This window comes from Rhinolophus sinicus, chromosome 5 (genome assembly GCF_057876585.1).
Source record: "Rhinolophus sinicus isolate RSI-liver-muscle chromosome 5, RSI-T2T, whole genome shotgun sequence".
Lineage (NCBI taxonomy): Eukaryota > Metazoa > Chordata > Mammalia > Chiroptera > Rhinolophidae > Rhinolophus > Rhinolophus sinicus.
The window spans coordinates 35,050,736-35,627,451 of NC_142505.1; the positions used below are offsets into that span (position 1 = coordinate 35,050,736).

Genomic DNA, 576,716 nt, shown 5'->3' on the forward strand with positions numbered 1-576,716 from the left:
ACTGGCACATTCCACTGCAACTAGTTTGGTTTCCCTGGGACCCTCCCATACAACCCTGGAATCATGTTTTTTTATGGCCAACTCAATTCTTTAGTAAACACTTCTAAATGCAAATAAATGTTAAAATCCATATAATGGTTTTAACAGCCTTCCTGACATTCTCTACACCTCCTGCCCTTATGAGTCCCTGCCTTTATCACACCAGGAACATACATACACTCGCAAAGGAAAACTAAAATGATTAATGAGGGGAAAAGGGTGGGTACAATAATCTTTAAGGTCCCTTCCAATTTCTGGCTTTGCATACAGAATGTGGGTGAAATGCTCACTGGTACCTTGTATTTCCAAATACGCTCTGAGAGATCACTATTACCTTGACTGGTAATATTGTTCATAGTCTTCTGGCTCCTAGTATTGCAAATGAATTTAAAGATCTTTCCTTTGGAAAATGACCCACTCTTTCCATCAAAAGCCTGTAACATTTTCTCTTTTTCATTGGAGTTCAGTGATGCCACCTGACAATGTCTAGAGTACGTTTGTTTGCAACTATCCTGGAACCCTCCACAAGCCCTTCTGTATTCAAGACTGTCTTCCTTCAGTCAGGAAATGTTTCTTGTGTGATTTCTTGAATTATTATTTCTCCATCCACCCTTCTAGAATCCCTAGTTTGTTTGGATTTTCTTCATATTATATTTCTTGGTTATATTTCTTAGCTTTTTGTCCATGATCTCCACATCTGTGTATTTTTACTTTGTTTATGAGCTACTTCTCCCATATGATCATCCAAAACAATAATTTGTTTCCTGGCAGTGGCCAGTTTCTCTTACAGTTTGCCTATCAATTTTTTTTAATTAAGAAGTTGCTTTTGGTTGTTTTAGAAAATCAATGTTTTTGCTATTTTTCCTTGAGAGTTCTTCCTTCGATTCTACGAAAGCTCTCTTCTGCCTCATCAATCTGTTCTACTTCAGCAAAAGCCACCTGTTCTAGTTGTTGCCTAAATTCCCTTAAGTGGGTGATGAGTTTTCTTTTCCTACTTATGATTATATGTTCCCTGGGTACTCAGACAGTTTGGGCTGTTGAGAGTCTCTGGAACCAGAAGGCATCGGAAAGATGGTGGATTTTCGCCTGTTACTGGACTGGCGATTAGCTGTCCAATGATTACCAGCCCTCCCCCCCACCCTCTGCAGTGGGAGAAGGAAACAGTTCTGCCCCATGTGTCCGCTCTTGCAGGAGAGAATGGCAGTCCTCTCGTACCCTGCACCACTGGCCAGCAGCTCAGGCAGCACTTCCAGAGACCACAGCTATGTGGCAAGTGGTGCAGTAGCTCTCTGAGGGTCCCTCAGGCCCTCTTAGCAGCAGCTGGACCTCTCAGGGAGTTATGGAATCTCCTGTCTTCAGCCCAGTCACTCCACCCTCATGCGAACCAAACACCCAGCATCGTACCAGCTTTGGGTTCATCAGCAGGGCCACTTACCAGTCTTCAGTCCACAGAGGGTGGCACTATGGAAAAGGCCTAGAGGCCACTGGGCTGTGAGCTATCCTTAGGAAACCAGCTTCCTCCAGTCTCCGCTGTAAATATTACTGTTATAAGACTTCCTCAACCCTGTCCTAACAAAAAACAAAACGTAATTCTTATGAGATAGTTAAGCAAATAGTTTCTCTCAAGGTTGTATGGGAGAACAGAAAGTGATTTGAGTTTGGATTCAAATAACTTGGGTTTGAGATCCAACTCTAAGCATTTTGTACATGTGAAAGTGCATGTGTCACCATGAGTTATCTCTGTAATCATATTATTGAACAAGACTGATTCCAGGCCTGGGTCCTGAGCGAGACCCGCCCAGCGCTCTCCCAGACAGCAGATATGTTTCCACAGAGCACTCCACTCAGACTCTTTAGGGAAAAGGAACCATGATAAATCAGACTAAATAACAATAGCAGAGGCTATACCATATTTTTATAGCATGTTTATGAGGACATCATATGGAACAGAGTTAAAGAGTTTACTGAAGTCAGGGTATTTTACGTCTATTGCTTTTGCCTTATCTTCCAGACCTGTCATTCTGACACTGGAGGAAATTAAATTGGTCTGATGTGATTGGTTTCCTGCACAGTCACTTTGGTTTTCATCCAGTACCCTCTGGTTTTCTGGTATTTGTAAATTAATTATTGAATGATTTGTTGCAATATCTTTCACAGGATGATAAAGCCTCTCACAGCACATGACATTTATAATATGTTTTTGAGTTTCTTGGCAATGTGTGCTAAGTAAATGTAAATTATTATTTTTGGCCTCTATCAACGATGTCAGATGATCAGGCATGAGGATGAATGGACAGGTGGGGCTCGCCCTCTAAGCAGGATATTCCACTCATCTAGAACTCCCTCTGCAAAGCAGCTATAAAAGTAATCCTTATCCTCATTTAATTTGTAAACTATAGCTACTTTTCCCTTCCTTTTTCTTACTCATTCCCTTTGTTTACCAGGTAATGCACATATCCAGGAAATATTCATTCAGAGTGAAGACACCTATTTGCATACCTGATCATTTGATTCAAGCAAGATGTGAAAAGTCTCTACCTTTCCTCAACACCTGTCAGTTCAGGGATGCTAGAAGCCCCATCCAGTGCCCCAAGTCCCAATAACTAACTACAAACAGCAGTTTTTGGCAATTTGGGGGGATTGTTTTTGAAAGAAAAGGATAGAAGTCAAGGCAATGGGGTCTCAGGCTCAGTGACCCTTTTCTTGGCTGGCTGGGGCAGGTCACAATCTCTCAGGATCTCATCTGTCCAGTTAAGGGACTTGACTAATGTCCTCAGAGGGTCCTTCCAGAGAGTAGCTCAGCTTGATATGAGGCTCTTCAGACAAGGACATGGCAGATGCACTCTTAGACTAAAGGAGAACCAAATTCTCCGGCCATTGCCCTGAAAGCCTAATGGCTATAGTGCCTGGTGGGAAGCCCCCGAGATTTAGCCAAGAATGGCAGCAAGGATAAATCCCAGCAAAATTTTGAACAAGGCAGTGGACATCTTTGGTGCCGCTACTTCCTGCCATCCTCATTCTTTGGTGGTTTTGTCTCCCTCCTTCCCCTCACTTTAGGCTTTTAGTGCCTTTATGTCATCCCTGATGGAACTCCCAAATAAGTATGTCTTCTCCAGGCAATGCTTACTGCTTGCATCTTTCATAATCCACCTCTAGCCATCAAATTTAGCTGTTCTCTATCACTGTCAGAAGATCTGCTTGGTCATTCAAACTCATCAGGAAAACAAAATTGGAAATATGTATGGCCAATAAGAGCTTATTGCTTTACATTCTAACTGTGAACATTGGGACCTTACAAAGAGAAGTCGTTTTAGCCATGTGGCAGGAAAAGTGATTCAGATAACTCGGCAAGCACTCAAAGCTCACCAGGCCAATGGTAAGACATCTTACTTAAACTTACAGCTCATTCTCCCACCAAAGTAAGAGGAACGGGATGACGTTATTAAGATGTCCAAAACTGAAAACTTGCCACATTAAAAGTAAGAAATTCCTGACTCTGTTTTGAGTTCTGGGTCCCATGCACTGGAGATGCTATGATTGGGTTAAGAGTAACCATCTCTCCCAGTCTCGGGCATTTGGAGCTACAGGGAGCTGCAAGGTAGCATGATGCAGAAGCCCAAACAGTGCAGCAGGATCCCTGGGCTATGGTTGCCACTTAAGTACTAGGTTTCTTTAGACAAGGCCCCTCTCTCAGAGCCTGACTTTATTGCTGTAAATCATGGGAGCTGACCCGCAGGTCTCTGAGGCCTCTTAACTCTTACATGATATGGTTCTCACCTTCATTTTTCTTTTTCAAGATAAAGAGATTATAATACTGTTATCATCAAAGAGTTGCAGAGTTGGGAGATATGTATTTAGCATCCACCATTCCTGCTGGCTAAGGGTGAAGTCTTTTACTCCAAATAGTCCCTTGTAGTTTCTACCAAAAGAATGCGTCATGGTCCTTAAGAGTTGGCCACTGTCCAGATTCATTTCCAAACAATAGGTCAGCTTTCCTCCCCTAGCAGCACTTGAAATGTAAAATAAAGGCTTGTTTTGTTGTTTTTTTCCACCACCAACCTACATTTGGAGGAGTGGAACCTGGCTGTTGCTTTTGAAAATGTGCTGTTTATCCTTAATGGCCTCAGCATTCCCACCAGAGGAGGTGTCACCTTCACAACCCAAATTCAGCCAAAACTTACAAGCTAATCAGATAGGACAATGCCATTGGGAGTGGCTCAGTCCAATCTCCAAAGCTCCCCTGCCCCAGACCCTATGGCCCATAAAGCTATTAACATAGTCCAACAAAACGTCTGTCAGTCACCCTAACAATAGCCCCAAGAATGCCACAGCAAAGGGAGTAGCCATGAAAAGAACTCACGGAATGATTTCTAGCGGAATCAAAAATTTCTGGTTCAAATGTAGCTCTGAGATTTATAAGCTAGTCACTTAACCTCTCTGTGCTTTGGTTCTCTTTTCTGTGAAGCAGGGGTACTAACACCTGCCTTGCCTTTTGCAAGAATCAACTGAGGTAACAGATGCAAAATAAAACACCTCATAAACCAGGGCTCTTTGGAGAAGATGGCATCATAAATGTGAAAGAACTGTTTCAAAACAGACATGCCAAACTCCCTTCCCCACCTTCTAGAAATCTAATTCCCCAGATCCAGGGTAGCACCTGGCCACATGTAGTCTGAAAAGGTCCCCAGAAGATGCTAGCCCACACTGCCCCATCATGTGCTCTGTAGATATGAGAGGCAATTGATAGGATGTGGGCTCCATTCCTAACCAACACCTGGCTGACTCTGGAGGGAAATATGCAAGAAATTATGGACATAGACTCAAAGAATTATAGAATTCATCTTATTGAATGGATCCTGGTCCCATGAGCCCTGAGAGGAAGCTGAGCCATCTGTCCAGTTGGGAACAAAGCTAGAGCAGGGCACATAGAAACAATTGAGTCCAGGGTGATGCTGATTGTCACATGACAGCATGGATGCCCCAAGCTAGACTTAACCAATGATAACATGTAACTCCCAAGGCCTTCTGAGATGTTTCCTTTTCTTACTACCTTGCCCAAGGTTGATCAAATCAGGCTTCTAAAACAAGTCAGTTCACAGATTCAGTCGTCAGAAGAGGAAGCCAGATGCACCTCCTTTTGTTCTTCTACTGTAGTCCTGGGGCTGGGACTCCACCATGGAGACATGTGGGTGCACTGGATTAACCAGGCTTGCTGGGGGCTCCCAGGTTACTCTCCAGAGGAAGCATCAAAAACTGACTTTCCCTACCTGACTGGCTCTCTGAACCCCCTTCCTGATGTTGGAGATGACTAGGAATCAGCCTCCAGCCAATCCCAGTTCAATGATGGAGCCCAATCCCAGACTCTGAACTCTTGACTATTGTTCACATTTACTAATAAATCCCCAGCCTACTCATGTTTGCCCATATTCACATATATATTAATCCAATACAAGGCCCTTAACAGCTATTATGTATAACAGCGTGGTCTTTAGACACCTTGGACACAGGTCCCTTGAAAACTCATGTACCATTGATGGTGACTATGTCACTAGTACCACACAGGCCATGCTTACACGTCAAATATTTCCTATGGCAGTTTTCAAAAGTGGCCTCCAATCTTTGCTATTTCCCCATTAAAAGGTAGAGTCTATATCCCCTCTACTTGAATCTGCACAAACTTATGTCTGTTTTAACCGGTAGAGTATGGTAGAATGACTGTGTGACTGTAGGACTTCCAAGCAAGGTCAGAAAAGGCCATGCATCTTCCACTTGGATTTCTTGGAACATTCACTCTAGGGGAAGCCAGCTACCAGGTAAGAAATCCAACTACCCCGAGATCACCCTGCTGGAGAGATCATATGTGGACACTCAATTTGACTGCCCCAGCAGAGCACCAAATGCACCCATGTGAGTGAGCCATCTTGGGCATCTAACCTTACACGACTTCAGATGATTCCAGCCCAGCCACATCTGACAGTAACCACATCAGAGACCCCATTAAAAAATCATTCAGCCAAACCTTTCCTGAATTCCTGTCTCACAAAATTGTGAACAAAATAAAGTGGTTGTTTTAAGTTGCTAAGTTTTGGGGTAAGTTGCCATACAGCCATAGTAGGTAAAACACCTTCTAATTCCAATTTTTAAAGGATGCTGTGGGGGTAGTGGTGAATATGAGGTGGTGGGCATGTGCTCAGATCACCTGACGGTATCACACTCTGTGCATGGAAATAAAAGTTGAAAAACCTTCCTGGAAGTAATTTCGGCAACACGCAAGGAGAGCTTTCAAACAGGTAGGTCCTTTGGCCTCTCAAATGCATTTTAGGAATCTGCTCTAGTGAACTGATTACAGATATATATAAAGAATTATCTGAATCAGATGTGAGAGCACATTAGTTTTATCTATGATAGCAAAACATTGTGAATAACCTAAACATCCCAGTGAGAGATTGGCTAAATAAGCTATAATATATTCACAAAAGAAAATACTTTACACCTGCTTAAAACCATATTTTTGAAGTATATGTGATTACAATATTCATGATCTATTGGTAAATAAAAATTGAGGTTAAACATGGTATTTTCCTTATATTAAAAATACATGTATCTGGAAGGGAAAATCTCAAATTATAAAAGTGATAATGTCTACATACTAGTATTGTTCCCAGTCTTTTCCTCTATTTTTTTATGTTTTCTATAATCAACATGCACTACTTTTATAATCAGAAAAAAAAAAAAAAAAAAAAATATATATATATATATATATATATATATATATATACACACATATACATATAGTTATATATGTATATGTGTATGTGTGTGTGTGTGTGTGTATATATATATATATATTTTTTTTTTTTTTTTTGAAGAGAAAGAAAAAATATGATGCCCAAACTGCCAAGAATGTGAAAAGAGCCTATGTACCCAAGTAACAGCTACTTCTAGAGGGCTAATAGATCACCAATTACAGCCTCAGGACTAAGGCACAGTCCCCAATGCCTCACTGTTCAGGAGTGAATGTCTAAACTTCCTGGTGGACAAGAAACAAAGTGAAGTCTGTGGAGGAGGAAGAAGAACAGATAGAGCCGGGAAACTGGAGACCTTAGACTGACTATCAGAAACCAGAAGTTAAAATGGAGCTGGGAAAAGAAACTACAAGATGAAGAACCGTCCAATCTTTTGTTCAACTAAAGCCCCCAGAGCCTTGGCCACATCGCTATGAGCAGAAGGCAACATCTCACATACAATTTGCTACAGAACTATGGAAAGTAGCCACTAAATATGGCTCCATATGCAGGGGTGGGATAAAAGGAGCTTGAGTGGGGGCCAGTGATTATCAGTTCCTGGGGTCTCCTTGAGGACTTGCATTAGCAGAATGGAGGCTCTAGCACTGCACTGTCCAATACAGTAACCACCACCCACCTGAGCTATTTAGATAAATTAAAATTAAATAAAATTTAAAACTCAGTTCTGCACAGTAGTCCTATTTTAAGTGGCTAATGGTTATTGTATTGACAAAGCAGAATAGGACTATTCCATCATTGCAGAAAACTTTCTAATGAACACCACTGCTCTAGGGAATTGCTCAGCTTGGTTTCTTATAATTCTCCAGGGACAGCAATACATAATGGAAATATAGAATTGGAAGTCAACAGACAAATTAAAACCTAGCTCTCACACTTATCACATGTGAGATCTTGGACCATTATTAACCTCAGTTTCCTTATCCAAGTGGAAATAGTAATATCTACCTCAAAGAGATATGATAAAGATTAAATGATGTGAAGAGCACAAACCACTAGATCAGAGCTTACACGTCAGTAGGTGTTTAAAAAGCAGTAACTGTGAGATCCAACATGGTGGAGTAGATAAATGCTGTGCTTGCCTCATCCCGTGAACACATCAAAATTACAACTCAATTATAGAGCCTGGAGAACCATTGGAAGTCTAGCTGCACAGAAGTCTTATAATTAGAGACATAAAGAAGAAGCCACATCGAGACTGGTAGGAGGGGTAGAGACGCAAAACAGGCTGGTCCCATACCCACCTGTGGTGAATGAAAATCAGGAGAGAGAACTCATCCACAGAGCTTCCCCATAAAGAAGAGAGGGAACCCTTATCACCACACCAGGTTCCCCAGCCGGAGTATTGGTGCCAGAAAGAGGAGCCCCCACAACTTCTGGCTGTGAAAAACTGGAGATTGTGACCATCCCGGTGGGATGGAAGGCTGTGGGAAACCCAGATATCCCTTTAAAGGGCCCATGCAGGCACTTTGCAGGCACTTACCCTGAGCTCTGGCGGAAAGTCGGTGACTCTGGGGGTGTCGGAAACATATGGGGAGAGACTGAGTTGTGTAAATTCAGGTAGAGGACTGAAGGGACAGTCCCAATTTTCCATGTTTGGGGTCCTCTTCCCATACAGCTAGCAGGCAGGCACTGTGTTTCCTATGTTGAACCCGCCCCCACAGGCCAAATCTGAATCTGATTGGCGTGGTGATTTCTGCTGCTCCACCCTGCTGACTCATTGAGACCCTGACTCACCCAACTTGCTTACTGCAGGAGGATTTATCAGCAGCTGAACCTTAAGGCAGCCAGAAGGTGGCAGCAGACCTCAGAGTATCCTGGCTTTTTGTGGAGCTACCACAGAGCCGGTACTGGTGGGAGCCTCCTCCGTTTGCAGCGTGACATCTCCCACACACCTCTAGGTACAGCACAGGCAGTGACCAACTGTGGATTGCTTTGTAGCTCCTACCCCAGCCAGTCACGAACAGTGGCTGGCCTGGCCCTGCACTGGAGTCCCTGTCAATAGGCCCTGGAACCAACATATTTGGAGGTTGGCTTCAGACCCCAGCAGATCACCGCCCAATTAGCCCCACAAGCAGTACACCCAAAGGGTGGTCTCAACAGGCACCAGAGCCTGCTGGAGCAAATCCTACTCCATGGGGTAAGCCCCCCACATAGCAGCCCATAAGCTATGGACATGGCCAAATTCCACAGCCAATCAGCCTGAGGGTCAATACCACCCCTGACATGTCAATAGCAGTCAAGGCTGAACTATAACAGAAAGGCACACACAATCTACACAAGGGACACTCCTGGAGTACCTGGAGCAGGTGACCAGGGAGACTGTGCCACTGGTCCCACAGGACCCCCTACTGCATAAAGCCACCCAGCAAGACTGGGAGACATAACAGCCATACCTAAAACATAGAAACAAACACAGAGAGGTAACCAAAATAAGGAAACAAATAAATATGTCCTAAATGAGAGAACAGGAGAAAACTCCAGAAAAAGAACTAAATGAAATGGCGGCAAGCAACCTACCAGGTATAGAGTTCAAAACAAATTGTAAGGATGCTCCAGGAACTTAGTGAGAACTTCAACAAAGAGATAGCAAGCATAAAAAAGGGCATAGAAAACATTTTTTTAAATGTCTGAAGTGAAGAATACAATAACTGAAGTGAAGAATGCACTGGAGGGAATCACCAGCAGACTAGATGAAGCAGAGGACTGAATCAGCAGTTTGGAAGACAAGGTAGCAGAAAACACCCAATTGGAACAGCAAAAAGAAAAAAGAATAAAAAAGAAAAAAATGAGGATAGTTTAAGAGACCTCCAGGACAACATCAAGTATAACAACATTCACAGCATCGGGATACCAGAGGGAGAAGAAAAAGCAAGGGACTGAGAATCTATTTGAAGTAACAATGACTGAAAACTTTCCTAACCTTGTGAAGGAAATAGACATACAAGCCCCAGAAAGCACAGAGTCCCAAAACAAGATGAACCCAAACTGGCACACACCAAGACATTATAATTATTAGAATGGCAATGGTTGAAGACACAGAATCCTAAAAGCAGGAAGAGAAAGGCAACTAGTAACTTACAAGGGAGCTCCCATAAAACTGTCAGCTGATTTCTCAACAGAAACTTTGCAGGCCAGAAGGCATTGGCACAAAATAGGTCAACGTCCTGAAAAGCAAGAACCTACAATCAAAACTACTCTATCCAGCAAGGCTATCATTCAAAATTGAAGGACAGATAAAAAGCTTCCCAGGCAAGGGAAAGCTAAAGGAGTTCCTCACCACCAAACCAGTATCCATGAAATATTAGAGGGACTTCTTTAAGATGGAAAAAAAAGATAAAAAATATGAATTATAAAATGGCAATAACTACATATCTATCAACAATTGCTTTCAATGTAAGTGGATTAAGTGCTCCAATCAAAAACATATGGTGGCTGAATGGATAAGTAAACAAAACCCTTACATATGCTGCCTACAAGAGATTCACTTCAGATTGAAAGACACACACAGACTGAAAGTAAAGGGATGTAAAAAGTTATATCATGAAAATGGAAACAAAAAAAAAACAAATAAAAAGCTGGAGTATCAATACTTATACCAGACAAAATAGACTCTAAAACAAAGGCTACAACAAGAGACAAAAAAGGATCCAGTAATCCCACTTCCTGATATTTATCCAAAGAAACCCAAAATGCTACTTCGAGGGGATGTGTGCATCCATATGTTCACTGCAGCATTGTTTACATGGCCAAGATGTGGAGGCAGCCTGGGTATTCATCAATAGAACAATGGATAAAGAGGAGGTGGTACATATATACAGCGGAATATTGCTTGGTCAGGGAAGGGAATGAGTTCTTGTCATCTGCAGCAGCAATGGATGGACCTGGAGGGAATTGTGCTGAATGGAGTGTCAGAAAGTGAAAGACAGATGCAATGTGATTTCACTTATATGTGGCATCTAAAGAACAAAATAAACAGACAAAACAGAAACAGACTCATAGTTCAGGGAACATTTTGATGATTGCCAGATGGGAGGGGTTTGGGGTAGTAGGTGAAAAGGGGGAAGGGATTAAGAAATACAAAGTAGTCATGGATGTAGGGTATAGCATAAGGATTATAGTCAACAATACTGTAATAACTAGATAAGGTGCCAGACATGGTGATAGATGAGAAGGGGGGGCAGAGCAGGTTGAAAAGGTAAAGGGATTAAGTACAAATTGGTAGTTACAAAATAGTCATGGGGATGTAAAGTAAAGCATAAAGAATATAATCAATAATATGGTAATAATTATGTATAGTGACAGGTGGGTACTAGACTAGTCAGGGGGTCACTTCTTAAATTATATAAATATCTAACCTCATGCTATTCACCTGAAATTAATACAAAATAATGTTGAATGTCAACTGTAACAGAAAAATTTTAAAGGGGGGACGGTGAAGAGCAATAAGTGGTCCAAATTTCCAGGTATAAAACAAATAAGTCATAGGGATGTAATGTACAGCATAGGGAATATAGTCAATAATATTGTGATAACATGGTACAGTGTTAGATGGTTGCTGGACTTATCATGGTGATCACTTTTTTAGGTATATAAATGTTGAATAAGTGTTGTGTACACCTGAAAGTAATATAATATTGTATGCTAGCTATATTTTTAATAAAAAATCTTTTTTTAAAAAGTAGTAGCTATGATACTGAGGATTCTGTGAGGTCCGTCTAAGAGCATCTCAGAAAATCCAAACCAACCAGATGTACTCAGAAACCAGGAACATTTGTACCCAGAACCTGCCTGAAAATAAGAGGCTCTTTGACTGTCTTCAAGGTTTTTTTCAGGTCACTTGGTCTACCCCTAATGTAAGCCCAATCTGATGAACACCCAAAGAAGCAGGTCAGAAGATGGCCAGGAGCTCTGCAGCAATCACCCCCTACTCCCCCCGACAGTAGACTCTCTGGTCACCATCCTGCAGATGAGGAAACTGCAGATCAGCAAGGTTATCGTTTCTGCAGCTGGGTCTCAAACCCAGGTCTCAAGTGTCCCACACATCCCCTGTCACCCGCTAAAATGTCTCATGACAGTGGCATTCAGGAGGCTTCCTGAGCCACAGTCCAGGACCCTCCCTGGGCAGGACAAGCCTGTCAGAGGAGATGAGAGGAGACAAGATGCCTGGTCTCGGGGGGATGGGCAGCAGGACTCTTACTAGCCCCATAGGAAGATGAAGAACTTGCTGCAAGCCATCGGGGGTTAGGCAGAGGACACGGAAAGCACTCCCAGGCATTACTCAGTCAGGAAAGAAAATGAGTACAGAACACACAGCTTGTGGAAATGGAAATGGAATAGGGTGTCCACTCCAATGGGGATTGAGCACCGACCTCAGGAAGGAGAAATGAGGAAGAATTGGCCTTCCAGGGGTGGGCAGCAAGTATAAACACACGTAACACTTTTCCTGTCCAGCTTCTACATAAAGCACAGTTAGAGAGTGAGGGAGCCAATTTCAGCATGACAGGACTAGGCATAAAAAGGATATGTGGAAGCATATGCCTCTTCCCCAGCACGGTATAACCACGTTATAACCAGACAAAGGGTTCAAATGGGTGCCGCGGCTAATTAACAGTCGCCCCCTTTAAAAGAGAGAGCTCTGCTTATTTCTATGGACGTGCTGAACATAACTAGCAGGATTTAAAATCTTAGGCTCTCCTCACTCATTTATTTTTCCTGATAACTTGAACCATGTTTTCCCCAGGTTCCAAACTAATGAAATGCTTATATAGAAGCTGTGGCCATCTGTAGCTGGTGCTGCCATATTCGTTTCTGCTCCCTGCCCGTGGGTTGATGAGGTTCTGGGGCATGGGGAATTTCCCAGGATGCCCCGATGTGGGAAGCCCAGTTGTGTGGGAGGAAGGGCTTCTCTGGGAAGAAAGGTCAGGCACCAGTGCTCCTCTGCTCCAAAGGGGCTGGCTCCTGGCTGTTCTGACGGGAAACTCTGACAGCTGGCAGGCTGGCGGCCTCGTCTGCCACTGGGGCGTGTTAAGCTCCACAAGGAACTGGAAGCTTCACTCCAGCACTGCTCCCTCTGCCCACCCATGGGCAGAGGCTCTGCATGTTGGTGAGGTCCAAGGTGCTACTCCCATCCACCCTACCTCACTTTCTCTTTCACTATGGGGGAGAATGCAAACCTACGTTGCTTCATTCTTGCTGTTTTATTGTTTGCTCAGAGATGGTTTCCCTCCATTTATCCATGTGATTAAAAACAAACCAGATGCATTACACTCCCCTCAATTAATAAAGTTGGCACCAGGACGCACCTGCCACCACTGCTCCTTGCGCACGCTCCTGATAACCATTTCCCCTCTCCCAGCATCCTCAGACCTGCATCTGTCCCAGTGATGGCAGGTATAAACAGCTGGCAGAACACTTGCAGCCACACCTTTGGATGAGCCCCACAGATGGCACGCTCCTCATTAATGCTCTCCTTGCAACAGCCTCACCTGCTGGACCCCTGCCCTAGCCCATCTCAGCCCACAAGACTTTCTTGTTTCTGCTCACTTTTGTCCATTCCTAGTTCCAGGTTCTCTGAATGATAACAATAAACAACAACTCTCTTAAATGTACCTCTGTCTCCTGTTTCTGGTCCCCTTTCCTGCCTGGCCTTTCTGAATACCACCCCTCCATTCCATTCAATGAACATTTGATGTGAGCCTACTCTGTGTGTGGCATTGTCTAGGCTTTCATCCTCCCACTTGGCTCCACGACGGCCAGAGCCCTGCCTTTGCGGGGTTCACGTATCCCCACACCTGGTAAAGATGCTTGACAAGTATTTGTGGGATAGATGAATGCCTATATAGGAGGAGACAGCCATGCAAACAACCAGTAAAGTACAATGTGATCAGTACTATAAAATACTTGAATACAAAGTCCTTTGGGAACTCAGAAAAGAGAGCAATTAATTCTGACTGAGTAAGAGGCATTCTAGGCAGAGGGCACTAAGCATGCAAAGGCATGACAGTGCATACCTGTAGGGAGGCTGGTTACATGGCCAGCTCTGCAGTCTGTGTTTTTGCTCAACAATGAAGCTCTGAGGCTACAGAAGGGCTGACCGTGATGCCTCTATGTGGGATCAATGTGGACCTCCGTCAAGATAGGCCTGCCTCCCTGATGAGCACAGATGTCAGCCCCTGATTCTGCTCTGTGCAGTCTCCTGCAATAGGCTCTGGGGACACAAGGATGAAGTAAACTAGTCACTACACTTAGGAAGCTCAGTGCCAGGTGACAGAGAAAGATTGAATGGGCAATTATAGGACTGTATATATAGTATAGTAAAGCCTGATGTTTCTGCCAACTCTGGGCACCTAACCCACACTGGCTCCAACTGCTATGAGCTCTGAGATGGCAGAAATGACCAGAAATAGAAGATTGAGATATGTTTAAGGAGTTGATTTCTTGAGGGAATATACTCAAGACATTCGTTTGTTGTCAGAAAGACTGGAAAGGCCAGAGAAGGGATGGAACACATGGCCAAGAGAAGTCCAGGTCTCACTGCAATTCACTAATGTTCTGGAGGGTCTCGGTCCGCTCACCCCAATCTAAAACCTGTCACAGAAGGCGGGCACTACTTCCAGGCACTGAGTGACCTCATCTAATTCTCTTTCCCTTCCATCCACAATGGTTCTCTCCTCCATTCTTTCTTTCCAGTCTTCTCCCTCTTAAAAAGAAAAAAGAGAGAGAGACAGAGTCAAAAGCAAAAAGGAATAGAAAACACGTCTAGAGCACAGATAAAGAGGAGCAAAGAAACTAGAGGGAGGAGAGACGTGGGAACATTGTAAAGGACCCTTAGCACTAAATGAGCGACACAGCTTGGCTTTTCCAAGGGTACAGCTAGAGTCATTGCTCCACGGCCAGGCTGGAAGAGGGCCTTCCCAAGAGCCTACTGAAAGGCCCTGGGGAGGGCTAAGATCCCAGTGCCACAAGCCTCCCTCTCAATGCAGGTGGAACTCTGAGCCCAGAGGCCCAGCCAGCGAGGAGAGCTGACTAACAGAGGCTACACAGAATTTCTCCCTCATCAGGAACCCATCCTATGTCTGAATCCTAGTGAGGCTACAGATCTTACCTAACTCAGAAGAAGGGCATGGGAGGAACTCAGAGAGACCCAACAGTTTACTTGCTTGTCTTCTGTTTTTGATGGTTCTGCTCTTCAAATTGCTTCAGTTCAAACTCCTTGTGATTTTTCTGGGCTGCTGGGAGGAGAGCATATTGATTCTGTGTTTTGATAAGGTCAGCAGTGATCAGCTCTGACAGTAAAGCGGATGGCCCGTCCCCTTCCCCCTCCACTGAATGTGGTTCCACATACAGAAAAGGAAGGAGAGAAACAAAGACAGGGAGGAGGAAGAGGAGGTATCCTTTGTCTCTGTGCTCCTGAAAACCTCTTTTAAGCCCCATCAGCAAAAGCGGGCTCCTCTCAGGTTGCAGTCTGGGAGGCGATAAGGCTCACTTGATCTTTTACGCGTGCAGCCATTTTCCTTTCTCTCTGTGCATTCCTGCCTTGCAGCCTACTCTCCTAGATGATGACTCACTTTCCTCCAAAGAACCAATTCAATTCCACGTAACACTGGCAGATCCCCGATGACACCAATTAACATTAAGAACCTGTAGGATTGTTCAGACCAAGATGACTGAGGGCAAATAGAGGGCCCCTTGGAGGTTTCACAGAGTTGATTTGAGCTTGATGAGAAAAGTGCTTGGATCGTTCTCACTTTGCTGAGGCCACGGGGGAGGGGCGACTACTTGGAGCTCCATCTTCTGGAAGAGTCCACAGCTCCCAATCCAACCTTGCCAGCCAAGGGCTGACTCTCCTTGGAAACCTCCCAAATAGTACACAAAACACTGTCTATGTGTGTCTGGATATTTTTCAAGAGAGAAGATCCAGAACTTTCATCAAATCCTCCAAAAGATATGTGATCCAAAAAAGGTTAAAAATAATTATTCTATGGAATTCCTTCAAAGATCCTTTAGAATGTGCCGGGCTCCCCAAACCAGCTGACAGTGTTGTGGGAGGTGCCCTGAGATGTCAAGAACTAGAACAAAGAGTGACACATTCAGTGAACCTAGTAAGTTAGTACAATGCTACTAACCTGATGTTTGGAGGGTCCAGCTGAGAACAAGCTCCATGACCAATGACTTGACAGGTCTGCAAATAAGTGGAAAGGTGTATGAATATGTTACCCAAGTCACAGAAAGCAGTGGTCCCCTGCACTGGTGTCAGTTGGATATCAGCTGCAGTTCAGACCCAAGGGCCATGGGATTTGAAACAATCTCAAATACATTCAGAACCACTAATCAGGACGGAGCAACGTCTGAAATCACAATGTCAAACACAACAGAAATCATGATTTGTGAGAGGGAGCCAGACGCAACGTTGGGTGCTTCAAGCACAGAATCTCCTTCCACACTTACGGCAATCCTATAAAGTGCCTGCATCTCCATGCTGCTGGCAGGGAGGTTGGGGTTCAGAGATAGAATGTGTTCATGATCACAGGCCAGTACGTGGAGATGGTTGGATTAGAGCTGACGTTCAGGAAACATGTCCATTAAAGGAACAAAGTTAGAACTGGGGAGTGGCTTGGAGAACTCCTGGAAACATGGCAACAGAGGATGGAATAAAACTATGGAGCAAACTGTTGCTGCAAAGAGAAGATTGGGAATTCCAGTCGGGAATAAGATGGGACAGGACTAGAAAGCAGATTTTGGTTATAACAGAACAATAGTTCTGTTGGGTTTTTGCCCTAGCGGCATTAGATAATAAATCAAAGTAACGTTAGCTCACAATCCCTTTGCAGAAACTCTGTCACATGGTTACACCTAACTGCAAGGGAGGCTGGGAAATTTAGTCCAGGTGTGGGCCCAGGAAAGAGTAAATAGTTTGGCTGAACGTTTATCAGTCTCTGCTAGATGTAGAGAGAAGCCAGGCGGCTCAGCAGAGGTATAGGTTGCAACATTATTTCTGGTCCTTTCACAGTTTTGCAACTCTCTCCCTGAGGCCCTCAATAAGGAAACAAGTGTTCCTTTTCTAAAACAATCCTCCTGAGAACTACATAGGAAACATAAAGTCCATATGACCCCGGGCCCCAGTAAATAATGAATCATACATATGGCCATTTTACAAGTTTGTTCCCAAGGCTTTTAGACCAATAGCCCCAACTACAAAATGAGAGCAGCTCAGACCTCTATTTTGGTGCTTTTCTAAGCCTCCCAAAGGAACTGATCTTATCTCCATGAGTTCTTCTTGCTCATTCTTCCTAGTGGCTCCGATCCACCATCACTGTGCACCCCACTTTAACATCTGGCAATGCCATTCTGCCATCTCAACAGCATACCATTCGCCCCACTGGCACTGACTCATTCAGAACCTCCTATACTGCTTGAAGCACCTCTTCTCCTCCCACCTGCCTCCTAGAGTTTAGTCCCTACTTGCCTGCAAACACCACCCTTCAGAGCCACCTGCACCAGGGCTGTCTAGTTGCACAGCTCCAGAAGCACCACCCACAATATAATCTACGTAAATGATGTCCCCTGGAGGTGTGCCACAGGCAGCCCTGAATCAGATACCAGGAGACGTGTCTCTGCCCCACATGCCAACATCTCCAAACCTTAGCTCTTCCTATGGTAGGACCTCTGACATATTGAGTATTCTAATTGTTCTGACTGAAATTTAATATGGAGTAACTGAGGCACTCAGAAGTTAAAGGGCAACCTTAACAGCACAGAATGGAATAGATTAGATGCGTTTCAATTGACCTATCTGTTCTCACCTAGCAAAACGAAATGCTGATCTTAGTTTCAAGGACAAGCCAACTGGGGTGTGTGTGTGTGTGTGTGTGTGTGTGTGTGTGTGTGTGTGTATGTGTGCCTGCCTGCCTGTCTCTCTATGTTTAAAATAGTAATCAAAGTCCTTAATAAAAACAGAAAAGTTATAACTGTCACAATAGAGTCATTTGTTGAAAGCACTGATCTTTAGCTTAGAAAAGTATCTTTATCTCTGACCATATATTCATCCTGTCATCCTGGTCCATAACTATGTCCAAAAAGGTTGTATCCTCAGGCCCCAGCATGACAGGCACCCAGTGAACACTTGTTGACTGAGTGAATGAATGATCTCAAGCTTTTACACAACATGTTCAAAACTGCCCTTGATGAGGGAGAGGAATTAGTATCAGTGTTCTTTTCACCCAATGGAGGAAAACAACACAAGAAAGGATCACGTAACTCTGAGACTAAGCTAGAATTCAAGCAGGCCACACCCATGGCCTTCTCCAAGTCATGGGCGTGCTTAGATCCCCCAGCTCACCAAAGTGTCCTTGGAGCTAGCCTAGTGTCCCACCAGCTCCCCGGCACTACCCACACTTTCCCCACACCCTGCTTCTTCTTCCCTGCTCCCCTCCGGGAAACCAGAGTTGAGTAGTCTCTCACTGCCTAAATCAGCTCCCAGGAGCTGGCGTAGAGCCCTCATGAGTCTGGGGGCAGGGTGGCCTGTAAGCAGGTATGGGTTCAGCTATCTCCGACTCTCCTCCCCGTCCACCAAGTGAGCAAACACATCCTCAATGACCTTGTTACCAGGAGAAGCCTATCAGATCCTCATTTAGAAAATATGTCCTGGGCCCCAACATCAGGCAAAGGACCTGAAATGGTCAATAGGCAGAAGAGTTCACTGTCCTGGGCTCCACCTTCAACAATTTAAAATATCAACTCCAAGATTTCACCCCATTTGTTTCCAGACAGAATGTGTTATCCACTCTACAAGATGTAGCAGATTAGGAAAGCTAGAAAGGATTGGCATATCCATTCCAAGTGTACTCTCTGGGGTAGCTGATCTAGAGTGTGAAAACATTTCTCTTTCATTTTTATTGTTCAGCTTTTATTTAAAGGGGAAGTCCCCAAATGGAATTGAGAGTATTCGGGTTGTTTTCAGGACATCTTTCCTTTCTGTGACACGGTGAGCCTGCGCTCCATTTTCCCAAGCTCCAGAGAGAAACTCTGCTTGCCAACACTTGAGTGATTTCACCTCCAGCGTTTCCATGGTGATGCATATCCCAGCACAGCCTGGAGAAAAGGTGCAGCTCCAAGTGATGATGAATATGAACGAAGCTCGGCAGCCTCCTTGGGCCGAGGGCGTCCTCCTGGAGTAGCTGGGCTGCACTGGCTCCACACGGCTTCTGTCTCAGGCAGCCTGAGATGGACTTCTCCTACCTAGCAGAGTGCGGGTCTCTTCCTGGAAACCTCAGCGGGCAGGGCCTCCAGAGATCAGGGAGGGGAAAAACCAGTTGTCCAGGAAAACATACATAGCATCTGCAACAGAGTAAGCTCTAAGCAACATGCTGACCAGGGCTGCATAAGGTCTCTATGGCCCCTGGGGCCTTTGCTCCTGGTCCAGTCCAGGCCAGGTCCCCTGCAGGCTGCCATTACATTGTCCAAACTTAGCTAGAAGACAAAAACAGAACAAAATAATTCCACAAGAAGTTAAGGATAAGCCCTACTACCTGCTGAGCTCTGCAGGCCCAAGTAGTGTTCAGGCGGTAGAGCCCCACTTGCCCGCCCTCAGATAATAATAGTAATAAAGCTGCCATTTTTTGAGCACTTGCTGTGTGCCGGACACTGCACTCAATGCAGTTTATATATTCTCTCACTTCATCTTCACAATAAAAGCAACTCTATGGGGCGGGTAGTATTATCGTCTTCATTTCACAGATAAAGAAACTGATCCCCTCCCCCCAAATAAATAAAGGCCTGTCACCTTAAAATGATGCATTTGGTCAAGGAGTGACTGACAGGGAAAAGCCGTCCCTTTGACAGGTGTACTATAGGGATCTGGCCTCACAGGGGATCAGCACCCACAAAGCTGCTCCATCAAGCTCAGACATTTCCCGGTCTGCCTCCTGGACCTCCTCTTCCCGAAGCATCCTGGACTACTGGAAGTGGCAGAGCTGCCAAGACAGGAGTGCAGGAAGGAAAGAAGCATCACTCTTTTCAGACCAGGAGGTAACTTTTCTCTGCTTTGTTTTCTATGAGCGTCTGGACCTTGGACAGTTCTTCCTGTGGGCACCCAAATTGCCTCAGGAGATCAGTTTTGCCCTCAGCCTTCCCCTGTGTTTTCATGCATTTCAAGCTGCATGCTTAAGGTTCTATGCTCCCAAATCAGAATCACTGAGGCAGTGACTCATTCGGAAAGGCTTTGTGCCTGGAGCACTTGGCGTAGACGTGACTAATCTGGAGGATGCCCAGTGACAATACACAAATTCAGGCCTGGCAGGTTAAACAGTCTAGGAAGAAGGAGCAGCAGCAGCCTCCACTGCAGACCTGATCCCCGATCCCTCTCACCAATAATGGCATGGGTGAGTTATGCCAACCAGGAGTGCAGGGTCAGACTGCTTAGCCGGGAGAATCACAGCATTTCCAAGATGATTCTGTTTGAACTGTGCTCTGCTCACTGCCTCTGTACACATTTACAAGGCCAGTCCAACCCAAAGCCGTCATTCAATTAGCACATGCCAGCATCCAGCTCCCCAGGGTTAAACTGAAACAAGCAGGATGGGATCAAACTCTAGTCACAACTACTTTTAGGGTAGATTTCCAGAGACAGACGAGGAGGCAGAATTACCTGCTGCAGGCAACTGACAGTGTCACTGCAGGCCAGAAACCCCAGCAAAGGCAGGGGCTTGATACTCCTCCATCAAGACATCATTACTGTGCCCCTTCTCTGGGCCTGGCAGTGAGCCAGGCCCTGGGGAGTCAGAGATGAAAGATAATCTCTCTTCTGAACAAGCTCACAGTCCAGTGGGAGTTGCAGCCTGGTAAAAAGGCAATTATAACACAGTGAGATACGGGCTGTGATGGAGTGAAGCATGAGAAACTGTGAGAACACACAGGAGGGAGCCTAACTCAGCTAGAGAAGGGTCAGGGAAGGCTTCCTGAAGGAGGTGATGCATGCACTGATTCTTGAAGAGGAATCAGGGGTTAGCAGAGGGAGCCCCTTATTGAGCTGGCAAGTTGCCCACTGTCATCAGAGCAGGAAGGAAGGGGGATGTATAGGGAGGACAAATGAGGGAACCAGAAACGTGGACGGCTTCTGAAGCGGGTGATATGCACACTTTAGCACACATCACCCAGAGAGCTTGTTCAGCAGATTGCAGGGCTTCTGATTCAGTAGATCTGGGCTGGGGTCTGAGAATGTGCGTTTCTAGTAAGTTCCCAGATGCTAATATTGATGTTCCAGGGACCACTCTTTGATCTGTATTTTAAGATCACTCTGACCACAGTTTCAAGGATGGCTTGCATGTGGTTGGATTAGGGAAAGACAAATCAGGAAGTGGTTTCAGTGATCCAGGCCAGAACAAAGGTAGCTCCAGAAGGAATGGAAGCAGTGGTCTTATAAGAGCTCCTGGGAGTCTGGAGATTGGCTGTGGGTGGCAGGGCAACAGAGGAATCAAGAATAGAACCAAGGTTTCTGGCACAGAGATTTAATCCACAGTTAGACACCACTTCCTAAGACAGAAAATACAGGAGGACCATTGTTTTGGACCAGGACATAAGTGTTTGGGTTTGAGGAGGTCTTTTTTGCACACGTTTGAGGTACCTGCAAGACACCCAAATGGAGATCTCTCAAAGCAGAGATACACAGACTTGAAGACTGGGGAGACATATGAACTGAGAGAGAGATTTGGGTTTTTTTTCACTAATGTGAGGGGAAAGTAAAACACATGAAAAATAAAACAATGACTGAACAATGGGTAAAGTGAGAAGACGGCCGAGACTAACACCTTAGAAAGACCATCACTGAAGAGGCTGGCAAACAGTAACAGCAACAAAGGAGCACCGGAAATGTGTTGTTTGAGTCCTCCAAGAAACAAACATTGAAATAGAGTGGGGAGAGCAAAGGTTACCTGGGAGCAACACCTGTGAAAGAAAAAGGAAAGAAGAAGGATTGGGGGGTGGAGGGGGGGGGGCAGACTAATGCAGACCTGACTGGTCTCCACCACCAAGAGAGAGCTCCATGACAAAGATTCCTGCTAGAGAATTCCGTGTTGGAGGGAAGGGGCTGGACCTTTCTAGGACCGCTTTGCTCAGTCATCTGCCAGGGGCCACCCAAGAAAAGTGAGACCTCAGCTCCAAAATGCAAGGAATCCTTAGGAAGCCTCAGTTATGCACTAAGTCCTTTCTCAGAGGGGATCTGAGTATTGCATCTTCGGGCCTGCCACATGGACTATGTGGAAAACACTATCAAGAGTTATCACAAAAGCCAAAGGAAGAGAAACCAAGGATGGAGTTATAGACAGTTTCCAAAACCTGGCAGGAAGATATTGCATGTGATTGTAGGTTAGATTAACCCCCAGAGTAGTGAGATGAGTTGTGTCACCAAGGAGCAGCTACAAGGAGGCAGGAAAGTGGAGATGGGAGATGCCCAGGAAGTGGGAGGGGGTGGTAGAGATAAAGGGAAATAGAAATAACGGGTGTAGATAGGTAATTCCTTCAAGGAGCTCTGCTGAGAAGAGGAGAGAAAGATGGTAGTGCCTGAAGGGATACATGAGAGTGAAGGGCGACTGGAGCAGGACGAGAGAGGGGAAAGTTTTGAGACACTGAGGCAGCTGCTGATCCTACCTCGATGGCTCTCCCTCCCACCTGGATCTACCTGGAGACCGTGGGGGAGGGGGCAGTTGGCTGGCTGGTGAGTCGGGACAGGAGCCAGGGGCAACACACACAGTGCCCTAGGAGGGAAGCAGCTAAAATCCCACCCAGCACAGTGGCTCAGACCACTGTCTCTGTTACTGATCCAAGCTCAGCCTTTTTGCTCATGCGCCCACCTTCACTCCCTGGAGGTCTCATTGAGCCGCGGAATCATAAGTCATTGTCCTAATAGCTTTATTAGAAGAAAGGAAAAGGCATTAAAACCCAGTTTAATGAAGCCAGGACTCAGAAGGCAGCGGGCAGCACACTCGTCTTCTCACTTCCTCTGGCCTCTTGGGAATCCACCAGAAAATGCTTCAGCCCTCAGGATGGGGTGATTAACCTCAGATAGAAGTAACGTGAGTCATAAACACTTGGCGGGCTTGTTTTCTTCCTTAAAGGCTTTATAATAGGACCGAGCATCTCCTGGTAACATGTCATCGCGGGGCAAATAAAGTCTGAGTGGAGCGAGTGCCTGCAGCCTTCCTCCTCTCAAATCTCTGCCTTGATCAATAAAAGATCACAATGAAACAGCATAGAGCTTAATTATTTACTATTTCTGTGCTTTCTTATAAGAGACATTTTCTAAAGAAATCAAACTGCCTGCTCAGTGCCATATGGAGTCAATATCCTGTGCTCTACGAGGTGTTAATGAATTAATTAATCAACTAATGGCAATGAAGGTCTTTGGAGACCTTGGATGCTCAGCTCCCAAAGGGGACACTTTTCACTCATAATGGTGATAATTTTAAATCATTATCTCCTGAAAATCCTGGATAATTTCTTAGCCAAGAACTCATTAGACTGTGCATATTTTCAGTGTCAATCATATTGATAATGCCTTCCTATTTTGTTTTCCATGTCATTTCCACTTATAAAGCCAACTCCCAATTATCTGTGAAAACAGGAGAATGAGAGTCCACAGAGAATGGAAACACCTCCTCTTAGCCAGTCAGCGATACCAGCTTCCTCTCAGTCCAGGCACGGTGCTGTTTTCCCTGACTTCTCTTTCCCCTGGATAGGGGCACCAATGAGTAGTGAAATTATGGGGGGAGCGGGGGGTCTGGGAAACTGAAGGACAAGGAGCAGAGAGCCAGGTCCAAAATATTCCACAAACTAAATTATGAATCCTCCATATAATATTAATACTAACCACAGGCAAGAAGGGCAGTTTAAGATGTTCCTGACAGTAAAGGAGGCATGAGAAGATAGTTACAGGGCAGCAGGAGAAATTAAACCTTGCTTTTAAGGAAAAGGCGTAGGCTGGAACTTGCTATCAAGGGAGACTACAAAACTTGACCGAACGATTTTTTTAAGTGAGAAATAAATAAGGCGATGGTACGTTGGGTGAGATGCAGGTGAACTGGAAGCACTGAGACAGCTTGGCTGATTTTACAAGATTTCCAACACTTTCAGAAGCATTAGGGAAAGAAGAGATTAACCTGGTGGGAAGAAGGATGGTGGTTCTAAAAACGAGAGATGAGGCATAAAGAAGGTTATGATGGTCCTCACCGGGTGAGATACCAATTGGGAGGTAGTGAGGGGTGGGCAGAAATCTCACTGTGTTCGTTTTATTGAATGTCTACATAGTCCTGGTCCAAGCTGGGATCTGAATAATCACCAAGCCCTTTTATCAAACCTGTGTCAGTGGCTGGGCTGTAAACAGGTGGTACAGGCAGCAGAAATGTATGAGGAGTGTGTGCATTAGCTCCAGCTCAGCTACCCAATAGGGGTGAAGGAGCCAGTGGGTGGGCAAGGCCAGAGATGGAGACAGGCTAGCTGGCAAATGACAGTAGGAGGCTGTCACGTCAGGCCAACCTATCACACATAGTCTCTCTCTCTCTCTCTCTCTCTCTCTCTCTCTGTCTGCTATTGAGGAGAAAAACAGGGAAATTGGAAGGGCAACGGGGGCTTTAGCTGCCAGAGCTGAGAGATGTGCTCTTGGCATTGCAATTAGAATTTGGAACACATTTTTTCCATAGAAATGTTGATGCAGATGGTGATTGAAATCCATCAGGAGGGCAGGGTGAGTGTAAAAATAACCAATTCTGGGGCCAGAGAGAACACAGCATCCTGGTTTTACCATGTACATGCTGTGTGTCCTTGGGCAAGTAAGTTAAGCTATCTGAGCTTTGGTTCCCTATGCCACAGAGTTCTGAGAATTAAATCCTCGAGATAACATATATAAGATGGAGTAAACCGTCAAGCACGTAGGAGAGGCTCAGAAAGTACTGACTGTATTAGTATGGTTAGTAAACGAGAAGGCTGCAGCGGATTGTGGAATGTGTGGGCTTTTGTGGGCCAGACTTGGAACTCAACCACTATTGTTTCTGTAAGAAAAAGCATTCTGAGTTCAAGCAACCCACTTAAAAAAAAAGTTATACTCCCAAATTAATTTACAAATTGGGCACTGTCTGTTCTTGTTTTTTAGCATCCTGTGCAGATCTAAAATCATTTGATACATTTAAGAACATAAAATGTATTATGTATAACTTGGTTGCTCATAAAATTATCATGTTTGATATATTTAGAGATGTGAGGCTTAGGGAAGAAAAGAAATTCAGAAATATGTGGGGGATTTATTTTTCTGTTTTTCCAGTTTGGGGAAGAAAAAGCAAAAAGCTGTGTGTAGGAAATAAAAATTCTTGAGGTCTTCCCATCCTTGCAGTGATCGAACTCTCCTCTCTCATGCAAACAGAATCCTGCAGCATGAGACACTGTGTCCCCCAATCAGAGGACGAGACAGGTAGACAAATATGGGCAACGATGAAGTGCTCTGCTCCTTGCCATTCCTCTGAACTTTCATGAATGTCTTGCTCCATGCTAAATGAACAGTGGATCTGGCATTTTTCAGGTTGCCGCTTTGAAGATTCCTTTCTGAGCCATCAAGGAGGGTTCCAAGGTTTAGAGAACTCCTGTTCCATATATGTCCTCAGAGGAGGGGTAGCTGTTGTGGGATCTGTGTGGATGCCTGAGCTTGCAAGTGCCAACTATTTATTAAGAAATAAGTCTTCATAAAACAGGGTAAGGTGATAAAATGAGGAAAGGGCAGGCAAAGATGGTGACTGTATGTCAGTTTGGAATCCTTTCAACTGAATGTAATAGAACACACAACTCAAAAAGGCTTTTGAATAAATAAGAGCAAATTAAATAAAGGCACGTATCTCACATAACACAATGTTTGGAGTAGGGGCATATTCAACTTAATTCATTGGCTCAGTCACCCATCTTCAGCATGTTGCATTTTGTCTTCAGGCTTGAACTCTTCATGGTGGCAAGGTGGCTGCAGCAGCTCCAGGCATCGTGTCCTCACAAAACATGTCCAAAGGCCTAGAGAGAACATCCATTTTTTATGTCTCTTTTTAAGAGTCAGGAAAACATTCCCAGAAGCACCCACCCACCCACACTTCACGTCTATCTCATTGGCCAGAATTCCATCGTGTGTTTTTATCCTCAAACAATTATTGGCAAGCAGAATGTAATTGACGTGGTTGATATGTACTAATAGAGATTTACCTCCTGGTGCCCAGGTAAGGCCCAGCGGCTGATAGCTGGACCCCTGAACAAAATCAGTTCTGTTAGTAGGAAAGGGGTGCATGAGGAACCACTACCAAAAAATCCTAGTATGTCGAGAAAGCCAGGGAAGATGGCATCCTCTTTGGGGCATGGCTCCTTCTAAACAGTCACTGTAGAGCAACAGCGTTTTCTGATATGTTTATCCAGAGCAGGAGTGGGAACTGAATCCTCTAAGCCTATCCCTTGGATGCTGTCCCACGTACTATATGATCTGAAGGTCTCATTGAGCCGGAAAGACCCAGTCCCTGGGTCGTTCCAGGATCCATTACTTCAAGCCAAAATGTCTGAGGGCTTTTAGTGGACAATTTTTTTCTCCATAATCGAAAATGAAAATTCAATCGTTTCAGAGGCATTTCTTACTACGGTATGAACTCATTCTTCCCCACTTTCAGAGCCATTAAATCCTTTGAGATGAGGCACTGGATGATAACGCCTTTCCCTGGCTGGTTTCTGATGTCACCGGCAGGAGCAGTCCTGGACTTCCAGGCACTCTGTTCATTACTCTGATATGTTTAACACTAATTCATTAGGATGATATTTCATATTACATTAGGGAACGCACTGTACGATCCAAATGCTAAGGCAATGAAGATTTCTCCTCCTCTCTCTTACCTGCTGCCGCAAAATGAAAGGGCGCCATCGATCTGTAAAAGGCAACGACCCCATTCACTTTAATAACCTCTGCCCTTTTGCCTATGATATCTTCACTCTAAACCACGGGAGAAGAATTTATGGAGCATTTGGGTTCTAGTCCACCATCACATTCAGCCATCTAATTTATCTCTGAGATCATCATTCCCATTTCTTAAAAATGGGCCAAGTTAATTGGCATGAAGATCTCTTTAAAAATCTCTTTCTTCAGATGTCCTACAAGTTTCTGAGAAGAGCCCCTTTGCATGAAAATTATGATCTGAGGTTTTTGAGCTGACGGAGATTTACAAAAGGCTCTAAAAAGTAACATATATCTAGATTTATTTTCTTTACAATTTTAGGTTAATGTAACTGTATTTTAGGAGACTAAGGATTGTTTACAGTGGTGAGGGGCACCAAGGAGCTAGCAATCAGCACCCTTATCAGTTGTATAGACAGAGTAGAGTTGCAGCTGACATGATACAATGCCAGAGGCACCAGAAAATCCATCCAAAAAGCTCTATAGATGTCTTCCATGTGGATGAGTCATTTCTTCCAAAAATGCAGCTAAGGTTCAAAGAATGTTCTCCAAGGTATATAGCACTCCAACAATGTACATCAACATTAGGGTGTAATTAACTGTTAATGGGTTCTTTCATGCAAGAAGGGAATTTTGTTAAGGAAAAAGGGGGCACCTGGGAAGGAGAAAAGGACACAAAAGCAGGAGATGAAGGAGATGACAAATTTTCCTGAATCCCCTCCTGGCAGTCTGGCCTGTCCTTAAGAAAAACTGAAGGCAGGTCAAACAAAACTACTCTATTAAATAAAGCAGGAAGAATTCAGGGCTGCATCTGGTTTCATATTAAGTGAAAACCTTTCTGTGACATGCCTAGGGACAGAGTGATCTATCATAGACCTTACTGACAGGGCCATGTCCCTATGCTTTTCCTCCACTGTTGTTGACCTGTTAGTCCCGGTTTCTTCTGACCTATCACATGCCCATTGCTCTCTTCACACAGTCTGGGCTGAGGCTGGAAAATTGGTTTCATCTCATGTGCCAACTCCAAACGCTTGGTAGTGCCTGCTTAGAGTGTGTCAAGAACGGAGCAGTGTCTGAGATTTTTACCCTTTTTGTGAGCTAATTAGTTGGCCTGCCACTGTTTTATGGAAGCTAGTAGAAAACATGAGACTCCTGGGTCAAACACGAAGAATCATTCATTACAGCAATAGCAGTCAAAGTATCAGCATTTTTACACCAGTTCCCCAAGTCTCAATGTTCACAGGGTGAGGTAAAGAGGGCAAGGTGACCACTGCAGACATAATACGTTGCATTACAGAAGAGAGACCCTGAGCTTAGGGAACCCAAATCTTTTGGATTTAAGCATGCCTACTCTTTGTTCTAGAGGGAGATACTATCTTCTCTACCTTTCATGAACATAAGCAAAGCTGTCCTTTGCTTGCAAGGAGACACTATATCTTCCAAGGCTGGTAACTATACAAACATTCTTGAAAAGATAGTCCAAAACAAAGGGCAGTGAGTGCCTCGCTCATGAGACATGCAGAAATGCAAGAGGAAGGATTGTCTCAGAACAATACCCAACCCTCATTTATACAGACAGCATTTTGTCTTCTGGAGAATCTTCCCTACTCCGTTAGCTACTCCAATTAATCAGACAATTTCAACTCAGCCCAAGGTATTGATCCAGACATAGCAGTGTAGTGATTGCACAGACGCCACCTTGGCCCCCAAGGAGGAAGACTAAGCCTATTCTACCAATTATAAGAACCCTGGCCAATAAGTTGAAGCTAACCTGAAGGCCTTCCAGAACCAAGGTAGTGTCACTGATCACTTTAGCTCACTTCAGGGACAGGTTTCATACACCTTTTCTATTGGATGACTCCCATAGTAGGCATAACTGCCTGCAAGGTTGCATAAATAACCAGTCGGTTGTCCTATAGGAAGTTCCCCTGCGCAATCTAGGGTAGCTTTACTGTGCAGAAATCACCACAGTTGTCTGAGGGCTACATTATCTACTGGTGATATTTCCTTAAACAGCTGAAAGTGTCTGTGACCACCCTTACGGTGAAAATCTCTTAAGACTAACAAGGTGCTGGGCCTTCTTTTTTATGATGGGGGTAGAAGACAAAAGCAATTTTTCCTTGACTGTTCTGCTTGACAGAGAGAATGAGCAGGGTGAATCTGCCAAAATAGTCCCAAGAATCTTTATTTTGTGAGAAGACTCCTAAACGTTTTCAAGGTTCATCAGCCGTTCCTGCTGGCAGAGATACGATAGATAACACCTCAATCAGGGCTTTTGAGTCTGAGACTTCTGACTTGCTAACTGTATTAGCCTACTAGGGCTGACATAACAAAATACATGGGGCAGCTTAAACAACAGAAATTTGTTTCTCACAGTTCTGGATGCTAGAAGAACACGGTGTTGGCAGGTTTTTCCCGAGACCTCTCTCCTTGTTCTACAAGTTTTCCTTGTAGCTGCCTTTTTACTGTGTCCTCATATGGCCTTTTCTCTGAGCGCTCCGATCCCTGGTGTCTCTTCCTCTTCATATAAGGACACCCTCAGTCCTGTAAGATTAGGGCCCCACCCTTATGCCTCATTTAACTGTAATTATCCCATTAAAGGCTCTATCTCCAAATACAATCACATTGGGGAATAGAACTTCAACATATGGATTTGGGGGTGATACAATTCAGTCCATAACACCAACCAAGGGGACATCATCCACATAGTGAAAGCTGGACATGGAAGGGTAGAGGCACACTCACTAAATTTTAGCAGCAAATGGCACAAGAATTTATGTGCACCTGGGGAAATACTACTAACATGTATTGGAAACCTTGCCATGTTAATGTGAGCTGATCTTATTCCTTAGATAAAAAAAGAAGGCGTTGGCAATTTCTAAGACAATATACCAAGTGCCATCAGTCTGTGTAGCAGACATGCTAGCTGAATCTGTGTGCCTTTTCCTGCCGCAGGTCTGAGTCAGATAATAGACACTCACATTCAGAGTCATAAAAATGTGAGTGCCTCTCCTTCCTGAAATTCTCCAGCATGCTCAGAGGGATGTGTATGACCTTTGATCCCTCTTAAAGATTGAGAGACTTTGGCCCCACCTTTAATCATCTTTCTCCTTAAAGTAGCTGAGGTCAGGGTGTATAGGGAGAGGAAACTAGGGAGTATGGAGGCATGGAATGACTTCATGCCATTAGACAAGTTTTCTCACTTACTTTTGATTTTGAGCATCATGGCAACAGCTCATAGCTCAACCAAATGAACTTTCAAGTTTTCTGCCCACCCAACACTGTGTGTTAGGCAGCAAGGTCCTCATGGTTGACTCCATCTAGCTCAGTATTAGGAACCCCTTCACTGAGCAGCTTCTTTTTCACATTGATTTTGGCTGGAGCCACAGGGTCTGTACCCTCTTGCTGACTCAGGTTTGACTTGCATAGCAGCAACCTTCTTTGAAGATGCCACCTTCACCTGAGCACCTGCTATACTAGGGGTCAACAAACTACCATGGATCAAATCCAGCTTACTGCCTGCTACTGTAAACAAGGTTTTATTGGTACAAAGTCATGTCCATTTACTTACATATTGCCTGTGGCTGCTTTTGTGCTATAGTGGCATAGTAGAGTATTTGCAGCAGAGACAGTACAGCCCACAAAGCATAAAATATTTACTACCTGGCCCTTCACAGAACAGGTTTGTTGATCCTTGTGCAACACCATTTCCAAGACAGCATCCCTTAAGACCTTGCCCAGTTTTAACAAAAAGGCTAGGGAGCTTTTTCTGGGGTGGTGGAGCTAGTCACAGAATTTACTTGGATTTCTCTGCTTCAGTTTCTCATTCTCTAGTGGGTCGTCTTCATTAGCATTGTAAACCCAATTCAGGGCAGTAAGAACCCAAATACTAGCAATGTCTCAACTATGATTCCCCACAGCAGTTGTGAAACTTGTCTTTCTCCGGGAAATCTCCCTAAGAAAGCCAGTGCTCCCATATAGCAATCAGAACCCACTGGGGGGAAATAAATAGGATCTTTTACTCTTGTCTCCAGTGGACCTAAGTTTGACATAATAGATTTCAGGGAAGATTAAGCCATGAGTCTCAGCTATTGCCACTCTCCCTACTACATACCACCCTTTATCCCCCAAGTGGCCAGACAAAGTTTAAATAATTTCTGCCCATAGCAGTCACAAATTCCCTCTCTCATGCTCAGTGTAGGTGTGCATCTCTGTAACTATCATCTGAAAGGAATAGAACCTCCTTAGTTCTGGCTTTTACAATGGGGTGAATTGGTGACAAAGTCATGGGGAAGAATTAGCAACAGCCAGTCACCATTAAGGTTGCTATCTTTGAACTCATTTCCTGGTACTTGTCTGCAACCACCTCCCCAATTTCTCCTCACAAATGAGAAATAAAGTGGATGTCTATTTTCCAATCGATCACACAACTCAGTGAATATATTTGCTATCAATTCCATGGACTTTCCTCAGATCCCATTCTTAAACCCACAAGGCCCTCATCTTTTCTCTTCCAGAAATCCGTGTTCCTCTCAGCATCTCATCCTTATCATCAAAACTGTCAAGAAATGGGAGGGTCTGAGATTTTACCCTCCTTGTAAGCTAACAAGTTAGCCTGACATAGTTTGAAGATACAAGACTCCTGGATCAGAGATGAGAGGCCATTTATTACTCTCATCGATAGCAAGCCAGAGCATCAGTATTTTTGCACCAGTTCGTTGAACCCCAATTCCCACCAGGTGATATGAACAGAGACAAAGGGCAGCAGCACGTGAAACGAGATGTGATGCAGAAGGGCTCTGAGCTAATGAATCTGAATCTTTTGTCCTTACTAGCACATCTTCCCTTTGCTCATGAAGGAGATAGTCTCTATCTTCCAAGGCTATAAGCAAACCTGTCTTTTGCTAGGAACGAGACACTATCTCTATATTCCAAAACTATTTGTTATATAAACAACCTTGAAAAGATAGTTCAGGCAGTGAGTGTCTTGCTCAAAATATGTGCGGAAACAAACCCATAGAGAATTGTCTCCCAACAGAGTGCAGCTTGAGAAGGATTTGCTGCACCCAGGCTCAAGGAGAGGACCAATTAGCGATTTCTGCCACTGATGACACTAGAGAAAGTATTTGTAGTATTTATGCCACATATTGCATATTACATGATTAGTTACCAAAAAAAGGGATATAAAACATGAGAGCTCAGTGGTAAATATAAAATAAATATATAAAAATAGCCTTCCAATATACCAGTAAAAACTAGTTAGAAAATACTGCAATGAAAAAAGATAACATTGAAAATAGCATTGAAAAATATGGAAGATCCAGAGGCAAAGTTAACAAAAATATGCAAGACTAAATAAAAAGGACCATAAATTTTCACTAAGGGACATAAAAATTAGACTTTAATCAGCTGAGAAGCATCCTGTGCTCCCGTGTATGAAAATTCACGATAGTAAAGATGTCAATTCTCCCCCAAATTCATCTGTACATTACAGTGAATATAATTCTAGTCCCAAAGATCTGAGTACTAGAGTTTGCAGAGGGAAGGGGCGATTATACAGGGTAAACACTTGCTTGTACTGATAACCTTAGATTGATGGGTTGTTCCGGTCATCATAAATTGGCCATCCTATCTAGGTTGCCAAGTTTGCAAAGCAATTTCTTGATCTGCAACTCTCTGTGACTTGGGGAGGGCATTAATACAATAGATTCTCTCAAGTTCTGCTTCCTCTCTCACTAAACACAATGTCTACAGTCCCTGAATCCTTTCCTAAAAGGCCAAGGCCAAAGTGTGAAAACAAAGCCCTCATTTTTGAGAGTTGCTCTATTGGACTTTCTCACTGTACCCAAAGTCCTACAACTGAATCTCTGCAGCAGACCATATGTTTACTAAGTAAGGGAGCAATAGGAATTAATTATGGTTCCAACACCAGTGAATCTCTGACAGAGATTCAACGAGGACCTTTTTAGTCGCTTTTCAGTACGCTGTGGTTTGATGTTGTGGTACCAACTAAAATGCATCAGTAAAACTGTTCTAATGGCCGCACACACCCATTCCTCAGCAGCTCCAGAGTTTTGCTGACCTGAAAATGATCCGGAAATAAATTTGAGTCTCCTGGCTCTCCTACCCATGGGATATTGTCTATTCTCCAGACTTCTCTAATAGTAATACAACAGCTGTCCCCACAATTAATTCCATGCCTACCTGCATCTCCTTTGCTAACAGCTACGAGTAATGCTGATCCAGCACCTGAGACAAGGAAGAAAAGCCCTGGGAGGTGGTCATATCACAGGAGATTAACTCTTTCCTCACCCTCTCCACTCACCATAAAGCAGGGGAGAACATCCTCACCTTTTATAATGGTCAGAAAAACATATTCCTGCTCCCTTGGTTCCATGAGCATTACCTCAACTCATAAAAGTGCAAACTAATCAAGTTGTAGGTGGTTCCAAACCAAAAAAGAGAAAGAAAAAAAAAAAGAATTCTGCTCCCAACTCTGATACCATTTATGCAGGATGGCTACATAATTTGTGGGGCCCTGTGCAAAATGAAAACATAGACCCTTTCGTTCAAAAATTAGTAAGAATTTCAAGACGGCACAAGTAGAGCGTTACACCAAGTGTGCGGCGCTTCTGAGTGCAAGGCCCTGTGCAAAAGTACAGATTGTATATCCATGCAGCTGGTCCTGCATTTACATTTTAGTATTATCCAGGGTTCGCTACTTCAAGTTGGCTCCTGTTTTCTGTAGGTTTTATGAGGGTAAGCCCCAGCTTGCATCAGCAGCAAGGTTGTAAAAAAAAAGGAACACTAACTCCTTCAATTGCTCAAATTGCTCCAACATGAGTTCAGATGTGGGGTGGGTGATGTTAGGTGGAGGGCAAAATACTGTGTCCAATACAATCATTATTGAAATTTGAAATAACAGGTAAGCAACAGCAGGTGGTGGCAGTTACAGCCCTATTGACCCAGCCCTGTACCAGATTTGTGGACTTCAGTGATTTGTCACACTGCCATAGAGGTAGGACTAGGAAAAGACAATCTGACCATCCCGTGGGGGTTTCACTGGATGACCATGGGGCAGGAGGGCCACAGAGGAGATTCCTGCTTCAGAAAACAGTGTCCCAGGCTGACAGCTAACAGCTCCCATACAGCTTACAAACACATTTTGTTTGGCTTACAATATTTTTAAAACTGTAAAATTTCACCTTAAAACCTGGATTTCTGTCTCTCATAAATAATCAGAAGACCCATAATCCCTGGACCCAGATCACTGCATGGCAACAGCAGCTAGAGTTGAGGAGCCGCGGCCCTTAGGCTGGCATATACTCCCCAGGTCCCCACCGTCCCCAGCCTTCCTTCCCGATTATTCTACACTGTTCTGATTGACATGTGTACACTCCCGGCCTGGCCCTGATCTTCAGTATCTGACCCTTGGTTCTACATGGGCTCTTCTCACTCTGAGAAGCCACTGAAGGTTCACCCTCTACCATCGACCAACATTGTACTGAGAACAACTGTAATACCATTTACACTAATTTCTACAGCCAACAATCAATTTCTGAATGCAACATGCACACAAGTATAAAGGACTATGTAAGATGATAATGCTGATGATAGTGGTTGCCATTGTTACGCATTTATCTGGCATGGTATAAAGACTGTATTCTATTTTATCTTATTTAATCCTGATAAAAGGTGTGGAGCCCAGACACAGATACCATCTGACTTAGGTGTCATCTACTTTAACCCACCTTCAGCCATCAGCTGAGATATTCCCTCCTCCCATTATAATGGGGTTCACCAAACCCTGCTATGCCAACAGGACATTTTGAAATACACTGCTTTCAGCAGCCAGGCCATCCAGCTTCTCTGCCTCTTCCCCATCTGTCTGGGTTGTCAAGATCCATCAAACCAGAATCATTGGTCCACTCACTTTGCGAGCTTCTCATGATGGAATCTCAGAATGCTATAGCCACTGAGTAGGGGTATACTCCCCAACCCAGCCTGTCTCAAGGAATTGCCCACAATGGGGAGGAGGCCAAGACTAGCTGAGTGGACCATGGGAAGGATCTCTGCAAAGAGCACACAGGGGCCAAATCTGACTGGCATCCTCATCAACCAACTTCCCAGCCTCCAGACCAATGAAAATGTCTCCTTCTCCTCCCCCTATGCTGTTCTCCTCTCTGTCTGGCCCAGGTCCTGACCAGTTGTTGCCCAAAAGGTATCCTTACAAGTTGCTTGTCCCTCAGGCTTCCTTCCTTCAAAGCCTCAGGACACCCTAGGCCTAAAGGAGCCTCCCAAGCACCTCACCTGGTAGTAGAAAAGCTCGTTCCATCTCTATTTGAGGGTACTAACCTGGGTAAGTTTGAGACCCCCATACTGAGGCTGTATTTAGGAATACTTCTACAAGATTCTTGCTCACACAGATACCCGTGTTCTTTGAAACATCATTTCTTTGAAGCTTTAGGACGAAATGGACATGCTGGGTTCCTGGACAAAACAAGATTGTGGTCCCCATAAGCTCCCAAGGCCACGCAATAAGAAAGACTCTGTCTTCTTCAGGTGAGGGTCTCTCAAGTATAGCTGCACCACGGTGGGGACCCAAAGCCCAAAATCTGCTCAACATCTGAGCAGGCTCAGGGTCCTTATCATTCCCAGCAGAGGGGATCAGACTACAAGGAACTGAGTCATAGGAACTGAACCTAGCAGAGTGTGATTGATAGACCAATATCCCATATTAGCAACCAGCAGGACGGTTCTCACTGAGAGAACCCCTGTTGGTCATCAGCACTCAAATCAATTTGCAAGTTCTCAGGTGGGTGAGCAGAGAACATGAGCCAGGACAGCTGGGTGTTCTTTCAGAGAATTACTTTCCAGCTCTGGTTGCTTGATGAATTGCCTTTCTCCACTGAAGGGATATTTTAGTCTGAAGAACGAGTACAGGTCATCTGAAATCAGATCACGCTCTCTTGGGCAGCCTTAGAGGAAATCTTTCATCTTTCAGATTCTTAGTCTCCTATGGTCCTTTCTCAATATTCTTTATCAGTTACCTTATCTTTCAAAAGCCACTGCTATTATGTGATCTCATGTTACCGTTTCCTAGATTACTGCTCATTCTATATTGGCTACGTTTGTGATGGCTGCTTCCCAGAACATGAGCAAGGAAAGCCATCTCCCAATCACAATGACTTATGACTTACTGCTCCAACCCATCATGTTGTAGTCTTGTAGCTTCAATTTCCCAGAATGGCATTTCTTAACCTTGTTCTCCAGAAGAGGCAGCTAGAAGATAATTGAAAGAGCCTGGGAACCAAAATTGGAAGAACTGGTAAGACAATTTCCTTGGAAAAGTTTCCGTATCCACAATTGTAAAATCGAGATAAAAATATCTTGCTTGCCTATCTTATTATCGAAAGAAAAAGCTCTTTATAAAACAAAGGTGCTAAATAAGTGCTGGGGTTATGACTTGTCTTGGGAGGCTCAGTGGCTTCCAGTTCACGCACACAGACTCTGAGGCCCTTGTTCATACCTCTATCTTTGGCTGCTTCCCTTAAGCCTAGTCAGCAGCAAAGCGTGCCGTCCACACACACCCTACACTATACTCTGGCAGCCAAAAGGACCATAGGTAGGAAGGGGTTGGGCGGGGGGCAGAGGGAGATAGGGGCATAGACATTAAAGCAGTAAGCCTAGGAATAGCAAGTTCTTCAGTCATGATCTGTTTGGAGAAGTGGGTCTCAGCCAGCACCCAAGACACAAACAGAAAGTAACAGAAAACCTTAGATGTTGACATCTCTCAAATCTGGGCTGTGAGACCTTGGAAAATTCACTTAACTTCTCTCATAATAAAGGAGAAATAAAACACTTACCTGCAGGGCTCTCCTGAGGATTAGATAAGTTATGGGAAAGGCCTAGGACAGAACCTGACCCATGGCAGATGCTCAACAGACATTGGCTCTGTCCTTACAAGGAAGTACTCACAGGTCAGCCAAAAATGTTTGTCAGAACCAGAGTCACTCTGCCAGGATGACAAAGCCAAGCAATCGAATTCCTACAGGCTTCTTAATTTTTTTTAAATTAAAGTTTATTGGGGAAACAATGGTTAGAAAAGTTGCATAGGTTTCAGGTGTACAATTCTGTAATACATCATCTATATATCACATTGTGTGTTCATCGCTCAGAGTCAGTTCTGCTTCCATCACCATATATTTGATCCCGTTTACACTCATCTACCACCCCCTTCCCCCCTTACCCTCTGGTAACCTCTGAACTATTGTCTGTGTCTATGAGTTTTTGTTTCTTTATTTGTTTGTCTTGTTCCTTTGTTATTTTCAGTTTTATATCCCACATATCAGTGAAACCTACAGGCTTCTTTAGCAGGCTCCAACATTTATTGTTTATATCAACTAGGAACACTCTAACATGGCACACAAAATGTTGTGGAGGAATGGGTGTGTTCACTTTTCCACAGCTTTTAAAAGTGTCCTGGGTCCAGCAAAATGCCAAAAGTCTCTGTCATAGAGAATGTACATTTCCAGAAAGCAAAGATACCTCCAGCCAGCGTAGGGATAGACCTTTCTCTCCAGACTTGAGTCTGTGCCACAGACCAGCCCACCCAGTGGGTTCTGTTAAATATCTGGTCTCAGCAATTTGCACATTTTTTAAGAAAAATATAACCATGATGAGAGCTTAGAGTTGTTTTGGGTTGGTTTGCTTTGATTTGGTTGTAGCTATTGTTTTCCAACTTTCTGCAGTGATGGATCAACTGTAAGGGCACAGGGTCATTTATCCAACAGAAAATAGACACATGCATACACAAACTCCCTCTGAGAACACTATGCATTTTCAATTAGAGCAACGTGCTTTGGACAAAGGGGAAACTGAGGTTTGGGATTATATACCTTGTCTCTGAAAACTTCTAATACTAATTACCATTTACCTAGTGGATGCATCCTGTATGCCAGATAATTTCCCTACAATATGTCTAATTCTCACAACAACCCTGTAAGGTGGGGATGATTTTCTCATCATCAAGGCAGCTGAGACTCAGGGGGTAATAACTTATCAAAGAGGATTTGAATTCCAGTCACTTCTGATTGAGTTTGAGGGAAATTTGATTTAAAACCAGTAAACACAAACAACATACGGTAGGATATTTAACGATTAAACAAAATAAACAAACAAAAAAACATGTGAAAGGGAAGAAGATAGGAGGTGGACATTGTATAGAACCTTAAGCTGAGAAGGAAAACGGCTTTCTTCCAGTTATTATTGCTACATAATAAACCAAACCAAATTTAGTGGAATAAAACAGTGACTGTTTCATCATGCTCACAGTGTTTGTGAGTGAGCAATTTGGACAGAGCGCAGCAGAGATGGCTTGTCTCTGCTCCAGCACGTCTCAGGACTCAGCTGGGAAGACTTGAAGGCTGGGGGTGAATCCATGGCTGGGACATGGAACCATCTGCAGGCATTTCACTCATGCCTGGTGTTGATGCTAGCTGCTACCTGGGATCTCAGTTGGAGCTGTCAACCAGAGCATCTCTCCATGCCTTTCCAAGTGGCCTGGATTTCTCAGTGTGGCAGCTTCAAGGGGGTTGATAGTTTTACATGGCAGCTCAGGGCCTCAAAAGTGGATGTCCCAGGGAACAAAGTAGGAACCGTAATGTCTCCTTTGGTTTAGCCTCAGAAATTACAAAATGTCATTTCTGGTACATTCTATTAGTTAGAAGCAAGTCACAGCCATTTAAAATAAAACCCCACAAACTTCTACCATTTTTTTAGAACATAAGGTAGATTGGATAACTAGAAAAGATGGGATTTTGACTGCTTCAAGTTTTCTGAGGCCCTGGGTGGTTGAATTGTGTGTGTGGTCATATATAGCAGGAAGCTGAAAACCACACATAAACTTTTTTTAAAGTGTTCATTTGAAAAAATAAGAATACAGTAAGTTCTTCATAAGTGGGATTCACTTATTCCAAATCAGAGCTACCTGATCAAGGCCAAGTTAAAATTTTCTCACGTGCTATCCATAAAGAGAGGCTTCCTCGGCAATTTAATCATGAAAACAAGATGCAGGGTCAGGGAAGGTTTGTCTATAACCTACTTAGGAAAAAACTGTTCGTAAGAACTTTAGCACTTTAATCACCTTAATTGTTTGCATGCCAATTAATTGGCACTGCTAATTATAAATGAGTTATCTGTTCATTAAAGCAGGCTTAGATGAATGTCAGCTTAAAAGCACTTAGAAGTTAGTGTGGATTCCTGTGGAATCTACAAGTAAAAATTGCATTCTTTTAAAAAATCTATATTATAAGCAAAAATGTCTATATTTTTCACAAATTCTGATTCATTCCACTGGGCTGATATACTAAGATTTGATGAAAAAGAACTTGCACTATGAGGTCTGACAACTACGTTCACGAACTTGCCACCGTGTACTTATTATTAATTTTTTGAGGAAATGCTGTACTGTTTTCCCTAGTGGCTGTACCAATTTACACTCCCATCAGCAGTGTATGAGGGTTCCTTTTTTCTCCACAACGTCTCCAACATTGTCATTACTTGTCTCATTGATACTAGCCATTCTAACAGGTGTAAGGTGGTATTTCATTCTGGTTTTGATTTGCATTTTCCTAATAGTTAGTGAAATTCAGCATCTTTTCAAAGGGGGTCTGACAATTAAGTTCGCGAACTCACCACCGTGTGCTTATATTGGCAGCACTGTACAAACAGCTCGGTAAGGTTTCATAAACTTGGTAGATCAGCATCTCACAGCTGTGCTCATGTGGACATGTGGTGCTGTCTTGCTGAGTGGTGTTCATTATTGTTGTTGCGTGTTCTTTTTGTGCTGTTGAGAGAATGTCTGAGATTGAATAAGAGCAACAAACAAACATTAGATTTCTTGTTAAACTTGGCAAAAATGGAAGTGAAATCAGGGACATGTTAGTCCAAGTTTATGGGGATAATGCCATGAAGAAAACAGCAGTGTACAAATGGGTTAAACGTTTTTCTGAGGGGAGAGAACGTGTCACTGATGAAGAGAGGTCAGGGCATAGAGTAACGAGCAGAACTGGTGAAAATATTGCAAAAATTCGTTGAATTGTGCATCAAAATCATCAGCTGACTATGAGAAGCATAGCAGACCAAGCAAACATAGAGAAACAGGAAAATCTTAACTAAAAATCTTGGTATGAGAAAGGTGTGTGCAAAAATGGTCCCAACGAACAAAAAAAGCAAAGGAGAGTTGAAGTTTGCCAAGACCTTTTGGAGAGGCAAGATGATGTTTTGGGCCGTGTTATCACTGGTGATGAAACATGATTGTACCAATATGACCCTAAAACAAAGCGTCAAAGTGCACTATGGAAGTCAGCCAATTCTCCATGACCAAAAGAGTTCCATCAGTCCAAATCAAGAGTCAAAACGATGCTGCTCACCTTTTTTGATATCAGAGGGATTATTCGTTATGAATTTGTACCAACTGGACAAAACCAAGTTTATTATTTGGAAGCGCTGAAAAGGCTGCATGAAAAAGTTAGAGGAAAATGACCTGAACTTTTCACCAACAATTCATGCCTCTTGCATCATGACAATGCACCAGTTCACACAAAACTTTCTGTGAGGGAGTTTTTAGCCAGTAAACAAATAACTGTATTGGAACACCCTCCCTACTCACCTGATCTGGCCCCCAGTGACTTTTTTCTTTAGCCAAAGATAAAGGAAATATTGAAAGGAAGACATTTTGATGGTATTCAGAACATCAAGGGTAATACAACAGCTCTGATTTCCATTCCAGAATAAGAGTTCCAAAATTGCCTTGAAGGGTGGATTAGTTGCTGGCATTGGTGCATAGCTTCCCAAAGGGAGTACTTCAAAGGTTACCATAGTGATATTCAGCAATGAAGCATATAGCACTTTGGCTAGGATGAGTTCACGAACTTAATCGTCAGACCTTCACATGAGTGGTAAGAAAGGTAAATCTTCCAATGAAAAGAGTGAAAGATATTTCAGTAGACTGAGGCAAAAGCAAAACCATGGAGGAAATGTTTTGAACTGTGTTCGTAATCTGAGGATAAAAGTTTGAAGAATGAAGAGAGAGAAAGAATAAAAAATAATAGCAAAGACAAAGGAAACCAAGTGGTGATAGGAGGTCCCAACATTGAGCTGTGGGGTTCCTGTAGTGATTTACCTTTGAAAGAAGCAGACTTGTTGTAATTCTGTATTGCTGTGTAACACATTACCCCCAAGTTGAGTGCCCTAATAAATTTTGTTTTGCTCTCATTTGATATTGTAGGAGCAATACAGGAAGAGCTCACCTGGGCTGTTCCCCTCTGATCTACATATTTTTAGCTGGGGCAGCTAGGACAGGATGATCCCCTTACAACACAGTTTCTTCACTCACATGTGTCACACCTCTGTGCTCCTTGGCCTCTCTCTCTACGTGGAGTTTCCTCCTCCATGTTCTCTCCATATGGCTGAGCTTCTCAAAGCATAGTGAACTCAAGATAGTTGAACTTCTTGCATGGTGGCTTAGGGCTCCAAGAGACCAAGATAGAAGCTGCCAGTCTCCTTTAAACTTTATACCTAGAATTGGCATGGTGTCTCTTCTGCCCATAATCTATTGTGCAAGGCTGTCACAAGCCAGCCCGGGTTCAAGGGGAAGAAAATGGATTTTATCTCTTGATGAGAGAACTATGAAAGTTTTTGCAGCCATTTTTAATCCACCATGAGGCTGGATGAAGTGATATGATACTTAAAGTATAACAGAAAAGGAAAACAATGAAGGAGTCCTCACCTGGTAGCCTTTTTTATTTTCTTTTGAATAGCCATTCAAAACTCCTCTTTTTCTTAAAAAGCAAAGTTAGAGTAGTATAAGTGGTGACATTCTAAGCACTTATATCCTTCAATAAAAAGGCAAGCAGTGATGTCTCTTCTTCATCTTAAATGTTTGCTTTGAATAGAACCTCAGTGCAAACAATCCCCTTTTATAAGAACCAGACTTAGTCTCTCTTTCCTACTCTGGTGTAACTTCCTCCCTATGCTCCCTAAATGTGGACATCCACATTTAGTCCTCAGCTCTTTCTTCTGCTTTATCTTCTTTTCAGACAAATGGTCTGATTCCTTTCCACTGTCATCAGTCATTGCTCTCCTGGGATCCAATTCAGCTGCTAAATATTACTAACTAAATGCAGTCTCCAAATGTGGGAAGCCAGTTTATCACAAAGTCTGTTCATCTCTTTGACTTCCAATCTTCTCATCCTCATTTTCCTTGTTACCCTGGCTAAAAACCTTGGCATGCTGTGTTGGAGGTGGTGTTGTCTTTCTTCTACCCTCTCCAACTACATACCCTTAGCAAATTCATGACCAGTTCACCTCAGTTCTTAATTTGTAGCATATCCCGTAACTGTCCCACCCCCTCCTATTTCCATTGCTGTGCCTTATGGTGCCCTTATCATGATGTGCATGACACGTGTCATTAAATCTGTTATAGACGTCCCTAAATTTTACACCCCTTTTTCATACTCCTGACAAATTAATGCCTCTTCCAGTTTAAAAATTACATATTACATTCCTACTCTTCATATTACCTTTAAATTTTTACCATGGTTACTTAACAAAATTAATCAATATATCTATACTCCTGAATAATAAAAAACCTTAAAGGCCTTGAACTTCCAAACACTTCCCTCTCCTCTTACATGTTATTTCTGTACAATAACCTACTTCTATGATGATTTTATATTCTCTTAGTCAATATTATTATTTCTTTATTAAGTCAAAAATATTTAGATTTATCCACATATTTAACAATTATTTGTTCATCATCACTTCTTGCATTTAATTTTATTCTTCATAAACTGCATCCTTTCCATACCAGTGGTTTTCAAACTCGACATAACACTAGGGATATATTTTAAATCCCAATTCCCAGTCTGTATCTCAGAACAATTAAACATAGATCTCTGGGGTGGATAACACAGGCATCAATATTTTGTAAGTCTCTCCTCATGATTCCAAAGAGCAGACAGAATAGAGCACCTCTGTTTTAGAAAATACTTCAGAAAGTTCTTAATAATAAATCTTCTCTGTTTCTGTCTAAACCTTCATTATGGAATTATAATGAAGCTGAAAGTAAAATTCTAGATTGACAATTATTTTCTCTTAGCAAGTAGAAGATGTTTATTCCACTGTCTTCTGGTTTCTATAGTCCCTATAGTAAAGTCTGCTGTCAGTCTAATTTTCTTCCTTAGTAGGTTATCTTTATTTGTTTATGGTTTCTTTTATTATTTTCTCTTTGTCTTTGAGATTTTCAAGTTTCACTAACATGTATCTGCATAGGAAATTTGTTTTACTAAAAAAAATTAAAATGTTTGGAATTAATTTTATTTCCTGAATCTGAAAACGTATGTCTTTCAGCATTTTGAAAAATTCTCAAGGCACTATCTCTTCTAATATTACCTTTCCCTCATTCTTTCTATTATGTCCTCAAAAAACCCTATTTTATGTATCTCAGTCTTTCTCATTCTACCCTCCCTGTCTCTTAATGGTGCTTTCATATTTTCCCTCTTTTTATCTCTCTTCAAAAACCATCCAATTTGCTTATTCATGCTTCACCTCTGCCTGATCTGCTACCCTATGTTTTGAGATTTTATTTTCAATTATTTTGTTTTAACCTCTAGAAGTTCTACTCAATTCTTTACAAAACTGGTTGATAATTACATAGTCTCTATTTCTTTACCATATTTTTTATTCCTTCTTTTTTGCCTTTAATCAATTTAAACAATTTTATTTAGAGAATGTATCCAATAATTCTGAAGTTTTAAGGACTTCTTTTGTCCCTTGTTGTGGGTTGTCCGCTTGTGGTGAACTGGTTCTTTGTGTATATTATAATTTTTAATTATGATCTTGAGTTTAGTAGGATTTTTGCTGCCAGAATCTTATGCAATCTGGATTTAAGGGACGTCCTCCCAGAGTGGTTTTATTAGTCTGTGACCAATTTCATGCTAACTTCTTTGCTTGGATTTCCCGGATCATGCAAGTAAGGATAATAGGATGGTCCTTATGAATTCTTATCAGACACATTTCCCCCTAGGCAAAGCCAGCTAAGGATCCTTATCCAGTTTTTTGTTTTGCTTTACTTTGGTTTTTGCCACTAGGTAGATATTTTTAGCCACCATTTCACTGACGGTGCAACCTTTTGAAGGATTTATATGGGGAATGAGGGGTCTCTGTTTAAACATTCTACTGCAGGAATGCCTGAGGCCTCAACTCCTGTGGTCTTTAAACCAAAGCTACCTGCTTACTAAGACTGGCAACACATCCCAGGTTAGCTGAAGTGAGTACCTACTTGCTACTCTAATTTTCATCTTCCTTTTCATATTATGGCTCCTGAGTCTTTCCTTTTCTAACCTACTAAAAGCTCTGCTATGCATTTGAGAGAATGTTCATTCTATTTTATTCAATTTTTTAGTTTTATTGTTATTTTCAAGAAAGGCTTGCAGGGTAATTAGTTCACCAACTTGCCATAAATGGAAATTTCCATGCATATTCCCTCTAACTTTTGGGAAGAATGGATTGCAATTTGCACTATTGTTCATATTTTTGGGCAAGCAACATTATTTTTAATTGATATTAGTTAAACAAATGAGCAGGGACATTATTTTAATTTGCAAATAATTTTCTTTTTCAAAGAACCTACCAAAAAAAAAAAAGGAAAGAAATTTTCGGTTTGACACCAAAACATTCTTTTCAAATTATGTTAAATACTGACATGGATTTGTTTGAAAGGGAAATTGTGAGCTTTCCTCTTTGCCTTTATTATTTAAGAATAAAATAAGGCATCTATTGGGCCAGTGTGGCGAAGTCACTCTCAGAGTTAAAGCAACCTAGAAAATGATCTTTCAACACACATTCTATTCTAGTATTAAAACTCATAAAACCAGGGTGAGTTTTTGGTATATTTTCTTAATAACCCATGATAAATAGCTCTGAGCAAATTTAACTTTATATTCCTGATGGTGAGATATAAACCTGGGTAGACTTAATTTGCCTTCTATTTTATAGTTTATTTAGCGAAACATCAGAGGTGTGCATAAAATTTAACAAGGGAAAAGTAGTGATGTGGGCTAAAATGAAGTTTTTACAATAAAAATCTGTGGATTTCAGTTATCCAAACTATTTCCAACACAAATAAGCTTGGCCCATTGGAAGAAAAGAAAATTTTTCTAGTTAGTTAGCCATTTTTGGATTATTGATAGCTCCCACATTCCCCTTTCATCCTCCTATACCTCACTATGGCCATATCCTTCCTTTCTGTACTCTATATCTTCAATTCCAAATTCTATAGGGTTCCCCCATTCTTCCTTCTGATATGTAAGAAAAGCCAGCCCCAGCCCTGAATTAACAACAAAGATAAATTGCTACAAAATTGTCTACTGTACAACAGCTCCCCCAAAAGTACAGCACAATTAATTACCTATTGCGTCTGTGCCCTGTCCTTCCAACCAAACCCTCAGCTCTGTGAGAGAGGGAGCCAAGTTCTCACACCTCTTGCAGGTTCCTGTGGCTGGCCCAGGGCTGGATGCAAGCCCCAGTCTGTGAATACTTGATGATGGTGATTGTCTTGGTGATAACCATCATTATTATCAAAACTCCTGACATCTAGTGAGTACATGCTTTTCAGATTCTGAGTCCACTAAATTATCCTGAGAATAATAATAATTATTATCATCATTTTCATAATGAGAAAGCTGTTTCAGGAAGAATAAGTAATTCAATCGAGGTCACACAGAGTATAAATAATGGCCTATATGGCCTGTTTGTAAAATATTCTGTGCAGATAAATTTTGCAAACATTCCCATGAAGTAGACAAATTGGAAAATTGCCCTTCCCTTGCGTGGGTGCAGCCCTACAGACATACAGCTTGGTCAGTGGGCACTGGTAGGATGTCAACCTCCATTTGTCCCTTAGTGGGGTGCCTTTGTGCAGTATACAACCTGTGCAATAATACATTCAAACTCACAAGTCTGATTGCAAACCCCATGGTATGGTCTTTCCAGCTACTGTGATTGGTCATTGATGATTATTCATGATCCCTCAGTGTCTGTCTCTAAAATGGTTAGGACTTTTCTTGTTTACTCTCAGTTATTTCCAAACAGTTTGAATGTTTTGTTGTTGTTGATGATGATGATGATAGTTTGAATTGCCTGAGCTTTGGATTATGATGCTCCATTCTACTCATTCATTAATGTCTGCTGCTAAATTGGACTCGAGTGTTCTCTTTCCTTGACCCCGGCACCATTTTTGGTGATTGGAAATGGGCGAGGAGACTATGATGGTACAACACCAGCCTTCATCACATAGTGGTAAATTTCACACCATTATTACAAGTAAGCAAACCATGCCTGCCAACCCTCTAGTACAAACAGTGACAACATGGCTGCACAACTCCAGCCCTAAACAAGCACTTGCTAACGGAAACCCTGATGAATCACAAAGCATAAGCAGCAATAGCAGGCACCAGGGTAATAATTTATTTTTAATGCCTTGCTGTCTTTAACAGTGCAATTTCCTCTAGGGTGTTTGCTTTGAGATTGCAAGATAATTACATCTCAGAAACCAGGCTAATTACAGTTAACAGCCTGAAAACCAAAGGAACCCTTCCCTCCATCCCTCACCTTTTTTTCCACTAGAATACTACACAAATTCCAGTTAAAACATGCAGCATCATTTAAGAAACCAATTTGACTACAGCTTAGAGATTCATTCTCCCGTTCTTACAAAAGATGTATAACTCGCATTGACATGTATCAGAAGGAGCTGAGTAACACAGCCTCAGTAATTAGAATAAATAATAGTACTATAAAAAGGAAACAATGACAGCAATTTTCCAAAAGAGAAGAAAGTCTAAGTGTTTCTGGTGGAAAACCAGGGTGTGAATGTGGATTTGTGCTGCAAAAATGAGATTACCTGTGGCCTCTAGACACTCTTTAAGGTCTCTTAGAGTAAATAATCAACCAATTTCAGCCACTTGTAAAATTAAGGAGCTGGAAGGGAAGTGAGAAATCATCTAGACAATTTTCATTATTTCTAAACATCAAAAAATGCAAAGCAATATGTACTGGTCATAAAAGTCTTCAAGAATGATGATTCCATGACCTGGTCATTCACTCCAAAAACTTATAAGCACCATGCACTGGAGTGGGAATATGCAAGTGAATTTCCTGATTTTTTTCTTTTTTAATAATCATTACATCAGAAAGTCTCTCAGTTCTAAATTTAATCTCAATACAACTCCAGACTTTTTCCTTTACTGCATTTTAGCTCAGAAAAAGACTCTCCCAAACAGATAGGAGCTGCCCCTTCCCTTTTTGTGGATGCATAACTTCCACTCCAAATACTTCCCAACTTTTAGTCATTTGCATATCATTTCCTAATTTGTCTCTAGTTTTTAATAGCTTTAAAAATGTGGAAGCCAAACATCACAACTAGTTCTGGCTCTGTTTGGCATCTCTTCAGAGCTACGGCCTGAACTTCCTTTTTTTTTCCATTTATGGGGAAAAGGACGTTGGTTTGGAAAAGAGAAAGGGAAATCCATCGTGCTGAATTTCACGTGAAATTCATTCCTGGCTCTGTAGTGCCTCACAACTTATCTACCTGACATCAGAGTCTTAAACATAACATCAAGCCAGGGTTCTGTGTCAGGCTTCTGCAGAATACCAGGAGTGTTCTCCATCGATGTCTTATTCAGAAAAACAACTGTCCCTTCCTTCTATCAGCCTTCTTCCTAGAGGCTCCTAGTGGCTAATAATGTAAAATTTGCATGCAAATGGCATTTCTCATAGTAACAACTCCCTAGCAACACTGCCTGACTTCATTCATTCTTTTAATAAACACATCTTGAGTGCTCACCATGGGGGAGGGAACTCTACCATCTTTGTTCCTGTTCAACTACTCCTCTTATTAGCTCTGCCTTTGAAGAGGAGAAATTACTAATCTTGATTGATCAGGGCATTCAATGGGGCCACTTTTTACTAGTGAGCAGGATTACTTTGCTCTAAAAGGCAGCAATCGGGTATAGTGTTTACCTTTCTGCCTCAAACCAGGTAGGTCCTGGTGCTTGAGGTGGGTCAGGCCCCCCATATTAGTCTTCCTCTTCTACTCCTAGGGCTGGTGGGGAAATGTTCCCAGAGCTCCTCTTGGGACAAGCCATTCTTTGTCTTTGTCATGCCTGAGCACTATGATACTAAGATCCAGGCTGAAGGATGCTGAGGAGGTGAGAGGCCCTACTTTCCCCTCAGGCCTAAGCCATGTCTCCTTCCCAGTTTTATCACAGGAGTTTTAACTCCTTCCCAATTTTATCTCTGTGATCAAGAATTATTGGTTGCTTGCCTGAGTAGTACTTTTCATCAGATACCCCATGAAGACTTTGGGAAATAGGGAAGATTAGTAGGGAAGATTACAATCTAGTGGAACATTTTATCTGCCTTGGAAATAAAATTTTCATTATCATTATCTGAAAGAAATTTTATTCTTTACAAAACAATGTTTAATATGAAATCTAAGTAAGGTGTAAAGGGATTTGATTGCAGAAATTTGGGTATTTGCAATAGTGAGGTCAGAGCTCCTGTGTTATGCACTGTTAGGATCCTCTTGTTTTTTGTGGGTTTTTTTGGCTTTGCCTCAGAAACTTTACTATAGTAAAGGGGGAGAAATTAAATGGGCAACTAAGGATGTAATTGTATGACAAGCCCAAAATGTCCTGGCATAATTCTGGAGAAATGGAAAACTGCCAGCCAGTGATTGACTGGCTTTTTCTTAATGGGAGAAGAGAAGACGCTCAGAACCAAGAAGCACGTAGCTATGAGAATGTCCAGATCCAGGGGAGCATCAGATCTGCACACACACACAGCATGGTTCCCACTCCTCAACACACTTCTGCCTCAAAATGGGAGTGTTAGAAGTAAACATGTGAAATAAACTTATTAGAGTTCATTATGGTCACAAGGAGAAAAGTTCCAATTTGAAAGGAAGCTATGAGGACAAATGACATGATAAATGTTTAAGGTTGCTTCCTTCAAAAAAGTTTCATTTCCAGTCCTTCATTCTTTTTTTTCCCAAAGGGTGATATATTTTTTTAACTTTTATTTATTTTAAGTGTTTTTGCAGGACCCATCAGCTCTAAGTCAAGTAGTTGTTTCAGTCTAGTTGTGGAGGGTGCAGCTCACAGTGACCCATGTGGGGGGATCAAACCAGCAACTTTGTTGTGAAGAGCACCACGCTCTAACCAACTGAGCTAACGGGCTACCCAAAGTCCCTCATTCTTTTGAACAACTCTTTAGGGCAAATTAAAAGCAGGTGTTGTTGCATAACAAAAAAACTGTTTCTGAATTGTTCTCATAAAGTTGGGTCAACAGTCAACCACAGTTGTCCTGCACTTCCATGAGAAGAGAAAATTCCATTATTAAGGTCTCTGCTGGACACATAAAGAGGGCTGGCCACAGTGGGTGGTTCAACCTAAGCAGTCCACTAAAACATCACAAGATTCAGGATGAGAGAGAAAGTCTAGTAAAACTCTAGGACTAGAATCCAAGTTGGATTAAATTTTAGTTGATATTGATGAGGAGGAAAATGGTTTGTACAAAATGTAACATACTCTAGGAGTAACATCAGAAGCATGGCAGTGTGAGGGGTCCCCTTGATCTCTCTCCTTGAAGTTACAACAAGTTGAACAGCTATAATTCAACAAAAGATTCCCTGCACAGCACACAAACACGTCTGAGAGATCCACACATTGAAACATCTGAAGGTGAGCAAACTGGGGATGGAGTAAAGGAGAAGAGCAGAGATGGGTGCCATGAACACAGCTCAGAGGTCACTGCAGGTCTCGGGGGAGGGGAGAATTCAGGCTGTGGGTACATTTTCTGTGGCCCCGAGCATTCCTGCCTGAGCAATCAGCACACATATAATATGGCTGAACCCAGCGATCAGAGCAGAGACCAAACACAGAAGTGTGACAGCTGTGTTCTAGCAGCTGCCATTGCCAGGCACAAAACAAAGGCACATCCTCCCATCCTCCCAGAGCTTGCCTCCCCACAACCTCGCAGAGCTAGCAGTGGGCCCCAGAAGAAACTGTAGCAGTGATTGTTGGGTTACAAAGAAGAATATTTACAGCCCTGAGAACCAGAAAAGAGAGTCCCTGAGCGGCAGATGCACACTGTGGCTAACCTCAGTGACAAGGGTGGAGATACAGAGGCAAGGCAGCTGAGGTCTGGGAGGAGAAGAAAGCCACAAACACACAAACTCTCCCAGCCCACCTTGCCCTCACCCTTCATGGCTGATCCTACTGGGGGCACGTGGGATAACGTCAGGCAGCACAGCACTGCCTCTGGCTGCAAAGGAAGTACTGAGATTTCAGGGGCTCGAAACACCATCACACTCTACATTATCCCCTAGGGGTGGTGTCCTGAGACTGAGGCAACCTGGTCACAGAGGAGATGCCCACCTCCCCAGGAAATACAGGCATTTTCCATCACTCAGCAGAGATCTGAGAAGCTGGAGCAGTGCAAGAGAAAATAAAATGCGCCAGCACCACATACTAGAAAACAAAAGAAAGACCTTGATTAATCAACCTCGTACAAGAGTTCACTCTCATAAATGTTTAGGCAGAGAAATAATCCATCAAATACCATGAACAACCAAGGTAACAATGTGGCTCAGGACAAAAAAAAAAAATGAAAAATCTCCAGAAAATAAAATAAAGACATGGAAATATGTGACTTAAATGACAAAGAACTCAATACTGCAGTTCTGAAAAAAAACCTCAACAAGATTCAAGAAAACTCAGATAGGCAATTTAATGAACTCAGAAATAAAATAAATGAACAAAAGGAACACTTTACCAAAGAGATTGAAACTTTAAAGAAAGAACCAAATAGAAATTCTGGAGCTGAAGAACTCAGTAAAAGAGATAAAGAATGAAATTGTGAGCTTAAGAAACAGAGCTGACTAGATGGAGGAAAGAATTAGTGATATCAAACATAGAAATATGGAAATGACACAGATAGAAGAAAAGAGAGACTGGAGATAAAAAGAAAGAATTCTACAAGAACTATCTGATTCCATCAGAAAGAGCAATGTAAGAATAATTGGCATTCCAGAAGAAGAGAGGGAGAAGGAGACAGAGAGCTTATTCAAATAGTCGACAAGAACTTGCCAAACTTGTGGGAAAAACTGGATCCTCAAATCAAAGAAACAAACAGAACACTTAATTATCTCAATCCAAAAGGCCTTCTCCAAGGCACATTATATTAAAACTGTCAAAAATTAATGACAAAGACAGAATTCTCAAGCCACTCAGGGAAAAGAAGACAGTAACCTATAAAGGAAAGTCCCCTAGATTATCATCAGATTTTTCAGCAGAAACTCTACAAGCTAGAAGGGACTGGAATCAAATATTCAAACTATTGAAAGAGAAATTACCAGCCAAGAATAATATATCCAGCAAAGTTATCCTTTAGATATGACAGAGTAATAAAGTCTTTTCCAGACATACAGAAGTTGAGGAAATTTTCCACCACAAGACCAGCATTACAGGAAATACTGAAGGGGGTTATTCTATCTGAAACAAAAAAAAAGAAAAGGATACAAAACTATCAGTAAGATGACTAACAGAAGCAAGAAGTTGCAACCCTTATTCAAAATAAGTCATTATACAATTAAATATAGCATAAAGCTTAAAGGAGGTAAAAACATAACAAAGAAAAAGAGAAGAAGAAGACAGTAGCTATTGTAACTCAGAAATGAACTCACAGCATAAATAGGGATAATTTGTGACCAAAAAAGCATAAAAGGGGAGGGGATAAATGTCTGAGTTTGCAAAAAGGAATGGAGATAAGATGCATGCAGAAGAAAAAGGATTACTGTATATATGAAACTTTCTTTTACATAAATGGTAACCACACACACACACACACACACAAAAAGAATCCATATTACATAAAAAAAAAAAAAAAAAAAGAGGGAAAAAGTCATAGAATACCACTAAACTAAAATAGCGGACAGAATTGCAAAGACAAAGAAGCAACGGAGACACTGAACTACCAGAAAACAAATGATAAAATGGCTATAGAAAATGCCCATATATCAATAATCAATGTACATGTAAATGGACTGAACTCAAAAAGCACAGAATAGCAGATTGAATCAAAAAACAAAACCCAAACAAAACATCTCAGCTGCAAGGACAAATACAGACTCCAAGTGAAAGGGCAGAAATGATACTCTTAGTAAAGGGCATCCAGAGAAAATCAGGTGTTCATACTTATATCTGACAAAACAGACTTCAGGGTGAAAAAGGTAACAAAAGACAAAGATGGACATTACATAATGATAAAGCGGACACAAATCAAGAAGACATAACACTTATCAATATCAAGAAATACGGTGAATGTTTACATTTTAAAAAATTATTAAAGTAAAAGACACATTGCCATTAATCCTCCTCAAAATACTCTCCCTTGCTTCAAACATAATTATCCCGTCATTCTTGCCACTTTCTGAGCAGTTCAGGAAGTCCTCTTTCACAAATGTCTTTAGTTGCACTGTCATGGCTGACTCAGTGTCCTGAATCAATTCAAATCATTTACCTTTCATGGTATTTTGACTTTGGGGAAGAGCCCAGAAGTTGCCCAGTACCAGGTAAGGGGCGAAGGTGGATGAGGACACACCATCATGTTATTATTTCACAGAAATTGCCATACCAGAAGTGATGTGTGACACAGAGCATTGTCTTGATGGAGAATGAAACCATCTGCCCATTTCTCAGACCATTTTCTATGCACAGCATTTCTTAACTGCTCATAAAGACACTCACAGGGGCCGGCCCGGTGGCTCAGGTGGTTAGAGCTCCATGCTCCTAACTCCAAAGGCTGCTGGTTCGATTCCCACATGGGCCAGTGGGCTCTCAACCAGAAGGTTGCCAGTTCAATTCCTTGAGTCCTGCAAGGGATGGTGGGCTCCACCCCCTGCAACTAAGATTGAACACAGCACCTTGAGCTGAGCTGCCTCCTGGAGGCTCAGTTGGTTGGAGCGCAGGCTCTCAGCCACAAAGTTGTCAGTTCGATTCCTCGAGTCCCGCAAGGGATGGTGGGCAGCACCCCCTGCAATTAAGCTTGAACATGGCACCTTGAGCTGAGCTGCCGCTGAGCTCCCAGATGGCTCAGTTGGTTGGAGCACGTCCTCTCAACCACAAGGTTGCCGGTTTCTACTCCCGCAAGGGATGGTGGGCTCTGCCCCCTGCAAGTAGCAATGGCAACTGGACCTGGAGCTGAGCTATGCCCTCCACAACTAAAACTGAAAGGACAACAACTTGAAGCTGAATGGCACCCTCCACAACTAAGATTGAAAGGGCAACAACTTGACTTGGAAAAAAGACCTAGAAGTACACAATGTTCCCCAATAAAGTCCTGTTCCCCTCCCCAGTAAAATCTTTAAAAAAAGAAAAAAAACACTCACAAAAGAGGACTTCCAGAACTGCTTCAGAAAGTGGCAAGAACGATGGGATAAGTGTGTTTGAAGTGGGTGGGGGGTATTTTGAGGGGAATTAATATCCCTCAATGTGTCTTTTACTGTAACAATTTTTTTTTATTTAAACATTCACCATATTGTTTGATCACACCTTGTATATGCTCCCAATCAGGGAGCACCAAAATATATAAAGCACTTACTAACTGAACTAAAGGGAGAAACTAACAAAAACACAATTATAGTAGGGGACCTAAATGTCCCGTTGGCAACTATGGATAGATCATCCAAACAGAAAACCAATAAGGAAATAGCAGCCTTAAATGACACATTAGACCAAATAGACATAATCAACAATTACATAACTTTTCATCCCAGAACACCAGATTATACATTCTTCTCTAGTGCACACAGAACATTCTCAAGGATAGACCATATCTGAAACACAAAACTAGCCTCAACAAATTTAAAAAAATTGAAATCACACCAAGCATATTCTCTGACCATAATGCTTTGAAATTGAAGATCAACTGCAAAAAGAAAGTGGGAAGAAAACGTAGATATGTGGAGATTAAACAACATGCTACTAAAGAATGACTGGTCAAAAAAAAGAATAAAAGGAGAGATCAAAGATACATAGAAACAAATGAGAATGAAACTACAAGATATCAAAACTTTCGGAATGCAGCCAAAGCAGTAATAAGAGGAAAGTTTATATCATTGCAGTCCTATCTTAAGAAACAAACAAAAAAAATCTCAAATAAACAACCTAACATTACATCTTAAAGAACCAGAAAAAAAGAAGAAATGAAGCCCAAAGTCAGCAAAAGGAAGGAAATAATAAAAAAAAAATTAGAGCAGAATTAAATGAAATAGAGAACAACAGCAAAAAAATGCAATAGCAAAAATTAATACAATAAAAACCTGGCCCTTTGAAAACATTAATAAAACTGTAAAAACCCTGGCTAGACTCACTAAGGAAAAAAGAGAAAAGACACAAATAAACAAAATCAGAAATGAAGAGGAGAAGTTACAATGGATACCACAGCAATACAAAGGATTCTGCAAGAGTATTATGACAGACTCTATGCTACAAAAATCAATAACTTAGCAGACATAGACAAGTTCTGAGAAATACAAAACCTCCCTAGATTGAATTGCAAAGAACTGGAAAATCTAAATAGACCAATCAGCAGCAAGGAAATTGAAACAATAATCAAAAACCTCCCCAAAAGTAAAAGTTCAGGACCAGATGTCTTCACTAGTGAATTCTACAGAACATTCAAAGATGATTTAATACCTGTTCTTCTTAAAAATCTTCCAAAAAATTGAAGAAGAGGCAATACTTCCTAACTTATTTTATGAGGCCAATATTACCTTGATACCAAAACCTGGTAAGGATAACACAAAAATAGAAAACTACAGATCAATATCTCTGATGAATACAGATGCAAAAATTATAAACAAAATACTAGCATATTTAATACAACAATACATTAGAAAGATTATACATCACAATCAACTGGGGTTCATTCCAGGAGTATATGGGTGGTTCAACATAAACAAATTGATCAACGTGATACACCACATAAACAAAATAAAGGATAAACATCATATGATCACATTAATAGATGCAGAAAAAGCATTTGACAAGATACAACATCCATTTATAATTAAAACACTGAATAAAATGAATATAGAAGGAAAGTACGTCAACATAATAAAGTCCACATATGATAAATCCTCAGCTGATATCATACACAGTGGTGAAAAAGAGAAAGCTTTTCCTCTAAGATCAGGACCAAAAAAAGGATGCCCTCTCCCACCATTATTATTCAATATAGCATTGGAAGTTCTAGCCAGAGCAATCTGGCAAGAGAAAGAAATAAAAGACATCCAAATTAGGAATGAAGAAGTCAAATTGTCACATTTTGCAGATGATGTGGTTCTTTATATAGTAAACTCTGAAGACGCTGCCAAAAAACTTTTAGAAACAATAAACAAATACAGTAAAGTTGCAAAAGTCACCAGACACCAAAATTAACTGAAAATGGATCAAAGACCTAAACATAACACCTGAAACAATAAATTGCAGAGAAGAAAACATAGGTACTAAACTTATGGACCTTAGTCTTAGAGAGGATTTTATGAATTTGACTTCAAATTCAAGGGAAATAAAAGCAAAAATAAAGCAATGAGACTATGTCAAACTAAAAAGCTTCTGCACAACAAAAGAAGCCATCAACTGAAAAAGAGGCAACCAACAGAATGGGAGAAGATATTTGCAAACATCTCTGATAAGGAGCTAATATCCAAAATATATAAAGAATTCATACAATTCAACAACAAAAAATACAAACAATCCAATTAAAAAATGGGCAGAGGACCTGAACCGACACTTCTCCCAAGATGACATACAAATGGCCAACAGATATACAGACTGGACAATCAAGTTCACAAACTCATCCTAGAAAAAGTGCTACATACTTCATTGCTGAATATTACTAATTATGGTCACCTTTGAAGTATTCCCCTCGGGAAGCTATGCACCAACACCAATGCCTAGTCCACCCTTCAAAGCAATTTTGGAACTCTTATTCTAGAATGACTATCAGAGTTGTCGTTGTATTAACTTGATGTCCTGAATGTCACCAAAATGTCTTCCTTTCAATATTTCCTTTATCTTTGGGTAAAGAAAGAAGTCATTAGGGGCCAGATCAGGTGAGTAGAGAGGGTGTTCCAATACAGTTATTTGTTTACTGGCTAAAAACTCCCTCACAGACAGTGCCATGCGAGTTGGTGCATTGTCGTGATGCAAGAGCCATGAATTGTTAGCGAAAAGATCAGGTTATTTTTGTCGAACATTTCATGCAGACTTTTTAGCACTTCCAAATAGTAAACTTGGTTAACTGTTTGTCCAGCTGGTACAAATTCATAACGAATAATCCCTCTGATATCAAAAAAGTTTAGCAATATCGTTTTGACTCTTGATTTGGACTGACGGAATTTTTTTGGACTTGGAGAATTGGCTGACTTCCATAGCACACTTTGACGCTTTGTTTCAGGGTCATATTGGTACACCCATGTTTCATGACCAGTGATAACATGGTTCAAAATATCATCTTGCCTCTCCGAAAGATCTTGGCAAACTTTGACTCTCCCTTGCTTTGGTTCATTGGTGAGCTCCTTCGGGACAATTTTTGCACATACCTTTCTCGTGCCAAGATTTTCAGTTAAGATTTTCCTGTTTCTCTATCTATGTTTACTTGGTCTGCTATGCTTCTCGCAGTCGGCCAACGATTTTGACACACAATTCAATGAATTTTTGCAATGTTTTCATCAGTTCTGCTCATTACTGGCCACTCTGATTTCTCTTCATCAGTGACCTGTTCTCTCCCTTCAGAAAAACGTTTAATCCATTTGTACACTGCCATTTTCTTCATGGCATTATCCCTATACACTTGGACTAACATGTCCCTGATTTCACTTCCACTCTTGCCAAATTTAACAAGAAATTTAGTGTTTGTTTGTTGCTTTAATTCAATCTCAGACATTCTCTCAACAGCACAAAAAGAACACGCAACAACAATAATGAACACCACTCAGCAAGGCAGCACCACATGTCCACATGAACACAGCTGTGAGACACTGATCTACCAAGTTTATGAAACCTTACCGAGCTGTTTGTACAGTGCTGCCAATGTAAGCGCACGGTGGTGAGTTCGCGAACTTAATTGTCACACCTCCTTTGAAAAGATGCTGAATTTCACTAACTATTAGGAAAATGCAAATCAAAACCAGAATGAAATACCACCTTACACCTGTTAGAATGGCTAGTATCAATGAGACAAGTAATGACAATGTTGGAGACGTTGTGGAGAAAAAAAGAACCCTCATACACTGCAGATAGGAGTGTAAATTGGCACAGCCACTAAGGAAAACAGTACAGAGTTTCCTCAAAAACTTAATAATAGAATTATCATATGACCCAGCAATCCCTCTTCTGGGTACGTACCAAAAAATATCTGAAAGTATTTATCTGTAAAGATATATGTAACCCTATGTTCATTGCAGCATTATTCGTGGTGGTCAAAACATGGAAACAACCAAAGTGTCCTTCAATAGATGATTGAATAAAGAAGATGTGGTATATATACACAATGGAATACTCCTCAGCCATAAGAAAATATGAAATACTGCCATTTGTGACAACATGTATGGATCTTCATTATCCATCATGCTAAGATTATCATGCTAAGTGAAATAAATCACAGAAAAAGTCGAGAACAAATGATTGCACTCATATATGAGATATAAAACTGAAAGCAACAAATGAACAAGACAAACAAACAAGCAGAAACTCATTGACACACACAACAATTTAGTGGTTACCAGAAGGGAAGTGGGTAGGGGGGAGGTAGGAGAGGGTAAAGAGAGTCAAATATATGGTGACGGAAGATCTGACTTTGGGTGATGACCACACAATGCAATATATAGATGATGTATTATAGAATTGTACACCTGAAACCTATATAATTTTATTAACCAATGTCACCCCAATAAATTTAATAAATAATATACTTTGAAAGTATCATATTAGAAATTTGAGGTTCTGTTAATTCTCTCGATGCAAGCAAAAAGGACTGCATCCCCAAAGCTATGAGGATGGCAAATGGTATAATTTTTAGGAATGACCCAGGAACATTTTTAGGCAAGGCATAACCTACCCTAATAACTTATTTTCCCAGAATTTCCTTGAGTTCACTTATAATCCCCCTAAAGAAATGCCCCAGCAAGTACATTATATCACAGAATTCAGTAGTATGATAAAGATCTGCCTATATCAGGCTTCTCTCCGATCACTGTCACTGATGATTTTCTATTCATTCATTCATTTATTCATTCAAAAAAATTATTTTTATCTAATCGGACCTCAAATGCACAGAATTGGATTCATCATAACCCTTGATTGATGATCCTCTCATCATTGATCCATGTCTGAGCTACTTTTATATAGTTATTTTTAATAATGTATTAAGCAATCATGAAAATATCATTAAAAAAAATAAAACTAGAACCATCACAGAGCTCTACATTTAATCATATGCTTCTCCTCCCCTTCATTACATCTTCCTGCTGTCTTTTCCTACCTAAGATAAGCATACTTTTGAATCCAGGTTCATTCCCTTCCTTTCCTTTGCATATAGTTTTACTGCACTTATATGTATTAAATATGTATATTGTACATGTATGTGTATAAAATGTTTATATATATATGTATTAGTGTTTTTAACTTTACTTTTTAAGGAGTGTCATACTGTAAGTAACATTTGGAGAGTTACTTTTTTTCTTAACCTGCTGTTATTTAGATTCTCCTATATTGTTGCAAGTTACTGTGCTTTATTTATTTTTGAATAATAACAGATAGTAATCTGTTATGTAAACATGGTACCATTTATCCTCCCACTCCCAACCTGATCTTGGACATTTAAGTTGTTTCCAGGTTTTTTATATTGTGTACAATGCTACTATGATCATTCCTGTACATGTATCCTGTCATACACATACAAGAGTTTTTCTTGGTTATACTCGTATACCTAGGAATTGAATTACTGAGCTATGGGAAATGTGAATATTCAACTTTGGAAGACAATGCTAAACTCTTTCCTAAACTGATTGCACGTTCAACTTTAGGAGATGGTGCTAAATTCTTTTCCAAAGCTATTGCACTGCTACTTGGCATTGTCAGACATTTTAATTTTATCCAATTAAATAGATGTAAAATGATACCTCATCATAGTTCTGATTTGCATTCCCCTGATTGCTAACGATGTTGAAATTCTTTTAAAAGAATATTGGTCAAAGGTTGATTTTTCTGTTTGTCTATTTTTCCCATTTTTCTATTGGTTTGTATGTGCTTTTCTTATTGATTTGTAGGAGTTCTTTACATGTTTTCTTGCTAATCCTTTGTCGTTCTGTATATTATTAATATTTTACCTAAGTTTATAACTTGTCTTTCAACTTTATGGCATCTTTAAATGTTTAATCCATTTGGAGTTGACATAGTGTAAGGCAAGAATCCAATTTTATCTTTTTCCATATGGATAATGGAAAACTATTATTGTCCAGCCCCATTTATTGATCACTGTTTCTTACTGATCTGATATGTCACCTCTATCACTACCAAAGTTTCATCTTTAGTTCTCTCATCTATTCATCTGGTCTATTTGTCTACCCTCATGCCAATCCACATTGTCTTTCTTCCCTGCTCTTTCTTTTCAGAAATATCCTGACTACTCTTGGCCCTCTAACCTTCATGTGAATTTTGGAATCATTTCATCAAGTACCATGAAAAACCTTGGGATTTTTAATGTACAGATAATATATTGATATATTGATAATATATCAAATGTACAGATAATAGTTTAAATTTTATGATATTAAATCTTATCTAAAACACAATATCTTCCTCTCTCATTTAGGTCTTCTTTAACACTTCTTAATAAGGTTTTATAATTTTTCTTGTAGAGGTCTTTTATATTTTATGTTCTATTACTCCTACATATTTGATATTCTAATTTTGTAGATGTTGCCTACTCTTTAATTTTGTCTGATAGTTTTTGTTGGTATAGAGAAATGCAACTGATTTTTATGTTAATCATATACCCAGCCACCTTACTAAAGTCTCCTATTATTTCTAATCATCCATCTGTAGAGTAATTCAGGTTTTCTATGTAAATTATCATAGACTGCAAGTAAAGATGGTTTTATTTCCTCCTTTCCTACACCTATGATTCTAATCTTACCTTATCGAACTATCTAGAACCATCTATATGAAAGAGAAGTGGTAAAAGAAAGCATGCTGTTCTTATTTTTTCTCATTCTACACACTCATCCTGAGTTCCATGGCTTTAATGACTAGATCTCTATCCTGACTCATGGATCCAGCTAGGAATTTTGGACCTCTTAATCTGAATGTTCCACAGGCACCTCAAGCTCAACATATCCCAAACTCATCATCTGCTCTTATCTCTCAAATGACCCCGGTTCCTTTGTTATTGTCTGACTTTATAAATAGCACCATCATCTATGTGGCCCAAATCAAAAAATGTGGAGTCATTTTTGACCCTGTCTCTACTACCATACTTTATGATCCATCAAGTCCTGTTGATTCTAGTTCATTGGTATCGCGTTAACGCAACCCTTCTTTCCACTCACTCTACCAAACCTTATCGTCTCTCACCTGTCTTACCATTATACATTCCTAAACCATCACCTGGATCCCTCTTCCATGCCATAGCCAGAACAGTCTCTCTAAACTTTAAATCTTCTCACATAGTACCCATGACAAAATTCCTTAGTGGTTCCTCATGAATTGCAGAAAAAGTCTCAACCCTTTGCATGAGCAGATGTCTAAAAGTTAGGCCCTTTTTGATCTGGCCTCCGTGACACCACAGCCTCATCACCTGTTCTCCCTCCTCTCGCACTCTATTCTCTGGCCATCCCAGTCCTTGCAGTTCCACACAGACCTGGTTCTCTCTCTCTTCAAGGTTTTGCACCTGCTGTATCCTCTCTCAATATTGTGTTTTTCCTTCCCCACCTCTTTCCATCTTTTTCTGGGTAACCCCTATTCATCCTTTAGGACTCAACTTACACATCACTTCCTCCAGGAAGCCTTTGCTACCCTGTAATTGACCTTGCCTGTTTCCCCATCTCCTGGAGGGCAGGAAAAAATATTACTCATGTTTACAGTCCCAGAACCCAGTGTAGTGCCTGACATGAGGTAAGGGCTCAATGAATGCTTTGGCAGCACATAGTGAATCAGCACTGCTCCCTTTACCCAAATCTCTGATCCCCATTTGTTAAGAATCTTGTCTTTCAAAACTCCTTTTAATGCCTTTCTAATCTCCATCCCCTCCATGATGTGCTCTACCACTTTGCTTTATCTTTCCTTGGCACATGTCCCACAGGACTTGGGCTTTTGTCTGATCCTCTCTACCAGCTGCGTGAAGGCTAAAATTGTGCCTCATCCATCTTGGTGCCCTGCCACCTGTAGCCCAGAGCCTGGCGTACAACTGATGCCAAATAGATATCTAAAGTAATGAAACTGAATTCCCTCCTGGAGCTACAAACCAAGCAGACAACGTGCTTTGGATTCTTCTGTGAGCAGCATTAGCATGCAAAGTAGAATGACTTCTGCCAGCATACCCACCTGCACAGTCTTCCGCCTCTACCTCCCCAAATGCTTCCTCAGTTTTAGAACAGAGTCTCCGAAACAGTGTTATTCATTCTACTTAATGTTATTCATTTCACATAATGTTATTCATTTTACATAATTTTATTTATTTCACTGATAAGGCCCTTTTATCTTCCTATTCTGTACTGAAAGGTGCACCTGTGTGGTTTCTTTGCTTTGTTTGGGACGTTTTTGATTTTGGTTTTTCTGGGTAGTTTTCACTTTATTTTAGATTTTTACTTTTTCTTATAGATATTGCAGAATATATTCATTTTCTGATAGATATTGCAGAATCTAAGGGATGGTAAACTGTCTACACATTTAGTGGCACAACTCAAATAGGGAGAGGGAGACATGTAAAACTTGCAGTTGGAGGAAAAACCCCTTCAGGAGTGAACTGAGGCCCTCGGTTGCTGACAGAATGCCCCCTGGTTTTCAAAGACTAAGTCTTTGTCAGTATACAAAACCCAATTGTACAAAATTGCTATCAGTAGAAACAGTAGCAACAGGATACATTAAGTTACTGATATGTGCCAGTCTGCATGGTGGGGCCTAAGCAGTCTGAAAGGAGCAGGCCTGGCAGGAGGCTGGAAACAGCAGCCTGGGAAAGCCAAATGGTTAGTGCATTCCTCAAAATTCCTCACTTTCCAAACCAGTTCCTAGGATGCTTTTCTCAAACAGAGCTTTTTAGTCATTTTAAGAAAGAAGGCTTGATGTGGCATTTAATCTAGGTTTTCCTTCCAAGAAATATCACCCCTCTCCTCCCCAGCTGTTTATGAGTGTCACACTCTGCCATTTAAATATTAATGTTATGGAAACAGAGGAGAAAAATCGGTCTCTCATCTGATATGCGATGTTGAGGGAAATTAAGATTAATAAATGGTGACAAGTTCTATAAAGGAAATAAAAGTTAAACTGCCTTGGACTATTTTCAGAAGCAATGAGTATTATATTGAATGCCCCATAAGTATGATCATTCTAAAAGCCTTATTTCTGACTACAGATCTCAGATGATAACGCAAACCTTAGCATTCTCCGCAGAGCACTTACATTCTGCAAGTTCATATGTAGGAGAAACCCTTTGGGGGGGGGGGGGAGACTGAGCAATGTCTGAAAATTACGTTTTTTTAATCAAACGTCAAGCTGCCATTGTCCTGGGGAAAGACAAATTGTAGGTCTAAAAATTTAAGTAATAAACATGTCTAACAGGTAAAAATGTCTAAATAAGTCACTGGAATTTTCTCATTTTCATTCAGCGAGATAAATCACATCATAGACACATTAATACACTGGCTTCTATCAGTTGATACACTGATTTGGACCAGTTAACTGTGGAGGAAGAGGGCCCTCCAGCTCCTCCTAGGTGTAGTTCCCACAGCCTCCACTCTCCTTAGTCTGCAAGGATATTGCTGAACATACAAAGCATGGATTCTTGAAGTGTGGTCCCTGGGCCAGCAGTGTCAGCATCATCTGGGAACATGTTAGAGATGCAGATTTTCAGGCTTCAGCCCAGACCTACTGAATCAAAAACTCCGGGAGGGGGGCTCAATAGCTTCTGTTTAACAATCCCCCCAGGGGATTTTGATGCTGATCTTCAAGTTTGAGAACAACTTGGTCTTAACCCTGACTGCACATTAGTATCACTTGGGGAAGTTTTTCTTAAGAAACTGATGTTAGGGCTCAATCCCCCAGAGATTCTGATCTACTAGTTTTGGGGCAAAGCCAGTGCACTGGAAAGTTTTAAAAGCACCTCCCCACACACACCCTGATGATAAAGTGCATTCTGAGTTGAGAATAGATTTCAGGGTTTGATTATTTACTGTGGTGATGGCAACAACCTCAGAAATGGGCTGCTGGCTTCCAGTCTCTCGGTCAATCTATTCACCACCACCCACTTCACAATCACCACCACCCCACCCAATCTGCCCACCACCACCCCACCCAATCTGCCCACCACCACCACCACCACCACCCTGGGAATTCATCTCTAATCTAGTAGTTCTCAAACTTTACTATACATCAGAATCACCCAGAGGGACTGTTAAAAACAGTTTGCTGGACCCACCTCCGAAGTTCCTGATTCTACAGTATGTCTGGGGCAGGGCCCAGGAATTTGCCTTTCTAAAAAGTTCCCAGATAATGCTGAAATTGCTGATTGGGCTTCTAACTCATGCATTCTCCAGCTACTCTGGCCCTGGTGAGAAGGGAAAAGTTATTACAGTAATGAACTTAACCTTGCTGGACCTCCAGCCTCCTGCAGATCCCCCAGCCTGTTGTAGGGAGTCCCTTACTCCTCACCAGAAAGGAGTAGAGGGTCACAGTCAAGAGTGCAGCCTCAGGAGCCAGGCTGCAATGTTTAATCCCATAAACTCAATACCCTATTCATAAAAAGGGGGATAATATAGGACCTACCTGAAGGGGTTGCTGTGAGGATTGCATAGACTGACCCAGGCGATGTGCATAAAAGTACCTAGCACATATTAAGCTCAAAAATATTTACAATTGAAGATGGCAGAGTAGATAAACACTGTGCTTGTGTCCTTCCATAAACACATTAAAATTACAACTAAATTATAGAACAATCAACCTAGAGAACCATCTGAAGTCTAGCCAAATAGAAGTCCTATAACTGAAAATAAAGAAAAAGCCACGTGAAGACTGGTAGGAGGAGCTGAGACACAGAATGGGCCCCAAACCTCTGTGCGGTGACTGAGAATCAGGAGAGATATCTCGGCCACAGAGGTTTCCCCCGGGGGAGCAAAGGACCCCAGCTCAACACCAGGCTCCTTGCCCAGAGTACTGGTGCCAAGAACAGGAGTCCCCATAACAGCTGGATGTGAAAAACAGTGGGTATTCCGACACCTGGGTGGGACAGAAGGTTGTGGGACATCTCTTAATTGGCCCGTGCACAGACTCACTAACTTGCAGGTACTCACCCTGGGCTCTGGTGGAGGGACAGTGACTCGGGGGTATCGGAAGCATATGGGGGGCAGACTGAGGTGTGTAGCTTCTGGTCAAGGGCTGGAGGACAGTCGCTGTTATTCCTGTGTGGGGTCCTTCTTTGGTGCAGCTGGCAGGTGGGCGCCATCTTTCCTGTGTTAAGCCCTCCCTCACAGGGCCAGATCTGAATCGGATTGGTCTGGTGAGCCCCATTCACTCCACCCTGCTGATTCACTGTATCCCTGCCCCACTCAACTCCCCCAGCGCTGGAGGCACTTTCTTGGTGAGCAGCCAGCCCTGCCCACATTGCATTCTTCTTAGAAAACTATCAGAATCCACAGATCCCGGGCAGGCAGCAACTGGCCTCGTTGTGCTCTGAGACTTTTGCTGAGTTGCTCCAGGCTCAGCATTGGTACCAAACCAGAATTTACATTAACCTGGTGACCACAATTCTTCCCACTCTAGTGACTCCCGGAGACCCTGCTTCAACTAACTTGCATACGGCTTGAGGCTCTATCAGCAGCTGAACCTTAAGGTGGCAGCAGGCCTCAGGGTGTCCTGGATTTTTGTGGAGATACCCCATCCTGGTACTGGTGGCAGAAGTCCTTAGTTCTGGGACAATACTTTGAGAACTGCTGAATTAAGCTATAGGACTTCTGTGGTTGCAAAGACTGAAATAATAGTGACTTGAATAAAATAAAAATATTTTTCCTCTCAACTAAATTTCCAGATGTAAGCAGTCCCCATCAGTCATGGAACTCTTTCCAGTGGCTCTGCCATCCCTCGTACATTTGATTCAAAATGGCTCCCCCAGTGCCACGTCTACATTCTAGCCAGCAGGAAGGAGAGGGAATGCCCTGGTCCTTTAAATGCATGTCCCAGAAGTTATATATATCACTTCTCACATCCCATTGGCCCAACCTTGTACAAAAGCCTATTAGCGAGTTGCAAAGGAGACTGGGAAATATCTCTAATCTAGTTGACCATAAGTTTTACTAGTATAGAAGAAGGTGAGAACAGATATGGGAATAATTCCCAGTCTCTGCTACGTTAATGTTTCCCCCTAGGTTCTTCTGGGTGCAGGCATAGAGAGAAGCCTGGAAAAGCCCAAGCTTACTTCAGCACTACCCAAAAGGTCAGGGGAGCTGACAAAAAGCAGGACTCACACACAAGAGGTCTATGCCTGTGAATCTGTCTCACAAAAACAATGCCAACAGAAAACAAGGAAGTCTCAAAGCAGGCAGGCCCTCAGCTAGGCAGTGGGAGTTCACATAAAGCTGGAGATAAGTCACAATGGAAATGGACTTATTAAGAGTAAAACTCCAAGCCTCAGCCACAAATGAGGCTCTGATTAAAATAGAGGCCAATGTCATCCACACAGCTCACAAGGCCCTGCATGATCCCAACCTCCCCCCCATACCTCAACTGCCCCTCCCCACAACCTGTAACCCCAGCTGCATCTCATTCCAATCTCTCCCTCACCCTCCACATTTCAGTCATGTTTGACTCTTCATTTTGAAGAGTGTACTTTAGTCTTTCTTATCTTAAGGTCTTTGCATATGCTGTTCCATTTCCTAGAACACTCTTTTCCCTGCCATTGTCTGGCATACGCATGCTCATTCTTCAGGGCTGTGGAATAAACAAAGACCAACCAAATGAGGAAAAACAAAGGCTGTTTATTCACAGCTTGCTGTGGCAAGGGAGTCAGCCCCCATCACTTGAGTTTTGGCAGAGCTTCAAAAGCAGGCAGATGAGTGGGAAGGCTCTATACTGGGAAAAGGGAAGGCTTCAGGTGCAACCTGATTGGAGGCTATTGGTCTGGGAATTCTATAGGTGGGATAAGTAGAAGTGGGGGATCCTGCATGATTGGATAGGGGTACATATTTGGCTTTCTCTGGTTGGTCCTAAGTCAGAAGAAGGAACAAAAATTAGGGAAGTTGTCAGTTACTAACCAAGTCCTGGCAGATTGTTATAAAGGTTATTGTTTGGCTTCCTGGATTGGTTGCTAGCGATAATGGTCTGACTTACAGATAGCAGGCTGGCTGTCTAGGCTCGTTACTGTGTATAATAGGTTGGTTTCCTAGGGGGGTTGCTACAGACTTGGGGTCAGGGTTCTATTATATATACGGTCTAACCATTGTCATATCCAGTCTCTCAGGTCTCATCTCACAACATTTCTTCTTAGAAACCTTTCCCAACCCCCAGAACAGGGTAGGTCCACCTGTAATATGTTCCTAAGTTCCCTGAATTTCTCTTTTCTAACTCTGAGCAAAATTGTAATTACTTATCCAAAAGGCTATAAGCTCTACAGGGTAGGAACTATAATAATTAATGTTTTTTAATTATTCATTCCTCTATGCTCAGCACCAAGCAAAATGCTTAGCAGATAGTAGGGACTCAATAAAAAATTATTACATGGATGGATGGATAGATGCATGGATGGATGGATGGATGGATGAATGAATGGATGGATGGATGGATGGATGGATGGATGGATGGATGGTCGAATAAACAGGCAAATGGTTGGATGGATGTCAGACTTTTGCAGAGCTAAGGGAAGTGTTCTGCTGCTTCTCAACTGACAGATTTCCATGACCCTCTGCAAAGAGTAGCTGAAGGCATGAGTTCCTTATTGGTTCCATGCTCCATGCCTTGAGCCATTATAGCATTCCAACAGAGCCACCCACCAGGCAAAATAAGGTCGCATTCCAGATTGAGCCACCAAAGGTGTGAGCTGTTTCAAGTTTAGTGAATTCTTCAACCATGAGTCCAATCTGTCTGGGATCTGACGTCTACCTTGGCGTCTCCATCCTGGGCTACATTTCCTCCTAAACATGGATCACTGACAATATCCTACAACATATTCTGTTGGGTCCTGGTGCTGCCCATTTAGCAAGATTACTTGTGCTGTAGTTCTGGCATAAACCTGCCAGCTGTAACATATCTTGCTGGTCTGACCTGATGGTGACCCACAGTGCTCTGTGTATGGGCTGTTTTCTTTTATTTTCCATCCTCTGAAGATTGTCAGATTCTGCCTGTCTAAGCAATAAATCCATCTTTTCAGGGATCAATTGCAGTGACTGGCCGCAAAGCCTGGAAATCCAATTAACTGCAAAATAAATAAAAAATGAAAAATACACTGAAGCTATGGCATAAATCAGCTAGAAAGTGTTCTGCACATTAAAATAAACAAGGAGAAATTTCAACTTCATTTGTCCTCTTTTCCTTTTTTTAAACCCTGTTATTGATAAATTTAGCCTTGGTTCCAATTTTGTCTTAGCCATGATTTGCTCAAGTATAGATCGTTGGGATGGCTATCTCTGTTCTAATTATACCCTGCAGGCGCTCTCCAGAGAGAAGCCTACTCGGCTAGGATTACCTTGGTGCCATATGTAAAACTTTAGGCAATCCTTCCCTTCATCTTTTTACACCACATGTGTTCTTAAAGGGGCATAAATCTGCTCTAACGTTGCATGGAAAAATATGAGTTATTTTGGCTTTCTGGGACATTTTGAAAAGGACAGAGTTTTTATCGGTTGGCTGAGTAAAAAACCTTATGCTACGGGTCTGCTGGGCTGGAGCCACGAAACACAGAGCCCACGGACAAGTTCCCTGGTGTGGAGAGTGCATTGAGTTACTTATGGCAGTGACCCCCACTCCCAGCTATGTCCCCAGACTTCCTGTCAATGCCCTGGAAATGGCCCCACTGGAGCCCAAGGTACCCAGAAACCTGAGGAAGCCACCCAGGAGAGAAACAGACCAGCAAAGGCACAGAGGCAAATGGCTACCTGAGTACCCATCTGTAACTGGAACACAAATTTGTTTCCTGTGGGTATCACTATAGAGGACAATCAGGGGTTGCGATCCCTATTCAAAACCCATGGCTGGGGTCCAGAGTGGGAGGACTCTGCCACTGACTCACTGTGTGACATCAGACAGTCATGAGCTGCTCTGGGTGTTTCCTTGTGGGTAAAACGAGCAGACTGAAATAGTGGCTCCCAAGGCCCTTCCAAGTCCCAATGTCCATGATTCCGTGTTTGGTAAAGTAAAACACATTTTTTATTTAAGGGAGAGTTGTGAAAAGAATATTCTTACTTTTATGAACTATAAACTGGCTCCTCTATCCTTCCCTTTTTCTTGATACCCTGCCTGTGTCATCACTGAATTTACCATCTCTGGGTCATAAGCATTACACAGACAACAAGTGTTGGTCAGTTGATGTCACCACAGAAAACAAGAAAACCAAAAGTCAACTGCTTCTCAACATATCTCATCAGAAAAGCAAAATGACACATTACTCAAAAAAAGGGGGGGAGGCATGCTTTCACTTCATCCTATCGCCAAACCTTCCCTGTATAAAACAAATGATATCAACATATGTAAGAAGAAACCTCCCTCAGGCTTCAAAATGTGAGCGTGTGTACAGTTTTCCATTCAAGTCACAAAGTTTCTGTTATCCTTAGCTGGTTATTGATGTTGGCTTTACTAAAAATATTTCTTTATTTTCTAAATTTATATTCAAAATTCTATTTATCCAGAAACAAAACCAATAGAAAACAAACATGATGATGGGAAGCCGTAACCATTGGAGACACAGGCATTACTACCTGGAGGTTTATGGTCAGGTTTATTTCCATGGTCATAAACTAAATTTGCTGCCACAGGAAACAGAAAACACATAAGGTCTAGGGTCTCTGCTTAAGTCTAGCTGGAGAGATCAGACTTGTGCAAGGAAATTACTGGAAACCCATCTCAATATAACAGAGAAATAAATTCCCCCTTTTATTCTCAAGCCTGATAGCTGTATTATTTATTCAGTCATTAATTCTGCAAATGTTTCCTGGATACAAACTCTATATCAGGCACTGTGCTTGGCACTAGGAAAACAGCAGTGAGCACAACAGCCAAAGCCTGCCTTCTTGACATTTGTAGAGGGTAATGCATATACCCACAGGGTTAAAAAAACAATGGGTTAATTTCACAGGAAACAATGGATTAATTTCACAGGAAACAATCAGTTCTTCAGCATGAGGCAGTCAGGTGTGGTTTTGTTAACCTATGGATGCTTTTTTCTATTTCATCTAGTAGTGTTGGCCGCAAGAAGGCAACAGGAGCCTGAGGCTCTTATCTTTTCAATCCCTCTTTCTTCTCTAAGGCAGGTAGTTACAAGTACCAAATAAGTTGCTATTCTCACTGTGGGGTTTTTTGGTTTAAAACTGTTTATTGATCAAATAAAAAAGTAGAAAATCACAAAGTCATTGCCTGGGGAAACTGTACTAGTAATTTTACAGCAGGCTAGATAGTAAGGAAAGATTACAAATGTTAGTAGGCGGGAGACCCAGCTCCTGCTGAAAACAAGTCAATTCTGACAAAATCCAACCACCATTACTGACCTTGGAGAACCTGCACAAGGTCAATTGCAGAGTGACTATGATCGTATTGGTCCTGTTCCCAGCCTATTTACTAGCTCTAGAAAAAAGTGGACAGATATCTTATGTACTCCCATATGCTTAAAAGTAATAAACACTGTAAATAAGAGACTCGTCCTCAAAAAAAAGCAAAAGAGAATGTACATAAGATTTAGGACACTGTTTTAAAATAGATTTTAATGTTAATTTTTAAAATTGGACTGTCACTGGCTGTTGCCACTGTAACTATTTATATTAATAACTCTGACTAACCCAACAAGTCTTTGTAAGCCTAGAAAACATGCTGGCAATATTCATTCATTCTTTCAGTCATCCTGTCTTCCATCTGCTATGGGTGTGAGCATCTAGAACTTTCAGAGGAGTACCATTGCTCTTGTCCTCATCTAACAATGACCTTAACCTTGGCTCCTCCAAGAAGAACGCTCATTCCAACCTACTCAGTATCTTTCCCCCTACCCACTTGCCTTATTTCTCCTTAAACCTCTCTATGTTCATAACCCAGATTTCCCTAAAATAACTAGGGTCAAAATTGTCCAATGCCCTCTTTTGTCTGCTTGTATCCTCCCTCACCTAATTCTCTTTCTTCCGTGGCTTCCATAGGTCACCATTTAAATTCTGTTATATCTGCCTTCAACTCCTGTGTAGCCTACGGAATGAAGCCCCAGACGCGATCTTCTCAGTCAGGCTTTTTTGCTCTAGCAGACACACAATGGTGTGTTATCTTATATGTAATCAGGCAAAGGTGCCTTTTCAAAGAGGCAGCATGCTCTGGGTCTAGTCATCCAAACATAAGTTCCGGTTATATATAAGGATCCCTAGAGGATGCTGAGGAGGTAAGTAAAGGGCCACATGCACGGATGATCTCAACAGGCAGGGGCCCACGCATTCCCAGGTGAGCTGTCATTTTCATGTTCATGGCAAGGCTCTTGGTATTTAGTCCCAAAACCCAAAAGATGGGTATCACTTTTCAGATCTGATCACATTCCATCAAGAACAGCCAGCTGAAGAGGTATTGCAAAGTGATTATCATTATCTAATATCTCAACTTAAAGTGGCTTATTATGTTCCAGAAAAGATCAGCTCGTGATGGAATGGCACCCTGGGCAGGTAAGCTTTGATGGGGAAGGATGGAAGGAAGGAAAGAAGGAAGAAAAGAGGTTCATGGCACAAGGCCTCGTCTATGATGATCGGGCAGGTCACGTAGGAGGCAGGTGGAGCTTAAGGACACACCATACCTCCAGTAACAGGCAGTAACAGGCATTGAAGCGTTGCAGAAGCAGAGAAAGATGAGAGCCTCATAACAAAGGCAAGTTCTCTACTTTTCACCTTGGTCAAAAGCGCCTGGGAGGTCTTATTGGAGGGCAGGAAGGCCACAGAACTGGGAACAAAATACCATCGTCTCCTACTGTCCCATATTGGGGGCTGTCACACCCATATTGGTCACACACACATATTGGGGGCAGTGAGCTAAGGGTTCTCTCTTCTGCCTCCAGGCTGCATGGACCCTTACATAGAAGACTGTATGCCAGCTCTGACTCATATCTAGACTCCACAGAGGTGAGGCCCTCAGCTTGAGCCTGAAGACTCAAACATTAGGGGTCTATTCATGTGAAGAACTAAAAGCCCTCTAGAGTAAGTCCTATCCTGAGAAAAGAGAGAAAGGAGGTATAGCAATTTGACTCAAGAGCAACAGAGTAAAAGAGTAATCAGAGGTGACACATTCAATCAGCCTCAATTCCAGGCCCAGAGACTTATATCAAAGCCTAGAACAGCAGTGAGAAGAGGCAGCATCCTGTGAGTCTGAACTGGAGAGAGAAGGTGGTAAGAGTATCAAATGCCGTGCTGGTATTTCTCTGGAAGTTCTGGATGCTCACACCCCAGGAACTCCCAGAGCCACTTGCAAGGACTGTGGCAGAGAGAGGTAGAACAGACAATGCTGGATGTGGCTGCTCACCAAGAACATAGGTGAGAGCTGCCCGCCAAAGATACATCCTTGCAAAGGCCCCAATTTTTCAGCCCAGGGCATCTCTTCACACAAACATTAGAGACAGCCCCGGCTGGGAATGTGAAGAATTGAATGTCAATATATCCTCCTGGGAAGAAAGTTGGTGAGGCATGAGTTATCCCCACCATAGGTTGGGCCTCACCCCACATCTTCCACCTCACAGATGTAGCAAAAGATGGCATCATTCCCATCCTGGTATCTTTGGCTATAGCTACTGTTGATGAACTGTGGCCAAAGAATAAAAAGGTGGAGAGGCCTGGTGAGAAAGTAGGAAGACCTATGCCTGAGCTGATCTGATGCAGTTAACTAAAGAAAACACCAAACATCAAATTCCATCGGGCTTTTTAAAATTTTCCATGCAATTTCTGGCCTGAATGGCTCAAGTTCTGGGTTAAAGTCAAGAGTACAGTTCTCCATTCTCCCCTGAAAGGTGACAAGATCACCTTGTACCTGCCTCTTAACTTCGCTAACTCCCCCTAACTCCACCTGCAGTAAGAGGAAACGAATACCTGTGTGTTACAGAGGGGTTTTAAAGACTGACAGCATTTTCCAAATGTGGGGGTTAGAGGAGGAGACATTTTCTGAATCCAAAGTATTAGTACAGCAGGATTGATTCTTTTTAGAGCTGGGAGAGACCCTTTCTCTGCCTAGGACACTAATAATCCTAGGACACTAATGCTCAGAGCAGGAAAGTGACTTCTCTAAGGTCACACAGCCAGTCAGTAGCAATCTCGGAATGAACAGCTGGCTCGCCTGATGCATCTCTTCTGGAATTCAGATTGACCTGGTGAAGTTTTTGGCAAAGAGCAAACATGAAAACAGCAAACACGACCCATTCATTATGCCTGAAGAATGCAGCTGTCCAGAAAAACAGCATCTTCCCAGAGCCCTCTCTACATTGATCTTCCTCGGCTTGCTGCTACTGACACTTTTTCAGGCAGGCCCACACTATGTCTTTGGTCCTTTTTCCCAAAGGAATAACTGGTTCTTTCTTCTAATTTCTACTGAATATTGTTGCAATAGTGACATTTTCCTTCCTTCATTAAAGCAGTGCTGGGTTGGGTCAGAGGAAAGCTGATTTCAGGTCTCTGCCTTTGCAACCAAGCCCTGGTCTTTAATTTGGATCTCCTTGGCAGCACCCCTGGGGCTCGTGGCAGGAAGACGTCTTCAGGTGGGTTATGAATTTTAATTTTTTTACCTGAAGTCTTGAGCATCCCCTACAAATAAAATTTTAAATTATAATTGGTTTCAGTGGATCTAGGAGTCTTTTAATTTCCCTCTGAAAGATGTGTAGGTAACAGCTTGCTATTAGGTTAGACAGTGTCAACATCTGTACTGTAAACACTAACAGGTTTGTTGTACTTTGCAAACCAACATTGGCCTTCTATAATTCTTTCTCTAAAGAGCTTTCACTGGACATACAGCTCCAATCCAACGGACAAAGGGGACATCATGCCAACTGGAACCCCATCTTTTCTTCTCCTTACGCCTCTCAACATTGGATCCTGGATATTTCCGATATCTTCCTAAAACTGTGGGGCACCTGGTGATAATTCAGGAGCTGATTTCGTAGCCAGCGAGCGCCACAGGCAGGCCCTCGTTTCTGACATCTCACGCCTGGCCATTTCACTGCTCATTAGCCCCTTTTCCAAAGAGTGAGCACAGAAAACAAAAGGAGATGAAATTCAAACCCATCCCTTTGCTTCCTATTAGCTGCTCTACTTAAAAGTTTAGTGGGGGAGCCGGCTGAAATGATTAATTAATATAAAGCATGAGGACTGTCTCTGCAGCTAATTTTTTTAAGCGCTTCCTTCCTTCTGAAATCATCTAGAGCACAAAAACATACTTACCATGGGACTAGGCTAAGGGAGTTACTAGAATGGTGTTGGCCAGAGGAAACATGATCACAGCAAGTAACTGAGGAAAGAAAACTGACATCAGACTTCCTTTCTAAAGAATGAAACTTTGTGTTATCTCATACACCCTTGTAGAGTTATTTTCATCAAACTATCTTATGGCTAGTAAAAGCCAAAATAACTGCTTCCTTTTCAGTCTATTTCACTTACAGAAACTCCACTACAGAGAAAGTCATAATTATAGAGATAATAAATCTTAATAATCCCATCAGGAAAACTGACTTTTAATGATAAAGAATTTACACCAGATACTAAGCAAACATTGCAGCAAGCTAATCCAGGCTGTTAAACAATTAATAGGGATCCCACAAGATAAATCAGAAAGAATAAAAGTTTGAGCTTTTCAAAAGGAAGTATTTACCTGTGGATAGAGAAAAACACATATTAAATTTAAAGAAATAGACAGGAGATATCTTCCTCTAGACAAAAAGGTTGTTGTATCACAGTTTAATATTTGTTAGTTTATTCTGAACACTATTTTAATATTTCATCAGAAAAATCTTTTCTCTCTAAGTACATGTTTTTTTTCCTATTATATCAAAGTATTTACCCAAGGCTGAAAGCTTTTACAGATGGAATACATCTCTAACCTTTGAAAGAAATGATAAAATACATAATTTACTGAAATTCACTTTATTATCTAGTTCACAAGAATATATCTAAGGCATACAATGAGGTCTCCCTGTACACATGTTCTACTTCCTAAGTCATTTTATCCAAAATTCAAGGACTAATCACCCATAGAGCATAGAGAAATGGAGAGACTGAACTGAAATACAAATTGGTTGGGTTATAGCCCTGCCTTGTCACCCACCAGCTGTGCGACCTTGGACCAGCCACTTTCTTCCCTGAGCCTCTGCAGGAAATGGTCTCAATGTATCCTCTAACTTTACATTTTTGTGGTGTATGAGATAGAGGATCAGGCCGTACCAGAAGAAAGCCCAACTGAGTTAGAGAAGTGCAAATTCAAAGTTCACTTGAGGATATAAATGATACCATATGACAGATCCAGAGCTGGAAACCTCTGATTAACTGCAAATAATGAGGATGGGAGTGGGGAGAGTACTCTCAGTCCAGAGTCTGGAGCGCAATGCTGCTGTTTTATGAATTTTATTATTTCACCTAGATATATCCAGGCTCTAAAAATTCTTTTGTGAGGGGTGGGGGGATTTATAAGCCATAATGCCAATCTATTATCCTACCAATGGGGATAGATATTTATAGTGACTGAAATGCTCCCCATAGCTATTTAGAGTGACTATTCCTGTTATTAAGGTAACTAGAGCCCTGAACCAGTCATCAAGAGATTACCCAATGAGTACAAAATTAGCTAGAGCTGAGCTGGTGCTAAGAGAGGAAGGAATAGCATATGGAACTTCCAAGGTCACATTAAAGAAAGCATTCTTAAGGGTCTCAGACCTAGGCCTCAGCTGTGACCCTGCTGGAACAGTATACAAAATCGCATTTGAATGTGGCCATATGCATTTTTTCTAAGAAGAGTGCCCGTTACATTCATCAACTTCTCCAAGTGTCTGTGATCTCTAATAGTTTATGAACCACTGAGAAACACAGAACAGACCCAAGATAGATAGGGAGGAATTCGAGGCAGTTCTGAAGAGTCTGAAATCAGGAGCTAGGGCTGAGTGACAGGGTGAGGATTCTCTAAGAAGGGTAAGTTTACAAAGGAAGGGTCAAACAGATGCCTGAGCCAGGTTAGGTAGGATGCCACCATTCTGACTCCAGGGATCCCTGCAAAAGTCAGGTCCACGGGTCAGCCAGTGAGTCAAGGGCCCCCAATAGAGACCTCATTCACATGTGAAGCTGCAAAGACTGCCAGACAACCAGGGCAGAGCTCCTGTAATTCCTGCTGAACAGTGCAGCCCATTCTAGAAGATTACTCATAAACAGATGGGAAGCATCAGACTGGGTCCCCTTCACCAACTTCAGTCTAATTCATACTAACCCCCTCTTACTGAGCACGGCCCATTACCCCATGCCTCTCCTCTTCCCCTAAGTCCATCCCTTGATTTCTCTGTGTGTAAAGGGGACACCATGAGAAAATAAGATAGGTTTGGCCCTAGGAGGACAGTAGGAACACACAAGTACTACCTCTCACCAAAGCTTTGTCAAGGTAGATGGTAGACACTTTAAGCCAAGATGGCCATTCAGATTTAAAGTTTAATTAATTAAAATTAAATATAATTTAACATTAACTTTTTCAATTACACTATCCACATTAAAAATGCTCAATAGCCCCATATGGCTAGTGGCTATTGTACCGGACAACACAGCAATAAAATATTTCCATCATCATAGAAAATTCTCTATATAATCTAGCACTAAACTCTGTGACACAAACAGTAATTACAATAGTGGTTGAGAAAAAGGTAGAGCTCCGAAGTGAGCAGAAATAGCTACAAGGGGCTTCAGGGAAGAAATGGGACTTCAGTTGAACCTCCGGGAATGAGCATGGGAAGGGGCATGTCATTCAGAAGCCAGAAAGGTGAGAATAAGGAGAAGAATGGCGCAGGCCTGGCTGGAGCTTGGTGCATACTCATGATGAACACATACTGCAGGAATGAAGGAATGAAGGAATGGTAAGGAACAAGGTAAGTAAGCAGGCTGGAGGCAGATTGCTTACATATCAGGCATAGGAGCTTAAATACCAGACACAGTGATATAGGCATGACAATAGTAGCTACTAGCACTGGCTACCCTTTATTTAATGCTGACAGTGTTAACAGATTTATATAAATTATTAAATTTCCTCCACACAACACCAAGAGGTAAGTACTTTTAACTCTCATAAGAATGACAAAACTGACGTTTGGAGAATTTCGGTAACTAATACCCAAGATCACACAGCTTTGAAATGGTGGGCTGTGATTCAAATCCAATACTACTGTTGCCAATGCTTTCACCTTACACTTTCATCCCCCCTGCCTGTCCTCCAAGCATCTTTCTTTTTAATTAGGAAGAGCTTTTGCCTTTACCCTTTCCAGTTTACATCCACTGGTCCCAAGGCATCTCTTCTGGAAATCCCTTTACCTTTTTCTAACACCAAGGGGAAAATATTCCCCAATCCTTAGTAGTTTAGAATGTGTGACATCAGCCAGAGCAGGAACATGGCAGAAGGGGGTTGTAACATGGCAGATAGGCCCAGCGATGTGAATAGGAGGCATCAAGACAAAGACGTTCGTGTATCCAAGGCCTCATCAACTTTTTAATGGATGTCTATGTCAAAAGCCAACTCCCTGGCTTCAGAGCCCCATATATCTATCAGATGTCCAGGGCAGGATCCTAGCTCCAGGGGCTCCTGGCACCTTCGTGGCCCCTCTCATTGTCTCTCATTCTTTCAAAGAACTTGCTTGCTACCTTTTTTGTAGGTATGGGTTTTGGCATTTGAACACACGGATTCTTCCCTATAATAAGCATGGCTATAATTTGAGCTGGCTGCTCCTGGAGCAGATCTGGCCTTGGACTGTGACCGTACATTGAAACAAAAATCTGCCCACAGGAGAAAGAAGTTAACATGCTTTTCCACACCTCTGTGCTTTTTCTATGGAAATAGAATACTTCATTAACTTAACAAAGCATAACAATTTATCTCAAATTATTATAGATACAAACTGATTACAGCATTTAGAACAAGATTTAAAGAAGTGCATATACTTTGTTAGTACTTTCAACAGTAATCATTCTGTGCTTAATCTAATCTTGGCACTTTCTCAAAGCTTAAACTAAAACTCACCCTCTGTTTTTCCTTAGAGTTTAAATCCTGTTTGGGGTTGATATTTGGCTCTTTTTTTCTTCAGGGCACTAGAATCTGGCACCAACAAATATTCCACATGGTTTCTCTCCAGCTTTTCACAATTGTAGCTGCCTTCACACAGCTTATCAGTGAGAAGGTGCCCTGGTGCAGTCTTAGCATTCTAATTAACAGCCTTGCTGTCCAAACACTCTGCTCTTCTGCATGAGAGACTGACCTTCTACTCTACACCATTCGCCAACAGCCAAGAAGAGAATATGATTAGGCTCAAGCCACATAACATACATGGTGTGGAACACACACACACACACACACACACACACACACACAGTAGCTTTTTCCCTTTTCCAGTAAAAAGGAGTGATTTGACACAAAGGAGAAAGCATTCTTCAACCAGCCCCTCTGTCTATGATAGTCAACTGTTTTCTTACTTGTTTCTTTGTTTAATAAGGGCTAAAGATCTCCAACTCACTCACAATCCTCTCTCTACCTACAGAGTGTTTAAACTCTGAAGATAATATTTTTAAACTAAGGTTAAGAGAAGTTTTTCTACAACATCTTATTTTAGTAGGTTGTCAGATATAAGGGTAAAACATCCTATTCTTATGTGTAAAAATAGAATTCAAATTTGTACATCACGGGAATTAGTTCTTTCTGAGTTCTATGAGGCAAGTTGCTCTTAAAACAGAATCAAATTCACAGAGAATGCCAAATGCTGACTTGTAAATGTGGAGAGTACTAGCGTTGGAAAATCATCCTTTTGCAACCACCAGGGCAAAGACTGGCTCAAGCAAGAATCATCAATGGCTGCTAAATCTGGAAGAGAATGTTGATGAGGAGCAGAATATCTGCATGGTTTTAAAGGGTCTCCTTAAAGGTGAATGAACAAAATTAGCATCATCAATGAAAGGCAGATGGACTTAGTGTGCCTCCAGATGTGATGCCATCTGAAGGTTATACCTGGAAGGATAACCTAAAGCTAAGCATCAGGAAACATCAGACAACACCAAAATGAAGCACACTTTTTTTTTTTTTTCTTTTCTTTTTTAAGGGAGGGAGGGAAATTCTTCAAAAATGCCAATATACTCAAAAAACAAAGAAAGGCTATTGAAATGTTCCAGATTAAAGGAGACTAAAAAGACATACGACTAGATGCAATGTCTGATCCTGGACTGGATCCATTACTGGAAGGGAAAAATATGTTACAAAGGACATTATATTGGGTTAACTGAAAAAACTGAAATCTAAAAGGTAGATTAGATCAAAGTATTGTATCAATGTTAAATTTAGTGAAATTGATAACTGTATTGTGGTTAAGATGTTATCCTTATTTTTAGGAAACACACACTGAGATATCTAGAGGTAAAGGGCCATGAGGCATATAACCTTCATTCAAATTGTTAAGAAAAAAAATATGTGTGAATGCGTATGTGTTAAAGAGAGAGCACATAAGCATGTGAAATGATAACGTAAATCTAACAAAATGTTAACAGTAGGTAAATATGGGGAAAGAATATATGAGTGTTCTATGATTTATTTTTATTCTTGCAATTTTTCTATGAATTTAAAATTATTTCCAAATAAAAAGTGTACATTAAACACACACACACACACGAAAGCTTGTGAGGAAAACTCCAGGAGAAAAGGAAGACCAACCATATCTATCCTCACCCCCCTCCCAGTTTTTACCCCTGTCTTTATTTACCCCAGCCTCCTCTAAGAGAGATGACCACTCCCACCATTTTAACGGCTTCTGGTAGCAGTTTGCTCTTCCTACCTATCTTGGCTTAGATTTTTGCTTTTGGTCCAGCTGGAAAAAAAAAATGACAAAAACTTTTTGAACTTTGTCTCAAAAAATCTCTAAGGAAAAAAAAACAAAAGGATAGAAAACACAAGTGAGGTGACAGGCAGATTTCTCATCTTTACATTACCAAACTCTTGACAAAATTATTTGGCTGGCACCATTTTCTGCACTCACCTAAATTCACTCACCTCTTGTTTATTTAACTCCACCAAAATTAATGTGCCTTTACCTATTTTTCTCAGCAAAGTTTGAGCCCAGATTCACTGGTGACCATGTGACTACTATAGCCAGTGCCATCAGCCCATAATTCTCTCTGCCTCATACGAACGATTTCTCTTTCCATTAACAGCTGGTGTGCTCACCAATAATCAGAAATGAGGTGTAGCTCCTCATTCCCTTCCCTAAAGAGCTAAGTCGGTATCTTAACATCTTACTATAATTTGATGGAAGTTTGGCCCCAACTCATGAATTGTGCAAGAATGAATAACTGCCAAGTTTGATTAATGGTAGCTAGATTTCAATGAGGTGAATTTGAACATTTTTTAATGCTACTTACAGTGCTTAATAAAAAAAAATCTTTAGTCTTACAGTTTTTTGTGTGTTTTTTTAAAGCATACTGTTCAACCAATACGATTCTGCCTATAGAGTCCTCATCTCATTGGCAGACAGAGTTGATAGACATACTCAGGACTCAGTGACCCTCCATGTGTCAGGTGCCATCTCTGCCCACTTGTCCAGGTGTTTCTGAAGGCACTTTGTAGGGATCATCCCCTGACCCATTACCATTGCAACACTTTCATTACCACCCACACCCATCCTTTCACCTTCACTGCCAAGGGCACAGCAAATATGGAAAGCTCTTTACCCATGTAATAAGGCATATTATGAGAGAGGAGAAGACAGGAGATCCCAAACTTCCTCAGTCCTGATGCCTCTCTCTCAGATCCCAATCTAGCATTGTTCTCAACCTTAACTCCCTTCAATCTAGCTTCCCAAGTAGTCTCTTTTTTGTCTTTCTGTCCAAATTGAGTTTACATTAGTTATGGTAAGCTAAATTACTGTAACAAAATACCCACAAACATAGTAGGTCAAACACAAAAGAAGTATAAATTTGCTCACATAATCCAAGGCCAGCATTTCTGGGTCAGCAGGAAGCTCTTCTTTACATAGTGATTCAGAAATCCAGGCTCTTTCCAAGTTTTGGCTACACCATCTCCCAGACCTCCAATCATCCTCTTCAAATTCTGCATCCAGCTAATGAAAAGGGAAAGACTATAGAGAAGATCCACCTGCTTGTTAAAGGCCACAGTTTAGAAGTGGTACACATTACTTTCACTCATATGCCATTGGTGAGAACTGGTCACATGGTTTCAAATACTGCAAGAGATTATGGGAAATGTCTCTGGCTGGGTAGCTGCTTCCTATTACTAAACTGAAGGGGAGAGATTTTGGTGGGCAGCCAGCAGACCCAGCCAGGGACCTTAACCAAAGAAAGTGGGAAGGTTTAATTAATGGAAATCACATAGGAAAACAAAAGGACTCTAAAGTTTCTTCTTCGGAATTACTTTTTTCTTTTGAATTGTTTTGGTGTTTGTTTATTTCAAGGAAATCTATACCTTGGAATTATGTTTATACACTTATTTGTATTCTGTATTCTTAATTTGCCTATTAAACGTTTTAAGGCAGATACTAGATTCCAAGGTGAAGGAAAAATGGTATTGACTTTTGTTCAAGGCCAATGCAAATATTACAGGCCAGAATGCTTTGCCACGCAAAAAAAATCAGAAAACTCTTGAGAAGTCTAATTTTCCAATGGGTCACTGACCACCTCTCCAAAATCATTTTCCACTCATCTTCCCCTCATGTGCCACATTCTAACCTCATTGCTTTACTTACTCTTCTTAAAAGAACCCAAGCACACTCTTGCCCCCAAAACTTTTGTATCACTCTTCCCTCTGACTCAAATACTCTTCTTCCAGATATTGCCCCTTAACTTAATTCAGGTCACCAAACAAATGTGGCCACTTTAGAGAGGGATTCCCTGACTTTCCTACTCAATATAAAATAGCATTCTTTCTCCAGGCCCCACATCTCTTCTACCCTCTTCCTCTGTTTTGTCTTTATAACACGTATCACAACTGTAGTATATTATATGTTTATTTGCTTATACTCATCTTCCTCACTGGCATGTAAGCTACATGTAGACAAGGACTTTGCTTTATTTATTACTGTATCATTGCAACTTAGAATGTTTAGCACAAAGCAGATGCTCTATAAACATTTATTGGATGAATAAATGTATTTGATCAGGTATGAGCAAAGCCACAGCAATAAAATACTGTTCATACCACATCAATATTCAAAAACTTCCCATTAAAAGGAGGCTCTTTTGTTGCTCTAGTTTTTTTTAATTTACCATTTTTGAAAAGTAATGGGTAACAACTGGATATCCATAAGCAAAGAATAAAGTTGAACCCCTGCTTTACACCACACACAAAAATTAACTCCAAATTAATCATAGACATAAATGTAAGAGCTAAAACTATACCCCCCACACACAACTTTTTTTTTTAATATTGTAATCACTATATATGGTGTCATATGGGTACTAGATTTATCAGGTGATCACTTTGTAAGTTATATAAATGTCTAATCACTATGTTGCATACTTGAAACTAAGATAATATTGTATGTCAACTGTAATTGAAAAATAAAAAATTATCTTTAAAAACTTTAAAAAAAAGAAATCTCTAACATATTAACCCTCTGTTGGGAACATTGAAAAAAGATACGAACTTCCAGTTATAAGATAAAAAGTTCTTCCTTTGATAGATGAATGGACAAAGAAGTTGTGGTATATATACATAATGGAATACTATTCAGCGGTAAGAAAAGATGCAATAGGACCATTTGTGACAACATGGATGGATCTTGAGATTATAATGCTAAGTGAAATAAGTCAGACAGAAAAAGCAGAGAACCGTATGATTTCACTGATATGTGGTATATGAACCAAAAACAACAAAAGAACAAGACAAACAAACGAGAAACAAAAACTCATAGACACAGATAATAGTTTAGTGGTTACCAGAGGGTAAAGGGGGAGGGGGTGGTAGATGAGGGTAAAAGGGATCAAATATATGGTGATGGAAGGAGAACTGACTCTGGGTGGTGAACACAAAATGTGATTTTTAGATGATGTGATACAGAATTGTACACCTGAAATCTGTGTGACTTTGCTAACAATTGTCACCCCAATAAACTTTAATTTTAAAAAAATTACATTGAAGGGGTCCTTTACATCATTAAATATTTTTTTGAAAATGGTAAAAAAAATAAAAAAGGATAGAAAGTTCTGGGGATGTTATGTACAGCATGGTGACTAAACAATACTTTCTTGTATATGTGAAAGCTGCTAAGAGAGTAGATTTAAAATTATCACAAGAAAAAAATTGTAACTATCTGAGATTATGAATGTTAACTAAACTTATTGTGATAATCATTTCCCAATAAATACATTTATCAAATAAATAAATAAATAAATAAATAAATAAATAAATAAATAAACTCTTAGAAGAAAACATAGAAGTAAGTCTTCATGACATTGGTTTAAGCAATGGTTTCTTAGCTACAATACCAAAAGAATAATAATAAAAGAAAAAATGAATAAATTGGACTTCATCAAAATTAAAAATTCTTCCTCAACAGAGACCATCAAGAAAGTGAAAAGACAACCCACATGAAATGTTTTCAAGTCATATCCCTGATAAAGGACTTATAGCTAGAATATAAAGAACTACAGTCATGTACCACATAACAACATTTCAATCAACAATGGACCACATATACAATGGTTGTCCCATAAGATTACAATGGAGCTGAAAATTTCCTATCATCTAGTGACTTCTTAGCAGTATTACCTTCATATTGCAACACACTACACACGTTTGTTGTGATGCTGGTGTAAACAAACCTATTGCACTGCCAATCATATAAAAGTGTAGCACATACAATTACAGTAGTAGGCTATACCATCTAGGTTTGTGTAAGTGCACTCTGTGATGAAATTGCACGATGATGAAATCACCTAACAATGCATTTTTCAGAGCATATCCCCATCAAGTGGCAAATGACTGTATTAGAACTCAACCATAAAAAGACTAATAACCCAATTTAAAAATGTTCTAAGGATCAGAAGAGACATTTCTTTAAAAAAAAGATATACAAATACTAAATAAGCATATGAAAAAGAGGCTCAACATCATTAGCCATCAGGGAAATACAAATCTAAACAACACGAGATACTGCTTAAGGCCCACAAGAATGGCTAAAACCAAAAGACAAAGGTTGGTGAGAATGTGGAGGCACTGGACCCTCACTGCTGATGAGATTATAAAATGTAAAATTTCAGCCACTTTGGAAAACAAGCTGGCCATTCCTCAAAATGCTAAATATAGAGTTATCATATAACCCAGCAAATTCTATTCCTAGGTATACACCCCAAAAAAAAAGATGAAATCATATAGCCACACAAAATTTGCACATGAACGTTCATAGCAGCAGTATTCATAACAGCCCCAAACTGGAAACAACCCAAATGTCCATCAACTGATGAACAGAGAAGTAAAATGTGGTATATACACATACAATGAAATATAACATTATTAGGCAATATAAAGGAATGAAGTACTTACTGGTACATGCTACAACACGGATAAACTTTGAAAACATTATGCCAAGTGAAAGAAGCCAGTCACAAAAGACCACACATTATATGATTCTGTTTATATGAGATGTCCAGAATAGACAAATCTATAGAGACAGAAAGTGATTAATGGTTTCCTAAGGCTGGAGGAATTGGGGGGAATAGAGTTTCTTTTGGAGTGATGAAAGTCGTCCAACAGAGTTGCAGAACTTTGTGAACATACTAAAAACCATTGAATTATACACTTTAAATGGGTAATTGTATGATGTCTGAATTGTAACTTTTTAAAAATTTTTATTGGGGAATATTGGGGAACAGCGTGTTTCTCCAGGGCTCATCAGCTCCAAGTTGTTGTCCTTCAATCTAGTCATGGCGGACACAACTCAGCTCTAAGTCCAGTCACCATCTTCACTCTAGTTGCAGGGGGCACAGCCCACCATCCCATGTGGGAATTGAACTAGCAACTTTGTTGTTGAGAGCTCAAGCTCTAACCAACTGAGCCATCAGGACACCCCTGAATTACAACTTTTTAAAGTAATAAGCCCTCTGTTAGATTTCTGTTTCAGGTACAGAACTAAATCTATATCATACCTACATTGTTTTAATTTCACCTAAACCTCTTATAATGTTCTAGAGCTGTGGTTCTCAAAGCATGGTGCTGAACCAGCAGCATCAACATCCCCAGTAATTTGTTAGCAAATTCTTTGGCCCCACTCCAGACTCACCAGATCAGAAACTCTGGGGTGGAGCGCAGCAACACGTGTTTCAATAAGCACTCTAGGTGATTCTGATGCATATCAAGTGTTAGATCCACTTCTCTGCACAAGGAGGAACCTAAGATCTCTTTTCCTAGGACAAGTTTCACTCAGGATATTGATGGGCCACCCTTAGTCCACCAGCATGACATTTACCATATCTCCAGGGCAGGTACCACATTTACCCTCCTAACCAAATACTTATCTCTTACATCATTTGTTTACCCACACCTCCACCTACCTGATAAATATGGTCAGGGAAGGGTCATGTTTGTGCTCATTGGGGTTTGTTGGGAAGCTCAAGAGCATGGGTGATTGGTCTAGGGTCTCCAAGAGTCAGTTGCAGAACCCTGTGGCCTTAGCCATATCCCCTAAGAGAAAACAAATCCCTTGTCTAAGTACTAAATATAGGTCATCCGCCCTCACCTGAGTCATATCAGGGATGAACAGGTGACTTCTATCAACCATGTTAAATGTGCATATGGGTATATATAATATATCCAGAGATATGGAAATAAATCTCTCACCGACTCCCTTTCTGCAACAGAAAACAGAAATAGAGAAAAACTTAACAACTGCAAACCCAAAACTAAGTTACCAGAAACCAAATTAAAGTGGTTGAGTATTTTTGTTGAAACATCTCTACCTCTGAAATCTAATTTCTTGCAACTTTCCATATAGGATCCTGTGTTGTATTATTTATAAGAAAATAATATTCTGTACTCCCTTGACAGCATTTCCTGGCTGCAGAAACCACGGCAGCCATGAAGTAGCAGAATGATTTTGGTAATGTTTCCATAGCTACCTTGTTTCAAAGTGAGGTTTATTCTGTTTTAAAGTCTACTGACCTATTCACATCCTTATTTGAAGTATTTTCAATCTAATCCCTTGTCTGCCTATTATTGTCTAACGTTCTTGTGATTCCTGTATTTAAGGTATCCTGGATGCATAAATATATGGTAAGCAGGCCTTCCAGTTAGACACAACAATATGATGAATTTTTCTTTATTCCTTTCCGAACTGATGTGTATTCGTTCCGTCCTGCCCTTGCAATGCAGGGAAACCTTCCTGAGGTTTTTGAAGGCAAAGGCTGTTTAAGGTACGCTGGTGCCCTCTCGTGGTCACTCTGGCTTTATGATTCCTTCCCAGAAGTCTCTTCTACATAGACAGACAAATTGATTTTGCAAGAAGTTAATGAGAAAGGATCCCTCAAAATGCCATTGCTCACTGTCATGGTGTCCTTGTGTCCCCTGTGTTTTGCCTCCTGCAGGCATGCGGGCCTGTGTAGGACAGGCAGCCTCTCCAGGGTGGCAGTCTAACCCTGAGGCCTCTTTTCTTTCCCCAAAGGCAGGGGCCTCCTTACTAAGGAATGCTGTTCAAGGATTAGGCCACTAGAAGCGACATGGGACATACCTTAGGAGAAGATGGTGCACCGAACAACTCTCAGGCCCTGTAATAAAGGCAACCCGCAGAAAGAGGAGATGGGGCCTCACCTCAACAGAACACAGCATATCTTCAAAAAAAGAGAGCAAGGAACAGGTAGTACCATATGCCTTTTTAAAAGCTGAAAATATAAAGCTCCAGTGCTGGGTGAGAAATCAAGACAAAACAACCAATAAAATTCTAATTGATTCAATGTGACAAATTTTTATTCAATAAGCATAAGAGGGAATGAACGACATATGATTCCAGCATTGCCCGATCGAACTTTCTGCGATGGGGGAAATGACCACTAGCTGTGCTGTCCAATACATTAACCACAAGCTACATGGGCTATTGAGCACTTAAAATGTGGCTAGTGAAAATGAGCTGAATTTTACATTTTATTTAATTTTAATTAATTTCGATAGCCACTTGTGGCTACTGGCTACCATGTTAGACAGCATAGGTCTAGGGAGGGCAGCTAAGACAAGAGCATAGACAACTACAATATAAGCAGAGTTTGTAGCATAGAAAAGTACAAATTAAGGTCAATGGTGGGAGGGATGGGTAGAGTTGACTATAGGAATTTCCTAAAAGGGGGGGCATTTGAGCTCGGCCTTGAAGCATGAGTTGATCTTATTAGGCAGAGATGGTAAGGAGAGCTTTCCAAGTGACAGAAATTGCACGTGCAAAGGCATGGAGTTAGGAGATTCCATAAATGTCCAAGGAACAAAGGTGTGGAGTGTCGATGAAAAATATCCAGCCTAAGAGAAAACTTGTAAAAGTTTATTTGAGTCAAACTGACAACAATTGACAGGAAGCAAAATCTCAACAGATTGAGAAAATGCTCTGCTAAATGGTGGTTTGCAGCTTATGTTAGACATAGAATCAAAGGAGGAGGGTTACATGAAATCCATTGGTGATAGATTAAGGGGGTGGAAGAAAACAAAGTGGGGGAATCTCTGGGATTGGATAAAAGTAAATTGGAGAGACAGGTACTTCTTTCATATAGGTGGGTACAGGATAGTTAATAATTCACATAGAGATGTTAATCAAGGGACAAGAATAATAATGAGGGATTCTGTACTTTCCTGCTCTGGTCCAGAAAAAGGAATTACTGACATCCCAAGGATGTCATTGTAGGTGCAAAAAGATAATAGACGCCCACTTCGAGGCACAGATTAACTTCATGAAGGAAACTAAAGATGTGACTTCCCGCCATGGCCCACTTAGTTATGAAATTTTTTATGTTCACACCATCTTTTGTGATTATTTTCAGTCTCCAGAGCTTGTCAGGTTTAACCTGTGGCCCATTTTCCATCCTCAGGAGTTATGAGGTACATGTGGCTAGAAACAACACTAGAAGCATAGGTTGAAACAAGAAGTATAAAGCCTTGAATGCCTTGCAATGTATTTTTGGTTAAAATCCATAATCAGTGGAACCTGTAACATTCCCCCATTAAAGAGTCTTAGAGGGGGAATGAGAGCCCTGTTCTCACACTAGGGAGTCTTGGGTTCTAACACAAGAACTCTGTAGCAGAGCCACTGAAGGGCAGCTATTGTTATCAGAGTCCTGGTTTCGGCTAATTAGACTGGGGGTTGAGGGGTTGGAAGAAGGAGGACCTCAAGGCAGGGAACCATAGGGAACCATTGCGACAGTTGGCTCAGTGAGAAGCAGAAAGGGTCTTAATGAGGATGAGGGACCCAAGTGGGGCTCCCCCAGGCCCCCAGTCTCCCACACATGATGAATCAAAACTGCCATGCCAACGTAACCCTAATGAAGCCAAAGACCAGAGTCTCTGAGCAGTGTCACACCCTAAGACAAAATATCCAACCATCAAAAAGTAATGTTAAAATAATTAGAGATCTTTCTTCCATTTCTCAAATACCTTTGGGCTGCCTCAGGTCATCCACTAATACCCTGAGGGCCATGGAACTCAAAGAAAGTCTCTTTCTTCTCCCATCCACTTCCTTCAGGCCTCAGAGCTGCGCCTGTCCTTCCTTCCTCTCACCTTTCCTCTCCTCTCTTCAGCTCTCTCCATCCCCCGACCCCCATTTTCCGCCCCTTTAAACTCTAAGGATCTACTCCCCTCATTGTGTAGGGGAGAATAAGAAACAGAACAGGCAAATCCAAAACAATCTTTAGGTGTCTAGAGGGTAAAAGTTGGGCATTTTTATAGGTTGCCCACACACACACCAAAAAATAAAGGCTCTCATATGCAAATGGACACCCTAGGGACTCCAGTTGTTCAGTTTCTCCCTTCCTCCTTCCCCTGCTTTATTTCCATCTTTTTTGATAGTAATTTCAAAGTAGGGTCTTCAGACCATCAGTACTGCATCAGTGAGGAGCTCTTCAAAATGCACATTTATGAGCTCCACTCCAACCTACTGAATTACAATCTCTAGCAGAAGGGCCAGGAAATTGTTTTAATGTGGCTGCTGGAAGGTTCTTATCACATTAGTCTTTAGGAATCACTGTTCTAACAGAATTGAGAGCCATTACTCTCTCAAACCTGTGGAGGTGCTGCTGAGTAAACTTGACTGGATCCATCTGCCCCTGCTAATAAGTCGTAGGAAGAGGTAATGGGAAGTTTCCCAGGCAGAGACATATCCATATTTATAGTTAATCCTCTCTCCCTACAAGAGGTTTGGCTAGGGCAGTGTTTCATAACCTTTTGCATATCATGGCTCATGAGAAAAATGAGAGGATTTAGAGACACTGGAGTAAACACAGAGGTTCTCCTCCAGAGGTGCCCAGCTCTAGACTAAGAGGAAAAAAGTGTGCCTGGGGATAAGCAGTCACAATATTTCCCTGTTTGCCTTAAAGGAAGCAAGTGTGAGACCATCCCCTAACACCCAAACATTGGGTTCTATCTCACCCACACTGCAGCCTTGAAACACCAGGAGTGAGTGAGAGTCTAAATGGCTGTCACAGGCCTGCTGGTGGCCCATTCTGCCATATAAGCAGCAAATTAGAGGGATGCAGCTTCTAGTTGAGGCCCTAAGATGCCTCTGAAGTGGGAAAGAGTATCAATGTGGATACTATAATCCTCTTCTTTCCCCAAATCAAGCTCAGGTGAGGACTTCCTCCAAGGTACAGGTGAAGCCATACCCATATCACTTCCTGCTTCCAAATCTAGCCCTAGGATCTCAGATCTATATTAGGTTGCTTAATTACGCTTCATGCTAACTGCTAGCCTGCCTCCCTTTCTCTTCATAGAGATAATACTTACCCACAGTAAGAATTGGAATGAGCTTTCAAGGTAGTGATGAAGCCCTATTTTGTTATCCTGAGGATATGGAAAAAAAGGAAACCCTCGTGCACTGTTGGTAGAAAGGTAAATTGGTGCAGCCACTATGGAAAACAGTATGGAGGTTCCTCAAAAAATTAAAAATAGAACCACCATATGGTCTGGCAATGCCACTTCTGGATCTTTAAGATCTGACAATTAAGTTTGCAAACTTGTTGCAACGATGTTGCTAAACTTTTTTGATATCAGAGGTATTATTCATTATGAATTTGTGCCAACTGGACAAACAGTTAACCAAGTTTACTATTTGGAAGTGCTGAAAAGGCTGCATGAGAAGTTAGACAACCTGAACTTTTTGCCAATAATTCATGGCTCTTGCATCATGACAATGCACCAGCTCACACGGCACTGTCTGTGAAGGAGTTTTTAGTCAGTAAACAAATAACTCTATTGCAACACTCTTCCTACTCACCTGATCTGGCCCCCAGTGACTTCTTTCTTTACCCAAAGATAAAGGAAATATTGAAAGGAAGGCATTTGATGACATTCAGGACATCAATAGTAATATCACTACAGCTCTGATGGCCATTCCAGAAAGAGTTTCAAAATTGCTTTGAAGGGTGGACTAGGCCCTGGCATCATTGCATAGCTTCCCAAGGGGAGTACTTTGAAGGTGACTGTAGTGATTTTGATATTCAGCAATGAAGTATGTAGCACTTTTTCTAGGATGAGTTCGCGAACTTAATTATCAATTATATCTCACTACAACACTGGAAAAATAAGATGAAATAAAATAAATAGAACTAGTAGATGCTTATATAATCATAAAAACATAGTAAATATTTAGGGGGATAGGATGAAATACAGGATATAGAAATAGAGATGAACCTAAAAGAAATTTTTAATAAAGTATTATTCAGCGTCTATTGAATATCCATGTCTGCCATATACAGTAGCAGGCACTAAACAGAAAGAAAGAAAGAAAGAAAGAAAGAAAGAAAGAAAGAAAGAAAGAAAGGAAGGAAGGAAGGAAGGAAGGAAGGAAGGAAGGAAGGAAGGAAGGAAGGAAGGAAGGAAGGAAGGAAGGAAGGAAGGAAGGAGAGAGAGAAAGAAAGGAGGGAGGGAGGGAGGAAAGAAGGAAGGAAGGAAAGGAGGAAGGGAAGAAATAAAAAAAAAATAAAAAGACATGTCCCTACCTTCAGGGAGTTTATAGCTTACGAGGAGATAGCTGAACACACAGTATAATGTGACAAGTGCTTTAGAAAATGTCTGAGGAGAGCACAGAGGGGAGGCTCCTAAAGCAGCCTGGGGTGTCAGAGGAAGCTTTGCGGAGGAGACAAGATCTGAGCTGAGTCCAGAAGGACAGGTAGGAGTTACCCACCTGGTCAAACTGAAGTCCATATCACCTCAAAGCAAGCACAAAAACAACCATGCAGCAGTAAAAGTCTTTAGAGGAATACAGAAAGCACATTTCAAATAGTCCAAGGACCAGAACATCCTCTCTCCCCAGAAAAGTCACAGAGGAAGAACACAAGATGGCAGTGGTGCGATGGGATTGCACAAAGCAGCGAGACCTTGAAGCATCAGACACAAACTGTAAATCTAATAAAATTTGACAAGAAATGGGCACTCACTTGTCCATTGGGGGTGGAGGTAGGGTGAAGTGGCGCTACTGTTCCGGACAACAAGGCAGCATTATGTATTGAAAGCCTCAAAAATGTCCATGGTCTTTGACCTAGTAATTCAACCTTTAGAAACTGAGCCTAAGTGAAGATTTTCATACGAGGATATTCATAATGTCATTATTTTCAAATATTGAAAGAGCTGGAAACAAGCGAACTATGGTTAGATGAACTGTGGCACAGTAAAGTAGCAGATGGTCAATTACAATCATGTTCTTGAACAGCATTTAATTAAAAAATGTTCAGGAGATAATTTTAAGCATAAAAAAGGATACAAAACTACATATACCGTATGATTCACATTTTATTAAAAATTTATATGTGTGTGTAAAGAAAAAAGACTGGAAGGAAAAACATCAAAATATCAACAGTGATAGAATTACAGGTGGCTTTTATTTTATTCTTTAAGCTTTTTTATAGATTCCAAATTTTAATCCTATGTGTGCCCTACTATTATCAGAGGAAAATAATACACATCATAAAAGAAAATGCTAACAGAGGCTATCTCTAGAAAATAAGGTCTAAGTTGATTTTTAAAAATTCTTTTGTGCTTTCCAAAATATTTTCCCAAATTTCATACTATGTATGACTCTTTCAAAGAAATCATTGAAGAGCCTTTTTTACTAGGAACCCAGAATGCTTAGGGAATAAGCTGATATTTTAAGGGATCAGTGATTAAGTCACCTGCTGGGAACAGGTGTCAGTTTAACAAAGAATGACATGGTAGCTGGTCCCCTGCCTCCAGGACTTGAGGACCTCCTATTGCTCTCCCACCTTCCTGCTCCCACCTTTTCTACTACCTTTGAGAATGGGAAGTTGGCAGGGCTTTTGACCTTGATCTGTAATCTGCAGCTTTAATTCTGTTATGCTCTTTCTCTGTGACCTGGCATTAAGTGGGTTTGCAGGTGGGAGGGCAAGGCCCGCCCATCAAACAGCAGATACTCTCCGGAGTACTGGGAGAGTATAGTCCACATAAAAGGGATTTTTCTAAAATAAGTACTCAAATCCCTTTGCGTAAAGTTCTCTTTTATCTCCTCACCATTCTTCATTTTTTTGCACCAAGTTAATTAACAACAATTTTTCAGCAAGCACATTCCTGACAGGTAAGGATTTAGAGCCTTGATCACTTCCCTTCCCTTTCCTTCCCCTCTGTATTGTTGGGCTCCACGGAGCTTGAACACCATTCTCTTGTTGGAGGAAACAGAAGCAACACTCAGACAGTGTCATTCTCCCTTGGTCTTTATCATCTGCAAACATTGCACTAAACTTCCCAAACAGTAGGCCTACACCTTCCATGTCCTTCTTGCTCCAAACATAGCTTTTTTATTTTCAATTATAGTTGGCATTCAATATTATTTTATATTAGTTTCAGGTGTACAGCACAGTGGTCAGACATTTATATAATTTAAAAAATGAGTCCCCTGATTATTCTAGTACCCACCTGGCACGATACATAGTTATTACAATATTATTAACTATATTCCCTGTGCTGTACTTTTTACACCCTGTGACTATTTTGTAACTACCAATTTGTACTTCTTAATCCCTTCACCTTTTTCACCCAGGCCACAATCCCTCTCCCATCTGATAACCCTTTTGCATGTCTTGAGGCTTTTTTCTTTCCCACAAGCTTTGGCTTGTTCTCAGCTTTAGCCTTCCTGACATTCTTCTCATGGGTATGACAGGCCCGGGCCAGCTCTTGGTTCCCATCACACCCCATCTCTATGGGATTATGTCTACCTCACTAGGTAAAACAGTTAAACACATTTTGTTTCTTTTCCAGATTCAGCACCATACAGAATAGATCTCAAAGCCTATGGACATTTCTTTGACCCATTTACTGGATGCTTCCAGCTGAAAATTTATCTGGGTTCACATTCCTTTTGTAACGTGGTTATCCTCCATGATAGTTTGTTTCATGGTTTTACCAGACCAATTGCTTCCCATTCCTTCCAATTTTGGGTGGAATCTCTCAATTAGGGAGGTGTTTCCTGTCAAACAGGTCTTCCCAGATTTAGTGCAAAGCACTTAGTAATCTCTGCCAGAAGTACTGGTATCAGAAGCCACAATCTGGAAAACCAAATCCTGCTAGTTAACCGGGAGTAGCCAATACTTGCATTTTCATTTCTCATTACTCTTCACAAATGGCAATCTTTAAAATGAAGGCGGACATGTCTATGGCCTCTGACACCTCTACTCTTAGCTTCCTGTGTATTGTATAAGGGCCTTCAAAGCCAATAAATATCTACAAGGCAGTGTACTTCTACCTCCAGCTCTCACTCTTTCATATGTAAGTGTATAAGTGTGAGTATTGATCAATAAGACTGAGCTATACTGGTCGGCGTTGGCCACATCCTGCTGGCCGGCGTTCTCCAGCACAACTCACCCCTGCTCTCTGTGTCAGGCCCCGGGTTCTCCCGAAGGGAGTTGGTCCAAAAAGTTCATGACTCACCTGTTCCTCACTGGGCAGGAACAGCCTTGCTCGCTCCTGCTCCTGCCAGTGCCCTCCAAGGCAGTGCTTTCTGACTGTTGATGAGTGTGAGGTGCTGCTGGGGTGAAGCAAAAAGCTGCCTCTTAAGCCCCAAGTGTAATGTTTCTCCTCCACCAGACCCTCCACTGGATCACCACTTTCCTCTCAAAGCCTCTTGAAATTGGCTTCAACTCCCTCCTCTCTTAAAAAGGCTTTCTTTCTGGCTTCCTGCCTGGCATGTGTCTTCCCCGTTGTCTAGGCACCTTTTCCTCTCTGAAGAGTTGGAAGAGTTCCCCTTCAAGGCTCTTCACCCTCTCTGCAAGCAGGGAGAACCCACCGTGCTTGCAGCATGCACTGTTCGCTTAGGTGGTAAGCTAAACATGTACTCAGCAACAATTCTCTCTCAGCTTCCAGACTTCCTGGGTCAGAGGCCTTTGTGACTCTCCCTGTAAAAACGTGCTTGTTCACCAATTGGTTCCTTAGACAGCACGTTCACAGTTCCCTTAAGAAAACAGCTCTTAAATCAGCTTAATCAGTGTAAATCAGCTGCCTCTCACTGTTAATAATAATTAACTCTACCAAGTCCTCAACTTTAAATGTTTAAGAAGCAGCAAACTCAAATCATACAGAGATGGCTTATACACACAATGGCCATGATCTTTCTCATGCTTCTTTCCACCCAGGCCCATTTGCTGGGTCTCCTGTAACCAGGCACCCAACAGAGGTTTCTGAAATGCTCCCACCCTTGTCTAATCTGTGTCTTACTTTTCCTTCAAGGGCCTCACACCTCATCGCTATAGCTATGGAATTGTCAATACAGAAGGGACCTCAGAAACAATCTCGTCAGTCCCATTTTTTATGTGTAGCAGGTATAAATTTTCACTCACAGACTCAGATGTGGAAAATGTGACTTAATTACACTATAACTAACCTTAGTTCTTAAATTCTCATTTCTGCTTAATCTTGCTGATGCAGAGTGACTCAGTCACTTTGTTTTTTTCTCTCGGGTCCTTTTCAGTTAATACTCAACCAGTTCAGGATTCTCTCTCTTTCTCCTCCCCCCAGCGACAATAAAAGTTCAGATGTGGTGTGAGGTACAGTTTATGTTCCATCCTGGCAACAGGAATGAGGAAATGGAGTGTCAGTTGGACCCACAATCCTCTCTCCATGTTGGCCTCTGCAGAGATAGGCAGCTTCTTGCTAGATCCTTATCGCCAGACACTAGTGTCCACTGCTATTATCAGGGGTCCTTCAAGGCCTCCAGTCACGCAAGTCAATGGGCTGCCTTCGCCTTAACCTAGGGATACCAGATTTCACAAATAAAACTATAGGATTACCAGTTAAATTTGAATTTCAGATAAACAACAAATGATTTTTCTTTTTAATCTAACCAAACAATAGCCATATCTCAGTACTTTCTCATGAAAGTAGAAGTGGAAGACCTAGATGTCCAGGCCTTGACATAGCTTATCCCTCCTGCTATGTGGATGGAAGGAAAACCCAGAGAGAAAGTCACTCCTATGTATATAACATTTAAACACACTGTGACCTCCTCCTCTGGGAAGAAAGAGCCCAATCTACATCTTGGAATCCAGCCTGATTCAAAGTGTCTCTCCATGTTTAATAGGTAGATGGGTAGTTGCTGTGGTTGCCCAGAAGTGCAAATGCACTTAATGCCACTGAAATGTACACTCACAATAGTTATTTATGTTGTGTATATTTTACCACAACCTTTTTTTAAAGTCCTTCTTTGTAGAAGGAAGGGAGGAAGGGAAAAGACAAAGACTGTCTTCCTAAATTAAAGATTAAAAAGTAGGGATGCATTCATCTTTCCTGCCTTCCAGTAATGCCTTCCTCTGTGCTTTGGCTTCCTCTGCAGGTTGGAGGCAAGGTGACTGCAACCAGTCTGGCCTCACAAACTGCGTGTAACAACAGCTATAGGAAGAGACAGCCAGCTGCTAACAGGAGCTCTCCTAGAAATTGAAGTCCTTCTCCAGAAGTCCTAGCACCTCTGCTCATACCTCATTGGCTCAAATTGGGTCACATGCCTATTCATTACCCAATCCCTGACAAGTAGATGAGCGTTCCATTGGACCAATCAGCCCCAGACTTGGAACTGAGGGAGGGTTAGCTTCTCTTGAATAGTAGACTGTGGAGGGGGGAGAGATTGGTGCCTAAATAAAAATGGGCCTGTTGGGAAGGGTGAATGGGGAAATGGATGGGCAATCCAGCATCCAGTACATGGGGGCTGGATAGAGCAGAACCATACTGTCTGGTGCTTACTTGGGTGTTCCCAAGGCCATCAGGAGGAGAGAAGCTGAGAGGCAGAAGCCAAATATTCCATAATGTGACACTTCCCATGACCACCCTCTCTACCTTCTACCTCTCCCCACCCCCCACAAAAATAAAAGTCTTGAGTTAAATTCTACTCAGGCAATTGATGTAAGCTCTTTGTGACTGAATCCCCAGGTGCTCTAGGCCCTGCTCATTATGCCTCATTCTTACCCCAGCCACCATGGAGTCTGTTTTGCTCAGGGGTCCCTGGTGGACACTCACTGCAGGAAGCGATATCTTCTGTGTCCTCAAACAAGAACACCTGTTAGGCCAGTGTGGCTAGTAAAGGAAGTCCTTCTTAACTCCAATAATGTAAACATGCAATTGGATAAACTGGATATTCACTAAACATTTGGAATGAGGCATGAGATAAAATTATATGGATTTGGGAGAGACTTAAAATGAATGTAGGAAACCAAAATGTTAGGACCCACTAAGAAACAGTAGAGTAAACTGGAAAACAAAAGTAGAATTTAGTATATTGTGTTCTTTCAGTCTGAAGATACACAATGAAAGAAGTTTTATAAGAAGTTTTGAAAACCCAGAGAAAAATATACAAGTGCATCTAATCCAACAGGGATTCTTTCTAAAATAAGATGTGAGAAATGTGGCTTCCCCAGGGGAAGGATGGAACCTTTCCAATAATGAATTTAAGTTCACAGGTGCAGAAATGGAATGGGGTCTGGAAAAGGCAGTTAATATTGACATGTTGTGCAACAAACAAAACAGATGAGGTACCATTTGTCTGAGGTATTTGTGCTTTAGTCCCCCCAGTAAATATGCCACACATCATTAGAATAGTTTTTTAATGTTTAGAATTCCATAATTTTTGGAGAATGTGTCTATGACATTGTGATGTGAACTTATTTGTTTGGTAAAGTATGTTAATCACTTACTCACCCAACATTTCTAAGCACCTACTATGTACCAGGAACTGCCTTAATATGTGTGTCTCATATATGGTATTATATGCGGTATTATAAAGATTTAAGAACCATCTGAAGCAAAAATATTTTTTCCACCCACAAACCCTCTTTAAATATATCCATACCAATGCATTGTGATTAGTTTTACCTATTTATTTCTTTGTTTGCTGAAAAATTGGGTATCAAATTGTTTTTAAATTAATTTCAAGGTTTGTAGCAAAATTATAGCTTCTACAGACACCAAAGCCATAGCTCAAAGGATTGTAAAATAATAAGTAAATACATTAAACTAGGAAAAGAATATGGCCATTTTTAATTGAGTGTTCTTGTTCATTATTAAATATAAGAAGAGGATAAATGTCACATCAGTCTCTTTTATTTATGAAAATAATTATTGTGATAATCTGCAGTTCTATGTATTGATCAGCTTGATAAGATGGTGTTTTACCATATTACTTGCCTTAAGAATTTCTTTGCAAACAATGTAAGCCGATTTCCATGTGCTATCTGATCTGTACTTATAAATAAAAATATGCCACATTTTACTATGCTTTGTAACCTTTCATAAATTGAATTTCTTATTTTCAAATTTAATCAATTCGAATTATTTATCGCTATAATTGTGTTGAGTAAGAAAGCAATTTAAGTTGACTGTGAAAAGCTGGCCATAAATTGAGCAACATTAGTTTTAAATGGAATTATTCCATTGTGGATTTTATTATTCGGCCATATGAATAGTACAGATAGAAATTATCCATGGTGAGCATAATCATTTTCATTTAATTACATTTAACCTTTGCTGATACACAATGGCCACTCCTGTTTAACTGTACTGCAACTATAAAAAATACTACTCTCTGTGATCTTGATGCAATGTCAAGCCAGGGAAAATAGTGTGGAGTATTTAATTCATGAAATATGGGTGGATACTGGCAACCAGAATTAACTTGTGCTTATTGGGTTCTAATTGGCAACAGACAAGTTTTACAGCTATAGCTACATCTTTAAATGTAGCTATGGAACTATCACCCTGGTGTCTGGGATTGCTATCTAGCAGGAATCAGAACACCAGGAGCAACGGCCCCAACTTCAGGATCCTTGGAGGAGATAAAATTGAAATGTGATGGAGTCTGTGGTTGGATTACTTAAGGGCTTATTTTTATCCTCATTTTGACATGCAGTTAGTAAGTGATGAAAGAGGATCAACAAAGATCTGTCGGATATAAAACGTCTGTGCTCTTTCTATGATACACTGCCTTGGCTATGTGTGACCAAGACTTCAGCCCAGGTCACAGGCAACATGGATTTGGGGTCCATCCTTCCTACTTGCCCATTCCCAATGATCCCAGACACAATTTGGACTATGTGTCTTGATTACTTTCATTTTCATCTTTCTCCTTTAATATATCCCTCCTGCTCTCCATATCTCTTAAATCATCCTGATCTGCTCCACTCCTCTTATTATTTCTAATTCAGTTGGAAAGTCAACCTTTCTTAGTTAAGATTTCATTGACAGTGTGGTGTATTCGTAGAAAGAGCACAGATTGTGGCTTTTTATCCTCAGAAACACCTTGGTTTGGATTTCACTCTATTCCACTTGATCTTGAGCAAGTTACTAACTTCTTAATTTCTTCATGGACAAAATGGAGATAAATAACAATAATAATATATGGGGATAATAATATCACCAGCCTGTGGTATAAAGGAGACACCATACTCTAGTAACATGGCTCTCACCCCTACCCCCAATATCATGTTCTCACCCCTATCCCCAATATCTCACCCCTACCCCCAATATCATGTTCCCTGCTGAAACAGGGACTTTTCCCAGTTTGTTGCTTGCCTCATAAGTTTGTTTACGGTGATTTTTTAAAAAATGTTTTGCAATTACAGTTCAAATACAATATTATATTAGTTTCAAATGTACAACATAGTGATTAGACATTTATATAACTTGCAAAGTGATCACCCCAATAAGTCTAGTACCCATCTGACACTTATGGTGATTTTTGATAGTTTTTTTGATATAAAAAATAAAACCAGCCCAATCAAGATAGTGGAGTAGGTAAATGCTATGCTCACCTCCTCCTATGACCACATCAACATTACAACTAAACTACAGAACAACCATCATTGATAGATGCCTAAGTCTAGCTGAACCAGAGCCCTACAGCTAAGGACATACAGAAGAAGCCACCTTGAGACTGACAGGAGGGTCAGAGATGCAGAAGATGCTGTTCCCATACCTGCATGTAACCATTAAAAATTAGGAGGGATATCTCAGCTGCAGAAGTTCTCCCCTACCTCCCAGAGGAGCAAGGGATCCCAGGCCCACACCAGGCTCCCCAGCTCAGGGTTCCAGTGCTGGGGAAAGAAGTCTTCATAACTTCTGGCTATGAAAACCAGCAGAGATTATGGCTGAGTGTGACCAGGGTGGCTGAAGACCCAGGTGTTCCTTTTAAGGAGCTGCTCATCAACTTACTTGCTGTTGGACTCACTCAATCCACGCTCTAGTGCTGGGACAGCAGCTCAAAAAGCACCAGAGACATATGAGGAGGAACTGAATTGTCTGGCTTCAGGGTGAGGGCCGGAGGGGCTGGCGGAAGCCATTGTTTCTTTGTTGAGATCTCCCCACAACTGGAGTGCAGACGTAGACAACCGCCATATCTGAGTCTCCATCAACTTGGCTAACACCATTCATTCACCCGGCCTTGGTGATTTTCTGAGACCCCCAGCTCACCCAACTTGTACACCCAAGACTCTTCCAGTGGCTTTTCCATACAAACAGCCTGTCTTGGCTCAAGCTGCAGACTTCCCTAAAATCTCTCAAACATTCACAAAACCCAAAGAAACAGCATCTGCCTTCAGCATTTCTCATGTCTCTGGCTGAGCAGTCCTAAACCCAGTTCTAGCGACAGCTGGCCTCAGTTCACAGCTTGACCTCTAAGGCACCTCCAAGACTGACATAGGTGGTGGCCACCTGTGGACTGCTTTGTGGCTCATGCCAAGTAGCTCCAGGCAGGGCACAGGCTATGGCCTGCAGAGGTCCCCTCCCAGCAGACCCCAGGACTTGCACTCCCAGTGGTCAGCCTCTGACCAAGCCAGAACATCACCCAGCCACCTCCAAGGACAACACACCCAAAGGGCAGACTGGGCAGGCACCAGAGCCCCACTAAAGTGAATCCTGCTCTGCAGGGTCAGCCCTTGTACCACAGCTCCTCCACTGTAGTCATGGCCAATCCTCACAACGAATCATGCTGAGGGCCAATCCTTCCCACAGACATACAAACAGCAACCAAGGCTCAACTACAACAGGAGGGTACATACACCCCACACAAGGGACACCCCTGGAAGCATCTGGGAGACTGTGCCACTGAGCCCCAGAGGACACCAACTATATAAGGCCACTCTACTAAGACAGGGAAGCATAGCAGCCCTAGCTAATACATAGAAACAAACACAGGGAGGAAGTTAAAATGGGGAGACAAAGGAACATATCCCAAATGAAAGAACAGAACAAAGCTCCAAAAAAAAAGAACTAAAGAGATTGGAGACAAGCAATCTACCAGATGCAGAGTTCCAAACACTGGTTATAAGGATGCTAAATGGTCTAAGTAAGAACTTCAACAAAGAGATAGGAAACATTAAAAACAACCACCAGGCAGAAATAAAGAATACAATCACTGAAAAAAAAAAAAAATACATTAGAGGGAATCAGCAGTAGATTCCAAACAGAACAAGAAAAAGAAAAAAGAATCCAAAAAAATAAGGAGAGTTTAAAGGGCCTCTGGGACAAGATCAAGCATACCAACATTCTCATCACAGGGGTACCAGACGGAGAAGAGAGAAAGCAATGGATTGAGAACCTATTTGTAGAAATAATACTGAAAACTTCCCTAACCTGGCAAAGGAAATAGATATACAACACCAGAAAGCACAGACTCCCAAACAACAGGAACCAAAAAAAAAAGGCCCACACCAAGACACATCATAATTAAAATGCCAAAGGTTAAAGACAAAGAGAGCATCTTAAAAGCAGCAATAGAAAAGCAGTTAGTTACCTACAAAGGAGCCCCCATAAGACTATCAGCTGACTTCTCAACAGAAACTTTTCAGGCAAGAAGAGATTGGTAGGAAATTTTCAAAGTGGTGAAAAGCAAGGAACTACAATGAAGATTACCCAACTCAGCAAAGCTATCACTTAGGATCAAAGGACAGATAAAGAGCTTCCCAGACAAGAAAAAGCTAAAGGAATTCATCATCACCAAACCAGTATTACGAGGAATCTTAGAGGGCCTTCTTTAAAGCAAACATAATTAATTAATTAATTAAACCCATGAATAATAAAATAGCAATAACCACATATCTGTTAACAATTACTTTCAATGTAAATGGATTAAATGCTTTAATCAAAAGATAGGTGGCTGAATGGATAAAAAAACAAAACCGTTACATACGCTGCCTACAAGAGACTCACTTGAAATCAAAAGACACACACACACACATGCACGCACTGAAAGTAAAGAAGTAAAGAGATGGAAACGAGATATTTCATGAAAATGGAAACAAACAACAACAGAAAAAGCATTGGGTAGCAATGCTTGTACCAGACAAAATACACTTTAAAATAAAGGCTATAACAAGAGACAAAGCTGAACCCAGTAATCTCACTTCTGGGTAATTATCCGAAGAAACCCTAATGCTACCTCTAGGGGACGTGTACATTCACAAGTTCATTGAAGTATTGTTTACAATGGCCAAATGTGGAAGCAGCCTGGGTGTCTAACGATGGATGAATGGATGAAAAGTAAGTGGTACCTATATACATGCAATGGAATATTGCTAGGCCATGGAAGGGAATGGGTTATTGCCATCTGGGGCAGAATGGACGGACCTGGAAGGCATTGTGCTGAGTGAAGTATGTCAGACAGAGAAAGACAAATGCAATATGATTTCACTTATATGTGGAATCTAAAGAACAAAATAAACAAACAACCACAGAAACAAACTCATAGAGACAGAGAACATTTTGACGGTTGCCAAATGGCAGGGTGTTGGGGTGCTGGGTAACAAAGGTGAAAGGATTAAGAAGTACAATTTGGTAGTTACAAGATAGTCATGGGGATGTAGAGTACAGCATAGGGAATATAGTCAATAATATGATAATAACTAGGTATGGTGCCAGGTGCATACTAGTGCAACTAGTCAGCGGGATCACTTCTGAAATTATACAAATGTCTAACCACTATGCTGCACACGTGAAATTAACATAAAATAATATTGAGTCTCAACTGTAATTGAAAAATTTAAAAGGGGGAGGAAGATGACAGGGAATAAGAGGTTCAAATTTCCAGGTATAAAACAAGTAAGTCATGGGGATATAATGTACAGGAAATACAGTTAATAATATTGTTGTAGCAGGGTACGGTGTCAGATGGTTACTGGACTTATCATGGTGATCTTTAGATAACTTCTTTAGATACATAATTTATATAACTTCTTTAGATATATAAATGTTGAATAACTATGGTATATACTTGAAACTAATATAATATTGTGTGTTAGCTATATTTTAATTAAAATCTTAATCAATGAATGAATGAATGAATTAAACCAGAAAGAAATAAGATACATATTTAGTGGATTTCAGAATTGGGAAGTCTCTTTAAAGCATAAAAGGGTTGGATCACAAAAAAAGAAATTATTTTTATATCTTCCCTATTTAGATTTATTTATTTAGAATAATAAAGCTAATATTCTAGTTAGTCTCACTTGTGTATTCTTCCAGATAAACTGTAGAATAATTTTGCTGTCATTCCCCCTAAATATCCCATGAAGACTTTGACTAGGATCATGTTAAACTTAAGTAGCACAGTGATCTAAGCAGAAGCCAAGGCTTTATCGGGCGAGCAAAGGTTTCTCCAGAAACCCCTAGCAAATTTCTGCTTAAATAGCATTCCCTAAAACTGTCACACACAAAACCACCCTTCCCTGCAAAGGAGGCTATGAGAAGATGTTTAGCTTTCACTGTCTAGAATGGAGGTGGGAGAAGGAAGATGAGAATGTGTCGTGCAGGGCGTCCTGCGGTGTCTCTGCTCCCGCTCCCCATACAAGAACGCAGGATATGGTGAGGCCAAAAAGGAACACCCACGGAGCCATAGGTAGGGGAGTCATACCACTATATTCTCTCTGGCGGCACTATACTCTCACTGGAGGCTGGATCCACACTGTCCGCAAACCGCCATCCACACTTGCCAGCCCAGCCGCCATCTTCTTGCCAGCCCCCATTCTTCTCTCTCTCCCTCCTCCTCCTCATAGCCACAGCAGTTATATTGTGGCCAATGGCTCACTGGTTACAGCTGACGGCCAACTAGCCACAGCTGATGGCCATGCAATCACAGTTGATGGCCATTTACTACCTGAGCCAGCACCTGTCTATGTGAGGCCGAGAGCCTGGAAACTACTTTCTGGGGCTCTGCCCCCACAGAATGCATGTTGAGTGAGCCCGCCTATAGGGCTGGCTACAAAGTCACCATGAAAGAGATCAGAGGCAGGAGCTGCAGGAGCTATTTCTGTGAGCACCTGGGCAAGACTGGTCACTAGGAGTGTTGCTGTGGGATCCAGGCAATACAGTGCACGCTTCCAAGAAGGCTGCTCTGCCCCTCTTTGCTGCAGGCAGCCAAGCAGGTTGGCACTCTGAGGACTGGGAGCAACCACTAGGGAGAGGGTCTGTGCCTTGCAGATCAAAGAAGAGTCTGGAGCAGCCAGCAGAGCAGTGGTCTTATGAGGGGCCTCTCTCAAATGCCTGTGGCTATTGAATCTTTGGGCAAATGCTGTTCGTTCTTATCCAACATCTATGTCCCCTTCTTCATGGCTAACAGACCCCAGAAACACAGTTTTGTTCTGGCAGCCATGTTCCCAGTATTCATGGGTGAATCATGTTTGGTCAAAACCCGTTATGACAGTTGCTGTCCTCCTTTGCCACCGACTGGTCTACAGGTAGGCAATGTGACCCAGCTTTGGCCCATGAGATGCAACGTCAAAGAGGAAGCCTGCTGAGGGTGGTTCTGCCCCTTCTTCCTGCCTTGAACACTTATGTTATGTGTGAACATTATGCTTGGAGCTTTGTTTCTTCTGACTTGCATCCACAAAAGCAATTTTCTGAGGTTGGCAAGAGTGGAAACATAGAAAGAGCCTAGGTCCTTGGTGATTTTGTTGAGTAAGCCAATGCCTCACACCTGGAACTGCCCACCTCATAACTAATGATGGGAGACAATTAAACAGCTTTATTGTTTAAACCACTGTTGGTGGAGTTGTTTTATTACTTGCAGCTGAAAGCATTTCTGACTGATATAGACCTAAACAAAGAAGATCAGAGCAGAGCATTGTGAGTTGGCTTATTCTTGAGTAAAGAAGCAGAGATGTCAATAAAATCTAATGAGCTAGCAAAATCTGAGTATTCATATGAATGTGATCTCTCCCCCATATCCACAGACAGTGAGGCCTAGAGACGGTCAAGTTGTACTTAAAAAACAATTTGAGAAGAAGTGACATTTTTATACAATATAGTCTTCCCTTTTAGGAAGATAATGTATTTCTCAATTATTTACAATTTTTTATTGGGTTTACTCCTAGGTATTCTATGTTTGGGGCTGTTGTCTCTTGCAAGATCTTGGAGTTCCCTAGGGATCTGTTTTCTGCCCTGTTTTCACCCCACAATTGCCCTGAATGATACTCCTATCCCACCCTTCCCCCAACTCCTACTTCACCCTGCTCTTTCTTCATTCTGGGCAAATACACTTAACGTCCTAGGTACATAGACTCTTGCCTCGACTGTGTTTTAGAGGTCATCCAACACTGATTGACAGGAAAAGGTAACATTTGGAATCCAGTGAGCTTGAGGTTAAAACATGTCATGTCAGCAATTGCTAAACAACAGTACATCAGATTAGGTCAAGAATTTGTGAAATGTTTGTGCCAAGTGAAATGTCAAAGCACAAAGTGTGTGAAAGAAAAAAATTTCTGTGCCAGTCAAAATGTCATTCTGTCTTGTAACAAGTAATTTATTCCTTTCTTTCTCGCTGTTCTTGTTCCACATGTATTAATGTTGCCTCTAAATAATTGAAATTAATAGTGGCATTATCTGTGGCTAAGGGTAAAAACTAAAGATCTAATTTAAAACCAATCAGTCAATTTGGACTCATTTTGGAAATGGAACTTGTTAACCCAACCTTAAAAATAAACCCATACCTGATTGCCCAAAGTGTTTACATTGCAGCCATTATTTGTTCTGTTAATTTTTGTAATATGTAAAAAGAAGACAAATCATAGAGAATAAAGGTTTTCTAAATGCTGTATCTGAGGAATTGCAAACAAGATAGAAATGCTATAGAATATGATTACTAGATCCAGGTTGCCCTCAAGAAATAGAAAGACAGCGGCTTATTGAATTGATTATGAGGCAAAACTCCATAATGTCCCTCCCCATTTTCCCACTGGTTTTAAATAATTTCTAAATTGGCAGTGCTTCCCTGAACATGATTCCTCTCCATGCCATTTGCTTTCTCTGAGAGCAGCTTCCTGTTGCATAGTCATAGCAAAACAGTGGGGAACTGGTCCTCCTCTTGATGCTACAGCTGCCTGGTTAATAAGCCAAAATGTTTCTCTGTGGGGTGGGCAGCAGGGCCAGGACTAGGGTGAGGCAATCGAGGTGACCAGAGCACATTTCAGGAGGCCCTCATTCTCAAGTGCTCACCCTGTGCTTACCAGGCCCTGAGAGTGAGGGCTCCCTTCAATGTTGTACCCTCAGCACCTCACTTGCCTCGTCCCAATCCTGGCCCTGGTAGGCATTATTGCTACTTTTGGAATTGAAGAAAAGGACTTGGAAGTAAAGAAAAACCTCTTCTAGGGGGACAGAGCCCCAGAGAGCAGTTTCCAGGCTCTCAGCCTCACGCGGAAAGGTGCTGGCTCGGGTAGTAGGTGGCCATCAGCTGTGGCTAGTTGGCCGTCAGCTGTGGCCCTTGAGCCACTGGCCACTAATATAACTGCCGTGGCTGCATTAGGGAGTGAAGTCGAGGAGAGAGTCGGTCGGTTGGCAGAAAGCGGACAGCAAGTCACACGTCGTGTGAATCCAGCCTCCAGTGAGACTATAGCCGTATGACTCCCCTACCTATGGCTCCATGGGTGTTCCTTTTTGGCCTAGCCATATCCTGCGTTCTTATGTGGGGAGCTGTTCTTGTTCCACATGGCCCACAACATCTTCTGACAATGAAAACTGGGTTCCCATCCCATTATATTAATATTGTAGAAATGTTACAATATGAGTTTGAAGAGTAATAAGAAGCACGTATTGCGAAGATGAGAAAACCTTCTCAAAAAGGAGTCCAATTCGTGGTTCAGAATGGGCCCAACAGTGTGAAAGTACCATGTGGGCCATGTGGGACCATTATATTCCACAGTCTGGGCCTCAAGTTTTCAGGTTTGGAGTTCAATTTTATCAGCACAAAGAGAGATGGTCAGATTGAGGAAAATGGGGAAGAGACTTACAAATAATTCAGAATCCCAATGTAATAACTTAGAGTTATTACACTGGGATTATACCCTAGTGTTCAATGTTCAGAACACCCCTCCCTAGAGTTAGGTGATGTGGAACAAAGTATTAGTCATCTGATGGCTGCAAATGATCATGGAAAGAGAACAAAAGGGGGAGGGTGTCAATGACAGGAATGTTTCATCCAGGCCAGGGAAAAGTCCTGCCTCACCCTAGAATACTCTGTATCCATTCAGTCAACAAATATAAATTGTGCACCTCCCATGTGCTCAGCAAACCCTGTCAGCTCTACCTTCAAAATGAATTCTAAATACCATACTTCCTGCCACCTCCACAGTAACCATTTAATTCAAGCACCATCTTCCCGCACCTGGATTAATGGAATTGGCCCCCTAACTGGTCTCTCAGTTTCTACTCTCTCCCTGCTGCAGTCTATTCTTCACCCAGCTTTCATGCTGATCTTGTTAAAATGTAAGTCATATCATGATGTACCTCTGCTTGAAACCCTCCCTTGGCTCTCTGCCTGTTCGAATAAAATCCCAAATCCCTTTCTGGCTGCACAACCTACGTGGTCTCTTCCCAGCTCTCTCTCTGATTTCATTTCCCACCACTGCCCACCTCACTCACTCCACTCTAGCTACAGAGGCTTTCATCCTGCTCTTGGGACCCCCCAAGAATGCTTATGCCTCAGGGCCTCTGCATATTCCCCTTGTTTGAATAATTTATTTCCAGATAGCTGCATGGTTCATTCTGCTTAATGCTTCAACGTCTATGATTAAGTGTCATCTCTCACAGAAGCTTCCACAACGACCCTATCTAAAACAGCATCCTTCCGTCACTTCCTGTCTTCTTACCCTGAAACACTTTTCTTTAATCATCTGACAAGTTTTCTGTCTCCCCCTCAGCAGAAAGTAAGATCCATGAAATTTCCTATTTTTGTTCATGACTGTATCCCTAGCACCAAGAACACTGCCAGGAATATGGTAAATTCTTCAAACGTATTTGCTGAATGAAGGGTGACTACAGCAAGGTTAGGTAATAATCCTAGTCACTGAAGAAAGCGTATTCTTTGGCAACTCAGGACTTCTGTCTGGCCTGGATAAATACCTTTTCGGGACTCTTGATCTCCCTTTGGTTTCTCATAGAGTAGATGAAACATATAAAAGAAAAAGAGAGATCAAAGTAAAACCAAGATTTTTAGCATGAGCAAATGGAAGAATGAAGTTCCATTTATTGAGTCAGGGACACTATGAAGGGAGAAGTTCTGGGGATTGGGGGCTACAAATCAACAGTTCGTTTTTAAACATATTAACTTTAAGATGCCTATTGGATATCCAGTGGCAATACTGAGTGGGCAGTTAGACATAAGAGTCTGGAGTTAAGGGGAAAGATCCAGTCAGCTTATAAATTTGGCAGCATATGGAAGGTGTTTTAAGTCATGGAACTGTGTGGATCCCTTGGGGATGAGTATGGACAGAGAAGAGTGGAGTTCTGAGGATGCTCCAGTATTGAGAATTCAGGGAGATGAGAAAACTATAAAGGGGAGCAGAGAAAAAAAGGTAACAGTTGAAGGAAGATGGGGTCTAGGAAGGATTTTTTAATATATCAGGAATATAGTATATTTGATGCAATGGGAATGATCCAGTGGAAAGGGAAGTGTTAATGACACAGGGAGATGGGTGTTTACAGGAGTGGGGAAGAGGGGCTGGATCCAGTGCAGGGGTGGTGAGACGGACAGATGGAAGCACAGACAGTTCACCTGTCAAAGCAGGAGATTCGAGGAGGTGGGTAGATAGGGTGGTAGGAGCTTGTGAAAGTTCTTTTCTGGTTGCTTCTATTTCCTCAGTGAAAAGATGAAGGTATCAGTGATATGCAAGAATCATAGGGAATCAGATGTTCAGAGGAATATATTGGGTAGAAGTGAGAGAGTAGGATGTATGGGATTGTGGGGACAGAGCCCGGAGTGCAGTTTCCAGGCTCTCGGCCTCACGTGGAAAGGTGCTGGCTCAGGTAGAAATGGCCATCAACTGTGATTGGATGGCCATCAGCTGTGGCTAGTTGGCCGTCAGCTGTAACCAGTGAGCCATTGGCCACTAATATAACTGCCGTGGCTATGTTAGCAGAAAAATGGGGGCTAGCGAGAAGATGGTGGCTGAGCTAGCAAGTGCGGATTGCAGTTAGCAAGTGAGGTTGTTTGGCAGAGAGAAGTGGATGGAAGGTTGCAGATCGTGTGGCTCCTGCTTCCTGTGTCTCTAACCCAGCCGCAAGCGAGACTCTAGTGGCATGACTCCCCTATCTATGGCTCCGTGGGTGTTCTGTTTGGCCTCACCATGTCCTGCGTTCTGGTACAGGGAGCTGGACCAGAGACCCCGCATGACACCTGCATGACAGGATTTTTGTGGGGAGTGCAATTGCTGAAATGACTCAGTTGAGGGTACGGCCGTAGGAATGATGATTGAAGTGGGAATGTAGTCAAGACCACACATGTGACTGCCAGGGTATCAGATGGATGGTCTTTCCTGATATAACCTGTGTGAGTAACAACATTAGCTAGTATTCCCTGAGAAACTCCTGTGTGCCAATCTGTGCAATCCTCTCCTTTTACCCTCACAACAGCCCTACAACAAGTCCAAGAACCAAAGATTGTTACTCTCCAATTGTTTCAGCTGTGTCACAGACGAAAAGAGTGAGGCTCACAGAGGTTCATTAACTAGCTCAGGGAAACACTGCAGTATAGATGCAGGAGTCAGACTCAGCCAGGTCTTCTAACCTTGAAGCCAGGCTTTCCCTTGGCTTGTGCCATACCTCTCCAACGCATCACCTGCAAGCCCTACTGCAGGACCACCAGATATAAGTAAGTTTGGCCAGGAAGTCTTATGTCTCACTTTTGTTGTTTGAGCCTGAGGCAGAAGTCTGATTCTGAGGCTACATGCTTCCAGCTCCTAAAAGAATAAGCCTCTTTTTCCTCTTCTAGGTTAGTGTCACTTTGGGGCATTGTAAACCAACATAAGAGGCAAGTCTAACACCTATCAGCAGCTTGGGTTTGTTTGCTTCAGGGGATGACTTATTGGTCTGCCCCAACAGCGACTTTTGTCTTCCTGTCTGCCAGGAGGCCCTTGGAAAATCCTGCAGTCCAGGCCTGGGGACTTCGTGGCCATTAACTACGTGGTGACCCCTCCTTCATTGGGAAAAAAAAAAATAAGGAGTCCTGATACCCTGTCTCTGATATTCTGGAAGAATTATACTACAAATCCAGGGCTTTCTATCCTCAGGAGGTAATTTATGCAAGTAATAAGGGAAGAAAATAGAGACATGAAAGTCTCCACAAAATTCATATATTTCTTGCTTCGGTTGGGAGACACTTGCAGGCATTCTGCTTTGTAATAATTCTACTAGAGAGTGAAGGAATCCTACTTCTCAGTGCCCCAAGTGAGAAAAAGAACAGTGGCAACTGAATGTTATCACTGTTAATCATCTAGACCAGACCATCCAATAGAAGTTTCTGCAATAAAGGAAATGTTCTGTTCTGTGCCTTCCAATTTGGTAGCCATTAGACACATATGGATGTTAACACTTAAAATGTAGCTAATACAACTGAGGAACTGAATTTTAAATTTTATTTAATTTCAATTTAAGCCATCTGTGGCTAGTGACAACCATATTGCAGTGTGCAGGTCCAGGTTATAAAACAAGAGGCCAAGCCACCTTGCCTCTTTGAACACAGTTTGTGTTCAAGTTCAAACTAGTGACCAACTTTGCCCACAGAACCTTGCCATGAATATCCTTGCTTAGTCAGGTCCTCCGAAGAAATGAGGGCCTCCATTGCTCACATCCTTTGGACAAAAGACAGAAACCCCTTGTGATCATATTCTATTACCGCAACAAGTTACCACAAACTTTGAAGGTTAAACCAACATACATTTATCATCTCACAGTTTCTGTAGGTCAAAAGTAGGTCAACTAGGTTCTCTGCTCAGGGTCTCACAAGACCCAAATCAAGGTGTCAGCAGGGCTGCATTCCTTTCTGGAGGCTCTAGGGAAGAGTCTACTTCCAAGTTCATTCATGCTGTTGACAGAATTCAGTTCCTTGGGGTTGTAGGACTGAGATCTCTGGTTCCTTGCTGATGATCAGCTGTGGGCGGCCTTTAGCTCAGGAGGGTCCTTGCCCGTGGCCCCTCTACCTCAGATCCAGCAACAGCAGACTGAACTCTTCTCATCCTTGGAATCTCTCTGCTTTCCTCTTCTGGCCTCAGCTTTTAAGGGCTCACATAGTTATACTGGACCCACTCAGATAATCTCCCTATTTTACAGTCAATTAATTAGTAACCTTAATTACATCTGCAAATTTCTCCTTTGCCAATAACCACAGGAGTAATATCAGGGAGCAAAAATCTTGGGGCCAAAATTCTGCCTATCACCACCGGATACCAGAGGATGGAGAAACCAGTGAGGCAATAGCTGGCAATTACTTAGTGCTTTCTTGGGTAGAAAATAAGAAGGACTCGTTGGAAAAAATCATTCTTTTAAAAAACTTTTTTGACCCTTTTCTGTCTCAGAATCTTGAGTCATTTGTCTCAGTTCATTGTTACAAGACACTGGCAAAGTGGTAGCCATCCCTGATCTCTGTCAAGGATCCCCAAACATTTTGGGTTACACTCCTTGGAGGGTCTCAGTCTTCCAAATAGCTTCCAGTAGAGAAAAGAGAGCTGCAACACCACCTTGGAGTTCTCTTCTCATCATAGCAGAATCTGCAAGCAATTTCAAGCACTCGTTCAGGTTTAGCCAGGGCTGAGTTAAATATTAAGTCCTGATAAGGACAACCTGACCTGGAGGCTGTTAATTAATGAACAAATGTTGTATGCAAACTGAGCTACTCAGCTCCAGTTAGACAATTCCAGTAAGAAAATGAAGTGAATGGAAAAATACTTCCTTCTAATTAGGTGAAAAGAAACACTGACTTTTGAAGTCCTAAACAAAGAGCTGCTTTGTGTCTGTCCTCCTCTTGGAGTGAAGGAAGGAAGGTATCTTTGAGCTCGGGCGGAGAGAGAAAGAGAGAGAGAGAGAGAGAGAGAGAGAGAGAGAGAGAGAGAGAGAGAGAGAGAGAGAGCGCTGCGGAGGAGCAGTCTGCTCAGTGGAAGAAAGTGAAATGAAGGATAACCTTTTCCAAGTGTCAGCATACAGCTGGCCTGGGAAGTTTCCATGAGGGAAGTTGCTCGGGGAACCACAATGTGAAGAACGTGTAAGAACCACACACTGGATGGGAAGGTCACCAGGACAGCCCAGAGTTGTACTCCCTGCCTCTTCTGCTCATTGTATCAGGAACCACTTAAAATGTACCTGTAGGTTAGGCCCCATTACAGAGTCTGGGAGCCAGCTATCTAACAGGAGCAATAAAAATAGGTAAGGGAAGTCTTTCATCCAGCTTGCTCCAGAATTTCTCTTAGAAAAAGAACTGTTTTGTTTAGGAAATTATCTTCAAAAGCTAGGTGGAAGCAGAGGGTGAGCCCTGGGACAGGGGTGGGCAGGGGTTAACAAAGAAGCAGATGAACGTTTCTGCTTAGAAAATGAAAAAGGATTTGGAGTGGAAGAGAATGAAGGAGAGAAGAAGGAGATGGGGAAGAGAGGAAAGAAAGCGAAAGAGAGTTAGGTAGAAGTCTGGAGTCTGAGAGTTGGCAGAAATGGCAAAAGGGTATTTTTAAGAACAGGGCTATTTGATATTAACGCTATGTCATCCACTGTCGAGTACTGTTCTGTAGCCCCACCAGCAGAAGTTCTAAAATATGCTGCTAACTGCTGTGAGTGGTGTTTTAGGAGCAGATCAAGGAGAAAGATCCTGTGATGAAGTCCATTTTGAGGGGAGAAGAACTCAGTCCAAGTTGGGAATCAGAGCAGGAGGATTTGGAAAATTGTCAGTCCATGAGTCTGTGCGTGAACCTGAGGAGTGCATTGTACTTCCCCCAGGATGGGGCTTGAGCCAATGCTAACAGATACAAAGGGGCAAGGTAACTCCAGCTGATATCTGAGTTACATAAAGATTAAACCAGTGACTCAACTGATTCAGCCCTGCATTTATCTTACTGCTTTTCCTGTCTTCATTTAATATCACAGTTTTCCCGAAACCTGAGTTTACAGTTTTTCTCTCTTAGACCAAGTTCCCAGCTTCATATCTAAACGTCTAGCAGCTGGCCTCCTGCCCATACAGGGTTGGATGAGGTGTGTCACCCTAGCAATGGGAAGCTGTACTGGGAAGCCCCACTGCCATCATGATTAAGACTCCTGGGAGTGGCATTATTTTATGGTCACCAGTCAAGTTGGGTTGGACAAGGAGTTTAGGTGCTGAATTCTTCTCTCGCCTCATCCTGGGGACACTATGGCTAAGGCCCAATGCTTCCAAAGGGACACCAGGGATGAGCGCATGTCACCAACATGAGGAGAAGTCTGGCTACTTTATCAGGACCCATGCCCAGGTGCACTTTCCCAAAAGGCCTGGGAGCATGTAAAATTCTCTTCCTTTAGATTCAGGTCTGACAATCCTACCCTCCTTATCTGAGGCTGGCTCATGCTGAAGCTCAAAACAACCTTGGAACCATGTTGCATCCCTTTGGAGCTCTGGGCAGAGACGTCTCATTGCTGACTAGATCATTAGGATCGGCAGCACCTAGCCTTCCATACCACCTGGTACCCTCTCCACCTGAGCTTAGAAACCCCTCATCGCCAGAGATCCAAACAGACTCTCCAGACTAGTGAATTCTGCTTTACCTACTTCTCCACTACTGACATGCTTTGCCTCCACCCTGAATGCTAGCCCCTCTAATGGCCTGTTTGTTTGTAACCATGACCTCTATCCTCCCCCACAACCCAGCCCTTTCTGTGGGCCTCATCCATTGGTAAATTTCCCTTCTCTACAATGTAAGACTTTCCCATTGGGCTCCTGTCTCCTCTTGCCTTAACTGAAAAGTGACCTTTGCTGAAGGACACTGTGTTTCCCGCAGTCCTCTGGGAATGAGGATGTTTATTCTTCCATTCTTCACACACCCCACGGCTATTTGGGAAAAGGGACATATTCATTCTTCTGGCTCCACATCACCATATCCAAACTTATTCTTCATTCTGTTGTAAAACTCTCTACCCTTTGTTGTGGTGATTGTTGTTATCTGTCCTTCTCCTGGTCACTTGCTCCACATTCACTGGGCCTCAGGCTAACTCTCCTCCCCACGTCCTGCCAAGGTTACAGATGACCTCCACCTCCTCTCCGCTTCCCCAGCCACTCCTGTGGCTTCTTCCTGAACGTGATCATTACCCAGAACTGTTTCAACTCTACAAATTCTAATATCCCACCAAAAACCATTACCAGTTCATTTCCCAGTTCTCTTTTAAGGAAAAAACAAAACAAACAAAACAAAACTATTCTTTGACCTCATTTAGGGGCTAACCCATGGATCCCTCTATTTTATTCTAATCTATTTCCCACATGCTTTCACTGTCTCACTTACTTAGGCCCTACGTGCTATCCAGCATAGCCAGATATTCATTCTCTCAGCAGTCAGACCAGTGGAGCTTAGAAGGTGATGTTTTTAGGACCCAAATCAATTAGCAAGAGCAACCGCCTCAGTCCTGGACAAGAAGCAACAGAAAATCCAAATTCTCTCCTCAAACTGATCAAAATTCTATTACCTCTAAGGCTCACCTGCATGTCAGGCAGCGGCCCACCTGGGCTGAGAGCTTTCTTTTATTTTTTGACGAGGAGCTCCCTAGGCAGGGTGTGTCTTCTTTTCTACTCCAGTATTACCTAAACAAAGGAAACCTTGCATAGACCGAGGTGTTAACATAAGAGAAATCTGTACCAAATCATGTAAGCATGGAAGGGGAAAACTGGTGAATGCTAAATGAAGCCTGAAATTATATCAGTGAAACACCAAAGTCAGCCGCTCACTGGCTGCAATATTATAGCTGAGGTTTGCATTGAGTTTGATCCCCCCAGGCAAAGGGAGAACTTCGAGTTTCAAAGCAGGGCTGGAGCAATCGCTTTGCTGGTTTGTGCCAAAGTGACTCACTCTCAAACCTGTTTAATATGAAACTGCATTAGGAGACTGGCTATAGCCTCAGGGAGATCAGCTGCTAACCAGCTCATATTATAGCTGCTATCCCTCAAACAGGGCCACTTAAAGTGTCTCTGCACATGTCTTCAGTGGCACACAACAGTGTACATGAAAGGGACTGTCCTTGAAGGACAAAGATCAGGGTTCTGGTTCCCATTCCATAGACTCGTCTGTCAGTCCCATCTGAAAAAGGGGGCTGACGCCTTACGCATAAAATGGGGCAATACCTTCCCTTCCTAATCTCTGTGGTAGTTCTGAGAATCAAATGAGGAATAGTGTGAGAATTAACTGAGAGGATGAAAATGGTAGAGAGCCATACACCAGATATTATCATCAAACACAGATATCATAAATCTCCTTTTACACTTTCACTAGTCCTAGAGGGAATGTTTTTAAATGGCAGGAATGAGGATATAAACACAACAAGACTTTTGCTTCATACTTTAATATCAGCAGCATTGAGAGCACCAATTTAGTGGGTTATTGCAGACTTTTGTCATCCAGACAGTAAATTGGAGTATTCTCAAGAAGATTAGAGCTCCCCTTTTCAGTGTTATCTGGAGCTATCAACTAGATCATCACTGATATTTTCCAGTAAGAATTTTAAAGACATCCCTCTTTGGGAAATTTATGAAACGATTTCTCGCATTTGCAATTACATGGGCAAGGAAATAAACGAAAGAATTTTTTTTCTCCTCCCCTCCCCCCCCCCCCCCCCCCCCCGTTTTCCCCTATCACCATCTCTATCTCCCAGAGGAACTGGGTGAGGCAGATAAGATGAGTGAAGCACTTGCCTTGAATAAAAAATTTAAATGGCTTCCAAAAAAAACTCAAAAATCAAGATATATATATTTTAATTAATATTTTTCAAAACCAAAATTGATGCAAAAAACTCCACAATGAATGAAATATCAAATTTTTAAATAAAGATCAGTGAGTGTCACGCCAAGATATACTACAGCCTGAGGCAAAAGGAAAAATAAGTAACACTGATCCCGTCTTTATTTAAAATTTGGTGTTTTGTTCATCACAGATTTTTGCCTTAATTTTGATGTATCATAGGTAGTAACTTTTTTTCTTTCTTGGCTGCATCTAAAATTGTAGTATCAATGGCATGTTAGATTTGTCTAAATGCTTTCCATGTGGTATGCAGAACAAGCATGGTTCCTGGCTAACAAACTCAACTTGGCTTTGTCTCTCACTGTTTTTCCTTTAAACATTTATTCAGCAGAAGTCACCTTCCATGTTCCTGAACAAAAATTCTGTGAGTCCCATGGCTTTTCTGTTCCCCTTTAAATAATGGACAAGTCCCGCAGTTATTTTAAGTCACAAACACAGTCTTAGTTTAGCAATTACAATGCGTAATCCTTCGGAGTAATCGAAACTCACCACTTCAGTTAACGGTAAATCTTCTCCCCTCCATCAGCCCAGGCCTGGCAGCTGGCAGTAGGAAAAGGAAGTAGGGCTTTGTGCTTTCTGCTCTACCTACCTGTCTTCCTCACCCACTTACGTAATATCGGCTGTTTTGTTCTCCCCCAAAATGGTAGGGGGTGGGTAGGAAGGAGAGAAAGAGGATAGACTAGTTCTTACCTGGCTGATGGCTTCACATTCTCTGGGACAGGAAGATGGGAAACCAGGACCCTTTCTCTTTTGATATCTTCATTGACTCATTGTTGCCACGCAGCAGCCTACCCGTCTGTCTCGTACCTGCCCCTAAAGAAAGGAGAGTCTGTGAGACGGGTCCTTTCAGGAACGTTGCTTCACCTTTGTGCTTGCACCTTATGTCTCCCTGTTTGGCCCCAAAAGATGGCTGGCTAGTCAATGATGGGTAAGATTCCCCACAGGGGGGACAACCCAAGCCAGACACAGCCACATGGGGACCATCTGGGGAACTCACGAGGTCGATAGAGGTGGGCACAGCCCCCCACCTTCCCACGGCTAAGGAGAGCCTCTGCCTCTGTGGCTGCATTCCTTCCCATAAACCTGCAGGGGAAGTGACTCAATGCTGTGCTCTCCATCTATTCATATGCATAAAGGTCTTGTCCCTTGGGGAGATACATACATCCTGAGACTTATGGTTCAGCTGCCTGCAGGCAAGGGTGATTGGCTTGAATCAGTTTCCTATTATGATGTATGGGATTCACAGACCTTGAGATTGACAAGCCTTACTTCTTTTACTTCCTCACCTAACTAACAAAAGCCATGCGTTGCCCCGATTCGGGGCTCAGTCCTTGAGGCTACAGTCCCTTGGTCCCACTTGCACTCTATTCTTGGCTGCTGTCTTTCTTAACCCTGCGCCACCTTCCTTGCTCCCCTCAATTCTTGTCTCGCAGGACGCGACAACTCAGAGCTTTCCTCTCCCTTCAGGTATCTGTAATGTTTGTCCCATCTGGGTGGTGGATACATGGATGTTTATCATATAATTAACTCTACTTTTGTGTAAGCTTTATATATTCTAAAATTTCTTACTTTAAAAAAAAAAAAGAACTGTGAGAGAGACTAAAGGGGAAGAATCCTAACTACATAAAAACAACCTATGCTGGATAGAAACTTGTTTTATCAGTCTCTGTCTGTCTCCAATTTCACGACCAGCCATTTCTGCTCTCCTGGCCTTCATTTTTATCACCTCTATAGACCTATAAAAATAAAAGTTTGTCTCGATGGAGATAAACTTCCTTGCCCTGTCACATGCTGGTTTATTTCTTACTCCTTCCGAATAAGCACAGCAATATCACACTGGTTTCTAATTTCTTTGAGAATAAATGACCCTGGCCAGAATCCAGTCCACTCCCCGTCCCCTGGGAACTCGTCTGGAGAACTGAACATCTCTGCCCTCGACCTCTAGGGCAGAAATCAACAAGAGTCCCACAGCAAGAAAAGCACTGTGAAAACAGCAGTGTCACCAAAGGCAGAAAACACATCTTGTTCTCACCACTGAAAGTCCCACTGTATAGTGTGTCTCCAGGCATTGGAACTGAAGAAAGAAGAAGGCGACATTGCAGAGGCTAAATAGTTGTTCCCACTTTAATAAAATAATTGTCTTCATTGTTTAGGTTCACAATACTGGCAATAGATTGTGTATATCTTTGCTCATTTTCCATAGCAAAGTTTTCAATATTCTGCTTTATCAGGAATATTGAAATGTGTCGTTCTTTTTTGCCTTCTAGGATCTATAGAGGTTGGGACTGGAAAGCCACTTGAATTCTCGCATATTCCAAAGGGCCTGTCCAGATTCAGCATGTCTGAAGCAAAACACTTTTCCAACATAACAAGCTTCTGGATCATAAGGAGGAAAGAACAAGTAGCTATGTGGCGATCTTAAAGATAAATCAACAAAATACAGACAGAAACCAACACAGAATCCAACTCCTCTGTGACTAGGGCTGGTTTTCACAGTTGGGGAGTTGCTTGCCACGGCCAGCTGGGCTCAGGAGGCAGTGCATTGAATGTGGGAGTAGCAAAGGGTGGAAGGCACAGTGACAGGTGTCAGTTTCAGGAGTCAAGTCTGCACTCACCCATATCCCTAACTCTCAATCTCCTTCTAAAACTCATCCCAGAGGGTAAAAAAAAAAATGAACAGAAAATGGTAGTAAATGAGACAATTAAAAAAGTAAAATGTGAAAAGGGTGAAGGATCTCGCAGAACAGAAATGGGATTCCATTTAGTCATGAATTCAGATGGAGAAAAAAATAATCACATCTTTATTTTCACTAACCTGTAACTGAAAATCTAGCACTTCCTTTGACTATAAGTGGAAGCAATACACCACACAATGACTTTGTCACCAATAGAATTCACAGATATTTTCTATTAACTTTATGGCTACTGCAAATATCTTGAAGCATCATTTTTGCTCATCATTACTTTGAAATTATGATAGCACTTAAATTTGTCACTAGTTCTTGATATTTAATCTGTTTATAAAGATCCATATATAAATATACTACAATTTGTTTCGATATTTTGATAACAGTATTTCAATAACTGGTCTCCTTTGCAATCTTATGTATTATATGAAATAGACTTTAGAACATTATTCCAAGAAGAGATCCACAGGCTTCATCAGACTGCCAAAGGGGCCTGGGGGTGGGGGGTTAAAAACCCTTCCATTAGGCAGTTGCAGACAAGTTAGAGGAGTACAGAATCCCATCAATCCAAATCCAAAAATGTTTGGAAAAGGTTTTGAGGAAAAGGTGGGGAGGGGTAAAGATATAACTTTAGGTATGCCTAGGGACTATGCAATTCACTGGGTTATGGAACAAGTTCAATTCTAGCTGAAAGACATGGCCTTAGGGACTCTCTTGGTAAAAAGCCCAACTATATAAGTAGGGACCTAACCTGTCAAAGGGTGGTTCAGGAGAAATCATTCTAGAAGGTGAACCTAGATCCAGTGTCTAGTGCCTAGACACTACAAACAGATAACCCAAATCTATAATTATATGATAATCCCACATCTCCAAGTAACTGATATTAATTCAGTTGGGTAAGCATCCTTTCAAACCTGGGAAGGAACTTAGAAATAAAAATAACAGAAGCTTTTATAGCCAACTTTCACTTAACCAAATTATTAAATTAACTTTCCCCATTCCTTCTGTCAAACCTACCAACTTGTCCCAAGGTACACTGAGTACTTGCATCGTCTTCTCTCTAGTACACTGGCACTTTCTCAACACCCGGTAAGAAAACAAATAACTGAATTAAAAATGGGCAAGAACCACCCACTTATTAAGGCCTACTAGATAGCTATCCCTCTGACAATACCACACAGTAATCAAGACTGTTATTGGCAGAAGGATAGCCAAATAGATCAGTGGAGAAAAACAGGATCCCAGAAAGAGAGCCATACAAATATGCCCAACTGATTTTTTTAAAAAACAGACTTTATTTTTTAGAACTGTTTTTTATTTACAGAAAAATTAAGCAGGTAGTACAAAGAATTCCCATATACTCTGTACCCAGTTTCCTATATTATTAACACCTCACAATAGTATGGTACATTTGTTACAATTAAGAAACCAATACTGATACATTAGTATTAATAATCATAGTGGATTCAGATTTCCTTAGTTTTTAGTTGTCATGTCTCCTTAGGCTCCTCTTGGATGTGACAATTTCTCAGACTTCCCTTATTTTTCATGACCTTGACAGTTTTGAGGAGTACAGGTCATATATTTTGTAGGATGTCCCACTACTGGAATTTGTCTGATGTTTTTCTCCTAATAAGATTGGGGTGATGGGTTATTAGGAGGCAGATCACAGAAGTAAAGTGCCATTTATCACATGATATCAAGAGGACATGTTACCAGCATGATTTATGCCTGTTGATACTGACTTTGATCACTTGCCTGAGGGAGTGTTTACCACATTTCTCCACTGTAAAGTCACTTTTCCCCCTTTTCCAGACCATATTCTTTGGAAGGATGTCACTCTGCACTCTTCATCCACCAAAGGAGTGGGGAATTATGTTCCTCTCATTGAGGGCAGAGTATCTGCATCGATTATTTGTAATTCGGTGTGGGAGATTTGTCTTTTCTCTCCATTTTTAAAATTGTTATTATTTAACCATTTATCTCAGCCTGTGTATTTACTTTATACTTTGGGCTATAATCCAATAGTACTTTTTTTTGTTGCTCATATTGTTCCAACTTTGGCCATTAGCTTCCAGTTTGCTCCTATGCACCTTTGACAACCCCCCATTAATGTGCTTTTTTTTTTTTTTTTAAATATTCCTTCCTTACTTTCTAATAGTACAAGATATTCCAGGATCATCTGATATATTTCCTGCCCCAGTCCTAGAATCAACTGTTTCTCTAAGGAGCCCTATTCCTTTTTTTGGTGAACGGTACTAGAAACTACAATTGAGGCAATAGGTATACTCCTTGCTGCTGGGATAGCCAACTGATTTTTGACAAACATTCAAAAGTGGAGGAAAGATAGCCATTTCAACAAATGGTGCTATAGCAATCGGACATCCAAAGGCCAAAAAATTAAAAAATAAACCTTAACCTAAAGCTCACATCTTGTTTAAAAAATAATTCAAAATGAATCCTAGATGTGATGTAAAATGTAAAACTGTAAAACTTAGGGGAAAACAAACATAGTAGAAAATCTTCAGGATCTAGCAATAGGCAAATAGTTCTTGGATTTAACACCAAAAGCATAAGCCATAAAAGGAAAAATTTATAAATTGGACCTCATCAAAATTAGAAACTTTTGGTCTAAAAAAAAAAAATCTCTATTAACAGAATGAAAAGACAAGTTACTACAGACTGGGAAAAAATATTTGCAAATCAGATATCTGACAAAAGACTAGTATCTAGATGTATAAAGAAATCTCAAACTCAACAGGGAAAAACAATCTAATATAAAAATGGGCAAGGCATGAACAGACATTTCACCAAAAAGGATATAGATATGGTAAATAAGTACATGAAAAGATGTTCAATGTTATTAGCCATTAGGGAAATGAAAATTTAAAGCACAGTGACATATCTCTACACAGAGAAATGAAAACTTATATTCACACCAAAACCTGACACGAATATTCCTTGTAGCCCCAAACTGCAAACAACTCACATGTTCTTTAGTAGGTCAATAGTCAAATAAATTGTGCTACATCCATACCATGGGATACTACTCAGCAACAAAAAGGAACAAACTACTGATAACCGCAATAACTTGGATGAATCTCCAGAAAATTACATAGGATCAGTGGTTGCCAGGAGCTGGAGTTGGAGGAGTAGGGGGAGAGATTGAGTACAAAGGAAAAGCTCAAGGAATTTTGAGGGAGTGACAGAAATATTCTATATCTTGATCATGGCAGTTGTGGTTACATGACTCCAAGTGTTTGTCAAAACTCATTGGACTATATACACTCTAAAGGGTAGATTTTGCTGTATGGAAATTGTAACTCAAATTTTAAAAACATGAAAAATGATAGAAGCCTTTTATTTCATCTTCCACTTAGCTCAATTACTAAATTAACCAACATTCTCCATTCCTCCTCCAATTGGTACCCAGGATACTTACAGCTGAGTACCTACAGCTAGTATCTCTCTATTATAAGTACTGGTATTTGCTGCTTCCACCAGTTGAGCACAACACATACCAAGAATCAGTTGCGTTTGTTTCCAAACCTACGCATGTTAGTTGTGCTTGTTATTGTATTTACCTAATTTAATTAAATAGGATATTTAATAGTCATGAAATATGAGTGTGGAAAAGAAGATTGTTTCTATGAAAATTAGGATGAATGCTTTGGAAAAACTAGCTAATAGCAACTTACTAAAAAATTTCATAAACCAAAAGTGGATAAGACAATCTTTAACAAAAGATTGCAAGGAAATGTAAAAATCCAAAATCAATCCACATTTACATTGCTTTGCACATGGCTTAAAGTTTTTGTTCCATTTCAACATAATCCAAACTAGAGATCATAGGGGATACAACATGAGAGTGATTTATACAACAAAGATGTCTTGGAACTTCAATTAACAGACTCATACACAAAGACACATATGTCAAATGAATGTATATTTGTATGTTCTAAACTAAATATTTATGTGTTTCAAACGTTTAATTTGAAATGTTAAACTATGCGTGAACTATTATTTATGATTCCTCACTTTAACTAAATTTTTCTACTTGCCAAACTTACACAGTCTCCAAATAAGAGTGAAGACAGTGACTCAGACCTAAGACTTAACACTTTTTTGTGTTGAGTTTCAAGAATAAGTTATTTTTTTAATCATCTTGGCAATTTGGGTATATTTTGTTTGACAGTATTTGAAATATTGAATTTAGACTTTTGATTTTAATTTGAAATATTTAAAGTTATTTAATTGGTAGTAGATTGGGGATTTAAATTTGAAATGTGTAAAAGTTGAATTGATTATGTTTATAAACTATGTTTGAATTTTTCAGAGAATCTAAGGTCCTAATTCTATAACTTTTGAGTTATTATGTTTGTAAACAGAGTTTAAGTGCTAGCAATATTGGTTTATTAGATTTGTAAGCTTGCTTGTTGAATATTTGAAGTACTTTAGTGAATCAAATATATTACATTTGTAGTTGTAGTTTGTAGTTTGAAATACCTAAGAATTGAATCGTGTTAATAATAAGTGCTTAGGGAACTTTATCATATTTATAAATTATACCAAAATACATTTATAAATAAAATCATAAAATTTTAAGTTAACCTTAAAAGCCTAAGAAAAACTAGATTTTAAAACTGGATACCTTTAATAAATTTGACATTAATTAAACAATAGTAGCTGTAAGTGTTTTTAGGTTTTTTTCTTTCTGTATACAAAAGCTTGCCTCATTAAAAATTCAAATGATAGGGTGGCCGGATGGCTCAATTGGTTAGAGCGCAAGCTCTTAACAAGGTTGCCGGTTCGATTCCTGCATGGCATGGTGGGATGGTGGGCTGCGCCCTCCAGTAGATTGAAAACGGCGACTGGACTTGGAGCTGAGCTGCACCCTCCACAACAAGATTGAAGGACAATGACTTGACTTGGAGCTGATGGGTCCTGGAAAAACACACTGTTCCCCAATATTCCCCAATAAAAAATTTTTTTTTAAATTCAAATGATAAAATAATGAAAGAATCAACTTGTCTCACACCTTGGTTCTCACAAAAACCATCTCCTTAAACTTCAAGCAAAGAAAATCAATAACTTTAAATTTAGAGTTATCATATGACCCAGTGATTCCACTGCTAGATATATAACCAAGAGAAACGAAGGCATATGTCCGTACAAAGACTAACACACGAATGTTCATTGTAACCTTATTTGTAATAGCCACAAATTGGAAGTAACCCAAATGGCCATTAGCAGGGGAATATTAGCAGGGGAATAAATAAATGTACCATAGTATAGCCCTACAATAGAATATTATCCTGCAACAAAAAGGAATAAAGTACTGATACATGGATCAGTACAACTTAGATAAAGCTTGAAAACATTAATGTACATATGTGAAAGAAGCCAGACGCAAAAGCCCACATGTTATATGATTCCATTTATATGAAATGTTCATAATATTTATCACTGCAGAAGTAGAGCAGTGGTTGCCTATGGCTGGAAGGGAGGATGGGTGGAAAGGAGAGTGGCTTAACAAATATGGAGTTTCTTTTTAGGTTGAAGAAAATGTTTTGAAATTGATTTTGATTATGATTTCACAACTGTGTGAATATACCAAAAGTCATGGAATTTTACATTTTAAATAGGTGAACTATATGGTATGTGAATTATGTCTCAATAAAGCTGAAATAGAAAGGAAGGAAGGAAGGAAGGAAGGAAGGAAGGAAGGAAGGAAGGAAGGAAGGAAGGAAAGAAGGAAGGCAGGCAGGCAGGCAAAAAGGAAGAGAGGGAGGGAAGAGAGAAAGAGAGGGAGGAAAGGAGACAGGGAGAAAGGAAAGGAGAAAACAAAAAGAAAAACAAAGAAAATCAAAGACAAACTTCAAAATTTTCAGCTTTCCCAAAATAATCACATTCCCCCTACAAGGAAACAATATTTCTGGAATCTCTTACATATATATTTAACAAATTAATTTTGTTTTGGATATCCTGCTTCTTCACATTGTGTTCTTATTAATTTAACTCTTGTGTGAGATGCATCTGACTGAGGCTAGGTCATATACCCTCCCCTAGCTGCAAAGGAGGTGGGGAAAGTGAGTTCTGGTTTCCACCTCGGGAGTCAGGACTTCTAAGAGTGGATTCTCTAAAGAAAAGCTTTTCCCTAAAGAAAGCTTTTCAACAGATGCTGAGAAACTATAATAATGTGACAAACTGTTCACCATGCTCAGCCACATGTGGAAAATGAGTTCAAGGGGGGCCAGATAGGAGGCAGAGGGACCAATGAGGTGGCTGGTGCAGGCCCACAAAGAGAGATGGTGAGGACCTGAACTGAGGTCATCTGATGACTGAATAGTACTAGAGGCAGAGAGGAGCAAACAGATTTGAGAAAGAAAATCAGCAGAACCTGAAGATTTGTTCCATGAGAGAGGTGAGGGAGCTGAGGGAATTAAGAATTTCTGGCTTAAGTGACTGAGTGGATAATGGAGTCTTGACCTAAGATGAGAAAGGAACATGGGAGGAGGAACAAGTTTGGAAGTTAAAAGAAGGAGGGGGGAATGTACTGAATTCTAGACATGTTATTGGTTTCTAATATAACTCCATGCAGTTAAAGAGTACACTTTGTACGAGTTGAATTCTTTCAAATTTATTGAGATTTGTTTTATGAAACAAAAGCTGGTCTATTTTGGTAAATATTCCATGTGCACCTGGAAAGAATTCTGTTATTGGATGGAATGTCCTACAATTGTCAATTAAGTGAAATTGCTTGATAGTGTTATTCAAGTCTTCTATGTCTTTGCTGATTTTCTGTCAATTTGTTCTATCAATTACTGGGAGGATGGTACAGCAATCTACAATAATGACTGTGGCTTTGTGTATTTCTCTTTGCTCCCATCTATTTTTGCTTCATGTACAGTATTTTGAAACTCTATTATTGTAACTGCACATGAACTTCATTTCTTTAGCGTACATTTTGCTTTAATCCAAGCTAGCTTTGTTTAGTCTGATAGAACTATGACTCACCTGCATTCTTGCCATCAGACACTCCTACCTGTACATATACTATATGTCCACTGCTTTTAATCATTAAACCCTTAGCACATTAGGTTCTGGTCAGCATCAAACTCACTTAAGAATAAAGCATCAGGTCTATCAACCAAGACCAAAATACAATAAACTTCAAACTAGAATAAGGTTTTAGTCAAAGAAAGGTAAGAGCTTGGCCTCAGTTATGTTGTTATTTTAGTAGTTGCTTTAGGATTTATAGTATAAATCTTTAACTTATCAAAAGCTACATTCAAGTGAAATTATACCATTTTATGTACGAGTATAAGAAACTTACAGCTGCATATTTTTATTTCCCCTCCTTGCCTTTTTGCTGCTTTTCTTATGCATTTTACTTATTTATGTTATAAACCTCAAAATTAGTGTTGCTAGATCTAACACATAAAAATATAGGACACCCAGTTAAATCTAAATTTCAGGTGAATAATGAATAACTTAATAAAATAAGTATGTTCCAAACAATATTTAGAAATACTTATACTAATAAAGTAACAATTATTTATCTGAAATTCATATTAAACTGGGCATCTTGTATATTATTAATATCTGGCAATCATACTCATAATACATTGTTATTAATTTTGTTTAAATAGTCAATTATCTTTAAAAGAGATTTTAATAGCATTTTTAATATTTTACATATTTATACATGCAGTTACTATTTTTGTGCACTTTCTTCCTTTCTATAGATCCATAATCCCAACTGGAGTCATTTTCCTTATGCAAGGAGGACTTCCTTTAGCATTTATTGTTAGTACAGTCCTGTTATGATGAACCCTTTTAGCTTTGTATGTCTGAAACAGTCTTTGTGTCACCTTCATTTTTGAGAGATGCTTTAGATGAGAATAGAATTCTAGATTGACAACTTTTTTTCAGTACTTTAAAGATGTTACTCCACTATCCTCCTGCTTGCATTTTTTCTAACAAGAGACCTGCTATCATCCTTTTTTTGTTCCTCTCTCTATATATATGTATGTCTTTTTTTCTGTCTACTTTTAAGATTTTTCTTTATTACTGATTTTGAACAATTTAATTATGATGGCTTTCATGTGGTTTTCTTTATGTTTATTGTGTTTAGGGTATATTGGACTTCTTAGGTCTGTGAGTCTGTCAACTTTGGAAAATTTTGGTCATTATTATCCAAATAGTTTTTTGTTCCCATCTCTTTCCTTTGGAGAGTCCATTTACACATATATTTGTCCACTTCAAGTTGTCCCACAGGTCACCCATGCTGTTTTTATTTTTAAAATCTTTTTCTCTTATGTATGTTTTACTTGGACACTGTCTATTAGTATGAGTTTAAGTTCACTAATCTTTTCTTTGACAATGTCTAACTTGCCATTGATCCTATGAATGTATTTTATTCAAACATTGTAATCTTCATCTCTAGAAGTACAATTTTGTTTGTTTTTTACATAGCCCAGGTCTCGGGTTAACTTTTTGAACATTTGGAATACAGTTACAGTAACTGTTTTGTCTTTGTCTGATAATTCTAATGTGTGTCAATTCTGTTTTTCATTGATTTACTTTTTTCTTTAGTATGGATTGCACTTTCCTAAATCTGATCAGATCTCTAGTTATATTATCACTTTATAAGGAATACAAAAGTTGAACAACATTTTAACACCACAGGAATGCAATTAGCAAAATGCAGAATGTGGGAAACTTCACTGGACAAGCAATTAATTTCTTCAACATATAAAGTGCAAGAAAAGAAAAGATTTAAGAGATTTTAACCAAATGCAGTGTGAGCACCTTGCTTGGGTCCTGACTTGAAGAAATAAACTATGTATTAGAAATAAACTATAATAAAACACTTATGAGAAAATTGGGAAAATCTGAATACTTACTAGATGTTCAATAATTGTTAATTTTCAAAGTTATTTCAATGATTTTGTGGTTGTTTTAAAAAGTAAACCATATATATATTTTAGAGATACCTAGCAAAATATTTATGGGTGAAATAATATGCTGCTTGTGATTTTCTTCAAAATAATCCAAGGAGGGAAAGAGGTGAGGGACAGATGGAACAAATTGGCCATGAGATGATAATTGTTGAAACTGAGTAATGAGTACATAGTAGTTCATTATATTATTCTCTCTACTTTTGGAATATTTTATATTTTTCTATAATTAAAAAAAATCAGATGTTCTGAGACTTGCCTTACTCTCTCCCGACACCTAATATAATTAATTGTGCTCAGGACTGTTCCCCTACCATTTAAATAAATTAAAAAGTCATTTATTGCCAAATCTTTCTCCCTAATTCAGCCCTAAACCTTGACAGCAAAGATTGTGTCTAATTCATTTTATGTTCTTTGTACCTCTACCACCAACCACAAAGCCAGGGTGCTCAATAAATTGTAGCAGTTTGGCAGCTTTTTAGCCCCCATTCACCAAATTGTTCATGATAAAGAAGCTGACGCCATCATATTGAATTAAATTTCCAGTTAGGTGTTGTATACTTTATATAAATGTATGCCAAAGGAGCCAAAGGAATCCAAAGGAACTCAGGCAATAAAACTCTCAAGACAAACCAGGTATCCAGCAGGGATTGGAAGGGTCAGCAGTACTGAAACTGTTTTATGGTTCATTGTGTACTTCTCAGTTATGCATTACACTAGGACCTTTGCAAAGTCCTTCTGTCCTGCCCTGCCTTTTTCGTGGGATGGCTCTAAGTCTTGTGAACCCCCAGAGGGAATATATCTGCCAAAGAGGACACCTCATGGTTAATTGGGCCCAAAATCACAACCACAGTCTAGCAGCCATTGCCATCAGAGGCCTTTCACATATACTACATATCACGGAAAAGCCACAGACTGAGCTGCCAAACCTCATTCCCGCTGGCTGATCAGACCCTTATAAAGGAGTTGCTGGAATCATCTCTCCACCTGAGATGGAGCTGAGACCTGCCCTGTCCAATCCAACCTGCACAACTATATCCTCATTTGCATCTTTACTGACCAATCAGAGCAGCTCCATAATGACAAATCAGGATGTGTGATTCCACGAATCAGGATAGTGCTATTTGGATTAATCAAACTGTGCAAATTTGGATTCTTTGTTCCTATAAAAATGGACCAATCAGGGATCAAGACTGGTGCTTTGTCTATAAAAGGAGGCCTCCCCTTTGTCTCTTGGTGTTTCCATCAGAGGCTGCTTTCCTGGGTTTGCAAGCTGTTTACCAGAATAAAGCTTCCCCTTTTATCACACCCAAGATTGGGGACTCCTGTTTGCATTAGATTGGTAGCAGCGAATTTTGTTGACAGTCTCAAGATACCATAATGTATGTGAAAGGGCTTTTTTAAAAATGGAAAAGCAGTATAAAGTTTAAAGTATAATGACTTCTTTCCAAAGCATCAACACATCTCACAGAACTCATCATTTTAGCTATTAGAAAAATTGACCTGGGATGAAATTATTCAGGCAACACCTGTTTTAGGTGAATATAAAAATATAAATACAAATATAATATAAATATAAATATTCACCCCAATATTTTTTTTTCTTTCCTTGCACTATAAATACACACATGGTACCTATTATATGCCTGGTGGTCTGCTAGGTGCTAGTGACATAGAATGAGGACAGACAGCCCAGGTACCCAGAACCAATCCTCACAAACCACCTAATTCTTGGCTATTTTTAAATCTTTATATACCTCCCATCCCCCACCCTCAGGTTCTCCTTACTCATGCCGTTCAATCTCACGATTGATTAACTTACTAAATTATTTATATGCATATATATTATTTATCTTTTTAATTAAGAATTTTACAGATACACTAAACTGGAGGTTCCTAATTCCATCTTACAAATGTGTAACAAACATGTTCTTGGAGAGTGCATGATTATGGACAAGTGGCCTTTGAGTTCTTGTGGCAGTTAGGAGAAGGGCAATTTTAGGAGCCCTTTCCAGGCTGTGTCCTCCCAGCTATTGATGAGGTTTTGTTTTACACGGCATTAAATTGGGGGTTGTTATAAGGGTGCATGTCTCGGAATAATTTTTAAGTTCTGCATTGTTTTTATGTGGCGTTCTGTATTTGTCTTATATTTAACAACATAACAGTTAAACATAAATATCTCTTTCCATTTGTTCACTAATTCATGAAGAAAATTGGCGCAGGTGCAGGCCACTAGGAGGGTTGGAGTGACCCGGGCTGTCCAGGCGAGGGCTGCGCGTTGGCTGAAGGAGGGCAAAACGATCAATGGCGCTTCAATAACAACAACAACAATGATAATAACAATCACAGTAATAACAAATCTGAGAGACTCGCATCCGCCAAATAGTAGTAAGTACTACAAATCGCGTCTCCTACGAGCCGCCATACCTGGGACTGCGGCCCCTGCGGCTCTCGCGGCGTCCCTGGCGGCCCCCTTTTTAGCGAGGGGCGGTGGGGTGGGCGGACCTGTGCGGGTGGGGGCCCGCGGGGAGGGGCGGGGCCTGGCGGGCGGGGCGGGGCGCCGAGCCGGCGGCCGAGGGTGGGGACGAGGGGGAGGAGGGGACGGGCAGGCGGCTGGGCGGGGCGCGCTCGGGGTTCAGCTCCTCACGCGCCGCGCTCGCAGCCCAGTATCCCGCGGCGCCGTGAACCGTGGCGGCGAGCGCAGTCCGTGAGCGGAGGCAGCAGCCGCAGGAGGAGCCGCAGGCGCTCAGGTAGGCGCGGGGACGCCCGCCGCGCGGCCTGAAGCCCCAGCGCCCTGGGCCCGGCCCGAGTGTTGTGCGAGCCTGGGGGCGGTACGCGGAGGCCCGGGCGGGCGGGGCCGGAGCCTGGGGGCGGGGACCGGCCTGGCCGGAGGGGTCGGCGCGGTCGCGCTGCGCTGGTGGAGCTGGCGGAGCCGTGGAAGTCGGGGTTCCAGGCGGTGCGGGCGCCTCTGCACTCCCAGCTCGGGCCCGGGCCGTGGCAGCCCGGGGGGTGTGGAAACCGCCTGCCCCGGGGGCGCTCACAGAGGAGGGAAGGCGGGGGACGGCCTGCTCCCTCCCACTTTCGGGGCTCCTAGGCCAGTTCGCCCGCGCAGCCCTCGGGAACTTGTTAACCGGAAAGCTTGGCAGAGAAACAAATGCCAACGTTTTGGAAGAACTGAGAGTCACGTCGTTAGGCGCTGAGGCTTTATTTTCCTTCCCCGCCCCCTGCCCAACCTCAGCCCGACTTGGCCAAAGAAGGATGTGTCACCAGTTTGGGGCCTTGGGCGGGATCCCCGGCCCGGCTGGGAGGGGGAGTACCTGAAACAAAGGTAAACGGAGGCCGGGCAGACCCCAGTCCTGCCCTGCGACCGTCTCCGGGCCGACCGGGTGGGTCTCGCTCCCGCGCCGCCCCCGGCCGCCGCCTCGGAGGGGCTTTCTCCTGGGGGATCTCTCGATGGAAACCAGCTGGCTGGGCTTGGAGTTGATGTTGCATCTGAACTCTGTTGTGCTCACATTATTCCCAATCCTTCGATTCTGGTAAAGCTTAAGGAAATTTTATCCAGTTTTAGTGGTCAGCAAATGTAAGGGAGGATACATTGCTATTTGTAAATTACAAGGTATTTTCTTATTAGGAAATGATCTGAAAGCACGAAATAAAAATTCTTAACACGTAAGCAGAAACGTGATTTGTAGTGCCGTCCAAAATCTAAGGAAGTGTTCCTCCTCAAAATCATTCATGTACAAAACATCCCCCAAACCTTTGGTGCCAGGCGTTTTTCTTTGTTCTTTATTAGTCTCAGGCCTCAGTTTCTTGTAAACAGAGCACCCAGTGCTGAGACCCTAAGAATTGCCATACTAGGTCAGAGCCTGTGCATCCAGCTCAGCAAGCAGCAGACGTGAAGTAAAACACGGTTTTCTTTCTTGGTGATGCCATTAAAATTATCTCAATTTCATTCCTTTCAGTAGTATCCATGACTTAGTGAAAGCCTTTTAAAAAACCGATAGACCACTCCTAATTTATGCATACAATTTATTCATATTTATTGCATCCAAATGGTTCTCCTATCCTCTCTGGCAGAAGAACTAACTTATGAGATACTTGTGGGGAAAACTTATATCTTTTATAAATCTGGGAGCTCAGAAATTGGGGACAAGGGGAAATAAAGTTAAGTTTTTTTAAAACAGAAACATTTGGAGAAGTCTTGACCAGGACCAGCCTGGCTGTTGAGTTAAAAAAAAAAAAAAAAGCTTTATCCACTAACAACCTGAACATTAAGCAGTTAAAGATTTATTTGTATTCATTAGTATTTGCATATTTTAAAATGCAGCTTAACATTCTGGAGTGTGAAGGGGCTGACTTTATCCTAGTCTGAATTAATTTGGCCTTAATGTTTCGCTGAAACCAGCTGCCCTAAGAGAATGAAAGTTTTGTTTCAGTAAGAAGGGAATAGGAGATGAGTAATTTTGGAGTATGAGGTACTGTTTAAACCATAACTCTGCTTTTAAACTCTTCGGAGGCTTCCCATTACTTCTGGCAAACAGTTTCCATGGACCTGGCCCCTGCCACCCTTCTTCGTGCAGCGAAAACTATATATACTTCCTCTCTGAAACTTTTCTTGACATCCCAGAATAAGAAACCCCACCACCTGGAGTAGAATTGATCACCCTTATGGGCATTACCATCCTCTAAATTAGGGGATTTTGTCCCTGGAGCTCTTGACATTCGGACCAGATAATTCTTCACTGTAGGGGGCTGTCCTGTGCATTAGAGGATGTTTAGCAGCATTCCTGGCCTCTACTTAATAGATGCTAGTATTACTCCCATTCCCAGTTGTGACAAACATTCACACAACCCACACAGTTGTGACAATCAGAAATACCTCCAGACATTGCCAGGAGTCCCCTGGGAGGGCCCAGATCACCCCTACCTGAGAACCACTGTTCTAAACAGATTGCTGCCTTCACACCAGTGACACTGCGTTGTCCTCATTTACTTATGTGTTGATTTTATCTACTAAGCTAAGCTTGAGAGCAGGAGCAGTCATTCATTTATTTGACAAATATCTGAGGGAGGGCCGACTTTGCCAGCTAGACACCATTTAGGTCTGGGAATCCAGTGGTAAAAGCAATTGATGTGGTTTCTGCACTCCTAGACTTTATAAAGAGTAACAGATGCATACATGTACAATGATAGAATTACCTCATACAACTGTGATAAACTCTAGAAGTACCGGATCCTCTGAGTACGTAAAACGGGTCCTGACCTAGTTTGGAAACTAGGAAAGTTTCCTTGGAAATGGGCTTGAAGGTGAGGTGGACTCTGAAGGATAAATAGCAGTTACAAGGTGAAGCTTATGGGGACAATTTTCTGGCAGAAGGAACAGGACTTTTTCTGGGAACTCAGACACGAGAATGACCGGAACATGGAGAATGATAGGGGCAAGAAGATATAAAATGAATCTGGGAAAGTAAGTGAAGGCTATCTCTAGCAGCAGTTCTCAGTCCAGACTGCTCATCAAAATCACAAGAGGAACTTAAAACTAGTGCAGGGCCATCCTCTAAGCTCGTTAAATAGGAATGTCTGCAGTGGTCCTGCTCCCTCCCCAACTGCTATTTTCCCCACAACTTCCAATGGGATAACCACTGTTACTAGTTTCCAATAATTTACTATAACAAACAGCGTGGACCAAGGAGGTAGCGGAGGAGATGGAGAGAAGTAGATGGATACAGGAGATATATTAGGAGGCATACATCTAGACATTTTCTCTGGACATTCAAGCAAATGCATATTCTTCTTTCCATCTGTCGTTTACAGAAATGGTAGCATTGTACACACTGTTGTGTTCCTTGTTTTGTTCTTTTCTCAGAATAATGTCTTGGAAATCTTTCCATTTCCATGTATAGCTGCCTTACTATTTTGAATTACTGTATAGTATTCCATTGTATAGCTATACCACAGACTATTTAACCACCCTATTAGTGGACATTTAAATTGTTTCCAATAATTTACTATAACTGACAGTACTAATGCCAGTTCATGTGTGTGAATATATTTGCAAGATAGATTCCTAGAAGTGGAATTGTTGGGTCAAATATGTACACACATATTTGTAAAGATTTGTGTTTGTAAAAGATCACTCTGGTTATATTGGAGAAAATTGTTTGGAATGAAACAAGTGAATGTGGGAGGCAGCTGGCCCTAATTAAGTTTACTGTGTTCTGTAGAATGAATTGTGTTCCCCCCATTGATATTTTGAAGCCTTGTCCCCCAAAATGATTATATTTGGAGATAGAGTCTTTAGGAGGTAATTAAGGTTAAAAGAGGATATAGGCGTGGGACCCTAATCTGATAAAATTGGTGACGTTGTAGGAAGAGTAGGGAAGACCATGTGAACACATAGTGAGAAGGTGGCTATCTGTGAGCCAAGAACAAAATTCTTACCAGAAACCGGCCCTGCTGGACCTTGATCTGGGACTTATGTAAATTTCTGGAAATTCTATAAATTTCTGTTTTTTTAAGCCAGCCAGTCTGTAGTATTTTATGGTGGCCTGAGCCAACGAATACACTGTGGAAAGGTAGGAGGGAAAAGATGGTAGCTGGGACTGAGGAAGGAGGTAGCAGGAAGTGGAGAGAAGTAGATGGATACAGGAGATATATTGAGGAGGCGTAATCGATAGGATTTGGTGATTGATACGGCACAAGCGGTGAGAGGGAGAAATAAGTGTGTAGGGTGACTCCCAGGGTTCTGGCTTGCCCATCCTGGTGAATGGTGGAGTTGTTACCTAAGATAGAGAACACTGGAAGGATAAATGGTTTTGAGGTGGGTTTAAATCACATTTCACTTTGAGACTGGTGAGACCTGTAAGTGGAGATGTCATATAAGCATCTGATAATTCAAGTCCATAGGCCAGAGGAGTGGGCTGAACTGGGGACACAAGTTTTTAGGTGTGGATGGAATTACCTAGGACAGAGGTTGCAAACCAGCAGTCCACAGCTGAACCTGCCTTACAGATATGTTTTGTGTTTCCAATACAGTGGTTTTTGTTATTTAATTTTGAGTTAATTGCCAGTAATTTAAAATGTGAAGATTTCCCATGAAAATCCAGATTTGGGGTTTTTCTTAAAAAAAATTGAAGATGTAGCGCTACTGAGCTGGCTTTCCAGTGTGGCAACAATTGATTGGAGCTAAGTCACAACTGATCCCAGCTGCTTTCTAGTTCACCAAAGAACCCACCATTCCCTAAAATTGTTGCTTGGCCTACTTTGCTCATTTACTTCTCTGACCCTTTTGGCGTTGAGTGTGTGATCCCTGCTCCAGGAGGAGAGTATAGAACACTGACTCTCATCTTGGCTGCACATTGGAAACATAGAATGATTAAAAAATACTGATGCCGAGGCCCATCCCAGAAATTCTGTGTCTGTTTACTTGGTCTGAATTGTAACCTGGGATTTTTTTTTAGAGCTCCTCAGGTGATTCCACTGAGCAGTGGAAGGTTGAGAACCATCGATAGAGATTCAGAAGGGAAGAAGGCTCAGGCCCAATCAACGCTGGGTACAGGAGGGAAGCCCCAAGGAAAGGGAAGAGAAGTGGCCAGAGAGGTACAGTGGAATGGCATCTTACTTGCAGTTAAAGTGCAGACTTAACCCAATACACTTGAAGGGGTTTTTAATTAGATGAGAGAGCGAAGCTTTATTTTGCATCTAAACTCATTGTTTTGCATGTGTACATTTATGCTGTTAATGACTGCGTAGCGCTATGTACACAAAAATAGGTATGCTTTACTTAATGAGCCATTTCAAGGATTTTTAAGAGTAATGTCAACTATACTTGATTTTTGTCTTACTTTAAAATCTAATTCCAGTTTAAGATGTGTCATAAAAGGCAAGAAAAGGGTATTTGAAAAAGAGGCATCATCAAGTAAAGATGTAGACAGAAAATGATCTGTTGAATTGAGCCAGATGAAGTCTTTGACCTCATCGAGAACCGTTTGAGACTGGAAGAGGCAGAAACCAGATTGAGATGGGTAAAAAGTAAGGAAATGCTGAATGTTGGAAAAATCTTTTGAGAAGTTTACCCGAAAAGCGGAGTGGTGAGGGTGAGACAGGTACCGTTGTATGTCTCCATGATAGGTGTTCAAACTGTGTTGGTTACCCAAACGCTTCTCCTAATTTTTCTGGAAGGTAGCTCATTGGTGCTTGATTACCCCTCTCTCATTTCAGCGGGGTCTTGCTTGTGTTTGTTTTGGAGACTTTGTGCTTTTAACTAAGGAGATTTTTTGCCAGGACCCTTGAGACTCAGATGTTGGAAATTAGCTCCGTATTCTCTTTCTTATCTGGGAAGCCATCGAGCTCCTAAAGGCCAGCAGTGATTTGGGCTCCAGTGACCCTGACCTCATCCTCTATTGAACTGATGAACAAAGACCAGATTGTTGGCATATTGAAAATGGAATACTTGGCTATGTCAGGGAATATGTATCTAGCTGTCAGATTTCCAGGAGTAGTTTTCGCAGCTGTATTTTTCCAAATAACTTGGTATTATAGCTTGGTTTTCCAGTTGCATGCATGTAAAATTTCTCATACTTTGAAATGACCTTTACATGGACAGTGATTAAAGGGTATGGACACAAGTTGGAGTAGGACCTTGTTGAGCTCAGAGAGAAGGAGAGAGTGGTCAACACACTTCGGTTTGCAAAAGGTTGTATGAATGCTCTTACCTTGAAGACCTTGAATTAGACTGTCTAGAGTGGGTTTTCATACAGTGGTCACTACCAGTCTGTCTGGTATCCATCTCTGCCTCCTTGGCAGCCTTAACTTGGCACAGGAGGGCTAAAAGGTCAGTTTTGCACTTCATGTTTCTAAGAGTTGTGATCTACCAGAAGAGCAAAAGCCATAGGTGTTGGAAAATGCCAAGGATTATTAGTAAAGGATGGTGTTTATTATGTTATGGAGGCATAAGCCCCATTGCTATACTCTTTTTGCAAACAGGTGCATTTGTTTATTCACTCCTCAGTTGATAGCCATTTGGGTTGTTTACATCTTTTGGCAATTGTAAATAGTCCTTCTCAGAGCATTTGTGTACAATTTTTTACTTGAATACCTGTGTCATTTCTTTTGTGTATATACCTAGGAATGGAATTAATTGCTGGGTCATATGGTAATTCCATGTTTAGCTTTTTGAGGAACCACCGAACTTTTCCACAGCAGTTACACCATTTTACATGCCTACTAGCAATATTCAGGAGTTCCAGTTTCTCCATAGGCTTGTCAGCACTGGTTATTTTCTGGGGTTGTGAAGTAATATCTCATTGTAATTTTGATTTGCATTTCCCTAATGACTAATTATGTTAAGCATCTTTTTTTTAATGTGCTTATTGGCCGTTTGTATGTCTTCTTTGGAGAAATGTCTATTCAAGTCCTTTACCCATATTTTAATTGGGCTGTTGTCTTTTTGTTGAGTAGATGTAAGTTCTTTATGTATTCTGGATACTAGACCCTTGTTAGATACATGATTTGCAAATATTTTCTCCCATACTGTTGGTTGCTTTTTCACTTTCTTGGTAGTGTCCTTTGCACAAAAGCTGTTAATTCTGATAAAGTCTAATTTATGTTTTTTTGTTTTTGTTTTTGTTGTTGTTCTTATATTTTTGGTGTCACATCTAGGAATCCATTGCCAGATCCAAGGTCAAATCAGTTTACTGCTGTTTTCTTCTAAGAGTTTACAGTGTTAGTTCTTACATTTAGGTTTTTAATGCATATTGGCTTAACTTTTGTGTGTGAGGTAAGCATCCAACTCCATTCTTTTGCATGTGACTATCCAGTTGTCCCAGCACCATTTGTTAAAAGACATGCGTTTTTTTATTCAAGTCTCAGACTCTGAGTTTTCTCTTTTGTGAAATCAAAGTGATAAAAATACTTGTTTCACAAAGTTGTTGTGAGATTACAAAGAGAGGGTGTATGTGTAATCACTCTGAAAAATATAAATAACTGAACAAACATTTGTGATAATTACCGGTTTGCCACAGCCAGCTGTCAGTTGTACAAGGCCTCTGGAAGTCAGTGTCCTTCAGGAACCACCCAAAGTCTCCTACTTTGCTTCAGAAGAGGCATGACGTAGCTGGAGGACTGGCATCCTATTGCAGCCCTGGGTACAAAGTCACAGGGCCCCAGATGCAAGAGGTAGTGGGAGAGATTGGACCTATCCAGGATTGAAAGTATATTTTCTTGTAGAGCCTGTGTTTGTCAAATTCTGTTGCTATTCCTCTCAAATTTGGGGATATCTGTTCTAGGCATATAAGGCATAGTTTTCCAAATTAAGGAGTTTTTAGGCCTAGTAGGAAAATAAAGGCAGTTCTTTTTATTGGACCAGGAATCCTCCCATTTCACTGTATCAGCTCTTAAGCCTCTAGAACTAAGACTGTTTCCTGATTCAGTGGCTAGCGAGCGACCTCACTTAGTTCAATCCGCTAATATTTACTGAGTTACCACTGTGTGGCAGGCCCTAGACTGGATACTAGAGATACAGTGCCTTGTGGTACAAGACTAAACTCTCTCTTGAGCCTGCGTCCATCCCCCTCTACATCTGCTCCTCTCTGCATCGTCTGTAACTCCTTGAGTCCAGTGCTTTCCACCGGTCCCTTTTGAGTCCACTCCTCGGGCCTTTACTCCCCAACATTGCTAAAGCCATTGAATCCGTTCTCAGCCTTTGTTTTACTTGACCTGTCAGCAGCATTTACACAGTTGATTATTCCTCTTGGAAATGCTTTCCTCACTTAGCTTCCAGAACACTGCATTCTCTGCATTTCCTCCTACCTTACTGGAAGTTGTCTCTTAGTCTTTTTGCTAGTTCCTCATCATCTTCCTGACCTCCACAGTTGGGGTGCTGTTTAATCCTCAGATCTCTGTTTTTCCTTATCAACCCTATTTCCTCCCGATTTCACCCAGTCTCGTGACTTTAAATGCCATCTAGACAGTAACCCCTACATACCAATAATTACCAATTTTTTTCTTCAAGTTAAAACCTCTCCTCTGGAGCTCATACTCTGATATCAAAGTGCCTACTTGACAGCTCCCTTGGATATCTAACAGACCTCTCAAAACTGAACTCCTGATTTTCCCCTCCAAAACCCACTCTCCTTGCAGCCTGTTTCATCTCAGTGAATAGCAGCTCCATTCTTCCACTAGTCCAGGCCAAAAACCTTGGAGTTATTCTTGACTCTCTTCTTTCTCTTTCATCCCACATTCAGTCAGTGAGCAAACCCTGCTGGCTCTACCTTCAGATGTAGTATCTAGAATTGGTCACATCCTACTATTTCTACTCACTTATGTGTGGAATCTAAAAAAAAGAACTCATAGACACAGAGAACAGATGGTGGTTGCTAGAGGCGGGAGGTGGGAGGTGTGCAAAATGGGTAAAGATGGTCAAAAGGTACAAACTTTATAAATGGTGTACAAACCACCCTTATATCTCATTTGGATTATTGCATAGCCTCTCCCTGCTCTTGCTCTTGCTCTCCTAGATCCTGTTACCAACACAGCGGCTAGATGGACCCTGTTAAAATTAAATTCTCAGCTCAGAGGCTTTGTATTTACTTACAAGGTGCTCCATAATCTAAACCCCCCTTTCACCTCTCTGACCTCATCTCCTCCTACTCTCTCCTGTGCTTACTTGGTCCCAGTCACAAATGGTACTTTATTCTTCATCCAACAAACCAGTTATGTTCCTGCCTCAGGACATTGGCTTTCTGGTAATATCTACAAAGCTACCTCCCTCACCTGCCTCAGGTCTTTGCTAAAGTTCGCTTCCCAGCCCTCTCTACCTCCCTTCCCTTTCAAACTCTGCTTCCCAGAGCTCTCAGGACTCAGGCTGTTCCTCCTCCCACCCCACCCCCACCCCCACTGAGCCATCCTAGACCATGAGGCCCACCGGTGGTGCAGTGAGCCAGACAGCCCGGGTCTCTGTGCATTCTGTGGAGCCCTGTACCAGCCCTCCGCTTCTTTTGCATAAGAGAGAAATTTAACGTTTGTTTTCATTTTTTCTATCATATATAGCATAAAAATACTTGTCTCATTTATTTATAGGAGTTCTTTGTGGTCTAGATAATCATTATTATAAAAGTGGCATATTTTCCTTCCATCTGTTGGAGTCCCCTTTGTTTGTAATAGTTTTTAATTTTGATGTCAAATTTACCTATATTTGTCCTTATTGCTTTTGATTTTACTGACATTTTTTTTTTAAACTAACTTTTAAATGGATGTCTTTCCTGCCCTGAAGATACCATGTTTCCCCAAAAATAAGACCCAGCCAGACAATCAGCTCTTTTGGAGCAAAAATTAATATAAGACCTGATATTGTATTGTATTATATTATATTATATTATATTATATTATATTATAGTAAAATAAGACCGGGTCTTATATTAATTTTTGCTCCAAAAAACTCATTAGAGCTGATTGTCCAGCTAGGTCTTATTTTTGGGGAAACACGGTATAAACATAGAATCTTACATTCTCTTATATTTTTACACAAAATTTAGGTCTACAGACCTAAATTCCATCTGGAATTTACTTTTGTGAGTATTGTAAGGGAGGAATTTTATTCAGTTAGCTATCCATTTGGAATAATAATTTTTATAATTGGCAGGTCAAATTGTCAGCTAATAAATTCGCACATGCATAGGTTGGTTTTAGGACTGTAGTTCCATTGGACTTTGTTTCAGTGCCATTAATACACTTACTTATAGCTTTATAATATATTGTGATTCTTGGCAAGGTCTTCTTTCTTTGCTTTTTTGTTTTTTAAATATTAAATGGCTACAGTGCAATATTTGTAAAACATATGTAAGGTGTAATACATAGCAGTACAATGAACGTTTGTTCCCCATTGCTCAGTTTAAGGGGAACATAATGCTATTACTTTGTCTTTGCCCCTTCTCCTCACCCTAAAGTTGTCTTCATTCTTCTTGCACATTTTCTTTTCCATGTGGAATTTTAGAATTAGCTTATAAACTGATCTTAGAATCAATTCCTATCATTGAACGCAGTTATAGTCTGTGTATCAATAGCTACATTGTGAAAATTAATAAACTAATCATTCAAATGTTTTTCCCATTTAAAAAGAAGAATTTGAGTGATGCGATGTGAACAGTGGTTAGGAGATACTGGTTAAATGTGGTCATCTGCACTCGTCAGTTTAGCATCTGCTTTGGTGGCTTTTGACCATTACACTGTTCTTTCTTATTTTTTTATTAAGATATAATTGACATTTTAGTTTCATGTGTACAACATATTGTTTGTCCTGTCCTCATTATAATCAAAGATTAGAATGTCCAAAAGATTCTGGCCAGCTGAAAGATCATGGTAAGTATCTATTACATATGACGAAGGTGTTTTGGCTACAGATGAAATGGAGAGAGGGTAGGAGGTGAAAGAAAAACAGATGGAGAGAGACTATCAATGAAGATGTGTGTTTTTGTGTCATAGAAATTGATTGGTTTTAAGGAATAAATATCCATTTAAAGACATACAAGTAGAAAGGTATTTTTATAATAAAAATATACAGAGAACACATCAGCTCACTCCAGTTTTATGAAGTGCAGCCAGCCGTAATGGAAACTGAACACGCTTCTCTCTGTGTGTGTATTATGTCTGCCTGTTAACACCAGTGTCTGCCGTCATGTTGCTCATCATGGGTGCCCCAAAACAGTGGCCTCAACCATCAAATCTGTAGGACCTTCAAGACCCAGAGTTCTCAGCTAATTAACAATGTGTCAGTGCTTCAATTCCAAATCCCCAGGAGAAAAAATAGGATTGGCCTGCCTTGCTTGAGTTCACATCCCAACCATATTTGACCAGATTGGGAAGCATATGACGCATGGAGTTGTCTCATCTAGCATGTGGACAAAACTGGTCCCTGAGAAGTAGGGACATCACTTGTTCAGACCGAAGACTTGTTTGAAATGGAATTAATTGGTGCCCTGAGCTCTGGGGGGAAAAAACAAAAAAAGATGGAAGTGAAAAATATATACAGCCTCCCCCAAAGATGGTAAGAGCATAATAGGAAAGGAAGATTGGGTCAGTTTACAACTTGAACTACTGTCCATTCTGTAACCCTAGGGAGCTTCATTTCTCTGATAATCTTTACAGATGATTCCCACCTATCAGGAATGGGGATCTTAGGAGATGAGATGAAATAAGTAACAAGCTTTAGGAATGTAGTAAAAATTTTTCGTAAGACCTGTACTATAATATCTGTCAAGATATAGATAGATACTTGGGCCAAAGTCTGTTTTCCTTTAATAGCCAGTACAGTGATGATAAAAGTCTGTTTAGACAACGACAGACCAGACTAGGGATCTCCATTAAGTTACATTCCGCTCACAAAGCTTGGTGAACACAGACGTTCAAATGTCCTAGTCCTCCAACTCCCACGTAGTAGGGTTTGGTTGATCTTGAGCCCTTCATGCATAGCACAGATAAGTGGTAGCAAGGACATTCAACTAGGGGTGGTTGTATTGAGTGAATGCTACCAGCAGAAGCTGTTAATGGTCTCCAGTTACCAGTGTGGATGTGTCACTTTTCCTGAAGGACCCACGCCTGGCTGACAAAATGTTCTGAGGTGCTTTGGTAACTAAATACCTATGCAGGAATGCATCCTCCAGGGATTTGGACATATGTAAGCTAAGTTTGGAGATCAGAGTGGTGCCGTTACTGGTGAGCCGTTACTGGTGAGGTTTATTTGATATTTAGACTTTTATAAAAGAACTTGCATGACTGTAGTACAAGTGTAATTGAGCCTCTCGTTGACAGTCTTTCTCAGTGTGTGGGGGGAGGGAGTGCTGGTTCATGCAGCTGTAGTGGATTGTCTTCTGTACTTTGCCTCTCAGTACTAGGGGACTTGTGATGGGACCAGAGTGTTGATCTTAGGTTCAAAACTTGTGCTAAATAAGCCTTTTCATCAGGTAAAATGCTGATTAAGCTGAGCGATTATCAGAAATTGTCTGTCTGTACAGTAAGTAAATACCTAACGAACACAGTCTTGCTGGGCCTCATCTGCAGAATACAAGGATTCCTATCCCACGTGTAGAATGTCAGGTGAATGAAAAACTTTGGGAGTATCTCAGGGTTCCCCCCCTACCTCTCAGGATATAAATGACAGTCATATGAATGAAACTCATAGGTCGGTGCGGCAGGCTTGTTGACTGCCCTGACCCTAGGCTTGGACCCATCAGCTCAGTCTGATGTACCCTGTGTGTGATCAGCAAATAAAAATCAAGTCATGAACGACCTCGCTTGTGCTGTTTATTCTCAACCTTTTTATGCTTAATTTTCTCCTGCCATGCTTAATCTCCATACCTGCTTGTGGCGTGTGGTTTGTATCCCGTTGTCTCTCCCCTTTGGCTTCTTGCATTTGAACTTTGCTCTCAGCTTTGCTATCCTGTCTGATCTCAGCATCCTCTTCCCCAGCTCTCCCCACTTCCCCAACACTTCTATCATGATATTGAATGAAAAATTTTCTGCTGACATTGTGGCCACAGAGCCTCACTAGAGATGGTGATTCAGACTTCTGCTCCAGGGATTGTTTTGTTTAGTTAGGTACTACTCTTGAGCCAACAGTACCACAGCGTTTAGCCTGGAATTGTCTTGTAGACAGAAAAATACTTCATGTGCTCTTCCCGTGGGCAAGCTCAGAGAGTCTCTGGATCGGGGCAAAAATGAACTAATGATCTTAATTGTGATAAAACCTCACTGAAGATAAGTCAAGATTGATTAAATAGAGGGCGTCAGTGGGGCCAGGAAATAAGATACCAAAGCTGTATCCAGGATAGAAACCAAGAGAGAGAAGTTTGGGTTCTGTTGAGGAATACATGTGAGACCTAGAGGGACACATGGAAACTGTGAAGGTTGTCAGCTCAAAGTGATCTTCATTTCCTTCCTACCTGTACATATTTCCATTGGGCTTTTGTCCTGTTCCCCTGTCCCAGTTGAATTTTTGGGTGTTCTGCAGCATCTGACAGTTCATGCATTAAGAAAATCTTGTTGAATTCCTATTTTATGTTTTGCACTGGCTACGTGTTGGGGATATGAGGATGAGTAAATTGCAGTGGCTTTCTGATTCATCTCTGCTTCTGTTTCCCTGATCCATCGCATTACCACCTAAATCCCATCTTTCCCCTTCCTGAGAAAGTATAACAGTGCTACAGATGCTGAATAAATACTTTGTGAATAAATGGAAATTATTTCTAAGTTTCTTCTGTTTAGAAAATCTTTACACTGATTCTTTGTATTTATGTTTTGTCCAAATCAAATCACATGTTTCACTCTTCTGTTAAGTTAATTTTTTTGCTTGCCCTGATATTTGCAGGTCTGTCATGTTTAGAGTCTTCTGCATTTTCCATTTCCCTCCTGTTGATTTAATCTCACACATCACTTGTTCTGAAAAAAAGCTTTTTGCTTCTCCTTATGTCATGTCTTGCATATAATTCTATTCCTGGATATTATGCCATTTATGAGTATACTTTTAATTATGTCCCAGTAAATATTTTTGAAAAGCTCATTGTCTTGATGCTTATAAAGTTTGGTAATATACTTATAGTCTGAAGTTCAAATAGTTAGCATTATTTATTGGTTTTTGAGAGTATAATTTGAAATTTTACTCCATTAACTTTATCTGTTAGGATTTTCTTTTATGTGGTTATTAACATTTTATATGTCACAATTTCATCATTCACTAATACATTTATTAAGTTTTCAAGCTTTCTGAAGAACAGAATTGGGTTAAAAAACATTTTTGCTCTATCTACCCAGGTTACTATAATAACTTCAGTGTTCTATAAATTTCCTATCTCTTTTTTTCCTTCCTTCCGTCCTTCTGTCCTTCCATTCTTCTTTCTGTCCTTCCTTTTTCTTATACCTACTAATTTGAGACAGTTCCTTCCTAGAAGTTGAGAAATCTGGGATTATTGCAGGGACTCAGGTACTGAGCACACGAGCTACTTTAGCCTTGATACACATGTGGTTTAGGACTGAAGGGTTTTGATGTTACCTGGGCTCAAATCAGTTTTTCCATTCTCTAAGTGTGTAATATGAGCAAGTTTTTAAAACTCTTAACCCCAGTTTCCTCATCTGTAAAATGGAGGTAACACTAACCTCAGTGTTGACATAAGAATAAATTAAATAATGCATTTAAGCGCTCAGCACAATACCCAGCATATAAGACTTTAAAAAATTATGGTGTAATAATATTAATCTTCCCTTTGAGAGCCCAGTGTAAGAAGGCTCAGTTGACATAGCAGCGTGCCTCTGCCTCTACCCTAGCCCTTCACGCACACACCTCTCCCCCCATCTAAGCCAGAGCCAAGAGCCTCAAAGAGAAGCATGCCTAGTTCTCCCTGTCTTGTTCTCTCTCATTATCTCCTGAGGATGGTAGCATGAATTCCTGCAGAATGGTCTCAGCTGCCAGTGGAGCCTACAGAGGGATTGTCTTACTCTGAACTCACCAGTAAATTTTTGGAAATGATACTCCCTCAAATGTATGGTTCTTAAAATGTACTTTTAGATGTTCTAAAGGGTTAGGGTATGGTCATGGGAGAAAGCGGCTGATACAAGGTAGAAAACAAGATCAACATAATTATTGTGGAGAAAAGGTCAAGAAACTAAAAGGCCTTGTTATCAGAGGGAATATTTATCTATGTAGATGTGGCAATCAATAAGAGTTGTAACAGAAATAGTGTTGAAGTGACAGTGAGCCAGAAGCTAAAATCATCAAGGAATGAAAGGACGTGACCTTGGGGAGACTTTAATGTTGCAATAAGGAAGGGCAGTGGGTGGTAGAGTCTAATGATATGTGACTCAAAGCAGGGGATTTTGGAGAAGGGCAGAGTGAGAATGGACTGAAAGTATCAATGAGAAGTAAGAAGGGCGCCTACCAGGCCTCGTGTTTAAAGGGTATGGACAGGAAAAACCGCCATCGTCTGAGAGGGCTACAGGGGAAGCAGCATTTTGGGGGGAAGAACCCAGTCTCCATTTAAATAAGTAGGTAAGCTTCAGAGAAGAGGTCCAGGATATGGGGATTTTGCTGATATCTACCCGTGAGCCCCACAGGGCTCAGTGGAAAGGTTAGGATTTCAGAAGATGGGATAGAGGCTTAGATTCCATCATCAATTATCTCTCCCTTGCATACATCATCCATTCTTTTGCCTCTCTCTCACTTCATTAACTTTACCTGACTAAACCACAGCACTGATTAAATACAATTCTTTGCCTGTTCCATACCTGTAAAACCATGCTGCTGAGCTTGCCTTAAATTAATGATTTTAACCTCAGATGGACCCATAATATTGCCTTGCAATCATAGTAGATGTCTCCATTCTCTTTCCTCTCCCTCTAGATGACTGTTGTATGTCTTCAATCTCCTCACATGTTCACTATCTTTTCCCCACTCTTCATCTTCAGTTGGTGACCTTGCCACATATTTCTGAACAGAAAAAGGGAAAAAAGGAAAGGAAAGGGAAAAAAGAGCTTTCACAAGCTTTCACCACCACAGCTACCCACTACCTGCAGTGGTATCTATGTACTGGCCCTTCTGTCCTATTACTGTGAAAGAACTGACCCATCTAAGTGCTTCGTAAGTCTCTTGTATCAGTTTTCCCCTCTTCTTTCATTGTCTTACGCGTGAAAATATGCTTTTATTTATCCCATCTTAAAAATAATCTTTCTTGACTCACCTTCCTCTCTAATTATTGCCTTGTTTCAGTGAAACTTCATAACAAAACTGGAAAGAATTGTCTATGTTCTGTTGCTGTTTCTCTTCCCATTCTTTTTTGTACTCAAGCCAGTCAGATTTCTGCCCCCAAAATTCCATTAAAACCACTCTTAATCATTTACCAGTCATGTCCACGTCTGTCATTTCTCAGTACTTATCTGACATAACGTTCAGGAGTAGAGTTGATTACTCCCTTCTCCTTGAAACAGCTTCTTCACTTGGCTCCTAAGCTACTTGTCAAGAACTGTGAAGGATCTAAGGTTTTACTCTTTTTGTAAGCTAACCAGTTAGCGTGCCAGTTTCAGGAATGGTGGTACAAGACACAAGACTTCTGGATCAGAGACAAAAGAAAGTTTATTATTTATAGCAGTAGCCAGTGTAGCAGTAGTTTTGTACCGGTTCTCTGAGCCCCAGTGACCTCTGAGGCAATGTGAAGGGAGCCAGATTACACCTGCATACACGGTGAGTTGTGTATTGAAACGGAAACCTGTCTTAGAGAACCCAAATCTTTTTTAACGGGCAATACACATGCTTTCTCCTTGTTCTAGAGGGAAACGTTATTATACTTTGCTCTGGAGGGAGACACTACCAAGTCTTTCAAGGCTGTTGCTATACAAACATTCTTGAAAAGATAGTCTAGAACTATCCTATCACCGACTATCAAGACAGTCAGTGCCTTGTTTGAAGTGTGTGAAGAAACAATAAAGACCCATGGAGAATTGTATCACAGTTCCTTTCTCTCTGGCCACTTCTTTTCAGTCTCCTCTGCTGATTCCTCTTCACTTCTCTGAACTCAAGATCAGTACTGTGCAATACTGTGGCTCTAGCTACAGGTAGCTGTTTAAATTACATTTTCAGTTATTCACTTGTAAGTGCCGTATTTCAAGTGCTCAATTGCCACATGTGGGTAGTGGCTACCTAGTGAATGACACATATATAAATATTTCATCATCACCGGAAGTTCCATTGGATAGCGCTGCTCTGTATGTTTGAATGCCCCAGGCCTCAGCCTTTGGATGTTCCTTTTTATATTCCTATATAGAAATATACATTTCTGTAGAATCTTATAGAATAAGATAAATTATAGAATAAATATTTCTATATATTTCTTTTTCTTTTCTTTCTGTTTTCCCTCATTTAGTGATCTCATCTAGTCTCAAGGCTTTAAATATGATTTGAATTTGTATTAGCCCAAATCTCTCCCCTAAAGTCCAGACTCAATTCTCCAAAAGCATTATTCATATCTTTACCTGAATGTCTAATAGGGATTTCAAAAGTAACATTGAAAACTGAACTGACTTTGCTTGCCACCACCACTTCCTCTCCCACCAACAAATCTTCCTGAAATCTTCCCAGTCTCAGTATCAATTCTCTTCTTCCAGTTGTTAAATAAAACAAAAACTAAACAACCAACAATAATTTGAAGAAAAAACAACCCTTAGACTTATCTTTGACCTCCCTCTTTTCCACAAAACCACACACCTGTCCCATTGGCGCTTGTTTCAAAATATATCCAGAATCTGCTTCTCTCTCTTCCCCTGCTGCCGCCTGATCCAAGCCAGCATCATTTTTTTCCCTTGATTATTTCAAGCAAATTTGGCCCCCTTTTTGGTCTTCCTGTTTCCACTCTTGTTTCCTGTAGTCTGTTCTCATCGCAGCAACCGGAATGATCTTGTAAAAAAGTAGGTCAGATCATGTCATTTCTCTGTTCAAATTTCTTCAGTAGCTTCCCATCCAGTAAAAATCAAAGTCCAGTTACACTGCCATTCTCACTTTTGTAAAATGTGCTTCTACCTCAGAGCCTTTATAGTTGGTGTTTCTTCCATCCCCCCCCCCGCCCCCATCCCACCGCCACACACATAGTTTTTTCCTCATTATACTACTGTCTTATTGAAGAGACCAAGCTAATTGTCTTATAGAATGATCTATATCATGAATTTCTGTTTGCTCATGGTATTGTTTAACTTATTTCTCTGTCACCTGTGTTTCCTGTAATTGGACATTGACTCTAAAAGATTGATTAAAGCTAAATATTTTTGGCAAGAAAACTGTATAAATGATACTTCAGTCTTCATATTGCATCATATTTGAGAGATACATATTGTCTGATTGTGTCGTCATTAGTGATGCTAAATTTAACTAAGGTGTTAAGGTGGTGACTTTCAGATCCCTCTATTATAAATTTATAGTTTTACCTTTGTGATTAACAAATAATCTGAAGGGTGAATGATATTTTTAAAAATCCTGTGGTTTTAAGAATATTATGTAGCTGTGGAGCCCTGTTTCGTTTCCCAAATAAAATATTTTTTTGGAGATCTAATATATAAAACAGATAAAGGCAGAGGTATTCTGGTTGCAGTGGGAAATGCCTAGTATTGGCAGCTTCCTAGGGAACTCCAACAAGCACAGTTTGTAACTCACAGGGCCCGCCCGAGGGACAGAAGCCCAGGGAGGATACATGAAGTCTTAATAAGGCTACCTAGCATCTCATAAGAAAGGCTCAGTGTTCTTTCTGTTAGAGCACAATTTGGGGAACTCTGTCATTTCCTTGGAAAGTTGTGGTTGTGGGTTATCACTAGAATGGCACTTAGTTGTTCCCTGGCAGTCCACCCACTGTTCTAAGTTGTCTGAGTGCGTTCTTTGACATCCTATCTGTTTTGCAGATGTGAAGCTTTGAAATTACTTCATTTTTAGTTTGTGTTGGGTTGCAGTCCTTTCTTTGTTTCCCTTTTGGAAATTCCTCTTCATCCACAAAGAATTCCAGACTCAGACATTATTCATCTTATGTCTGGAACATTAAAATCTCATGAGCTTCCACATGTCTTACCTCTTTCCACCTTTAGGATATTCAAAATGCTGTCACAGCTAAAGTCAATTCTGTCATTTGCTTGCTGCTAGCTTCCTTTCTGCAGCTTACTTATCATACAGCCTAATGTGCCTTAGCAGAGAATTGAATAAGTAAATTTGGTATGTCCACCCGGTGTATATAAGATAGGTGATGTAGATTTTTATTCTCATGGAAAGTGGAAAAAGAAGGTAATAAACTATAATAAAATCTCACTTTTGTTAAAAAATAAAAAAAATATTCACAAAAATCCCCATGTCTGGGTATGTTTAAAGCCAAAAAGGACATTGACAAAAATGTTCACATTGATACTATCTCTAGGTGTGATCTTTGTTTTTCTGTCCGCTGCAGTGCTACACAGTGATACGCCTGCAGCATAAATATGACCTTGTCCCCTCCAACCCCCACTGAACCCTCTCAGGGGCCGTCTGATGCTGTTGCCTCTGCCCTACCCCTTGAGCTGTAGTTCCTAGAAGCCTTTCTTCAAACTTGACACTGGAATCACACCAAACTCCTGGTAGTTCCTCACCCATCCTGTGCCACCTCCTGCCTTGCTGCCTTTGTCCACAAGGTATTTTCCATTTCTTCTTGCAGCCAACGACTTCTGCTCTTCTCCAGGACTGGGCTTGGCCATCCTCCTGTCTGGATGTCTTCCTTGATATAAAGTTTAGGTATCCGCTTTCTCTGCCCACTCACGTTATAAGCTACTTGAGACAAAATCATAGAATTTGTACTTCCCTCATCTTGAAGAGAGAACCTAGCTTAGAATGGCACTCCAATGCTTATTAAACGGTGTTGTATATATGTTCTTCTAAGCTGTCTACATGATTTTTATATATAGAATGTGATTTGATTTTTTACATGATCTCCTCAAAAATCCTCGAAAAAGGCTTCGAAAAGGAAAATATGTGAATTAAAGTAACTTAAAATACTACCGGCAAACAGAGATAATTATTATTGATGTGTTAGAATATACAATAGATAAAGTTTTAAAATTATAAACTGGTTAAAGCTTACCCTGTCAGAGCCAGTACTCAGGGAAATCAGTAGCTTTGTAAATTACATGCATTAAAAAGTAATAGCCTTCACTGTGCTCCCCACATCAAGTAACAGAAAAAAATTCTCTGGTAAAATAATAGTTTTTTCCTAATTCAAACCAAGAAAAAAATTTTTGCTTTTCTCATGTTCCCTAGACCCCAGTCCCTAGACCTCTTTCGTCCTGTTTTTCCAGAAGAGAAGGTGAAATTCCAGTGAGGGAAGTGACTTGCTCAACTTACTCAGTTGGTCAGCGCAGAAGCAGAAGCTGGGACCAGGAGCTCCTGACTGCCTACCTGGTGCTTTTCCCCTTGGCGACATTTCCTGTTTCTCCACTGCAGCAACAATAAAAGTAAGTTTTTAAGCACTTCCTAATTCCCATATGCTCAAATCAGGCCTGCTGCTGAGATGTGTTAATGAGAATAAAAGTAAAACATCCCTAAACCTAAAGCATTAATTGTTCTTTCATATTCATGTGTACAATTTATTTGAGCATCGGAAAAATTTTCCCTTCTAAGAGATTTCTTAATTTATTTTCTGAACTATATTTGAAGTGAATATAACAAATAAAATATTCCAGGTCTCCTTTTTTTCCTACAAGTAGCTCTATGGTATATGTTTTTGTATTCCTCTACATTGTTCCCTTGGGATCAGTTTCCGTACTGAGTCATCCACCAGAGTGCCAGTGTTTTCCAGGCAAACTAATAGTTTTATTATTTCTAAGTGACTCATTACTCCTGAATCATCACACCTTGTTTACTCTGTTAAATAAAAAGTTTTTAGACATTTTCTACAGTTTTTCCTCTTCCTAGTCTTCAAATGCCGCATCTAAGTGACATGGATATTCAGCCAATTTTCTCTTGTGTCTATGATTTATGTTGATCATTTTCTTCTTGAACCCTTTCGTCAGTTGAGATAACCCATGGAACTTCTTTACCCCATACTTTCTGTTCCAGATGTGTCCTGAAATAAAACTCACAAATAGCAACATAAAAAATATGTGTAACACCATTCTCTGTTTTCTACCATTACATTTTTGTTGTTTAAAGTTTTATTAACTTCCCAAATTTCTCCATGAAATTAAGGAGCAACACCTAGTAAAGAAAACTATAGCTTGAATGTTGGTTGGTACACAAAATCTTTGGAATTCAGCATGTTGGAATAATGAAACACTTTCCTCCCTTGACTTCTGTGTCATATTTTGGCTGGTTTTCTTCCTGCCCTTTGAAATCAATTCTCTGTTCTCCTCCTGGCATCCTTCTCCTCCACCCATACATGCCGGCCTTCCTCAGAATTTTGTCCGTGACCCTTTTTTTCACCTTACGCATGTTCAGTCTTATCCCTCTTGTGGCCTTAAAACCTTTGTCTGGTGCTTTCTCCCAAACCTTTATTTTCAACTCTCTCTTCACTGCCATATATATATATATCTCCATGTGCATAGGAATATCTTGGGCATGCTTCACCAAAACAACCCATGCCTGAAGTTCATTCATCTCCCCATCATCATTGCCTCCAAGGCTTAGCACACAGTAACCAGCCCCAGTCTTACCTTCACATCTCCTTAGAACCCATTTTTAATTTTTAGAAATTTGTTATTAATGTTACATATTCTCATATTTAAAGTGTCAATGCTTAAAAGGCTTTTCAAAAAATACTAGTTTCCAGAGGGTAAGGAGGGGTTGGTAGAAAAGGGTAAAGGGGATCAAATATATGGAGAACTGACTCTGGGTGGTGAACACACAATGCAATTTATAGATGATGTATTATAGAACTGTATGCTTGAAACCTATATAATTTTACTAACAAGTGTTACCCCAATCAATTTAATGAAAATAAAAAAAGAATGTGAAAATACATTTGTTAAAAAAAAATTAATCAGTTTCCACTCCCAGTTAAGCCTGCTCCTCAGAAACAACCATTTTTTTAGTTATTTTTTTCCATTATTTACCTCCATATTTATAAATGCATTATTTTGTGGATTCATCATTCATAAATTTTAAACACTACATCTTACCTTTCTGATATTAATTTCAGTTCTCTAACCCCTAATCTACCACATTAACAAAATAAAGCGTAAAAATTATGTGATCATCTTAATAGATGCAGAATAAGTATTTGACAAAATTAAACAACCATGTGAGATTTTTAAAAACTTTCAACAAACTAGAAATAGATGAGAGCTTTCTCAATCTGATAAAGGGTATCTACCAAAAAACCTACAGCTATCATTATACTTTATGGTGAAAAAGTGAATACTTTTGCTCTAAGATCAAGTACAAGGCAAGGATTTTTTAACTCACCACTTCTATTCGGTATTGTTCTGGAGCTCCTAACCAGTGTAATAGGCAGTCAGGCAGTAAATAATGGAAAGGAAAAAGTAAAATTATCTCTATTTCCAGACAACATGGTTGTTTACATAGAAAATCCCAAGGAATTTACCAAAAAAATACTATATTTAATAAGTGAATTTAGCCAAGTGGCAAACAGTAAGAGCAAATGCATAAATCAACTGTATTTTATATACCAGCAACAAACACAATGGAAAATGAAACTAAAATAACAGTACCATTTGCATTAGCATCAAAAAACATAAAATGTTTGAGAATAAATTTAATGAAAGGCCTACAAACATTGCTGAGAGAAATTAAAGAGCATCTAAATAAATGGAGACATATACTATGTTCATGGATTACGTGGATTAGAGTTTGCTATTGTTAAGATCTCCATTAGTACCAAATGGACATTTAAATTCATTGAAATTTCACTCAAAATCCTAACAGGTTTTCTTTGTGAAAATTGGTGATTTGATTTCAATATTGATAAAGTAGGACAAAGGACCTAGAATAGAGAGAGCAATTCTAAGAAAGAAAGAAAAAATGTAGGATTTACATTGCTATTTTAAGACTTACTGTAAACCTATAATAACAAAGACAGAATGATAATGGTATATGTAAAGACAAAAAGAGTAGAGAATCCAGAAATAAACCCATATATAGGGTCATTTGTTTTCCAACAAAGGTTCCAACATAATTCAGTGGATACAGTCTTTTGAACACATGGTCCTAAATGATCTCCAAACTCAGCCTTATACTATACGTAAAAATTCTAAATGGGTCATAGACCTAAACATAAACGTTGCAACTATAGAACTAACCAAAAAAACCTTAAAGAGAAAATCTTCATGACCTTGGCACAAGCAAAGATTTTAAGACAGGATACAAATGTATTAACTATAAAAGAAAAACTGATTAATTGGATTAATAAAAATTAGTAGGATTAAAACCTCTTACTACTCTTCAAAACCTACTGCTAAGAAAAAGGAAGAAGCCACAGACCAGGAGAAAATATCTGTTATCTAAAATATGTAAATGAACTCTTAGAACTCAATAACCAAAGACAATGCAAAATATTTGAATAGACACTTCACAAAAGATACATATGAATTACTAATAAGCCTATGAAAAAATGCTCAGCATCATTAATCATCAGGGAAATGTAAAGTCACAGTGGGATACCACTTCACACCCATTAAAATGGCTGAAATTAAAGAGACTGACAAGTATCTAAAAGGATGTAGAGCCACTAGAGCTCTCAAGTGTTGATGAGCGTGTAGAATGGTAGAACCACTTTGGAAAACAGTGTTACAGGTTTTTATAAAGTTAAATCTACACTTATGACTCAGTAATTGTTAATTACCCAAATGAAATGAACACATATCCACAGAAAGACTTTTACTTAACTGTTCATAGCTGCTTTAATTAATAATAGCCCAAACTAGAAACAACCCAAATGTCCATCAACTCATGGATAAGACAAATTTTGGTATATTCATATAGAAGAATACCTACTAAGCAGTAAAAAGAATTATGCAACTGATACATGCAGAAACGTGGATAAATCTTAAAACCATTGTGCTAAGTAAGAGAATCCAGATTGAAAAATATGTATAGTTTATGAATACATTCATATGAATATCTGGAACTGGCAAAACTAATCTATAGTGGTAGGAATCAGATCAGTGCTTGACAGGTATTGTGGGTTAGGAGAATTGATTGGGAAAGGTCACAGGGATACTTTCAGGATGATGTAAACGTTCTGGTTTTTTTAGGGCAGTGGTTACGTGGGTCTTGTTAAATTGCATAACTGTACACTTAATGTACACATTTTTATTGTATGTAAATTATACATCAATAAAATTAATTTAAAATGAATGTGATGCTCTAAAAAGCTGAGAGGAAGCTTTCTGTTTGTGGATAGCATTTGTCAATTAGTGGGCTTCACTGTGAGGCATTCATGTGGTTAGATGGGATGTCTAATCTCCAGAAAAGGATTCTTTAATTCACAGTGGGGGGGGGGTGCTGGGAGTTGGAGGTAGTATGTCTGGTTTCTTGTGACCTTGACTTGGGCAGCAGAAAGGGGACTGGTCAAGAATGCAATTATTCAATTTTCAGTCCTTTACCACCCTCTGTGTGTGATGCCCCCAGGGTTGGTGCTTTTCTGGTTCAAGTTTTGTTTTGTTTTGCTTTGCTTTTTCCACCATTAAATAAATTTCCTGTCTTCAGGGTGAAGGAGGGATGATTTTTTGAGTTTGTGGAGTGGGAGTGGGGAGGCCTAACTATTTCCTTTGCAGAATTTCAAACAGTTTCCCTATGTGCAATCTTCTACCCTACCCCATTTTCTATGGTAACTAGAACCTCCAAACCTGGACCTTATTGGGGCTGTGCAGGGTGAATTGGTTTGCTTGCCATTAGTATCCCTTCTTCTGCCACTCTCCTAAGTCATTTACTGTTCCTGCTTCTGTTTTCTGTCTTCATATATAGTGATTTGGAGTTATAGGTGTCTCCTAGGTTCTTTAAAGTTTACATTCTTATTTTCATTCTTATTGTTTGGAAGAGAGCTTAAAACTGTAAAATTCATACTGCACACTTTCAACTCCAGCAATACCAAACTCCTTATAGTTCTCCAAACTTTCATATCTGTGAGCTTTTGTAGATTTTTTTCGCTTATAATAAAAGCCCAATTTAATCCCTCTTCACCTGGCAAGACTCTTTCAAAATCTAATCCTCTCCCTCCTTTTCTTGTCTGCTGCTCTGTCTGTTCCTTTGTTTCACAACAAATCCACTTCATCAGCAATTGCCATATAGCAGTTTGCTGTGGAGGAATATTAGGAGCTACTGGAAAGTACTTTTTAGAGTAATGAAAAACTGCTTAAAGTAGAATGATAGAGTTGAAAGAAATTTGGAAGTTGCTTATGAACCACGTATGCAGAAATTCAGAAAACAGACCTGACCCTTTGCAGGGATGAAAGAACGAGGATAGACAAAGGTCTTCAGAGATGGGCAGGCAGCAGGCAGCAAGACCTGAGATGGGATAAATGTAAACATTCAGAATAATTAACTATAATTTTCCAAGAAATTTATATTCTTTCTACCCCGATACAATAGATAATTAGACCAACTGAAAATTTTTACCATATTTCATCAAATCAAAGATTGTAAAACTCATTTCATATGCCATTAAGAAAGAAAAAAATCAAACTATTATACAATGCTTTCTTATCAATCAGAACGTTTTTTACTAATTGAAAGAGTTCTTTTAGGCTTATATTGACAGATATCTTTAATTATATATCACTCTTGTACATTCTATAGTCTGGGACTTTTGAAATCACACTTGCTAAGCTTACCATTTGCCAATATAAGGTTACCTTCATATTGGCAATTTCAGTGGGTAATTTTTGTTTATCCTTGACGTCTCAGCAGCATGCAACACTAGTGGCCTCCATTTTGAAAGTCTCTCCTTCAGCCTCCATGAAACTGCTTTCTCCTGGTTTCTGTGTTACCTTATTGGCTCTTCTTAGCCTCCCCCTAAGAATTCTATTTCTCTGTTTCACCCAGAAATGTCAGTGATCCCCAGCTGAGTCCTCAGCCCAGAGTTCTCACTTTATGCACTCACCCTGTGCAACCTCTCAGGGCTGCATCTCTAATCCAGATCTTCCTGCTGACCTGCGGTTTTTTTCTTTTATTTTAATTTCAGGTGTACAGAACAATATAATGATTAGCCATTTACACCCCTCACAAAGTGATAACCCCCCAAGTCTACCCCTCTGACATTGTACATAGCTGTTACAATACCATTGACTATATTCTTCCGTATGCTGTACTTTTTATCCCGTGACTGTGTGTGTGTGTGTGTGTGTGTATATATATATGTATATACACAAACACACACATATTTATTTAATTAATTATAGTTGACATTCAGTCTTATTCTACTTCAGCTTCAGATGTACAGTGCAGTGGTCAGGCATCTACAGTCTATGATGTGATCCCCCTGATAGGTCCAGTACCCATCTGGCACCCTACGTAATCTTTACAACATTATTGCGGTTTTTATATTTACATTTCATTCACTTGGATTTTTCACAGTATCTCTTCAAACAACACATTCAGAATAAAACTCTTTATCTTTTCTATGGCCACCTCCCATAAAACAAAAACAAAACGTTTGTGTTGGGAGTAGCAACATTAGTCCCCCAATACCCAAGCCAGAAACCCAAGATTCTACCTTCTCACTTTCCCCTCCTTCTGTACTGTGAATTCTCCTTGACTATCTAATCAGTGCCCTCCTCTTTGTTAACTACTGCCACTTACTTGGTTTAGGTTCTCACCGCTTCTTGCATGGATTATTATAGTAGCCTTCTAATTGATTTCCATGCCTCCACTCAGCTGCTAGAATGATATTTCTAAAACATGAATATCATCTTACCCTCCAGCCTACATGTCTTATTTTTCCCATAGTTTTCAAATAAAGCTCCGACTCTTTAGCATACAATGCAATCTGGTCTATTTCCTGCAACTCGCTGCTTTCCTCCCCTCTTGCTTGTCTATATACTGCCCCAAGTGAAATTAGCTGGAACTACTTGTAGTTCTCCACTCAACTCTGTCACGTTAGGCCTCTGAACCGTATGTATTTCCCTCTGCCTGGAGTATTCTTCCCTTCCTTTTTGTCTGACTAATCCTCATCGATCCTTCAAAACCAGGTACATATTTTTGGAAGTCTTTACTGCCTGTATAGTCTGATTTAGATGTTCTCTTTCAATATTGAAAAAGCACATGAAGAAAGGCTTCAGAAATGAGCAACACAAAATGTCTGTAAGGTAAATAAAAAGATTTCAGGTACAGATTAAAACAACACACTTCCATTTTTTTAATCTATCACATTAGCAAAGATTTGAAGAGTGGTATCACTCGAGGAGATTGTGGGAAAATGGCCCACTCCTACCCTGATATTGGAAATATAAATTTGTCATTTTTCTGGATTGACCCTGCATACCTAGAAAGTGTATGCATACACACACACACACACACACACACACACCTTTTGACTCAGCATTCTGCTGCTTGGAATGTATCTTAATAACTGGGCAACTGTGTAAAGTGTATGTGTAAGAATGTGTATCACTATTAATTTTAAAACAACAATAGTAAATAACCTAGCAATAGCAAATGGGTAAATAAAGTATTTTATTCATAGGATAGAATATTATATCCATTAAAATGATCTAGATCTGTTTGGACATGGAAGTATTTTCATGAGATGTTGCTAGTTTAAAGTGAGTTATAAAATACATAATGTGGTCCAATATTTCTAAAAAATATACATTTATAAATTTTCATAAGGAAATGTCAGGATATATAACCATAAAAATATTAACAGTGGCTATTTCTGAATGGTGATATGGGTAATTAAAATGTTTTTTTCTTAAATTTTTTCCTAACCTCTCTGAAAAGAACATGTATTGTGAGAGCAAAATGGGGGAAAACAGAAACCCCATCCTAGTGTTCCTGATACCCACCATGTTTGCCTCTTTCATTGCCCCATTAAACAGTGAATGTATTGAGGGCCCTCATAATGAATTATTCAACACCATTCTCCCAGAGCCTAGCTCAGAGTAGAAAATACTTGATGAGTAAATTATACCAAGAACAGCAGAGGTATTGGGCATTTCCTGTGTCTTAGGCAGTGTTCTAAGCATTTGACATGTTAACTTAATCCTGGTGAGATGGGTACTATCGTTATCTCTAACTGCAGATGAAACAGGCTTCAAAAGTTAGCCAGCTTATTATGTAAGGCCACACAGCTGTAAGTGGCAGGGTGGGGATTCAAACTCAGTGCAGCCTGGCTTTCACTTGGAGACATAAGATAGCATCATGGTTCTGAGTTAGATTGTATCTCAGATTGAGAATAGTTGGATTAGACGCCATGTCTAGGATTTCAGCTGGACAATTGGGCATCAGTTAAATCATGGTCTGAATAAAAAGGCAGAATTTGATACCTACAGATCTAAACCAAATACCAGGAAGTAATCTTTGTTTCTTTGACATTTAAAAACAGAAACAAAAAAAAAACTCAAATCATTTTAGACTGCAAACTTCTCATTGAAATTAGTGCTACCCCTTGGGATTCGGCTTTGTTAGATGTTCCCTCTGTCTGCCTTTCATGTCCCTTCAAAAATTTAACTCAGAAACCTAAATTTGTAATTAGTTCTTTAGGTTTTCTTCCCACCACTTTTGTCAGTGAGATTAGTTATGACACATTCATCAGATTTCATCTTTAAAGCCTACCAGTCTTCATTTTTGCCTTATTTTCTCTTCCCTCATATGTTTTTTTTTAAAGTCAGAATTTCTGAAAGGGGTATTTCCATTATCTGAAACTACACTGTTTACTATGGTGGCCACTAGCCACATGTGGATTTTTAAGTTAAAGTTAATTAAAATTAATGAGAATGGGCAAAAGATTTAAACATTGCTTCTCCAAAGAAGGTATGGGGCTGGTGGATAAGCCCGGGAAAGGATGTTGAACATCATGAGCCATTAGGGAAATGTAAGTTAAAGCCACAATGAGATAACACTATGCGCCTATTCGAATGGTGACAATCCCAAATGCTGAAGAGGATGTGGAATCAGCCTTATGTCTTATACATTGCTGGTGGGAGAATGTAGAATGGTCTTGCCACTCTGGTAAACAGTTTGGCAGTTTCTTTTGAAGAATGTTTACCATACAACCCAGCAATAACACTCCTGGGTTTTACCCTAGGGAAATGTGCACACAAAAACCTGTGCACTAATATGCACAGCAGCTTTATTTATAATAGCCAAAGACTGGAAACAACATAAATATCCTTTAATTGGTGAATGGGTAAACAAACTGTGATATATCCGTACAATGATTCCATTGTACTACTCGGCAATAAAAAAGAATGAACTGTTGAAACATGTGATATAGTGAATGACTCTCAAAACCACTGTGTTAAGTGAGAGACGTCAATCTCAAAAGTTTATATATTGTATGATTCCATATATAAAACATTCTTGAAATGACAAAATTACAGCTATGGAGAACAGATCAGTGGTCGCCAGCGATTAGGATTGGGGTGACTGTGTGGCTGCAAAAAAGGTTGGTGTGAGGGGTGTTTTTGGAGGCATTGGGACAATCCTGTATTCTGGTCACGGTAGTAGTTACTATAAAAGGAAGAGAGGAAGGATGGAAAGGGATGGAGTGAGTGCATGTAAAACTGGTGAAATCCGAATAAGGTCTGTAGCTCAGTTAATAGTTACCAATTCAGTTTCCTGATTTTGATCATTGTACTATGGTCATGTAGAGGAAACTGGGATAAGGGTACACAGGAACTCTATAATATTTTGCAACTTCTTTGTAATCTGAAATAATTTCAAAATTTTTAATTTTGAAATTAAAATTCAGTTCTTCAGTTACACTAGCCACAGTTAAAGTGCTCAGTAACCCCATGTGGCTAATGACAGCCTTATCAGATAGCACAGATATAGAGTATTTCTATCAACACTGAAAAGTTTTTTTGGACAGTGCTGGTCAAAAAGTACATATCTGACTTTGGCCTATGTTCTGTCTTCCTTGACTATTTCAAATTCTAATATCACAAGATTACTTTCTTATATTTTCTGTTATGTTACCTTACCAGCCAGTTGTTTTGGTTATATTCAAACCTAGAGAAATATTTATCTTTAATTTCTCAAATTTTTAAAGAAATAAAATAGTTTTATGCCAATTTAGGAATTTATCTGACACCTGTTTTAGTAGGTATCTGGATATTTAAATTTTCCAACATTTACATATTTTGCCCCGATCAGTTTTATCATTTGTATTATCATCTATATTAGGATGTAGTTCTAATAGCTCTTGTACACTTATCCTAATACACTTTCTTTACAGTATCCTTTTTGTTTTCCCTTTTATCGTTTATCTAGTTTAGAAGCCGTTTTGGGTGGTTTTTTTTTAAAGCAAGAGAATAGTTAAGTAAATTTTATCCACCTGACGGAGAGAGAGACAGAGAGAAAGAGAAAAAGAGATCTGCATATGGCAGGGTCTGAGAGGAGGGGATCAAGAGTAGTAATGAAAGTAGTCTTTTTTTCTCTCTCTTAGTAAGAAAAAAGATAATGGGAGGATAATTTCCAAGTGTAGAGGAAGTTGTAGAATCAAGAACAAGTACTTTATGTTGTCAAATAAGTACTTGGAGAAGACTAGGTTGATGGAAGCAAAAGGTTGGTGCAGGGCAGTTGCAGAAAATAAGATTATAGTTTGATGGGAACGGATGTTGAAAGTCTTGAAAAAGAGTTAAAAGAGGTAGGCCTGCCATGATGTGTGATGGAGATCAGTAGTGTGAATTCTTGAGCTGTGAGGGATGAAAAAACTGTCTAAATCTAAGCTTTTTAGTTTCATGTAAAGTGGCAAGGAGGGTGGGATAAGAAATACCAACTGGGAGGCAGTTGTCACAAGGCAGAGTTGAGGTAATATTAGTCTAGGTAGTAAGGAGTGTGGAGTCTGATGAAACAAAGACAGGAATCAAAGATCAGCAGTCAGTGATGGGGCAAAGAATAAGGCTTGGTGGTTAACTGCGTAGGGATGCAGAAGGTTTTGTCAGTACCAGAAATCCGATTTCCTTTTAATTATTTTCTTTTTTGTTTATAGGTTTCTCTGTCAGTCACAGAAAAATGGATCATTTAAACCTTTGGAGGACTCAGTTATCACAATACTTCTATGCTGCCAACTAAGATTTATGACAGTAAATTTATGATAGTAAATTTCTGCATCATAGAATTGCTGAAGAACTGAAAGGATATTCTTTTATAAAAAGATTCTTCTAGCACCGTGATATTACTAAATAAAACCAAAAAGCACAATTATTAAATTATTAGACTTGCTAATACAAGCACACATGTGCAACAGCTACTGTATCCTGACAGTTACCAAACCTCAAATTTAAATTTTCTTCATGGGAAAGGTCATTCTATTTGCAAGAAACCACTGAACATTGTCAAATGTATTTTCTTCAGCTGAGTGTCATTTAGGAGAATTTACTTGAAGCAAGTTCTAGAAAATTCCAAGTCCCACCACTAAGTGGAGTTGATATTATGGCAGCAACTTACAGACTTGTGGTCAGTACTGTGAACCACTACAGCAGCGTGGTGATCGACCGGCGTCTCGAGCAAGCTATCCATTACTGCGCTGGGACCTGCCACACCTTCGCACATGGAGTTGACTGCATCGTGGTGCATCACAGTGTCTGCGCAGGCCTCTTACACATCCCCGTGTCGCAGGGCAAAGAGGCAGATCTGGACTCTCTGTTTCTACCCCACGAAAACGGGTTTTCCTTAGCTGAAAGTGACTATCCCCACCAGGCCCTCACAGGCACTCCCAGGGTCAAGAAGGGATCTGCATTTCAGAACACCTGTAACTTAAAGGACATTGCAGGAGAAGCAATTAGTTTTGCCAGTGGGAAAATAAAAGAATTTTCCCTTGAAAAACTCAAAAACTCTAACCATGCAGCTTACAAGAAGGGAAGGAAAGTTAAGTCTGACTCATTTAATAGGAGGTCAGTTGATTTTGACTTGCTCTGTGGCCATTATAACAATGATGGGAATGCCTCATCTTTTAGTTTACTCCGGAGTTCTTCACTTGAGGAAAAATCTTTATCCCATAGACACTCACTCGATATGAACCTGACTTCAATGTTTCTTCACAACTTTTCTGAAGATGACCTGGTTACTCAGATTTTGGAAAAACATAAAATAGATAATTTTTCTTCTGGAACAGACATAAAGATGTGCTTGGATATCTTGCTGAAATGCTCTGAGGATTTGAAAAAATGCACAGACATCATAAAACAATGCATAAAGAAAAAATCAGGGAGCGGCATCAATGAAGGTAACGATGCAGTTTCTAGCTCTGAAACAGTCTATATGAATGTAATGACCAGGTTAGCATCCTATCTGAAAAAACTACCATTTGAATTCATGCAGTCTGGGAATAATGAGGCTATCGATTTAACGGAACTGGTCACTAATATGCCTAGTTTACAACTGACTCCCTTCTCCCCGATATTTGGCACTGAACAGCCCCCTAAATATGAAGATGTTGTCCAGCTCTCAGCCCCTGACCCTGGACAGTTTCAAAGTATAGAATTGCAAGATGAGAAGCACAGTTCTAGGAAAACAGACACTGTAAAATCCTTTCCAAACAACTCTACAAATTCCTTATATAAGTTAGAGATAAGTGATCCCAAAACTCCAAAAGATGTCCAGCTTCAATCACGGTCATTAGCCATGAACTCTTTAGAAAATGTTTCTTCTGGCAACCTAATGGAAACCCTTTATATTGAAGAAGAGTCAGATGGAAAGAAAACATTAGATAAAGGACAAAGGACAGAAAATGGACCCAGTCAGGAGTTGTTAAAGGTCAGTGAAGATAGAGCAGAATTTTCAGACCATGGTACTCATCTTAAAAAATGTCCTGCCTCAATGCAAAATGAAACTGGTAAGATATTTGTGAAACCAGTTATTAATCTACCTAAGGAGGATCTTAAATCAAAAGTTCCTAAAGTCGAAGAGGGAGACCACAGAGGTTTTACAAATTCTAACAGTCAGGAAGAGATAGATAAATTGCTAATGGATTTGGAAACTTTTTCACAGAAAATGGAGACCTCTCTAAGAGAGCCACTTGCCAAAAGTAAAAGCTCTAACTCGCAAAATAGTCACAGCCAGTTGACTGATGAGCTCTCTGTAGATCTTGAATCTAAATCTAAAGTCTCTTCACCCACGGAAAAAGTCTCACCTGCCTGTCTAACAAGGATTATTGAAACCAATGGACACAAAATAGAGGAAGAGGATCGAGCCCTCTTACTGCGAATTCTAGAAAGCATTGAAGACTTTGCTCAAGAACTAGTTGAATGCAAATCAGGCAGAGGGAGCTTATCACAAGAAAAGGAAATGATGCAAATTCTACAAGAAACTTTGACAACTTCCTCCCAAGCCAATTTACCAGTTTGTAAAAGCCCTGTTGGTGATAAAGCCAAAGATACTACTTCAGTGGTTTTGATTCAACAGACCCCAGAGGTGATCAAGGTAAGACCCAACAAACTTGAGTCCTGAAAAGTCTCCAAAGAAATGTTTTAGTGTATATAAAATTTATAAACAAAAATTTTGTTAGCCAATAGCTATTTCTGTGGCCAATGGCTATTTTTGTTAGCCATTCTATGTTCGAAAGCTCCTGTCCTATACTAGGCAGGGTCTTACTCAATTCAGTGAAAAATAAAAAATAAAAAGCAGAGGCTTTATAGTCAAGCAGACCGATTTCAACTGCCCTCCCCACACTCTTCATCTTCCTACCTCTGTGACCAAGGGAAAGTTAGCCCTTATATCCTCATCTGTATAATGGAAATAATAAGGATCAAGAGAACACGTGAAACACAACGCCTTATAGAAAGTAGGCATTTACTATTAGTCCTCATCCTCCCTAGTCAAACGGTAGACCAGTCATTCCTCTATGCCTTTGTAGACTGTAAGATGCTATGTGGTGTACAAAAGAATAGACATGATTCTTGAAGAGCATGAAATCTACTCGGGGAACAAAACTAACATACCAGAAACAGTACATGAACATGTAGGCACTTCTCTTAAAGTGTTGTTAGTGCAATAGTTCTTCAAAGAAAGTAAAGACTAGAGTACAGGAGATTTGCCTCTTCATGCAAGTAAATGTTAATATTATATTTATAAATTAAAGAGTACATATTAATCTAGAATCATAGGATACAAGTATTTTCAAAAAGGCTTTGAATCTACCCTGAATTGCTTTTGAATAATCCCAGAAAGGCAGGTATCTGCCTATTTGTGTTTATGTCTTACTACAACGGGATTATTTCTTGTTCATTTTATGTGTCCAACATGGGTTGGCAAGAAGCTCCACTCAGGGACCCAGGCTGATGGATACTCTGTGTTTCTACAGCTGCCCCATTGTCCCATTAAGAATATGTGGCTTGTGAGTTTACTGATGAAGGGGAAGGTAGAGGTAGTGCTATAACTGCCTTGCCCTACATGTGACACACTTCCCTTCTCACATGCCAGTGATTTCAACCTAAAAGCTAAGAAACATGGAGAAGAACATCACATAGAACATTTGGTGAGCGCTGTCTCTACCACATGAATGTGCCATACATGTTAAAATGTATGAATTCAGACATAAAGCCAAATCAGCAAAGCAAGTTGTAAAGTAATGATATGAATTATTTAGCGATATGTACATTTGTACAGAAAGTATGAAGGAGTATATGGATATACCAAGTACAGTGTTCAGAACAATGATTAATCTCTGAGGGAAGGAAGAGAGATCAAACTGAGGAAGGGTACACAGGGGGCCTCAGCAGTATTAACTCTATTTCTGTTTCATAATCTGGTGGATCATAGTATTTTGTCATATTTTTATGCCTTGTAGATCTTTAATATAGTAAATTTTTAAAAGATGAGTTGAATATTAGATATGGCATATATGTGGCCAAGTTAAAAAATAATTACCTATTATTTTAGCGTTCTCATTACAATTTTTATTTGAATAGGGAAAAATATATATTGTGATCAGATGAATGATTTTTACCTCATATTTGTTTTGTGGCTGTTGTTCTGTGCACATTTTTAGTTACCAGTGACACTAAAGTTTAAAACAATACATACTTAAGGTTATTAAATGATGATTTGGATCTGATTATCCTCAAACTTGCACTGAGCTTTTCTGTGAAAACTTCGTGTCTCATTTGTTGGTTCACAAATGGTAGTGTCTTTAGTTAACTTGGGTAAATGCTGGGGGGAGAAACTGTGGAAATTAACTTCAAAACTAAGAAAAAATCTTTTCATATACACAGACAATACTGATGTGCTTAATAGTTTATAAAGAAAAGAAAATACATATATAGCAACCTCAAAGTGATAACATATTAAGAGCTAACAGTTCTTGTGAGCTAACGCATGCTAAGACATTTAGATGTATTGTCTCACTATTTTCCTCACAATATCCTGTCTGCCCATTAAAAAGAAATGTCCACCTTCTCTGATAACCTATTCCAACATCTCACAACCATTATAACCAGAAACTCTAACCGTCATACAGTGTTTTGAATTTTGTTTAACCCTCTTCCTTCATTATCTTCTGTGAAAAAAGGAGACAAAATGCTTCTAAAAGAGATGGACTGTAGAAAGTAGAAAATGTGAATTGAAGCCAAGAATAAGTTTTGTGCAATACCTTTCCTGTGCTCCTGGCTGATACCTTGTGAGTGGGTCCCCCGTGACACCCCCAGTCCAAGTACAGCCACCTAAATAGTCACCCTGGGCTCTACATGAGCTTCCCAGTTTATTGACAAGTATGCACTGAGATCAAAATCTTATGAAAAGATTCTCCCATCAGTCTTTTAAATAAGTTCCAATATCATAGGATAGAATAAAATTTGGTAAGATTTCCTCTTGATGAAAGTGGAAAAAGTAATTCATGAAAAGCTAATTTAAAGAGGCAAAAATAATATAAAAACAAATAATACAAAAAATATACAATTCAGGATAATGAAAGAAAACAAAACCATTCTTCCTTGACTCAGTTGCCTCCTTACTTGTTGTTGTTATTGTTACCATCTTTCTTGTTATGATATGTTTTAAACCAGGAGTTGACAAATGTTTAAAGGGCCAGGTAGTTAAGTATTTCAGGCTTTGCAGGTCGCAAGGTCTCTGTCACATAGTCGTCTTTGTCTTTTTTTCAGAAATAATTATTGAATCATATAAAGCCATTCGTAGCCCCAAGCCTGACAAAAACAGGCAGTGGGACAGATTTGACCCACAGACTAGTTTTGTCAACCCCTGTTTTAAGCAAATAGAAAAGTGTGGTGAATGATAGAAAGAGCACTCTTTTACCCTCCACTTAGCTTTGTCGAATCTTAATATTTTGTCATATTTGCTTCAGATCTTTGCTTTCTTTAATATTTTCATTGTCATCATCGTTTCAAAAATTCATCTCAGATACAGTTGAAGTCCCTAGAACTCTCCTCCCTAGTATCCTCTCCCCTTTTCAGAACTAAACCCCGCCCTGAAGTTGGTGTTTATCCCCTCCTGAAAGTTTCCATACAGTCTTATTTGTCATGTTTTTATTCTTATATAGAATGAACAGAAAGGAAGTAGTAGGAAATAAAATCGGAGAGATGGGTTGGGGCCAACTTATGAATGCCCTTGTATGCTACACAAAAGAGTTTGTTCTAGGGGAATGGGGAACTAAAAGCTTTTAAGCAGAGGAGTCTCACAGTGTAATATTTTTTTTTTAAGAATAATACATTTTAAATTAAGGCTTTTCAAAAACATTTTGGACAGTCAAAATCTTGCCAATATTTCAAAAAATTTTGATTAAAATATTTACATAATAGGGCATGTAGGAAGTGCTTTTATGTGACACTGATGATTATCTCTGAAAATAAATATTGACTTGACAATATTATGTCATTAATATTTTAATATGTGTTTCAAAATAGTTTTAAAGAGTGAACAGTATTTGTTGTCCAGATGTTTGTTGTCCAGAATACAACTCAAACCTGTTATTGGGAGAGGGAGTCAAATACAAAATTTGACCAGGACAATATTGAGAGGTTGATAAAGAGGATATTGGTCTAGATCAGAGATTAGCAATCTGCGGCCCATAGGCCAAATCTGACCTGCCTCCTGTGTTTGTAAATACAGTTAACCCTTTAACCTCACGGGTTGAGCTGTGTTGGTCCACTTATGCAAGGATTTTTTTACAATAAATATATTGGAAAATTTTTTGGAGATTTGCGACAATTTGAAAAAATTCACAGATGAACTGCATAGCCTAGAAATACCGAAAAAATAAGAAAAAGTTAGGTATGTCATGAATACATAAAATATATGTAGATACTAATCTATTATATCATTTACTACTATGAAATGTGCACAAATCTATTATAAAAAGTTAAAATTTATTAAAACACACGCAAACACAGACCGTACATGGTGACATTCGCAGTCTAGAGAAATGTAAACAAATGTAACGATGCAGTATTAAATCATAACTGCATAAAATTAACTGTAGTACATATTATATGACTGTAATAATTTTGTAGCCGCCTCTTGTTATCGCAGTGAGCTCAAATGTAGCAAGTGCCTGCTTAAAACACCCGTATGATACTAATTCCCATGTGTAATACTAATTTCCGCATGAGTAGTTCATCTCTCCAGTAAATTGTATATTGCAGTAAGAAATGGTCTCTCACAATTCTCGCATATTTTTCATCATGTTCAGTGCAATACTGTACCTTGAATAACCCATGGGACCCATACAAAGTACCACTAGTAATGCTGGAAGAGCTCCCAAGAAGCAGAGAAAAGTCATGATGTTACAAAAAAGTTGAATTGCTTGATATGTACTGTAGATTGAGATCTACAGCTGTGGTGGCCCATCATTTCAAGATAAATGAATCTAGCGTAAGGGTCACTGTAAAGAAAGAAAAGGAAATTCGTGAAGTTGCTGCAGCTATACCAACAGGAGTGGAAACCTTGCACTTTTTGTGAAATACCTTTTTATGTCATATTGAAAATGCAGCTGTAATGTGGGTGCAGGATTGCTATAAGAAAGGCATACCTATAGACTAATATTATTAGAGAAAAATTGATGTCATTATATGACAACATAAAGCAAAAGTAAGGTGAAGGATCTAAAGCTGGAGAACTTAATTAATGCCAGCAAAGGATGGTGTGATAATTTTAAAAAGCAGTTTGGCTTAAAAATGTCCAGATAACAGGAGAAGCAACTCCTGCCAACCAAGAGACAGCAGACACGTTACCAGGTTCCATTAAGAAAATCGTTGAGGATGGAACGCCGAAAGAAAAGATGAAATAGTACCATTTGCAACAACATAGATGGATCTTAAGATTGTTATGCTGTGCGAAGTAAGTCAGAAAAAGTCAAGAACCATATGATTTCACTGATATATGGTATAATAAAACTGAAAACAACGAAAGAACAAGACAAACAAATGAAGAAACAAAAACTCATACACAGACAATAGTTCAGTGGTTACCAGAGGGTAAGGAGGAGGGGGAGGTAAATGAGAGTAAATGGGATCAAATATATGGTGATGGAAAGAAAACTGACTGGGTGGTGAACACACAATGTGATATATAGATGACGTATTACAGATTGTACACCTAAAATCTATGTAACTTGACTAACAATTGTCACCCCAATAAACTTCAATTGAAAAAAAAAGAAAGAAAATCTTTAAGGAGAAAAAATATCTGCCTGAATAGATTTTTAATGAAGACGAAAGTGCCCTCTTCTGGGAGGAAAAAAAATACCACAAAGGACATTTACCAGTAAAGAAGAGGAGCGAGCACCAGGATTTAAGGCCAGAATGTACAGACTACTCTGTTGTTTTGTGCAAATGCATTCGGGCTTATGATGAACTGCCCTTATCTGTAAAGCTGCTGACCTCCGAATCTTGAAGGGAAAAGGTAAACACCAGCTGCCAGTCTTTTGTACAAGAAGGTTTGGACAATGAGAACCCTTTTTCTAGATTGGTTCCATTGATGCTTTGTCCCTGCAGTCAGAAGTACTTTGCCAGTAGACTGCCTTTTAAAGTTCTTTTGATTTGGGACAATGCCCCTGGTCACCCAGAACCCCAGGAGTGCAGCACCAAAGGCGTTGAAGTGGTCTCCTTGCCCCCAAACACAATGTCTTTAAGTCAGCCTCTAGATCGGGGTGATAAGGACCCTTAGGCTCATCACACAGGGTACTCTATGGCAACGATTGTCAGTGCTCTGGGAAGAGAACCCCAACAGAGCAAACATCATGAGAGCCTAGAAGGCTTACACCATCGAAAATGCCATCATTGTTACAGAAAAGTCTGTGAAAGCCATTAAGCCCCAAACAGTACGTTCCTGCTGTAGAAATCCTGCCCAGATGTGCATGACTTCACAGGATTGACAACAGAGCCCATCAGGGAAATCATGAATGAGATTGTGAATAGGACAAAAAAGGTGGGGCGTGAAGGGTTTCAAGATACAGGTATTGGAGACAGTCAAGAGTTAATAGACACTACACTAGAAGCATTAACAGCAGACCGCTTGATAGAGGTGAGTGCTTCTGAACCAGTGCCAGAAGATGAAGAAGAAGATGTGGAAGAAATAGTGCCAGAAAACACAGTGTCATTGACAATGTGGCAGAAGGGTTCCGATTATTCAAGACTTTTTTTGACTTCTTTTATGGACCGTTCTAGGATATGGGCACTGAATGGATATGGGCACTGAATGGATATGGGCATGGACCGTTCTATGATATGGGCACTGAATGGATATGGGCATGGACCGTTCTATGATATGGGCACTGAATGGATATGGGCATGGACCGTTCTATGATATGGGCACTGAAACGAAAGCAGATGTAGAAGAAGGGATGATACTGTTTGGAAACATTTTTAGAGAAATGAAAAAGCTAAAAAGTCAGACAAAATTATAATTTTGTAAAGTTACACCGAGCCTGCCCGTCCCCCCTCCACTTCCACCTCTTCTGCCTCTGCAACTCGAGAGCAAGCCCGACTTCTCAGCCTCTTCGACGTGAAGACGACAAGGATGAAAACCTTTATGGTGATCCATCTCCACTTAACGGGCAGTAAATAGTCATGTCATAAGGTTAATAACGTATTTGTTTTGTATGCATGGGATTTCATGTGAAAATCTAATAACTGTATGACGTATGAGACATTTTTGTGTCATCATCATTATCACCTAAGTATTCATCATGTAGAACATCGTGAGCAAGACTTGTGTGGAAGTAGATGGCCTGTCCTGACATTGGCATAAGTCAGTGATATTTAATAACAAAATGAATAATGTGTTAGTTTTCTTATTGTTTTGTAACTTTGCTTTCAAAGAATTACATTGCCATACAGTATGCTCCTCTTTCTCATAACTGAGTATCAGCCTACCATCACAGGTAAGTGGTTTCTCTAGAAATGTAACAATGTTTCTAATACTGTAATATGAATATGATTGTAATACTATATACCACAAACATTTTATAACGATTCATTCGTTAGTGTATAGGCTATACTACTGTGAAGCAATCGTAACGATTATACTAGGCTGCCATAAAGCAGTCATATTGCTGCTTCTTCGTTATCAATGCACAAATTGTTATACCTATAAATAAATATGAATTTGTTTTTTCACATTATCTTTTCGTTTTTGATGTCTAGTGTCAGTAATACCTATGACATCTACAGTGTTTTGTATCATGTAAACCAATATTGATGTAGGTACTAACAGACCATTACATAAACAGGTCATGTAAACTTACTGTATCGATAAATGTAGTACAGTACTGTAAATGTATTTTAAGATTTTCTTAATAACATTTTCTTTTCTCTAGCTTTATTGTAAGAATATGATATATAATACATATAACTACAAAATATGTGTTAATCGACTATTTATGTTATCAGTAAGGCTTCTGGTCAACAGTAGGCTATTAGTTAAGTTTTTGGGGAGTCATAAATTAAATGGAGATTTTTCACTGGAGGGGGTTGGCACCCCTAACCCCAAAATTCTTCAAGGGTCAACTGTAGTTTTATTGGAACACAGCCACACCCATTCATTTATATATGACTTAGACTGCTTTTGTGCACCTTCTCAGTTTGAGTAGTTACAACAGAGAACTTAAAGTTCAAAATATTTACAGAAAAGGTTTGCTGACTCCTGGTCTCAATATTATTTTCTGGTAGATCAGCTAAACAGACTTTTGATAAAGTTCAATGTGGTATTTTGTTAAAGGCATTGGAAATCTTGGAAACATCACTAAATATCAATAGCAAAAACTGCCAATGGTCAGTGACAGTCAAACAGTGTACCAGTAGAAATAGAAATAGAAAAATAAATAAGCTCAAAGTTTCAAAATCCTTCTTCGAGTTCTGATCATGGGTTCTGATCTACATGGCTTTTGTCTCCTTTCTCCCCATTCACAACCTGTCTGACTTTCCCACTTAGCACAGCTTTCTTTTCATTCCATGTCTTGTTCTCCATCCTTTCTTCCTTTTTTTGTGCATGAACTTTATCACCGTGTCAAGTTATCTATACCTCTGGCTAGCAAATGAATGTTTAGTACATACTTTTTTTAACAAAGCCTCTAAGCGACAGGAAACAACCCTATAGGTTCTAGTATAGCTGAGGTGTGCAGAAAACCTGACAGTGAGTTGAACAAGCATAAGAGAACAGCTTGTGGAGAAGGAAAAGGGGGATGTGGCTGAGGTCTCAAAGGGTTTCATAATTACAAAGGAGTAAATTACTGAGGACATGTTTTGACATGGGAGATAATATAATTTTTTTAAAAACTATACTGCTTTGGTAATTCACATAATAATATCTTAATTCTATGTTTTATTACCACCAGCAGATGGTATTGCAGTCATTTTTATCTGTTTTTAGACTTATGAGGCAATAGCCTGTTAGCTGTTATTCACCAATTAAAATAATTAACCCTAGCCTCCCTTGAAAATTATTTTTACTTAATTTTAGTACAAACAAAGCCAAGGGAAAAAATTCCATTACTTCCTACCTCAATTGAAAAAATTGAAGGCAGGGCAAGAAGGTTAAGGTAAATAAGATTATTTTTTTAAGCCAATGCTATAATGTTTAAGTTTAGTGAAACCTCACAAATTTCAACTAATTAAGGGGGAAACCTGTCAGTATTACTAAAAAGTACAAATTAGAATTTTTATTAATTTCAAGATTAAACAGTAAAACTGTTGTCACAATATTTTGGCAAGTATGAATTTTAACTGGACCTATTTCAACAATGTGGTAAAGGTCATTTATACTTGTTAAAATATAATTAGACAATTTAAGTGATACAAACAAACTTTATTTAATACTTTATAAAGTGAACATTCTTCATTTGGAGAACTGTAAGATGGGGCAGAAGGCAAGAACCTTTTATAGGCTAAAGAATAAAGAACAAGGAAAAGACAAATAGAAAGTATCTGATTGGCTGGGACCAAAGTCAGCCTTATTAGTGGTGAGAAGGTCCAGAATTGGCCTGGCCTTGGGGATTGGCTGACTGAATAACTGCATTTCTGGCCAAGCAGAGCATTTGCAAGGACAAAATAGTTACGTTTCATTTTGCTGATGTGGTACCCTGGAAAGAGTGGCTCCATCTTGGGCTCAGAAATTGATTTCAACAGTTCCTACTTTTGCTTACTTATATATCCTCTTGACCATGGAAGAGGTTTGATCAAAAATGTCGGTCTTAGCATGACTTAGCATGACACCATTGCCTCTTCAGGTCTCATAAGAGATGATGCCAGGTTCCTATTCTTGGAGCTGGTTACATTTTTCTGTTCTCTTTTGTTAGTCCAGTCAGAAAGATACCATCTGGTTGCTGGTCAGTGGCTGCCCACATGCATTTAAAACTTTTGAGAGAATGCAGTATATTAGGGAGACAATAATAATTACTAGCAGCAAAATGACGTGCATGGCTTGGAGAGCATTCCTGAGCCAGGGTCCCGATGACACCAACCAGCAGGAATCAAGTCAAGAAATGACCCTGATAAGGGAGATGCTTTAAGCCATGGGCCTTTTGTATAAGTATTTTGTGTAACTCTGTCTCCACTTCCCTAAAAGTGTTTAGTCACCAAGCTTGTTTCAGAAAAACTGAGGCATTGGAAATCAGGAAGATGTTTGTAATGGACAGAACTACAAGATCACCAGCATTTTAGCAAATTAAACAATCGGTTGGAGGTTGGATTATCCTCCTTTGTAAAGGCCTGAGATATGTGAACAACGGCATTATCTTTTCCAGCCAGGACAACGGAATTAGGAAAAGAATGGTCAGAGAGGGGAGGAGGAATGGAAAGAAACATTCTTGATCCGCCGTCTTGGGAGGAAGCAGTCTACCTCAATGTCAGCTACTTCTCTTCCCAGTCAATTTGATTTTGAGGTTTCTGGCATTTGCACAGGACCAGATATCAGGTAGAGGAGCCTCTTCAGTTGTGAAGTACGCACCCAAGGTTTGACATTGGTGTCAGTGGTTAAGAGTACTCTGTAGGGTCTTTTCTGTGAATCTCACTTTTGCAAAAGCATCAGTGTAAACTAGTAGCTGTCCATAAATGATGAAAGACCTAAAAATGCCCACAGTTAAAGATCTGATGTAAGTTTGTTATAATGGAATTGACAAGGAAATTTGGTTATTGTCTGTGATACACCACATTTTAAGATAACTGGAATTATGACTGGTAACATACTAGGACATACCAGATTTTTAGGAATTTTATACAATTTCTAGAACACTTATATTAATGACATGCATCCACATAAAGTTTATCATCACTTATTTGATAGTTCTTCCCATGTAATTTAACATACCAAATAAACCTAATTAACATCTCTCTTTTACAAGGTGAGAGACAAATCCTTTGACATTTTCTAGAGACCTTCTGGGAAATCTCAAAGTTACTTTGAGGTAAAAAAAAAAAATCCATTTCATGAGACGTTGAACAGCTAACCGTCATCTTAAGTTATCTTAAGTATCTTTCTTGCTGACAAATTCTGTAACAGATAACATAAATGTATTTGAGTTTTAGTAATTCCTCTAGCTCTTAACACCTAAAAATCTATGATGTTATAAAGATGTCCCATCACCTTTCCTGGCAAGAGGGGAGAACCCCATTAAGAGTATAGATCATTCTACCTTATTGCACGATGGAAATCTCTTGATTGTAGATTGTAGGCATTTTGAGGAGAGGGTGCTGTTTTGTTCATCATTGTACCGCCAGACCGTATTGTAGTACCTCCACATACTAGCTGTTTGTTTAAATTCTGAAAATTTATCCTTTCTCTTTAAGGAATACCTATACATCTCATTGTCTTTTCCCCATTATCTGTCTACTCTGAGCTTTTACTTGTTCAGTTGACCTTGACTGAAGATCACACAACCATACTGAGTAGTCTTGCATTAAATTCCTGACCACCAACCTCTGGTGGGCTTTAGTATTATCTGGCGGTCCTACTACATTTCCCTCGTCCCCTCACTTTACCACTCTCTAAATGACTTTTTCATACCCTCTTCTCTGTCCCCTAACATCTCCTCTTCCATCCTTGCCCTCAGCTAATGACCTTGATTCCTCTTTTACTCAGAAAGGTGAAGCAATCGGGAGCCTACAGCTACCCACCTAGCTGTATCAGTACTCGTACTCCCTTTCCTTCTATGACTGCACAGGCATGGTCTGGGCCCCTATCTGAGGCCAACCCCTGCACTTGTGCTCTGGATCCCATCCTCTCCTTTCAACTCAGGGATTGACCCTTTTCTCTCCTGCAGCCATCAGTTTTTCCCCTTTACTAGACCATTCCATTAGCAGACAAACATTACACTTCTTCCATCTTTAAAACAAGACATCCAAAAGGCACTTTGGCATCCAAGAGGCACAGCTCCATCAGCTGTTACTATATTTGCAACATAATATTCACCAGAGTCCTTGCCCATCAATTTCAGCCCTCATTTGACATCTGTGAATTCATCTTTCGCCGCAAATTACTGAGAAATCTCACACACACACACACACACGCACGGAAGACACTGGACAAGGTATTCTGTAGTACTAAAACCATATATTTGTTGACATTTAATGTGGCAATGTCAGTGGATCAGAAACACTCTATTCTTTCTAACTTCAGTTGTCTAACATATTTACAGACCCAAAATCAATTCTTATGGTCTATAATGAGTAATATTTAATTGAAAAAACCCTAAAGGAGAAAGGGAAGAAGAAAAGCAAAGTAAGAAGGACAGACTGTAGGAGCTAGAAATTCTAGAGATCCGAGAATTTTACCTAATAATTTTAGGCTCTTATTATCTCTGTTCCCTGGTCCTAGAAGAACATCTACCCTCAAGTATTAGGAACACAGAAAGGTGAAAATACTGGATTTGTTGGTTCTTTCTATTATTAGTCATGGAATGTGTTCCTGTCATTTGGAGGTAATTGAAGCAAGACACAAAAATGCTTATTAATCTCCTATTTTGCTGCAACCAGTGAAGTTAAGGCTTCAGGATTAAGCCGGAAGCAATGAAACTAGATACCACCACCTGGCCTTCTTCCCCCACTCCAGTGTTTCATTATTTAAGAATAAAATAACATTAATAATACAAAACAAGCTATTAATTAAACAATGAGAAAACACCAACTTAGAGCATAAAAAAGAAGGCTATCAAAGTTTAAGAGTAATTAATTAGCTTGTAATCAATTTCCTCTGAAAGATTATTTAAAATGGTATTTTAAAGTCTGTGATTCCAAGTTACTACCTTTTTAAACTACTCAAAGGCTTTTATAAATTGAGATGTAATTCACATAGTACAGAGTCACCCTTTTAAAGTGCACAGTTCAGTACGTTTTAGTATATTCAACAAGATGTGTAACCATCAGCAAGCACTATGTAATTCCAGAATGTTTTCATCACCCCCAAAAAACTCATATTCATTAGCAGTCACTTCTCCTAGCCCCTGGCAACCACTAATCTACTTCCTCATGAAGGGAATGAAAAGTCACCCCCCTGAAGCAGCTGGTTGATATTAGAAAGAAGAGTGGGGAATACAGTTTAAGGTATGCTTTAGTTAGAAAAGCAGCAAATCATAAGCCTAAAGACTGGCATTTATAACAAACTCTTTGATGTTCTAATATGGAGGTCAGTAAGGAAAACAGTATTCTAGGCAAGAGTGTAGTAAGAAAAAAGATGGGAAAGCTACCTCCTCAGAGTTAACGTGTAAGCCCAGTGTGAGAAAATTGGGAGGCAAAGGAAGGGCCCAGGTTGAAACATTAACCAGTGGTTTCATTGTAATCCTCTTTTAACCATAGTATATATTGAAAGCTTTCAGGTAAGATTTTATATGAGTGGAGAATTCCACAGCTTAAAAAAGAAAAAAAAAATGAAAACCACAGGTTTAAACATATAAGCCCAATGCACACATTATAAAGTGTTGTCAGAATGTCTTGAAATGAAATCAAGGAAAAAGCTGACTTAAGTTATGGAAAACCAAAGAATTTGATTCTCACTAAAGACAAAAGTTCAATAGAAGAGAATTATAAAATGTTTTTGGTTTGGGGATTTATTTGGTAATGATATTTGGTTTATATTTTTAGAAGTAGAAAATAAATATTGGTTGAACAATGTGATTGACTGAAAATAAATATTGAAGTCTATTAAACATGAGAGAGTACTTGTAAATAATTATATGACAGAAGTTTAATATATGATAAAATAATAGAATATTTTAAAAATCTGAGATGATTTGTTTAAAGCTCCTTGAAGAAAAAAAAAGTCTCACAAATTAAAGGTGTATTATGTCATTGCTATTTCATCAGCTTTTGTACCTTTATTGTAGACAAATTGCATTTACTTACATGTGTCTGAAGCTGTTTTCTTAGTGCATTGTTCCACTTTCTTAACACTTTGACAATAAATTATCAAATTTATCCAGATCTAAAAGAATCACTTCCAAAAAGTATTTTCGATGACTAAGAAAGCCTTCTGCAAACAAGCAGAAAGGATTTGATTTTAAATCTGAGACCTACAAATCTCTTTGTATGTTACCATTTGAGGACGAAAATTTGTTTTTCTCCATATTTTGACTGGATATATTTAGAGGGTTTTGGACATTTGCTTCCCTTCAAATAAGAAATTAAAAACTATTCTGAAAATAATAGTTTCAAGTTTGAAGGGCAGCTTGTTCTTTTTTCATAAAAAAGAAATAGCAAAATAAAAAACACTCTACATGCTCTTTTTCTTCTAGTTTGAGGAGAAACTTTTATGTGGATCGACACCTCACATACTCTGAGTTTAAGAAGTTAGCATTATCTGAGAAGTCGCTATTTTTAGGCCCACTGTAATGTTTCTAACTTTGGTGCTCAGAGTAGTGGGTGCTTCCCTTCCCAGAAGCCTCTGTATTCTCAACATGTGCAGGTCAATTTGACATAAAGCTACCTACAAGGAGCAGCAGGCCCATAGCAGGCCGTGTTTCTAAATTGAAAAGTATGAGCAGGTATTGGGAGCCACAGGCTGTATTTGGGAACCAGCTGCATGTCAGTACAAGCATGGATTGTGATCTCTGGAGGCTGGGAGAGCACAATGCCTGAACTTAATTTCTTTGGGAGATAAGAAGAAAAAAACCTTTCTGCTTGACGAGATTGACAACTTATTAAATCTGTCTTCAGAAGTGTGCTGGACAGTTGCTAAGTAAACATCCACTTTTCAAAGATGATGATCAAGGAAACATCTCTACGAAGGGACCCGGATTTAAGGGGAGAGTTAGCTTTCCTGGCAAGGGGCTGTGATTTTGTTCTCCCGTCACGGTTTAAGAAGCGGCTGAAGTCATTTCAGCAGACACAGGTTTGAAACTTGGGTGTTTCTTTTAAAATATTTGTATTACTAATAAAACCACCCAGTGAGCTAACTTACAAATAATTTTACAGTTCACTTGATGTTAGATCAAGGAATTAATCTGTGTCCTCTATTCAAGCTATTTGCAGAAAGCTATTTGTACAGAGATTCCAACAGGTTTAAAAATAGACCTTCTGGACCTGAAGTACAGTACTCACATTTTGCGCACATTTTGCAGAGAGGGAATCCAGTTTTAGAGACTATAAATAACAAATATTTTACAATTTAGTGGGGGAAATACTCAAATTTTTAATAGAAATACCTTTGAGAAACTAGAATTTCTATGTTAAAAGTCTTCTTTGCACTTTGAATCAATAAGCTATGTATTAACATACATCTGTAATGAATGTTTTTGTAAAGTATTGATTCTATTGATCTTTTTTTGAAGGGGGAACTAATGTTATATGTATAGTCAATAGTGTGTGTGTAATATAATGTATGCATGTAATGAAGGATGGCAATTACCTTGTCCTTCCTCAGCAAGCTGTGAGATTGAGTCATTTCTGCCTGCAACGACTACTGTGAAGAGTCCATGCTAACTTGCTTATACCATTAAGGCCAGTGTCTCACCAAACAAGTTGCCTAACACTGACTACAGTACAAATCAAGAGCCATGCAAATAACGGCCATCCAGAATCCAGCAAGAAACTAGAGTTTCATAGTTATTCTGACCCGGAGTAATTTCAGATTATTTGGTTGAACTATATGAAGTTGCTTTTTCAAATATTGGAAATACTACAATGACAATAATATAAGAATACTACTCAGAATGAATATCTAAATGATGCTGTGTTTGTAGGGGAGGACGGAAATGGAGGATTGAGATATTTTACCCACCTAATTCTATTTTAGTGCTGTTCCTAGATTTGAATGGAACAGTTTTATTCAAAGGGAACAGATGCTAAATTTGCCAATAAATCTGGCAAAATTTCTTTTACTGTATTTTATAATGTTTGTAAAGAGTCAGTTTTATTAATATTTAAACTATGTGTCTCGTTGAATTCAGTGGAAGATAAATTGATACACCTGAAAGTTCAAAATAAACGCATTCTTTTTATTTTCTCTTTTAAATATTAATAATAGTTTTTATTAAATATGAAGTCAGCCAATGAATTAATAAATACTTGCCTACCAGTGAATTGCTTTATGTTAAGTGCACAAAGGAAAGCAAAGTAGACTATTATATAATCAAATATTTTTCCATTCAAGTAAAAACTTTGACAGATAACCATGGGTTATCCTGAATGTCACTTATTTCTGTCAAAGTGAAAGTGTAGAGTTAACATAAAGGCCTTGCTCTAAACCTTCTCCACTAGCATGTGTTCCCTAGACTATTGGGTTTCATCCCCACTGGCACCAGTGGTCTTAATCCTATGGGTATAACTAACTGCCCTGGGTGTCACACCATAGGAAACATTTTGGGGAAACAAAAAAAGAATTTTGATGGTTGTGTACTTGTAGTCTCACAAATCTAGTTCAGCGTAGAATAACAGAAAGGAAGTGACACTAATGTAAATGACCTACATAAAGCTCCTGAAGAATTATATACCTTATTTTATACCTTATTTTAGAAGTTGAAGAACAATTTGTAGTGTTACGGACTCGTAGGACTATGTAATAATATTTGCAGATTTAGCATTAAGCCAGAGAGAAATATTTACTTAGAATAGATTATCAATTTGTTAAAAGTGGTTTGTAAACTTTAAATCGCCTTACAAACATACATGATTTTTTTATTTATTTTTGGATCCGAAGAACCATGCCAAGTTGTATTTAATGTTTTGAGAACCCTTTGCCTTGTGACTCATTTTGTTAAATAAGGCATCTCTGTACCTAGCACTGCTCTGTACCTTTTACCTATGTAATTTCCTTACTCCTAACTCCTGTGATTGCCTTTAACCCTCACAACAACCTTCCAAGAAATAGGGATTATAATATATTTTATTACAGAATTCTAAAAGGTTAAGTCACTTCTCTGAGGTCACAGAGCTAGGAAGCCATTGCTGTTTTCTGTCAAGTTTTTCATATTTCACTGGTATCTCTTCCCTCGATGCCATTTCTTTCTTGACTGTTGCTTTATATGGGTGACATCCTGATGCTGCAGCAAAGGTTTGGTGTGGCCAGCTGGCCATCATACCCCCAGCAGTATTGATATATGAGCCGACTCCACTCAGTATTAATGTCAGATATTAACATGAAAAATGGACCGTGTATAACAAAAGTAGGAGATTAAATCATATTCATCACATATTTATGTGAATGAAGCTTATCTTCCTATAATACTCAAGTTTTTCAAAGATAGCTAAGATTTTTATCGTGACTCTAAAGATCATGTTATAAGTGTATATGTCAAAAGGAAATATATTCAGATCTACTTACCAGATAAATTATCGTTCAAACTTTAGGGATGGCATTAGGATAATTTAAGGAAGAACACTCGAGTAATACTTTATATTCACAGTGAATTTAAATCTAGCTCGTTAACAGTCATGTTCATACTTTATATAGCATCTAATACAGTGCCATGGTCATAAGTCTTGATAGATAATTTGGTCAAAATTAAGAGTAGAAATTAAAACTCTGAAAACCTTCATGTAATCTTTTTTCCTTTTTCTTCTGGGAATCTCAAAACTAAATTTAGTCTTTATTGGTAAAATGCTGCCTGAATGTTAGTGTACCTCCCCTCAGCTTTCCTTAAATCATGGATAATTTTAATCTCCCCATTACCCCCTTTCCCCTTTTTATACTGTCCTTTCTTATGTCTTTATAGTACACCACATCAAATCCTTTTTGGAAAAAAGAAATGATATAAACTATAAATTAGTCAATAAGCTGTAAAGGAAGTTTGGCTGTGATGAAATTAATGACCATGATGCTTGCCTATTAGGGTATACCAAAAATGAGAGAAATTTATATCTGGGGAAAAATGGCATGCCCCTAGGGGCAAGTCAGTCACGTCTGGTTGAAGACATTCCAGAACGAAAATGCCTTAATTTTCTTAACAAAGACTTTCTCTGCATCAGGGACTGACAGTGATTCTACCTAGACAAAGTCAAACTACAGAAGGTGAAAGGACACTCCCCCAATACATATTTAAAAATTCATTCTATCTGCCTGTTGAAGGGAGAGGTAGGAAAGCACAGAGAGACCAAGGATTTACCAGTCCAATTCCAACAGATTAAGGATACACCTCAACATCTGTAGTATGTCAGCTGACATGGCTTTTAAGTGTCTGACATGTAATTGATGGGGAAAATGTGCTATAGGATTTTTAAGCATAAATTTATGTAAACTCGGGTATCGACAGATGATTCATGTATTTGTTTATTTAGTATGGAGAGGCATTCCCTAAAAGCATGCTTCAGCCCTCTTAGAGTGAGCTCTTGATCTCTACTCTCTCTAATTGTGGTTTCTTGTATTTATACCCAACTTCCTATTACTGGTGAGGACTTTCAAGAACTATATACTGTTTATACTTGATGTGTCTCCTAATCACTTTTTCCTTCCAGATTCAAAATAAACCAGAAAAGAAACCTGGAACACCACTTCCACCTCCAGCCTCCTTTCCAAGTGTTCCCCAGCCTGTCTCCCCTGCTCCTCGTGTGAATAATGTGAACGCAACGTTGTCTATAAACATTCCACGGTTCTACTTTCCTGAAGGGCTCCCCGATGCCTGCAGTAACCATGAACAGACCCTAAGCAGGATTGAGACTGCGTTCATGGATATTGAAGATCAGAAAGCAGATATTTACGAAATGGGAAAGATTGCAAAGGTAATATAACTACTAAAGGATATGTAATCTCCCATTCTCTAGCAATCCCAATCTCTCTCCACTGCCTCTTTGTTCTCTGTTTTTAAGCATGCATACATTTTTGGGGTGTTTTTTTTTTGTCATGTTGAAAAAATTTACTTGATCCTGATATATCTTTAGCTATGGTCCTATTTCATGGAACTCTTAAGTTTGAAAGAAAACCTTAGTCGTCTTCCAGTCCAGCTTCCCATTTAATATAGGAATTCCGTCTGACATCGCCAGCACATAAATTCATTCTCTGCTTGAATGCTTTCAGTGACAGGAAGCTCACTACCTTGCCAAGCAGCCTGTCCCATGATTAAATATAGCCTTACTTGTTAGAAAAATTTCCCTTGTGTTGAATACAAATCTTTTTTTGTTGTTGTTCTTATCCAATAATCATAACTCTTTGTCCTGAAGCCAGGCAAGAAACCATTAGGCCAGCTCAACACTGTAATTCTAATCAGAAATAAATGGATTTTCCACTAGGAAGCAAGTCTTTGATACTTTCCAATATATCCAACTGCTTCTAATTTAAGATCTTAGCTCCTAATGCCAAGACTACTGTAAAATATTCAGTAACTGGATTCCACACCTCCAGGCTCCTCTGAGAACAGTTAATACTGAGCATGACCATCACATTCTGTTTCATCATGCCATTCCCTAGCTCAGCACCATTCAGGGACTCCTACCACCCACAGCAGTGCTTGCTTTTGTTGGGGTTTTATTTTTATCATGCGTGAATATTGAAGAGTCAGCTCGTACCTCAGGACTGAGCAGTGATTTCAGGCTGCGCTTCAAGAAACAGGTTTAGTAGACTCAGGGCTGCATGTGGGCAGGTAGACCAGTGGGCGCTCCTGAGACCTTCTCCCACTTCCACTGGGAATGTTCCCCTGCTTTTAGGAGTAATAGGAGTAATATTTAAACTTTTGAAAACTACTGCTGCCTGTGTGAGCCTAACCCCTTTGCCCTCCCACAGGCAACCTCTGCATCGGGGCTCTTGGGGCTCTCCTCTCCTGCCAACCCCCACGTCACTTAGCTGCCATCGTGTCTTTGGAGAAGCCCCTGAGTGCCCACTCCAGTCATGCCCTGTCCTCTCTCCTACCTCTAACCTCAGAACATTGGTTATGACTGTTAAATAATTTGTAAATAGAGTGATTTTAAGGGAAATGAAAAGGAATTCTTTCTTTTATTCCCCCTTTCTTCTCTCCCCATGTTAGAACTTGCTTATTGATCCCTTAGATGTTTCTAATGAAAAGCGCTTTCCTTCTAGAATTAAGAGGTCACCCGTTTCCACTCTGTTTTACATATGAGGAAACTGAAGTCGCACACGTACTTACCTGAAGTCACAGAATTAGTACATGTCAGGAGACAAGTCCTCTGACACCTAGAACCATACTGTTTCTACCATAGGTTATCTCCCCTGAGCATATGCTAACATATTATTTGCTAACTTTCAATTAATATTCCCCCAAATAAATTGCAATGTCTTTCAGGACATTGATGTTTTTTCACCCAAAGCTTTGAGAAACGGCTGTTGTATGAACCAAGATAGTAAATTATTTGAATGGGCTGGAACTATGAATCTAAATCTAAAAGGTGGAATTTAGCATGAACGAAATCTGCATCTGGAGATAACATGTTAACCGCATAAATGCCGAATGGACTGTTTCTAACATGGCAACTATTAGTGTAAGAAACAGGCAGGCAGATGGAGAAACTGTCCAGATTAAGGGACACTGTAGTTCCTGGTGCTGTGCTGGGCTCACGTCTGGAGAGCCAATGCCAGTGATTAGTACCTGACTGTCAGAGACCTACAGCCTACATTGTCTTGAATTCGGGTCCTCTGGGTCACCCTTGCTCCTCTGAATATTCCCAGCCCTTGACGGAGGAGCCTGTTTTCCTGGCCTTTCTGTCCCCCTGCCCTCCCACCCCCCATCATGGTAGCCCTGCGCTGCTCCACGTTCAGTGGCCCTCTAGCACTCATGGAGTGAGAGGAGAGCAGAAAGCTTTAGGACTCCACAGGTGGTCAAGGGAGGGGTAGGGTAGAGTGTAGTCACGTCAGGGAAGTCTGGGGAGGCAGAGGGAAGACTGCTATTTACAGACAGTGAAGATTAATCTCTGCGTCATCATTGGAAAAGGCCAGTGTTGAAGCTAACGATGTAAGAAGTTTAAAAAGAAAACGGTTTTATTAGCTATGGTAAGTCATTTACATAACAAGTTACTGTTTATACCTAATCATGTGGCACAATAGACTAAGTGTGCATGTACATGTCTGATTCACTGGTCTGAACTGTGCTTGATTATAGCCCTAAATTTCATTCATGGGTGCCAAGCATTGGTCTTCATTGCTCTTAGACCTTAATTGTCAGTTCAGGTAGCAAGGTAAACTGCTCATACCTTTAAAAACTTAAAACTAATGTTGCATATAAAAATGAGAATGTATATAATGACCTCAGAAGATATCACAAGTGTATTGGTTTGTATTGTTTTGTCTTGGATTACTGTATCAGTTCATTTTGTTGGATTTTGCCTCTTTATTGTTAAAATCATTTATTTTAAAAATTCATTTAATCGTGCCTTCCAGTTAGTTAACCCCCATCTAATCCAGCTTTTACCTGACTCTGGCAGTCTGTTAGCACTCACTATGCCCTCCTTATTTTCAGCCATTCTTTGCTGTGCAGACCCGTCTCCTCTGCCACTAGGCAGTGAACTTTGCACCTGCAGCCCTTACACTCCGTGGCCTTGTGTTCCCACGAGAGGTTGGTCACTTGAAAGGGAGAAGAAAGACGTGTAAGGGACAGCAAGGGAAGAGGTGGTCAGGGTAGTTAAATGAACATTTCTATGGATTATTGTAATTTATAAAGCTATTTGGAAGGCCAGCTTGAGTTTGCAGTGTCCTCTTAGTGACACTTAAGTATAGCTGTCAAGACGGATCTGTTTCTTAAGTGCAAAGAAAACTGTGTGTTTATGAAATCTGCATCCGTTGGTGAAGTTCAGCTTATTCATCTTTGCCCTCAAACAGCCCTGGAGAGATTGACGCCCATTTCTGATTAAATTCTCAGTGTAGTGTGTACTTGTTTCCACAGCTTTAAGTGATGATGGAGAAGAAATGAAGCGAGAATGAATCTAAGAAGGACAAAAGCAGTGTAGGAACAGAATCTGAGGAATAGTAAGAAAAGCATTTGTTAGAGACTGGGCCTCTAGCAGAAAGTTGAAGGGGAAAAAATGCAACTGTTTTCTGAACCATACAAAGCCCTCCAGCCCCTCTCTTCTGAGTGATATAGCACCATCTTGACCCATCATGCCTGTGGCTTTAAGGTACCCTCTGTACCTTTAGCTCTTCATCTGCAGAGTGGGATAAAAATACCTGCCCTCTATTGCATAGGGATCACATGAGGACCAAATGAAATAACAAGTGTGAGACATTTTAAAATGTTAAGGAACATTGCAAATATTGGGTGATCATCTCTTCTTGTGTGTATTATAAGACAACCTGACTTTCAGTTCTTTATGTTAGGCCATTCTTAGATCAAATTACAAGTGTTACTCAAGTTTTCTTGGCTCTAGCAACTTTGCTTACTACACACCGACTCTTCTTCCTCTAAATCTGAATTTCCTAAACCCGTCTTCTGTATCTCCCTGTGCATTCCCACTTGTCATCCATTCTCTTCCTTTGTAAAAAGTCTTCACACCGGCTTGTTCTCTCTTCTGTTGTAAAAGCCTGCATTCAGCTGTCCTCAGATTAACATCATTTACTCGTACGTTCTTATTGATCTCTTGAAGCAGATGCAGGCCAGCCAGACTTCTTTTTTTCAATAGTCTACGTGCATTGTCTACAGCCCTTGCCATTCACTGCCCCTCTCATTTTTCCCTTGGGCATTTTCTCCAAGGGCCTGATATCGTCGTGCTGCCTAACCCTTGTTTACTCAGGGTACCCCACTATGAGCAACATAAGTCAACCGTTTCCAATCTACTTCAAAACATATCCATTCTGTACCGTATCTCTTAGGATTTTGCTTCTGGGTCATAATAAGTTTATGAGTGTTAATCTCTCAGTGACTCACTACTTACGAGCTGACATGTACATTTTAATGGGAGTCTTATGGAGAAAAGACTGTAATCCAAGGGAATGAAAGTAGTTTAATAGTGGAAGTAGCCGCACGGGAAGTGGTAAGCACACAGCTCTTGGAAGTGTTTCAGCTGAGGCTGGTGACCACTGCTCAAGATTGAGCTAGAAGATTCCTAACGCCTTCCAATTCTGAAAAATCCATGAGTGACTAATGGTGGGAGTTTCAAGCACTTTGGCGAGCCAGTTTCAATCTCTCCCTGTACTTTTCTGCATTTGTGGTTCTGCATCCCCACCTCCATAATACAGACTATTGTTTCAGCTTTCCCAACAGTTGCCAATAGCATGTCACATCTAAGAGCATTTTCTTGGCAAACCATCATTACGCATGAAAGAGAAGATTGGGATTGGGGAAAGTGGATTTGACAGTTTACAACCCAAAGTATATTAATTGTGAGCTTTGTACCTTGGCAATCATAATTTACACAATCAACAAATCCATTTGGTTGCTAAGCAACACCTTTCCCTCATTCTTGACCTTAGTGGAGGTATTTGACCTCTGGATGTAAGAAATCTTAAATTCCGTCCTGCTTGCAGAACATGCTTTAGTGGCGCTGGCAGGAGCAGCCTCTCTCTTATTTCTGCCCTCCCTTGGCTTGAATCTCACCTTCCATATCCTCCTCTCTGACGTGAACCCAGCAGCCTTAGGTGTTCTCGCAGCATAACTAATTGTAGACCGGGTACTCTTCAGTCTTCTGTGCCCTCCCCCCCCCCCCCCCCGCCCGTGCAGTAAGGCCTCATACTGGTGTAACTTTACCTGAACCTAATATGGATTCATATGTAGTCAACTTCCCAAAGAGAGCTTCCCTGTGTAGTATGATGAAGGCTCAACAGATCCTACATCTAATATGAATAGTAAGAATATCTTTGAAGAGTTCCAAATTTGTGAGTATGTTTTATGTGTATGAGTGTATACAAAATTGGGAACATTTGGAGACTCTGCTAATTATTTAGATATTACCACTAAAAGGGAAAAATTTTCTCTCTAGGAAAAAAACGTGAATTTGGTAAGAACGCTTTCTTATAAGAGTATAAGAATACTTTTCTTAATGGAAAGAAAGAGCTTTTTTTTGAGGAAGACAAAAATTATTACCCTTTAGGGTATTGTAGTTTTATATTTATTTCCAGTTCTTCCTAATGTTTTTATAATATGTAGTCATTTGTGGTAGCTTGTAATATATAAATAAATTATAGCATTTTGATTTTTTACCTTTCATCTTTTACCTGAATTATAACAATTTAAATAGATTTGACAGCTATTTTCTTGAACAGTGTAGGCTTTTCTGGTTCTTGAACTTGGGGCTTAATAACATAATAAGCAAAGGAGCGAGGGGGAGATAGGTGGTAGAGTATATTAACACTAAGTGACAGAGTAATAAAGGTGGCTATAGTTTTCTGCCATAGGAAGAAAGAGCATATACAACCATGACATTCAGTCATTTCTTTTTCTTTCTAGAGGGTAAAAAATATATGATGTAAGAGTGGTCGGAAGGGAGACTGGTTGCTTTAACTATCAGGGTAGGGGAAAGAAACATCATTAAAATTAACTTGGAGAAAACGTAAACGGATTTCCATTTTCTTCATTAAACATGTAATCATCTTATTTGGTTTCCCCTCTGTGTCTCTCTGAGTCTACAGTGGTTGATATATTTGCCTCTGTCCCAGTTTGCCTCCCCAAGGGCCCTTTTGTCCACTGTGGCATGAAGCATAAAAGCCACAAACGCCCTTTCTTTGGCCATGTTATCTCTTCACTGCTCCTTACACTGTACTTACGTTTTATTTGCAGGTCTGTGGCTGTCCTCTCTATTGGAAAGCCCCCATGTTCAGGGCCGCAGGGGGAGAGAAGACAGGATTTGTGTCAGCACAGTCATTCATTGCCATGTGGGCAAAGTAAGTATATGAGCAGTTAATTCTGAGACTGGCAAAAAGCCTTCTGGTCCTATTGACATGCTTTATAAAGTTTACTTATTCTACTCAAAGTTCACTTATTCTACTCATTTATTAATTTTTCCTTTACCTTTTATTTCAACAAATAAAATTCAATGATTCACAACCATATATATCCACACGCAAATCTTATATGTCTCTAATAAGCAAAACAGATCTTCAGAAATACCTGTTTAATAACTACTTGATAGTTTCTTAGTTTTTCTTGTTAAATTTCGGCCTTAGGATTTGACTCTTGCGGTGGTGACATAAAAGTAAAGATTTTCCTTTTAGGGGAGCAAACCACATGTTTCACATGATAATACAGCTTCCATTCTCATACCATCCAATTTAGAATCATCTAGTTGAGTTATTAAAAATAACTGAATTCCAATAAATTTTAGTCATTAATTTTTGAAAGCTCCAGTTAAGGAACAAAGGAGTAGTACATTTATCAGGATACTCCTGGATTTTTACATCCTGACAAGTTTTCTTCAAACCCAACTATCTTGTTTTTTTCTCCCTTCTTTTTTAAGAGTTATTTCTTGATATATTTATACATTTTAAGAGAATGTCATAGCTTGCCCCTTCTACCTCTTTTACCTGATCAGTTTTCTTTATATATGTTCTTCTCATCTTTTCTGGGCTAGATACCCTTCCTGGTAAACTCTTGGGGAATGCTATTCACCTTCATCATCATTATTTAAAATCCCCATGCAGAAGCAGCAGAATTCAGCTTACAGATGCTTTCTAATCCTTTTATGCCACTTAAAAGCCCTTAGGTATAATCCTTGAGGACATAGTAGGTGATTAATAAATGTATGCTTATTTTTTAAAATCTAGCAGCAAGTTGAGTTCGCTGAGTTCTTCATTCATTACAGTAGAATTAATCAGAGTATATAAGACTACCAGTTAATGGACTTCTTTTAAAGAACCACACTAAAGCTAAAAGTTGTAAATGATTCATGTTTTCCAGGTGGATTTTAGTCATTTGGTTACAGGGAATAGTTCTAAGTTGTCCAGATGCCAAGGACTAAAACTGCCATAGGAGAATCGTTCCTCATACATTATCTGGATGACATTCCAAAGTCAGTACCATGTTCACCATTCCACCTCTCCTATACCAAATAGAAAATTAGGGGATAAAATCTAAGAAATGTTCTTTTGTTTTTACTGTGTGGATAAGCAGTCCTAAAAGTAAGGGAATTCCTTAGAGGCTAGAAATAGCAAAAAGCACTAATTATCCAGGAATAAATTAGCAAAGGAATTGGCATTTACCCATGGGATAGTTCTGGCAGCCTAGAACCTGGGGGAAGAAAATAGAGCCTAGGGCTGGAACAGTGGGGAAGTTGGCTTGGATTCCCTCTCCGAACCCCACCGTTAAGCCAGGACTTCAGATGGGAGGTCCAGTGGTCTATTAGTTAGAATTATTGTTATTTTAAATCAGCATATAACAATAGCAGAATTCAGGAACGCAAAATGTGTAGATGTTCTAGCTTTCACTCAGTGAGCTTCTTTTGTCCTGGTGGGTGGGTGCCAGGCCCTGAAAAGGCTGCAGCTGGAGTGTGAACCAAGGGTAGAAAAAATAGGGATATGGCACAGCTCTTGTCAAGGTATCTTCGGCCACTGACTTCAGCGTTTTTAGCAAAAACCATCTAACATCTGGGAAAGCAGCAAGAAATGAACTTTGATTGTTAGCAGAAAACAAGAAGCTGGGAGATTAAAAAAAAATAATAATAAGTCTATTCTACAAAAGATTGGAGCCAGAGAGAACTGTAACCCTTATATTCTAAGTTGTTTTGAATATTCTAGGGCCCTGTGTTTGTGAGCCTGAGGCTGACCATAACAAAGGAAATCTCGTATCCAATTTGATTTACTTGCAGTTCACTACATCATGTTAAGGACAGTAACAGCCAGGTTTTTTTTTCTTAAGACTGTGTGTCACTGAGAGATGGTGGACATTTATGTTGTTGGATAGAGCAGCAGCCACAACAGCTGTATTCCTTTATTGAGATGAATCATTTTAATTTTATCTCTAGGGAAAAGAGATTTCTGTAGGAGGAAAAAGATGAAGCACAAATCTTCATTTTAGGAACTGCAGGAAATTGCTTATGAAGTTACATAGCATGAGCAACTGTCCCTTTTTTTTTTGCATTAAAAAAGTTCTATGAATAGATAAATGTATGTCTCTCTATAGTTAAGGTTTAGTTTCTGGCCAGATACTAAAATGGTTGGAGCGCCCTCTAGTGGGAACGCCCCTCTGAGCTTTTATTAGGTTGGTGCAAAAGTAATTGCGGTTTAAAATATTTTTTTTTGCAAAAACCGCAATTACTTTTGCACCAACCTAATAAAATGTCTTTTAAAAGCCAGGTGCTTTAAGGGAGATCCAGAGTGTGGCTATTTGGCAAGGTTAAGCAAGTAAGCATGAGTTCCCACACTGACCTTGAAAAAGATGTGTTTATTTTTGTAATTTTTTTACAAGTAGTACCCTTTGCTAAAGCAACTTGGACCAAAGTATAGTGTATTAAAACTTTCAAGTACAAAATATAACTGGCAGAATTAAAACATATTGACATACACATATGTGTGCTGACTTGCTCCAATAATAGGCTCTATATAATTTGAAAAATTAAAGTCAAATACAAAAGTAACAGCATAACAGGAAATAATTTCCCTCTGGTCCCTGTGCTTCTGGGGTAGACACTTCCTAGCCCTCCTCTGAGTTGTTTGTGGACAGACACCTTAGTGGGCCCTTGTTCCCCTGCCTCTGCTCTCCCTTCTTTCCCTGCCCTACTGCCCATTTCATATCTGTATTCTGACATCTGTTTTTCTTACAGTCATGGGATTTTTAGGGGAAAGACATCGCTCCACAGCTTTTTTGTTTGAGTTCCTAGATTACCAGCTTTGTGGTTGAGGTCCATTCAATGAAGTCAGTAATGTATGTCTCCAACTCTTTTATGCTTTACTTTCTTTTTACCTTTTGATGGCAACATGCCATTTGTCCATTCACATAACAAGATTTTGTCTTAAGAGCTCTGGAAGATACCAGTTTAGAATAGCTACGTTTACCTTCTTTCTCCAGCTTTCACGACTTTTATTATCTCCTTTCTCCTGCCATATAGAGTTCACCAGCCACAGCATTCGTTGTAAATCGTAATTTACCTTTTCTTTCTATTTCCTGCTTCTAATACCAAAAGGCCATACCTGAGTTAACTTTTCCCTTTCAGAGTAGCTCTCATCTGTCATGTCTGTGCAGGTTTTATATGGCAGTGCTATCTTTTCTTTATAAAGCGCTCCTTGCCAAAGACTCCACTGCCTTTTTGTTGTGATCTTCCCACCCGTTTTCCCGTCCTAAGAGGTGGTTCCCATCAGCAGGTATTGCACTAATCTTTTTGTGAAACGTATATGTAACTTTGGGGGCCTTGAGCATGCTAGAGAATGAGGAGGATAAATATAAAGATCATATGTAACTTTAACAATCACAAATGAAGTCACTTACGTATACATCTGTTAGTCAGATCACAAACATTTTTTGAGACTCTTCTTTGTGAAAGTTACTATGGTGAGTGCTAAAGAAAGAAAGAGCTATAACTTTGCCTTCCATTTAGGTGCCAGAGAGATTAAAGAAAGCTAACAGTACAGTGCTATAAATAATATGCATAAATTAAATAGTACAAAGATCACTAAGGAATTTAGTTGTCAGAGAAGGCTTTTTGAAAGAGGTGGGTTATTAGCTGGATCTTAAAGAATAGCCAGCATTCAGAGAGCAAAGTTGGGAGGGGTGGTGTTTTAGGAGAGCAGAACAGCATGAGAAATGGCACAGAGGCAAGAATGCACATGAAACACTCCGAGAATGGTGGGTCAGGCCAGCAGCCGGGAGTGGAAGCTCCATTTAGCAAAGCAGTAAGATAGGTAGACAGGCAGGCTCCAGCCTAATTACAGAGGCCTTCAATGTCCAACTTAGGCATTTAGACTTCCTCACGTAAGTAGTAGAGAGCTACTGAACATTTTTGAAAAGGGGGGATTATATAATCAAAGGATGCTTTAGAATGAAGAATTATCTATTGTATAAGGTTGGGTGAACACTGAAGCTGTTATGACTCTCTTCCCTTCTGACAGTCTCAGCATGAAATAATAAAACCCTGGACTTGATGGTATAATGGAAATAGAAAGGAAGGAATGGTTGTCTAAAGCATTTTGAGGAAATATTCCACAGGTCTCCAGTATTTCTGTCCTGTATTCCAAGCACCTAGTGGTCTAAGCTAGAAACCTAGGAGTCATCGTGGGCTTACCCCTTTCACCCATTCCCTTATTCCCACCCCCACCCATCAACTATCAACCCCATCTATCACCCCCACCTATCAACTATAACGTCCTTTTATTTCAACCATTTGCCCCTTTCTGTCTCCCACTGCCAGTATCCATGCTGAGGCCTATTAAAGATTTTGGCTTAATATTTTTGAAAAATACATTTGATTATGTCACTATCCATGTTAAAATTCTTCTATGGAATAGGCTGAAGTCTAGGCTTCCTGACTAACATAAAAGGGACTCTAGGATCCGATCCTACATGCTCATGTCCCCTTCTCTTACCACCCTGTGCTTGTAACTGCCCAAATATTCCATGCACTCTCACGCTAGGCATTTGTATGTGCGACTATCTTGACCTACAGCAACCTTCTTTCCTACTTCCCCTTTTTCAGGAATCTCATTGGCCACCTGTACCTTCCAGGACACCCTGTGCTTATTACTGCTGTTGTGGCTGTCACATAGGAGTATAATCTTACTGGTGTAGCTCTCTTACTAGACTATAAGCTTCTTAGCACAAAACTACTTCTTATTTTCTTTGTATCCCAGGTATCCTCAAGGTCAGACACAGTATCTGGCACATAATTAGCATTCAATAAATGATTAAGGAAGGAAATCAAGAAAATTTGGAAACTAATTGGATGTGGAAAATAAAGAAGAGAAATAAGTTTAAAATGACTTCAAAATTTCAAGCCCAGATAACTCAGGATGGTACCACCAATAACAAAAATAGATGTCCATGAAAAGAATTGACTTTGAGAGGAAGGTTTTAAATATGGTTTTTGATATTTTGTCTTTGCTGTCAGAGTATAGTATCCAAATGGAAATGTCCAGCAATTGGAAATTGGATGTAAGGAATTCTTGGCGCTCAAAGACTTAACTATGGTATTCATTTTTGTTTTTTTTAAACCTGATCCTTCAAAGTCTAATTTCAAAAGCCCCCTTTTAGGATGGCCCTGCATATGTCTGCCAACCTGGCCAAACAGAAGTTTACATCCCACGTGATGCATAGTGGGCCCTTCTGGCTGGTGGGTAGCTCTGGAGTTCTGGTCCCAGGTGTCCTGTGCTAACCCTGAACGGACTTTCTCCTTAAGTGTATTGTTACCCGTGTTAATGCAGTTGTCTCTGGAGTCTCAGCCCCAGAAGCATTCTACAAAAATAATATACCTGCTTTTATTGAGCTTTTATTTAGATGTCCTTTGACAAAATTAAGAGCATGGAAAAATTGGTGTTTTTTCTTTGTTTTTTTTCAATAAATATTTTTTAATTTTATTAGTTTCATGTGCACAAGACAAAGCAATACTTAGATGTTTATCATTTATATCCCTCACACTGTGAACCCCCCTGCCCCCATCCACTATCCCTCTGACATCGCACAGAGCCATTAGATTTCCACTGTCTCTATTCCTAATGCTGTACTCCGCTTCCTGTAACCATATACATACATATATATACATATGTATACATATATATACACATATATATATACATATATACACACACACACATATATATATATTTGGCATTATTATAGTTGGCATTCATTATTGTTCAACTTCAGGTGTACAGTGCAGAGATCAGACATCTACGTCATCGCTGAGGTGGTCTCCCAAATGGGACACGTGTCCATCAGATACCCTACAAAATGTTTACATTATTGATTACGTTCCCCAAATTAATTTTTAAAACCCCGTGGCCATCGTGTGGTTACCGACTATTTTCTGAACCCCTCACCTTCCCCCTTATTCCTACACCCCCGCCCCTCTAGCAACGCTCAGTTTTTCCTCTATGTCTCCAAAACTGTTTCTGATTAGTTCATTCACTTATTCTTTTCTTTAGATTCCACATATAAGTGAGATCATATGGTATTTGTCTTTCTCTGTCTGACTTATTTCACTTAACATAATGTTCTCTAGGTCCATCCATGTTGTTGCAAATGGTAAGATTTCTTTCTTCTTTATGGCTGCGTAATACTCCATTGTATAAATGTACCACAGTCTCTTAATCCAGTCATCTACCGATGGGCATTTCGGTTGTTTCCATGTCTTGGCTATTGTGTATAGTGCTGTAATAAACATAGGAGTGCATAAAGATTTTTGAATTGGAGTTTTGGATTTCTCCGGATAGATACCTAGGAGTGGAATTGCTGGATCATAAGGTAGTTCCATTTTCAGATTTTTGAGATACCTCCATACTGTTTTCCATAGTGGCTGCACCAATCTGCATTCCCACCAACAGTGCACAAGCGTTCCCTTTTCTCCGCATCCACGCCAGCACTTGTTGTTTGTTGATTTATTGATGATAGCCATTTTGACTGGGGTGAGGTGGTATCTCACTGTGGTTTTTATTTGCATTTCTCTGATGGTTAATGAGGTTGAGCATTTCTTCATATGTCTGTATGCCATCTGTATGTCTGTTTTAGAAAAATGTCTCTTCATGTCCTCTGCCCATTTTTTAATTGGGTTGTTTGTTTTTTTGGACTTGAGTTGAGTGAGTTTTTTTATAAATTTGTAATATTAACCCCTTATCAGATATATCATTGGCAAATATCTTTTCCCATTCAGTAGGATCCCTTTTTGTTTTATTGATGGTTTCATTTCCTGTGAAAAAACTTTTTAGTTTGATGTAATCCCACATGTTTATTTTTTCTCTTCTCTTGCGTGAGGGGATATATCAGTAAAAATCTTACTCCAGGTAATGTCTGTGAAGTTTCTTCCTATATTTTCTTCTAGGAATTTTATGGTTTCAGATCTTACATTTAAGTCTTTAAGCCATTTTGAATTTATTTTTGTATATGATGTAAGGAGGTGGTCCAGCTTCATTTTTTTCCATGTGTCTGTTCAGGTTTCCCAGCACCGTTTATTGAATAGACTGTCTTTACCCCACCGTACTACATTCTTGCTTCCATTGTCGTAGATTAAATGGCCGTATAGGCATGGATTTATTTCTGGACTCTCTATTCTGTTCCATTGATCTATGTGTCTGTTTTTATGCCAGTACCATGCTGTTTTGATTACTGTAGCCTTGTAGTATAATTTGATGTCAGGTATTGTTATACCTCCCACTTTGTTCTTATTTCTCAAGATTGCTGAGGCTATCCAGGGTTTTATATGGTCCCATATTAATTTTAGGATTATATGTTCTATTTCTGTGAATAATGTCGTTGGTAGTTTGATAGGAATTGCGTTGAATATATATATTGCCTTAGGCAGTATGGACTTTGTAACTATATTAATTCTTCCTATCCATGAACATGGTATGTGTTTCCATCTATTTGTATCTTCTTTCATTTCTTTCTTCAGTGTCTTAATAGGGTTTTTTTAATCATTGAAAAGAAAACACTTGATTCTTGATCTAAATGGCCTTCAGATCAGACTGAAATTTCCAGCCGTTGATGTTGTATTGTTCACATAGCCAGTCTTCCTAAGCAGTTGTTTCTTTCTACAGGCTGCTGAATAATCATCATGATGATGCCTCCAAGTTTATCTGTCTTCTAGCAAAGCCCAGCTGCAGCTCTCTGGAACAGGAGGATTTTATTCCTTTACTTCAGGTAATTTTCATCTCCTTTTTAAAATGGGTATATTCTTAGAGTTTCAGAGGTTTTTTAAGTTTTTGAAATGTAAGGTATGTCAATTGAGATACACAGATCTAGAGGTCAGATTTCTAGAAGAGTGGTTTTCGTGCTTGTTTTACTAGCAAAATGCTTTTGTTAAATGGAAATTAACAAAGAACCCATAGTACAAAACAGATACAACAGAGCTACTCCCACTGAAGCAGAAGAGAGGAGTCACTCAGCCTCCCTTGCCCACCCACAGCAGTCACTGAAGCACCTTCTGAAGCCAGGCATTTGGTCTAGTTGACCTTTATTAAGGTTAAAGAGAAAGCTCTCCAACAGAAAGAGCCCACTCGGAGAGGATTTATATCTAGGCCTTCTGATGAGAATCAGTTACATGCTAATATTGACTCTGTTTTTACTTCATAGCCTCATATATTGCTTATTAATATTCTTAATTTCACATCTAAATATTCGGTTTTCCTAAGCAAATCATAAATGCCTTGAAGCTAAGGTCTGACTTTCATTTCTCTTGAATGCACATCATTGTTTAGTTGTTCCAATAAATCCTTGTTGACTGTTAGGATGCCTGAAGAAGGGCAGAAAAATGCACTGACATAGTTGTTTTTCCTTAAATTGTATTCGTGGCTGTCATCACTTTTTTAAAAGATTTTTGTTGACATACAACATAAACACACCAAAAAAAACCCACATAAATCACAAGTGCACCAATCAGTTAGTTTTCACAACATAAACACATCTGCGTAGCCAGAACCAGACCAAGAAACAAAACATTACCAGTACCCCCAAAGCCACTCATGCTCCCTCCTAGTCACTGCCACCCTAGAGTAACCACTCCTGACTTCTAACACCATATGACATAGATTTTTTAATTACAGTAACAATTTTTCATCTTCAGAATATGAAGTTTGGTTATGATTTAAGTTCAGGGTCTTTGAGCTTGTCTTAATTTGCATGATGGCCTTGATTATCCTTAGATAATCATCTGCTACATGTTTTTGTTCCCCTTGAAAAAGTACTCATGAGAATGAGGATTTTTAATAGTTTTTTACGTTTAATCAAGACCATTATACGTAATAATGTCCAATGTTACATATTCCTATTTATGTTTTGTGAAATCTCAAATATTAGAACTATATTGCTAATAAAACATTCAGTTTTAATAACAGTTCTCTATCCACCCCTTACCCTCACCCCCTTGATCCATTCTTGGTTCCGCCTTGACTCTTACAAACTGCATCTTTTTCTGACCAGCTTCTGGTTGAGTCTGAACAATGAATAGCACTGCCAGAGATGGGAGGGCAGAGGAGAGAGGAGTTAGCATTTCTTTCCCTTTCTCAGCTTCAGCACAGTAACTATCTCTCTGTAATACAGCTTCTGCGGCTTCACAGTTCTAGAGCCTACTGGGCTCCCATAACACTGCTCTTCCCCTTGTTCCTTTGGCCCTAGGGATTGTACAGTATCCTTCAGTCGCTCATCCCCCGTGCCTCACCATTCCCTTGTTTGTTCTCATAACCTGTCCATGCTGTACACGTAGTCCCTTCATGAAAGGTTCATGTGGGTGAATTCTTTCTCTGTGGGGATCCTACCTGATTTTCATCAGAAGCTTTAATAAAATTTTCAACAGGAATATAAATTGAGTCTATACCAAGATAATTACAAACAAACAACAACAAAACTATTAACTTTGAGTTAGTGAACATTTATACTTCATTTCCTTAAATTTAAGGAGAAATTTTATTTTTATTTAAGAAGTGGACTTGTGGAGTCTTCTGGTAAGAGATGACAGACTGAATAGATGCATTCTCCTCCCATTTTTTGAAACTCCTCTTAAGTTAAAATATAGAAATTGGAAAGGAATAAACCAATGAAAGTGAATACGATGGTGAAGAACAGAGGAGGGAAAAAATTGATGTATATGAGATTTCAGTATTTCCTGAAGATGGAAAGTGGAAGCAGGCTAAGGAAACCACAGCGCAGAACAAGGGGCTGTGTATGGGCTGCAGGAGAGAATTGTACTGTTCTGCTTCATGCTGCTCCTTAGGATCCCAGAGGCTGTAAACTCAGGGTTGGCAGATCTGATCAGAAGTGTTAGAAATGGGGATTCATTGAAGGTTGGTATACAGAACAATTGACAGTTGACTTCTTACCTGGCATTGTGAAGTATAGCCTGGCATTTACTCACAAGCATAAACTAACAAAATATACAATAAAGCATGTTAAGACACATTGCAATAAAGGAGAATCCTAGATAGTATCTGACCAGTACTCCTCAAAACTGTCAAGGTCATCAAACCAAGGAAAATCTAAGAAACTGTCATAGCTGAAAGGTGCCTAAGGGGGCATGACAACTAATGTAACATGGGATCCTGGATAGAATACTGGAACAGATAAAAAACATTAGATAAAAACTAAGGAAATAGGAATAAAGTATGGCCTTTAATATTAGTAATGTATCAATATTAATTTATTATAACTAACACTAATATAAGGTATTAATAATAGGGGAAACTGGATGCAGGGCATATGTGAACTCTATGCCATCTTCTCAAATTCTGTGTAAATCTAACACTTCTAAAAATTAAATTCTTTTAAAAAAAGAATTACTATATTCAGGGATATTATATAAAACAAGAATAGAATATTATGAAAACAGAATGCTAACACAAAAAAGAGCTGTTAGAATTTTAAAATGTAGGTACTGAAATTAAAAATTTCAAAAAAAAAAAAAAAATTCAACAGAAGTCCTGGAAACTAAAGTTAAGGCTCTCTCTGGCATGCTGATGCATGCACGTGCACACACACAAGGGAGAGAACATAGAGGACCGATTCAAGAATTTCAACATCTAACTAACTGGAGTCTGGGAAGACAGAAGGCGGAAAATGGAAAGAAGGAAATCATCAAAGAGATAATACAGGATGGAGAGAATTGGACAAACTGGAATGATAGGCTGGGTCCAAAGAGCAGGAACCCAATGGGATTCCTTGAAATTTCTGTTTTCCTCCTTGGGGGAAACACAAGACACGTGTGTAACCAGCGGCTGATCAAAAACAGAATGTGATCCCACTCCAACCTCTCATGCTCCCTCCAGTCACTGCCCATAGAATGAAATGAGTACAGAACACTAGTCTTTTGGTTGGAAGGAGCCACTGAATGGCAAGCATAATGAATCATAATTTTAAAAAGGGCATACATAAACATGTCTTCCTGAAATTTTAGGAAAATACTGTGAAGAGAAGATACTTAAAGCTTCCGGAGAGAAAAAAAGATCACTTTAATAGGAACAAGAATTGGGATGGTATTAGATTCTCATTGGCAACTCTGGGGAAATGAATTTGAACTCAGAATTCTATATCTTGCCAGGTTTTCAATTCAATATGAGGTTGTCATGAAGACTTTAAAAACTCAGAAAGTGGTCCTCCTATTTTCCTAGAGAGTTACAGTAGCCTCCCCCTCTTTTTTGTGGTTTCATTTTCCAAAGTTTCAGTTAAATGCCATCAACCACAGTTCAAAAATATTAAATGGAAAATTCCAGAAACAATAAATTCATAAGTTTTAAATCATGTTCCATTCTCAGTAGTGTGATAAAGTCTTGCACCATCCCACCCTGGACATGAATCTTCTCTTTGTCTAGCATAGCCACACTGTATATGCTACCTGCCCATTAGTCACGTAGTAGCCATTTTGATTATCAGATCAACTGTTCTGGTATTGTAGTGCTTGTATTCAAGTAACCCTTACTTTACTTAATAATGGCCTTGTTTGAGTTGTTTAAGTACTGTTCTGTAACCACAGCAAAATTTTCTATAGTTTAGATGTTATACACTAAAATGTTTTACAATCTTTTGACTTTATAAATAGTGGTGAAATGTAGATAAACCAGTATATAAGGAATGCATTTTGTTTCTTATGGGTCCAACGTCCAGTGTCCCTTAGGGCATTCAGAGGAGAATGTTCCAGGCATTGAGGTTAAATAGGCTTTTTCTTACTCTTCATCAGTTGTTTATAATCATGTCATATTTCAGTTTGCTTTGTTTAGGGCAGACTCTCTTACACAGTTTTTTCACTTTTCTTGGAGTATTTGATTGCTTTTCTTTAATTTGTTGATACAGAATGCTGTGTGTGCCTTCATCATACCCTCTAGTTTCCTTTTTCTCAAATATAACAAATATTGCATGGACTCCCTCCCTCCCTTCCACTTCCCTTTATGGAGAACTCCTTCAAAGAGATATTCCACTACCTTCTCTATTCTGGACTGGCTGCTTTTCAGCTGCCATTCTGGGACTTCCCTTCACTGCTTCTCTGAATTGAATCCACTGTTTCCTGGATCTCTTTCTTGGTTTGCTTAATTTGCTGTAGTATATATTCAAATACAGTAGTCCCCCACTATCTGCAGGTAATACATTTCAAGACCATCAGTGGATTCCTGAAACCGTGGATAGTACTGAACCCTGTATATACTATGTTTTTATATATATATGTCTATATTTAGATGTACATATAAATATATATCTATGATAAAGTTTAAAATTTATAAATAAGGCAAGGAAGAGATTAACAATAATAAAACCATTATAATATACTGTAACAAAAAGTATGTAAATGGCTTTGAGGCCATTATTAAGTAAAGTTGCCAACAAAATGTGAGGGGGGGGGAAGAGGGAGAAGAGAAAGTAAGGGTAGGGGTGCTATTATCATCATCCCTTGTAAAAGGAAATAAAGGCACTAAACTGAATGGAGTGAAAATTAAATGTATAAATATATTATTTTCAATTTACAAGGATAACCAATACAAAAACTACCCCACAGAAAAGCACCAGGCCTAGATAGTTTCACAAGGGAATTCTACCACACTCTCAAGGACAAGATAGTCCTAATGCTCAATAAATTTTTCAGAGAATTGGAAAGGAAGGAAAACTCCATAGCTTCTTTTATGAAATAAGTATAACACTGATACCTAAACCAGGTAAAGACAGTACAAAAAAGGAAGCAGCAAATGTATATAATTCATGATTAATGATAAAAAGTAATAAATAAAAATATTACTAAACAGCATGTACAGAAACCAGTGGGATTTATTCTAGGAAGGCAAGGTTGGCTCAGCATTAGGATCTATATATATTATATATCATAGCTAAGGGAAAAAATCACGATTATCTCAATAGATGCTGAAAAGACTTCAGAAAATTTAACATCCATTCATTAAAAAAAAAAAAAAACCTCAAGAAAATAGGTATTTGAGGTACTTACATGAATATATATAGAGGGTGCCAAAAAATGTATATATATTTTAAGAAAGGAAAAAACTGTATTAATATTGTAATACTTAATATATACCAATAACAAAAGATGAATACAAGTCATGAGTATACATTTTTTTGGCACCCCCAGTGTATGTATGTGTGTGCGTGTGTGTATACACATACACACATGCATGCATGCACAGGCATGCGTACACACACCTTAGTGCTAAAGCCAGTTTAACAGGAAAAATTAGAGGCATTTCCACTAAGATCAGAAACAAGGCAAGGATGCTGAAATCCACACTACTGTTCTAATATTGTAGTAATTATACAAGAGAAAACAAAGGCATAAGAGTGAATGCCTCTAAGATTGAATGAATGAAAGAAATAAAAATATCTATTCATAAATGACATGACAGTAAACCTGGAAACCCAAGAAAACCCATCCATGATAAAACTAACTCAAACAATAAAAGAATTCAATAAAGTAGGAGGAAATAAAATTAATGTACAAAGTCAACAGATCTTCCATTTTTGACCAAGATGGTATAACAGGGACTGGATTTGCCTTTCCATCTGAAACAACAAAAAACATCAGGTAAGAAATATAAAACAATGGTTTTCAAAATGCTGGACATCTGGCAACTAATGATAGTGATTCCTGAGAAACAGAAAACAAGGTGAGCCTTATAATTAACCCAGCTTATTGCCTCGAGAGAGTTTTCAAGCCACAGTATGAAGATGGGACCCTAGGCAAGTCCAGTGGACTCCCTGAGTTTAGAAAACAGCTGAGAGTCTAGGAGGACCACGGGAGCTAGAATTCTCAGGTCAGAGTACTGGGGAGGAGAGAATTGCGGAGAAAATGCCAGAGATCTTCAGTACTCCTCCATCTTTAGCAGAGTACTGATCAGTGGTTGTATATGAGGAAAGTAACCAAAGCTGAAGAAAGAGCTATCCAAGATTAGAGGGAACAGTACCCAGGGACAGTAACACTATCTGTCCCCACCAGCCAGACTGGAAAACCTCATAATATATGGGACTTGGGGTAGAGTAGTCATAGGAGTCTTGCCTTAATAGTGGGGAATAATTAGCCCTATGTTAAACACTGCTAGGTCCTGACAAACAAATCTAAAAAGCAAGACCTAAAAGGATAAAAGAATTTCAAAGTAACTTAGCATCCCAGAACATAGCTTGAGAATATTTGTAAGAATGTAAGAATATCCAGCAATCAACAAGGTAAAACTCATAATGGCTGGTGTCATCAGGCATGCAAAGAAGCAGAAAAATACAGTCGATAATAAGGAGAAAAGTGAATCAATTGAAACTGATACAACTGACACAAATGTTAGAATTAGCAAACAAGACCATTAAAACAAATATAACAATATTTTTGAAGACACAAATTGAATTTCTAGAGATAAAAACTAAGATGTCTAGGGTGAAAAATATACCGGATTGGATTAATAGCAGATTAAACATTACAAATGAAATGATTAGTGCACTTGAAGACAAAGAAAACAAACTACCCAAAATCAGACAGGAGGACACAAAGAAAGAATTAAAGAAAAATGAAAAGAGCATCAGTGAGCTGTGGGATCTAGCACATTTATAAAACGTGCAACCCAACATATTTATAAAATAAATAATTTGTTATGTACTCGCTTCGGCAGCACATATGCTAAAGAATTTGTTAGGTCTTTGTCCTGGATTCCTAGGACAGAGCTTCTAAACCCTTGGAATTTCCCAAATGATAGGAGTTTTTTGTTTTTTATGGTGGGCTCTTGGGACCATGCCTGAGTTTATACTAATGAAGTGAGTCATGCTAGGCCCCTAGATAGTGTCACGATGATGCTTGCCATGCCAAAAAGACCAACCATGTGATTAGAGGTGGGGGCTTTCAGCTAGGTGATATCAACCTGACCTTCAAGGAGGGGTGGAAACATGGAGATTGAGTTCAGTCGTGTGGCCAATGATTTGATCAATCATGCCTACATAATGAAACCCAATTAAAAAAAACTCTGAACACTGACACTCAGTTGAACTTCCCTGGTTAGTGATACACAGTTATGTGCTGCGAGGATGACTGTGTCCTGAGGACACAGAAGCTCCACATTTGGAACCTTCCCACATGTTGCCCTATGTGGACCTATTTGGCTGGTCCTGAGTTGTATATCGTTCATCATAGAATAGTAATTATAATTACTTTCTTCAGTTCTGTATGTCATTCGGACACATTGTTCAAGTTGAAGGGATAGTGGAAAACCCCAGATTTATAGCCAGTGGTCAGAAGCATAGGTGGCCTGGGAACTCCATAGTAACAACTGGTGTCGGATATGAGAAGAGTCTTGTGGAGGATTGCACCCTTAACCTGTGAAATCTGCACTAAATCTGGATAGTTTGTGCTGCATTTGCATTGCAGGGGAACAGAAAAATTATTTGAAGAGATAATGGCCCAAATTTTTCTATATTTGATAAAAACTATAAACTCACAAACCCAAGATGCTCCATAAGCTCCAGCACAGGAAACACAAAACTATCCTAAGGCACATCAAAATGAAATGGTTCTAAACCAGTAATAAACAGAAAGTTTGAAAAGCAGCCAGAGAAAATAGTCACATTTCATAGAGTGGAACAAAGATAAAGATGACAGCAGATTTCATGTTGGAAACAGTCCAAGCCAGAAGACAGTGGAACAACATCTTTAAAGTACTGAAAGAAAAGAACTCTCAGCCTAGAATACTATACCCAGTGACAATATCTTTCAAAAATGAAGGTGAATTAAAACTTTTTTTTTTTGGACACAAAAGCTGAAAGAAATCATCACCAGCAGAAATGCACTACAAGAAATGTTTTTTTGTTTAGGCAAGGAAGAAATAATACCAGATGGAAATACAAATCTATGCAAAGGAATGAAGAGCTCCTGAAATGGTAATTACATGGATAAATGTATGTGATTATTTTTCATTCAAATTTTTTTAGAAGACAACTCCTTAAACAAAACTACCAATAATGTATTGTGTTTATAACATGTTTAAGTACAATTTGACGGCAATAGCATAAAGGCTGGGAGAAGAGAAATAAAAGCACCATACTATTTTTTGGTTCACATATAATCATGAAGTAGTATAGTAACACTTGAAAGTAGCTTGTAATAAGTTAAACATGTATGCTTTAACCTCTGATGCAACCACTAAAATAACGGAGTGATAGCTAATAATCCAAAAAGAGAAATAAAATAAAAGAATCATTAAAAACAAAACAAAACTCATTTAAGCCAAAAGCAGAACAGGAAGGGGGAAAGAAAGGAATAAAGAATGATTGGTCAGATAGCAAGATGATAGGTAAACCTAACCATATCAACATTCACATTAAATATAAGTAGTATGAATACTCCCAAAAGGCAAAGATTAGACAAAAAAGCAAGACCCAAAGAAGTGTACTTTAATTATAAAGACACAAGTAGGTTAAAAGTAAAAGGAGAGAAAAAGATATACCATGCTAACAGTAATAAAAAGAAAGCTCTTACAAATAAATGGAAAACAAATAAATAGATTGGAAGATGGACTGTTGTTAAATTCCCATACTTCCCAGAACAGTCTACATATCAGTGCAATCTTCATCAGAATCCCTATGGTCCCCTTCTCCACGCCCCAATTCTATTCTCTGCTTCTATGAGTTTGACTGTTTTAGATATAAGTGGAATAGTGGAGACGTTGTTCAATGGGTATAAAGTTCCAGTTATGCACAATAAATAAGTTCTAGAGATCTGCTATACAGTAGTGCCTATATTTAATAATATTGTATTATGCAGTTAAAATTTTGTTAAAAGGTAGATCCTATGTTAGGTATTCTTACCAAAAAAAAAAGCACAGAGAAATCTTTGGAGTTGGATATATTTATTACCTTAATTGTGGTAATGATTTCCTGGGAATATGCATATGTTAAAACTCATCAAATTGTACACATTAAATATGTGCAACTTTTTGTATATCAGTTATACCTCAATAAAAATTTTTTAAAATACCAGTGGTATTTTTTTGCTTTAAAAGATAAAACAATCGTAGAATTCATATTGAATTTCAAAGGCCCTGGAATAGCCAAAACAATCCTGAGAAAGGAGAACAAAGCTGAAAGCCTCAAACTTTCTGACTTCAAAAACATACTACAAAGCCACAGCAACAAAACAGTATGTTACTGGCATAAAGACAGACATATAGACCAATGGAACAGAATAGAGAGCCCATATGCTCAAATGCTCTTCAACATGGATGTCATGGGGGAAAACTGGATACCCACATGCAAAAAAATAAGACCCTTGTCTTAATGATATAGAAAAATTAACTCAAGATAGGTAAAGACTTAAACATAAAACCTGAAACTATAAAACACCTAGAAGAAATACATCGGGGAAAGCTTCATGACTTTGGATTTGGCAGTGATTTCATGGATATGGTACCAGAAGCATAGGCAACAAAAGCAAAATTAGACAAATGGGACTACATCAAACTTAGAAACTTCTGAACAGCAAAGGAAACACAGTGAAAGGCAGTGTACAGAATGGAAAACATATTTGCAAACATATCTAATGAGTTAATATCCAGTTTATGTAAAGAACTATGATTCAGTGATAACAAAAAACAAATAACCTGATTTTATTTTTTTAATCATACAGTTTTTTTATTTTATTAAATTTATTGAGATGGCATTGGTTAATGAAATTATATAGGTTTCACATGTACAGTTCTATAATACATAATCTATTGCATTATGTGTTCACCACCAGTTCTCCTTCCATCGCCATATATTTGACCCCCTTTACCCTTTTCTACCTCCCCCCTGCCTTTCCCTGGTAACCACCGTGCTTTTGTCTGTGTCTATAAGTTTTTATTTGTTTTGTCTTGTTTGTTCATTTGTTGCTTTTAGTTTTATATCCCACATATGAGTGAAATCATATGATTCTTGACTTTTTCCATCTGACTTATTTTGCTTAGCATGATATCCTCAAGATCCATCCATATTGTTGAAAATGGCAGTATTTCTTTTTATGGCTGAGTTTCCATTGTATAGTATATGTACTACATCTTCTTTATCCAGTCATCTATCAAAGGACACTGGTTGTTTCCATGTGTTGGCACCGTGAACAGTGTTGTAGTGAATATAGGGGTACATATATCTTTACAAATAAATGTTTTCAAGTTTTGGGGGTAGATACCCAGAAGACGGATTGCTGGGTCATATGGTAACTCTATTCTTAATTTTTTGAGGAAACCTTTTTCCATAGTGGCTGTACCAATTTACATTCCTACCAGAAGTGTATGGGGGTTCCTTTTTCTCCACAACCTCTTCGACACTTGTTATTACTTGTCTTGTTGATAATAGTCATTCTAACAGGTGGGTGGTATCTCATTGTGGTTTTGATTTGCATTTCTCTGATAACTAGTGAAGTTGAACATCTTTTCATATATCTGTTGGCCATTTGTATGTCTTCTTTGGAGAAGTGACAATTCAAGGTCTGCCCATTTTTTAATTGAATTGTGTGTTTTTTTATTGTTGATTTGTATAAATTATGTATTTTGGATATTAACCTCTTATCAGAGATGTTGTTTGCAAATATCTTCTCCTATTTGGTAAATAACCTGATTTTTTATTTTGCTTTTTTATTTTTTTTAAATAAAGTTGACATTCAATATTATTTTATATAAGTTTAAGGTGTACGCATAGTGGTTAGACATTTATTAATATGTAACTTATGCGGTGATCCCCTTAATTAGTCTAGTGCCCACCTGGTATTATACATAGTTGTTGCAATATTATTGACTGTATTCTCTATGCTGTACTTTACATCCTCTTGACTCTTCTGTAACTACCAATTTGTATTTCTTAATCCCATTACCTTTTTCACCCACTCCTCCAACCCTCCTCCCCTCTGGCAACCCTCAGTTTGTTCTCTGTATCTATGAGTCTGTTTCTGTTTTGCTTGGTAGTATATTTTTTCTTTAGAGTCCACATATAAGTGAGATCATATGGTATTTGTCTGTCTCAGTGTGACTTATTTCACTTAGCATAATACCCTCTAGATCAATTCATGTTGCAAATGGTAAGATTTCATTCTCTTTGCTGAGTAATATTTCATTGTATACTCATATGTGTACCACTTCTTTTTATCCGATTGTCTGTTGACAGGCACTTAGGTTGCTTCCATATTTTGGCTATTGTAAATAGTGCTCCAGTGAACATAGAGGTGCATATATCTTTTCAAATTAGTGTTTTGGATTTCTTCAGATAAATATGCAGAAGTAGAATTGCTGGGTCATAAGGTAGTTCTATTTTTATTTTTTTGAGGAACCTCCAAACTGTTATCCATAGTGGCTGCACCAATTTGGAGTCCCACAAACAGTGCATGAGGGTTCCCTTTTCCCCACATCCTTGCCAACGCATTGTGGTGTTAACTTGCATTTCTCTGATGATTAGTGACTTTGAATATCTTTTCATATGTCTGTTGGCCATCTGAAGGTCCTCTTTGGAGAAATGTCTATTCAGGTGCTCTGCCCATTTCTTAATTGGATTGTTTGTTTTTTTGGTGTTGCGTTGTTTGAGTTCTTTGTAAATTTTGGATATTAACCACTTACCAGATGTATCATTGGCAAATATTTTCTCCCATTCAGTAGGCTGTCTTTTCATTTTGTTAGTGGTTTCCTTTTCTGTGCAAAACCTTTTTAGTTTGATGTACCCATTTGTTTATTTTTTCATGTGTTTCCCTTGTCCAAGATTATATCAGAAAAATTTTACTAAGAGCAGTGTCAGAGAGTTTACTGCCTATGTTTTCTTCTGTGTTTTAGTTTTATGGTTTTAGATCTTACATCTAAGTCTTTAATCCATTTTGAATTTATTTTTATATATGGAGTAAGAAGGTGGTCCAGTTTCATTTTTTGCATGTATCCGTCCAGTTTCCCCAGCACCATTTATTGAATAGGCTGTCTTTACTCCACTGTATATTCTTGCCTCCTTTGCCATAGATTAAATGACCATATAGGTATGGGTTTATTCCTGGGCTCTCTATTCTGTTCCATTGACCTATGTGTCTCTTTTTATGGCAGTACCATGCTGTTTTGATTACTATAGCTTTTGCAGTATAGTTTGATATTAGGTATTGTGATACGTCTAATTTTGCTCTTTTCTTTTTTGTGAATATTTTGCTATTCAGGGTCTTTTGTGGTTCCATATAAATTTTAAGATTATTTGTTCTATTTCTATAAAAAATGCCATTGGCATTTTGACAGGAGTTGCATTGAATCCATAGATGCTCTGGGTAGTATGGACATTTTAAGGATGTTAATTCTTCCTATCCATGAGCATGGTATATGCTTCCATTTATTTGTATCTTCTTTTTCAGTGCTTTATAGTTTTCTGAGTACAGATCTTTTCCCTCCTTGGTTAAATTTATTCCTAGGTACTTTGGGGGTTTTTTGATGTAATTGTAAATGAGATTGTTTTCTTAATTTCTCTTTCTGATATTTCATTATGTAAAAATGATTTCTGAATATTAATTTTGTATCCTGCTACTTTACTGAATTCATTTATCAATTCTAATTTGTTTTGGTGGAATCTTTGGGGATCTCTATATATAGTATCATGTCATCTTCAAATAATGACAGTTTTACTTCTTCCTTTCCAATTTGGATGCCTTTTATTTATTTTTCTTGTCTGATTGCTGTAGCTAGGACTTCCAGTCCTATGTTGAACAAAAGTATTGAAAGTTGGCATCCTCGTCATGTTCTTGATGTTAAGGAGAATGCTTTTAGTTTTTCCCCATGGGGTATAATTTTAGCTGTGGGTTTGTTGTATATGGCCTTTATTATGTTAAGGTATGGGTTCCCTCTGTTCCCACTTTGCTGAGAGTTTTAATTATGAATGAGTGCTGGATTTTGTCAAATTCTTTTTCTGCATTTATTGATATGTTCCTTTGATTTTTATCTTTCATTTTATGTGGTGTTTCACGTTAATTGATTTGCAGATATTGAACCAGTCTTACATCTCAGGAATAAATCCTACTTGATCATTGTATGTGATCTTTTTAATGTATTGCTGAATTTGGTTTGCTAATATTTTGTTGAGGATTTTTGCATCTATGATAATGTCTCTGGTTTTGGAATCAGGGTAATGATGGCTTTGTAAAATGAGTTTGGTAGCTTTCTCTACTCTTGAATTTTTTGGAATAGTTTGAGAAGGATGGGTTTTAATTCTTCTTTGAATGTTTGATAAAATTCACCTGTGAAGCCATCCAGTGCAGGACTTTTGTCTGTTGAGAGTGTTTTGATTACTGATTTGATTTCATTTGTAGTAATCACTCTGATCAGATTTTCTGTTTCTCTTTTATTCAGTCTTGGAAGATTGTATGTTTCTAGGAATTTATCCATTTCTTCCTGATTGCCCAATTTGTTGGCATACAATTGTCTGTAATATTTTCTTATAATCCTTTGTATTTCTGTGGTGTCAACTGTTACTTCTCCTCTTTCATTTCTGATTTTATTTGAGTCCTCTCCTTGTTTCTTGATGATGCAGGTTAAAGGCAAAAAACCTGATTTTAAAATTGGCAAAGGACTTGAAAAGACATTTCTCCAAAGAAGATAAAATGTCTAACAAGCATATGAAAAGATGTTTAACATCACAAAATAAATAGAGGAATGCAAATAAAAACCACAATGAGGTATCATCTCACACCTATTAAAATGCCTATTATTAAACAAAACAAAACAAAACAGGAAACAAGTGTTGGTGAGGATGTGGAGAAATTGGATCACTTATGCACTGTTGGTGGGAATGTAAAATGGTACAGCCACTATGGAAAATAATATGGAGTGTTCTCAAAAAAATTAAAAATGGAACCACTTCTGAGTGTATATTCAAAAGAATTGAAAACAGAATTTCAAAGAGATATTTGCATTTCCATGTTCATTGCGGCATTATTCACAACAGCTAAGAGGCGAAAACAACCTAAATATCTATCAGCAGATGAATGGATAAAGAAAATGTGGTATATACATACAATGGAAAATTATTTAGCCTTTTTTTTTTTAAAAAGGAAATTCTGTCACATGCAACAACATGGATAAACATTGAGGATAGTATGCTAAGTGAAATAAGCCAGTCACAAAAAGACAAATACTGTATGATTCCACTTATATGAGGTCTCTAAAGTAGCCAAACTCATAGAGATAGAAAGAAAAATGATGGTTGCCAGAGACTGGGCTGGGCTGGGCTGGGGTGGGGGGTGTTTGGTGGGTGTAGAGTTTCAGTCATGCAGGATTGGGGAGCTGGGATCTGGGAATCTGTATCACAACAACGTGCAAGTGGTTGACGGTATTGTACTGTACATTTGGAAATTGTTGGGAGGATGAATTTTATGTGGTTTTTTTTTTAACCACAAAAAGAAAAGGAAGCTGGGTAGCTTTATTAATATCAGACAAAATAGTTTTTATAGCATAAAATATTGCTAGGGAATAATAAAAGGATCAATTCAGGATATAACAATTGTGAATGTTTATGAACCTAATAACATACCTTCAAAATGCATAAAGCAAAATCTGATAGAACATCAAAGATAAATTCACAATTATAGTTGTAGATTTCCATGTACTGCTGTCAATAATGAATAAGTAGAGAAAAATTAAATAAGGATGTAGAACACTTGAACAACACTATCAAGCAACATTACCTAATTGATTTTATGTTACACAACTGACAACAGGAAAATACACATTCTTTTAACATGTACACAGAATATTTGCCAAGATAGACCATATTCAAATCTCATATAACAAATCTCAATAAATTGTAAATATTCAGCTCATTAAGTTTCTTCTCTGACCATAATGGGATTAAGTTAGAAATAATAACAGATCTGTGAAAAATTCCTAGATATTTGATAACTAAATAATACTTCTAAATAACCCATGTGTCAGAGAGGAAATCAAAATGAAAATCAGGATGTATATTATACTGAATGAAATGAAAACACAACATATCAGAGTTTGTGGGATATTGCTAAAGATGTATTTAAAAAGTGAGTTTAGCAAGGTTAGAGATAAGGGCTCAATATACAAAAATATTTCTATATACTAGAAACAAATACTTGGAAATTAAATGGTATTTTTTAAATACCATTTATAATACCACCCCAAAATGTTAAATACTTAGAGGTGAATCTGACAAAAGATTCGCAAGACCTGTACACTAAAAATAGCAAATCACTGCTGAGAGAAATTAAAGAAGATCTATATAAATGGAGAGATATGTCTTCTTTATGGGTGGGAAGAAGACTTGACATTGTTAAGATGTCAGTTCTTCATTTGCTTGACTCTTAGAACCATACATAGTAATGTTTCGCATACTTTCGCTTCAATAAATAAATAAGGAATTAAAATCAACGAGGACCTGTAAGAAAGAAACCTAAAATAGAATATAAACAGTAACAAATGAACTGAACTATATCACACATGAATAACATAGCCACATTAAATAGGATAAAGTAAGAAAAGGAAAGCACTAACCTAACTTACCTTGGAAAACAGTATTTTAATTGGACAAAAGGAACTGTAATTAAATACTGTACTCTAGTTAGTAACTTTATTTCTCAATGGGTTGTGGGTTGGCAATTCTGTTCAAGTTACAAAGAAAATGGGGAAGGCTCTGATGATGAGCCTTGGGGTATTGGATTGAAATCTGAGTTATCTGTATGATTGCATAGTTTTTAATATGTAGAGATAGTTGTAGAAAAAATATAAGTATGTGTGTTTGTGTAGATAGTATATATACACATATTCCTGGTTCTGCCTGCTAAGAGGACCCAGGAATAATGACACCCTAATAGTAATGAGCACACCAGGCATCGAGATTTGGTTTCTAAATACCATTCTACAATAAAAGAAACCAGGGCTATTTGGACAAAAAGTTGATTCTAGGGCTGGAGCAAGGAAATTGTAAGATGTACCTGGACCATCTTGTGATCCAGAAACTATGGAAGTACTCACAAAAGGATGGCCATGTCAAGAGAACACAGGAGCCAACCTGATAGAGTTCCCAGTGGCCAAAGCTATTATCATTTTGAGCAACAAAATAAATAATGATAGTATTGAATTATAACCCATAAAATAAAATTAATACTCATGAGTCTATGCTGATATAAATTGAACAAATAAATACAAGGGAGAGAAGGGACAGCTAGCTCTTCATTACAGAAGAATTATAGTTAATAAACGTAGAAGGAATTAGAGAAATACAGAATCACTATTAGGTAAACACCACAATATAAATGTCACAGTCAAGTTCCACCAATGGCTGTCAAAATCAGTGGGCAAAAGTTTGCGCAGAAACATGTTATTGGCAGAGTCTCTAAGTGTCTCCCCCACTATATTTATCAATTATTGAGGGAAAATAATAAAACTTTTTGATGACGAACTCAGAAGACACCACTTCAACCAAGTGTGTTCAGAGTTAACACCACAAGATATAAGACATATCGTCATCACATACTCCTTGTATGACTGAAAAGGATACGACCTCACTTCTATTGTCTACCTGCTGAAAGTATATAACTTTAATCATGAAAGAACATCAGACAAAACCACAGAGAGAGACATTCTACAGACTAACTGACCAGACTCATTAAGTTTCAAAATCATGAAATACAAGGAAAGACTGAGAAACTGTCACAAATTGGGAGAGACCGATGAGACACAAGAACTCTAAATGCACTGTAGGATCCTGAAACAGAAAAAGAAAAAGACATTAGGGGGAAAACTGGTAAAATTTGAATAAGGTTTGTAGGTTAGTATTGTATCAGTGTTCAATTCCTAGTTTTGATAATTGTACTATGGTTTGTAAGTTGTTACCATTATGGGAAGCTGGGGAGACAATTTCTCTGCAATATTTTTGCAACTTTTCTACAGGACCGAAATTATTTCCAAATAAAAAGTTAAAGGTCCATTGGTTTTAGATTGTGTTGGAAGGGATGTATAGATACCTGCTCTGAAGAACCAACAGAGAGATAACTGATGTCTGTCCATTGATGAGTAACCAATTAATAAATTATATTTATGTTAGCGTTGCTGTTGCCTCTGGTTATTAAATTATCTCTAATAGGTTCTCTAGGCTTATTCATAGTGCTTTAAAAATCTAATTAGAACATAAGGTTTTAATATTTTTATAGTCTCCCATGAGAACAAGATATTAGATTTTAAAATAAAAAAGAATTGTAAATTGAGAACAGATTTATCCACACAATTATTTCAATGGACATTAGCTGGCTCACACAACATAGACAGATTTCAAACTACTTGGCTACATGGCTATTTTTCCCCCAAAATTTCCCATGTCTCTAGGTTAAGAACGAATCATTCTAGTTGGCTTGTGTCTATCATCCTTTCTGTGAAAATTTCACTTAGCAACCCCTACCAAGAACTGTGGGATAAATTTCCCTAACATTTCCTTGATGTGTTAGAATTACAGTACATTGGATTCACAGAATACCAAATAATAGCTAAATTAAAATTTCAACTTTTTATTGAAATGTACTGTGCATATTGAAGAGCACACATAAGTATACTTGTGATAAAATTTGAATTTAATAAAGTATTAATTAAATTTTAAGTGCATTATTTAATATTCTACAATAGCAAGTTTGCTCACCTGGCAACTTTTTCCACCGGAAGGAAAAATTTCTGTGGGTATGTTAGTGGGTTTCTTGGTATGTTTAGTTTTGATTTTGTTTTTTTTTTCAGGATGTGGTAGATACACACCCTGGCCTCACGTTCCTGAAAGACGCTCCAGAATTCCACTCTCGCTACATCACCACGGTAGGCTGAGTCCGCTTTTTTCTTAATATAACTCCAGAAATCTCCTTTTTATTACTATCTGGTGGCCATGGTTTCCCATCTTCATGCAAAAGGTAACATGGGGTATAATAATTAAGTAGAAGGAAGGTCCAATGAAGTTGAATTGATTAATTTATATGTGTTTCCCTTCTTAGAGTGTATGTACCCAGTGCTTAAGAGGAAATTAAAGTCATTCTGTCTGGTCCTGGGAGGTATACCTTTTGCTATGTCATAAATATTGATACCCAGTTGATCTTTAGCATTTGCAAATAATACTGGAAAGAATTCTCAACAACCTTTCCCAGAAAAAGATGTGTCTGTAGTACTTCAAAGTTAGAAGTAGAAATGATAGTAAGAAATAGCTTGTGTGTCATCAGAAAACAAATCGTGTAAGAATTTAACATAATCACAACCTCTGTTCTGTGAGGTCCTTTGTCATTCCCTGTTTCTCATGTACAGCCTCACTGGATCAGTCACAGGCAAGGCATGAATGAGGAGTGAGAGCACACAGGCCTGCAGTGCACACTGCAGCCTCTTGTCTTGGGAGGAATTCCAAAGCTGAGCCCCAGGCACAGCCACATTCACAGCCACACTCCAGAGCAATGGCCCTTACCTCTGGCTCCGATCCCCCAGTACATAGGTCAGTCTCCTCTGAGGAAGGCCTTCTCATTCTTAGGGTACTTTTTTTGGCCATGGATTTATTGGGTTCTACCAAGTTACAGAATACAACCATTTTTATTTTCTCCTGTAGGAACTTCATTCTTTGCTTTTAGGTTGGTTCTCTGTGTTCATAAATCTTTATAAGACTTTATTTGAGCCAAAAGGTGTCAATGTCATCTAAGACCATCTCAGAAGTTATTATTGCCTATGAACCACAAGACTATACTAAATTACCTCCACCTCAATCACCCAGGCCCGTCACCCTCGTTTCTTACTTGGATTACTTCTAATTGGTCTCCCTGCTTACACCCTCAGTCTAGTCTCCACAAGGTAGAGTTATCCTTTGAAAATGTAAGTCAGATCATATCACTCCTCTGCTCAACCCTCCAGTGGTTTCGCATCTCACTCGGAATAAAAGCCAAAGCTCTTGCCAAGACTCTCCATAATCCCCCAACCCTCACATCCCCTGCTCGCTGATCTTACCTCCTACCATCCTGCCCCTTGCGCTCTGCTTCAGCCACAGTGGCCTCCTCACTGTTGCTGGAACAGACCAAACCCAACTTCTGCCTCGGGTACATTATTCTTGCTCTTTCCTCTGCCTAGAACACTCCTCCTGCAGATTTCCAAATGACTCACTCTCTCACTTTATCCAGATGCTCAAATACTGCTTTATTAGTGAGGCCTTCCCTGATGACGCAGGCCGTCTTCCCCCTTCTTCTCCTGCTGCCCCTCCCCCTACACGCTATTCCTTTGTTCTGTTTCATTTTTCTTCTTAGGACTTATACCATCTGATACTTAACATTTCTGTTTGCTTATTTTCCATCTCCTTGTCTATAATATACACTCCATGAGAGCAGGGGCTTTGTCGGTATTTTTTACTGTCGTATCTCCAATACCTAGAATAGTGCCTAGTACATAATAGATACACAGTAAATATTCATTGAGTGAATAAGTGAAAGTATTCATGTTTAAGAATTCTACACATTAACTCTGGCTTCAATCTCAAAGGGTATTGGGGATTCTGATTGTTGACTGTTTATAATCTCAGGGCATATTAATAGCATAATTTAGAATCTTAAGAGTTGGATAAGATCTTAGAGAGAATCTAGTCCAACCTTTTCTACCAATTCAGAAAATGCTCTCTCTGGAGGAACATTTTACTGAAATTTATTCTTAGAAAAGATGTTGAAGAACAAGATTGTAAAATAGAGATACACTTTCTTTCTTTACACTTTCTAGTTTGGTGCTTAAATGATGGTCTGTGGTCATCTAGAAAGTGGTCCCCAGGAACTTTTATGATATCAGAGTGAAAAGCCACAAAACAGTTTTGTTCACATATAATTCACGTTTTCCAAGAAATTCTGTTATGTTAATTGTTGACCAGAAAGAGCTACATTGGTCAATTAACAGGCTACAGTTAATTATCTTTGCAGACATATTTTCATGGAATTTGCATATTATTTACATTTTTAAATTTATACTTTATTAGTATTATGCTGCTTTAGCCCAAGTTCACAAAAATGAATCCATTACTCAGAGGTAATCATTAAATATAAAATGCTTGTAATGAAATAATGATAACAGAGCAGCTCAAAATAGCATCATAACATAAGTAGTAAACAAGATCCAAATATAGAATGTGAATGTGTATGTATGGAGGTAAGTGTATCTGCTGTTGTGATAATCTCATACTACCATCCAAAAAAAGAAAAGTGCCAATAAAAAGTATTACAGTGAATATCTGGAAACAGAATTTTATTGGACTGGTTATCTGCTCTCCCAGTGCCTTTTCAATTAGGAAATTTGGTCAAATAATGGTGTGAAGTCATTCAAACTTTTGCATTACTTCAGAGTACGGTGAGTTTTTCTAGAACAAATACAAAATAAGATTTATAGTATGAAGTTCATTATGTTGTTAAAGGCACAGAAGTGGACAAATTAGAGAGGCATCATTCTAAACCCTGCTCGTGCCAGACAGATAAGATCACACTATTTCCAATATACTTACAAAGATCAGCCTCAGAATTAATGACAAATATCTCAGAAAAAGCAAAATTAATTTCTTACTACCCTATTGAATATTACATAATGTCAGTGACATACATGTAAAACAATTAACATATTTTGTTTGCATGCTGAAATTATTCAGTTATTTCACTTTACTGTTGGAAGAAACTGCTGACACAGAGTATGACTCAAATGCATATTAGCTTATGTGTGGCACATATATGATGAAAACTTGGGCAACTTGTGTTTTCTATTGATCACTGAAAACCTATGCTATAGAAAAAGACTTTTTGTTTGTTTAATTATTTCATCAGCTGTTTTTAGACTGGTAAACAGAACACCAACTAGGCATACAGCAAATAGGACATCACTACCCAAATAAGGAATTGCACCTAACATCACTCCATATTCTTCATTTCCAGAGAAGAGTTGTCAATTGAGAAATAAACCTCTTGATATTGAATGAAAATGAAAATTGGAAATACCAGCAAATTGTAGCCCTTGAGTTTGCAGTTTTTCATGTCATGAAAAGAAATTGCCAGTGAATAAAAGCTCTGCTTATCCTAACTGGTATATGCTGACTTTTGAGGGAAGAGGTGCTCACATTAGTTTTTAAAATCAGTGATGAGATTGAAACTACTTCTGTATGACATCAGTGCTGTCAGTAAAGATATGTCTGTGGCTTGCTAAGATGGTGTCTTAGTGATGTATGCAGTGTCTTAATTGGCCTGAATCCATCACTTCAGGCTGAAATGCCAGGAATTTCATTGTTGAGGACAAGGTACTAATATTTCCTGAGATGACTAACCTGTGGTGGAGACTGCTCATCACTAACAGCTGCTTAACTCTTTCTCCTTGAGAACTTTTCCCCTTAATAGAGAAAGAACTGATTTTTATTAGATTTTTTTTAAGTCCAATTCTACAGAAGACCATGAAGAAATACTTTTCAGAGCCATATTAACCAGTGTATCAGGAATCATTCACCACTCCCTGCCAAGTAGAAGAGCCACGCTTTCGGCATTTGAGTATGTTCATTTGCATTCAAGTCATCCACAGTGATCGATCTCTCTGTAATTTCTGTGTCTGCATTCGATCCACTTGTCAAAAACTAACTGACAGATCCACTAAACACTTACTTCCATTCCTGGTGACTTGTAATTGTGAATTAGAGGTTTCTAATTCAGTAGATAACAAAGGAAAATAAAGGAAACAGACTTATGATTCAAATTGTCTATCAAGTTGACTAGAGAGTCCCTTGGTCAAAATTCATTCCTCTCGCTGGAAGTAAACAATTATTGTTATTATTAATTTTTAAATTTTGTTCTCTATATATTTTTTAATGTGCTGAATTTCTTTTTTGTTTACCTAAAAGTGGTAGGCCATACTTAGGGCGGGGAATAGAATGTAGAACCAGCAGCTAAATGCTCTCACCACTAGATGGTGCCCCTATCTTGGTAAGCTAAAATGCTGAATCAGTAACATGGAAACCAATAAATGTGCTGATGAAGTGGAGCCACTAAATAAGGAGATTTAGACTATAGAAAAATGGAATACAGGTACTTTTTTTTTTTAAATTATTTGTTTTGAAGGTTAGCAGAGGCTAAAACACGAAATGCTTAACAGTCATAACATTTGCATATTTAAAAAAATTGTGCCCAAAACAAAAAAACGAGCAAGAAAATGAAATAAGCAAAAATACAAATCAAGGTTTTATAATTTTAAGTGTAACACAGTACTTCCATACGTAATATATAATATTTGAGGATATATAAATATAAAATTTAGATAGATAGGAAACTTAGACTTTAAGATAAATTTATATTCAAAATCAATAAATAAAGACAAAAATCTAATGCTCAATAAGAAAAATTTGGTGTAATAATATGTATTGAAATTGACTTTAATTTGAGAGTGAGGACATGGAACTATGATAAATGATATTCTTAATGTTCTTAATTTTATATATATATATATATTTAAAATATATATGTGTGTGTGTATATATATATATATATATATATATATATATATATATATATATAAAATTTCCACAGTAAAAGCCCTTTTTTAGATGAACTTATGCCATGCTAGTGCTAAGAAGATAGTATTGAGTAAGACACATTCTCTGCCCTGAAACACCTCAGAGTCTGAGTGATCGGGGCCCGTAGTGAAATTAGACACCAGATAGTGTCAGCTCCCAGGCTAATGCAGGAATCCTGCCAACTTCTACCTAAATAATTGTGGTGAGAAGAAACCTTCCATCTTCGTACAACCCAATGCTTCCTAGAGCTAATTTTAGGAAACTCCTCCTTCTACTGAAGCACTTCAGTATAAGGGCATTTTTATCCAGTAGTTCCAGTTCTGCCCTCTGGTACAACACAGAAAAGTCAGTTTCTTCTTCTACCTGATGATAGCCATTCAGATCATAGTCACATCCTCACTCAGTCTTGTTTTTTTCCTTGAGAGTAAATATTACGCCTGTATGTACACCTGAGATTTGGAAGTGATAATAAAACACCGAAGTGCAGGAGGGAAAAAAAAAGGGTAAATGTTACCACATTAGTAGTTATCTTTCACAATAATTTTGAATATATTTGCCCTTCCTGTTTTATGCTTTCTGCATATTTTATATGCAATCTGGAAATCATACACGACAATCAATACTGCATTATGTGAAATACTAATTAGAGACCTTCCTTGGGTTGACATCCATCTGCTATTCAAAACTGAATAGAGTTATTCAACTATCTATGAAGGCAACCTATACAAGTATGTCTCTATCACAAATGTAACACAAAAATCTTTGTTACATAACTTTCAAACTTCATTAATTTATCAAGCAATTTTCCAAAGAAGATATACAGATGGCCAACAGATACATGAAAAGAAGCTCAATTTCACTAATCATCAGGGAAATGCAGATCAAAACAACAATGATATATCACCTTATACCTGTTAGAATGGCTATTATTTAAAAGACAAGATATAACAAGTGTTGGTGAGGATGTGGAGAAAAGGGAACCCTTGTGCACTATTGGTGGGAATGTAAACGGGTATAACCACTATGGAACACAGTTTGCCGATTGCTCAAAAAATTAAAAAAAGCACCACCATATGATCCACCGATTCCACTTCTTTTTTTCTTATATCATTTTTGCTTATTTTTTGCTTATTTCATTTTCAAAGAAAATGAAAACACTAACTCAAAAAGATATATGCACCGCATGTTAATTGCAACATTATTTACAATAGCCAAGATAAATAAGTGCCTATCAGTGGATGAATGGACAAAGAAAACTCCATATAATGGAATATTATGCAGCCATTAAAAAGAATGAAATCTTGCTATTTGAGACAACATTGATGAACCTTGAGGGCATTATGCTGAGTGAAATAAGTCAGACTGAGAAAGACAAATACTGTATGATCTCACTTATATGTAGAATCTTAAAAAACAAAATAAAAACCAAACTCAGATTGGTGAGGCAAGGCGGGCGATGGAGGGGGAGGGAGAAATGGGTGAAGGGAGTCAGAATGTACAAACTACCAGTTATAAACTAAATAAGTTCTGGGGATGTGATGTACAGCATAGCGAATACAGTTAATACTATATTGCATATTTGAAAGTTGCTAAGAGTGAATCTCATAAGTTCTCATCACAAGGAAAAAATTCTGTAACTATGTATGGTGGCAGATGTTAAGCAGACTTAACTGTGGTGATCATTTCACAATATATACAAATACTGAATTGTTATGTTGTATACCCGAAATTAATATATGAGTACTGTATGTCAGTTATACCTCAGTTTTAAAAAAATTATCAAGCAGTTATTAACCATCTGATACATGCAGAGCACCACATCAGGCACTGGGACGCAAGTCAGGAATGACCTGGTTTCACAGAGTTTGGAGGTGATGATGGACAGGTGGTGAACATCATCCGTGTTCAGCATATAACCACAGGATGACGGAAGGAGACCTAGGTGACAGCAGGAACACAGAAGACAGAGTTCTACCTCAAGCCCTGTTCTGGGGCGTCCTATGGAGTTGGCAGTTGAGCTAGATTCTGAAGGGTCGGAAGGAGTTAGCACTGATAGCAGGGGTAGGCTGAGGAATGCCGGGCAGCAGAAGTCTGGATCTTCATCCTGAGGCTATTTTTTCCCTGTTCTTTTTGAGAGTCACTCTGTTTGCTAAAGATTCCAGAAGCAGAATGGTGGTTTGGTCCCTCATTAGGCCTACTCTTTGGACAGATGTCCAAATGTGTCCCCTTTTTTGTTTTCTTGCACTAAAATAGCTTTTTAAAAGATTCTAACCTCTTCCATGATAAAACCACCAAGGACACCAAGACATAGATTGTCTAATATCTATGTTATTAGACAATCAAAATCAAAACCAAGTACCAAAAAGCTGCTTAAATTGTTCTTCCAACCACTGCTTCCTTTTGGAGGAAAAACAAAAACCAAACCTGATAGATCAAAAGGAAATTCAATGCATGGGAAGAACCCCAGGTAAACTTGTTAAGAATGCACTGTGGCCTCCTACCTCCTGGATTGCAGCCATTCTTCCTTTTCCAATTCTCCCTACAGCACAGCACACACATCTTCAATCTCGGACATATTTGCTAATATTCCTCCTCTCCCATCCTGTTCAGGGCTTTCTCCATAGTTTCACATCTGTTAAAGTCGTTAAAACATTAGATAGCAACAAAATTGTTCATGCCCAAATAAGGACTTGGGATATCAATTATTCCATATGCATTTGAGTTTCTAGAGAGAGTCTGGAAGACTAAAGGTCTTCAAGACGCCAATGAATAAGGCTATAATAACCAGAATAATGCCCTCTTGACTCATACCATGTTGGCAGCCATTCTTCTGACCTATTAAATGTTAAGCCACCCAGCATATATTTCCCACCTCATTTACCTTCCCAAAGCATCCAGCCCAGTAAGCACTACTTGAATCAGATCAGTCATCACTGTATAAAATGAAAGGTAAGCAAGGAAAGTGACATGTAGGCAGCTGGAAAATGCAGACTTGTGAGCAGAGCATATATTTTTATTATTCTTAGAATGATCGGGTCAGATGCAAACTATATGGTTTAGATTTTTAAAATAGATTGTTAGTTTTTGCTAGAAATGACATTTGACATAATCAAAAAGCCAAAACTTATCTTGATTCAAAGTATATTCATAAGATGGCCTTTGGTAAAGTAATAGATATCTTTAATGTTTTTATTTGGTTTTGTTTTCCTTTTGGAACCAGGTTATTCAGAGAATATTCTACACAGTCAACAGATCTTGGAGTGGAAAAATTACTTCAACAGAGATAAGAAAAAGCAATTTTTTGCAAGTATGTCTCTCATTGGAATTCTTGTATAAGGAGCAATTTAAATATTCTTACTTCCTTTAACAAATATTGGAGTGCTTATTACATGCAAAGCTCTGTCACTACTTTCAGTCATTAAACATTTTATCAGATACCTCGGACATGCTGGGGGGAACAAAGATGAATAACAAGGGATTTTTGCATCAAGACTTGCACTATGGAGCAAGAGAGAAAGTGCAGAGCCATACCTGACTTGAAAAATTCCACAGAAATGTGTAATAAATATGCAGAGAAGGCTTTACAGAAGGATCAGCATGTGATCTTGACCTTGAAGATACCATGAGTTTACCAAGATAAAAAAAAAAATTAGAAGAATAGGGGATTCCAGATAGAGGAAGCAGTACAGTGTTTAAGCCAAGACCCAGAAGCGCGCAAGTGTCATATTGAGGAGCTTCAGAACAGTCTGAAGTGGCCAAGGGCTCCACAGACAGTGACAAGTGATAAGGCCTGAGGGGTGAGATGGGACCAGGTTGGGAAGGGCCTTGCAAACGAAATAGAGAAATTTCCACTTGATCCATTCAGCAATGACTCTTTGTCCAGTTCCTGCTGGAGAAAAGTACTGAAAATTCCTTTCTGTAAAAGTACATTTCATTCAATTATTTTATTTGTTTTATGAGAGAAAAAGTATTGGCCACTAGTGGGAGCCTTTTACCGAGATAATCTTCATGCTGGTTGTTCAAGCTTCTATTAATCTAAAGAAGTACAATTGTTCATACTTGAAAGGAAATGAAATATTTTAAATGAATTATGCTAAATGAAGTTTAGGTTAATAAGACAACCTTATTTACTCTTTATTTTTTCCCTGTGTTTATCTGGGGCAAAGTAATGAAGACCTGGCAAAATTAGCAGCCCATAATAGATACATAAACTTTTAAAATTCTAAAATGAACAGCAATCATCAGTCATTATTAATGTTTAGTGAACACCTGGTGCCTGCCTGGGCTCTCAGTAGGTAATATGGGATGGGTTGAAATGGCAGTAATTCCATAAAAGAGGCCTTACACCTTGAGAAGGATAATAATCCTTCGCATTCCTGAAGCACTTTAGAGTTTATAGTTTCTGGATCATTATTATAGTCCATATTTTCTTTTTACTGATGATAAAATTTGAGGCCCAGATGTGATTGAACGACTTGGATAAGATCAAACAGCAAGTAAGTGGCTGAACTGGAAATAGACCCCAAGTTTTGCTTCCTAGAGCATGATTTATTTTCCCCTCTATTTTCGTCCCTATCCCTCTCCTTAGTCCTCTTAGTACATGAATATATGCTCATAAAACATTCAAATAACTTGACTATATCTAGAATAATAATCTGAAGTCACTATCTCTTCATCCTGCCATTTCACTCTTTTACCTAGAGGTATTATCTATGGTTTTATTTCCTTGTTTGTGTGTGTGTGTGTGTGTGTGTGTTTGTGTGTAGTTTTATATGGCTACTTTTTTTAGTTTTTTTGTGTAATATATGAGATCACACTAATTATTCTGTTGACTTTACTTAATAATCTGTCTTGACGTTCTTTTCATTCCCATTCAAATAAATCTATCTCATTCTTTTAACTACTATATCATCTATGGCATGGCTGTACTGTCTGTAATTAATTACATGTTTCTCTGTTGATGGTATTCAAGTCATTTTCATATTTTCCCTATTACAGTGATGCAATAAACATCCTTACAAGAATTTATCTGGACTAGATAGACTACTGGAGGGAAAATCCAGAAATTATTAATCTGTTTCATTTTATGAAAATGAGAGCTCCTTGCTTCTCAGGATTTGTTTTATTGTACATATTCTGCTTTATATACATTAAAGAGCATTTTATAAAACAACACTACAAGCAAGTTTGGAAAACAAGGAAAATCATATTTTATCACCCTAACACAACTAATATCATTGTGTGTGTCCTTCTAGTCTCGTTCATATACATGTTTGGAATTTACTGTTTTACATAGTTCTTAGTGTGTACAATCTTATATTCTGTATTTTGCACTTACCACATCATGGTTTTCTTTTGTTTCTATGTAGACTATAATATTTACTGGCTGCATAACCTTCCATTGAGTAGTTTTCCCATATTTTAATAATTCATGTTTTCAATTTGCTAAAGCATTTTGGTTTCCCAGTATTTACATTTTAGAAAATATTTTTTATCCAAGTAATACATTTGCATAATGAAATAGTCACCTTTGTCCCTTAATGTTTTTTTACCTTGAATTCCATTTTATTTTCCAATAACATTGACATGTTTTCTTTCTATTAAAATTTAGCTAGTATATGTTAGTCCATCTTTTGTTTTTTAACATTTCCTTTTAAATTTTATTTTAGACTCATTTCTGCTGGACAGCATATACCTAGATCTCTTTTTTTGATTTGGTTTTTATATCAATCTGCAAATCATTTAATAGGGAGATTTAACTCATCTTTATTGTGATTGTTGATATATCTGGTATTATTTCTGTCATTTCATTTTGTTTTCTCTATTTCCTAAGTTTCCTTATGGTTTCTCTTATCTTTATTTCTGAATCTTTTTTTTTTTTTTAATTAAAGTATATTGGGGTAACAATGGTTAGTATAGTTACTACATAGGTTTCAGGTGTATAATTCTGTAATACGTCATCTGTATATCACATTGTGTGTTCACCCATAGTCAGTTCTCCTTCTGTCACCCTGCAGCCGCTATGGAAGGTAGTGTGGAGATTCCTCAAAAAATTAAGAATAGAATTACCATATGACCTAGCAATCCCTCTCCTGGGTATCTACCCAAAAAATCTGAAAATATTTATATGTAAAGATATACATGCTCTGATGATCATTGCAGCTTTATTTACTGTGGCCAAGACATGGAAACAACCAGTGTCCTTCAATCGTTGATTGGATAAAGATGTGGTATATATACACAATGGAATAGTATTCTGCCATAAGAAAAGATGAAATAGTGCCATTTGCGACAACATGGATGGAACTTGAGATTATTATGCTAAGTGAAATAAGTCAGAAAGAAAAAGTTGAGAACTATATGATTTCACTGATATGTGGGCTATAAAACTGAAAACAACAAAGGAACAAGACAAACAAAGAAACAAAAACTCATAGGCACAGACAATAGTTCAGTGGTTACCAGAGGGTAAGGGGGGAGGAGGGTGGTAGATGAGGGTAAAAGGGATCTTTCTGAATCTTTCATTTCTGAAAATGCCTTCATTTATCTGCCCACTTATATGATAATTTTGGTGATTATAAGAATTCTGGTTTCAAAGTCATTATTTCTGGTGGTTTCCTAGGGGTGCACAGTGAGTCAGGGGAGACCTAGGTTCACTTCCAGCTTAGGGCCCTGCAGCTTTACCCCCCATGTTTCTATGCAAGGCCACCACATGTCATCACAGTGGTGTACATAAATCACATTTATGGTAAACTTCATTTCATCACAAAACCAAACCCTATATGTGGATGCCCACTCTTCATAATAGAATAAATGCTCACTCTTCATAACTTTGAAAAGTTAAAAGCAGTGTCAATTTATTGCCAGGTAATTAAACCTATGGTCGAATTGTTCTATGCTTGCTAGTTTGGGGGCTCTGGTAGGCCATCCCATTGGTGATGGTCCTTCCCTTTTCCTGCTTTTAAATCCTCCACAGCATTTAACCCTTTGCTAAGCATATTACAGAACTTATAAATGCTCATAGATTGATCAGTTAAATAAAGGAAAGATGAGGTTGCCTATTAAAGTTCTTGGTTTGATACCAAAATCAAAATTTTTAATTAAATTTAAAATAAAAACTTACTAGATTCTGTATAATGGCCAAAGTTGGGTTTTCATAATTTGAAAATAAATTTCCTTCTATTCATACCTTTTCAGACGTTAGCACTTTTGGAAGAAGAGGAAGATATAAACCAAATCACAGATTACTTCTCCTATGAACATTTCTACGTTATTTATTGTAAATTCTGGGAACTAGATAGTGATCATGACCTGTACATCAGCCAGGCTGATTTGTCTCGATACAACGACCAGGGTGAGTATTTCTATGTTAAGACTTAACTACTTTGAAGAGGCAAGACTTATATAAGTTGTCCCCAAACATTATGGGGACTTCCCATTTCTTAAATTCTATACTTAATCAGGGCCAAGAATTTTTAAGTGGGAATGGGTGAAGATACTAATATTTTATTTAGAAGCCAAGTATAGGAGAAGGGGTTTGGAGGAAGTAAGCAACTAGAGTCTTAGTTTTGATGAATTTGCAGCCTTTATAGTGGTGTTTATTTTCTCATGATGAATAAGATCCACACGTATGAAAAGTTTATTTGAAAGAGAATGTGTATACACCTTTATAAACTTCTTATTTTATAGTATTTATACATAGCCAAGGATGGAAATAATATTTCTAACATGACAGTGTTTTCAAGGACTCATAAAAACTTACTTTTTGGAATTTAGTTCCAGAAAAGATATTTGCTTTGCAGATGAATTTTGTGTGGTTTCTTTTGTCAGAAAACAAAATAATACATATCACATGGTATTACCCTTTTTGCTTCATTTTTGCCAGTAGTAAACTTAGAACCTGTTACCTGCTGATTCAATATTTTTAACCAAGCACCAAGATACATTGATTCATTCTTCTTTCATAAAATTGTCCCTGTTCTATTCTTAAATGTCTTCTCAGGCACTGTTGATTTTTTTATATCAGCCTTTTTAGCCTTTTAGATGTAGCACAGTACAAATCTTAAATAAATGCATTGAATTTCACTTCTCCTATTTGGCATATTTGTGACTAGCACCTCTTAAGAAAAGTTTCATTCTATATGATGTTAAGTTTCATAGAACTTTCATATTTAAGAAACAGAGTTCTACCTCTCATATTCTCAGTTGCCAACCAGGCACCAAGAGGAAATACTCAAATGTACTTATTTGATAAGCATTTTAGTACTATATCTGCTTTTCTTCAAGTATTCATAACCTTCCTGTCACCAAAATAGCAAAAAGATAGAGATAGGGGTATCAGGTCAGCCTTTTTACTATGCACCTTCTAATTGCCAGTGGCCAGATCATCTGTATAATACGAGCCAGCCTCTAGAGATCCAGCAAAGCCCTATGAGCTCTAAAGCACCCTCTCTGGCTGACATAACCATACTTCTCATTAAGTCCCCAAATGTTATATGTCCACACATAGCAGCTCATTAGAGGCATGTTAACGGGATGAAGTCCAGAAAAGCCGGCAACTAGGCCTGCATTATGAGGGGGCCACTGAAACTACATAACTGCCCACTCACCAACCTGTGCTCAATAGGAAAACATGATCTTCAGTTTTAGGAGGCTAAACCTTCCAAATCTAAAAAAGACTTTCAAAAAGACTTTAGCTTTGGAATTAAATGTCCTTGCCTTTCCTACACAGCCTCTCTTTTTCTGTCTACTACAAATTATTAACCCCATAAACCAACGCTCAGCAAAGGTGATTACATAAGCTTTGCTATGTGGCCAGACATGCTGTACTGACACCCAAAGTCCCAACATTCTTTAGCCAAACTAATTTACCTTTATGTTGACTATATATTTAACTTTATGCAGAAGTGTTAAGATGCTGATAGCTGCTAACTCTCTAAAGACCTTATCACGGGTTCTGAAATTTTAGTGTTCATGTCACTGTCTGGGATACTTGTTAAAAGAACAGCTTCCTGTCCTCACCACATCCCTAGGTCTGAAACCTACTGTCATCTTTTTTAAACTAATGCCTTTGGTTATTTTGAACCCACAATGAAGTACACTGCTATAGATTCTCTAAGATCTATCATCAAAAGCAACATACCACCTTAAGATATAATTGTCTCTCGCACCTGAAACTAATATAAAATAATATTGAATGTCAACTGTAATTGAAAAAAAGAAAAAAATGTGTAATTGTCTCTCTTTGAATAAAATTTACTGATGGAATTTCTAAAAATTATACATCATGTTATGTCCTGGACTTTTATAAAAGAGAATATAAGAAATGTATGTTTTGGTATGTTTTATAAAATTCCACTTGAAAGCATTCTTCATTATTTTACTCTGCGTACCTTATATTAGGTGCTGATGATCAGTTCCCCCTTGAACTGAATGCTAGGGTAACATTTGTCTTGTTTTAGAGGAAAAGTTGTCTTATTTGATAACAAGAACAATACAACTTCTATACATTTTTGTCTATACATTTTAGTTGTCAGGATGTGCAGGAAGGAACTAACTTGGCCTTCAACTGTATTAATACGTCCCAGCTGTAAGGCACATCCATTTGACTGTTCTTTTTTAAAGATTAATTAATGGAGCCACCTCAAATTGTTACTTTCAAAAAGTATAAATTATATAAGAGTAAATATTTAACTGCTCATCATGGAAGATTATTATGTTTTAGCTTGTAGCTGCTGAAAATAAATTTGCCAAAAGTACTGACCTTATGGAGCATGTTTCTCACTAGCTCTGTACTTTCTTATTTACACTTAGCTTCGTCAAACAGGATTATTGAAAGGATATTCTCTGGGGCAGTAACAAGGTAAGAAAAAGCATCTGAATTTAAAAATGGACTATAAGTAAAACTATAAAAATCTCATGTTAGCAAGGCTTCCTGCATAAATTAACAGTGCTGTAAGTCAGATAATAACCTACAACATATACAGTCATGGCTTCATTACAAGACAGTAGTAATTCTTTAATATATGAGCATTGGTCCTTTAAATACAGGTAACAATGTTTGATCCTGGTGATTATTTGCATTTAGATTAAAAACCTGGTATCTTTCTTCATATATACAAGTGCTTCTGGTTCTACCCCTTAGGCCTTTGAAAACAAGATAGATCATTGATGGGGTTGCCCTTTGTAAGTTTTCCAGCATTCTAATTTTTTTAAAGTTTAACTTAATTTCCAAAGGAAGATATTACTTTTATTTCTTTGTCTATCATCCTACTAAATTTATCTGAGTAATTTCTTGGGAAACTTTAAAACCATGTGATGTTGTTTTGTTTTGATTTTTTCCCCAGGGGAAAAACAGTACAGAAAGAAGGAAGAATGAGCTATGCAGATTTTGTTTGGTTTTTAATCTCTGAGGAAGACAAAAGGAACCCCACCAGGTAGGACTTCCAAGTTTCCTTTGCCAAGATGTTAAACACGTGAACAAAGCTTGAAAAAGTCATGATACATATCTAGTGAATGCCAACTCAACCTAAGGGTACCACGGTAGGTTAGACTTAGTCTCTGCCTCTGGGACTGAATCCGGAGTCTCACAACTTATCACGAAAAGTGCTATTACCCCCAGAAACAAAGGTGAAGTGACATGTGATCTGGCCAAATGGATAAGTAGGACTGGTAAGCATTTATATGTAATGTGGGAATAGATAACTGTGAATTTGTGTTGCTTTATGATCTTCATGATTCAGTAGTGAATTGGAAGGGAAAGGAGAGCAAAGTATGGATGAAGCCAGTATCACCTTGATACCAAAACCAGACAAACACATACAAGGAAATAAAACTGTAGACTAACATCTCTCATGAAGATAAACCCAAAAATTATTCACAAAATCCTAGCAAGTCAAAGTTCAACTTCTCAGCTGTTGGGCCCCTCTTCTAGAATCCGCAGATGTCCCAGGGAAAGATGATCTCAAATGCGAGGCTCCTCCTCTCTGGATTTCCTTCTACATCTGGGCACCATCATTTTTCACTGCCCTGTAAATAATAGTTCAGTGCCTTCCAACAGAACTTTTCCTCCAGGTTTTCTTAGTGGGAGGGTTAAACCCAAACCCTTATTAGTTCATCATTACCAGAAGCAGAACCTTTCAGATCAACTTTTCATATCTTGAGCTCCATAACTGGATCTCTACTTAGAAAATTTTGCCCAAAGAGGTGTTTTGAGTCAAAAGCTTTCTTTTGTTCCCCTTTTCTGCCTTGCATGTTGCTTTTCTCCTGCCTAACAGCTAACATATTGTGGTGTTATTCTTTGTCAGGTAACAAGTGTTTTATATGCTTCAGTGGCTTATTTCATCCTCATATCACTATGAGTTTAGGTATCAGTGGTCCCATTTTACAGTTAAGGAAACAAGCTCTGAGAGATTGCACACCCAGTAAGTGACCTAGATTGGATTCAAGTCCAGGTCGGTATGACTCCAAATACTGGGCTCTTTATCACTATAATGTATGGGCTGTCATACAAGACAGCATGTTTGCATGTCTTCTTAACTAGCTAGGCTGTGGAATCCCTAAAAGAGAGTTCTCTTTTGAACTGAAATTCTTTATTGCCTGAGAGACTCAAAATTAGGCCAATCAGAAGAACGTAACTCCTGATTTTGATTTATTTGTTTTCTTGGCTCCCACTGGCACCTACTAGCCACCCAGTGTGTTCACTGTCAGTGCTTCACATTGCTTTACTAAAGCAGAATGTGAACAAAAGACAGTGAAAACTCACTTTTAAAGTAATGAAAATTTCTATACATGAAAACCAAACTCTTATTTAACAAAATGTAGTAGGCAACACTTTGCAATAATCAGGTTTGTGGCTTATGAAAGACAGATGGAAAATTTGAGTTTCGTGAAAGAAGTAATACACTCACTAAAGTGTGATGAGTGCTTTATAAAATATAGTAAGTCCTCACTTAACACGCAATAGATTCTGTGACTTTAAACGAAACAATGTGTAATTAAACCAGTTTTACCACAGGCTAATTGATATAAACAAGAGTTAATTTCCTACAGCATCTCATCAACATTGTAACAAAATGATGTTGAATGAAATGAAGTTTTTCAAGGACTTGCTGTACTGCTTACAAAATTAGGATCCTGCATCTTTCTTATGCCAGGTCCTGTCAGGGGTAGATAAGGAAAGTCTTTGGGTAGGATGTTTTTTGTGAACAGGCTCTTGCAACCCTCTCTTGGTATGTCATTTAACTACCCTTCTGTCCTGGGTTTTTTTTTTATCACATCCTGCTTCTACCTTGGTCTTCTGACTAGGTGTCATCTCCAGCACTGATCTCATTCACCTTTATGTCTGAGGGCAGTAGTCCAGTACCTTTGAAGGTAGTAGGTCCTAAAACATGTATGCTGAGTATGCAAAGGAGTATACATTTAGTTACTTCCTTACGCAATAATGCAGTTTCCTATAACTTTCTTCTTCAATAGCTTACAGGAGTTTATATCAGGGGTGAGAAATCTCCAGTCCGAAACTTACTTTTATTCAGCCCAAGGATAACAGCAAGAGGTAATCTTGTTTATGTCTACAATTGTACAAATACAATTTCTCATGCATGTAATTATGCTTTAAAATCAAGAACTGGTGGCAAATATAGCCAAAATTCAACACTGGTTCTCTCTGGGTAGTAATTCCTTTTGTATGCTTTTCTGTTTTCCAATTTTCCTGCAGTGAATAGTCATTACTTCTAGACTCTGAGAAAAAATGTTACCTTTGGTAAGGAAAAAAGAAAATCTGCATTGAGAAAATTTTAGAGAGTATCTTATTTCCAGTAAGAAAATTCTCTCTGAACATGTCCTGTATGTGTTTAGCCATCCAGCCAGCCCTTGCTTCTAAACTTTCATGAACAAATGACATACTGAGGTATATTGTTTTATTTTTTTAGCTCTAAGCCTAAAAACATATCTTTTGTACATTGATCCTTTTTATGCTCTCTATTACTCACCGAATTACATCTGATTTTTCTACCATATGATATTCTTTCAGCTATTTAAAGGCAGCTATCATGTGACTTTGGCAAATATTGAGGCAGTATATCTATCTCTTTACATTCTAGCTTTCTCTCTTATGGGCTGTTACAAAGAACTGAAGTGTATATGTTAGCTTTATTTATCGTATAGACTCGTATCTCGATTCTTAATTGAAAATCAACTGACTTAAGTACTTTAGTTCATATTTCTTAGTAAAACAAGTTGCCTTTCACTTCAGTACTGTTAGGTCTTGTCAAAATAAAGAGTTACTTTCTTCCTAATTCTAATTTTTATCATCTTAAGTAATAAGAAATTTCAAGGTACCAAGAGACCTTAGAGACCAGTTAAAGGACAGTCTCTTGTCCCCTTTTGTACTACTCAAAACATTATTACGGGGCCGGCCCGGTGGCTTAGGCGGTTAGAGCTCCATGCTCCTAACTCCGAAGGCTGCTGGTTCGATTCCCACATGGGCCAGTGGGCTCTCAACCACAAGGTTGCCAGTTCAATCCCTCGAGTCCCGCAAGGGATGGTGGGCAGCCCCCTGCAACTAGAAAACGGCAACTGGACCTGGAGCTGAGCTGCGCCCTCCACAACTAAGTCTGAAAGGACAACTTGAAGCTGAACAGCACCATCCACAACTAAGATTGAAAGGACAACAACTTGACTTGGAAAAAAGTCCTGGAAGTACACACTGTTCCCCAATAAAGTCCTGTTCCCCTTCCCAAATAAAATCTTAAAAAAAAAAAAAAACATTATTACTAAAATAATAATGATGGTATAACAGCCACATGTTACCAAATTAATTGTAGCCCTCTGCTCATGAGCTTTCTTTCCTCAACGTTTTTCTCACAATGAGAAAATGTTTCAAAGTGGGGAAGTATTTTGCCTCTTTTAAAACTTTCAGAGCAGATGTGGTATGTCTGGATTTCACCAGAGCCAAGTTCTATTACCTCATGTTCTTTGGATCCAATGAATGTCTCCTCTGATCTTTCATGGTAACATTAAACATCAAGCTGGTGCAATTTAAAAATAGACTTTTTCTAAAGAGTTTTGCAAGTGTTAAAAGTTCAGTTAATTGCAATAATATAAAATGTATCTTGCTGGATAAAAGTGCACACAGATCTCAGTGTGACTTACTTGAAAACAATAGTCACAACTATGATAGCAGAAATGAAAAAACAGAATGTTCAGAAGATAAAGCTAAGAAAACATTCCAAAAAAAAAGCAATAGAAAATACAGCCAAGATATGAAAGTCAGAGAACCAGTCTAAAAAGCCCAACATAGCTGGAAATTGAAATGTGATTTAAGCCACATATATAATTTTTAAATTAGTCCATAACAGAGTGACGTCAGCAAGATGGCACAATATAAGTTTCCATTGCTCATACCCTCGCAGAAACACCAATTTAAACAACTATCCATGTGCAAAAATACCTTCTCAAAAGTGAAGGATTCCAGGTGAGAGACTGCAGCACCTGGGTGCAGCACAGAAATAAGAAAAGATGCGATGAAGAAGGTAGAAAGGGAAATCTCACATTACCCATGTTACCCCATCCCCTAAGCCCAGGCAGCTCAGCATGGAGAAACATCCTCCCCATGGGGAAGGAGAATGAAGCACACATTTGGTCGAGGCCTGCCTCAAGCACCAGGTCAGCTCCCATGGCCCTGTGCTCAAGACCCAGTTTGATGGTCCCAGTCGCTAGGCTCACCCCAGCACCAGGCTAGTCCCTGCAACTCCAAACTCCAGATGGACTCCTGCAAACCCATCCTCCAAAGTTGCCCAGCACCAGTACGGTTTCTGCAGCCCCAGGCTCACCCCAGTGCCAGACCAACCCCTTGAGCTTCAGGCTCCAGAGAACCCCCATACACCTCAACACTATTCCAGCCACCACAGACTCATGCTTCAGGCCTACCCTGGAAGACCCAAGCTTCAGGCACCATAGTCCCATCCCAGCACCAGGCCAGTCCCCACATTCAAGCTCAAAACCCACCTATTACCATGTCAGTCCCCATAAACCCAGGCACAGGGCCACTTACCTGCTGACCTAGGCCCCTGACTAGCTCACCCAGGGACTCCACACACAGCAGGAAACCCACACACAGACACAACCAGTCTGCTCAAGATCTCTGGACAGGTAGACTGGTGCAAGGCTTTCCCTGCCAAAGCCAGTCTGTAAAGCTATGGGGACACCAATGCAATACCACAAATAATTAGGGAAACATGATACCATCAGAGGTACAGAATAAATCACCGGTAACCAACCTTAAAGAAATTGAGACGTGGGAACTGCCTCACAAAAATTCAAAATAACTATCTTAAGGAACCTCAGTGAGCTACAAAAGAACACAGACAACTAAGCAACATCAAGGAAACAAAGCGTGAGGAAAATGAGAAGTTCAACAAAGAGATAGAAACCATAAAAACGAACCCAACACAAATTCTGGAACTAAAGAACATATGACTGCACTGAAAAAAATCCATAGAGAACTTCAACAGCAGACTCAATCAAGCAAAAGACAGAATCAATGAGCATAAGACTGGTCAACTGAAATTACCCAGACAGAGAAAAAAGAAAAAAAGTGAAAAAGAGTGCAAGAAGCCTACAGGACTTTACGGGTATATCATCAAAAGAAACAATATACACATATGGGCATCCCAAAAGGAGCAGAGAAAGACAAAGGGGCATAAAGTTTATTTAAAGAAATAATGACAGAAAACTTCCCTAATTGGGAGAAGGAATTGAACATCTAGATCCATGAAGCCCAAATATACAAAATATAAAGAGATCTTCACTAAGACACATTATAATCAAATTCTCAATAGTCTTTTGAAAGCAGCAAGAGAAAACCAACTAATAACATACAAAGGGAACCCCTATAAGACTAGTAGTGAATTTCTTAGCAGATACCTCACAGACTTAGAAAGAGCGGAATGATATATTGAAAGTGGTGAAAGAAAAAAAACTGCCAACCAAGAATACTCTACCTTACAAGACTGTCTTTCAGAAGTAGAGGGATAAAGACTCCCAGACAAACAAAATCTGTGGGAGTTGATCACCATTAGACCTGAAATGCTAAAGAGAGTTTTTCAAATTGAAAGAAAACGTTCATGCCAACTAACATGAAAACGTAAAGTGTAAAAGTCACTGTAAAGGTAAGAATATAGTCAAATTTAGAATATTCTAATACTATAATGGTGGTGTATAAATCACTTTTAATTCTGGTATAAAAGTTAAAAGACAAGAGTATTAAAAAACTATAACTACAATAATTTGATACTGGATTCACAAAATATAAGAGAGGTTAATTGTGATACCAATAACAAAATGTGAGGGAAAAGAAGTTAAAGCATGGAGTTTTTGTATGCCATTAAAGTTAAATTGTTATAAACTTGAATTAGACTGTTATAACTATAAGATGTTTTAAGTAAGCCTTATGGTAACCACAAACACAAAACCTGTAGTACACACACAACAAATAGAAAGAATCAAAGTATTCAACTCCAAAATATTATATGACAGAAGAAGACAGCAAGAAAGGAATAACAGAACTACAAAACAGTCAAAGACCAATGAACAAAATGGTAATATTTAACTCCTTACCTATAAATAATTACTTAGAATACTAATGGATCAAAGTCACCAATCAAAAGACAGAGTGGCTAAATTATTACAAACAAGATTCCTACAAGAGACTTATTTTAGCTTTAAGGACACACATAGGCTAACAGTGAAGGGATTGAAAAAGATAGTCCATGCAAATGGCAATCCAAAAGAGAGTCGAGGTGGCATCACTTATATCAGACAAAATAGACTTTAATCAAAAACTGCCATCAGAAACAAAGTCATTGTATAATAATAAAGAGGTAAATTCTTCAAGAGCATATAACAATTGTAATAACATATACCCAATAATTGAGCACCTAAATATATAAAGTGCATATTAACAGACCTGGTGGGGGAAATTGACAGCAATACAGTAATAGTAGGAAACTTCAATAACCCACTTGCAACAATGGATAGATCATCTACATAGAAAATCAATAAGGAAACAGTGGATGTGAACAGCACTAAACATCAAATGGACCTAATAGACATATATATAGAACATTCCATACAACAGCAACAGGATAATACTTTTTTTTTAAGCACACAGGCATATACAAATCTCCAGGTAGATCATATGTTTGGACACAAAACAAGTCTTAATAAGTTAAGAAGATTGAATTATATCAAGTATCTTTTCCAACAACAGTGGTATGACACTAGAAATCAATAACGAGGAAAATTCATAAATATATATAAAGTAAAAACACTTTTGAACAACCAAGTAGTCAGAGAAATCAAAATGAAAATCAAAAAGTATCTTGAAACCAGTGAAAATGGAAACAAAATCCCAAAAGTTATGGGATGCAGTAAAAACAGTTCTACGAGGGAAGTTTTTAGCATTAAATACCTACATTAAGAAAAAATCTCAAATAAACAACTTAACTTTAAACCTCAAGGAACTAGAAGAACAGACTAAACCTGAAGTTAGCAGAAGGAAGGATATAGAATAATAGAGATCAATCCAAAAAGATCAATTTTGGAAGAGAAATAAATAGAGACTAGAAAAATAATAGAAAATATCAGTGAAATTAAGAGTTGGTTTTTTTTAAAAGATAAAATTGACAGACTTTTATCTAGACTAAGGAAAAAAATAGAAGACACAAATAAAATTATAAGTGAAAAAATACAAAGGATTACAAGACTACTATGAATATTTATAGGCCAAAAAAAATTGGATAACCTAGAAGAATGGATTAATTTCTGGAAAAATATAATCTACCAAGACTGAATCGTAAAGAAATATAAAAAATCTGAACAGACCAATAACAAGTAAGGAGATAGAATCAGTAAGCAAAAACCTTTCCCAAAGGTTTTGATTGGGAAATCAAAAAGTTTTCCCAAAAGAAGAGCCAAAGACCTGATGGCTTCACAGGTGAATTCTACCAGTTAAAGAAGAATTAATTCCAGTCCTTCTCAAACTCTTCCAAAATATTAAAGAGGAGGGAACACTTCCACGTTTATTTTATATAGCCAGCATTACGCTTATACCAAAGCCAGACAAGGACACTACAAAAAAAGAAAATTACAGGCCAGTATGCTTGATGAACATAGATACAGAAATCTTCAACAAAATGCTAGCAAACTGAATTCAATGGCACATTAAAAGGATCATACACCATGATCAAGTGGAGTTTATACTTAGGATGCAAGAATGGTTCAGCACATGCAAATCAATAAATGCTATATACCACATTAACAATATGAAGGATAAAAATTGTATGGTAAATTCAGTATTTGCTTTTGTTGCTTTTTCTTTTGGTGTCAGGTTAGAAAAATCATCGCCAAAGACCTATGTCAAGTACCTTATCACCTATTTTCTTCCAGGAGTTTTATGGTTTCAGGTCTTACATTCAAGTCTTAAATCCATTTTGAGTTAATGTTTGTATATGGTGTAAGATACGGGTCCAGCTTCATTCTTTGCAGGTGGCTGTCCAGTTTTCCCAACACCATTTATTGAAGAGACTATCCATTTCCCCATTGTATATGCTTAGCTGCTTTGTCATAAATCAATTGACCATATAGGACAGGGTGTATTTCTGGGCTCTCTATTCTGTTCTGTTGATATGTTTCTGTTTTTATGCCAATACCATACTGTTTAGATTATTAAGCTTTGTAGTGTATTTTGAAGTTGGATAGCCTCCAGCTTTGTTCTTGCTTTGGCTTTTCACATTCTTTTGTGGTTTGCACAAATTTTAGGATTTTTTTTTCTATTTCTTTGGAAAATGCCTTTGGAATTTTGATGGGGATTGCATTGAATCCATAGATTGCTTTGGGTAGTATGGACATTCTAACAATATTAATTCTAACAGCCCATGAACATGGAATATCTCCCCATCTACGTGTATCTTCATTTTCTTCCATAACTGTTCTATAGTTTTCAGAGTACAGATCTTTTACCTCCTTAGCTAAATTCATTCCCAGGTGTTTTATTCTTTTTGGTGCAATTGTAAATGAGATTATTCATTTCTCTTTCTACTAGTTGTTAGTTATAGAAATGCAACAGATTTTTGTATATTGATTTTGAATCCTGGAACTTTTCTGAGCTCATTTGTTAGTTCTGACAGTTTTTTGGTGGAGTCTTTAGGGTTTTCTATATATAATAGCATGTCATCTGTAATTAATAATTTAACTTCTTCCTTTCCAATTTTGGTGGCTTTTATTTCTTTTTCTTCCCTAATTGCTCGTTAGGACTTCCAGTAGTGTACTGAATTAAAGAATAGATATAGATATCCTTGTCTTGTTCTGAATCTTAGAGGAAAAGCTTTCACCTTATCACCATTGAGTGTGATGTTAGCTGTGATTTTATCATATATGGTCTTTATTATGTTGCGGTACATTCCCTCTGTACCTATGTTGTTGAGAGTTTTTTTTAATCATAAATGAATATTGAATTTTGTCAAATACTTTGTATCTACTTAGATAATCATTATTATATCCTTTATTTTGTTAATGTGTATCACATTGATTTTGAACCATCCTTGTATTGCTGTACTAAATCCCACTTGATCGTAGTGTATGACCTTTTTACTGTATTGTTGAATTCAGTTCTGTAATATTTTGTTGAGGATTTTTACATTGCGAGGTAGGACAATTAAGTTCACGAACTCATCCTAGAAAAAATGCTTCATACCTCATTGCTGAATATCACTATGGTCACCTTCAAAGTACTCCCTTGGGAAGCTATGTACCAACGCCAGTGCCTAGTTCACCCTTCAGAGCAATTTTGGAACACTTTTTCTGGAATGGCCATCAGAGCTGTCATCATATTACCCTTGATGTCCTGAATGTCATCAAAATGTCTTCCTTTCAATATTTCCTTTATCTTCAGGTAAAGAAAGAAGTCACGGGGGGCCAGATCAGGTGAGTAGGGAGGGTGTTCCAATAGAGTTATTTGTTTACTGGCTAAAAACTCCCTCACAGACAGTGCTGTGTGAGCTGGTGCATTGTCATGATGCAAAAGCAATGAATTGTTGGCAAAAAGTTCAGGTCATCTAACTTTTTCACACAGCTCTTTCAGGACTTCCAAATAGTAAACTTGGTTAACTGTCCAACTGGTACAAATTCATAATGAATAATCCCTCTGCTATCAAAAAAGGTTAGCAAGGGCCGGCCTGGTGGCTGAGGCGGTTAGAGCTCCATGCTCCTAACTCCGAAGGCTGCCGGTTCGATTCCCACATGGGCCAGTGGGCTCTCAACCACAAGGTTGCCGGTTCAACTCCTTGAGTCCCGCAAGGGACTTTACCAGGAAAGCTGTCTGGTCCTGGACTTTTGTTTGTTGAGATGTTTTTGGTTCAGTCTCCTTACTAGTAATCATCTATTCAGATTTTTCTGTTTCTTCATGATTCATTCTTGGTATGTTATATGTTTCTAGGAATTTACCCATTTCTATTAGGTTGTCAAATTTGTTGTGGTATCATTGTTCATAGTAGTCTCTTGTAATCCTTTGTATTTCTGTGGTATCAGTCACAACATTTTCTTTGCTATTTCTGATTTTATTTATTTGAGACCTCTCTTTCTTTTGATGATTTTACCTAAAGGTTAGTCAATTTTGTTTCTGTTACAAAAGAACCACTTCTTAGTTTCATTGATCTTTTTAATTGTCTTTTTAGTCTCTATTTCATTTATTTCTGCTCTGATCTGTGTTATTTCCATTTTTCTACTAACTTTGGGCTTCATTTCTTTTTAGTACCTTAAGTTGTGATATTAGGTTGTTTATTTGAGATTTTTTCTTGACATATTTATTCATTGCTTTGAAGATCCTTCATAAAACAGCTTGTGCTGCATCCCATAGTTTTGCTTTGTTGAATTTCCATTTTTATGTGTTTCAAGATATTTTTTGCTGTCTCTTGATTTCTTCTTTGACCTATTGGTTGTTACATAGCATGTCGTTTAATCTCCACATATTTGTGAAATTTTTGGTTTTCTTCTTGTAATTGTTTTCTGGTTTTGAAGTTATGACCAGAAAAGATGCTTGATATGATTTCAGTTTTAAATTTATTGAGACTTGTTTTGTGGCCTAATATATGACCTGTCATGTAGAAAGTTCCATGTGCATTTAGAAGAATGTGTATTCTGTTGCTTTTGGATAGAATGTTCTGTACATATCTGTTAAGTCCATTTTGTCTATCATGTTATTTAAGGCCAATGTTTCCTTACTGATTTTCTCTCTGGGTGATCTGTCCATTTGCTGAATGTGGGGTATTAAAGTCCCCTACTATTATTGTCATACTGTCTATGTCTCCATTTGGGTCGGGTAATATTTAGTTTATATATTTAGATGCTCCTAAGTGTTGGTTGCATAAATATTTACAAATGTTATATCTTCTTGTTGAATCGATCTCTTTATTATTCTGTAATGTCCTTCTCTGTCTTTTATTACAGTCTTTCTTTTAAAGTTTTATATGATATAAATATAGCTACTCCAGCTCTTATTTGGCTTCCATTTGCAGGGAATATTCTTTTCCATGCCTTCACTTTCAGTTGTGTGCGTCCTTACATCTGAACTGAGTCTCTTGTAGTCTACATATAGACGGGTCTTGTTTTCTTATTCAGCCCCTCTGTTACTTTTGATTGGAGAATTTAGTCTATTTGCACTTAAATAATTATTGATAGATATGTACTTATTACCATTTTATTGTTTTCTTGCTGTTTTTAGTCCCTTGCTGTTTTTTAGTTCCTTTATTCTCATGCTCTTTGTGGTTTGATGACTTTCTTTATTGGTATGCTTAGGTTCCTTTATCTTTTGTGTATGTACTCTATGGTTTGTGGTTACTGTGACGCTTACATATAACATATTAAAAAGTCTCAGTTCATAAGAACTTAAGTTTGAACACATTCTAATGCTCTACGTTTTTACTCTCCCCCTTTCACAGATTTCTGTTTTGATGTCACATTTTATATCTTTTTTATTGTGTATCCCTTAACTAATTATTTTAATTATAGTTATTTTTACTACTTTGGTCTTTGAACCTTTATATTAGCTTTATAACTGATTAATCTACCACCTTTACTATATACAGAGGGCACCAAAAAAATATATGCACATTTTAAGAAAGGAAAAAAAATTGTATTAAATTACACTGATAGTAACTAGTTTGAGACCTCTTGTAATTGCAGAAGTCAAACATGACTTGTAGTCGTCTTTTGTTATTGGTATATATTGAGTATTACAATTTTAATATAATTTTTTCCTTTCTTAAAATGTGTATACATTTTTTTTTTGCACCCTCTATTTACCTTTAGCAGCAAGATTTATACCTTCATGTTTTCTTGTTACTAATAAGCACCATTTATTTTCAGCTTAAAGAAAGTCCCTTTATCATTCTTATAAGGCCAGTTTAGTAGTGATGAACTCCTATAGCTTCGCTTCAGGAAAACTCTCCTTCAATTTGGATTGACAGCTTTGCCAAGTAGAGTATTCTTGATTGGAAGTTTTCTTTTTGTTGCACTTTGAATATATTTTCCCACTCTCTTTTGGCCGGCAAAGTTTCTGCTGAATATTCTGCTGCTGGTCTTGGGGCTGTTCCCTTGTACATAAGAAGTTGTTTTTCTCTTGCTGCTTTTAAGTTTCTCTTCTTGTCTTTAACTTTAATTACAATGTGTCTTGGAATGGGTCTTTTGGATTACTCTTATTTGGAACTCTCTGGGCTTCCTGGATATGGATGTCTATCTCCTTCCTCATGTTAGGGAAGTTTTCAGCCATTAGTTCTTCAAATAAGTCTTCTGCCTCTTTCTCTCTTCTCCTTCTGGAACCATGGTAATGCGAATGTTAGTCTGCTTGATGTTGTCCCGTAAGTTCCTTAAGCTATTCACTTTTTTCATTCATTTTTCTCTTTGCCACTCTAATTGGGTGTCTTCAAGTTGAATGATCCTTTCTTCTGCTTCATCTTGTCTGCTATTGAACCCCTATAAATTATTTTTCAGTTGAGTTATATTCTTCAGCTCTGACTTCTATTTGGTACTTTCTTATATTTGTATTCTCCATCTCTTCGTTGAAGTTCTCACTGTCTTCATTCTTTCTCCTGTCAAATTCGGTGAGCATTTTTAATGAACATTATTTTGAACTATATCAAGTAAATCACTTATCTCTGTTTTATTAAGGCATATTTCTGAAGTTTAATTTGTTCTTTAGTTTGGAACAGAATCTTTTGCTTCTTCATTTTGCTTGACTCTATATGTTGGTTTCTGTGGGTTAGATACCATAGCCACCTCTACTACTCTTGAAGTAGTGGCCTCACGTAGGAGATAAACCTTATTGTTCAACCCTGACTTAGCTCTTGGTTGTCTCTCAAATGTTTATGATTGTCCAGGCAGGCTTTTTTATTTTTAATGGCTCCAAGTAGTTGAGGGTGTGCCAGGACCTGTCAGTGTCACAAAGGGGAGCACCGCAGCACCTAGATTCAGGCTGATCGAAAGGCAGACTCTCAGGCGGCAGCATTTGAATTATACAAATATATACAGTCCTGTGGGACTTCAGCAGAAGCCTCGCTGGCTTCCAGCAAGATCTAGGTGATCTGGAGGTGTCCTCTGGATAGCAGTCACAAAAATCCAGGCACCAGACCAGTGTATAAGCTTCTTTCTGGGAGATAGCAAGCTGAAGTGAGGCAGAGGGAGAGCGCAAAGATGGTGTCCACCAGCCTGTGTTCCCTGAAAGCACCTCCATAGGCCCCTGTGTGTGTCAATCATGAAGCCTGCCACTCGGGCCAAAGCTCCAACACAAGCAAATAGGCAAATAAGCAAGTAAGACCAGGGATGTGTGTCAGTCTGCTGTATGCTCTGGGTGTGCAGCCTGCCAAGAACTGTCTCTCTGATTGTTATAGTTTCGTGGGACCAAGGAATGGAAGTCACCCTGGCCACCAGAGCCAGGTGATCAATGGATGTCCTCTCGGCAGCAGCCATAAGAACCCTGGCTCCAGGTGTAAAAATCGGGCCACCAGATGTGTATAAAAGCTCCTCTCTGGGAGATACTGACACTGGAGCACAGCAGAGAGAGAGGGTAAAGATAGTGCCCACCCTCTGAGCTTTCTGGAAAAGGATTACACTCAGCCCTTAGATGTGTGTTAATTAAAAGCCTGGCCCCCTGGCTGCAGCTATGATTTAAAAAAAAAAAAAAAAGACAGGTTTCTTTCACACAGAACGACTGAGCTCCTATTTCTGTTGCCTCTTACTGTGCCCTGGGGATGGCAGCCATTTCAAAACTCTTTCTCCATTGGTTACAAACTTGTGAAACCTGTGAGCATCAGCTTCGCTAGCCACGACAGCTAGACATTCTAGAGATTTCCCTAGCAGCAGCTGCAAAAATCGAAAGAGACAAGAGTATAAGCTCCTTTCTAGGTGCGACCAGCCAGCCAGAGTATGGCAGGGGTAGTTCAAAGACTGTGTCCACCAGCCTCCATTCCCTGAGAGCACCTCCGTAGGTTCCTAAACATGTGCCAAACCAGAAGCCTGCACTTCAGGCCCAAGGTCCTGGACAAGCAAATAGGCCTTTTGAACATAATGACTGGAAATGCATTTCAGTCTGCTGTCTGCAGGGCCTGGGAGTGGTAGTCTGTCAAGCGCTTTCTCCAACTGTTATCTCCCATGGGACCCAGGAACACAGGGCCCCACTGTCCCCTGAGCGGCAGCTGCAAAAAAAAAACCCCAGGAAAACAGGGCACTAAAATAAAAACTGTGTGTAAAAACTCCCTTTTGGGAGATACTGGTGCTCTGGAGTGTGCACAGGGAGAGCACGAAATGGCACCTACTGGCCGGAGTCAGGCAAAGGGGAGTGTAAAGATGGCACCTGCTAGCCTCCATCCCCAGAGACGACCCCAGCAGACCCCTACATGTGTATTAAATTAGATGCCTGCCCCTTAGGCCGACGCTTTAAGGTAAGGAAATGAGTCTCTTTCACAGAAAGTCTGAGTGCCTCCAATGGCTGCTTCTGCACTGGGCCCTGCTGCGGGTAAGTCCGAGAATGGGAGCCCCTAAAGAGCGGGTTCTCACTTCATTGTACTCTTACTGGTCTCATGGATGCAATCCTGGTTAGTTTTCAAAGCTAGATGTTTTGAGGAGTTGTCTCTTATAATAGGTCTTAAAAGTTGGGGTGCCCAATGTGGGTTTCAAATCCTTCACTCCTCAGGGAGAAGTGCCGAGTTTTGAGTTCCTCCCAATTGTGGGTCACCGCATCAGGGGTGGGATTTATGGCAAGAGTATGTTTTAGCCTCTCCTACCCGCTTTGATGTGGGTTTTTCTTGTTGCCCAATGTGTAGGAGTTGCTCAGTTAATTTTTAGGGTTTTTTAATGAAGAAATTGCTACTTATGTAGCTGCTGATTTGGTGTGTCTGTGGAAGGGGGTGAATTTCGGATATTCCTACCTCGCCACCTTAAACTGGAACTGTGAAATCAGTATCTTGAAGAGGTATCTGCACTCCCATGTTGATTACATTATTCACAATAGGCAAGGTATGGAATCAACCTCAATGTCCCCAGTAGATAAATGAATAAAGAAAATGCGCGCATATGCACAGACACAGTGGAATATTATTAGGCCTTTAAAAATAAGGAAATCCTGTCATTTGCAACAACATGGATAAACCTGGAATACATTATGCTAAATAAGCCAGGCAAAGAAAGACAAACACTGCATGATCTCACTTATATGCAGAATCTAAAAAATGTCGCATTCATAGAAGCAGAATACAGTGGTGGTTACCAGAGGCTGGGGGGGAGGGGTGAAATATGGAGATTTTGGTAAAAGGGTACAAAGTTGCAGTTATGTAGGATGAATAAGTCTAGAAGTGTGATGTACAGCATGATGACTATAGTTAATACTGTATTGAATACTGGAAATTTGCTAAAAGAATATATTTCAGGTCCTCTAATTCCCCTCCCCCTCAAAAAAATGGTAACTTTGTGAGATATGTTAAGTAGCTTTACTGTAGTAATCGTTTCACTATTTATATCAAATTATCTCTTTGTACACCTTAAATGCATACAATTTTTATTTAAAATATTAAAGAAGAAAAAATTTAAATAAAATTAGAAGATTTTAAAAAGTAAAAAGAAACAAAATTAATTTTAAATATACATTTTATTTAACCCACTATATCTAAAATGTTATTTCAACATGTGGTCAGTATAAAAATACTGATGTTTTACTCTTCTCTTTCATCCTGTCTTCAAAATCTGTTGTGTATTTGCACTTAAGATACCTTCAATTGTACTAGCATGTGGCTGATGGCTACTGCAGTGTGGCTAGTGGCTCCCATGTTGGACTATGCGCATTTGAATAACAGGAGCTCCAGAAAAACAGAATGAATAAGGGGAAAGAGAGGCAGGAAAGAAATAAAACACTTTTTAAGAAAATTTTCAAGAACTTAAAGAATACTAGTTTCCAAATTGAGCAGGCTGTTAGAAAGACCAGCAAAATAGATGAATTAGACCCAGACCAAGTACTTCATAATGATATTTCAAAACACCAGGGACTCAGAAACCTCTATAGGCTTCAAAGAATATAAAAAATAAACAGTTTATAAAGGATCAGATATCAACATGACTTTATACTTCTCAACAATAACAGAGCTAGAAGGCAATGGATCATTGCCTTTAAAATCCTGAAGGACAGGCACCACCAAGCTGTAATTCTATTAACTAGCCAAACTACTAACCAAGTTAGTGGGTAGATAAAAGGTATTTTCAACTATCCAAGATCTCAAAGAATTTAACTGCCATTCTACTGAAGGATGTATTACACTAAACAAGGCAGTAAACCAAGAACGATGGAAATGTGAGATACAACAAACATGAGAAAGGTGAAAGGAATCCCTAGGATGAAACTGTTAACCAGGCCTAGAGAACAACTAGTCCAGATCAGAGTAGGTCAGAAGGAACTAAGAAAGACATCATCAAGAAAATCCAATTGATACAATACCTGATGGGAGTGATTATGGATGTAGAAAACTGGCAGAGATTTTGGGGTTGAATTAGTAATACATACACAGAAAACTAAGCAAATAAAAGATAACCAGGAAGCTATAAATTCTGAATGTTGAGTATTTATATTAGGAGGTTAGGAAGGGCATGTAGGTAAAGTGGAATGAGGGGTAAAAGAACTAAAACCTCATCTTTCATAATGTGAAATTAATGCACGGTTTTTAAAATGAATGTAAGAAAGGAGCAATAATTTTATCTGAAAATAGGGAAATAAAAACCAAAATAATCAGATGTTGACAGTGGTTGGTTCTGGGGAAGGGAAAATAAAGGGAAGAATGGGTCTCTCATTTTTTTCTTACAAATTTTATAAAACTATGTCTTTCTAAGTCTAAAATATACATATATGTAACTTTTATTTAAAAAGAAACATGGGTACTAGTAAATCTGAGTGAATAAAGGATCTTTACCAGGCCATTGCTAATGAGTGTCCTTATTTCCTAGCATTGAGTATTGGTTCCGCTGCATGGATGTGGATGGGGATGGCGTACTCTCCATGTACGAGCTGGAGTACTTCTACGAGGAGCAATGTGAACGGATGGAAGCCATGGGCATTGAGCCTTTGCCATTCCATGATTTGCTGTGCCAGATGCTTGACCTGGTGAAGCCAGCCAGTGATGGTAAGATTGAGTAAAGGGCCATTTTCACTATTTACCTGTATAACAGAGTGGGGCACATAATCCTGATTGTCCTAAGTTGTTTAACTTTACACAGTCTTCCACATAGGCTTCCCAAATACAGAAGTATTTAAGTTTCTCCTTCACTGTTAGTGTAGCACTAACAATTGATAGCAAATCCTGTTTAAGAAATGGGATTTTTCCATAGAAACAGAAAGTAATTAGTAATTGCTGGGTTTTGGGGTAATGGGTAAAGGGAGATGGGGATGGTACATTGTTTCCTTTCGGGGTGAAAAAAAATATTAAGGAAATTGATAATGGTAATGGTTGCACAACATTGTGAATGTACTCAAAGCCACTGAATTGTACACTTTAAAATGGGAGATTTTATGTTATGTGAATTTTACCTCAAAAAAAGCAATGGGATTTTTATAATAAAATATACGTATACTTTTCAACTTCAGTAGAAGTTTTTTCACTTGCCAAAACAGCTCTTGGAATTCACCAGCTTTGTTTTCATGTAGGCAAAATAACTCTACGAGATCTGAAGAGATGCAGAATGGCTCACATCTTTTATGACACTTTCTTTAATCTGGAAAAATACTTAGACCATGAACAGAGAGATCCCTTTGCAATCCAGAAGGTACCAGTATAGTTTTAACTTCTATTTGAGGGCTGCAATATCAGGGGCTGTGTGCTACAGATTTTTAAAAAAAAAGGTCTTTTTCGGCAGGAATCTCAGTATTTAAAGAGAGAACATTTAAAACATTTCATCACATACTGGAAAGAGAGAATAAAGGATTTATCATTGAGTGAATTGTATGGCCTGTGTACTTACATATACATTAGAAGCTAGTTACAAAACATGTTTTTGAAAAAAAAATTGTACTAACTTTTAAAGAAATTTATCAGTAGGCACATCTGTATTAGAAAGTATATTGGGCTTGATTTAATTTGCACCATTCATTTCTGGGAGGCATGGTAAATATCTTTCTCCATCATAATGTAAACTAGAACCTCTCCAAAACAACCTTCAGATAATCTAACACTTTCTTAAGTGTTAATGATTGCTGTGCATGACTATCAGTTGGAAGTCATTTTACACCTGAATAGAGATGAGCATCTTTCCCTACAGACAAAAGCTGAGGACCCTCAGGAAACCCTAGACATGTTATCCATCTTCAAAAACAAACACACTAACAAAAAGCAGAATATCACCACTTCACCTTCTATGGTTACCTGTTTAAAAAGTAAAAGTTATGTTGATAGAAAAGGACCGTTTCAGTTGAGTCACACAGGAGTACAACCACAGGAAACTTTTACAGTCTTTTTCTTCCACATGTTGCATAACTGTTTGACCTAAATAGTAGTAAGAACACAAAGATCACCTTTTAAAAACAAATATTCTGCACCTGATCTTGGGGCATTATCACTAACCTAAAGTCACTATTATATTTCATTGAACTTAAGATGTCCCATTATTTTATATATCTTTAAGCAAGAAAAAACAATGCCAATTGTTAAGTCTAAGACGCATGCCAATTTCAGATATTAAAAGGGTGGGGTTGGGATTCTTACAATGGATTAAGTATAGTAATTAACAAATTATATGATCAGTTTTAGGTACTTGTATTCTTGTAGCCATAAGTAACTTTACATTCTAGAGTAGTGCTAACTCATTTTTATTATGGAAAAACATCATTTTAGCTGGAACATATAATCCAAGATGCTACCCATAATGTAGAAGGAAAAGAAAATGTATGGCCTTTTCCCCCTCATTTCTTTTATTTGTGTTACAAATTTTATTTTAAATTTATACCTTTAAATTTTACTTTTCTTTATAAGAGGTGGTAATTGTCAATGTTTGTTCGGATATGCAAAGAACATTATTAGTTAGAAAGTGCTCAATAAATTCCAGGCACTATGTTGAAGAGACACTGATTACATAGAGATGAAAAAGACTCAGTATATAAAGAATGGGTTATAGAGATGAAAAAGACAGAAGAGCAAACGGTGGCAACCAAGCATACGAGGTCTGACAATTAAGTTTGCGAACTCATCCTAGAAAAAGTACTACCTAACTCATTGCTGAATATCACTATGGTCACCTTCCAAGTACTCTTTTTTTTTGGAACTCTTTCTGGAATGGCCATCAGAGCTGTCATCGTATTACCCTTGATATCCTGAATGTCATCAAAATGTCTTCCTTTTAATATTTCCTTTATCTTCAGGTAAAGAAAGAAGTCACTGGGGGCCAGATCAGGTGAGTAGGGAGGGTGTTCCAATATAGTTATTTGTTTACTGGCTAAAAACTCCCTCATAGGCAGTGCCGTGTGAGCTGGTGCATTGTCGTGATGCAAGAGCCACGAATTGTTGGCGAAAAGTTCTGGTCTTTTTCGTCTAACTTTTTTACACAGCCTTTTCAGCACTTCTAAATAGTAAACTTGGTTAACTGTTTGTCCAGTTGGTACAAATTCATAATGAATAATCCCTCTGATATCAAAAAAGGTTAGCAGCATCGTTTTGACTCTTGATTTGGACTGATGGAACTTTTTTGGTCGTGGAGAATTGGCTGACTTCCATTGTGCACTTTGACGGTTTGTTTCAGGGTCATATTGGTACACCCATGTTTCTTGACCAGTGATAACACGGCCCAAAACATTGTCTTGCCTTTCCAAAAGGTCTTAGCAAACTTCGACTCTCCTTTGCTTTTGTTCATTGGTGAGCTCCTTCAGGACCATTTTTGAACACAGCTTTCTCATGCCAAGATTTTCAGTTAAGATTTTCCTGTTTCTCTATCAATGTTTACTTGGTCTGCTATGCTTCTCACAGTTGGCTGATGATTTTGACTCATAATTCACTGAAATTTTGCAATGTTTTCATCAATTCTGCTCATTACTAGCCGCCCTGACCTCTCTTCATCAAGTGACACATTCTCTCCCCTCAGGAAAACATTTAATCCATTTGTACACTGCTGTTTTCTTCATGGCGTTATCCCCATAAACTTGAACTAATAGGTCCCTGATTTCACTTCCACTCTTGCTAAGTTTAACAAGAAATTGAATGTTTATTCGTTGTTCTAGTTCAAGCTCAGACATTCTCACGATGGCACATAAAAACAAACATGCAACAACAATAATGAACACCACTCAGCAAGACCCCGCCACACATCGACACAAACACAGCTGTGAGACACTGATATACCCAGGTTATGAAACCTTACCGAGCTGTTTGTACAGTGCTGCCAAGGTAAGTCCACAGTGGCAAGTTCACGAACTTAATTGTCAGACCTCGTATACAGTATAGCGAAGGAAATTATTTCAGGAAGAAGGGCTGTTTTCAGGAATATAGCAGATGACTTGGTGTCTGAACTGGCTTTTAACGAAGCAGTAAAAATTTGCCAGAGGGAAGGATGGTACATTTCAGGCAGACATGCAACCACAAGTCACTCCAGATAGCTGCTGGACAAAGTGCCAGAGGCGAAGGGACTAGAGAAAGGTCTCTGATTAAAAGGTTAAAGACTGCAGCTACTGAACAGTTCGTTGTAATTTCACGATTGGAAGAGCAGAAAATCACTTCAGGAGTGTTATTTTAGCACCTCTTTCAACATGTTGAAACGAAACATTTTTCAGATAGGTTTTTTCAGTGATAAATAATGTTTGTGATGACCTAGCTCCAATTCTTAATCTTTGATTATTTTTGTTTCCTGTGGCTATATTCCTTCCTTCCAATCCTCAGGATGTTGAGAATGACGTGCCTGAGCCCTCCGACTGGGACAGGTTTGCTGCTGAAGAGTATGAGACTCTTGTAGCAGAGGAATCGGCGCAAGCACAGTTCCAGGAAGGGTGAGTGAATCTTCTTGTGTTTTACAGAACTTTTTTAGCAGGGGTAACCATATCAAGAATATTAAAAACACCTTTAAAATAAAGCTAGTAATCCTTGCCTATTTTTGCCATTTTTGAATATCATAAAAATGAGTGATTTTAAACAACTTTAGTTGAGTATTTCCCCCAGCAGCCTTCTCTTCCCTTCTTAACTAATTTCCTAAAAAGTCTTCTCATGTCCCATTTCCTTTAATAGAGTTGTACCTTTCAACAGAAACTAAGGTCATTGTGCATTCATACTCCTTTATTAGTGATGTAAGTAAACTCTACAAATATAGGAGAAGCCTAAACGAACTGAAGCTCTTTTAAATAATAAAGATGGTCATGTTTAAAACAAACCTTTATCATATTTCGTTTTCTGCATTCAACCCTGAACAGGAAGTAACTTCTACAAAAACTATAATAGTGCAAAATTCCATAAAAGGACCATGGTAAGAAATTAAATTATCTAAGGCTTTCACTGCTTAGAACATTTTAGTAACTTAATAATTTGTTGACTCTTTCCATCATCTTCCATTGACTCCTTTCCTAGTTCCTCTATTTCTTAGTCATTGTTTCTTTAAGGCTCTCAGTTAATACTTATTATTAATGTAATGCATTTTCCAATAGACAGTACAGTCATATGATTTAATATTCAAAGAAATAAAATAGTAAAAAAGTTTACTACTACCCAGTTCTCTCCAGAAGCAATCACTGTTATCATTTTCTTGTGTACCTTTCCAAAGACACACTATTTCTCCTCTTCACCCCTCACACGTTTTCACACACACACTCTCTCATATATGTGTATGTGTCTATACAGAGATATATATACACATATATACACATATATATGTGTATATATATAAAAGCAAATACACATATACATTATTTGTTTTCTCTTACACCCATGGTAGCATACTATATTTGTTTTTTCATAGCTTGCTTTTTCCAAATTTTATAAAGTTTCTGTTAATATAAGATGAATGAACTCTAGAGATGTGCTGTACAACATAGTTACATATAGTTACAAATATGGTATTGTACACTTTAAAATTTGTTAAGAGGATAGATCTTGTGTTTCTACCAAAAAAGGAACACAGGGAAAATTTTGGAAGTGATGGATATGCTTAGTACCTTGGTTGTGATAATGACATCACAGGTAAATACATATGTCCAAACTGATCAAGAGTTATTTATTAAACATGTATAATTTTTGTATATCAAGTAAACTTCAGTGAAGCTAAAAACAGTAACAGCAAAGATGGGAAGAACAGTATGGTGCACCAAACATTTGTATTTTATGATCACTGAAGTATAAATGAGGCTACACAAATATTTTGGGGGGTTTGAGTATGTAAGGAATAAATTAATAAAAGGATAACTGAAGCTTGTGGGGGAAAAAAAAACAATAAATTGAAGATTATTCCATAGATGTATCTAACAAATGTTCTAAGTTTTTACAGCTGCATAATATTCCAATGTGTAATTATACCATTATTTTACAGTCTGCTGTTCATGGACTGTATATTTCACTATTAGAAATATAATGTTTGGAATGAATAATTTTATAACATGTTATTTTATACACATGTAGGATAAATTTCTAGAAATGTAGCCAACAGGTAATAGCCTGCTTACAAAGACATAGGAAGATTTTAGAAAAACCAACAAAAAGTGATGCAGACACTCAAAATTAGCAACAGTGGTGAGCCATTTCCATTCTTACGTCTAAAAGGACAAGGAGATGAAACCATGACTAGAACCCAAAGATACCGTGCTTCCCCGAAAATAATAAGACCTAGCAGGACAATCAGCTCTAATGCATATTTTGGAGCAGAAATTAACATAAGACCCGGTCTTATATTTTATAGACTATAATTACTATAGTCTTATAGTAATATAAGACTTTAGTAATATAGTAATATAGTAAGTATAATAAAGACTATCGTAAAAGTCTTTATTAAGCCTTTATCTAATTATACCATAGTATAATAAAATCTATAGTAATAGTCTTTATATTACTAAATATATATACTAAAACTTTATATTACTAAATATATTTAGTAATATAGTAAGTATAATAAAGACTATAGTAATATAGACTTTAAAATAAGACCGGGTCTTATAGTAAAATAAGACAGTCTTATATTAATTTTTGCTCCGAAAGATGCATTAGAGCTGATTGTATGGCTAGGTCTTATTTTTGGGGAAACACATTATTAGCTATATGGAGAAGATCACCTGACAGGACTTGTGACCCTCTGTATTGGGATTTAGCCAATGTATGGCAACCCAAGTAATAGATAGCTGCTAGAATAAACACCTAATTTTGTTCTCCTCATATCCTTCAGTATCCTGCTAGCACTTCCCATTGGCTTCCTACCAGAAACCAGATGACAAGGGAGTCCACTGATGTGGTCCATTTATGTCAGCCTCCTGGGACACAGAGATAGGGGGATAGTAGATCTAGAAGGATAAATATAAAATATTCATCTCAGCAGAAGATGTTAAGTAGTCCTCCATAGAGACTGTATCATCTTTCACCTGTACCATTAAGTCTTAAATATATATTTTTTTAGAGTACTGAAGAAGCCATCACCAAACCACTTTCTTTAATATGGAGACTTCCTTAATGTGCTTAGCCACAAAACTGGGGCCTCATTTTTATGTCAATGACCTGAAAACCCTTAAAATCATTCATTGTTCATTGGTTATCCTGAGCTTGACCGTATCCTCTATATCCAAAGGAAAGACAAACAAGTGAATTCACAAGCCTGATTTAAAATTTTTGGCATTGAGCTTTCTTAGTAGGAATTAGGGCAAATTTACTGATCTTATGAAGCAACATCACTATTGTTAAGAACATCTATGAATGTCTGTAATAGTGAAAAGTTTGAGGCAATCTAAATATCTAATAAAAAGATTAATAAGTATCTAATAGGAAGATATATATACACAGTGCAATCCCATGGCACCATTGAAAATCATTTGTGTTGGGGTAGCCGGTTAGCTCAGTTGGTTAGAGTGTGGTGCTGATAACACCAAGGTTGCCGGTTTGATCCCTGCATGGGCCACTGTGAACTGCACCCTCCTTAAAAAAAAAAAATTAAAAAAAAATCATTTTGTCAATATATATTTCTTGACATCACAAAATAAAAACAGGGACATGGAAGAAAGCTTTCACAGATCAAGTAAAATGGAATAGGAAAGAACAAAAGTGGGCAGCCGGTTGGGTCAGTTGTTAGAGCACAGTGCTCATGACACCAAGGTCGCTGGTTCGATTCCCACATGGATCAGTGAGAAACATTATGGGCTTGAGCTTGGAGCTGAGCCGCCGGTGGGCAGCCAGTTTGCTCAGTGGTTGGAGCGCAGTGCTCATAGCACCAAGGTTGCCGGTTCGATTCCCACGTGGACCAGTGAGCTGCGCCCTCCACAACTAGATTGAAAACAACGACTTGACCTGGAGCTGAGCTGCGCCCTCCACAACTAGATTGAAAAGAAAAGAAAAGAAAAGAACAGAAGTAAATTTCAGGAAGAAAATTAGGTATACATAAAGAAAACAAAAGGGATCTAACTTATATGTATTAGATAGAACGTATGGAATAGAAAGAGAAATTCAAAGGTAATAGAAAACCTTTTAAATAAAAGAAGACCTTAATAGGAAAGCTCAGAAGTCACACCACATCCAGGAAATACTGATAAAGATTGACCCCAGATATGTGTGGTGAATTTACCAGAATTCAAAGAAAAATAAAAGTTTATTTGGGGGGCGGCGGAATTCCATTTTTTTAAAATGCAAGTCACCAAACAAGGGGTGAAAATCAGTCTTGCCTCAGACACCTCAGGTACTCAGATAGTCAGTAAAAATTAATACTAGCACACCATAAAACACTATTTACAACTTTCTCAAAGAAATTCTATACTCAAAAACTTTATACTAACCCAAAGTGACATTCAAGCGTGAAAACATAAATGGATATTTTCAAATATGTAAGAATTGGAGGGAATACAGCACTCAAGAACTCTTTTTTTGAAAGGACATAATCATAAAACCAAGAGACAAACCAAAATAAAGAGCCTGGAAATGGAGCAGCCATGGTGGAAAAGAAATAATAGTGTGTCCTCAGCATCAAAGCAGAACAAGAAGATTCCTTTCTTGGTTCCCTTAAATTTACAAGTCAGACAACTATAACTCAACAAAGGAGCCCTTGCTCAATGCACACAGATGCTTAAAAGATCCACACATTGGTACATCTGAAGGTGGGTATATCCAAACGAGTAGGGGAAGCAGGAAGAGGAGAAAGACAGAGATGGTGACCACAGATGCCACCCGCAGATGCAATTCGGCACCCACCACGTCTCCAAAGAGCACAGTAGCAATGGAGAAGTCAAGCTGCAGCCCTCACACTAGGGCCTAGAGTATAACAGGCAGAAGCAGTGTTCCTCTGAGAAAAGACATCTCTCTTCCCCCTTCCCCATCATGGCAGAGGTGGCTGGGAAGCCTTAAACACTACATTGGTGTTAACAGCCACTGCTGACGGGGTGTTGGAGCTGAGAAATCATGAACTTACCTCCTTTGTCCCATCCTTCCCAACAAAGCCCAGTAAAGCAGTGGCGATACCTCCAAAAACAGTGAGGCCAGCGACCACTAGTAAAAAGGAAGTAGCACTAAAAGCTCACAAAACCGGTTCTTTACCACCTGCTACATTTTCCCACCACAATGCCTATAACCCAGGCGAACCAGTCACGGGACACCCACCATCCCAGGGGGTACGTGGCCTTTTCCTTAACTGAAGCAAAGAGAAAACAAAAACTTGCTCTATAACACCATATATACTGGGGGGGGAAAGTACCCTTTCAACTTGCTGAATTGTTTAGAGCTCACTACCTCAAACGCGCAGTCAGAGAAACAATCCATTAAATACTATGAACAACCCAGATAACATGGGAACACAGAAAGAAAATGAAAAGTCTCCAGAAACCAAACTCAAACTTATGGAAGACTGTCACTTAAATGACAGAGTTTAAGACTGCAGTTGTAAAGAAGCTTAGTGAGATACAAGAGAACTCAGAAAGGCAGTTCAGTGACCTCGGGGATAAAAATAATGAACAAAACAAGTACTTTACGAAAGAGATTGAAACTATAAAAAAGAACCAAACAGAAATTCTGGAGCTTAGGAACAAAAAACGAGATGAGGAATGTGTTAGAAAGCACTGGCAACTGAGCAGACCATATGGAAGAGAGAATTATCAAGCTTGAAGACAGAAACTTAGAAAAGATCCAGGAGGAAGCGTTTTAAAAAATAGAAGTATACGAGAACTATCCGACTCCATTAGAAAGAGCAACATACAGATAATGGGTATACCAAAAGGAGAAAAGAGGGGAGAAGGGAAAAGAGAGCCTACTCAAAGAAATAATTGAAGAGAATATCCCAAGACTATGGAAATAACTGGACTTTATAACAGAGGAAACTAACAGAACACCTACTTATATCAACACTAAAAGACCTTCACCAAGACACATTTTATTCACACTGTCAAAAATTAATAACAAGGAAAGAATTTTCAAGGCAGCCAAAGGAAATCCTATTAGATTATCATCAGATTTTTCAGTAGAGACATTACAATCCAGGAGAGAGTGGAAAGAAATATTAAAAATATTGAAAGGAACTATCAGTCAAGGATAACATATCCAGCAGTACTCCTTTAGATATGAAGAAGAAATAAAGACTTCCCCAGACAAACGAAAGCTGAGAGAATCTACCTACCATCTCAAGACCTGCTTTACAAGAAACGTTGAAAGGAGCTCTTCAACTGGAAAGAAAAAGACAAAAGTATACATAACTTTGAGTAAGATGAGTAACAGAAGTAGGAAGTGGCAACTCAGGGTAATATATATGCTATGAATCGTTACTAGAATGGAGACTACAGATGCTGGTAAATTTATATGTATCTAACAATGACTAGAGTTAAAGTATGTCTTAAAAATTTAAAGTCAATCACTGAAAGAATAAAAATAAAATGGAAAACTTTCTAATCGTTTTTAGAAAAAGACAATTGATTATTAATACTGGGGGGGAAATGAGTAAAAAAAAAAAACTCAGTCTACTAAAGGTAACTGTTAATCAGCTTTCTTTTGGTGACTAGAGACCAAATTATTGGCATAATTTGGCATAAGCAAAAATTAATAATAAATAATTAGCAAAATGGAAATTACTGGCTTATAGAACTGAAAAACCCAGGAATATTACTGACTTTAGAGACTCAGACTTTATCTCTTTCATATCTTAGATAATGCTTTTCTTTCCTTCTTTCACTTTTCAAATATTTCATAAATGCTGACAAGAAAATCACCTAATAACTTCAAGTTCAAATAAAAGAAAATTCCTTTCCCACAAGTTCCAACAAAAGCTCAGAATTTGTATCCCTTTGGCTGGAATTGGCTTGGTTTGGGTCCAATCCCCGAACCAACTCCTGAAGGAGTTAGGCCTAGAAATAATCTTGGACAGGAGTCAAGTCCATCCAAACCATATGTTTTCCCAAGGAAAATTGGGAAAATTAGAGAATATGGCCAGAAAAAAAGGGAATGCTTTACCAATAAAGGAAAAACAGATGTGCACTATAGTAAAGAATAGACAAAAAGATAAAGACAGTACAAAATAAATAGCCAGAATACATCCAGATATAGTATCAATTACAAAACTCAGATTGGATTTAAAACATCCGACTGTATACTACTATTTAGGTTTGTACCTAACATAGAAGTAACAGTCAAATGAATTAAGTAACCAGAGGAAATCAGGTACGGATGGCAATGTTAACGAGACAATGTTAACGAGACAAATAGAATTCAAAACTTTAAAAAAGACCTACATATCAAGGGACGGCCAGATTGCTCAGTGGTTAGAATGCGGTGCTCATAACACCAACGTCATTGGTTCGATTCCCACTTGGGCCAGTGAGCTGCGCCCTCCACAACTAGATTGAAAACAGCTTGACTTGGAGCTGAGCTGAGCTCCCCACAACTGGATTGAAAAACAACTTGACATCCTAGAAAAACACAGTCCCCCAACATTCCTTAATTTAAAAAAATATATATGTACACAACTAGATTGAAAACGACTTGACTTGGAGCTGAGCTGAGCTCCCCACAACTGGATTGAAAAACAACTTGACATCCTAGAAAAACACAGTCCCCCAACATTCCTCAATTTAAAAAAATATATATGTATATTGCTATGCCTATCAATATTTCAACAGTTGTCCATGATAATAAGTTATGAACTTTATGCAATATACAAAACAAATCTGATAAAAATACAGGGGAAATTGACAAAGCTGTAGTCAGCAAATCAAATGGGTTAAAAATAATATAGAGAACTAGTATAAGCAAAAAATAAAAATAAACAAATACAGAACTAGTAAGCTGTCAGAGGTATTCAAATATATACTTGGTATCCAAAAAGTATACATGAAGCCACCACAAAAGTGCCTATGTATTAAAACATGAAGGAAATTCTAACAATTTTTTAAATTACTAGTATACAGGCTACAATTGTTATTTAAAATTTAACCTGAAATTAACAGCAGCAACAACAAACAATAAAATGCACATATCTGGAAAGTTAAAATGTTTTAAAATGTTAAATATTTTTCAAAATAACTGTTAAGCTAATGAAGAACTCAAAATACAAACTACAATCTTTTTAGAACCAGGCAATGAAAGCATTATATTTATTAAAATCTACAGGATATGAATAAGGGGAAATTTGTAACCTGTATATTGAAATAAATGAATTAGGCTATCTTTCATAGATGCTTTATGAAAAAGGATGGCAAAATAGACCCAAATAAAGTACATATAAGGAAGAAGTTGAGGCAATTTTATTTAAGCAAAACTCTATTTATACACACACACACACACACACACACACACACACACACACACATACACACAGAATCAAAGCATACTATGTGCCAAAGCACTATTCTAAATATTTTAATTCATTGGGTGCTCACAAAAACCCTATTTTGTAGATGCTGTTCCCATTTTACAGATAGGAAAACTGAACCACAGAAGATTAATTTGTCAAATCTACCAATATATAAAAAAAATAAGTGGGCTTTACCCCAAGATTGCAACAGTGGTTCAGCTTTACAAAATCTGTCCTTAACAGATTAAAGGAGAAGAAAAACATAAAATATAAACTGATTCTTTGAAAGCATATAAAATTTAATATATTTTCTGGTTTGGGAAAAAAATCTTAAAACTAAGCAAACGTGAGGAGAGCTTGTCCTTAACAGTTAAAGAGTATTAATCCCATACCCCAGAAATAACCAGTTAAAAGTATAATAGGGAAAAAAATCCCATTTTTAATATTTAAAAAAAAAAAGTGACTTGAAAAATATATATGAAGAATATATAAAATTTCATCGAAAGATATAAAGATCATTAGCCATGTTAAAATTAATTTATTAATTTGATATAATCCCCCTAAAATATGTTGTGGAACTTGATAAGCTAATTGTAAAACTTACATGAAACAATAAATACACAAGAATAGTAGTGAGTTTTGAAAGGAAACAAAGGAATGGTGGGGCACAGGGAAGTGTACTATTAAAAAGCCATAGCAGGGGGCCGGCCCTGTGGCTCAGGCGTTTAGAGCTCCATGCTCCTAACTCCGAAGGCTGCCGGTTTGATTCCCACATGGGCCAGTGGGCTCTCAACAAGGTTGCCAGTTCAATTCCTCGAGTCCCGCAAGGGACGGTGGGCAGTGCCCCCTGCAACTAAGATTGAACATGGCACCTTGAGTTGAGCTGCCTCCTGGATGGCTCAGTTGGTTGGAGCGCGGGCTCTCAACCACAAGGTTGCTGGTTCGACTCCCATAAGGGATAGTGGGCTGCGCCCCCTGCAACTAGAAAACGGCAACTGGACCTGGAGCTGAGCTGCGCCCTCCGCAACTAAGACTGAAAGGACAACAACTTGAAGCTGAACGGCACCCTCCACAACTAAGATCGAAAGGACAACAACTTGACTTGGGGAAAAAAAAAAAGTCCTGGAAGTACACACTGTTCGCCTTCCCCAATAAAATCTTTAAAAAAAAAAAAAAAAAAAAAAAGCCATAGCAATTTAACCTAGTATAGTATATATGCCTAAACAGAAAATTTATGCATAGCAATGTAGTATATCATAAAGATGTGTCTTAAATGTGTCAAAACCAACTAGTCAGTAAAATGTTGGCTGTCTGGTGGGGTGAAAAAAGTGCATATTAAACTAATGGGTGCATGCAAGTAGACTTTAAAAGCATAGAAGTAGTGGGAGAAAGTTATAAGAAAATTATTTATAAATTTGAGAATATTTAAAAAGGAACAAATTTTGTATCACAGTCAAAAGGCAGGCAAACTGGGTTGCATCAGCTGAACAATAGTTTTTTTTATAAATCAGTTTCTTCAAAATCAATAGTAAGAACATGAATAGGACCAATTCTAAATGGTAAAAAAAAAAAAAAAATTTCACCCAGGAAATAAACATGGATATTCCTATTTCACCAACAGTTAAAATGTAATAGATATAACTATTTTAACTGTATATACCTAACAAAACCCCAAAATACATGAAATAAAAATTGCCAGACATTTCAACAATGATAGTTGGGACAATCAGTAAGGATACAGAAGACTTGAACAACACGAAGTATTTGATCTAATCAGTATATACAGAACACAACTACAAAATAACAGGCAAATATAGATGTTTTTCATGTATGCATGGAACTTCTCTGGGATAGACCATGTTAGGTGAATAAAACCAGATTCAATAAACTCAAATGGATTACAGTGATATAAAGTATGTTGGACCATAATAGAAATAAATTAGAAATCAGTAACAGAAATCTGGGAACCCCCAAATATTTGGGAATTAAGTATCATACTCCTAAAGACATGTAGGTCGAAGAAGCCACAGGGAAATTTAAAATTAGCTCAAAATGAATGAAAATATTAAAATGTATGTGGTGCATTTAAAGTAGTGCTAAGAGGGATAGTCATGGCACAGGAAGGCCCTAACATCAATAATATAAGCTTCCACCTTAAGAAGCTGGGAAAAAGAGCAAACCAGATCCCAAATGAATAGAAAGAAGGAAATAACAAAGATCAGAGTAAAAATCCATGAAAACAGAAAATCGGAAACAATATGAAAGAATTGGTGCAATCAGCCCTCCATATCCGTGGTTCGTGGAATCTGCAGGCGTGAAACCTGGAGACATGGAGGACTGACTGCATGTTTGTTGGAAAAAAATCCACTTATAAGTGGACCTATGCAGTTAAAACTCATGTTTAACTCATGTTCAAGGGTTAACAGTAATGACAAAAGTAAATCAGTGGTTATCTGGGAAGAGGGGACAATGATTATAAAGGGACATGAGGAAACTGCTGGGGGTTGGATATTTTCATGATCTTGATGGTCGATGCTTTTACAAGTGCATATGAAAGTCAAAACTTATTAATTGTATACTTTAAATATGAGCAATTTATTGTATGTCAATTATACCTCAATAAATAAAAGGAAAAGACTATTAATATATGCAACAACATGGATAAATCTCTTAAAAATATCACTTTATGGGATACAAAAGACTACATATCATATGATTCCATTTATATGAAATTTCTAGAAAAGGCAAAAAGAGCCAGAAAGTAGATACGTGGTTGCCAAGTTCCAGGATTGAGTGGAAAGTGAGTGCAAACAGGAACAAGGGAGAAGAGCAGATGGAGATGAAAGTGTTCTAAAATTGGATTGTGATGATGGTTGCACAATTTAAAAAATTTATTAAAACACACCCATTGAACACTTAAAATCAGTGAACTCTATGGTACGTAAATTAAACTTAACTAAAACTTTTTTAAAACATGAGAGCCAAAAATGTTTAGCTTATTAAATTGGCAGCAATTTTTTAAAAGATAATTTTTTAAAGGAAATATTAATTCAATAAATATTTGCATTCATAATGTATACTAAGCATTATTGGATATTGGTGAACACAGACAGGATCCCTGCCTTAGCAGGAAACAGACAGATGCAATTAAAATAAAGCGGTCGTAACTGTTCTCGCAGAGGAAGCACACTGCAGTAAACACTTCACTCTAGGCTCACTGTGCAGTAAGGCAAGCACTTTCACACATTGCTGGGAGAAGCAAATTGGCCTAAATTCCCTGGAAAGTAATTTGACAATAGGATGTAACAACAGCCTGAATTTTATACCCTTTGACTACCAATTCTAATTCTGGGGATCCACTGTAATCAGAAATTTGGCTAGAATTGTTCAAACAATTGGCATTGGTCACAGGTAATTCTAAAATAAAAAAACACAAAGCAACACAAATGTACAACAGAATGGTTAAATAAGTCATGGTATCTATGTCATATTATGCAGATATTTAGATTTTATGCTTACGCAAAAACATGGAGAAAACAGGTTTACAAAATCATTTGTGATGTAATCTCAATATTAAAAGTGTGTTTATATGTATACACAAGCTAAAAGGCTCCATAATATTAACAGTGGTTAACTCTGGGCTGTGGGATTGCATATAATTTGGTTTTTAATATTGTTCTATAATTTATAAGGTTGATCTAATGAACATATATTACTTTAATAAACAGGAAAAAAGTTATTCGTTATTTGTTTACATAGGTAATATAAACAAATATCCACCACTCAGTCTTATCATTTAGTATATCCTTCTAGACATTTCTATGCAAATAGATAATTTGTTTTACAAAAATGGATTTTATGCTACATATATATTCTACTTTATCCATCCTGCTTTAAAGGAGGGATAGAGATAGCAGGCCTAAACACTTGGAAGCTTATTAGTCTAAAAAGAAGAGAGACTAATGGCAGCTTAAGAGAATAAATAATTGGCACAAGCAAAAGTGTTTCTAGTTGTAGTGCTCAGAGCAGGAACCAGTGTGCAAAGAGGGGAGAGAGGGGCAGCAAAGGGATGCAGACAGAAGTTCAGGTGAGGGGTCACAAGAGGAAATGTAGAGACCAGCTGTAGTGAAATTCTACCAGTGTATATGAGAGGCTTCTGCTGGACACCTCTCTTCTCATGTTGTGGGAGATAAGATAAGGCCTACATGTGGGTGATGAGGTCCCGAGGGGAGAGAAGCCTTATACAATAGCCACAGCCTGTAGAATGAGCACTAGAATGTCAACAAAGGAAAAGAAAGGCCTGTTTATAGTTGTTAATAGCTGACTGACATGGTTCAAAAGCAAAGCCAGACCCAGAATCCCAAGGCTACACCACTTATGGCTTCAACTTAAGATGAATTACAAGTAAATCAGGGTGAGTCTGACTGTCAAACACAAAATTACCAGACTCAAATGTTAGCGAGAGAAGAAGAATGGTGGCAGCATGGAAAGAGCAGAGGCTTAGGAGCCAGACAGATCTGCTTCTACCCACCACTCACCAGCTGGGCAGGTTATCTGACTCCTGAGGCTCAGTTTCAGGAGACAGCAGCAACAACCTTCCAAGGAGGTTGTGAGACTCTAAGATAATATATATAAACACCTGGCATATAGTAGATACCTGATAAATAGTAGCTATTACTACTATTACTATCCCGTGTATGGAAAGAGATGTAATATAACACCATGGTTACAAACACAGAATTTGGAGTTAGACAAACCTAACAAATTCAAATCCTTGCTCTCAGTCACTAGCTGTACAATCCCAGGCACCCAAGCTTCAGCATCCCTTATACTACGGTGAGGATCCCACCTGCCACCCCGAACTGTTTTAAGGATTAAATAGTATGTTTATATTACGCCTTTATGGAATCAGTAAACAATGGCTGTTACAACTTCTATTCTTGGCCACACTACATAACCTCTCAACTAGAATTTAGTCAGCTATAGCATTAGGGTTCCACTGCCTACCTTATTCCCCTCATTCCCAGGGCACAGAACATGGCAGAGTTGGCATAGTAAATATCTGTTGCATGAACAGCAGAACTGTACTGAGACATAGAGATAAATGTATATAATATGTCTAGTAGTGTTTAGCATGTAAGTGCTGGGAAAAAATGGAGCTACCCTGTTTCCCCGAAAATAAGATCTAGCTGGACCATCAGCTCTAATGCGTCTTTTGGAGCAAAAATTAATATAAGACCCGGTCTTATTTTACTGTAAGACCCAGTATAACATATGACATGCTATATGATATGATATATATAATACCAGGTCTTATATTAATTTTTGCTCCAAAAGACGCATTAGAGCTGATGGTCCGGCTAGGTCTTATTTTCGGGGAAACACAGTATTTGTCTTTCCATCAGAACATGGGCTCCTCCAAGGCGAAGAACCTTGTTTTATTCATTTTGTAATCCCAGCACCTGGCAGACTGTTAGGATGTAGGAGATCCTCAGCAGATGCTTACTGAGTGGCACCAAAGTCAGCAGTAATCTAGAATCCACCCCTACTCCAAGGATAACTGCAGGAGTCCCGATGACTTGACCCTCCAAAAGCAACATGACATTCTCCATCTGCTGTACCATCTAACAACAGTCATAGGTAGCCTTTGTGTCACGTGCCTGTACTTCTGATTCAAGGTTATGCCTTCAGTAACAGTAACAGCGCCACATTTCAGTGAGGTGAAAGAAGGCCACAGAGCTCCATAGGTATGAGGCTGCAAACACTGTGATGGTCACCTCTAACACAGGATCGCAGCATACGCAGCTTTTGTATAAAGTAGGTCAGTGGTCACATGGGAAACAGAAGGACAGGGTACCAGTTACATAAACTTATTCAACTAAACATATCACCTATATGAAGATAACAGGTTATGACACCAAACTTACTTATAATTAACATTCTTATGGTTGTTGTAATAGACTAAAAGCTCCACAAAAATCATGGAAAGCAGGATAAAAGGTCCTCCATGTTACTATCTTAAGAAACAGATCTGCAATAATCAGAACCAGCTTTTTTGCTAATTTGACAAATACTTGATTACTTCAGATTTTCAGTTGAGTCTTTTACATTATCTTGAAAATACTTTCTTACAGGATATTCTGGTATTTCACCAACAGTTTTACCTTTGATTAACCTAGATTAAATGCAATTCTTTTTATTCCGAGTCTTTATCTGATTAGTAGAGAAATATGTTTGCTGCAGAAAAAAACTGGAAAAATATAGAGATTAAAATTACCCTTGGTTCAGTCATCCAGAGATAATCATTATTTACACTTTCGTATACTTCTTTTTGACACTATTACTAGTGTTTTCATAAACATGACTTTCAGTGCTTCAGAGTGTTCTCTTAAGCAGTAACTCATCCATTTCCCTATTATTGGACATTTAGTGTAGAAGAACTGTTTTCTACTTACTGAATATTTTGAAAAGTGGCTTTTTCCTTTATATTAAATATAAGTTTTTGTGAATTACTCTTTATAAAAGTTCTGCATTTACTTCCATTGGCACAGGAAAATAAAGCACTGTAGGCAAAGGCGGCCAGCCAGAAACCCACCAGAGCAATCCTCCAGGAATCTAGCTAGTGAGAGTCAAGTCTGGAGCAGGGCTTGTGTGGAGCCTGACTGTCCCCAGTGAAGTGGGAGAATATAGCAGAGGAGCAGGGAGGATGGGGTGGGAAGAGGTGGGGGAGATACAACGTGTGTGTATTAGGGCACGGGAAGAGAAAGAGGAAGAATGGCAGGAATTAATATTCTAAAGCATGAGTTATAATATTACAACTAGAAAGTTCTGTCACTTTTTTTATAGTTCTGAGACTCAGAAAACAGCCCTTATGTGGACCTGAAGTTAGTATGTTTTCATTTTCTCTGCATTCAACAAAAATCAAAGCCCAATTTTAATTTAATATTCACTGGTACCTACTCTATGCCAGGCACTGTGGTTGGTAATAAAAATCAGTGAAACCCTTCCTTCCCGTCAAGTTCATAATTAGAATACATTTAACCTAAAAGTTCATACAATCTACATCCAAAATAAAAAATTAACAACTGATGGCTCAAGACCCTGGGGAACTGCAAGAGATCCTCAGCCATCAAAAAAAAAAAAAAAAAAAGGCATGATAGACTCCAAATTAGATAACTTAACATTTCATTGTATGCTTATAGCCACCATGTCTTAGATTTCCTGAGACAAGCCATGAATCAAATATTCTATCATTTTGCCCTGTAAATAATCAGAATCCCAAAATTAGAATTGAAGTACAACTCCCAGACAATACCCCAAAACTACGTAGTACAAATCCTTTGTCCGACCCCGTATGTGTCAGTCATTATTTCTGTTCATTCCAGGTGTTATACTTCCACCCTAGGAATCTGCATAACCAGCCTTAATACTTTTGCCCAGAAAATTGCTCATCTGAAAAGGAAAACTCAGGGAAACAGATTTCTAAATCATATTGCTAGCAAAAATATATGAACTGTTATTTTCCCTTATGCCAACAAATTCTGTTAATACTAAGTTAAAGAATTTGTTCTGTTTGATACCTAGGATTTCTAGTGAACTGAGTTCTGCTTTAATCCTTTAACCCCTGTACTCATTCAAAAATGGCCAATTAAATTAACAGAATACCTCATAAAATTATCTTCATTTGAGCCTAGAGGAATCCTAGTGACCTACAAATGAACCTGGAAAAGGTCAGTTAGAGGAAATCAGTTAACACTCTCCCTCAAAAATTCCTGGAGAGCAGGATAAAGATTAAGGCTCCTATAGTTCTGACCCTGGTGACTAAAAAATGACTTCTGCACCCTCACCTGACTCCAGCCTTCCCCAACAACTTGACACATCATTTCACAAGAGCATTAGGACATCATTTTTCATTCAGCAATTCATTTTGAGCCCCTAGTGCCTGGCACTATATACTATAGCCCAGGGAAATTGGTGAGTTACAAAATAAGACACTTTACAGTCCAGTGGGGAAGAGACATTTATTTGTATAATTATGAGGGAAACAAATAGGTAAGCCAATAATAGAGAGAGGCTTGCAACTTAGGGTGCTGGGGGAAGAATTTCCTGAAGAGGTGATGAGAATCTCGAGGTTAAGAAGGAAACAGTTATGCAAAAAGCAGGGAGCAAAAATGTCCTAGGCAGAGCCAAAAACATTCAATGGCTGAGGCAGGAAGCAGTGTGTTCAGGACAGGACACATTTTAAAAGGCCAATGTTGCTTGGCTATAGTGAGCAACCAAGGGAAATATGGCTGGAAAGATTAACGGGCCAGATCATCCAGGCCCTGGGGAAGCTATTGAAAAAGAGTTGAAGTAATGTAATCCCACTTATTTTGATGATTACTCTGCTAGATTGGTAGAAATACAGCAGAAGCAGGGAAACAAATAAGGAAGCCATTATAGACATTTAAATAAGAGATGGTGGTAGCTCAGGCACTGGGAATCAGGAACCTTTTAAATGACATCTCAGATTAAAAAATGAGCACAAGTTAACCGAAGGGGGAAGGGCACTGCAGGCCACTGGAAACCATGTACAGTGGCATTAGGTCTCAAGACCATTCTGACACAGTAAATAGCCTGCCGTTTCCCCAAAAATAAGACATACCCAGACCATCAGCTCTAACGCGTCTTTTGGAGTAAAAACTAATATAAGACCCAGTATATTATATATTATATAAGACCCGGTCTTATATTAAAAATAAGACCAGCTCTTATATTAATTTTTGCTCCAAAAGACGCAGTAGAGCTGATGGTCCGGTTAGGTCTTATTTTCGGGGAAACACGGTAGTATGGCAGTAGCAAAGGGTATGCAACAAGAGTGAAGGCCAGAAGACCAGTTGTTAGAAAACTATTGCAGTAATCCAAGCAAGAAAATATGGTGCATGAACTAAATCAGTGGTATTGGAGAGAAAAAGGCAGGACTGTGTCCATGTGGTATTGAACGTGGTAGAAGAAACTAGCAGGATTTTGAAGAGGGGTGAGAAGAGGAACTTGGGATAAGTAGGTTTCTGGCTTTGAGTGGGTACTATTCATTACAATAGGGAGAACCAGGGGTTCCGGGAAGAATGAGTTCAGGTTTGTACATGCTGTCATACCAGAAGAGACATATAGTTGGCAGTTGGATACATGGTGGTCTCTGATTTAGAAAGAGGCTGAGGCTGGACATGTACATTTAGAAGCCACAGGTGAACAACTGGTCGGTAAAGCCATGAGAAAGATTGATTGCCCAGGAAGTACAAAATGAGAAGAGCTTAGTCCAGAAAGCTGAGCTGCACTGACACTGAAGGGGAGTTAGAACAGGGTTTGTCAACAGCAGCACTGATGTTTAAAGCTGAGTAATTATGTTGAATAAAAGGAGTCTCTACGACACTGACAAAAGGTTCTGCATGAACTCCCACAATCCCAAAGATGCCTCCAGTCTCTGCATAGTACTGCTCTTGGTGCCTTGAACAACAAAAGAAATGCAACCCACAGTGCACTGGTATATCTTTATGTACTAGATTGGATCAAATCCACTGCTAGAAATAACATTTCTGGCATGAGGCTACAGTGGGAAAAAGTATGTGTATTTTTGTAAAAGTTTTCATTCACAAATGACACAAAAAACCTGTGACCCTATCCCCCATGATAGGATTGTGTCACCATCCTGCTCCAGTAAGCCCTAGCACTTCTCCATGAGAAGAATACCTAACATTTTCCAAGAGTTTGAGTTATGGACCCTCTCACCTAATCTTCACTCAGCGCCTATGAGGGGTAGGAACTGCTGTTATCTCATTAGTTGAGGAAACTGATGCCGAGGGGTTAAGTAACATGCCCAAAGTCACACTAAGTGATCAAACTGAGATTGGAACCTGGCTTTGGAGTCTGACTCCAAAGTCCATGCTCTAAAGCTAAACCACTCAACCACTATTCCAGGTGTCCTCCATTAGGCTACAAGTTCTTTGAGGAAGGGGCTGGTTCAGTTTTTTTCACCACTGTATTCCTAGCATTTGGCCCATGCTTAGCAACAGGAGCTCAAATACTTACTGAATCTCAGTTTCAGACAACTCTTTTTAACTTGTTCCCAGATCTGCAGTGAGGTGTTTAAAGACACTGAGAGCTCACAGACAGCAAGTTAGGGGCACCAAGGGGAAGAAAATGTCTTCCACTCTGCCATGAAATAACGAGTCATAATGTCTGACACTGCATTGCTAGAATTAACTTTTCTTTAGGAATTGTGTTCCCAGAAATGGAGGCCATCAACCCTGGTTCACTCCCATTAAAGCAACAGCCTTACTGCCTCCTTATTCAGCATATGCATTACATTGAGGCCTCAAGGAGATGAGGCAAGAGTGGAAATAGAAATTAAGTACAGACTGGAGTATTTTTCCAAAATGACCCACTTGTAAATTTTTGATAGGATCAAAAACTGGTCCTCGGGAAGTTTTCAAAACATCAGGCAAGCTTTTTTTTAAACCTCTATTCGTTGCCTGCCAATTACAGGTATACCTGCCTCAGCATGTTTTCCCTCGCTTGCCAACCTTGGTACCTTTTTGATAAGGGGACTACCATATGTCCAGAAATTTCTGCACAGATGTTGTGAAAAGTCCTTGCAAAGAGTAACAAGGCTAAGCCAGTGATACCAGTCTGATACCAATGTAACAGACATTGCTAATTGGTCATGTGTATTTTTCTGGGCTCACGTAGCCTCAGAATATTTAATGCTTCAAGCAGCCATCATTCCCATGATAAAATATTTTGTCCTCCCTGCCTAAAGCCACCCTCCTGGGTAGCCTGGAGGATATGGAACTCGGGGGCTACCTACCTACCATATTCCCTCTGCTGTGGAATTCTGCAAAGAGTGGAAGGAAACCTATGAAAGGGCTTTAGTCTGCTGTGTACACACTTGCACACCTAAATGTACTTTTAGGAGGTCATGGAAACTATACAACAATTTGAGAAAAGTTCCCCGCCACATGGAAGCCCCTTGAATGAAAGCATTCATGTACAACTCATACTTTACGGACCTCACACCTCCCTAACCCAGCATCATTCATAATGTTCTCATTCCTACCAGGACCCCTAGGGAAACCTTGATACAATCCATCTTCAACATATTCTAACATGAACTTGGGCTTTAAGGAACAGGGAGGAGGTGTTTTCTATTCCAGAGCATTCTCTCCAGGGTGGCTCAGTTGTTTGTAACTGCCCTTTAGCAACTGAAGGTACTTCTGCAGGTTGGTCTTCAGTCTCTATAGTTTGCCGTATTTTCTATCCAAACATTAAAACTTTGTTATAAAAATCAGTAACTCACTTTTGCTTTTTATTTCAGTTCTTTTGAAGATTATGAAACAGAGGAACCTGCCTCTCCCTCTGAAGTTGGAAACAAAGGCAATAAAATAGTAACCTCAAGCCTTGCAGAGAAATGTGGAAAGCTTCAGTCAGTGGATGAAGAATAGCTGCTGATGTCTACATGGAAGGGAGATATGTATTTTAAATTTTTTCTTGTGAAGAGATGCTCTAGTTTGCATACTGCTTTTTAAAGGCTTTGATTTCTGCAGGTGTGTATCTGCACTAGGAACTTTAAAACGTTTTTAAGCAATAGGTCTGGATACATACTCAATTTGGGAGAGTCCTCCAATTTGCTTCAAACTTCTTACAGAGCTTTTCCTCAAAAGCAAGTATGATGATGTACATCACCTTCCATAGTCTGTGAATCAACACTCTTCACCCCTGAATGTACCAAGGATCTCTTGGGGACAATGTCAAGCACAGTTCTCTGTCCAGCATCTGTGAGGCCCCTCAGGGTTCCTATGGAGCCCAGAAGAAACCTTCACTTGCAGAAAATGAGTCAAAAATTCTGGAACTTGAAAAATCATTAAGGGCCTCCAGAACTGAATTAGCCCTGGTAATAAAAGCACTGCCAAAACATCTCAGAGACTTCTTTTAATCCTGTGTGTACTAGATTCAAAGATCTTGAACTTACTTGGTTTAATGTATTATTTCACAATGACCTGCCAAACTGCTAGTCACTTTACATCCTCAGGTATGGTAACCACTGGGCCTTCCAACTTTGCTGGCAAGCTCTAAATAATTCCCTCCCCACCCTGACTGTGGATCTTATGTAAAACCTAGAGAGAAAACTTCTTTAATGAAGTACAGAAGAATTTGATTCATACTTGAAAAAAAGTTTCCTTTTAACTCATCTAGTATTTGTAGAGAATTGTCAAATGATGTTATAGTCTCCAAACTAGTTGATGCTCCATCTACATTTCCTATCAGAAAGCCTACTTGAAGATTTAAATAACGATACATGGAAATTCTTACTAGACATATTCATTACTTAATACTAGACTAGGCCAATAGTAAAGGCCTCAATCGAAACATTACTCCTTCATGTTGAAAAGAAATGACTACTCCAAATATTCCATCCACTTCAGTGTTTATCACAAAAATGGAAAACAGTGATGCCACCCATAAAAGAAAGCTATTTCATGTTCATTATAGTGGTAGGTGTGTTCATTACAGAATTCTACATTTTTCAGCAAGTCACAATACAGCTAAATCCTGCAATATCCTTGAAGATAAAAACAAACTACAAAAAGAATGGAAATTTCTGATAGTTTAAATAAACCCCCAAGAAACTTTTTAATACCCATCGGTCAAACTCATCAACTTTTCCCAGGGAATTTTTGTTTCAACCACAAGTCCCGAATGTCAGAATAGCTTCCCTTGGCAGCCCACCTTGGTCCCCATGCTGGTATGAAGGCTAAATAATGAAATAATCAAACCTTAGCACTGCGGTAGGCAAAAAGTGAGAAAAGGAGAATTTAGGAAATGCACTATCAACTGGCACAATAATAGTTACTAATCCTTCTTGTCAATATCGTCCCAGTTTCCTGTTCTTTTACCTTCATGATCAGAACTGATCTTCCATTTAACTGTTAGAGAAAATAACTATTAAAACTTAGTATTAATAGTTCACAAAGCACTAAAAGCTTAAAAGTGACTAAATTTTTAGGAAATACTACATGCAATACCTAAACACACTGGTAAATTATTAGGGATTAAAAGTATTTATGTGATACATGAAATTTACCATCTATGCCATCCAACCTTTACCATGGAAGGAAAGCAATTCCTTTTTTATTTCAGATTAAAAAAATACTAAAAAAGAACACCTTTTTTTTAGAAACCAGATATGGTTTAAAGGTTTTATTATCCATAATGATCTAATGTATTTCTAAGACTCATCAAAAGGTAAAAATAAAATTCAATTTTCCAGTATACTTTTTATTATTTTTTTCTTTACTATTTGACTTTACTTTTTTTACCTTGTTTCTCGTTACTAAAGTCACTTTGGTCAATATGTGGTTTCAAAAGTCTGTAATTATAAAAGTAAACTACCAACATCATTCCATTTAAGATAAGGCTATTTTCATTTAGGTTACCCAGAGTATCGTATTTTCAGACATAAGAATGTGTTTCGCAGAAGAGTTGAATGCAAGAAATGTGAATTCTGAGGAACTAAGATAGTATATATTTGACTTTCTGGTAAGATCGTGCTGAATATAATCATTACTGCCCAACTAGAAATTTCAAGTTGTTACAGTATCTACTTCCTTGATAAAACTTGAGGTTTATCATGATCTTAATGCTAGTCAATTAAAAATGAGTTTCATAGCATAACATTAATTGCCAAGGTAATCAAACTAATGAAATTCTATGTATTTTCCCTGTATCTTATCTATGTCATTGTGTACTGTTCAAAGTGTGTATAAAACTCTAAACTGATTAAATGAGGTAAGTCATCTGCTCAACTTTTGGAAATGTTAAGGTGTGTTTGGGTAGAGAAGCCTGCATGATTTAACTCGTTTTTGTTTTTTCCTTTTTCCAAAACTAAATAAAGACAAGTTGTCAAATATGAATCCCGTTCACTAATAAGATAATCACTACACACTTTGTTTTAATCACACTTGCAACTCATATCTATGCTTGAAAGAGTAACATTGTAAATGAGCGTGAACCCCTGGGAAAACTATCAAGAAAGAGCTGTAAGGATAACACCTCATATTGAGAATGTGATTTCCTCTGGGGAAAGGAAGGAAGACCAAGGTTTGAGAATAAGGGGTTCACAGAGGAAACTTTAGCCTTATATATATTCTTTTAAAAGAATACGTAATTATTTGGGTACTTAAAATAATTTTTTAAAAAGGGAGAAAAGTTAAAATACCACCCAAGTATTAGACTCTAATACTATACTTTGAGCTTAGTATTTTCTAAAGCATTTTACATTTGTTACCTATGATGTGGGAAAGGAAATTTTATTTTTCTTCTATTGTAAAACTTACTTTTCTTCCACAAGGTCACCACAGAGTTGTGTTAAGAAAACTAAGAACACAGTCTATTCTTTATCCTAGAACCAAATTACACCTCTGCATGGAAATGTACAGTTAATGAACCTAACAAAAAAGATAAACTATCAGCTCTAAAACTTCTGTAACATATGGTGAAAGATCATTTATGTTAATAACAGACTCAAAAAACAAGTGAAGATATATCATATTAAATGCTGTTATTGTTTTGGTGATTTCAAATCCTAATAAAGCAAATCCAGTTACTTCAGCAATAATTTCTTAATCATCCCTAGTTAGCCACTGGTGAGCATTCATAAATAATCCTGGTATAAAGAAAAACAATGTAAAAATCAAGGCACTGTAATTAATTACTCTTCCCCAAATGTATATAATATAGGCCATTCAGAGCATGCTATCCCAAACTCTTGAGTATTCTACAACATAGAATTAGAAAACTAACATTTATTGATAGATTTAAGGTATAATACAGGTTTCCAAAAATGTGGCAGTGAGAATATCAGCATAAAAAAGAGAAACTTGTGCTAAAAACAACCTGAATTCATCATTGGCAATATTACATAACAATCAAGGCCCTCACATACTAATGATTTCCACTTTGTCTATATTGCCAACCTCCCATGCATCAAAAAACACAAAACTAAGATTATCAAACTTGGGAAGCAATAAAGTACTCTATGAATTTTAAGATCATAATATTAGGAAAGTTTGAGAGATTTGCAAAATATATCCTAGTCACCCATGTATACAATCTCATTTCTAGTTATTCTGCAGTAATCATTAGTGAATCAAGAACAGATTTACAAGTTTATATAGCAGGGCATCTGGGTTCAACACAAAACTTACAAACTTTAGGCAAATACATGTTTCATAAGACACTGCTAACACTTAGAGGAATTAAATAAAACTCCAAAACTTGGAAAGCAAATAAAGACAAGACAACTAAGAAGCATTTTCCACCATTTACTCTTGTTATCAAAAATAGTTCAACTCTTCTTGCAAAACAAAACAAAATAGTACATACTGGACACATACATCACATTTTTCTTCCTATGGCTTTAGCCCACCCCCACCCCACCAAAAGAGACAAAAAAAAAAACAAAAAAACAAAAAAACAAAAAAAAACCCAACAACAACAAAAACAACTCTACCTGACCACATTCACAGAAAATGACACCAGGATACACTACAAAACAGAAGGAGGTGTCATCTGGTCTGTGTCCAAAAGTTTCTTCTCCATGTCTTATTCTAGGTGAGTAACCATCATTGAACATGCTGTGTGCCAAATCAAAACATAACTTCAATGTATGTCAGATCTCACGAGAGATGGTGAACGTAAGTAGATGTTGGAAATTTTCCAGCAGTATTTTTCTTTAAATAAGCACTGTCAAAGCAGCAACTCTTCTTTTAAATCATAAAGTCATTTCTTTACAACCTAGTCAGTCCTTATTTTATTTGGGCTGTGCTCTTTCAAGCAACTGACTAGATTTCCCTTCAACAGAATGTTTGTGACTCATCTTCCCCATAAAAATTAAAGGGAAGAAGTGCATTTAAACTGAAACATAGTTTGTGCTTTACATGCAAAAGAGCATTCTAAAGAAAATCCTAGCTTCAAACCTACCTAAATGCACAGGCTTCATAAAAAGGTATTTTTATTAGGCCTCTATAAAGAAGCCTTCATAACAGCACCCTAAAAAAAGCGTATTTAAAATAAAGTCTGTGGCAAACTATTAGAGGAAACAAAAAGTGAAAAAGTGGCCAATAGCAGTAAGTATAATGCACAAATCTAGATACGTTCTGGGGCATTATTCCAAAATTATTTTAAATACATCCCAATTTCTAAATGAAACTTTTATAATTTTAAAAATTCTGTCACATATTATAGTCTAAATTCAATTACCTTCAGAACAAAACTCTTCTCCACTTCATTCATCTAATTAGAACATTGCTTATACTGAAGGATTAAGAATGTTTTTCCCTAGAAATGAGTCAGACAACTAAAAAAGGGGCTCAACTCCAAGGAGTTTTGTAGCACAAACAGCTAAACACCTGAAGTCTGACAGAATTTCAGTTTGTTCACTTTTAAAGGACAGATTTCAACATTCTAATGAGGGGCAAATTTTCTTTCATAATACTGCTGATTTAAGAACTGCTACATACACCAGTAGCCAATTTTCATGATCAGAAATGGTATTATGTCAGCACAAAGGATGAGCTTGGACACATCAGCTTTTCAACAGGAGAAACATCAATGGCATCTGAAGGCAGCACTGAGTCTCCTGATCAAACTAATGGCTACTTTTCCACAAAAACTTAGCACAATCTTCATGGACTGACTAGATACCACTTCCTTACATTTAATCATAAACTTTGATTATGCACAAAGCATGACCATAAACAATGAGGTTAATGTTATTTTCCTTGCCAAAGTTCATTTTGTATAAATCAGTTGCATCAGCATTTGTTCTCAAACTATGAGGTTCTGTAAGAACTAAGGACATGTAGTTGTAGGGTTACTCCTCCATTATCTGCAAACTATTTCCCCGACACTAACACATATAACTTAGCAATGAAAACACTTGATACAAGTGATCTATATGCAGGAGCTCCGGCAAGTTAAACCAACAAAACCATAGCTGCCTTAAACTGTAGCTATTTCCCTACCAGAGGTAGGCTTAAAGACCCACTGATTTAACAGTCGAATCTCATGTCTATAGCATCATCCAAACTTTTATCATCATGTGTACTGGCAGCTAAAAACGTCGTTACTGGGGACCCTGTGACATTAATTACACTGGTGCTGGTACTAGCATTGCGCACAGCAATGCTAGTCACATTAATGCCCAAAGTGAGCCTCGTCTGCTCCAAGGCCTTTTCTGGCACAGCAAATGCCTCCAACTTCTTCTCCCCATTGGCCATATAGGAGTTTTGGCAGCCACGACATATACAATCTAAGCAGGCTTTGCGGTTAGAGTAGCAAGGGCAGCGTTGGCCACGGCATGTAAGAACACTTGGATTTTGAGTAGCACGCCCACATTTACACCCTTTCTTTTCCTGGGGTTTTTTGTACACAGTCTTAGTAGGACTTCCTGGCATAAAATGATGACTAGGAATCTTTTCCTTTACTGTTTTGTCTTTTTTAAGAATACCTGGCTTGGTTTTAGAGTGAGATTTCTTGGATCCATGTTCATGACTCTTTTTCATGCTTTTAGTCGATAAAAGTACCGTTTTGCTGATTTTGGGTGTTGTGCCTCCATTGGGAACAGATGCTATAGGTTGAAGAGAAATTTTGCTCTCCCGTTTCACTGTCACAGGAGCAGATGCCCCCAATGTTGGGCCTCGAATAATGGTAGAAATTGGAAGTGGCTGAACTTTCTCACTGTCGCTTTCTGATCTGGATCGTTTTCTATTCAATTTTGCTACCTTCGGAGTTGCTGCAGTACATGATAACCCATGAAGTGCAGGACTGGTAGACATAAAAACATTATGGCTAAGAGACTGGGAAGAAAGCTGCAGAAAAGGTCCATTGGATACAGTGGCTTCCAAGTTGGGCTGCAAATTAGGACAACAAACCTCAGTATTTGAAACAGTTTCTAAGCTGCGGAGTACTTCCTCAACACTCAGTAACAGAGAGTCACCAGGTTTTATATCTTCACTGAAACTGCAGATATCAATGCCTGTGGAGCATAAGTCAGTGGCTACCGTGTCACAGACAGGTGGCAAGCTGTCAGACAGATCTTCCGTTTTTATGTCAACAGTGTTACATACATCAATCGTATTTGAATGTTCAGGTGAAGGAATATTTAGACCAAATCTATCTATTGATAGCCCATTATAAGTAGGCAAACCATTGATAACAGAACTGCCAATAGCAATGCTGAGGGTGCTTTCAGATATTGGAGATAAACTAGCTTGAGGATCAGTTGTGGGTTCTGAGGTCGAAGGTAAAGGGGAATGTGTCAAACACAAAGTAAAGGATGAGTCTGAGGGTTTTTCTGTCTCCTCACAAAACAATGATCCATCATTAAACAAAGCCAAAATATCAGAAGAACAGTCGACTGCTTCTATTATATCCCGTGCCAATGTAGTCTGTGTTATATATTCACATAGTTTTTTGTAGCAGTTCACTAGAATGCTTAACTGCTTGTTTTCCTCAAACTGCTCATAGTCTTTGCACCAGCTACATGAAGGTTTCATCATCATTTTCTTGCCTTTACAAGTTTTGCAGACATAGTGTTGGCAGGTGGAGTTGGTGGGTGCAATAGGATCTTGTAGCAAATGTCCTAAGAAGGGGAAAAGGAGGAAAGCAAAGATTTTAGTAAAATAAACTTACAATTTCATATACTGACGTTAAGATGAGATTTTAACTAATCTATTAAAATTGAGATGGGTTAAACTCACCAGACCAAGTCACAAAAAATATACAGTACAGGAAATGGAAAAATAGCTCACTTCACGTCACTTTCATACCTTATTCCCCATTCCTTTACTCAAACCAGAATCTTCCTTGATTCTGTGTTTCTACCCAAAACAGTATGTTCTGGTCCACTTTCTTATACTTTTCTCCAAAGGCAATAGAGGTGAAGATCCATCACCAAAAGCACAAACTAGGCTTAAAACCCTTGGGACCTCAACCTAACACAACACAGTAATTGCTACAACATATTGAACAAAATCATATTATTTTGTGTTAAGACACTGGGAAAAATATATGAGCAAGAGCAATTCAGTCCTTACCCTCATTAAACATAGTTTAAGGGCATGAATCAATCAATACAAAGGCATCTTAACAGAAAAAAGATATAATTTCGAACCATTATTACACAGATAGTAATCATCAGCTAAGAAGAGAAGATCAAAATGTAGTTATGATGAAAAAGCAGTATCATTTATTTAAAAAAAAGTACTAATAACCCCTCAAATTCTATAGAAAATCAAAATACAATGACAACGAAAAAATATTTATGTTTAAATGTATTAAAGGGGGGGAGGCGTAATATTTGTTCAAATTCTTCTGAGAGAATACAGATGACCATGGTCATAAGCCATGCATAGCCTAAGGACAGCAATGGTATAAAAGTGGGAGTGATCCCGACTTGCTATCATTCCCAAATGATAAATGATCTTCATATATAAACCAGGAAGGGAAAAACAACTAGATCAGTCCCTAGCTCCACCCTTACTCCCCAAAGAAGCTCCTTGTTCCCAATTCAGGACAAACAGTAATTAACTCAAAGCAGCACCTGTTTTCTCATACCATCACATAATTTAAGACTCAGGCATGAGAGAGAAGGTACTTCTGGCTTATAGCCCAGTAAAATCAGCAAACCCTCTCCCTTAGAAGCAACTATAAACCTGAAAAATTTTGACAAAAAGGGTTATTTTCACAACCAAAGACATGAAACCATCTGAGAAGCACTTATGTTTAAAAACTGCCAAATTTCAGGGAAGGACAGTGGGAATCTGTGGTGTCTGGGTCTAGACCTGCCCAGTTCTCCCCTACCACCCAGCTCCATCAGTGTTACCTATCCTATGAGGACCATAAGTGGCTGTGGTGGAAGGGGGTTCATTAAGGCAGTAGGTGATGAATAGGCCCAGAGGCATTATCACTGGAAGTTGACACTCAGAGGCTGGCCAATGGGGAGGGCAAATAGCTCAGCTCTTACAAGCCTGAGACTGCACAAGCACAGGTAAGACAGACGCATCAAACAAAATGGCAGTTTTCCCCAAGTTGATCTATAAATTCAATGTTATCCTTATGAGAGTACCAGGCACCGTTTAAGAAATTGACAGTCTGATTCTAAAATTCATATAAAATCAGAGAGGACCTAGGAAAAGAACAAAACAGTTGGAGGACTTACACTACTAAATTTCAAAATCTATAAAACCACAGTCTTGATGACTGTGGCAAAGGATAGGCATATAAATCAATGGGACAGAACAGAGTCCATAAAGAAATTCTTACATTTATGGTCAAGTGCTTTTATGTTACAAGAGTGCCCAGATAATTCAACAGGGAAAAGAGTATTTTCAACACATTGTGTGGGATAATTCGATAATCAAATGGGAAAAAAAAGCAAACCAAAAAAACACCTGTAAGTCTTTGCCTCACAAAATACACAAATATTAACTCAAAATGGATCATAGACACTTAAATGTAAAAGCTAAAATGTTAGAAGAAGACTCAGAAGAAAATCGTGACTTTGGGTTGGGCAGTGTTATATGTGACATCAAATGCACAATCCACAAAAGGGTAAAAACTGGAAAATGGATTTCCACAAAACTTAAAACTTGTGCTTCAAGATACCACTAAAAAAATGAAAAGGACAATCTACAGACTGGGGAAAAATATTTGCAAATCATGTATCTGATAAAAGGACTTATAACATATATTAAAAATATATCCCACAAATCAGTAAGACAGAATTTAAAGTGTGCAAAATATCTGAATATTTCACCAAAGAAAATATACAAATGTCTAATAAGCACATGAAAATATGTTCAATATCATTAGTTATTAAGGAAAGTAAAGCCAACGGCATACTGCTACACACCTATTAGAATGGATAAATTAAAAATGACAGAGAATACCAAGAGTTGGCAAAGATGTGGAGAAAATAGAACCCTTCTATATTATAGGTGTGAATGTAAAAGGGTAAATCATACTGGAAAATGGTATTTTTTAAAAAGTAAAGAAATACAGTTACCATACAAAAGCCAGCAGTTCTACACCTAAGAACCTACTAAAAGAGAAATGAAAACAGAGTTCTATAGAGATATGAATATGCATAGCAGCATTATTTATAATAGACAAAAACTGGAAACAATCCAAATGTCCAGGTGAGTAGATAAACAAAATGTAGCATATTCATACAACAGAATTACTGTTCAGCAATTAAAAGAACAAGCTATTGGTACACGCCATAACATGATGAACTTCAAAAGCATTATGCTAAGAAGCCAGATGCAAAACACACTATTGTAATATTCCATTTATATTAAATGTCTAGAAATGACAAAAAAGTAGAGTTAGTGGTTGCCTAAAGCTGGAAGAGGGACAGGGATTAACTGTAAATGGGCACAATGGTACGTTTTGGTGGTGATGAAAACATTCTAACATCACACTGTGGTGATGACTGTGCAACTCTAAAATTTTTTTAAAAGCCCCAGTCGTTATGAAGTCCAACTTTCTATGCAAGGCAGGAATCCCTTAGAGTACCTTTGACTTAACCTAAGGAAGGGCACAGAGAATATACATGTATGCACTTAAATGTTATCTACTGGGAAGGAGAGACTGAACAAAGTGAAGTGAACAGGGATAGGATGAGATTATTCTAGTTTTAACCTGTTTTGTAGCTTTTAATCTTGTAACCATGTAAATTTTACATAATTATGTAACAAAACTAAAATTTTAAATGAAATTCCTCATTATCAAAAGCAACTGTAGATAGAGGAGGTCGTAAGTCATGTGACGGCAGCTTTCAGAAAGACCTGTCTTTGACGCTGTCCCTGAAGGACAGCAGGCAGCCCAGAGCCCTGCAACCCAAAGAATCCGGCAGCCCAGAAACCGGGCGTGGATACTGAACCTGCGGGAGAAAAGGGTTCGTCATGGCGGATGACCTAAAGCGATTCCTGTATAAAAAATTACCAAGTGTCAAAGGGCTCCATGCTATTGTTGTGTCGGATAGAGATGGGGTGCCTGCTATTAAAGTGGCCAATGACAATGCTCCAGAGCATGCTTTGAGACCTGGTTTCTTATCTAATTTTGCCCTTGCAACAGACCAAGGGAGCAAACTTAGATTTTCAAAAAATAAAAGTATTATCTGTTACTATAGTACTTTCCAGGTGGTTCAATTCAATCGTTTACCTTTGGTGGTGAGTTTCATAGCCAGCAGCAATGCTAATACAGGATTGTCAGCCTAGAAAAGGAACTTGCTCCATTATTTGAAGAATTGAGACAAGTTGTGGAAGTTTCTTAATCTGACTTGGTTTTGACGTCTACCTTATCTTCATTATAACAGGCACAATATCACTCCAGCAATCTTTAGACTGCAATACTTGTATCCATGTACTCAAGAAAGAGCCCCATCTTCCACCTTACACTAAAGGAAGAGCCTATAGATAGAATTTATGGGTAGATTATCTTTTCTTGTACAGGTTCTTATTTACTGAGATCTGGGAATACCGCAGAAATGGTTCTATCAGAGCTCCCATGGAGTTAGTCCAGCCATCAAATCTGCATGAGATTCTACTCGGTGGGTCAGAATCAAAATGGTACTTTGATCCACTCGAGCCATGACGTGCCCCTATTGTACCATATGCCCAGGTCTGCAGAATAGAGCAGAACCTTTTTGTTGTGAATAATAATGAGGACATATTTTTTTCATATTGTTTTATTTGTTGCATTGAGTGTGAGGAAGGCAAAATGGCTTAGTAAAAGTAATAAAATCAGTACAATCACTAAAAAAAAAAAAAAAAAGCAAAAAAGCAACTGTAATTTTATATTAAATTGATGGTATAACCGTTCAGAGATTAACTACTTTTAACAACTTTATAACAGCATATCAACTCATCCTCGTATTCTCATTTTTTTTGTTTTGGTTTCAGGAATCATATTGTTATGGTAGTGCTGATAGTTAGAATAGTTATAATAATAGTGTTGGTGTCTGTTGTGGGATAGACTAAATGTTGATATCCTTCAGAATCTGGATTTTTTTTCTTTAGCAGAAGGAAGGAAGTCATAACAGAAAAAGTTAAATAAAAAATCCTGAATTTCAATTGGCTTTATCAGTATGAACTAATATTTTCATCTTTGTATTTCCTAGCACTTTGTATTTCCTATACACTGCAAGGCCTGGAAGCAAGGGACCAACCCCAGTAGCAATTATCTCAGATAATGATATTGAAAAACAATTTCCTATTCAAAGAAATCAGGGCTTCTTGGACTGATTCCAGATCTGTGACATAAATTAGACAAGATGAGTTCTCATTACTTTGTTATGCCAGAAACTATCAGGATCAGGATAATCTTTAAGTGACTCAGGAGCAAACTTGAAGAGGTTCCCACATGCCAAAGATAAGAAAATCCGAGCATGCATACATATGATGGAATGAAACACATCTAAAAATTTTCAAATTTCTAAGTTCATTAAAAAAAAAGAAGAAAATCACTTTCAGGATACCAGTGAACAAGTTCATTAGTTTGAAACCTGGTGAAGAGCAAGAATCTAGTATTTATTCTGATTTAACTATATACTGTTGTTTCCCCAGAAATAAGACCTACCCCGAAAATAAGCCCCAGTTAAGATCGTCAGCCAGACGGATGCATTTAGTACATTATGACGATGTTCCAGAAGATGACATAACTGTATTTGAATAAATGTAGATTGTTGTACATGAAAAAATAAGACATCCCCTGAAAATCTGCCCTAATGCATCTTTTGGAACAAAAATTAATGTAAGACCCGGTCTTATTTTGGGGGAAATACGGTGTATCACCCAGTCTTATTTTCAAGGAAACACAGTATGAACTATACAACTAAGTCACCAAATCATAGAGAAGTTTCTCTTTACAAGAATAATGCAGCTAATAAATGAAGAAAAAAAATGACATAATTTGAATGTTATCGTTTTATAACCCCTAATGATTTGCAAATTGCTCAAGCTAAGTGGTAAGGATTACCTATTCTTGCCTTCATTACATCACTGATCTGATCTTTTTACCAGTCATGTCAATCAAAACCTCTCCTAAACTACCAAGCACCTTAAAGGACATATGCCTACACATTTTTGCATTCTTCTGGAGGTATTAAGAGAGTATGCCTAATATTGAGAACTGAAAATAGGCTGGAAAACATGTAAAAACTATCACTTATTGATTCATGACGCCATTCAGTTCTTAAGAACTTCCATCACCTGGTCTCATATTACCTACTCGATTACCTAACTATTCCCCAACACAAATATTTGAAACGTTAATCTACCCTTCCAGATGCCTATAGGCAAACTTGTGTAACGCAGTCAGCTTCCCATCCTAACCCTCAAAAGTTTCCCAGAGGGCTCCCTTTACACCTCATAACAAAGGCAACTCCAGTGATATGAGGAACAAAGAAAAAGGTTCAGGTGCTTCTTATCAGTTAGGTAAGCCTTAGCCACACCAGTACTACGTGTCCCTAAGGAAACTCCTCCCCCACCCCTCCCCCAAATTAAGAACTATCACATACCACTTTTAAAAGCATAAATATAACATCTTATCCTAAAAATAAAATAGATGAACAATCTGAGTCAACGGGAAGTGTGTCACTCACTGGTAGACTATACTATAAAACAGGAGTGTTTGGGGAAAGGTTTCATTTGTTTTAGCTTAGATCATATTCCATAATTTCACATTCGAGGACAAAAAAGATTTGCTCAAAATACACATCTTCAAACTTTTAAGGTTTATAGTTCATGACAAAAAAATTTCTCACTGCATTGCCTTGAATCCTTAATCTGCAATGTATCACAGGAATGATCTTCCTTTACAAAATATAAGTTCTTATAACTAAATGAATTTGATACTATGTGCCCTGTTTAAACAATATTAAATGACGTATACTGAACCTAAAAAGACTAAATATTAATTTTTACTCAAGCTTTAAAAAGTTACCAATTCCTTATTTATTTGCCCCCTTGCCATCCCCAAATCAGCCAACTATAATTTGAGACTAAGACTCAGATTACCACAATGGTGGAATTTCTGGGAATACGTAACTGTTGGTAATTAGTTTATTAAGACACTTAGTAAGATTTTTTTTAGAGCTCTTAATTTTGTGAAACCTTTTATTACGGAAATTTTCAAATCAGAAAATAATATAATTAGCCGCCATATACCTATCACCCAGATTCAGTTATTATCAAGATTATGTCACATTTGCTTTACCTATCCATCTTTTGTTCTCCAAAGCAAATCCTAGACACCATCAATTCACCTTTATCACTACAAAGTACATTTTCTTATTTAACTACAATCTCATTATCACACCTAACAAAATTAACAATTTAAGTAATTTTTAAACCAGATTTAGGTTTATTGCTTTTTGCCATATATAATATGCACTTTTTTTGGCCCAAATCTGGGAGGGAAAAATAAGGATGCTCATTATATATGGGTAGTACTAATTCTGTATCTATATAAATGTTAATTCTTTTATGTATGCTTGTTGAGTTAAAAGTGTAACTCTAGAAATCAATAATGATATCAGTATGCAAAATAATAGCCTGGAATGGGGTCATCGGTTTTGTTGAATTCATGATGAACTTGCAAACATGAAGAGTTCTTGGCCTTCTATGATGCAGAAATACCGTAAATTTGTTACCGGTATATAAAATTTCTTGTATCTGTTCTTATAATTATTTTTTTCATAAAATTTCTCGTATCATAATATGTTAAAAACTAAATGCTAAAATTCCTTTATAATACAAAACGCAAGTACCTAAATGTAAACAAATACGAATTTGAATTGAAAAATTAAAACGAAAGTTTTTTTCCTCCTAAAAGTTTGGCCCCAAAACGTGGGTGCGCATTATACACGGAGCACATTATGCCTGGCAAAATACAGTACCTTGAGAAAAAGCTTTTAAAGCCCTTTTGTAAAAGGGCTTTAATTCAGACATTAAAGAAGAATTTTATAAGTTATACTTTTCTTAACATGCTTTTTAATCATAAAACTCCTTTTATTAAACAGATTTAACATAGATCATTCAAATCATTACCCTGTTAACATATCAAAGCTACGGTTAACACTTGGATTGGCTGTCACGCACTTTATCCCTATCCCTAACAAGAATCACTGCCAGCATCAAGATTTAAGCAGCAGCCTAAATTTGAGAGAAAACTACAGCACCAAAAATAAACAAACTGTAACTAGGTTTCCAATCAGCTTGTCCCTTTCTCCACACATGGGATCCGCACTCTACCTTCTCTACCTTAGCGCAAGCAAACAAGGACAGCAACAGTCTCTTGGCAAACTCCTTTAAATACGTAACTGATCCCAATTTTGAACAAAGCAAATGATAATTTATTCACTCCAAAATACCACTGGTAAAGGTGACCATAGTATAAATTGTATGTTGACATGCAGACTATCAAGTAAATTATGTCTTAATCACTTCTTAAGTAAAATCTTTTGATTCTCCAACAGTCATGGTGTTTAATCACACTAATATTTTTACCAGATTAGTGGGAGAAATTAAGTTTGGAGGTGCAAAAAGAGGACACAAGAAAAAATAAAATGGCTAAAATGCTTAACAAAATTTATTAATGACTAAAAAATGATCCTGTGAACACTGGACCTGGCAATAATAATGATCATAAAATAAAACCTACAATTGCAAAAGCTACCGTAAGTTAAAATGTAATATGGACAAATTAGACATGAACAACAAAGAAATTTAAAGTATCAAACCCTCATTTTAAAGTCTCCATGGAGAACAAATGATCCCAATGAAAATAATTTCAGTAAAATAGGAAATGGTTTAAGGAATTAAACTACCTCAATGGCTTAATTTTGGCATTTGACAACTTAACGTAACTTAAACGGTACATACACAAAAAGAGCATCAGAATCAAAACATTCTGTATTTACTACCACCCGCCTCCAGAACTACTTCTGGTAATGCTTCTGTTACTGCAACGAGGATTGCCTTATCAAAAACCTCAAATCATGCAAGTAATTTTATATAAACCCTATTTGTTGTTAATGAGATGACACTTGAGGATCAGGAAAAATTAGCCAAGACTCGCACAAACATCATCCTGAAATGCCATTATCAGAAAGTAAAAAATGCACACAAACAGGTCATGGTTAATGATTAAAAGCATCATAACATTTCTCCAAGAAGCATTCTTGGAAACCAGAATGTTAAAAACAGTCAAGAAATCCGCAAAAAGACTCAAATCATATATATAATACTTAGATATATGGAATATATGGAAAAGTATCTCGTAAAGGAAAAATAAACTTTGTAATACCTCAAACAGTTTTACCAAAATAATGAAAGAGAAAAATAAAAACAGTATAGAACCCAGCAGGTGTAAGTGAAATATGTGGCATACTACAAAAAACAGGAAACAGTTCTCTGCTCTTGCTGATAATGCAAGCAATATGAAACAGAAAAGGTATCAGAAAGGATACATTTCAACATACTAACTCAATAAAATATGCTTTCCATCACAGCCTAAATTTGCTTCCCAACAAATGGGCTCACATCAAAAAATTAGAAAATAGAAAGCTACCAGAAATTCATATTAAATAAAGCACCAAGCCAAAAGGAGAAAAATAATAAAAGTGACAAAACTTGCTAAAATGGAAAAATTATATTCCATGAGATTTTCTTAAAATCATTACTAAAGCAAAGAAACAAGAAAAAAGTGGTTATCTTAAAATAATTTTAAAAAGTAGAGTTCTTAAATAGGAAATTTTCTACATTCACTTATGTTATTGATTCTAAAGCCAATTTCCTCAACAATAACTCCTAAATAATGTGCTTTTTGCCAGCCATTCCTTTCCAAATGACCCAGATAACCTTATTGACCATCTAAGTACATCTATTGCCCCATACACAGAAAGAAATACAGCAGGGGGGAGGGTGAGGAGCCTGATTAACAGCAGAAAGAATTTTGTTTCCAGCCAAATTACGCTGCTCTGAAACTCTTGGATCCAAGACAGGATGGTAACTCAAGCAATGACAAAACATTTCATCGAATGATGACAAGTGGCACACTTGATCTTGGAAAGATACTCAAATATTGCAGGGAAAAAAAATCTTCAAATATTTCGTTCAGTAATGTAGTATTGGATTCTGGTAGGCAAATCTTTTCTGCGACATGAGGGCAACTTTTTTTAAATAAAGACTCAATCTAACCGTATTTGTTTCAAATATACGTATTTCAGATGTTTCCATTCTCAACATTATGACCAATGTACAATGAACAAATCATAAAAAGCACATTAGAATTGGGAGTGACGTCGGAAATCAGCTTATTCCATGGCATCATTTTAACCAAGATGGACTTTCATAAGATACTAGCTAATTACTGGCAATGAGAAATAGAAGCTGAGTCTACTGATTTCCAATCTAGTATTCTTTATTTATCTAGAACCATCCCTATTTCTGCTATTAAGTTCACAGCATCCACTGAGAAAATATTAGCTTCTTTCCACTTATCAAAAAGAATGATTCCTGCAATTGGGCCATGGCAGAATCAATAATCAACCACAAAATGTAAAAAAAACCTTTGGAGAAAAAAGGAACAGGTACTAGCAATAATGGATAGTGAGTGGGGCAGAAAGAGTGAAAGGAAACGGAGGACGGGTGCTCAACAATAGTTTTGCAAGGGTCAGGAAATCTTTACTGCACAGGGACTGGAGCTGCAAGAGTCCTGCCTGGATTCTCTATACACTGACCTCAATTTTTAAAGTGTATCTTAAACGTTTCAATTGAACATATATGCTATAACACATTGTACTTTATTCTCTGTAAAGAGTGTCCAACAAAAACAGCTCAGCCTACATACCAGTCTAAGAATTTACAGCATCAGAAATCTTAACTAAAGACTGTGTGTGTATACATTAAACGTGTATATATGTATTATGTATACATACATACAAAACTAGGTATAAGTAAATATGTACATATTAAACTCATATGATGAGCTGGGTTTCATAAATGATGTCACTTTAGATAGCATTACTGATTAGATAATAGCATCATCTTATTGCTACTACTAGAAAATTGAGACTTTTTTCTAGTGGCAATAAATTGATGCTGATCAACCCCAATATTACCAGGGGTGCAAATAAAATGTATACACATGACTTGTATTCATTCGTCTTTTGTTATCGGAATATTTTGGGTATTACAATTTTAACAGCTCTTTTCCTTTCTTAAAATGTGTATACTTTTTTTGGCATCCTCTGTATACAGACACTCATTTCTTGTGATGTGAGAATAACGATATTGAATCTAAGTCATAATCCATTCAACCCAGATTCAGTCTCCAATAGCAATATTAAGGCACATACAGAGTGGGAGAATAAATTTCTTCCAATGTCCAAAGTCTGACGTAGGGCCTGAACAATACCCCCCTTCCATAGGGCAATCCACTGACCTAAATATAAATATCCCCATTCTCCACCTTTCCCAAATGAAGAGTGCATTTAGGCTATCTTCATTTAAGAAAACATTTATCTTTCCTCAATCACGTAAGCAAATAATTTCTAGGGCCCAGCTATATGCCACACACTGTGATAGATAACCTGCCACTTCCATTTAACAAGGGATTCTCTGACCTTTTTCACACCTTTAAATTACAGCACCAAAGTTACACTCCAAAATTAAAGATGTAAAATGTTTTCAAACAATAACTAGTAAGATAGCTCCTAGATATATATACACATGAAAATAACCTGGATTCAGCTAAGAACAAAAATGACACCACCATAAAAAGATCCTGTGGATCACTTACCAAATGGGCACAAATGAATTAACTGTTTGGGACAATTAAAACTGTTCTTTTTAAACTTGTTTTTTAGTCTTGTTAAACCAGTGCCCAATATAGTTTTTTGCAGGAATATGTTGAAGTCTAAACCTCTTAAAAATCTTTTCATTAGGCAAAATTCATCAGTATGAGTGCTACTGTAAAGAATAATAAGCTCAAGTCAGAGAAATGAATTTGAGGTGAGAGAACCCTCCTATGACAGCACCAATTTACTCTTGGCAGGGTTTCCTGAGATCTGTTTTTCTTCTTTCAATTTTTGATTGAGCAGCACTTAGAATGTGTTCCTTTAAACTTCCACACAAATTTCATTTTAGTAGTAAACCAAAAAGCAAATACAAGACTCAAAAAATTAACAGGTCCAAATGTCTAAGGTTTCAAAGAAATTTTTAATTATCTAATTGAATATTCAAGCAGTTATGCCCCAGACCACCATTATTCCCTGGTCACCTGGATTCCAGAGCTGTAAACTGTTTTCTTTAAAATATGCATTTTAATTAAAAATAATGAAGAGGGAATCTTTCACTGACAGAGGACACAGCAGAAACAGCTTTAGAGGCAGAATGCCTAAGGGATAGGTTGAGAACCACTGGTGAAGACCATGCTGAAGACAAGGAAGAGTCCCTGAAAGGTTTAAGCAGGGGAGTAGAGAACAGACTGGAAGGAACCATCCTGGGAGTATGGAAACCAGTTGGATGGCTATTGTTATATATTTCACTTTGTTTTCCAGCTCTAAATCCATACAAGTACCAGAGTTTGTTTTCGGTCAGTCATAATTGTGAGTGAAGAACCATGGATTGAGAATTATATCTGCTCCTCAACTGCTGTCTTAAAATCAACAATTTGAGAAAATGTCTGCTTTAGAATGTACACAGAAGAAGAGGCTTAGGCAGGAGTGTTTGGGATAAGACTACCAGCAAAGGCACTGTGATGGACCGAGTGCAAGGCCCAAAACAGAAAGTAGTCCAGCCGGGTGGCTCAGGTGGTTGGAGCGCCGTGCTTCTAACGCTGAGTTCGATTCCCACATTGGCAAGTGAGCTGCACCCTCTACAGGCAAGACTGTGAACAACAGCTCTCCCTGGAGCTGGGCTGCCATGAGCAGCCGGAGGTCAGTGTGAGCTGCCGCAGGCTGCTGTGTGCTGCCACTGGCTGCTGTGTGCCATCATGAGCAGCCTGAGGTTGGCATGAGCTGCCGCAGGCTGCTGTATGCTGCCGTGGGCTGCTGTGTGCCATCATAAGCAGCTGGCAGCCAGGGGGAGCTGCTGCGCACTGCCATGGGCTACTGTGTGCTGTCATGAGCGGCCGGTGGCCAGGGTGAATGGCCGGCAGTCAGCATGAGCGGCCGGCAGCCATCATGAGCAGCCAGCAGCCGATGAGGGCTGCCATGAGCTGCCCACCAACTGCCTCAGTTGGGGGGAGGGCAAGGCTCATAATACCAGCATGGGCCAGAAAGCTGTGTCCTACACAACTAGACTGAGAAAAAAGTTTGAACCAGGGTGGGGGAGTGGAAAAAGGAGGGGGGGGGAGAAAGTCCATTCCACGAAGTCCTGGCTGAGCAAGGTCAGAAGTCCCAGTTCTCACCCTGACTGCATGAATTTTTCTGATGAGAAAGCCATCTCTAAACTTGAATATTCTAATTTTAGTATTCAATACTAGTAGAAGTAAAAAGTGTTTATACTGTACAATAGACACTATGTATTAAGTCTATATATTAGGATAATAGCAGAGTAAGATAAAAAAAGGAACTGTGTTCTGAAAGCTACACCACCATATATATTACTAAAAATGTCCAACACTGAAAGCAGTTTTACTCAACTGTTTTTTAACAAGCAAAAGATTAGTGTCCTAAAATTTAAAAATGTCATTACAAAATATTTAATATAAATATTAATATTTAATTTAAACATGTCTTACGGAACTTTAATTCTAATGAATATTATAGCATACATGTTATTTGGCTAGACACAAAATAATAAAGTTATCCGTTTAAAAATTATTTTTAGGTACTGCTGCCTGAATCGAATTCTATAACCTTCCAAATAATAATCTGTTATTAAAGTCAAGTAATTTGTTTAATAACAAAAAGAACCAGTAGTTAGATATAAATATATATGATGATCAGGTATAATAACCATGAAATAATGTCAATAGTTAATTTTTAAAAAAAATAATGAAGGGAATATGACAGGCATTAATCACTAAAAGTGATGATACACAGTGCGGTATTTTGACCATTTGACCAAGTAATTACTTTAAAGGTCATTACATCACTTTATATAAGTACTACTACACTGAGAGACAAGCGATAGTTAAATATGTATGCCATGGGAATGGAAGGTGAAAAAAAAGACACAAAAATCTATTGTTTCCAATTTGGAAAAATACAACTAGTTTGCTGAGAAATGAAAATCAATAGTTAAACAGTGCAACTTGAAAAGTATGAATGTTATTACTCAAGCCAAGCTGTTTACTGAGTATCTGAATGGTTAAACTTTAGAGTTTCTTTAACTTCTTTGTCCTAACACTCTTGGTGATGTCAACAGTTTATGTAAGGTAAGCTTCACCAGTCAACAACCATTATAAACTAAAAAACCAAACACTCACCGTAGATTACTGAATGATGTATATAACTACTCAGGTCCACAACATATTCATAAACTCAAGTCATGCTCATTTCATATTCTAGTAAGAATTAAGAGAGAATGCCAGACATCATTTACCTTAATAATTACGTAGAGGAGCCTTTTATAGAGTATTTTGTGGTTACAGAGAGCTTTTGTAATATTCCATTATTTTCATATTTTAGCAAAGCAATGATGGTCTCTCACTAAATTATTACCAGTAAGATAATATGGGCTGATCAATTAGGCACAATTGATTCATAGCTGAACAACCAAACATTAATCAAATAAATCAATATACATCTAGGTCCAAATTTCCCAAATTCATGTTCCACTGAACCAGAAAGCTCGCATTAACAGGTTTGCTTTAATACCCCCTCTGGGACAGTCATCCCAAATATATTAGTGTTTTAAAACTGAATACTACAGCTGTCAAGAAACTTGCTTAACACCGCACCGCTTAAATTTATTGGCACACGTTCTTTTTTTTTAAGTGCACTTATTAACCTCACACACAGATTATTCCAAGAACAGCACTAGTCTCATCCAGGCATTAGTATTAGAATTACTTAAATGGCCTACACCAGAACTGAATATATAGAAAGAATACCCAGGAATGTGTATTGTTAAAAAGCTTCCCAAGTAATTCTGATGCCCAACCTGGATTAGGAACCATCAAAGATACTTCAACCGTTTTTGCCTTGATGCCATCTTTCACAGTAACAGGAACTCCTGGAAATGTTTTTTCTAATCATTTAAGTAAAAAATGTGATGAAGTAACTTTAAGAAAAAAAATTTTTTATTCAGCATATTAAAGATATTATAAAGTTCATTTTAATAAAATATACAATGCAAATTCTGACTTCCCATTAATAAGGACTACATATTATTTTACTTAAATCATGTAAGAAAATGCATTTCGGGACATATCTACTTTAAAATGACATACCTTGTTTGTAAATTCACAAATGTTAAAAACAGGCAAACAATACAGTATACAACGACAAAACTGCAAATGTGACTTGGTGTTGGGAAGTCTTGTATTTTTTACTAAAAATTTTTAACTATTCTTGGGTTTTGTTACTAAGTGACTAAGTCACTAAGTTACTAAGTTACTAAATGACTATTTGCAAATACTTCAAATAACACTTTGCAAGTATAAAAGGTAATCCGTATTTTCTAAAAATAAAGGCCACACTGCGTATCACTATATAGTCTTTTTAATATTGCTTTTTAAATAATTATCAACACCTTGTTGATATATAGGATGTTAGAACACAAACTTACAGAAGAGAGGTAGTAATAATCCTGAGCCAAATATTTATAATCATTTACATTTTTATGCTCATTACCTGCTTTGAGACAAAATGGAAAAATTAGATTTACTCTCCCACCTGAGAAAAACACAAAAACTGGACAAAACAATGGTTTTCAGATATTGGGCAACAGACAACACACAACAGTGATACCTGAGAGGTGAAGCAAACAAGTTGTGCCCTACAACTGCCCTAGCTTATTGCTTGGAGATAGTTTTCAGGCCACAGCACAAGGAAGGAGAACCTAGACAAAGCCCAGTGGTCTCCCAGAGTTGAAAAGACAGAGCTGGGAGGCTAAGGCAGCTGGACTTCTCAGGGCAGAGTACTAGAGATGAGAGAGCTGCCCAGAGAAAGCACCAGAGATTTAAACAAGGTCTCTTTCAAGTCTTCAGCTGAGTACCGATCAGCACGTACACTGTGTTTCCCCAAAAAATAAGACCTAGCCAGACCATCAGCTCTAATGCGTCTTTTGAAGCAAAAATTAATGTAAGACCTGTTCTTATTATAAGACAGGGTATAATATGCTATAATACAATACCAGGTTTTATATAAGACCAGGTATAATATAATACCAGGTCTTATATTAATTTTTGCTCCAAAAGACGCATTAGAGCTGATGGTCCATCTAGGTCTTATTTTCGGGGAAACACGGTATCTTAACTGAAACTTCTCCCAAGCAGCTGATCTCTCCAAAACCCAACACCAAACTGCTAAATCCCTGAAGGATATTTTAATTCGGCTGTCCTTATATTCTTTCAAACAAGCCTATCTTAATTAAATTCTTTCTGTCCTTCCAAAATCAATGTCCTTCCTGACTTCATTTCTGATATGAACTGAGTTACCTTTGACGCCTTCAATTTTTCCCATGATCTTTATTAAACTGCCAGGTTTTGTCATTTCTTAAATATAATTCATTTTTTAAAGTATATACTATGTGAAAGCACTGTACTAGATATGTTTATAAATTTAAGGGTAGGAAATGTCTCATTTAATCTAATTATAGAGAAATATGCCAAACCATGACAAAATGTAATACAGTAATATAGCAAAGAAAATGTTACGATAACCATAAGACAAAAATTTCCCTTAGCATTATCTTTATTGTTCTCTTACCACTGCCACCACTATTCAGCAATCAATCCCATATTCTACAACCAAGTTAATCTTTCCTAAAACAGAATTTCTATTACATCACTCTCCTTAAAATGTTGTTTCTCAAATGCTTGAAACAGTGATTTGCAAATCCCCCTCCATATCAAGATGGGGGGGTTACAATACAAATTACAAGGCTCCAACAGAAATTCCAATACCGTCAGTCTGATGTGATAATTGGGAATTTGAATTTTAACAAGCCCTTTAGGTGATGTGATTTAGGTGGCCTATAGAGCACACTTTGGCGGGAAAAAATGAAACAGTCTACAAGGTAAATGTCAAATTCCTTAGTCTGGCATCAAAGCTGCCCATACAAAAGGCCGCTGAGTACCCACCACAGGGCAAGAGCTCTCCTTCAGCACTCTTCATTACAGATAAACTAGACTTTCTGCAGCCCTAACAAGCCAACTGTTCTCTCCCTAAAGGCTTGCTAAAAGTGAACACTAACTTCGCCATTCCTCTTGGTCCCGCTCAAGCCCCATACTTCCTAGATCTCACTAGACTGAAACAATTTCTCCTGTCTACAGTAGGCAGTTCTACAGTACCATACAGCTTGCCTTGAACCATTATTTAAACTAGTATTATTAACTTTTCAGGTGGTTATATCATATGACAAAGGACTGTGGAACAAATTTCTTTTCATTTCTCTCAGCATCCAGAACAAGGCACATAGGGAGTCTTTTCCCTAAGACAACTTCATTTTGCATAAACTTACCCAAGTAGGAACTCATATTTTAGAAGTCATTTTTAGAATACTAATAGAGGAAACTGTACAAAGGAGATTTTTCTTAGGAAAAGAAACCAGTTACATAAATATATCTGAAGTAAAAGAAGTGTATCTACAAAGACAAATTACTAATATTGTTCCTCCTTACCAGCCCACTGGATAAATGCTCCCTAAAGAATTCTTCCGGGCCGGCCTGGTGGGTCAGGTGGTTTGAGCACCATGCTCCCAATGCCAAGGTAGCCAGTTGGATTTCCACAGGGGCCAGTGATCTGCGCCCTCTACAGCTAAGATTGTGAACAACAGCTCTCCCTGGAGCTGGGCTGCCGTCGGCTGCTGTGGGCTGCTATGAGCAGCCGGTGGCCAGTGTGAGTGTCCAGCAGCCAGCATGAGTGGCCGGCAGCTAGCGTGAGTGGCCGGTGGCCTGCGAGAGCTGCCAAGAGCTCCTGTGAGCAGACCGGTGACTGACTGCCTCAGCCAGGGGGAGTGCAAGGCTCATAATACCAGCATGGGCCAGGGAGCTGTGTCTTCCACAATTAAACTGAGAAAAATGGCTTGAACCAGAGGGGGTAAGGAGGAGGAGAAAAAAAATATTTTTTCGCATATTAGAAAGAACAGATTAACTTAAGTCCCAGGGAAAAAAACTGTTAAACCAAACTCTGCTTTAACACCAATCAGGCTTACTTAAACAATGACCCAAACAGCTATTCAAAAACAAATTATACGGAAGGAAATACTCATTTATGGCTAATTTCTGAAGTTTTTACATGTGCAATAAAGTTAACTTATAAGTGGTTCTATTATGATACTTGGATTTCACATAACGTAAGTGCCTCTAACACAGCACCTACCCAATAATTGCTGGTTTACTTATCTGTCTTCCCCTTAACATTAAGCAACATATGGATAGGTGCCATGTGTCTTACTCATCTTTCTATCCCAGCACTTAGAACATCACAGGCAATTAATAAAGATGTAATAAGTGAAGTAAGTTTTCAAGATAAAAAATGATAGTGATTCTCCAAAGATGATATACAAATGGCCAACAAGCATGGGTATGATCAACATCACTAATCATTAGAGAAATGCAAATTAAAACCAATGAGCTATCATGCACAGCCATCAGAATAGTTATTATCAAAAAATTAAGAAAAAAACAACAACAGAAAATACAAGTACTGGCAAGAATGTGGAGAATTCGTAACTCTTAATCAGTTAGTATGACTATAAAATGGTGAAACCACTGTGGAAAACAGTATAAAGATTCCTCAAAAAATTAAAAATACAAATATACAATCCAGCAATCACACTTCTGGGTATATATTCAAAATAATTTAAAGCAGTCTGTTCAAACCAACACAATTTGCAATAGTGAAGAGCTGGAAGCAACTCATCTAAAGTTTGGTACACACATACAATGGGCTATTCAGCCTTAAAAAGGAAGGAAATCCTGTCACATGTTACAACATGGATGAACCTTGAGGACAGTATGCTAAGTGAAATAAGCCAGTCAACTAAAAGACAAATAGTGTATGACTGTACTTATATGAGGTATCTAGAGAAATCAAATTTATAAAGACAGAAAACAGAATGGTGGTTACCAGGGAAAGGAGAAAAATGGGTCACTGGTTGATGGGCACAGAGTTTCAGATGTACAAGATGAAAAAGTTCGGGAAATTGGTTTCACAACAACATAAATATACTTAACACTACTGAACTGTACACTTAAAAATGGTTAAGATGGCAAACTTTATGTTTTCACTAACAATAAAAAGATTTTAATTATAGTGATTTTAAGTACAAGAAAAATAAAACCAAGTATCAAATGAACTCATATTGAAAAAAATATTAAATATAAAACAATAGGACACTAATGCACAATTATTCAAATGGCCTTTTAATTTAGTTTCCACCTAAAAGATACGTAGTTTAAAATCACTCCAGATTATATGCTCAAATTTCATTTTAGAACATTTTTGCTATTTATAAATTGTTTGCTCAGTCAAAAACCAAGTTAATTCTGCTAAAAGAGAATCAATGGGGGCGGCCTGTCAGTTCAGTTGGTTAGAGCAATGCTCTTAATAACAAGGTTGCCAGTTCAATCCCCCCACATGGGCCACTGTGAGCTGTGCCCTCTACAACTGAATTGAAACAACTACTTGACTTGGAGCTGATGGGTCCTGGAAAAACACACTTAAATAAAAGTTAAAAAAAAAAAAAAGAGAATCAAAATTCTATACTGGAATAGATTCTTGACATCACCTACTAATTTGGGGAGGGGGTCCACAAATAATGGCAAAATGAGAAAAATAAGAATCACGAAGGTGGTTGTTCATAAAGCTAAATCTATTTAATTTTAAGGCATATACTTATTCTGAGTACATCTTTCCTAAACTTTCTCTTTTTAATGGTAATTTCATCCATTTAACAAGTTGAGCCAGTAACAGTCAGGTGGCAAGGCTACAATAGTGAATGATACCAGCAAGGTGCTCACCCTCAGGAAACCACCTACCTTCTGGTGGAATGTAAGAGTAGCAGTATTAAGAAAAGATGATAGGATTTTGTTTTTAAGTCCTTAACATTCAAAACAAAAACTTGGTCAGCCTATGTCACCCTATGTCATTAGGAAACATTAATCTCCAGTGTCTTCGCATTTTATACGTGAGAAACTGGATGTCCAAAATGTCCACAAGTATTCAGTGAATCCAAAGCCAAAACCACGGTGTTTCTAGACTCCAATAAAACACCAGGAAAATATCCATGTGCCTGCGTAGAGATTTGACCGTGATTAATTTACAGGACTTCATATATCACAGAGTAATAGTTTTCCACTTAACATGTCCAATTCAAACAGGAGTTGACTCTACATGTGAAACCCGTTATATTATTTGAGGACTTACAAGTTTAATGAAGAACTTAAAATCCCTAACACAATTTATGAAGTCTCATGGCATTATAAAGAAATTGTACTTGCTGATAAATGATAAAGCACGCCCAACATTTAGAGCAAGGGGAAAAAAACTGACACAAAAAATAGTATCCACAGTAATACTGTCTTGGTCAGTTTCCGTGGCCTAGAAAGTACAGTAATTCCCTGAAGCATTACTATCCCATTCACTAGAGGCTTCAGAAAGGTTTAAATATACAAAGCAAAACAAACAAACAGTGATAATCAGCTAATTAACATTTCAAAGAACAATGATAACAAAACCTGTAGTTCCAGTGAACAGTCTAGGTTTGACAATAATTGACCTGAGAGTTCAGTCTCTTCTCTCACCTCCTCCTCCCTCTCTTCTGCACAAGGTTGGGGATATTAAGCACATAATATGTACCAGACACCAAGTCCATAGACTTGTCTTGGGTTCAAAGGCTTGCCCCTACTTAAAAATAAACCCACACATAACACAAATTTGGAGAAACAAACTTGAATAAGGTATAATCATAACGTAAATGAAGCTGAGGCAAAAAGTTAAAGCAACTTGCTTACACAGTAACAGAAGAGTCAAGATTTGAACCTATATTCAAAGTATGTACATCTTTCACTTTCCCTCCCTCATCCTCTCACTTTCTTCCTGAGTCTGTTATAAACCCCTACACGCAAGTCACTACAGGAGAGAACGGATGAGGCAAGAGGAACACAACAATGTACAAAATATAGTAATTTCCCTAATATATCAGAAAAATTAGATACAAAAACTGCACTGAAAAAATTTTAAAGTGCCTATGACTGGAACAAAGGGTTAAAGGTTCAAAGAAAAAAGACAACTTTCTACTGGAGTGAGCAAGGAAGAATTCACTGAAGAGAGAGGTAGCTGATGAGTTATATACCATAAAGGGAAGGGTGTATTTTGGGCAGAAGGAACTTTAGAGAGCAAAGGTGGGGAAAAGAGGAGGAAAACATAAAGCATGTATATTTGAAAAGGCAAAAACATCAATCTGGCTGAAGCAGAGTGTGCAAGGCTGAAAAGGTAGGACTGGGTCAGACGATGGAGGACCTGTTGAAACAAACAGCACCAAGAGAGAATTAAACTTTGCGTTTACATATTATCTTCATGAAATAAGATTGCACACGCCCTATTAACTTGAATGAATTTATGCTATTCAACTAAGAAAAAGAGTTTAGGATAGCACCTGATATAAAGTTGATTAAATGCTGGAGCTGAATTTAAATAACTGATTTTTTTTTTTCTATCTGTTGATAACCACAGACTACACTCAAAGAGATCTGGTGTGGGGGTTCAGTCTGAACCTACATCCAGATTGCTGAAATTTTATGCCAGCTACTCAGTTATAAAGGAGAAGCAGAACCCACAAATCTTTTCCATAGGATGGTGGGGGAGGGAAGCTGAACAAGAAGGGATAATTAATTACAAAGCTCCACTGTTAGAAAAATTCCCCTTGTGCTGTCAAGACTAATTTAAAAAAATAATTAAAAAAAAAAAGCTACAGCTGGGGGACATTTTTTAAATGCAATTTTATCTTTAATGTCTTTTTTTTCAAATCCAGGTTAGAATCTGGGAAAAAGTTCAGTTAAACCACAACTATCCTGAAGTTACTGGTAAGAACTTTCTATCCCAAGCATCTACACGATTCAAAACTACCATTTCCCCCTTAAAATAGAGGGCTGTCCCATCCACCTAGTAAAAAGACGACTTACCAGATCTCCAAGTGTTGCCTGGATAATGACATCACCCTCTACTGATGTTCTAGCAGGCCAGGGTTGGATGCCCTATGCCCTCTTTCCCCTACATCACCACAGCAATTCCTCCAAAAGAAAGACTTGTGAAGAAGAAACCTATAGCAGCTCCATCTCCTCAGTCTGTAAACTATCAAAAACTGTTAAGGAATAAAAGGAAGCACTCCATGAAAAGTGGGAGTAGGGTAAGGGTGTACATTGAAACCAATCAAATTGTTGTTTTCATTAGTAAAATTTAAGCTGAAACTTAATCTACTCCAAAACTCATTTTAAACATTAAGAAACTGAGGCCCAGGGCAGTTAAGTGATTTGCCCAGAGCAAGTGCTTCTCTATAAAGGTGTTAAGTGTCTGTTACCAGTCACAGTAGAACTTAATCACACTCTAACACAGTTACTTAAATTTTTATGAGATTAAGTACCTGGTGCGCAAAGAAAAAAAAAAGCAACAACAATCTTCACCTCTTTTGCACCCCCTCAGTGCCTTGCCCCAGAGCTATACAGAAAATGCTGGATGAATCTCAAATGAATACAGTCGCATAATTACTCCTCTTTATCTAATTTAAGATAAAGTGAAAGCCTGAAACGCCTGCATTTCTCAAGTCCTGACTAAACAAGTGGATCAACAAGACCTCAAAACTTTTGGTGGATTAAGAATATAAAGTGGAGTATATTACTGCTTTTTCTGTCAGTCGTCCTTTCCTCTGCATTAATGTTTTCAGTCTAGGTTTTTTGAAAAACGTGATTATTAACATCAGTTAATCCAAATTATCATCACTTTTGAGACACTTCGATTTATTAGGTAATTTAGCATACCTTCAGCTCTCAAAAGTATCTTTAAAGTATCCTGCCCACCACAAATTAATATTTTTGAACAAAAACACCTAAAATAACCCTGTACCAGGACACAATATTTTAAAGCTACAAAATAAGAAACGTAATCCTGTAAAATCCTACCAGCTAAAAAGCACTTACAGAGCATCCCATCAGTATTCCCCGGCTGTTTACCGTCCAACTGTCAAAGCATTTGTTGAAGAACATGGGGGAAAAGTTCTGCACCAAGTTCTCTAGCTGTGGGTGCATCACGTTATACCAGCACCCACATGACAACAGTTTGGGGAAATGCAAACACGCCACATGCACGTTTTAACCAGTTAACCCAGGTAGGTATTAAGTCAACTCTTGTATCAAGTTATTTTTTAAAAGCGGGACAAGATGTATGCATATTTCACCTAATTTTAAAAACCATCACCAGAAATGGTAAGGCGCTGACCCAAGGCGAATTAAACAGTTTTGAACGTTCAGGCCGCTGTACAATGCGGTTTGAAAGGGTTCTTTCTGAAATGCTGGGCAAAAGTCCTTTGGCGAGTTTCAAAACTGACCATATACCACTGCACAAATAACAAAAGCTTAATACAATCTACCAAGACGTCGAACCGTCTGTTACCACTGCCCAGAAGGTTTTTAAAAACAAGCCTTGAAAAGGGAATAAAAAGCGTCTCACCGCAAACACAGCACGAGAGGGACTGTCGGAAGTAAGGCAAGAGCCTGTTAATCTCGGTAAACGCCTTGGGGTCTCCGGGGTCGTAGTTGAGCACTAGGCGGCTCGCGGAAATGTAGAGAGCAGTAGCATTCACGGGGTTCATTGCAGACACTTCGACACCGTTGGCTCCCGGTTGAAAAGAAATTCCGGATCCAACTTTGTAAGCAGCCAGGGAACAATGGCGAATTTGCAACAATTCGGAGGAAATCAGAGCTGAACCACTGGCCAAAGTAGTAATCACAATCCGTGCAAGTTTGCGGAGCTGAAGTTATCCTCCCACACATGGGGCCTTGACGCCCCTCCTCCGTCCCTGAGACTTGCAGACCGAAAAAAAAAGTACAGAAGAAACCAGCGTTCGAGTTTGTCCCGGGCGGCCGCGGGGCGCAGAACGTGGCGGCTTCAGCGCTCGGGCCGAGACTGGGCGCTCAGTCTAGCCCCGCGGCTCGGCGGGCGGCCTTCGCTCGAGCTGCATCTCCGGACGCGGAGGTACCTCCTTCAGGTCGAGCTGGGCGGGAGCAGGCCCCGGCCCGGTCCAAGGGGCGGGCACGCTTCTCACCGGCAGCAGGGCCCTTACTCCATCACAGCGCCCGGCGCGGAGGCAGCGGCAACAGCAAGGACGACAGCTCGGGCGTCGGCTTCCTCGATCTAGTGCACGAAGCCGCGGCAGCGGCGAATGTTGCTGTTGCGACTGGCCGAGACCCCCGCCGCTCTCTCCATATCGGACGCGGGACCCGGACTGCGCCTGGCTCTCCGCCCCGGCGGTTACAGCCCCGCTGTTCCCTGAGGTGGCTAAGCAGGCAGGCGAGTCCCGCACCCGATAGGGGAGGGCCGAGGAGGAAGTACGCGGGCCGGCAGCGGCGGGAGGGGGCGGGGAGCAGGCCCCGCCGAACCGCGGTGGCGCCCCTCGCTCCTCAGTCGCTTACTCCGAGGTCACCAGGCGCAAGCGCCTCCCCTCACTGCCCGGCCATCTTCTCGGCGCTTCACACACGGACACCGCCTCCGCCAAGCAGGACGGCTGCTGCCGCCCACGGTACCCGCCCGGCCGCGGCTGAGGCGAGCGCCAACACCGCCAGGCCCCGCCGCCGCCCAGCGCACACAGCAGGCCCCGCTGTAGGCCCCTCCCCCAGTGCCTCGCCGCCCTCACCCCCGACTCCACGCGCCACTCTAGTTCCGTAGGGCCCGGGTTGCTGCGGTCTTAATGGATCCCACGGGCTGTGCGGCACCTCAAACCCTGCGGGAGACGACGACCGTTACCCCAACGGGCAAAGCCACTGTCATCCCCGAGACTCCCCCGCCGCCGTCGTCGCTGGCGCTCGCACGCATGCGCAGAGCACACTCTCACCCCTCCCCCCGCCCTTTCCTTTCCCTTCGCTTCCCTTTTCCTCTGCTTCTCCTCTTAGAGCCCCCCTCCACGAGCTACCGGCTCGCTCAGCGCATGCGCATTCCACTACCCAGCTCCGCCGCCTTACGCCCTTAACGCGTGCGCTTTGACCGCCCACCCAGAAAACCGGATAAACACATCAGCCGGCTCACGCCGGCCCCTCCCCGCTGCCAACCCACCCTGGACTCACTGCGCAGGCGTGGCTCTCTGCTTTCGGCTCTCGAAACAGGGCATGCTCCCTGAGAGCCGTCTGCTCTCTCCGCCCCCTCCCCCGTGCGCTCTCAAATTCCCTCTTAGGTGTGTGGGTTGTGGTGAAACCTCCGTCAGTTGACCCGTCCTTCCCCAGTGTGGGCTGTAGACTTCCCGCACTACACTGCTTTCTCGGTGCCCGCCAAAGCTAGGCCCGACTAAGTCTCGCCATGTGGCGCTCCGGCCTGGCTCCAACGCGGCCTCTCCCCGCCCTGACTGACCACTTTGTGAGGAAACAGACCCTCATGGCCCCAAGTCCCGCCCTCGCGGCCTTTCCCCAGGAACAGCGTTTCCCCACCACCGCAAGGGCGCTGCCGCGGCTCGCTGGCACTCGCCGAACCGGGAAGGCAGGCAGCAATCAAAGTGGCCGCGCGCCCAGCAGGCATTCGGGCGGCGTTTGCTAGGCTAGGGCCGCAGGCCTTCGTCGCTTGCGGCTTGAGGTCTGTAAGGCCCCAGCGGGCGGTATGCAAGCCATGGGGCTCCGGCCCACCGTCCTTCTCCGGCCAATCAGAGCCGGGATGTTCCCTTGGCCTCTGGTCCTTGGTGTCAGGCGAATGCTAGCGGTGCGGCCTTAGAGAGGCGCGAACCAAGACCGCTCCGAGCTGGTACTGGAACAGAGACCAGTTTAAAAACAAAACGAACCCATTTTCTATCTCCTGTGACAGAACTAGCCCTTCAATGTGAATAAATATTTTGAAGATTCCATGGTCCTATTAGAAGAAACCCAAATCCTTGAAAGTATTATCCATTTTTTAAACAAGCTTTTGCCTGATGTTTTTGCAGGAGACCAAGAACACTGGGATACAAATAAACGCCTAACTTAACATGATTCCGCTCCGCTGTGAAAAGTACAAAACCTTTTTTGAGTTGCACAAAGAGAAACACAGTATAGGAACTATTATTTAATCTCTGGATACACCAAAGCTGTTCATAATTTTTTGCACATAGTAGATGCTCTCTGCAAGCTTGCAAAGTGAAATTTATGACGTATGTAAATGTCTTGTAGCACATGTTAGTTTTAGGGGCTTGCCACTTAAAGTAGAAATGAACAGTTAAAATATCAAGGGAACCCATATGACCTCTGATACGTAATTTCTACTACCATTCGGAAACAGGTTCATTTTGTTTTTACAAGGCCTAGTGTATTATCAGCACTTAAGTATGAAGCAATAAGAATCTGACCGTAATTTTGCTAAACAGCAAGCAGAAATTAAAGTTGTGCAAAATATATTTGGTTGTCTTGTATCTGGGAAACTAAAAATGTTATAAAAGTCATTCTCATTCTTAAATGCTCCATCTTTTTTTGATAGATTTTTTTCTAAGCTTACCTTCAAATAAAACAGTTATAATATACAGTTCTATTTTTATTCCAAACGCTAAGGTCTTCTGCCACAACACACAGGTTGTTCTTTCCCAAAAGAGTTACAAGAATAAAATAATCAGCACTGTTTTCCTTTCAGGCAGCACATATCAGCAGTCACCCCAGATAAGTGATTACTTGCAGGACGTTAATTAAGCTTGCTGATTTTCTCATAATGGTATTTTTTTAAATCTCTTGAGATATACACAACCCAAATTAAGATTAATTCTATTGATAGTTCATGGGGAAGGGGGAAGAGATAGACTTAAGTCACTTCTTTTTTAGCTTCTGAAAGTGGTTGTAACTGGTGGTAGGCTATGTCACTTAGAGGCAAAGCATTTCCACATTGAAGTATATTCCCTGTCTAATAATTATTTAGTTGCTTGAGCCTTGCCAAAACAGAAGACAAATTAACTCGTTATAGAAAATAAAGTGTTTGGTTCAAATATTTAGGAGAAATCATATACAGGTCAAATCTCTTAAACTGTTCACTTAATTTTTCATATTTTAATTATTATTTGGAAGTAAAAGTGTTACGTTGTCAGCTCTAACAAAAATACAAGATGCCAGTTAAAATTTTTTTATTAAATTTTTACAGAATTATTACACAGATAGTACAAATAGTTCTAGTATACACCACACCCAACTTCCACTATTATTAATATCTTACATTAGTATGGTACATTTATCACAATTAATGAACCAGTAGTAATATATATTAACTAAAATCTGTATTTTATATTTCTTCAGGTTTTTCTCTAATGTCCTTTTCCTAATCCAGGATCCCACAATATTTAGTCATGCCTCTTTAGGCTCCTCTTGGCATCCAGGTAAATTTTCATTCAGACAAATGTTTCCTTCTTATTATCTGTACTTCCTACCCACTTTGAATGAAAGCTCTCCATTTCTGTCCTCCAAGATTGCCAAGTGCTTACCTCTTTTATTGCACTTACCATACATACTATATGGCAGTTCTTGGTTTAGCCCTGTCTTCTCCCCAGTATGCTATAACTACTAGAAGGTCAGAGTTTCTCCCTTTTTGACTTTTATCATCATTGTCTAACATAGGGTCTGACATATAATGGGCACTCAGTAATTGTTAAAATAATGATGAATCACTAGAAATGCAATGATGTAAATGACCCCCACACACACACCAGTAAAGTGTGCAGTGCATAACAGACGTGGACAAATGTTTCCTTTTCCTTGGGGAGAGACATAAAATGTCTTGCAAATTTCAAGACATTTATTTCTTCAGCTTGATCAATGTCAATTCTAAAATCCTGAATAAAACCTAAAGTGTGAATTGATTTGAAACACTCAGAATAATCAGTCAACAAGTATTATTGATTGCACTCTAGCACTTTGGGGATAATGAATACAAAAGTAGTCATAGTTACGCTTTCAAAGATCAGGCTGGCAGTAAGTCAGAGGGACTTTCTGAGAGGTTGGGCCCTTTACAGTATTATTAAATAATTGTTTGCTTTTCCCCTCTTTTACCCTCCTTCCTCTGTCCCCTCCTTTTTCTTCCTCCACCAAAACCCATCTAGAGATAATATTTCCTCTCCCACCTTCCCAGGTTTCATTCTCCCTGACTACCAAGTATCTCCACTTGACTGCCTTCACCATTGTAGTCATTTAATATGAACTGAATGTTTGTGTCTCCTCCAAATTCAGATGTTAAAATCCTAACCCCAGTGTGATGATATGAGAAGGTGGGGCCTTAGGGAGATAATTAGATCACTATAGTGGATCCCTCATGAATAGGATGAGTGCCCTTATAAAAGAGACCTCAGAGAGCTCTCTCACTCTCTGCCATGTAAGGATACAACAAGAAGTCACCCATCTTCAACCCAGCAAAGGGACCTCACCAGGAGACCATGCTGGCATCCTGGTCTCAGATTTCCAGCATCCATAACTATAAGAAATACATGTTGTTTAAATCACCCAGATTATGGTATTGTGTTACAGCAGCTAAGACACCATTCCTACCAAATGTTAACAAGTGCTTAATGTACTGTCTGTGCAAAGAAATAAATCTAGTTAACATCAATCTATGGGAAAGTGATAAATAACTTAATCTAAAATCACAACAAATCTTCAGAGACTGTTCAGAGAAAACACATCTTTACAGGGAGCAGTAAACCAGATGAAATTGAACCAGATCCTAATCCAGGCCAATCCTACTATTCTTTCCTGACCACTCCTCTCTGTTACCAAACTTCCTCTTTCATTCTCTGCTCTTTAGCTGTGGTCATACCTCTCCCCTTCTCAGCCCTAGAGCCCCTCAAAAGAACCACTTCTCTTTGAATACCAATTTCTGTTTATCTTTTCTCAAATCAATACATCTATCCATTCATTTCATCCAAAAACATTCATTTAGCAAGTCCAGATATTTTATATCTTAAACACTAAAATGGTCTTCAGCGTCTTCATCCCTAACTCTAGCCTAAACAAAGCAGCTTGCTTTATTGGTCATCCACCTAGCAGAGTGCCAGACACATATTAAGGTACTCACTAAATGTTACTGTTTTTATTCTCTAAGATACTTTCAACACTATTCAAATACCTGTTAAATTTATCCATTCATTTATGCAACCAACGTTTATTGCCAGTTATATGCCAGGCATTCAAAACACAAAAATGAGTAATTCAACACTTTCCAGCCCTCAAAGAGTTCACAGTTTAGTTGGGGTGCAGCCATGTAACAGCTAATTTATAATCAGAGTGGTAAGGATTTAGGGATGCACTTGATGCGAGTCTGAAATGTCTTAGCATACATTTCTGTTACATTGTGGGTTAAACAATCTTGTGTGGACTTTCCTGAGAAAATAACTGCAATTATTCATAGCATTATTTCTAAGGGAAAATGTATTCTGCATTCCAATCAGTCAATTTAAAATTGAATTTTTGGAACACAGCCCATCTGTCCCTGGGGGCTATTTCTCCATTACCTAAGATCCCTATCTGTCTTAGGACAATATATATCATTACAACTCCCACCTCTTCCATAAGGCCTATGATACCACGTGAGGGTTTCATAGTCTCAGGGTCAACCAACTTACTCTCCAGAGCTCAACACTAGTTTTCCGGTCAAGCAGGTTGAGTCAAGCAGGAGCTTGACTACAGGAACCTCAATCCTAAATTTGACTGTTCAACATTTTACTATTAGGAAAAGTCCATTAAGTGAGTGATGAGAGGTTGGAATTGCTGCTATGTGAAATGAGAGGGAGCTGCTTAGGGACAGGGAAATTGATTGCAGGAATGGTTTCAAAACCGGTACATCTCTTGAATATAATAGGATCCCTAATGATATCTAAGTATAAACTCTGGACAGTAAAGGTTTTAAAAATAGTTTTTGCAACTCAAAGACAGGGATAAAGATTTTCAACTTGAAGTTGAGCAAACTAGACTAGGTGAGGCAAACCATCTTTCTTGTTATTCCTGAGCTTTGGGGAGTAGCATGGGACAGTGGAAGGAGCATGAATAAATCTTTATTACAATACTTACTGTGTTGATTTGGGAAAAAAATATTCAAGCTCTCTGACCCTTAGTTCGCTCATCTATAAAATGTGGATAATAATACTTTCCTTGAAGGGTTTCCACAGGAAGTCTACCCCAAATATCTTCCTCAAATGTGTTTCTAACACAGGCAGTATGGATACAAAGGTGAAAAAAGTCTTCAAGGAGCTCCAGTCTACCTTCTTCTTGAGTAACTATTACATCAGCATCTCTATTTTGACATCTCTTCTGAGCTTCAGATTTACATCTCCAGCTTCTTGCAGTCACCTTATAATTTATACATCCAAAACCAAGCTCATCATTGTTTTCTCAATATCCAAATCGCATTTTGCTCTTCTCTATTCTGTCATTATGCCATCGCTCTCTTTCTCTAAAGCTTATAACCTCAGAGTTACCACTTTGACTATATCCCCCAACAAGTCTTAATTCTTTTTCTTAAAAACAATAACCACCTTATTAAATTATGGTTCCAATTTATAAGGTACTTAAAATAGTCAACCTCCTAAAGACCAAAAGTTTAATGGTGGTTTCCAGGGGCTCGTGGGAGGGGTTAATGATGAGTTATTGTTTAATGAGGATAGAGTTTCAGTTTTACAAGATGAAAGGAGTTATGAGGATGGATGGTGGTGATGATTGCACAGAAGTGTGAGAGCCACTATTCTACAATATGATTTTTTAAAAGTTGATGATATTCCACTGAATAGTAGTATCACAAACTACGAAAGTATCCTGCTAGTGTTGGACATTAAGATTATTAATTTTTCACTATTTAAATAACATTCCAGTGAATGTTGTTGCAGGTAAACTTTGAAGACATCTATGGGAAAGAAATAAACTTCTACTTTACTGAGGCCATTGTATTTAGAGGTCGTTTTACATAGCAACTTAGCATTAACCCTAATGTACCTTCTTTACTCAAACTTATAGTTGGCTTCTAGCCAGACCCTCTAATGTAAATCTCCCAGACCTATATTTCACCTTACTCAGTATTGACTTATTAAGCTAAGGTTCTGTTTTGCACAAATATCACCACCCCTCTGTCATCTAGAACTAATACTGTTCATTCATTCATGTATTCATTATTTAAAGTACAATGCTAAGTATATTTCAGTCATTGTCCTAAGTTATATAAGAAAAATAAAAATACAGATACAATCCTTGTCTTCATGTACCTTTATAATGTAGTTGGAGAGATTGATTAGACTGGCATTAATCAAATGTTCACACAAATAAATATAAAGTGATAACCTTGATAATTATAAATAAAAGGAGCCTGGTACTAGAGGACATATAACAGAAGGATTTAATTTAGGTAAAGAAGTCAGGGAAGGAGACTTTCTAAGGAAGTGTCAAACTGAAATGAGAGGGTGAGTAGACATTAACTACTGTAAAGGGGAGAGTTCCTTCCACCCAGTGAAGGCAAAGACCCTGCAGAAGGAGAAACACGGCGATTTTGAGGAGCTGACAGACCAGTGTGGCTGGAGCAGAGACTTGGGGGATGGTACTAGATGAGGCATAGAGACTAGTAGCATCTAGGCCCTGAAGGGACTTAGAGGACATATGAAGAATGTTTGTCTTTATCATATGAACATTGAGAAGTCATTAAAGAGTTGAGGTTTGAGACTGGTATAACCATTAAATATTTGTCTAATGGATTAATGAATTAATTGTACTGAGAATAATGGCCAATGAAATAGAAGGATATCTATGAGTCTATAATCTCAAAGAAGCCAACAGAACTTTTCATGAAGGAGGAAGTAAAAAGGTGGGGGTGATCGTTAGTATTCAATGCTGAGATGGAAGGTAAAACGTAGATTTGATGTCTATTGCTTTCCAATGCCTATAAGAAAGAGTCTACATTTTTTACTCTGGTATTCAATACCCACAACAATTCTATCTTTACCTACCTTTTCATTATTTTTTCCCATGACACTGCTAAAATGAGTCTTTTAGATAAGATGCCATTTGAATAAGGTGTCCTATTTATTTTATTTGTACACTGTATACTCTGCCCACCTATCATCTTTAGATATATCTTCTGCCCATCAGCACTTATCTAAATTCTACCTATTTCCTTATCTAAATTCACTTATCTAAATTCACTTATCTAAATTCACTTCCTCCATGAAGATTGCTGTGGTGGCCATGAGAATAGACCTCTCAGATCTCTGACTGCAATGAGTATAATTGATTAAGGGCCCCAGCTACTACCCTAAAATTCATCACTGTTTTGCACCAAGGCTCTGCTTCTTCCGGGCTGCTTCCAGACAATGACTGAGCATGGCTGAGATACTAAGGCCGGCACACTCCTGGGAGATACCAGACTCCTCTGACGGGTGACTTTGAGAAATCCCAAACAGCCTTGCCAAACTTTCCTTAGAAATTCACTGGGGTGTAAGGTGCTTCCATGCAATCTTCCTCCCTTCCTTCATTTCTTCACTCAGGGTCAGACTTGCACTGCAGTCTGATGGCTCTCCCAGCCTCCTTCATTTGTCTCCCCATTTTCTCTCATAGGCATTTCCTCTAATACATTTCTTGCATAATTAATCTTATCTTGCATCCATTTCTCAGGGACTGGGACTAACACAAGTGGTTCCATGAGTGGTCCAAGAAAATAGGTGGCAAGATAGGTATTTGGACTGGCTCATCGACTCTTTCACATCAGGCAAAGAGTATACCATCCTGGTTAGTAAATGGAACATAGGTAGTTCCTGGCACAAGGTGGTAGCTCAACTGCTAAAGATTTCACCAGTGTTAACCTGGGAAAATGTCCCAGTGGATGGGAATGTTGTGGCAGATGTGATGATGCAAGCATTTGAAAAACATGGAACAATGCCTACAAAGATAGTAAAATTGGGTGATTAATTACTAAGTTGTATCGACGCCCTCTAATCATGAGAGACTGCAGGCCACTAACAACAAGCAGTTTTGGGTTAAGTGAGAGAGCCATAGGGCCTTTGGAATAGCTGACAAAGAGAACTTTATCTCAATCAGGGGAAGGGAATACACAGCTGAGTGGCAGGATGAAAACCGAATTGTTAGAGTAGCAGAGCTCCAGAGACATTAGAATGTTCAGCTAAGGCAGGTCTGGAATGGCGTCCTAAAAGCACTGAAGTACAGCACAGAGGGAGCCATCTGGATAGATGGGGGACCCTCCTCAAGACACAGTATATGTATTCAATCAGAGACCTCTTTGTGGTGCTGTGTCCAGAACCGGAAAAATACATGGGTCTGGGAACCAAGAGATAGAAGCATGAGTGACCCCACTTACTATCACAGCTATCCACAGAGGGATTTTTGTCTTTTCTGTCTCCCCAACTCTTGACTCTTCAGGGTTAGAGGTCTTAGTCCCCAAAGAGGCCACACTTTTGCCAGGGGATATAGCAAGTATCCTATTGAATTACAAGCTGTAGTTGCTGCCAGGGCGCTTTGAAGTCTGTGCCCAGGAAGCAGCAGGTGAGAAGAATCACCATCCTGCAAGAATAATTGACCCTGATCAGCAGGAGGGCTGCTTTTGCACAATGGGGACAAGGAGGGTACACATGTAGAAGCCAGGTGATCCATTTGTGTGCCTCCCAGTACTTCCCAGCTCTGTTGTAACCATGAGTGGACATATGAAGCAACCCCAGCCCCCCAAAGATGTGATTATCAATGGTTCAGACATTTTCAGAATAAAAGTTTGGGTCAAATCACCAGGTAAGTCGCTAAAACCTGCCTAGGCGATCACTGAGGGTGAGGGGATTTGAGAATGGATGGTCAAGGAGGGAGAGGATGTATATCAGATGTGGCTCTGAGATCAAATACAGCGACAGCGTTGGTTCCACTAAATGCCATCTTCTGAGTTTCCTCTCAGGGAGAAAGGCCCACAGAAACCAAGGAGGAACTGCTTGCGAAACCTGTGGGGGAGGTAGATCTGTGTGGAGCAAAGGGTGGACTGGGGGGGCCATGAGAATGTACCTCTCAGATCTCCAACTGCAAGGAGTGTAATTGACCCCATCCTGTAGGCTGCTCCTAACCAATGACTGAGTGTGACAGCGAAACTGAAGCAGGCCCGTTCCTGGGAGATGTGGGACTTTGCTCAATGACACTCTGATGGTCTTGCTTAACTTTTCTTATCCTGCTCTATAGTCTAAAATGCTTCCATTGGGCCTGCCTCCCATCTTTCCCTCTTTCATTCACTCAGGGGCAGATTTACCCTATATTCACAGTCTGGAGACTCTCCAGACTCCCCCGGCTCTCTGCCCATTTTCTCTCACAGGCATTTACCCTAATAAATTTCTTACACATTCAATCCTATCTGAGCATCGGCTTTTTGGAGGACCTGGACTGAAGACCTTCTCTAAGACCCCAGCTGTCAGTGATAACTTCCTACTTTGAACTCTTATAGCACCATTCACCTGACACTTCCCAAATGCTACCTAGAAAACAAAATTTATCTTTCTATGTACACATTTTCCCAATTCGTTTAGAAGTCTTCTGGAGATAGTCACAATTATGTCCTCCTTGCCACCCTCTGCATGTCACAATTACATCCTCCTTGCCACCCTCTGCACGTCGCCAAGTGCCATAGACATAGAAGGAGCTCAGTTCAACCATTCATAGGAAAGAAGTTGCCAGGGTTGCTGAGCTGTTCAATCCTTAGGTGCACCTCAGGGTTAATGTTCCCCACTTACTTCAACTTCCTAGTGCACCATCTCTTTCCCCACTCCCCAAATCCCATACTCAAAATGGTTTCGCATCCTATCAAGGTCTTTTAATCCTCAGTTCCCTGCCTCATCCCCCATGTATTTAACCACATACATTGATCCAGTGTCGTGTGGGGGACCCTGCTCGCTGCGCCATGTGTCAGGCGGGGAGGCCTGCGGGGTCTCTGCTCCCGCTCCCCACACAAGAACGCAGGATATGGTGAGGCCAAAAAGGAACACCCACGGAGACATAGGTAGGGGAGTCATACCACTATATTCTCTCTGGCAGCACTATACTCTCACTGGGGGCTGGATCCACACTGTCCGCAAACCGCCATCCACACTCGCCAGCCCAGCCGCCATCTTCTTGCTAGCCCCCATTCTTCCTCCTCTCCTCTCCTCCTCGTAGCCACAGCAGTTATATTGTGGCCAATGGCTCACTGGTTACAGCTGACGGCCAACTAGCCACAGCTGATGGCCATGCAATCACAGTTGGCCATTTACTACCTGAGCCAGCACCTGTCTATGTGAGGCCGAGAGCCTGGAAACTACTCTCTGGGGCTCCGCCCCCACACTCCACCCCTACAGGCTCTCGCCTCACAATCTACGAGACAAGCGTCTTCTGCGAGGGGACCTGTGCGAGGAGCCTGGGGGTGAATGCAATATCCTGGACACAGCCAGGCTCTCTGGGCACAGCCAGGGTTTCTCAGGGCACCACCAGTGCTTCTGGGCACGGCCAGACTTCCTGGACTTCTTAGGGTACCACCTGTCTTCCCGGACACAGCCAGGGTTTCTCAGGGCACCACCAGTACTCCTAGGCACTGCCAGACTTCCTGGACTTCTTAGGGTACCACCTGTCTTCCCGGACACAGCCAGGGTTTCTCAGGGCACCACCAGTACTCCTGGGCACAACCAGACTTCCTGGACTTCTTAGGGTACCACCTGTCTTCCCCGGGCACAGCTAGGATTTCTCAGGGCACTGCCACTTTCTCTGGGAACAGCCACACTTCCTGGACACAGCCAGGGCTTTCAGGGCACTGCCACTCTCTGTGGGCACAGCCACACTTCCTGGACACAGCCAGGGCTCTCAGGGCACTGCCACTCTCTCTGGGAACAGCCCGACTTCCTGGGCACAGCCAGGGTATCTTCAGGGCTCAGCCAGACTTCCTGGACTCAGCCAGGGCTCTCAGGGCACTGCCACTCTCTCTGTGCCTCTCAGGGTACCCTGCTGGAACAACAGCGACTCACAATCCAGGTGCTTACATATTCTCAATGGCGGCCAGTCAAGAGACAAAAGCAAATATCCCCCAGTTCCACTAACAACAGTTCCCAAACAAACAGTCAAGTGGTCCATTAACTTAAGGATGGAAGGCCATTCCCCATAGTCCATAGTCATTCACCAGGGCTGTCCTGGGGGTGAGGGACGACCTTGACCTCACCCTCATCTCCCACGGAGGACTCAGCCGCGTTACCTCCTGGGACTACAAGTCCTGCATCCGGGCTGCCTGAGCAGGGACTTCCCCGGCCCACAGGGCCGCAACGACCTTCGCTTTCTCCGGCCTGTGCTGGTTGGGGAACCGTCCACATCTTTCCACCTCTCCACAGGGCTCCATCTCTCCAGCAGCTGCATGGCTTTTCCTGTGCTGGTGGGAGAACCGTCCACGTCCTCCCACCCCTCCACGGGGGTCCAGCTCTCCGGCAGCTGCTCCTCCTGGTCTTCCTCAGGCTGAGTGTTCATACACACAAACTGCTCCACCGTCCTTCGGAGAGCTTTGGCTGGCACCATACCCTGCTCGCTGCGCCATTTGTCGTGTGGGGGACCCTGCTCGCTGCGCCATGTGTCAGGCGGGGAGGCCTGCGGGGTCTCTGCTCCCGCTCCCCACACAAGAACGCAGGACATGGTGAGGCCAAAAAGGAACACCCACGGAGACATAGGTAGGGGAGTCATACCACTATATTCTCTCTGGCGGCACTATACTCTCACTGGGGGCTGGATCCACACTGTCCGCAAACCGCCATCCACACTCGCCAGCCCAGCCGCCATCTTCTTGCTAGCCCCCATTCTTCCTCCTCTCCTCTCCTCCTTGTAGCCACAGCAGTTATATTGTGGCCAATGGCTCACTGGTTACAGCTGACGGCCAACTAGCCACAGCTGATGGCCATGCAATCACAGTTGGCCATTTACTACCTGAGCCAGCACCTGTCTATGTGAGGCCGAGAGCCTGGAAACTACTCTCTGGGGCTCCGCCCCCACATCCAGTATGGCATAGATAGGCATCAATCAAAAGTTTGTCATGCCTCCTTCTATTGTGTGAAGTTGTTGCTGCACAGATGCTGGCCAACCAGGGACTACATTGCCAACCTTGTCCCTCTATCCAGGTGGAGTTGGGGTCTTTCAAGAGAAGGACTCCTCCTCCACTTGTCTCCTCCCCGTTCTCCACTCACACACAGAGGATTCTATGGATGGTGAGGCCACAGGCTGGAAGAAGCCTGGGTCCCTGAACCACAAGGTGGAGAAAATCTGCCCACCACGTAGAAGAATGTTATATGAGTGAACAATAAGCTTCTATTATGTTAGATCACTGAAATTTGGGGGTTTGTTTGTTACAGTTGCTAGCATTGTTCTAAATAATACAGAAATCATTTGTCTTTTTCTTTTTCTTTTTCTTTTTTTTTTTTTGGCTATTCACCATAGCAACTCCCTTTCATTTAGAGGGAGCCTCATTTAGAGAGACTCTTGATGCCAAGCAGGTTAGATCCTTCTCATGTTAGGGTTTGGGCATGTTACCTAGTCTCTGCTTCCCCACTCAAGACTCTGAATGTGGGAGTAATGCAAAGATACATGACAACATAGAAACTATTCACAGTAGTTATATGGCTTTGAGAATCCAGGAGCAGTGGCAGCAAGCCCTGGCAACAGTGGGGTTTCTTTTTTTTAATTACTAGTTTCAAGTGTACAAAACAATGTAATAGACATTTACACCCCTCACAAAGTGGTAACCCTCCTCCCCCAACCTACGACCCCTCTGACAGTCTACAGCTGTTACAATTGACTCTATTCCCTATGCTGTTCTCCACATCCTGTGATTATATATATATTATAGTTGACATTCAGTATTATTCGGCTTCAGCTTCAGGTGTACATTGCAAAGGTCAGGCATCTACCCTGTCCATGAAGTGGTCTCCCTAATAAGACAAGTGCCCATCTGACATCCTACAAAATAATGGCTATCATCAATAAATCAACAAACAGGTTTTTAAGTCAATGTACTAATCAGACTGTTTGTGTGGTATGCCTTTGGCTGTGTTTTCCTGCTTCTAGATTCAATTGCTTTTTGGTTTTTCTGTGGCCTTCTTGACAATTTCTTCCTTCCAATAATTAACTTTCTTATTTATATATCCAGAATCAGTTTCCATCTACACTATCCTTCCCATCTACACTGGATTCTCCTCTCAAACTAATCAATGGTACTACCATTTATTAAGCACTTAGTGAATACCCAGCACTGTGGTGTACACTTTACATATGTTTTCATAATTTAATCCTTCCAACTATTCTGCAGGGTCAGTATTATTATTTCCATTTATAAATGTGAAAATTGCAGCTCAAAGAGATTAACTGGTTTTCACAGTCACACTACTTGTGTCACTTGGAATAGTGACGGCATCAAAGCATGTTTTTCAATGCCCCAGAACACTTCACAAACTCTTAATTAGTGCAGTGCTTCTTTCTAGGGCCTCTTCTAGTCTATGACAGATTCTGGATAGTGAAGACTATACCAATAGTATATACTTAGTCCCTTCCTACATATAAAAGGAGTTGTAAAGAAAGTTCTATTGCAGCTGTTTTCTAAGACTTCCAACAGTATGTGTTTTCCTTTTCCTCTCTTGTCCTTTCCTTCCTTCCTTTCCCTCCCCTCCCCTTTCCCCTTTCTTGCTTTCTTTCTCTTATTTTCTCTCCTTCCCTCCCTCTCCTTCCTTCCCTCCCCTCTCCTCTCCTTCCTACCTTCCTGCCTTCCTTCTTTCCTTTCTTTCTTCCTTCCTTCCCTCCTTCTTGTCCCTCTCCTTCCTGCCTTCCTCTTGACAAAATAACAAACTCTGTGTGACAGCAGAGAGTACACTGTGGTATCACTTCATTCATCTCTCTTGCTGATTTTCCTTAGACTGCACTGCAGTCTAAATGCTTCTTCCCAACTTTCCTTCCTTCTCTCATTCACTCAGGGTAACACTTCCATCAATCATAAGGTTGAAATATGGGGAGAGTTGGAGGAGATGAACCAACCCCTAATTACCTTTATTACTTTGATATTCTCAGTATGTCTTAAATGTCAGCAACACCCTCAGGAAACAATAGGTTTCCCATGCTCCATGAGAAATAAACTGCCTCTAGTGACAGAGCTGAGGGTCAGATAATTCCATTTTTTCCAGAGACACTGGAGTAGGAAGAAAGAAAGTTCATTCACTGATTGAATAACTTCCATGTATCAAGGAACCATTGGGCACTAGTGACATAGAAATAAAAATTATAGAATCCTTACCCTAAACAGCTCATAATCCAGGGAAGAGTCATATATGAATAATTAATTTTTTCCAGTTTCTAGATGTTCACCTTAATTGCTTTAGAACAGCATGCTAAATACTTATCATTATCCATTATAATAGAAATAATTGTGAAATTAGCATAATTCATATAGCCTTTTTTAGAATTGTAGCAGAAATTTTTTTGAACAGAAGAGAAGCTACTAATTAAAAAGAAACATTTCTTAATCTAGTATCATGATGTTTGTCTTAGAATTTTCTAAGCTGTTGGAAGAGGGGGGATAAGGAAAAAAGAAAGAGTATTTCTTATATTATGCCTGTATTTTAGCTTAAATGCAACCTAGTATCCAGAAATGGAGAGAATCACTAAGGCTCTTTTGGTTGAAATGGGAAAGGGCATTCTCAAGGGTGGTAGAATCAGTATATTCAGAAGGCAATACTGGAACTTCTTGTGAGCTCAAAGTCTCTTTCTCCAAATTCATACCTTATTCATATCTTCTACCAGTCCAGCTAGGGATACCCAGTATATCACAATTTTGATCACATACATCCCAAACCCATCATCTGGTATAAGTACAAACAGAATTGGAGTGTAATGTGGGTGGGAAGAGTGAGGTCAGCAAAATCTGAATAAATCATTTTAATGCAACATATCAAGCATGTACGCATAGAGGTAGGGACAAACTAGGGAAGATAAAAGAAGAATGCAATAATTTTGTGGGATGCAAAGCATGTTGGGTATTAGAAGTGAGGGAACTAATGCCATCAGGAAAAGCAAGAAGGTGAAGGGAATGTTATTGGAGAAAGTTAAGGGTATCTAGTGGGCCAGGTGGATAAGGTAGGAGAAAGCTTCAAGTGAAGGACTAAACTGGTGGACGAGAGAATAGGGAGGCAACTGGTGGTCTGAGTAGGAGAATTGTGCTTCACAGGGCTGAACAAGGTGGGAAATTGGGAGGGGGAAGTAGAGAAGGAGCAGGTTGCTGAGCAGAGGTCTGGGGAAAAGAAGAAGCTAAGAGGTAGGAAGACAGGGAACTGGTTAGGGAAGAAGAATCACTAAGAATCATTAAGGTTCTCATTTTGGCTGAGAAAGACAGGGACCTTTAGGGTAGAGAGGCTAGGGCAGCATGTTCAGTGGTGGCAGGAGCAACATAAATGGTTCTAGCCAGACCAACAAATCAAAAGTGGTCTGCTTTTTATGAGACGCTTGGGTAGTACTTTCTGCAACCCAGGTTAACCAAAGAAAGCGTAAGACTCCCTTACATAGACAGCCCCAATAAAAGGTAGACATTGATAAAAGCTATAAATTAGGAACAAAAATCAGATGCAAGTTTAAAGAAAGGAGAGGTTGCTTATAATGTGAAATTGTGGAAATTATTTGTGGAAGAAATTGTGTTTGGAATTGGATGCATGAGATTTGGACATGCAGAGATAGAGTTGAGAACAGCAAGGAGCAGCAAGAATCTACCATGACCTCGTATAATGTAGTGAATTGTGTCCCCCCAAAAGATATGTCCAAGCCCTAACTCCCGGTACTTATGAATGTGACCTTATTTGGATAGAGTCTTGCAGATGGTAATCAAATTAATGATCTCCAGATGAGATCATCCTGGCTTTAGGGTGGACCCTAAATCCAAAGACTGCTGTCCTAACAAGACAAAGGGGAGGTAGATCACAGACATGGAGACACACAAGGAAGAAGGCCATCTGAAGATGGAGGCAGAGATTGGAGGTGAGTTGAATTATGGTAACATAATACTGGGGGTTAGATTTGCATTGTAATCTCTGCTCTCCCAGCCTCTCCCAGGTGGTTCCCCTAATTGATTTCTTGTATGTTTAATTGCCTTCTTGGCAGCTTCTCAGAAGACCCAGACTAACATATTCCAAATATGTGTGACATCTTCCAAATTTACTCCTTCCTTCTATTGCAGCCATTCTTTCTGGCAATGGTCACTGACTAGCATACAATTCCCAGATCAGAATGACTGCTGTCTCAAAATGGAGAAATAACTTAAACATAGCAACCCAGCAAGGGGGACTACAAACAGCAAAACGGCCTAGAGCATGCTTAGATTCTAGAGAGCAATTACTGGACAGTTCAATTTTCCTCCTACCTCCTACCCCCACCCCAAGGCTGGGACTTGCATCTGAGGTGGGAGGAATAAAATTATATATCTATAGAACAATGTATGGAGTACCCATAGGTGAAGCCCTAGGACAATGAGAAGGAAGAATGGAAAGAGGGGGAAAAAGAAGGGGAAGGAGAGCGAACTACCTGGAGGAAGCACTTAGGTGCAGTTTAATAGTCTTGTGTTGGGCTTTCTGCTAAACACTGGTTATTCAAAGTTAAATAAGAAAAAAATCTGTGCTTCCCTGAGTGACCAATACTTACCCTAATCCAGGCAGACGGAGGCTGAGGGTAGACTGCCTTGAGAGATGATACCCAAGCAGAACCTGGATGGATGTATAGGTGTAGGAGAAAATCTCCAGAGCCACATGCAAATGCCTATTTTCTAGCTCAAATCAATTCCACAAATACATTCTGAAGGCCTCCTATGTGTTGGGCCTTGTTCCAGGTGCAGGAGCCACACTGGTGAGTAAGCCAGCCATGCTCCTTGCCCTCTGGCTTGGAAATCTAGCTGGGAGAGAGCTAAACAATCTTAACATGGTGTGAGATGTGCCATAGGAGAGGCTCTACAAAGCACTTTAGGACAAAAGCGTCCCGAGCCCAAATCAAGTCCCAATTTCTGAACATGGTAAAATTCTTCATAATCTAACTCCATTATCTGTTCCAGTCTCATTTACCACAATTTCTGGCCAAAACTGGGGACACAACTGTTTGTGTGTGTGTGTGTGTGTGTGTGTGTGAGAGAGAGAGAGAGAGAGAGAGAGAGAGAATCTGAACATGCCAGGCCTTTCCTCACACTGCTTGTGTACCTTGGCATGCAGTTACCTTCTCAGAGATATTCTCCTTGACACATCGAGACTTGCTGAAATTCTCCCCTGTGCTTCCAGGCTAGTTAGTCTTTTGTCCTTAAGGTAGGGACCCAAATGCAGGGCCAAGAGCACTCACTATGGAGTCAGACACATGATTTTGTTCAGCCACATGACTTAAGGCCTTGGACACTCAGCTTTCCTGAACACCTAGGTGAACAATTCCTACTCCAGGAAGCATAAGTACTGGTGGTTAGTTCCTGGCATGCAGTAGGTGCTCAAAAATGCTTGCTGAATTGAATGGCATTAACATTAAAGTCTTGGGCCAGAGTTTGGACTTTATGAAGGTCCTGGCTGTGAGCTGGAGCTGTTAGAGGTTAATGATCAACCTTAGCAGTTTCTGTGGCTAAGGATGTGAAACACACATCGTGTTCTTTGCCTTGAAGACCTGCCAGTTTGTTGGGGAAATATATCGACAAGCTCCCAACAGTTCAGTTCTAAATCCAAGAGCAGTCATTGTCAAACTGTAGAAATCATCAAAATCATCTAGGTCATGTATTGAGACAGATTGTTGGCTGCAACCCCCCGAATTTCTGATTCAGTAGGTCTGGCATGGAGTCTGAGAATTTGGAAGCCTGCATTTCCAACTCGCTCCCAAGTGATGCTGAAGCTGCTGGGCCCACACACTCGAGAATCATTCACTAGAGGTTAAGAGCTCAATACTAGGTGGCACATGGTCTGTCTCTGTGTTTGAATCCTGACTCCACTTTAGTCTTCATCAAATCACTCTACCTCTGTTTCATTTACCTCATCTGTGAAATCAGGATAATAAGCCAAACCACACCCTGTCCAGTGTTCAATAAATGTTGGTTAACTCATTATTTACTCATTTTCTGAAGGAAGTGTGATGAGGAAACTAGAGGTCTACGTAGCCAGGGAAGAGCAAACACTAAGATCACCTTCTGTGTAGCCAGGAAGCACAAGATTGGAGAACCAGTCCCATTCTTCGGATGACGCTCTAGGGCGGCCTCACAAGCTCGCTCGGCATTCCAGACCACAGCTCCCTACATCCAGTCCACACTGCGCAGGCGCAGCCCCAACTGTAGTCACGACAGACGCACATGCGTACTCAGGTGCTTTGGCTGGGGGCGCGCCGGCAGAACAAAAAATGGCGGCGGCAATGCGCGTGGCAGCGGCTGGAGCAAGGCTCGGCGTTGTGGTGAGCGGTCTCCGCGTTGCGGTCCGCAGCCTGTGCAGCCAGCCAGTCTCCATTAACGAGCGCATCGAGAACAAGCGCCGTGCCGCGCTGCTGGGCGGGGGCCAGCGCCGCATTGAAGCGCAGCATAAGCGAGTAAGTCCGGAAGGGACCGAGGCCATCCTGCCTTGGCGTTCGCGACCTATCACAACGTGCCTGGCTCGCAGCTCCGAAGGCCTCTCAGCCAATCCGCGCGAAGCTGGGGAGGGGCGGGGACGAGAAGGTTCACCTTGAGAACTTTTTACCTTCCACTAAGAGGCCAGTAAGAAGAAGATAAGCACCATTGTGCTTTGTCACTTTATACTTTTCCTTTGGAATTTTAGATGAACCTGGCTGGGCTCTAACCGGCTCGCCACTTCCGGCTCACCACTTAACAGCTATAAACTTTTGGACAAGTTACTAATCTTTAGGAGTCAATTCTAAACAGAAGATAGTAATTAATTCTCCCCTCACAATCATATTAGAATAAAGATAGTGAAGCAATGATAGGCGCTTAATTTTTTAAAAAATTCTGCTTATGCTCATGCTCCATGAAAGACTAGTTCTTGCTCTATTATAGAAGCAGTAAAATCAAGGCATTTGGCAGGGGAAATAACATAGGCAAACTCTCACATCAGTCTGGGGTAGGGTGTGTGGTGCTTGCAGGGAATTTGTGGAACCTTTGCCCCTAACACCCCAGCTGAACCCCTTTACGGTCTCAGCGTGCATCAACTTGCTGGGTGGGAAAGGCACGCATTGGAAGCAGGTGTTTTTTCTGGGAGTGCTCAGCTTACTTTATTTTATTTATTTATTTACGAACACCAATCTTGGTGTTATTAGCACAATGCTCTAACCAACTGAGCTAACCGGCCACCCCATCAGGTTACTTTAGATGTTTGCCTGGAGTGAGCAGCTGAGGTGCTGCCACCCACCACTGGATGTTGACTGGAGAATTGCAGCTGTCTTTCCGAGATATACTGGATTGGCCATTTAGCAGCAGAGGAAACTGAAGCTCAGCTCGTTACCTGGGACTTGGAACTAGACCCGCGTACTTCATCTCTGACACGTGTGTGGTACCCATTTGCTGGATGCGTTAAATAACCAACCTGGACAGTGCAGGAGTGAAATTTAGAGGTGAAAGGCACTGAGCACACTCACAAGTATGGGAAGTGACTAGGGTTGAGGGCTGGTGTCTTCAATGAGGAGATTTGAACCAGCTCTTTGAGTCTAAATTGAGTTTTGATTTAGATAATGTAAATTCCCATTTGACAAGGGCCTGAAGGTGACAGTTCCTTTTTGACATTTGGGAATGACATAAATTTGGTAGCTCGTGTGTGGTGCCAGGAGTGCCTTCCATCTCTCTCCTGGATGGCTCTGTCTGGGATGAGGGAAACTTGAGATCATCCTCTGGAAAGGCCAGTCAGTGCTCCCCTGCACTTTCTGTTGGGGCAAGTTGCTCCTCCTGGAACATCACCTCCCACAACCCAGTAGGCAGATCCTACTAGGTTTATATGCAGCCTCCAGAAGCTGTTTTGCTGAAGCAGGCTAAGGCAGGAGGTGAGTCAGGAGTGATGTAAACCCCCACTCCTCCCCCCGTTATAAACAATTTTTGGACTACTTTCCTAGGATAGATTCCCAGAAATGGAACTACTGGGTCATACTGGGTCAAAAGATACGAGTATTTTAACACACTGTAATATATATATATATATATATATATATATATATATATATATATATATATGAGAGAGAGAGAGAGCCAAAAAAATGTATGCACATTTTAAGAAAGGCGAAAACTATTAAAATTGTAATACTCTATAACGATAACAAAAGATGAATACAAGTCATGTATATACATTTTTTTGGCACCCCCAGTATGTGTGTGTATATATATATACATATATGTGTGTGTGTATATATATATATATATATATATATATATATATATAGTCAGACAATTAAGTTCGTGAACTTTTAAGTTTGTGAACTTAATTGTCTGACCTTTCTACGGGGGTGCCAAAAAAATGTATACAGGTGGACACTTTGGTCAACATTGCTTAAGCAGTAGTTCACCGTAATCAGAAGTGTCTGGACGCTGATGGTAACCACTTTGAGCACCTCTTATAATTGCAGAAGTCAAACATGACTTGTATTCATCTTTGTTATTGATGTATATATATCGATATATACGACTATATTGAGTACTACAATTTTAATACAATTTTCCTTTCTTAAAATGGGTATACATTTTTTGGCACCCTGTGTGTATCTCCAAATTGCTTTCCTGAAAGCTTATTCTACTTTACACAACAGTCTATAATATAGCCTGTTTGTTTTAACATGACCTCACCAGCTTTGGCTACTTTCTTCGGGGAAAAATATAGCCAATTTGAGGTGTTTTTTGATAGGGAGGGGGTACCGTGGGCTTGGGTATTTGGCTTGGTCTGAGGGCTTGGGGACCCAAGCGATGGCGGCTCTTGATAGATTGAAGGCTCCAACCTCACCCCCTCTACAATGCGTTTTTTCACTCTTCTCAAGATGAGTTCTTTATCACTCTCTGTCCCACTCCTTTTCTTCTCAGCCACTCCCTGCTGTAGGGTTGTCTCTGTATCATAACATCACTGGCAGGAGTAGAATCCCTCAACAGGGCCCTCATTGTAGGTTAGTAGGAGAAACCCATGGAGGAGGCAGGAGAAGAACCAAGAAATAGTCTTAGAAGTGTCGTTGGGGCTGGACCCTAGTGATAATGAGTTTCTGTGGGGTTCCCAAGAAGAAACCTATGAATCTGGGGGTGTAGTCTCAGACCCTTCACTAATCCTGCTTCAGTTTTCCACCTCCTGCTTCTCCATTCTGTTTTCTGCTCCTTAGGTCTCTAGTAAATGTTTGTGGAACTAATCTTGTTCCAGGGTCAGGCTCTCCTTACCCCCACTTCTCCACCATTTCCTCCTTCCATTCCCTTATATGCCTTCCACTGTTGGTGGCTCTTGAAGTACCCTATCTATTCTGATTTCCTAACTGGGAAGGTTGATGGAATAGAGGCTTTCTCAAGGGGTGAAGGCACAAAACCTGTCCTAATCCTCCTGTGAGCACTCCTTGCTACTGACTTTGTCTATGATGACATCACTAAATGATTTTTGTTGTATTTTAGGGGAAGCTAACAGCCAGAGAGCGGATAAGTCTCTTGCTGGACCCTGGCAGTTTTGTTGAGAGCGACATGTTTGTGGAACACAGATGTTCAGATTTTGGAATGGCTGCTGATAAGAATAAGGTATCTATTCACAATGGTGGTGTGAGCCTCCAAGTTGGACTTTCCAGCTGTGTCCCTGCTGGCCTACCCACTAGACTAATGAAATCCTTCTGGACCTCAGGATACATTGAAAATTTTTCAAGTTTGGGGCCCTGGAATGCAGAAGTGTCTCTGGAGAAGCACTACTGTGGCCTCCGGGCTCCTCCACTTACCTTTGTCTGCGGATGAAGGAATGTAAGTGGACTGCTCATACCTTGTGCAGTGGGACTGTGGCCCAGTTCCCAGGGCTCCAGTTGTGGGTTCATAGTTTTTGCAGCTATAGGATAACAAACTTGGAAGGAAAGGTGAAAATATCTGTCATGCAGGGTCTCTGGTCCCGCTCCCAGCATAAGAATGCAGGATATGGTGAGGCCAAAAAGGAACACCCATGGAGCCATAGGTAGGGGAGTCATTCCACTATATTGTCACTGGCGGCTGGTTGGAGACACAGGAAGCAGGAGCCTCACGATCCGCAACCTTCCGTCCGCAGCGCTGCTCTGCTCTGCTCTGCTCGCCAACCAACCAACCCCCACCTGCTAACTGCAGTCCCTGCTTGCTGGCTCAGCCACAGCAGTTATATCAGTGGCCAATGGCTAACTGGTTACAGCTGATGGCCATCTACTACCTGAGCCAACAGGTTTCCACGTGAGGCTGAGCGCCTGGAAACTGCTCTCTGGGACTCTGTCCCCACAATGTCTTTTAGTTTCATTCTGGTCTAAGCACCATTGACCTCTAAGGCTGACCACTTACTTGCCTCTTTTGATAACTTTAAGTTTATGCTTTGGCGTTTTTGAGGTCAGAGTCACTGACGCTTCTTCCTTCAACTGGGTGTTCTCCATCAGTGCACAGAGTTCTTTGGACTCGCTTTTGGTCAGTGCTCTTCTGCATAAATGCTGTTTGTGACCAAAGATTTGTAAAGTTGGCACCAAACCAGCTGGCTCCACTTGAGCCATTATGGTCCACAGAGTGATTACCAGGATTTCAAGCAAAATGATGATGGCTTTGCTTCTTTAAGGTTTGAGGGTGGAGTGTGGATCTTTGTAGAAGTTGCCATGTTTCCTGATATGTCCTTCTTCCTGTGAGTGTTTGGTAGTAACAGCCCTCGGCTAGTGTCTCAATTATTCTGCTTTTAGGAAGGAGGATGAGGCCTGAGACGCCAATGCCCCTCATTTCTGTTGATGAAACAGTAGCCCAGTGCTTGCTGTTGCAGAACTGAGTGGGAAAGGAAAGATTCTTTCAGGTTCCTAATTCATACTGAATTTTAAGGAATTTGGGGTGGTGCTTTTTTGGGGGGGGGTTTCTTTTATTGGGGCATAATTGCTAAATTCGTTAAAAGGAGTGTTTGTGTTTTTTAACCTTTATTTTTTATTTTTCTGGTAGTTTCCTGGAGACAGTGTGGTCACTGGACGGGGCCGAATCAATGGAAGATTGGTTTATGTCTTCAGTCAGGTATTTCTTAACTCCCAACAGGTGGAATTTTCTTTGAGGGCAGAGCCAGGAGCAAAATATGTGAGAAAAAAACCAGTCTTGGGGTATGAAAATTTGCATGTAGTTTGGGGCAGAGGAGGGATTTACTTACTATTTTTCAGTGGATATGTCCACAGTATTATACTATGTGTTTTTTCTGAGGGAGAAAGAATCTTTGGTCTCTTTGAAGGAAAATCACAGGGCAGTAGTCATGTAAGTCCCAGGAATCAGGGATTTAGTCTGAGTGAGTGAGATTCCTCTTGGCAGGTTGGATATGTGCCTTGAGGGCAGCTGTGTCCTGAGCAGTGTGTGTGGACCTGAAAGACCTCGATATAGCCTGGGTGGAGGGACCTTGACTCTCAGAACCATAGGCCCCTGTGTTTGGGGCTTTCATGAAAGTGTTCAAACAAGTTTTATCAGGCTGTATCAAAACAGTTTCTTTATACAGAGACCATAGGAGAATGCAGTAGGCAGAATAATGGCCCCCTAAAGATATCCAAGTCCTAATCCTTGAAACCTGTGACTATGTCATCTTACATGGCAAAGGGAAATTAAGCTTTCAGATGGAACTAATGTTGCTAATCAGCTACTAGAGTAGCCTGGGTTATTCAGGTGGGTCCAATGTAATCACAAGTATCCTTAAAAGCGGAAGAGAGAGGCAGAGGAGGAGGTCAGACTGACGGATGTGCCAAGGGCATGACCTGCTGTTGCTGGCTTAGGGGATAGAGGGGGGGTCACGAGCCAAGGAATGCAGATGGTCTCGAAAAGCTGGAAAAGGCAAGAAAACAAATTCTCCCCTGGAGCCTCCAGAAAAGAGCCCAGCCTTGCTAACCTTGTTTTTAGCTCAGTAGACCCATGTAGGACTTTTAAATTGCAGAACTATAAGGTAATAAATTTGTGTTGTTTCAAGCTACTGAATTTGTGGTAATTTGTTACAGCAGCAATAGAAAAGGAACACAAAGAACCTGTATGCCATTTTGGGTTTGATTTTCCTTTTCCCCTCCTGAGAGGTAGAAATATGTGTATAATTCTAAGTATTTAGTTCCTTTAACAGACCTAAAGTTATAGAGCTTGTTGGGGAACCTAAAATGTTTTCTGGGTTTGATATTAAAATAATTATGCTTGGCTAATTTTAAATTGATTTTATTTAGATACTACTCATTTGCCAATGGAATTACCTTTGAAATGTTTTAAAACTCTGATAAGTGGGTCTGCCAAATGCTTAACTGGAAGGCATCATCATTGGGTTTTTTTGTAGTTTTTGAGAGCTAGGCAAAAATTTATACAGAAGGAACCGTTAATAAGGTAACTAGAACAGAAAGTTGTGCTTTCTGGATGCAGTGTTCTCCTATGAAGGAGATACAACAATTCATTGAATTGATACTTTTTGAGAACTTCTTATGCCTATGAGGTAAGGTGGACCTACGGAGGAGGTGGAGATAACTGGGACCGTTCTTGCCCTGAACCCTGAACACGCTAATCATTTTGTAGATAGAATGGGGAAGAACAGGAGTGACTACAGTACAGATAGGGCTAGAGAGTTTCCGGGCAGCTACTGTGGGCTCAGGACAAGGGCAGATCCCATCCAGGGTTGAGAAAAGCTTTAGGGAAAATGAGGCATTTGAAATTGGCCCCGGAGGATACTGAGGGTGGGAGTGATGAGCCAGCGTTTTTGGTAGTGCTGTCCAAAATGTTAATATCTGTAGGCCTTTTTTCTGGGGAGCTTCTGTTTTTCCAGAGAAGCAGCAAGACCTGCTAATAGGTGTGTTTTGGCAGGAGGAGAGTAAGGGAAAGAAAGAGCCAGAGTTGGCTCATCATTCAGTATATAGGCTCCTAATCCCACCTGTTTTCAGCTTCACTTTTGCCTTCTTTTTTGGCTGGTGATTGTGAGTCCAGAACCCCTCTGGTTTAAGTTTTCTTTTAGAGAATAAACCTTCCTCTCACTGTGAAGGAGAGGCCCTCTGGGGTCTAATTGCTTCTGACACAGACTTTCGGTCGGAATTTTTTTTTCCCTTTTTTTTTACCCCCACTTTCCAGGGTTCCTGAATTGTCCCCTCCTTGTGGTTACTCTTGCTGCAGGTATATAGGCTTCTGTGTGGTCCCTCTAAGTTATATTCTGCTTATGCTTTCATTTCTCCTCGGATTTGTTCAGTATCTCTTCTGCTGCTGTTTTCCTTTTGTGCCCTCATGCTGAATCTCTTTTTAATTTCCCACTGTCTTTTTGAGGGAGTTTTAGAAAGGAAGGCATTCCTACAAGAAGCCCTTTACATCAGAAGGTAATGAAAAGCTATAAGCAAGAGGAAGCAGTGAGGGCTCTGATTCACTTTTTTCACCTTCCTTAACCGCAAATGTTTCCTAGTAATAGAAGTGCCCCACTGTTTGACATCCATATAATCTGATGTTTGGGTGAATTCTGCATGAAAAGTTTTCCTTTCCTCAGAGCTACAAGTCATTCTTACAGAGCAGAGACAGGGTCGTTTGCTCTTCACAACACATGAACTCCCTTTGAGAAATTTTCACTATTCTATGGAATAATTTATGTATCAGATTTTTTTCTAATGTTTTAAACTTCTGAAAATCCTTTAAAAACTTTATGAATTTTCTGTTTCCTCCTACTGACTCTTCATCTCTGGCTAGTCACTGTATTTGTTGATTTAATTGTTTTCTTTTTAGGATTTTACAGTTTTTGGAGGCAGTCTGTCGGGAGCCCATGCCCAAAAGATCTGCAAAGTGAGTATTTCATAGTGATAGCAAACCCAGTGCTTTTTCGTCAGTCACGTAGTGTATATTGAGTATCTTTGGGGGCACAAGACACTGAGCTGAGTGTGTAGGGTGGGGTAGAGTTGTACCAGGTACGGTGCTGACTTGAAGGTGTCTTCAGTCCAGGGCAGGAGTTCTTAACATTTGTTTGTACCACGGATGCCTTGGGCAGGCTGGTGAAGTCTGCACCCTCACGCTTTACAGGGACTAAAATAAAATACGTAGGACTACAAAGGATTAAACATATTTTTAAAAAATCACATTTGTAATATATGTGCTTCCTTATTAATGTATTAAATAACAAGATTTAGCAGTGGATCTAAACTGCTACAACTTCAGATAGGCCTGAATGAAAATGATATTTCAAGATATTTACAACAATTTTAATGTGACACAGATATTTGTGACTTTTATTAATGACAAAGTCACAGGTATTCTAACATTTCTGTGGGTTTTTTTTTTTTTGCCTGTGTACATAACTGAAGTAAATGCTAAAGATCAGCTAGAGTTAATAAAGATGTAAATATTTTTCCCATCCAAGTTCATCGACTCCCTGGAATGTATTTACAGATGCCTTGGGGTTCTGAGGACCCCAGCTAAGGAAGCCACGGTCTAGGTGGAGAGTCCAGATGCCAAAAGATAAAGAGCAGTACAAGGATTACACAGTGGTATTTAAGAAACACTGGTAGAGATGAGGTGCTCTGGAGATGAATGAAAGTGTAGATCATATTTGGAGGATTATGGAGTTAAAGGTAGAGTTGATTGTTAGTAGCTGGGCAGGGCTTCTCTGTGTGTAATGAACACCTGGATTCTAGACATGGTCCTTCATGTATTATTCCCGAGACTTTGGGCCAATCACCTACCTTTTAAATCCTCCTAATTTTTCTCTTTTTACTATCTCTGTTTTGATCATAAAATGAGATAATGGCAGTGAAAGTGCTTTGTAGACTTTTAAGGGCTGTTAGGAATGTTGCTCATTAGGCTGTCAACTACTGACCCTTGAGGAAAATCTGTCTCATTAGAAGTAGTAAAAGCAGGCCTGGGCCTGGCCTCAGTTTAATAGATGGGTCCACAATTACGTTCATGAAAATACTTCTTTGCCACTCTATCGACTATTAGCTCTTTCAAAAGAATAACCAGGAACAGAACTGGCTGCTGAAAAATACTACAGTCATATGCCACTTAATGACGGAGATACTTTTGAGAAGTGCATCATTAGGTGATCTCTTTGTACAAACATCAGAGTACACTTACACAAGCCTCTATGCTAGAGCCTACTACACACCGAGGCTGTATGGTAGAGCCTATTCCTCCTAGGCTACAAGCCTGCACAGCATGGTACTGTACAAAACAACACAAGATTAAATTAAGCGCAAGAGAAAATGATGCAATTAAGAGATGCAGCAAGGACAGGATGTATGAGGCTGCTGTTGGTGTAACAACATACTGTTTTACAGCAAACTTGTAGTAAGTGGAAAGAGTATATGCTAAAGTAACAATAAAAAGTATAGTATAGTAAATATATACACCAGGGACATAGTTGTTCATTATCAAGGATTATGTACTGTATGTGCTATACTTTTACAAGTATGATTGGCAGCACAGATTTGTTTACATCACAGACTCGTGAGTTTATGTGTTGTGCTACCACTTTATGACGTCACTAAGCAATAGGAATTTTTCAGCTCCGTTATAATCTTACGGGACCACTATCATATATTGGTCCATTGTTGACTGAAATGTCCTTATGTGGGATATGACTGTATAGCCTGGGCCTGTGGCTCTGGATGTGATTGCCATGAGCAGTCTTATCCCCTGCTAATGAGAAGTGCTTTGGCTCTTGGATGTTGGGGGAGGGGCTTTAATTATCCCTTTAAATGTCTTGTTCTCAATCATCGTGGGGAATGAAGCCAGTATTACTCCTGTTGTAAAAGGTGCACTTAGAACATTTTCCAGAAAACACTGTGATGCTTTGTAAGTGCTGTTTTTGATAACAGGATTAGTTGTCTCACTAAAAATTTCTCTGCTGTCCCAGATCATGGACCAAGCCATGACGGTGGGAGCTCCAGTGATTGGACTGAATGACTCTGGAGGAGCACGGATTCAAGAGGGAGTAGAATCTCTGGCTGGCTATGCAGACATCTTTCTGGTGAGAAACTGGTCAATAGAGACTAGAGAGTAAAAAAGTACAGAGCTTCGTTCTCTAAGCTGTGTCCTTGTCAGAGCTTTCCCATCTGTCATTGTTCTCTGCCCCATTGTGTCTGTTCTGTGTCTCCTTTCTGTGTCACCGGGAATGGCTTGAAGGGTGGATGAAAAGCTAGAGAGAGTAGGTGGGGAGGGTTTTCTTTTTTTCTCATAGAGGGCCACTCATAGGGGAAAACAATAAAAGATCATTCATCAAGGAAAGTTGCTTAAACATTTTTCTTTTTTTTTCAAAAGTAGGGTAAGGGAATATAAAAGGTTAAAATGAAAAAAAAAAAGGTTAAAATGAACTGATTTGCTAGAATTAAGAACTTTTAAAAAATGCATTGCTTTTTATTTTTATTTTGTGGTTAAAACAAAAGATAATTATACAAAGTTCAAGTTTGTTATAAAAAAGAAATCACCCCCAATCCTACCATTCAGAAACATTGGTGAACATTTTTTCAGATACCTTTCTGTTTACTTACAGACTAAAATTAAAGAGAAATGAAAAACACAAAAGTAAATGTATTTTTTGAAGTAGGAAGTATGTTGTGAGAGATACAGTAATGGAGATTAGGGTAAAGGAGAGAGATACTGCCAGATGGAAACTCGAGAAAAGGGACAGATCAGCATTTCCAGGGAGGGGAGGAAAGAGGGAGAAGGAAGGAAAGAGACAGGCAGACATTGTTTATAATCAGGGCAGCTGTTGTTGCCATCCTCTGGCCTGCAGGTTTATGAGGGTTTTTATCCTTTGCTACTGCCCTTGATGATCAGTCAGAAAAATGTGTGTTTACTTTGTTAGATACTCTGCTAGTTGTAGGAGCTCTCGTGTTAGTTGAGAAGCCACTTTGTAGATCTTAAACCTACTTTTCACTCTTTAAACTTGAGCTCCAGGGATAAGCCACTGGGGAGAATTAGTTTTTTGGGTGACTTTGGCTAGAACAGTTAAAGCCTGAAAGGTCTATGTTGGCCCCTAGCCTAGAAGTCATGCCTGTGGTAGAAACGAAGGAAAGAAAAGTGAAGTGGCAGTAAGCCATCATGTTTTAGAGCTTCTCAAGATTTTAGAACATCTAGTCTAACACATCTTTATGAGTATAGGCTGGGCAGTTGGGTTTTGTTTTCAAGCGATAGGCTTTAAGGTTTGCATTACTTAATTAATTGCTTGTTAATTTTGCTTGTCATGTCTACACCTCCACCCACTTCCTCCTGCCTCTATTGTTATTTTTTATTTTTAAACTATTTTGAGGTAATTTCAAACTTCATAGGAAAGTATAAAAATAGTACAAGCAACTCGCATATGTTTGTTACCCAGATTTACCAATTGTTACCCAGATTCACCTGTTATTTACATTTTACCCATTTGCTTTATCATTCTCTCTCCATAGGTACATATTTGCATAGTTTTTGAGAGTAAATTGGGGTAAATTTAATAGTAAATTGGAGATTATGCCTCCTTTATCTCTTAAGTCCTTCATTGTGTGTTTCCTAAAAGCAAGGATATTCTCTCATAATCAGGGTACAACAATAAAAATAAGAAAACTTAACATTGATTCATCAATATTATTCTTATTCATGGCCCTTATCTGATTTCATCAAATGATCCTAATAAAGCCCTCTATAGCTGTTCTCCCTGCCCCCCAGCGCTAGGATCCGAACCAGGGGTAAGTGCTGCCTTTAGTTGTCCTGTTTTTTTTAATCTTTTAATCTGGAGCAGTTACTCAGTTTTTTGTTGTTGTTTTCTTTTTGTTCTCCATGGCCTTGACATTTTTAAAAGCAATTTTATTGAGGTATAATTTACAAACCACAAAATCTATCATTGTAAGCATACAATTCAGTGATTTTTAATACATTTATAGTTGTGCAACCATCACCACAATCCAGTTGCAGAACCTTTCCCTCCAAAAAGATCCCTCCTGCCTTTTTGCAGTGAATTCTTGCCCAGTCCTAGCCAATCACTGATCAGCTTTCTGTCTCTAGTTTTTGCAGCTGACTCTTCACTTAGCATAATATTTGTTGAGGTTCAGTCATATTGTACTGTGTATTAGTGAGTGATTCGTTCCTTTTTATTGCTAAATAATATAATATATGGATATAATAATCATCAGGGAAATGTAAATAAAAATCATAATGAGATACCACTTCACACCTGTCAGAATGGCTATTAAAAAAATCAGCAACTGTTGACAAGGATGTGGAGAAAAGGGAACCCTTATGCACTGTTGGTGGGATTGTAAATTGGTGCAGCCACTATGGAAAAACGGTATGGAAATTCCTCAAAAAATTAAAAAGAGAACTACCATATGACCCAGCAGTTCCACTTCTGGATGTTAATCTGAAGAAAACAAACACTAATTCAAAAAAATATATGTACCCCAATGTTCATTGTAGCATTATTTACAGTAGTCAAGGTAAGGAAGCGCTCTAGGTGTTCATCAGTAGATGAATAGATATAGAAGATGTGGTGTATATGTACATATATGTGCAATGGAATATTACTCAGCAATAAAGAATGAAATGTTGCCATTTGTGACAACATGGATGGACCTAGAGGTTATTATGCTAAATGAAATAAGTCAGAGAAAGACAAATACTGTGTGATTTCACTTATATGTGGAATCTAAAAAAACAAAACAAATGAACAAACAAAACAGACTCATTGGAACAAAACAAACTGATGGTTGCCTGAGGGGGTCGGGGGATGGGAGGGCGTTTGAAAAAGGTGAAGAGGAATAAAAAATATTTGATAGCATTCACTAGTAGAAAAAAAGGAGCTCCAAGGAGCAGTACAAAATGAAAACTTTTATAGGCAAAAGGGAGCAGGAACAAACATTATACTAGGCAAAAAAATGAATTGATTATGGCAGAGTTACGTTAGGGAATGGCAGGGATCTATCAGGCAGATTATCTAACTAGTACTGGTCAGGTAGGAAAAAAAAAGTAAAATAAAGAACGTGTTACAAGTCACTGGACAAGCTTACAAGAAGATAAACTCGAGTTGCTGGTATAAACAATAAAGCCAGGATCAAATAGTATAAACTATAAATTAAAAGGGGTTTGGGGATGGGTAGATGGCAAGGTAGAAAAATGTGTTATCAGCACTAGGGAGGAGACACACTAGCTCTCTATGGACAGTTGCATTATAATCATATCTGCACATCAGTATTGTTCAAGAATATGTAATTACAAATTTATGCAATGCAATAATGATACTCTTGAAATAAAAAAAAAGTGCTGTTGTGAATATTTGTTTACAACTTTTTGTGTGGACATGTTTTCATAACCCTTGGGTAGATACCTAAGAGTAGGTATCTTATAAGAGTTGGGTCTTAACAAGTTTTAAGAAATTGCCAATTTTTTTTCCAAAATGATTGTACCATTTTACATTATCGCAAGCAACGTATTGAGGGTTTCAGGTTCTCTACAACCTTGCTAACACTTAGTATTGTCAGTCTTTTTCACCATGTTAGTGGTATCTCACTGTGGTTTTAATTTGCATTTCTCTGCTTCCTAATCATGTTGAGCATGTTTTCTTGTACATGTTAGTCATTTGTATATCTTCTTTGCTGAAATGTCTAAGTCAGATCTTTTGCTCATTTTGTAATTGGATTTGTAAGAGTTTTGTTTTTTGTTTTTTAAGATTTTTATTGGAGAAGGGGAACAGGACTTTATTGGGGAACAGTGTGTACTTCCAGGACATTTTTTTTTTGTTTCCAAGTCAAGTTATTGTCCTTTCAATCTTAGTTGTGGAGGGTGCCGTTCAGCTTCAAGTTGTTGTCCTCTCAGTCTTAGTTGTGGAGGGCGCAGTTCAGCTCCAGGTCCAGTTACCATTGCTAGTTGCAGGGGGAGTTATGGGAGTTGAACCAGCAACCTTGTGGTTGAGAGGACGCACTCCAACCAACTGAGCCATCCGAGAGCTCAGTGGCAGCTCAGCTCAAGGTGCTGTGTTCAATCTTAGTTGCAAGAGGCGCTGCCCACCATCCCTTGTGGGACTCGAGGGATTGAACTGGCAACCTTGTGGTTGAGAGCCCACTGGCCCATGTGGGTATCGAACTGGCAGCCTTCGGAGTTAGGAGCATGGAGCTCTAACCGACTGAGCCACCGGCCGGCCCTGTAAGAGTTTTTTTATATTTCTGGATACAAGTCCTTGATTAGATTCGTGATTTGCAAGTATTTTCTCCCAGTCTGTGGCTTGTCTTTTTATTTCTTAATGGTGGCATTTGAAGTGCAAAAGTTTAAAATTTTTAAGTCCATTTTATCAATTTTTTTCTTTTGTGGATCATACTTTTATTGTCATATATGAGAACTCTGCCCAATACAAAGTCATGAAAATTTTGTCCAATGTGTTTGTTTTTTTCACAGAGTTTTATGTTTGGCTCAGCTTAGATTAGGTCTGTGATCCATTTTGAGTTAATTTTTTGCATATGGTGTGAGGTCAGAGTCTAAATTCATCCTTGTCCTACTACATTTATTGACATGACCACTCTTTCCCCCTTGATTGGTTCGGGCGCTTTGGGGCACAATTGACCATAAAAGTACGGGTTTATTTCTGGACTCAAGTCTACTGATCTATATACTTATGTTTGCATCACAACCACACTGTCATGGTTACTATAGCTTTCTAGTAGTTTTGAAATTGGGTAAAATTCTCCAACTTTGTTCTTTTTAAAAATTGTTTTGGCTAGTCTGGGTCCTTTACATTTTCATGTAAATTTTTGCATCAACTGTCAACTGACAGAAATGCCTGCTGAGATTTGATAGGCACTGTATTGAGTCTGTAGATCAATTTGGCAGGAATTTATATTTTAACATACTGAGTCTTCCACGCCTTGTAAATGGAATATTTCTCCATAAATTTAGGTCATCTTTATCTCAGCAATATTTTGTAATTTTTAACATACATGTCTCATACTTATTTTATTTGTACCTATTTTATTTTTGATACTATTGTGAATGGAATTGTTTTTGCTAACTTCCTTTTTAGGTTGTTCTTTGCAAGTGTATAGAAACACAGTTGATTTTTATATATCAGTCTTATATCTACTGTAGCCTTGCCAAACTTCTTATTAGCTCTAAATTTTTTCATGTGTGGGTTCCTTAGTTTTTTCTATGTACTTGATCATGTCTCTGCAAATAGATAGTTTTACTTGTTCCTTTCTCATCTGGGTGCCTTTTATTTCTTTTTTTCTTGCTTAATTGCTTTGGCTAGAACATGCAATATAATGTCAAATAGAAGTGGTGAGAATGGATGTCCTTGTCTTGTTCCTGAACTTAGGGAAAGCATTCATTCTTTTTCCATTAAGTATGATGCTGAGTTTTTTTTTTTAAGATGCCCTTTATCAAGTTGAGGAAATTCCCTTCTACTTTTTGTTTGTTGAGTGTTTTTTTATCATGAAGGGGTGTTTAATTTTGTCAAAGGCCTTTTTGTATAAATAAGATAATGTTTTTTGTCTTTTTGTCCTTTATTCTATTGTTATGGTATATTACATTAATTGATTTTTCAATGTTAAACCAACTTTGTATTCCTGTGATATATCCAACTTGGTCATGGTGTGTTATCCTTTTTATAAGTTGCTGGGTTTTGTTTGCTAGTATTTTGTTGAGTATTATTGAGTCTGTATTAATAAGAGATATTTGTCTGCAGTTACCTTGTGATGTATTTTTTTTGTTTTGCTGATGTGAATTTTATCCCCCAGCTTTATTGAGTCTTGTTTTTTTTTCTGGTTTTGGTGTCCTAATTATAGCTTCATGGAATGACTTGGAAGTGTTTCCTCTTCAATTTTTTGGGAAGAACTTACATAGGATTGACATCAATTCTTTAAATGTTCAGTAAAATTCATCAGTGAAGCAGTCTGGGTCTTAGCTTTTCTTTGTAAGTAGTTTTTTGTTTACCGATTCAGTCTTTCTTTGTTATAGGTTTATCAGGTTTTCTATTTCTTCTGGATGTATTTGACAGTTTTTCTTTCAAGACTATAAATATCCCATTGCCTTTTGGCCTTTGTAGTTTCTGATGAGAAATAAGTTGCTAATTTTATTGAGGTTCTCTTGTATGTGACGAGTTGCTTCTGTCTTGCTGCTTTCAAATTTTTCTGCTTGTGTTTGGGTTTTAGCATTTTGACAATAATGTGCCTCATTGTGGATCTCTGAATTCATCCTGTGTGGAGTTCATTGAGATTCTTGGATGTGTATCTTCACATCTTTAATCAAATCTGGGCAGTTTTCGGCCATTATTTTTTCAAATATTTTATCTCTCTCGTTCTTCTTCTAAGTTTCCTATAATGTATATGTTAGTGCATTTGAAGCTTTCCTTCAGGTCCATCAGGCTCTGTTTATTTTTCTTCTTTTTTTATTTTTTGTAGCTTTCCTGAGACTGGATGGTTCCAATTATCTTCAAGTTCTTTGAATCTTTCTTCTGCTTGCTGAAATCTGTTCTTGAAACCCTTTTGTGAGCTTTTCATTTTAGTTATTGTACTTTTCAACTCTATAATTTCTACTTAGTTTCTTTTTATAATTTCTATCTCTTTATTGGCATTCTCATCTTGTTCAGACAGTTTTTTCCTGGTTTTCTTTATTCCCCTCCCTCCCCATGATTTCCTTTAGTTCATTTAATATACATGACAGTTCATATAATATCTTTGACTAAGAATTCCAGTGTCTGGGTTTCCTCAGATATGGTTTCTGTGAAATTCTTTTCTCCCCTGTTATTGAACCATATTAGCTGGTTTCTTTGTGTATTGTGTCTGGTAATTATTTTTGTTGAGTACTGGGAATTTTGAGTATTATGTTAGGTAATGTTGGAAATCTAATTGACCCATTCCTCAGAGATTGCTGATTTTTGTTTGTTGGGGGCTGGAATCTGGCCATTTGTGACTTTTCCAAGCTATTTTTTGCAAATGTGTTCCATGTTGAGTATGGTCACTGAAGTTTTAGTTCCATTGTCAATGCAGTCAACCAGTGACCTGACAGATTTCCTTAAGTGTCTGGCTCCCAGAAGATATGAACTGTCTCCTTAAATCTCCTTTTAGCTGCGAAGCTGCTTGAGCCTGTCAGGGTTGAAACAATGGCCTGCCTCTGTGCAGGTCCCTCAGTGATCAAAAGCTATGATCAGTAATCAAAACACATAACCCTAAAATTTGGGTTATTGCCTATGCTGACACCTGCTAACATTAGAAACACGGGCTGGCAATCCCCATGGCTGCCTGACACAGGGTTATAGGGTGAGGGATGATAGCTGCTATGCTAAATGCAGAAATTGACTAAAGTTTACTTGCTGTTATTCCCTGGGTGCTACAAGTGTTCCATTAGTCTCCAGAGTTCCAAAATAATTGCTTCAGACAGTTCCTGCTAGCTCAATAGTTGTTTTGGTGGAGAGATGGATTCTTAGAGCTTCCTGTTACATTATCTTCGTGACGTCATTCAACTCTTTCATGTTAAGCACAATAGACTAATTTCTTTGACTTTTTAAAAATTCTATTTTTGAGTTTTTAAAGTAGTTTTTCTACGGTTACAGTGTATATTTTAATATGTCAGAATCTACTTCAAATTAATACTGATTTAATTCTGATAAAATATAAGAACTTAGGCCCACTATAATTCCATGTTATCCACCTTTCTTTGTGCTGTTATTATTAATATACCTTATATATGTTAATATACCTTATAAACCCAACAAAAAAGTGTTAGAATTAATTGCTTTATACAAACTTATCTGAAATTTTCAAGTATTTAGAAAAGAGAACTGTTTATACAGTATTGTATATTTATTCACATATTTACCAATTTTAGTGCTCTTACCTGCTTCTTATGGATTTGAATTACTGTCTGGTGATACTTTTTTTCACCCTGATGGACATCTTTAGCTGTTGTGGGCAAAAGTAGCAGCCTTAGTTAAGAATGTCATAGACTCCCACTACTTGTATTTCAAATTTAGCAGTTTTTCATTGATAAACACTTTTAAATTTGTTACTGTTTGGTCCTATTCCAGAGCCCTGAAATGTTTGTATTTGACAATTTTGTCCAGTTTTATAGTGGATTTTTAGGGAGAGAGTATTTTGAACTCTTCACTCGACCATAGGTGGAAGTCCACCCAGCCATCTTGATATTTTTACAGAATATGGACAACTTTTTTTCAGCTTTAGTTTTATTGTAGTAAAATACATATAAAATTTACCAAGTTAACCATTTTTAAATGTGTGGTTCAGTAGTTTAAATACATTCATAATGTTGTGCAACCATCATCATGTCCGTAACTTTTCATCTTACGAACGGAAACACTATACCTACTAAACCATTACTCCTCATTCTATCCTCCCCCAACCCCTGTCAACCACCATTCTACTTTCTGTCTTTATGACTAAGTACCTCATATACAGTATTTCCTTTTGTGACTGGCTTATTAAACTTTGCATATGTCTTCAAGGGTCATCCATGTTGTAGCATGTGATAGGATTCCTTCCTTTTTAAGGCTGAATAATATTCTGTTGTATGTGCATACTATATTTTGTTTATCCTTCCGTTGTTTGTTTATCCTTCCATTTGTTGATTCTTCCATTGTTTGGATTATTTCCACATTTTAGCTATTGTAATATTGCTGTGAACATGGTATACAAATATCTCTTTGAAATCTGACTTTACATTCTTTCAGTATATCTCCAGAAGTAGAATTTCTGGATCATATGATAATTCTATTTTAAAAAGTTTGAGAAACCCCCATACTGTTTTCCACAGTGGCTATGCCATTTTACATTCCCACTAATGGTGCACAAGGGTTCCAATTTCTGCACAGCCTCACCTACTTGTTTTCTGTTGTTGTTTTTTTATAGTAGCCATCCTAATGCACATAATGTGGTGTCTCATTCTAGTTTTGATATGCATTTCCCTAATGATTAGTGATGTTGAGTTGGCGGGGGAGGGGCTTGCAGCAATGGAGGGAAATGTAACAATGGCCACCCACCTCCCTAACTGCACCTCTGAGATCAGAATCAGAAATCAAAGATCAGAACACAGGTCCCTGATATTTGGAGGACAGGGTCCCATTTGCCTATCCTGGCTCCTGAAAGCTCTGTGTAAACTGCTCCACGGACACATGCACAGGTCCATGCCTTATGGTTGGGAGTGGGGAATGGGTAGCTGCTATTGTGCTAAGAGTTGAAATTGACCAAAGTTAACTACAATTTACTCTCCTAATTTCCCCTGCAAGTTGTAAACCTTCAATAGATTCAACAGAGTTCCAAAAAGTTATGTAATCAGACAGATTCTGCCAGTGCAGTTGTTTTCTAGGTGGGGAGACAGATTCCTGGTGCTTCCGACTGTGCCGTCTTCCTGGAATTCTCTCTCTATAGGTGCCTTTTTTGTACTGTTATGAACTATGTCCTATAATTCATAGAAATTGGGCTCAGAGCCAAGGCAGGGCTGAAAGTGGGCATTCTTCTTTTAAGCTGATGGGACTCGCAGGAAGGAAGAAGTTGGCTTGGGCGAAGAGTCATTGGGCCCTTTCTTAGCTTGCCTTTCCCAGCAGACAGACTGAGGCTTGTTTCTTCACAACACCTTGGTCTTCATGGAGCCTTTCTGGCTCCTGCTACTGACCTCTTCCTCATATGCCCTGTCTAGGAGTGGGCAGACCTTGAAGTCTCAGAGAAAACCAGCATCTGTCTCTTAGCCTTGCCATGTAACCGCTGTGAAGGGGCAGCAAATAGAGGTCATGGCTCTAGCATAAGTGTTGGCCCTGTATATTTTGCCGAAGATTTTCATTCTTTTAGGCAGCTTTGTGCAGATGGGTGCTAGGCCTGAAGTGTATTTGGAGCTGGGGTGAGAGCAGTGGGGTTCTCCATGAGCTCATGTACTGGTGGAAGTTTTGGGAGACTACTGCCAAGGAAGGGAGAGGAGAGAGGGTATTTGCCCCAGAAAGTATTATGCTAACCATCCCACCAGGTGGGCAATTTCTCTTGCCTCCAGGTTAGAATTTCTGTTAGTAAAAGCCAAATGTAATTTTATTGTTGGCTTTATCTTTCTACAGATAATGCCTTGAACACCTGTGTAACCAGATACCTTTACCTTTCTCTTTTGGCAGAGGAATGTCATGGCATCCGGAGTCATCCCTCAGATTTCTCTGATCATGGGCCCGTGTGCTGGTGGGGCTGTCTACTCCCCGGCCCTAACAGACTTCACGTTCATGGTAAAGGTAAGAAAGAAAGACTGTTTCTCTTGCCCTTTGAGAGTTGTGTAGTACCTCACCTACAATAAAAATAATTCCTGACCCAGATCTGGGCTGTTATCTGCCTTCTCATTGGCTTTCAGCTTAGTGATGATAAGGTCTTAGTGAAGAGAAGGTTTTGGCATGAAATCTGTAGCTCATGGGGGTACAGTGGCAGAATGTGCTTGTGTACTTCATTGGTGAGTGATTTTACTTGTTGATCTGAATTGCAAATGATTCTCAAGTAATCAAAGGATCCTGTCCTCTGCTCAGACAGATTATTGTTTACTGAATCCTATTTAAAAAGTTTCTCATGGAAGACTTCTATAATTTTCTTTTTTGGATAATTGTTTCTTATGTCCCATGTGTATATCTTTGGCTGTTTGCCATTTTATTACAATTTTGTCTATAATGGTAATGGTAAATCTGATTTCCAACTTCATTTTGAAAGGTGGGTATCTTTATTACATGATTTGAAGGAATGGTATTTTAAAATGATTTTTAGAACAACTTTGGTGTACACCTGAAACTGATAATGTTGTATGTTAGCTATATTTTTAATAAAAATCTTTAAAATATGATTTTTAAATAAAGCCTACTTGAACTTGTACATGGGTAATTACCTTTAACCTGATACCTTTAAAAAAAGAAAATCAGTCTTTTCCTCTTAAAATATTTTTAACAATGATGAGCAATAAATGCCAAGACAGAAAAACAGGGGAAAAGGGTAGGGAGTAGATACCGTGTTTCCCCGAAAATAAGACCTAGCTAGACAATTGCTCTAATGCGTCTTTTGGAGCAAAAATTAATGTAAGACCTGGTGTTATATTATACCCGGTATTATATTATATTATATTATATTATATTATATTATATTATATTATATTATATTATATTATATTATATTTATTATATTATATTATAGACCTGGTCTTATATTATAGTAAAATAAGACTCGGTCTTATATTAATTTTTACTCCAAAAGACGCATTAGAGTTGATTTGTCTGGCTAGGTCTTATTTTCGGGGAAACACGGTAGTCATCCAATATGAGGAGAACAGTGTAAATAGGAAACCCTTTTTTCTCAAGGGTAGTTTGGCAATAGGAATTCAAAGGCTTAGAGAAGTACTTACCCTTTGATCCAACTCTCTGTTAGTGACAGATTGAAAGCAACCTAAATGCTTAACAACAGGAGTGGGTTTTAAAGATTAAGATGACCACATATCTTACTCCCTGAACAAAGCAGAGTTGTCTGAACTCTGCCCACTGAATCTATAAATACCATACCTCCCTGGTGCTCGCCAGTCCTCTTCTCCTTCGTGCCTGGTAGGAATGGAGGTGTGGTATCAATTCCTCTGCTGAGGCCATCCTTTCCACCTCTTTCTACATATGTGCACATGCTGAACATAAGTCTTCCACCTTTTCAGTAGCCATATCCTCTCAGTTCTCTTTTGTATACTGTTTTCAGTCTCTCCCTTGGTACTGCATCCTCCCATTAGAACTTACCCATGTTCAGGTCTTTCCTATCTTCAAAAAAGACAAAGGCCCTTCCCTAGTCTGCATCTCCCTGTGGCTATTGCCCTATTTCTATCTTCCCATCCTCTCCTTAACACATGTCACTTCAGCTCTGTCCCCTCAGTCCACTAAACCTATTTTTTAAGGTCATCAGTGACATCAGTATCAATATGCATGCTCTTCAACTCTCATTTTCTTCAATCTTTCAGCAACATTCTTTCCTTTGGCTCCATGATGCCACACATGGGTATCTCTGACTTTTCCTCTCACATTTCTGGCCCTACCGTCTTGGTTTCCATTGCCATTTCACCCTATTTTACTCTGGATACAGGAGTTCAATCTAAACTGCTTTCTCTTATTTTTAATTTTTTCCAGCTTTATTGATATATACTTGACATATAGCATTGTGTAAGTTTAAGGTGTACAACATGTTGATTTAATGTAATTGTATATTGCAAAATGATTAGCATGTAGATTAGCTAACTCCTTCATCAACTCACATAGTTACCATTTCTTTTTTGTGGCAAACATTTAAAATCTACTCTCTTTAACAACTTCGAGTATATAATACAGTATTTTTAACTATAATCAATCAACATGCTGTACATTAGATCTTTGGAACTTACTCATCTCATTACTGGAAATTTGAACCCTTTGACCAATATCTCCCCATTTCTCCCAACCCTCTGTCCCTGATAGTCACCATTTGACTCTGTTTCTATGAGTTCAACTTTTTAAGATTCCACACGTAAGTGAGATCATACATTATGTCTTCTTCTGACTTATTTCACTTAGTGAAATGCCCTTACGGTCTATTTATGTTTTCACAAATGTCAGGATTTCCTTTTTTCTCATGGCTGAATAATATTCCACTGTATGTGTATATATGTATGTGCCACATTTTCTTTATCCATATGGCTATGGATGTCTAATGGAATAATAATTCTGTGTGTGTGTGTGTGTGTGTGTGTGTGTGTTACATTTTCTTTATTCGTCTATTGAAGGATACTTAGGTTTTTCCATATCTTGGCTATTGTGAATAATAATGCTGCAATGAACATGGGAGTGCAGATAGCTCTTTGAGGTCCTGATTCCATTTCCTTTGGATATATACACAGAAATGGTATCCCGGGATCATATGGTAGTTCTATTTTTAATTTTGGGGGGAACCTTCATACTGTTTTCCATAGTGACTGAATCAGTTTATATTCCTACCAGCAGTGCACAAGGGTTCCCTTTTCTTCACATTTTTGCCAACACTTGTTAGGATTGCTATAATCAAAAAGATAAGAAATAACAGTTGTAAGGTGATACCTCATTGTGGTTTTGCTTTGCATTTCCCTGATGATGAGTAATGTTGAGCATCTTTTCATGTACCTGTTAGCCATTTGTATGTTTCCTTTGGAAAAATTATTAAACATTCTCTGCCCATTTTTCAATTGGATCGTTTGGTCTTTTTTTTGCTATTGAGTTGTTTGAGTTCTTTATATATTTTGGATGTTAACCCCTTATCAGATACATGATTTGCAGATATTTTCTCTCATTTGGTAGGTTGCTTTTTCATATTGTTGGTTATTTCTTTAGCTGTGTGGAAGCTTTTTAGTTTCATGTAGTCCCACTTACTAATTTTTTGCTTTTGTTGCTGTGCTTTCGGTGTCATATCCCTAAAGTTGTTGCCAAGACCAGTGTCAAGGAGTATTTCCCCTGTGTTTTCTTCTAGGAGTTTTCCGGTTTCCGGTATTTAAGTCTTTAATCCATTTTGAGTTAATTTTTCTGAGTGGTGGAAGATAGGGGTCCCATTTCATTCTTCTACTGTGGTTATCCAGTTTTCCCAGCATGACTTATTGAAGAGACTTACTTTTCCTGTTGAGTATTCCTGGCTCCCTTGTCAAGTGTTAGTTGACTGGACATGTGAGGGTTTATTTCTGGGCTCTTGATTTCTGGGTTATTTCTGTTCCATTGGTCTGTGTGTCTGTTTTTATGCCAGAACCATACTGCTTTGATTACTATAGGTTTGTAATATAGTTTGAAATCAAAATGTGGTGTCTCAAAAAAAAAAAAAGTGGTGTCTCCAGCTTTTTCTTCTTTCTCAGGATTGCTTTGGCTATTGGGGGTCTTTTGTGGTTCCATTAGATGGGTTTTTTTCTATTTCTGTCAAAAAATGCCATTGCACTGAATTTATAGATGGCTTTAGGTAGTATGGTCATTTCAACAATATTAATTCTTAACCCATGAACCTGAGATCTCATCCCATTTATTTGTTTCTTCTTCAGTGTCTTTCATCAGTCTTACAGTATTCAGTGTACAGATTTTTCACCTCTGTGGTTAAATTTATTCCTAAGTATTTTGTTGTGTTTGATGCTATTGTGAATGGGTGGGTTTTATTTCTTTTTCACATATTTTGTTATTAGTGTATATAAATACAACTGATTTTTCTTTTTCTTCTTCTTTTTTTTTTTTTTTTGGTACGCTTTCTCTTTTAATTCCGTGTTTTTATCCTAAGCCATTGCATCTTCCACTTGGGAACTTTAGTTAATAACTACGTATCGGTCCCAACTCCTCTCTCTTGTTCTCTGCAACTAATCATCAAGCCTTATCATTCTAAGTTTTAAATCATTCTAAGTTTTAAATCTTTCCGTGTGTTTAAATAGAGTGCAATAAAAATGCTAACAGATTCTTCTTTAAAGGACTAGACAAGGTAATTATAAAGTTTTTATGGTGGGAAACACTATGCAAGAATAGATATTTCATGAAAGAAGTGTAATGAAGGGCTAGCCCTGCCAAGTAACAATAATATGTTATAAAGCTAAAATAACTAAAGCTGTTGAATGGACTTGTAAATAAATAGAAAGATCAGGGGAACAGAGCATAATTGAGAAATAGATCTAAGTATACTTTGACATTTAGTTTATGATGAAAAGGCTAGTGTTCTGTTCAGGGTCACTAGTTATATCAGTTTAGGTATCAAAGACACCAACGATTCCTGCATCACTAATACCAGTTGACATTTCTCAGTCCTTATCTTACTTGATCTTTCGGCAGCATTTGACCTAGCTGATCACTCCTTCCTCTTTGAAACATCAGAGTACCATACTGTAGGGACAGAGTCCCAGAGGGCAGTTTCCAGGCTCTTGACCTCATGTGGAAAGGTGCTAGTTCCATTATTAGATGGCTATCAGCTGTAATCAGATGGCCATCCACTGTGGCTGGTTGGCCATTAGCCACTAATATAATTGCCATGGCTACGCAGACAAGGGGGTTGGTTGGTTGGCAGAGAAGCGGACTGCACACTGCGGATTATGCGCTCTTGCTTCCTGTATCTCCAACCCAGCCAGTGAGACTATAACAGTATGAACCTACTATCCATGACTCCATTGGTGTTCCTTTCCGGCCTCACCATACTCTATATCTACCTGCCGAGAGCGGAAGCGGGACCAGAGACCCTGCATGACACATACTGTCTTGGTTTTCTTCTTCGAGCTCTTCTCTTATTTCCTTAGTGATCTTATCTGGTCTTAAGACTTGACCATGTTTCCCCGAAAATAAGACCGAACCGGAAAATAAGCTCTGGCAAGATTTTTCTGGATGACATCCCCTGAACATAAGCCCTAATGCGTCTTTTGGAGCATACCTTAATATAAGACCCAGTCTTATTTTTAAGGAAACACGACAAAATCCATCTATGTGCTGACAACTCTTAAGTCTATTTCTTCAGGATGGAACACTCTCCTGAACTTGAGAATTACTATACATTAGGTTGCCTACCATCATTTCCATTTGTATTATAATGGGTATCTCAAACTTGATAGGTTTTGATTTCTAACAAGGCCCTCCCAAAGTGCTCTCCTACAGTCTTCCCTATCTAAGTTAAGTGGTAAGTCCAACATTGATGTTATTTTGACTCAGCTTTTTCTGTCACATCTAAGTTGAATCAGTCAGAAATTATATTCGCTCTACTTAGAGTATAATCTAAAATATAATCAAATAGCTATGTGCTTACTAATTTACTTCAACTGCTACCACTTTGATTCAAGCACCCCACCTGGATTATTACACAATTTTTTTTTTGAAGTTTATTGGGGTGACAATTGATAGTAAAATTACATAAAGTTTCAGGAGTTCATCTTTTTTTTTTTTTTTTTTTTAATTTTTTATTGGGGAATGTTGGGGAACAGTGTGTTTCTCCAGGGCCCATCAGCTCCAAGTCGTTGTCCTTCAATCGAGCTGTGGAGGGCACAGCTCAGCTTCATGTCCAGTTGCCGTTTTCAATCTTTAGTTACAGGGGGTACAGCCCACCATCCCATGTGGGAATTGAACTGGTAACCTTATTAATAGCTCGCGCTCTAACCAACTGAGCCATCCGGCCACTCCTCCAGCAGCTCAGTGGCAGCTCATTGTCCTCTATCTAGTTGTGGAGGGCGTAGCTCACTGGCCCAAGTGGGAACCGAACTGGCAACCCTGTTGTTCAGAGCTCGTGCTCTAACCAACTGAGCCATCCAACTGCCCACAGAATTCTTCTAATTGATCTCCCTGCTTTAGTCTCTGCCTCCACTCCGAATTAATTTTTTAAACACTTTCAATTGTCAAATGTAATACATACTCAAGGAAGTAGATACAATATGTACAGTTTAGCAATTATAAAGTACAGATCCGTGTAAATAACACCCAGATCAAGAAATGGCCCTCTAGGAGCCTTGCCCCCATTCCACTTCCTAATCACTATTGCCTCCATCCATCCGGCCTAGAATTAATTATCTCAATTTTTTTGTAATTTTTTTATTTGCTTTGCATTACAGTTTAAAATTTTAATTATAACTCACTAAACAATGTGGTTTAGTGTTGCCTATTTTGAACTTTAAAGTGAAATCATATAATATGCATTCTTTTGTGCATGGCTGTGACTCATGTTTTTAAGCTTTATCCATGTTCTTTATAAATGTAGTTCATTCATTTTAATAGCTGTGTAGTAAATTATCTTGATATACTCATCCATTCTACTGTTGATGGACGTTTGTGTTGACAGTTTCAAGGTGTTTGCCATTGCAAACAATACTGATATAAACATTCTTATCCATGTATTTTGGCGCACATGTTTCATTTAACACAGAGGCAATGTTAGGTCTAGGATATACATATTTTCAATTTTTCTAGGTAATGCCTGTTGACTAAAGACTTTGCAACAATTTACACTCTACTAGCAGTTTATGTGAGAATTTCACTTGTTCCACATCCTCACCAGCACTTTTATTAACATAATTTAATGATGCCAGTTTGCATGTTGTGTGATCTTTCATTGTGGTTTTAATTTGCATTTCTATGACTGATGAGGTTGAACACCTTTTCATATGTTTCTTATTTTGTAGCATGCCTCTTTATTTTGCCAATTTTTAAAAAAATGAGAATTTTTTTTTCTTACTGAGTTTTAGGAATTCTTTGTATGTTCTGGATATAAGTTATTTATCAAGTATATATGTTGCACCTGTTTTCTCCAACTCCTTAACTTGCACTTTTCCTTCTCTTAACACTGTCCTTTGAATAAAGCGTTTTTGTTTTAGCTCATTTTTAAAAATTTATTGGGGTGATATTGGTTAATAAAATTATATAGGTTTCAAGTATACAATTCTATAATACATCATCTGTATATTGCATTGTATGTTTGCCACACAAAGTCAGATCTCCTTCTGTTACCATATATTTGAACTCCCATTACTCTTTTCTACCTCCTTCTTCTCACCTGCCCTCTGGTAACCATTATAATGTTGTCTGTGTTTGAGTTTTTGTTTGTTGCTTTCATGTGAGTGAAATCATATGGTTCTCAACTTTTTCTATTGAACCTATTTCACTTAGCATGATATTCTCAAAATCCATCCATTTTTGTCGTAAATGGCAGTATTTCATCTTTTCTTATGGCTGAGTCATACTCCATTGTATATATGTACCACATCGTCTTTATCCAGTCACCTGTCAAAGGACACTTTGTTTGTTTCCGTGTTTTGGCCACCATAAGTAGTGCTGCAATGAACATAGGGGTACATATATCTTTACAGATAAATGCTTTCACATTTTTCAGATAGACACCCAGAAGAGGGATTGCTGGGTTGTATGGTAATCCTATTCTTAATTCTTTGAGGAACCTCCATACGGTTTTCCACAGTGGCTGTACCAATTTGCATTCCTACTAGCAGTGCATGAGGGTTCCTTTTTCTCCAATACTTGTTATTACTTATCTTTGAATAGTTTTTTTAAAAAATTTTATTTTGGAATTTCAAATTTACAGAATTCTTAACCATTTGAGAGTGAATTATATATATCATGTCCCTTAACCCCTTAATGCTTTAGTGTATTATTCTTAAGAATTAGGATGTTTTCTTACATACCAGTTATTAAATTCAAGAAGTTTAACACTGATACAATATTTTTTAAAAAAAACTGGTGAAATATACATTAAAATGGTTGAAGTTATAAATTTTAAGTTATAGTTCTGCAGCGTGAGGTACATTTACACTTTTGTGCAACCATCACCACCATTTACAGAACATTTTCATCTACCCCAACTGACACTAACTCTCCATTCCCCCGCTACTCTCAGCCCCTTTCTGTCTATAAACTTGTGGAATCATACAATATATGTCTGTGACTGGCTTACTTCAGTTAGCATAATGTCTTCAAGTTTCATCCATGTTCTAGCATGTTTCAGAGTCGCCTTTCTTTTTAAGGCTGCTTAATAATTTGTATGTATGTACCACATTTTGTTTATCCTTTCACCTGTCGGTGAACACTTGAGTTGTTTCCAACTTTCGACTATTATGAATAATGCTGCAGTAAACATTGGTGTACAAGTATCTGTTTAAATATCTGTTTTCAGTCCTTTTGGGCATACACTGAGGAAGAGAATTACTGGGTCATATGGTAATTCTCTTTATTTTTTTGAGGAAGCATGATACTGTTTTCCACAGTGGCTGCATCATTTTATATTCCCACTAGCAATGCACAAGGGTTCCAAATTCTCTCCATCATTGCCAACAGTTGTTATATTCTGCTTTTTTAAAAAACTAGTAGCCAATCCTAATGGGTATGAAGTGGTATCTGATTGTGATTTTCATTCATATTCCCTAATGATTAATGCTGTTGAGCATCTTTTCATATTCTTACAGGTCATTTGTGTATCTTCTTTGGAAAAATGTCTATGTTCTCTGTTCATTTTTGAATTGGGTTTTTTGTTGTTGTTGAGGTGTATGAGTTCTTTGTATATTCTGGATATTAACCACTTACCCGATACATGATTTACAAATATTTTTCTACCATCTATGGGCTGCCTGTTCATTCTGTTGATACTGTCCTTTGCACAAAAGATTTTAATTTTGATGAAGTCCAGTTTATTTTTCTGTTGCTGTCATATACAAGAAATCTTGCCAAATCCAGTGTCTTGAGATTTTCCCCCTATGTTTTCCTCAGAGTTTTAAAATTTTAGCTCTTAGTTTAGGCTTTTGATCCATTTTGAGTCAATTTTTGTATGGTGTAACATAAGGTCCGCCTTTGTTTCGCATGTGGATATCCAGTTTTCTGAGCACCGTTTGTTGAAAAGACTGTCCTTTCCCTATTGGATGGTCTAGGTATCATTGTTGAAAACCGTTTGACCACCTATGTAAGGGTTTATTTTGGGGCTCTCTATTCTGTTTCATAGGTCTATATGCCTGCCTCTATGCCAGTACCACACTATTTTGATTTCTGTAGCTTTATAGTAGGTTTTGAAATCAGGAAGAGTGAGACCTCCATCTTTGTTTTTGTTCAAGATTGTTTTGGCTATACAGAGTCCTTTGAGAGTCCACCAATTTTTGGATGGATTTCTCTATTTCTGAGGAAAAAAATCATTGGAATTTTGATAGGGTTGACTTTGAATTAGTATGTTGCTTTTATTAGTATTGACATCTTAACTAGTCTTTCAATCCAGAAACAGGAGATGTCTTTCCATGTATTTGTGTCTTTAAATTTCTTTCAGCTGTGTTTCATAATTTTCATTGTGCAAATCTTTTGCCTCCTTGCGTAAGTTATTCCTAAGAATTTATTCATTTAGAAGCTATTGTAAATGAAATTGTTTTTATAATTTCCTTTTCAGATTTTTCATTGTTCGTGTATAGAAATGAAGCTGATTTTTGTGTGTGGATTTTTTTGTATCCAGCAACTTTGCTTAATTTGTTTATTAGTTCTAACTTCTTTGTGGAATCTTTAAAGTTTTCCAAATATAAAAATGTCACCTGATAATTTTACTTTTTCCTTTCCTATATGGGTGCCTTTTCTTTCTTTTCTTGTCTAATTGCTCTGTACTATGTAGACTTCCAGTACTATGTTGAATAGAAGTGGTGAAAGTAGGCATGCTTGCCTTCCTTGTACCTGATCTTACCATGTTTCCCTGAAAATAAGACCATCAGCTCTAATGCGTCTTTGGGGCAAAAATTAATATAAGACCTGGTATTATATTATATTTTTATATATATTATATGTATTATATTTATTATATTTTATTTATTATATTATACCAGGTCTTATAGTAAAATAAGACCGCGTCTTATATTAATTTTTGCTCCAAAAGACGCATTAGAGCTGATGGTCTGGCTAGGTCTTATTTTTGGGGAAACACGGTAGAAGAAAAGCTTTCAGTCTTTCACCATTGAGTACAATATTCACTGTGGGTTTTTCATATACAGCGTTTATCATATCGAGGTTGTTTTCTAGTTTTCTGAGTATTATTTTTTATCATGAAAAGGTGTTTGTTGACTTTTGTCAAATGCTTTTTCTTCATCAATTAAGATGATTATGCAGTTTTTCCCCCGTTTATTCCTTTTTTTTTTAATTTACGAAATTTCTGTTTTTGTTTGTTTGTTTGTTTTGTTTTAAGATTATATTGGGGAAGGGGAACAGGACTTTATTGGGGAACAGTGTGTACTTCCAGGACTTTTTTCCAAGTCAAGTTGTTGTCCTTTCAGTCTTAGTTGTGGAGGGCGCAGCTCAGCTCCAGGTCCAGTTGCCATTGCTAGTTGCAGGGGGCACAGCCCACCATCCCTTGCGGGAGTCGAACCGGCAACCTTGTGGTTGAGAGGACACACTCCAACCAACTGGGCCATCCGGGAGCTCAGCGGCAGCTCAGCACCTGTTCAATTTTAGTTGCAGGGGGGCACTGCTCACCATCCCTTGTGGGAGTCGAGGAATTGAACTGGCAACCTTGTGGTTGAGAGCCCGCGCTCCAACCAACAACTGAGCCATCCAGGAGGCAGCTCAGCTCAAGGTGCCATGTTCAATCTTAGTTGCAGGGGGCAGAGCCCACCATCCCTTGCGGGACTCAAGGAATTGAACCGTCAATCTTGGGGTTGAGAGCCCACTGGGCTATGTGGGAATCGAACCGGCAGCCTTCAGAGTTAGGAGAACGGAGCTCTAACCGCCTGAGCCACCGGGCTGGCCCCTGTTTATTCTTTAATGTGGTATATTACATTGATATTTGTGTGTTGCATCATCCTTTCATTTCAGGAAAAAATTGCCCTTGGTCTTGTTGTATAATTCTTTTAAAATATTTTTGAATTAGGTTTGCTAGTATTTTATTGAGTATTTTTGCTTCAGTATTTTTAAGGGGTATTAATGTAGTTTTCTAGTAGTGTCTTTGTCTGACTTTGGTATATAGGTAATGCTGGGCCTAAACTTACTCATGTAGATCCTAATGTCCATCTTGAAGTCTTAGATTTGATGAAAAAAAGTTGTTTTTTTGTGTGTTTTTTTAAGTGAGAACTCTTGGTCCCCCTGCCCACAAAAATTATTCCTCCTCCATCTCAGGTTGGCATCAACCTTGACCCATTTTTTCCTCTCACCCATCAGCCCCATTCAGCTCTATCTCCAATACATACTTAGAATAGAATGAGTTAAGGATTGTTTACTCTTCTTCAGTTTGGGGGGAAGATTGAAAAGGATTGGCATCTAATCCTTAATGAAATGTTTGGTAGAATTCACTGGGGAAGCTGTTTGATTTTGGGCTTTTCTTTGGGAGGTTTTTTATTACTGATTCAATTTCCCTACTCTAAGTATAGATCTATTCACATTTTCTATTTTTTCATGATTCAGGCTTGGTAGGTTGTATGTTTCTAAGAATTTGTCCATTTCAGCTAGTTTATCCAATTTGTTGGTGTATAAGTATTTGTAGTACTCTTATAATCCTTTTTATTATTACAGAATTGGTAGTAATGTTCCTATTTTCATTTCTGATTTTAGTAATTTGAATTTTTTCTTAGTTCATCTAGCTAAAGATTTTGTTGATATTTTTGAAGAACCAACTTTTGGTTTCATTTATTTTTCTCTTTCATTTATATCTGCTCAAATTTTAAATTTATTTAATATATGTCTTTATCATAGTTTATCTTCAAATACTATAATAGTGTATTTGTATACATTGTCTGTATAGTGTATATAGTACATAGTATAAGAATCTTACAACAGATTTTATTTTTCTCCTAGTACTATATTTTCCCCTATTATTCATTGGGCTTTTCTGTCATGCATTTTACTTCTTTCGTTTTAAATGCCACAATATGTCATATTTATTTTTGCTTTAAGTAGATTATTTTTTAAAGAGAATAAAAGTGAAAAAAAAAGTTCTCTCACCCCTATATTTATAATTTTCAGTGAACTAAATTTATTCATGTAGATCCTAATTTCCATCTTATATCATTTTCCTTCTGCTTGAAGAACTTCCTTTAACATGGCGCAAGTCTGCTGGCAATGAATTCTCTCAGCTTTTGTTTGCCTGAAAATAATCTGTATTTTGCCTTCAATTTTGAAAGATATTTTCACTGGGTAGAGGGTTTAGGTTGATAGTTTTTTTTCCTATCAATACTTAAAGGTGTTGCTCCATTGACTTTTGGTTTGCAGAGTTCCTCTGTATGTAACAAGTCTTTGTTCTCTTGCTGCTCTTAAAATATTCTCCTTTTTACTAGTTTTCAGCACTTTGTTTATGATGTTCCTTCAAGTTGTTTCTTAAGGTTTATTCTGCGTGGATCAGTTGGAACTGGAAATGCATATTTTTTTCAGATCCTTATTGGGTTGACTTTGTTGGGATGTAGATGATATCCTGAGTTCCAGCAGAGGGGATAGCAGCTTGAAAGGCACTAGAGACATACAGAGAGAAACTGAATTGTATGGCTGTAGGGCAACGACTAGAGGGACAACAGCCATTGTCCGTGTTGAGCCTTTCTCCCACACAGCTGGCAGACAGGCACCAGCTCTCCTATGTTGAGCCCTCCCCCTACAAAGCCTGCAGGTGGGTGCAAATCTGAATATCCCTCTGCTCAAATTTTTATCCTTTCTTCTGCTTTGTCTTTAGCTTGTTCCTTGTTTTAGTTCCTTAAGGTATAAAGTTAGGTTATTTGAGACCTTTCTAATTTGCCAGTGTGTTTACAGCTATAAATTTCCCATTTAGCACTGCTTTCACTGCATCCCATAAGTTTGTGTATGTTGTGTTTTTATTTTCATTTGTCTCAAGATATTTTCTAATTTCTCTTGATTTTGTCTTTGACCCATTGGTTGTTTAAGAGTGTGATGTTTAATTTCCACATATTTGTGAAGTTTCCAGTTTTCCTTCTGTTTGTTTTTAGTTTCATTACATTGTGATTTGAGAAGGTAGTTTGTATGATTTCAATCTTTTTAAATTTATTAAGATGTGCTTTACATATGCTTAACATATAGTCTATCCTATACAATACTTCTGTTTATTCTATCATCCAGATTCAAGTTTGGTTAGTTGTCCTGGTAATGTTCATTGTAGCATTTTCTTTCTTTAGTATAGGATCCATTTTGGGATCACATATTGCATTTAGTTCTCATTGCACATTAATCTCCTTTAATCTGGAATGATTTCTCATACTTTTTTTTGTCATGAGACTGGCATTTTTGAAGGCTGCAAAGTGAGTTATTTTATAGCTTGTTCCTCAGTTTGAGTTTATCTGCTGTTTCCTCAAGATTAGATTTGGATTACATATTCTAGCCTGTCTACTACATAAGTGATACTGTATCCTGTTCAGATCATCACATCTGGAAACAAGCGATGTCCATTTTCTCCTTGAATACCAATTTGATCACTGTTCACTGTATTTTCAGATTTCTGCACTGTGTAGTTATTCTTTTTCCCTTTGTAACTGATAAGTACTCATTAGGGAGATACTTTGAGACCATACAAGTGTGCTGTTCCCCATTATACCTTTTTTCTTTGATTTCGCATCTATTGATGATTCTTGTCTGAAAAAAATCTTTACAAAATTGTAGTTTTCCAACTCTACCACTTTCTTTATATTATATCGGTAGGCATTGTACTCTAAGGAAGAGCCCTGCTTTCTTGGGCATTTGTTTATTTCATTGATTTATTAATATGGGTTCATGGATTTCCTGTTTTACTCAGTGGTTTATAATCCATTACAATCATTATTTATTTTGATGCTCAGATTGCCCTTCACTTAGCCAATGGGAGTCCCGTTAAGCTGTCTTCTGTGCTCTTTTGATAAGAGAACCAGTGTCAAATGTAGACTTTATGGGTAGTGTGTTTTAATTCTTGAAGAACTTTTTCCTATCCCGAAGTAATGAGATAATTTCTATATTCTAAAAGCTTTATTAATTTGCCATTTACATTTACGCCTGTAATCCAGTTGAAATTGATTTTTATGCGAATTTGAAACAGGCTAGTTTCATTTGTCTCAAGATACTTTCTTAGTTGACCTAGAGCCTTCTATTAAAAAGAGCATCCTTTCCTGCTTTGTAATGCCACATACTCATATATCATGAATTAGTTCATAGGTCAAGAGTGTTTCACTGAGCTGTATTGGTTTGTTTATTTATCCCTGTGCCAGTGCCATACTATCTCAGTTACATTGGCTTTATGACAAATGTTGATAACTGATACAGCAAGTTATCCCTCCTTGTTCTTCAAGCGGTATGGGATATTCTTGGCCCTTTGTTATTGCCACAGTTTTTTACTACTTTGAGATATAATTGATATACAATGAATCACACATCCCTGTGTTAGGGTATTCATTCATCTGTTTCCTACCACAATAGGTTAATTGGCATTTTCTAGAATGTTGTATATAAACAGAATCATACAAAATGACATTTTGCAAGTGCAAACTACATACAAAGAGTATGTACTCTTTTTATTTTATTTTTTTATGGGTGAGGGATGGATTTCATTTAGGATAATTATTTTGAGATTCACCTGTTGATGGACATTGGGTTTCCAGTTTTTGACTGTAAGAAATAATGATCTTTTGAGTCTTTGTGTAGAGAGAGGATGAGAGATCTTTCTAGCTAGACCTTTCTAGCAAGATTCCAAACGAAGGAGCCATAAAATAAAGACGGTTAAAACGCATGTAATAATGTAAGGACTAATTTCCTTAGTGTGTAAAAGCAACTGTCCAATAGAAAACTGGGCACAGAACATGACCAATGAGCTGACAGAGATGATTGTCGTAAGATATTTATTGCAGAATTGCTTGTTACAGCAAAATACTAGAAACAGCCTAGATGACCATCAGTAGGTGACAGTTAAATTATGATACATATCCTATACTGATATGGAATGAGCATTAAGGACACTGTGCTGGAAAGAACATAAGGCAAATATATATATATACATATATATGTGTATATGTATATATATATATATACATATATATACACACACACATACACACACATATGTTCACATACATATATATTAATGTTCATATATGCATTAATATATATTAGTGTGTATATATGTTAATATTCATATATGCATGGAGAGCTTTGTAAGGAGAGAGAAACTGATAGTGGTAGCCTTTGGGGAGGGAAATTGGAAGCCTGGAGTAAGGGCTGGGATGTTGACTTACTTTCCACTGTATCTTCTGTATAAATTTAAAATTTTTTTACAATAAGCCTTTGTTATCTTTAAATTAGAAAGTAAAAATTAAAAGCCTGTCACCCTCTGAAAACACCAAAGCATTGATTGCCATTGTCTCCAGATGGCTTTACTTAAGGGGGCTGGTTATGTATTCATTTTAGGCACGCTGCATACTGTCAGAGTGCCTCCGTTTCCCCATAAATGGGGGTAATACTAGTACCTGGCTTTAATGACACAGTCCCATGAAGTGCTTAGAAAAATGCTTCTTGCACAGCAGGCTCTGCATAAGTGCCACGGGAATGACCCTGAAATGTTAGCCACATAGTAAGTCATTTTGCTGAGATAGAACCATGCAACAAAGATTTTAGAAATAGGCAGAGAAAGCGCGGGTCTTCAGTTTGGGCAAGCATCTTTGAGCTGCATCCTAACCTGGTTTTGCTACGATGTCACTACCTTCTCTCTTTTTGTCTTTTCAGCTGTGTGAACCCTAAGGCTCCATCTAGCTATGGTGCTCTGAAATTGATCCTTCTGGAATTCTCTGATTTCAGGACACCTCCTACCTGTTCATCACTGGCCCTGATGTTGTGAAATCTGTCACCAATGAGGACGTTACCCAGGAGGAGCTTGGTGGTGCCAAGACCCACACCACCATGTCAGGTGGGAGGCCTCGAGGCTTACCTTACTGTTTTCAAACACTGAAGAGAGGGCATCGCCAAAGAGGATGGTGCCAATCTTTTATAAATATCACTTAATTGGCAGGATTTATTTGAGAAAACTAGTATACCATATACCATTTGTAGTCAATGATATATTGACTACAGATAAGAGTAATAAACATGGTTAAAATAATACAATGCTTTGATATTCTTTAAAATTTTAAAGCTAACTGGAATGGTGGCTATAAGAGTATGATTTTTATATATACAATTGAATCTTTAAAAAGTACTACATTTTGTTGTGACTTTCTTTTACCCCAGTGTTGGGGTATGTCATGGCGTTTTACCAATCACCGTTGGCCAGGTACAGTTGTAATGTGATGTTCATGGCCCACATGTTCGTGAACTTGGTCATAACTCTTTACCTCTTTGAGGTTATGTGCCACACTTGCCGAGTTCAAACTGTATAAAGATTATTTGGTGCTTTGGCATTGAAACAAAAAGTTACTGTTTATACTGAGAAGCATGGAATTGGGAGCAGGGCATAAATCTGTTGTTAGTGAAGACATTTGTTGTTAGAGTAATGATTGGAATTCCATATTTTCTTGGAAAAAGACACCAAGCTGTGAAAGGACTGCTAATCACATAGCAAGCAGTGTAACTGAAGACAGGAGAAATATTATATTGTGGTTAATGCATTGGGTCATCATTTAACTGTCAGCATTTCTTTCTTAGTGTACATATAATAGAGGTGCTTTTTACTATCAGTGAAGCCTTAGGTTTGATGAAATGTTTTGTTTTTTTTGAACTGAGAGCTTTTGATCCCCCCACTCACACAAATTGTTCCTCCCCCACCTTAGGTTGGCATCAACCTTGACCCATTTTTTCCCTCACCAATCAGCTCCATTCAATTCCATCTCCAGTACACATTTAGAATCAGAACACTTCTCATTGTCAGTTCCCCCACAGCTTGTCATCACAGTCTTGTCTCAGGGCTTAATTGGCAACAGTTTTTCTTTCTTACTGGGATATAAAATGACGTTGAGTTTTGATGGCGTCTTAGATTTGATGAAATATGCTATTTTTTCAGATTTCAATAATATTACATATTTGCGGTAGACAATTTAGAAAATACGCAATAAAAATCACCAGGAATTCTACCACCTGCAGATAATGACTCAATTTTTGGTTATACACTTGCAGTTTTTCATGCAGATGGGTGTGACTATACATATACATACTCAAACATAGGTGCATCATTCTCGTTTATAGCCTTGATGGCTTAAAGTAAATGCCTGTGACATTAAATTTTCTTCTACAGCATAGTTTTAGTTTTAAAGGCAGCATTTGGTGTTCTTTATGAGCCTGAGGCCGTGTGTGTGTGTGTGTGTGTGTGTGTGTGTGTGTGTGTGTGTATTCATGTATACATATGCATTCAATTTAATGGTTTTATTATATTCACCAGTTCAGTTATCACCACAATCAATTTTAGAATATTTTCATCACCCCAGAAAGAAACCCTCTACCTGTTAGTATTTGCTTCCCACTTACTCAAAAATAGTCTGGCTCCAGGCAATCACTAATCTACTTTCTGTGTCTATGGGTTTGTCTATTCTGAAGATATATGGAATGGACATAAATTATACACAATATGTGGTATTTTGTGACAGATTTCTTTTACTTAGCATAGTATTTTTAAGGTTCATCCATGTTAACAGCATGAATCATTACTTCATTCCTTTTTTTTTTTTAAAGATTTGTTGGGGAATATTGGGGCACAGTGTATTTCTCCAGGGCCCATCAGTTCCAAGTTGTTGTCTTCAATCTAGTTGTGGAGGGCGCAGCTCACTGGCCCATGTGGGAATCAAACTGGCAACCCTGTTGTTCAGAGCTTGCGCTCTAACCAACTGAGGCATCCAGCCACCCCTTCATTCCTTGTTATTGCTGCATAATATTTCGGTGTATGGATGTATCGCATTTTGTTCATCGACTGATCAGTTAAACACTTGATTGTTTTCATTTTTTGATCCTCATGAGATGCTGCTATAAGCATTCATGTACAAGTTTTTGTGTGGACATATGTTTTTGTTTCCCTTGGATATATACCTTGATGTGGAATTTCTGGGTCAAATGGTAACTCTGACTTTTTGAAGAATTGCCATGCTATCCTACAAAGTGGCTGTGCCAATTTACAAATATTTCTTGAATAAAAGAATTCTGTCATGTTGAATATGCTTTTTATTCATCAGCAAATATTCATCAAGTGCCTATGTGTCAAGCATTGTTCTGTGTGCTAGGAATGCATTTGTGGAAGAAATAAAAAAAAAATTCTTGCCTACATGGGACTTATATTCTAGCAGAGTAGATAGACTATAAACAGAAAGCCTGAAAGGAAATATGTGCTGTGGGAAAAGTAGAACGGGTCAAGGGGGTTGGGATTGCTGCAGTTTTGAATAGGATAGTAAGGGTAGGCCTCTGAGGGTAACAGTTGAGCAGATTTGAAGGAGTAACTGCATGGATATCCAGGGGAGAAGCATTGTAGGCAGAGAGAATAGCCTGTGCAAAGGCCCTGAGGGAGAGTGGCTGGTATGCTCAGTGAGCAGCAAGGAGGGTAGTTGGCATAGAGACATGACATGATCTGACTTAAAGAGTTGGCTTTGGCTGCTGTGTGGAGAAGAGACTGCAGGGGCAACAGTGGAAGCAGGGAGTCTGATGGAGTGAACCTGAGCATTTCTGGCTCTATTTTCTCTCGCGTGTCTATGGTCCTGTTTGGCTGTTCTCTGATTTCAGAGTGTTCTTGAGAACTGATATATTATTTATTTATTTATTTATTTGTTTGTTTGTTTATTTATTTATTAAATTTATTGGGGTGACAATTGTTAGTAAAATTACGTAGATTTCAGGTGTACAATTCTGTATTACATCATCTATAAATCCCATTGTGTGTTCACCACCCAGAGTCAGTTCTCCTTCCATCACCATATATTCGATCCCCCTTGATCAATGTGCTTGACACATTGATCCCCCTTACCCTCACCTCCCACCCCACACCTCCCACCCCCCTTACCCTCTGGTAACCACTAAACTATTGTCTGTGTCTATGAGTTTCTGTTTCTCATTTGTTTGTCTTGTTCTTTTGTTGTTCTTGGTTTATATACCACATATTAGTGAAATCACATGGTTCTCTGCTTTTTCTGTCTGACTTGTTTCGCTCAGCATTACTCTCTCAAGATCCATCCATGTTGTCACAAATGTTCCTATATCATCTTTTCTTACCGCCGAATAGTATTCCATTGTGTATATATACCACAACTTCTTTATCCATTCATCTATCGAAGGACATTTTGGTTGTTTCCATGTCTTGGCCACTGTAAATAAAGCTGCAATGAACATTGAAGCACACGTGTCTTTATCTCTAAATGTTTTCAGATTTTTTGGGTAGATACCCAGGAGAGGGATTGCTGGGTCATATGGCAATTCTATTCGTAATTTTTTGAGGAACCTCCACACTGCCTTCCATAGCGGCTGCACCAGTCTGCATTCCCACCAACAGTGTATGAGGGTTCCTTTTTCTCCACAGTCTCTCCAACACATGTTACTATTTGTCTTGTTGATGATAGCCATTCTGACTGGGGTGAGGTGATATCTCATTGTGGTTTGATTTGCATTTCTCTGATGATTAGTGACGTTGAGCATTTTTTCATATGTCTATTTGCCATTTGTATGTCCTCTTTGGAGAAATGTCTCTCCAGGTCCTCTGCCCATTTTTCAATTGGGTTGTTTGTTTTTTTGTTGTTGAGTTGCATGAGTTCCTTGTATATTCTGGATATTAGGCCCTTATCGGAGGCACTGTTTGCAAAAATCTTCTCCCATTCAGTTGGTGGCCTCTTTATTTTGTCAATGGTTTCTTTTGCTGTGCAGAAGCTTTTAAGTTTCATATAGTCCCATTCATTTATTTTAGCTTTTACTTCCATTGCCTTTGGAGTCGGACTGATATCTTGATTCCTCACTGGGGCCAGACGGTTCCCCTTCTTCCTTCTATTCCTTCCACCATTGCTGACATTATGTGCCAATATAATAAAAGAATGGCTATTCTTTTTTTTTTTTTTTATTTCCAGCTTTGTTGAGAGGTAATTCACATACAATCAGGCACTGTTCTTGATATGGGACTACAGTGGTAAGACAGGCCTGGTCTCTACCCTGTTGGAGTTGATATTCTAGGGGAGACGTCAGGTAGTAAACGGAAATAAACAGGTACAGAAGGGAAAAGTGTGAAGAGAACTCCCACACAGTCCAGGGATGGGAGGTGAGGCGCGTCAGGGGAAGGGTATGCTCTAGAGAGGTGCCAGGGAAAGCCCCTCTGACTAGGTGACGTTTGAGCAAAGACCTGAATAAAGAAAGGAGTGGCCCTTGCAGAGGTACAGAGTGAGGGAGTAGGCTGCCTGAATTGAAGACTAGCCGGAAGGTATGTGGTTTGTGGTATCCCATCCTCAAGGGAAGACAGAGCTGTAAGCACAGTCTGCCACAGACTTGCCCTAGAAGGGGAGGTGGGCATGAAGCAGCATTTTTGGGCTGTCAGACAGGTGCACTGTCCCATTATAACCTCCCTGTTTTCTCAGGTGTTGCCCACAGAGCTTTTGAAAATGACATTGACGCCTTGTGTAATCTCCGGGAGTTCTTCAACTACCTGCCACTAAGCAGTCAGGACCCGGCGCCCATCCGCGAGTGCCATGACCCCAGGTGAGTTGCAGGCCGGAGCACCTGCTCTCATTTTGCAGCTTGGCTTGACCATCTTGGGCCCCTCTGCCTTAGCAGGACCTCCAGGGTCTTTCCTCTTGGGCATCTTGAAGTGGATTGTGGAGTGGGCATGGTGATGGCATGTCTGGGTATAGGAGTAAAGATAGATTGTTTTAATTCACTTTTTTCCTTTGTGTAATATCTGATAGGTAGTTTGGGAATAGAATGGCCAAAAAAATTGATTTCTAAGAGCGTAATTTGTCCAGAATTAGAGATGGAAGTGTTTTTTGTGTGTGTATCTTGACATGAAATAAGTGTGAAATGGTGTAGACAGCATGCCCTTTAAGAAATGTGCTTATGCACACACGCTTGCTTGGGGCCAGAGGCTGGGGTGGTCCTGGGGAGGGTGTGTTGCTGGCCACCTAGTGTAGACCGTCTTTCCTGCTTGCTATTAAGGCTACTGCCTGATGGGGGGCGGGGAGCACCACACAGTAAACCAGAGACCCAGATGGGGACCTATTGCTCCGGACCTCTGGCTGCTTCCTTCTCCATTTTGTTTCCTCTTCAATTTTGAAGCACTCACTTGACCTGGACTTTTCTTCTGCGGAAGGGATTTGGAGTTATATTCCTTGAGAAGCCATGTTTAGACACTGCCCTGGGGGGTGGACTCAGTCTCCTACCTGTGGGGCGCTGTCTGGACCAGGGAAGCTCTGAAGAGTCATGTCCCCAGGGCCCTGCCCTGCCTGTGCCTTCCCCACTCCTCAGAGGGTACGACCAGTGGCTCACTATATGTAGTCATGAAAGGGAGGGTGTTCCCAAGGCCCAGAAGAGCGGCACAGCCTCCTTTTTTGAGCATCTATACTACTTGGGATTCTTGAAATGCTTAGGACATCGTTTGAAGGTGTGATGGTGTTAGGGCCACGGGGGCACAGAAATGTCTAAAAAGCCCAGCCATACCTCCTCTTCATAGGATCCCAGGGAAGCAATGAGTATATACATATGTAAGTAGCAAATGAAAAGTAAGGGAGAACTTTATTATTTGGTGGGACTATGCCCAATATCCCTGTGCCACGCTCTCTGGAAGTCGGGCTTGCTGGGATATGTGGCTTGACCAAGGCCAAGCCTCAGCCCAAGTGTGTATCTTAGGGTCAGAACAACCCCTGGCTGCCCACATGGGACAGGAAGAGAGCCTGCTGGATAGCGACATGTTGCTGAGGCCTGTGGCAGCGAGTGCGCCCTGGCTCGGCCTTTTTGCTCAGCCACATGCACACAGGAGGAAGCAGAGCTAGGAGCCTGTTTGACGGTTAGTCCTCAGTGATTGTGACCACCAGGGGACCTATAGCTTTGCTTTTTAAAAGGAGCTCTAGCAAATTTACTTCCAGCAGGGAACGTGAACCCACAGTAATTTTAGCAGAGCTCTGACTGCATTTCCAAGTCCTTGTTCTTTTATTTTTAATGTCTCAGGAAGTCAGACTGGGACCCTCCCCCCGCCCCAAGATAGTGTCTTGTTTGCTATAATGTCCTTTAGTGCCCCATATGGTACCTAAAATGTAGGAGGTATTCAGAGAGGATAAATGAAGGAATCACATTCAAGGGAATAAGCTCATTTTTTTCTTCTAAATGAAAACAGAAAGCTCTTTTGGATTAATATGAAGCTCAGGTTCAGTTCAGTATGGGGGTAACAAAGGAGTACATCTTTGGGGACTGCTTTGCAAGCCCGGTAAGGACAGAATCAGCCCAGCCCCCACCATGGGTCTCCCCCATTTCTTCTCCCATTCCCCACCCACTGAAGGCAATTGGCTCTTCTGGTATTGATTGTATCTGCTTCTTTTTCTATCAAAAGTGACCGTCTGGTTCCTGAGCTTGACACAATTGTCCCTTTGGAATCTACCAAAGCCTACAACATGGTGGACATCATACACTCTGTAAGTGCTGCATTTGCCTGTCTTGTCTGTGCTGGCTCAGCCACGTCCATGGTCACTGTGCTTTGGCCTCGTGAGGAAGTGCTAGACCCACAGGCTTTAACATCAGGCAGTACAGGCAGAGCATTTGCTGGGGCCAGGACCAGGGGCCACTGGATGGTGTGTTCTAGGAAGAGCTGGTGGCTGCAGCCATCCTATTGGCTCAGATGGACCCGGTCTCATATAATATAAGACCGGGACTTATAAATTTTTGCTCCAAAAGACGCGTTAGAGCTGCTTGTCCAACTAGGTCTTATTTTCGGGGAAACATGATAGTATACTGTGTGTGTGTGTGTGTGTAGAGAGTTTTAGCTTTTCCTATCCAATTACTTCATGTCATTTCTTTCTCTTGTCTAATTCCATTGTCTGTACTGCATATTTTATCAAATGCAATCATGAGTAATGGTTGTGATAGTGGATATGTTTGCCTTATTCCTAACTTTAGAGAGCCATTAGTGTTTTCTAATATTATGTCTTTATATCTTTTTTCATATTAAGAAGGCTACCACTGGTTCCTGTTTTAACTTTTATTGCTTGATTGTTTTTTAGATCAGGGATGGGTATTGGATATCATTAAATGCCCTTTCAGCATTTATGGTGATCACATGATCTCCTTAGATATATTTATAAATCTATCTTACTGGATTTCTCAATATTAAACTGTTCTTACATTCCTGAAGTAAGCTCTACTTGTTATGTTTTGCTAATGTTTTATTTTGGATTTTTGCATCAGTATCATCTGATATTCACTGATTTATTTTTTTGAGGTTATTTTAAATTAGATTTTGGTGTCAGTGTGCTTGCTTCGTGTATTAGTCTCTTAGAGCCACCATAACGAAAGACCACAGACTGGTTGCATAAACCTCAAATTTTGCTCACAGTTCTGGAGGCTAAAAGTCCAAGATAAAGGTGTCAGCAGGGTTGGTGTCTGGTGAGGCCTCGCTCCTGGCTTGCAGATGGCTGTCTTCTTGCTGTTTCCTATGGTCTTTCTTCTGTGTGCACATGGGGAGACAGCTCTGCTGTCGTTTCCTCTTATCAGGACACCAGGCCAATCAGTGCTCCACCCACATCACCTTAATTGAACTTTATCTCCTTAAAGGGCTTAATAGAGTCACATTACAAGTTAGGTTTTAACCTATGAATTTTGGGGGGACACACTTAAGTTCATAAAGTGTCATAAAAAGAATTTGCAAGTTTTCTTTCTTTTTCTATGCTCTGGAACAATTTAAATAGCATTGGGATTATCTGCTCTTTAAAAGATTTGATAGAAATTCCCCTGTGAAATTGCCAGGGTCTAGTGCTTTTTTGAGTGGCTTTTTGGTAACTTCCTCTGTTTTTCAATGTGAATATATGTCTCTTTAAAGTTTATCTTTGCTGTGGTCAGTTTGATAAAGTATATATTGTTTTCAACTTTATTCAATGCTAGCAATACAAATTAAAATTACACTGAGTTATCATTTCTCATCTGTCAGATTGGCAAAAAATAAAAAAAAAAACTTGAAAACATTTTCCACTGGTAATTCTATTGGGAAGAATTACCAGTGGAATACATTGCAGGCAGGAGAATATGGTAATATCTAAGACTAAACAGGCATTTACACTTTGACCCAGCAGTCCCACTTCTAGGAATTTACCCTGAAGGTACACTTCCTACCATACAAAATTATAGATGCACAAGATTACTATTATGACATTGTTATTTATCATGGCAAAATACTTTAAACAACATGGATGTAAGTTTCCAAATAATGCTAACATATAGGAGCTTGGTTGAATAAATTTGGTACACCCCCACAATAGAGTGAGAAAGATCGCTATGAACTGATGGAATGATTTCCCGGATATATTGTTAAGTGAAAAAACCCCAAGTGCAAAAGAATATCTATAGTATGTTATTTTTCATCTAAGATAGAAGGGGGAACTAAAAAAATAGAGATGTATGTACTCATTTTTGTAATACACACAGAAAGATAAACCAAAAAATGAGATTAAAATAGAAGGTGGGTGGAAGGGATGGGGAGTGGCACTATTAAACTATATTAATGTTTACATATTAAAAGAATAAAATCAACAAGACCAGGGGAAAACCTTTAGAATAAAACTACCTTTAGTTTAACAACAGAAATAGTAAAGAAATATTGAATTTTAGTTAGGTTTGTTTTTTTGCAGTCATATGGGTTAGCAATTCTGTAACCATTTTCTCTGCATTTGAGGATTAAATAAATAAGTACATTTTGAGGATAATGGGAATGAGATGTCCGCTGTAGGAGAAAGGCGTTAATGAATATTGAAGTGGGGAAAGCTAGAATGAACTCTAGTTGAATTCGACAAGCATTGGAGTTATCAATACAAGCTCATGGTTTTTATACTATTTTTAGTAATAAGTGTGTGTCTGTGTATCTCTGGATGTCTTAGCTCTGTCCTCCAGCTTCTTAGAGGCAAATACTCACTCAGTCACTCACTCTTACACTGCCCCTAAAAGGAACCCAGGTCCCTTGGAGAAGTGGCTGATTCAGTGCTTGGGATAGGAAAAAAATGAAAGACGAACTTGAAAGTGAGGTAATTCCAGAATGTAAAGTAGTACTCAAAGGATGATGGGAAATCATCAAAAGGGCACAGGAGCCACCTTGAATGAGGTCTCACTGTCAATCATAGGGCAATTTGAACGTAAAATAAATAATGATGGTAAAAGATTATAATCCATGTAATAAAACAACAACGCATAAGCTCATACTTGTGGAATATATAAGTAAATGGAAAAGGCAAAGACCTTTTTGACAGTAGGATGCTAAGCTACGGAGAAGGGAAAACGGAGATAGGGAAATCACCACTTGGCAACTGTCATGGCACTAATTGGGTCAGGCAAGAATCATCAATGAATGTCAAAACTAGTGGGTGAAAGTTTGATGAAGAATAGGATTTCGTATAGTTTCAAAGTATTTCCCCACTAAATACTTAATTAAAAATGGACAAATAGGGCCGGCCTGGTGGCTCAGGCGGTTAGAGCTCCATGCTCCTAACTCCAAAGGCTGCTGGTTCGATTCCCATATGGGCCAGTGGGCTCTCAACCACAGGGATGCCGGTTCAACTCCTCAAGTCCCACAAGGGATGGTGGGCTCCGCCCCCTGCAACTAAGATTGAACACGGCACCTTGAGCTGAGCTGCCGCTGAGCTCCCGGATGGCTCAGTTGGTTGGAGTGCGTCCTCTCAACCACAAAGGTTGCCAGTTCGACTCCCACAAGGGATGGTGGGCAGTGCCCCCTGCAACTAGCAATGGCAACTGGACCTGGAGCTGAGCTGCGCCCTCCACAACTGCAACTGAAAGGAAAACAACTTGAAGCTGAACAGCACACTCCACAACTAAGATTGAAAAGGACAACTTGACTTGGAAAAAAGGCCTGGAAGTACACTCTTCCCCAATAAAGTCCTGTTCCCCTTCCCCAATTAAAAAAAAAAGGGGGGGCAATGAAAACAAAATAAAAAGGCAAGTCATAGACTGGCAAAAAATATTTAAAAAAAAAAGGACAAATAGTCACTTTATAAGAAAGAAGTCTGACATGTATCACCATCATTATGGACAAAATGACATCAAGTGCCTTTTGATGTAATTCACTGAGAAGGATATGTCTGGGATAGTCTGTCACAAATGCTTAACCTGAAATTAAACATGAAGAAACATTAAATCCAAATAGAAGGCAAATAACTCATCTTCAAAGATGTCATAATTGTGAAAGACACAGACTGAAGGGAAACAATTAAAGGAGGCTGAAGAGACCACTAAAAAGCACCAGGTGATCTTATGTCGGATTCTAGAACCAGATTTTGGTTGCTGTAAAGGATTATATTGGAATAAGTGGAAAAATTTGAATAAGGTTTTATAATAGTATTAATGTGAATTTCCTGATTTTGATAATATCAGTATAGTTATTAAGAGAATGTCCTTGTTCGTAGGAGATATACCCTGAAGGACTTAGAGGTAAAGAGGCATCATGTCTGTAACTTACTCTCAAATAGTTCAGGGAAAAAATTTTGTGTGTATATATTCAGTGTGTGAAATACATGTAGAAAGAGAATGTGTGTATACACACACACACACACACACACACACACACACACACACACACAGAGATAGATGCAGAGAGAAAGGCAGGGAGAAGGAAACGATAAAGCTTATGTGGTAAAATGTTAATAAATGGGGGAATCTGGGTAGAGAATATAATATTTTTTAAATAATGATTCTGGAAACTTATATAAGTTTGAAAAGAGTTCAAAGTAAGGTAAAAAAGTAAAATACATAATGCCAAATTCTAGCTCTGGGTGGTAAACACACAATGTGGTATATAGATGATGTATTACAGAATTGTACACTTGAAACCTATGTAACTTTACTAACCATTGTCACTCCAATAAATTAAAAAAAATAATGCCAAATTCAAATAGAACCTTTAAAAAAAGGCTGTACTGTTGTACGTCCCCCAGTAGTGTGCACGAGGGTTTCCCCCTCCAGAGGGAGGAGGTGGCCCTGCCTGTTGTCCTGCCTTCTTGTAGAACCTGTGGTGGGTGGCAGCTCTCCAGCTCTGTAATTCTGCAATATAGTTGTATCTTGTGCTTTGTCGTTTTGAACTCAGAAATAAATTGATCCCTGCAGGTTGTTGATGAGCGAGAATTTTTTGAGATCATGCCCAATTATGCCAAGAACATCATTGTTGGTTTTGCAAGAATGAATGGGAGGACTGTTGGAATTGTTGGCAACCAACCGAAGGTGGCTTCAGGTAGGAGGGGGAAATTCTCATAAACCTCAGGTGGTGGTTGGGGGCGGGGGGGGTTCAGGGCTGCGTGCGCCCTTGGTGTCTTCTTTCTGTCTTTTCCTCAGACATGGCCTTCCATGTCCAGGGAAAAAACTCATAGATGTTGTTGTAAAATCTCCTTTCTCTCTTAATGTTAATTTCTCAAAGTGCTCATTTCATACTTATTTTTTAAGGCTTGATAAATAACTCCTCCTCAGTTTCTAAGGTCTTTCCTTTTTCAGAGGTCTGCTTTCTATTCCCTCCAGTTAGATTTATGATTCACCCACTAAACTGTAAGTTCCATGAGGGCAGGGTTGTTGGTGTCTTACTCAGTTTTACCTCCAGTGCCTTCAGTGGTGCCAGGTGCACGATTAGTGTGAGACAAATGCCCAGCATCTTGCTGTGTCTGCCCCGCAGCTGTTTGCGATATGGCCGGACCCGAGTCACAGCCAGGTGGCAGGGAGTCTTCCATGGCTGTGCTCTGGTAGGGCTGGGCGTGTGCGGGGCACTGCAGACACGGCTTTCCTCCTCACTCTGCTCCTTCGTAGGTTTGTTGGGAATCCGTGTAGGACGAATATGCCCTCCCTTGTTGACTCAGCCTCATATTTGTTTCTGCCATGGCAATTTTTCTTGTCTTTAGAAAAGTGTTTTATTTTTAAAATTATTTTTTATTGAGGATATATATGCATCATAAAATTTGCCATTTTAATCATTTTTAAGTGTACAACACAGTGGCATTGATTATATTCACACTGTGTGCAGCCATTACCTCTATTTCCAAAATCTTTCAAATCACCCCAAATAGAGACGTCCTTTCTGCCCTACGCCCAGCGCTTGATAATCTAAATCTACTCTCTGTCTCTGTGAATTTACCTATTCTAGATATTCCATATAAGTGGAATCATGCAACATTTGTCCTTTTGTGTTCTGACAGAGATTTCCTGGAACACCAGGTGCTAAAGCAGACAAACAAGAAAACACCTTTCCTAGCCTTTGCAGACTGGCTCTGTGCTGGGTCCCTCCTTCAACACTTAGCCAGACTTAAACTCAGTTTAGGGATTAGCCCAAGGTTAAAGCATTGGGTCTTCACAAGTCTTTTGTAATAATACTGTGTTTTCATTTTCATTCATCTCTGTGTTTTCTAATTTATCCTTCTCAGGTCTTTTCTGGTCCTAGGAATACCTGTTTCTTTCTAAAGTCCCCTGTATACACAGATGTTCTTGAATGCTCTAATTTCCCAAAGAAACTCTCCCTGGTTTTTTCCTCCCAGGCCTTGGGTGAGCTCAACCGTAATCTTTTGCCCCACACGTCTGCAGGTTGTTCCCTTTGCCTTACAATGTTTTTGAGCAATGCCTGTCACTTTTCTGGCCTGGTGAGTTCTGATTTTGGTGAAACAGAGATGAAAGCCTGTGTCAATCCTTCAGGGAGCCCCCAGACAAGTCAGAGCAGACCTACACCACGGTTTATTACTGAGGTCTATTTTGCTCCCTCTAGAATAGGGAGAGTGTGCGACAAGTGTAATTGAAACAAAGCTTTTCTACCGTTTTTAAGTTGTCTTTTTTTGATTCAGCTTTCACTTGCATGTAAACCTTTGCCTGTTACAAAGTGTTGACAAAGTTGGTCTGAAGTTTCTGCTTGTGTTTTGATATTTCTGTTGGGGGACAGGATCTTCGAGCTGCCTACTCCACCATTTGGTTTAGAAAAAGTGTTTTAAATTAGGAATTTACACACAGTGAAGTGCACTTTGTTCCTGTAGTACACTCTCAACTGTGCACATATCCCTTCCGTTCCTCCTCTGAGCTCTGTCTGTCTCTGGTGTAGACGTCACATGATTTCCTGTGTCTTCTCAAAGATCTTTGTCAACACCCTGTGACTGCATGTGCAGGTTCGGGTGCCATTCTGGTGCCATACAGCACAGGACGACTTTCACAAGCCCACTTTTTAGGAAACTGCTTGGCTCGTCCTGGAAAATTTATTTACACATACTTAGGATATCTATTCCAAGGGCGTACCCCAGAGCTAGCTGGAGCCTGAACACTTGGTTCCCTTGTGGTCCCTTGACTTCCCTCTTTCTTGACTCAGTAATTCTTCATGATGTTTATGGAGTGGCAAGGTATGGGCATTTAGTAGGTCACTGCTTTTTTGAAGAAAGCCTTATTTATTTCGTGGACTTATTCATTCCCTATTTGTTACTAAAAGTCAGCTTCAGAGGATCACAGACGAAGTCTCCATTCTGGTTCTCAGTTCTTCATCGTAGAAGTCAGCCAGGGCTCATTGGGCACTCTCTGGATGCCAGGTGCCCTGACAGGCCTGGGCCTAGGGCTGAAGATGGTGAGGCCCAGCGCTTGGACCTGGGGCCTGCTCCGGGGCAGCTCAGGGCCACAGGTTTTCATTTCTGACGTGTTCATTTCCCAAATGATTACATCTTGTTTTGGTTGTCAGAGCTCATCTGTGTGTTTTTTTTTTTAGTTTGATTTTTATTCTAGCTTCTTTTTGTACTTTTTGCAATTTCTTAATTTAGAGTTGTCTTCATCCTGGAACTAATGACTCACATTCTTTATTTCAGGTCATTAACATAAGTTTGGAATGGAGAGGGAGGAGGGGAAATTGAAAACATTTTTATTGCGTTATAATTTACTCGCAACTGACTTCACAGCTTTTAAGTGTTCATTTTGATGGGTTTTGTTAATTTGACAATTGTATACAACCTTGTAATCACCATCCAAAGCAAGATATAGAACATTTCTATCATCTCAGAAAATGTGTTCAGCAAGAGGGAAGTTTTGCCTGTTTATTTTTTTTTTTCAGTTGTTTTGTCTTTTTGTTGGTTTCTAGGGTTCTCTATTATTCTGGATGTGTGTCCTTCGTCAGATACATGTATTACAAATTTTTTTTCCTGGTGTGTGACTTGCCTATTCAATTAATGAGTAGTATCTTTTGACTCATTATTTAAAAATTTTTATGAACTCCCATTTATCAGTGTTTTTTACTAATGATTAGAGCTTTTTGTCTCCTGTGTAAAATCTTTGCCTACTACAAGATTGCAAAATTAGTTATATGTTATCTGCTAGGAGCGTTGCAGTTCTGGGTTTTATGTTCAGGTCAACTGTCCGTTTTGAATTAATTTTTGTGTATAGTTTATAGATGAAATGGGTGTACTTTCATTTTTTCCCATACAGATGTTTAATTGTTCCATCACCGTTTGTAAAAAGACTTTTTCACATTGGATTGTTTTGGTGCCTGGTCGAAAATCAGTGTGTGGGTCTGTTTCTTCACAGTCTGTCTGTTTCGTGGTCTACCCTCATGCCTATGCCATCCGTTCTTGATTACTGGAGCCATATAGTTCTCAACCCAGGGCAACATTTGGCAATGTTGGAAACATTTTTGGTTGTCACAGGTGGGGATGGGTGGTGGCGCGTGCTACTGGCATCTAGTGGGTAGAGGCCAGAGATGCTGCTAAACATCCTATGTGCACAAGACAAACCCCCCCCAACAAAGAATTATTCAAGCCAAAATGTTTATAGAGCCAAGTTTGAAAAACCCTGCTTTGTAAATCAGTCTTGAAGTCAGTATAAGTTTTCCAGTTTTGCTCTTTTTAAAAATAATGTTTTTAATTATTCTGTCTCCTTTGTATTGCCATATGAATTTTAGAATCTGCTTACCAATTTCAACAAGAGAACCTCCTATAATTTTGATAGGAATTGCTTGAAAATATATTCGTCCATTATGCTAGCTATTAAACTTTAAAAATAATTAAATCTGCATTAATTAAAATCATATAAATAATTAAAATTAAATACAATTAGAAACGTAGTTTCTCAGTTGTACTAGCCATAGTACTTAATAGCCACGTGTGACTAGTGGTTACATAGCCAAAGAACCTTTCCATCTTCATAGAAAGTTTTTTTTAGACAGCATTAATATAGATCAGTTTGGAGATTTATTTATTCTGATCTAGGAGCAAGTAAGTTTGTAGATAACTATCAGATTATAGAAGTTCTATTGCAGTTTACTGCTAGTTGTTAATTATGAATGAATATTGAATTTTGTCAGATGTTTTTTCTGTATCTGTTGAGATGACCATGTGGTTTTTCTACTTTAATAGTTTCACTGGTTTTCACAGGTTAAATCAACCTTGAATCCTGGGATGAACTCCACACTTGGTCATGATGCATTAGTTTTTATGTATTGATGGATTTGAATTGGTAATATCTTAGGAATTTTTGCATCTGTGTTCATGAGGGATTTGGGTCTGCATTCTCTGTCATAATGTCCATCTAGTATCAGGATAATGCTGGCCTCATGAATCTGTTGGGCATTGTTCTAGGAGGAGAGAATTACTAGTAATTGAGCTCTTTGTGCCGCTTTCCAGATGCCATCTCCTTTCATACTTACAACCTTAGTAGGAGGTAGTAACATCCCTACTTAGCACGTGACAAACCTCAGCCTCAGAAATGAGACATAATTTCCCAAGGGCATAGAGCTATACTTGCTGGGGCCAGAATATGATTCCCAGTTACAGGGACTCGCAGCCTCTGAGTGACACCCCCCAGCATTGGTTCCCCTGGGGTAGACCAGGCTGTGCCTCAGGAGGCAGCAGCCCTTCTGTGTACGAGACAGAGCCTGACTGTGTGCCCTGGGCTGTGCTCCCAGCAATAAACCCCGGGGCTAAGGCTACTTCTGGGCCCTCTGGCCAGTGTCAGGTGGGTTCTCCTGTCTTCCTTATTTTTCCTGGAGTATGAGGGTTCCTCTTTACCATTCTCTGATGAGGAGGCTTGGATGCCTCCAAAGAAACCGGGCCTTGCGTGTTTGCTGAGCGTGCATTCCCATGTGGGTAGAACTGGGAATTGCCCAGAAGCTCAGCATGGATCACCTCTCTCTTCTAGGATGCTTGGATATTAATTCATCGGTGAAAGGGGCTCGTTTTGTTCGATTCTGTGATGCGTTCAACATTCCACTCATCACTTTTGTTGATGTCCCTGGCTTTCTGCCTGGTAAGTCATTGACATGGGTGGGGGCTGGCAGAGGTGGCTTTGCCCAGTGAGGCACCCACTTTACTTGGAGATCTTCTTGCAAGATTCCCTAAATATTTGTGGCTTTTCTATATTTTGGGTATCTGGAATATGGGGCTCGGTGAGGGGTGGCTGTCTCCTGGCTCTTTGGGGAGCAGGGGAAGACCTCACGGCTCAGAATGGCAGGCAAAACTTGTGAGGGCGTTTGTGGGTACCTAGTAACTCTTGCTCATGACCTAGGCACAGCGCAGGAATACGGGGGCATCATCCGGCATGGCGCCAAGCTGCTCTACGCATTTGCCGAAGCCACTGTGCCCAAGGTCACTGTCATCACCAGGAAGGTGAGGAGCTCGCATGGGAGGCTGTGGCCCACTCACTCCCGGCAGCACGGTCGTGGCTGCAGGTCTGGCCGAAAGTTGCCGCAGCAAGAGCAGGAGTACAGCCTTAAGAGGATCGTGTGAGGCCAGCAGTACAGCCCTGCAGACACAGCCTGCAGGGCTGTACTGCTGGCCTCACACGATCCTCTTAAGGCTGTACTCCTGCTCTTGGCCTCAGACATTGGGCCTTCAGTAGCCCAGGAGGGCTGTTGGTTTTTGTCCTTATTTCATGTGGCTTCTTGGGGTCTTTTAGGGACATGATCTTTTGACTGAAACTCTAACATTGAGCATTTGGGTCTGTTCTAGGCCTATGGTGGCGCCTATGATGTCATGAGCTCCAAGCACCTTTGTGGTGACACCAACTATGCCTGGCCCACAGCAGAGATCGCAGTCATGGGAGCAAAGGTGAGGACCGCTAGCTTTCCCTTTTCCTGGGTCAGAGACTGTACTCTCCCAACAGGAGCTTAAAGCACAGCTGAGAAATGTTGGAGAGAGGCCAGGTCCCCAGGATGGGCCAGGACTCCAGCGAGCTGGGACCGACATCTCCCCACAGCTCCCCAGGGCCAGCTCTGCCCCGTCCTGCACGCTCACTTCAGGCACATGCTGGCATCTTCACGCTCAGGGTGGCGAGAGCCCAGAGTACGTTTCGAGTGGGTTATCAGTACAGGGGTGAGTCAGCTGAAGTAGCCTTTGAGAGGATTGGACATTTTCCCCCAATCCCATCTCATCTCCTAGGGAGGGCCCCAGAGCCACTCCTTTGAGCCCATAGAAGTGAAACTGCAGTTTTGACCCTGGGGATTTGGGGCCAGGTATTTCCTGTTACTCAGCCTATTCCCCACTCTTTCCCTGCTTTGAAATAGGTGTTGGTGTTGAACTAGAGAACTCCCAGGGCTCCCCGGAGCTGACTTTTAGGGGTTCTGATGTGAAGGCCCATCTTTCAGTTTTCTATACTTCTACATTTGCAGTTCAGTGTGTCCTCCTCTGGCCACTGAATTCTGTCCTCAGGGCTCAGGATAATGAAAAAAGACAACAGCATTTTACTTCCCCTTGATGCAGCGGACCATGGATCTAATAGTGGAAAATGGGCCACACATCCTGGATAAGTGCAGATGGAGAGGGTAGGATGGCATCTCCGGAGACAAGCTACTGGCTTTCCGGGGCTGCCCGTCATTGGGGCACAGCTGAGCGTCCTGTCACACAGCCCCTGGCATCATGATGGGTGGCCTCAGGCAGTGCTTACCTCTGGGCTCTGGCACTTCTCTCCATGTGCTTGGATTTAGCAGGAAGCTTGCAACCACACTGATGATGAGTTGAGGGAGCTCTGTCCCAGTTGGGACCTCCAGTGACATTCATTAACTTGTCTCGTGACAGGGTGCTATGGAGATCATCTTCAAAGGGCATGAGAATGTGGACGCTGCTCAAGCAGAGTATATCAACAAGTTTGCCAACCCTTTTCCTGCCGCAGTGAGAGGTAGGCACTGTGGTGTGAGCGCAGCTTGTTCATTTGTTGGGTCACTCGCTCATTCTTTTCTGCCAAAACATTTCACGTAACTGCCTTTTGCCATTATAGTCGAATCTGGAGACTGTTAAGGATTGGGGTTGTCCCGGGGGAGCCATCGCTTATGGACAACGGGGCCTATATAGGCGGCTTTGGTAACCACAATCCAAATAACATTGCTGAAGTGGCTACATTTCTTAGGGCTATTCTAGTTGCCTAGTACTGTGTGAAAATGCCTCCCAAAACAGAGTGGCTTAAAACCACCACCCTTTTTTGTTGTTTTTTTGCTCATGGTTCTGAGGATCAGCTGGTCTTGCCGGCATCAGTCACGCAGCTGTAGTCATCTGGTGAGCTGACTGGCTGCATCGTCCGAAATGGCCTCACTTACATTGTTGGTGCCGGCCGTCAGCTGGACTCTCTCTGCCCGTGGTTTCTTATTCTTAAGGAGGCTAGTCCACACTTCTTTACATGGTGTCCTGAGGGCAGCAAAAAGCTGAAGGGGAAGTTGTAAGGTGCCCTGAGGCCTAGGTTTAAAAGGTACATTATGTCACTTTTTCCACATTTGGTGGCAAGTCAGAAAGCCAGGTAAAGAAATTGAATCTACTTGATGGGAGGAATGGCAGGTCACATTGCTGAGGGACTTGTGGACAGGGATGGGAGGAATTGTTGTAGCCATTTTTGAAAAATACATGTGTATTTTATTTCCTATTCATTTTGGCAGGGAGGGGTTGCATTTTCCTTTTCTTGCAAAGTTCTCCTAGGCCAGAAGTTGGAGACCTGCCAGAGGAGGAGGGGAGCTCCTGGGATGTAGGGGAGGTTTCATGGGGCCCAGCCTCTTATATCAAGTTGGGCCCAGCTCACACTGTTGGTCCCAGAGGTGACGCCCAGGCGGAGAACAGGTTTGGGGGCTGGTGTCATCTGGGGATGCAGGTGATAGCCCTTTTCTGTGCTTCCCCAGGGTTTGTGGATGACATCATCCAGCCTTCCTCCACACGTGTCCGAATCTGCCGTGACCTGGATGTTTTAGCCAGCAAGAAGGTACAACGTCCTTGGAGGAAGCATGCAAATATTCCATTGTAAACTAATCAAAGGAGAATAAACCAAGAGTTAATTACTGCCTGGCCATTCACTCATCCCTTCCTTTTGCAATCATGAAACCTGAGAATCTAAATACCAATCTTTACTTGAAATAGCTAAGTTTATTAAATTCTAGAAAGATTTCATTTGTGCCTTACTGTAAATTTATTTGCTTTATTAAAGATATTAATTGGTATATTTTTGAGCATAAATTTCATTTTTTTGTGGTAGAAATCTGAAAAATCAAAACTGGAAAGAAAACAGTATATAGTATTGTCACCTAGAACTGTCCCTTATTTGACACCTGTGTATTGTTTATTTTTTTCCCCTATAAGAATTTTTTCTCCATAGGTAAGTACTTTGTCCCAAAAGCTTATCTGCTTAGGTTTCCTTTTAAATAATTATGATATTTAAATAATATGCCGTCTTTTAATTCCTCCAGGACTTGAGGATTAATGAGATGTTTGCGTGTGTGCGCGCATGCGTGTATAACAGAATAGTAATATGTAATAACCTGTATTATTTCCAGAAATGTGTTCTCACATTTTAAACATTTTATTTTGGAAATTTTCAGACCTATAGATATCTTGCAGGAGTTTTATTGTATACCCTTCACCTAGATTCTCCAGTTTTTAACATTTTCTACGTTTGCTTCATCTCTTCCATAAATTTAAAATTATTTTTATTGACCCATTTGAGAGTAAGTTGCAGAATCATGACCCTTTGTCCCTTAAATGTCAGTGTTTATTTCCTAGGAAACAAGGCTCATTGTCTCACGTAACCTTTCATGATGTTGACATTTTTGAAGAGTGTTCGCCAATTATTTTGTTGAATGTCCCTCAATTTGGGTTTGTCTGATTGTTCCCTGATGTTTAGTAATACATGAGAATGTTCTTTCTGTGTATCACATTAGGAAGCACATGTTAATTTTTCCCATTGGTGAAATTGACTTTGATCACTTGGTTAAGGGGATGGCTGTAATTAACATTCTTTAAGCCTTTCTGTCAACAAACTCTATCAATAGTTTTAGTATCTATTAATGGTCCTTGCCTCAATCAGCCAGTCTATATTGATTATTAAATATTACGTTTCTAACCCTGTCATTATGTCTACATTTATTAGTTGGTACTCTACTGGAAGGAAGAGCTTTCTCTTTTATTGTGTTAGTCTCAGACTCAAATGGATTTTGTTTTTAACGTTTTTCCTGAAATATTTGATTTTTCTTATTTGGCTGTCTATCACCCTATCAGAATTTTAAACACACATTAGTTTGTTGCATTTTTCACTCTGCTCCATCCCTGTCCCACCCCGAGTGTCTTGAGATTGGGAACCATATATTATTCTTAAAATCTGTGCTTAGTACATAGTAGGTGTTTCATAAATTTTTTAGTGAATGAATATATTAATCAAGAAAAATACTCATGGATTCGTTTAAAATTTAATGTTATTTATTTTGATGCACAAAATTTCCTGACCTGGCCAATGGGAGCTCCTTCAAGCTTGGTTCTTCATCCTTTTGGTATGTCCTTATTTTTTGACACAGGATAATGTACGAGGCTTATTTTATATTTTCCTTGCCCACCCCTGGAATCAGTATTTCTCCAAGAGCCCTGGTTTCTTTTAGTAGATGTTATTTAGAAGTTATAATTGGCACTAGATGTTCACATTGATACTGGGGTGTCACTGCTTCTAGGTATTTTCAGCAGACTAGGAAATACTTATACAAATGTGTATATAATATATATATGGAGCATGTGCATATAAATATGTATTATATATATTTAAATTATGAGTTCATACTGAAACTTTTAATTCCAGTCTAACATGCTGGTTGTTCTTTGCCTTGCCCCGGTCCATATTTATGTATGTCTCCTACAGTGATAAAGCTGACTCCCATTATCTTCAATATATTTCACTCATTTGCTCAATCCTACAATAAATACAAGTTTCAGAACCACTACAACTATATCAGCAAAACACCTTCTAAGGTAAAGTTCAAGACTTTTTTGTAGTTCTGTCTTTAAACTGAAGGTACGTGGTCATTTGGATTAGTAACTGGGTGGTTATGGTATCAGTTTGAAAGTCAGAGTCCTTTGTCTTAGTTTTCCCTCATCCTTGTTTTATATTACTGAGTATGTAAAGCTTTAAGAGTCATACGAGAACTCGAGATTTTAAGAGGTTTCAGCAGAAAGACCAACCGTGGAGTGCTGCTCCAGTCCCCCCATGGGGGGGGACTGCATCCCTTATGGTGAGAACCCTGCGTCCTCCCACCCGATGACTTGCCCTTCTTCCCGCCCCTGGGCTCCAAATGTTACATCATTTAAAGCTCAGCTTGACCTAGGCTAGTATGTGATCATCATCCACATTCCCCCTTTCTACCAGACATCTCACCATTCCAGGTGGTCAGGCTTATGCCTTTGGGAGTTACTTTTTCAGTTCTCTTGAGCATCTTTTTTTCCTTTCCAATTGGAGAATGGGAATCTCCTCTTCTAGTTGGGCTCTGAGTACTTTTGCAGCAGCCTCTCCACTCATGTTTGGCCTTCCCCTAAGCCTGTTCTAATAGACTAATTCCAGGTCCAGATGTTGTTGCCTTCCTCTGCTCCAGCACTTCCAGTGGGTATAGTACACGATTCTCCAGGCTTTAACTCACATAGAAGGTTCTGGTCTGCCCCTTCCCTGCCTAATGATTTTTTTGAGCCCGGTCTTATCACCTTCACCTTGGAATACTCTTGCTCTCCACTCTGCTCATGCTCAAGGGCCTGTCTTTTCCCATTAGTACTTCTCAAATTGTGAGTTCAAACTGATTCTGCTTATAGCAGGCTTTTTTTTTTTTAAGCACCCAATTACGTGGTTTATTTTTTGCCTTATATATATATATATATTTGTGTTCCTAATTAGGTGGTGAGAGTTCCTAGGGCGCAGAGACTGTTTGCCCAGAGGTTCTTTGTACGCCTCCTCAGCATCTAGTACAGAACCAGCAGGAAGACTGTATGCCATTGGAAGCAGGTGTAGCAGACTCCTGGGCTTTTAGAGGCCTCCTGGCTAAGAACTGTGCAGGTGGGCTCAACAGTTTAACGCTGCCTAGCCATGCAATTCCTGGGGTTAGCCAATCTAGGATTTGGCCTGTTTGAGGATAACTGTGCAATAGTCCATATAAGAATAATAGTAAACGCAGTTGTTTTTTCCTTTTTGAGGAAGGAGTCCAGGAAGTGTTTTACCAGGTTGTGAAATCTGGGCGCTGAGGACTTGTGCCTGGGCGTGCTATAATAGTAGGGCACCCAGCCCAGTAAAGCACTTGGGCAAGAGGCTCTGGGAAGCCTTGGAGTAGAGATGGGGGGAGAAGTCCCATCCAAAAGCCAAGCTAGTGGCCAAGGGAACATGAAGCTGCAAAACCTTGTGGAAGCTTTGTCAAGTAGACCGGCCTCTGTGAACTGCAGAATGTCTTGGGAACGGTGATGGAAAAGTATTCTCACTGGCTGTTGAGCAGGAATGTCTTTCCCAATTGGTGTTCTCATCTTAAGGGGAAAAGATAGATGTTGGTTCTTGTAACCAGAGGACTTGGGTTCAGTAAGCAGAGTGCTAGGAAGTATCTGTCTTTAGACTGAGAGTTATGGAGGGTAGGAGGCACTGCAAGTGTTCCGCTGGACCTTCCCCTGCTCTGAGTAAGTAAACCAGTTTGTCCCGAGCCACAACTGAATGGTGGAGCTGGGATTTGAATCCAGGCAGATTTTTCTGAACCCCAAACCTGTTTCTATTTAGAGTATTGCCTCAACTGGTTAGGTGGGCTGAGTTCCTAAGGGTTGGGATGAGAAAGGTGGTCTCCACTGGGATTGTCTCAAAGGATCCAAGGAGCACGTAGGTTGGGAAGGCTTCCCTACCTCATGCGTTGATGGCCAGTCCTCTTTTTGAGTTGCTGGAGTGATGGGTAGCACATCTGCAATGCAGCTTTCCAGTGCTTGTTAGAAAGTACTTGTATTTGCGATAAGTTCTTCTGGCTTTTCTTCTGACCATATCTTCATCTCCTCAGCCTAGTTCTCTGCCTCTCGATGCACTGATGCTGTGCTTAACACGTTGCGTATGGCGGGGTTTAAATCCCTCATACCCCTCTGTTCCGGCAGGTTTTTAAAAGAAACTTTAAAATGCACTCTTCTCTTTAAAGCGTAAATGCTTCTATGTCATTTATTATTTTTCTATGGAATTTTTTAGGATTTACTCACCTATGATGTTAGTAATCCCTCCTGGTGTGATACTGCAGAAAGCAGCTTCCTTTGTTATTAACGAAACACAAATAATTCAATAAAATGTGCAAAGTAAAGAGTCAACAGTAAAAACGAGAATTCTCGTTATCCATCCTTAACGCATGGCTCAGAAAAAACGAAGATTCTCGTGATCCGTACGCAACGTGTTAAGATCTGCCCACTCAGAGAAGAAAACAGCCTGTGAAGGACGCTCACCCCACTTTTGAACCAGCCTAGACTTCTGTTTGACAAATGTGAATTATTTCTTTCTGGTCCTTACGCTCTCTCGTACCTGTTAGCACAGGATGTCCAGCGTTCCAAACAGGAGCTGTGGCCACTTACAGGCAGTACCTCAGTCTGCGGCTTCTATGGAGTCCAGCCAACACATTTGGGCAGATGTGGCAGCCTTAGTAGGTAGGTTCTGACCATGTCGCTACTGTCCTGCTTGGTGAGAAATGCCTCCTTTATGTGTCCTTGGGAGCTGAGAGCTGTCTTTCACCTGAGTGTTTGGTCTGTTTACACTGAAAAGCCTGCACTAAGCCTTTGTTTCCCACAAAGACAGTGTTCCTTGTTTGATGGACTTTTTCTGGGAGCAGGGCCAAATAGTTAAGTAACAGCTGGGAAGGTTGAAGCTTGTCCCAAGGTAGATTCACACATGAGTAAAGCCAGGGTTTTATTTCATAGACTATAACCTTCAAGATGAGCTGCTACAGAGACAGAACCCATCCTTATCACCTTCCTTCCTTAGCTGCCTAGAGCGCTCACCTGCTAATTCAGCCCCTGTATCCTTGCAGAGATATCTCGGCCATCTAATGGACACAGCTTCCAGCACATGGCCAGGCCCACAAAGTATAGGGTATGACTTTAAGAGTGACATCTAGCACCAATATCAAGAAAAACCCTCACTTCTGCGGCTATGTAGAATCCAGGTGGTCCTTAAGGACCACTGTGAGGGGGCAACCACGCGTAAGCCTAGGCTCTGGCTCTGAGGCGGGGAAGATGCTGGCTACAGGTCAGTGGGTAGTTCCTGAATGCCTCCTCCAAAACTCAGCCTGCAAGAGACTTCCTCTTGAACCACAGACAACTTGGCCTACCTACTCTCACAGCAAATGCAAGGAAAGGAAGAAAATTAGTGACTTGCCCTAAATTTCTTTCTGAAAAAAAATTTTTTCACTGCAAACACAAGAGCAGCAGGACAGAAAATCATCTCTTTAAAGCTTTACCTCGTAGGAACAACAGGATGACTACCACAACCTGATTTTGAATAGTTTATTAAAGGAAAGGTGAAGCATCAGTTTCAAATTGTACAAAAGGAAAAAAACCTCATATTGCAAATGTACAATTTACAGAATTACTAGCAAAACCAATCAAGGAGACACTGAAAATACAAAATTTCGATTGACTTCAAACTGAATTGGAAACCCATTGGAGTAGATATTAAGCCTTTTTTTTTTTTTTTTCTGTTTTTTGTTTTTTTGTTGCATGGTAGTCTATAATTCTAAATCGGCATCTGTTTTCCACACAAGACTGTCAAGCAAAAGACCAACCTGTGCATGTGCCAGAACACCTCCCGGCTTGCTCCCTGGCCAGAACCACAGGCAGGCCTGGTATGGTGGACTGTCCAGTCACTCCTGCTCCTTCACTTCCAGTGAAGCCCACATCTCTGGAAGAAAGCGAGACCCCCCAGCCCCCCTAACTGGAGCCCAGGAATTGCTAAATTAGCAGATAAAACATTTTTGGCAACTGAGTTTTTTCAGAACTATACAAATGTTGAGAAAAATCTGTTTTGTCTGTTTACTAAAAGGATGAAGAAAATAATCCATATTGCTTTCCTACACAAAAGATAATCATTGGGTGCACAGGTTTTTATTTTTTTAAATAAAAAGACTCTTCATTTTTGGTAAAAAGGGAAAGCCTCATGATTCTGTTGCAGCTACTTTAAAAACCAGCCCAAGAACAGCTGTGGATGGATTGGTTTGGAAATTCTGAGGCTTACTTTAAAAATCGGAAAGGAAGAAACTAAGTGGGCTTTTAAAAAAACAATAGCAGCAAGTCAAAGGTCTAAGCAGACTGTAACTCTAAACCATTGAAGGCAGTCCTGAAGATTCATAATTTTCCCCCCAAACAATTATTCTTAATATGCACATTTAACACTGAAATGTAGCTGTATTTCAAGGTAAGCTTAGGAACTTCACCCTCTAAGCACAGACTTCTATGCAGCACATACTTCTATAATTGGTAAACTTAATTCACAAAATTAGCGCATAAAGGTATTAAGTGCATGGGAAGTAGACACAGTTATGTTACATTTAAAATTACTTTTGCATGGCAAAGGAGTTTATGATTATCTTTTAAGAAAATGATGTAACTTGAATTTGGCAGGGCATGAAATAAGTGGTAAAAACAGCAAACTGATAACTTGAGAACCATTTTTGTTTTACTGAGAATACTTTATTTGCTGGTATAAGTTGCTAAAAACGCACAGAACAAATACCAATAGAAAATGTACTGTATTTGAATTTCCCTATGCTATATAAAATGAACGGTGTACACCATCTGTTGGAAAAATGGCTGCATGGACATTTCTTATTTTATGCCCCCTTATAAATAAAAATAAACCTTTTTATTCAAGAGTATATAAAATCTGGGAATCCATATCCATATCGGGTGTGTGGTTTTTGGCAGAGATGCACTGTCAGAATTTCATCTTAGCTTGTCAGTATTCATTCTGCTCTTCCATATTTTTGTATTCCACAAGGTCAACCAAATCCAGTGAGCTCCAAAACACTCTTCGGCAATTAAAATGAGCTGCTTACCCATAGGTTTAATAAAAATGGTTAGCTTTTAAAACATAAAAAGGCAAAATGTTAAAACGGTTTTTAAATTGTACAACAGGAAAATAAAGTTAAAAATATTTTTTTTTTTTTTTACTCAATGCTGAGTTTTCATAAAACAGATGTATAACAGTGTTTATCTTGACAGCTGTTTTAAAAATTTAAAATTTCTTCCTCCCTCCAGAAAAACACACATCTGTATTGGTGTAGTCCAATATTAGGACACAAATGATTTTTCAGGTCAGTCTTTCTGAGGTGAGATTCACCAACATTCCCTTGGGTAATTTACATGCTCCTCTTCTGTCACTGCAAAAGGGGATTGACTGCAATCATTTGATTAAAAAACAAATCAGATCACATCAAAAGTGTTTTTGTCCCCATACAAGCTATCACAGTATATAGGCCTCTAGCTCTAAATAATAGAGTTCCAGATTTGTAAATTTTCTTCAGACTTCAGAACATAGGCATTCCAAATCCCTAGAAAATGAGAAACAATTATTAACTTCATGCAAAAAACAAGACACAAAAACCATAAATAAAAAGTAGCAATAATTTAACATTTACTGAATCGTCTTCTATGATAGCTGCAGAATCAAAGAAATCTGGCCTCAGCTCAGCTCTCTCTCGCCGATTTCTTGATGGGGGCTGGAAAGAGAAGCCAATTATTTTTTCCTGAGATACATTAAGACAATGAAGTGTCGTAGTAAGCAGCTAATAATATTTCTGATGGCACCATAAATACACAGAACTTTTAAGGTCAAATTTGAAAGGAAAAGCATTTGGCTTTTAATGTCACTTAGACCAAAAAATGGCTTTAAATTGTGAATCAATTAAATATGTAAATGCATGTAATTTTTGGGCCTATAAATGCATCTTTGAGTCACAGAATTACAAATTGATCAAATGCTAGATGATAACTTCACTGAATTCCCCTAGCAGCTAGGACAAAAAAGTATTGATGAGCTAGGGAAAGGAAGGTTATAAAACGGAGTGACATGATTTCACGGAAAATTCAAAACATACAGCAGAATGTTAGGGGCTACATGATGTCTCCTCAAATTCATAGGTTCAAGTCCTAACCCCCATACCTCACAATATGACTGTTATTTGGAGATAGGGGCTTTAAAGAGGTAATTAAGGTAAGGGTGGCTTCTAATCCAGTATGATTCATGTCCTTATAAGAGGAGACATATAGGAAAGACCATGTAAAGACAAAGGGAAGGGAAGGCCATCTACAACTCCTCCAGGACTGTGAGAAAATAAATTGGTTGTTTAAGCCACCCAGTCAGTGGTCTTCGTTATGCAGCCCTAGCAAATGAATACAAAGAGAAAGAAGTAGGATGAACTCCCAGGTTCCTATCACACAGCTTCAACGACTGTCAGATATTTGGCCAATCTTGTCTCATTGAAACTCGTTTTTTCTTCATGTCATTTCACCTATAATTACTTCAATATGTATCTCTAATGGATGGAAACTTTAAAAAACCACCATGCATTATTATTCCTGAAAAAGTTAATTTCGCAGTATCACCTATACCTAGTCCTTATTCAAATTTCTTTATTTCAAAGTTGTCTTTTCACACTGAACAAATAAGTTCCATGTTCTGTATCTGACAATATATACAGTGCTCTAACGTAACAACCAGACTCCAGTATAAAGTACAAGAAGCCAGGTTTAGTGTGAGTTCTTTTTCAAGAAGGTAATAAGGAATCAGGTCCTGTTATTGACTGCTTTGAAAGCAGGCTCGGAAACCACCTCAGCTCATCCGAATGCCCACAAACGTTACACTGGCCCTGCCTGTTGTTGGTCAGTGTTACCTCCTCCTCCTCACCCCACTTTTCCTCCTACAGGGTTCTGAAAACAAAAGCATCATCTTACACCAACACCTTCACATATCTTAACAGAAGAAAGATGTACTGAATTTCCTTACCAGATCAATAACCATGGTATCTTCAAACTCTTCATTCATATCTTCTAACTGGCTCCGGGATGACATCATCACATCTTCAAAGATGGGCTCAGCATCTTCCTCCATTAGGCCCCGACTGATAAGGAAAAAGCACAGTCAGAAAACTGTTCATATTCATTGAATTTGGAATCCTGGCTCTGTCTTACATTAGGTCTTCTAACCAATGAAAGCACATCTTCCAATTACAACCTATAGACTGCACAAATTATGATAATGAACTCTAAGGTAATTAAAGATCATTCATATGGTTCACCCAAGATTTTGTCTCACCAGAGGGAAGTATTAAATGTAATAACAGCAATAGCAGTTAATACTTATTTAGCTATGTGTCAATTCCAACAGCACTCTCAAGTGATTGGTACTTTTATCATCCCAAATTTACAAATGAGGAACCTGAGCACAGAGGTTTTAGGGCTTGCCCAGGCCACAGAGATGGCGAGTAGCAGCGCAAGGATTTAATCACTGAAAATCTCAAGAGCCCATGCCCTTCATTCTTGGCCTACACTGCACAGCATATTCTGAATTACGATTTTAACTCCTAAGACCAAACATCAGAGTGTCATTCCACAAAATGACTGGCACCACAAGTCATCACATTCTGTGACACTGGATGTAACACTTACACGGCATGCCTTACTCCAGTTCTCACTTTCATGTAGTTCATTCCTGTTCTGTCCTTCCGATTTAAGTCTTCTAATTTTGGCTGGCCTAACCAAGAGATCTGCATCTGAGGACTAAGAGAGAGTACTATTATTCATTCTGTGGCAGTAGATAATGAATTTAGCCAATTAAGCCCCGCGCTAAGAAGGCTATAGTAGGCTGGCCTGATCCCCATGTAGGGGGAGTTGGCTGAATTTATTCCAGGGCCAAGGGTGAGATCATTAGCAAAGGGTCTGCCTTGTAGAAATGGCAGTAAGTTGCCCAAAGAGATCCCTAACTTTCCAAGAGAAGTTGGCTATGACTAGTTAGGTGCAAAGAAAATCAGAATATGTCACCCCAAAATATGCCTCTTTGAGATAAAAGTTATTTTGAACTGAAGGCAATTAAGCAGTGAATGCAAAAAAGCTCCTGAAAATAAATTCACCTTACTGCAGATAGACTCTTCTTAGACCCAGCCATGGGCCTTAAGAGAGTTAAGAAAAACTTTCCTCCCCTACAGGTGCTTAAATTATCAGCCTGCTCCCCAAATCCCTGCCAAGCAAGAGAGCTTTCAAGACCTCTGTGTTCAGCTGCTCTCCTACTCAGTGTTCTCAGCTGGATAGCCAGCCAGTCCCCTGAGGGACAGAAACGATGCTGGCCTGGCAGCTCAGCCCTCCCTTGAAAGTTGAACAAGGAAAGGTGTAACTCAGTTTTTCTCAGTCCTGAAGAAATTTGGAGTCAGATGCATGCTGGGCTAAACCTTCACCTACACGCTATACTTATGGGCACATGAATACTTCCATAAACATGCTTCTTGGGAATTTTACAGGTGTAAACTTCAATGATTTTCAGTAGATAAAATCTGTTGGATGAAGTTCTCTCTAAGCAGCTATCTTTACTATGTGGGGCTACCACCTCGATTAAACCCATAAACCTAAAGCAGGGAAAAGACAGACCATAGCCAGGAGGGACTGACTAGTGTGGCAAGGTCAGGGAAGCAAGGCACGCCGCCTGCTCAATTAAGGAGGAACCCACCCTTGTAGGAAGCTGGTCATATGGTAAACTACCCTCTAAGAATATGCCCAGTAATACAGTGGCTGACAATTATCCTTTCAGCTTTGAGAAAAGCTTTGAGCAAAGATGCCTTAGGAAAACCCGGGATCTGAATACTTCTAACACTGCCTCTTTCCATTTCCAACCTGCTACATTTGTTGAGTGCAAGTGAGAATTCTCTCTTACCCATCAGAATAATTTCCTAGCATTACTCCAATATGGACAGAAATAGAAGTGAGATGCTAAGAGAATTTCACAGTTGGATAGAAAACAACAAAGAAAGTTAAGGGTTTTTTTAATAGCAAAAGTCATGGAATCACAATTTCAGAGCCCTGGTACTAGAAAACATTTTAATTGCTATTGTGGGGAAAGGTAAGACCTTGATTCTCTCTTAATGAAAGGACAACAATTAGAATTTATCAAATATTTTAATAATTCTTAATTCACAAATAGTTTTAAGTTTAAAATTACTATTAAATGGATATAAAAGTAACACAGTCTATTTGGTGTTCATACAAGTAACTTTAGTAGAGATTCTTACAGGCTCTCTTGCCAAGGAAATAACCTGCATATCCTCTTGTTAAGTCCCCGAGAAAGAATAGACCTGCCCAAGGAGTGTGCAAACTCCAACTATAAGTAGCTTTTCGTGAGACACATGCATTTAAAGGTCTCTAGACTCTGAATAACTGACATCTACCAGTGTTTGCAGACGTATTTTAATGTCAAGGTTTAATGTCAAGAAAATGAACTTCTACTACTTACTTGTGTAAAAAGTCGGGTTCAGAACCATGTTCAGACTCAGGTTCTTGAATCTGCTCTCCCATGGGCCGGCTATTCTCCCGCAAGACAGTGGAAGTGAGCTGTGGTGCTGGCAGGGGGCCAGGAGTCTGGATCATGGTGTCAGTCCTGTTTAGCCACGTATTATCCAGACTTTCATCTGTAAAATTCCAGTTAGAGTCACAGAATGTCATGGGTGGAGTGAACTCTGGTGGAAGTTATAGCGCAGACTTGAGCATGGCTCTGGAGTTACACTGCCCAGCTCTGAATCGGTTACACTGAGTGTGACTTTGTATAAGTTGCTAAAACTTCCAAAATTCAGTTTTCTCATACAAAATAGGGGGTATCAGTACCTAACCTCATCGATTTGTGAGGATTAAATGAGGTAACATGCATAAGCTTCAAATGTTAGCTATCGTCACATTCTCATCTCCTCCAAGTCCTTCCATTTCTAAGGATTAATTCACCATAGAGGCCGAATAAGGAGGCCAGTTTGAGACCCCTTGTAAGTAACCTTCCTTTGCTCGAGCAATAAAGGGCCTATTGGCCTTTACAGCGGCCCCAGACAGCAGAACTTAAAAGTCTGGCTGGTCTTTACTGAGAGCAAATCAACTGAACACTGGTCATCAGAGAAATATTTTCTCCAGGTCATATTATGTGGGGATGGGTTGAGAGGCTCACTGTTTTCATCCCTCTAAGTTCTACCACTTCAGGGAAGTCTTCCCTGATCACCCCACTTACCATTCTCTTTCTATTTAACTTCTAGAGGAAACAATCATTCCTGATTACTCAGAACTAAATTATATACTGTCCTGTACTGGCAGGTTATTTGCCATGTGCATGTTATCTCTGTAATTAAAGTCTCTTCAAGGAACCTGGAACTATTTTCTTCCTTCTTCTGAAGATCATTTATAAAGATCTGAGCAGATTAAAGCAGTATTTGCATACCTAAACTATATCCTGATAAAATATTAATTATAAGTTTCTACTTATAAAAATTATAAATTATTTTAATATGGAAGACTTAAAAATATTACTGCTATGTCTCTCCTTCTGAAGAATTTTAATCACAAAGTATAGTATGAATTCCATTGTTTTTCCTCTTCATTAAGTCTCAGAGATGTATACATGTTAGATTCCTCATCTGTCATTAAGCATCCTATCTGTATTTCTCAGGTTTCCAAAATTTTGTGAGATGTATACATTTTGTTAGCTTTTCTGCCCCTGGAAATAACCGATAGCTTGGTTAAGGTCATTCCAATAATCTAAAACTCACTACTGAATCTCTTAATCAGCAAGAATGTGTTTCGTCTTTTATTCGTAACACTTTTCATTCAACATTTAATTCACAATTTTTATTCTCTGCGGCACTTAAATTTTTAGATCCTAAGAATGATATAAGAATGATCGTAGAACGGTTCTTAACCTGGTACACTCATCTTTCAGCTTTTTACTACACGTCATCTTTTCCAGAATGTCTTTCTGAGTCATTAAAAGTTTGGTCACTTCCTGTATGTTCTCAACCTTTTTGATCAATCACAGCACTTACCATTCTGAACTGAAATTGCCTGTTTCTGTCTCCCCATCTGTACTATGAGCTCTTTTATTAACACCGAATCTCCAGCATCTAGCACAATTCTTAGGAAGGTGCTTGGTAAAGACTTAGTGAATAACTTAAAGGAAGAACTCACTCTTCTTGAAGAGATCCTTCTAACCCCTAAAGATTCCTCATAAAAACATTTCTTGCAAAGATCTCTCATCTTTATCCCAAAGAGATGAAACTGCTGCCTAACGGTTCTGGGCATGTAACCTACCTTAGTTACTTGGTAAATTTTTAAATTGACACAGAGGAAGTTTACTTTTTTGCAATTTAATAATTACCAAATTATTAGGTTGGTGCAAAAGTAATTGCAGTTATGGCAATTATTTTTAACCTTTTAAACCACAATTACTTTTGCACCAACCTAATAGGTTATCTGGTCCATATAGTAGTCTTCTCTTAGTCCTAAAGATGATAATACTGACTGCTCCATTAGTGAATTTGTTTTGTTATTTAAAGTCTCTAGGCCTTCCTTAAGTTTCTTCTGTGTAAAATATGGATAATAATGTTGAACTCAAAGCTGATTTATAAAAAAGACATTTATACAGCATTTACTGTGTGCCAGGGACTGACCTATGTGCTTTACAAATATTAGTCAACTAAGTGATTAAATGATATAATGGATGTAAAACACATTTCTGGTACATAGCAAGGATTTGAGGAATGCTGGCTAATATGAATATTACATCTATGAAAAGCTGTGAGTAGGAAAATATATATGTATGTATGTGTGTAGATGGATATCATATAGATATAGATACAGATATGGGAGTTATGGGGCACCCCGACATAGGCTGCTCTAGAAGACATTATCAAAAGGAAATGTTAGAAGTTTAGGATCCTACAGTACAAATACAGGGTTTTGTATTTTCGTTCTCTGGACCAAAAATATTTTAAGTCTCAGATAAAACTTGAAATCTTAAACTTTTAATTTTCTAAGTATTTTCAAATATTTTATCCTGTTTGAAACATGCAGTCAGCATAATTTACTGAATGATGCTACATAACAGGCCTTACTACATGGTTATGATGACATCCTGACCACAGCAGCTAATATTTATAGAATACAATCTGAGTGCCATGCACTGCTAAGTAACTAAACACTGTGTGTGTGCTAAGTGTTTTATTTGGAATATTTCATTTCACATTCACAACAGCTGACAGGATAGGTACTCTGATCGTCCTTCATTTGATCAGTGAGGCTTAGGGAGGTTAAGCAACATGCTCAAAGGTCACACAGCTAAAAAACGAGAAAGCCAGGTTTGAATTCTAGAACTCTGATTTTTGAATTTGTACTCTTCATCAACAGTGAATACAGTCCCCCCCCAATGAGGAAAGAAACATTACATTTCAATTCTAATTAATTTTGCCACAGATTTTAGTAAAATTTTTAATGAGTCAGTATTTTTTAGGCAGCAGAGGCAAGATGCTAAAAAGTACATAGACAGTTGTAAAAAGCGGCAAAAGCACAGGATTCAGATCACTGCCTTTCTCTCTTGGTTTGGAGAAAACTTATCAGGAGAAGCCTGAAGATGGGGGAGGATTATTTGAGGAAATAAACATTAAACTTTGAGTTTTCTCTTAGTTTAAGAGTAATGCTTTGTTTTAGTAAGGCAATTTTTAGTTTTTTGGATATATGGATATCTACTATTGATCACATTTTCATTGTTATTCAACTCCCTGTTTCCTACAGTTCATGAGGGTTATAAAACCAGATTTGGCCATCACTATTTTAATACACAAAAATTATCCATCTGAATGGTGGAAATGGAAAGCTGTTCTAATATATTTAATCTGCTGCAGATATCTACCTTCATCTTACCAGAATCTCTCCTATATTAGTATGAATTTTGACAGAATAACACTATATAAGGTTGGTGCAAAAGTAACTGCAGTTTAAAAAGTTAAAAATAATTGCAAAAACCGCAATTAATTTTGTACCAACCTAATAACTATCTTACTTTAAATTTTAGTGTATTAGAGAACTATCATACAGCTATCATAACTGTGTCCATTTTTTCTCTGTGCCTATCTTCCTCTGTGTTCCATGCTCTTTCAACTTCTTTTTCCTTGGTTCTTTCTCCTCCCACTTCGTCTATTCCAAGCTTTTCCCCTAACCTCTTAAATGTGTACTAAATAGACAAGGAAATAATGTGCTTTAACAGTATCATCTTGCTTCAACAGACTATTTGCTACTTTATTTACCTCTATAATACCAGGAAAGCTATTTGTTTCATAGTGTAAAGGCAGGCTTACCTTCTACTCGTTTTTTGTGAAGTGGGGGTCGTCCTTTCTTATTCCTTACTGAGGAGGTTTTGCTGCTGCTGCTTCCACTGTTCACAGACATTCTATCATCTTCACCTCCGGTGACTAATGAATTTCTATAGGAGATGAGTGGAAGCCATACATCTTCCCTCCTTTCCATCATCTGCTCCGTAAGGAATTTTTCTAGGTATGAATGACTAGAAATACAATAGAAGAAGCAGTGATTTTCATGGAGGCACTTAGTTTATTTTTTCATAACCTGAGGCTCTCTCTAAAGGTTCTGAAGAATCCCTAAGGGCACACTGTTAACAGTGGTTACCTTTGGAAAGAGAGGAGCTGAGAATTTAAGGTTTTGCTTCACATATTCCTGGAATACTTTTAAACAAGTGGCTATATTACTAAGGGTATGTGTGGCATTCTGTATTTCTTCATTTTTAAATACCAATGGTCAAAACAAACAAACACCCCAGAAGTTTGGCTCAAAAAGGTTGAACACAAGCAGAAACCACCTTGGGAACCACTACAGGAATAGGAAAACCTGAACTGTAATTCATGAATTGCTAGAGGCACACTATGGACAAGTCTGAGAGTTAGAAACTCTAGGGAGACCCAGTCATAGAGGAGGGCCCCACAATACTGTGAGATTTACCTCCAGGACCTCAACCAGGTTCCCACAGTAAATATCAGAGAAAATTCCCACAGTACTTCTGGCAAAGGTAGGAGAAAAGGAACTATTCTGAAATCTGCCAGAGCATATTGTTCTTAAGGCCTCTCCTCAGGGGAAACTAGTTAACCAGAACTTAACTTGCTGGGATATTATTACCTGAGCCTAACTGACCTGGGGGAAGGGAAATAGCCAACTCCAGCCCACTCTACTCATCCTGACCCAGCTAAGCATGAAGAAAAAGAATCTGAGAAGCACATGTGAAGTTCACAGTCCAGAGGCGTAGGTTCACTAAAAGGCTGAGACCTAATCATAGGACTACAGAATGCTTCCCTTCCCCACAACACCTCATCACTAAAAGCCTATTTACAGCAGTTCCTTTATCTAATACATCATGTCCACCTATCAAGAAAAATTACAAAGCATACCAAAAGGCAAAAAACAATTGGAAGAGAAAGAGCAAGATCAGAAGCAGACATGGCAGGAATACTGGAATTTTCAAACTGGGAATAAACAACTATGATCAATACATTAAGGGCTCTAATGGAAAAAGGACAATGCCTCTGATGGGCTTGTTAGTAGACTGGATGTGACTCAGGAAAGAATCTCTGAGCTAGAGAATATCTCAACAGCATCCTCGAAAACTGAAAAGCAGAGAAGATGAAAACACAACAGCATCTAAGGACTGTAGTTAACTATAAAAGGTATAAGATATGCATAACGAGAATGGAACAGAATATCTGAAACAATAATGACAGGATTCCCCCAAATTAATTAGACACCACACCACAGTCCAGGAAGCTCAAAGAACCCGAAACATGATAAATGCCAAAAAAAAAACACCCATATCTAGGCAACATCATTTTCAAACTACTGAAAATCAAAGACGAAAAAACATTCCTGAAAGAAACCAGAGGAAAAGAACACCTTAGCTACAGCAGAACAAAGACAAGAATTATAACCAACTTCTCAGAAAGCATGTAAGCAAGAAGAGAGGGGAGTAAACTATTTAAAGTGTTATGAGAAAAAACCCCACCAGCCTATAATTCTGTGTATTGCAAAATTATCCTTCAAAAGTGAAGGACAACTACTTTCTCAGACAAATGAAAATTGAGAGAATATTTTACTGGAAGACCTGTTTTGCAAGAAATGTTAAAAGTTCTTTAGAGAGAAGGAGACTCTCATAGGTTAGAGACTCGATCTATAGAAAGTAAGCAAGAGCACTGAAGAAGGAATAGGTGAAGGTAAAATAAAAAATTTTTGTTACTGTTAATTGATCTAACAAATACGTTTGTTCAAAATAATACCAACAATATATTTGATTATGTATGCTTATATATAAATTAAATGAATGACAGCAGTGATACAAGGGATGGGAGGGATGAATTGGATTATTTTGTTATTATAAGGTACTCATACTACCCGTGAAGTGGTATAGGGCTGTTTGAAAGTGAACTTAGATTAGCTGTACATGTATATTCAAACTCTAGGGCAACCATTAAAAAAAAGTATCACTATGCTAAGAAAGGAGAGCAAATGGAATCATAAAATGTTCAATGAAAACAACAAAAGGCATGTGACAACATGGACAGATCTTTGAGATTATCATGCTAAGCAAAATAAGTCAGACAGGAAAAGTTGAGAACCATATAATTTCACTCACATGTGGGATATAAAACAGAAAGCAGCAAATGAACAAGACAGACAAACAAAACTCACAGACACAAACAACAGTTTAGTGGTTACCAGAGGGTAAGGGGGAGGAGAGAGGAAAAAGTGGGCAAAGGGGGTCAAATACATGGTGACAGAAGGAGATCTGACTTTGGGTGGTGAACACACAATGCAATATATAGATGATGTGTTATAAAATTGTACACTTAAAGCCTATATAATTTTATTAACAAATGTCACTCCAATAAAGTTAATTTAAAAAGCATGATTAAAAAAACAAAAAGCAGAAAAAAAAGGAAGACAAAAATTGGAGCAAGAACAAGGGCAACAAATAAAAAACAGTAAAGAGTATGGTAGATGTTAATCCAAGTATATTATAATCAATTTTAATGTCAATGATCTAAATGCACTAAGTAAAAGAGATTGTCAGAGCGGATGAAAAAATAATACCCAACTACAGGTTGTCTATATGAAACCCACTTTAAATATAAAGGCACATATTGATTAAAAGTAAATAGATTGAGAAAGATATACCATACTAACACTAATCAAGAAAACAAAAAATAAAAGCAGGAGTTGCTATATTAATTTCAGAGCAGATTTCGAAGCAAGGAAAATTATTACGGTTAAAGAAGGGCACTATGTACTGATACATAGTCAATTCTCCAAGAAGACATAATCCTTAATGTGTATGTGCCTAACAACAGAATATCAAACTATGTGAGGCAAAAACTAAGAGAATTGCAGAGAATAAGATGAATCCACTATCATAGTTAGAGAGTTAGACACTCTATCAGAAATGGACCGATTCAGCAGTCAGAAAATCACTAAGAACATAGTTGAATTTGATTACACCATCAATTACCTAGATATAATTGATGTCTATAGACTACCTCATCCAACAACAGCAGAATACACATTTCAATCAAGCTCACCTGAAACATTCAAGACAGACCACATTCTGTGTCATAAACCACACCTTAACAAATTTAAAAGAATAGAAATCATGCAATGTCTGCTCTCAGACCACAATGGAATAAACTGGAAATCAGTATCAGAAAGATAGCTGGAAAAACCCCAGATACATGGAGATTAAGCAACACATCTCTAAATAACATGAGTCAAAGAAGAAATCACAAAAGAAATTTTAAAATGTTCTGAACTAAATTAAAAAGAAAACCACCAAAATTTGTGGGATACAGTGAAAGTGGTGTCCAGACGGAAACTTATAGCACTGAATATACATATTGGAAAAAAAGAAAAATATAAAATCAACAAGCTTCCACCTTAGGAAACTAGAAAAATAAGAACAAATCAAATCCAATGTGGAAGAAAAGAAGTAAAAAAAAATTACATTAAACGCGAAAACAGAAAATCAGAAAATCAGCAAAATCACAGCTGGTTCTTTGAAAAGATCAATAAAATTTATAAGCCTTTAGCCAAGCTAGCTAAGAAAAAAAGAGGACACAAATTATTATCAGAAATGAAAGAGGACACACCACTACACAGAAGCTATCGACAATAAAAAGAAAATAAAAGAATACTATAAACAACTCTATGCTCACAAAGTTGACAATGAAACAGACCAATTCCTTGAAACACATAATTTGCTAAAACTAACACAAGAAATAGACAATCTAAATAGGCCTATATCTATTAAGTAAATTGAATCAATAATTAGTAATTCTTCAAAACAGAAAAGCATGAGGTTCAAATGGTTCACTGGTGAATTCAACCAAACATTTAAGAAGAAAATACACCACTTCTCTACAATCTCTTTCAGAGAATAGAAGCAGACAGAATAATTCCTAACTCATTCTATGACACCAGCATTACCCTAATACCAAAACCAAACAAAGACATTACAAAAAAAACTAGACTAATACCTTCATGAACATAAATGCAAAAATACTCAACAAAATATAAGTAAATAGACTCCAACAATGCAATAACAGAATTATATACACCATAACCAAGTGGTGTAACCCATGTATGCAAGATCAGTTCAACATTCAAAAATTAATGTAATCCATCATATTAACAGGATGAAAAAAGAAAAATCAAATGATCATACCAATAGATACACAAAAGGCATTTGACAAATCCAACACCTATTCATGATAAAAACCCTCAGTAGGGCCGGCCCCGTGGCTCAGGTGGTTGGAGCTCCGTGCTCCTAACTCCGAAGGCTGCTGGTTTGATTCCCACATGGGCCAGCGGGCTCTCATCCACAAGGCTGCTAGTTCAACTCCTCGAGTCCCGCAAGGGATGGTGGGCTCCGCCCCCTGCAACTAAGATTGAACACAGCACCTTGAGCTGAGCTGCCTCCAGGATGGCTCAGTTGGTTGGAGCACGTCCTCTCAACCACAAGGTTGCCGGTTTAACTCCCGCAAGGGATGGTGGGCCACGCGCGCTCCCTGCAACTAGCAAAGGCAACTGGACCTGGAGCTGAGCAGTGCCCTCCCCAACTAAGACTGAAAGGACAACAACTTGAAGCTGAATGGCACCCTCCACAACTAAAATTGCAGGGACAACTTGACTTGGAAAAAAGTCCTGGAAGTACACACTGTTCCCCAATAGAGTCCAGTGCCCCCTCCCCAATAAAATCTTAAAAAAAAAAAAAAATCATTCTTAGAAAAACAAAACAAAAAAACCCCTCAGTAAACTAGGAATAAAGGGGAACTTCCTTAACTTGATTAAGAACATTTAGAAATACACCTTGTAACTAAAATCATACTTAACCATACTTAATGCTGAGAAACATGAAACTTTCCTACTAAATCAGCTACAAAGCAAGAATGTCCCCTTTTAACCATTCCCCGTTTCAATACTGTACTGGAAATTCTAGTTAATGCAGTAAGATGACCAAATAAAAAATATACAGATTGGACAGATACAAATCAAACCGTCCTTGAACCCAGATGGCATAGATTGTCTACGTAGGAAATCCTAAAGAATTAACCAAAAAGGAGTCTGGTCAAGATGACGGAGTAGGTAAATGCTGTGCTTGCCTCCTCCCATGTCCACATTAAAATTATAAATAATTATAGAACAATCAGTCAGAAGAACCATCTGAACACTAACTGAATGGAAGTCTTATAACTAAGGATATAAAGAAGCCACTTTGAGTCGAGTAGAAGGGATGGAGACACAGAACAGGCTGGCCTCACACACCCATATGTATTGGATGAGAATCGGCAAGGCTAGCTCAGCTGCAGACGTACACATTGAGGAATGAGGGTTCTCAGACCCACTCTGGGATCCTACAGATTGGAATACTAGAGACCCCACAACATTTAGCTGTGAAAATCAGCAGGGATTCTGAACATCGGGGAGAGACGGAAGGCTGCTGGAAACTGAGGTATCCACTTAAAGGGCCGACACACAGACTCACTAGCTCCTAGGCATTCATTCCAGGCACTGGTGGAGGGACAGCAGCTCAGGGGGACACCAGGGACATACAGGGAGAAACTGAGTTGTATGGCTATGGTACGAGGGTCAGAGGGATGGATGCCACTGTCCCTGTGTTGAGCCCTCCTCCTGTGCAATACACAGGCAGGCACCATCTTTCTTGTGTTGAGCCCTCTGCCCACACATCCAAATATGAATCTACATTAACCTGGTGAAATCTGCTTGCTCCACCCTGATGACTCCCTTGGACCTCCCTCACCCAACTTGCACACAATCAGAGGTATCTTCTGCAGCAAAAAGCCACCCCAGCAGACACACACCGCATGAGGGTCTTTCAGCAGCAAGCAGCTAGCCTTGGCTTGTGCACTGCGGGAGGCACTTTTAGCAGCTGGCAGCCAGCTGTGGCCCATGCTGCAATCTGTCTTGGACAACTCTTGGATATCTGCAGGCACCAGGCTCAGCACTGGCACCAAACCTGAATCTGCATTAACCTGCCGAACACCACTCACTCCACCCTGGTGAATCCCTGAGACCCCACAGCACCCAACTTGCATACCACACAAGGTTCTTTCAGTGGCTGAGCCTTACAGGCAGGGAACAGCAGGCTTCAGGGTGCCCTGGACCTTTTCCTGAGCTGCCCCAGGCCCAGTACTGGTGGCAGCTGGCCTTGGTTCACAGCATGGCCTCTTGCATGTGCCGCCAGGTTGAGCACTGGCAGGGATCAATGATGGATTGCTTTATAGCTCCTACCAGGCAGCTCCAGGCTGGTCACAGGCAGCAGCTGACCTTGACCTGCATGGGAGCCCCTCACCTGGAGGCTGGTTTCAGACTGCAACACAGAACCACCCTGCTTTTCAAGTGTACATGAAACACTTTCCAAGCTAGACTACATATTAGGCCACAAAACGAGTCTCAATAAATTAAGAAGACTGAACTAGTATCAAGTGTGTTCTACAACCACTATGACAAGAAACTAGAAATCAATTACAAAATACTGAAAAACAAACATGTGGAGGCCAAATAACATGCTACTAAACAATGAATGGGGACACAAGGAGATCAAAGAAGAAATCAAGAAAGACATTGAGACAATGAAAATGAAAACACAACAACCCCAAATCTTATAGAACACAGTGAAAGCAGTCCTATGAGGGAAATGCACAGCAATACAGGCCTACCTCAAGAAACAAGAGAAATCTCAAATAAACAATGTAACAGTACACTTAAAAGAACTAAAATAAGAACAACAAACAAAGCCCAAGGTGAATAGAAGGAAGGAAATAGTAAAGATAAGAGCATAAATAAATGAAATAGAATCATAAAAAAAAAAATCATCAGTGATATCAAAAGCTGGTTCTTGGAAAAGATAAACAAACTTGATGAACCTTTAACCGGACTCATCAACAAAAAAAATGAGAACCCAAATAAATAAAATCAGAAATGAAAGAGAAGTGACAACTGACACCACAGAAATAGAAAGGATTCAAAGAAAATACTACATATAATTATATGCCAACAAATTGAATAATCTGGAAGAAATGGATATATTCCTAGAAACATACAATCTTTCAAGACTGAGTCAAGAAAAAACTGAAAATGTGAACAGACTGATTACTGCAAATGAAATAGAATCAGTAGTCAAAAAACTCCCAACAAACAAAAGTCCAAAACCAGATGGCTTCATAGGTGAATTTTACAAAACATTCAAAGAATTAATACCTATCCTTTTCAAACTATTCCAAAACATTCCACAGGAGGGAAGGCTGACAAGTGAAAGACATTACAAAAAAGAGAAAATTATAGGCCGATATCCCTAGTGAACATAGATGTAAAAATCGTGAACAAAATATTAGCTAATTGAATTCAGCAATACATTAAAAAGACCATACACTGTGATCAAGTGGGATTTATTCCTGGGATGCAATGTTAGTTCTATATCCGTAAATCAATTAACATGCTATACCACATAAACAAGATGAAAGACAAAAATTTATGCTCATATTAATAAATGCATAAAAAGCATTTGACAAAATTCGGCATCACTTACGATAAAAACTCTGAGCAAAGTGGGAATAGAGGGAACATACCTCAACATAATAAAGACCATATATTGCAAATCCACGGCTAACATCATACTTAATGGTGAAAAGCTACAAGTGTTTTACTTAACATTAGAACAAATCAAGAATGTCCACATCCACCACTTTTATTCAACATAGTATTGGAAGCCCTAGCCATAACAATCAAACAAAAAAAAGAAATAAAAGGCATGTAGACTGTCATTATTTGCAGATGACATGATACTATATATAGAGAACCCAAAAAATTTCACCAAAAAACTATTAGAACCAATAAATGAATTTAGTAAACTAGAAGAATACAAAATTAATATTCAGAAATTGGTTGCATTTTTATGTACAAATAACGAACTATTAGGAAGAGAAATTTGGAAAACAATCCCATTTACCATTGCATCAAAAAAATTCAAATACCTAGGAATGTATTTAACCAATGAGGTAAAAGACCTGTACTCAGAAAATTATCAGACACTTAAAAAAGAAATTGAAGAAGATACAAATAAATGGAAGCATATATCATGCTCATGGATAGGAAGAATTCGTATCGTTAAAATGTCCATTCTACCCAAAGCAATCTATAAATTCAGTGCAATACATATCAGAACACTAATGGCATTTTTCACAGAACTAGAATATATAATCCTAAAATTTAAATGGAACCACAAAAGACCCCGAATAGCCAAAGCAATCTTGAGAAAGAAGAACAAAGTTGGAGGTATCACGCAGCACGGTACCGGCATAAAAACAGGCACACAGACCAACAGAACAGAATAGAGAGTCCAGAAATAAACTCATGTCTACAGGGTAACTTAACCTAACAAAGAAAGCAAGACTATACATTGGGGTAAAGACAGTCTACTCAATAAATGGTGCTGAAAAACTGGACAGATGCATGCAAAAAAAATGAAACTGGACCACCTTCTTACTCCATATACAAGAATAAACTCAAAATGGAATGTAAGATCTCAAACCATAAAACTCAGAGAAAAAAATATAGGTAGTAAACTCTCAAACATTACCATAATATTTTTTTTGGATATGTCTCATCGGGCAAGGGAAACAAAAGAAAAAATAAACAAATGGGACTACATCAAACTAAAAAGGTTTTGCACAGCAAAGGAAACCATCAACAAAACAGAAAGACAACCTACTGAATGGGAGAAGATATTTGCCAGTAATACATCTGATAAGGGGTTAATACCCAAAATTTAAAAAAGAACTCATACAACTCCATACACCAAAAACAAACAAACAATCCAATTAAAAAATGGGCAGAGGACCTGAATAGACATTTCTCCAAAGAGGACACATACATGGCCAATAGACATATAAAAAGATGCTCGACGTCACAAATCTCAGAGAAATGCAAATTAAAACCATAATGAGATATCACCTAACACCTGTCATAATGGTTATCATCAATAAATCAACAAACAACAAGTGATGCGAGGATGTGGAGGTTTGCAAATTGGTACAGCCACTATGGAAAACAGTTTGGAGATTCCTCAAAAAGTTAAAAATTAAACTACTTTATGACTCAGCAATTTTACTTCTGGGTATTTATCTGAAGAAATCCAAAACACTAATTTGAAAAGATTATGAACCTCTTATGTTCACTGCAGCACTATTTACAGTAGTCAAGATATGGAAGTAACCTAAGTGCCCATGAACATACAATTGGATCAAGTAAAGGTGGTACATATATATGATGCAATATTACTTGGCCATGAAAAAGAATGAAATCTTACCGTTTGTAACAACATGGATGGACCTAGAGGGTATTATGCCAAGTGAATTAAGTCAGACAGAAAAAGACAAATATCGTATCATTTCACTTATATGTGGAATCTAAAGAACAAAATAAACAAACAAAACAGAAGAAGACTCATAGATACAGAGAACATTTTGAAGGTTGCCAGATGGCAGGGTGTTGGGGAGCTGGATGACAAAGGTGAAGGGATTAAAAAGTACAATTTGGTAGCTACAAAACAGTCATGGGGATATAGAGTAAAGCATAGGGAATACAGTCAATAACAATGTAATAACTGTGTATGGCATCAGGTACTGTGTACTAGACTAATTGGGGGGATTACTTTGTAAATCATATAAATGTCTAAGCACTATGCTGTTCACCTGAAACCAATACAAAATAATATTGAATGTCAACTATAACTGAAAAAATAAAAAAGAACTGTCAACTATAATGGAAAAAAAAAAAAGAATTGACCCAAAAATGGCTGGGACTTAAGGAATTATAGCAATGTTGCAGGATACAAATTTAATTTACAAAAGTCAACTGCTTTCCTATATATCAGCAATGAAAAAGTGGAATTTGAAATAAAAATCACAACGCCATTTACATTAGCATCCAAAAAAATAATTACTGAGGTATAAATCTAACAAAACACATACAAGATCTACATGAGGAAAATGATAAAACTCAGATAGACGAAATGAAAAAACTAAATAAACAAAAGAGATGTTCCATGTTCCTGGGTAGGAAGTTTCAATATTATTAAGAAGTCAGTTCTAACTTGATCTTTAGATTCAAGGCAGTTCCTATCAAAGTTTCAGCAAGTTATTTTGTGGATAACAACAGACTGATTCTAAGGTTTATACTGTGAGGCAAAAGACCCAGAATATCCAACACATATTGAAGGAAAAGAACCAGAATATCCAACACACATTGGAGGACTGACACTACCCAACTGTAAGACTTATTATAAAGCTTACAGTATAATCATTTTGCAATATATATGAATATCAAGTCATCACTCTGGATATCTTAACCTTACACAATGTTTTATGTCAAATATATCTCAATACGGCTGGGAAAAAGCTACAGTAACAAAGATATGTGGTACTGGCGAATGAATAGACACATAGATCAATAGAACAGAATAGACAGCCCAGAAATAGACCCACATAAATATAGTCATCTGATCTTTGACAAAGGAACAAAGGCAATAAAATGGAACAAAAATAGTTTCTTCAACAAATGGTGCTGGAACAACTGACATCCACGAAAGAAAAAATTAATCTAAGGCACAAACCTTAAACATTTCACAAAAATTAACTCAGAATGGATTACAATCCTAAGTATAAAACACAAAAATATAAAACTTCTAGAAAAATCACATAGGAGAAAACGCTAGATGACCTTAGGTACGACAAGGACTTTTTAGATACCATACCAAAGGCAAGATCCCTGCAAAAAATAATTGATAAGCTGTACTTCTTTAAAATTAAAAACTACTGCTTTGCAATAGACACTGTCTAACAATGAGAAGACAATCACAGACTGGGAAAATAGTTGCAAAATACACATCTAAAAGGACTGTTACTTAATATACAAAGAACTGTTAAAACTCAGTTAGAAAACAATCTGATTAAAAAATGGGCAAAAGACCTGAACAGACACCTCACCAAAGAAATCATACAGATGGAACATAAGCATATGAAAAGATGCTCCATATCATATGTCATCAGGGAAATGCAAATTAAAAAAAAACACACAAAAAACAGGCTAAGGAGGCTAACTGACTAAGGAGGTTTAAGCACAACCTTTGATTAATAAGAGGTTTATGCTGACACGGGGGATCCCTAGGTACCCAAGCCAAATGGTAAAAAATAAGGGGGATAAAATCTGAGCAGGGACAGCAGAGGCTGCACACTGCAAGAGCAACAGACTTCACAGAGTTTGTACATCCAAGTCTCTATAAACAAATGACAAAGCAAACAACATCAATCTCAGGGGTGGGGGTGGGCAGAGTATCAAGAGTAGGTACATTATTTCACAATGTATCATATAGGCAATATATTATCTAAAATATTCAGTTTTCAACAAAAAATTAGGAGACGTGCAAAAAATAGCAAAATGTGACCTATATACAGCTTAAAAAGAAAAAAAAAGAGCAAGCCATAGAACTTTGGCCCATAAAAATTGTAAAGCAATGACTATAAATATGTTCGAAGAACTAAAGAAAACCATGTCTACTTCAAAGTATGATGACACTCTTTCATTTAATAGAGAATATGAATAAAAAGATAGAAATGGTAAAAACAAAAAATCAAATGGAAATTCCATAGTAGAAAAGTACAACAACAAAAATTTAAAATTCACTACAGGGGCTCAACAGATTTGAGCTGGCAGAAGAAAGAATCAGTAACTTGGAAGATATCTCATTACAGATTATATAATCTGAAGAACAGAGAGAAAAAGGAATGAAGGAAAATTAACAGAACCTGAAAGAAATGTGCGATATCATTAACTACAATGACATGTATAATGAGTGTACCAGGAGAAGAAAGGAGCAGCAACAAATTTGAAGAAAAACATTAATCTACATATCCTCAAAGCTCAACAAAGTCCAAGCAGGAAAAACTGCAGAGATCCACTCCCAGATGTAGCATAGGCAAAATATTGAAAGACAAAGATGAAACAAAAGTCTTAAAAGTAATAAGAGAAAAGTAACTCATTATACACAAGGGACCGCCAATAAGTTTAAAAGCTGACTTCTCATCAGACCCAAGAGAGGCCAGAAGGCAATGGGATTAACCGTCTCTATGTCACAAAAGTAAACAACAATCTTATATCTAGCAAAACTATATTTCAAACCTTAAGATAAAATAAAGGCACTCCCAGATGAACAAAAGATGAGAGGATGTGTTGCTGGCCTACCTGTCTTACAAGGAATACTAAAGGAAGTTCTTCAGGTTGAAAGCAAATGACACCAAAGAGTAAGGCTAAATTACACGGAAAACCAAAGAGCGCTGAAAGGTAATTAGTAGGTATTTATAAAAGACCATATAATTACATATTTGCTTATCCTTTATTCTTTTAACTGATTTAAAAAGCAATTATGTAAAACAATATGTATCACTGTATTGTTGGGCCAATAACATAGAAATATAATATACTTAACAATAAACACAAAAGAACTGGGTGGGAGCAAAGATGTATTAAAGTAAAAGAATGATGCCAAACGGTATTTCAAATCCATAGGAAGAAATGAAGAGAACCAGAAATGGTAAATAAGAAGGTTAATATAGCAAACTATAAATATATACTTTGCTTTCATTCTTCTCTCAGCTTATTTAGAAGACTTATGATTATAGTAAGTAATAATAACAATGTATTGTTGGGTTTGTAACATATTTAGATGCAGTATGTATAACAACAATATTACAAAAAAAAAGAGGGAGAAAGTAGAGAAGTAGGAGTAAAGTTTTTATATTTCCTTAAAATACATCTGAAGTAAAATTTGATAAGTGGATATGTGTACTGAAAGGCCTAGAAAAGCTACTGAGAAAATAAACTAAAAAGTACAATTAAAGATTTTTGAAGCAATTAAGTGTTACACTTAATCCATTTAATATAAAAGGAGGAAATAAAGGAGGAAAAAACAAAGGCACAGATATGAAGAAAACAAAAAGTATAATGGATTGGATAAAACAAACAAACATGATCCAACTATATGCTGGTCTATAAGAAACACATTTTAGATTCAAAGATAAAAAGGCAGAAAGTGAAAGAATGAAAAAAGGTATACCATGCAAGCAGTAACTAAAATAGAGCTGGATGGTCACACTAGTATCAGACAAAATAGACTTTAAGATAAAAATTACCAGAGACAGAGAAGGATATTTTATAATGATGAGTCAATCCATCAGGAAGACATAACAATTATAAACATATATACACCTAACAACAGAGGCCCAAAATATATGAGGCAAAAACAGACAGAACTGAAAGGAGAAATAATAATTCAATAATATAGATTTCAACACCTCATTTTAAATAATATATAGAACTAAAGCAAAGATCAACAAGGAAATAGAAGACTTGAACACTAAACAAATCTGTAAGCCAACTGAACCTAAGACACATCTGTCTATAGAAAAAAACTCCACTCATCAACAGCAGTACAATACACATTCTCCTCAAGTATACATGGAACATTCTCCAGAATAGATTACATGTTGGTCCATAAAACATGCCTCAATAAATATAAAAGGATTAAAATCACACAAAGCATGTTCTCTAACAACGATAGAATGAAATTAGAAATCAGTAACGGAAAGAAAATTCGGAAATTCACAATTATGTGGAAATTAAAAAAAAAAATACTCCTGAATAGACTAATCGATTAAAAAGAAGAAATCACAAGGGAACCAAGAAAATACTTTGCGGTGAATGAAAACAAAAATGCAGATACCAAATTTACAAGATGCAGCTAAAGTAGTGCTCAGAGGGAAAGTATACCTGTAAATGCCTATATTTAAAAAGTTTTCAAACTACCTCTCCCCCACCAATACTCCAAATGACTAATTCTCTAACATATTATCCTACTTCAGTGCCTGAAACTCTTGTTTGTATGTTTATGTTGTGTCTGTGCATTAGAACATAGGCTTTCTGGGGGCAGAAACTTTGTATTGTTCACTGCCTGCCCGTACAGAACAATAGCTATAGAACAGTACCTGACTACATTAGGGGCTTAATAAACATTTTCTGACAAACATCTTTTCTTAAAACTATCATTTATATTTAGATAAGCTTTAATGGTTTCTTCAAATTCCTGTTAATTTATCATATTACTGTAAATGACTTATCTTCTTCCTATCAATTTATACAATTTGGGATTCATTACAGAATCACTCAAATTTTCTAGGTCTAAATAAGACTTATACCATCAACACTTTTTTTGAAAATTGCCTATTATTTCTTTAAACTATTATTAAAATAGAAAATAGAAAAAAATCAATTTTCTTGAAACAAATCAAATAAAAAATAAAACTAAAATATAATTAATATAAAAGGGAAGAAGAGTTACACAATGGCTACACCAATGTTCATACTTTTGTGAATTGCAGAGCAAGAAATCATTTCCACTTGTTCAATTTAATCTTGCAAATTCTAGAACTGAAAAGTGAGCAGTGAAACAATTACAGAAGGTGCCAAAAAAATGTAAACACATTTTAAGAAAGGAAAACTGCATTAAAATTGTACTACTCAATATATACTGATAACAAAAGATGAACACAAGTCACGTTTGACTTCTGCAGTTACAAGAGGTGCTCAAAGTGGTTACCATCAGCGTCCAGACACTTCTGATTGAGCAACATTGACCAAAGTGTCCACTTGTATACATGTTTTTGGCACCCCCAGTATATGAAAGCTTGAAAAAAAATTATAGCTTCCTAAAACAAATGATCAGAGCCTAAGTTATCAATAATAATTATATCTAGATGATTAAGATTTTTTCAAAAAATAAACGTTTAAAATTACAATGGTGTCATGAGAAAAGCTACTTTTCCTGTCGTGTGCAACTTACACAGTCTTTTTGTCCTGACGAAGAAGTTTAGAAGAAAATTCACTTAGTACTTCCAGGAAAGCCAGATTAGGAGGTGGATATTCTTGTCCTTTCTGATTTTGGTATTTAAAGGCAAATTCGATGCCATCCCTGAAGTAAAAGAAAACATCATCTTATTTTTCCAGATAGCTAGTATAGTTCCTTCAGTGGGCTAGAATTTCAAAAACAGTTGGGAAGGCAGCAAAGTCATCACTGAATGTAGTAAAATCTGATAAATTCAAATGGTAAAATAATGTTAATTGTATAACATATTTGCATAATACTTAATGTTATTATTTACAGTAGAAAACTGTAAGTTGTGAAAAATAGTTAAATAATTAAAAAATTAAAATTTCTAAATAGCCACAAAGCTAAATCCCTATGTGTATTTTTTTAGGGGTAACAGAATGCCTTGGAAAAATAATTAGATTGCCAGACAATTTGGTTATTAGAGTTGGTCATGGTACCAAGCAGCTATGTGAGTTTTTGTAAGGTACTTTAAAGTTTTCTGTCACAGTTTTTAGTTATGAAATGAGGTTTACCAAACCAGTACTGCACAATGTTTTTAAACCCATTCTCCCAAACATTTTCTCAGACCAGATAAGAATATTTTGTTCAACTTTACTTTCTATACCTTCTAAGATTAAAAAAATGTGAAGTTTTTCCAAATTAAAAATGGTCTCTTAGTTGAGAATGACTAGACAATCTGAAGTTCTTATAACTTAAAAATTCTAACATTTGTCACTTTAAAAATGGTTAATATAACAGTTATGTTAGTTAAATTCCAGTACAATAGGAAGTGTTTATTTAGCTCACTCACTTGTGAAGTGTGGCAACTGCTTCTCGTGTCTTGATTTGGTCCAGTCCAAATGTAAGGGCAAAGCGACGTGCCAATTCTTTAATGCCACTCACATGGGCAGATGTCCTATCTAGGTTGGGACCTTGCTCTTGAACAAGCTCATTAAACAACTGGCAGAAAGAAAAAAGAGGAAAAAAAACACAGCTAAGAAATATTTATTTATTTTATGTGTCATTAGCATAAGTAATATAATTTAAAAATACTTAATAAGCATATGGTAAAATGTGTATTTCCCCCCTTGCATTTAACAGTAGCCACGCTGTTCTCCTTCCTATTAGTCATCTACTATCACTAGTTTCTTGAGATTATTTTCATGTTACGTGTGTGATTAAATGCAAACAGGAATTTTTTTTTCTCAAAAAAATAATGCATTTTGGATTGGGAAAAATGTTTAGACATGTACCTTGGATTCATAAACTCCTATGCATTCTTTTCGTTGTAATTTTCTCAGTAATGACAATGTATGAATATAGGGTTCAGAACTTTGTTTTTCACTTATTGTATCTTAGACAAGAACATTATATAAAAGACCATTTGAATATATGGGGCTATGATTTTTCCCACCAACTAACAAAATATATAAAAAAGTTCTTAAGCTGGGTGGAAGGGTTTTATAAATTACATATACATTACATATATTGTGTCACAGTAATAACAAAAACAAAATCTTGGAGTAATAAAGAATATAAAAGCAATCATTAGTCTACCACCAGTTAGAAGCTTAACTGTATCTGTACACATCTGCGTTCCTGTCTATTATGACAGATGAACAGTACAGGCTTTTATGTTAAGCCATTTCCTCTTTATGTACTGGATGGATCTCACTCCCTTTCACTGGCTCAGAAGTTTTGCTCTGATGCTTACTGCTCTCTCCTGAATCATTAACTATTCCCTCTACTAGATGCATGCCCTAACTTACCTCCATCTTATTCTGCCAGCCTTCAACACATTATTCTGACTCTCTTTATAGCAAAGATCCTGAAAAGTATTGTTCACATTTGTTTTCTTCACTTACCTCCCAATCTCCCAATTCACTTCAATCACACCATTCCATTGAAATAGCTGTCTTCTATTAATTTTATTATCATCCTTTCAACCTTTTTAGTTTTCTTCAGCAAAAGATTGGCTTGGCCTGATCTATGTACTGTGTGCCATGACTAGAAACAGCAGTTTTTCCAGAGATTTTCAAATTTATTAACAGGTACTGTTTACCAGTTCTTAGATTTTTTAAATGTTTCACAGATAGTTGTACATAGCAGCCTTTAACTTTAAAACTTACATTTAAAATGAATACAAAGAATATATTTCACTGTACAAAATTCGAGGAATATCAAAGTTCTTTCTTTCTCCCAGTAAATATCATTCTTGCCAAAGGTAATCAGTGTTCAAGTTCCGAAGTTTTCTAGACCAGTTTAGAAACACTGACGTATTTCATATACTAAGTTTTTATTTTTACATAAATGGTATTGTATACTACATATTCTGTCCTAAAACTTATTTTTCATTTAATATATTGTCTTAGAAATCTTTCAGCTAATTCACAGTATCAGTTTATTTAACCATTCCTGTGTTGATGGACACTGAGACTATTTCCAATTCTTCCATACTACAGAAACTGCTGCAATGAAACATCTTTTACATATATAATTTTGTGCACACCTGCATATATCTATGTAGATACTCAGGAGCAAAATACTGGTTTAAAAAGAATATATATCTTAAATTGCAAAATATACTGCAAAAATATATTCCAAAAACAAGAACAATTTCTTTCATAAGGGACCTTTTCTTCCACATCTTTTTCAACCATTGGTTTTATCTATCATTTTAATTCATGCCAATCTCTCCAGCAGTGATATATATCTCATTTTAATTTGTATTTCATTAACTATTAATGAAGTTATGCCTCTTTTTATATGTTTATTGGTTTTTAAGATTTCTTCTTCTGAAAAGTGACTTTTCATATCTCTTCCTTGTTCACTTTCCTGTGGGATTTATTTATTTCTTACTTATTTGTAGGGTTTGTTATGCATGATTAAAAATACTTTCCCCCAATCTGTCATTTGTTTAACTTTGTTCAGAGTGCTGGTTGATGATAAATCTATTTAAGTTTATAAACATCATCAATTTTTTTACTTTGTGGCTTCTTTTCTCAGTAAAGACTTCACTAATCCAGGATATAAAAATATCCTTTTATTTTCTTATAAACTTTTAATTTTTAATTTTTTTTTAAGGAGGGCACAGCTCACAGTAGCCCATGCGGGGAGCGAACCGGCAACCTTGGTGTTATCAGCACCATGCTCTAACCAACTGAGCTAACCGGCCACACCTAAACTTTTAATTTTTAACATTTATATATAATCCACCTAATAGTTACTTTGGGTACATGCTAGATAGGGCTATCAGTAGCTATTTTTTCCAGCTACATAGGCAATTGACCCATCACCATTTAATGAATAGTCCTAATCTTTTCCCCACTGATTTGAAATGAGACCTTTATTGAAGAAAAAATACATACCTATACCTTTCCCCCCCAAATCTGTATTAATTTACTGGACATTTTAGTTATGTAATACATATGACATATTTTCTTATTTGGATACACCACTGCTGCCCCTTCTTCATTACCGTGTTTCCCCGAAAATAAGACCTAGCCGGACAATCAGCTGTAATGTGTCTTTTGGAGCAAAACTTAATATAAGACCTGGTCCTATTTTACTATAATGTAAGACTAGGTCTTATATAATTAATAATATAACATAACATAACATAACATAACATAACATAACATAACATAACATAACATAACATAACATAATATACCAGGTCTTACATTAAGTTTTGCTCCAAAAGATGCATTAGAGCTGATTGTCCGGCTAGGTCTTATTTTCAGGGAAACACAATAAATACTTATAAAATGTATTTCTATATTTTTCTTTTCTATTACTTTTTAAAATTTTTTTAATTACTTTTTTAATTACTTTTCTATTACTAAGCACAAGGAAGTGCTCAATGTTAATCGTACTCATCTCTTTCCTTTCAAATTTCTTACCTGCTGTAAACTGAGAATGAGGGTCTTGGCACACTGAATTTTATCAATCTGCCTGGTTTTACTCAGTGTTTCCTTAATAATATCACCATAGTCATTGTAATACTGTGAAGAAAAGAAAGCAAACATAGCTTTAAAATTACTGAAACTTCAAGAGATAAACAATGGGTTCGTGAAAGAAATAGAAAAGTGAGGTATTCAATTTCTTCATCTTAAATATAATGAGTTTAAAGATTTTTGTCTACAGTTAAATACACATTTGATATTTAAGATTATGAAATTAATAATAATAATAAAACTAAAAAACTGGTAACTCCAAGAGAAGACGTGATATAGGGTGAACAAAATTCCTCATTCTTTACAACATGGATTCAATAGGCATTATTTAAAAAGGTAACAAATCAAGAAACAGAACTTTGGTAGAAACTTACTGAAAAACTAAAACCAAAAGAGTTAAAATTGCTTACCTCTGGGAAGTGAGTCTAAATAAGGGGGAAGGGCAAATCAGGATAACAGACGTAACTTTTCATTTAATACTTTTGTGTACTATCTCATTTACCCTGCAACATGTCTATATTTTACTATTATAATATAAACAGTAAAAACACTGACATCTTTAATAGTGGCTGAAAAAATTTTAATTTCTTTATAATTCAGTTTTTTTATAAAGGCTTTAATTAATTTCCCTTGTGAGTAAATAATTAGGAAAAGCATTATTTGAAACCATTAAAACTGATGTTAAAACTGGAAGCTAAAGCCTCAAACTATAAACCTATGTGAAGAAGTATGTTAGCTTGCCAATTGGATTTTTATAATCTTAAAAAAGATGGGTATGTTTCCATGATATGAAGTAAAAGAAAGGGAAATAATTCAAAAGAATCATCGTTAGTGCAATTAAAAATTATCTCAATGCAGAAAAACAAGAGAAAGATATACTGAGTCACTAAAGTGGTTCAACAAGCAGATCTCTAATAAATTCAGATTTGTAATGACCACATAGGAAGTGGGACAAAAGCCACATAGCCAAGGATCTATAACAAAGGGTAGCAAATAGCTATTAGAATACTTACAAAAAGATTAAAGCCTTTGAGCAGAGGTGTGCAAAAATTGCTAAGGTTGATAAAAGGTTTGGATAAGACTAAGTTCTTGAAACTAACGCAGTATTGTTAAAGGATGACAAGGAAAATCCATGGTAAGCACATATTCATCCATCCAAACCCTGTTTAGATATGAGTTTAGGAAACCTTCTCTGGTTCCTCTCACTTATATCTTTCTCTATATCCTGTACTTAGTTTATAATTTGCACATCTATCACTATAATAATCATGCTAAGGCTTTATGGTCCAGTGGGGAGAGCTAAGCCTTAAAGCTACACAAACCTAAAATAAAATCCCAATTTTTGCCACTTTAATAACTGTGTGACCTTGGCAAGTTATTTAACCTAGCTAAGCCTTAATTTCCTTATCTATAAATGATGATATTATTTTTCACCTCACGGGGTTACTGTAATCAACAAAGATAATGTAAAAGCCTTAGAACAGTGTCTCAAATATAAATGGCACACAAAAAATAGGGAGCCATTCATTATTTTATTATGTTTACATTTCAATTTCTCTATTAATCTGTAAGCTTGTCAGAGCAGAAATCATGTCTTATTTAAATCTCTGGCTACCAGCACAGTGCTCATCGCACTGCAGTTGTCAGCAAAATATGATGAATTAATCACTATGTCCTAAATAAAATTGGACCATACTTAAACATGGATAAAGATACAAGTGGATCAGTGGCACACACAATATTCTGAACACCAACAAAACAAGTGTTTCTCACATGAGAATGAGGCAAAAGAAAGTATTCCCTATCTGTTCCTGTCAGGCTATATTATAAAGATTTCTGAGTACTGCTTTTTTTAGAGGGTCAGGAGCAAAACGGAGCTTGTTGGAAAGAAGAGCAGCGAGGAAAGTGAGTATCTATCAAAATCATATGAAGACTAGGTTAAAACACTTCAGCATCTCCTTGCCTCTCTCAGGAAAAAAATTCAAACTTCTCATACAGCATATAAGGTCTAACCTGTCACTTTCTTTAAATCTCATTTCTGGCTCTGCTCTCATTAGTAATTTATGCTGCTATGTCAGATTTGTATTTCTCCCAAACAATTAATATTCCCTTGTGATGTTCATGAAGTTCAATCTGCCTATAAGTCCTTCCACTAATTCTTTGCTTGACTAATTTATGCTTAATGTCTCAAACTTAGTTCAAAAGTCATTTCTAAACAGTTTTCATTACCCCTCATATTTCTTAAGAATTGGGTGTCTGTTTTATATACCTCTATTATACTGTATAATGCAATTATTTAATTACTTGACTACCGTGTTTCTCCAAGATTAAGACCTAGCTGGACAATCAGCTCTACTGCATCTTTTGGAGCAAAAATTAATATAATAATTAATATAATACGATATTATAATTACTTATAAGACTATAAGTAAAATAAGACTGGGTTTAATATAATATAATATCGGGCATAATATAATATAATACAAAATACTGAGTATAATATAATATAATATAATATAATATAATATAATATAGTATAATATAATATATAATACCGAGTCTTATATTAATTTTTGTTCCAAAAGACACATTAGAGCTGACTGTCCGGCTAGGTCTTATTTTCAGGGAAATACAGTATCTCCAGCTTTAGGCTGGAATTAAAACAGAAATTTAAAAAAGAATCTTTTAACTTTAGTGCCTGGTAGGCAGCATGGTACACAGTTGGCATACTTATAAAAATACCTGAAGAGATGTCAGCTTTCTTCCATGTTGATGAAAAGAATATATGGCCTCATGAAAAGAAAAAAAGCATTCCTTCATATAAATGTGAGGAACTCCTACTTTACAGAATTGATATAATGGTATAGATTAATAAAAAGCTTATACTTATATAAAAGAAAGTTTAAATATATCAGAAAATCATCAATAATATATATGCAAAAGCTGTGAATTTTAGCTTCTCTTATCATCCTTTCATTTTTAATTGCAAATTTCTGTCAATTAGATGAAAGGAAAAAAATATGAATATGCAACTGTACCTTCATGTAGTGTTTAAAGATGTCTGCAGCTGCATGCATGTCAACAATATCATAAATGATAAGTTTGCTGAAGGCAGCAAGTAGGTTTCTTCTTTTATGTAAGGCCTCGATTTTATTAGCTTCATCTTCTTCATCACCCTCTAACCACAGAAAATAAATTGGTTATGAACTTCAGCCCCTTAAACAAGGTAAAACAATGTAGAGAATCTGTATAATCGAAAACCAGCTTATTTTATAACTGTACAAAAAGGTAAAATTCAGTTTTAGTTGGGATAAAAAAATGTTAGTTATACTGAGTATTTTAGGGTGCTATATTTCGTCAAAAATTTATCTAATACTTGGTAGGCACTAAGGTTCCTACCTTCGAGGATACTGTCACAGCAAAAATTCAAGATAAGCAAACCATATATAAAAAGATTTTTTCCTGATATTTTCATCATAATAATACTGTTGTCTGTTTACCTTAAAAATGCTGTCTTTTCTTATTTCAATATTCCTTATCTGCTAATATATTTCCACAGAGAAGAAATTTCTGGAAATTTTTAAGACACGGAAAAAGTTTTCTTTTAGAAAAATATATAGGGAGTAATGGAAATATATGCGGGAGTTAGTTTTCAATGCTTGTCCTAAACATGGTTATAGTATCATCTGAGAAACAAAATATTTATGTTATATACACATAAATTTTTTTAAAAATCACCCTATCAAATACTTTAAAAACAAGTAGAGTTTCTTCCTCATTTTTAAAATTTTTGGGCCCCAGGGACTTGTCTATTTCCAATCCTAGGAAAACTTTCTCCACAAGCTCCAGATGATAAAAAATAACCACACTTGTTTCAGGCTCTATAGTGACCCTCTCATTTCTTGGCCTGCCCTTATTTGGGGACAGTGTTTTTTCTTTCCTTCTTCACATGTACATGTTCATTAAAAAAACATTATCCTCAATTTTTCTTTCTCTTTATACTAATTTTTCCTGCTGTGAAGCATCAATACTTTGAAAAGTTGGAAATCTTTTTGCTTAAGACAAGTAGCAGGTAAATTGTATCTTCTGAGATTAATATGTACTCTAAATAACGACACTTTGTTTCATAGTCTAGTATTTCCTAAAATGTTGTTAAGAACCTTCTAATAGTACCAAATAGATCTGTGGATTAGATATGCCACAGATACTATTTTAGAGCTTAAATCATCTATTTTACAAATAACCTATTCTATGTAACACTTAGTAATTTACAGTTATTTATCTTCAGCCTAATTTTGCTAAGTTATTCTGCAAGCTCAGCACAATGTTGATTGGTGAGATTTGATAACAGTCTGTCAGCATGTAATATCTTAGTTATATTTTGTTACTTTAAGTAATACATAACCACTCAGAAACAGAAAGGAACTCAGATGCTTTCCTTCAGAAAAACTGTGAACCTGGATGCATCTCAATTAGAAACAACATCTATCCCACATACACATTTTCCCCATGTGTGAAATGACAAATGTGTGCAATTATTCATTATAGCAAAGGAGGGCGACTTTACTGTGTACATTTTTATTCTTTTTGGTTTCTGAATTACACAAATGTATTATTACTAACTGTTAAAAGAGAAATTCTACTATTTTTTAGGAATGAATTTGAATTTTTTTCTCATATCTTTTGAGGCTGGTAAAACAAGATCAATATTGACAAGATGATATAGCTACAAATACCCATGCTCTGGTTCTCTTCATCTTGGTCAATGAAAACATGATCCATCACAAAACTGAGGAGTTCAGACTGGAGTCCAGTATCTGGATTAAACACCAAAGGCTGAAGGCCCTCCCTGCCACCTGTCATTAATTGGTGGCTAAAAATCATCAAAAGATCACAGAGTAACATGAAAGCCTGGAATGCAAAGGGAATTCATCAGTAAAATATTGTACAAATATAGCAACAACTACAAATCAATGTTAATGAAAATTTACTAAATTATAGCTCAATAATAGTAGAATAATAGAAACATGGAGCAATCAAATTTAAATTTCCAAATTTTAATAAAATTAAAACACTAGCCACATTTAAGATTTCCCTCCTCTTCCAAATTAATCGATTTCTTTTATTTGGCTACATTAACTCAAAATAGCTGATTAAGAGATTTTTGACTTGAACTTAAAAAAAAATGAGTTAAACTCAACTCTGGAAATATGAAACTGATGCAATAAAGTATGACAGAGCTTATGACAGAGTTAATTACATATACTGCTTAATCAAATAATAAGCATAAATCTTAAGACAAACTATAATTCAATAAATTACAATACAGTATTGTAAACCTGTAAGCTACTGTTTTGGATTCTTCTTTTCAAATTCTAATGTAAAAAAGGTCTCTAATAGTAGGTTTAAAATTGAATTCAAGACCATTCACATAAAAACTAGTATCTAAAAGGTTCCCAACAAATCACTTAAGGGAACTTTCCATGCATTTCCCTAAACCGAAAGTATTATAGTTAATGTTGCCAAGTTTGCCCTATTTAATGGAATAGATATGAAATAAACCTGTCCATCAGTTTATCTGTAACTGAAAGATTTTGTTGTTGGGTAATTGAGGGCACTGATATTTCAAAACAATCCACTCACCCCCCTCCAAAAATTGATTTCTATGGGAAAACACAATTTTGGCATATATTTGGAAATTTCTGTATACTTTGCTGTCCACCTCCAGTAAGAGTCATGGCAATTCATGCTCGGACTATACAACCACAAAGTACATTAAAATATTTAGAAAGAGCCACTTGAAAAAGGGAAAAAGAATCCAAGGGAATGTTATTTTTTTCCTCACTGAGGCCACAGTTTTGGATATCACCAAAAGGTGATGAAGCAGAAACACTGACTTTTTGGTTTAAATGTTCAGAGCTAGGTAATTTAGACAGCACTGGTGCGGTGCAAAACATTTAGAAAATGAGGTTTAGGGAAGACCATCTATACTTCATTTTAAGTTAGATGCTGATAACTCAATAATGAAGAGATTTGTGATACTCTATTTGTAAGAGACAGCAAAGGATAAGTACTACTGTACACTTTAACTAGACTAATTAGACCCCTTTTCTAGCCAAACTTCATAATAAAAAAATAAAATGGGAAGAATACATTCTGTTTCATATAAAAGTACTTCCTACTAGAAGAACAGTATAATTAAATAGTTACAAAATCATTTCATGGAAACAGTACCGCCTAGGGCTCCACTTTGATCCTCTTTGGGCTGCTCCCCTTCCCAAGGGGTCAGGAGTCTATTGGACCAGTGGGATATGTCCATCTGCACCCCTCCTTCTATACCACTGTCCAGTTACAAGGACTCAGGAACTCTTTGCTCTAACAGATCTGATTCTGCTACCAGAGCTACACAGGCTTGTTCACCCACCACATCCCCAGTGTGCATACTCGTAGGTTGCAGGGAGGTCAAGGAGCAGCTGTTTGAGGGGGTGATGCTGACAGAGTTTGGACATGTTTACATGCACGTGTAAGAAGTTCTTCTTATTGTGGGAAAGAGCTGAAGGTGAGATGAGAAGAGGGCAGGTCATAGGCCAGCTCCCCAATCCTTTAAGTTCCGGCACAGAATTCTTAGGAGTCAAGAATTCTAATGTGAACCCGGCCTTCCAGGACATTATGCCAGTATACTTGGCAAGGTAAAAAAGACCTAAGACCTGTAACAGGTTGTTTAGCTTGCTTTGTAACTGAAATATTCAGACATCTATACTCTTGTCCCAGGGATGGACCTGTACGCTAAGAACTGCAGTTAAAAAATTACACCTTTTTACATGTTCTTCAATGCATTTGAATTATTTTTATTGAGAGCTCTTAATAATTTCTTACCTGCTCCTTCACTGGAGTATTAACATTAGATAGGCACTGTTGGCAAACAGCCAAAAAGGATTTCACTGTTTTCCTCAACACCAACAAATCCTCCTGTAAAACACATTCAAATTTGGAAGCATGAATTACAGTATCCTACAAAACTGATCCAGAAGAAACAACAAATGGAAAACAGTCAAACTGGTGTGTTGTCAAGGAAATTCATAAAATCAAACTTGTTATCCAAATCATAGTTTTTTCCTAGTTACTCTAATGGAAGGGGTAACAACACTGATAATCCCACACTGATAAACAGAAATGAAATGTTCAGTCTGATTTCCTCCAACATATTTTCCTTTATAAAAATGGTTTACTTAGGCTGATCATTAAAATTGTTAGTCATTCCTATAACACATACTAGCTGGTAGGTTGTAAGGTGAGGGAGCACAGCAACACACTGAAAAATTAAGCAGCAAACGTGTACTGAGTTTCTACTATATTCTCAGCATTCTGCAAAATGTCAAGGGGAGACCGGTAACTTTAAGACAGTGCCCATGCCCTCAAAGAAACCTAGGCAGGAAGTTAGACCAATTACAGAGTAACTGTTCAATTTTTTTTTTTTTTTTGATATTAACTCTACAGAGAGAGATGAGTTGGAGGAACCTTCATAGGAAGATGAGCTTTAATCTAAGATTGGATGGGTGAATAGGATTTGATTAGTATTTGCTATCAAACATTTGAAAAGTATAAAAGGAAATTTAAATTGATCAAGTACCTATAATGTGTCAGGCACTGGTTTGAGGGCTTACTCTTAATTTAATATTTATATCGATTAGTAGTAGTAGTAGTAGTAGTAGTAGTAGTAGTAGTGATTATTAGCAAGGGTTTGAAACCAGGACTACCTCATATGAGCTTATATTCTTCTCCATGATTAATGAGTAAGATGCATGCAGAAAATACAGTGTTATAATGATATTTAAAACAGTAGTGAAGAGTAAGTGAGCAAAGCAGATATACAAATTACTTTTAAAAAGTACTCTACCAAACTAAAATTTTTAAAGTTAGACTTTTGTAGAGATGACAGTACTTATTTCTTTTTTGGATCTTTACATTCTAAATAATGGTACTTTAAAAATTACTCATTTCCTTTTGCTAACGTGAGCGCAGTGTTTGGAAGAAATAAACTCATTTCGTGCAGTGCAGTAAAAAGGACACTGCCTTGCAAATTTTTAATGTTGCTGCAGATAAACATCCAATAATCAACCTCAACATTCCTTGACCTACTTTAATTTCAAAGATTCACAATGTATTAGGGGAAATTTGCAATGTGCAAGACAACAGTCAACTGAATTAGAATATAAGGAGTGCTATGTTGGAAACCCCGTCAAATGTAGTCACAGAAGGGCTCCCAAAGAAGATTAACCTGTAAGCTGAGTTTTTAACAATTACTAAAAATTATTAGCTGTAGGAAAAGGTGTATCAGAAGGCACAAAATGCTCAAAAGCCTGGAGGTACTTTTGAGAGACTGTTAATTTATTGTAGCTGGGGCATAAATAGGGAAGAGAGTGGCAAGAGAGGAAGCAGAAGAGGAAAACAGGATCCATTTCGATTTAAATGGAAGATCTTTTAAAATACTATGTTAAATCATTTGGATATTAGTCTGAATGGGAATGCAGAACTACTAAAAAAGACATAGAGGAAAAATTGATGGTTGCTAGATGGAAGTGGGGTAGGAATAAGGGAGAAGAGGAGGGGATTGGAAAGCACAAATTGGTAACTACAACATTGCCACAGGGATATGCAAGACAGTTTGGGGAATATAATCGATAACGTTGTAAAGATTTTGTAGGGTGTCAGATGGGCACATGTCTTATTAGGGAGACCACTTCATGGATGGTGTAGATACCTGACCACAGCACTGTACACCTGAAATTGAAGCTGAATAATATTGTATGTCAACTATAATTTTATATATATATATATATATATATATATATATATATATATATATATATAGTCACGGGACACGGAGTAGAACATAGAAAATAGAGTCAATGGAATTGTAATAGATATATACGATGTCAGAGGAGCAATAGATTGGGGGAGGGGGATATCACTTTGTGAGGAGTGAAATATCTAACTATTACATTGTTTTGTACACCTGAAACAAAACAAAAACAACAACAAAAAACAAAAGAAAAAAACTACTGAAGGATTTTTATCATAAATGGTAAAATTTTGTGCAAAAAAATCATATTCTAAGTGGAACAGGAAAATGATGTGGATTATGGAGGCTAGTTAATATTATATACAGTCTTCTGTTGAAGGCTTATTATGTACCAAATACTGTGTTCTAAGGGCCATAAATTTAAACCACACAATCATCCTATGAATTAAGTGGTAATATTCTTATTTTACAGATGAGGAAACTGAAATTCAGAACACCCAAAGAATCTAAGTGCTATAGAGTAAGGATCGAAATCCAGGATTACTCTGACTCTAAAGTCCATGCTCCTAATCATTATTCTGTATTTCCTTGCATATTAACAAAGGCCATAGGAATAATCTAGAATGAAGATCTGGAAATAAAATGCTGGCAGTAAAGATGTAAATAGTGTAGATGCAAAAAAGGGTTCTATGGACAGTAACCTCACAGGGTGACTGGATCATAAATTCCTAACCGGGCAGGTCATGGTGGGTAGTCACATCCCAGGTATATAACTTCTCTAGTGAAAGGTTTTCAGCAAGCCCTGTTTATTGTTGTGCATCTAGGTTAACACACCTTTGAAATGCCAGGAGTAATATCCCTCAAGGTGTAAACCACCCTCAAGAGAGCAGGTAATCTTAACTATCCTGTAATCCGATCCTAGCCTTGCTGTCTTCCACCTTCATGTAATCTTTTCTTAGGTTCCCTCCTTAAATTCAAGTGCATAAAAGAAACTGCAAAACTGTTATACTTTGAAGCATTTGAGATCTTGCTTCCCAGCAACTGTTGTCAGTTTGGCTCAAATAAACTCATAAAATTTCTCTACAGGTTTGGATGTTTCTTACATTGACAATATGTTATTAAACTTTGTTTTACTGCTAATCTGTCTCATATCATTTTGATTAGACCAGTCAGAAGAACCTCGAGGGATAGAGGATTATTTTTCTTCCCTGACACTACTAATTAGGTATGTGGCCTTAGAGAAATTATATCTCAGAATTACATATTTTTGAAATCTATAAATCAGAGGATTGAACTCTGAGGTTCTATGGCATTCTGTGATTCTGCTGAATTAACTCCTAGTCACTCTACTCAGAACAAATAAATGCTAACTGGTAAACCTCTTAGTATTCAAAGGATGAATGTTCACTGTTCAATTGCTAGTACCTAAAATAGTGCTTGGCACATGATAGGTGTTTAATAAATATTTACCGAATGAAATGCAAGTATACAGATAATACCACAATCCTAGGGACAAATGTGTAATGTCTTCATTTTATCAGACAATTAATAGAGCTTAAAAAAAAGATACTAGGAGGTATTAATGTTCCTTTAGTCCCTTAAATTTCTTGGTTAGTATGCAAAGAAGCAGTCCAGGGAATCAGCTATCTTTGGAGTCGGAGGCAAACGATTTCATAAAAGGTCAATCATAAAGCAAATGTGTCTTATGTAAAATGCAAAAGTAACAGTTGTATTTTAGAGATGATGAATTTTAGAGATAATTAGATAATTACTTCCCAATTCACCTGAAGAGTTGTAAATTTAATATCACAACTAAGTAAACAGTCTATTGATGACTAATCAGTAGTAGTATTTTAAGAAGAAACTAAATATGAAGCAACCAATGAAACAGAAGCGGGAGGCCTTCTTTAGCAGTCAAGTTTGGCCTCGATTTGGATGGAATCTAAATATTATTTGAGTGATCAAGAAAGTTAATTAAATTGTAGTAAGTTGGGTCTCCTGATGAAAAAGGGGCTACGTAATAAATCTGACCTACAGTAACCTCATAGGGTGATCACAAATTCCTAACTGGGCAGAAAAAGGTGGGTATGAAAAGGTTTACCTTTGCCATAAGCAAGCTCTGTTCATTGTTCTTGTACATGTAGGTTAACACACCTTTGAAATGCCAGAGTAATCCTCTTTTTCAGATCCCTGAAGTGTGACCATTCTTAAGGGAGCACATAATCTTGTCAACTATCCTGTAATCCAATCATAGAGATTTCCCTGCCTTGCTTTACACCATCCTTGCTGTAATCTTCCTTAAGTTTCCCCCAAAATTCCAAATGTATAAAAAGAACTGCAAAGCTGTCATTTAGCAGTATTTAAAATTTTGCTTCCTGGCACGCCATCAGTTTGGCTCAAATAAACTCTTACAAAAATTCTCCACAGGTTTAGATGTCCTTGTATAGACAATTCCATTGAGAGAAATATAAGTATCAATAGGGTACAGATAATGTATACTTAACAGAGTTAGCTAATCTCATACAGTAAATCCCTTTGAACAGATGAGAATAGAATTTTGGTTCTTGTGGATTTCAGAACTCACTTTTATTCATCCCACGATTTTTTACTTCATTATGTTGGCATCTTACTACATTTCATTTGATTTAAATAGCTGGAACTATGATTCCCAAAACTGTGATATTGCTCAAGTAAAGGGAGGCAGCCGTTACTGGGACATGTGTAATAAATAGCTTTAAAAATTTTAAGGATGTTAAATCGAATTTTAAAAGAGGTTCAGGATTTGCCAGTTTAAAACTCTCGTATTAAGATAAGTTTCATAGAGTGGGCTTTATTCTTAATGCCCCTTGAAAAATAACAATAGATGATACTGAAAAGGAAAAAAAGAAAAAAAGAAAAAGAAATACAAAAAGATTCTGAATAGGGTAAATAATAGGAGCTTAGTCCAAATAGCAAAAATTAGCACATTTACTTTGAACTCCTTTAAAATATAAATCTTTGACTGTCTTCAAAATTTGAGAAAACTTGTTACATTCTATATATTCTGGAATGGAATACTTTCTCTCCTCTGCTGCTATGTAATAGCTGTCAGTCATAGATGAAAAAAATTAAGTATGCTTAATTTACATGGAGTAAATAGGAGTATTTTACATGCAGTATTTCATTTTTCCTGGGCTAGAATTCAGTAATAATAAAGTTAACATTTACTGGTACTCACTATGTACCAGGCACTAATCTAAGCTTTTCACATATTAACTAATACAACTATGATGAGTACTGATATTATCACTTCCATTTTATATATGATGAAACAGGCAAAGAGATGTTAAATGCAAGCCCAAATATGCACAGGTAGTTAAGGGGAGGAGAGAATTAACCAACAACACACAATTTGCCTCCAGTCTGCGCTCTTAACCATTTTGTTATAAAGACTCTTTTTATAATATGAGAAAATTAGTATGTTGAAGAAACAGGCAGCATTACGGAGGTAAGAAACTTGAAACTCCAATTATTCAAACATATTTATATATAAACAAAAAAGCTAATCAACTCAATAGACGTTGAAAAAGAACAAGGTATGCTGATTATCCAGACTGCAATTTTAAGAAACTAGCATGTTTATAAAGTACTTCTATCACTTTGAAATCTAATCCTCTCTCTTAGTCCATATAGTTATGTATGAACTAAGTATATTGGTTTCCTTTCAAATGCCTTTTCCTAAACGAAACCAATTTTTTTTTTTTTTTTCCCAGAAAGCAGCTTAGCATCAAGCATATGTTTTCCTAAACTAGCTATGGAAAGAATTCAAGTCGTTCAGGTTATAAGACTGAGATTTAAATTATGAGATCTTGACTGTATTCTTTTGTATCCATTTTGCAAGTTGATTCACTAGCCTGGCTAAAGGTTTTTCTTTCTTTCTTTTTTGCTTCTTGGTACATTTAGTGAAATCAAGAACCAAGAACTAGAAGACCGAAACCTAATATACCCAAATGTGGCAGGGCTAAAATAGTTTCAGTTTATCAGTGATCTATTGACAAAGATAAACCTCTTTCAAGGAATTAAGATGATGTTTTCAAAATATACCCTGGCCAACAAAATCTCAGGATGAAGAACCCTAAATAAGGCTGGCACAATTAAGATGGTGAATTTATCATATAAGTAAGCTATATTAGAAAGAAGTTTTCTTAAAGGCACAAAGGCTCTAACTTGACTTACCTTAACATATGGGGAGAAAAACAGATATTAAATGTAGACTGCCTCTTAAAAGCCAATTATCTCAATATGATTATAGCAGTCAGTGAGGAAAGAGAAGAGAGTTTAATTCCTATACGCAGAAATATGTACAGATTTTAAATGGGTGATTCCTCTTCATTTTGTATCACAATTTATGTGTCTAGAGAAAGACCAAATTTAGCTGTCTTTTTATCCACAGCTATGAAATATCATTAAGATAATCTTAGCCAGAAACTGAAGCCATGGAAAAATATGTAAATACATTAAACTAGTTCAACATTACCTCACAAAGATACATTTTTAGAATAGGCAGAAATAAAACAGAATAAAGTAGTAAAATAAGGACCTACTCCAGGTCAAAGATCTTGGAATATAAAAATAAAGCCTGTTAAGAATTTAGTGATCAATATTCATGACAAAAAGGGGACACAAAACCAAACTAGTTAACTCAGGATAGACATATAGGATTATTGACAAAGTCTAGCAAACAAGACAAAGGGGTTACCTTACTAGGCCAAGGACTGGCAAACTTTTTGTGTAAAAGGTCAGAATAAATATTTTATTTAGGCTTTGTGGGTCTTGTAGTCTCTGTCCCAATTACTGAATTCTGCCATTGTAGCATGAAAGCAGCCCGAAATAGTCAATACATAAATGAATGAGCACAGCTGTCTTCCATTAAAACTTACTTTACATAAAGTCAGAAAAGATTTGGTCCATAGTCTGCCCAGTCTGTACTAGGCTATAAAGTTCTTTGGAGGCATAAACTGTTGTAGACAAAAAAGGGGCCACATCACATACTAAACCTGACAAGCCTAGGGGAGGCGTGCATCATGGGCCCTACAAACTCAGAAACCAAAAGTAACCACATAGGATGGTCTGAACATAAAAATTCCTAACTGAAAGCAGGTTATGGCAGGTAGTCACATCCTATGCCTGTAGCTTCCTGAACAAAGGTCTAGCCTGTCTATTGTCTTTTTGCATCTAACATACCTTTGAAATGTCAAAATAATCTTCTTTTCCAGACCCCTCAAGGTACAACAGCCTGGCACCAGAGCACGAGACCACAGAACCAATCATTGTTATCTTGTTCCCGAATACCATCTCTAAGTGCTGTAAATGTTAATTATGAACTATCCTGTACTAACCAATGTAAAAGAAGAGTATGTTTCTCTATTTTGCCTTTTATCCATCCCAGAGATTTCCCCGCTTTGCTTTCTCCTGCCCCTTAATCTACCACCAATGGATTTCACGTAACCCTTTGTACATCTCCTCCTTTTATTCTGATGTATAAAATAAGCAGCAAAACTGCCATTCTCAGGACCATTTTCTCAATTCATTGAGATTTTGTTTCCTGGCAATTATTGTCAGTTTGGCTCAAATAAACTCACAAAAATTCTCTACAGGTATAGATGTTTCTTACATTGGCACTGTATTATATTTATCTGTACTTAGGACAGTTACTAATACATAACAAGGCTCATCAAATTATTTTTCAGCTCAATTAAGTCATTATCCATATTAAATATGATAAAAACATGGAACTAAGTTCATGCATTTGGGACATACCAGTGAACAAGAGACAAAAAGCTTTTCCATTACGGTGGAGTAAGCTCTATGTAACACTTTTGAAATTGCTTTCTTGTATGAATAACTGCTACTAGCTTCTCTTTTGGGGGTCAGGGAAAGAATGTGCTACTTTTATAAATACACAATAAAATAACTATTGAATATTTAAACCCCAAATGTAATACCTAGTTTCAGTGTTGTTGCTGTTCTTGGCTATTTGAATCTCCACCTGCTGACTCCTGCCATTGCCTCAAAGGCTAATCCACTCACTTACGATTCAGGAACCCTTAAGCTGCCTACTGTAGTTCCAATACATCTTCTGATTTCTCTTTCCTGTTGTGTACAAAGATGAAGAAAAATAGGACAAGGGATAAGTAGTGACTGTTAGGACCAAAGTGAGAGACGTGAATTCCCAAATTATTTCAACATACACATGGAGGACAAAAATCGACCATGCTATACCCCAAACCTACACTAACTAGTTCTTGAGCATGTTTACATACTCATATAGCCTTAGGTAATAGTTCATTTAGTATCAATTCTTGGTTTTGGTCCAGAAGATTAAACTAGGACTGTGATTTAATGCCATCAAAAAAAGTTATTGTTTACTGAAACACTTCTTTCCATTTAATCTTCTGAACAATCCTACCTAGCAGTGAATATCATACATTAGGAAACTGAAATTCAAAGGTGAAGAAATGGAGCCCAAATGTGAACTTTGATTTAACTCTAAAGATGATGCTCCAACACAAAAAATGCTGGAAATATACAACACACACACGAAATCAGCAACAAGAAGTCATTTAACAAATACCTAGTAATTATAGAGTGGACACTAGAAAAAATTTTTTTAAATAAGAAACCTACTTAGGAAGGAAAATTCATTACTATATCACTCATGAGATATTAAGTAGGATAAGACAACTAGTTCCTTTCTATTCAAATAAATGGCCTGACAGGAAAGTAAACTTCTTTCCTCATTAATTTTGGTGGACAAAATCTCCAATCTCTGTACAGGAAAGCAGGAAGTATTATGCTTTGTTTAAATATTCTTAATGTTGCTTTAAGTCTCTGATAAGCTCAGTTAGAACACATTTTTTACTTTATAACAATTCTTATTTAGCTCTTCTCTGTCTCAGCTCATTACTTAGATCATGAGGTATTAAATATTTTAAGGAGTTCAAGTATTAATAAATAAGGTGCTTTAAAGACCACTCTCCCTGTGTAAGTAAAAACAGCATCCAACAGTACAGGCTAGTGAAACTGAGGGAGCCTTATGATGTCCTTCAAGGGGCAGGAGGGTGTTCCCTATCAGAAAGAAAGCTCTAAAACTGGAGGCCCAGGAATAGGGTCATAAACACAGCATGGCATTCTGTTTTTTTACAGCACGGTATTCTTAAGGTCATGTTGGAATCATGACTTGTAAGTTCTTTTCTAAGTGAACATATTTACTTCTGGCTTCCAGAGGTTTTTAAAATGTTAAGAGTTGGATAACATTTTGCAGTTCAGAATTTGGTATAAACTGCAATCTACTTCTGTATTCCAGATTTTTTTGTTTTTGTTTTTTTTAAAGAACATTCTTAGAGCTGAACAAAAAAAATAGATGTAAGACAAGACTTGGACCTTTCTCCCCTAACTTCCCTAGACCAGCCAATCAGGCAGCTGAGATAGGACATAATATTAACAGGAACCATAACTATCAAAGAACAACTCTGAAGTCATGGAACAACCAAAAGAAAGGCTTAAAACTAACTATACAGTTACTGAGGATAGAATGCTCAAGAAATAAAAGGGCGGGGGGAGATTCTAGAAGAAAAGAATTAAGTAAAATGGTTACATACTACTAAAAACTTGTTCCTAGAGGAATAGCTATTGTTTTCCACTCTTCCCTCAAAGCAGTTAACCCTCAGATGTAGAGGAGGTACCTGGATTTGACATTATGGATGTCTGGAGCAAGGGCCTGAGTGCGCTATCATGCTTATTCATGGCTATTCTAAAGACTGGGAAGGGAAAAGGAAAGGAAGAAGTGTAAAAAACAGACGGTATTTTTCTACGAACCTATTTCTAGTACCTTTCTAGGAATGTATGCTAATATGAAGAACAGAAGGTTAATAAACATGTCTCCTCATGAGTCTGGTCACCTTCATCCTAACTTCTCCCTTTCCCAGTCTGTTTGCAGGCAAACAAGTTGGAATTTGCGGAGGAGACCCTTTAGTCAAGAGAGTAATGGAACAAATTTTACAGCCAAACACCTCAATGTTAATTTGACTTGTAGCTACCTGAGGGATGTTGGCTTTAATTTCAAGGATCAGGAAGAGGGCCAGCGTCCAGAAGGCATGGATGTTTGCCCCAGGCCCTCCCTACTGCTGTCTAGAATAGGAACATGCACCTTAAGGCAGAGAGCACTGCAAACTTAAGACAATGGATAGTAGAACAGCTCCTCCCAGGAGGGAAAATACAAAAACAAAACTGAAGATAAATTCTAGATCCCCAGACCAAAAAAGGCAATGGGGCATTATTTTAGCCCTAACTCTTATTTACCTGGCTCTTTAAATGTCTTTGTATATGTCCAGAAGGAGCTGAAGGAAGAAGAATGTTTTCTGCTACAGAGAAGAGAAAGTGAAGGCTGCTTCTACAGGACCAGCACTAGGGGGCACCGGAACAAAGTATACTTAGCATGACCTGTGAGACTGCCAAAGAGCTTCAACTCTGGAAATTAGGGGAACAGAGGAAATACCCAGTGGTGAAACCCAGTGCACTACCATTTCAAAGAAAGACCTAATCCTGTTCTTGATATAGTCTTTTCATATACTTCATATTATAAAATGATGTTCACTGTTGAGTTAAATTACAACTTGAATTTAAACTTAATATATATTACCATTCATAATCTCCTGAATGACAGTGTTCATGACAATAGAGAAAAAATAAATTTTATAAAGTTCTAAAAAGCAATTTGGCAATATGTTATCAAGCCAAAAAAATATGTACAATTTCTGACTTAGCAATTCCATTTCTAAGAATATTAAGATGAAACAATGCAAAACACAGAACAAGCTTTTGCACCAGAATCTGCCCATCATGGCATTAATTTTATTAGTAAAAATTTTTACAACCTAAACATCCAAGAGAGAAAATTAGTAAAATAAATTACAATATAGCTATGTGATGGACTATATGCATGCATCAAAAAATATAAACATTTCTTTTAATAACTGAAGGAAATCTCATGTTAATTGAAGAGGAGACACAAAATTTTCAGTACATTATGATCTCAACAAGATAAAAAATATGTAAGAAAAAGTACTAAAACAAAATATACTAAAATATTAACAGTGGTTATCTACAGGTGGTAAAATTGAGAAATTTTATTTTATCTTTACAATTAACATGTATGTACTCAAGTAAGAGAGCCCAAATTTATGAAAACCACTCTACCTTATATTTTATACCTAAAACTAATAAGCATAATTGATGGATTAAAAATGTAAGTGACTAATTCAGAGATTGAAATGAGTTTCTCCAAATGTAATAATTAGCGAAAAACATACTGGTCAACTAGCTAGCTCTCTCACTAGCTAAACGGCTCATTCCGTATTATTAATAATTATTACAGCATTTATACTAAAGTGATTTACAAAATGTAAAATAAAACATCAATGGTAATAACAACAATGTCCCCTTCTAGGCCTTATCTAAAAAGAACAGGTTCCACCAAATGATTTCCAAATTCCCTATTATAGCTCTAATATTATATTTATAAACAACAGACTAACGCTACAGATACAGAACACACTAAGACACAGAACACACTAAGCATTTTTCTAGTATTCATTCACGTTCAACAGCTCTGTGAGTTATATGTGATAAACCAAACACTAAGATTAGGATGGAAAATCAAGATGCTTTTGGTGTTAGCTTTTAAAAATTAATTTTTATAAAAAATTATTATCAATATTAAATATCATCAACAACAAAACCCCTCAAACAGTATCAAAAGGTATAAAGCGAAAAGTAAATTTCTTATGCCTGCCCCCAAAAGAATTTCTATTTCCTAGAGGTAAGCACTGTTAAGATTCTTATATCTCTCCAGATATCTTTAGTATAGTAGTTATTAATCATAATACAAGTTGCAGAATTTTAAAGCTAGAAAAAGTTGGCCCAATACAACTTTCAATTTTATAAATAAGTAACCTAAAACACAGATAAGTGATTTTGTAGTTGTTAGTATCTGGAAAGCACTTTACAATTGATAAAATGCTTTGACATAAATTATCTGCTTTAAAATTATTTAAATGACTTGTCTCAAGGTTATTTACGTGGCAAAGTTAACGATGTGGCAGGAACTATAGTTAGGAAGTTCATATCAAGTGGGATGTTAATAATATAGATTATATATGTACAAAGCTTATGTATATGGCTCTTAAATTTTCAAAGATATTCTACATCAAATAAGGGATTAGAAAGCTTGGCAATTCCTAATCTAATAGTTATATATATTAAGAGTCATTAAAATAATTGTTTTAAAAAGAGAAATTTTAGCAATGAGAAATTATAAGAAATTAACTTTTAAAGTTTGCAAGTATCTTGAAGATTCATGCTTTCTAAGATCACAATTATAAAAACGCTTTAAAATTAGACACAACTGAATACAATAACTAAATATATTTTGAATAACAAAATTACTAACAACTTCAAAGTGAGAAGAAATAACTTGACAGACACCTAAGGAGAATTTCACATATGATACAAATGCACAAAAAAACTAGAAATAGAAATCAACTGAATAAAGCAGCTAAAAGATGTTGCAGCATTTTTTCTGGCATAAAGAAAATTAGTGCTGGCCACAAAATCTGCATTGCCACTGTGGCAATGAAAATCGCAAAATCTGTATTATGATTAATGACAAAAACAAAGTTTTCTTTTATTAGAAGAATGTGCCAGTCCAAAATTAAACAGAAAGACAAAGAATCTCAAAATAATTCTCCTGTAATGGGATTAAAAAGCATAGAAAATATTCGAAGACATGGGTTCACTAATAGCGATTATCACTCCAATTATGGAATGCTGATATAAAAGAACAAAATTTAATTTAATTTAATGGAGAATTAACCATTAAGTATGTTAAATTTTTAGGCAAGTATATATTCCAAATTTACTAAAACACTATTACCAACTTTCAGCCAAAAAACAAATAACTCAGAAAACCAAAATGATGTCAGTGGGGGGAAAAAAAATTCAAAAATCAACCAGATGAAAGAATCAGAATAAGTTAATTGTGTAACATATAATAAACTCCTGCTATCAAATTTTAATTTACATATATTCAATCTCCTTCAATTTTACCATATTAAAGAACATTTCAAAAAACATGAAACTGTAATGCAGTTTTAAAATGGCTTTTGTTACTAAGAAAAGGTTAACCTCAATTTCTGCTTTTCAAGACTGAAATTGTCACTAAAATTAAAAACAAACAAACATTCCAATTACCTTTCAAAGGCAGAGAAATCCTCAAATTATTAATCAGAAAGGATAAAAAGGAAAAATTCTTTCTCTGAGTAAAGAATGCTCCATGTCAAATTATTGGTTCTGTACGGAATTATATTATTAACCTTCTTTACCGGAACAGGTTCTATTTTAAGATGGGGATGTGTAAACATCGTAGTATTTTCATTTGGTTCTTTACCAAGTATTTGCTCTTTACTCATATGTTCAAGCCTCAAATATTTTGTGAAACATTTATGTTATATTTTTATCAGACAATTTCAATGTATACAGAATTTTTTGGGTCTGATTCTCTTCATGGCTGTATTCATGATTTATTTCTTTTTGAGTCATTTTTTTTATTATGAGCTCTTTTTTCTTAAAATTTTATTTGTGGCAGATTCTTTGAGGCAAGTTCCTTCAAAAAGGATTTATACTTGATTCTGTTAGGTACTTAGGGATACAGAATATTTTAAATCAAAATCTCATTTTTAATTTTTTAGTGGACCACGAAGTAGTATGACTTTCGGATTGAAACCTATGTGAAAGCCAACTCATAGTGATAAACTTTTGTGGGAGACCTGTTTTCTCCCCTTTAATCAATGACAAACTTTAAGACAGGCCGTTTTCCTTATATTTTTCCATGAATGGAGCTGGTGTAGGTTTATTTCTAATTTACCCTTGTGCTGGAAGTAGCTCTTTACGATTCCACATTTATCAGGGAGATGTGCTACCTATTAGACAGACATTGCACCTTGGAAGGGCCTTAGGCTTTGTCTAGATTAGAAAAGGTTAAGTAGGCTTCAGTGTTCTGCTGATTCTCTTGGATCCTAGTTTCACTTCATCTCTGGTTTGTATTTTCCTTTTTGTTTTGCATGGTCATGCACAGATCAAAATTTAAAAAAAAATTTATCCACCAATTTAAGTTGTTTTTAACAAGAGTATTGTTTAGTTTGGACTCCAAGATGCTGTAATGCTAGAACTGAAAGCTACATACTACTGTCTTTCAATATTATTCGGGTTTTTTTAATAGCATGTCACCTATAAGAGCTCTTGTGGTATCTACTATAGTTATTTCTTATTAAAAATTTAACTGTGTTATATACAACTATATATCTATTGCATGAAGACTGGTTATCTTCCAAAGAGGTAAAATATACTTACTCAAAGGATAAAGCAAGGATTGATATCAATAATTATTACACACTTTATTTAAAATAATTTATTATAACTGATAATAAATTATTATATATAAATTAAGTAAGGTTATTTTATTTTAGTAATAACCCTTCTGCCTACAGAAACTTTTACTTACTTTGGAAGGAGAACCATCAGTAATTTTCACCAACTGCCAAAGAATCGAGTAATGGGAACACTGCAGTGCCTGTACGACTATCTGTATCAAATAAAAAAATACAAACAAATTAGACATAATTTACATTTGCACAGTATTAAGAAAACAATATTTATCATACTTTTTATCTTACAATTGGGTTTAGAGTCCAAATTTTTGTAGAATTAAGAAAAATATATAAAATAATATTTGGTCAAAAATAAGACAAACCAACATATAATTCTAGAGAATAAAGAAACATATCCTGATAAATACGGACCCAAATAACGCTGATTTAAACAAAAATGTACTGTCATGAATACTTTGCTTAGATTTTTAAAAGGAGCTATATCTGAAACGAAAAAATGTATCCAAATTTTATAACTGAATTATTTATTTTAAAGCATTTAAGTGTGAAATAACAGAAATATGTATAAAACTTATATATGAGGTGTGACCAAATAATATGGTGAATATTTAAATAAACAGAAATTACATTAAAAGGCACATTGCCATTAATCCCCCTCATAATATTCCCCCTCACTTCAAACACACTTATCCATCCCATCATTCTTGACACTTTCTGAAGCAGTTCTGCAAGTCTTTTTTCAGAGTGTCTTTAGTTGTGCTGTCATGGATGCCTTGACATTGCGAATCATTTTGACTTTGCGGAAGAGCAAGAAGTCACACGGTTCCATATCTGGTGAATAAGGTGGATGAGGACATACTATAATGTTTTCATTTGACAGAAATTGACATATACTAGAAGCAATGTGTGACACGGAGTGTTGTCATGATGGAGGATGATTTACAGCACACTTTAAAACACACCTCTCAACTGTAGCTCATAACCGACTGACTGCACCAAACAAGCTGAAACTTGTCACACTTCTGTTACTAAGGTTCCACGCGCCGCTTCCCATATTGAAGATCCCTGCCTTTCCATTCGATGGCACTGAGCAGCAGCATTCACTGTATTTTGTGATCACAACGGAAAGGCTCCATGTCACACATTGCTTCTGGTACGGCAATTTCTATCAAATAAAAACATTAAGGTGTGTCCTCATCCACCTTATTCACTGGATTCTGGTACCATGCAACTTCTGGCTCTTCCCCAAAGTCAAAATGACCATGCAAGGCAAACGTTTTGAATCAATTCAGGACACTGAGGCAGCCATGACAGGGCAACTAAAGACACACGAAAGAGGACTTCCAGAACTGCTTCAGAAGTGGCAAGAATGATGGGATAATTGTGTTTGAAGAAAGCGGTAGTATTTTCAGGGGGATTAATAGCAATGTGTCTTTTACTGTAATAATTTTTTTTAAACATTCACCATATTTTTTGCTCACACCTTGTAAAACTTAATTAATATGAAGAAAAATACCTATGTAACTACCACTCAGATCAAGAAATAGAACATTGCCAGCACCTTTTCCCAATATACAACTGACCCTGGAAGAACAGTCTTGACCTGTAGGGTCCACTTACATGTGAATTTTTTCAATAAATACAGATGACCCACCACATCTCTGGGTTTTGCACCTAGGGGTTCAACCGATCACGGATAAAAAACAGTTTTTGTTTTTTTTTTTCAAATTTCAGTTACAGGTGATATAAAATACTGTATTAGCTACAGGTGTACAACAAAGTGATTAGACATTTATAACTTATATAGTGATTACCCTGATAAGTCTTACATCGTAGTTACTACAATATTATTGTAATATTACAATATTATCACTATATTCCCTATGCTGTACTTTACTTCCCGGTGACTGTTTTTGTATAACTGCCAATTTGTTCTTCTTAATCCCTTCATCTGTTTCACCGATTTCCCTCAACCCCCTTCCCATCTGGCAACCATCAATTTGTTCTGTTACCTATGAGTTTGGGAAAACAGTATTTTCCCTCTGTGGTTGGGAATCTGAAGATAGAGGGCCAATTTAAGTCATACTCGGATTTTTGAGTGTGGGAGGTATGTGTGTGTGTGTGTGTGTGTGTGTGTGTGTGTGTGTGTGTGTGTGTGTGTAGGAACCCCTAACCCCTACACTGTTCAAGGTCAACTATAATCTCTTTCCTCTAAGGGTAACAATTATTTTGACTTATCAGGCAGTCAGTAAATTTTAAGAACCTAAGTCTACCTCCCTAAATACTAAGTTTATTATGCCTAGTTGTGAACACCATATAAATAGAACCACACAATAGACATTAGTTTGAATCTAATTTTTCATTTGAACATTTATGTTTAAAATTTATACATGTTGTTACATGTAGCTATATCGTGTTTCCCCGAAAATAAGACCAAGTCGGACAAACAGCTCTAATGTGTCTTTTGGAGCAAAAATCAATATAAGATTCAGTCTTATTTTACTATAAGACCAGATATCATATATCATATCATATCATATATTAATTTTTGCTCCAAAAGATGCATTAGAGCTGACTGTCCAGCTTGGTCTTATTTTCGGGGAAACAGGGCAGTTCATTATTTTTGGTCCTGTATAATATTTAGGATATCCTACTTATTCATTTTATTGTTAAATGAACTTTTACAATGCTTCCAGTTTTAGGGCATTATGAAAAACGCCACGATAAACATTCTTTTTTTTTTTTTAAATTTTATTGGGGAATATTGGGGAACAGTGTGTTTCTCCAGGGCCCATCAGCTCCAAGTGCTTGTCTTTCAATCTAGCTATGGAGGGTGCAGCCCAGCTCCAACTCCAGTCTCTGTTTTCAATCCCTAGTTGCAGTGGGCGCAGCCCACAATCCCATGCCGGAATTGAACCAGCAACCTTGTTGCTGAGAGCTTGCGCTCCAACCAACTGAGCCATCTGGCCGCCCCTCTGGAAGCTCAGTAGCGGCTCATTGTCTTCAATCTAGTTGTGGAGGGCACAGCTCACTGATCCATGTGGGAATCGATTCGGAATCTGAACCCTGCTGTTCAGAGCTCATGCTCTAACCAACTGAGTCATCCAGCTGCCCCGTGATGAACATTCTTATATACATCTCCTGGTGCATCAGTGTGCAGATTCTTGAAGTATTTAGTTCTCAGGACCTCCTTACATTCTTAAAAATTACTATGGACCCCAAAAGGTTTTTGTTTATGTGAGTTATATATCAATATTACCATATTGGAAATTAAAACTAATAAATGTTTACAATATGTAACTCATTTAAAAAACTTTATATAATAGTATTTCTGAAAAAACTCTAAATTTTCTAAACAAAAAAATTCAGTACAAAGAATGGTAGTTTTACATTTTTTGCAAATCTAATATATGGTTTAATAGAAAACTGGAGTTTCATTTCTGCTTCTACATTCTGTTACAATATGCTGTTTTGGTTGAAGTATATGAAGAAAACTCAGTCACAGATAAGTTGGAAAAAAAGTATATATATATATACTTTTTTTTTTTTTTTTTTTTTTTTAGGGGAACAGGACTTTATTGGGGAACAGTGTGTACTTCCAGGACTTTTTTCCAAGTCAAGTTGTTGTCCTTTCAATCTTAGTTGTGGAGGGTGCCATTCAGCTTCAAGTTGTTGTCCTTTCAGTCTTAATTGTGGGGGGGCACAGCTCAGCTCCAGGTCCAGTTGCCGTTTTCTAGTTGCAGGGGGCACAGCCCACCATCCCTTGCAGGAGTCGAAATCAGCAACCTTGTGGTTGAGAGGACGCGTTCCAACCAACTGAGCCATCCAGGAGCTCAGCAGCAGCTCAGCTCAAGGTGCCGTGTTCAATTTCAGTTGCAGGGGGCGCTGCCCACCATCCCTTGCTGGAGTCGAGGAATCAAACTGGCAACCTTGTGGTTGAGAGCCCGCGCTCCAACCAACTGAGCCATCCGGGAGGCAGCTCAGCTCTAGGTGCGGTGTTCAATCTTTGTTGCAGGGGGCGGAGCGCACCATCCCTTGCTGGACTCGAGGAATTGAACTGGCAACCTTGTGGTTGAGAGCCCACTGGCCCATGTGGGAATTGAACCAGCAGCCCTCGGAGTTAGGAGCATGGAGCTCTAACCGCCTGAGCCACCGGCTGGCCCAAAAATGTATATTTTAATATAATAGCCTTTGTAGATAAATGTGGATATTCTTTGATATGACACTAGTACTCCAAGGTACACTTGTGAGAGAACAAGCATTAAAAAAAGCAAGTAATATCTTCCTCTTGTTATGAAAACAGTGTGACCTCATGGACCTGTCCTGGGCACTCCCAGTGATCCCTGGGCCATACTTTGAGTATCCCTGCTCTAGGAATAGGATTGGTGGGTCACATAGCATGCGTATGTTTTAACTTCATAGTAGACAGTGGCGAACTGTTGTCCACAGTGCCTAGCACTCTTTGACAGTTTCTGTGGCTCCATGCTTTCACCAACACTTGATACGATCAGATGTTTTAAATTCGGAGATTTTATTACGTATAAGTAGTATCTTAACATGGTATTAATTTACATTTCTCTAATTACCATGGAGATAGGTACCTTTTGATTTTTTTATTGGCATCAAATTCCTGTCTTGTGAAATGTTTGTCCTTATTTTTCAGAGAGACAAATAATGGAATTCAGGAAAATAAAATTAAGAATCATAATATAAAAGAACTTCATTTTAGATGGATCTCTTACTACATTTTTGTTTTAATACATGCTGAAATAAAGCATATCTAATAATATGATATTCCATTATTATAGTGTTTCTATTACCTTCCCTACTTAATAAACTAAAAACCATAAGGATGACTATATGTAGAGAGAATAAATCAAAGAGAAATCAGTAAAGGAAATGCTACAGGAATTGAGAGTTTTAGCTGGTTTTATTTTTAAAAATTCAGGTTTCAGATCACTTAAGCAAATGGTATTTCTAATGTGCCTACTCAGCACAGAAAATAACTCATCAGAGTTAGAGGGATGAGCTGTGCTGCTTTTGATGTAACACTCATGAGATGATGTCAGGGTTTTATTAAACATAATTATATGATTGATTCATGTCAGAATGCCAGAAACAATAATACCGAAATACTATGAAGTTATGACTATTAATGCTGCAGAAATCACCTTACTATATATACTTAGAAGATGCTCAATATGATACACCTGCTGGCCCTGAGACACCTTTTGATAATATCTAATTTATACTATAAAGTACATTGGTAAAGTGGTTTGTGTGGAAGGAAAAGAGAATATTTAAAAATTTTATATTGAATTTGAAAAAACCTTAATTGTTAAATTACTAGAAAAGTGATATACAAACTAACAATAATCAATGTGAAATTAAGATATGGAAAAAAGCAATGTTGAAGAATTACCTAATTTTGGTGATATTATGTATTCTAATCACTACAAATACTTCCTTTCTTTCTACATGTCTATGGAACTATATACTAGAAATATTCAAATTGTATTCCACAAAGTTTTGTATAAGTTTCTCATAGGTGGTTATGAGGGAAAGACCCTTCACCAGCAAAAAGATTACTTACAACTTGTTTTATTGTGGTGGTCTGGAACCAAATCCTCAATATCTCTGAGGTATGCCTGTAAATTGATGCAGCTATGAAAAAGAGTATGGAGGCCCTCAAAAAAAAAAAAAAATTTAAAACAGAACTACAGTATGATCCAGCAATTCACTTCTGGGTATTTACTCAAAGAAACCTAAAATACTAACTCGAAAAGATACATATGCATGCCCATGTTTACTGCAGTGTAATTTATAATAACCAAGATATAGAAACAACTTATGTCCACTGACAAATGAATGGATGAAAATATGGTATATACAGAGGATGCCAAAAAAATGTATACACATTTTAAGAAAGGAAAACTGTATTAAAATTGTAATACTCAATATATACCGATAACAAAAGATGAATACAAATTACATCTGACTTTTACAATTACAAGAGGTGCTCAAAGTGTCTACCATCAGCGTCCAGACACTTCTGATTACTGCAAACTACTGCTTGAGCAACGCTGACCAAAGTGTCCACTTGCATACATTTTTTGGCACCCCAAGTATATATATATATACAATAGAATATTATTCAACCATAAAAAGAAGGAAATCTTGCCATTTGTGATAACATGGATGGACCTTGAGGGCATTATACTGAGTAAAATAAGTCAGACAGAGAAAGACAAAGTATGATCTCACTTATATGTGGAATCTGAAAAAAAAGTCAGCGAAGATCATTGATATGAAAAACAGTGATTGCCAGAGGCAGGAGGTAAGGGGTGGTTGGAATGGGTGATGGGAGCCAAAAGTTACAAACTTCCAGTTATAAAATAAATAAGTCATGGGGTTGTAATGTACAGCATCCTGGCGGCTATAGTTAATAATACTGTAATGCATATTAAAGTTGGTTAGAGAGTAGATCTTAAAAGTTCTGTCACATGAAAAAAAAATTCTGTAACTGTATGGTGACAGATGTTAACTAGACTTATTGTGGTGATCACAATATATACAAATATCAAATTATGTTTCTTGTATGTCAATTAATACCTCAGTTAAAAAAAAGAATTTAGCAACTTTTTTTATATTTTATTTTAAATATTTTTTGCAATCATTATGTAACTGAGCTTTGGCAGAAGGCTCAAGTATAAGAATAAAGATTGTATCAAATTTTCCTGTGGTTCCTGCTTCTAAAATTTCCACCTCTTGATAAATATTTTCTTTTGTTCTTGTGGTTGTGTTTTGGTCTGGGGTTTTGTGAACCTCAAAATATACATTGTGCAGGCTTTGAAATGGCTTTCAGTAAGTATGAGAAACAATTACTGTTCTCCTTTAATTTTTATCCTTTTTCATTTGTAAAAGACTATGGCATAATTTATATATAAAGCGTAATTTACTGTTTTCAGCATACAAGTCTTTGAGTTTTGACAATGTATAGTCACGAAACCACCAAAACAATCAAGATATAGAACAGTTCCCTTATCTCTAAAATTCCCATGCCCTTTTGTACTCAGCACCTATCCTATCCTGGAGGTTATGTTTTTTGCCCTTACAGTTTCACCTTTTCCATAACGTATAATGTAATTATACATGTAACTGTGCATCTGGCTTCTTTGACTCTGTATAATGCTACTGAGGTGAGATTCATCTACACTGTTACATGTAGTTCCTTCTATTTTATTACTGAGGTAGTATTCTACTGTATAGATGTTAGCCTACAATTTGTTTTCATACATTCACCAGGTGATGGACATTTGAGTTGTTTGCAGTTTGGGGCAATTATTCATACAGCCTCTATAAACATTCAGGTATAAGTTTTAATGTGAACTTAATTTTTCATTTCACTTTTATAGACACCTAGGAGATGGACTGCTGGGTCATATGGAAGTGTATATTTAACTTTATAAGAAATTGCCAACTGCTTTCCAAAATGACTAGTATTTTGCATTCCCAATGTATAGAAGTTCCAAAAGCTTTCTAAAAGATTTGTAGTGGTATCTCATGGTGGTTTTAATTTGAATTTCTCCAATAAGTTTCTTTTCGTGTGCTTATTTGTCATCATCTTCTTTGATGAAATAGCTATTTAATTCTTTTGTTCGTTTAAAAAAACTGGGCTGTTTTTCTAAAACCTGAATTTTGAGAGATCTTCATATTTTTGGGTAGAAGTTGGAGATCAAACATGTGACTTGCAGATATTTACCAGTTTATTGGCTTGTCTTTTCAATTCTCTTAACACTGTCTCTTACGAGCAGAAGTGCTTAATTTTAACGTTTGCATTTTTTCTCTTATGGATAATGCTTTTGGTATTGTATCTAAGAAATCTTTGATTAACTAAAGGTCCCAAAGATTTTCTCTTATGTGCTCTTCTAGATATTTATAGCTGCAGGTTTTACATTCATGTCTTTGGTCTATTTCAGTTTATATATATATAAAATTCATGTTTTTGCATATGGATATCCAATTGTTTCAGTACCATTTGTTGAAAAGATTATCCTTTCTCCGAAGAACTGCCTTGACACCTTTGTCAAAAACCAACTGACCATGTATGTGTGGGTCTATTACTGTGTCCTCTATGTTGTTCCCTTGACCTATATATCCATCGTTTCTTCAACACTACACTAAGTTACCGTTTGAAATCAGGCATCTAAGTTTGTTCTTTTTTCAGTTACTTTGGTTATTTTATTTCTTTTGCCTTTCCATATAAATTTTAATCAATTTGTCATTTTCTACAAAAAATTCTGCTGGGATTTTAAATGGAATTATATTAAATCTAAGATTACTTGGGGGAGAATTGACATTTTAACAATATTGAGTCCCAAAATGCATGAACATGATATATCTTCACTTAAGATGATTTCTTTCATTAGTGTTTTATAGTTTTTACAAATATTTTGTAAGAATTATACCTAAGTATTGAATGTTTTTGGTGCTATTGTAAAGGGCACATACTTTAAAATTTTCAGTTTCCAGTTGTTCATTACTAAATATCTGGCTTTTAATTTTAAAAAGCAATAGATACACATAATAAAATATCCAACAGTATAATGCTGTACAATTCAAATTAAGTTTTTTGACCACACTAAAGATCTGTAGTTTTCAACCAAGAAAACCACTAACAGTTTCTTATTTATCATCCCAGAAATACTTGTCAACTAAAAGAAATATGTATATATAGATCTTATCATCCTTTTAAATTTACATACTATTTTGCTCCTTTCCTTTTTCATTAAATTTCTTTTCACATAGAATATTATAGCATAAATAGCATCCACATCATTTTTTATAGTTGTTTAGCATTGCACAGAATCAAAACTATCCTACCATATCTAACCAGTCCTCTATTGATGGATATTTAAATTTTTATAAAGAATGCTAAAATGAACATTCATACACATGTCCAAGTATATATATCCATTATTTATACAATATCTGTAGTCTAAATTCCCAGAACTACAAATGCTCAGATGAAGGGTATGTCCACTTTTAATTTTGATGGAGAGTGACAAATAACCTTTTAATAGGATTATACCAATTTATTCTCACAACGGTATTTGAGAGTACGTCAGTATTAAAAAACAAAACCTCCATAATGCTACCTGATGCATATAGTTAAAAATTACTTAAACAGAGCCTAGATTGGAGAGAGAGTGAAATTGAGGTTATTAAGACAAAATAGACAGCTGCTACTGTGATTCACAAGAGACAATGAGAGATTAAACTAAAGAAATGGTGGCAGGGCTGGAAAAATGATAATGAGAAGAAATATTCAGGAGGTAGATTTAAAAAAAAATCAAAAGTCTTTTGAGATTAAGAACTGCTTCTAATATACCTATATCCTCAGGACCTGAAACTCAAATACATGTTTGGTCAATAATGACTACGTAGGTGGTATATTTGGTGTGTGTGTGTGTGGCAAGTCCCAAAAGGTTTTTATATGACACACCCAAGGAACAGTTAGAAGTGGGTAATTGAAATAATTTCTAAGCCAAGTCAAGGAAATAAATGTGTACTCTTCTAAGGAAAGTATGAATCCATCAACATGCTTCTAAAGAATGCATGACTCCATTATTTATATAATAAGCCATAACCTATCCAATGAGGGTTGGAATCAACTTCTCCCAAACTCCTGTTAGAATTTTACCTCTTCCCATGAATCACAAATGGTCTTAATGCATTTAGAATGGTGAATCCTTCCCAGAAGGTGTTCAATTTACTTTGCCCAGATCCATCAGAGGAATCTGCCTCTATGACAGCTATATCCCTACGAAACGTATTTCTTAAATAAGACTTGAAAGTAAAAACTACTCCTTGATCTATGGGCTGTAGAATGGACGTTGTGTTATAGGGCATGAAAACAACAATAATCTCGTTGTACATCTCCATCAGAGCTCTGGGGTGACCAGGTGCATTGTCAGTGAATAGTAGTATTTTGAAAGAAATATTTTTTTCTGAGTAGGTCTCAAAAGTGGGCTTAAAATATTCAGTAAACTGTGCTGTACACAGATGTTCTGTTGTCCAGGCTGTTCCATGTATAGAGCACAAGCAGAGTAGATACAGCATAATTCTTTAGGGTCCTAGGATTTCCAGAATGATAAATGAGAATTGGCTTCAACTGAAAATCACCAGCTGCATTCGCCCCTAACAAGAGAAATCACCCAGTCCTTTGAAGCCAGGTATTGACTTCTCTCTAGCTATGAAAGTCCTAGATGGCATCTTCTTCCAATACAAGACTGTTTCATCTACATTGAAAATCTGTTGTTTACTTTGCAGCCACCTTCATAATTATCTTAGCTAGATCTTCCGGATAAGACTGCAGCTTCTACATCAGCATTGGCTGCTTCACCTTGCACTTTTATATTATGGAGACAGCTTCTTTCCTTAAACCTCATGAACGAACCTCTAATATTTCAAATTTTTCTACTGCAGCTTCCTCATCTCTCTCAGTCCTCACAGAATTAGAGTTAGGTAAGGTCTTGCTTTGGATTAGGTTTTAGCTTAAGGGAATGTCGTGGCTGGTTTGGTCTTCTATTCAGACAATTAATACTTCCTCCATATTAGCAATAAGGATGTTTCACATTCTTATTAGTATGTTCCCTGGAGTGGCACTTTTAATTTCCTTCGCATTCACAACTTGGCTGTTTGGCTCAAGAGGCCTAACTTTCATCCATATCAGCTTTCAACATGCCTTCCTCAATAAGCTTCAGAATTTCTAATCATTTTGATTTAAAGTAAGAGACATGTGACTTTTCCTTTCATTCCAACACTTAGAGGACATTGTACGGTTATTAATTGAACTAATTTCAATATTGTTGTGTCCCAGGGAACAGGGAAGTCCAAGGAGAGGAAGAGAGACAAGATCACCACAGGTAATGGAGTAGTCAGAACATACACACATTTATTAAGTTCTCCATCTTATATGGGTGCAGTTTGTAGTGCCCTGAAACAATTACAATAGTAGCATCAAGGATCACTGATCACTATAACAAATATAATAATAATGAAAAAGTTTGAAACATTGTGAGAATTATCAAAATGTGAGAGAGACACAAAGTGAGTAAATGCTGTTGGAAAAATGACTTAACTCAGCGTTGCCACAAACCTTTAATTTGTAAAAAACACAATGTAACTAACAATTGTCACCCCAATAAACTTTAATTAAACACACACACACACACACACACACACACACACACACAATATATATGCAAAGTATAATAAAGTTGAATGCCATAAAATAAGGTATGCCTATCTTTACCAAAATAATTTACAAATTTTTTTATGAGTTTTCAATTGTTAGAATTAACAGATAATTTTGGAAACTATATTATTAAAGCAGAAGCTTAACATTTTATTATTTTATTTTTCTTACATGTTATCTAAGATAAGGTTTAAACTTTCAAGTATATCAACAAGAAATAGGCACAAAGCCCCAAAACAGAATAAGGACAATTTAAATATTTATTGCCTTTATTTCACAAAAAATCGTATGACTACTACAATAAACTTTGAAATATGGATTCTTTGTAAGTTAATAATTTTGGTTATAGAATTGTAATAACTTTTAATACTTTTCAGAGGTTAAAAATTCACTAGCATAGGGGAGGACATCAACAGACACTTGAACATATTCTTGTGCCAGAAAGGACGGAAGTGCTCAAAAACATTATCTAAAGCACACAAGAACAGGTTTGAAAGGAATTCCCTCTTGCTAAATCTGCAATATTTTGAGCACCAAAATAAATAACAATAGTAATCAATTTTAACCAGTGGAGTAGATAGGAAAAAAACAGGATTGCATAAGTCCACACTGACAGATTTTAAAAAATGAATTTAAAATGTAAAAAATGAATGAATAAATTAATAAAGGGAGAAGAAAAAGTTCTTCCTGATAGCAGAATGCCAACAATTAAATAGAAAATAAATGACAGTTAGAAAATCACCATTTCGGTTACCATTTTTTGACCATGAGAGTAATAAGTGAGTCAGGCAAGAATCATAAATGAATGCTAAAATTATTACAGCAAAATTTGATAAGAAACAGGACTATTTATATAGTTTTTAAAAATCTTCCCACAAATTACTTATAATTGAAAAACAATAAAATGGTAACTCTACACAGCAGAAACTTTACAGACCCCACCTTACTTAAGTGATCTAAGTTAATATCACCAATAGTAAATAAATTGACATCATGTACTTCCTGATGTGACACACTGATGACAGAATATTATTTAAGTAGAATTTTTGCCCAGAATGTATAATCTAAATCTAAATACGTAGAGCAGACAAAACTAAATCAAGAACCTTTTATAAAATAAGTGGTGTGTACTCTTCCCAATGTTAACGCTATGAAAGACAAACACCAGATTAAAAAAAAGACAAAGAAACCAGTCCAGATGAAGAGAGAGGGGGAAAAAGAAGGACATAACTATATGGTTTGGATTCTGGGCTGGGGAAAAATTGTTGTAAAACATATTATTAATATATGTTTTACATTGATAAATATATAAATATAGAGAGGATTTAAACTTATATTAATATATAAATATACAGATAAATAGAGGGGGAGGGGGAGGGGGAGAAGGCACGTAAGTGTGCAATTGTGAAAAACTACTGACAATTGATGAATCAGGTGAAGGAGATAAAATTCATTTTTAATTATAAGTTCTCTATAATTTCACTTTAAAAAGTTATCATAAGAATAGATAAATTCTTTTAAATTTTGGTCTTACATATTCTGAAGCTATTACTATAATAGTTAAAACAGTACTGGCATGGAAGAAGAAAAAAAAATTCTGTTAACCCTGAAGAGTGGGATTGGGAAAATTCTAGTTGAACACACAAAACAGTTAAGCATATGGACAATACATTTCCCCAAAATAGCTAGACAGTAAATTTTAAGGTATCTTCAAAATGTTAAGTACAACTGAGGGTTAATAATAGCAAACATTTTGGTAGTTCATTGATATCCTTGCTCCAAAAGGATGTTTTCTCTGGATTCTAATTGAAAGTACAGAGTTGGAATCTAAAATATGAGCTTGCATGGTTCTACGAAGAATTGTTTGAATATAGTTTTGGATTTTCAATACTGGGTATCTAAAGAGATGTTTCTAAGAGCTACTGAATGCTAAACAATTTCTAATTGCTAAAATAAAGAAGAGTATAATCTAGTAGTGATGCACTCAAACTTCACACGATTCAAGTTTAAGAATATGTGTCTAAGAAGTTAACAAAAAGTTAAAGTAAATGTCACATAAATACGTTCTCTTATTTTAAAAACTTAAAATAAAATAGGGCAAGTAATACATATGCAGTGAAAACTAATAGAAAATCGAAATAACCATAGAAGACAACACTGTGAGACTTTTACAAGTCAGTTCTAAGACAATAAATGACAATGCAGTGAATTAAAAAATAAATTTAGACATAGTGATAACCCGTAAATGAAACAGAGTTGTGTTACTCTTATTCTCTTCTTGAGGAAAATGAGAAAACCAGAAAAGGAATATCTTAACTTTATCATTCCCTTTCAACTTTGAATCACAGCTTGAGAATATCACTGAATTGTATTTAGGCTATTAAAAAGTTTGAGATGAAGAGAGGATGGAAGTTGAAGAGTCAGTAATAAATGAAGAAAAACAATCGGGTCAAATATTTAGCCTCTTTCCACAAACTACAATAAAAATACCTAACATAACCAGCGACATTTATTATTACGAGTAGCTATTACATAAAGAAGGGATAAAAAGCATGAACAGTGTTAGGCAACTTAAAAAATTAATCATAGCAATAACTCAGCACTGTTTCTGTGATTAACTTTTAATATAAAATTATAATTGTTACATCTATTGAAATTCTTACTGCTTTAGCATATTGAAGTATCATCTAAGCATTCCATATTACCAAATGAGAATAGATGAGATCTCACCCCCAAACAGTACCTGTACATAACTATGGGGTTGGTATTTTGGTTAACATAAATGAATGTCTGCAGTGCACAAAATAACTCTTCATTAACAACAGGTTGTAATTGTTATCAACAATAATTGTAATGATTAACAATAAAATTAATTGTAACAAGTATAAAATTAATTACAATAACTTAGCTGTCAATTAACAATTAATTAATGACAATTCTTATATAGAATTATGTTGGCTATTCTAAGTCTCTTCCAGACTAGAGAAAGTTTGTTGAATCCTGCCCTTTCCTCTCCAACTTACATATGAATGCAAAAAGTTCTACAATCTGCTAGAAGTTCCCAAACCAATTTACCTATGGTGCTATAAGAAAAATTAAGCCACACTTACTATTATCAATACCTAGAATAGTGACTGAAATACAGTCATGATCAGAAATTTTCATTATATTGAATTAATCAAGTTTTGAAACGGCTACTATAGTAAGCATTGATATTTTCCCTAGAAGAGTAGTAATGTTCACCTTAATATTAAAATTTTAAGAACATCATAGCAATGGTTCTCCATTTTTTTCCTGCTCAAACCTGAAGATATACAATACATGTACAGGCAGCATTCTGTCACTATGGCAACAATTCTCAAAGGAGGTGGCTATATTAAAGAATTATCAATTACTTTCTATGAAAGGCTTTTGATAATCCTGTGTGGTGACAGAAAAGCTTAGCTTTCCAAACCGACATAGAAGGAATATTAATAAACTCCTACCTGTTCTGGCATAGCTCCATGTTCAATTCCAGTCTTCAATAATCTGTAGCAATTACCAAACAGATCCCATTTTGTAAGGTCATGAGCACTAAAATAAACAAAAATGTATTAACTTTATTCTAGAGTACAAGAAAACTTAAATTTGAGCTTACTTTCAGTGACTGGAAGAACTGCAAAATTGAAAAAGATCTGTAATAAAAATGTTTGAGGGCTCTTAGGAAGGAAGGAAGGAAAGAAGGAAGGAAGGAAGGAAGGAAGGAAGGAAGGAAGGAAGGAAGGAAGGAAGGGGTAAACAAGAGAGGGAGAATAGGAGGGGTATGGAGAGAGCTCAAGCTGATATTAGGAAGGAATTCATTGAAAGAAACCAATAACAATAAAATTTCATGTATTTCAGTGAAGGTTACTACCACATGGTCCATCTAAGCTTATATTCCACATGGGTAAACTTTCTTTCTTTTTAAAAATACCTTAAACCAATATATTTTAAAATCCATTCACAATTTCAAAATACAAACACATGTATTTTTGAAAAAGAGAATTGACAAAACCAGGGGAAAGAAAATATGGCAACGCTCAATAAATTTAGTGTAGCTATTTACATGGGCTGAAGACTTCAAAACAATAATGCTGAATTGATTTACAAACCCATCAATAAAGGGACATACAAATTACAATCTGAAAATGACATTTATTTCATTGAATGAGCTTTTTTTCCTTATTCAAATCCGACTATTCTGTCTACATAAATAAACAAGAACAATTCAGGAATAAAAGCTCAGAAATAACCTTCATGGTATTCCCCCAAACACTCTTTCTTATTTAGTAAGATTTTTAAAAGCTATCAATTGAAAATTATGCCTATGAAACTCAAGCTTATAGGCTCATCAAATTTGTTGAAAATACTGATTAACTTAAACCTTTACAGTGTGCATTCATTACACTGGATGATAAATCTTCCTTCTTAAGTAACCAAATTATAATAAAACCCCATAATTTATCTGAAAAAAATCTGAATAAAGAAAAAACAATACAGTATATCTCACTATTTCTCTAAAATTTCCCATTGTTATATGGATGCTAAACAAAAAGTAAACCAATCTGTTTTATGTTGGTTAGTATTTGTTATTCAGCATATCTACTTTAAATAAAACCACGTACTTGTGAAAAGAAGTTAACCGCTTTAATGTAGAAAGAACATTGTAAATATCATCATCATCAGCTTCTTCTCCCTATAAATAAAAAGTAGACATCACCTCATTACTATAACTTTACTCATTCTCAAATTCACCTGAAAGTCTATTAATACTGCCTAAAGAAAAATTCTTTTCTATTATATAAACAGTACAAATTCACTGTTGGTAAATAGTAAAATACAAAGCAAAAAACCAAAAAAATAAAAAACACCTATATTCCAACACCAAGGGATAACCAATTTTTGCATTTTAAACAATGTCATAAACATGACTTTATACACTTTTCTGATGAATACTTTAAGATAAATTTCTTGAAATTATTGAGTGAAAGGGTATGTACTTTAAAGATTTAATAGTTATTTCCAACATTTTACTGGCTGTCAGTTACTTCTGTAGCTTCAAAATCACAATGAAAAATAAAATGGTTGAAAAAATTTTTTTGGAAAGTTAAAATTAAATTTAAACGTAGGGAACATTTGGTTACATGCATTAAAAACAAAATCGTATCAGCCTTTAGTCAGAGCACAGAAAACTATGAGGGTTCCAGGTTGCCTTATACAGATTGGAGGCAGAGAAAAGGAGGCGTGAATCACAAATAATTATAAAAATTACCAGTTGGAGATGTTTGCTGCTATCTTGGGCACACCATGGGTAATCAGTCATTCCTTCTAAACACACTTAACTTTTATGTTCTACTCATTAGCACATCATGATCATTTAGTACTATTAAAAGCAAATTAGTTTCCAGGAATAGAAAATGAAAAATGATTTAAGAAAAGCCAGTCCTTAAAAAGATTTTTCTTAAGAGAAAAAAAAAATCTCACTTTTATAAAACAGATTTTAAAAAAAAGAAAAATAAAGTGAACAATTGCAATAATTATGCTAAGTTCTAAATGGGGTAGAGAATTCTACTAAATTTTATTTTAAAATGAAAATAATTTACACACTCAGCTACCTTGCATAATTATTAGCTAGAAATATTATATGTACACATTAACTTTAAACAGACCTCTTGCAACAGATCTTCCACAGAATGATTGAATCGATCTACAAACTCATCAATCAGCTGGCTTCGAGCGATGTCAACTCTGTTCTGGATGGTATATTCTTCACTGCATAATATACTGTAGGTTTTACTGCAGGCTTCTAGAACATCTGATTCTACGTGTTTCTCCACAACAAACTTAATCTGTTTTAACAAAGCATCCAGATGCTGAGGAGGAAAAAAGAAAAACTATGCTATTGAGATAATAAACAAAAAATAAAAATAAGCATCTGTCAAATAACAAATAAACATATATAACCACATAAAATTAAAATAATCCAGTTAATAAATATGACTATAATAGCAGAATTTCGATTTCATAGTGTCTTACCTTTTCCATTCTACCTGTGCTATAAATTTCTAGATCAAAATACTGTGGAATTTGTAGCAAGTTTGCTACCTTCTCTGCATCTGCAGAATACTAGAAGGAGGAGAAGCAAAGGAAAAAAGAAGTAATTACTTTAATAGTATAGTGTAATAAGCAAGCTCAGTGATATATTATCACAAAAAATGTAAATAAAACTGTACCTTTGATAGCAACATAGGAAGTGTGATAATAAAATGCTCAGTCAATTTGTTTCTATCATCAATTTGAGTTTTCCTTTCTTTGGCAGTTAGCACCTAGAAATAAATTTAAATGGGCAAAGAATAAGAGTGTCATATACTAATTTATAAATATAGAATATTACATGGAATAATGAAGCCCTGGCAGGTTATGTAACAGAATTTTAAGAAGAGCGTAACAAACTAATTACTAAAATAAAAACATCTAGCCTCATGCAAATTTCTAGTTAACATACACTACTTTATTAAATAGCTACTTATTTAAGAATAATTAAAGTTTTGTTACTTGCTTAGATTAAAAGAAAAAAATAAACATTTCTATAAAACTAGTTATAAATATAAAAATATTAGAACCAATGGAGAAATAATTTTTCTAGTGTTTTAATCTCAATATGTTAACAGTGATCTCTCATATGTTAAACACTTCTCTAAAAATATTTAGAAACTAATGTTTTTTTAATACCATCAAGCAGTTAATAAATTTTCACTTATTTTTATAGCATATACTAACAATATGGCTAGACTCATTCATATTTGGATCTCCTTATAACTTAAACTCATAAATCTGTTAGGCAATAATCAAGACAGAGGGATATATACAGCCTGTGGTCACTGAACAAATTCAAGCAGATGATACCCATCATTTTAGCCTGAATTCAACTAGTTAAACCATAGGTGGTTCCAAAAGTAAAATATTAAAATTCAAGTTCAGTTAAGATAATCATTTCCCCAAAGTATTCTGCATTTTGTTATTATCTTGAAGGAATTTACCATCATAATGTTGGTTTCACAGAACAGAAATACTCCAGTGTTAGTGCTGTTTATGTACTCCTGACATTGCTGCTGGCTTCCCCCAAAGCGAATGATCCAAGGGAGAATAAGATGAGGATGAAATAAGTGCCTGACCTAATAATCATATAATCAAAGATAGCTATTTCCCCAAAATCAGTATCCTTAGACCTTTCATATATTGTCAAATGAATTTCGAGACTTCTCAATATCCTGAATACCTTTCTAGACATATATTCTACTTTATATCTAGTGCCTTTGCTTTGTACAGAACTAAATACAATATTGGTACGTCATTCCAAAGTGATTATTTTGCATGTGTAAGAGGTTGAAAAACAATAAAGCCCCAGAAAAAAGAATCAGATACGAGCCCGTTACTTCTTGCACATATTCTCAAACATTGAGGTTCACATTTATAAAGTGGCCACATGGTGAGGATCTAAGGCCTCTTACCAACAATCAACACCAAATAATCAGCCATGTGAGTGAGCCATTATAGACACAGCAAATTAACAAGCCTTCAGAGGCTAAAGTCCTGACTAACATCTTAACTGCAACCCTATGAAAGACCCTAAGTTAAAATCACAGCTAAGCCATTCCCAAGTTTCTGACCCACAGAAACTATGAGATAATGAAGGCTTATTGTTTTAAGCCTCTAAGTTTTGAAGTAATTTTTTACATAGCAATAGATAATATAAACAGTAAAGACAGAAAGTGAACCTGAGTATCTTGCTCTAAAAGAAAGCAAGAAAGTGCTCCCAAAAATGATAAGACATGTCAAAAGGACAAGAAATTAGCTTGAAGGGGCTCTCAGTCCAAGTTGGGACTATACATATTTTTTAAATTTTATTTTGGAAAATTTCAAAAACACTCATACTATCGTTATTGTTTCATCAGTTCCCCTAAAGTTTTTTTTCTTCTGAAGCATTTTAAGGCAAATTCTTCATGTATCATTTCACCCATAAATATTTAAGACTATGTTTCTGACAGAGGAAGGCTTAATAAAACAATCTCCAACAAAATGAAACAATAATTCCTTAGTATCATTTCATTTCATACCCAGTCCATAGTTTCCTCAATCTCCATTTTTTTGGATTCTTTCCTATACCTGTATTCATATTTAATGTAATTTTTGATATGGTTAAATTTATGTCAGCCATTCTGCTATAGTTATCTGTATAGCTTACGTCTTTTTTTGTGTTTCTCTGTTCCTCCTTAACTGCCATCTTTGGGGTTAAACGTTTTTTAGTGTACGATTATAACTTCTCTGTAGATCTTGTATTCTCTTTTTAGGTATGAGTGGTTGCTTTAGGGATTACATTATACTTCTTTAACTTATTAAAATCAACTCCAGCTTAATACTGAATTAATTAACAGCAAAAAATGGCAATTTTGCTCCAATATAGTTACATTTTCTTTATTCTTCTTTGTGCTATTGTCACATATATCTATATATCATATCATCTTAATACTATAGTGTTATGATTACTGCTTCAAATAATCTCATGTCCCTTTAAAGAAATTAAGAGAAAACAATTTTAAAAATGTGTAATATACACAGCCTTTTATATCCACCATATATTTGCTATTTCTGGTACTCTTCATTCCTTTCTGTTGATTAGTTACCACCTGGTATTATTCTTTAGCGCATAAAGGACTTCTTTCAGTATTTCTTCTAAGGCAGGTCTTTTAGCAACATGTCTCGCAATCTTTGTTTATCTGGGAATGTTTTTATTTTACCATCATATTTGAAAGATAATTTTACTGGATTTAGAATTTTTGGCTCGCAATTTTGTTGTCTTTCAGTGAATATGTCATTCTATGTCTTCTGGCCTCCACTTTTATTGATAAAAAATCCACTGCTAACCCTAATGCTGTTGCCCTCTCTACATGAGTTGTTTTTCTCTTGATGTTTTCAAGATTTTTTGTTTTTGGCTTTCAACAGTATGATTATCCTGTGTCTACAGGTGATTTTTTTGTTTATCCTGCTTAGTTTTGTTAAGCTCTTTAGATCTGTGGATTAATGTTTCTCATAAAATTTGGGAAGTTTTTGGCAATGATTTCTTCAAATGTTTTTCCTTCCTCTTTGTCTCACTCCTTTCTTCCTGGGACCCCATTACACAAATCTGATATATTAGGGCTGTTATCAGATTTCTCAGACTGTTCATTTATCTTCTATCCTTTTATCTTTCTCTTCTTCAGAATGGATAATTTCTAGTAATCTCTCTCCATATTCACTGTTTCTTTCATTTCAAATCTCTTTTTGAGCCCATTTAATGAATTTTACATTTCTGTCTTTTACTTTTCAATTCAGAATTTCCATTTGGTTTTTCATTTCGGAGGTCCCTTATTTTTTGTCACTTTTTTTCTTGTGATTCTTTGAACATATTTTCCTTTCTTTGAACATATTTACAAAAAGGGCTCTGAAGACTTTGCTAAACCCAACAACTGGACCTACTGAGAAGCCATTTCTATTGTCTGCTTTTATCCCTGAGTATAGCCACATTTTACTGTTTCTTTGCCTATAATTTTTCTGGAAAAGTGGACGTATCTGGATAATATAGTAACTATGGATTTTATCTTATTCTGTTAAAGTTTCATTTTAAAATTAAGTAACTTTTAACTTAAACAGTACAATTTGTCTCTCCCATGATGTGTGGCCTCTGCTTGGCGTTTTTATTCTTATTGTTTTTCACTTGTCTTCCTAGGAGTCCCGTTTTTCAACAGATTATTCGTCAGTCAATGATTTGGGCAGAGGTTGTGCTCAATCAAATACTTCAAATCTGTAAGGCTTCTCTCCTCTGAGACCTGATCTGTTTGTAGGTTAGAGAGCATATTCAAAGTTCAGCTCAGCCATTTCTTAAGTTTGGCTTGACTTGTTTTCTCTTGGGTTCTCTCAGGTTTCCCAGTCAGCCAAGAATGTGTGGATAGCTTATCTAACTCTTTTATAGATTTCTCATTTCCAGAATTTTTTAGTTAGATTCTGGGCCAGTCCATTGTTCTTACCAACTGGGACCACAACCTCTGTATATCACAACTATGGGTTTTCCTTGGTCTTTTCTACCAAGTTTGCCATTACTAGTTGACAAAAGGACTTTTGTTACTTGTGCCTTATTGAGTCTACCCCGCTGACAGCAAGCTGCTGGTTTTTGTGGACAGTACCACTCTGGTAAAACTACAGATCTCATCAATCACACTAGTGAGGTGTGTGTATATTGTAACCTCAGGCAAGAAAGCCTGGTGCTTTTACTGGGAGCTTTAGCGGTTTTTCAAGAAAAATACTTGTCAATTTGTTTTTTATCTTTGGTAAATTTCCAAAGCCCTGATATGTTGTCAGTTTGTTTTTTTACATTTTTAAATTTTTACACCTTTTCTCTTTTTTAAATCTGGAATATATAGCTCTTTTTAATTCAAGTATAGTTGCCATACACATACTTATTTTTTTCTTGCAGAGAGGAACTGCCTACCTCTTCATATCACCAGAGCCAGCCTTCCCATCTATGATTATCTCAATTCATCTTTAGTAATATTAAACCTGCATTATTAGCTTCCATATTACAGGTGAGGAAATAAAGGCACAAAGAAAATAAGTATCCAAAGATTACATAGTTGTTAAATAGAAGAGCTTGCAAACTAGGCAGTTTACCTTTAGGGCCTTTCTGCAATTTTAAAAGACTATAAATGTGAAAATTCTTATAAGTACTAGAATAGAAGCAGGTACAGGTGCTATCAGAGCATGGAAGAAAAGAATCTATTTTTGGAACATGATTATAGCTGACAGGCTATAAAGGTGAAGAACCACAACATGTGTCGTTTACAAAAATACCATGCATTGAGGGATACAAATACCAGTATAATTGTCAAATACGTAAGACAGTTAATTATATTAAAAACCTTTTTGTAGATTTCTCATTAATATAACTTACTCTCTTGCCAGTACCCCTTCCCACTGGAGGATGTGCCTCAGCAGCTTGACGAATTGTACAAACCATTAGCTCTATAAGAGCGCTCTCTTGACGGTCAGACATTGCTAAGGAGAAACAAAACACATTAGTATGAGTAGATTTATAATAAAAATGCATTAAAAATGAACACAGTTATAAAAAAACTGCAAACATATTCTATTACTAATTATTTTAAAGACAAATTAAGTGCTGTACCTTGTTTTCCTTTTTCTAAAAAGTAGCTATGTGCTTGTTGTTAAGTCAAACAAGAAAAGACATATCATATACAAAGTAAAAGAGGATAAACTTGTTTTCTCTAATACTTGGTTTCTTCTAATACTATGCTTCTGAGTTAGGCATTGCCAGAATTTTACTGTATTTCCTTCTATATCATTTCAAAGCTCTATATCCTTCTATATCGTATTCAAAGACATAACAAGGTATCTTTTTAAAAAAAAGATCATGCTATCTTTCAACATATTTTAAAAAAATTAACAATAGATTTTAAACATCAAGTCACTGCATACTCATATGAATAATTTCCTTAATTATAAATTATTATGATGACATCATAGAAATGGCAGCGTGAAGTGAGCCTCTTGAAATCCCCCCTGGAATTTACAACAAATTGAACAACTATAATTCCACAAAGGATTCCCTGTAGAGCAGATAGGCAAGGCTAAGAGATGTGCAACTGAAATAATCTAAAGGTGGACACATTGGGTGAGCAGGGGAGGAGGGAAGAGGGAAGTGTGAAGAAGCAGGCCACATGGGCGCTGGATGCAGACCAAGCTCGGAGCTCCGAGCTCCCTGCAGTCCAGAGCAACCGCAGTCACGGGAGAGGGAAGAATTCGGACTGCCGGTAGTCCCCTTATGGCCCACAGTCCCACCTGAGGGATGAGCATATAACACGGCTGAACCCAACGGCAGAGACCTCAGAGCAAAGACTGAGGAAGAAGGGTGAAAATGGAGGTTTAAGCCCTCTCACTGCCAAGGAGAGACCAGAAGGCTTAGGCACGGAGCCTAGCCATCTCCTACCTACCCTCCCAGATCTCACCCACACCCATCCTCCCAGTCCTAAAAACAGAATGGTAGCAGTGTCAGATCAAAAGAACAGAATATTTGCAGTTCTGAGAACTGCGGCCCCACAGCTACAGACTTGCAGCCCACCTAGGTCCGGACAGGGAGCCCCGGGGGCAGGACAGGCTGTGCTGGTGTCACCGCCATTGCTCACAGCCACCGCTCAAAACCCACCCCCATCCCCGCCTCGACCTATCTGGGCAGATCCCTGTAAGGATAAACAGAGCTGCTGAAACACACAGTCCCTGAATCTGGTGCAGGAAGACCTTCAGAACTTCAGAAGCTTTACACATCCCCCAATGGAGGCGGTTCCCTGAGACCCAGGCATCCTGTTCACAGAGGAGAAGTCCACCTTCCAGGGAATCCTCCCACTGTGTCAGAAAACAGAAAGTGCAGAGAAAATATAACACTACAACATGAGAGAGAATTAAAGGCTGCAGTTGGAAAGAAAATAAAGCATTCTATCAACACCTACTGGGAAGCAAAGGAAAGACCTCTTCCTACCAACCTGTTGCTGAACCCACTCCTGTAGATGCCTAGAAAGGGAAATAATAATTCACTAATTGTCATGAATAACCAACGTAAAAAGGCAGCACAGAAAGAAAGTGAAAAGTTTCCAGAAAATGAACTTAAAGACATGGAAATATGGGACTTAAATGACAGAGAATTCAAGATTGCAGTTCTGAAAAAACTCAACGAGATGCAAGAAAACACAGACAGGCAGTTAAATGAACTCAGAAACACAATCAAAGGACAACATGAACATTTTACCAAAGAGATTGAAATTTTAAAAAAGAACCAAATAGAATGTTTGGAGAATAAGAACTCAATAAAAGAAATGAAGAATGAAATAGCCAGCTTAGGACGATAGAGCTGACCAGATGGAGGAAAGAACCAGTGACATCAAAGATAGAAATCTGGAAATGACACAGATCGAAGATGAGAGAGACTTGAGAGTTAAAAGAAATTAAAGAACTCTACAAGAACTTGCTGACTCCATCAGACAGAGCAATATGAGAATAATGGGCATATCAGGAGGAGAAGAGACAGGAAACAGAAAGAACTTCCCAAACTTGTGGAAAGAACTGGATCCTTGAATCCAAGAAGCAAATAGAACACCTAATTACCTCAACCCCAACAGGCCTTCTCCAAGGCACATTGTATTGAAGCTGTCAAAAATCAACAAAAAAGGAAGAATCCTCACAGCAGCAGGGAAAAGAAGACAATAACCTACAAAGGAAAGCCCATGAGATTATCATCAGATTTTTCAGCAGAAACTCTACAAGCCAGAAGGGAGTAGACTCAAATATTCAAACTATTGAAAGAGAGAAATTATGAGCCAAGAATAATATATCCAGCAAAGATATCCTTTAGATATGAAGGAGGAATAAAGACCTTTCCAGACATACAGAAACTGAGGAATTTTCTAACACATGACGTGCCCTACAGGAAATACTGAAGGAGGCTATCCGACCAGCATAAATAGGGATAATTTGTGACAACAAAAACATAAAAGGGGGGAGAGAAAAGGTCTGAAGCAGCACAAGGAAATGGAGAAAGTAAGCATGCTAAAGAAAATGGAATACTCTAAATATGAAACTTTCTTTTACATAAACTTAATGGGTAACGACTTAAAAAAAACCCAGAACTGAAATATGTAACATAGTAAAAGAAGAAACAGAGGGAAAAATTATAGACAGCAACACTGAAATAACTGACAGCAACAAAAAGGCAAAGAAAACACAGTCCTACCAGAAAACCAAAAATAGAATGGTATGAAATCCTCTGAAATCCTCATACATCAATAATCGCCCTAAAAGTAAATGGACTGAACTCACAAATAAAAAGGCACAGAGTAGCAGAATGGATCAAAAAACTAAACCCAACCATACACTGCCTCCAAGAGACACATCTCAGCTACAAGGACAAATATAGACTCAAAGTGAAAGGGTGGAAATTGACACGCCAAGCAAATGGCATCCAGAGAAAATCAGGTGTAGCCATACTGATATCAGATGAAACAGACTCCAGGACAAAAAAAGTAACAAGAGACAAAGATGGACATTTCATAATGATAAAGAGGACTATACAACAACAAGACATAACAGTCATCAATATTTATGCCCCCAATCAGGGAGCACCAAAATATACCAAGCAAGTACTAACAGAACTAAAGGGAGAAATTGACCAAAACACAATTATAGTAGGAAACCAAAATACATCATTGACAGCTATGGATAGATCATCCAAGCAGAAAATAAATAAGGAAATATCAGCTCTAAATGACACATTAGATGAAATGGACATAATTGACATTTACAGACACTTCATCCTAGAACATGAGACTATACATTCTTTTTTATGTACATGGAACATTCTCAAGGATAGACCATATAGTGAGACATAAAACTAGCCTCAACAAATTTAACACTGAAATCATACCAAGCATATTCTCAGATCACAAGGCCTTGAAATTGGATATCAACTGCAAAAAGAAAGCAGGAAAAATCACAAATATGTGGAGATTAAACAGGAGAGATCAAAAGATACATAGAAACAAATGACAATGAAACTACATCCTACCAAAATTTCTGGGACATAGCAAAAGCAGTTTTAAGAGAGAAATTTATATCGTTACAGGTCTGTCTCAAGAAATAAGAAAAATAGCAGATAGATTCTCATGTTTCACCTTAAAGAACTGAAAAAGAACAAATGAAACCCAAAGTCAGCAGAGGGAAGGAAATAATAAAAATCAGAGCAGAACTAAAAGAAATAGAGAACAAAAAGACAATGGAAAAATTAATGTAACAAAGAGCTGGTTCTTTGAAAAGATTAATAAAATTGACAAATCCTTGGTTAGACTCACTAAGATAGAAAGAGAAAAGATACAAATAAACAAAATCAGAAATGAAAGACGGGAAGTTATCATGGATGCCACAATATACAAAGGATCATCCAAGAATACTATGAAGGACAATATGGCACCAAATTCAATAAGCCAGAAGAAATAGACAAGTTCTAAGAAACATATAGCCTTCCTAGGCTGAATAACAAAGAATTGGAAAATCTACATACACCGATCACAAGTAAGGAAATAGAATCAGTCATCTGAAACCTTTCTTTTCAAAAGCAAAAGTCCGGGACGAGATGGCTTCACTAGTGAATTCTACCAAACCTTCAAAGAGGATCTAATACCTGTCCTACTCAAACTTTCAAAAAAAGTGAAGTAGAGACAATACTCCCTCACTCATTTTATGAGGCCAATACGACCCTGATACCAAAACCTGATAAGGATCACACACACAAAAAAATTACAGACCAATATCTCTGATGAATACAGATGCAAAAATCCTAAACAAAACTCGAGCAAATCGAATGCAACAATGCATTAAAAAGATTATACTTCACGACCAAGTGGGGTTCATCCCAGGGGCACAAGGATGGTTCAACATCCGCAAATCCATTAATGTGATACACCACGTAAACAAAATAAAGGTCAAAAATCATATAATTATATCAATACAATGTTTCCCTGAAAATAAGACCCAGTGGGACAATCAGCTCTTAATGCGTCTTTTGGAGCAAAAATTAATATAAGACCCGGTCTTATTTTACTGTAAGACTGGGTTTTATATAATAAAGTACCAGATCTTATATTATCTTTGCTCCGAAAGACACATTAGAGCTGATTGTCCGGCTAGGTCTTATTTTCGGTGAAACACGGCAGATGAACAAAAAGCATTTGACAAGACACAACATCCATTTATGATTAAAACACTTAATAAAATAGGTATAGAAGGAAAATACCTTAACATGACTAAAGGCCATAGGTAACAAACCCTCAGCTAATATAATTAATGGTAAAAAACTGAAGCCCTTTGCTCTATGTTCAGGAACACGACAGGGCTGTCCCCTATCACCTCTGCTTTTCAGCATAGTATTGGAAGTCCTCTCCAGAGCAATCAGGCAAGAGAAATAAATAAAAGGCATCCAAATTGGGAATGAAGAAGTTAAATTGTCACTCTTTGCAGATTACATGTTGCTATATATAGAAAACCCTAAAGACTCCACCAAAAATCTATTGGAAACAATAAACAAATACAGTAAAGTTGCCAGCTACAAAATCAACGTACTAAAAGTCCATTGCATTCCTGCACACTAACAATGAAATCTCAGAAAAAGAAATTTTAAAAAGTTCCTTTTGCAATTGCAGCAAAAAGCATAAAATACCTAGGAATAAACTTAACCAAGGATGTGAAAGACCTATATGCTGAAACTATAAGACATTTTTAAAAGAAATTGAAGACGACACAAAGAAATGGAAAGACATTCCATGTTCATGAACTGGAAGAATCAACCAAGTTAAAATGGCCATATTATGCAAGGAAATACACAGATTTAATGCAATCCCCATCAAAATCCCAATGGCATTTTTTAAAGAAATAGAACCAAAAATCATCACATTTGTATGCAACCACAAAAGACCCCAAACAGCCAAAGCAATCCTAAGAAAAAAGAACAGGGAGGTATCACACTCCCTGACTTTAGCTTGTACTACAGGGCAACAATAATCAAAACAGTATGGTATTGGCAGAAAAGCAGACACACAGACCAATGGAATAGAATTGAGAACCCAGAAATAAACTTACATAAATATGGACAGACAATTTTTGACGAAGAAGCCAAAAACATACAAGAGAGAAAAGACAGCTTCTTTAATAAATGGTGCTGGAAGAATTGGAAGACCACATGCAAAAGAATGAAACTAGACTGCTATCTGTCACCATGTACCAAAATTAAATCAAAATGGATGAAAGGCCTAAACATAAGACTTGAAACAATAAACTGCATGGAAGAAAACATAGGTACTAAATTTATGGACCTTGGGTTCAAAGAGCATTTTATGAATTTGACTCCAAAGGCAAGGGAAGTTAAAGCTGAAATAAATGAATGGGACTATATCAAACTAAAAAGCTTCTGCACAGCAAAAGAAACCATCGAAAAAATAAAGAGGTAACCAACCGAATGGGAGAAGATTTTTGCAAACTATGCCTCTGATAAGGGGCTAATATCCAAAATATATAAGGAACTCATACAACTCAACAACAACAAAAAACAAAACAACCCAACTGAAAAATGGCCAGAGGACCTGAAGAGACATTTCTCCAAATAGGACATAAATGGCAAATAGACGTATGAAAAAATGCTGAACATAATTAATCATCAGAGAAATACAAATAAAAATCACAATGAAATATCATCTCACACCAGTTAGAATGGCTATCATCAACAAGACAAATAGTAACAAGTGTTGGAGAGGCTGTGGAGCAAAAAGGATCCCTCATACACTGTTGGTGGAAATGCTGATTGGCGCAGCCACTATGGAAGGCAGTGCAGAGATTCCTCAAAAAATTAAGAGTAGAATTACCATGTAACTCAGCAATCCTTCTCCCAGGTATCTACCCCAAAAAATCTTAAAACATTTATCCACAAAGACATGTGTGCTCCAATGTTCACTGCAGCTTTATTTACGGTGGCCAAGACATTGAAACAACCAAAGTGTCCTTCAATAAATGAACAGAAAAGAAGTTGTGGTACATATACACAATGGAATATTATTTGGCCATAAAAAAGATGAAATAGTACCATTTGTGACAACATGGATGGATCTAATGTGACAACATGGATGGAGATTATAATGCTAAGCGAAATAAGTCAGACAGAAAAAGTAGAGCACCATATGATTTCACTGATATGTGATATATAAAACTGAAAACAACAAAAGAACAAGACAAACAAATGAAGAAACAAAAACTCATAGACACAGACAATAGTTTAGTGGTTACTAGAGGGTAAGAGGGGGGTGGTAGATGACGGCAAATATATGGTGATGGAAAGAGAACTGACTCTGGGTGGTGAATACATAATGTGAGAAATAGATGATGTATTACAGAATTGTACACCTAAAATCTATGTAACTTTATAACGATTGTCACCCCAATAAACTTTAATTTAAAAAAATTATTACATGATTTGTGTTCCACAATTTAGTCAACCTCCTACTAATGTTCACTCAAATTGTTTCCAAATTTTTGTCACTATAAACAATGCAGTAATAAACATCAATGTACATATTTATGTAACTGATATTTTTAATTCTATAGATTAAATTGCCAAAAGAACGAATAACGGATCAAAGGTTAAAATCTTGATACCAACAAAGGTTATTTATTGCAATTTATTCTTCCAACTACAATGATGAGAATGTTTGGTTCCTTGTCCTAGAGAGTATAGAAATATAATTTCTTCATTGTCTTCTCTCTCCCTCTCTCCTCTCTCTGTCTCTTGCTTGCTTCTACATTTTTAATGTCTGGAATTTATTTTTGCCGATAGTATGAAATATGGGCCTGTTTATCCAAATGAAGAGCCAATTATGCCTCCACCATTGTTAAATAAATATTGTTTAACATGTTTTAGGCTCTCGTATATATTTAGATCTACTTCTGGATTCTTATTTCGTTTTACTAATCTATTTCTCTATTTCTATTACAATTCCATACTGTTTTGATTGTTTTGATTACAGCAGCTTTATATGTTATAATATACCTTTATAAGTAACTTTTTTCAACTAATTCAAATATTTAGTGGAACAAGATTGCCTTATGTAGTCCTTTTTCTAAATTGTTCTAATTTGTATAATGCTAATAGCAAATTACTTATTAAGCATTTTATATGTACAAGGCACTGTTATAAATGATTTCTATGTATTAACTTGTTTTATCCTCAAAATATAAAAATATCCTCACACTCTATAGATGGGGAAAATAAACCATGCAGAGAGGTTAAATAACTTTGCAAAGCACTCATAGTAGTAGAGTCAAGAAATAAACCCAAGTAGTTTGATCCCTGGGTCTGTGCTCTTTAAAGCACTATACTACACTGCCTTTTTTACATAAGCTTAAAATTCGATGTTAAATTTAGTTATTTTGCTTAGTTCCTTCTCTCAACTCACCTGGCAGAACTCTCTCAAATCCACTGGAATTCAGAGTAGTTTTTTTTTTTTTTTTTAAATTATAGATTGTATTGAGAAGAACTGACATTTATATAATCTTTTCAGCTAGAACATGATATAACCCTCTTCATTTTTGAGATCTTATTTTGTATCATTTAACAAAACATTATTGTTTTCTTCACATTGGTTCTGTACTTTCCTTGTTGAATTCAATTCCATGTATTTTTAAAGATAGACATCGAGACAAATTTCAATAGCTTAATTCTATCTTTCTCTCTCTCCCCTTCCCTCTTTCTCCTTTTCTCTGTATACTTATTTACGTTAAGACCAACAGATGTGGAGATTGTAGAGATAGAACTAGGAATCATTTAAAAGAAAAGAAGTTAATATTTTGAATTTTATAAGTTTACACTGATTATTTTCAAACAAATTTGGGCAATAGCAATGAAAAGGCAAACAAAGATATAACATCTTGTCCTTTATTCTGTACCAAAATTATCCTGTACAGGAATATATGTGTATCTCCTAATTCAATAAGTTTTTGTTTTAATATTTTGTCTTAGGAAAAATACATCAACTTTAGTTTGTCCTAGGAAAATCACATAAAATAGCTTCAGCCTTTCCATTTATACGCCATGATCCAATGCCTAATATGAAAACGCTTTCTACTCAATAAAACAACTAAGTTTCTGTTTTTATAATTCTAGGATTTCATAATTTTCCACATTTGAATAGGGATAAAGGAATGACAACGTTGTCTATGAACCAAATGCATTTACTTTTATTTAGGAAGAAAATCTAGTTCTACGGAAAGCGAGGAGAGAGAACAAGTTATCGCAAGTATGGAAACATTCCCCTACTATACACTAAAATTCACATTAGTGTAGAAAAATAACCCAACTTTACACAGTGTCCAATGACGTCAATTTTGTCATTTACATTATAATTTGAAACCATCCATTTAGACAAGGTAAACACAGAAGAACTGAAATTTAATTGAAATCCTTTATGGAACAGGACAGCAAAACCAAAATAAAATTGAAAGCAAAACAAGTCTTAAACCATAGACAAGAGCCAAATACAATCACTGAAACAAATCGGTAGCTGTTCACACTATGAATTATCAGATAACTATACAACTTTGTTAAGTCTCCCAAACTCTTTGCACATCATCTCCATTTCCTTATTATTGATTTTATTCTTATCACCTTGAACTCTGACTTCTCTCATTACCACTGAAAAGAAATGTTTATCTCAGCAAACCAAGGATGTCCTCACTCATTATTCCTAGTCAATATTGTAAGGAAGTCCTCGACAGTGCAATGAGGCAAGAAAAAAAAGAAAAGGTATATAGATTCGAAAGGAAGAATTTTTTTTAATTACTTAATCATAGGTTAATATAATTTAATTAAATCCTATCCAGACCACTCCACCTGCTTGCAATTAAATTCCAACTTTGGTTATACCCATGTAACAGAGAAGTAAGTTGTTCCATCCAGAAAAATTTACTTTTCCTATTCAGAACAAAGGTTATGATGATAGGTTCTCAAAATGTTTGTGCTTGTTAAAGGTAAGAGTGGCACCTCTATACTGGATTTGTTTGAGTCCTGGATCTTTATTTACGGAGGGTGCCAAAAAAAATGTATACACATTTTAAGTGTTATCTATGCTCAAGCAGTAGTTCGCTGTAATCAGAAGTGTCTGGACACTGATGGTAACCACTCTGAGCACCTCTTGTAATTGCAGAAGTCAAATGTGACTTGGATTCATCTTTTGTTATTGGTATATATTGAGTATTACAATTAGTTTTATTTTTTCTTTCTTAAAATGTGTATACATTTTTTTGGCACCCTCTGTAACAATCTTCCAGAAAGATTTGAAAATCACTGGCCCAGACTAGTTTAATTCAATTAAAATCCATGCTAAAATTTCTATAATATGGTAGATTTCAATTTAATTCAATTAAAGACCTGCTACCCTTTCTACAATGTGGTAGATTTCACCTTTGCTGAAAATTAGAAGCTTCTTGGAAATAACTGTAAAATTCCCAATAACCTTGCCTCATCTCTAGTAATCCTGATTTAATTATTTCAGGGTAGAGGTCTTTCATGAGTAATTTTTTTTTTTCAATTCCCCAAGTGATTTTTAATGTGAAGCCAGTTTTGAGATTCACTAGTTTAGGAACTGTTACTATTCGTATTGCCAAATATTTCCTGGCATTTCTACGTATAAAATCAGCCACAGGCCTGTTTCATGGCCATTTCCTATACCTTCCTGGGTTAGGGTACACCAGACATATGAAGACCTAGAGTCTAACAGAATTTACAGAAACATTCTGGAATGATATGGAAGCCCAAGTAACTGGATGAACCTGCATATCTATGTAGTGTTTCTTGAACTTTAACATATAATGAATCATCTGGAGATCTTGCTAAATTGCATTTCAAATTCCGATTTATAGAAATGTACACTTGAAACCTATGTAATTTTACTAACCATTGTCACCCCAATAAATTGAAAAAAGAAAAAAAGGAAAAGAAATATTTAAAAGTCACCAATGATCTAAATCATCTAGTCCTTTCTCTCCTGTGCAATGTGATGCTAACATTAATCATAGCTCTCTTGAATACCCTCTTTACTGGGCTCCAACAGAGTACAATTATCTGTTATCCTTTTTAAAGCTGGCTAGGGCTGTTATCTCTCTCACTCTTTCTGTTTTTGTCCCCTATCCACAATCTTTAAAACTCAGCTCTGGGCTCTTTCCTTTCTCTCTTATATTTTTATTATCATTTCCCAGAGAGAACACTGCACCAGTTACCTAAATGATCTTCTGCTTATTCCAAACCATGTTAACAAAAAGCATTTTTCTTAAAATGGAAATTGGATCACATCACTGTCCTGTTTAAAATCCTTTAATGGCTCCCTATTACACTTAGAATGAACTAAAGAAACCCGCTTATGAACTCAAAGATTCTACATCATCTGGCCTCTGCCTCTTTCTCATCTTGTGCCACTGGCTCACTATACTCTAGCTACTGAAGCTCCTGGAACATAACAATATCATCATGTTGCAGATACTCTGCAATTGCTATTTTCTGTATCTAGATGGCTCCTTTTTGACACTTCCCACTGCAAGCCCCCTCATCCTTTAGATTGTTGGTTCACAGGTGGCCTCCTCAGGAGATCTTCTTTTCAGGATTCAATCTAAAGATGGACCACTCTTTATTAGTATCACCACCCACTTATAAACTCTTGAAATTATTGACTGTTTACCTGGTTTTGGTCTGCCTTTCCCATTAAAATGTAAATTCCTTATGGACAGTGAACTGACCTCAGTACTTAGTAGACTAGTTAGCACATAGAAGGTGGTCAATAAATATTTTTAAATTATAAATAAGTTAATGAATGCCTGCTTTGAAGAATTCTATTTATCCACATTTACTTCACCTATCATATGGATCACAGAATTTCAGCATTAGAAATGACCGCAGAAGATTATCTAGTTAAAGGTATTTTTAAATCTGTGTGTGTGTGTGTGTGTGTATGTGTGAAGAAGCTGAGATCCGGTGATTTAAACTGCTATTGGTAGTCTTTGACAATGTGTCTGTTTTCCCAAATAACAGTCCTATATCTCCAACTGCTAACTAGACTTGCATCCACTGGAACAACTATCACAATCTACCAACCTAAAATATAACTTAACTTCTGATTAGTCTTAAAATAAGTTACTAGTAGCATTTTTATAAAATTAAAGTTTATTGGGGTGACAATTGTTAGTAAAGTTACATAGATTTCAGGTGTACAATTCTGTATTACATCATCTATAAATCCCCTTGTGTGTTCATCACCCAGAGTCAGTTCTCCTTCCATCACCATATATTTGATCCCCTTTACCCTCATCTATCACCCTCCTCCCCCTTACCTTCTGGTAAGCATTTTTAATTCTAAAATATAGCAAAATACTAGCACAGAAAATTGATTTGGATGCCATTTCATGCCAGAGCTTAGATGTGGCACAGCACACCTTTGGACAAACACATGAAAAAGGCTGTGTCTTGATGTAGATTGGTTCTTCATTTGTTATGCATAATTTCCTCAGCCTTGCCTTCCCAGATTCCGTCATACCCTAAAACCGTGGCTCACTCAAAATTTTTCCCCCCATTTTATAACTCTTTAGCTAAAATCAAACTAATAAATCCAAGACAAACCAACCCAAATTAACCTCTTGACTGGAAATTAAATCCAATGTCAACTAAATTTAAACCACAATGAAACTCCTAATAGTACACAGTTATTTCAATGAGGTAAATCCATCTAGAACACCTGGACGACTAACAAGACTTAGTAATTACTATTTACTGACTTACACCTTATTTAAATAAGAGTAAAACATTAACAATACCAAAGCATACCACCTTGGGTCTTCTTCCCTTAACTTATATCCCCTGCCTACCTTCTGCATGGAAATAACCTCATAGTGCATAGGGTGATAAAAAGAAAAATGGCTGGGAATCATAATAAACGAGAAGTTCTAACCCACTGATAATGTGCTGATTCTATGGCCACAAGCAAGGGAAGGAAAATGGATGAAACATATTGGTAAACTCTATGCGTGGCAGTTAGTTCAAGTGTTAATTGGGCAGCAGTGATTAGAAGGGGAATTGATTTTATTACAGAAAATAGATTAGTTGGGAATAGAATGCATGTGTCTGTGAACTTAGCAGGAACATATAAGTAAAATAAAAAAGAGAAAATATAGAATGTATATTCTATTTCTGTGATCACAAAAGTGAAAGGAATCGGGAGTACATTAAGAGATTCTGACCTTGTGAGCAGAAGGCCCTATCAACTTAGTAATAATAGGACCATCTTCTTACCAGAGGTATGGAGAAAAAAGAAAAACCAGGCAAATAAAATAAATAATAATCAGAGGTGGAGCCAAATATAATAACGTCCACCTTGAAAGAAAATCTAGAAAAAGTTTGGGAGGATTTGTGTTACAGATAAAGAATAAGATTATGAGGCAAATATTTTTAGTTTGAGAAAGGCAATTTGGGCCAGTTTACTGGGATGTATCTGGGTACAATGCATACCAGTTGATTAAGTTAATTTTGTCAAAGACAGAGTAGATAATACCAGTTAGCATCCCTATTTGAAAGAACACTGGGGGATGGTCACTCTTCCTGGTGACCTGTTTTGGTAGTCTACAGCAGGAGATGGCTCATTCTGCCCTTATGTCCCAGAGGACTGAACACAGAACAGTAGGGGAAGCAGAATAGGGAATCAATAGTATAATATCTCATTTAATTCCCACAACATAGGTATATAAGGAAAATAATCGCTATGTTATAAAGACAAGGAAGACAAGGATCAGAAAAAATGAGGCCCTTAGTTGTTACAAAGGATAGAGTTAAAAATCTGCGTCTATTTGTTTGGATTTTGAAGTCTATGTTTACTACAAGCCTCATTTCCATCAAATTTCATCTACATTACAGGACTGTTGCATGAAGTCAATGAAATAGTAGTTCTTTAAAGCACTACTGTGGGCTAGTGTGAAAAACAGGCCCTATATCAGAAAAAGCATTTCTAGTTTTAAGGAGCTAATATTCATATAAGTGTTTAGAATAAAAATGCTTTATTAAGTGTACATACGAGTATCGACTTTGCTGTTCATGTTATTATGCAATATGAATAAGACACATACTTCAGAAATTAACATATATAAATTGTTTTTCCATGTTTCTTGAATAACCAGGTACAGTAGTACCTCAGTTTTTAAACATAATCCATTCCGGAAGACCATTCGAGTTCTGAAACATTTGAAAACCGAGGTAAGGTTTCCCCATAGAAAGTAATGTAAAATGGATTAATCCGTTCCAAACCTTTAAAATCAACCCTTAAAACTGCAAATGTAGCATGAACTTTACTATCTAATGATACCATAGATCTATAAAATTTACGGCGTTCGTAAACTAAAATGTTCGTCAATGGAAACATTCGTAAACCAAGGTACCACTGAAAAATGACTTTATTTTTACTTTCTGATTTTAATATTTAAGAATATATAATGAAAGGGGATGGTTGTGGTCTAAGTAAATCCTTTTGTGTCAAAGGCTTTTCCAAGTTCACATATAAATATTGTAATAAGATTCTGAATCCACTTTTTTTTTACATTATGTATGTCAAATCAGCACAATGAAAACTGTTTTGAATATTACATGATACACATAGAGTTTAAAAAACTTTTTGCAGGTTGGTAGCAGTCTTAATCTACAAAGATGTTATAAGCTGTTGATATACTCTTGTTACAGGAAATAAATTGTTCTCTGCAAAAGACACACAGAGTGCTTGCATATATTCATTTTTAAGAAGTGATCTACACAGAATATTATTATTATTAATGGGAACCCCAAACAATATGTAAATCAACTTGTCAAAATACTGTACCTTCCTCTCCTTGAACAGGTTCTTCTAATAGCAACTCTGTCATACATTCCCAGTCTTTCAACAGTTCTTGAGAGCTCTCCCACAAACTGTCCACCAAGTAGGCTGCATGTTCATGCAACTAAAATCACAAACCAAGTGTGAGTGAAGAACATTTAATGAAGAAACTACTAATAATACTTTGAGTTAATAAATCATTTTCTTAGGGAATATAGTAATGACTATATACTGTAATAACTATGCATGGTGCCAGGTAGGTACTAGACTTATCAGGGGGATCATTTTGTAAGTTATGTAAATGTCTAACTGCTATGCTGTACACCTGAAACTAATATAATAATGAATGTCAACTGTACTAAAACAACAACAAAAACCCAAGCCATCTTCTTCATAATTAAAATGGCTTGGTCACAATGTTTCCAAGAGCCACTTAGAGAATTATATACATATTTGTAGTCCACTGTCAATAATGGGATGCACTACATAGACTCGATAAAAATTTTTTTTACAGTATAAGGTTAAAGATTTCCTAGTCCAATGACATCCTTTATAGATGAGAAAAGTGAGAGTATAACTAATTAACAGAATTCCAAAAATTATAAACTGGATCTAGTTCATATTTCACTATTCTTGAATAGTCTCTTTGTAATTGTCTTTTTTTTTTTTTTTAAGGAAATCAATTACTTTCTCCCAGAATTCCATTTGAAACTTTGGTACCAGCCCTACTTACTTTACATGCCTGTCATCTTGGACAAGGGCAAAGTGTAAGTTACTCCATCTCTCCTCTCTTCTGCTTTCATTTCCATTTAACTCAACGCATTCCCCATCCCACCCCACCCCCACGTTTTGTTGTTCATTACTCTTGACAATTTTCTTGACATGTTCCCACACTAGATAAACACCAGGTTCCTCATCAAACTCTTTACCACTTGTTAGTCATTAAAACACGAAGATTACTCCAATAAAGCTCTTCAGGGTAGGTAAGTAGAGAAGGTGTTGGCACTGTTCTTGTTTCTGCTACTTACATTTAACTTCTCCACCCTTGTATAAAAGTTCTTCCATCTTTGAGGCGCATTACATTCAGCTAAACCACTTTCTAAATAGGTGTTTTCCAAACTATAGATTGCAACCCATTCATTTGTTGCAACTTATAAACTAATTTAATGCATTGAGACCAAGGTTTCAAAAAATGGAAGGAGAAAAGAGTGTATAGCACATAGAAAGGTAAGTACTGTTCCATGTAACTCTTATTTCAGCTATATGTGTTTGTATTTAGTTTTCTCATCATGAGTAATGGCCCCAAAATGTAGATCTTTCTTACCTACTGGTTGTCTACTGATATCTTGGCACATTTGGCATGTGAGTTGGTTTTCTTCCTCACTTCTAATTCTATCATTATTCTTAATTTCAATGTGCATTTTGATGACCAACTTAAAGCTGTCTCATTTGACCTTCATAATTCTATACTTCATTTCTAATGCATTTCAAATCTCACATTCCGACTCCTGAAATGCCTCATGAAAACCGCACCCAAACACATATACATACTACAGTCTCTCAAGGATTTTTGCCAAAGCCAGAGTAGAAAACACCAATTAGAATCTGTGCTTGGAAAGAACATGGACGAAGGTTTGCTGCAAGACATCTTCAAACTCCAAATTCACATATCCTACGAAACTATTCCAGACCATCAATAACATTATTCCAACAGTTACAGGCATAAGTGGTGCACAACTTGGTGTCAAAAATGAAAATTAGCAGCAGAAACTAGAAAAACGTTTCAAAATTGTTGCTATTAAAACCCAAGCTGAAATGGAGTTATTATTTAATGGGTACAGAGTTTCAGTTTAGGAAGATTTTGAAAAAGTTCTGAAAATTGATGGCAGTAATGGCTAAATAGCCACGAACATGGCTGAATACATATGAACAGTTAAAAATTCGTAAAACGGTAAATTTAATTATGTATATTTTATGAAAAACAAAAACTTATGCTAAATAAACTGGCTTTTATGCCTAACTCTGTGTACATTACAGTGTGTTTGTAGAATAGGTATAAAACGTTTCACAATTATATTTTTGTTGGATTATACTTTCTAGAATGTCTCCTCTTTGTTCTTAGTTCTGGTTTATATTACACGATACTGTCCCCTCAGCTTTTTGCAATAATGTGTTAATCATATCCAGCCTTTATCCAGTTTGTTTAATTCCTGGTGTTTATTTGTAAAGCTCCTGTGTTATTCTGATTAAGGTGTTTTTGTAAACAACACTTCATTTCTTCAACCCTAAATGACAACATGCTTTTTAATATAGCATGTTAATCCATTTACATTTGGATTACTGATACTGGAAATATTCCTGGCACCTGATGCCCTGTGCTCTACTGATGACATTTTCTTATTTTATCTGTGGTTCCTTTTATTTTAATTTCTAACATATTCTTCCATTACCAAGAACCTTGGCACATTTATTTACTTCTTTCTTTAATTTGAACATTATACTCCTACATTTGAAGAATTGTTAGAAATTTACCTTAAGTTTCACAGCCACATTTTTAAAGCCCAGTTCTGTTTTTTTCAGATTTATTTCCTCACTAATGTTTCTTATTTTCACTGTTTTCCTTTTATTGTATCAATTTTTCATTTTGTTAAAAAACATCCTCCTGTAATATTTTGCACATGGATAGTAAACATTCTTCCTGCATGCCCTTTGCACCTCCCTTCCATTCTCTCTGTTCTCTTTATAGATTTCCTATGAGATAATATGATAGAACTGCTTAATCTGTACTCTGTTTCTTTAATTTCTCTCTCATACTTTTCATTTCTTTCTTCTTTTGCACTACTTTCTGGAAAAATCCCTTGATTCATCTATAGCCAATCTTTGGCTGTGTCCATTCAGGCCATTTAATGATCTGCCTCACACCTAAATTTTGGAAATCATATTTTTTAATTTCTAACAACACTCTTCCCCTCTTTCATAATATCTTCTTCCTGTACCTGGGGATTTTAATCAAAATTTTTCATTAGTATGTTGGGTTTGTGCTTCTTCTTCATGGTATTGACTTTTTCCAAGTTTCAGTGATTCTTGGTTGCCAATTCATATATGTTAATTAGTCTAGACTCAAGAATACTAGCAGCTAGACACCCTGCTAGAATTCTTGAGTCTGACTGCAAGGTGCTGGCTTCTTGGTTGTGCAGGAAAGTGTAAAGAGGGACTCTATCATTAGGCAGGCTTTCCCTCTAATGTATAGGTATGCAATTTGTCTTTTGAATACAGAAATTCCTTGTACCTCCTGGTGGCGATAAATTATTTGGGGCATTCATTTACTATTTTGCTTCTCAAACCTTTGTCCACATCCCAAATGCCTTGATCAGCACTTCTAAGTGAGGAATAAGCTCAGCTAAAAGGCAGCTACTTAATTACAATCTATAGCACCAGGCTTTGCTACTCTGATCTTTGGTGTATTTCAGATTTGTACCAGAAAATCTCAAAAAATTTCCCCCATCTTTGCCTCATATGCAGATATGAGTTGCTTAACTATAATGGAATTCATAGTCAATCACTTTATAGCTTCCACAAAATCCTTACTGTTCTGGTGAACTGGTAATCTTTCATTTTAAGTTATTTAGCATGAGGTTTTCAGCTGGATGAGTTACTGGCACAATTCAGGGCTTTATGTAGTATAATTATATTAGCATTGACATTTCTAAGGATGACTTTTTTATGCCTTTAACCAAAGCATATTAAAATTTAGCTAGGGAATGTTGTCACTGTTCAAGCATTTTTTTTTTCTGGTTCAATAGCGAATATTTTCAATATAGATGCTAAGTTCTTTGACCATTTCCTCATCTTTCTGATTGTAAGGTGGTAGCTTAGTAGAATGTATCCTGTTAACATCAGTAACTAGTAGTTTCAAACTCAATGCATACATCAGAAGGACATGAAAATGTGTTGTCCCCTATTCTGATTAAGACTTTCAAATTCACCAATATGAGTAACAACAATCAGTATAACATGGTCAGTCAAGAACTGGATTGACATATGTTTATGACACAGTCTCTGTTTGGGGGCATCTGTGATGGCCACATAGCTGGCTAGTCTCACATCTCTACAAGTATACCAAGGTTGGAGAAAAAATTTTTAACATAGCCAGTAAGAGTAAAAGGTTATGATCACCTTTCTGATACTTTATACGGAGGACATTCTATTGGTAGTAAAAGATAAAGCTGTAAGAAGGAAAGCCTTGAGGCATGATTCTCAATGGCTATAAAAGCCCCAGGATTAAAAAGGACCTAGAACCCTAAAAATGAATTTTCCAAAAATAGTTTATGGTATAATTTTGTAAAACTAGCATGAAAATAAGTTATCTGCAAGCATTCTTTGTAATCTTTAGGAATTAGATGAACAAACCCGGTAACTAACTCATTAACAGATAATGAGTCACTATAGCAAAATGGATAATTAAAAAATTATATTGAAATTTATTTATAAACTATATAACATAAATTAAAATTATAAATAAAATTATATTTAAGTGCTATAAATGAAATTTTATCTAAGTATAATTTATAGTATTTCCTCTAAGCTTGCATATAAGACAAACTAATGTCATATTCCTGATGACTTTGATTCCAATTTTCTGGTGCATTGTCATTCATCTTTAATTGGCTTCAAGGTTACTCATAATATTTTACCTCAAATTTTCTCTGCCTGCTAACTTTCTGTCAAATAGTTAAATACACTGAAGGAGTGAAGTCTTTTATAAAATATAATTTATAATGCAAATAATCACCCCAAATTATTAAACCTAAAATAATAACTCCTATACTGGGTTTTCTTCTCTGCTGAAAAAACCCAGTCATTGTGAATCTTGAAGAACGTATAAACAATAACAAGAAAAAAAGTTATTCATGCACTAGGAAAGAACATTCTGGGGAGATTTATTGGATATATCAATATGTCTGTTAATTTTCTGTCTTAAATGGCTATCATAATTAGGCTCATCATCATATGCCTAGAAGGAAGGTGACCCTACTTCTAGATTATCCAGAAATGTTCTGGGTTATGCTTACTGGTTTGGAATAATTATTAATAGCATCTTTGTCACTCTGCAAAACATCACAGTTTGTACAGTAAATCCTATGTTCATACTACTTATAGGGAAATCTGTAGTCATAACATTCAAGTATCATTTATTGTACCATTTGGCATGCATCTAAAATATACCAGGTATTTTGTCACCTAAAACCAATGACTGTTATAAAGGTTGTGATTGCTTAAAAATGTCACTTTTTGGTACAAAAAGAAAATTAACAACTTTTAATCTCTAATCTCCACGATTTCAAATGTAATTTATATATAAATGAGGGAGACTACTCCATGGGCTGTAAACCTCTTTCAATTCAACATTTTAGAATTCTATTACAAAAGGTTACTATTTAACATCCCAGTAAAATAAAGAAAGTATGATAACTAGTTCAGTCAATCCTAATTAACTGCTTGGTAATTCATCTATAAACTGGACTCATCCTACTTTATGATTTCTACTTATGATTTCAATTTATCCTACTTACGATTTCAATTCACCTTTTTATGAATCTATTACTAAAATATTACTAATTAACATGTGTTACAGTAAAACAAAGAGGAATTCAGAGTAGAATACAATCAGAATTCCATCATACTTTAAGAATATAACTTTAATAAGCACTCATTTCTGGGTGTACACTAGAGTAACAGGATAAGAAGAGAGATTTTAATAAAATGTTTCTTATGAAACACAGGAGACCATAACAAAGGACAATATTACCATGAATCAACTAGCATCCTTAAATATGATTTGCAGTTGCTATTGCAACTGACAAGAATGCCATAGAGGAGAACTGGGAAATATATTGTAATGTTCTTGTAACACTTTAGTAAATAGCACTAAACACAGGAATACAGTAATACCATCTGAAAATAGAGCAATAATACATTAAAAATTACTACTCTAAATAAAAGATGAAACTGTATAAAACTAAGTATTGTACTTATGTCTTTTAATATATCAAAAAGAAAAGTATTTGGGCTTTCAGAGATCTAACTAAAATATTTTCTGTCAATTAATAATAGCCTAGATCATCATATTCCTTAAAGTTTTCAGCAAATAGTTTAAATAATATTTGCATGTCTCATCTCTATTAATTTTTGAAATGCTTGTTGCTATTAAAGTCAAATTTTCATATAGAACTTGATTGTTGCATAATACTTTTAATGCCATTCCTCTAAAACCTTAAAGAGGCTAAAGGTATAATTTGAAATGGTCTATCACAAGTGTAGTATTTACTAAGTATTTAATGTTTTATTTTTAAACATTCACAAGCATTTTGTGGTGTATGCCATAATATATTCACACTTGCTTTAAAATATATAAAATAAATAAAATATATATATACCCTTACTACGCAAACTGTGGTATCGTTCCTGGACCAGAAGCATAAACATCATCTAGAATTCTGTTAGAAATGCAGCAACTCAGGTCCCAGCCCACAGCTAGTCAATCAGAACTGATATGTTAACAAGATCCCCTCATAATCTGTACACGTATTTAAAACACTGTTCTTAAACTCGCGTACTTTACTCAAATGTAACTCTCCAACTGGTTTTGTTTCTGACTTTATTCTTTCTCTATTCATTCTGAATTTGCTTAAAAATATTAGTAACTCCACTCGTTTATGCTCCATTTTGCCCTAACCCCACTCATTCCACTCAGTTCTTGCTTCTCCCTAATTTTAATTTTCATAGGTGCCGTTTGTCTCTCTGTTCCTCACTCCTATAGAGCTTCTCCGGAACTTTAAAATGTGAGAAGTTTTGAATCTTTTAAGTTTCTCTTCTTCCAAGACCTTTCAACACAAACCACAAAGACTTTTTTCTAAGTAAAATTTTAAGTCCTAAATTCCTAGATTTTCTCCACTTTCTTTGAAACTCAATTCCCATTCATTTCTAAGCCAAGCAGTTTATTCATTCAGGGGCTCTTAAGGTTTAGCTCACCATTCCCCAATGCCATACTAGTATCGTGTGTCCCCGAAAATAAGACCTAGCCAGACAATGAGCTCTAATGGTCTTTTGGAGCAAAAATTAATAGGAGACCCGGTCTTATTTTACTGTAAGACCAGGTATAATATAATATAATATAACACCGGGTCTCCTATTAATTTTTGCTCCAAAAGACGCCTTAGAGCTGATTGTCCAGCTAGATCTTATTTTCGGGGAAACACGGAAATAGAAAATACAGTTATAATAGCAAAGAGCATTTTAGTGGGCAAAACAAAGCTCACTTATACAAACAGATTCTGACAGATAATATATTGTGACTATGTTAATTATAAGATTAAGTGATAAAACTGACATGGAAATATTGCTATGGAGCTTGTACAAGTATTAACCAAAACATTTAAACTCCTATTTTTCTTTCTCTAAATAATATAATTTTTAAACCAGAAAGAACTTATGGTTTTAAGACCTGACAACTTTTACAAACTGTCTAAGTAATATAACTTCAAAGCTACAGGCAAACATTTAAAAACAACAACAAAAAACACTAAAAAAAGTATGCAGAATTGCAATACTGTAAAAGTTTAAAACTTGCTAGCTTATATTCAATGTTGATCCACACCCGCATATATATTCCCACAAAACAGTACTGATTCCATAATCTGGCAATCCATCGGAGCAATTTTGTACGAAACAGGCTTATTATTTGATTGAAAATAATTAATTACAATGAACTAAGTGACAATTTTATTTAATAAGTAATTTAATACAAAAAAAAACAAAATAAAGAGCTATGTTAAAAATTTACCTCACTTTCAAGAAAGAAAAGAACCAGCATCCTAATGAGGTTCCCATTCGGACTGTTCCTTCCCCTCCTCTTTGCTAATGCTTCTTCTGCTTGTGGGTCATGTCTGCTAAAAAGCCTGGAATAAGTAGCAAAGAAGCGCATCACAAATTTATATGGATATGAGTTTTAGTCTTTTTTCCTTCACTATATAAATTATTTCAGTGTTAAAAATATATCAAAGATCAGGTTACTGATTTATTTCAATACAAATATGTAACTGATGTTTTTATAGGTCAAAAAAAGGTTAGATCTGAACAATTTCATACGGTTAAATGATATATAAAATGTGTAAAAGGAAGCTTTTTACTGATGACCAATGTTTAAATACTTATGAAAAATATAAACTATTTTATCTGACATGATAGATACTGGAGTATGTAATTTTAAATAGAGTTCTATTTTCTTAAGTATTCATTTCATAGTCAAGAAATTACATTTAACCAAATGTTCCATCAATAATTATAAAAATTCACACTTTAAACCATGATGACTTTTTGCATTCTTTTCTGCTTATTAAAGCCTACTACCTAGAAACAGTACTCAATAGCCCAATAGTATTAAGATGAAATAAACTTTAAATTTATAAAAATACCACTTAGTGACAAAACTTGTAAAATATAGCAAGGAAATAACTTGAAAATTTTAATTTGCTTAGAAGATTCTCAACCATCCTTGGGAATCACCTGAGGTCTAGCTGAACAGAAGTCTTATAACAAAGGACATACATAGGAAACCACATGGAGAATGGTAGGAGGGGTGGAGATATGAAACAAACTGGTCCTATACCCATGTGTGACATTTAAAAGCGGAGGGGATATCATGGCTGTGGAGGTCCCCCCTGAAGAGTGAGGGGTCCTAGCCCCACACCAGGCTCCTCAGCCCAGGGTTCCAATGCCAGAAGAGAAGTCCCCATAACTTCTGGCTATGAAAACTAGTGGAGTTTGTGGCTGAGTGAGATGGTGGAGTTCTAGGCAGACTCACTCACTATGAGACCCAGCGCTGAGGCAGCAGCTTGAAAGGCCTCAGGGACATACAGGGAGGAAATGAATTGTCTGGCTTCAGGGCAAGAGCAGGAGGGGCAGCTTTCTCTCAGACAGTAGTGCAGGAGAAGCCATTTTCCCTTGTTGAGACCACCCCGCACCCAGCATGCAAATACAGGCAGGTACCATCTTAGACTTCTTCAACCTAGATAACATAACACTATTAGCCCCACATTGGTGATTCCCTGAGACATGGCCACACCCAACTTACAGGACAACCCAACCCACTTCAAGACCCATCTTGGATCATGCTGTAGACTTTCCTAAAATCTCTCAAAGGTAACAAACCAGTGAAATTCTGTTGTCATGCCCAAGGCACATATAGCCTGCATAGTTGTGTCTTTGAAGAATTGAAGACATGCCTGTTCTGTAATGTCCAAGAATATGGCCACTATGCCAAGGTGATGTCCTTCATGAATGGTGAGCATATGGGTAGGGCACTGTCAGCCCTTTGAAAGTGGGAGCTACAGGACAGAAAGGCTTAAAAAAATCTGTGTCTCCATTTTTTTTGCACCAACTGTTAACATACTCTTTGAGGAACTGCTATGGTCTGAATGTTTGTATCCCCCTAAAATTCCTATTTTGAAATCCTAACCCTCAAAGTGATGGTATGAGGAGTTGGGGCCTTTGGAAGGTGCTTAAGTCATGAGGGTGGAGCCTTCATGAATGGCATTAGTGACCTTCAAAGGGATCCAGAGAGATTCCTTGCTCCTTCCACCAGGTGAGGACACCGTGTAAAGACACCAGCTTTGAACCAGAAAAAAAGCCCATTCCCAACTATGCTGGCTCCACGATCTTAGACTTCCCAGCCTCCAAAACTAGGAAATAAATGTTTGCTGTTCATGGCAGGGGGGGGGGGAGAGGGAGAAGAGGGTAAGGAAATTGGGATAGGATATAGAGTGTGGTAATTTAGATATAAACATCACAATGGGCCTATCAGATGAGAGGCTGAATAACTGAATAAAACAATACTTTCATGTGTCATAAAAATAAACCAATCTGCAGTGGAAAAAGTAAAGAGAAGTTGAATTATTTTTGGTAGGAAAAGGTGAAAGTATATGACAAATGGAAAAGACTCAAGTATTATCTTGAAGGTATATCTGCATAGCTATCAGACTGGTTTAAGAGAAAGTTTTGTTTATTTGGGTGGCTTTCAGAGTGGGAACAAATGAAAAATATGAGGGTTCTTCATAACTGAAATTTACAAATTTGGAGAACTGCCTTCACTGTATATAAATATAAGATACTAAGGAATTAGCTTAATTTTTCTAATATTAAAATGTAGAATTTTTGATGGCATATTAAAATTGCCATTTCAGATATATTTTACTATTTTTTGACTGCTCAATTAAACCTGTATATAGCTTGTAAATTAGATCACAAAACAGGCAATGCGTGTATGTGCATGCATGCATTTTTTAAAACTTATTCATGGAATTATTGGGACTACTCTATAGCTTACTTGGTTAAGACTTTAAAAGATCACAATATTAAATGGAGAAGAATGTTCAAAGAGATTGTTAAGAATCTAAAGTTCTCAAACTCAGCATCTCCAGGGTAGGCACATAAAACAAGTTTATGAAGTGAAGCTTTCATTTCCATAGGAATTGGATTCATTTTTACAAAGAAATAAAAAAATAATGCAGGTATACATGTGGATTTTTATGTAAAATGCTCCACTTTAAAAATTTTTAGCAAGTATACAAACAGAAAAATACAATACAGATAAAATCAATATACCCAAAGGCTCTTTCTGACATAAGTGCTGCCAGTTTATAGCCTCAATTCTGTACAGAATCAACCTTTTAGGTCTATTTTTATTTTGAAACTATAGTAGCAACAAAGTCTTTCTAAAACACAAAGCCTTTTGAAAAGTTAAGTAGAGAACAGAGATTAAGTATTATAGAATGTAATAGTCCTGGAAAACGAAGGGAAGACTATAGTACACCCTTCATATTTATGAAAAACAATACCTCAAGATAAATATGAAAATAACAGTGTTCTATTCTATTAGCCACAGATTTCAGTCACTGGCAAGTTAAATATTTTAAAAGTCATGTCTGAAAACCCTGACTTTCTTCCTCACTTTGATTACGAGCATGCACTAGTAGCCAGCTTGCTTCTTAAAGAAAAAAAATGTTCACACAGATACAACTTTTCTGACTTTGTGATGTACCACTGGGCAGAGAATAGTTTGTTGTCCCACGGCTGAGATACAAATGCTAGATGGAGGGGCAGGCCTGTTAGTTATCAAAGTTAATCATCCATGTACAACAGATGCCTTACATAATTACAACTGTGATTTACAACTGTGCTTAGCAGATCACAAATAACTACATATATTGACTGGACTTTTGTGTTCACCTGAAAATAATCAGTCACTAAGTTAAATCTATGAAAAAAAGAACAAAAATAAACACATGCAAGAATATCTTAATATTTTAGTGTGAATTAGTCCCATATTTTAAGAGTGAATTAGTATACTAATAAATTATAGGGCATATACAGTAGACCATGATCAAAAATGTATTTTAAAAAATACCTAGGAATAAACTTATAGGAGGATGTGAAGGATCTATACACTGAAAACCAGAAGACATTTTATAGAAAGAAACAGAAGAAGACACAAAAAGATGAAAAGGTATTTCATGTTCACGGATTGGAAGAATCAATAGAGTTAAAATGGTCATAATACCCAAAGTAATACACAGATTTAATGCAATTCTTACCAAAATCCTAAAGGCATTTAATTTTTAAAGAAATAGCACAAAAAAATCATCAGATTTGTATGGAATCATAAAGATGCTCAATAGCCAAAGTAATTCCAAGAAAAAGAACAAGACCAAAGGTATCACACTCCCTGACTTCAATTTATACTATAAAGCGACAATAATCAAAACAGCATGGTACTGGCAGAAAAACAGCCACACAGCACAATGGAATTGAGAACACAGAAAGAAACCCACATATATATGGGCAAATAAACTTAGACAAAGGAGCCAAAGACATACAATGGAGAAAAGAAAGCCTTTTTAATAAATGGTGCTGGGAAAATTGGAAAGCCATATGCAAAAAAATGAAACTAGACTGCTGTCACCACATACCAAAATTAACTCAAAATGTATTAAAGACTTAAAATATAAGGCTTGAAACAATGAAGTGCATAGAAGAAAACATAGGTACTAAACATATGGATCTTGGTCTTAAGATTTTATGAATTTGACCTCAAAGGTAAGGGAAGTAAAAGCAAAAATAAATGAATGGGACTATATCCAACTAAAAAGTTTCTGTACAGCAAAAGAAACCATCAACAAAATAAAGAGGCAACCAACTGAATGGGAAAAGATAATTACAACACCTCTGCTCAGGCACTAATATACAAAATATAGAGTTCATACAACTAAACAACAAAAAAACAAACAATCCAATTAAAAAACACAGAGAACCTGAACAGACACTTCTCCCAAGAAGACATACAAACAGCCAACAGATACATGAAAAGATCTTCAACTTCACTAGCATTTAGGGAAATGCAAATCAAAACCACAGAGATAACACCTCACATCTGTTAGAATGGCTACTATCAACAAGACAAGCTATAAAAAGTGTTGGAGAGGTTGTGGAGAAAAAGGAACCTTCTTACACTGCTGACGGAAATGTAAATTGGTACAACCATTTCGGAGGTTCCTCAAAAAATTAAGAATATAATTACCATATGACCCAGCAATCCCTCTTCTGGGTAACCACCCAAAAAATCTGAACACATTTATCTGTAAAGATATATGCACCCCTATGTTCACTGCAGCATTATTCATGGTGGCCAAGACATGGTAACAACCAAAGTGTCCTTCAATAGATGATTGGATAAAAATGATGTGGTACATATGTACAATGGAATAGAAATACTTCCATTTGCGACAACGTAGATGGATCCTGAGATTATCAACACACTAAGCGAAATAAGTCAGACAGAAAAAGTCCAGAACCATATGATTTCATTCACATATGGGATATAAAACTGAAAGCAACAAACGAACAAGACAGAAACTCACAGAGACAGACGACAGTTTAGTGGTTACCAGAAGGTAAGGTGGGAGGAGTGGAGAAATAAAATGTTAAAGAGGGTCCAATATATGGTGATGGAAGGAGAACTGACTGTGGGTGGTGAACACACAATACAATATACAGATGATGTATTATAGAATTGTCTATTTGAAACCTACATAATTTTATTAACCAATGTCACCCCAATAAATTTAATAAAAAATATATTTCATGATAATTTTTAATTATACTCATAAGTTCTTATTAACTCTATACTTTGTCAATAATAGAACAGGTTTTAGGTTTTAATTAAACTGCACCTGCATATAATTTTCAGCATTAATATGGATAACTGATTAAAATAATCTTCATCCCAATAGAAAGAATGAAAAAAACACAAAAAAATGTTGGGAGGCATTTGAAGGTGATTTTAGATTACAAATGTTGAGAAGGTAAAATAAGACCTCAGAACTTTAAAAGGGGAAAAACACTGGTGAAATGAAATATAAATTACCTGGGGGAGCTTTTATAAACTTCATTCACTTTTCCCCAATCTCCATTCACACTCCTACGTGAGAACCATCCTTTTAGACCAGGGAAAAGAAATATGTCACAAAGAACATATTTCCAGGGATGTGAGTCATGATGTACACACAGACTGTGAGGATATTACAGTCCACAGAATTTGAAATGGCCACTTCGAACACTGTTTTCAGTCACTATTACTCACTTCTACTACATAACTCTAAAAGAACGAAACAATGAAAACTGAGAGTATCATGTTAACTGAAATAAGTAAGACGGAAAAGGCCAAAAACCATATGATTTCACTCATACGTAGGATATAATACAGAAAGCAACAAATGAACAAACAAAACCAATGATCCAACTCAGAGACAAAGACAATAGTATGGTAGTTACCGGAGTGGAAGAGGATTGAGAGGAGGATAAAGAAGGTAAAGGGGATCAAATATGTTGTGATGGAAGGAGACTAGACTTTAGGTGGTGAGCACACAATGCAATATACAGATGATGTATCACAGAACACCTGTACACCTGCAACTTATAATATTATTAACCAATGTTACCCAAATAAATTTAACTAAAAATAAATTTAAAAGTAAAGAGAATAAGACAGTAACAAAAAATAAACAAAAACACAAAAACACGAAAATGGAACCTAGATTCTAAGATAATTAACTCACTTTTTATGAAGGAATTCTCCAGCTGCCACAGCAACAGGTCGATGTGCTGAGTATACCAAGTGGTAAACATTTTCACAGTCTTCATTGGAAAGAGCTTCTTCACTTCCACTGAAAAAATTCAAAAAGTAACATCTGAGCCAAAAAAAGTTTACTTTCAGTTTTACCTTTATTGAAATTTTGTTTACTTCATTATAAAAGATCAAGGCATATTAGTTTTATTGTCATCTCTTTTTAAGCTTACTGTGAAATTAATATTTCTTTTTATTTATAAAAGACACCTAATCATTACATAAAATTCAGAAAATACAGATAAAACAAGAAAATAATATAAAATGTCCACAATTCTTCCCACACATACATACTCATAGACAATGACTATTAATATCTTGGGATATATATTAGTTTGGTGCAAAAGTGACTGCAGTTTAAAAAGTTAAAAACAATTGCAAAGACTGCAATTACTTTTGCACCAACCCAGTATTAGCCAAAATTAGCTCAAGTTCTTAAATGTGCATAAGATTTTTGTTGACAGGCAATGGAGAATATATTTCATCCTGCTTCATACAGTTAAAATTATGCTATGTAACTCTTCTTTCCATAATTGTCTATTTTAATTTTTATTTTATCATTATATTTACAATACTATTTTGTTTTCTTTCTATATAAAATGGATTCAGTAGTCAAGGCCTTTCCTTTACTAACACTGAGCCATTTCTTAGTTTGCCGAATGTTTCCTTAAGCACGTTTTCCAAAAAAGGAAAGTCTATTTCCTGACCATTAACATGCTTTAAAATGTCTGGTATGATTATAGATTAGCAACGACTAGATGCATTATAAAATTCTGTATAGGTTCTTGACAAGATGTAAGGGTAACAAGCTCATTCCCCAGAATTCAATCCTAGAAATGCCTCAGAAGCTAGGAGTTGGTTGAGGGATCTGTCAAATAAACATAAAATTAGAGTGCCCTTTGCAGCAAAAGAAGGTTTCATCATAGTATAAGGGGAAAACTGTACTTCTGAATGGAAAAGAGCTGAATATTAAGGATGGGAGATAGGCTGGAAGCATTTTTTAAATTATATTTTTCCCTCGTCAATAATGCCTGTTCTAATTCTACTGTGAAGCAAAACAGTACCCAGTGTAGTGTGAGTAGGTGACACCAGGGTTTCCCTGGAACCAATAATAGGCACTGGGAAATTCACAATAGGTGTAGGCAAACTGGCTAGCTCATGAACTAACTCTCTGTATATAATTCCTCCCATATACTGAAAGAGACAATTTTTAAGACTGCCTGGGATAAGTTACAAATTACCACCAGAGGCTTTCTGTCCTGAGGCAGGTGTGTCTCTGCCCATGCCCAACTTATACCCCTACATTACAAGGAGGGGCACAAGGCTAAGGCCTAAGTTTTAACTCCTTCATCCAATTATCTATCATCAGCTCAATTACTTAACACCCTCAGGAAAACGTTAAACTCATAGGAAAAAAAATTTAATACGCCATTTCAGGAACCTAAGCTCATAAGCAAAAGGAAAATAAACAATCTACACCAAAAGATGGAAAACAGATAAACAGGAAAACAATTTAAAGAAGACATAACAGGGCCAGCCCGGTGGCTCAGGTGGTTAGAGCTCCATGCTCCTAACTCCAAAGGCTGCCGGTTCGATTCCCACATGGGCCAGTGGGCTCTCAACCACAAGGTTGCCAATTCTTCGACTCCCACAAGGGATGATGGGCAGCGCCCCCTGCAACTAAGATTGAACACAGCACCTTGAGCTGAGCTGCCTCCCCAATGGCTCAGTTGGTTGGAGTGCATCCTCTCAACCACAAGGTTGCCAGTTCAATTCCTCGAGTCCTGCAAGGGATGGTGGGAAGCGCCCCCTGCAACTAACATTGAACATGGCACCTTGAGATGAGCTGCCACTGAGTTCCCAGATGGCTCAGTTGGTGGGAGCGTGTCCTCTCAACCACAAGGTTGCCGGTTCGACACCCGCAAGGGATGGTGGGCTGTGCCCCCTGCAACTAGAAATGGCAACTGGACCTGGAGCTGAGCTGTGCCCTCCACAACTAAGACTGAAAGGAAAACAACTTTACTTAGAAAAAAAAGTCCTGGAAGTACACACTGTTCCCCAATAAAGTCCTGTTCCCCTTCCCCAATAAAATTAATTAAAAAAAAAAAAAGAAGACATAACAGTATGTTAAATGTGACTCTACTTGTTGTTTTGGGAAGTAGAGATCCCACAAGCCAAGAAAAATAAGGCTAGATTATTTCACGCGAATGCTATAAGAGACTGGAAAGCTGGTTTTGTGATCCTTAACTCATTACTTACCAAAATATTACATATAAATATAAATTAGACGATTGAGCAATATAATGGGTAGAGAGCATGGATTTCTTTAAAGAGAAAGATGTCAGGGTGTTGTGCTACTCTGACCTTTTCCTTAAACCAAACTGGAGCACAAACTTTCACTACGAAAAATTTATAAACATCGTTAACAATTGTGAGGAAGTTTAAGAAATGGTACTTTGTGCAGGGCTTAAAAAAATTTAACTGTGAAAATCTAGTAGTAGATTAAGAACAGAGGGTTACAAGAAGAATGAGGCAAAGTTTATCTATAAATAATCCGTGTTTCCTGTAAGTCAAATACGTAACACTTAAAGAGAGCCAGCCTGAATAATTTTAAAAGGCTTTGCCCAAGAAGATTACCTATTGAGCAAGCAACTCCAATAGAGGAAACCTGAAAGCCAGGAGCTGAGTTACGAAGTAAATAGCCAGAAGAGGCACTGACTACACTGGGGAACTGTAGTCATAAATACCTAGAGCTGGCAGGGCTCTCTGAGGAATCCTAAAAAGGACCAATGTACCTAATAAATTAGGATATCTGACACAGCTGGAGGGCCATAGCTTAAGTAAAACATGTTTTGCCCTTATCTCCTCCAATGAAAATGAAGGAAAGTATCTTAAAAACAGACTTCTGAAACCAGCCAAATCATTTTCTAAATTCAGGATGAAAGGTAGGCTTTTTATAGCTAAACAAGGTATCAGATGGTTTGAAATCACTCTCAAAGGAATTAAACTAGCAGGCAAAGATAATCTTGGAGGAGTATATGAGATAATTACTCTTCACTGGAAATAAGGGAAGAAGAAATACCAACGGAAAGTTTACTCCTGTCTAAATGATCTAGTATTGAAACCAAATAAGCAAGGAAGCAAAACAAACAGATAAACAAAGTATATCCTTAACAATATAGACCTGAAACCTATTCCAACGAAATGGGGGGTGGGTACTTTTTTGTTTAAGGGAAAGTTATGCATACATAAACTTCTAAAATTCAGAAGAAAAATGCAACTAGGAGTCTTAATATTTTCAAATAGATTTCAAAAGGAAAATATTCTAGAAATGACAAGGAAGAATTTAAGGATACAATGAACACTATCAAAAGGTGCAAATCATGAACAGATAGGTACTAATCTATATAGTCTAAGTATACCAAATAATAACATAAGAAAAGTCAACAACAGTAGTTGGAGACTTTAACACGTCTATTTTAAAAAGTAGACAAAAATAAGCATAGGTATAAATAATTTGAATGACACAGTAAATAAATTCAAAGTAATAAATATAAACACATAACAACATACACAACAAAAATATTTGTTTTTTTAAACAAATTAGAAAATTAAGAAAATTGACCAAACACACTTAGAAAATATTCATATAAAATTAAAAAGGACAGGTTAAAAAAATCTGATATATCTGGGGAGAACAAAAACATGATACTGAATATGATTAAACAAGGAATCATAAAAGTCATTCAAATATTTATCATTGAATGACTATGAAAATAATATATGTCCATCTTTTTAGAAGATCAGTAAAGTAGTACTTAAAGATACATTTATTACTTTAAGTATGATTATTAGAAAACAAGAAACAAATGAGCCAAAAGAAGCTACTTATTTGAAAAAGAGGATACCAATAAAATAGATGAAAAAGAATTAACAAAAGAAATAGCAGAGTTTTATGAAGAAAAATATCATGAATTATAAAATAAATTTGAGAATGGTGATAAAATTGATATATTTTGAAAAGTTGACAAAAGTCAAATTAGTGCAAGAAATAAAAGTTAATTTAAATAGATAACCACTGAAGAAGTAGAAATGGTAATCAAAGACCTTTTTTCCTCAAAAGAAACTCAAAACTGACATGGCTTTAATGAGAAAATTTTCTAAAAGTTTCCCAGAAAATTTGTTTTCTATGAAAAGGGCAAGAAACTACTGAACATATTTTACAAACAGAATAACCTTGATTTCGAAGTTGTATAAAGGACGGACAAACAAGTCATGTCATATTTACACATTAACACAGATGTGAAAATCCTAAATAAGATATAAAATATAACATTGTATTTAAGCAAAATACAATAAAAACAAATATATCATATTCAAACAGGATTTAGTCTAGAAGTGCAAGTGTGGTTTACCATTAGACAAATCTATCAATGACATTTAGGCTCATCAATGCATAAAAGGAAAAATCTCGGAAAACTCAGGAATACAAAAGAACTTTTATCATGTACCAAAAACCTATCTCAGAAATCACAGAACAAAGAACTTTAGATGCTTTCTAAGGAACAACAAAAAACAAAACAAAACAAAAATCCACTATCAATGATACTTTTATAGTGTTGAAAGTCCTGGTTGATGCAATTGGACAAGAGAATGAAACAAAAGTTTTAAGGTTAGGAAAAAAGACAAAACTGAAATTGTTTGCAGATGATATAATCGTCTACAGAGTAAACCCAACAGAATCAACAAACCATCAGAATGCATAAAGTTCTAGAAGGCTGCATATCTAAGACCAACATAAAAATTAAAGGTTTCTCTGCCACAGCAATAATCAAGTAAAAAATAGTTTAACACTAAATATAAATCATATAACAAAACCAAAAAGTATCTAAAAATTAACCTAATAAATAATGCACAATACCTCTATAAAAAAATTAAACCTATATAAAGACCTAATACTATTTGAATAAAGAAATGCATCATTTTCATGTATAATTAATATAAATTCCATTCTCATAAATTTAAATGCAGTTCTAATATTTAAAATCCAAGCTAAAGTTTTTGAGAAACTAGACAACTGTATTTTAAAAATTTGTATCAAAGAAAAAAAATACATACAAGTAACTAAGTGGATTTCAAAAAGAAAGGTAAAGAAGAAGGAAATCACCCAGTAAGAGGCGGCCATATATATAACATATAACATATACTGTATTATAAAGCCACAATAACAAAGAGTATGATACTAGGGCAGAAAGAGGTAAAAAGACATCATGTCAACAACAGATGCTGGCATAGATGGCATGTGGTACATAACAGATGTGGCATCACAAAGTAGGGAGGGGAGGATTTGTAATGACTTTGCTAAGATCTACATTGTCTCATAAATTCTTCTTAATTTTTAGTCAAAGCTCTATAGGTAAAACTATCACTATTTTAAAATTTCTATCATATTAATGATACAATTTAAATGCCTTATTTCCTTCCATTTCTATACCACTCCAAAGAAGCTATTTTAAAAACCTATCCCTTTTGAAGCTTTCTTTCTTTTTTTAGTAGAAAGTTATGTTCCTTCATTGATATTTCCTCTGGACTATATAAAAGAAGTTTTATATGGAAGAAACAGACAATAGTCGAAATAAAAACCAAAAAGAGAGAAAGAAAACATTTTGTTTCAAACCTAATCTCAAAATATAAAAGTAGAACCTAAAGTAATAAGGTTACATATTAGGGTTATATATGTGAAGTACATCAATACTGCTGGGAAAAAGAGTAAAATATCAACAGATTAAATTAAAATTTTAACAAGTATTACACTTACTGAAGTATCAGAGTAACCAATCGAATAGCTTCCACAGCAACATCATATTCTTTATCAAGTGTCATTGATACAATGCGATCCTGAAAATAAGTTATAAATCAAATCAACCATGAGCAGAAAATAAGCCAGGACAGACCTAAGGAAATGTCCTTGAAAGAGTACATGCAAGACTACTGATAAATTAAATTGAAAGCTTTACTCATGAAACCGTATTATCATATTCCTATTCACACAAAGGAGGTGCTAGGATAAATGTTCATAATCGAAAATCTTTCTCAACAACTGGCATTCCCTAACACTAAGACAAATAAACCTTAACTTGCAAAATAAATATAATTATAAAAAGCTGTACATAAAGAAAATCTTGTTTTAAGCAGGAGAGCCTTCTGTTGGAGGCAATAAATAAGAACTCATGTTGGTAACATCTTTTGTTGAGATTCGTTCATTTACTTAATATAGGCTTATTTAAAGAATACGCAGTAAAGCATATGAAATAAACACTTGCTATGGTAATGTCATTTGCTCAACTAGTTATAATCAGCATTTTTACAGTGAAAAATAAAATTAGCTAAGTATTTTTGATGCTCACCTTGAATCGGTTTGTGAATAGCTCCAATTTGGGGAATAATTCTCTATTGGTATACAGACTCTGTAGAGCTTTCAAACACTTCAGCCTGACTTCTCCTTGCTACAGAAAGACAAGTGAAAAACACAACAGAAGTGATCAATTCCATGGCATGAAGATTGAAAAAATTTTTCAAGTGTTTATGGAGACTAAAGTAATTTTTAGCATAACCATTCAATTTACTTCATATTGTAATTCAACATAAGGTAGAACTGAGCAATTGTATAATCTGTGTTTCACTTGTATTTAATTAAAAATGCACTGAAAACCCCTTAGTTACTTGAGAGTCAACCACACCTTTTTCAAACATTTATCAACTCTGACTGAACATCGAGTTATTTCCCACCTTATACTGTGGCACATTTGAGAGAATTTTTAACCTATGATTTCTATTACAGAAGGATACACTAATTTGTCCCTTATGTAACTACTGAATAATCCTGCAGAAAAACCTAATTTCATTATTTAAGGGTCATCATTTATTCCCTCAACAGGTATATTTATTGGATGCCTTTTACATTACAGAAAGAGCAGTTAGGAAACATGAACAGCAGAACGTTTAAAAAAGACAAAGTGACAGAGTGACATATGCTGGGACTGCTATTTACGAGACATCATCTAAACAAAGTTATTAACTTGGAGTAGAAGATGTTGGTAATCACAGTGCATTCAGGGTCATCTAGAAATTTAGCAAACTCTCTCAAAGAAGATTGAAGTTGCTATGTTCAAAAGGAAGCAATGTGCTATAACAGGAGGAGTCCAAGGTTTAGAATCAAACAAAACTAGATTTTAGTCCCAATTCTAGTTTTTTAGCTACATGAGAGATAGCAAGTATATGAATCACTCTGATAGCTTTCACATTTATAAAATGGTGATACCAATTTTGTTAAGGATTAAATGCTGGGGTATGCTGGTAAAAGTTTTAACAACCAGCTCTGGGTATGGGGCCCTGACTTAATGCATTTGCAGATTTCTGTTATGAAAATAATCTCTTCATGGCCAATTGCAAGCTACCAATGAGATGTTATTGAACTCATATTTGTGAAGGGATGTGCCTAATCACTTTCTTGCCAGCTGATTCAAGGTAGCTCTAGCATACCACTAAATTAGATGATGACTGTTGGTAAAGTTCTCTAGCATATAGAAGGCACCTGAGATGCTTGTAGTAGATACTGTTGTTGCCCCTCATAAATCCCCATATAAGAGGCTATGCTTTCTCCTATGTTGACAGCGAACGTCTTGTAGCTATACCTTTCTCTGGAGAATTGACCATGGTTCAAAAGAATCACCTGTCACAGAGATTCCTGGGAGACTATGGTCCACATTGCCCCACCTGTATATATATACCCTTTCCTTCCTCCAGGCTAAGGGCCATAACCAGTGGGGAATGATAACTTGCCTCAGGGCAGAACAACCTCTAAGGTGCAATTTATTCTTCAAAGCTCCTGTTGAGATCATGCTGACATAAAACTTCTGAAACTGGGGACAGAGCCCCAGAGAGCAGTTTCCAGGCTCTCGGCCTCACATAGAAAGGTGCTGGCTCAGGTAGTAAATGGCCATCAGCTGTGGCTAGTTGGCCGTCAGCTGTAACCAGTGAGCCATTGGCCACTAATATAATTGCTGTGGCTACACTAGCAGAAAAATGGGGGGCTAGCAAGAAGATGGTGGCTGAGCCTGCAAGTGGTACAGTGAGGGTTGCGAACAGTGTGGCTCCTGCTTCCTGTTTCTCCAACCCAACAGCCAGCGAGAATAGAGTACTATGACTCCCCTATCTATGGCTCTATGGGTGTTCCTTTTTGGCCTCACCATATCCTGAGTTCTTATGTGGGGAGCTGGACTAGAGACTCTGCAGGCCGTCCCGCACGACAGAAACCAAATTTCTGTTAGTGTGTTTTCTGCTTTATCCTATTTTCCTCACTTTCTCATAGGCTTCTGAGAATATAAGCCTCAGTGTACCACTAGCACAAAAATCTCTGGCTCGGGCTTGTCTTCTAGGAAATGTGACCTAAACAGTTTGTACCAAGAGTGGTCCTAGGAAGTAAACTTCAGTGATGGGATTCTAGGCTTGATCATTTGAAGGATGGATTACTGTGAGGAAGAACCCAATTACTGAATAGCAGCCATTTGCTAGTTCACATACAGGTGAAAGGGGATGTGCCTAGCATTTGCGAGAGCAAGGTGAATAAAAACTATGGAACTGGGTGGCTAAGAGTCACTGATACATTAAAGAAAGAAAATGACAGGTTAATTAATCACCAGTTTAAAGCAAATGTTAACTCTTGGCAACTTTTAAAGAAACTCTTATCTCATAAAGATAAAGAACTGCTCTTACTAAAAATCCAGGACTCAAATTTAAGGGTGGCAGATTTTAAGAGAGTTTGCATCCCAGGCACATCTCCTATGCCCAAACCAGGGCCATATAAGAAAGAGGTGCAAGTATAAAGAGTATCTGGATGGATGCAGCTGAGAATCTTGAACTCCAAGTTTCCCATGAACTTGTGAGCCTGAAAATAAGGCTCATGTCCCCTTCTTAGATGATAGTATGCTACCACCTACCTGACTACATGGAAGTCTCAAGTGAAGCAAATACCTTAAGGACATACCCCCCTTAAGGAGTAGCCCCCTCATGATCTACACCAACTTCCCCTTGCAGCCACCAGACCAAGGTCAAATCTCAGCATGGACCAAATGGAAAGTACTGGATCTGCTAAGGGAGGAGAAGGATTATATGCTTTAAGTGCTAAAGTAATGGGCCAATTTGAACCTGCAAGAACCAGGAGAATGTGTAAGGAACTGGTTCCTGAGGGTACTGACCAGGGAGTGGGAATATAAAAGTTTTTGGATATGGAGCACTCTCCCTTGACTCAGGATTTAAGGCACTATTAAGGCCCCTGGAAATAGCCCAACACATTGCTGAATGGCTCTTGGAAAAGAAAGGCAATAGTGCATATTAAATGAAACAGAGATGCCAGAATTGTGTGCCAGGCTATGAAGGAAGGAATTTAAAGACACAGGAAGTGAGCATGCCTCAAAGGATCTATTACATAAGCTCAGAAGACCCACCAGGTGAGTATATTCCTCAAGAAGGTCCAGATAATACTGTTATTGCCATGGAGGCACAGGCATTACTGAGAAGCTCCATAGTGGTTGTGTTTTGTAGGCTAGAGTGAACAGTCAGAGATACTCCAACAGAATTTAGCTTCCTGTGCCAGAGACAAGCGTCACCTATTAGATGCAAGGGGGTCACAATAATTATAATGGGAAGAAAGGCTGAAGGGCAGCCCATGGGGATCTATGGAGATGGTTCATAGGTTGTGGTATTCCTGGAGGCAAGACCGGTGGAAAGCCAATAAAAATATTATGTAATCACAAGATAACAATAATGGATGAGCAAAAGACTAAGAACACCTGTCTCAACATAAAATCACAACCCCAGACCTAAGATAGCATGTAAGTAGTTTCCTTATTTCTCTTCAACTACAGATTGAAAAACAAGGCCAAAAGATGAAATTACTCCATCTATCCAAGTTCATACACCAAATTACAGGTAAAGATATTAATCAAGTTTTATCATTACCTTGTCCAGTTATGCCTCCTAATTAACTACCTCTTCTTCCAAAATCTTGTTGTTATTTTTTTAACCGATAACATGCTCTGCCTACATTACAGGAACTTAACAATTAAATAAGGTGGTACCCATAAATGTACTTCAGAAAACTGTCAATTAACCTAGTTAGGTGAAAACTCCAGTTACCTTTTTGGTAATTGCTCTATGTGGGGCTCTACTATCCTCTAAAAGTATCTCTATTATAGTACCTAAATGCTTTGTTGTTTTCCCATTGTGCAAAATCTTATTCAAATCTGAATGCTGTTTAACAGTCCCTAACAAACAGCTACTGCTCAATAAATATTTTTTTAATAACTATATAAATATATAAAAACAGAAAAAAACGAAAGAAACAAAGAAAGGTAAAATGATTTGTTGAGGGAGGGGACTGTGCATTATTTGTCAGAGACTCTTAAACCTATCAACATTTTTGTAAAAAAATTGTTTTAAATGTTAAGAGCTACAGAAAGTATTATGGAACATAATGGCTTAATTTCATAATGAGTTGTATTTTTAAGGGACAATAATTCATGTTTCTAGGAGAAAATGCTGATTGTTAATAAAATGCATAAGTGTAATATGAATACTTTAGTGGGAATACTTTGAAAGAGTTAAACTTAACCAAATTCTGATGTTCTCTCAAGGAGTGGATGTGTTTGTATGTGGTAGAGGTAATGGGCGTAGAGAGAAGAGTCTTTTCTTTTTTTTCAGTTTTATTGAGACATAATTGATATACAAAAAAAACCTTCACGTTTATGTGATGATTTGGACATATGCACACATGCATGATACTATTACAATCAAGGCAATAAACACACCCATCATTCCCCAAAATTTCCTCGTATTTTTCTTTTATTTGCTAAGAAGAGAAGGAGTAGTCTTGAGAGGGATACTGTTGAGAAAAGAAGTCTTGTGCATTCAGTCTGTCAAAAGACTGGGCCTCAACTTGGCCTGGGCCCTAGACCACTTCCTTACCAAGAGGTACAGAGTCACGAACAAAACACACCATGGCATGGTAGAAATGAAAGGGCTAGTCAGCCCCACTGACAGCATGGTGAATGCTCTGGGGGTGGGGTGGCAGTAATGGACTGAATGAGGTGCTTACCTCCCTCTGGCCGTATGGGCATAAACAGAATATAGCTAATCTGTAATGAATGAGGGTGGAAATGTAGAGTCCTAAAAAGAGTAGAGAAACTATGAGGTAAGATCAAACAATACAGTGTATGTTTAAATAAAAAATTTATTACAGTAAAAGACACATTGCCATTAATCCCCCTCAAAATATTGCCCCTCACTTTAAACACACTTATCCCATCCTTCTTGCCACTTTTTGAAGCAGTTCTGGAAGTCCTCTTTCCTTGGGTGTCTTTAGTTGTGCTATCATGGCTGCTCGATGTCCTTAAATCATTTTAACTTTGGGGAAGAGCCAGAAGTCGCACGGTGCCAGATCCCGTGAATAAGGTGGATGAGGACAAACTGTAATGTTTTTATTTGACAGAAACTGCCGTATATCAGAAGCAAGGTGTGACACGGAGTGTTGTCATGATGGAAGATGATTTATGGCAAACTCTAAAAGACACCTTCTCTCAACCGTAGCTCACACCCGACTGACTGCACCGAACAAGCTGAAACTTGTCACACTTCTGTTACTAAGGTTCAACGCGCCACTTCCTGTACTGAAGATCCCTGCCCTTCTGTTGGATGGCACTTGGCAACAGCATTCACCATATTTTGTGATCACAACAGAAAGGCTCCGAGTCACACATCACTTCTGGTACGGCAACGTCTGTCAAATAAAAACATTGCAGTGTGTCCTCATCCAACTTAATCACTGGGTCTGGCATCATGTGACTCCTGGCTCTTCCCCAAAGTCAAAATGACCATGAAGGGTAAATGTTTTGAATCGATTCAGGACATCAAGACAGCACACCTGAAGACACTCACAAAAGAGGACTTCCAGAACTGTTTCAGAAAATGGCAACAAGAATGGGAAAGTGTGTATGAAGCGAGGGGAGGAGGAGGTACTTTGAGGAGGATTAATAGCAGTGTGTCTTTCACTATTAATAATTGTTTTTTATTTAAATATTCACCATATTGTCTGATCACACCTTGTATATTCTGGCTCTTGGCTGCCTTTGTGCTCCATGCCACCCCAACTCCTATGGTATTGTAGGGGTTGAAAATGATGTCTGAGAGAATAAAAGGTTCCATGCAGGATAATTCACCTGATACAGATTGCTTCCAGGCTTCAAATAAGACCTGTTTTCACTCAATGCAAAACTATCAATGGCATTGCTGAAAATGAAAACTGTTGAGGTGAAGTCCTTGTCTGAAAGTAAAATATGAAACTGAAGGACAGATGTGGACATGAGCGAGGGGAGTCTCATGCAGCCTGGCTGATATATCTGTATGATGAAGGGGCATTGCAGACGCAAATGTCTAGGACTAAATAGCACAGTTAGGGGTCACAGTCCCTGGGTCCCCACCAGAGGTCCCACGCCCCTGTCAGGATACAAGGGAAAGGGGGATGGAGTGGAATTCAGATTTTTTATGGGGCTCTTAGATACTGCTGTCCAAATGACAATAATCCTAGGTCACCATAAGGACAGGATTAAAATAGTGGCTTTGGACAGTTTGGGTGATAGTTACCCATGGGAGACAAGTCTGCATGTGTCTGTTGATGGAGCCCTTTGGACAAGTTCAGGTGCTGATGATCATGGTTCCCACCACTGAGTACATAACAGGCATTAACATTTTGGCTGGGTGCAATACTGAAAACCATCACTGCCTCTAAGGGGTATGCACCACAACAAGGACAAATTCAAGCATAAAGGGCCAAGTGCATTCCTGGACAACTCCAGAGTTGCCCAAATCATGGCACATTGTTCCACAAAAATATGGTTGGGAAATGGACATTATTCTGTTAATTCAAGACTTAATGCAAGCAGAGGTGCTGATATCTACCACATCAAAATTTAACAGCCCAATCTGGCCAGTAAGGAAAACCTCCACAGCTTGGAGGTTGATCGATTACCACAGGTTAAACAGGAAAGTTCCAACTTAGGCCCTAGCAGTTCCTGATATTACAGCATCACCGAGACAGTGGCAACCCAAATAGGAAACTAATATACTGTTATTGATCTGGCAAATGCCTTCTATTTGATCCTTTTGCAGGATGAGGATCAGGGCTAATTTGCATTCACACAGAATGGCTCGTAATATACTTTTACTGTAGTTCTGCACTGATACTGAAATTCTTCCATAATATGCTACCAGTGGTTAGGGCTTGATCTTCAACAAACGCAAGGCCCCACAGATATTTTAGTCATCCATTACATTATGACATCCTGATAGCAGGGCCAATCAAAAAACATGTGGCTACAGTGCTGCACTTAGTCACAGAGGAAATCATTAGCTCCAATTTGACTATAAATCCAGATAAAGTCCAGAGCCTGGCACAGCAGGTGCAATTCCAAGGAGTCATTTGGGCAAGAAGCCAAAGAGGTATTCCAGAGACAACTAAACAAAAACTGTAGGTCCTGGGGTGGCTGTTTAGCTCAGTTGGTTAGAGTGTGGTGCAAATAACACCAAGGTTGCTAGTTCAATCCCCGCATGGGCCACTGTGAGCTGCGCCCTCCTTAAAAAAAAAAAAAAGGTGCATTTCTTCAAAAAATAAACAAAACTGTAGGTCCTGGCAGCACCCACTAATAAAAGCAAGGCTCAACAGCATTATGAGTAATGAAAACAGCATGTATCCCGCCTGGGTGCTCTCTTGACCTCTTTAATCAAAGTGACCTACAAAGCAGCCAATTTTAAATGAGGCCCATCGCAGCAGCAGGCACTGGAAGCTGTTTAACAAGGCAAGGCCCGTGAAGCCTGCTAGCCTGATGAAACTGCTGGTTTCGGCAATCCCCCTGCGCCCCCACCAAACACACACTGATTGGAGTCTGTGGCAGCAGGAAACTGACTGGGTGCACTGGCTTCTTGGATTCTGGACCTTCAAACTTCTAGAAGCTGCCACCTAGTACATTCCTTTTGAATGGCATTTTCTTGCTTGCTATTGGGCACCGGTGGAGATGGGAACATGGTATGGCTGGGGTGCCATATATAATGCTGCCATATATAATGGTGCCATATATAATGCTGTACTGCCCATTCTCACTTGGGTGATTACAAAACTGACCAATAAAACTGCCGAGAATCAACAAAGCTCGATCACAAAATGGAAATGGTACATCCAAGATTGGGCCCAGCCAGAATCCCAAGGGACTAGTAGGCTCCATAAGCAACTAGCCAGCTTATCAGAAAGGCCAAATGACCCATAGGAGATGCTTTGACCCTTCCCTGAGCTACCTGGGGCCTAAGATTCAAAGCCATGCCTGCTGGCAACATGGCATAGTTTACTGACAGCTCTGTAAAACTAAAGACAGATGAGGTCTGCTGAATGCAGCCACCATTGGTCCAACGGGTGACCATTTTTTGACTAAGACCAGATGTGGACATTCCACCCAGTGGGCCAAGCTCTGAGTTGTGGTGATGGTCGTATAGGCCACCCCTACCAACATGCCTTGATACATTTTTACCAACTCATGGACTGTTGCCAAAGGCCTACCCATCCGGTCAGGAGAATGGTAACTAAAAGACTGGACAAGAAATTCTAAGGAACATCCTTCACTGCCCAAGCAAGACAAAAATAGGCACACTCTCATGGAATGTTATGAACTTTCCATGTGTCCTATCACCCACATGTCAATGAAGCCATTGAACAAAGGAACAGCTGACTTAAACAGCAACCAAGACAGCCTGCTAGTGGATTTGTACCCCCCTCTGACTAGGGCTATATAGCTAGCTACTAAGCACGGCACTCCAATGCTAGGAAAACATGTCACTGTGGCACATGTCAGGAAATACTGAGCGTGGATGGGGTGGGAGTGGACCAGGCATCTGTGTTCAGGTTGTACCTACAAAATCCCAGTCTCAATATACTAATCATTCTTTTTCTTTTTTCCTCTTGGGAGGTCCATCTCTGGGGTGGTTTCCTGCTTTGGCTGCCATTGCACCCCGGACAGTACCCCGTGACTCTAATCAGGATGTGATGCTTCCCTTGGGCAACTCCCTCCTATGGGATACTGCAAGGATAGGAGACAGAACCAAGGGTGCTAGGGTCCTTCTACTGGTGCTGGGAACATTTAACCCTTCCTATCAGGTGGATGGCATTGTCAGACATGTCAAGTTTGTGCAGGACATGGCCTCCCTTCCTGGACTGGCCAACTGAGGCCAAAAAGTCTGGGTCAAGCAACAAGGGCAGTGGGTGCCCACAGAGGTAGTAGCGTCAAGATTGGGACAGTCTGGGTTGCAATACCTAGGCAACCAGCTCCACAAGTAGTAGACCAGTTATCTCAGGCGTCAGGAAGTTCGTAGAGTTCTGAGAGGGGAGTAGAACATTCTTCTCATTCCTATGGAAGCTTCTGCTATGTCTATTAATACCCTGATAAAAATCAGTATAGCCGTAGTGAGAGGAGGCAAACTGATGCTACTCAGACCTTCCTTAAGCTATCAACGGATGAAATTACCAGGTGACTCTTTTGATACAGGTCCAGATGCAAGCATGTTCTGGAGTCCCCTGCTTAATATTACCTATAATGTGACAGAAAAAGACCCCTGTACCAAAATGGTTATTACTGATCTATAGTGACATTTCAGACCTGGAAATTCCATGTGTCTCTTCTCTCTGCAATCATGTGGTAAAAGGAGGCTGAGACTGTATATTACTAGACTAGTCAGCATTATGAGAACAAGTCCCTGACAGGTATACCTACATTCCTCTTGGTTATGTACTTCTCTGTGGACCCCAATGGGCAACAGAATTTCTGCCCCCAGGGGAAGATTTTGTTGCCTCATACTTCTAGGGCTCACTGTCCATGTGAGCAATTATACAGAGGGCTAGAAAGGACCCATCTTGCTAACATGACAGAGTGGCTCACAGTACCTTCCTAGGAAGACAAACTAACCACTGGTTTCATTCTGTTGTCCAAACTCTAACACTGCACATAGTATACAGGCACTAGAAAAAAACAACAACACACCGATGTACAACCTGCCCTTAACCATGGCAGAATAGCTCATGGTACTGCCCAAGCCACCAAGATCAAGAAGATTCACTAAACTCACCAGTCAAGGTGGTGATGGATAATCAAATAGCCCTCAATTATCTGATGGCACAACAGGGTGGCGTTTGTATTACTGTCAGCATTTCATGCCAACGTACTTCAATAATTTGGGGAACTTAAGAACTGAGTTAATGAATACCCACGCTCAGGTGGGACGGCTATCAGCTGCATTCCCAGTACCCCCAAGATTCACTTTTTGACTTCTTATTTGGCTTAATCCAGGCACTTGGGATTCTTGGTTGAAGACCATCCTCCAGGGAAGCCTGATTGTCCTCTTGGGTCTGGCTCTCCTAATTACCGTGGTAAAGTCCTGCCTCCAAATAACAGGGAGGCTCTATGAGCAATTCACATCCATATAGGTTATTCAGGGACCCCAGTGGACCCACCTCCACCTCCAACTTTGAGGTGGGAGATGGTCCTACAGGATTTGCCATGCTTATCTGCCATTTCAGTAGCCCAGCAGGGGTGGGGAGTGGGCTGTTGGGAAAGGCAGTCTCCTGCATTCCATCTTTTGACCCCTTCCACTTGGCTGCAAAAAAATGGGCTTGTGCCTGCAACACTCTCTTATTAAGAGATAAGAGTCCTAAGAGCCTGTGCTGAGTTTATGGTCTTGTGTGGAAATACCGTTCCTGTTTCAAACTCAAATATGTGTTCTTTTGTTCTGCTTAAGTGTGTGCATCACATGGCACCCGGCCAACCCCACTATTAAATCTGTTCCCTGAAGGAAGAGGATAGGATTCTTAGTTATGTGGCACAAGAGGGCTGCATGCAGGGCAACTGCCCTGTGTTGACTGCTGGGAGAGACCTGCTGGTCATGAGGGAATGACACCTACTACTGAAGCTGATCTTGCTTTGCTCCTTCTCTATGTGAGTAAAGCACTGTTTCATCCAGTGCTTCACAGCGTTGTGTTTTCCTTGGCAACCCCAATATCAAGATGCAGTGGGCAGAAGTATTAGAACTTGTACTTCTGGTGATAGGTAACAGATCTCATTTGCTTGACATATACAGAGCTAGAAAGGTTTTTGGTGAACTTAAGAGAAATAGAATATGAAATGAGTCAACAAAAAGAAGAAATAGAGTGGATTAATTGAAAATAAACCTCACCCAAGCACTAAAGAGATTTTGATATGAGAAATCAAGCATAGGCAAGACAGTAGAAGAACTGTACCACAAAAGCAAAAACAATATAGAATACTGATAAACAAAAAAGGATAGAGAAAGGCAATCTAGTGTCATGAGCATAAATACAAGAAGAGATTAAGATATTTAGCCCAGAACACAGAGATTACTTTAGCTGTATTTAAATTAGATCTCTTCTGTGTTACCTTTAATGACAGAGCTAAAACAAATGGGTAGAAAACATAGAAATAAGTTTTGGTCAATACAAAGTGAATTTCTAATAACTCCTTTACTTATTAGAAATTATTTGTCTTTCTATTGACCAAAACTTGTATTATAAAACTTATGTAAACTGACAATATTAAAATAAAAAATTTGTCTTATTTAGGAGGATAAATTGGGTTATAAATGTCTAAAATTCTAAAATCAAGACAGAAGGAATATCAAGCCATTACAAGGTACACCTTAAACTAATACAATGGTTATATGTCAATTTTATCTCAATAAAACTGGAAAAAATGCAGTTGATAATTAAAATATAATCTTAAAAAGAAGACAGGCGTTTTATCAGCTCATTTGAAAAGGCACAGACAGGATGAGTCTGAAGGCAGAAGTCATATCTCAGAATGAGCAGTTTCAACTAGACTAAAAGGAGAGAAAGCAAACGACTAGTCCTCAGAGAAAAAAAAGTACAAGGAATTAGAGTAAAAATGACAAAAGAAAGTTTAGAAGAGATGATTTAATACTTACAGTTAAGTTCTAAATAAAGTAACTGAAGATCACATGAAAAGTGTGTAAAATCATTCTAGTGAAAACAGTTCTCCTTACATGATTTTATCAACAACACATAAGAGAAATATACCTCTTCCTTTATCTGGACAGAGGATTTCTCAAACACAATTTAGTGATTTATTTTAAAATCATAGTTGATTGTTTTTTGGTAAGCCACATCAAATCCACGTTATTCCCAGAATTTGTAGTTATACATAAATTCTGTTAAAACTGGTCATTGTTACTGTTATTTAAATTCAGTGGGGTAGTCTATAAGGGAGGTGGGGGTAAGAAGAAAACTGGTATGGTAGTGGTAGGGATAAAAATGCAAGACCGTAAATTTATTCCTACTAAAGCTCATCTTGTTGGATTTAACAGTGTACGTGTCAGGACACACTGTGTAATTCTACATTCTCTCACACTAGTAAAATTTAATTAAATAAACCTGAGATGGGATCAGACATTAAGGATCCCAATTCTACAAAAGGAATAGACAAAGAAAACACAGAATCAAGCTCGGGTTTTATTAGTGTAGAAAAAAGGATTTGAAATGCTAGGGATGATAAATATTCAGGAAAAAATTCACTAGGTACTAACTGAATTTTCCTTCAAATGCGGTAGGGGAGAACAAACTCCTGTTAATCATCAATTAAAAATTAGCAACTGTGAAGCTGAGCAACCGACTTGTGATGATCTCCCTATACTTCAAACTCTCTTACAGCAAAAAATGACCGTAAGATTCCCTTGAGACCTTTTATTATGATTTATGTAATTTTGTGGGTTTAAAAAAGCTGAAAATACTTAGCATACTGCTATTTAAAAAACAAATGTTCTATAAGGTAATAATGGTAAGACAGAGAAAAGTCTTCAAATATTACCAAATTTGCCTTTAAAAAAATCTAAGAATACAATTGCATTAAAAATAAAATGTATTATTCTAATAGCTGCAATGATTTTAACAATTCAAAGGATGGAATTTAAAGTAAATTGAAATATTTCTATATTTGTGAATATCTGTGCAATTCAAGTTACAGACTGTCAGGTCATTCAATATAAAAATTCCAGTAAGATACACTCCTACCCTCGATTATTTTCAGGATTACTTATTTAGGATTCAATAACATGGGATTCCCTTGGAAGTCAGAGCCTTTTTTAATAGAAATATATTTTTAGACACAGTATTCTAGCACCCAACAAATCCATTCACTTTGCTGCGATATACCCTAAAGAAATCAAAACAAGAAAGCTTATTCAGTTTTCATATATTAAGAGAAACAAGGAATCTCTTTTGACTCCAAGCTAGAAAAAGACTGTAATTAGCTTCTTGAGAGAATCTCTGAAAACTTTATATGTACCAGGTTGTCAATCTTGGTTTAAGAGAATATTACAACTAAGAAGGGTTTTCACACATGGGCTCATGTGTCAAGTTTCATCATGGCCATTAAGTGGACAGTTATTCAGCTGAATCATCTTAGATTTCCACATTACAAATCTTGTCTAGTAATAAGACAAGCATACCTACTATCAAAGCCTGGAACAGAGTAACTTACCCTGTCATGAAGAGTCCAACCAACATATTTTAGGTAACTGTCATTTAGGAAGGCATCACTATACATTTTCATCCATACTCCAATTTCTTCAATACAAATGGCTCTAATTTCAGCAATAGCATCACTACAAGAGGACGAAAATAAGGACACAATCTCTGATTAACATGAAGAGCTAGAATGTACTTCATACTCATTTTCAGCAAGCAATAAATATTAACACATTATTCCTAACACTGCATTTATATCTGTACTCGCAAAGGCCTCCAACTTGACTATCTTCTGTTTTTTATATGGTTTCTGTGGAATAAAAACTACCGATACCAAACTCAAAAATAATGCTTCTGGAAATCATCTTATTTTGACTCAATTGCTTTATATTCATTGAACTAGGAAATGGCATGTGGAGCTTTCTGAAAGCCTCACAACTATCATGGCATCAACAAACATGTTAAATCTTCTCAGGGAACCATAGTATCAACATTCAAATAAAGAATTAAGTAGAACTTGAAGCAAATATTATTTTAAAAAGTATGATAGTTTGCAAAACCCAAAACCTTGATGTAATTGCACGGGGCAGAATAATAGTTCACATTTAGTCACAATAGGAACAATCTTGAAAACTACACTGTGAAATGGTGGTAGAACAAACTCCAAAAGTAAGGTTTCTGGCTCTGTGCCCAGATGGCTTTGCACCTCACTTTAAGCATCCAATGTAATTGTCATGATATTTTCCTACTCTCAAACCTGTGAACCATGAGCAAATACAACGTTAATATTTTCACCTTCTCTTTCAGTAGGTTACTAACTCTAGCATTAAAAAAAAATCATATTAAATATAATAAAGTGAATCCTAACTTTCTTTTGTAGATTGGTCATCAAGGTTTCCGATTTGCCATACATGAATAACTTAAAATGTTTGGTACTATTTAATTCTCCAATTAGTACAAGGCAATCATCAATTAATCTGACAGTAATTTAACTGGACTTTTAATGTTAATCAAGCAACTTCACTTAAGTTGCTCTTTTATCACAAAATGGGTGCTAGCATTCTAAAATTATATTCTCTGCTACAATAAATCTCAGTTTCTTTTAAGTCCCTGTCATAGCTTAAAGATAAAAAAGTGAGCAACTTTCTCTTTCAAAGCCATACTACCTACTACAATCTCTACCTTTCCTACTTTGTTTGTTTGTTTATACCTCTTTCTCATGGAGAGATTCTACAGCATTGAGGCTAATGGTCCTGGAGCTCTGGAGCAAGACATCCTGATTTCAAATGCTGACTCTGTTATTTACTAGCTATGTGGCTTTAGACAAGTTATATTCCTCTTTCTTAGATTTACACATCTGTAAAATACAGATACAACTATACCTAGAGCTCACAAGGTTACTTTTAAGAATGAAATCACTTCATAAAAGTAAAAGACTTAGAAATGTGCCTAGCACCTAGTTAATCTTCCACAAACGTCTACTATTAAAATCTTCAAAGTACCATCAATCTAGTCAATTACAGACAATAGAGGATAAAAATGTAGCTTTAAAGGAAATAAAAACATTAAAAGAAAAAGAGAGGAAGAAGACAACTTGCTAGTGCAACACGGAAATGAACTCACAGCATAAACAGGAATAATTTGTGACAACAAAAACATAAAAAGGGAGGGGGTAAAGGTCTAAATTTGCAAAGGCAAATGGAGATAAGGTGAATGCTGAAAAAAAAAGGACTACTGTTTATATGAAATTTCTTTTACATAAACTTAATGGTAACCATTCAAAAATAATCCAGACCTAACATAACATAAAAAAAGAGGAAACACAGGAAAAAAAATTATACAACCAAACTAAAATAACAGACAGAAACACAAAGGCAAAGAAATAATGGAGACACCGAGCTATCAAAAACAAAAGATAAAATAACTATAGCAAATCCTCATATATCAATAATCAAGCCTAAATTTCAATGGACTGAACTCACCAATAAAAAGGCATTGAGTAGCAGATTAGATCAAAAGGAAAAAAAAAAGAAACAACCATATGCTGCCTTCAGGAGACACATCTCAGCTGCAAGGATAAATATATGAGGTGTGATCCAAAAATACAGTGAACATTTAAACTAAAAATTTATTACTATAAAAGACACATTGTCATTAATACCCCTCAAAATACTCCCCCTCACTTCAAACACACTTATCTCATCATTCTTGCTACTTTCTGAAGCAGTTCTGAAGTCCTCTTTCGTGAGTGTCTTTAATAATTGTGCAATCGTGGCTGCACTGACGTCCTAAATCATCTTAAATTTGGGGAAGAGCCAGGAGTTGTACAGCGCCAGATCCAGTAAATAAGGTAGATGAGGAAACACTGTAGTATTTTTATTTGACAGAAATTGCTGTACCAGAAGTGATGTGTGACATGGGGCCTTTCTGTTGTAATCACAAAATACAGGGAATGCAGCTGCTCAGTGCCATCAAATGGAAGGGGAGGGATCTTTGATACAGGAAGCAGTGTGTCGAACCTTAATAACAGTGTGTGACAAGTTTGACCTTGTTCAGTGCAGTCAATCGGGTGTGAGTCCATCGGGTTGAGAGATGATGTACTTTAAAGGTTGCCATAAATGATCCTCCATCATGACAACACTTCGTGTCACAGATCGCTTCTGGTATAGGGCTGTATCTGTCAAATAAAAACATTACAGTGTGTCCTCATCCACCTTATTCACGGGATCTGGCACTGTGCGACTTCTGGCTCTTCCCCAAAGTCAAAATGATTCAGAACATGGAGGCAGCCATGACAACGCAACTAGAGATGCCTATGAAAGAGGACTTCCACAACTGCTTCAAAAACTGCTAAGAATGCTGGGATAAGTATGTTCGAAGAAAGGGGAGTATGGAGAGGGGTGTTAATGGCAATGTATCTTTTACTGTAATAATTTGCTTTTTTAAAACATTCACCGTATTGTTTGATCACACCTTGTAGACTCAAAGTGAAAGGGCAGAAAATGAAAGTCTAAGTAATTTGCATCCAGAGAAAAGCGGGTGTGTGCATACTTATATCTGACGAAACAGACCTCAAGATAAAAAACGTAACAAGAGACAAAGATGGGTATTTCATAATGATAAAGAGGACAATACCAAGAAGACATTTACACTTATCAATATCTATGTTCCCAATCAGGGAGCACCAAAATATACAGAGCAAGTACTAACAGAACTAAAGGGAGAAACTGACAAAAACACAATATAGTAAGAGACCTAAATACTCCATTGACAGACAGCTATGGCTAGATCATCCAAACAGAAAATCAGTAAGGAAATATCAGCCTTAAAAAACACATTAGGGGGCCGGCCCGGTGGCTCAGGCGGTTAGAGCTCCATGCTCCTAACTCCGAGGGCTGCTGGTTCGATTCCCACATGGGCCAGTGGGCTCTCAACCACAAGGTTGCCAGTTCGATTCCTCGACTCTCGCAAGGTATGGTGGGCTTTGCCCCCTACAACTAAGACTGAAAGGACAACAACTTGAAGCTGAACGGCACCCTCCACAACTAAGATTGAAAGAACAACAACTTGACTTGGAAAAAAGTCCTGGAAGTACACACTGTTCCCCTTCCCCAATAAAATCTTTAAACAAACAAACAAACAAAAAAACACATTAGACCAAATGGACATAATCAACATTTACAGAGCCTTTCATCCCTGGACACCAGACTACACATTATTTTCTAGTGCACAGGAACATTCCCAAGAATAGACCATTTGTTTGGACACAAAAGTACCTCAACAAATTCAAGAAAACTGAAATCATATCAAGCATATACTCCGACCATAACGCTTCAAAATTGAAGATCAAGTGCAAAAGGCAAGCAGGAAAAACCACAAATATGTGGAGATTAAACAACATACTACTAAAGAACGACTGGGTGAAGAAAAAATAAAAAGAGAGATTGAAAGGTACACAGAAACAGAAGAGAATAAAAGTACAACATACGAAAATTATTGGGATGATATGAAAACAGTAATAAGAGGGAAGTTTATATCATTACAGGCCTATCTCAAGAAACAGTAAGAATCCCAAACAAACAATCTAACATTACGTCCTAAAGAACTAGAGAAAGAATAACAAATGAAACACAAAGTCAGAGAAGGGAGGAAAAAATAAAATTTAAAGCAGAATTAAATAAAATAGAGAACAAAAAAAGGTAGAAAAATTAATGCAACAAAGAGCTGGTTCTTTGGAAATACTTCCAAAATTGCAAACCCCTGGCTAGCCTCATTAAGGGAAAAAAAAGACACAAACATTCAGAAATGAAAGGGAAGAAGTTATGACGGATGACGGATACCAAAGAAACACAAAGTATCATACAAGAATACTATGAAAGACAATATGCCACCAAATTCAATGATCTAGAAGAAATGGACATATATAACTTTCCTAGACAGAGTCATGAAGAACAGGAAAATTTAAATAGACAAATCAACCGCAACAAAACAATCACCCAAAACCTCCCCATGAGCAAAAGTCCAGGACCAGATGGCTTCACTAGTGAATTCTACCAAACCTTCAAAGATAATTTAATACCTGTCCTTCTCAAACTCTTCAAAAAACCTGAAAAAGTGGTAATACTGCCTAACTCATTTTATGAGGCCAACATAACCATGATACCAAAACCTGGCAAGGATAACACAAAAAACAAAACTACAGACCAGCATCTCTGATGAGTACAGATGCAAAAATCCAATCCTAAGTGTGGATCACTCCAGGGGCACAATGATAGTTCAATATATGCAAATCAATCAATGCAATACACCACATAAACACAATAAAAGACAAATATCATATGATCAGGTGAATAGATGCAGAAAAAGCATCTGACAAAATACAACATTCATTTATAATGAAAACACTTAATGAGTATAGAAGGAAAGTACCTCAACATAATAAAGCCCATATATGACAAACCGTGAGCTAATATCATACCTAATGGTGAAAAATTGAAAGCTTTTCCACTAAGATCAGGAAAAAGACAACGATGCTCCTCTGACCACTGTTATTCAACACAGGATAGGAAGTCCTAGCTAGAGTAATCAGGCAAGAGAAAGAAAGGCATCCAAATTGGGAATGAAGTTAAATTGTCGCTTTTTTGGAGACATGATTCTTTATAAAGAAAACCCTAAAGACTCCACCAAAAACCTATTATAAACAATTTAACAAAATACAGGAAAGTTGCAGGATACAAAATCAATGTACAAAAATCCACTGCATTCCTATATACTAACAATGAAATTTCAGAAAAAGAAATGAAAAAAGGAAACAAAACAAATCAATTCCTGTAACAATTGCAACAAAAAGAATAAAATACCCAGGAATAAACTTAACAAAGGCCTATACACCGAAACTATAAGATATTATTAAAAGCAATTGAAGAACACACAAAGAAATGGAAAGATATTCCGTGTTCATGGATTGTAAGAATCAACATAGTTAAAGTGGCCATATTACCTAAAGCAATACACAAATTTAATAAAATCCCCATCAAAGCCCCAAAGGCATTTTTTAAAGAATTAGAACAAAAATCATCAGATTTGTATGAAATCACAAAAGATCCCAAAGCAATTCTGGGAAAGAAAACAAGGCCAAAGGTATCACACTCCCTGACTTCAATGTATACTTACTACAAAGTGACAATAATCATAACAGCATCGTATTGGCAGAAAAACAGACACACAGAACAATGGAATAGGATTGAAAAGCCCAAAATAAACCCACATCTATATGGGCAAATAATTTTAGACAAAGGAGCCAAAAACATACAATGGAGAAAAGAAACCCTCTTCAATAAATGGTGCTGGGAAAATTGGAAAGCCACATGCGAAAGAATGCAATTAGACTGCTATCTGCCACCATTTACCCAAATTAACTCAAAATGGATCAAAAACCTAAACATAAGACCTGAAACAACAAACTACATAGAAGAAAGCATAGTTACTAAACGTATGGACCTCGGTCTGATAGAGGGTTTTATGGTCTGATAGAGGGTTTTATGAAGACTTCAAGGGCAAGGGAAGTAGAAGCAAAAATAAATGGATGGAACTATATCCAAGTAAAAAGCTTCCGCACAGCAAAAGAAACCATCAACAAAACAAAGAGGCAACCAACTAAATGGGAGAAGATATTTGCAAACAACACCTTTGCTAAGGAGTTAATATCCAAAGTATATAAAGAACTCATACAACTAAACAAGAAAAAAACAAACAATCCAATTAAAAAATGGACAGAGGATCTAAACAGACACTTCTCCCAAGAAGAGACACAAACAGCCAACAGATAAATGAAAATATGCTCAACTTCACTAGCTATTAGGGAAGTGCAAATCAAAACTACAATGTGATATCACCTCACATCTATTAGAATGGCTATCATAAACAAGACAAATCATAACAAGTAATGGAGAAGCTGTGGAGAAAAAGGAACCTTCATACACTGATGGTGGGAATGTAAATTGGTACAACCACTATGGAAAACAGAATGGAGGTTCTTCAAAAATTAAGAACAGAGTTACCATATGGCCCAGCAATCCCTCTCCTGGGTATCTACCCCCAAAAATCTGAAAATATTTATCCATAAAGATATATGTCCCCTGATGTTTACTGCAGCATTATTCAATGGCCAAGACATGGGAACAACCAAAGTGTCTGATAGATGACTGGCTAAAGATGTGGTACATATACACAATGGAATATTACTTGGCCATAAGAAAAGATAAAATACTGACGTTTGTGACGACATAAATGGGTCTTGAGATTATCATGCTAAGTCAAAGAAGTCACAGAAAAAGTTGAGAACCACATAATTTCACTCACCTATGGGATATAAAACTGAACGCAACAAATGAAGAATACAAACAAGTAAAAGCTCATAGGGAGAACAGTTTAGTGGTTCCCAGAAAGTAAGGGGGTGGGGGATAGAAAAGGGTAAAAGGGGTCAAATATATGGTAACAAAAGTAGATCTGACTTAGAGTGGTGAACACACACTATATAGATGATGTATTATAGAAAATATACATAAAACCTATATAATTTTATTAACCAATCTCACCTCAATAAATTTAATTTTAAAAGTAGCTTCACTAAAAACGTGAAAAGATATTTCTAGCCCTTTATGACACTGAACATGAACGGCTCAAGGGCATTTCTGTTTTTCTAAATATGAAAATTTTCAGATATAAAAAAGTTATGGAGGACAATATAATGAATATGTATATCCAATGCTGTTATAAAAATATTAGTTGAAACTTCTTATACACCTCTTACTGATGCATCTCCCTCCCGAAGAATGACTATCTTTCACTCAAAGATTATCATTCCCACCTGTATCTTTATATTTTTAACTTCCTATATATTGTTTTGTATAACTAATACCCTGTAGGCACCCTCTCCAATTTGCTTCCTTCACAAATATGTTTTGTGACTTATACATACTCGTTCACATTGCTCTAGCTTCAATATATTTATTTTAACTGATGTTCAATGTTCCTTTCAATAATTATATTACAAATTATTTATACATTCTCTCATTGACAGACATTTAGGTTGTTTCCAAGTTTCTGCTTGTATTAACAATGAATGCCACAAATATTCTTGTATATATAGTCTCCTTGTGCACATATATGCAAGTTTCCCTAAGGTAGTGTTTTCTTAAACAGCACATCATTACCTACATTATGAAATAAATTTAGTGAGTGGCAACAAAAACATAAAAGTATTTAGGAGAGAAAATACTAAAATGCTTTACATGTGGCAAGGCAAGTATTTTTTATTGGAATACTGTGTGCCTGATGTAGGACATGGAAAACTAAGTCTGTAAGACAATATTTTTATACCTAGAAGTGAACTTACTATGTGAAAAGCAATACTCATCTTTAGCTTTATTAGTATTAACCAATTTCTGCATAAATTAGTGCTTCACACATCCTTGCCTGTCACTTGGTAGTCTCCTACTATTTATTATAAATTTCCATCTCTGTGAACTGCTAGTTCATATACTTTTTCTTCTACTGGGCTGTTCAAATAAAAATGACAACAGCATAAATAAAACAGCCCCCCTCCAAAACACAACCACAACACACTCAAATCATAGCATTTTCTCTCTCTGAGTACTCATCTATACCAAGTACTCATCTCCCAGAAATCCATTGAACTTATTCTCTGCGGCACCCCTGTAAAAATTAATCTGAAAACATAAATCACAGAAAACTAGGCTATGTTTTTATTACACAACCTCAAGGAAGCACATTGAGGACAAGACAAATAGGTGTGGTACACTAAAACTACAGTGACAACTAAGTATGGTAACTTCATATATACACAGCTTAATCATTTTTCCATTCATTAACATTACCACTGACAATAAGATTATGGGTGGCCAATTCCCAAGGCTAAAAAAATAGAAAGGCTTAGCTTTATTTCAGTAGGGAAATCTTGCTCAGAATCTTTTTTTATAACTATCTCTAAGTCTAAGCCTAATTTCTAATGCCCTTTTGTCTCACCTACTAGACTTCTAAAAGCTTACATTCATGGAACACACCTCCTTTCTGTATGCACTGCTAACATGTTTTGTTTTGTTTTCTCATAAAAATTGTGTTTATTGTCAGTATCACTGTGGTATATTGTTCCTTTTTTTTTTTCATTAGTTTCAGGTACACAAAACAACGTAATACTTAGACATTTATCATTTATGTACCTCACAATGCTAACATGTTGATACTGCTTTGTCTTCTTGGAATCCCAGTCCTTGTCTACTTCAGATACCAATCTGACTCCTCCTACCCTTAACTTTAAAATCCTACCCTTAAATTTAAAATATCCTCATCTTACACCCTCCTCCCCCCGACCTTCTGGTATCCACTAAACTATTGTCTATCTCTATGAGTTTTTGTTTCTTTGTTTGTCTTGTTCCTTTGTTGTTTTCAGTTTTACATTACACATATCAGTGAAATCATATGGTTCTCAAATTTTTCTGCCTTAGTTCGCTTAGCATAATAATGTCAAGATCCATCCGTTGTTGCAAATGGCACTGTTTCATCATTTCTTATGGCAGAATAGTATTCCATTGTGCATATATACCACCTCTTCTTTATCCAATCACCCCAATAAACTAATTTTTTAAAAAAGAAGAAATTCAAATATCCTTTCTAGACTTACAACTTGACTATGTATGGTTAGATAGTCCATTCTGCTACTACTGAAAGTCCCTACCTGATTGGTCTCCTATTTGGGTTCTGGAGCCACAATCCATTCTGCCTGCTGATACTACCCTGCTAGATTAATCATTTTCTACATATAATTATATTATGTAATCACACACTATAGTAAAATTAGAACTCCTTTGTGGTAGTTTTAAAATGTCCACAAATTATTTGATGAAAATAAATTCCTCTTTTCCAGAATGTAGGTGTACTTAGTAAGTTGCTTCTAACAAATGTCATGTGGTGGAAATGATGAATTTTGATTCCTGAGCCTAGATAAAAAAGTCTTTGTGATTTCTGCTTTGTTCTCTATCTTAGTGTTTCCTCACTATCTCTGAGGAAAGCCAACTGCCATGTCTTGAAAACACTCTAACTAGAGAATTCCACCTGGTGAGTAACGGAGGTCTGCCATCAGCTATGTAAGTAAGCATTATTAGAAGCAGATACTCCTAGCCCACTTAAGTCTTCAAATGAGTGCAACCTCAACCAAAGTCTTGAGTGCAGTTTCATGAGAGAACTTAAGCCAAAACCACTTAGGTAGGCAGCTCCCAGATTCTTGATCCACAGAAACTATGACAGAATGAATGTTTGTTGTTTTACATTGCCAAGTTTTCGGGTATTAGCTATGTGGCAAAAGATAACTGTTATTATTAGTTTTTATTATTTTAAAGGCTTTTACCAACATAGCTATAACCAATCTTCTAGTCTAGTCCATAGATGAGTTCTTTAATCCAAATAGCTCAAACTCATCGGCATCTCTATGTCTACAATGCATTTGTTCCACTCTGATTACCTTCACTGATTATTCTTTTAAACTCCAGTGAGGTCTTAGTCTTTCCATGATTCCTGTCACATCCTCTTATTACCAGATATACAGTTTTGTTGACCTGTAGGAACTATCATTCTATTTAAGTAGATCAAGCATAAAATAAAAATGCAGTATATTTCTAAATGTTTCCTGGTTTGATTACAATACAACTTTTGAAATACAGATATTTTTCTCATGCAATCCTTGAATTTCATATTAAATTCCTTTTTAACATATTAATCTCTACTTCTAACTGCCTCACTCCATTTAGAAAGATAATTTAGCTGCCAAGTGTCTGGGAGTTTCCAAAGCAAAGATTAAAGTGGAGGGCAAAATAGTAAGACAGAGTAAAGGCATAAGACAACTGTAAAATGGACTAACTTTCATAGCATTCTGGTATTGCAGTGGAATGAACAACTAAAAATGAAGTCAAGATATACTTTACTTGCAAACTCAAAGAAAAATAAAGCTAGAAAATAATTATTCTGGAGCAATTAATCTTTTGTTGTAACTCCATTTTACAGCATAAAAGAATCATTATGTTTATTTTCATGAAAAAAAAAAAAAGTATCTAATTTACTGATCCTCACCATTAGTGTGTCTTTTTTGGGAGACAAGACCCATTAATATAATATCTGGACTGAAGTCTTCCTTTTTGGATTACTTTCATGGCATATGGAATTCAAATATTTTCTGCTTCCAACAAAATGAAATTTAACTTTAATGAATTTTAATTAAATGTTTCATGTACTACCATTACAGGTGTTCTCCTAGTAAGGAAGTTGACTAAATTAAAATGACTACAATACAAATTCAGAGAATAGCTCTTGTATAATACGGCTGTTTTGACACTTACAATTATCTCTCATGTACAAGGAATCTCACGAGAGCGCCTGAGTAAAAAATAATTACAAGCTTCGAAAAGATCCGTTATCTAAACTGTAATACACAATGAATTCATGTTTCAGCCAATTTTGTCACTAACATTTGACTAAAAAAAAAAATTTACATTTTCTAAAATAGAACTACAGACAACTTTTTTTTCAAAAATAGCCTATAGGAGAAAGGAATAGCTGAAGTACTTAATGAAAAGTTATACTGTATCCGTTATTAAACTATAAACGAGAACTTGAGAACAGAGATCATAATTTACAGAAAGATTATTAAAATAAATATCATCTTAATATTAAGTGTTAGTACAGGGAACAAAGAAGCAATTTTATAAAATTCGAGTTTTCTCATTACTAATACTTCTTCCCAATACTTTCCTCTTCTTTTCAATTCCTATGTAAAGGTGTTAGGTATTTAGCACTTAGCTCCCAATCAAGTGAGCTCCCTCAGTATCAAAACTGGTGGTTTTCATAGGCATCCCCAACCCTGGTAACTCTACTACATCTGGTGCTCTGGGTTTTAAGATGTTTAAAGTATTTAGTTCCATGCCAGAATGCCATAGGTTTTAACCCAAAGTTCAGCTTTTTATGAATAAATGCTTCTTAATATTTTTCATTGATTTCTAGAAAACTGAAATGATCGTTTTTATCTTTTTAGTTGTTTTCTGGGGAGATAATTTTCCAATGACTTCACTCTCCCATTGCCTCACCTCATTTTTGAAAGATGTTTTCTCTTGGTATGGAATTCTAGGTTGACATTTTTGTTTTTTTTCACTACTTAAGAAAAATGGATCCATTATCTCTGGTTTGTCTTATTTCCAACTAGAAAGAGATCTGCTGTCTTTCTTATCTCGTATCCTTTGTAGTTAATTTATCTTTTTGCTCTGGTTGCAATTAAGATTTCAGAAAACAGAGCAGGAGGGAACACTTCTACGTAGGTTTTCTATGTGGCTAGTAACCAAGTATTGCCATTATAAAAGTAAACACAAAACTCCTTAACAAAATATCAGCAAACTGAATCCAGTAGCATATAAAAAGGATTATACACCATAAGCACATGGAATTTTCCCCAGAACGCAGGAGTGGTCTAACATCTGAAAATCAATGAATAGAATAAACTATATTAATAAAGGGAAAAGCCTATATTATCATCTCAATCAAAACAAAAAAAATAAGCAAAATCAAACAATCAATCATGACAAAAATAAATTAGGCTACAAGGGAATTCCCTTGTCTGACTAAAGGTAGCAACCATAAAACTTACATCTAACAATACTTAATCCTAAAGACTGATTGTTTCCCCCTTAAAATCAGGACAAACCAAAGCTGTCCACTTTCACCATTTTTATTCACTATTGCATAGAAGATTCTAGTCAGTGCAATAGGCAAAATGGGGGGCAGGAATTAGGACATGCATAGAAAGCACCAATTAAAACTGTCTTTATTTACATGTCATATAATCCTGTATGTACCAAACCCTAAAGAATCTACATAACCTACCTCCCCAAAAAGCAAAAACCCAAAGCAATGAAATTATTTTGTAATTTTACAGGAATAAAAAAAACTGTATCTTTATAAATTAGTAAGAGAGAATCTAGAAGAAAACAGTTTCATTTAACTGTTTAATCAAACAGCATAAACACACTTAGAAATAAATTGAACAAAAGTAGTATAAGACTCGTATACTGAAAATCACAAAAAACTGCTAAGAGAAATCAAGGAATATCTAAATAAATTGAGATACAATGTATATTCATAGGTTGGAAGACTCAATACTGTTTAGAGGGCAATTCTGTACAAACTGGTCTACAGATTCATTATATTCTCTAACAAAATTCAAGCAAGCTTTTGTATAAAAATTGACAAGCTCATCCTTAAATTTATAGGGAAATGTACAGGACCTAGAATAGTAACAACAGTTTTGGAAAAAAAAAGCACCTAACACTACCTAATATTAAAAAAATAAAATCAAAGACAAATACTGTATGTTCTCCTTATATATGGAATCTAAAACAGTCAAACTCGAAGTAGAGTTAGAATGGTGGCTGCCAGAGGCTTGAGGGTGAGAATAAAATTGGTCAAACAGCGTACACTTCCAGTTATAAGATGAATGAAGTCTGGGGTTCTAATGTACAGTATGGTGACTATAGAAAACAATCTCGTATTACATAGTTGAAGGTTACTAAGAGAGAAATCTTAAGTTTTATCACCATACACGCAAAAAAAAAAAAAGGTAATCATGTGATGGAAGTGTTAACAAACCTTATTGTAATCACTTCACAATACATATGTGTGTATCAAATCATGTCATACACCTTAAACTTACATATGCTGTATGTCAACTAAATCTCAATAAAGCTAAAAAAAAGAAAATCCTTACTCCAAAGCTAATGTAATCAATCTAGTTGATATGGGTGTAAGGACAGATTAAAAGACCCAGAAATAAAAATATTGCGTTTATGGTCATTTGATTTCCAAGACCACCACCAAGCAAATTCAATTGGAGAAGGATAGTCAGTCAACAAATGGTGCTTAAACAAACGAATATCCACATGCAAAAAGTGGACTTATACCCTTATTATCATACCATACAAAAAAATTAACTTTAAATATGGTTTACATATCTTAATTGAAAAGACTGACTCATTAGACTTCTAAAATAAAAAAAAAAACAGAAGAAAATTTGGCATTACTCAAAATATTCACATCAAAAGTATGACCACAGAAGAAAAACTGAGAAATGATTTCATTCAAATTGAAAACGTTTGCTCTTCAAAAGGAAATGAAGAGAGAGGAGGATTTCCCGTCAAGATAACAGACTCGGTAAATACTGTACTGGCCTCCTCCCATGACCACATCAAAATTACAATTAAATTATAGAACAACCACCCTTGAGAACCACCAGAACAGAACTCTTATAACTAAGAATATAAAGAGGAAGTCACAACAAGAACTGGTAGGAGCAGAGATGTTAAACAACATGATCCAATACCTGCACGTGGTGGTTAAGAACTGGTATCATGGCAGTGGAGGTCCCCCCTGAGAAGGCCTCACAACATCAGGCTTTAAAAACCAGTGGGGTTTCCGACTAGGTGAGATAGAGGGCTGCTGAAGAACCAGAAGTCTTCTTAAAGAGCCCAAGCACAGACCCACTCATTCACAAACACTTGCCCTAAAAACCAGTGAAGGGAATGCAGCTCAAAAAGTGCCAGGAACATACAAGGAGAAACTTAATTGAGTGGCTATAGGGTGAGGGTTGGAGGGGAAGCTCGCTTTAGAACAGTAGAGCCAGCAGTGCCATTGTTCCTTAGTAGAGTCCTCCCCGCCATCAAGCGTGCAAGTGCAAGCAGGCACCAAATCTGAGTCTCCATCAACATGGCTAACACTACTCTCCCCCACCCACAACTGTGATGATTCCCTGAGACCCTGCCACACCCAACTTGTGCACCAACCTGAACTTCTTTTACCAGCTTTTCCTCACAAGTGGGTGGCGTCAGCTTATGCTGTGACCTATCCTAAAAGCTCTCAATGGTCCACAAACACCAAGCAAGCAGCAATTGGCCACAGCATACCCTGTACCTCTTGCTTAGCAGCCCCAAGCATGGCACTAGCAGCAGCCAACCTAGGTTCACAGAAGAGTCTCTCCAAGAAGTCTCCAAGCCCACCACAGAGAGCAACTAACTGCAGATTACTTTGTAGCTCCTACCAGGTGTCCTGGGCCAGGCACAGGCAGTGGCTGAACTTGGCCTGCACCACAGCTCCTCCCAACTGGCCCAAGAACCAAAACTGCTAGTGACCGGCTTCAGACTATATCAGAACATTGCCCAATTAGTTCCACAAATGACATACACAAAGGATGGACTCGGCAGGGAACAAAGCCCCACTAAACTGAATCCTGCTTGGTGCGGTCACCCCATGCACAACAATTCATCCACTATAGTCACGGTCAGTCTCAACAGAAAGCCAACCCCACCCACTAACGTGCCAACAGCACTCAAGGCACAACTATAACAGGAGGCCACACACAACCCACACAATGGACGACAACCTTGGAACACCTGGCTCAGGTGACCAGGCAGACTGTGCCATTGGGCCCCACAGAACATCTACTACATAAGGCCACTCTGCCAAGACTGGAAGGTGTACCAGATCTACCTAACACATAAAAATAAAAATTAAAACTACAAGGAGGCAGCCAAAATAATGAGACAAAGAAACATGTGTGAAATGAAAACCCAGGACAAAACTCCAGAAAAAGAACTAAACAAAATGGAAGCAAACAATCTACCAGATAGAGTTCAAAACACTGGTTATAAGAATGCTCTATGAACTTAAGGGGAAAAATAGATGAACCCAGTGAGAACTTACACAAAGAGATAAAAACCATAAGAAAAAAACCAGTCAGAAATGAAGAATACAATACCTGAAATGAAGAAGAAGTAGATAAGAATCAACATCAGATTATGTGAAGCCGAGGAACGAATCAGTGATTTGGAAGACAAGGTAACAGAAATCACCCAATCAGAATAGCAAAAAGAAAAAAAGAAACAAAAAAATTGAGGGTAATTTAGGAAACCTCTGGGACATCAACTAACAACATGCGCATCATAGGGATACCAGAAGTAGACAGACAGCAAGGGATTGAAAACCTGTTTCAGAGGCGGCTGGATGGCTCAGCTGGTTAGAGCGCATGCTCTTAATAACAGGGTTGCCGGTTTTATTCCCACATGGGCCAGTGAGTTGTGCCCTCCACAACTAGATTGAAGACAACGAGCTGCCACTGAGCTGCCGGAGGGGTGGCTGGATGGCTCAGGCGGTTAGAGTGCGAGCTCTTAGCCACAAGGTTACCAGTTCAATTCCCACATTGGATGGTGGGCTGCGCCCCCTGCAACTAAAGACTGAAAACGGTGACTGGACCTGGAGCTGATGGACCCTTGAAAAGCTCACTGTTCCCCAACATTCCCCAATAAAAAAGAATTGGAAAAAAAGAAAAGAAAACCTATTTGAAGAAATAATAACTGAAAACTTCCGTAACCTGGCGAAGGAAATACACATGCAAATGAAAATGAAAACACAACAATCCCCAATCCGTGGAACACAGTTAAAGCAATTCTAAGACAGAAATTCATAGCAATACAGGACTGCATCAAGAAAACAAGAAAAATCTCAAATAAACAATCTAATTTTATACCTAAAGGAACTAGAAAAAGAACAGGAAAACTGAGCACAAAGTGAGTAGAAGGAAGAAAAGAATAAAAATCAGAGCAGAAACGAGATAGTCTTAAATAAAATACAAAAGATGAATGAAACCAAGAGCCGGTTCTTTGAAAAGATAAACAAAATTGATAAACCTTTAACCATACAACAGAGAGAGAGAGAGAGAGAGAGAGAGAGAGAGAGAGAGAGAGAGAGACCGATAACTACTAATGAAATCGAGTCAGTACTCAAAAAACTCCTAACAAACAAAAGTCCTAGACCGGATGGCTTCACAGGTGCATTTTACCAAATGTTCAAATAGGAATTAATACCTCTGCTTCTCAAACTATTCGAAAAAAACTGAAGAGGAGGGAAGGATTCCAAGCTTATTTTATGGGCCAGCATCACCAGGATTACAAAACCAGACAAAGACATTATAAAAAAAGAAAATTTTAGGCCAATATCCCTGATGAACACAGATGCAAAAATCCTGAACAAAATACTACCGAAGTGAACTCACCAATACATTAAAAAGATCATACATCATGATCAAGAGGGATTTATTCCTGGGATACAAAGTCAGTTCAATATCTGCAAATCAATTAATGTGATATATCACATAAACAAAATGAAGGATAAATATTGTATGTTCATATCAATAGATGCAGAAAAAAAATCTGACAAAATCCAGCATGCATTTATGATAAAGACTTTCAGCAAAGTGGGAATAGAGGAAATCTATCTCAACATAATAAAGGCCATATATGACAAAACCACAACTAACATCATACTCAACGGGGAAAAGCTAAAAGCATTTTCCTTAAGATCAGGAACAAGACAAGGATGTCCACTTTCACCACTTTTATTCAATCTAGTATTGGAAGTCCTAGCCATAGCAATAAGACCAAAAAAAAGGGCATACAAATTGGGAAAGAAGAAGTAAAACTGTCGTTACTTGCAGATGACATGATACTGCATATAAAGAACCCTAAAGATTCCACCAAAAAACCATTAGAACTGATAAATGAATTCAGTAAAATAGCAGTATACAAAATTGAATTTCAGTAATCAGTTGCATTTTTATATACCAATAATGAATGATCAGAATGAAAAACAAAGAAAACAATTCCATTTATAATTACATAAAAAAAAGAAAACTTAGGAATAAATTTAACCAAGGACGTAAAAGACGTGTACTCTTGAAAACTGTACAACAGTGAAGAAAAAATTGAAGAAGATATAAATACCGTGCTCATGGATAGGAGAATTAGCATCATTAAAACGTCCGTACTACCTATAGCAATCTATAGAATCAATGCAATCCCTATCAAAATACCAATAGCATTTTTCACAGCAGTAGAAAAAATAATGAAAAATTTATATGGGACCACAAAAGACCCTGAATAGCCAAAGTAGTTTTGAGAAATAAGAACAAAGTTGGAGACATCATACTACCTGGTATCAAACTATACAAGGTTATAGCAATAAAAAGAGAATGGCACTGGCATTAAAACAGACATAGAGATCAACGGAACATAGAGAGCCCAAAACAAACCCACGCCTATGTGGTCAATTAATCTATGACAAAAGAGGCAAGAATATACAATGGAGCAAACACAGACTCTTTATTTAATGAATGGGGTTGGGAAAACTGGGTACATGCCAAAAAAAAAAAAAAAGAAACCTTTTTTAACTATATAGAGGTATAAACTCAAAATGGATTAAAGACTTAAATATAAGACCTGAAGTCATAAAACTCCTAGAAGAAAATAGAGACAGTAAACTCTCAAACACTGCTCTTAGTAATATTTTTTGGGATATTTCTCATCGGGCAAGAGAAACAAAAGAAAAAACAAACAAATGGGACTACATCAAACTAAAACAGTTTTGCACAGCAAAGGAAACCATTCACAAAACACAAAGACAAGCCACTGAATGGGAGAAGCTATTCGCCAATGATATATCCAATAAGAGGTTAATATCCAAAACATATAAAGAACTCATACAGCTCAACACCAAAACAAAGCAAACAATCCGATTCAAAACTGGGCTGAATTTTTAAATCTGAATAGACATTTCTTCAAAGAGGACATACAGATGGCCAATAGACATGAAAAAATGCTCAAAGTCACTAATCATCAGAGAAATACAAATAAAAACTACAATGAACTATTACCTCACACCTGTCAGAATAGCCATCATCAATAAATCAACAAACAACTGTTGGTGAGGATGTGGAGAAAAAGGAACCCTCATGCACTGTTGTGGGGATCACAAATAGGTGCAACCACTATGGAAAACAGTATGGAGGTTCCTCAAATAGTTAAAAATACAACTACTATATGACCCAATAATTCCACACCTTGGTATTTATCCAAAGAAATCCAAATCACTAATTCAAAAAGATATATGCACCCCTGTGGTCATTGCAGCATTATTTATAATAGCCAAAATATTGAAGTGTCCATAGCTGGAGGACTGGATAAAGCAGATGTAGTACTTATATACAATTGAATATTATTCAGCCATTGAAAAAAAAATGAAATCTTACCATTTGTGACATGGGTGGACCTACAGCGTATTATGCTAGATTAAAAAAGTCAGAGAAAGACAAACACCATTTGATTTCAGTTATATATGGAATCTAAAGAACAAAAGAAATGAACGAACACAACAGAAACAAACTCAGATAGAGAACTGATGGTTGCCAGATGCAAGGGGTGGGGGTGGGGGAGCTGTGTAACAAAGGTGAAGGGATTAAGTACAAACTGGCAGTCACAAATTAGTCACAGGCATGTTAAATACAGCATAGGAAATATAGCCAATAATATTGTCATAACTACGTATGATGTGATGTGAGTACTACGCATATTGGGGAGATCACTTTCTCAGTTACATAAATGACTAACCACAATGTAGAACACCTGAAACTAACATAATATTCAATGTCAACTATAATTGCGGAAAAAAATTTTTTAGAAGAAGAAAATTAAAAGAAAGCCATATGCTGGGGAAAAATAATAACTGCGTATCATTTATGTAGTAATGGACTTGTATCAAAAATACTTCTCAATAATTGTTAGACTAAACAGAAAATCAGTAAGGATAGAAGAGACTTGAAGAACACTATCAGCCAATGTTGACCTAATTGACAGAAAAACAAAAGCACAATACACATTTTTTTCCAAAGCAAATAAAACATTTACCAAGATAGGCCATATTGCAGTCTATAAAACAAATCTCAATAAACTTAAAAGCATTCAAATCATATAAAGTATGTTCTCCGACTACAACGGAATTATTAGAAATCAGTAATAGAAAGTTATCTGGAAAGATCTCAGATATTTGTAAACTAAATACCACACTTCCAAATAACCCATGGGTCAAAGAAACAAATTAAAAGGGAAATTCAAAGGTATTTTGAACTGAATGAAAATGGAAACACAACATATGCAAATTTAGGGGATATAGTTAAAGTAGTGCTAAGAGATAAATTTATAGTAATAAATTAGTATATGAGAACAAAAGAAAAGCTTCAAACCAATTGCCTCAATTTCCACCTTCAGAATATAAAGAGTAGAGAAAATGAAACTAAAAGTAAGCAGAAGAATAAATATAATAAAGAGCAGAAATCAATGAAATAGAAAAACAATAGAAGTTCAATGTAAACAAAATCTAGTTTTTTAAGAAAAAAATACAACTGATAAGCTCTAGACAAACTGACATGAAAGAGATGTATGTGTGTGGGGGTGTGTGTGTAACCACCAATATTAGGAACAACTTTCTGCTGATACTTGTTGAATATAATACAATTTAGATGAATGTGTCATTTTCTTGTAAGACATAAACTGACCAGCCTTATGTCTACTACAGATATTTAATTTGTAGTTAAAATTAGATAAAGCAAGCACCTAGGCCCCAATGGTATATAATTCATGCCTGAAGAAGAAATAATGCCAATTCTATTAAAGTCCTCCAGAAAATTAAAGAGAGAATACACAGCAACTCTTTCTACAAAGCCAGCATTACCTGGATACCAAAATCAGTCAGAGATATTCAATTAAATAAAAAGTTAGAGATATATATTCCTCTTGAACATACATGTAAAAATTTTGGGGAAAATTTCAACAAATCACATCTAACAATATATAAAAAGAATAATACACCACGATTATGTGGGTTTTATCCCAATTTTTAGGGTTGAGTAAACATTTTAAAATAAACCAATTTAATTCACATTGTCTTTAAAAAAACAGCATAATGATGTCAATAAATGCATTTGAAAAGCCTTTGACAAAATCCAACATCCATTCCTAATAAGTCTAGAAAACTAGAATAGAAAGGAAACTTCCTTAACCTGATAAAAGGCATCTATAAAAAAACTTAGGGGCCTGCCCAGCGGCTCAGACGGTTAGAGCTCCGTGCTCCTAACTCCAAAGGCTGCTGGTTCGATTCCCACATGGGCCAGTGGGTTCTCAACCACAGGGTTGCCAGTTCGATTCCTTAAGTCCCGCAAGGGATGGTGGGCTGCGCCCCCTGCAACTAGCAATGGCAACTGGACCTGGAGCTGAGCTGCGCCCTCCACAACTAAGACTGAAAGGACAACAACTTGAAGCGGAACGGCACCCTCCACAACTAGGATTGAAAGGACAACAACTTGACTTGGGGAAAAAAAAACCTTACAGTTAGTACATACTGTATGATTCCATTTCTATAAAGTCCTAGAAAATGTAAAGAAATCAGTTGGCAGATTAATGATTGCTTTGGAATGGTGAAGAGGGAGAATGGCAGGAAAGGAAGTGGGGAAGAATTACAATGTGGCATGAGAAAACTTCTGAGGATGATGGATATATTCAATATCTTGTCTGTATTAGGTAGTTCTACAGGTGTATAGATGTCAAAACTCATCAAATGTACACTTAAATGTGCAGTTTATTTTATGTTAATTATACCTCTATCAAGTTGCAATTTAAAAAAAGACTGCATGGCAGTTATTTGGAAATTCTAGTTTTTATTCAAATAAATTTGTCAATAATTCATTATGTGTGTAGTTTATACAAGAAAGAGGATGTGAAACTCCAATCAGACAATCCATACTTAAAGGCCTTGGCCCTATTCAAAAGATCTTTTTATATTTTGAATTAAATCAAAGTTACTTTTTAAAAAAACGATTTCCTTGTTTTAGCTAACTTTTTAAATTAACTGGCCAATTAAAGTCTCAAATGTATCTAAAAACAGTGCTTCTATTATCCGTGTCTACCTATCTAAACATATCACGACTAATTAACAGAAGGTAACGAGTATATGTATATGAGTCATTAAGTCTCTGTGAAATGTGCTCTTGAATCATGTAGTTAACATTTTAAAAGTTCACAGGTTTCACAGAAAGACAAACTCAACTCATTTGCAATGCAGCATGACAAAAATACATTGGCAATACTCTGCTTTTTCATGTGTATAGTTGAAGGGAAAGAAAAGCAATGTTATAAAGTTGTATTATCTGCAGAGGTTCCCTTTTCTCCCATCTTCACAGGTATTTTTAAAAGACTTGGTTAATTTGACCATGGAACAAGATGAGTACCACAGGGCAGGAAGCAAGGCAATTAGTTTTTTCAAATAACAAGAAAATCACATCTTATTAAGGTCACAATAACTTAAGAATACCTTATTAATTAATATCCCATCAATATAAATGCAAGTCATAGGAGGCCTCTAACAGTGTATGTTTCGAATCTGGAAGAGTGTGGCATTGTTGGTGGTGGTACAAGTTTCTCCACAGCAATAGTATGACATTTATTTAGCTCTTATAGCTCTTTTCCAGAAAACAAAACAAAACAGAATTATCTCTATAACTACCTAGGACTACAAAGAATCAATACATTAATTAAGTTAAAAATCTTCTAAATGATTTTTAAAATCCCTTACCGGTATCTATGAACAAATATACCCTTAAAAATAGAGTTCATCATATTTTCGATTTCATCCTGATTTTCTTGTAGCTGAAATAAAAAACAAAAAAATTTAAAAATATAAATTAAAATGTTGATCATTTTATTCAGAATGAATGTTCCAATTTTTTTCAATAACTAGTTATTTTCGTTCTAGGTAGTTATCCGTCCTTTTTCTTACTTATTGTGCAATGGAGATATTTTTAGTATTCTTGCATTACTTCTATAGCTGTACTACATTGGCTTTAGAACTTCTCTGTCTTTCTCCATACTTACTATACAGTGACTATACAGTGCTATTAAGTGTGGCCAGATTCCTATCTCCAAAATATCATCTGCTTTGGGAATAGGCCTCAATTTCTATACCTCTCTGTCCAAACCAGGTCCCTGGCTTGGTTTTGCCTTTTTTTAGTAACAGATTATCCACGATTATCACACTTGCCACTGTATAAGAAACATCCTATTCCACCTCAAGTATCCAATTATTCTGCGTCTGATTAGCCCATTACCGAGAGCAGGCCAAATTCCCAATACAGGAGGCATAAAAGAAGATAACAAGAATCCTAGCCATCAGTGGTGGAATGCAGCACAAAATAAAACACTAAAGCAAAGATGATAAATTTCAGGTAACACTACTGATCAAGTTAAAGTTTGAGTTTATTCACTGCTCAAAAGGAACAAAAACACTGATATAAAATTACACTCAAAATGATATTTCTTATTCTAATTTGTTTTGTAGTAATACTCAGTGAAATACTGACTTTTACTACGTACTCCAATGTGACAAAATTCTTTAAGACTTCTTTAGTCTTAATTTTTTGCTGTATAATTTGTTCCAGGTTTTACTGAAATAAGTTTAGGAAATACTTTTATATAAAGCATTCAAATTATTGCAACTTATTTGAGGTTTTAAAAATTACTTTTGCTACATTTATTATTATAATAAATAATTTATAAGAGGCATACAGTTTGGTTAGCAGTACTTACTGAAGCCACAGTTCCAAAATTTACTTCCACAGTGTTTCTAGTATGTGTTATGAGCTGAATTGTGTTACTCAAAATTCATATGCTGAGGTCCTAATTCCCACCACCTCAAACCTGATTTGGAAATAGGGTGTGGACAATGTCATAGGTTAAGATGCGGTCATACCTAAGTAGAGTGGTGTCTTTATATGACTGGTGTCTTTATAAAAAGGGGAAATTTAGAAATTGACAGAGAGTGAGTTAAGTGGGAGAAAGAGAGAGAGAGAGAGAGAGTCATGTGAAGACTGGAGTGATCGTCAACTTGTAGCCTAGAGAACTGTGAGACAATAAATTTCTGTTCTTTAAGCCACTCAGTCTGTGGTATCCATTACAGCAGTCCTAGCATGCTAATACAGTATGGATAATAATTTAATTGTAAGTTTGTTGCTTCTTGTATATTCCTTTTTCAAGTTAAAATATAGAGTAATACTGCAGATCTAAAACTTTATTTCCTATTGGATGAATAAAAATGTCACCTATTAAAAACACAGTTTAAAATCTCTTTCCACACACATATGAAAATTTCATTGTAAAATTGGGACCAACCTTATTCATAGGAATGTCTTATACATTAGCTAATATGTAGTCTTTGGCTTTCTCCTGGAAATGCAGGCTTTGCTGGCCCTTAGTTCTGATGTTAGTATTTGTCATGCTTTCTTGAGCTCATAGCCCGATAATCTTTCTGAGTTACCTAATTCCCAGACCACCTTCCTTCAACAGTAGGGCTGTTTTGTGGTTCTCTTCTGCCATCACAATACTCAGATAATCACTGGCTGAACATTGCAGTTTCATTTGAAAACTTTGAGATCAAAATGTAACTTTAAAAAAAAATCTTAAAAATACACAAACCATTTTAGAGAGAATTGAAAAACTAATATATTTACTACACATTTACAGAACATAAGAATCTCAGATATCTTCAAACTTACCTCTTTACGTTTCTGAAGTAATAACTCCAACCTTTCATTGGCCCTCTTCCCAATCATTTTATTTCTCTCAGCTTCATATTGTCTCTGTGTATTATCCTGATGAATACTGAGGTTTAAGGCAACATTCACCAGAGCAGTCATGAGCTTCATGGCTATGAAATAAAGGAAAACTATAGTATTCAACTATGAATCAGACCTTCATCTATAAAATTACAAATTTATAATGGAAACAGATGAAGGAAGGAAACTAGTCAATTTCTATGTTTTATAATCCAGGCATAATTTAACTTAAAAAGAAAAATTATTTTATAGAAATAAAGCTGTCGTCTTAGTCTGCAACGTAATTTTCTCTGCCTCAGTGTCACTACAGCTTGGCTCATTAACATTTCCCACTTAAAAACAGCCTCATTCTAATCATCAGCAGATTAAATGTAAGTAGCATCTTCAACAACTCCTCTTCATCCTCAAATACACACACCTTAGTGACAGCATGCTAATCAAGCCGACTAGACTTCTCTTCTGACCACCAGTTCTGTGTATACAATTGCTTCCTCAATACATTTATTACTAAGATGCATCAAAGGTGCTTTAGATGTTTACAATCAGTTCATTACCCCCAAAGATGGTCCTCTACCCATGTTGCTCACCTCAGTGAATGCCATAACCTCCAATCCCTAAAAAACAGACTGACCCTACCAAACTTATTAAGTTCATTAAAAATTTATTCTGTAATTTCTGATTGACCTATTTTTTCCAGTCACAATGTTGATGTACTTTTATATATATATATATATATATATATATATATATATATATATATATATATGTAATTTTATTAGTTTCAGGTGCACAAAACAAAGCAATACTTAGACGTTTATCATTTATATCCCTCACACTGTGTGAACTCCCCTCCCCCCATCCACTATCCCTCTGATATCGCACAGAGCCATTACATTTCCACTGTCTCTATTCCTAATGCTGTACTCCGCTTCCTGTAACCATATACATACAAACATATAGTGTTGATGTACTTTTAAATGTTCACTTGTATTTGCAAATTTTGTTAAATATTTTCCAAATTCTTTTTCAAGTCCTCTGAGAAACAAGTATGACACAAACATTAAACTTCTGTCTATTCATATTTATTTTCATTACTGAGATGGTGAAAGTGTAGGAAATACTGGGAGAGGAATAAGAGAGTTTGTGCTGATGAAATAATTTCCCTCTTTTTTTTCTTTTAGGTTATTCATCTGTAAATACAAAATGTTCAGTTATAAAAAATTAACTGATTAGTTTTGGAAGAACTGATCCACTTATCTTCAAACATATTCGTAACTAAATATGAGCATGTATTTCTCTTAAAATGTACTATTTCCGTCATATATGTACATATATAAACATATCTACATAATGCTGTATCTCTACCTACACACACACACACACACACACACACACACACACACACACAGGAACACAATTTGTTTTTCTGAACTCTACATTTTTGGCTAACTCCATGGTAATAGTGATTGCTGCTGCCCTTAAGCCAAAATATAAGACATAAATCCTGAAAACAAACGTTTTTTAGTGACCACTCAGAAATGTATTTCACTCTTTTTTCCTGAGATACAGTGTCTCAACATAGTAAACTGAGAAATATTCTTGTGTTTCAAAATACAGACTAGCGATTTTACACATTGTCAGTAGAATATCTGATGATACTATTAAAGGTTAAAAGTACTTTTTAAATTAATCTGTATAAAAAAGGAGACTAGCTCAAAGACAGGAGGGACCTGGGGGATTCAAACTGCCTAAGTCAGGGATAAAAGTTTAACAGAGCATGTATGTCCTGAGCATTCAAGGCAAACCCGATGAAGCTTAATTCATTATGTACTTCTAGATCTCTAAAACAAAATGACTTGAAGATCAAGGAGTTGGAAAGCATTAAAATTAACACCAACCCTGACTAGAATTCACCAGTGGAAGCTAAGACACAGATTTTCTTGAATTTAATGGCTTTTGCTTTCAGCTCTATTGCTCCTTGTGAATCCAGATCCCAAACTCCAACTGTCATTGTGTAATGACCCTCCTCCCATCCTAGATATATATAAACAACAAAATAATCAACATACAACAATGAAAAATACAAAATGTCACTACATTTTCAGAAAAATATTAGGTATAATGTAGCAGTATTTACTAAGATAAAGTATTTATGAATCTGTAAAATTTAAACTTCACTGAAATTTTCATTTACCATACTATCATATAAGCAAATAAACAGCTATTAATGAAAGACTTCTAATTTAGTGACATAGATACAACATGGGGATTGTGAGGTCTTATCGAGTCAACTGAGAAAGACTTATTTCTGCATAGCGCGAGCACTAATTAAATTTTACTAGTAGTACTAACAGAACCATTTTATAAATTAATAATCCTATAGGATCTCAGCCTGGAGACCGTGACACGGGATTTTAAGTGGCTTCTCCTTATCTACTAAAAAGAATACTTCATTTATCCTTTACATTTTAAATGCTGATTATAGAATGGTAAACCTGTTCTAGTGCGGTGCTACACAGAAGTGTGGCCTGCAAATAGGTGATGACAACAAACAGCTTGTTACCAGTTTATTTTAATTATAAATTTGAAGCTACATTTTTCAAAATGTAACAATCTGACAGAGTAATCTAGGACTGTTGAGTTTAATAAGGAAATGACACTACAAATACATATTATTTCTTTTGAAACTCATTTTATTGTGTTTTATAAAGTACTAGGTTGTGACAGATTGGTAACTAAAAAACTAGTCTTTCAACACAGAGTTCAAGAAGCACTTGTTTAGTGCTTCTCCATTCATCTGTCAATCCAACATATACTGAGTATTGTTCTATGCACTAGAAGTACAAAAGTGAACAAGATAGAGTACCTGCCCTCATGATTTTTTACATTCTAGTGAGGAGGAGGAAAAGACAATAAATAAATGGATAATATATAAATTAAAAAATATGTCAGTTAATGGAAAATTTATAAAGAAAAGTGAAGCGTGGTAAAAAAAATAAATATATAATAAAAATAATAATAATAATAAATGGTGAAAAGGTTAGAGAGCAAAGAGGGTGGTCAGGCAACGAGGCCTCTCTAAAGAGGTGACATTTCAGCATGAAGTGAGGAATGAGCAAGTGATTATACAACAGAACAGTGTTCCAGGGAGAAGGACTAAAAAGTGCAAAGGTTATAAGGTAAATTGTGATGAGGAGGGCACTTATAAAAGAGCAAGGTGGTTAGGGTGGCTGAAGCACAGAAATAGGTAGAGGCAAGAGATGAAGCTGAGGAGAAAAATCAAGAGGTAATGTTACAATGCTCTACTGGGATCAAATAAGATCTCAGAATTAATATAAAAAAGGTAAGTAAGACCCACTGGAAAATTGGGGTGGGTGAGAAATAGTCTGGCTTACATTCTAAACTGCTGTGTGAATGGGCTATAGAAGAGTAAAAGTGGAAGAAGAGAGACCAAGCAGAACAACGAAATAGCTGGAAATAATTTGACAAAAAGTTTGCAATGATGATTCTCAAGTTTTTGGTCTTGAGCAACTCAATACATGCTGCCTTGGATTACAGTGGTAGCAATAGGTAGAGAGAAATGGTTAGATGTGAAATATACTTGGAAGATAGAACTCGAAGAATAGACTATAATGTAGGAAATGAAAGAAATAGAAAACACAAGGGTAAATTACAAAGTTTTGTGTTTGTCAGGTATCTAAGTAGAAATGTCTAGTACATATATCATTTGGGAAGTCAACATCAAAGATACTGGTATTTAGAACCATAAAGCTGGTTGGCACATCTATCCAGTGGATAAGTATTCATCAATTAGAAAAAATGTGGCATGATTTGTGTACTGAAAAACCTGCCAAGATATTTGTTGATAGGAAAAAAAAGCAAGATTCCTGTCAGTGTGTATATTACGCTATCATTTATGCAAAAAGAAGAAATGTGTTATTTATTTTTATGTGCCAGTCACTCTTCTAAGATTTTTACACATTCTTACTCATTTCTACCTCACAACTCTATCAAGTAAGTACTATTATAATTATCTTTTTTACATAAGAGAAAACTGAGGCACAGATTGGCTAAGAGACTTGCCAGTTACACAGCCAGTAACTGGCAGAGACAGAATTTGATTACAGGCAATCATGCTCCATAGTCCAAGTTCTTAACCATTACACAATACTGCCTCTCACTGACTATGTATGTACTATTATTTGCATAAAATACAGAAAGATATATAAGAAATTGGCAACTCTGGTTGCCTTCAGGGAAGAGAATTTGAGAGCTGAGAGCCACGAGTGGTAGAGTAGAAATTAATTTTTAATTTTAAATCACATGACTATATTACCTCTCCCCCCATCGCTTATATTTTAATAGAAACAATAAAACCATGGAATTGGTTTTCACTTTATTCAATGAAGAGTAAATACAGACAGAAAAGATAAACACGGCAGAAGATTGAGTCCTGAGATAATTCTGTATTTACATTTTAGCTTTCTAAGACCAACCAAGACAAAGTATTCCAGAAAACAAGCAAAGACAGTGCTTCAAGAAGGAAGAAGTGGCTATGTCTTTCAAGAGAGAGAAAGATGACAACTGGGAGTTGCCCAGTGATTTGGACACTAAGAAGGTAACTGATTACCTCAATAATAGCAGAGGCACTGAAGTAGTAGAGATAGAAACCTGACTAGAATGAGTTCAAAAAAAGTAAAAGGAGAGTGAGTAAAGACAGTAAATAGAATTAATACTTTGAGACTTGCTATAAGGAGGAGAGAAATGGAATCGTAGCTAGAGGGATGTGAGGAAATAAGGGAGGGTGTGATAATCAGTCTTATGTGTCAACTTCACTAGGTGATAGTATCCAGTTATTAAATCAAACACTACTCTAAGTGTTAGGTGAAGGTATCTTGTAGCTATGGTTAACATCTATAATCAGTTGATTTTAAGTAAAGGAGATTACCCTTAATAATGTCATGGATCTCATCCAATCAGCTGAATGCCTTAAGAGTAAAAACTGAGGTTTCCTGGAAAAGCAGTATCTGCCTCAAGACTAGACAACTCCTGCCTAAGTTTCTAGCCTGCTGGCCTGCCCTACAAATTTCAAATTTGCCAGCTCCCACAATCATGTGACCCAATTCACTGAAATAAATCTCCCTCTCCTCAAATGAATAAATAAATGTGTGTGTGTATACGTGTGTATGTGTGTGTATCATCTTTGTATGTATGTGAGTGTATATACACATGTGTAAGTAAGTAGATCTCCCATTGGTTCTATATTGTCGGAAAGGCGTGACTGATACAGAGTGCTTCTAAAAGATAAGAGCTGCTATAGTATACTATAATGATAAGAATTATCTAAAAGGGGTGTAACTAAAGTTGGGAGTGAGACAGAACTTGAAGAGCAAAGTTCTTGAGGCAGTGAACAGGGATTAGATCCACTGCACAATGGCATGGACTGACCTTACAGGACACTGTAATAAGAGAAAAAGTAGAGTATATGGATACAGCTGCACCTAGACAAGCAGATTTAATCCTTAATCTCTTCTGTTTCCAGTTAAACAAACAAGATAATCAGCTAAGCGTGAAGAGAGGATAGGAGATGTTACAGGTTTGAGAAAGTATGATATAATTTTACGAGAAAGTGGGAATATCCATGGAGTAGAATACTATAATAGGATTCCTAGCAGCATTAAAGATCCAGTTGCGAGAAAAATGTAAAGCCCCGCCATTATGATTATGTGTTTTTCTTCAGCCACATTCAACTTCTCTGATGTAGGTATGGAGCAGGTGGTAATATGGGGTTTGCTTAGAGGGTATGAGTGAGGAAAGGCTGTTAAGGATATGAAGACAGACATGATTATAATAAATCTGGATGACAGAATCTGAACTAGGAAAGGAGAGGAAGTGAGGACATGAAGGGTGAGAAGACAAAAACAGCATCAAAGGATTTGAAGTCCTAATAGAAGAAAAGCAATACTGGAGTTGAGAACACAGAAGAAAAACACTGGCACAAAAGGAAGTGCTTATCAGCAAATGGGATGGTTGAAATTAAGATGATGGGCATTCACCCTTTTAATTAATATTCAACAATTTGCATTAATATCTTCCTAAACATAAAAATGGAAACAGAAATTGCATGTATATGTACTAGTATCTACTATATACTTGTACAGTATTATTACTGTACAACCTAGAAGTATGTTTGATAATAAAACTAAATTTGTAAGAGCGGTATATTTCTTTGTTTTTAAGAAAACTTACTTCAGCAAACAAAAAGGCTTACAACAAAATTTTATTTTACAGATGATAAAGATTTAACCAATCCGTCTCTCTTAAAAACCTCACTACAACAACGAGGAAAAAACATTTCATCTTTAATAAATCCAGAAAATACTGGCAACGCCAAACCACAATATAATAAATGATGAATATGAAAAGCATAAGGAGAGCAGAGAGAATACAAAACAAACCCAACAGCTGAAAACGTATTATAACTATTTTTAAAAGGGGGAAAAAAATGTTGTTCTGTAGAATCCAGAAGCATTCAGGAATTAGAGCATTACTAGGTTCCACAGAAGTTGGAGCAAGGAAAAGTGTGAAAATAGGAGTACACTTCTCCGTGGATATCCATGAAGGATTGGATCCAGGACACACAAACATACACATACACACCCTGTGGATACCAAAATGCATGGATGTTCAAGTCCTTTATATAATGGCATATTTTCATATAACCTACACACACCCTCCCATATACTTGAAATCATCTCTAGATTACTTATAATACTTAATACAATGTATGCTATGTAAATAGTTATTATACTGCATTGTTTAAGGAATAATGACAAGAAATAGAAAAAGAGATCAGTACATGTTCAGTTCAAGTGTAATCACCATAGGGCCTAACTGCATAGTACACGTCAGCAACAACATAACTATAACTGTTTGTTTTCAAATATTTTCCATCCGTGCTTGGCTGAATTTGTGAATGTGGAAATCACAGATACAAAGGGCCAACTGTATTATTTCCAAGTTTGTATAATAAGTAATTAAATCCCCAAATCTCCACTCCAACTTAGGAAATCAGGTAACTCCTCCACCACATAGTTATCTTGGGAGTCCAGAAGTTTATTCCTTGAAGAAAATAAACCAGAGATTTGGAATCATCAGACACAGAGGAGGGACACAGGTGAAGTGCAAAGTGCCCTGGGTGCTCCTTCACTCTGCCCAAAACCTAAATGGTAGACAGCAACCAAATTTAAGTACATTGTAAGATAATTCTCCAAAGAAACTAAACTTCCCCAGGGAAAATAATTATCAATACCAACAGTTTAGGGTCAACAATGAAAATGTTTGTTGACCACAGGACCAGCCTATAGTGATGCTCACCAAAGAAGCCAGAGCTACTGCCTACGACCACATCAAAATTACAACTAAATTACAGAACAACCATCCTGATAAACGCCTGAAGCCAAGCTAAACAGAAGTCCTATAACTAATTACATACAGAAGGAGTCACATGGAGAATGGTAGAAGCGTAGAAGTGGAACTGGCTGGTCCCACAACCACACATATGTGGTGGTTAAAAATCAGGAGACATATCTCAGCTGCGGAGGTCTGATCTGAAGAGCAAATGGTCCCAGCCCCACACCAGGCTTCCCAACCCAGGATTCTAGCACTGAGAAGTCCCCATAACTTCTGGCTGTAAAAACCAGTGAAGATTGTGGCTGAATGAGACCGAGGCTGCTGGAGTCCCAAGCATTCCTCTAAAAGGGCCTGCACATGGTCTTACTTGCTGATGGATTCACTCGCTCTGAACTTAACAGCTGGAGCAACAGCTTGAAAGGCACCAGTGAAATATGAGAAATAAATGAATTGTCTGGCTTCAGGGCAAAGGCTGGAGGAAATACTCTCCTCCAGACAGAAATACAGGCAGAAGTCATTGTTTGTTTCTTAGAACCCTCCCCACACTCAGCCTGCACACAGAGGCAGGAGCCATAGTTGAGTCTCCATCAACCGAGCTAACACCTTTCACCCCACCAAGGTGATTGATTACCTGAGATCCCGCCCCACCCAACTTGTGGGATCACCCAAGCTGCTTCCAGAGGCTTTTCCATACAAATGGCCAAGACTGTCTAGCTCATGCTGTGGACCTTCCTAAAATCTCTCAAAGGTTCATAAACCCCAAACAAGCAGCAGCTGGTCTCAGTGTGCCCTATACCTCTTGCTAAGCAGCCCCAAGCCTGGAACTGGCCTCAGTTCTTAGCTTATCCTATCCCAGCCACCTTCAAGCCCAGTACAAGTGGCAACCATCTAAAGATCACTTTGTAGCTCAAACCAAGTGGCTCATGGCAGGCCACAGGCAATCTCTGATCCTGGCCTGCAACAGAGCCCTTCCCAAGACACCCCAGAACCAACACACCTGGTGGCCAGCTTCAGACCACACCAAAGCACCACCCAGGCACCAACACAAAAAGACAAACAGAAAGGGCAGACTGGGCAGGGACCAGAGACCTGCTACAGCAAATCCCGCTTGTAGGGTCAGTGCCTGCACAACAGCTCTTCCACTGTAGTCACAGCCAGTCCTCCTAAACAATCAGCCTGAGGGTTAATCCCTCCCACAGCTATGCCAACAGCAATCAAGGCTCAACTTCAACAGGAGGGCACACACAACCCACACAAAGGACACACCTGGAGCACCCAGCTCAGGTGACCAGGGAGACTGTGCCACTGGGCCTCATAGGACACCTACTACATGCGGCCACTCTACCAAGACGGGGAAACATATCAGCTCTATCTAACACATAAAAACAAACTAAGGGAGATAGCAAACAATGAGGACACAAAGAAACATGTCCCAAATGAAAGAACAGAACAAAACTCCAGAAATAGAACTAAACTAAATCAAGACAAGCAATCTACCAGCTGCACAGTTCACAATACTAGTTATAAGGATGTTCATTGATCTCAGTAAGAACTTCAACAAAGAGATTAGGAAACATAAAAATGGAGACAGGAAACAGAAAAAAGAACCAGTCAGAAATAAAGAATACATTTACTGAAATAAAGAATACATTAGAGAGAGTTAATTGTAGATTCGATGAAGCAGAGGACTGAATTAGCAATTTGTAAGACAAGGTAGCATAATACACCTAATCAAAACAGCAAAAAGAAAAAAAAAGAATTAAAAAAATGAAGATAGCTTAAGGGACCTTTGGGACAACATTAAGCCTAACAACATTCGCCTCATAAGGGTACGTACAAGAAGGAGAAGAAAGAGAGAGCAAGGGATTGAAAACCTATTTGAAGAAATAACAGAAAACTTCCCCAATCTGGCAAAAGAAATAGATATAGAAGTCCAGGAGGTGCAGTTCCAAACAAGATGAATCCAAAGAGGCCCATACCAAGATATATCAGATTTAAACTGTCAAAGGTTAAGGACAAAGAGAGAATTCTAAAAGCAGCAAGAGAAAGGCAGCTAATTACTAACAAAGGAGGTTCCATAAGACTGTCAGCTGATTTCTCAATAGACACTTTGTAGGCCAAAAGGGATTGGCACGAAATATTCAGTGATGAAAAGTAAGGCTCTATAACCAAGACTACTCTATCCAGCAAGGCTATCATTTAAAATTGAAGTAGAGGTAAAGAGTTTCCCAGACAAGAAAAAGCTAAAGGAGTTCATCAACACCAAACCAGTATTATAAGAAATGGTAATGGGACTTCTTTAAGAAGAAGAGAAAGAAGGAAAAAAGCTAAATATATGAATAATAAAATGGCAATAACTTCACATCTTTCAACAATTACTTTCAATGTAAATGGATTAAATGGGTCAATCAATATATAAGCTGGCTGAATGGTTAATATGACAAGACCCTTACATATACTGCCTACAAGAGACTCACTTCAGATCGGAAAGACATAGAGACTAAAAGTAGAGGAATGGAAAAAGATAATTCATGAAAATGGAAATGGGGTGGGGGTTAACCTGGGGTAGCAATACTTATACTAGATAAAATAGACTTTAAAACAAAGGCTATAACAAGAGACAAAGAAGGATTCAGTAATCCCACTTCTGTGTATTCATTCAGAACAGAAACCCAAAACAGTGCTTTGAAAGGGCTTGTGCATCCAAATGTTCATTGCAACATTATTTACAAAATTAAGATATGGAGGCAACATGGGTGAATGGATGAATGGATAAAGAAGAGGAAGTACATATATACAACAGAATAATACTCAGGCATAAAAAAGAATTCAATCTTGCCATCCGCAACAACATGGATAGACAGAGAAAGTATTATGCTAAGTGAAATAAGTCAGATACAGAAAGACAAATACCAAAAGATTTCACTTATATGTGGAATCTAAAAAACAAAAGAAACACACAAACAAAACGGAAACAAACTCATAAAGAGAACATTTTGATAGTTACCAGATGGGAAAGGGTGTAGGGGGAATGGGTGAAAAAGGTTAAGGAATTAAGAAGTACAATTTGGTAGTTACAAAACAGTTATGGGGATGTGGAGCAAAACATAGGGAATCTACTCAATAATATTATAATAACTATGTATGCTACCAGATGGGTGCTGGATTTGTCAGGGTTGTATGTATGTCTAACCCCTATGCTGTACACCTGAAACTAATGTGGTACTGTATGTCAACCATAATTGGAAAATTAAAAATTATTTTTAAAAAAGAGAAAATGAGGCAGTCATATTAAATAGTATTTTAAAAAATAATTAAAAATTAAGAAAATGCACATCACAAAATTGATAACATCCTATTATTTCTTTAAAAAATAAAAAAAAAACCTTGCAAATGTGCATAAGAGAAAAAACCTTATAGAAAATACCAACATGCTATGGTAATTATGAGGTGGTATGATTATGGCTAATTTTTGTTTTTATACTCTATCATCTGAGCTTTGATGATTCCAAAGTGACCTAAAATTTTCAGGGATAACTACAAAAACCAGAAATATTCTGTCTGGTTAAGAATTATAAAAGTCTTACTGAATTTAATAAATAGAATTTGGGACCTGAGAGCCAAAAGATCAGTAAAATGAAAATGCATGCTATTAGTTTTCTTAATAACAGTTTTAGATAGATCTAATTTATTTATTTACTAAAGTTTCTCATTTCCTATTTGTAATGTCTTTTACTACTAAAGTAGAGTGGTGTTCAATAAATTCTGAGTAAAAACATGAATGAACACAAACATTGCAAACACTATTAGCTCTTCTGTCTTTACAGAATAATACCAGCAGCTTACTAAAATCAGACACTGGTCCATGCACTCCTAATTTCCTTTAATGAGGTAGCTATCCTATGTTCCCCACTTTGCATATAAAGAAAATGAGGCCAGATAAGTTAAAGACTTGTCCAAGTTACCCAACTAATAGGCAGAGAGGGATGTGGATTCAGATATTCTGGCCCAGAAAACATTCTATGAACCACTTATTACATTGTTTCAGCAACTGAAAACCAAAGAAAAGATGTCAATTTACTGAGGTAGAATGATTATTAGTCTACGATTGGAGAACAAAGCAATTTCATTACCAAATCTTTCCTCAGAGTTAAAGTCCAGACATGCTGACTGGGTAAAGAATGTTAATTAATAATAAATATTATGTCAATATATAATCAAACATGTGTCAATATAATAATATTAAACAATAACGTAAAAAAAAAAAAAATGTTTACTCCCTCAAGAGTCTAAGAGTGACCTACTGCTAAATACTAGAAAAAACCGGCCTGTCAGCATACTGAGGCCACTTGACTTTCATATGATGATCTTAATCACATTTTCTAGTTTTTCCAAAATTCACTTTAAAAAAAAATACAATCAATCATCATGCTATTATTAATATGCTTTGCATTCCTAATCCCCCCTTTACTCAAATTAGCATTTTCATCTTAGAAGAGAAAGCCAGTATTAACTTATTTATAACATCATAAAAAACTATGTAGGTGATAAAATAGCAAAAAATAAGTTAATATTACTCATTCTGCAAACTACCATTTGAAAAAATTCGAAGTCATAACTTGTAATTAAAAACAAATGTGTAAAAGCTGCACCCTCCTTAAAAAAAGAAAGTGTAAGAATAATGTAATTATTCAAAAATAGATTATCTGAGTAGAATTATCAAAATAATACCAAAAAACAAAGAGAATCCTACCAACTTTTAACCTTGAAAAAAAAAGTATACTTTCTATGAAAATTTCATCAAATTAGAAAAAAATGCAGTCTCAGATCGTATATCCAGTAAAATAATACTGACGTAATATTACTTATACAAATTAAATTCACAAACTATGTTCTATTATGTCCAACTAAGATAGATATTTAGAACAGAAATAAGGGTACTTAATTCTGAAGATTAATAGTTAATGAAAACTACTGAATTCTGAAGCTTCATTAAGATGCATCAAACCAATGGGACAGTATGCTTTAAAATTCCAATTGAAAGAAAAGAAAAAAACAACAAAAATATAATATAAAATGTGATTGTGAAAACAGTTTACCTCTAATAGAAAAATAAGACTACTTATAACTGTGGAACAGACCTAAAGAACTACAGAATGAAAATTTTAATTTAAAATGAGGTAACTGTATACAATTAAATTCAATGCATAAACACTGACAATAGGGACACATTATTTCATTGATAATAAGAAAATGGGATATTTGGACAACAGGTTATAAGTACTCCTGATGAGATCACTGCCATGATGTGACTTAAGCAGCTCTGGAACTCAACACATCTGTACCCTACAAAAAAACTAACCTGATTGTCTCTCTTCTCAGCTAAGATATAAGCAATGTCAAGGAGCATTTTATTCCAAAGCCGATAATCATATCTGGCCATAACTGCCTTGTAACTGTCCATGCACATAGTCTTTGAAGCAGAGGATTAAATGTTCCTGCCCATTTTATCTAGTCCCCAAGACTCGTCCTGCAAAGTGAATAAAAATGATTATCTTTTTAATCTACTCCTTGCACACATACCATTAAAAAACAAAAACCAAAGAGAGCAAAAATGAGAAAAAAACCCTTGCAAGGATGGTGATAATTATTATCCAGCCCAGAATTAAGTTCTCAAAAAGATCTTTATGCTTTGTTGAATGGTAGGTGATGTCTCACGTTTTATGAAATTAAGCCTTGGAAGGAAGATATGATCATTAACACAGACACAGGAATTATAGCAATATTTTAAAGTAAATTTGAGAATGACTTGAAAAATAGATTTTAGTTTTTGAAAAATCAGTATAAACATAATGTTCATGTTTTTCTTGATACCTGATTTGAAAAATAATTTCAAATTCAAATAGGCTAGATGATGATATAAAAAGCATTTAGGTGAGACAAAATGGCATTTATCAAGCAGTTTTATAAAAAGCTATCATGATCACAGATAAATTGTGGGAAGAGAAAGACAGAAAGCACTGGAAGAAGGAGGGAGCTACTCTACTCAAAAGGAGGAGGAAAGCCCAATTAAAATAAATTTAAGAATATATAAAATTAGCATGTGTGTGTGTGTGTGTGTGTGTAGCTTACCAAAGGGATAAATACAGGGGAAAACAATAGAATAATAAGTTACTGAAAATGGGCAAATGGAAAGGAGAGCTGAAATAGACCACCATAAAGTCAGTGAAATACAGTAATACTTCATTTACATGGCAGTTAAGGACAAATGTAAATGCATTTAAGTGTATTTTACAAGAAACTGAAACATTTTAAAAGTCAAAATATTCTGCATATTTCTAGAATATATTATTTCTTCTCTTGTGTTCTTAAGTAGAGGATGTGGCATATATTTCATCTTTTATACAAAATGCACACAGCTTTCTGAATTAAAATGAGGTAGTTTGCCCCTACAGAGAAGCCACAGATGGCTCTCTACAGATTGGTCTTTATCTTGATATCTGTAAATAGTTTCTTTTGTCTTCTTTTCTGTGATGAATTGTCATTTCACAATTCTATCAGAAGGACAGCATCTAATGTTTGCCCTCCATTCATCTGTTGCCTCTCAGTTTCTCCTGGCCTTCGGAAACCAGATAATAACATTTTATGACAGCAACTTTGACTATTCAGAAGCGATTTCTTTTGTACTTATTTATTTCAAATCACTGAATTTACTATGCATCTGACAACCAGCTAAATAGACATTACTGAACACAGAAGATGAAAAGTAAATAGAAAACTAAAGAGAAAAAAAAAACACCAAATGCAGAAAATACTAAGTCATGAAATTAGAAAAAAAATGTATAGTATCAGATACTTTTTAATAGTAAGTAGCATATATACAGTAACTTAAAAAAAGAAGAAGATACAACTGGTACAAGATCTCTTTATCTGTCTAATAATGAGGAAAAGGATACTCTCAAAACACAGAATAAACTGATGTTTGTTCTGAGAAAAATTTCAACAGTAAGTTGTTTTTATTTTACCTTTTTAAAAAAGAAAATTGGTTAAAAGATCTTTTCCTAAAAATGAGCAAAAAGACAACCCTCACAAAAAATAAACTATGTTTCATGTTTGTTTCCTACAATTGAGTAAGAAAAAAAATAGAGAACTTTTAGAAAAAAATCAACATTTTTTTTGAAAATTGAAAAAAATCCACGACCTAGATAATACTATCATATTGGCTTTAGGAAACAGTTAAAACAAAATATGACAATATATTAAATCAGGGGTTTGCAATATGTAGTATCCAAGGTATCAGCATCAGCATTACCTGGAAACCATTAAACTCTGGGGGTAAGGCCATGCAATCTGTTTCAATAAACCCTGTAAATGATTCTAATGCATACTCAAGTTTGCAATGCTTTAAATAACTTAGATTAATGAAAAACCTAAATGTAAGATGAAATGCAATTAATTGAAACTAAATCTGGCTTTTCTTATGTTAATGTGTAGGATGAATATAGGCAAAGTCACTGCTACTAAAAAATATAATTTGGGAGTATTTAAATATACTATGTTTATGTACAAACACACACATACACAGACACACTGTATCACAGATGAAAAAGAATAGTTATTTTAGGTAAGCACAGTTAAAGTATTTGAAAGAAAACAGAACTGCTCAATTAACAAAATTACCTTGTTATGGAAAAACAAGGAAAAAATGAATATACTTGGTCAAAAAGCAGTCTAGATAATTCCAAAATGAAAATAAAAGTGAAAACTAATCTGTCAGATCTTCAGATTACCTGTAGTCTATGTAAATGAACTGATTTTAGAGACATTACAGATATGCTTAAGTTATTACAGCACTAGTACCTGCCAGCTAGGTAGCAATTACCTATTACAATTAGATGAAATTGTTTCAAATATATAAACAGATATTTACACACCTATATATAATAACAATAAGCAATGTAATTAAGTGGGAAATTACTATGAATTTGGAATTTCAACTACTATTATTATTTGGGTTTACCAAAGAATATGGCCTATTGGACTTCTAAAATGTCTCTGATTATAAAATAAGGATATAGGAAAATAAACATTCAGAGAGGGATTTGTTACCACCTGCCAGAAATGTTATTGAACATTCTCAAGGCTATCAAATTCCAGTTATCAAAATGTGTATACATTTTACCTAACACAAACCATTCAGATGAATTTGGGGGGAGGGTGGTATATTTCAGAAACACAGTAACTAATATAAATTAATATTTAATCAAAATAAAGTTTAACTAGAATAGAATATATTTAACAAAACTAAATGAAAAGGAAATGAAATATTGGTTACTCACCAGCAAGGGTACTTGTATGCCTAAAAGCTCTGACCTGGGAGTCTGATAAACCAGTCAAAAGGGAGATTACTGTGTCCATCATATACTCATCATAAATTATGCTATACTGACACTGTCGAATCAGGACACCAATAAATTCACAAAAGTTTGAGCGAAATTTTTTCCACTGAGGTCCAGGCATGGTAAGGGGATAATCACCACTGTCCTAAAAGGAATAAAAAGAACATATTAAATATGACATATAATATCAGTATGATCAAAGTTTTATTCTTCCTACCTATAAAGGGACCATTTTCTCAAAGTGGATGTGGACAGAAATTGGAGATGACTTACACAGGTACACTGATGGCTTTATCTTTTTTATTATGATCTTCCAGAACTAAATCATTCTTAATGCACTAAAAATTACATCCAGTATTTAATTCACTATTCTAAGCCATCCATTTAAAATAACAATTCCAGTTTTGTTGTACTTGTGTTCTAGTTGAAATCATTTAAAGCAGAAAACAAAAATTATTAAAGAAGTTTAGAATAGAAAGGATATTTGCCATTGAATTCAGATCAAACTAATTATGATACTTGTGTCACACAGCATTCTTCAATTATTTTAAATAGAACTTTTAAGAATTAAGAATTTTAAAAGTATAAGGGTTTTATTAAGAAGTCCAAAACTAGCTTTTCACATCTGAAACTACAACTCCATCTTTTCCAATTTCACTATGAATTTTCTATTACCTATAGTTTATAGAATGGATTTATTAACTTTTTAAAGAAAAAAATCAAATATAGGCTCTTGGTATCATCAGATTGGGTCATCTTGCTTAAAATACAAAAGTGACAGTTGAACCAAACTAGTTAGAGGTTTCTCACTCTAGCCTAAAACATTTTGGAACAGAAATGGAAATTCAGAAGGCAAAGTGAGAAATTCTGTGAAAATGGTGATCTGAATATTCTCAATTTGTGGCTGTTTGCTTTTTCTGGGCTAAACTGCTGCTAAGAAAATTGGATATAAGTGAGGCCTTGAGTTCTGTTGGTACCCCAGGAAAGAAAACTAGTATCATACTTAGAACAGCAGGAGATCCAAAGAGCAAGGAACAGAACGCAGAGATTGAGAAGAGCTTGGCACTCAGTCAAATACACCCAAAAAAAGTTAATGTTGATGTTACATCAACATTAGGGTTTAGTAAGCCCTAAAAAGATAAAAAAGGAACTGAAGGGGCTGGCTGAATCTTACCAGCCCTGCAAACTGGAGATTTGGGAGGTAGAATGGCGAGAGGGTCGTAAAGTGAAGAGGTGAGATGTCTCTCAAAGCTATCACAGCAGGCTGCCTGCTGCTTCTATATCACAAAAGCCCACTAGGGTAGAGCTTCTCTTGCTTTTTTCTATTTTGTGAGTTAGCCATTCAGTATTCCACAACAGCCATACCTGTGCCCCAAGAAGACTACAAAGAAAATAATCCATCTAAACAGGCCCAACAACAATCGAGAGGAAACAAAGGCAGAAAATTCAGCACATATGAAAACCTCAATAAAAAACTAAGTATACTTCCAAAGATTCAAATATGGCACAAAACAAATTTTTTAAATTTTTTAAAATGTCTAGGGAATTAATATATTTTCTTTAAAATTTTTTTTTTTAATTTTAGCTATAGTTCACAAATAACATTAGTTTCAGGTGTATGGCATGATTTAATATTATATGTATTGCAAAATGATTAACACAAAAAGTCCATTTAACATCAGTCACCATACATAGTTATAAAATTTTCTGATTTTCTTATGATGAAAACTTTTAAGATCGACTCTTCAGCAACTTTCAAATATACAATACAGCATTATTAACTACAGTCACCATGCTGTACATTATATCCCCTCTGGCAACCACCAATCAGTTCTCTGAACTCAGGCCTTGGTGTTTTATTGATTCCCCATATATGTGGGAGCACACAGTGTGTCTTTCTCTTCTTATTCCACTTAGCATAATGCCTTCAAGGTCCATCTCAATGTAGAAAATATCAAGATTTCCTTCTTTACGGCTGAATAATATTCTATTTTCTGTGTAAATACATGTGTGTGTCTGTGCATATAGACAGTTTGTTTCCATACCTTAACAATTACAAATAATACAGCAATGAACGTAGGGATGCATAATTTAAAGTATTTTATTTCTTAATTAAACAATTCAGTTGATAACTGAAGGAAAGGATTATCACTGATAGTAGGTACATTAGTAGCCTGGAAAATAATGTGCAAAAACTATCTGAGAAGAAACATAATTTGCTAGATGGGGTTTCTGGAAAAGACTTTTAAAATGGACAGATTAAGCTAGTTTGACCTCTTCACCCCTTGTCCCTTCCTCTTTCACTGATCTGGTACTCATCTGTGGTGCTGGATGTTCACCAGCCATTTTGCAACCATAAGGGGCCAGGTCTGAATATAAAGAATGGTAAAGAGAAGGATGGAAAAAGTTTAGGTCTTTGCTCTGTTGAGGTAGAATACCAGCCATGTACTGTCTACTCCCAGATTTATTTGGCATGAGACAAACTCCTATGAATTCAAGCCATTGTTGACCACATTTTCTGTTACAAATGCATTTCTACTGTAATGGTAGAATTATGAGCAGTGGGGAAAGATGAATTATTCGGTAAATGATTTTGGTACAACTGGCTGTTCATTACAAAAAGATATGTATTGCACCTTACACCAAAACAGATTCCTGATGAATCAAAACACCTTAAAAATATTCGACCAAAAACAAAATAGCAGAAAGCATGGGAGAATATCAGAGTGGGGAAACCTTTTTCTAAATACACTAAAAAAGTTAGAAGTTATAAAAGACCAACAAATTCAGACATATAAAAGCAACTTTCATATTTAAAAAAAAAAAAAAAACACTAATAGCAATGTCAAAAGAATAACAGTAGGGTTTAGCTTCCACTTAGGATGAAGAAGGCTACAAAGTGAATTAGCTGAATCAACACAAAAGTCCCAATTTTTCTTGAGCACATCTTAAGCTGAATTAACTTAAATTCCAAAGAATACTAAGCCCTCCAAGAAGAGATGAGACACACAAACTCTATCATCTGTGGCAGAGCCTAGGAAGAAAAGGCACCCACCATAAATATGGCTAAGAAGAAATCAGCTGAAATTTTTATGAACTGTCAAAGACCAGGTGTGGGATAGCTTGTCAGTGTGGAAAACAAGGAGTCTGCACTCACTTAAAAACTCTTTTCCACAGGTCGCAACCAGGTACTTACAACAAAGATTGAGACACAGCAGAACTGAGAGCACTTCTCTTATGCAGGCCTGCAGGGGATGATCCTCACCTGCTGGGGGAAAGGTAAGAAGCCCAGCTCACTTCTCTAGAGCCCTGTCTCCTACAAATCAGAAGCCTTAATCTGATGGGAGTGGGTCAGCAAACTGAGTTACTACCACAGCACAGGTAAAGAACCCCTGCAGCTTGGTTAGGAAAAAAAATCCTCTACCTGGAGGAGAGAAGACAAAACACTGTCCAGGACCCTGAATCCTACAGCAATACTAAGAGGTCTGAGAGCATTCGGATATGGACAGGAAACTCCCACCCTAGGCCAACCACAGACATAAAGATGTTTAGTTGCTACTGGAAGGAGGGATAGGAAAGCTGAGAAGGTATCCCAGCGGCTCCAGGCACACAAGGCATGCTTAAGACTTAGGCAGGACCTGGACAACAGAGAACCCCCATACCCTCAACATAGTACCAGGCAACAAGCAACAGCAGTCTACCACTAGGAGGAGAAGAGTGTGGTGTGGAGCATAAAGTGCTCTGTGGTACAGGAGCGCATACAGAGCTGCAAGCTGAGGGTGCACCACGAACACTGAGGAAAACCGTCTGGTATCCTAAGCACAAAAACACAGCACCCACTACTAGAAACATCTGCAGCCTGTGGCACAACAGAATCCAAACCTAGCTCAATTTCCCACTAGACTGACAAGGCATGCCTTTTTAATTTTTGTATCATGTGTAAATATTGTGATTAAGAGGAAAAAACAGTTTGGAAAAACAAAGTCTACTTTATCTATTTCAATAGGCAGTTTCTTGCTTTACTCTAATACGTTATAAATTTCTCGTTACACACACTTGTACATGACATGTAAAAAGAATTCCCATTAATGATACACAGTAGGTATTGAAAACTAGCTCCCCTCACAAAGCAGTAATGTCCGTTTTTCAGGAGAGCCAAGAAAATGAAATAATAGTAAAGATAATAAGTAGACTAAATGCCTTTTCCACAACTAATATTTCATTTCTTTGAGGGCAGTCTTATAAATGACACTTTGCACAAGAAACTTGATGAAACTAATGAAAAGGTAAACCATATCAAGTAAGAAACAGGTATAGAAATGAAGAAGCTTAGGTAGCAAAAATATCAGGCAGAAATCTGCAAGAGAAATAATACAGTGCAAACCAAAAAGGTCTAGCAAGAAAGCAATTCCTCAAGGTATGTTGCAAATACAAGGGGAGAAATCTCCATGTAGCAAATATAATATAGATAGCATTTATATGATATGCGCTTTTCACATATACAATCTTGTGTTATTCATATGCTCTGGTGACTATTGGTATATACAAAGATGAAAGAAATAAGATCTTAAGAACTTGTTCTAGATCCCAGAGCCACAGGGTTCTGGGTCTGGTAATGGAAAGTCCATGTACTCTTTACTCAACAATGGAGTGTCACCTGGTTTACCACAGGAACCTTGGAGGACAGGTCTGTCTAGTAATGGCTCTTCCAAGGGAGGAACACTGGGGTTCTTGATTCTCAACAGAGAGACAAGCAACTAATGGAAAAGTCTACTTTAAAAGATTGGGGGACACTGATGGGGAGAAGGAAAAGGGTGTCAAGCTTCAGAGACAAGAGCCAGCAACTAAAACCAGAAAATTTACAGCCTGACTGGGATGAGAACAAGTTTTATGAGGGGTCCACTGCAAGGTTAGTTCATGCAACTAGCAAAGGTAGAAAGCTCACTGCCTAATCCCTAAGCATTTGAATTTTATAGTAGCCAAAAATAATTTGTAGAAAATAGAATTACCAATGAATGGTCCTCACAGATATTTGGGAACCCAATTTGGTCACAAATTGTAGATATCTAAAGATATAAAGCACTCTCTCAGAGTAAATCCAAGAGAACTGATTTTCAACCCAGCTGGACAACATAAAAAACAAACAAAAAAATCACCTGTTTTTGGTGAAACATTGGCTTTTGATTACCTGATTTCAACAGACTTACCCAAAGATATTGCTTAACAGTGATTTGCAAACTATCCATCCACTCAACCATTTATTCACTCACCCATCTATTCACACAATGAGCAACATATATGCTCAACTATCTTAGTCCTTGGCATACAAAGACGAGCAAAACAAGGATCTTCTTCTAAGAACTTTTACTTCATTTTTCCCCTAGCTTTACTGAGATATAATTGACATATAACTTGTGTAAGTTTAAGGTGTACATATTGACTAGATACACTTATATATCCAAACTGATTACCATCATAGCATTAACTAACACCTCCACCCCATCACATTACCCATTTCTTTCTTTCTTTCTTTCTTTCTTTTTTGGTGAGAACATTTAAGATCTACTCTCTTGGCAACTTTCAACTATATAATACAGAGTTATTAACTATAATCACCATGCTTTACATTAGATCCCCAGAACTTACCATTTTACAATGGAAAGTTTATATACTCTTTGACCAACTTTTCCCTATTTCTCCCACCCTCTAAAGAACTTCTATTTTAATTGAGAAAATGGCCACATAAAGTAAGTAAATTAAACACAGCGATAGAAACTTTAAACAAAAGTACAAGAATGGGACTAGAGAGCTGCTTTACCTTTAGCAAACTAAAACAGATGTTGTCATGGTAACCAAAAAGAAAGACGGGAGCCTTATTCATATAAAGAAGGCTAAGGAAGCCAAACCTTATTCTGGAGGCAATGGTTGGCCATTGAAAGGTTTTGAGCAAGTAAATATCATGAACAGACGTGAGCTTTAAAAAATATTTTGGGTTCAATATGGAGAATAGTCAGAGGTATAGGTGATGGAAAAGGACCAAGGAGACATTCTACTTGCAATAGATTTAAAATGAAGAGATGGTACAGAGAGAATTTAAACTAAGATAGTAACAATGATAATGGACAAACTGGGAAAAATGTGATAAGTATTTCAATATTGAAGAAATAAAATCTACTGAAGTGAATGATCAACAAAAAGTACTTCTGTTTATGGTTTGGTTTACTGGTTAGGTTTATTCACAAAAGCCTCTGACTACCTGTAGGAGGCACGACTCTTTTATTTAGGGATGCCTAATCAGCATGTCCCGTAAGTAAACATGGACTCTCTCTAATTCATAAATGATCGACATAGAATACCCTTTTTCCAGACTTCAGAACACACTGGCATCTACATTCAAATAAATTTCAGAAACAAATCATCAATGGAAACAAATCATCAATGGCAAGTTGGCATAAGCACAATATTAACAAAGTACCAAATTATTTGATAAGGCAAATTACATTGCAAAGGAAAAGTGCTTTTACAAAAAGATTCAGTGGTCACTACCTTAAACAAGTGATCAATCTTAGCATCACTAATTATAAGTGGACAACATGACATGTGCTACCTACTGTGAAACAATATGAAGTACACAGCATCACCTATGAAATTTTCTTGCAAAAAATGTGTAACTGTAATGTAATGAAATTATTAGACCTAACCTTCAGTTACAAAATACAGGAGTTATAAAAACAAGTTAAATGATACGATGAGGAAAAAAAAAAAATCAAAGAAATAAAAATGTGGCATAATTTACAAGACAACTAGGTTATTGTCATCTAAAATTTACTATCATGTAAGAAGGGGGAAAAAAGGAACTTTTATGTTTTGAAAAGTCTTAAAACACAACAATGTATTGGAATGGGAGAGTGAAGAAGCACAAAAGTATTTCAGTAGTAATACTTCAGTTCTTAAATTGAGGGTGGCAGACTTACATAGCTTATTCATGTTACATATATTCATTTGTGTGTATCAGATGACATGTAATTTTAAAAAATGGGTGCATTGAAAGGTGTTTGAAACTATCCACATTAACATCCTTGAGGATACCAGGTTCCTAAAATCACTAGAAGAAATTCAAAATTCTGAAGTAGCATTATCTAAGTTATCACAGTGTTATAGTCAGTGTTTAAGATGTAAAATCACATCTGTGAATTTATATATCACAGTAATTAGAAGTGTTTCATTTTAATTTTTCTTAAAAAAGTCAGAATGCATAAGAAATGTGTGTCGAGGAACAAAGAAAAGGATATATTATTTACCCTTGGAAAGATCCAGTAGAAAACATTTTTATAAAAGAAAACTCTGAATGACCTATATAAAATTTATCATTAAATATACTGTTTGAACTTTTGTTTTTAAGTTCTATCGTACATTTAACAACAAAAAAATAATCATAAAGATTAACTATTTAGATAGATTATTTTGGCTGACTGCCATTGCAATTAAAGAGAAATTGCTTTTTTCTATCAGACCTATGCTAATTAAGCCTAAGCTAACTGTTCTATTTCGGCAGAACCTCAGACTTGTAAAGTATCAAGAAATTCAACTGGCCCATAGAGGTACATATACACCAATTAAGGAATAACATAAAAATATATTTGGAAAGAACAACTCTGTAAGTCAATGCTACAAAAATTTTATTATAATTTTCAAAGCCCATATCTTACTCATCTCTGTATCTCCAGCATTTATCTAAGACACTGTCTAGTATGTTTATGAGCACAGCAATGTTTTGGGGATGGCTTATTTGTTAATATCAAGTCTAATTTCTTTAGTCTAGTCTACAGGCCTATTATTCACTCTCCCCAGTTTTGCATCTCACTGTTTTCTCCTATACATCCTAAACTCCATCTTCCCTATAAGCGCCTTCCTGGTTTTTCTGGTGAATTTCTATTCGTCTTTGAAAACCTAATTTTAGAGCAAAATAATTTGCAAAGCCCTCACACCTCAGATAATTAACTTATCCGTTGGGTTCTCATTGGGTCTTCTATTTCTTAAGTATGGAACTTGTTAAGATACTACTGCCACTAGTATATAAAGTTCTTTCCCCATTTAGAACATGAACTCATTGTCTGGAGCCATAACCTTGTTGACTTTAAATATAGGTTCCTAACTAAAAGTTGGACGTACATTAAGTGTAGGTTCAATAAATGTTTATTGAACAAACACACAAAAAAACTAATCCCATAAAAATAAGTTTGAAAGACCAAATAGCTCATTTACTTAACACTTGTTAAAATAAAAAGTGTATGTACAATAAATAAAACATAAAATTTTTAATACCTGGCTCTAGCTAATTTAACAGTTCTTAATAATTGTTAAATTATATTACAAAACATAAATGTGATTCATTTAAATCACTGTAAAGTCATGTTTTATAAATATGCTTTAAAACTAAAGGATAAAAATCTTGAAATTTCCAGGGTGCAATTATAACCTGAATATATAGCTGATCATGACTACTCCAGATGGAGATTTTTAATCTAGTACCCACTGATACTGTTATTGTCGAGTCATACTTTGGCTTATGAGTATCTCATTAAAAGTATTTCTCATAATGAGTATGGCTGTCTCAGATAATGTAATGGAAAACGTTTAACTAAATCTAAAAAGATTCAATAAAAATCAATAGAATATAAGTGGTCCTTCTAAAATATACTATTTAATTTTGTAACTTGTATGGTCAGTCATAAGACATTGGTAATAAAAGTAGCCAGAAATTTATTATATGACCCCAGGTGTCCAAGTGGAAAAAGTACACCTGTTACTTGAGTACCATTTCTCGAGCTATTTTTAATCACTTGCAGTTATATACTTGGCAGGATAAGGCAGTGGTTATGACTGCAAATTGTTTTACTTGCTATTGTTCTGATTTGTTATATGCACCTCATTGTCAAACTGTTGATGTTTTGTATATCCAAGTGCCATGAGTCCCTGTAAAAATCTCAGATAATGATTACACAAAGACTAGAGATGATTAATTGATCCCACCCACCCCCTCCCTAGGAAGAATGACTCGCTACAACTGAGATCCTGATTGAAGACAATTCCAGATAAGGACCATCACTTCTTTGTTGTCTTTACCGCTCAAATGTGGCTACTGCCCCTGTGACTATGACTTCGATTACAATAACATCTCATTCCCACCCCTTACCTGCTACATGACACACTGAGCATGAACTTTCCTGGCGACAAGGGACCAAACAAATATCCCTAATAATCTATGCCAGAATGGTTGATCATCAATGCTTTCCAAGGAAAGATTTTGATCAAAAGGGGGAATGTGAACTAAAATATCTAAAACAGAGTCACTAATGTCAGGGGTCCCTAAAATGGAGTAAGGAGGCTATTAAAGAGGTGGAGCCTATGAGGACTATGCAGCCTATGCATATCTTGTGCCTCAGTTCTCAGAGCTGCCATCATGTTTTCCCAAAAGTAAGACCTCGCTGGATCATCAGCTCTAATGTGTCTTTTGGAGCAAAAATTAATATAAGACCCGGTCTTATTTTAATATAAGACCGGGTATAATATAACATAATATAATACTGGGTCTTATATTAATTTTTGCTCCAAAAGACACATTAGAGCTGATGGTCTGGCTAGGTCTTATTTTAGGGAAAATATGGCATTAAGTTGCTAAACCTGTTCAATTTAGCTCAAGGCTGAACCATAAACACCCTGGAACAGCTATAGACACATATGGACTTTACCTCCTCCTTGTCCTTTTTCTGCCTTCCTTGTTTGCATATTAGAAATCACCAATCCCTGTTAACTTAGCTAGCAATCCTTCATTTGCATGGAAAAAAAATTACATTTTGTGGGTTTTGCCTTTATAAACACTGCTTTTCTTTGTTCTCCCTCCAGCACAATTTAGGTTGCTATCTGAATCTGTGTCTCCCGGGCTTCTGCTCCTTTTGCTCAAATAAATGCTTTTTAGAGTCTAAAATTGATTTTGATTTACATGAGTATGGACTTAAGAGGCTAGATGGTCTGGATTCAATTCATGGCTCTGCCATTAACTAGGTGCGTGAGCTCAGGCAAGTTTCTTACACCTTTGCCTCAGTGTTCTCATCTTTAAAATGGAAATAATAATAATATAAAACACATACCTCATAAAAATGTTGTAAGGGTTAAGTATATGTAAAGTACTTACAACAGTGCCTGGCACAATGAAGTAGAAGTATTTGCTACTATTATTATTATTCAACATTTTTCCTCATCTCCAGTAATCTGCACTGCAAGATTCACAGCTGTAATATTATTTTCCTGTGTTATTCCTTTTCACACTACCAATTGGTAATTTCTTGAGTCTTCATGAGTTTTTCTACTTGATTATTCCTTTTTTTGGTATTTCTCATTTCCAACTTTAATTACTTTCTTTAATATTGTGTACCTTCCTCAACTTGAAGCCGTCTCCAAAGTAATATGTGTAACATAAACTAAGTGGTGTGTTTCAAAAAAATATTAGAACTTCTCTTTATTTTTACCTAAAAAGAAATAAATTGTTACTAATGTTTAATATACAGAATAAACATGGCATGGCCTCACTAGGTCCATATTTCAGAATGCTTTGTCCCAAGTGGTATTTGAGGTATCCTGAGAGAAGAATAACTAAGAAGAGTTCAGCGCTCAAAGGGGTTGACATTAGAAATGGCAGGCTTCACTTGTTTTTTCCCTTTGTACATTACATGTGACCAATACAATGGATTTATTGTTTATAGTATTTATTTTTAACTCTTCATGAAATAGAAATGCACAGTTTCTGGAGGAAAAAAGCTGAATATGTAATCATAAGTGAATAATAAATGTGATAGCACTAACTCTACTTAGACCACTGTAAAACTTAAAGCCATGATGATCTATTATCGACATCTGACAAGAAACTGATTTAGTAGTAGTGCATTTAATTCTATGAATAAATACATATACACTGAAAACTATACTGTAATACAATAAACAAGAACTATACACTCAGTCTTCTGAACACCAAGCGTGGAAGAAAAGAAAAAAAACCCTTTTTTTTTTATATCAGATATTAAGAAAATAGACATAGTTCAGAACTAAGAAAATCTGAAACAATCACCAGTCAGTTACTTATAAGCACTCTTTCCCACAAGACAGGAACTCTAGTCATTTGAGAAGGAGTATGTGGGAGAAGCAGAGGAGGAGACAATAGTTTTATACATAAAATTGGCCTTATCATAGGTTTTCACTATTAAGAATATAGGCTGAAAAATGTTCTATTGATGAGATGCACAATCAAAAAAAATTTAGACTTGAATTTGGGAATGGAGATAATTTGAGCTTACCTCTACCACACCTCTGTCATTTCCTTAACATTTTCTCAGTTTTTATACTATTTAGCCATGTTTACATTTAATATTTTAACCCTTGATTAATAAATGCTCAAATGAATAAACGCATGAAAAGTTCTATATCTAAGTTTAAATAAACAAATTCACAGAAGCACATATTAGAAATGAGTAGACAAAAAAGTTGTAAGTTGTAATCATTTTGGAAGATCACAAGACACGATCTCTGTTTATAATTCTGAGCAATACAATACAAAATAACAGACAAGAATTAAAGGTACTAAGTGAACATATCAAATGTGTTGTGTTGCAAAAGGTTTTCCTACATAAATGTCACACTTAAATATATGAAAACTATAAAAACTGACCTTTGGGAAACATACATAAGAGTCTGAATTCTAATAGAGATGGGAATCTAATAGAGATGTGATTCTAACAAAGATGTAATTCTAATAATCTAGGGAAGAAATGCGATTACATCTTGCTTTACCTCCCAGCAGCTGGCTTCAACAGGAACCAAGAGTATCTATTAACTCTGAAGAGCTACAGACTGCCCAGATAATTATTAATAATGTATTTTTAAATTACACTGGTATTACAATTATAAAGCACTTTTGGCTGTGTGGAGATTTTCAGAAAGTTATCTAATAGCAAATGTGATAACCAGCTTATAATAAGGAATAGAAGCTAGAGTATATTTTCTCAGGCAACAACATACTCTTGGACTACCTTATCCAAATTTAAATACCTTGCATCTAAGCTACTTCTAATTCATCTCACTGTTACTTTACTTTCCTATAATACATTATATTCATTCATTTAACAAAATTTTAATGGCTATTCCCTGTGAACCAGACATTGTTCTAAGCTCTTGGGATCCAATGGTTCTTGTCATCAGATCTTTCAGAATTTTGCCATAAAATACAATTTACCAAGGCCAAACTCCCTCCACTCCCAGGGGACTAAATGACCTACATAGTATTTTAAAGGAAAAAAATAAAATAAAATATTACATATTTAACAATATGCAAGCATTTAAATGCAGTTTCTTGATTGTAGCAAAAACAGCAACACTTTCTGCTAAAATGACTGAAGATGAAATGAACAGCCATGGAAATATCTAATGTATCATTGTGCTTTAAACAAATACATTCTAATCATAATCAAAACTGTGTTAATTGTACTGTCAAACAGGAAAAAATTCAGAATGGTGTTTGTTAAAACAGTCTTCTGTGATTAGGTCAGTAATTTCCAATATTGGGAGAAAAATATTTAGGAACATGAAATAAGTGTATTTTAAAAATTTTCATTTGTTACATTTAACTCATCATTATCAGTTTTGGTAACAGTTAACTATTTCTCCAATATATTCTGCATATCTGACAATATTCACAGTAATCTCTTCTTAGGTATACGATGACCTTCATTTCACTGAATTTCTCATCTTCCTCTACATAGTTACCTCAAAATCTTACTACAAAAGCAGTAATTTACTGTTATTGTGCATTTTCACAGTATATTCATTTCTGTTTTCTCCTTATTCTATTCTTACATATAAATTGTTTTTATAAGTTAAATCTTGGCCTTTTCTTTTTATTTCCCTTAGAACAGTAGTTCCCCAATTTTGTTGTACATTAAAATCACCTACTGAACTTTTAAAAATCCCTATGCCCAGGTGCATGCCTTACAAATTAAATCAGAATGTCTGGGCAATCAGAGAGAAAACCAGGCATCAGTAGTTTTTAAATATCCCTAGGTGATGTTAATGTGCAGCACAGTTTGGGAACTATTCTCTTAAACGCTTAATAATCATTTCCTCATGTGTTAGTGCCCTGAAGGTCCAAAATGCATACTAGTTTTAAATCTGTAACCTGAAACACCTACCTATATTTTACACCTGGCATGGCAGTGGAGTAGCTGGCCAGTAAACCTGCCACATGCACCTTAATCTGGCTTTGTTATCTTCTATTTGCCACATACGTACAAACTCATGAAGTAACAACACAAAATATTTTTTAGGAAAAGTGGTCCCAAAGAAGTGTTTCAGGATCTAGTTTTTTAATTACAGAAGTTAATACAGTTATATTCCAACATAAGCAAATAGACTCTGGGGCAGATTCTATTGTAAATAACATTATATTTGTCAAGGCCAGGTTTTGCCATCAATTAAATTGCAAAAAAGTCCTTTGGAACTTCAGAGTCTTTTGACTTACAGAAATGAAGATAGGCAACTATGGATATATACATATATATATATATGAATGAGGTGTGATTGAACAATACAGTGAATGTGCAAATAAAAAAAATTTATTACACTAAAAGACACATTGCCATTAATCACCCCCTCAAAATACTTGCTCTTGCTTCAAACACACTTATCCCATCGTTCTTGCCCTTTCTGAAGCAGTTCTGGAAGTCCTCTTTCAGGAGTGTCTTTAGTTGCGCTTTTGTGGCTGTCTTGATGTCCTGAATCGATGCAAAACATTTACCTGTCATGAATCCCTTTGACTTCGGGGAAGAGCCAGAAGTCACATGGTGCCAGATCCAGTAAATAAGGTGGATGAGGACACACTGTAATGTTTTTATTTGCCAGAAATTGCCATATACAGAAGCAATGTATGACATGGAGCATTGTCACAATGGAGGATAATTTATGGAACACTTTAAAACACACCTTCTCTCAACTGTTGCTCACACCCAACTGACTGCACCAAACAAGTTGAAACTTGTCACACACAGTTACTAAGATTCAACATGCCGATTCCCATATTGAAGATCCCTGTCCTTCTGTTGGATGGCACACGGCAGCAGCATTCACCGTATTTTTTTTATCACAACAGAAAGGCTACGTGTCACACATGGCTTCTGGTATGGCAATTGCTGTCAAATAAAAACATTACGGTGTGTCCTCATCCGCCTTACTCACCTGATCTGGCACGATGTGACTTCTGGCTCTATCTCAAAGTCAAAATCATCATAAAAGGTAAACATTTTGAATCAATTCAGGACATAGAAGCAGCCATGACAGCGCAACTAAAGACACACGAAAGAGGACTTCCAGAACTGCTTCAGGAAGTGGCAAGAATGATGGGATAAGTGTATTCAAAGTGAGGGGAAGTATTTTAAGGGTGATTAACGGCAATGTGTCTTTTACTATAATAATTTTGAGCCCGCTGCACTGAAAGAGTGGACCTAGATGAAAGCCAATTTTTGTCATTAGTGTTCAAAGTCAAGAAAAAGGAACATCCACAAGAGATTAGAAATCTGACTTAAATCAAAAGGCAGAATATTAAAACTGGAATTAATGATGGCTTAAAGCATGGCATGAACTGAGTTCATTATAAATACAACACAAATAAAATTGTGAGTGTTTCAACAATCTTTGTAAAACTACTTGAGAGAATACTTCAGTGAAAATAGAAATGCATGCAGAAAAAATGATTTGTGATTAATTTGTGAAGACTAGCAAACAAAACACATATTATAAATATAAAGCACAATATTCCAGTGTCCCTAATAAGCACTTAAGTTTTACACACATACATACTCACACACACACATATACATACACACACACACACACACACTCACACACACACAATGGGCGGGGGTGGGAAGATCTATATAGAATAATTTTGGAAATTCTGGATTAAATAAAGTTAAGGTTTTTCTCCAATAGGATTTTAAAGATCCTTAAATTGTTCTTTGACAATGTCTAAGACAGGTATAACATGAAACCTGCTCACATTCTCTGACCTCAAAAATTCCTTTATTCTTTAAAGCATTTAACAGGACTAGCATTCCATGAAATATGAAACTATTGGAGATGCATTTATAAATTTGGGAATTTTAGGTGGTCTTCATGAATGAATGCCAAGAATCAACTTCTACTTCAGACCACTGATTTTCTTATGCTTATCAGTTACCATTCAGTGCCACCTCCATACAATGTAATCAAATCCCCAGAGATCTTTAAGTTTGGAATTAGTAGCATGGATTATCATATACATGAGAAAATAGCATTATTGTCTTATACTAAACACCAAATCAAAACTTAAAATAAGCAACATATTCACCATTAAAAAGTATAAGTAGGCAATTTGTATAAATACAGAAATGCTATACCTCATCAAATTCTTCTGTCATTTTTCTGATGATTTCTGCATTCTGCATATTTCGAAACATCTCTATTCTTACAGTGCCTGTGGAAAAACAGATTTTACAGTTAATTCTTTTCTATTCCATGCTAAACATTAAATTTAATCTGACCACTGTTTGAAAAGTTTTATATGCTTGGGTTTTTCTTTCCTCCACCAAACTCCTATCTATTCAAAAAATCTTTTAAGAACTTCAAAGTTCTGTAGACATTTTTAAAGAACTGAATAACCTATAAATTAGGTTAACTATAAGGAAAAATATTAAGATTAATGATGGGGAAGGAAAAGACAAAGACATAAACAATGAATTTATACTGTAGGGAAGACCCTAAAAATTGACTTAGATATATACTGGGCCTATCCAGACATATAGCCGGCTTACTTAGTCTGAAAAACATCCAAGTATAGAGTGTTATCTTCCTTCATGGCTCTTTCTGATATTCTTCATCATCAGAATATTCTTGTATAAAATAATACTAACTTTCACGTTAATACATTTCAGTTAAATGTTTTCTCTGAGCATGAAAAGTTTCTCAATAACTTCCACATGAGTATCAAAGAAAAAGTTAACCCCGTTCTTATTTCATTCATACTACTTTTATCTTAGCTATTTATTTTTATCTCAAATATGGTTATATAAATATTATCAGTCTTTTAATAATGATAAGAGGGATTTATACCAAAAACTTGTTAAAAATTAACATAATTTAAAGAATGGAAAAAAGTTTAAAATCAACCTTGAGTACAGAGAACCCTGGCCTAATAATAAAATGAGGTTCAGTTTCAACTGTATAAATGTAAAATATTCAAGTTAAAAATCACAAGAATAAGACACAATCAATCAGTTACGAAAAAAATTATAACCTCTGACAGGCTCCTTATCAATGATTGGCAACTCCAATTCAAATCATATTTAGGAATGTGGGGAGGAGTCTCAGAAATGTACTGTGCTCTTACAGGAAAGAGCATAGAGCAGAACAGAGACTAAAAGTCATCAAAATATGGTCTTAATTCAGCGTCTCAACAAAAACTACAATGACACATTTAATACATTAAACTTAAATTGACTTAACTTTTACTAATCTGTAAAATGAGAAAAATGATGTCTGCCCTTTCTTTTAATCAGAACCACTTTTAAGCATGTTTTACTTGATATACAGCTCTCTCATTCATTTTCAGGATGCTGAATTCATTAAGTACCACGAACAGTTATTCCCTATATCCAGATATAGAGAATAAGAAAGTCTAGGTTGGGAGGTTTGGGTGAAAAAAATTTTTTTTAATGAGTTCCTCCACAACACGCAATTTCCTAAACAAAATGAAAAATTTATACTGCGATCTTATGTTTTTATGTCAAAAAAAAAGTATTACAGTAGTCAACAGTACTAAAGACAGGTTGTTTATGCCCTATAATAGTGATCATTTTCAGATAATTTTAAAAAAATAAACAGAAAACAGATTAAATTGCTAATTATAAATTATCTTAAGTAAAAGTAACTTTCTGCCAAACACTCTTAAAATCAAATTAAACAAAATTGTTTAACTGTACAGTTGACCCTTGAACAAGGCGGGGGGTTAGGGGAACCGACCCCCCAAGCAGTCAAAAATCCACGTATAACTTTTGACTCCCCAAAAACGTAACTTACAGTCGTAGCCTCGGTATCCACAGGATATTGGTTCCAGGAGCATCCTCTGATTCCCAAGAGGGTATCAAAAATACTGTTTTCGATTTGCAGTTGGTTGAATCCACGGATGTGAAACCCAGGGATATGGAGGGCTGACTGTGTATTTATTGAAGAAAAAAAAAAAATCCACGTATAAGTGGACCTGCAAATTCCAAACCTCGTTGTTCAAGGGTCAACTGTATTTAACCTTGTTTGGGTAATGAACTATTTTGTCAACCTGAAATAGATTCCTATAGATAAGAAGTATGTAAATTCAAGGGTTGTTACAAGTAGTCTTGATAATTAAAATTACAATCGTCAATGGCAGCTAATTAAATAAGCAGAAGTAAAATTAAATTTTTAAGTTATTAAACATGGGAAGAATTAGTTGTTTTTAGGGAGATGGAAATATTTTTGTATTTTCATGGAGCATTGCTACAGGGTTGTTTGTGTACATTTGTCAAAAGTCATCAATCTGAATTTTAATGTATGGAAACTATATCTTGGTAAAATTGATTTTTTTAAAAACTCAAGAAAAAGGACAACGCTAATCTTACTATTTTAATATAAGTTACATATGTAATTATTAAATTCTTCCAATGCAAATAATGCTCAACTCTATTTCCATGATAAATATGGCAGTTTTCATATACAGTGGAGTCCTAACTGTAATTTCAATGGACTACCTATGTTAGTTTATGAAAGAACTATTTTGCTACATTAATTTAATGTTACAAAATGAAAGGCATTAAAAGCAGTATGGAAAAAACAGCCTCATGCTTTGCATCTTTAAAGGTGACTACCATATACAAATAACAATTACTAATAAAATAAAAGCAGAAGTTTAAAGTCCTAATTTTGAAATGAACAGAAGCTTGTTACTGAGAGATTATTTGTTTTAAGAGGAAAATCCTGAGAGATTATTTGTTTTAAGAGGAAAATCCTTCTGTTGCCTTAATAATTATTCCAAAGATTAAGTCTATTTACTTTCCAACTGTTCATTCTTCTCCAGTTGGGTTCCACAACTCTATTGAAACTACTTCCTCACACCAATTATCTCATAATTGCTACATCAAACACCCTTTTCTTAGTGATAACCCATCTATTCTATTTGAAGCATTTGCTCATTATATTGGTTTCTATAGCACTACATCCTTGTACTGTTTTCTGACAACTTATTTTGATTTCTTTTAATTTTAGTCATTCACCTGAGTAGATTTAGGTAATGTCCAAAGTTCTGTCCAATACATCCTTCTTTGTCCCTTTTTACATTTTCTAACCTGGAAATAGCCCCTATATAGCTTACCCACTAGAGGTAAGCATGGCAGAGATCGGTCTATACTAATCTTTGTATTCCCCCCCAGTTCCTTGAAAAATGAGTGATACCTTAAGGTTTTCTTTCTTCTTCTTAAGCTTTCTTTGACAAAGGAAAAAAAATCTTGCTGTAACTCAAGACTAATACTCAAATTAAAATGCTAATTTTAGTTCACCATTGTATTCTTGCTTTTTAAAGATGAGTATTTCTAACAGAAGATTATCCAAATGTTACAAATAACAAAGGTAAATTAATGATCTAAAATAATTCAAATTCATGAAACATAAATATCTGAAAATAAAGAATGGAAAAAAATGAAAATTATCTTCCACTCTCTAAACAATAAGAAGCTATCTTATCTGTGAGAATCCTGAAAGAATAACTTACCAACAATATAGATATTTCATATTAAAAAATAAAAGATTGTACTTCTAATGACGATAAAGGAAAAACTTTCAAAAATTGTCATTCTTAACTATGAGTAATATCAGAAATAGAAATAATATCAGAAAGCTACCATCAAGTTCTAGATTATTTAAATTACGTCAAACTGCTAGTGAGAGCATAACTTGATAAAATTTCTGTGGTATGTAATGTGGCAAATGTCTAGCAAAATTACAAATTTACGATATACTCTTTGGCCTTATATTGTACCTGTTGCAAAGCATCCACAAACTCACACATGTGCAAAATAAAGATTGCAGAAAGTTATTCCCTGAAGCACTGTTTGTAATATCAAAAGGAAAAGAAAGCCAATATGCCCATAAAATAAGAATCTGATTAAATAAGTAAAAATGGTGATGATACTGACAATGGTGGTGGCAGCTAATTTTGGATGCTATCTGCCAGGCATTGTGCTGAGTAAGCCTTTGATGTTAACACATTTAACCTTCACAACAATCCTATAAAGAATGTATTATTTTTCTCCCATTTTACAGATGAGAAAACTGAGGCATTTGGAGATTTACCAACTTGCACAAGTGGTCTCCCAGTAGCAGATCTACGGTCTACATGCAGGCAATCTGGCTACAGGAACCACGACTTACTACTCTTTACTGACTCTTAAAGTCAATGTCAAAAATAATAAAGCTGTCTATAATTGATACTGTGGGATATATTCATACATAAAACAGGATACATATGTATTTGATGATAAATGCATTAAAATATTTCTGGAAATTTATGCAAATATATGGCAAAATGGGTTGCTTCTGGGAAAGAAATACGTGGTTGAAATTTAGGGATGTAAGGGTGACATTATATTGCATATCCTTTGCGTTTCCTGAAATATGAATTGTGTGACTATATTAAACAAAATAATGAATACATTGCAAGTAAAAAAACACTCAAAAACTGAACCGAAAGACAGATTGCTCTTAAACCTTGCATATTATGCATTTATATAGCTATTATCAATATGCACTCGTTAGAGTGTAGGCATAAGAATGTTCAACGTAAGTTTGCCAGAAATGCGAAATTTTGTGTTGTTTCTTAACAGCTATCATAGGACACAAAAGATGGAACTGAAAACCAATATGAAAACAGGACTAGAGAACACACCTTTGCATAATTAGCAATACAGGTAAAAATAAAGAGAGACTGTGGTTACAGCAATCACTGCATATAGTAGAACCCTGAAGAAGTTACAGACATAGTAGGTTTTAAATCTCTGCTTCACCAGCTATTAAGCTACGGAGCACCAGAAAAGTCAATCGTTCTCTATGAACTCAGATTTCTTATCTTTAAAATGGTTATAATACCACTTCAGAGCAGGAATGTTATTTTTGTTCAATGCGTAATTCCAAGTGCCTAGAGTGCTTAGCACATAGGAGGCGGCATTCAAAAAATGTTTGCTGAACAAATGACCAAGGATGATATGAGAAGTAAATGAGATAACAAACATATATAGCACTGTACCTTAGTATATGAGATGCTCAGTTAGTATAAGGTTCTCCTACTTTGAGGAATTTATTTTTTGATAAATTTTCTGCTCATTTTGCAGGCAAGCTAAAAGCTCTAGTTCCTTAGTTGAACTCTAGTGGAAGCCAGATTGCTAATTGTGCATGTTGCAAGGCTAACGTTGTTTGAACAATGAAACCAGTTACCTATTACATTTCAGAACCAGGAAAAGTCATTCCAGCAGTTTTCCCATCACCCAGACCTATAGTCTCCACCTCCAGAGTGATGCTCCGATATAACAGCACTAAACATCCCTGTCCAAAATGCCTAGAACCCACCTCAAGCATGAGTTAAAGTAACAAATAAATATTTGTCAGAAAAATGAAGCAAGAACCAGCAAACTGTCTTACCCCATACCGTGTCTCCCCGAAAAAAAGACCGAGCTGGAACATCAGCTCTAATGTGTCTTTTGGAGCAAAAATTAATATAAGACCAGGTCTTATTTTAATATAAGACCAGGAATATAATAATATAATATAATATAATATAATATAATATAATATAATATAATATAATATAATATAATATAATATAAAACCTGGTCTTATATTAATTTTTGCTCCAAAAGACACATTAGAGCTAGTGGTCCAGCTAGGTCTTATTTTCGGGGAAACACGGTATATGAACCTATGGCTTAGAGCAGGGGTGTCCAAACTGCGGCCCAAAATCCATTTTTTATTGGCCCGCAGCAAATTCCAAAAATATATTTAGTGTACTTAAATAAACCAGGTGAGGCAATACGTACTTCACCTCGAGTGAGTAGCCTGGCTATTTGTGTATTTTACCGCATATGGCCCTTGGTGAAAAATGTTGAAAAAAGTTTGGACACCCGTGGCTTAGAAAATTGTCTCACCTTACCCTCATCATTTTCAGTTCTACCCCTCCCCTCTATTCTATGATGCCAGCCAGAGCAGGAACTCTATCTAGCCTTCTTTGCATCCATCCAGCTGGATACAGAAGCAGGTAGAAGATTGAAGGCAGAAAGAACTGTACTTAGCAGCAAAACAATATGTTCAAACATAACCAATGGCCCTTTTAAATGTATAGTTTGTATGACACATTATAACATTTTAGCTCATTCAAAATTATTGACCCTGGATGTGGCTTAAATACACGAACATTGCCTAAGATCACTTAGAAAAGAGACCTCTAAACAGCAGATGCTTTATAAATAATGGTTCCCTATATGAAATAGCCTTTTTATTTTATGGCTTTTCTTTTAAAGAATGAACTATAGAGTCTTAATAAAATCTAATCTGGTGATAGACCAAGATAATCCAAGCATACAAAAGGAAAATGTTTTGGCAGTCTCGTTTTTTGTTTCATTTTTACTTTATGTAATAGCAGGTTGTAAATCAAAATAAAATAGAGAAAGGCTAAAAAGAAACATGGATAAATCAGCAGAGAAACTTTGAGATAAGAAAGGATTAAAAAAAATGCTGAGGCTACTAAAACTGAGAAGGATTTACTAAAGAACATCTGCATAACAAAAATGTAGGATTTAAGAATTACCTAAGATTGCAGTGATTTATTTGTAAGTCACAAAATTTGAGAAGAGGGAGTGGGGGAAATGTAGAGAAAGAAACAGACGCTTTCATTGCCTTTTAATGAGCATTTTAAGCTTAATAACAAATATCTTGGGATGTATGTGGTCCGTCTAGGTAGTACATGCAAAAATGGAAAAAAAATTACCTCACAGGTTATTATAAAGATACACATTGGAAAATTGTAAATCTTTCAGAATGCCTTATAAATAAAAATTATTGTGATTATAGCTCCAGGATGAGTCTGTCTCTAGATGGCAGCCTGCACTTTGTAACATTCCTTGCAAAATGCAGACCTCCTTATCCATGGGAGGTATGTTCCAAGACCCCCAGTGGATGCCTGAAACCACAGCTAGTACCAAACCCTGTATATACCATGTTTTCTCTTATATATCCATACCTTTAACAAAGTTTAATTTATAAATTAGGCACAGTAAGAGATTAATAAAATAGAACAATTATAAAAATATACTGTAATCAAAGTTACAGTCTCCCTTAAAAAATTTTATTGCACTGTACTCACTTTTTCACTTAAAGGAAGCACCTTATGGCTTCATTTTGGTGTATCCAAATTGTCAGCATCACTACTCTCATTCTTTGGGGCCATTATTAAGTAAAATAAGGTTTACTTGAACATAAGTATTTCAATACTGAGACAGTTTATCTGATAACCCAGATGGTTACTAAGTGACCAACAGGTGAGTAGTGTACAAAACATAAATTCACCGGGCAAAGGGATGATTCATGCCCCAAGCAAATGGTACGGGGTGGCACTGAGATTTCACCACGATACTCAGAACGTCACACAATTTAAAACTTACGAATTCTTTATTTCTGAAATTTTCCATTTAATATTTTTGGACCATTGATAACTGAAACCATGGAAAGCAAAACCATGGATAAGGGGGTATTCTGTATATTTCTGCCTCTGCAAATACAGAAGGTCAGCGAAACATCAAACTAAATGCTCAAAAAAATCCACATTATTGGCACGTAGCACATGTGCACACCAATTAACGTCTTTCAAGACTGCACGGGGTATATTCCATCCATATCAAGAACAGGTAAATTTACTAAATGTTAGAATTTCAATTTTTGAGGTTGGCAAGGGCCCAAAACAAGGAAGTTATTGTCCTAGAGCTATAACCTTTTAAACTATTTTTATTAAATCTTCAACTATTAAAATAATCTCATCTTCAGTGCTAATACTGTTCACATAAGATGAGAATTACAGGAAAAAACAGTAAGGAAAATAAATTTACTGGGGCTCTATTACTAATATTAGTATGATTCAAGACAGGCAGGACTTCTTAATCTGTGGCACATGGATTCCTAAGTACCTATGAACCTTTTGAAACTCTATGAAAATTTAGGTCTATGCACTATGGTGGAAAAGGCCCAAAATATTTCAGAACATTATTAAAGGAATTTGAGAACTCAAAAAGTAAAAAGTTACATATTAGAGGAAAAGTATTAGTCAAAGATTTTCAGTCTTAAAGAACTGAAAGGAGAAATAAAATGTTGACAGTAAAGAATAGTTCTAGAAAAGACTTACCCTTCATAGCATGGTATGGAAAAGCCAAGACTCTGGATTAGGGGGTAGAGAGAAAAAAACTTTGAACTCTCTCTTTCTAAAAAATCAAGCCATGAGTGAAATGGTATCGTTTAAAAAGAGCCAGTTTTCACCTCTAAGTGGTGAAGAAAAAAGCACACGGAAACTTGCGTATAATGTTACAGGGATCCATAAAATTACAGAACGAAAATAATTTGTTTATCAAGTGCCCTGTTTACAGCCAACTCTACATATTTGACTCCAATTACATAATATATGTAAGATAATTTAGGATTTAAATATTTGAGATTTAACAGTTATTTGGCAGTTTCTTCTCAAACTGCATACAAATGACCAAGTCCTATTTCTCTAACCTGTGCTTCAAAACTGTGTCACTAGGAGGTCCCAAATAATCTCAAGTGTACTTTTATGAAGTCCCTCTCACAATTTTTTAATGTGCCGCTGAGGACTTTTTCAACCATCCTTTGTCTAGAATACCTCTTTTCCTCTTCTATCAAAATTTTATGTAGGTGATTAAAGAGGAAACGAACTATCTGGTTGGGCTTAATAAAAGAGTTTCAAAGAATTTTCCTTAAACTGAATTCTCCAGGATTTTAAAAAATATTTACTTTATTCTGGAAGTTTGAAACTGACAAAAAAGTTACAAACACAGTATAGAGGTTCCCATGTACACCACAACCAGTTTTTCCTAATGATATCTCACATTAGTATGGTATAATTTGTTACAAGCAATGAGCTAATATTGATAGTTATTATTTTACCCCCAGTTTCACTGAGAAATAACTGACATACATCACCACATAAGTTTAAGGTGCACAGATGATGGTTTGATTTACATATATTGTGAAATTACAATAGTTTTAGTTAACATCCATCTCAGATACAATAAAAAGAAAAAAAAAAATCTCCTTGTGATGAGAATTCTTACCGTGTTTCCCCAAAAATAAGACCTAGTCGGACAATCAGCTCTAACATGTCTTTTGGAGAAAAAAATTAATATAAGGGGGCCAGCCCGGTGGCTCAGGCGGTTAGAGTTCCATGCTCGTAACTTCGAAGGCTGCCGGTTCGATTCCCACATGGGCCAGTGGGCTCTCAACCACAAGGTTGCCAGTTCAATTCCTCGAGTCCCGCAAGGGATGGTGGGCAGCGCCCCCTGCAACTAAGATTTGAACACAGCACCTTGAGCTGAGCTGCCTCCTGGATGGCTCAGTTGGTTGGAGTGCGGGCTCTCAACCACAAGGTTGCCATTTCAATTCCTCGACTCCTGCAAGGGATGGTGGGCTGTGCCCCCTGCAACTAGCAACGGCAACTGGACCTGGAGCTGAGCTGCACCCTCCACAACTAAGACTGAAAGGACAATAACTTGAAGCTGAACGGCACCCTCCACAACTAAGATTGAACGGACAACAACTTGACTTGGAAAACAGTCCTGGAAGTACACACTGTTCCCCAAATAAAGTCTTGTTCCCTTTCCCCAATAAAATCTTTATATATATATATATGAGAATGACCTGGTCTTATTTTACTATAACATAAGACTGGGTCTCATATAAGACCTAGTATAATATAATACAATAATATAATATAATATAACATAATATGATGTATATTAATTTTTGCTCCAAAAGACGCATTAGAGGTGATTGTCCGGCTAGGACTTATCTTTGGGGAAACAAGGTAGGATCCCCTTTCTTAACAACTTTCCTATATATGATACAGCAGTGTTAACTATAATTATCATGTTGTACATTACATCCTTTAGTTATTTATCTTATAAATAGAAGTTTGTACCTTTTGAATACCTTCCTCAGTTCCCCGTACCCTTACTCCATAACATTATTATTAATTAAAAGTCATACTTTATTCAGATTTTCTTCGTTTTTACTTAATGTCCTTTTTCTGTTCCAGGATCTCATCAAGAATACCACAAAAGGTGGTAGGTGTCATGTCTCTTTAGGCTCCTTTATATCATGACACTTTTCCATACTTCATTTGGTTTTGATGATTATGATGGTTTTATGGAGCAGTGGTCAAGTATTTTATAGGATGTCTTTCAACTTGGGTTTGACTGATGTTTTTCTCATCGTTAGATACGGTTTATGGGTTTTTGAGAAAATCAAAGTGTCATTCTCATCATATCAAAATATGCTATCAACATGACCAAATATTTTGAATCATAATCATCTAGCTAAGGCAGTATTTGTAAGGTTTCTCCAATCTTACAAATTACACTTTTTCCCTTTATCAATACTGTAATATTTGGAAGTCATTATGTGTATCCCACATTTCAGGGGTAGGGAGTTATGCTTCACTTCCTTGAGGTTTATGTACGTATTGAGATAAATTATTTTGAAATCTACATAAAAGATTTGTCTAGTTTCACCAATTTGTTTCATGACTCAGTCATTTATCTGTATCAGTATGGACTCATGAATATTTTATAGTGTGGGTCATAATTCGATTCTATGATTTTTTTTTTTTTTTTGCTCAAATTTTTACAGATTTGGCCATTGAGGGCTTTCAGTTGGTTCCTGTGTCCTTTTGATATACCCTTGTTGTCACACAGCAGCATGCCTGTCTGTCCCCTCGTACCTACCCCTAAAAAGAAAGAAGAGTCTGTGAAACTATTCCTTTCAGGGACATTGCTTCACCTTTATGCCATCTTCTTGTTTGGCCCCAAAGGATGGCTGGCTAGCCAATGACGGGTAAGATTCCTCAAGAAACGAACAACCTAAGCCAGGCACAGTCATGTGGGGACCACCAGGAGAATTCACGGGGTTGATAGAGGTAGGCACAGACCCCCACCATCCCCCGTCTAAGGAGAGCTTCTGCCTCTGTGGTTGCATTCCTTCCCACAACCTGCTTGGGAAGTGATAACATCATTTCTCCATCTCAGTAAGGTTTCAACATAAAGGTTTTGTCCCCTGGGGAGGTACAAACAATAATTACACATCATGGGACTTTCGACAGGCAAGGGTGATTGGTTTGAACCAGTTTTCTGGTATGGTGTATGAGACTCACAGACGTAGTAAAAATAATGCTATTTCCTTGTATGTGCATCATTAAAAGCCACAAGGTGGCCTGATTCGGGGCTCTCAGTCCTTTGAGGCTGTGAGACCGTTGGCCTCTGTTTCAAAACTTTCTTGATTTCTGTTTCTTTCTTAACCCTTTGCCGCCCCATCTAGTTCTCTCACTGCCCGTGTTGCGCTGGACGTGACATACCCTCATCATTTTGCTTTATTTACCTTGAGCACTTGTTTACTTTCTGATACTACGAAATTCTTCAGGCTCACCTTGTATATTTCCTGTCCCAGTTCTAGAATCTAGTATTTCTTCAAGGAGCGCTGGTTTCTTTTATTGGAGAATGGAATTAGAAACCAAGACCTAGGTGCTAGGTGAGCTTGTTGCTCCTGGCTGTTTGCTAGTGAAATGTCATTTCTTAGGCCACGTTAGCTGAAAGAACAAGGGATAATACATATGTGTATGTATAACAGAGTGTATACAAACATACCTATAAATGTTTCTATATGTAGCCATGTGTCTATATTAAGCTACATGTGAGTTATACTAATGCCTTCAACTCGATTACCAAATGGATTATTCTAGTGTCCTCCCCTTGCTTATCTGTAATCCACTCCAACAGTAAAAACTCTAGATCCCACCATCAACCATCTATTTACTTAATTTTTCAACTCCAATATACATGTATAGTGACTTTACAATTGGCAACTCACACTCCCATGGGAAACAATTTTGCCAACTAAAATACAGTTCTTATATAGTTTTTTAGGCCTTTACTCTTATAGTCTCCACTCATTTCTTCAGTTACTTAGAACAGCACCATTCCCTTAAACCACTTCAGTGAGGTTATTTCATGTATGTTTAGTACAGTTAGATTCTACTGTCATAGTCTGCATTTATTCTGGGATGATCTCATAAGTGATTTTTTTTTTTAGTTTGCATGCATCGGTGTTTATTCTTTGTGCTGCAAAGTATTATGGGTTTTGAGAAACGTATAGTATTACATGTATTCAACATTACAGTATCATACAGCATAGTTTAACCACCCTAATCCCGTGATTCAACTATTCAAACCTCACTCCTCCCCCAAACTCTGATCTATTTACCATCTCTATAGTCTTGCCTTTTCCAGACTGTCATATAAACTGGAATCATACAGTATGTAGCCTTTTCAGATTGGCCTTTTTCCTTTCACTCAGCAATACCCATTTAACATTTACTTTATGCTTTTGAATAGCCTGAGAGCTCATTCCTTATTACTAAATGGCATTCTGATGTATGAATATAACACAGTTTATCCATTTCATCTACTAAAGGATATCTTGGTTGCTTCCAGTTTGGAGCAATGATAATATAACTACTATGAACATTCACGTGCAGGTTTTTGTGTAGACATAAGTTTCAAATCAATTGGCTAAACACCTGAAACCGTGTGATTGCTGGATTTTATAGTATGGCTATGTTTATTCAGCTCTGTAAGAAGCTGTCAAAATTCTTCCAAAGTGGCTACACCATTTTGCATTCCCATCAACAATGAATTCCTGGAGCTTCACATCCTTGGCAGTACTTGGTATTGTCAGGGTTTTGAATATTAGCCATTCTAATAGCTGTGTAGTGATACCTTACTATTCTTTTAATTTGCATTGCCCTAAAGATAAACGATGTCAGTCAGCTTTTCATATGCTTATTTGCTGCTGCATCTCTTCTTTGGTGAGATGTCTGTTCAGATCCTTTGCCCACTTTTTACTGAGGGATCTATTTTTTGTTTTCAGAGTTCTTAGTATAGTTTGTATACCAGTCCTTTATCATATATGTGTTCTGCAAATATTTTCTCCCAGTCTGTGACTTGTCTTTTTATTTTCTTAACAGTGCCTTTTGCAGAGCAGAAAATTTTTAATTTTAATAAACTCTATCTTGCTATTTTATTTCCTTTCACGGATTGTGCTCTTGGAGGTTATATCTAAAACCTCATCACTAAAGCCAGGGTCATGTGGACATTTTCTTTTAGAAATTTAGTTTTACATTTTACATGATCTATTTTAAGCTAATTTTTCTATAAAGGGGTAGGACCTCTGTTTAAGTTTCTTTTTTTCCATATGGACATCCAATTACTCCAGCATCATTTGTTGAAAAGATGATCAATTCTCCATTTAATTGCCTTTGATAAAATATACCAAAATATTTCATGTTCCATTCTCTTATTGTAATAATTTTTACCCCATTCTCTACATCCAGTTTTTCCTAAGCAACAAACCCATCAAGATTATTTGTGGTTTTCACTGAACTCTACCTAAAATAGTACCTATATATGTCTATATTTGAAAGCTCTTTTAAAAACATGAAAAATAAGACGATATTAAGTTTTAATTAGTCCCAAGAGATTCGCAGTCCATTGAAGTAGATACTGCCTTACAACAATATAAAGCTACAATGCAAAATATGTCCGAAGTGTAGAAGTTTCAAAATTATGAATTTCATTTACTTATACACACACACACACACACACAGCATCCATGAGAAGAAATCACTTTAAATTAATATATACAAGTTCCGATTATGATTATATTGTAAACAATACTATTTATATAAATGTTCTTCCTGAAATGCTAAAGTATTAAAAACATTTTGAAAAGCATCTGAAACCTTATGAAGTACTAAGAAATTATTAGGGGAAAAACTAAAAGCAGAAACATAAAATACAGAAGAACACACTGAAATCAGTCTTCTCTGAAAACAATGAGCCTCGGTGCATAAATTGGAAGCTCTGAGGTGAAGGGTCTAAGAGAAAAAACTATTTCACAAAACGGGCTCAAAAGATTTCATCTCTAGGTTAACATTAAACAAGGGGTTAATCTAACACCTTATACTCTGGGGACTACAAAGATTTTTTGGGCGTTCTGTGTAGAAGGAGATAAATGTATCTGAGAGGTAGTCAAACACTGGTGCTCTCATAAATACATATCTTAAATTCACATAATCTGATCAAGAAAACTTTAAAATGCAAATAAGTTGCAAGTCATCCTAGATTGGTAGTGCCACTAGACATCTGTCAAGCAAATGGTAATTCCTCTCTAGAGAAATGTACCTTTATTCTAAGTTTCAAATAAATTTGAGAGAAAATATGGAACTTGGAATAAAAATGAACTAAACATACAGAAAAAAAAAGGCAATATACAAAAGTACAAACAAAAAGAGACCACAGAAATAAACTCAGAAAGACTTATTAGAATTATCAGAGACTGTATAAGAAATAAATTTCCCATGTTAAAAAAGGAAAATACAAGACTGAATATCCACAGGGACCAATTTCATGGACTTCTTCTTCTTTAAAAAAGAACCCAGTAGCTGTAATTTCTAGAAATGAAAATATATAACTGAAACAGACTGGTAAGAGATGAAAAAAAGGTAGTGAAATGGAAAGGGAAAATTATTTCTGTGCAGAAAGCAGCACAGAAATTCAAAAACAGGAAAAGGTCCATATAACACAATATGCAAAGTTTAAACAAAGTTTCTAAAGAAGAAGAGAAATAAAATGATAATATTTACAGACATAGCTGAGAAAAAACACCAATCCAAAGAAATATGTTTTACACCTAAAACATAATAATAGAGCCAAATTGCAGAATACCAGAAACAAAGAAAATACCTTAAACTTTGGGGAAAATAAGTATTAAAAAACAAACAAAAAAAGACTATCCCAAGTTTTCAACAATACAAGCCAGAATAATATCTTCTAATGTGATGGGGGAAAAAAACTGGCAATATTAAATTATATACCCAACAAAATATATTTTAAGAAATAGACAAATTATATTTTCAGATAAAGTTCAAGTGTCTACAGAATTTCCAATAGAACCTCAAAGGAATTTCTTAAAGCTGCACTTTAGGCAGAAGTGATCCCAAACACAAATGACATGAAGAAAAAATAAACAATAAACTGGAGTTTATATGGGTAAAGCTAAATAAACTATAATTTTATTCAAAAAATAGTAACGACTATGGGAAAACTAAATAGATTTAAACTACAAAACAAGGAAGGAAGTAAACGAAATTATAACATTCTGGGTCCAATCTGAGAGAAGAGTAAAGGTGGTAATTATCTTTAAATTTTGATACATTAAATATGACTTCTATAACTTCTAGGGTAACCATTAAATGAATGCAGAGTTACTGTAAAAATGTCCAAAAAAGTAGAGGGGGAAAAGGGAGTTCTTTTGAATTCAAAGAATCTTAGGTAAGAAAGAAGAGAAAAATAATTTTTATTTTTCTTTCAATTTTGTTCATTATTCCAAATAGCTACTAAATTTATTAGAACATAAATAAATTACTTGGACCTAACTACTTCAAAAAGGAAATGTGAGGTATTTGTTTTGACCTACAGGTTTCATGAAAAAATGACTAAGACACTAATCAGCCCATGAAATGGGAAAGTACAGGGAACTCTTGGAGTAACTTCCTGAGTGAGGTCAATTCTCTAGTAATTCTACACTTCTATAAAGCCCTCAGGCACTTGGAAGTCCACTGTTCAGCACAAGCATTGCAAACCAGAGCCATTGGTTGGTATAAACAACTATGGTAAGAAAGAAGGTATTTCTAACCTACTTCACAAGTTTGATAAATACATCCTTTACTAACTAAATACAAGCACATTTGTCAATGAAAACTATCAGTACCCAATCATATACATTTCTGTAATGTATTATAAGCATGCATCCTTGTTTCTTCTAGTGCTTTTAATATTTCTTTCTTCCTGGTATTTATTTGTTTCTTTTTCTTTGTTTCTGCTACTTGTTGTCATTTAAACTCTTGATGCATTGGGAATTTATCTTGGTACATTATATCAAGTGAGGTATAGATCTGGAATAATTTCCCACATTTCCCATTATTCAACTGTGTCTTCTAACAGGCTATTCTTATATAAACCAAATGTATTAATTCATCTTTATTAACTCTACATTCCAATAACTTATTAAATTATTTTATGACTTATATTAGTTTTACAAACTAATTCTCTTGAATTTTCTAAACAATATTATTTTCAAATAGTAATCATACTTCATTTTATGGTCTAAATGTGTTGGCTTCTATCACCAATATAATGCTAAATAGGAATTGTGTGAGTGGGCATCTTTGCTTTGTTTGACTTTGGTGAAAAATAACCGTACTGGTTTCCCATCAGCACAATGTTGGCTTTGGGTTAAAAGGCTTTTTCCCCACTTTCATTTTTTACTTTGACATAATTTCAGACCTTAAAGTTGTAAGAAAAGGACAAAGAATTTCTAAATACCAATCACCTAATTCCCAGATATAAACATTTTACATTTGTTTTATCCTTTAACTCTTCACATATTCCTTTACTCTGCAATACTTCAGTGTGCACTTCCCTCAAACAAAACAATCACTTGTTAAAACTACAGTACAATGATCAAAATCATGAAATTAACAACGATACAATACATATGTTGTAATCCACAGAACTAATTCAGATTCCAGTATTTGTCACAATAATACCCTTTACATCAAAAGAAAAATCTAAGATGCACTGCATACAGCTGTCGTATTTTAGTCTCTGGAACAGATTATGAGTCGTTTCTGTATATATCATGACACTGACTTTTTGAATACAGGATAGCTATTTTGAAGAATATACTTCAATTTCAGATTGTCTGATGGTCCTCATGAGTGGTTTCAGGTTCTGCACTTTTGGCAAGAATACTGCAGAAGTTCAGTTCTTCTAAGTGTGTATCAAGAAGCACATGCTATCGACTGGTTCTATAACTGGCAATGTTTGCTTTCATCATTTACTTATGGTGGTGTCTGCCTAGTTTGTACATGGAAAACTTACCATTCTACTCATTGTAAATAACCCATACCTTGTAAGGAGACTCTGAGACTAGTTCAAGTGTGTTCCTCATCAAACTTTCCCCCACTAGTTTTATGTCCCAAGCATTCATTTTAAAAGTTATTTAGTTAGTACTTTCTGTACTCCTCAGTGTGGTTACGTTATTCATGGTTTGTTTCACCTGTTCTCTTTGAATCCAATTTTAAGAATTTTCTCACTTCTTTGATTTTTCCTTCTTTTTGAGTAATGAAACTTTAAGATACATACAAAAGTCAGGAATATTCAAACAGTATATTCAAATTAAGTATCCTTTCACCCCAATTCTATCTAAAATTTCCAACTCATTTACATACACATATACCCTACAGGTAATCAATCATTATTTTCTGGTTTTTCTTTCCTACGTTTCTTTTTGGTCAAATGAGTAGATACATGTGCATACTCCATTATTTCCCGGTATAGCTATACCAGTTTATTCAATCACTGTTTCCACTATTTTGCAATTACAAATAGTATTGTATTGAGCAGCCCTGGGCATTTATTTTTCCAATACTGAGGTATATCTTCACAGCAAAATTCCAGAAGTAGGATGGCTGGGTCAAAAGATAAAAACATATGTAGCTTTGGGTAGATACTGCCAAATCTCTTTCCCTGAGAGATGTACCAATTTATTTTCCAACAAACAATGTAAGTGTCTGTTTCCTTACAGCCTCACCAACAGTGTAATAATTTAAAATTTTCATCAATCTCATAAGTGAAAAATGGTATCTCAGTATCGCAATTCTCTTCTTTCATATGTTTTAAGATATGCTTACTAAAGTTTCATAGGTACTTGGGTCTATTTGTGGATTTTTATTATATTCCACTGATGTGAGATATTCTGTGTTTTCTTTGTTAATCATATTAAGAAAATATGCATCTATGTCTCCTTTATCAAAATGTTTTAAAATGCATTTTGTCAAGCACCTTTTCAGGAACTATAGACAGTCTAAGGAAAACTAGCATGGGATGGGAGCAGTGAAGTCACAGAAAAAGAAATAGAAACAGATTTCAAGCCCCATTCATAAGAGAAATGCAAATCAAAATTATTCATGTACAAAAATTAACCAAGGACCAACAACTTAAACCTAAGATTTAAAACTATAAAAATAATAGAATAAAACAAGGATAAATCTTTATGTCCTTAGATTTGGCAATGGATTCTTAGACTTTACACAAGCATGAGCAAAAAAATGAAAAAAAAATATATAAAGTAGACTTCATAGAATTTTAAAACTTTTGCATCAAAGGACATCTTTGAATATATAAAAACTCTTACAATTCACAAGAACAACAAAAACACATCTAATTTAAAAATGAGCACAGGAGTTAAATACACATTTCTTCAAAGAAGAAATACAAATGGTCAAAAAAAAATGTGAAAAGATGTTCAATATTATTGATTCCTAAAGAAACACTAATCAAACCCACAATGAAATACCACTTCATTCCCTCCAGGACAGTTGAAATTTTTTAAATTGGAAAATAAAGTGCTGGAGAGGATATGGAGAAATAAGAACCATCATACATTTCTGGTAAGAATGTAAAATGTTGCAGCTGCTATGGAAAATAGTTTGGCAGTTCCTCAAAAGTTAAAATAGAATTACCATATGATCCAGCAACTCCATTCATAGCTACTTACCACAAAAAATTAAAAAGCAACTACTCAAACAGATATTTGTTCATGAATGTTACCAGTAGCAATATTCACAATAACCAAAAGGTAAAACAACCCAAATGTCCATCAACAGAAGAATGGATAAACAAATTGTAATATATACATACAATGGAATGTTATTCAGCCATAAAAAGAAATGATGATACGCATGTTACTACTTCGAAGACATTATGCTAAGTGAAAAGGTCACATTTTATATAAAATGAGCAGCACAGGCAAATTCATAGAAGCAGAAAGCATGCAGGTAAGTAGATGACAAGGGTTGGCAGGGAGAAGAGAATAGGGGAATGATTACTTAATGAATATGAGGTATTCTTTTGGGGTGAAAAAAAGTTTTGATATTTTGAGAGAGGTGGTTGCACAACATTGTAAATGAGCTAAATGTTACTGAATTGTACACTTTAAAATGGTTAATTGTATATCAAGTGAATTTCACCTCAATTTTAAAAAATCAAATTGACATATCATTTTTAAATCATTCATAAAACCAATCTAACAATCTGTAAAAGCACTTCGTTGACAGACTGAGAAGAAACAAGCATTTTCATGGGAATAAAATTGGGTACAATTTCCGTAGCAGGAAATTTGGCAATATGTACCGAATGTAATTACAAATACATTTATCTACATTCTTCCACTCCATAGATATAGATGGGAAGGCAGGAAGTGGTAAAGATTTTCTCCTTTACATATTAAAAAAAAAAATTGTTTTCAATTTTTTGAGCCATAGAAATGAATTACAAAAGGAAAAAATTTAAAGAATATCAGTTGTTTCAAAATCAAAACCCAATCCAACAGGGCATCTACATAGATTAGATCAAGTAAGTAAGGCACTTCAGTATTCTCTTTAAGGCTGTAAAATGAACAAATTTGCATTCGCTCAAATAGCTGAATCTCTTGCTACTCCTCACCTGTCTTCATTCTCTAGGATTCAGCCATCAACTCTATTTATATGCTAGAGTGTGCCGAGCTTTCTTGTCTTTAAGCATTTTTGCACAAACTGTTAACTTTGGCCTTTCTCTTCTCCATTAACTTTCTTTTATTCAACCTCAGTGTTACCACAGTTTCTTACTCTGGGATGCATTTTCTTAGAAATATCCCCATATTCACACATACTTATAAACACAAAGTCTGGGCTGGATCAGAAGCCCTACTT

The 576,716-nt window shown here is 37.7% G+C and overlaps 4 protein-coding genes, 1 long non-coding RNA gene and 1 pseudogene across 21 annotated transcripts in view; 3 read left to right on the top strand and 3 right to left on the bottom strand.

Annotated features, from left to right (window-relative positions):
- Positions 1-17,330: 17,330 nt before the first annotated feature.
- On the bottom strand, positions 17,331-149,962 carry LOC109456036 (uncharacterized). Of its 13 annotated transcripts, XR_012489675.2 has the most exons (8): positions 129,591-129,727; positions 116,204-116,326; positions 114,202-114,303; positions 80,539-80,691; positions 36,000-36,102; positions 25,723-25,883; positions 20,491-20,680; positions 17,331-19,313 (listed from the first exon to the last, which is right to left on the bottom strand). It is a non-coding gene; the product is annotated as an uncharacterized LOC109456036 (long non-coding RNA). The 13 variants fall into 13 exon arrangements; XR_012489678.2 differs by having other exon boundaries at positions 17,340-19,181; positions 20,491-25,883; XR_012489674.2 differs by lacking the exon at positions 129,591-129,727 and adding an exon at positions 130,481-131,312 and having other exon boundaries at positions 17,341-19,313; positions 20,491-25,883.
- Positions 149,963-150,018: 56 nt separating this feature from the next.
- Positions 150,019-271,641, top strand: PPP2R3A (protein phosphatase 2 regulatory subunit B''alpha). 3 transcript variants are annotated; one of them, XM_074312883.2, is made up of 14 exons: positions 150,019-150,155; positions 160,811-163,242; positions 181,149-181,412; positions 187,346-187,449; positions 195,241-195,343; positions 213,391-213,465; positions 221,412-221,498; positions 225,389-225,545; positions 228,005-228,053; positions 228,538-228,627; positions 245,729-245,904; positions 246,426-246,544; positions 249,640-249,746; positions 269,052-271,641. In XM_074312883.2, the coding sequence occupies exons 2-14, from the start codon at positions 161,254-161,256 to the stop codon at positions 269,176-269,178; spliced, it is 3,447 nt and encodes a 1,148-aa protein (XP_074168984.1). In that variant the 5' UTR covers positions 150,019-150,155; positions 160,811-161,253; the 3' UTR covers positions 269,179-271,641. The 3 variants fall into 3 exon arrangements, with proteins under 3 accessions (XP_074168984.1, XP_074168986.1, XP_019603564.2); XM_074312885.2 differs by lacking the exon at positions 221,412-221,498; XM_019748005.3 differs by lacking the exons at positions 150,019-150,155; positions 160,811-163,242 and adding an exon at positions 177,140-177,588.
- Positions 271,642-272,518: 877 nt separating this feature from the next.
- On the bottom strand, positions 272,519-301,012 carry MSL2 (MSL complex subunit 2). Its single transcript, XM_019748009.3, has 2 exons — positions 299,643-301,012; positions 272,519-276,377 (listed from the first exon to the last, which is right to left on the bottom strand). The coding sequence occupies exons 1-2, from the start codon at positions 299,782-299,784 to the stop codon at positions 274,786-274,788; spliced, it is 1,734 nt and encodes a 577-aa protein (XP_019603568.1). The 5' UTR covers positions 299,785-301,012; the 3' UTR covers positions 272,519-274,785.
- On the top strand, positions 279,524-280,558 carry LOC109456033 (ragulator complex protein LAMTOR3 pseudogene; annotated as a pseudogene).
- An 18,442-nt stretch (positions 301,013-319,454) lies between the features above and the next one.
- Positions 319,455-376,100, top strand: PCCB (propionyl-CoA carboxylase subunit beta). The gene is made up of 15 exons (XM_019747974.3): positions 319,455-319,699; positions 322,731-322,850; positions 324,249-324,317; positions 327,009-327,065; positions 329,131-329,244; positions 339,346-339,456; positions 355,441-355,549; positions 360,168-360,288; positions 362,129-362,210; positions 366,895-367,018; positions 371,920-372,027; positions 372,286-372,386; positions 372,729-372,827; positions 373,794-373,893; positions 374,879-376,100. Exons 1-15 carry the CDS (start codon positions 319,517-319,519, stop codon positions 374,998-375,000), a joined length of 1,620 nt encoding a protein of 539 aa, XP_019603533.3. The 5' UTR covers positions 319,455-319,516; the 3' UTR covers positions 375,001-376,100.
- Positions 376,101-380,490: 4,390 nt separating this feature from the next.
- The window catches only part of STAG1 (STAG1 cohesin complex component), a 354,275-nt gene continuing 158,049 nt past the window's right edge, over positions 380,491-576,716 (bottom strand). The window contains exons 2-31 of one of the 3 annotated variants that reach the window (XM_074312886.2): positions 558,572-558,706; positions 556,894-556,970; positions 541,355-541,559; positions 525,543-525,694; positions 523,568-523,641; positions 501,516-501,639; positions 488,262-488,360; positions 487,673-487,752; positions 481,787-481,894; positions 475,459-475,573; positions 467,622-467,739; positions 453,065-453,168; positions 448,314-448,406; positions 448,117-448,206; positions 447,750-447,953; positions 446,706-446,776; positions 445,548-445,635; positions 430,916-430,996; positions 416,391-416,483; positions 414,251-414,425; positions 412,553-412,692; positions 409,461-409,562; positions 406,370-406,518; positions 405,532-405,660; positions 390,365-390,570; positions 386,494-386,668; positions 384,663-384,773; positions 384,001-384,115; positions 382,634-382,714; positions 380,491-382,546 (exon numbers count right to left, since the gene is read on the bottom strand). In XM_074312886.2, coding sequence (XP_074168987.1) covers positions 382,523-382,546; positions 382,634-382,714; positions 384,001-384,115; positions 384,663-384,773; positions 386,494-386,668; positions 390,365-390,570; positions 405,532-405,660; positions 406,370-406,518; positions 409,461-409,562; positions 412,553-412,692; positions 414,251-414,425; positions 416,391-416,483; positions 430,916-430,996; positions 445,548-445,635; positions 446,706-446,776; positions 447,750-447,953; positions 448,117-448,206; positions 448,314-448,406; positions 453,065-453,168; positions 467,622-467,739; positions 475,459-475,573; positions 481,787-481,894; positions 487,673-487,752; positions 488,262-488,360; positions 501,516-501,639; positions 523,568-523,641; positions 525,543-525,694; positions 541,355-541,559; positions 556,894-556,970; positions 558,572-558,614 — 3,426 coding nt within the window. In that variant the 5' untranslated portion in view covers positions 558,615-558,706 and the 3' untranslated portion in view covers positions 380,491-382,522. The remainder of the gene's footprint in view (positions 382,547-382,633; positions 382,715-384,000; positions 384,116-384,662; positions 384,774-386,493; positions 386,669-390,364; positions 390,571-405,531; positions 405,661-406,369; positions 406,519-409,460; positions 409,563-412,552; positions 412,693-414,250; positions 414,426-416,390; positions 416,484-430,915; positions 430,997-445,547; positions 445,636-446,705; positions 446,777-447,749; positions 447,954-448,116; positions 448,207-448,313; positions 448,407-453,064; positions 453,169-467,621; positions 467,740-475,458; positions 475,574-481,786; positions 481,895-487,672; positions 487,753-488,261; positions 488,361-501,515; positions 501,640-523,567; positions 523,642-525,542; positions 525,695-541,354; positions 541,560-556,893; positions 556,971-558,571; positions 558,707-576,716) is intronic. The other 2 variants (XM_019747962.3, XM_019747971.3) reach the window with 2 other exon arrangements.

Bases quoted from the DNA above. Each gene is read 5' to 3' on its own strand.
- PPP2R3A (XM_074312883.2), top strand. From the start codon at position 161,254: ATGGCAGCAACTTACAGACTTGTGGTCAGTACTGTGAACCACTACAGC. The intron at 228,054-228,537 runs GTAAGAAAAAGC...TTTTTTCCCCAG, and splicing joins TTCTCTGGGGCAGTAACAAG to GGGAAAAACAGTACAGAAAG. The intron at 245,905-246,425 runs GTAAGATTGAGT...GTTTTCATGTAG, and splicing joins GGTGAAGCCAGCCAGTGATG to GCAAAATAACTCTACGAGAT.
- MSL2 (XM_019748009.3), bottom strand. From the start codon at position 299,784: ATGAACCCCGTGAATGCTACTGCTCTCTACATTTCCGCGAGCCGCCTA. The intron at 276,378-299,642 runs GTGAGACGCTTT...TCCCCTTCTTAG, and splicing joins CCTCTCGTGCTGTGTTTGCG to GACATTTGCTACAAGATCCT.
- PCCB (XM_019747974.3), top strand. From the start codon at position 319,517: ATGGCGGCGGCAATGCGCGTGGCAGCGGCTGGAGCAAGGCTCGGCGTT. The intron at 360,289-362,128 runs GTGAGTTGCAGG...TTCTATCAAAAG, and splicing joins CGCGAGTGCCATGACCCCAG to TGACCGTCTGGTTCCTGAGC. The intron at 372,028-372,285 runs GTAAGTCATTGA...CTCATGACCTAG, and splicing joins TGTCCCTGGCTTTCTGCCTG to GCACAGCGCAGGAATACGGG.